This window comes from Aphelocoma coerulescens, chromosome 1, assembly GCF_041296385.1.
Source record: "Aphelocoma coerulescens isolate FSJ_1873_10779 chromosome 1, UR_Acoe_1.0, whole genome shotgun sequence".
In the NCBI taxonomy this organism is placed as follows: domain Eukaryota; kingdom Metazoa; phylum Chordata; class Aves; order Passeriformes; family Corvidae; genus Aphelocoma; species Aphelocoma coerulescens.
In genome coordinates, this window is record NC_091013.1 from 51,338,518 (window position 1) to 51,854,315 (window position 515,798).

At 40.5% G+C, this 515,798-nt stretch overlaps 2 protein-coding genes and 2 long non-coding RNA genes across 20 annotated transcripts; 2 read left to right on the top strand and 2 right to left on the bottom strand.

Annotated features, from left to right (window-relative positions):
• Positions 1 to 9,913: 9,913 nt before the first annotated feature.
• On the top strand, positions 9,914 to 16,706 carry LOC138118644 (uncharacterized). The gene is made up of 3 exons (XR_011155240.1): positions 9,914 to 10,146; positions 11,120 to 11,185; positions 12,331 to 16,706. It is a non-coding gene; the product is annotated as an uncharacterized lncRNA (long non-coding RNA).
• A 41,722-nt stretch (positions 16,707 to 58,428) lies between these two features.
• KLF12 (KLF transcription factor 12) lies at positions 58,429 to 294,492 on the top strand. Of its 16 annotated transcripts, none has more exons than XM_069009124.1 (9): positions 58,429 to 58,517; positions 122,597 to 122,660; positions 147,535 to 147,624; positions 204,572 to 205,103; positions 219,708 to 219,843; positions 227,261 to 227,313; positions 232,155 to 232,214; positions 271,552 to 271,709; positions 287,301 to 287,388. In XM_069009124.1, exons 2-8 carry the CDS (start codon positions 122,640 to 122,642, stop codon positions 271,683 to 271,685), a joined length of 1,026 nt encoding a protein of 341 aa, XP_068865225.1. In that variant the 5' UTR covers positions 58,429 to 58,517; positions 122,597 to 122,639; the 3' UTR covers positions 271,686 to 271,709; positions 287,301 to 287,388. The 16 variants fall into 16 exon arrangements, with proteins under 16 accessions (XP_068865225.1, XP_068865121.1, XP_068865170.1 ...); XM_069009033.1 differs by lacking the exon at positions 227,261 to 227,313 and adding an exon at positions 95,162 to 95,286 and having other exon boundaries at positions 58,437 to 58,517; positions 287,301 to 294,492; XM_069009020.1 differs by lacking the exon at positions 227,261 to 227,313 and having other exon boundaries at positions 287,301 to 294,492.
• Positions 294,493 to 306,963: 12,471 nt separating this feature from the next.
• LOC138118648 (uncharacterized) lies at positions 306,964 to 316,067 on the bottom strand. The gene is made up of 2 exons (XR_011155241.1): positions 315,705 to 316,067; positions 306,964 to 307,226 (listed from the first exon to the last, which is right to left on the bottom strand). It is a non-coding gene; the product is annotated as an uncharacterized lncRNA (long non-coding RNA).
• A 175,342-nt stretch (positions 316,068 to 491,409) lies between these two features.
• On the bottom strand, positions 491,410 to 510,025 carry KLF5 (KLF transcription factor 5). Of its 2 annotated transcripts, none has more exons than XM_069009153.1 (4): positions 509,636 to 510,025; positions 506,879 to 507,755; positions 505,711 to 505,770; positions 491,410 to 493,325 (listed from the first exon to the last, which is right to left on the bottom strand). In XM_069009153.1, exons 1-4 carry the CDS (start codon positions 509,864 to 509,866, stop codon positions 493,147 to 493,149), a joined length of 1,347 nt encoding a protein of 448 aa, XP_068865254.1. In that variant the 5' UTR covers positions 509,867 to 510,025; the 3' UTR covers positions 491,410 to 493,146. The 2 variants fall into 2 exon arrangements, with proteins under 2 accessions (XP_068865254.1, XP_068865263.1); XM_069009162.1 differs by lacking the exon at positions 491,410 to 493,325 and adding an exon at positions 498,022 to 498,106.
• Positions 510,026 to 515,798: the final 5,773 nt, after the last annotated feature.

Here is a 515,798-nt window from a genome sequence, read left to right on the forward strand (position 1 = left end):
TCTAGGTAATGCTACCAAAAAAAAAAAAAAAAAAAAGCAGGAGTAATGAAAATAATTGCTCTTTATCATTAAGGATTAATGTCATTATTAGCCCAAAGCTAGTAGTGTACACTTTCCATTAAGTTATTGAAGGCATAAAAAAATCCAAGATTGTCAAGCAGATACAGATGTCATTTTAGGATGACATAAATTACTGATTCCATTGGATTCCCCACTCTTAATGAGGGACCTTGATTTACAGCTTCTTAAAACTCAAAGAAGTTTGTAAGAGCTTGGAACACTTTTATTAATGTCTAAAATGTCTTCAGGTACACGGTTACAATATTCAAATCTGCACACAAAGCTTGTGGCGAAAATTTACCCAGGGATATGTGCTTGGGTAAATACATATATATGTGTATATATATATATATATGTATATATATATAAAATAAATAAATAAATAAATAAATGTATATATATGTGCTTGGGCACACTCTTTGATCGGCCAAGTGAGTTGTGAGATACAGCAGAACTCAATTACAAGCAATTGATTCCCATCCCCACAATTCCCCATGCCTCTAAACATACCTTGCAATCTAGTATAAAAATGGCCTGGAATTCAGCAGGGCCCAGGAGCAGTGCCAGAAGCCACGGGATACCCATCCATATGGAAATGTGCAGCCACCAATGCAGCACAGCACGGTATAGACGCCTGACATCAATCATAGGTAACATCTCACAGTGCAGGCACAACAGTGGGAGCAGGCAGAGCACAGATACATCAGTACGGATACACTGATGTAATTATTATTCCAGAGGGGATTCTGAATGTAAGAAAGCCATTAGATGTGATGACATCTTCTTTGTTTTTTCTTACAGAATTTCACCATAATATACAGGCTAAATTTGATTGGAGATGGCAGGATATTTTTTCTGATTATTCCAGGCATTAAATCATACTCCTCTGCTTGTGTGTGTTTGGTTTCTTCAGTATCATTTTTGTGGGTCCTGAAGAAAGATATGGATAAACTCTGAATTAAAACGTAGTAATACATTTATTTTTTTCTTCTGTATCAGACTTCTTTTTTTTTTAACAGCAGAGGAAAGAGTAAGTTATGTTTGTTTTTTTGTGAAAATTTCTAAACACGTTTATCATAGTATGATCTAGTGAAGTTCTTTTCTTTCTTGTTTAAGATACTAACTTCCAGTTTTGTATTAAAGTTTCAGGGTCTTTTTAACAATTTCTAGAGTGTTCCTGAGTACAGGTTCCAAGATTATAATCTATGAGGAACCTTAGATATTAAACACTGTGACAGTAACCTATATTATTACATATACACTTAAATTTTAAGAAATTCTTCCAGCTATCACACAATGCAAGAAGCATCTGCACTTGGATTAAGAACTTCAGCAAGCTGATCTCTGCACTGATGGAACCAGTTAATTTCAGCAAACCTCTAAAGTAATCCAAGGTATCTTAGTAACCATTTCATTACTTCAGCATTCATAATACCACAATGATGAGTACCCAGTGGTTAAATGGTTGAAGTGAGCTTTGTTGTGGACCCTTCTCACATGGATATCTAGAAGAATATTGCCCTAATTTTCAGGCATGCTGAGATACTGTACTATGAACTGAAAACCATGAGAACTGTGAATTCTCAGCAGCTCTGAAAAACACCCCTAGGTGAGACAACTTGGAATCTTTCTATATCAAGAGAATTAAGAGTGCTATGTCAGAGAGCAAATTATTTGAATGTGGACTGTGTTTAGAACCCCTGCTATCTTTTGCCCTGCTACTGATTTAAAACCCAGAGATATGGACAAGAGACATTCTAGAACAGGCTAACAATCAACAGCTGCTAAACTATGATTATCCTACCAGCGCAGAGAAAAAATCGCTATCATTCAGGCAAACACCAGTTTTTCCAGTGTGTACTTGAAGAGACCAACAATTCACGAACAGGTGATAGCCTTCAATCACCTATAAAGGAAATGTTATGTCTGGTCATTTGACAAAGAGAATTAGTGCCTACAAGAAAGAGGATAACTGGTAATTTTAATGAGTGAAAGAATGAACATACTGCATGAATGGAGAATGACCCATATCACCAGCAGAGGTATGGACTTACTCCATGATGTAGGTTGGCAAGTATCTCATGGAAGGAAATTTAGCGTACACTGGAGGATGTTGATCACATCCCCCAAAGAATGCCCAAGAGTGGTAACAGAATTAAGTCAAAATGGCATACATGAATCTTACTGTTTTGTCTGAGTTCATACATCCCTTGTGCTTTCTAATTAAGGGCAAACAGGCTCTCAATTGTTTTTTAAAATTGTTTTATGTACTTAACTTTTCCCTGGAGAGGTAAATTATGCCCACCAGATTAAAGTTCAGAGGAAGGATGTGATTAAATGCTTGAGGCACTATAAAGTGCCAGTACTGGTGCTAATGCCAAGGAAAGATAGATCATAAGTATCCACTTTAAATAAGAAATAACATGCACTTTGAATCCAGCAAATACACCAGAAAGGACAAAGGAAAAAGTCAGTGTTGGAGTCTATTCATATTTGGGAAGCTGAAAAGCACACACGAGCTGTGATTAAAGTAACTCTTTTTAAAAATCTACAGTAATTGCATAATTAAAAGATAAATACTTTGAGGTCACATTAAACTTTTTGATTGACCCTGAGTTATCACTCTAGTTACAGGTATTTCTAACAAAAGGAAGTGTGATATCCTCAAGAGCTTGCAGTCATATCACACAGCTTTAGGCATCTGGACACATATGTTAGAAACCTATTTCAGCTGCACTTCCTCTACAGCTGGCAGAGCAGCTCAGCAGAAAATCTGACCAACCAAGAAAAGCTGAGTAGAAAAACCTAAGACTGTCCATATCACTTAAAAATTCATAAAAGTAATGACACTGCATGCCCTGACTGAAAGCTACAGAGATACGGGCATTAATATCTCTCATGCCTGATTCAGAGCAGCCATCTGAACCTCCTGGGAAACATCCTAACTGGTCTATTCAATGGCATTCTGGCTTAGACTTTCTAGTTCTCTCTGCAGAACATTTCACTTTGCATAAATTAAGTATTTATGGGCATCTCAGCACTCAAAAGGGCTATGAGTGTCCTCAGATCAAGGAGACGTTTGGTTTGTTTTACATACCTTACAGCACATTTTAGCTCCATTGTTATAAGAACTTACATGGTTCAATTTTTAATTATCTAAAGGACAAGGTACAACACCTTGATTTTGTGAGTGGTAGATATGGTTTCCATCCAGCTTGAGAAAACAAAATGCATGGAAAATGTGCTCTTTTCATAGGTTTGCCATTTTTAACACAAATTTACAAGTATTTGAGGACATTCCATTGTCTTTCTTTTGAAGGATAAACAAGCAGTCCTTTAGCAGGGCTATTTTATGAGGTTCATAACAAGGTTCTGGTTTAAAAAGGAGCCCTTCACACTAAAGTATGACACACTAAGGTATGGTGTGAGAGATATACAGGCTGTATACACAAATCTAAGTATAACAGGACTCTCAGAAACTTTCAACATCGTCCAGTTCAGCTCTCCAAAACAAATATTGAGACCATGCAATAGAGGATTCAGGAAAACAGCAAATGAATCCTCTGTGCTCTTTGCAGCATCAGGTTTGAAAGCGGCTTGCCTCTTGATCTCTAAGCTCTGTTTCTCTTGCCTCAGACAGGAATACCAAAGACTATGAAGTAAAGGGAGTGGTCACACAGACACAGTATGTGTTTCACAGTTACCAGGCTTGTTCTGTACACTCTTCCCCTGTGAACACAACAGTATCAAAAATATTTATGGGGCGGTAAGTAATTTTTGTGGATTTTTTCCATTCCACATAGCCCAGAATACTCTGAACCAGCTCCAGGAACACAGGAGCTTGCCAAAACATTAGTTCAAGCAGGTGATTCCAATTCATAGGACTTTTACCTCCTCTTTGCTTGAGAGGTTCTTGGAACAATAAAAAACCTCACATGCCTATGTTGGCAAGTGTAAGATTTGAAAGGCAGATGTTATTCTCACATCCACCCACTGAAATCCCCTTGCCAGATTAGCTAGTATCAGAACTATGACTTTTGAACTGGCCTCTGGGAGGGCTGCTATAACAGGGCAGCTACAAGCCGTGTGCTGCCACTCATCTTTGTGCCTCTTACTGGGAAACAAAAGGAAAATGAATAAAAGAGAGAACTCTGAAGAATGGTAATTTCTTACCTGGTAATTTGTTTCTCCCCATGCCCTAGTATGCAAACTCAAACACTAGCTCAAACTCCTCCTGTCAGCAGATGGACACAGAGAAAACATAAAGCCCATGGAGTGTCAGATTTTAAATACAGAGGGATGATCTCTCTGGCTAAGTTCAGATTCAAATTTCTAAAGCAATAAAAGGGAAACTGCCCTTTCAGTATATACAGCAGAAAATTTTCATAAAGATAAATTCTTCAGAGAGAGAAAACAGCATTAAATCAGATTAAAAGATATTAAAATTTTTCAGGTAATTACTAATTGCAAAAGCAGTATCAGCTAAACAGTGGACCATTCATAAATATTTTCCTTCTGTTTTCCGTCTCTCTGCAAACATTTTGATTCCAAGGCTGGTCTGTGGCCCTCATGATGTTTTACCTCCAGTTTGATCTGATATAGGACAAACAGTGGAGGATTGCTATCCCCTGATAATTTGCTGTTCAGATGGATACACATGACATGCCCAGCCCACCCAAGCAGGGCCGGTAACCAAACAGTCGGCCACCTGGTAAGACAATTAACGCTTATCACAAAGTCACATGGCAATGAAGGATGACTGGATTGAGACTGATCAAAGAAATATCTCCTTTCATTGATTTGAAGGAGAGAAGTATGTGTAGGAAGAATAAAATTTAGGGCAACATTTGTAACAAAAACAGTTTAAGAAAGAGTAGATAATAATGTGGTCACTTCATACTTAGATGCAGCATGTCCATGCTTTTGCCTTCAAAATCTATGTTAAGCAGATGTTCTTCAGGCAGGAATCCTTAGGAACTTCTCAACAATGCTCTCTAACAGCCAGCACCCTGAATGAGGAGCTTCTGAGAGCCAAGGAGGAAGAAATACTGACAACACAAGGCTGCCTTACATCCATCCCTATGCAGAACTTAGATTAATCAGGACTATAGAAAAGTTCCTCTGTCTTTTCAAGACATGGTGTCCCGATACCTTCTTGAGGAAATGTAACAGAACTCATGTGTTTGAATTGGTGGGTTTTTGGTTTGCATTGGGGTTTTGTTGTTTTTTTTTTAAAAAGCAACCAGAAGTGGTGCCAACACCCACTTTTAACACAAGGTATGGTGTCCACGCTTCTGTCTGAAGATTCAAGTTCCAGCTTCTCCCAGCAAAGAGTGCAGCTCACATCTCCCGCCTGATAAATAAGGGTTCTAATAATCAGTCACAGAACTAACTAGAATGGGTGGGTTTTCCATCCTTCTGTGCAGCAAAGCAGAGAAGAGCATTGATACATCATTACATTGTAATTCAGGGGCTGTGGTGATCAGCAGGAAAATGGCATCTGTAGGTGTCACTCCTTAACTCTAGCAGAGCACTATTAAATGAGTGAAATACAGCTAATGCCCATTGAATTTTTCATGCTGAGAAAAGTGTTACATTCCCCATTCCTGGGGGTGAGAGTGTCCTGAACATTTGGTGATGTATTTGGTGTGCATGCATGCGTGTATGTGTATTTGGCATGGAAACACTTCTGCCTCCTCTTCAGCTGTGTTTCAGGGGAAAGCATCCATTGCATTTTTGTGAGGTCTAATCCATTAGGCACGCTCCAAAAATATTTGACATATTGGGTCCCTCAAGCATTCATAGATGGAGCATAGCCTGCTTTCCCAACCTTCCCCTTATTTTAGACAAAAGAAAGGTATTGAGTTCTTTAATTTGGCTCTGAGTGTCTCAAGAACTTCACAGTGCTGCAAGAAGGCATCTAACCAAGCTAGGCAGCAGATTAACATCTGGCTTTTGGATCACCAGTTTGGGCTCAGGCAATGCAATTCCACTTAAGTCCTGCTGTAGATGCTTTAACTCTGTTATTGCCTTCAGCCCTGTGATAGTATCTACGGCAGCTGAGAGCTCAAGCTGATATTGATGTGAAAAGGTGAAAAGGTTGGAGGATTTGAGTGGCTGGCTTAAAAATTGCACCAGGAAAAGCACATTCTCTCTTGGCACAGGAGCATAAGGTTGAGTTGCTTCTCTCTCAGTCCTAAAACTTAAAGAATCTCTGAAGCCTGCCAAGCTTCTCATAAAATATTGAAAAGAATAAAAAGATGACCCGAGTTTCTGTCACATAAAAGAAGTCCTCTGAAGGTAGAGGAAGCTTTTTTCATTTTCAGAGGTAAAAAGGCTGGAAGAATAAGAGAAATTCTGGAGCTAACAGTGAGAAGGTTTCTCTGAGGGAATGGATATAAAGAAATGTCACAAAGAAAAGAAGTGGTGGGAGATCTCTGCAGCTGGGGATGGGTGTTCTCCCACCCTTCTTTTCAAATTTATGTTAAGCTCAATATTGAATAGTCTCTGAGGAAATGTTCCATATGTACCAGATTTTCTTTCTCTGTGTTGCCTCTCTGTGTTGCCTTTTTAGAAAAGCATGTTTGCTTGTTATTTTTTCCCAGACTTCTTCCCAGTGTTTGTATACATTTATTTTGCTGTTATTGTCACTGATTTTCCTTCACCCTTCTTCATTTCCAGTCCTTTCCTGAATGAAACCACTCAATCTGAGTGATTTCAGCCCTGTCTTGTAGAGGTTTCGATCAACACTTAACTTCCCAGAACAGCAAGTTTTCATCTTCTCACATTTTTTAGTTTCTTTTACGGCACCCAGGTTCCCTTTCCCGCCCTTTTTATCCATTTAACAAGGGTAGCAATAAAGAATCTGGAAAAGAAAGGTCTTGTTTTTGTTCTTTCATACTTAGGCTTAGATAGCTTTGAATTTTTAGAAAAGACTGAGGCTGTGTATAAAACATCTTTGTGGATGGAAAAAGGGAAACTTAAAGAGAGGTGCTTTCTCAGAAAATGATTGAAGAACTGAGTTTTCAGAGGCAATGTTTCAGAGGAAAGGAGTTTCAGACAGGCTGAGCGCATGGACTGGCTGCCACTCCAAAAGATGTGGGTCTTACTTAGGAGTCCCATGTGATAACTGACAGTGCTGTACAGCTGTCTCACACATACATTAGGTCTGCAAGGATAGAGTTCAACACCTGAATTTATGGTCCTAAGCATAGACACCTTGGAGTGAGCTAGGTGTCCAAGTCACTGTCATGGTCACTACAGGTCTTGCCAGTGCAACCAGTGGAGCACATAGACTTACTCAGCTGACCAAATCAAAGTATCTACTTTAGGGTGCAAACTCCTTTGAGTGTGTTGGGCTAGCTTCAGTTGCCTAAATAGGCATCTTGTACCATTGGGGTTGTCTTGGCTAACCCTGCCTGGCCTCTAGCTGTCTCTCCAGAAGTCACGTGGTGCTGTATCCAAAGGCCTCCTTTCAGTGTATGAAAAGCACAAGGTTCAAATGGCTCCTGTGGAGGAACATGAAACCCACCCCCACTGTCTGCAATGGAAAGTTAAGATACCTCACTCACATTCTCATAACTCAATTCCTGTGCTTGAAGCCAAAGCTGAACCTCACTCTAGGGGACTGCCTTTGAAATGCAGTGTGCAGAGAAAAGAACTAACCCTCTTTTAGAGTGGAAACATTAAAGGCATTCCCAAATACCTTGGGAACCACAGAGTATAGATAATTCATTTTTGTACTTATTTCTCAAAGTTAAAACCCCATTTTGAAATGTTGGGGATAAGCAGTAGGTCTCTGGTAAGGCTTCTAGATTCTTTCTCAGTTCTTTTTCACTTATGACCTCATCAGCATCCTGGCTGGACCTTCTCTGAGTTTCTCTGAAACTTCTTCTCCAGACAGTGCTCCTCCCTCCCCACCATACCCACATATACTTCTGTAACTCCCCCATGTAATATTCCCTTTTCACAGAGTGCCACAGAAAAAAAAAAATAATTGCAGGCATGACTTGTCTTGATTTGCTTGACAAAAAGAGGTGCTTTTAACAAGTAACTCACAAAGGAAGACTATCCCAGCTTCATGAATACTGACAGAACACTTACTGCTTTACTCATGGGTAGATACTCCAAGCTACACTTCCGATAATGCAGTTGATGAAGAAAGTAGTAAGAACAAGGGCATTTATCCAAACATCACAGATCATCTTGTTTTACAGGTGACTTACTAAAGCAGCATGCCTTGCTAAACACCGCCTCCACCTGCACAACCTGGTTTGCCTGCAGTAGTTGTTTAAGCTGCTGGTGAGAATACAGTGAAAGAGAAAAATGGTAGTGCCGAACTGAAAGTCTTTTAAAATTCCCAGTGCTCTTCTTCGATCTCTGCTTTTTGTCACTTTTCATTCACTTTGTATGATAGCAACCTTGCTAAGTACAATAGCAATACATTGCTAAGTACAACTAGAAAGCCAGTTGAGAGTGGCATTTTTTTAAAATACAAATGATCCCTAAAATCATTTACCTAGGAAATCAGACAGTGAGGATTAGCTGGTATCACCCTCTTAAATGCTTGGGATCAGGTATTTAAATAAACAGCAATCTCTTAAGAGAATTAGTATTTTGGGGTTCTTTAGGCATTACGTAATGCAAATGACATGATACGCCAAGTCATGAGCCACAAAAAAAAGCACACAAGAAAGCAGTGCCACTCTTCCAAGCACCAGGGCTTCACTTTAATTTATGACCAAGCCTACATAACATTATTCTTTTGAAGGGTACACTGCCCCCTCTTAGACTGGACTGCTTATTGCTTTTACAGTTGCACAATTCCTACTGAAATTAATTTATGCTATTTAGCTTAAGTCTTATTTTTGCTGACTTTTAGCTTTTTTTTTTTAAAGTACTGTTTAATCTCCTCTCCTCTCTTTTTTCTCTCCAATTTCATCTTAAATAGCTTACCAAATCAAAACCTATCCCACGAATGATCTCATAGTGCAGTTCAGCCCAGAAATTTTTCTCTGCTCTCTTCTGCTTTATTTTTGGTATGTGATGGCAAATCTTAAAGGGGAAAAAAACCCAACACACAAAACCTAGAAAATATTATATAACTGTATAATGCCGGCAATTTAACTCTTCCCAGCAGAAAATTGTTTCTAAATTCAACTCTGTCTGAAGCTGAAACACGTCAGTATGGAAATCCAGCTCCAGGACACAGGAGGGAGCGCAGCAGCTCCCCGAGCAGATGCCCGCACACAGTGAGTCATCGGCAAGGGCTCAACCTGGGATCATCAGCACCCAGGCACAGCTGCCCACGGTTTTCAGCTGGAAGAGCAGCTCAGCCGCCTGTCCCTTACTGAGCGTGCGGAGCCCTCAGCTAACCCGAGCGAGCCAGGGCAAGGCAGCGAGACGCTGCGGAAACCTCTGGAGATGGGATTTTTGTGTCAGCCCTCCAGCTGCATTAGTGAAGGGGGGCGCTGAGCAGCATTCAGCAGAGCGCAGCGGCAGCAGCGTCTCCATCCTTTAACCTAGCAGGGGCACAGAAGCAGGACTGCTATCTGGGGGCATCCCGCTGCCTCGGGGCGGGGGGCGCCGGCGCCTCCGCGACGTGCGAGCGCTCAGCGCAGCGCTGCGGGGCGGCGAGAGCTGAGCGCACGGAGACTGGACGGGCGGGCCGCGCCGGGGCGGACGGGCGGGCAGGGCAGGGCAGGGCAGGGCAGGGCAGGGCAGGGCCGCCGCCCGCAGGCCCCGCTGTTGCCGCGGCAGCCCGGGGCGGGGCCGGGCCGTGCCCGCGGCCGGCGGGTCCCGGGCGGGCCGGGTCGTTGTTACGCGCGGCGGCGCCGCCCGGGTGCGGGGCGGACAAAGGCGGCTGCATCCGGCCCCGCACACAACTCGCGTTTCTGCCGGGAGCGGCGGGGCGAGGCTCGCGCCACCGGCCCGGAGGGAAGGGCGGGGAAGCAGCCGCCGGCCGGCAGAAGGGAGGGGAGGGAACCGCAGCGCCGCGTCCCGCTGAAAGCTGCAGCTTCCCGTCCCTCGCTCCGGCAAGCCCGGAGCGGCTCTCCCGCACCGCGTCCCTCGCCCGCTGGACAAAGGGTGAGGGACCCCGGGGTGGCAGGACAATTAAAAAAAAATATCTAACAGTATTAGCTTTACTATATGCAGAGGCCCTATGTGATTTTCCTTTTTGCTTTTTTTTTTTTTTTCTTCTCTAGTGGCTAGAAGCCAAAACTCTCCTATTGAACGCCTCTCGCTGAATGGGAAAAGCTGCCTTGTTTAATTAATGTTATTCCTTTTCCCCAAAAAGAAAACGAAAACTATTCCCGTTATTTTAGCTCTGGAGAAGCTTTAAGAGAGTAATGGCAGACATGCTGAGCCCTACCCTCTTTTCTTCCTCCCTTCATTCCCACCACACCTAGAGGCACACACAGAAGGAAAAGGGAAAGCCGAAAAAACTGAGTAGTTACCTGAGAAACCAGACATGGTGCTGTAGGGCATCATGGGTACACCTGTACCTGAGGAATTCAAATGGGAGAAGTAACCTCTGCCATAACCACCCTCTGAACCACACCTCATTCAGTACACTAATCGACCCTACACTGAAATGTATGTGTCCAGGGCATGCACAGAACAGTTTTGTAGCATCTGTAACATGGTGGAATCCCATATGAAATGTTAAAATCTCCCTCTAATGTGGATTATATATAATTCTCTTCAAAAGCATAAAAATAGTGATAGCTATAGGCCAGATAGCAAATCAACCATTCTTTGTGATGTCTGCTTTCCTGTTTCCTGTTCCTACACTGTTTGAAAAATAATAGTTTGCTCTATGGAAAATAGACATATCTCTGTTACACAGATGTAAACATATCAACATTCCCACCGATGTTTGGAAGCATCACAAATGTGTTTGTGCTAATTGTAATCATGAAAGCATTGTGATGAATAATATGTTCTCATTTAGATGTTTTGAGGCATTACCTTTTAGTTCACTACTATGGTATGAGTTCTGTGTTTCCTTTAAAAATACTCAAATACTACTTTTGCCGGTATCCTTCCTTTGTTGCAGATTTGTTGGGCGACTGCAAACCTGTTCCTAAAAGGATTATATTTCACGTTTGGGAAAAACTCTGCTGTAAGTTTCAAAAAGAAGTTACACTTCTTTTATGACCTTCATTCCTCTTTCTGTGCACACATCCTGTGGTTGTAATCTATTATTCTGATCAAGTTTGTCTTTTTACGATGAAGGTAAACATGCATTTAGAAAATGTCCTAGCAGTGTATTAACATGGAAATGTGGTTCCAAGTAGCAGGAACACGGTGATCACAAGCGATACTTGGTGAAGGAAATCACTGTGTTTAACAGTGTTGAGATCCGGACTATGTCTTAATTTTAGAGTCCCTGCTTAAGTGGTAGGAATTTTCAGACTGAATAATTTAATAGGCTACCAGGTCTGAAGATGAAGTCAGAATTTGTAAGGGAGGATGCAGTGTTCACAGCGCAGCACTTTTATTTAACACTTAATTATGAAGCTGTGCACAGAGAAGCTTTTGAGATTGTTGCCATTAGAAACTGAGCCCTTGTGGCTGGAGTTATGGTCAGGCTGCCGTCTCCACCCCCACCTTCCTCCCCTGCCCTCCTCCTGCTCCTCTGACTGACCTTCCCACGCTTGGCTGAGCTGAACCTTGAGGTGCTGCAGTGTTTTACATTGCTGGGCTGTAAGGTTTGAGGTGTGAGCATGCAAGGGGTGGTGCCATCTGCGGGGACAAGAGTCTTTTCTTTTGCTGAAAACCTGCCAGCTGTTATTTAATATCACTGAGTATCATGTAACAAATATAAAAGCTGTATGTCAGGGAGAATGTCTCTTTCCCTACTGATCTAGGCTGGAACACAGCAAAGTTTCCATTTACTTCTAGCTATTGTGAAAAGAAAGCTCCATTGACCTATTTTGACACTCAGCCAGGGAGGTGACTCCATCAGTCAGAAGCTGACCATTTTTGTTTCCAAACGCACCCACCAGAATTTTAATACCGTGCTTTGTTTGAACTGAAAGGCTGTCATTTCAGTGCTTTTTGTCACCACTGATCTCAGCCTTATGTATTTTACATGGTATTTTGGAGATACACTATTAACCATCATTATAGTATTCTCTGTGTAAAATCATTTTGTGTGTAAGCCTGAAGAAAATTTCTGGTGAGTTTTCACATTACGCAGTGGCACCGAGTGATCTTTTGTGCAAAGATAACACAGGTTTGCTCTTTTGTAACCTCTTCTTCCAGGGAGATTCTGATCCTTCACCGGCACAAGGCATTTGAAGTTCTGCAGCTGATTTTTGCGAGACCAGGAACAGGCCTTGAGGTCTTCTAATTCTACCTATCACTGAGCATCTCCCCAGCTGGGAGCCAAGGGCATGCAGGACATAGCGGGATCAGATCCTGAATTAATTCTCCTGGGAGTAATAGATCCTCAGAATGATTTCTACAGGCACAGCTTCCAAAGGTACCCAGTGCTGATACAGAGCAGCACAGAGTAGTTTTTGCAGATCAGCAAAAGAGTGGTCACTTTAAGCAACATGGCATAGGAAAATATTCTGTAGAGAACAATTCATTAGCAGGACATTACAGCCTTTAGTCTGGATTTTCGATGGGTCGAACTGAGGGAAGAGATCCCTATGCATCATTTCTGCCAGACAGGATGCCTTCAGGTGCACCTAGCAGCATTTTTGCTGTTGTTGTGAGAAGAGAAAATGAGCCCAGTTGTCGAAGATACTGAAAGCAGGAGATTTTTTCCCCAAAGGTATAAACATCAATTAGGCACTGAAGCTCCACTCACTATCAATCATTCGAGAATCTCGCTCTGCATGATGCTGCCTGGCCTCAGGGCTGGAGCAACAGCTGGGCACTGCCTTGTGCTTTGGTGGGACTGTGGTCCCTTAGCCCAGAAACCTCCACTGAGATCTTCATGTCAGGGAGGGAGCTCTTTAAACTCTCCATTCATTACCCTTTTTGAGAACCATACCACGTTCAGTTTGAACATGTAACCAAGTCTTGGATTAGGGTATGGGCATAAGCTTTGTGCATGGAATCTCTTGAATATAAGTGAACGTCTCAGCTGGGATGGGCAGCAGAACCTCTGGTCTCTACCTTCAGTACCTAGAAAAACACTGGTTTTGACTGATGCAAATATGTTAAGCAAAGTAAGAAAAATATAATTTATTTTTATGCAGTTACTGAGCTGTGTGAGATGACAGTAATTATTTTTACCATTGCTCAAAAACCTGCATTTTAACGAAAATATAGGAGTTCAAATATGTTTGGCATTTGGGAAAGTCAGAAGAAATATTACGGGTTGATTGACAAAACTAGCAATTTTACAAAATAATCTTAAAGCACAGTATCTAAAAAATGCTGTGATTATCTGAAATAAATCTAAGCAGAGGGATGTAAAGTTAAAATCTGAAAGGAATTTTCATGGAGATGTGGTGAACATATCGACTGATATAATTTCTGGTGAGATAAAAGATGGTAAAAAAAAAGAAATTGCTTACAGTTTCAGATATTCCCTTTACTGTAGCAAACTCACAAACTGTATATTGCCTTTTGCTTTCATGGTCAGAACTCGTATTTTTGCAAAAGGGCGTCTTTCCAACAACAGACACTACATTTACAAAAAATGTCTTACACACATTAACTGTAGCTGTTTTCAGTGTGATTTTAAACAAGCCAAAGTTTTCCAGTGCTTTCATATTCCATCAGACTGTGGAGGCCCACAGTTATACCCCTCCCTTTATCTGAAGAAAGAGACGCTAAAGCGCAAACTAGGCTAGCTAAATTTATGTCTGTCTTCTTGACAAACACTGTCCTTAGAAATTTAACATAGAGTAACCTGTATGTTGGAGATATATCAGGTATATTATGGCAATCAACAGTATTTTCAGAGTTGTGGTTCACACCTCTAGAAATGCTTGGAACCCAGTCTGTTAATTTTTTTGAATAAGATGTCAAGCGCATTCTTATCACTTCAAATTACCTTGCAGTTCTTTTAAGTGTAACCCCATAACATGACCAACAGTGAAGCTTTCTAAGCTCCTGGGATACCATTGCTTGTTTAATTCATACAATAATCATTAACATACCTTGTTTCAAGAGCAAAAACTTGACCAGTGGAGAGAAATTCAAATGTGTTTTCCTGTAAGTCTGTCTTTGGGGCACTTGGGTGCTGGCAGTTGGCCCCTTCTCTTCACCATGAAACCAGGCCTTCTCAGACTCCTAGCTCATCTTAACAGCTTTCCCTGGCTTTTCAGAGGCAACTGATCATCTCTATGTTCTCAGGCTCATATTCAATCTTCATTTGAAGGACTTGAGAGGAAACAGAAGACTTACTTCCTCTCTCCAAAGAAGATACAAAATGACTTGTTCAGTGCTAGCTTGTTGAGGCGCCTATTTAGATGTTTAATGCAGAGTTCCTCTTCCTTAGCTTACATGTTCCATAAACAGGATTTCTTGGTTTAAACCTTGTTAAAAATCCTTCTAGAGCAGTTTGCCTTCATACTGTGAGACAAGTGGATATGAGGAGAGGTAGTGACCATACTTCTTCTCCCAATGAGCCAACACTGGGCAGCTACAGATAGAGACCTCTGCCATTACCATTTTGTAGCATACACCAGCATGTGCCCACTCAATATTCATGACAGCATTCTTCCAGAGCTCTGGCTGGAGTGATTAAATGCCCATTGCAGTTTTGTGTCTTTCAAATATAACTAAACCTTCAGAAATCTGATTATGACAGTAACCAGAAAGTTGACAGGAAAGTAATGGAGCTTGAAAAGGTTAATTTGGATGAAAAAAACTTGTCATGAATGCATGTTACAAAGCAATATTTTCTAATCTGTGAGACTTGTATATAGTGGGCATGTGGTGGGAGAAAGGAAACTGAAAAAAGGATGTCTTTCAAACTGACAGATTTGATAATGAGAAATCTTCAGCTCCAAGTTTGGGTTTTGTTTAAAGTAAATATCTTCCTCATGGCAAGGCAGGCTTAACAAGTGAGGAAGTCTTTTTCAGGCACTACACTAAAGTAATTTTCTGACACTAATGAATCTGCATCGTTAATGCATACACACTGCTTAGATTCTCCTCTGCAATATTCAAGACTAGAGAAAGCCTCCTGAAATGAGTGCAATTATTAGGATTTCACTGGAATACATGATAACATAATTTGGCCAGCTTAATCACCTGTGCCTGTAGGAGTTGGGGTGTGCACTCTGTATTTTCTGTGGAGTAAAGAACTGCTTTAATAGCCTCATATCTTTTGTTACAGATGTTCTGAAAGTGCTTGTGATACACACTGAAAATTTCTCCACAGAGTCATAAGTTTGACATTATAAGAAATTGTTTCTATGAGAAGGATGCACTGAAAGCCTGCAATAAATTATTAATCATGTCAGTGACCCAGGCTTTGGACAGCTTAATTTATATTGAGTACATTTCTACCCGGAGGTGGCATCATTGAAATAAATGGGACTTTCTCCTCTGTAAGGAGGCACAGAGCTCTGAGTAAAACTATCAGAAGCAGTTCCAAACTGTGTGATTTTTGGAGAGAGATACTATAGAAAGAATGTGGTACATTCATAATGAAAGATAAACCAAGCTGGGTTTTTTGTTGTGTTGGGTTTTTTTTTTTAAGCAGGCAGCAATATTGAATAATAGCTTACATATTTACATAAACAGCTCCATGAGTAAAACAAACCAACATAAAACATTAAAGAATAAAACAACACAGATCTGGAATTTAGCTGAAGTGAAAGCTGAAGCTGAAGTGAAAGCTGAAGTTTCTGTAAACGATTGCAGGATATCATTTGGGTCTCTTCCTTAGGGCTGTGCAAGTTAGCCAGGCTCTTCCTAGGTATCAGTCATATATCCTCCAGACAGGAATGCAAAGCTAATACTGCTCCGCTTTACAGCAGTTAAAATCTCAGAACGGTCTTTCCCAAGACCCTTTATTTTTGGGAGGGAGGAGGGTGATTTGTATTGATAGCATGGACCTGGCCCTCTGACACCCTTCTTGCAAAGACCATTTCTGAAACTCCAGGATGAGAAATTAAACTGGGGTTCCACAGAGAAGGGAACATACTGCGATATGAATACTCACAAAACAGGCAAGGAAAAATGAGGTTCAATTAATTTTGTGATATAATTTAGCTGCCAGATTGTACTTGACAATCTACACTCATTCCTAATGTCAGCCTGATCTTAATGTTGTGTTTTTATTGTGAGTTCTTGTTGACAACATGAACCACCTGCACAGTAAAACCCTGCTATTATCCACCATCACAAAAAATGATTTTACAGTACATACAGTAGATTGAGTGTCATTTGGTATTAGTATGGGCTTTTGTGAAAGAACTTAATATTTTACAGTTGCTTGTAGTAACTGTCATACCTTGGATCATGAAATTTTGCAGAAGTGTATTTTAGAAATAATATTACTGTAGATTCCAGTGTGGAAGGTGCTAGCTAGCTTTTGTGATAATCAAGCAGGAGAACCATTTCTGTTATTGTGACAGATACAGCAGTGTACCTAAAAATGTACTTCCTTTTTTATACAAACTTTATTTAAAGCGCTAAATTCTGTGCACGTGTATGTATGACCTGTGTTTGCTGGAGAAATTATGAACTGTAGGATCAGTATCCTGACTTCCAAAATATCTGAACAATAAATACTGAGCACAAGTGAACAGTCAGCCAAGTCCTGAATTATGAAGAAAAAAGATGGGAAAAAGCCTGAATTCAACCATGCTGACTGAAGGTGAGAACAAGGCCAGCAGGTTTATAGGAATGTCTAGGATGAAAAAAAGTTGTTCTAGATAGCAACATATAAGGTAGAGTGAGAAGAATTTATCACCCTTGATAAGATGAGGGTAGATTTCCTGGGTTTAGTGAAATAATCTCAGGAGAAAGCAGCTGGCTTTCTAGTTGAAGCAAACGGAGCAAAAGTAAAGTCCAAGGAGCTGGGCAGATAACTGGAGTTTGACATGGAGTTGTAAGAGTCAAAGAGATCCCCCATAAGCAACTACAAACAAAGAAGAAAGAGAGACTAAAACAGAGAGAAAGATAACAAGAAACACCAGCTTGCCAAGTTTTTCCTGTCTTGTATAACAAGGAGGTATCTGAAGCAAAAACAAATACACATACACATTTGGAGCAGAAAGAAAAAACAATATCAAGAAATTTATATCTGACCCATAAAATCTTGACATCTCCAAGAGAGAAAAAAATGTGTTGTATTTAGGCCTATGGCACTTAACTGAAAGAAAAATATTATCAGAAATGTAATATTGTTGTTTAACATTCTGGAGAACGTAAATAATTCTTTTTTAAGTTTCAAAACACAGGAATTAGTTTCTCCTGCAAGAAAAGATAGCAATACATGCGTTGTCTTATAATACCTGTAGCCTTAAATGCCACTGAGCTTCAGGAAAGAAACTTAGATCCCTATTCATTATTGCTAGTAAAAGGTTGGGGGCTTTTTTTTATTAGATTTGAAATCTCTCTGCAATGGTCTATGCAGAGACTTAAATTCCCGAATCATCTTGAATGGCTCCAGTTACGTTGCTGTAGCAGTGTGTGTTATACCAAACCAGCTCATCCTCGGGGGCCTTGGATCGCCCCCAGCTCACTGCAAGCTCTAGGCTTTGTAGATGCACTCACCTCTCACGGGACTTTTTCAAGCAAGCCTCTGTAGCTGGTTCTTAGAGGTTCTCAAATGCTTACTGCTCTACAGTGAGCATTTTATTAGTTATCATCCTCCAGCTGCAGGGATCTTTACCTTTCTTCACTGATGAAATGTAGCCCATCTCCCAGCTCTGGTGTCAGCTGCCTTACCTAGAAATGAGATACATCACATTGCAGATAAAAGCTATGTTGATACCTTGAGATCAGACCTCCTTATATAACCACCACTTAAATTTAGGTGTTGTAATGTGGAACTGAGTCCTGCCAGTGCTAATTTCACTTTACTCTGTAGCCTCTGGTCCTCATGTCAGCTGGTGCCTGCCAGCATCAGTCATTGGTGAAGTGCTTATAGTGCTGACAGCTTCTCAATTAAGTGCTCTGGCACATGATGCCATGCTAATGGCCTGCCATTTTACCACCCAGTACCACAAAAGCTCAGACATCTGCTCCCAGATGGGCTGAACTTTATGTTTCCACAACAGTAAGGATCAGGGGATGACCCTGCACATGCAGTGTTGTAGAAGATATCCCTACAGATAACTTGGTCAGGAAGAGAAGGTAGATCAATCCTTCTTCAGGCTGCTGAAGAAAGCCTCAGAATTAGAGACATGGCTGATTACAGATGACTCTGACCACCACAGTGTCTGCTGGAAGGATAATATGGCACAAACAATCCATTGGATTTGTGGACTATATTGAAAACTTTTTCTTGATGCAGGTGATCAGTGAACCAATGAGGAGATGTTGGACCTAAAGGTGAAGGGCAGTGTGGACTGCAGCAACTGTGAGACTGTGGAGTTTAGGATCCTGATAGAACTGAGCAAAATAAATAGCCAAATTACAGCTCTGTACTTCAGAAGAGCAGATTTAGGTCTGTTCAGGGAGTCTGTTCATGGAAAACCGTGCTGCAGGGCAAAAGGCCCCAGGAGAGCTGGCTGATCTTCAAAGACAGCCTTCTCAGAACACAAGAACAGCGCACAATGTTCAGAAAGTTGAGCAAGTATGGCACAAGGCCAGTATGGATGAACATGGAGCTCCTGCCTGAGCTCAAACACAAGAAGTACACAGCAGGTGGGAGCAGGGACAGACTATTTGGGAGGAATGAACAGACGCTGTTCAAGTGTGTAGGAATAGTCAGGAAAGCCAATGTGCAACTCCAGTTTAAACTAGCAAGGGAGAAAAGGGCAATAAGGAAGGTTTCTTTAAGTGGACCTGTAGCAGAAGGAGGACTAAGGAGAATGTAGAATAATGAGAATGGGCATTGCTCAGTGGGGCAGGGAATCCTGTGACAAGGGATATGGAAAAGGCTCAGGTACTTGATGCATTTTTTCCTAAATTTTCCTTGGCAAGTCTGCCCTCCGGCCCTCCAGGTCCCTGAGCCTTCTAGCAGTCTGCAGGCATGAAGTAGTACCCACAGTAGGAGAAGATGGAATCAGGGAGAACTTAACCCACTTAGACATTCACATGGGATGCACACAAGGGTGCTGGAGGAGCTGGGTAATGTCATTGTGGTGCTCGTAATGTTTTTGAAAGGTCATGAGAGCTTCAAAATGGGGAGGTTCCCAATAACTACAGAAAGGCAAACATTGCACCTGCACTCAGGAAGAGCATCTGTGTAACTCCAGGCTGGTTAGCCTCACCTCCGTTCCTGAGACAGTTATGGAGCAAATCCTCCTGCAAGCTATTGCTAAACATATGAAGGGCAAGAAGGTGATTGTAAGCAGTTAGCATAGACTTTTCAAGGGCAAACCATGCCTGACCAATCTAATTTCTTTTCTATGATAATGTTGTACACAACAGGAGGGCAATGTGTGTTGTATATTTTGTGTAGCAAGCTTTGCCACAATGTCCTGTAGTTTTCTTATCACCAAACTAGCAAGATATGGGCTAGAAAAATGGATGATAAGGTGAGTGGAAAATTGGCTGTAACATTGGGTTCAGCAGGTTACGATCAGTGACACAAAGTCAGTTGTATGATGGCCATTAGCTATTGGCATCCCTCAGGAAGCAGTACTGGGACAGCAGTGTTTAATCACGTCATTGATGACCTGGCTGATGGGACAAACCACGTTCTCCAGAAGTGTGCAGATGACACCTAACTGAGGGGAGCAGTCACTGCTATTCAGAGGGACTTTGACAGCCTGGAGAAACAGGCTGACAGGAGTTTCACAAAGTTCAACAAAAGCAAATACAAAATCTTGCATCTGGGATGGAATAAATTAATGCAACAATACAGACTGAGGGTCGGCTGACCGGGAAACAGCTTTTCTGAAAAGGACCTGGTGATTTCAGAGGACAAGAAGTTGAACATGGGCCAGCAATGTGACTTTGTGGCTGGGAAAACCAACAGCATCCTGGGTATTGTATTAGCAAGATCTGCAGGCAGCAGATCCGGAGAGTTGACCCTCCTTCTGTATTTGTTACTTGTGAGACTGTGCCTGCCCAGTTTGGAGGTCTCCAGTAAATAAAAGACTTGGACATACTGGATTGAATCCTGAGGAGGCCAGCAAGCTTCTCTGAAGCTGAAGCACGTGATCTATGAGGAAAGGCACTGGGTGATGGACCTGTTTAGCCTGGAAAAGAGAGATCTGAGGGGAAATCTGCAACTAAATGTTGTGTCTGCAACTACTTGATCAGAAGACGTAAAGGAGACAGAGCCAGACTATTCCTGAAGATGCACAACAGCTGGATGAGAGGCAGTGGCTACAAGGGGGAACATTTAGATACAATTTGGTTTTTTTTCACTATGAAGTTGTTTCAGTACTGGAAGAGACACTGAGACACTATGGGAAAAACATTCCATCCTTTGGACATGTTCAGGACTCAACCGGACACAGATCTGAAGAACCTGATCTGATTAGTCCTGCCTTCAACAGGGTGGACCAGATTTGGTCTACCCGATTCTGCAAATCCATGATTCTTTGTCACCTGGTCTAAGGCTTCTACTATAAAATCCATAATAGGAGGAAGGAGTAAGTATTGATTGTAACTTGATTTCAAAATTCTCAAATGGGGATGAAGATATATTTACAACAGCAATGTCTAGAAATCACCATGAAAGGTTGCACAGCCGTAGCACTCTAGAAACATCCCAGGTAGTGGTCAAGGGAGTTCCCACCATGTCATATAAATCTAATCTTGTTCTGCAATTTTTAGTGTTGTGCCCATTGTTGGAATTGCTCCAGCAAACACCTGTGACAAATTACAGTTCCTATTTTTATCTGGGTAGCTGGAGGCTCAGAATCCAGTTTCAGGCTCTGAGAATGATTGATCCTCAGCCAAAGAACACAGATAGCCAACCTGTATATGGCAAATACACTTAGTAATAATGGAACATGAAACTGAACTAAAATAATAACCATAACGATATGCCTGGTCAGTCAAGAAATGCAGATTTTTTTTCACCATCAGCAATATTTAAGCCAAAGTATGTGAGAGCAAAACAAAAAATAGAAGCATGTCACAGAATTGGGACATTCTGTACATGGGTATAACCCATCTGAAAAGAAATATCTACAACAAAATACTGGGAAAGGTACAAAACTCATAACTGTCCACAGTGTAGATTATGCATGCTAATTCAACCCTCTGTGAACTAGCATTTCTAGCAAGGCTGTTCCAAAATGTTATTAAGGGCACTGCAGCATATTGCAGAGTGTGTTGGCAATGCCAAAAACAGAGGGAAATCAGGAACACGGAAAAAACATAAGACAGCTGCCAAATATTGATTTTCTTTAAAGGTGGGAAGCAAAGATACTGGGGTTTTTGAGAGTGAGGAAAAAATGTTGGCATGTTTTTTGCAGGTCTGTTTGTAAGAGCTGAGGAGGCAAAATGTAGTAGTTGAAATGGGTTTAATGTATTCAATTTCTATGCATAATTACACTGGGGGGAACACATTTGACAAGAAACCGATAGTAATATATCAGCGCCTGTCTGGGAGCATCTCAGTTGTTACCATGCAGCAATTCATGAGCCCTTGGCTTCCACAGTTTCTGTCAACAGAACTTATATCTGTCCCCCAAAACCTCAAGTCCATGCCACCTGAAATTTAAAAAAAGGCCCATGTACTGCAATATGTCAAAGGTAAGTCAGAACAGTGATGAGTGAAATCCTAGTTTCACTTTTACTCTTGTAACATGACCGTTTTCAGGAAGTTTGTCAGTGAATGCAAACAGTATGAACTGAAAAACGTGGGATCTCTATTTTATAAGGTTCTTATCCAGTTGGGTCACTGGTCACAGAGGATCGTGGCAAATGTTGAAGGGTTAAAATTCAGATGCCGAATGAAGCAAAACTCTGTCAGAGCATCTGATGCTGAGTAACCACTGAAACACACATGGTATCAACAGTAAAATGCACTAAAAAATTCCCATAGGGAGAAATGAACCAGAGAGCAAAAACTCACACTGGAGTTAAAGCTCTGTGAATTTGTAAGACAATTAGAAAAATGTAAATAAGTGTTCTCCATGGATAAGAAGTGCCTGGAAGTCAAAAATCAGTTTTACTTCTGACAAGAGCTGGTTCAGAATCATTTAATATTTTTAATTCTTTTCAATTAACATCAGTAGAGGAGGCTAATGGTAAGAGTACTGTAGAAATCTGAGGAAAATATTATTAATATAAAACCAAAAAATATGAGATATGCATTTAAACCAACAAAATTGAAACTATGAGCAGTTGTGACTGATTTAAGGACTTCCATTCAGCTTTGTTAGTGAACAGCCCAGATGTTATGTTACTGCTTCCCAGCTGTTTGCTACAGTCGTTTTGTAACAGGTCACCCTTCAGCAGAGCTGACAGGGGGAAATGTATGCCCATGCACAATCTCCTTCAGTGCAGGAATTGTACTTTGTTCAAGCCCACCTTTGCTGGTGATTTCAGACTGGCTGTCAGCCTCTGTGTCAGCACAGCAGAGGCACAAGCACAGGTTCCCTCATGCCAGCCCAACACTGGTGATAGTAATGCAGGCACCAGGAGACTTTTCAACCTTGCAGCAACATTTGCTCAATTACATCTATCAAAGTTTCGAGCTCACCAAGAGAGTCTTGTGCTTTTAGAGTTTTTTTTTCCTTCTTTTACATGGGAAGAGAAGTCGAGGGGTTGACTTACAGGGGTGAGGGTAGCTGCTAAATGAGCAACACAAAATTAAGGCCTAGGACTTAATACTTGTGCAGATACTACATTGGAAAGAAAGAAACAAAAGCTTTGGAGCTGGTCTTCCAAGGACTCAGTGGATTTCACAACACAGGTGAGAAAATAGTATTTTCTTCCTTTTACCATTCTCCTATGCCCCCCTGTTCAAATTCCTAGGAGGACACCCTTCACCCCAAAATAGAAACTGCTTTGGAACATGACAGAGTTACTGCTCTACAGGAGGAGAGCAAGTGAAACAGCAGGTAGCATGGGTGCAACTTCCTGGCCAGAGCATGAAGCACAGTGGAAAAAAGGGTGGAATCTTTCACTTCTGTATAGGTCCAAAACCTGTAAAATGAGAGTGTTTCTCATCACATTTCTGTAGAGAAGAGTTGGAAACATTTTTCCACACTTGATGTGAACGGAAAATAAAGTAGCTTTTTGACCATTTCCCTCCCTATTGGGAAATATTGCTTTTGAACATCACTGTCTGAGTAGTTTTTAGCAGGTATTTCACCTGAAAATACAACTTTCTGATAGTCTAGGGGTTGTTAAGTTACACGCAGACAAAGCTTTGATGTGAGGAAAACAGTCAGTTGAGAAGAGACTCCTGGCAGCTTTGAAAAGTGTTCGAGATTCTGGAATAAAGCAAAAAGAAGCAAAAATGTAAATTTCATACAGTGGAAATAGCAGATCTCCTTCAGAAACTAACCCAACAATACTTACAGGGAAATGAAAGTACAGCTGAGGCTATCACCTTCCTGCCTTAGCAAGCCAGAAGGTACTTTCTTCTTTATTTTCATGTTTCTCATAACTGTATTGTCGAAACTAGAGGTCGCTACCTCAGAGAGACTGACAAATGCAGAATGGTGATGAGAGCAAATGGAGAGGGACTCTTTGGCGTTAGTAGGTAGGTGTATCAAATTTTTGTCTTTACTAGTGAGAATGTAATTTATGAGGTGTGGATGGAAGGTAATCATAAACCACTTCTTGCCCTTGTCAAAGGCACTTCACAAACAGCCTTTCTCCACTTTGGAGAGCACGTGCTTCCTTTTTTTCAGATTGAATTCACATCTGTAGAAAAATGCATTGGTTGTAATGTTCAAAACAGCAGGGCTCTGCAAATGACAGTTTAACCTGCCCCTAAAAATAATTTTTACATTTCTAAAATGCATTTATGCATTACCAGATATACTGCTGTAAGCTGTTGCTGCATCCATAAGACACAGGAGAGTACTGAGAGCACAAACTGCAGAGGTTTCCAGAACAGGTATCCAACTGATTCAAAAGGTCAGACATCCCTGACATGAAGGTTTAGCAGAAGTGCAACAAATCAAAGTCTTAAGGCAGACTGTGTATCTGTAGATCTGATAAAGAGAAAATACCAAACTGTCTGATCTTAAATGCAAATCAGATTACTGGTGGAGGTGAGCTAGTAAGGAAAGTACTAATTTTACTGTTGTATTACCATATCTAAAACAAAAGTATAAATTATTAAATACATATAAATAGTGTATTAGCAGCTGTTGCTATTGATTTATGGATGATCCTCCAATACTAGCTGAGATTTTGTCGAAATACTCCAAGATAATGTTTGGAAGATGTTCCACAAAAACTATTTCAGAAGCCACAAGAAGGGGACTTAGGTATTGGAAGTATAAGAAATGAAAAAGAAATATTTTTAAATTTGTTGCAAATGCCAGAAATACAAGCCAAGCCAAATGAAAGAGCTCTTATTGGCACCACAGAAATGTTTGGACCCCTGGAGCAACGTAGGCATAGGTTTGTTTATGCTGGCTGAAGAAACTAATATTTGAACTTGCTATTTTCACTTTCTTCTGATATATTTACTAGAAAATATTGCCACTAAATAGGCAATTATTCATAACAAATTATCTTCTAGTGTAGAAAGAACCAAATGCAAGCCACAAAAATTAATTAAAGAATAAAGATAACTTACAGAATTTTGTGGAGAGAGGAGTCATGTAGCTGCCAATGCTTGTTATCCCAAATCTAAACTGTTTTTAGAAAACAATATCAAAATAATAAAGCACTGTAAAATAACCTGCAGAACCAGACTGATCTGTATTTAGATTAAATTACAGAAGGGCAGTGATTAAATTTAGGTTGTCATCCACTGATATTTTACTTGACAGGATGCTGAAACCCACTGTCTGCTGAATAAAGAAAGGAGAACGGCAGGATAAAAAGACTGATACTATCCAGGAGCTGCCATCACTTCATAAACTGATTCTATGCATCAGGGACTAATGGTCTCAGAAGACAATGTCATGCTTGTGTGAGAACATCACTCTTTAAATATGCTGTGAAAGGATGGGTGACCCCTTCTCAGAAATGGTAGTAAGACCTAAAGATTAGCAATCTTGGCAGAAAATGCTGTCATGCTGAGAACATCTTCCCTGAGAAAGTCTCTGGCATAAACCTAAATAAATGTTAATTGCCAAGCCTTATGAGGCTGCCATCCATGCCCCAAAGGACCTTACTGGCCTTGGCCACCCTTGCCTGAGGCCTCCCCCACACCCTGCCCAGGGCCCAGAGGCCCCATTTCAGCCCAGCCTCAGGCACCCAGCCATGCCCTGAGAAATGCTGGAGGTGACCTTCTGCCCAAAATATTGTTTCAACTACCATCCTGGATTGACCTCACACGGGGCTGGTGGCCACGCATGTGCCAGATGGCCACTGGGCTGTCATCTGAACCCAACACTGCTGACTTACTCCGAGAGACCCTTCATGTGTCAGGCTTGTTTCTCCACTGGAGATTTGCTGTACATGACAAATTTTTGTTTCAAGGCCTCACTCTCATTTTGGTCTTTTGAATGGTCTGACTTCAGAAGTTCCTGTGAATTAACCCATTTCAGCACCCAGGTGAGATGCTCTTACTGTGCTTCTCTAAGAAATGTCTGGGTTCCAGTACAAAAGCCTGCTCATAAGGCTTTTCCCTGTTGCATTTGAAAGAACTGTGTCCTTTTCTTTATAGTCATTTACCTCATGCATGAAAATCATCAGTTGTCATAAGGGATGGTTGAAGACCCCAGAACTGATGAACTTTCAATCCTGTCACTTTTAATACTGACCATATGCCGGTCACTTCAGTGGAACGGGAAGCCTTGCCCTTTAGAAATCAGTGAAAACAGCCTTTTGAGCCTTCACAATGCCACACCTTTATTTGTGAGATCAAAGAGCCAATTATTACAGAATTCCTGTTCTCCAGGTGGGTATTTAAGTAATTTTTCCCATTTCAATGTCTTAAGTAGTTCATTCCATGAGTTCCATGAGGAAGAATTTCCATTTTAATAATTCTTGAGGACCTTGTCTGAAATGTCTTTGATTTTTCAGAATCCTTATCAAACTGTAGACGCCTGAGCTGCACTCATTGTTCCAGCAGGATGACATACAGCAATGTGCAACCTTCCTACACTTTTTGAGTATAAATTTCTGGATTATGTGTAAGAATTGCATTACCATGGGAGAGTCTGTTCCCCTGATTTATTTCTCTCAGGCTTCTTCAGATTTATTTCTCCACCCATTATTTGTAGATGAATGAGTTTTTCTGTCACCATGCTGAAAAACATGTAGCCTTATTAAACTATTTACCAAATTCTATGATATTGTCTGGTCATTCCCCTAATATTTTAGACTTTTACAGACTTTAGGAGGGGTATTTTTTGCCCTTTCTTTATCTGTGATGACCATTTCAACAGCACAGAGGCCCAAATCATCTAGGAATATTCTTTTTCAGTGAAGAATTCTCTCTTACAGCTGCTGTTTTAATCCCATGAAGTAACCATGTTTCATATTGACTTTGAGTTGATTTGATTCTCAGTCTTCCAGTTAATTATGATCTTGAAGTATCTTCAACTGTATAATTATACCTAAAAAATACATGCCTCAAAATGCAATAATTAAGCCTTCAGTCAGTAAAGGTGAATTTAAATGGATACAGATAATCCCAGTTTTGCCAGGGACAAATAAGTTTAATGGCAATGTTTTGCAGGGTCATGCAAGATTCCTGGAGCTGATTTTCAGTTCTTGTCTCTTGCTCATTCAGGCAGAAAAAAAAGAAAAAATGTATCATACTTTGCTCCCAAAGTAGAAATATTTCCCATCATTCAAGGTATGTTTATTACAAACAGCTAAATGTAGCACTGCTGGTCATCTGCCACTGAACTGCTGCAGTGCAGTCCATCTCCCATGGTGTATGAAGAGGAGGGAAGGAAGGAGAAGAATGGTAAAGCATAGAAGACTGTAAAACAGTTTCCAGGCCCTATCTCACTTCAGCTCCCTAAAACCTTTCCATTAAAATGCATTGTGCAGCATCAGGAAAGCCAAATCAAATTTTGGTGAAAGAAAAGGTGATGATTTTGTGCCTGTTCAGTATAGCCATGAATGATGACCATTCCAGAACAGCCACAGATCCAGAAGAAAAATATTCAAATAAGAGGATGGTTAATCTCAACATGAGGCATTCCACATTGATAGTGTTTTGATTTGAGACCCTATATTGTAAGCACATCTGATAAATATTTAGTGGCTTAACTGACCCTGAGGAAGCTGAGAAATGAGTCACTGAAACTAGAACACCTGTTATTTATGCACTCAGTTCATAGCCCAGCTGCAGGTAGGATAAAAAGGCTCAATTCCAGTTGCAAATGCAAAGTATTTAAACATGTACTTACATATGCATTAAGTAGATCATAAGCAGTAATCAGATCTATTTATTTCTTTTTCAAAATATTTGGATGCATTTAAAATCAAAATTAATCATTCTCCTACAGTACTGTCACAGTACCACTTGCAAACAAGTCTGAACCAAAAAGTATTAACACTATAATGCTAATATTCATAAGCAGATCCCTGGGAAAAGGCTGATAGTAATTACAGTGAGAGAATATATGGATACCATTTAAAAAGCCTATAGAATCTATTTTAAACCACGTGTCCACTGAGTTTGAAACTAGTTTGTAGAATATAACAAAAAATTTTCTCTCTGGCAATGCTTGCTGTTTGGAGTATATATGGAGACCATATACCTTTCCTTGTGCTGGCATTGCATCTTGTGTGGCATAACATCTGGAATGTTAAAAGAAAGTAAAAAGATGGTGCAGTTGCAGTCTTAAGCAGTCAATAGGGCTGTTTTCACTGCTTTCAAAAGGGCAGAGTTTTCTAGTTTGTTTTTCCAGAAGGCTGATACCCAAAAATATACTGGCACATTTATTAGAAGTACGTATGAATAGGAAGCAGTTAAAAAAATGCAGAAACCAGCTCAGAGGAGCTGAAGTCACTAAGTCCCTCTTAATGAATAATCTAAGTTTCAGGTACCTTTTACTTATATATCTCTTTTGCTTTAACGAAAAGTATCAATTTAAAACACAGAGCTGAGCTGTATTCCATTTCCCCTCCACTGTTTTAAATAAGATATCCAAATTCTTTCCATTTGTCATGGGGCATTAAGGACACATTTTCATTGTGGATTATATAGTATCAATTGGTAATATGCCATGTTTCTATGGACCACAAAACATCATATAACCTGGAGCAAATTCCAGATGCATGGAAAAAATTATATTTGAACAACAAACCATGAAAATCTAGGGGAAGCTAGGCCTCTTTGGCTACAATTAAAGCATGCAGTAAATTTGTTCCACCAACAGGTTTTCCTGTGTTCAGTGATTGACAAGGTTTGTTCAACTCCTACAGCACTCTGCGTCCTAAAGTTTGTGCATGAAATTATTGTCCCATATGGATGATACGGATGCTCTGCAAACGGAGAATACAAAAGTGATTAAGTGAGGGAGCAAAAACCCAAGGACTTAGTTTACAGCCCTTTATGTTTATAGTTATATTCCTCTCCTTAGCAGGAGACAATACTTCTTTTGACTTCCAAGTCAGTTTGTGACTGAATGAGTGTAGTATTAATCACTTTGGTAAGTCTCAGAGAAAAGTCTTCCGTCAACAGGAGGTGAATCTTCTTACACTGCTCTGCCACCGGCAGCATCACACAGTGCCCCTGGCTTTTCCCCAGCTTGATGCCAATTTCTTCTGAGTATTCAACTCCTTCACCTTTTCTGAGGATCCCGAGGAATCCTAGGGATGGCCATGGTTTTGTAATGAAGACTTTCATCCTTAGGGTTTTCACTAAATCTACTGACTTACTTCAAATCAGTGATTAATCAATTACGTTAGGATAATTTTCTTGGTGACCTTAACTCAGGCCAGACTTTGAATCAGTAGTTTTAGTAGGAAAGGTGAAGTGTTATTACCAGTTCTCTGGTAGTAGGTTTTGAAAACACCTTACAAGTAAGGCACTTACTCATGGAACTATCTGTAATGACACAGGAGATGTGAAAAGACGCCCTTTAAGTAGTTGGTTTCTGAGTTTTCTGTAGCAACCATCAGTTTCTCTCTACAAGCTTTATGTACATCTAATACCCTCACAAAGTTTGATGTTTGATGGCTTCTATACATCAGTGTGGTAGTAGTTAGGGGGGAAAAAAATAACTATAGGCCAGTTTCACGGCCAGATTAATTTTTATTGCAGCCTTGAATTTTTGCCACACTGTTATGATGGAGGACCATAATAATCTGTCACAAGTCTCATTGGATGTCACTGTCACTGTATGTAGAGTGCTGGATTGAATTTGGTACAGCAGCTGTTATTTTTGCCAGGAAACATTTCGACTGCTTCGTTATTAAGACGCAAGGAAAGATCAGCATGTGCCTGACCTCTGAAAGCACCTACTACTGGTGCTTTCGAAATCACATGAATTTTTTTTAAGGTAGTCCCTTCATCCAGAGCTCCTATTGCTAATAACATCTATTTTTATACTTTTTTTTTCCAAAAAGATAAATGCAGCATAGGATATATGTGTAAATTGAAGTAAAAGAGTTGCTTCCCTGTTTCACACTTACTATACTTTCACTGAATTTGGGCATAGAGGTTGGTGTCTACTCTGAAATACAGTGATTTGAGGGCAATCTATGAAAAGCAGATGATATAGATAAGGCATGAAAACCAGCAGGTCTTGTAGGTATTTATTTTCCAGAAAGACCACCATGCTAGGTGTGAGTGAGCAATGAATAACAAAATTTGTGGAATAAATATTGCAAAAGAAGTGTTGTTTATGATAGGAAATGCCCTGACTTCTACTTTTGAGTCTATAAGTATTTTTTAAATACAGTTAGAAAGTTTTATGAGCATTAATGGAACAGTAAGGTTATGACATTAATGTGAACACTGCTCAGATGAAGTAAGTAAAGCCCATATTTTTAGAGAGACAGGACTTTACAAAAAAAAATGTTATGTTTGGGATTTATTTTGTTTTGTTGTTTGACTGGGTTTTTTTTTGGCAGTTTAAGACAGTTCTTCCTGAGGTGTAGGACTGAATAAGTCCCTATTCCACATATCGAGACTACTGCTAGGAAAGATCTTTTTGCTAGACCAGCAAGTACAAGATGCTTTTCTTACGATTAAAAGACGAGTGATGGTGTGGTCACACCGAAGTTGGCTGTCTCTAAAGAAACTACTACCTTTTTTTTTTTCCTTTTGTGAATATGGCATAATATATGTGTGAAGCAAAGAGGCAAACCTGATTATCAAGGTAAAGAGTGAAGTTAAACACTTTGTTTTGAACAGCCTGTCAAGATGCTATATAGCTGAAAGCTTCTTTATGGTTTGTCACAATATAGCAGTATGTCTTGTACATACTTTTCCCTCTGCTTGACTGGCATAGGGATTTAAAATCACTTCTCAAATGTATGTTCTGAATTCTGTAGGAGTTTGCTGGCTTGCTGTCTGATATTTCTGATTTTTGAACATAGACACATAAATCATTACCCTTTAAAGCCTCTTTTAAAATTTATTAGATTATAATCAACAGGGATCAATTTAATAAAAGCAGGAACACTTTTTAAAAAACATTAAATCTAACCAAAATTATTGCGACATTTAAGAGCAAAGTGCAAGGTGCTTACTGTTCCAACATTAATCATGTGCCAGGACAGATGGGATTCATTTCATCTCACTATAGGTATCTAAAAATTAGTCATCACATCTCATCTACTCACCTAAATTCCTATTAAATCAATGGAGAGAGACAGGAATCCCCAGGGGGCACACCAGCCCATTCTCAGATAGGTGAGATATACACATGCTTCTTACCAGTAGGTACAGACAGAACTCGTTGATGTAAGACAGATGCTTCATTTATTTGTCACAGGTAGGGATTTCATGCCGTTTGAGATCACTTAAGATACCCAAGATATCTATGTGGATGTGGCAGATGGGACCCAGGGCTGACCCACAGAAGACCCTTCCACAGTGGCAGCTGGAGGCTGGACAGACAGAACTGTGGATACTTCGGAGTTCCTAAAAATACACTAATATATGACAGTTGCCTCTAAATCGTGTCCAATGACTGTAAAGGGAGCTCCAGGACATATAAGTCCCAACACTTACCTGGAAGTATCACTGCCACACTACCTAAACCTGGCAAGTTTACAGAAGAAAGGAAAACTCAAAACTGACTTAAAGTTTTGCTATACAGATACTCAGAAAAATAAGCAGGCCTGCATTGAGAAAGGGTAGTGCAGGACCTCAGTTTCTCCCTTCTGCCTGCTCTGGGACACATAAGACTGAGCTGAAGATCTGTGACCACCAGATGAAATTACCCCTGGGGAATGAGGCTGATGCAGGAAAAATTGAATAGATCATACTAGCACTAGTTATCACTCCTGGTATAGGCTGATGAAGGCAGATTAGCAAAGCTGCTTGAAGTTACCCTGGCTTGCATAAGGCCAGAAATGGCATCAGAGGAGAGCAGCACAGCGTAGGTTTGGAAGAACAGCATCCTGCTATTTCAGATGATTTTCATTCTTAGTCCAGGAAAGGGTCAAAGACTGTCTTCCTAAAAAAAAGCCTAGGAGATTGTTAGAGGACAAAAAGGACATTCATGCTTAAAGCAACAGAAAGCTTACAAGCAAAGAACTGTTGTGGCTTCCTAGCTTCCCATGCCAAAGCAAAGTGAACACTATGAACCACCCACACTGCCTTTACCACGACCCTCTGCCTCTGTCCAAGTACCACACGAGAGGAAATTGTTCTTGACTTGAGCAATGTGCTTAAAAACCAAACCTCTGCTTTCTACAATCTTTAATTTACATGCTTATCTTACCAGTTTGCCTTTAGTGTAGGCTGACTTGGCACTGGATTGGTAACTTTAAAATTTTTGATGTTCTTTTATATTTATTCTCAGGTATTGGTTACATCAAAGTTTCTTTTTATAGTTATGCCCCTTGCCTCTCACCATCCTGCTCCCAATGTTTTCTGTTGCTGAAGAGGCATTTCGAGCAACAGATGCAAAGCAACATTTAACAACGGGTTGACCTTGCCTACATGTTGACCCATCTTGCAAGTGGACTTCCTTGTCTCTTTGACAGCTCAGTGACAAAACATCTCTAGGCCCCATACATGAGCAGGAAGAATGGGAAGTTCCCACAGCCTCCGGGATTTTGTGCCACACATCAAGAACTTTTCTTTTGAAGAACTATTTTTTTCTTTCACTAGGCATTTTGCAGGATTTCCCTGAGGATTTTGCAGCCTTCCCTTTAAGGTATCCCCAAAGATTGTATTCCAGTGCAGTACCCACCTCAGTGGGAACTGAGGGTTCTGGTTTTCACATGTCATGCTTCTTAATAACCAAATTATAAACTCAAAGGTTTTTTTTCTTTAGGAAAAAGTAATATTCACTTAGTTGTCCTCTCATCTTACAGCTCAAATTCCATTTTTACCCTTATTTAATATATTCTTTGTATTTAAGTTCTCCGAGTCTGTTTTCCCTTTAGTTTCAATATCTAATTAGGGCTACATGCATTAAACATGCCTTTATTTTTGCCTTATCCTTACCAAAGCTGTAAGTTGGAAAAATTACTTCTGTCCATGTCCAAGCCTCAAATACTGTTTTTTAAACACATGCTGTGCCCCAGTCTGAAGATAGCTGTACTCCTCTGAGAGCTCAAGTATTTTAAGTACTCTTGCGATGAGAAGTGCTGTATATATGTTGTAGTGTTATAAAATGTTAATTTATACTTGCCCTTTTTTTTTTTAAGTGTAGATTCATATATCGTGATTAGAAGTTGTAAAACAGTTCAGCACACAGAAGAAGAGCAATACATTGTCAGTAATACCTCCCTCTCTGGTATTTGATTGTTGAAACAAAGAGGTCTAGTGGAATGTTTGGCTCTTAAAATTATGCAGCTATGTCCCGCAGAAGCTTAGCAGTTCTGGCAGGGCAGTAATTGTATTTTTCCTGAGAATTCTTTAAATTATCTGGGCACCAAAAAAAATAATGACATTTTTAAAGTGGTGGATTCAGTTGGGGCTAAACAGATATGAGCAGTCTGTCTTCGTTAGTGTTTATATGGTGGCATTGCCGAGGGACACCAGTGACAGACAGGGACTGATTGTGCTTGGCACTGAACAAACGAGGTAGAGTTTGCCCCAAAGAGGTTATAACTTAAATACACAGGTACTGGGAGCTGGGGAGAGAAGTGTTGCATCACTCTGGAGGTTGGGAGTTGAGGCTGAAGAACCCCCTTCTCCCAAAGCTGAACGTCTCTAAACCAGATTGCTTCTCTCCTGGAGCCCTGGTCTTCATGTCACAGGTGCCCTTCTAGCCAGCTAGGGTGTTTTCTGCTGTGAAACCAGTAATGTTCTGCCTGTGAAGTAGACAATATTGATTTAAAAACAAAAACAGAAAAAAAAAGAGCCAGGCAAATCTGCTTAGAGCTGTCAAGGTTAAACTTTGAAATGATTAGTCACTTTCCATTGCAGACAGTGCAAACATTTCTTAAACATTTCTTTTAGCAGTCACTTACATGAATAATTAACTCCTGTGACCCTGCCTTGTCACTTACTGGTTAACATGGTCAAATGCTATCATTAACTTTCAGCATTAGATGTGCTCTCTCATACTTTCCACCTGCTGATGCAAATGCTTGGTCTCCAAGCTCACATTTCTAAATGTAGAAGCACAAGCCCATGCAGACTTTTCAGAGGCTTCCTCCCATGCAGACAGAGAGTTGTGGTGCCACAGGATCCATGCTTTCCTTGTCTTCTCAGGTCCCTTGTTTCTGGGCAGCCACTGGGAAAACGTGTCAGGGACAGAGCAGAGGTTTACCTCGCAGTGGCCTTTCTTTATCAGCAAAGCCAGGAAGCTGCACAAATCCCTGGCATGCATCCACCTTCGGCTTTCTGAGAAGCAGATAGCGTGTCTCAGCCTGTGCTTTATTTAAAGAGGCAGACCATTTGGGGTGAACAGTTAAGCTATGGAGCACTGGGGTATCATACTTGCCTGGATTTTTTTCTCCCATCCAGAGAAAAATGCAACCAAAGTGGTGGGGGGAATTTGCAGCTGATTGTGACTAACAAAGTGGTAAGGCCTCCTTGGGATGTTACTGACAACTTCTGAGTTCTTCCTTATGGGACAGCATTTTGTAGGTCTTAATCTCATGGGAAATTCTGTCTTGGAGACAAACACAGGATTTGATCTGAATGCAAAGTTTTCATTTTGCACTCCTACTATGACTAGGATGGGAAATTGTTACACAGCAAGCTCCCTCAGTTCTCTTGACACACAGGCAATAGCAAAATGCAATCAATCTCAAAGATTTATGTTCTTGTCCTTTTAAATCCCTACCTTGCATTACACCATTATCACAATACATAAGGTAATGGCAGGAGTTGAATGAGTCATGGGAGACTCTCACTAAGATTTAATCCAAAATCTAAAAGCTGCCTACTCTGCATTGCCACAGCGTGGCATGTTTTTAAGCTACAGGAAATACGCTGTATTCAGCAACATCACATAATGTTAATTGCTGAATAATCTACCTCATGGTCCTTAGTATCAGTGCTGTAGGTGACAGGTTAAAAATGAAACTCTTATTATTAATTTTGTCTGTCACTAGCAAAGATAATTCTTTGGTGAAAGAGGTTACTATGGAGCCTGATTCAGGGGCAAAACCCCCCCAGAATTTAAATTCATCATAGCGGAAAATCTTTAAAATGCTCTTTGGTACATTTAACAATTCCTGTGGTCCCTCTGGGAACAAAATCTAAACCAAAATCTAACACGAAGGAAACAAGTTTGCTGTGATGCCAGAAGTGCTCTAATTAATGTATCTGGTTTTCATGGTGATAAATGGGGTCTGTCAGAGGGTAATAATTAATTCTTAATAATGTGAACTTCTCAAGGTTATTTTGCCCTCAGGTTTCTGAAGAGCTCTCCATAACCAAAACTGATACTGTAAATAAACAAATCTTGATTTGCTAGACATGTGGTACAGGTATGTGTGTTAGTGATCTCGGCTTCCCTCTGAAGCAGACATTTCACTTTTGATGCTCTGGCTTTGTTTGCACTGGCTTATCTGTCCACAAATGGACGTGTTGACTCACACTGCCCCTGCAAAGCTGCCCAGCCTCTTCATCGGCAGGACTGACCCATGGTCTGGGTTTGATACTGGCAGCCACGCTGTGCGCCTGTGCCTCTGCTTTAATATTCTCATTTCTAAAATTATGGTCTACTTTGTTGCTGGAAGTGCAGACAAAAAGGACATGAAATGTTAAAAGGAGAGGGTGTGTTTTAAAAGCAATTGTAACACCAGGGAGGGGGAAATTTTTTTCTTTCCTAAAACACTAATCTCTATTCTGCATCTGTCTACTCATTTACCCTCTGGTAACACTGTTGGCTCCCCCTTTCCCATCAGTTCTCTCTCTCATGGAAAAACTGGGCAGGAAGAGGTCATTGAAAACATTCTTGGGGATTGAGGCTACCAGGGCTTGTTGCTGCACAATTATGCAAGCAGATCCTTTTGAAAACAACTTTTAAGAAGGAAATAGGGAGCTTATAGTGAACAAGTGAGAACAGTACTCAGTGTAACTGTGTGCCTGGTACTGACTTTCTGGCCTTAGACTGTAAATTGGGCTGTGCCAAGGTAGAGCTGAAGAACATGAAATTGAAAGGATAAAAATAATATCAGATAGCTATTTTTATGTTCATAATTTTAGGCTTTATTCTGTAATTTAAATTCTTAGTAGACAAAGCTTGAAATTACATAAACTGTGCATTTAATAGTAAAGAAAACATAGTCCTGTGAGCATAGGTGGCAAACCCCAAACTTCCACTTACCGTTACACAAGTCATTTTCCGGGAACACTGGCTTTTTTTTTTTTTGATTTATTTCTGTTTTTAAGATGAGATTCTTTTGAGGAGTTTAGAATGGTGAACATTAAGCTGAGCTAGGTAAACACAGTTATGGATCCTGAGTAATCTTTCATGGCCAATCAAAGTAATGACTTTCTTTCGCTTGCCGTTTTTCTTTTTCTCTCTCACTTTGATTTATACCCTGGAGTTTTGCTCAGTGATTTTTCAGAAGCTGCAAAGAAGTTAAAATAAACATGCTTAGTGCTGAACAGATTCATCTTCTTTTCATATTTTCCCTCCAGTTCTTTGCCATATTCACAGAGCTGCCATGCACAATCTCTGCCTCTGGATGACAGCCCCTGCCATGGTCTGAAACCACAGCTGTACCACACAGAGATGTCCTTCTGGGGCAAGTTTCTCCTGTGGAGGGGAGGCAGTAATATGCCCTTAAAACCCTCTGCCCTCTGGGTTAGGAAATATGTCTTATCTAGGTCACTGGTCAAGTTATCACATCTGTATGCTCAACCATCTCGACTCGGCTGCAAGTCTGCTGCAGACACTGGGAGGCTGTGCAGGGGCAGGGTCCAGCTGCAAGGTCAGGAGCCAAATTTGGGAAATACCTCTGCTATTGACTCTGCATGTCACAGATTCACTTCAGGGGAAAAAGATATGAAACTGCTAGCTCCTGGCTCTAGCACTATTTGTTAAATTCTCCTCTCCTTTTTTGATCGGTACTTTCTTGGTTTCATGTTTTACCTGTTCAACATAGGTTCACCAAGCTGACTGAAAAAGATATTAGATATGCTGGATCTTTCATACTGCTTAAATGTATTGTTCAGGAACACTGAATTTTTTGTTTAGATATGAACTATCTCATGTTTGTCACTGAGGCTAAAATTACAGCCCATCTTACAGCAATAAGTTTGAGTCAGAGGGGTTACTTAGCACAAATGAGGGCGGAATTTTGAGATAAAAGCATAGAGTGATCACAATCTATTTTAAATGCTGTAATCTTTGTTAAGTTGTATTACAAAAATTCAAGGCTAACATTTAATAGACAGAGGGTACAAGCTGCGTGAGTGGTCATTATTACACTGCATATATCCAGTTGCCTGTAAACTGATTTTAGTTTATTTTTACACCACTGCCACTATGGAAAGCAAGACTTGGTACAAAAACCCCAACCAAACAAGCAAACAGAAACCAAACCAAAAGCCCTCAGCTACTCACAGCTGTGCAGATGTCCCTAACCAATGCTGCTTTTACTTTAATGACTTTAGATATTAGTACCAGAGAAATCTCCAATCCTTGGGTAACTGCCACACACCCACTTCTGTGGATGCCTCCCTCCTCCTTTGCTTTGTCTGGTTTATGGCTCCTTTGCATTTTTGCTCTTTATCATTAACAGACAAGTGGCATATTGCACTCCCACCTGGTACTGTGCTTTCCTGTCTGTATGCCTTCAAGTAAAAAACCCACTGAATCGATGCCTTGCCAACATGTCTAAAGGTTGAAAAAATAACTTTAAAAATGTTGATGTATTTGTTTTCTCAAAACAAATGTGCCTGTAATGTTAGAAGCTCTAATTGCCTAGGGAATTTCATCCTCTGACTGTGTGAAAGTTGACAATAAAAAGGAATCTTCATACAGGGAAGTCTTTTTTTTTCACTTCACCAAATTGTTCCACTATGAATCAAGGTTGTAACTAGGATTACAAAGCAGCAAAAGGAGACGGGGCTTTCATTCAGGCCCTGTTTTGCCCTTAGTCCTGGCTTACCACCTTGTGTCCTGGGACATTCCTGCTGCTGCAGAGGTGGTGACAGCTCTGCCTCCATCTGGGAGGAATCCCCTAGGCCCGGGCATGACAAGGGGAGGGCCCTGGGACAAAAAGCATAGGACCAGAGAAGCTGCTGCTTTAGGACAAGGCTGCTGGGGCTAGAGGTGCCAAGAAGTTTTTGGAGAAGATGCCTCCTTCCTTTTCCATGGGTCCAAAATAGACACTGGCTCTTGATAACTTGCAGATATCACTGCAACAGAAGAGACAAGAAGAAAAGCAGTATCTATCTAAACAAGCTTTTACTAATCCTCCTTTATCATTTAACCCCGCACTGGAATCAAATATTTTCAAAGAATCATTGGATCACTTCATTTGGAAAATGCTATAATACCACTGAATCCAACCACTGCCAAGTCTACCACTATAGTTCACCATGTCCCTAAGCACCACATCTACACATCTTTTAAATGGTGCCAGGGATGGAGGTACCCACTTCCTTGGGCAGCCTTTTGGTGAAGAAATTTTCCATAATATCCAATCTAAACCTCCCCTGGAACAACTTAAGGCTTGTTATGTGGGAGAAGGGGCTGACTCCTTCCTGGCTACACCCCCTTTCAGGTAGTTGTGACTGTGCAGAGGGGGCTGTGCTGCAGCTCTAGAGGCCGCTGGGAGTCAACAGGCTTGGCAGCAGTGATACTGGCAGTGTTACCACCCCAGGATCACCTCAGCCACTGCACCAAAGCCAGAATGTAAAAAGTCCTCCACATAGGCTTTGGGGAGCCACTCCTCTGGGATGTGTACAGCATCTCTCCCTTCTACAGGGCGCTGCATCTGCACCAGCAGCAGCTCAGGGTGAGAACAGCTGGGTAGGACAGGACTCAGTCTCAGCTGCTGAACAGTGATGTCTCAGGGGAAAAAGCTGCTGATATTTTATGCAAAGCACACATGATATCTCATGATTTCACCCTCACTGTGCAAGGTCTGAGGTGTTATTGCTGGTACTTTTTTCATAGGGTCTGACATAGCAAGAACTGAAAATGAGATGGGATGCCCAAGGTTCCTAGCTTTCTTTGCAAAAACAGGGTGTAATGTGCTGAAGAGGGAGTGTCAGTCTTTGGCTTTCTTGAATTTCCTGGCTATTGTTGATTTATATCAGATCCTTGAAGCTATTTAAACACAGTGTTTTGTTGGTATTTCCTTAGTAAAATGAGTGAAAGGGATGACATATTTCATGGAAGCTTATGTAGGTATTCTTCTCAGAAAGACCCAAAGGGTTCTTTTGGCATCAGCACATCCATTAGGCAATTGTTGTTGAGATGCATAATATGTACCTGGTAGACTTTGTGGCTCCTAGAGGTTTGTCATGCTGTCTCCCTTTAAGCAGATATCTACATCATTTTGTGTATGACCTGCATGCAAAGTTCCGTTTATTTATGCTATATACCAAACTATGCTCCATAAAACTCACAGGTCTCTCTTAGAAAACACTTGCCTATGTTATGTGCCATGTGTGGAAAAATTCTGTACCAAATTACATTTTACAAGTCTTCATGCACGCTCATTTAGATGATTTATCACCCCCACAAGGAAAGATCTTTCAAAGCTCCAAAAGGAAGCATATACCATATGATTACTGCCAGTGCTTACTTCTAATTAAACCTGTCCTGAAAGAAAACAACAACAAAGAGTATATGAAAATAAATACCTTCAGAGTAATTATGCTAATTCTTGTATTTCTTTGCTCTTACTAGAAACCAGTGATAATTCTAGGAGCAATTCACAAGGACACTCATTTTTATCAGTTCACACTTGGTCTAAACTAATGGTCCTTCCACTTTTTTTTCAAAGTGGTGATAAAAGCACTGAGATCTGCAGGTAAGAGCTGACTTCAAAGCTCTGCCTTACTGGCTGAAGACAGCACAATCCAGGTAGCAACCTGGGACCATACGGAGTTCCTTTGTCACTCCCAATGACAGTGACACTCTTCGTGCCACACTGATTTGGTCAGGGGTCAGTCAGGGGCTCAGTCCAACTGCAGGGTCTTAAAAGCAGGGAGAGCAAACCAGTGCAAGGTTGGATGGACAGAATGTAGTCCACAGTAAGGCTTCCTTTGACCTCTGTCTTGCTCACCTGCAAAATGGTCTTTTCCAGAAAAGCAGATTCTCCCTCCGAAGAGCACCAGCTTTCAGCTCAGCTCCTTGCATGTGTACCTTAAAAATGTCTCCATCAAACTCCAAGAGGCATTTACAAAGATAGCAAGGGGCTGTGCATTGTCCTTCCTGGCTACCTACAAGGTTTGCAATGGTTACTATAAATATGGGAGTATTTCTGATTTGAAGAGCACAGCAACCAAATTTCTAAACCCAGATCGTGCCTTTACCACTCACTGGTACCATCACCAAATCACCAAGCCCACATTATTCTGTGTTTCTTGAACCCAAGCCATTTGCAATGGCAAGTCAAAAAAAAGGTCCAAAAACAGTAAGACACTGAAAATGAGGTAAAAGTCTCTATATTTCAGATATCTTTTTCCTTAAGGTGTTTTAGTTTCCGTTCTTCACAATACTAGAACTGAGATTTTTTTTTCTCACCAATTAATTCTGTTTTGGTTCAGGATGTGCAACTAAATTACTGGAAATATTATAACAGCAGCTTCTCAGAGTCTAAATAAAGTAAAACCCAAGCTATTACAGAATATATACAGCAGCTACAAAGAAGATGCTGCTTTGACTTGAAGGTCCAACAAAAATATGTTTTCCTCACTGAAAGATAATAGCAGAAGATAGTCAATACCAGATGAGAAAAAAAATCACTTGAATGATAGAGAAATACTGATCTCTTATTCTAAAACTCATGCTCACACTCACACACACAAGAGTGGAGAGGTGGGGTGTACCATTTTTGTAAATGAAGATGATTTGTCTTTTCCTAAAGTGAGCACTATGAATCCGCAACCATATGTCGTAGCCTAAATCTCAAATAAAAGTTGCACGGGTTAAATTGATACATTAATACAAGTTAAATAACCAGAGGGGAGTATTAGTCAAAAGCTTGCTCCCACCAAAGATTTGATATATAGCTTCTGAGAAAAAAAAAGAGACTGCTCCATTCTGAAACAGGCCCTGGAGACATTTGGATATTATCTAATAGGAAGAGGGTTTATCCTGGAACAGACCACAGTGCATGAGAGTGACTGAGCAGTATGAAAAAGACTCCAACAGCAGAAGCACAAGGTAGTATCTATCGTTCCACCCTTTTCATTTCCCAGCCAGACATATGGCTGAATCTTGTAATTTAAATGCAGATTATCTGTCCCAGCAGGAGTGCCTGAACATCCTGGAACCAGTGTCACGTTTCAGTAGGAGTGTCAGTGACTGTTTTGTGTTGCATAATTTCAAAAATATTTTGTTCTCTGCCAAATTTAAGTATTTTTATGCTTTTAAAGGATGGGTTTTCCTTCTACAGATGCTTTTTACTCTTTTAAGGGGTAAAGCATTCATTGATGTTTTTCTGTGCTACCTGAAAGCTAGTTTGTCTCCTGTTTACATATGAGGAATAAATCTCTCCAGTTACAGTACCAGGATGACTGAATGTCAGAGAGTTTCACCCTTTGGCCTGGGATGGAGCTGTAGTGTACAATGCACAGTGCCGAGCTGGATGCCAAGGGCCTTTTGATGCAGACACATCATTTTGAAAATCAAAGTCAGTAGATATATGGCTATAGGTACATAGGTGTTAGCACATGAAATTTTTTACCAGATGTTTTTTTGAGGAGCAGGCATTAATAGCAAGACATACACCTTTCAAAATTATATTGGGATTTGGACAAAATCCACATGTCTGAATCCCAGGTATCTAGCCTGCCTACCTCCTAGCACTGTCTAACTCACTAGATGTTTACTCTCCAGAAACATCCTTGTCTGCTGTCAAATCATTCAAACAAAAGTTTTGAACCAGCTCAGATGCAGCCCAGTGTCAGGAAATGCCCCGTATTTTTACAGCGGGGACACTGCAACACACGTATCAATCAACGAGGCCCGTGGAAAAGAAATATCTATGGACGGATTCTTGGAGGATGTTTCAGAGATGTTTATTTCTCCAGCTGCATGGCCGGGGCTCTGCCGAGGAACTGTGGCAACCACGGGACCCGAGGGTCCTTGCCCATGCAAGGGAACACAAAACAACCAATGGGGAACGAGGCTGACCAGGGGCAGGGAAACCTCATGTCTGCCCCCCAGGGCCCCTCTCTCAGGACTACATGGCAGGGGGGGAAGGGACCCTGAGATTTCACCCATTTGTTTTTAACAAAAGAGATTTAAAACTTAACATTGAAAACAACTGGATAAACATGAGATAACAAGGACAGTTTCAAAACAAAACAAGCCACCCTCCTGAGTCTTTAAATGTCCAAACAGATTCTCTGGAACATCTTAAGGCTGACAGAAGGGAGACAGGACTCTCTGGGCATGCTTTGTGGGGAAACTGAGGCAGGAGAGGGTTTCTTCCATTTGTACCCGTTGGAACTCTAAACGACAATAGTTAATTTCTTCCCTCTCCCTTTTCATCCCCCACTCGGCATTGGAAAGGGATTTTTGGGGAAACAATTGGCAAAGGTATGGTTTTGCGAGGGAAACCATGGGTGAAAAATGGATTGGGAATACACTGGTGGTAATAGGATATAGGATAAAAGGGAAAGGTGGGATTAGGAAAAGGAGACTGTAGGGGGGGCTTATAATGGAGATATTGTCTAACATGACTACGTTTTTTAACATATATACTGGCTTTTACAGAAACACCATCAGGCCCAGTGACCTCTGCTGCTTGTAACCCTTTTCTACCTTGCACAATTTTGAACTCCACCACCTCTCCATCTCCCAAGCTTGGGATGCATTTTTCAGGGTTATTCTTTTTAACAGCAGTTCTGTGAACGAATATGTCTTCTTGGTTGTCACATCTTGTTATAAAACCATAATTTTGTTTAACACTATACCATTTTACTATTCCTAAAACCTTAGCTACAGTGATTTTTTCCTTTTTCTGAGTGGCTGCTGTTTTCTGTCTCGCTGCATTTTTGCTTTCTCTTTTGCTTTCGCTTGCTCCCATGTAGGAATTGCCAGGGTTGCTGGGGCTGCCGGGGCTGTTCGTGCCTGCACGCTCTTCCTGGGGTCGCATTTGGGGCCGCACGGGCCGGGCCGGGCCGCGCCGCTCAGCTGCCCATGCACCGCTGCCTCTGCTCTCAGCTTCGCTGCCATTGCCTGGGGCCGCACCCACGTCTCAGCCGGGCCCCCAAGCAATGACCCCTCCGCACTCTGCTCCAGTGCGTTTCAGCTGGGCACAGCTCCGCTCCACCGCCACCAGCTGCCACCCGCGCGCTGCCCCTCTCGGTCGGGCGTTCGCGGGGCTCGCTCCACCACGCGCTGCGCGGGGCCGGGCGGGCACCGCCGGGTCGCATCGCTCCTGCCACGCCTCACTCTGCCGCCAACCCTGCAGCTCGCGTGGCTCCGCCCATGCGCGGGAACTGCCTCGCTGCTGCTCGGAGGGGGGTCGGTCCACATGGTCTGGGTCGCACAGACTCTGAGGCACGCTTCCCTTCACCAGGACACAGCTGACATTGCTCAACAGTCTCGGTAATTCAATAATATTCACAAAAATATTCACAAAAATATTCTTCCATCGGCATATATTTTGACTCAGAAATTAACTGTGTCCAAACGGTCTTACAAAAGTCTTTGGTAAGAATTAAATCCCAAGAAACGTAGAAAAAGTTCTTAAACAACCATGCCAGGAAGTGTTTCAGTTCCTTTTGAGCTTGAATTAAGCTAAAATTTACAAATCGTTGTTCAAGAATCTTTTCATGTCTAAGATAAATGTCCATATGCGGCTCTGAGAGCCAAGAGTCTTTCCATGGTTCCTCCATAGTTTAGAGATGGTACAGCAAAACAAAACAGGAAGAGAAATCTGGAGTTTACTTTCAAATCAGTCGCTGTCCTTAGGGATCGGGGATCGTTCTGCTCGCATTATTCACCATTTGTTACAGCGGGGACACTGCAACACACGTATCAATCAATGAGGCCCGTGGAAAAGAAATAGATATGCACAGAATCTTGCTAGATGTTTCAGAGATGTTTATTTCTCCAGCTGCATGGCCGGGGCTCTGCCAAGGAACTGCAGCAACCACGGGACCCGAGGGTCCTTGCCCGCGCAGGGGAACACAAAACAACCAATGGGGAACGAGGCTGACCAGGGGCAGGGAAACCTCATGTCTGCCCCCCAGGGCCCCTCTCCCAGGACCACATGGCAGGGGGGGAAGGGGCCCCAGCACCATGTCATACTCTAGACTGACCAGGCAAGATGCCTGACCTGTTCTGAAATTCCCAGAGGGGCCTTAACCTTCTGGACTCTGAGTTCAGCTTTCAGGGTCTTCAGTGTTTGCCATCTCACCTTGGAAACAAGAAGGTTTTTGAACTATCAGGTTTTTGCAGCTCTTAAACACCTCAAGAATGCTTAAATCAGAATGTTGGAGAAATTTGTAGAGGGAATAAGCTCTGCTGCTGTTCAGGTTAAGTGATGGTGCAGGAAAGGCTGCGTGGGCAGAAGGAGAACAGGGGAGAGAAAGCCTGTCTGCCTCAGCAGCTGTACACCTTAGGGGAGCTATAGATGCTGCAGGTGATACTGAATGATGAGAAGCTCATATACAAAGACACAGGCATCCCCAAAGGGATGGGGATGATACGGCCTCACAGGTAGTTTTTCTCAAGTCACATCTGTGTGGCCAACCAGGGCAGAGGTCCACACAATAGCGTGCAATTAGTCACACAGCTAAATTGTTAGCATGAGCTGGTGCTATTTTGGTGCTTGTAACCAGGGGCAAAGCCACATCATGTCTAGGACTGATGTGAAAAAACCAGTTGTGGCCATGGCAAGGCCTAGGAAATCCCAACTGCTAAGATTAGCTCCCAAGTAAAGGAGAAATGCCTCTTAAAAAGGCTACTCTTTAGTCTGGAAGTAGGTAGCAGATTACAATGTGGGACCAGGAGAATTGACTGGATAATGCAGTGGATAGATAGAAGAGGATTCATCCTGAGCACTGTAGAGGAAGCCACACTGCTGAACCTAACAATCTCTGTGGACAGAGGAGATAGATAGAAACACACTCTGAACTACCTTGATGGAATACCATTACTTTTTATGTCCAAACAACACAACTTTTCCTCTAACTTATGTGTAATGAAAATATTGATTTAAATAGAACTGAATCAAATGGGACATATCCCAGCACAAGAAACATTCAAACCACAGTAAATTTACATGTATGGTGAATGATACATCCCTCAGGAAGCAGTTATTACATTTATTGTCTAAACTAGTATGTGTGGTGCTGTGGAGAGCAATGGCATATGTAATAAATTTACATCCCTAAGTACATAGAAAAGAAATAGCAAACTGAGAAGCTCATCAAAACTTATTTCAAAAAGTCACTGTGGTGTCTTTGTAAAGTTTCTTTGATTCTTCTCTAATTGCATGCTAGAAGAAAAAAATCCCTCCTAAAAACTTGCATGCAGGGTGATTAGTGAGCAAAACTGGAGACAAAAGAGAAAGGACAACATAAGCAGTTTTTTGGGGGGCATTACTGTTCTTCTCACTGAATTTCCAAATGCCTCTTTAGCAAAATGTGTTTGATAGATTAGGAATGAAGGATTGTTTCCACGTTTTTTGACGCTCATTAGGAATTGGAAGGAGAGAACAGATCAGCATTTGACAGCCTTCTTTTACAAGCACGTTCTTAAAATCTCCATGTTTTACCGAGAGATTTTGATGTGCTCAAACCCCAAAATTTAAGGTTTGTCTGTGTGTGTTTCAGTTTAAAATTTCAACCAAGAAAATAATAATTTTCTATGCCTTTTAGGCTTTCATCCTTTGAAAATCTAACTTAAGGAATTCTGCCTTTTGCTTCTCACCTAGATAAACAGTCTTAAAAAAAACAAAAACAAAAACAAAAACAAAACCCCCAAACAAATTAATGCCATCAACAACAGTAACAAATGTCCTGCCTGTGAGCACAATTAGTAAGAAAACAGCCTTAGTGGTGTTTAGCCTGCAGACACCAGTGGAGCTCCACAACCATAGATTCTAATTAAGGGATTGACTTTTCAAGAAAGATTAAAATAATGAAATGCATTTAGCTTTGCTACATGATGACAGGGAGGGAATAGGACAACCCTCAGCAACAATAAGGAGGTTGTAAACAGCAACAATGGACAAGAGCTGTTTAAAGGAAAAGAAAGAACATTTTCCTAGGCACCAAGAATAATAAGGAATAATGGATGCGTAGATAGAATAAATAAGTTCAATGTTGATTGTTGGTATTCTTATTATATTTCATCTTTTGAATGAACACAGAGATGTTTATTGTCAAGGATGGATTTATTCACGACCAAGGAAAATAGAAGGGCACTGATTACCTTGTTACCACTGCCAAATGTAACATCAGGTTTCATGTGACCTAGGAGAGGCTGTACCACTATATATCCACTCCTCATGGAAAAGCTTGCATCAGGTCTGGTTTCTATGCAGCCTCTGTAGAAATGTTCACCAGAAATAACATTTACAGATTTGCAAACCCACTTCATCCTTCAAAGGAGCAGTGGTGAAGCCGCCACCTGGGTGCTGCAGCGAGAGGGGAGGAGCAGTCAGGAAAGCAGTATAAGCCACAGAGAGTGATATGCCCATGGTTTTGGCACTGCATTCAGAGGCAGGAATGCTCTGTTTCTACCAGGAGCTTGAGTAGATTCTTGGCTCTGCCACTGGAATTGCTTTTTTAGGTGTCTAACCAGCTTGGTGGGAGACAGAAATAAAACGGAAGTCTTCATAGTCTGCTATTGCTGTTCAACCCTGCTGCAGGGATTTCTCCTACTTACTTCCAGGAAAGAAACATTTTGGGATTAGAATAGCTCCAAAGCCCCTGTGAACACAAAGCTTCTAACATGTATTTCAAAAGCCAAACTCAACATTGTTAAGCAGTTCTAGGTTATCAAGATTCAAGCTCAAGCAGACATCTAGTTGCAGTAAATGCTAATGCTAATAACTCATTAGAAACACTGTAGTATAACCCATTGTGTTTTTTGGGTCTTGATAGTAGAAGTAGTATTGCTGAGAGAAGAAGTGTCTTCAAATTAAGCTGTACTGCATCCATCAAATCTCTTGTTGAAAAACATAAACACTTCCACTGAAGTCACAGGATCTAGAGATGGATATGGAGCCAATACACAGCTCTGAGTGTTGAAATTTAGAGGTGAATTCAGCAAGGCTCAGAGATTGCCTTCTATGTTTGTCACCTGGGAGCAGTTTCTGATAGTCCCCCAGAATGTTTCTTCTCAAACAGAAAAATAATCACCTTTGCCCCTCCCTACTAACATCAAAGTCCTGCTTTTCCTCCAGCATGTGGCCTCACCAGGTGAACACCTTCCCTCCATTCCATGTGGACAGAGCTGGGAACACGTATTATTTCTAAAGTGATATTTGCATCAAATTATTCAATTAGAAAGACAACTGGGAATTATTTTTTCCACTGCAGAGGATGTATGCAAGTGTAGCATTAAAGTGCCCCCATGCAATTGTGATGGTATGTGATGGCAATATTTCCAAATAGTATATCCTACAACAAAAGGTCAGCAAGTAACCACTCACAGTGTCAGACTTCCTTTCTACCTGACATGCAATCTTCCCAGAAAATGAAGACAGAAATTACTGAGCACATTTGTAAAACATAGAAGGAGGTGTGTGTACAAAACCAATTAAGGAAAGAATTGCTTTTTGCTGCTTTTTTCCTAGTGCACTGTCTTGGAAATTAACCTTCATATACTAATTAACCTCTGGGTGACTTTATGTAAATTAGATGGCATTCTTTGCTGTATTGCTATGGTAGTGTAAGTGATATAAAATGATATAAAGTACTCTAAAGGTAGCCAAAAAAGTTTCTTTTTAATGTATTACACTTTAAAGATGCTGGAATGATCAGGCTCTCTTGGAATGAGAGACAGGCAAGAAGGATGGATAGATGAGGAAGAGAAAAGGTGAAAAGTGATGTGAAAGATCCTGGGAAGTTCACACATTCATGGGCCATATCACCAGCTTGATAAACATGCTGAGGACCACTAACTCAATGCAGATGTTGAAATTAATATAATCTCAGGACCTAGGCTCATACATTGAAAATTGATATTAAGGGTGTTAACTGGAGTTCTAGAGCCAGTGGTGATTTTGGAGAAGTAATTTCCATAGATCAGAAGTATCACTTAAGAAGCCAGGTGACTGGTTCCCTGATGACGCGCAATTAGTTTTCCCATGTTTCTGAGACATCAGGGAACAAAGAGTCTTGCGAGGAAATTTAACTAAGAATACAGTGCCCAGATTTATTAAGATCTGTTTATATATCTGAAATATTTCAGACTAGACTTAGCCTAGGTGACCTGGTGTTACACATAACTACCCAAAGTACTTGGGACAGCAAAGATATGAGGAGCAACCAAATCAGTGTCAAAAGTGCTGGAATCCATGTGGAAGCCAAGTGTGACTCCTGATGTCCACTGAAGTGTCTGATATGACAAAGATGTCTGCCAATTCTTTTGGGGTTTATAATTATTATTCATAACACATATATTAAAACATTAGACACTAAAATGTGCTTGTTACATGTTGTATTACATGTCATATATGGTCAAGGTCCTGTATCATTTAAATTAAAGAAAGAGCTAATTCAGCTCCTTGAAAAGATGGCTGAGGTGCTCAGCTCAAAATAGAACCTCACCATGACTCTCAACCGCCAAGAATTACTGCCTTGCAGCCCACATGTAAGCTCCTCAGATGCTGAGACAGAGGAAATTGTACTATACAACTGCATTCAGTCATTCTCCTTTACTAGTTTAAGAGACTCCCTGCTCAGTACTCTGGCTGTGGTGAATCCCAGGCACCTGATTCTCCCCATGACACATCCAGAATCGGTATTTCCCACTGCACAGTATGAATTCAGAGCTGGGAGCCTGAAGTGACATGCAGTGAAACTCGGTATTGTCATGTTGTCTATAGATGTTAAAGCCAGGTGTCTGGAAGTTTAGCACAGTAGCAGCTACCCTGTAGGTGCACAAATTTTGCTGGATTTACTCTATCATCTGTGAAATGCTCAAAAACTTGGAATCATGCCAAACAGCTCCCTGGTTCACTGTCTGCATCAAACAGTGGATAGTCAGACTGAGAAATTTACTTCAGGGTAGTCTAGGGTATAAAAAAGAAAATTTCAGAGAAATATTAAGGGAAAATGATGTAATTAATTATATCATAATGGCATTAGACAACTTTGCATGCTGCTATTACCTGAGGAGTGAGTTTTCAGTATGATGGAGAGGAAGGCATGGTGATAGCACTGATGATGAGGTGTTTTGTCCTTGGGGCATTCTGACCATCAAAGTCTCCCCAGTTACTCTACTGGGAGAGCAACATGCTTAACATCTCCCCCCCCCCCCCCACCCTTTTCCCAATACACTTGTTCCTGGGTGAAACAGTGGGTATGTCAAATTCTGAGACATCACGGAAATTTGAGATGCTCTTTCCTTTTGCTCCCTCCACCTTGCCAAAAAGAGGCATTCAGTTAGCAGAACCTTTGGCACAGCAGCACCGAGGCTGCCAGCAGGGCACTATCTACAAGAGCCAGTCACTCCGTAGTGCACATTCAAACCTCCACCCACCGCAGCCAGCATTTATTTGTGTCTCGGTTGGAAAGCCAGGCTCCCTCCTGGCTCCAGCATGGAAAAGAGGAGTGGAGGTTTCTAAGGCTGAGGCATGGTGATGCCTTGCAATCAGCCCCAGCGTAACTTTGCATTGCTACAAGAGATATAGCAAAGACACGATAGCATAGGAGAGGCACTCATAATAATGCTTTGGAAATGAAAAGAAAGCCTGTTCAGAGCAAAAATGCACAGGCTAAGGAAAGGACAGAGCTGCCTTTTCTCTCTACCCCACGGCTGGCCTCATGCTCTGGTGTGTTTCCATGGAGGCTGTTGCTGTCACTACGTGGCTCACGCTGGAGTGTCACATTGGATGGGGGCCAGCTCAACAAGAAAAATAAAGTGAGTTTTTAAGAGGTAATGTGGTAAATGTTCTTCTCAGTCTGGCTACCAATATGTGCTGTCTAGCCTGAGGCGCGCAGCACATATGGGTAAAGCTACTGAAGTTTGGTACTTTTAACTTCTTGAGTCACTTTTTACAAAACCAAAGGAGATGCATTAGACTAATTGTGGAGATTAAAAAAAGGTAAGGAAAAGCAAAGCTGAGTGATCTGATCCCAACAGACTTCCACTGCCCATTTGTCAATTCTTATTCTAGGGTTTGCAGGCTTTCCTGCATACTGGGCGATTTTCCCTGCTGCTTAGGCACCAGCAGAGCGAGCAGATGTTCACAGCAGCAGACAGCCAGGATAGCATAGCGCCCTGGCCATGCTGATAGGGCCCAGACAGGTGACAGTGTCCAGGGCAGCAGCAGATGCTGGCATTCGGGCCACCTGCCTGGGGCAGCTGTAAGGGTAGTCCTGCCCTCCCACTATTTCAGCAGCTGCTGGAGGAGGTAGCCTGGCTCCAGCTCCTCCTTCTGCCAGGGAAATTCAATTTTATTTCCATTGCTGAGGTTCAAATGAGTTCTGGTGCTAAGTGCTCCTCAGAGAATTTGGCCAGCCCATTTGGGGAGGCTGTGGTAGACAGGGTAACTTTTCTAGCAAAGCAAAACATAGGTAATGTCTGTTTTTCAGAAATCTGCTCCTCTCTCACTTACGGTCTGTCAAGGCACTTCAGCAGTCATTTTGTGGTGTGCCCCTGGGCTTCTGGGAGAGCATCACAACCTCCTCCTCTTTTTCCCATCTGTCAGCTCAGTAGCGACAATAGGGCAGACTGGAGTTTCTTTCAGCTCATTCGATTTCTATGGTTAGCATTTGCCAAATGCTCAACCATTTGTAAAAATCATGTCATCAGTTGTCATTAGAAAAAGAATTGATAACTGGTACTTACTGAGCTTTGCAGTCACTCAAACAAATTCATTCTCTTAGTTCAAAAAACAGAAATCACACAAACAAGCCCAGACATTAAGTGAAAGGGTTGGATTTTTTCAACTGTTAGATTGATATCCAGTGGTACAACTATGGTTAATAATCTGTGAAATTCAGCATCTAAAAAACCCCTATAACTCTTTTAAAAAAATAATTTACTCATCTGTAATGTGATATGTACAACTGAGTCCAGAAAAAGCCTCTTAATGCTTGTGAGTCATCAACATTCCATATCCAGAAAGCATACTATCCAGAAATCACCATGACCATGGATATGTCCATGATGCTCAGGTGCAAACTCAGGCATTTCAAGCCAACCTAATGACAGAAGAGTAACAGAAGAGTTGAAAAGAACCATTTTTCACTTTCAGTCACAGAAACATAGAATATTCTGAGTTGAAAGGGACCCATCAGGATTATCAAGTCCAGCTCCCGGCCCTGCACAGGACAGACCAAGAGTCACACCATGTACATAAGAGTGTTGTCCAAACACTTCTTGAACTCAGACAGGCTTGGTGCTGTGAGCACTTTCCTGGGGAGCCTGCTCCAGTGCTCAGCTGCTCTCTGAGAGACAAACCTTTTTCCTGATACTCAACCTAAACCTCCCTTGACTCAGCTACATGTCATTTCCTTGAGCCCTATCACCAGTCACAAGAGTCAAGACATCGGTACCTGTTCCTCTGCTTCCCCTCAGGAGGAACTTGTAGACTGCAATGAGGTCTCCTCCAGGCTGAACAGACCAAGTAGCCTCAGCCATTCCTCATATGGCTCTCTGTCCAGACCCATATTTGTTGCCCTCCTTTGGATGCTCTCTAACAGCTTAATGTCTTATACTGTGGTGCCCAAAACTGCCCCCAGCACTCGAGGTGAGGCTGCCCCAGTGCAGAGCACAGTGGGACAATCCCCTCCCTTGCCCAGCTGGCGATGCTATGTCTGATGCACCCCAGGACAGGGCTGCCCCCCGTGGCTGTCCAGACACTGCTGACTCATGGTCAGCTTGCCATCGACCAGGACCTGCAGGTCCCTTTCTCCAAAGCTCTGTCCCATTCCTAATCCGATTCTTAATCTTTTCCATTCTTGATGCTGGGAAAATATTTCCTGAATACAAGAGTTTTTGGTACTGGAAAAGCCAAGTTGCATGGCCTTGAAATCAAAACAAAAGCTGTCAACATGAATGCCTTAGTAACACCGGAAAGCATCTGTAAGATAGGGAGGAGGAACGCTGTATGAGTAAAGAGAAAACATCTAAGTGCTTATGTATTGGGAGATTTATTCTGTTGTAATTTATTTAACCCCTTCATAGAGAACAAAGAACTTCACTAAATTAAAAACAACTGGGATAAAAAATGTAAGTTCTTGGAATTATTTGTTAAACCTAAAATTGGTCAGGAAAAGCATGAAAGATTGTTATGATAACACCTGCAAAGAAGATATCCCAAATTTTTTTGGCTGCCTACTAGATGCAAAATCCATGCCCAGCTGAATGTGTTCCTTTGCTAACCTGACTGCAGAACGCTCCTTATTCCTGTGCACTACCCCCAGCCATTTCTGAAACATTTCTTCTGGCTTTGAAACTTCTCCAGGTCTTTAACATGCTTTTGGAGCCTATGAAACCCATGCACAGGGAAAAAATTAGACATCATCAGTTTTACAAAGACACAGTGGAACGCAAAATTACCAGAAGCCATAGAGAACACAACACAGAGGGAGTTACAGGGAAAATTGGGAAAGATTGTCCTATACTATGTCTCTATCTTACCATAAGAAATGTAGTAGCTCTAATGTTCATGTGAACATCATGAGAATACTCTGTGCCTCTCTTTATAAAGCAGTTTAAGGGATGACCCCCTTTTTTTTTGTCTCCTAAACAACCAAACAACACAGTATTTACAAGGAACTGAGATCATGGAATTGAACATAGACCTTAAAATGATGTAAGAAATTTTATTAGGGTGATATTTAGGTTCATAAATTCAGCTACAAACTACAGAGTTTTGAAATGAAAATCCAGAACAATCCATTCCCTTCATGGGCATTGCACGGACATGATGTTCAGAGCCAGGAAGTGCTCATGTCTGTTTTTTTGTTTGTTGTTTTTGGAAAAATGTTAACCAAACATTAAAGACATGCACAAATCAAAACCTTCCCCAGAACATGTCCTTTGGTGATCTCCTACTGCCTACAAACTTTTGCCAGTCTTAGATTATACTAAATAAGGAACTGTTCCTCCTGTTCTTCTGGATCTTGAATAAGATCATAAGAGTTTAAGGGCTCTTGCTAAAAGATGGCAAGTTTAAAATGAAATAAAAAAAAGCATGATCACAGTCCAAGGTTATAAAAAGGGTACAGAACTTTTGGATCAAGGGAGTGAAGCGCTAATACTGTGTGGCCCCACTTTCCTAGAACATGTGTCTTGGCAACATTGCTAGTCTAAATCTGGCAAATTTAATATTTTGATCTCTGTCCCTGGAGAAAAACATGCACTTATTAATTATATCAGATAATTTTCCTCTCTTGCGTAGTGTAACTGAACTAATCTCCATTATACAGTTTATTGTATCATAGAGGCTGCATTGTGTACACTAAGACTGCCATTTATGCACTGAACTAGGTTGTGTATTTTGGGGGGGGTTTAATGAGAGTGGGCTGAAGGGAAGATTTCCTGATAGCCTGTTTAAGAACAAACAATTAGTTTATATGAAATACAGGAAAAAATACAAACATGGTGTCCAAAAGCTCCAGTGTTCACACCCACTGAATAGTACTGCTGATGTCTAAGCGAGTCCCATGAAATACAACTGTGATGCTTGATATCTGTACTTCCATGTTTTAGATTGACTGTTTTGGTTAATGGCCACCTAGAAGTTGACTATAAAGCTTAGCATTTGATGGCAGAGTGCCATGTATGTTGAAACATTTCATAAGTACATTCAAAGAAACAGAAGTTGATGGCCTGGCCCAAAAGAGTCTGTACTCTCACGCTTGATGGCACCTGTCAGATAAAGAGGCAAGGTCCGCATATTCATGTTGAGCTTAACACCAGTTTGAATGGAGAAAGAGTGGAGGGAGCACTTGGCAGATGATCACAGGCTGGATTGCAAGACAGCAACCATACCTGAAAGGCTGTATCTGCTGATGTGGTCAATTCCTTGGCAAAGAAAATACATTTATTTGCCTCTATCCAAAAGGGAAGGCTTGTGAAAGGAATTAGTAATACAATCCCTCAACTGTAGGTATTTGAATTGATTATCTGTCAACCCAAAGGTTTCTCTAAGTTCAGCAAATGAACACAATCTGTCTTCAAAAATGCATTGTGTAATTTGTTAAAGCTTTTGTCTAACCACGCATCCCAAATAAAAATGCATTTAGGTTTTGGTTTGGGTAGTAAGGTTGGTTTTTTTTTTGTGTGTGTGTGTTGTTTGAGTTAGAAAATTGAACTCAATCTGAAATGGAATAAACAATAGGTAACTTAAGTGATTTTTTTTATAACGTGTTAATTTAAATTACAAAATCTCTGGATATTAAGCACATTACTGATGTATTTCAGATGTATTTTTATATGTTTCAGGCACACATTGTTAAAATATGTTATTGATTTTCTGTTTTCTTTTATTCTGAGGTTCCAGTGTGCTCTCTGTTGGTGGTGGCATTCCCTATTTTGAAAAATGATTGGTTATTAATAAATAACCACTTAATGCATGCTTAAGTTAAAGGTAGAAGTTGCTAAACTGCTAAATTGCTTTGAAGAGTATTATTTATTTGCATATGGATTAGGATCTAAGACAAAATTATAAACCAAGACAATGAAGAAAATTTTGTATCAGTGGAGAACAAATACAGGAGAGATGAGAGGCCGAGGACGTTAAGGGGAGATTTTATAGTACCTTGTTTTTGATAGGTTTTAGGAAACTCCATTAGGGGAAGAACAGCTACAGGAAGACTGGAGCCATCTCATATTGTAAGTGGTGGGACTCAATAAAAGTGATTCAGTAGTACTGCTCTGTAGGTAATAGGGCAGAATAGGAGAAGAACTATGGAAAAAGTCTAAAATCACATGTAAACACACTTTTCAAGCTTTAGTAAGAACAAGCAACCAAAAATGGTCAGTGGGCTGATTTGTTCTCCTGGCTTCAAAAGTATGATTTTCTAATTTTAGAATAATATATGGCAATAGACTGTTCAGCTTCCTGTTTCAAAATTTAGGACTGTGTTTCTGAAAAAATGGCATGAAAAGTCCCGTTGATTCAGAGGAAATATAATTAAAGTTTCTTCTTTCAAGGAAAAAGAAAAAAAGAAAAATAACTTTCTAAATCTTGAGAAATACTAAATGCTTTCAAAGTATTTCTGTGTTAAAATGTAAGCCAGAACATTTTCAAACCGACGATGTATGCTCAGCTTTGTTAAGCTAGATGAGGCTGGAAACAGAGGGGTCAGGTGTATGGAGTGAGCCAAGATGGTGATTTAGTAGGACAGGTTTTCCATAAAAGCATGTGATTGAGAACTACATTTCTCTATAAATCCGTTATACATCAAATGCTAATGTGTAATATCCCTACTTCTGTATCAATCTATTGATATATAATCACGTAATACATTCCTCTTGCAAATGTAGCTACGTATTTTTTTGCTTTAGATACTGCCCTGCAAATTCATGTATATGGGTAATAGTTTTTAGTAGCAGGCAATAGACCATGTAAACAGCCAACATAGCACATAACGAAGCTCATGAAGAACAAATTTTATCACCCAATGTCAGTCAGCCAACCTCTCATGTAGATGATTTCTTTAGATATATTCTATAAATGAATAAAATATTTCTAAGTATGACTAAATAAATATTGATGTTTTAAAATATTTTATCTGAAATTCAATGGAAATGAGCTTTGTCTTTTTCTCAGGGCATAGCAATGTGTGCAATGTGATGTTTCTCTGTTATGCACCTTATCACACTGTCTACATGCAATCTTCTTCTTGCTATCACTATTCATTTTTCATGTGCCAAGTATTCATTAATCCTTTAACCTCGGTAGGTAGAAACCAGTTTTCCTCTGCAGAACACTCAGCGCTCCCTGCTCCAAGTGGTTAAGAAGGATGAATGTTGTTAATACTCGTGTTTTTTTATTGATAAATCTGAATATAAGCTATGCATCTGTCCAGGGAATGTTTCCAGCTGTCTTCTATAGTAGCCTGATTCCTACGGGATTGCATATTTTATCTTTTAAAACAAGTGTTACAATGTTAACTTTTGACTTGGGTGAAATCTAATGAATCACATATGTAACTTACTCAGAGTAGCTGGAGCTGGTTCTGATCTAAACTACTAGCACAAGGAAATATGTTGCCTGGGTCATTAGACTGTATTTTAACTCTATGCTCACTTTTCTCCAAAGGAAATGATTACACCAGAGGCAACATTACAATAGCAAATCACGCCTAATCTCCTTCATGGCTTGTGGAGATATATATTTCTGTTTATAGCCATTTTAACATTTATTTACTATTCTTTTTTTTTCCTTGTGGAAATGGAGGTAAGATGCAGGGACAAATAGTGAAGGGTTATGTTACCCAAACCATTTATGCCAAGAGGTGGCAGAGGACCATTACAGAGAAAGTGATGAGTAGATGTATTTCTGGCAGCTGGCATGAAATCCTCTATGGGAACAAACACTGGTTCTGGTTCTTCTGGCTTCCTCAGTAAATATCGTGCTGAGCAGCAAATATTAGTTTGTATTTACTGAAAGTAATAGCGTTTTAGCAGTAATTATTTACCTGTGCTCTGCCTGGCTTTCTGCGTAAATACACAAGCTGTATGGGCATTTACAAACACCCTCACGTGACAGGCCAACCTCCTAGACACGGGATCCATCCCTCTTTTTGCTTCTTATTTATCCAGTAATTGTTATGACTGGGACCCTCAGGAACTGCTGAGTTGACAGTGAATTTGAGAGAATGAGGGGTGGGACTCAAAGAACTTGCCATTTTCTATCTGCTCTGACCATGGCTTCTGCCAGGGGCTAGCACAGCACCCTGATTATTCACAAGGCTATTAAGCTTCCTTAAATTGAATGGCCCCCGACCATTGCCCAGAAACCATCTGAGCAGGCAGGGCTGGTCAAAGCTCACCTGCACTCTGGCCACACCGTGTTTACTTCATGCAACACGAACCACATGGGAGGAGGCAGAAAACAGCCACATCAGCTTTACATTAACAAAAGGCTCTCCAAGGCAAGAGAATCCCTAGGTAACCTGTCAGGCCAGCTTAATAGCTCCAATACCGCCCAGGCATGGACCAGGATCTTTCCACCAAAATATTTCCCTGTCTAAAAACGTGTAAGAATGCTTTTGAAAAGAAATATAGATTTGCATCTTAAGGTTTAATGCTGACTGTTAGGTTTATATTTTTGTTTCTTAAAAGTTTGAAAGTTCTTTAAAACATTAATGTAACAAAGACTTTGTCTTAAACAAACTTTAAGATTATGGAATCTGTCCTTTGTATGTTGTTATTAAAACCTTTATACAACCCAGTATCTGCAGCCCTTACGTGAGAAAAATCTTCCCCAAAAAGGAAGTTCTCAGTTTGCAGGGGCGCGACGCCGGCTTACAAGCGCTGACCAAAAAAAAAAAAAAAAACCAACCACAACCCCAGGCCCCGCATACTTCTCACGAGCAGCAGTCTAGCTGTGCGAAGGAAACAAAATAAAAGAGAAGGGAAATGTTTGCAGCGCTCAGCCCCAGGTAACTGCGGGGGCCGGGCCCGGCCAGGCCCTCCGGCGGCGCGGCCCTAGGGCGGCCACATCGCTCAGTGCGTCCTTTCCGCCGGGACGCCCCTCCGAGACCGCGTGTCCCCCCGGGGCCCCTCCAGCGCTGCTACCGCCCCGTGTCGTCCCCTCGGGGCTCCCCTCAGCTCCCCACCGCCTCGTCCTCCGGAGGCGTCCCCACTGCCTCGCCCCCCTCAGCGTCCCCTCGGCTTTCCCACAGACCCGAGTTCCCCACGGGCTCCCCCATGACCCCGCACCCTGCTGAGCTTTCCCCGGTGCCTCCTTACCCCGCCCCGCCCTCGGCACCCCCCCGCCCTGGGCCTCCCCCCGGCGCCCCCGCGCCCCCGCTGCCGGCCCCGCCCGGCCCCTCCCCACGGCGCCCCGCTGCCCTGCCCCTCCCCGCGGCCGGGCCGGGGCCAGGAGGGGGAGGCGCGGCCGGGCGTTCCCGTCCCCACCCCCCGGGGCGGGGCGGGCGGCGCACCGGGGCGGCCGCGGGGCGGGGGCGCGGCCCCTCCCTCCCTCCCCTCCCTCCGCCCGGCTGCCGGTGGGGGCGGGGACGCGCCGCATGCCAGCGACGCCACCGGCGCCCGCCGTGGCCGGAGCAGGGGCCGGGAGCTGGGGAGGGGGACACTGGTCCGGACCCTTTGTCTGAGCGGCCGGCGGGGTGTCGCGGCGGCCCCACGCGAGGCGCGGCCAGGCGGCGCCGGGAGCCTCCACCCCCGGCCCACCCTGCCCGGGCTCATCATGTGACGCGGGTAAGTCGGCGGCGAGCGAGCGCCGCGGCTCCCCGGGCTGCCCCCATTCATTTCCCGGGGACTGCCGCCGGCTGCCTCCGCCGGTGCGGGGTGCGAGTGCGCGGGGCACTGCCTGGGGAGCGCGGGGCGGGCGGACAGACAGAGAGGGGGGACCCTGTGTAAGGGAAGGAAACAGTTTCTTCTCCTGCTCTGCCGCTTCTGCTCAGGTCTGTGCCGATTCCCTTTCTTACCAGGATAAACGGCTAACGTGTGTGGGTTTTGCTGCTGCTGTCCCAGCCGGCCCTCTATTCAAAAAAACAAACAAACAAAAAATCGCTCCTATACTGAAGTTAAATAATTTTGAAGAAAAAGAGAGGGGGCAGGGCGGCCCCCCCGCTTCCCCCGGCGCCGCCGGGGCGAGCCGGGGGTTAACGGCGGTGCCCTCCCTCCCCCGCTCCCTCCCCCGCTCCATCCATCCCCTCCTCCCTCCTCCCTCCATCCCTCCCGGTGCCCCGGAGGCAGCGATACCGGGGTAGAGTGCTAAGGGCCGGCCCGAACTTTTCCCTCAACTTTCCCACTGAGGCTTTAGGAGGGGGAAAAAAGGGGTGGGGGTGGCGGCGTGTAAATAGCGGGGGAAAAAATAAAAAGCGATAAGTGGGGAGTGATGAGATGCGAACTGGGAGCGCCCAGCCCTTTGTGCTGCCGTCCCCGGGGGGGGGGGTGTGGGGGGGTGTGGGTGGGCGGCCCCCCTGCGCATTCGGGGCTGGGCAATTAATATATAAAAACGAATAACAAAAAAGTACAAAGTGTAGCGCTCTGTGGAGGGGAAAATCGGAGTATAACACTGTATGGGGGGAAAAATCGGACTATAACACGCTATGGGGGGAAAAATAAAAAGAGTATAGTGCTGTATTACCTTCTACAAAAATAATTAGCTTCTGTGAAACAAATGCTCGCTCTTGCAGAAGTCGGGAGCTTGGGGAGCAAACCGCTGGTATTTACATTTAAAGCGTGTGCCCAGAGCGGCTGCGGGAGATGGGTTACCCCATGGCATCAGCGTCACCCTGTAAAGCCCTCCGAAAGCTTTCCGCTGCTGGGATGAAATTTCCTCTGGGATGGGATGTGGGCTCCTATCCGCCTCCCCCAAAATCCTGCACCACCGCTGGTGGTGGGATGTTGTGGGAGGCGGATAGGAGCTACCAGACGCGTTATTTTATATTCCCCTCCCCGTGGTTTGCAGGGATGCGATGCTCCGATCCAGAGAGCGTTTTTTTTGTGTGTGTGTGTGTGTGTGGTTTTTTTTTTTTTTTTCCGGATCTTGGCGTGGCATTCAGTCCCGCAGACGGGCTTGCATGGGAAATAAGATGTTTTATGCGCTTGGGGAGGAGGTACGAGCCGTTTCGGTAGGAAGCACTGAAGAAGTTCACTTGATCGGGGTCTGTACAGAGCTTGTAAGATCCTGCTAGCTCTTGGCAGCCCCCCTCCCCCTGAGTAAGACAGTAAAATAGTTCATTTTTTAAATTATCCATAATGAAATAATGGTACTCTTCTCCCTCCCTCCACCACCCCTTTTTTGGTTTTTTTGATTTTCACTTTTCGTCTCGCCACGGCAGGTAGATAATTCGCGGCAACTTTGCGAGGCTGCTTTATATAGCGCTGGCATATGGGCTCCATTTTCTGCTCTCTGGTTGGTCTACAACTCTGAAATGCACAGGAACAGCAAAGTGGTCGCAGCGTGGGATTAGTAACTGTGCTGAATAGGTCACAGATGGGGCGATAGGAGCATTTTAATAGTGACGTAAGGCTGCATAAACCGAGTCTGCTTTTTTTTTTTTTTTAACATATTATTCGTGCTGGGGGAGGGGGAGTGTCTTGAATATCTTTCTAATGGGACGTAATCAAGTTGAAACCGCTGTCTGCAAGCTGGCATGTCACCTATCGTCACAAACCAACCGCGCATAGCGAAGGGAAACATTGCGGATTTTTTTTCTAATGTATTTTTATTTTTTTTTCCCCTCCCCGTGCTGCCGGAGGATTTGGCAGCCGCTGCTTCGCTGCTGCTGGCAGGTGCCCGGGCTGGAGGCTGGTGGATGACATCACCCCCTCGGTGACACCCATGCGCGCCCCTCCCCGGGGCAGCACCCCACCCGCTCCCCGCCACTGCCTCCAGAACAACAGTGGTGGCATTTTCCTCTTCTAATTTCTTTTTCTTTCCCCTTTTAGTATTTTTTTTCCACCCGTTTTTTTTTTTGTTTTTTTTTTTTTACTGTGCCTGGTGCCTGGAACTGGGAGGAGAGGGGCAGTCTGAGAAGCACCTTTTTTTGCAGGGAAAATAGCTTTTTGACAAAGACGTATGCCATAGGTCATTTGATGAGTGAGTGCACCTATGCTGGATGGGCTGGGAAGGAGTTTAGGATATGGGAGATACTGTTTGTTTTCTGCTTCTCATAGTGAGGCAATATTAGACATGTAAATAGGGGGATGGGAAATGATGTATTTTTAATTTTTTTTTTTCCCCCAGCCATAGTTCATGATAATATTTCCAGGCCTTTTTTTTGCTTTCTTGTAGAAAAACCTTTTCTGGAAAGGCCCCTGAGAGCCCAAGAAGACTCTGTGTAACAACTTTTAAAAATAAACTTTAAGATTCCAGGACAGGCTAATCGTGGAGTCCTCTGCCAGCTGTTTCTGTCAGGATCAACCAGACCTGAACATGCACAAGCAGAGTTTCATTCCAGATGAGAGGAGGCAGAAATGTGGGGCTGAAATAGCTCTTCCCCCGGGAGATGTTAGAATGGGGTCAGCAAAGGGCTTGGGCTGCAGAACCCTGTGGTAGTGACCATTTTCTTCTTTGCCTAGACCAAGGCAGTGTGTGATGGTAACCACCACAGTTAAATAGAAATACAGACCATGCATTTGAGGAAAATGAGCAATGCCTTTCCTGGGTCCTTGGGGAGGTCTCTGCTGCACAGGAGGGTTGCAGAAGGTCCATGTAATTCCCATGGAGTTTCAGTGCTGCTATGCTGTCCCATTGTTTAGATTTTGGATGGTCCATAAAACAATGGAAAGTTGTGTGCCTTTTTTCATGGCTGGGTGCATGATGTCCACTTATGCAAGCATTCCCAAAGATAGAGTGCTGTAGCCTTCTTGCTTCAGGCTGCTGGATGACCTGTGTGAGCCTTGCACAGCTGCTGGCACCACTTCTCTGGGTGGCCAACCTCCTTGCTCTTTCCTTCAGTACATGTTGTTTGCTTTGTGGGACAGGTCTCATCAGTACAAGGTTGATTTTGACCAAGTCTTAGTTCGAATCAAGTAAAATGGGAGTGAATGATGTATTTGTTTATTAATAAAGATGGAGATATGAAAACACTTACTTTTATTGAAGTGTCTTGCTTATGGCTTTTAAAATACTGTATCTTGATTTATTTTGTTGGAGAATGATTTTGGTTTGCCTTTCCTTGACATAACCACAAAATGAGTAAAAAAATTAATTTCCTGAAATAAAAATTTTGTTTTTAGAAAAGCTGATATGGATGCAGCACCCAGACTTTGACCTTCTCAGCTCCTGACTAGTGGTTGTTTACTACAGCTGCAGCTGTGCATCTTTGAAAGAGGAGGAGCTGCAAACACAAGCATGCTCACTTTTTCTGCTAAGAGGAAAACATGTAATAAACATGCTGTTTCAAAGTGAGATGTTAAGTAAAGTGTTGAGCAGCCAGGTTGTGGCTTTTCCTTTCCTTTGTGCAAGCTGTGCTGTGCTGTATCTGTAAGAGAAGTTTTGAGTCTTGCAAGTGCAAAAACATGAAAGCGTGAAATGACTACTTTTCCAATGCAGTAAAAAAGAATTATATTTTTAAAATTAAATTCATGCTTGCACTAGAAAGGAGAAATGCTTTTGCACTGTACTACTGAGGGCACTGTCAACATTGTTCGTCATATGTAACCTTACCCTATGTTCAACAACTGAACTTTAGACATTCCTCTTGCTTCAACTGAATGATTTTTTTTGAAGTCGCTACTAAAGGCAAAAAAACTCCAAACAACAGCAAAAATCATATTTGATGATTCAGTGTCAAAATGATTTAGTTTAAAGCTAGACAGAGGTATGCTGACAAACTTGATCGAAGTGTTGATGAGACCTTGTGGCACTCTTGCAAAAGTAGGTAAAATTGGACCAATCTGAGGATAGTTGTGGAGTCAATTTTGATTTTTTCTTATATATATGTGGGTATGTATATATGTAAATATGTATGTATATAAACGCGAGTGCTAATTGTGCTGTGTTCGCATTTTGAATCTCTCTTCTGTGTGGAAAGTTTGGTTGGACTTTGTGCCCTGAAATATGTGAACTTTTTCATACTTCTGCAAAGTTTGGTGTGACTGATAGGTTTGAAGTTTGTTCCAAGTCTGTGCTCTTGTTTGCTCCCAAGCAACAGCTATAAGAGATTAGCTCAGTTGGTCAGAGCATGGTGTTACTAACGCCAAGGCTGTGGGTTCTGTCACTGCATGGGCCATTCATTTAAGAGTTGGACTCAATGATCGTGCAGGTCCCTTCCAAGTCAGAGTATTCTGTGATTGTACAACACGAAAAAGGTAGATTGTTCTTTAATTAGTTCTATTTACCTTTTGACTACAGAGAACTCTTAAAATAATACTGAGAGATAGAAAGAAGAGGGAACATGAATGTAGCTTTGCCAAAAAGCATACCCATGCTTTATATAATACTGAGCTTGTGTGGACTTTCTTGAGTTCATTGTAATAGCTCTTCATATTAATTAGAAAGCCTTATCTAAACTTTGGACTAAACCAAAATCAAATCATCATATAAAATTTTTTTTTTTGCATCTATGCTGTGTAATGATGTGTTTTGATCTGGAGAAGACAGCTTTAAATTATGGCGTGCCTTGGTTCTGTAGCTATTTCTGTAATTGCCTGCATTTTTGGGATGGCATGGTGGCGTGAACTATCCCAGTATTTCTCAAATATATGACAAAACTTGGGAGTGAATACATAAAGTCATGTCATATATATTCAGGGACTGTATGCCATATACTGTCTGTTTCTTTGTGCCCTAAACATCTGTACACATCAGCTCCTGTGCCAGAAGAGTCCCTTCAGCCTCAGCTACAAGGGTAGGACTTACCTAGGTGTTGGCTTGCTAATTTTTAATTTTTTTTTTTTTTAGTTCAGTAAAATCACAAGGATGCAAAAGCTAAGGTTTATTGGAACTAAAACTGTGTGTTAGGATCAAGGGAGATGCTATGATTAAAGACTATTAAAAGTATATACTCAGTGATACTAAATAAAGTCTGTGAAGACTGTCACACATCGACATTTCTTACCCTCTGAATGCGATCCTAGTAATGTCTGTGCTTTCTTTTAAATCTGGTTTATTTGTACATAGATTTGGGGGTTTTTTTTGGTTGTTTGTTTCTTAAAACAAATGCCCTCGTGCAGTGGTGTTTAATCCTTTTGTGGGTGGCTGGCAGTGCTGGCATTGACAGCCTTTGGAATTGCAGCGCAGACCAGCACCACTTGAGTTAAGGAATGTCTGGTTAGCAGTAGCAAGCTTTTGTCCTCTCTGTGAACCAGCCTTCAGGACGGGAATGAGGCGTGCTCTTTGCTAATGGCTGGCACGGTATTTGCTACATAGCAGAGTAATGATGGGACTCAAAAATCCCGAGCTTTGTTCCTGGCCTGGCTGTGGGGCGAGCGTGTTCTCGTTGTTTAAACATAGAACAATCAAATGAATGACCTTGGACATCAGCGCTGCAAAGGGGATAATTAATCAGATGATGTATCATGTCGGAAGACCCGAGTTCTAGTCTCGCTTTTGTCATGCGTCACCTGGGACAGGCACTTTGTTACCCTTTCTGTAAGGTGGTAAGCAGTGACCCTAATTCCTTATTAATGCAGGATGTTGTCCAGTGGTCAGAGCAGTGGTCAAAGAGCACAAGGTTTTGCGTGTTAGTGCTGATCCTGCTGCTGATTGCCTAAATAATTTCTTTTTCTCTGCCTCGTCCAGGAAGGGCTTTTCTGGGGGTGATGTTGCATCTCTGTTCTGGAGCCTTACAGGTCCCTGACAGCAGCATGAGCAGCACAGTGATGCTGGCAGGCTGCGTGGGTGCAGAGGGTGTGTGCACAGAGCTCAGGCCAGCTGGAAATAAGGTCAGGTCCATTCGCAGAGCTGGAGATACTATCAGTGTGCTCTGGAAGCCTTCCTGGGCATGAGTGAACTCATATTCTCATATACTTTGTTCAAGTCTTGATAGGCTGCCATTGACAGGGGTGAAGTCAACTGTCTGTCCTCCAGCATTTTCCCTCTGTGGATCCCTGAGGGAAAATCTTTCAAAAAAGTACTCTTTACAAAAAAGTACTGAACTTTTTGTTTGCTTTTTTTTTTTCACTACCAAAATTGTCAGAAGTGGCTGGTGTGTTCTCAGATACTTTCAAATCAAACTTTGAAGAACCAGTCAGTGAGCATTTCTGTTGAAATGATTGAAGTTTGGTAACTGGAATATGCATTATTAGAAATTTGTTACATCAGTTTCAAAGAATACCTGTGACTTTTGTTATATACCATGGATGTTATTCCTTTTTTTCCCCCCCCATGGTACCAGAATTTTCAGATGGTCTGCTAAAAATTGAGGGGACCTGTTACAGCAGACGTAATAATAAGTTGTCATCTGAGGTAGCCACTGAGATATTTAGGATTAATGATATCAATTGCCAATTCCTCCTAGAAAAAAAGGAAGATAATAACTATGAGTATTATGTAGTAACATTTGATAGGAATCTCAGCAGGACTTAACTTAAAATCAGAATAATACAGAAATGGGATTTTTTTTGGTGTTCTCTTTGAGTGTTTAATGCTGGCATGGAAGAGTTTTGAGTTAGTCTTCAAGTATGGGTTGGCAGTGCTCTAGAAGAGCATGTAAAGAGCTGTGATTGATGACACTTTAAAATCTTTTAAAGTGTTGGACAGTAGTTGGAGCTCTTCCAGTTCCTTTTTCAGAGAATCTTTCAATTGCAAGAAAATTGCAAGTGGGAAATGAAAAGATTTTTCTTAAGAAAATAGAGAAAAACATTCCTTTCCACCTTCTATAAATTGGTAACAGTTACAAAGTGACTTGATTTTTTGCTTTTTCCGTCTAGCCAAGGAGATCTTTTGTATAGATAGTGCCCTACACAATTTTGAAAGGAAAAAATGAGCTTTTGAAAGTGAGAGCATGCAAAGTTCATCTAGTTAGGCAGCAGATTTGGAGGCTGCTATTTCTGATAGCATTGCCATTTTCACTTTTACTTTTGAGATCTATATTCAGCTAAATCGACGTTTGGCTAAAATGTCTTTGTTGAAAGAGTATATATTAATAATTGGAGACCTCTTATTTTGAGAAGATGGTAAATTTGTAATTTTTGATTGTGACTTTAGTGGGATAAAGTTTACAATAGTCACATCAAACAATTAAACATAGTAAACTGAAAAAAATAATGAGATTTAGTGCACTTTCTCTGCTTTGCATCACAGCCAGTATCCAAAGTAGATTTATTTCGTGCTTGCCGGAGATGTGCTCTCCTTTGGGTTTCACGTGTTGCTGGATTTAGGAACACAGTATTTCCTTTGCATTGCGGTTCTAAAGAAGTATGTGGGATAGGCAGGGGTGGAAGGCTGGACTCTATGCATAGCAATCACAGACACCTGCCTAAGTCAGCTCTGGTGGATAATTTGAATAAAATACTTTCCTTTTCCAAAAAAAGAGCTTAGCTCATCCTTGTCTCAGAAGTGTGTACTAAAATCATGACACCAGAATAATTCTCATGGTCAAAAGACCTTCAGAAAACCTGTTGGCTGCCAGTCCAGGAAGTCTCAGATGTTTAGTTCACACGTAAATGAGTACATTGTACTTCGTAAAAAATAGGTGAGAGAACACTTGCAGTGCTAAAATCCTGGGAGAAGCACTGGAGGCCATGAAGGATTTGGTGGTGGTGAGGAAGGCATAGCAGTTTCTGTGGGCTCTTCTTGTGGCTTTAGTTGTTTGGTGTTTAACTTAGCCCATATATTGTGAGAACAGGTAGACCCAGCCAGGCTGGGATTTTCTATAGTAGGGACACCATCAGGAGCTCAGTGGTTTGGTACCCAAGTCCTCTTGAGGGCATAGCCTCAAGTTCATCAACAGAAATGGAAGATATTTGTACCTTCAGATCCCACCCTCCTTGCCCCCAAATACTACTGAAGTTCCACTTGTGTGGCTTTCATGGACACATCTATTTTTCTTGCCTTAAACAAAAAGGAAATAAAAAAGAGGAATTAGAGCAAAAGAAGGAAGTTTCTTCTTGTGATGGATTCTGACTGCAGTTGATGCTGCATGTTCCCATCCATCAGTTCTCTTGTGTGTTTAGCTATTGCGCTGCCTTCTGCCTCTTGGCAGCAGCCCTGCCCGGCCTCTCTTTGGGCGAGGAATGCTGCTCTCCTCCTCTTGCTGTAACCCTTCTGTTGATAACTTTGTCATTAAAAAGCTTCGTAATTCTTCTTTGCAGCCACATTTTCTGGATTCTGGATTATTTGAAAGTGGCTTCCCTTTAATGAAAACCGTAGCAGCTTTAACTACTCCCCACCCCTGTTTTTTCTTAACATTTCTACTCGTACAGTTGTGTTTTCAAGCCATCTGACCAAAGAGGCCTTTATAGATTACATTTATATATATGTGTGCATATATATATTTGCTAAAATTGCTACTTGCTTTGCATAAGGGTTATTTTCTCAGTTGTTTAGTGCCTAACTGCCAAGCCCTTTGAGCAGGGCTGCCTTCCTGAAAGCATGGCTTTCCATGGCACAGAGGGGGAAAGGTGGGACGGAGGTGCTCCCCTGCATTTTGTTGTGGGTGCTGTAATGTCTTTCAGCAGACCAGAGCATGCCAGGGTTATTCCTATGCCCAAGCTGACTCCTTACATATTGCTGTGATATCAAAAATAGAAACATGAGGGTAGTGTGAAAAGTCTCTTCGTATTGGTTACGTTTTAGAAATATGAAAATAATCAGTGGAAATATTCTCCTTGTGTTAGACAATGTTAAAACTAGTTCAAAACCCCAAAAATTCTTATCTCTCAAAGAATTTGTAACAAATTTTTAAAGTAGAGAACAGAAATGAGACACGTGCTATGGTAATCATTTGGTATGACCTAAAACAGTAATTCCAGTCAGTGTTTGTCAGATATTATAGAGTTTTCAGTTGAAAAGTTGAATGACTAGACTGCAGCTCTTTTGAAGCTTGAGGTTTGGCAGCCGTGTCAAGTACAGGAATTGTGTCCTAAAAGTGTCTTGACAGCACTGAAACGCCATAGAAGAAGCAAAGCCACAAAGCCACATTTAACCAACATTTAAGTTGCAAAGACTTTTAGGGATTTCTGCCTGGATGAACAAGTTCGAATTTAGGCACAGATGTTCAGAGTCTTAGTTGGGGGTGGACAGGTTGGCATTTAAGCAGATAGCACAGGAAGTGTACACATTGAATAAAGTTACATTCACTGGAGGCAGGACTTAGTGAAGTGAGAAGAAATATTATATATAATACCTCACTGTGGGATCAAATTGTAGTTTCACTGATTTACATATCAGAGAAGACCATTGTGATCATCTAATTCAATTTAAATGATGCCATCCGTAGAGTATCAGCTTGTCCTGCACAAACTGTGCACGGTTTCTTGGAACTGGAACATTTTGTGAGTAGACGTTTCTAATGTAAAAAATCTTTATACAGTGGGCAATCAACTGTCGTGTTTGGTGAACTGTTCCAGTGGTTATAATTACTCTAATCTCTATGCATTATTTCTTCCCTGAATTTATCCATATATTTGGCTTCCAGCCACTTAACCTTGTTGTACTTCTGTCTCTTAAATGAGTGGTCAACCAGTCTCCTGTCAATTCCTTCTCTGTCTTCATTTTCAGAATATGCATAATTGAACAGTATTTTACTTTGTGGCTGTTAAAGATGGTGAATTGATTTAAATCATTTTGACTTCAAAGTAGTGGGCAGGAAAACTTGATTTAAACAATCAGTTTAAATCTTGTTTGGTTTCTGCAGTTCTTACTCATTTTCCATTCCCAGTGCTGTCTGTTGGGTAAGCGATGCTTAGTGCTCTGATGCACAGCAGGTGAAATAGTCTTTATGCAGAGTATACTCAAATTTTTACTTGAGGGGATGCACTGTATGCATACCTGTATATTTGAAAAGTTTGTGGAGTTAATGTGCATTTGCTGTGTTTGAATTTTCAGATGTTTAATATTACAATATGACTGATGTGTTTCTGATTTACTAGGTAGATCAATTTTACAATTGACTTTGTCAAGTATACTTAGAAATTGGAACTTGTAAACAGTGGAAAATATCATTAAAATATTTTTGATAATATCTTGATTTCTTTTTGATGTGCCAGATTACTTCAAATATCTTAAAATGTATTAGTGTTATAATTAACTTCTATATTGAATAAAGGAAAAATAGTACTTAGTTATTAAGAGAAACTCAGTTTCTGTTAAAAATACCCTGGAGAGTTTAGAACTAGTAGGTATCACCCTTCAGTATATTGTTTATATCAAAAGACTGGAAGAGAAACATATTTACCTAGTTTCTTTTGCTCATGGTAGATTTTTCGATGTCTAAATGATCCAGTAATGTGTGGTGGTTGAATAAGCTGTGAGAAATAAGATATTCTGTTTTACACCTGCTTATTGATTAGTTTGTGTTTCAGTTTTGTTTAGTCTGTGGTTTTTATAGGGTGAGTAGTTTCTTTGAAACTTTAACAGCAAATGAGTACTGCTTGAGCATTGATGAGAGAATGTAAATTGGTTTCATAATTTCAAATGTAATTTTGGTGAAAAATTTAAATAAGAGTCAGAATTTTTTGTTGGGACATAAAATAATGTTACAGGAGAAACCCATTTCTTTACCAGACAGATTTTGGAGCAGCCTTGGTTAGCCTGCTCCTTCTAAACACTGTCAAAATATAGGATTGGCCTACTACTCTTGTTTTGTGAAACTGCATATGATTTTTCAAATACTTAATTTATTCTCAGCTGATGACACTGACACCCCAGTTCTCAGGTGCCTTTTTGGGCATGTCTATTCAATGTATTATCTAAAGTATGAAATAGGATACTTGTTGGCCAAAGGTACCAGCTGAGCAGGAGCACCCAGGCTCAGTGTTTGGTGTGCTTACCTTGTGCTGCACTTCCCAGACCTTCCAGTCTCTTACACTGTTGTTTTTTTTTTTTTTTCCCCTTCCTATGTGTTTTCAAGATCATTCCAAATGTAATAATGCTGTTATTTGGATAGTGTGCTCCCTCTCCCCTGCAACTGCTTTTCATTAATCATACCAGTTTTAAAAGAGTTACTAGGAATACCAGGTGATTTTGCTGAGCTGTGCTCAACTTGGGGAAGTTTTACTCTTTAACAGTAATTTTATAATTGAGGTTCTGCTGGTTCTCAAACAAACTGGACCTTTTCACTTTAATTATTTCATCTTTTTTGGAGACATTTTTCAATGCTTAGGTATACACTGCTCTATTTCCTCAGTCTTTTCAAAGAGATACAATTATCTAAATAAAACTTAATTTCTACATGTTCTGACTTTAAAACTGTGATCATAAGTAACCTTGTTTTAGAGGAAAACTAAAGATGGGCCTTTCTCCTTTTTTTTTTTTTCCCTGCCACCTCTCTTAACTTCTTGGACTAACAACTAAAGACCAAAGCAAGATTTTTTGCTTGCCAGTTTTTTCATTGTGTAGTTTCATTCAGTATGGTAACTTGCTTTCTACTTTTATTTGTCATGGAGCCAGGCAAAATGATGTAGGACAGAGCTATCAAAAAACATTACAGTTGGAAAGGTAATTTGCCTCTTCCTGAAGGAGTGAGAAGGAAGTTCGTTGTCTGTTTTGCTTTCTTTTTGCAAATTGACGTAACTAGTGCAGATCCTGTGAGAAGGATCAGGGCTGGAAACAAGGACCATTGTGCAGTCAAGCCTTGTGCAGCAAGTTAGAAAACTGGAAAGTGGTGGTCAGAGGAAAGGTTTTATTAATGCTTCAAGCTGCCTGAGAGCAAAATGAACCAGGTAAAGAGCACTAGAAATAAATCCTGACACAACAGAGATTTTGTGATGAAAGAATATCTCTTTGTGCTCTTGACAGAAATACAAATGGGTGCTTACTTATCTGTGTTTTAAAAAAGGAAATACATTACAAAGCTAATTTTACAATCACCGTGTACACTGCTACTGCAAAACTAATTGGTCTGTGAGGAAAGATACCACCTTTATATGATCCAGTTGACTTTTGGTGACTTAGTTCCAGCATTTGTTCCAGTTCCTCCTCTGTGATGGACTGTTCTTCAGTCCAGTGTCTGTTGAGGCTTTCAGTGGGATGCTTGCACTTTCCTCCATTGGGCTTGCTACTGTTTATGATCCTTATGTTCTTTAGGAACCACCAGTTCATTAAGAAATAGCTCTATACTATCTGGCAGTGGTGTGCAAGCCTCCTGAATGAGGCTCATGAACATCTCTACATGGAACTTTTGAACTTTTTCATCTGAGTACAGTGCTTTGTGTGGCAAAGAAGAAATGTGAGCCTAAAGGATTTGTGGTCATTAGCTTAAAATCTTTCCCCTGCAAAGGCTAATACTGATTTCATTTTTTTACTCAAGTGGAATGTTTAGGTGTTGTTTCTTGTTCTTCACCAGTAATGTTGCTCTTGCTTTCTCTATGCAACAACTGTTAGCCCTTCTATCTGTTTTTACTTTAGAGTTTTTAGGGGGTTTTTTTATGCAACATTAGTTTCCATTGCATAATTCTAAATGTAAAAACCAGTCATACCTTAATTTACATTTTCATGTTTTAGGTGACATAGCATGTTACAGATCCCTGGAGCCCTGAATTTCTGCTGAGGATTTATTGCAGCAGTTCCTGAAAACAACGTGGTGAAGCAGTAACCCGTTGGTTTCTGGTTTGGTGCCACAGGCGGCTGGAGCTGCACGTGGTGGCTCAATGCTGGTGTCTTTTATTACCTTTGGAAAAGCTTGTGGTACCTCACAAGTTGCTACATGGAAAGTGACTCCATTTCTTTCATTTAGGTCAGGCTGTCAGATGCTTTTTGTGTCCTGCTCTTGTGTAACTGGGACAGCTGAGGTTTGAGGTGACCATGACTTCACTTGTAATCAGGCAGGAGGGTCCCAGGGGTCCTTTCCTCTCCTTGCAGTCTGGGTGCAGGCTGCCTTTTTTATGTGTCCTTGTGTTTGTTCTGCCTCCAGGATCTTGGGAAAGTATTTCTGTTCTTTCCCATCTGTTTCCCTGTTGTGCTCTTGGACTCTGTGTACGTTGCCCTTCTCTGGAATGAAGGCAGGATGCAGGGGAGAGAAACTACTAAATTAAGGGGTGTGGGTAAGACAGAAATGGTCCAAGAAGAGTGAAGGTGTGTGTTTCATGTGTAAATGGTGGCAAAAACAGCCCTTTGTTGCTCAGTGTTGACTTAAGGTCTTTTGAAAACTACTTGCTGCTGAATATACTTACCATGCAACATGGATTTCTCTTATTGTGGGACTGGTTATTATCCACTGAACATGTTGTCCATTACTATCATCTCAGTCACGAGCTGTGAAATGACATTTCTTATTCTTCAGACAACTTCCAAGACTTGTTGCAAGACAGAAACTGGTTTTCACTGGTTGCCAAAGAAGTTTATGTACCTGGTGTGATGCCTGGTATGTTGTGTTAAGTGATTCTGTTGCAATGGATTCATTTTTGTTACTAGAACAATCCTCTGTTGTAATGTCAGAAGTCTTCTGGCTGCTCCTTCAAGGTTTTATTTTGTGTGCTGTTCTTGAGTATGTGTCTTTGTAAGTTGCAGATTCGTGCTGGATGCAGTGAATTGCTACAGCTGAAGTCCATGAGTTTGGCTTGATGTATATTGCATCTGGAGGAGGTTCTCGAAGGGCTGGTGTTTCTTTGGTTACCCTGAGCCACCCAAGAGCATCGCTGTCTTACCCAGTGTTGAGTTTCTCTGAGTAAGCAAAATGCAGCATCTTGAGCTCTGAGTTTTGTGTATTAAAACAGTTCCTGAGGGTCTCTTGTAGGTAGATGTGAGCAGATGAGAGGGTGTGATACGTATTTTTCTAGTCTGGATTCTTTTGGTGAAGTTTCAGAATCTTTGTTTTTCAGCAAGAATGTTTGGACACAAAATATTCTCTAAATACATAATTTAAAAACACATGGCTTTTTGGAAACAGAAGTCTTACAGAACTTCTAACAGACAAGAAAAAGGATTTCTGTGTTGCTTTGATCTGCCTTCAGTGTGCAGGAGCACAAAAATACTGTTGCAGGCATTTTGTTTTAAAGTTTTAAGGCTTCACATTTATCAAAGTGGAATTCATAAGTTTGTTATTTCTATTTAAGACTTTACTTTTTCCTCCTTTCTTCTTCAGGTGGAGATACTATGTTATTGCTACTTCACTTATAATCTTGCTTCTTCCAAAGATCCCATCAACAAAATTACTTTGAGTATATTTTGTGCTCCTCACCATTTATTTTATGTCTGCAGGATGCAGTAAGCAGTCATGCCTTAAATTGTTGTAAATATCTGTCAAATAAGAAAAATAGTAGAGAAAAGATCAAGTAAGCAGCATTCTGTTACAACATGCTACTCTGTTCCTAGATTTGATTTCTATCTTCATTAACATTTGAACTTTACTATGAGATGCATAATAGTGTTTTTAGAGAGGGTGGTGAGATGCACACCGTAGGAGTGATAATTTGGAAGTCGTTTAAGAAGCGCCTCATTTTTACATGTGCAAAATGAATGTAATGCTGTTTACTCAGGACTCTTTTAGGTCTACCATTGGGAAAAACACGTACAAAAGCTATGTAATACGATGGTTATAAGATGTGGGCTTCAGATGTCCAGAGAGATTTCTGTTGATGCTTGATATGTACATTTCTTCAGTTGCCTCTGCATGCTGTTATTTTTTTTGGAAGATATAAGGAAAAGCGTAACTTCTTTGTCAGACTGAGAATAACTTCTGTGAGCCTTGTAGCCATGAAAAGTGTATTGAAGGAGGCTGTTTGCAAGAGGTATTACCCACTTGGTTTCCTTGGAAACATAAAACATGATTTACAAATATTGACTTGAGAAAGCTGCAGCTTAGAGGAAATCCTAAACTGTTGGTTCAGGCTTTTAAATTAATATCTCTAAAGAGTTCAGGCCGTGCTGAAAGTCACTGCGTGTCCACGAAATGACATTTATACTAATTCTGTGTTTCTTGGTGTAATAGCCAATTCTGAATACTGGAGGACTGGAAATAATCTGAGTTTTACTGGAAAATGTATACTAAACTGGGAGCCCTGGCTCTAGTTTCACCTGTGTTGAACAGCTCAACTCCCGACAAAATGAAAAAATTGATCCTTTTAAAAGTCAGATAGTTAGTGCCTTACAACTGATGGAGTGCAACCTGGAATACTTTGTCTTGGTGAAGTTTAGACACCATAAATTATCATTTGTATCTTGTAAATGTTTTAAAACTCAGTGGAGGATGGTTTGAATGCTCCTTGTCATGTTCACACAAGAGATGGTGTGATAAGCTTAAGTAAATTACATTCACTGGATAACTTACTTTTATTGTATAGGAATTTTCATATACACTTACTTTTAAAGACTGCTGATCTTAACTTGGTCTTGCTGGCCTCATTAAATTTTTTGAAATGAAAGCTGCTTTTTCCCTGGAGCACACTGTTAGCTTATCTCGAAGTTGGTGTTAGATGAGTGCTGGGGGATGGAAAGGGGCATCAATGTGAGAGAAGAAGTGTACAGAAGAGTATTGCATATGTGTTGTGAGTGCAGACTGCTGGGTAGGGATTGCGTCTGTGCACTCATTAATGAGGAGCAGATCTTGGTTCAGTCAATCTAACTGAGGTGCTGCTGGTTGTGGTTTAATTTGTGCTTCTCCTAGTGTCAGTGCTGGCTTAAGTGGTTCCTGTTAACACCCATCTCCTGTGGTGCATCTCCCTCTGTCACTCAGACAGCTTCTGCTGTCAGCAGACTGGATTGGATGAAGAAACTGCCCAAATTTCTTTGGTTTCACTGAGTTATTCTTAACTTGCGTTATTTTCGCAGTTCGTCTTATTAAGATAATCAAAGCAGAAGGTAGAGTTGTGTATGGCTGAAGTTAGAACAGGTATATGGAGTTGTTTGTTAAGGATTGTGTACATGGCTGAAAAAGTGAGTATGAAGGCTTAGGAAGGCAAGCATAAATACTAATAGGAAGATAATTATATCTAATGAACTCTAGTTCTTTGTGTAACCAGATAAACTACATGGATTACTGCAAAGTCAGTCAAGATGGGAACAAGGGTTTACAGTGTAAGAGTTCTGCTAAAATTTGGATTGTTTCCATGTGAAGCCGTTGTGCCAATACAAACTGAATTTCATATTGCAGGACTGATTGTAAGATAAATGCCTCCAGAGGAATCTGGAGAGAAGTCACTAACTTAAACTTTGAAGGATGAAGGGATAACTGCAGTGAAGATGTACAGAGAGTTCTCAGAATACAAAAGCAGAAGATAAAAATGTATGAGATGGCAATGTGATACTGCTTTTATTATTCTGGGTTTTTTCATTTCGTAATATGATGAGTGTCTTTCAAGTATCACTCACTTTAAGTGATTAGAATAGTAGCCATATAAGGTATGCACCCTCTAAGGGAGAAGCTAGGGAAAAATACACCCTTATACCTATTGCTCTTTACTGATTTTCTGGGGCATCAGCACTAAATTGGTAGTTGCAAAAACTCAGCCCTGTAAAAACATGAAGGGAACTTCTTATTTTCACTGTTTTTCTGGCAGAATATTGATACAATTTTTAGTTTTAGAGTCCTTGTTATTTCTAGCTAGTATAGATAGATTCTAGAAAGAGTTACTGTGATACTTGCTTAGCTGTTGCTTGTATAATATTGGGAGGCTTAGAGCACCTCTTGGCTTTGTGGTGGCTCCAAAGCAGCTCCAGCACAGTGTCAGTCCTCAGATACATTGGCTCTTCCTCTAGGTTATATTGACTTCTGGGAGTAAGGTGGTGAAAGAAGTGAGAGATGACATAAGCCACAGATAAAGAGAAATATCAATTCAAGTAGAAAGTAAGTATCTCTTTCTTACTTACCTTCAGCCTGTAATGTGTGGAATCTCTGACTATCAGCCAGTTGTCTTACCAGGCATGAGAGCTACAAGGTGTTAAAGCTTTCTGGACAGAGCACTTGTGTTATCTGTAAACCGCTTATGAAAGAAAGAAAGAAAGAAAGAAAGAAAGAAGGAAAGAAGGAAAGAAGGAAAGAAGGAAAGAAAGAAAGAAAGAAAGAAAGAAAGAAAGAAAGAAAGAAAGAAAGAAAGAAAAAGAAAGCTAGCTAGCTATGTCTGCTAGAGGAAGATGGAGACTTCGTTTTCAGCTCCATGATAAGATGTTTTTCATATTGCAGCTGAAATCACCATTTGAGATGTTCAAGGCAGGTTGGATGAGGCTTTGAGCAACCTGGTTTGGTGAAAAGTGTCCCTGCCCATGGCAGGGGGATTTGGGACTAGTTGATCTTCAAAGACCCTTCCAACCTGAGCCATTCTGTGATTCTATGTGAGAGGAGCTAGTGTGGAGGTAAGTAGGATTTGCCAAGTCCTTCGAATCATAAAGGGCTGTTTCATGTCTTCTGTTACGTGTTTGTTACCAAGCTGTCATTGCTGACTGTGAGGTTCGAGCCAGTGGCAGATGGCTTCCTCTGAGAAGAGGAAAGGATGAGGAAGAGAAGTTATGGTAGAATTGGCAAAGCCCACAGAGTCATTCTCACTGACTGAAAGGAACTAATTATTCTGGACTTGGTTTCAGGTTTACTTGGTCTGGTCTCGGATCTGCACCCTGTATGACTTGAAAATACATTCACCAAACAGCAATATACTGGAGTGGGCATATGTAAATAGTGAAGTTACTGGGAGAATATTAAATACTGGGTTTAAGAGAGATTCATTTGGTAAATGGCGAGTTAAAAAAGCCCAGTTTCAGTGTACTCTTAATAAAAACCAACCCCAAATCTGAGATACTGCCAGACACCCTCTTTAGTTAGCAAACTGCAGAAGAATGTCTGTGCAAAATAGGAAATGTGTTTACTTGGCTAGCTTTTTAGAATTGAAACATTGCAGGTGTTGTGAAATACTGTAGAATGTACAAATGAGCATGTTGTCCAGACAATCACATTGAAAGACATGGGGCAGTTCATACACTGTGATGCACCTCACTTAGTCATGGTGGTAGTCCCAAACTTACGAATGTTGAGATTTTGTGGACAAGACTTAAGAATCTAGTCTTAATTGGAGCGTTATAAGTATTTTTCAATGTGTGGTGGGGTGAGATGGAGGTGGGAATGGAGAGGAGGGAGAAGGAGCATCTGCTTCTTACTGAGTTAAAGGTGTTTTTTTTTTTCTGAAATTAATCAGTAATTGAATTAAAACGGGGAAGAGTTGGGAACAAGGTGAGCAATTGAGAGGGGAGTTGCTGGATGACCAAAGTGGATTTTGGTAGGGAGGCAGTGGGAGGTAGAGTGGAGCACAGCATCTGGTAACTTCGTAGTGAACATGAGAACTGGTAGGGTTTCCACTTTATAGGCTATTTGGGAGGATAACAGAAAATAACCGAGTAAGGGCAGCAAGACCAAGACTCATTGAATAGCAGGGAAAGAGGGAATAAGGTTGTGCTGCTCAGAAGTGTTAAACTACTGCCAGGTGCTCTGCTGAAAATGCCAGGGTGCTGCCTGCATTGGTGTACAGGGAATATTGAAAATATGCATTGGTGGGTGTCCTGGTTTGAGACAAAGTCGGAGGAATGTCTGAAATGAACATCCTCTGATAGATGGCAGGTTACAGCCACCCTTCCCCCACCAGGTTCGGAAAGAACTTTCCTCTGAGAAAAGTGGAAAAATTTAACAAACAGAGTGCACAGGAGGCATGGGAAAGAGGAAAAAAAAGAATAATGCTAAATAATAAAACCTCTTACTGTGGAGAGAACCTGGTAAAATTCAAAGTCCTTGTGGGTGTAGCTCTCTCCTCTCTGGAGCTGGGGTTTGGCGTGGGCCCCTCCAGACCACAGTGTAGTGCCTCCTGATGATGTTCTGGTGTTGCTGAACAGTCCAGAAAAGGAGGAGAAGAAGAAGCCAAAGTCCCAGGGCTTCATTTATTGGCTAATGAACGAGAAGCTAGCTACAAAGCTAAGGGAATGTAACTCTTCCCTGCTGCAGAAGCCGAGCAGCTGGGCAGAAGAAGCCAGCAAGCTATCTCTGTTTTGAACACAGCGCTGAATGAATTCCATCGACTCTCCCCCGTATCCCAGAGCTAGCTTTAAAGGCACAGAACTCATGTCTGGCATAGGGCAGACAACAGGGAATACAGTATTGTACAGTCACCCCAGGACATTCCACCCCTTATTCCATATTGTCGGCTTAATGCCCAAAGTAATATATTCTAACTCTACACACACACACTTACACATGCATATATATACAGCTATGTACAGTTACATACAAACAGTGACACTCAGCAAGCAGTGGTATACAGGCATTTCACATTACATGTGGTTCTCACCCAACATCAGATCTCCCTGTGGTACACAACAGTGTTGTTCCATCTTTCTGCATTACCCACCATGTGCAACCAGGTCCCTGAGCAACAACAACCCCACGGATGGATTTGTACTCGAGGCAGAATTAACCCAAACAGTCTTTCCTAACAGACCTCTGACATGCACTACTGGGACCTTATCTCCGTCTGCTGTATGCAGGGGCTCAGATTGGGCAGGGCCAGCTCAGTTGGTGGAGCCGCCGGTGTTAACTAACCAGGTGGCAGTGGTGGGCTTTGTAATTCCCAGCTGAAAAGCCTGTGCGTCTGCAGGGGTACATCCAGGTTGGCTGGTTGTAAGAGCAGCTCTTTGCCCAGAGTTGTGCGCCTGCACAGCATCTGGCTCTTTTCTGACTCTGTTTCACTTTCCACTTGGTAGCAGAAGCTCCATCCTTGCAGGGGTCTGGAGAGCACACCTCTCTGAACCAGAGGTTCATCTCAGCTGTAGCTGAGATGCTCTACAAATAGAATAAAGTCTGTGGCATAGGGGAAAAAACAGTGTGTTAACCTCGGATTTATTGAAAGTTTAAAGAGTGAAGTTTTCACTGCTTACTCAGTAGATAGAAGAGTATCTTTTAAGGGAAATAAACCAGTGCATGTCAAAATCGAAAACAGCTACTGAAGGATTTTTTTTGAAACAACTCTGCTTTCAAAAAGTCAAGTTTTTTAATTTGCAAGCAGCAGGCACATTGCACAGTGGAGTTTAACTTTCAGTTCTGTCACTAGCAGCTTTTTGCTTGGGGTGTTAGTTTGGTGTGTCTTGAATGTCACTATAGGTAAACTGAAGTTATTCCTTCATACTTTCATCATATTGTTTGGATTTCCAAAGATGCTGTAGTCTGTAGATACTTCTTTGCTACCTTTTCTTAGATACTTAAGCTAACTTTCCTTCATGCAGATTTTCATGTTTTATCACTTAGTTTGGGCTTCAGGTTAAAAAAAAAAAAAAGGTTGCTTTTTTTTTCCTTTTTAATTCTTGACAATTTGAGCTGCTCTTTGCTTCCTTTTCATAATAAAAGCACAGCAGATAAATAGGGGCCTCCGTTCACATGCAGGTGATATCAAAGGAATTAAATACAGACTGCTGCGTTGTCTGCTTTCATTTCCCTGTCTAAGAAAATAGCTAACTTCATTGGGAAAATACAGGAACTCAGCACTGTTCATCTTGTCCAAGTATAATACATAAAAGAAACTATTAATTCAAGCTTGCACTTATGTTCTTCATAGCACTTAAAAGTTCCTCCTGTCTTGTTGCCAGCCCTTCCCTCTTAATTAATCTCTGTGTGTATAATTTCCTTTTCCTCTTTCTTGTGACGTTGTTACACTGTCCTTTCTTGTTTAGACTTTGAAATCTAACCATGTAATTGGGCATCAGCCGTCTCCAAATTTAGTTCCCAGTGGCTAACTTCTCTAGCTGATGGAGTATACAGGGGAAGATAAAGACTGGGGAATGTGGGAGTGCAGGCGAGGGCTTTCCCTTTCCATCCTGGTACAGGTTATCTGTGAATCTGGAAATGGTATCAGTGTTCATTTTTCTCTTTTTTAAATATTGATGATAATACTTGAGGGAGGTGAGTGGTGTTGTAAAGCTACTAAAACTGGGCATTGTGTTAGTTTGGGTTGAGACAGTCTGGGTATGGATTAGAGGTGCAGAGTTTCAGCACGTTTACTGAAGTAGCAAAATTAGCCTGAAAATTTACCCGTGGTATGTGTAGTTGGGTACTGAAAAAGTGCATCTGCTTTTGAGACAAATCAGATTCTGGTATTAGTCTTCATATTGAGACATTGAAAAATGGGGCGTTTGTATGTATTTATAAATAAGCATAGGATTTTAATGAGAAGCATTCTTTGTGGATGGCTCTCCTTAAAAGTTCTTGCATGAGTAAGTAACTGGAGATAGTTACTCCCTTCCATATCTGGGAGGTACTGAGAGTCAACCAAAGAAATTACTACCTTTGCATCATTTGCCTTTGTGTTCACAGGCATAAAACTTGGTATAATATCAATACAAAGGAGATAGTAGCTACCCTTTTTTCAAGAAGTGCTGCCTTCATTATCATCAGTACAGATTGTGAATAGTATGAGATGTTCTTCACATCATGTCACATTAAAGGTTTACAGATTTTACCAGGATAATGGTTTCAGACAAATGAAAATGTGATTCAAGTTTTAGCTGTTGCGAATTGTAGCATAGTGGTGATGAGACGCTGAAATCTTGGAGAGGCTGGCTTTGGATAGTATGTGATTTCTGTCAGCGTTTCTACTAGAATGAAGGGAGGAAGAACAATTTTGATCTTTCTCTTCAGATACCAGCTACATAAACACACAACCCTGTTTGTGTTTAGTGCATCACAACTCTGTTAAAACTGAAATTAGAAAAGTAAATTTTTAAAACTATTTTTTTATGTCTTCATACTGAATTATATCAGAGTTACAGTGCATCCAAATAAATTATTCCTCTTCAGTAAGTCTTTCAGAAAGTGTATGATTACTGTAATCAACCTGTTTGCCAAGATCTTTCATACAGAATTTTTTGTAATTAAATCAGTACTCAAAGCACACTTCAGTTTTGCTAACAGTAGTGCCTGATCAGAAGGCCATGAAGAATAACACAGAGTACATGGGTGGTCCCTTCGAAGAGAAGCTGATCTCCTCATTTGGGTCTGTCCAAAGACTCAGTGACTGTAAATTGTGTAATTTGCTTTGAGACCAAAAAAGCTATTCAGTTATGTTAATCAGCAGTTGTGCATCATCATGGAATTGAGCTGTGCTTTTCTTGTTCTGTTGGAGAATTTTATCTATAAATGTGTCATAAATGCTTCATTTTCAAGAAATTTATTTGGTTTATTTGTACAAGACAAGTCATAGGTCAGGATACCCTTATGATAAGCATTTCACAAAGAAATTTTAAAGAGTCTTTAGAGTGAGACACCGGGGGATAGATGAACACAAGCAGACACACAGGAGAGCAATGAGGTGATTCTTACCACAAAAAAAAGCCACACACAAGTGAAAACAAGTGGAAAAACAACCCAGGCCTTAGCACATCAGCATCATGCTGGAAGTTTGAATGTGGACAAATTGTTGTGACTACAAAATGGACTATGTAATGTTTGTATATATGTAAAAATGTGTTCTACAGATACTACACTTACATATATACACAAAGGCGGTCTTTTCTGTGTGTTTCACCCATCTTAATTTGATTGTTGCTTTGTTGTACAAGAACTGCCTTGCTCTTTTTTGAGTGTTTGTCATTTCAGTACAGCTGGTGCTTGCACAGCAAAGGAACTCATTCATAACAGTGATGGTTCACTGCTCTCACTGGTTCTTCTTGACCTCCTCTTGTTTTTCCTCTTTCCTCAGAAAGCGGCTCCTTGCATCAAATCTACCTGAGATGCATCAAAATTTATTTTCCCTTAGCTTTTTAAAACCATTTTCAATCCATTATGGTTGGGATTGGTTGGTTGGTTTGGTTGCACACACCCGCTCCCCCCCCCCCCCCCCCCCCATGTCTTGTCCTTGCTGTTGCCATTCATTTTCCTCCTATTTTACCTGACTGGTTGACATTCAGACCAATTCAGACCAAACGATACATGCATTCTGATGTGTCATATTTGCTCAAAATTTTTGTCAAGGAGACAACTTTGTCCCTTGCTGTGTTTTGAGTATCTTCTGGTCTGTGTCTTTACTGTGCCTTCTTTTGGAGACTTTGAGTCCTCCTGGATACAGATTTAATCTGAAGATGGGCTTCATGATGGGTGTTCAAAACTGCTCCCCTGCTCCAGCAACCTGCTAACCCACCCATCAATAAAAGTTGAGAAAATGATTTAAGACTGCCAGAGTCTGGTGAGGGAAGACAGTAGGCACAGAGTTAAGGGTTTTGCTGCCACTGAAAGTGGAGTGCACCTCTGCCTGTGGCAGCTGCTGTGCTCTTGGCACGCCTTTTATTTTAGTGCTCTAGCCTGCTCTGTGGATGGGGAGGGTGCTTGCAGGCAGGACTGGTCCTGATGGGTTGGCAGCCCTGTGCACAGGAAAAGAGGGTTCCCAGTGCAGCACTTCTGTGTGAGCTGTGAGAGTAAGAAAGGTGAAATGTGATGCTGTGTGGTCAGCAGCTTAGATGAAAAAAAAGGGGGGAGGGGAGGACAAAAGACAGTGCTAACAGTTTAATGGCAGCTGGGAGGTTTTTGCAGAAGTCTGGGAAGTTTATGACAGTTGTTGATAATAGCATGCAAATCCTTACGCTTAACAAAGCTTTAGTCAGCTATCAAGTGACATTAGCTACTGACGTGGTGCTTAACTCTTATAACTCTTACGCTGCAACATGTACAGCTGAACAAGAAGTGTAAAAAAGAGGTTGGTTGCTTCAAGTCATTCCTGGCTGAAAATGCCACCAGAGGTTGAATGCTTGCCTTTTTTTTGTGTGTGTGTTTTTTTGTTTGTTTGTTTGTTTGTTGGTTATTTTGGTTTTTTTTTTTTTTTTTTTTTTTTGGTTGTTGTTGCATTACTCTGTGTGTGAAGAGATCTTAAGGCAAAAGTGACTTGCCCAGGACTGGTTCCTCAGCCGAGGCACTTTCTGTGATGTGCTGTAATGGTTTGGTCCCTGTGGTTCTGTGGCGTTGGTGCTTTGTGTGCCGGAGCTTCCGGCATCCTGTGAGACGGCCTTTGCACGGCTGTGCTTCAAAGCTCACTCCTTCACCTCTGATTCATGCAGCAGCTGGGGCACTGAAATTGAATCCTGCTATGTTGGAAGTAAAAAGGAAAGTCGGTTGTGGACTGTTTTTAGAGAAAACATTACGGACAAAGAATTTCCTCAAGGAGCCCAGAACAGGATTTGGTACTTCTGTGCATCTTTGTTGGGAGGGAGTGGTTGGAGAGAGGAGGCAGCATTGGGCATACTAGGGCCAGCATGTATTTCAGGGATCACTTATATTTTCACTGATGGTAACTTTGTTTTTCAAATACATGATGTAAAAATGGGGCAAATAAGTTCCTAATATTTCTTGTATAGTTTCAGAAGTAAAACAAGATTCTTGAGTAGGTGATGGCTCTGCTGCATCTCTGATTTTTACCTCCATTTTTCTTTCTATTCAGTTGTCTTACACATGTATGTAACTTCAGTTGAAGTTAACTTCAGTTGAAGTTAGAAACTTGGGAAAGTTCAAGGTCAGACTTTTTCCAGAATATGACCTCCGCTGTCTCGGGCATGAGCAGCCTGTGCCAGATAGATTCTTACTTGGCAATTATGTCTGCTCAGCAGTAACAAATGTAGCAAGGTACTAAAGAGTTTGTAATGCTCACTTTGAACAAGTTGATAAAACGTGATGGAAATAAGCCAGAGACGAATTGAGTGCAGTTTGTTAATAGTACTGCAGCAATTCACGGTAGTTTGAGTGTTGCCCATCAGCCTAGTTCCTCCCCCTTCTACTCAAAAGTACCTCTGCCATGCTGTAGAGAAGTGGAAATACTTAAGTCCAGTAGTACATATTTCTCCTTTACCTTCCTCTTTAAAACTGCCACCATCATCAGCCTTCATCATCCTTGAGTTTTTGGCAGCATTCTGCTTTGTTCAGTCAGAGCCAAGTCCTCTGGTTACTCTTCTGCAGACCGCGGGGAGGTGTGCTGGTGGTGGCAGGTGTCCCTCACTGTGCTCCGTGCTAGTAAACATTGGAAGAGATGTTAAGTGGCAGGCGCCAGGAAAGTATTAACCTCTTAAGTGTTTACTTAATTTTGACTTGAAGAATGAGCCTTAGATGTAAGTACTAAAGATCCTTCCACTAGTGGTTCTTGACCTGTGTCTTCGTCCCTCTGTTTGTCCCCCAAGAAATTAAAATTCTAAGTATTTTGTGCAAATGTTTTCTTTAGGTTGTTCTCTTCCAAGTGCCCAGTAGTTCTGTCACCTGCAGACTGAGAGGGTGAAAACTGAGGAGGCCAATACAGAAAATAATGAGTAAAAAAAACCGGAAGGGAGTGCAATAGTTTTGGTGTTTGATGTATCCCAATAACAAGGCCTGAGTAAAGGGTAAAGTGTCTTGAAAACCGGATCTACATAACATGCAAGGGATGGTTATCAGATCAGTCAGGCACTGAGGTGAACATGCATGTGTAAATTTTCTCATTAGTCACTCTTTTCTTTCCTTTTACTCTGAATTCCTGTCCTTCTGTTCCATGATTTAGTGGAGCTATTAAAAAATCAAAACAAATTACTTGCTTTTTTCTTCGTTTTTTCCTCCGAATTTCTTCCCTGCTTCTGATCTGTCTCTTTGCAAATCAGGTTTATTCCCTCACTCCCTTCACTCACCGGTAAGTACATTCAGTCTTGGTGGGGGAAGAAGCATGGAATTGTTGTCTTCCTCTCCTCACTCTGAAAAGTTTATCTGGCAAGTTAATGAATTTCCTTTATTCCCAAGAGCAGCTCAATAAAGGGGAGATTTCTTCTCCCAAGAGCAGTGAATGTGAGGTGATTGCCAGAGCATTGTTCTTCTAAATAGCTTATTTTCCTCTGTGGCTGGACCCTCCCTCCCTCCCCCCCCCCCCCCCCCGCCCCCTGCAACTATTTTTAGAGTACTTGATTAAGTGATAATTTGTGTTTAGGCTTCCTTGAAGTACCCAGTAAGGTAATGCCGACTCCCGGGTGGGTTTGGTATTCTGGGTGGAGCTTCAGCACACTCGTGCACTGAAGCTCAGATGGAAAATGTAACCCAAGTTTTCCTAGTAGAGTAGAGGGATCCCTTAGCCCGTCCATTCCACCATGCAGTGTCGCCAGTTTTCAGCTGGGCTGTTTGAGGTGGCAAGGAGAAGATAAATCACCATGATATAGTGGCTGGATCAGTACGCACAGTTCACACGTAAGCAGAAGTGTCCAGCAGCAGGGCTGCTCTGGCCCAGAGCTTTTGGATGACCGAAGTGCACAGCTGTAGGGGGAGGTGAGCCAACAGCTTCTCCCGAGGCTGCTGTTGCTGGCCCTCCTCACACAGTGCTCTGTGTCCAGCGCTTGAGAATGAGACCCCCCGAGATCCGTTGTCATCTCCCCCCAGCGCCTTCAAGGCGTGAGGTACATGTTCAGTGTTCCTCAGAGCACGGGAGGAGTTTGGTATGTGGGCTTGGCCAGTCTGGCCTGCCTGCCTTGCTGCCTCCCTGAGGAACTTCCTCCCCTCTCCTGCACTCTCACTCGGTGCAGCTGTTGCACCCTGGCTGCTGCTTCTGCCTCTCTCTTCCTCGCTGTGAAAGGCTTGGGAACCTCGCTGCTGTCCTCTCTCCTTTGCTAGGAGATTGATGCATCTCTAACACAGTGTCAGTGTCCTGGGAAGAAGTGTTGCTTGCTTTCCCTGGCCAGTAACTCAAGGAGTCACTGGCCCAGTTGCAGTGTTGTGCTGGGATTGAATAATTTGTGCCAGTGAACCCTTTCAGAGGCCTATGGGCGTGACAGGTTTGAAATGATTCCTTAGTGGGCAGTTCCTGGCATCTTTCCAGTGTTCTTTTAGTAATGGTTTCTGGGTGTTGTAAAAAGCTTGCTTCACCTTAGGCTTAGGTCCTGTGTTGTGTGTCTGGAGACAGCTGAGCAGTTTTGTTGTGTTCTGGGTTCTGGTCATCCTGAATCTGAGGAGCTCTCACCTGTAATAACCTGCCAAGTAATTGCTGTTAAAAATTCTACCGATGCTGTTGGGCTGTCAGCTGGGATTAGTTTCTTTTGACATATAAAACTCTCAGAAGTATTTATAGCAAAGGTGCAATCTGTGAGAGCATTCACAGAAGTCAGCTAGCAGTTGTGCAGAAGACTGTTCTCACAGGTTAGCCCTAAAGCATTAGGGTAAATAATGGTTGTTTTGTTAAAGTAGAAATGTCTCCTTTAGGAACACCTTCTTGCAAAGGGCCCTTTTGAGTAGGGAGCAGAGTGAAGGCCCATGCAGCAGGACACCCTGCCTTGCTACTGTCATGATGACTTTCTGGCATGAATGTCACAGCTGCTTTAAAATCAGTTCCTCGTCCAGTTCCTTCCTATTTCATGGTTTCTCATAGCCAATTTTTCTATTCAAACCACTCACATTTAAATTTATTTCTGGACATAAATAATGAGTTAACATTTCAAAAGGCTTCTTGGTCATTTTGACTTTGAATGAGAATAGGCTCCAAGACCTAGCAGCTTTAGCAATGTTTCTGAAGTATCTGAAGTGATGATTGGGAAAATGACCTGGGTGTTAGTGAAATAGTTAGCATAGATTTCTCACATATTCCATTCAAACCTTTTTGCCTTACAAAACCTCCTGTAGAATTGACAACCATGACCGCTGCCAGAGCATCATGACACGCCTGGGCTCAGGTTAATATCTTATATGGGTGACTCACATCTTTGATAATCTGATCCTGAAAAGATGTGGAGTGGTCATGGGCCAAAAAAAAGCATGTTGACCGTGCCACCTCACCTGTAAACACAATTCGAGATTGCTCTGCTGCATCTTGGAAGTGCACAAGGGAGATGCTGAAGTCTCCTGGAACACAGCTCTGCAAGCTTAGGTGGTTGGGGTAGATGCAGCTGTGGCAGTGTTGCTCCTCAGGCTCTGTCTGGAGGCAGGGCTGTGAAGTTGTGATGCATCCCAGGCACTTGCACTCTGCGGGAATTTGTGCATTGAAATGTAAAGCATTGATTGTAAAATATCGCCCACTGATTTACTGTCTTGTTGGAGCACAGCTTACCACAGATGTCCTTATGATGAACTTGCTGGTATACATTTAAGTTTGTTTAAGAAAGTGTATGTATAACTTAGATCATCTTCTGGATTATCTTGTACTGTTTAGCAGGCTGAACACCCATCTCCTCCCACTCCTGGTGGCATCAGAGGTGTTTGAGTGCTTTCACTCTTGCAGGCTTTTCTTAACTGTCCTGTTTTGGTGTACTCCTGTAGCTCTTTACATCTCTTTTCTAGTCAGTCTCTCTAGAGTACCCTAAAGTTACAGCAGAATAGCAGAAGTGGGAAATTTGGGCTTGCTTTTTTGTTTTGGGGTTGTCCCCAGGTTTTCTGGACAGGAATGGTTTTGCTCTGAAGTGGTGCAACAAACTAGATCAGCAACACTGGGAGCATTTCTGTAGCTCATTGCTTTGCTCTAAACTTGCTTGTGTTTGAGAGGTTATCTCTTCAGTCATAACTTTTGTCTTAGTTCTTGAACAAAAGAATAATTTCTGCAGAACCAGATTACACTAGTGAAGTTTTCTTATTCGCCAGGAGAAGGTAGATGTGTGAATTTTTCAGATTTTGTGTTCAAAAGAGAAATATTTTCTTTTTTTTTTCCCATGTAGTCAAAATGAAAGTGAATATTCAGACTTGGGGAACAGGAAATAATAAACTATCCTTTTCTACCCAGAACAGGACTGCTGCTTCTGCCAACTGGCCTCTCTGAGAGAGCCAGTGAAGTTGTCAAGCCCATCTGTTTTCATCCACCGAGGCAGCTGGAGGTGCAGACACACAACAAGCGAGGGAGGGAGGGAGGGTGGGGTTTATTTTTCCTTCCTTTGCTCCCTGAGCAGCAGAAATTTTTTCTTGCTCACTGACAGCATCACCATTTCAACCCTGTCAGGATTTTGGTAGATGGAGTGATCTGAAGGGGATGGAAACTTCTCAGCTAGATAAAGAATCTGGTCTCAGCCTCACATGCATGTATTTCAGTGTCAAGCTGCTGTGACTGACTGGGTCGCTGAGGGTAGGTGAAATAGTGGCCATTGGGGGCTGCAGATAGGATCCTTAATTTAAACAGCAAAATGGAAATTTTTTTTTGATGAAGTAAAGGTCAGAAATGCTAAGGCTGCTGTTAGCTGACTCAATCCTGGAAGAGATGATAAGAAAAGTGGTACTACCAGAAGTAGGACACATATAATTTATAATTTATCAGTGTATAGGAAAACACGTTTAATGTCCTGCTGTGCAATAAATGTATCCACTACAGGATCACCAAAGAGCGATAAGATGATCTGCTTGTTCTTTTAATTCACCTTTTTTTCACCTAGTTAAAAAGAAGTTGCTTTTATTCTTTATTGTCCACTTAATCTAAGAGCTTTATTTCCTGTGCTTGTATCTGTGGGGTTAGAAGAGTGAATGACAAATAGGAGCCTGCCTTGAGGATTACATATTTGCCACCACAGCATATTTAGAGGTGTACCATGAAGTTCATATTGCGGGCAATTAGTGAAAACTGTTATTTCTGAAATGGGAAAATGCGATTAACTGAAGGCAGCCTGAAGGAGTGTGCTGGCAGCCTCTCGGCTGGCTTAGGGAAGAGGCAGGCTGTTTTGGAGGTAGGCACAGACAGAAGTGCTATCTCACTGTGGTGTGTAGTTAATGGAACCAGACAGAGTTGTGGCATGACTGCATTCGGGGGTCACGGTGGTGAGGGATGCCATGATTCAACCTGATGTAGCAAGGGAACCTTGGCAGGAAGCCACCGTGTTTATAAGAAGTGGAGTAGCCGCAACTGCCAGCGGCCTTGAAAGATTCCGCTGTGGCTTTCGCTATGAATAGCAGGCACGGCTGCTGAAAGCTCAGATTAAAAAAAAAAGTAGATACCAGCAGGAGATACCGTGTGAAGGAGACATGAATTCTGTCTCCCAATAACAATAAAAATTTGTCATTCTGCACCTTTCATGGTTGTTGTAAGAAAAGGATTGAAGATCAGATAATTCCAAAAGACCAATTACGCTGATGTGTGGGAGGAGGGGAGAGCCACCATAGTTCTGGTTTGTTTCAGTAGACCTGGAGAAGACGGACTCCTTACAGTCTGCTGCTCACCTTGTTGGATTAAAAGTCCTCTCCTGTCAGTGGTTTTGTTCTGTGCAGAAATCAGATTGTTTTTATTTAAAAATGCTTTCTGAAAATGATAGGCTGCATTAGCCCAACTGTAGAAATAGCGTCTTAATTGTTTTACTGCCACACAAATACATCTCACTTGCAGCCTTACTTGGAATTTAGGTCGAAACTGTTTAACTCCAAGTTCTGCAGTAGTTTTTATTTTGCACAAGGGATGGGCTTTTCTGTCTTATGGGAAGGGAAATCCCTGGAAGTTACACACCTCAGTCAAGACTGAATCTGTCCCAATGTGTTTTGCAGTGTAGGTAGATTATATTTATGCATAAAGCATCAGATGTGAACTTCCTAGTCTGTGGCTGTGATAACAAATGAAGCATAAGAGCCAGGATTTTTTGGCTGATGTGTTGTGAAACAAAGTGTCAGTCAGTTTTGCCTTCTCAATGTCGTTTATGTGAAAATGGTTTAAATTGCCAAAGATACACTGAGAATTTTTGGCCAAGCTTCTCCACTGCAAATCTGTTTCTCTACCATGAAGAGGGCATGGATTTTGCTTTTAACCTGCTATATTATTCCACATAAGAGATGATATAAATCAACTTTCAAAAGAAGTTTTGTTTTCTTTGTTAGCTTTTCATTCTGCAGCCTATTAATCTCTTTACTCTTTCAAGTCTTGGGTATCTTTCTCTGGTGTGTTACTGTGAATGCTTAAAAGGATGCTGAGCCTTTGTGTGATACCAGGTTCAGTCCTGGCTTTTGTTTCTTCCGTGTAAGGATCAACTTCTATGAGATTTCTCCTATTTTGTAGCTCTGAGCTGGGCTTGCCTTGTTCCTTGTAGGGTGCCTGGTTGCCAACACTCAGTGCCTTTTGCTGCTTCTGCTGTGCCTGGGGCATCTCTCCTGGCTTTGCTTGCCCCTGTCAGGGAGTCAGGACAAGGGCAGCCTGCCCCTGCCACCCTTTGCTAATCTGTCACAAGGTTGGTTGTGATGGATTGCATAAGCATAGTGCATGAAATCAGTGCAGAAGGGAAGGGGTGGGGGCGGGGGGAATGCAGAGAAAGTTGCTGGACACTATAGTTTTGTTCTTAATTGGTGCTTCTTGGTGTTCTGCATCAGAGGGAAATTTGACAAAACTTAGTTAGTTTTGAACTTCAGTGGTGTCATCTGCTTCTTCAGGAGTCAGGAAAGGGAAAACTTGAGCTTGGTTTGGTCACTGCTGGGTTTGAATTGCAGGTACAGCATGTGGGTTGAGCATATGATGAACCCTCCAGCTGGGAAGGGAGGAACAAAGAGATGGAATCTGGCTGGTCTACACCTCGTTTTGTAACTGAGTAACAAGATTAGAGTGTTTTTACCTGGTATCTTGCTCTTGCCCAGCATTCACACATAATGTGCAGTTATGGGTGCTCTAGATTCCTGATAACTTGGTTAAATATAGTTGTATTGTCATAAAATGTCTTGATGGGTTGCAGAGGTGATGATGCCAGTCCCCTGTCTTGTGATGTCTTTGTAGAGAATGTGACGTTTCCTTATATACGTTGTTTATGTGGTTTTTTTGTTAGACTTAACAGTGGAGTAAATCTCTGGGGAGCAGCATGTGTAAGAACCTCTTTCTCTTCCTCTCTGATACCTCTGCTCTTGTGATGAGAAAAATTACTTGAACCGGAGTCCTTGCCACACTGAGACTGTTATTAGCAAGACATTTTCCATGGGAGCTTTGGACTTTGGACTTGATGAATTTGCCCAGATCTCTGTTTACTATAGAGCACAGTACAAACCACTCATGCCTAGATGTCTTCTGAAGAGCAGGGATCATTGTAATTTGTGTGCTAAGAAATTAATTTTGCAGCTGGCTTGGGTTTTGCCTGTGGATTTCAGTGAAAAGTTCCTGGCTGCTTTCTTGTGTTTGTAAATTTACCAGACTCAGGAAGTGCCTAAAACTATGTTGAGGTGGGTGTTTTTGTTTTTGTTTTTGGTTTGGTTTGGTTTTTTTTTTCCCCTTTTGCTCCCCTGTGGTACAGTTCTGAAGCTGCTGGGTTGGAAAACTTTTATATTGCAGAGCAGTGTAAATACATAGGGGGCTGTAATGCCATTAAATCTATTACAACAAATTAGTCTTGTAATGTCTGCATGGAAGAACTAAAGTTCACAGTGCCATTTTGCATCGACTCCCAAACTTCCTGAAAGCCACAAGAGCCTTAGATTTTTGATGATTTGCTTCCAGCCTTAAAGACTAGCTTTGAAAGGAATAGCAAGCATAAAATCTAACTGCTTTAGGACCTCTCCAGTTGAATACATAAACTCTGAGAAGACCAGCTTCCTGTGAAAATCCTGGTTTAGAAGGCAGGTTTTGTTTCATTTTTTAATGTTCTTGGGTTTTGGATTTTTGTCTGTAGACTCCAGAGTTGACAAAGTTGAGACCAGAGGGTTTCCAGCAGCCTGAAAGAGCCCTGTGAGGGAGTCAGGGGTGCATTGGAGATTGGACACCCTTTCTCTTCTGTGCCTGTCTCTGTCCCCATTACCAGGGTTTAGGTAGAGCACCTCATCTGGGGAAAGAAGCCTGGGTTTACTTTCTTGTTGCTGTGGCAGAAGTCAAGGGATGTGTAACTGATTGCAAAGACCTGAGGGTGTTTGGATCGGGGAAGATGAGAAACCAGCAGGCCTGAGGACTGATCTGTCTGAGAGATGGGGGAGTGGAAGTGGGTGTGGGGAATGGTGGTGGGGAGAGGGACAGTCACGACACGTGGTGTGTGTGTCTTGCACCCTGTCACATCTCTGGACATTGTCCTCCAGTGAGCAGGAAGGGGTTTACAGTCCCTGTGTGCTGCTGGCCTGGAGCAGGTGATAGCTGCCTGTGAGAGAGCATGAGCCAGTGGTCTTTAGTAGCAGACACCCACAAGAGGGGTTTTGTTTCTCCTAAGTGAAATTTATAAGTTCTCTGATAAACTTCTGGTTTTGGCTGCTCCCACCTACCTGTCCAGAGCTTTCCATTTAGGTATTCAGCTTCAAAAGACATTGAAGAACATTTGGGTTGGGCCTCAGAGATCTAGAACTTAAAAACAGGCTAGTAGACCAAGACTTGATTTTTGGAAGTTCAAAGTGACTTCTCTTACTTTCCCTAAAGTCTAAGGGCAGAAATGCGCTGTATCTTAAGAGCCTGCATGTGGATGAGAAAGGTACAATCCATTTGCCAAATCGAAGAGCAGGTGATCTGATGACAGACATACCAGTAAGGGAAGCTGTGGGAAGTAAGCATAGTGATTCAAGAGAGTTTCCCAGCACAGATGTTTAAGTGAAATGTGGATTTCTTTCTTAGGGGGGAGCAGAGGGGGAAGGGAAGATCTTTGAAGATGTTTTATTGGTGATGGTGCCAGTCAGGTTGAGAAGAATTAATTCAGTTGTGGACATGGTTACATTTTTACCTCTTCTGTGCTTCAAAATTGGGCAGAAAGCTGTAATTTTTCTTTTCCTAACCAAATTCTGCTTTCCAGGCACAGTGTAAGTGTGTGAACTCTAATGCTGAATGGTAGGAGCTTCCTACTGAAGTGGCTGCAAGAGAGTTAGGGTGGCAATGCTAGTGTGACTCCAGGGTTCTCCAGGGTTAAGACTGTCCAATTTAACACCCTGTCATTAATCATATTACCCACTTTCCTTTTTGAGTATCTTCTGTTCTGAAGACAGGGACATTAAACTTCATATTGCTCAGTGACCATAAATACTTCCTTGTGTTTGGGTCTGTGATGCGCTAGCCAGTTAACAATTGTGTTACTTTAAAATTACCTACAGTGCCTGAAAGATGAAATAAGGCCTGTGTGACCTTCTCAGGTGTTGCCTGGTGGTTGTTATCAAATACATTGCAGTTGTGTCTTCCTCTTTGGGGCTGTTTCCTGTTTGAGTGTGGTGGGGTTACAGCAAGAGACTTAGGTACTTTTTTGTCCATTTATAGATCTTGAAGAGTGGGAACTTTGGGTTCTTTTGGAAACAGCAAGAGCACAGGAGGAAGGCAGAGCATTCCTTGTGCAGTATATGGAAAACAGTTTTGAAGCTTGGAGCTGCATTTCCAGATACTCAAGTTGTAATTGCCTTAAAATATTAAGGAAAAAATAAGGGAAACTGCTTTTATGGTGAGAGGTGATTGAAATGAAAGGTGCATGTTCAGGGGGCTATACCTTAGAGCAGTTAGAAAAGCCTGGAAAACTTGATCTTCCCCAATATAATCCTTTTTTCTAGTCATTTAGAAAATTGAAGATGCACATAGTGTGTGTTAGTTTTTATACAGCAAGACATCTTGGATAAAAGTGAGTTGTAGCTTGTCTTTTCTCCTTTTGACTTTTCTCAGTTTCTTGCCACAGACCATCTATTTCCTTAATGATGCTTAGACTCATCTAGATCTTGCTGCTCCTTCCGTCTTCCCTGAGGCCATTATCAAATCATCCATGTTCTCATGACTAAGGATAAAAAAATGTGCAGATGCATGTGAGGGACAAAAAGAAGAATGAAAAAATTCCAAATCCCCCAAACACTGGAGTGTACATGTGGTTTTTCCCAGGAGAGATTTGGTAGACTGAGCCCAAGATAGCATGTGTTAATTATGTTTTCTTTGCATCCTTTTGGAAGATGCTCAGATGCTGCAGAGCAAAGGACCTGAATTAATTCCATTTGTTTAAATATACCTTTTACATTTTGCTTTCTTTATGGTCAGCAGACTTGAGATTGTTCTATTACTGCTTGATCTTTTTTCCTGCCTGAGGCAAACATTTTAAATGTGCTAACAATGCATGAAGCCCTTTTTGAAACTCAAGATTTTTTTCTTAGTTAGAACTACTCATACACCAAAAAACAGTACCAGTATGTTGTAAGAGAGGCTTTCCTCTTAGTACATTGATCTCTGCAATTGTGAAACTCCTTACAGAATAATCATCTAAAATTTCTGTGACAAAGATTTGGCTTCTTAATGCCAAAGCATTTCCTGGATTTAGTTTTTACCTAGTATTTGTCAAGACAGTGGCATTTGTTTTGATTTCAAAGCAGCTCAGTTTTCGTCTGGAAGAAGTCTGAAGCTGTGTTTTTGGTTCCAGACAAGAAGCTGGAAGGCTAGCAGTGTGTTCTTCCTCCTGCGGCAGGTTCCTGTAGAAAACTGCTGAACTGCTCAACTTTTCTGCACTTCACTGTGTGCTTTAGTAATTTGAAATGTTAATGCTCTGGAAATTATTGCTTTGGTAATATAACTATATTTGGGGATCATTGCATGAAGGTGATCTCATGCAGACTTGATATCTTTGTTATATAAATATATAATTATTTATATTATATAATTTATATAAACTATATATATTTAATGCCTTATATTTAATGGTAAATGTCTTAACAATAAATGAAACTATCTAGAGGAGAATGGTCTTTAATTTTTAAAATCCAAAATTATTCTTTTGAGAGCAGCTTACCATTTGCTCTTGATATATTTCATGTTTTGGCTTTCAGAATTCAGCATAGGTTAGTTGTGATTCTTTTCTCAGCCATTATTATTGTGGGGTGTGATAAATATTTCAGAGCTGGGAGTGATGAGTAAGAACTGGAAAATAAGGGAGGGTGATTCAAAGAAGCAGCAGGAGCCAAGCAGAATAAAGGGAACCATAAAATATCCAACAAATACTGATCTAGTAATATTAAAGAAGCATATGTCTGATGTCATGCAGCATGACTTCTTTTTAAAAGGGATTGAATTAGTTGCAGGACCTTGAAATTCCCAGATTTAGCCTTGTTTTTCCCACCTATGTGCTGGAGGCCATGTCTGCATGAGTAGGTGATGTACAGCAGCAGATGGAAAAGAGGGGAGCAGTTGTTATTGCAGGCCCTTATTACCTTCTTGGGGTTTGGAGTACATTTTAGTGTGCAGCTGGTGAGGGGCTTCTGGTTCAGCTTCTTCCTGAAGCAACCTGGTTTGCGTGCACTATGGCTCTCTTGGGAACTAGGGTGAGCTGATAGTCTAAGCCAACGTGCTGGTACAGAGGTGGTCTCTGTTGGAAGCTGTCTCTAGAGACAGACACATCTGCAGGGGCAGTTCAGCTCTTCTGTCTTGAGTGTATTTGAAACTTAGGGTCACTAAACTAATTAGGATATTTATGCATTTAGAGCTTACATGTAGTGAAGCTCAACTGCTTGAAGATTGGTAAAAGATTGTTCCTTTTGTTGCAGAGTTTGTGGTCCTGTAATATAACTCTTGTTCTCAGTTACTGTCTTGATGAAAAATTTGTTGCACACTGAATTATCTGACGTTTACAGCAGACCCAAATTTCCCTAAAAATCCCCTTCTCAGAAAGGTAAGAGGTCTCCGTTCATTTATTTACTCCGAACTTGGTTTATGGAGGGATTGTCTCTTTATCTGGTATGCTTATTTGGCCTGGATATTCCTCAGGGCGCATGGATGAATCATTCATCTCTGCGCAGGGTGAGACACTTCAGTTTTTTTAATGAATAATATTGTGGCTGAACTTGTGCTTTGTTTTTTTTTCCTTGGGAGTTGCTGCTGCATAGATCAACCAAATAGGTCGTAGCTACATAAAAACAATTTGCCCCTTACCATGTACTGGAGGTTGTTACTGGGAGCCACAGTGTAGCACACCATGTGCGTGCTGTCCATTTAGGATGTAACCTTATAGAGGACCATTGCGCCACGTCCCCTCTTGGCACCTGGAGGGTCAGTTAATTTCATTCCTTAGTATGCCCATATCCCCTACAAGCAGAATGTGTTGCCTTATAATAAATAGATGTTTGGAACTTTAGATGTGTTTTATAATTTGTGTCTCTTGTTTAAAGTGTCATAATCACTTGGACTTTTCTTGCCCATCTGATAAATGAGCTGTAGAATTGTATAATTGTCGGCTTACACTGTAATTCATGTGTTACTTGTGCCTTGGACCAAAGGGCGAGGGAAAGACAGTAAGTCACGAAGGGTTTAAAATAATTGGACTTAAGTGAAACTCCCAAAAAGTTAATGCTCAGAATATTGGAATACGAATGTGTTTGAGGATTTCAAATGCGTAGGCTTGCAGCATGTCTAATTACCTTAAATTTCCTTTAAAATACCTTAAAATTCAGTTACCTATTACATGCAAATTACTGGGTTTTGTGTGCTACGTGCAGGTTTTTGTAGCACGAAAGAGGTTGATTGCCCAAGTGGATTAATGCCTCTCACATCTGCAAGTCTTAGTTCAGATCAAGAGTGAAATAAGCCATACGTGTTCAGAGTGGACATGTGCACACATCACAAATGCTGCTGCACAGCCTGGCCTGGTTTGAGAGTTAAGAGCTCTTTTTTTCTGTAGGAAGGATTCGCGCTAAAATACTAATATTTCATAAGCAGTACAGATTTAGTCTCAATTGTTACTGTTTTTTAATTATTATTTGGATGAACCCCTAAATCATTCTTACTGGAAAATTTCAGTCAAACTTTTTTTCCTTTTTTTTTTTTAATTTTTAAATCTGTGCTGCAATTTTCAAGTTGTATAGCCACAGGATTTGAAGGACTTGCATTGTCTGGCATTTTTCCAGCTAGTCCAGCTGTCTTCAGAGGAACTGAGTAGCTTGGCAAACTGTGGTGTGGGCTCCTTTGTTAAATGTATCAGAGAGTGAGAGAAACAGGCAGTAGCTGTGGTGAGGGCTTTATTGTATGAGTGCTTTCTGTCTTTTCATCTTGATCTCCTAAAATTCTCTCTTCTTCCAAGGCTTCCCTTTTTTTGTGCCAAGTTTCCTGAGGATGTTCAGACATGGCAAGCCTGGAGTTACTACTCTGCTGTCTTCTGTGTAGCTGCTGGGGGAGCAGCAGGATGTCCTGTTGTATTTTTCTCTGGTGTCTGTACTGCCCTGAGATGTCCTGCAAAAATATGTGACACAGGCTTTGTCCTGGGGGTCTCCAGCTACAGGAATGGCCTCTGAGCATCCTCCAGGAAGGCAGGAGCAGCTTTCTCATCTTTCAGTCATAATGTATGAGGGATAGGATTTCTGAGACTTGTTAAGACTGCTGGTGAATGTGGGACTGGGGTTCTCAGGTGCTTATTTGACATGGCTTACTTGGAAGTATGGATGAACAAATACAAAGATTAAAGCAAGCAGTGAGCTGCAGGTGTGGACACTTCAGCAAACACAGCCGAGAAAAATCAATTTTTCACAAATGAAAGAGGAGGGAAAAAATCAATAGGGAAAGGACTGTTATTTTCAATTTAAAGCCAGAGGAGTTAGGGTTTGATCTCGAAGTTCATGCATTCCTGTTCTCATTCACGTGTTGCATGGCTCTTTTATTGGGAGAACTGTAGACTATGTTGTATAGAGATCATTAAATATAAATGGTTGAAAGAATGTGAAATGCTCCCCATCCTTATTTATTTACTCATCTGCCTGCAGACACTTCTCTCACTGTAGTTAACTCTTGTGGATGCCACCTCCCTGTAGTATTGGAGTGCATTGAGATTTCTGTGCTGTGAAGTCCACCAGCCTTTTCCTCCTGCATGTTTTGACAATATTTAAAGCACACAAATCAGGCTGTAGTTATTGATCTGTGTTTGTTTCTTTTCACCAGACTGTGATTCCATCTGTCTACCTGATGGTGTGAGTGCCCCACAAAAACATGACCAATATTTTAAGTAGAAATACAGAACTCTACTTCGCAGTACACTCTGCATGAGGTCTGGTAAATGCAACGTGAGTGGACAGAACCAGGTGGAATGCAGAGGACCCTTTTGTCTCATCTTGATGAAGCCTGCTGTAGTGGCAGGGCATAGTGCCAGTTTTTGATGTTAAAAACAGAAGCAAACCAGTATTTTTGGCTGATTCCTAATTGCTAGATTCCGTATTGCCAAACATGTCTATGAGCAGTAACCGTGTGAGAGCCTTGTTACTTGTAAATCCCCTTGTCTGGGAGGTAGTAGGCAAAAGTGTGTACTGACTCTTCCTTTACTGAAGCTCTGCCTGCTTGGAAGCAGGTGCTTGCTAGGTCTTGGCTCCAGTGGCAACTCAGGAAAGCAAGCAGAAGTGATCATTAGGAAGGTACTGCCAAATTCATGAATGATCTGCAAAACTACACATCTGTCACTCTCTTTAATCTGTGGTAACTACTTCTTCTAGTATATATATTTTAACTTAATTGGGATTATTTCTCTGCCATGTATGACTCCAGCTGTGCCAGTTCAAAAGTCTTTTGGGGGAAACACTCACACCCACTAAAGGCTTAGAGGTTCTGTAAAGGAGGAAACAGACATAGACTACAATGGCAAAAAATAATGTAAAAGGTAGGAATTTTCAAACTGAATGACTGAGGCAACTAAATGTGAATCTGACTTGCAGTGGGGTGTGTCTGAATGGCTGAGATGCTCTTTAAAATGCCTCTTAAGCTAATACGTAAGGACTTTTGAACTAAACCATAAGAAGTGTACAAATGGCAAACTAATTACCATGTGAGAACACATTCCCGTATTCCAGGAGCTCCATTGAAAACCTGATACCCCAACCTCACCCCATTATAGGTTGCTACATACTCAAAAGTTTAGAGTATTTGAGTGTGTTTTTGTTCCCTGATGGGAAATACTGGGTCTGAAGAGAGGGAGGGGGACCACTGTCTGGGACAGATGTGCCCGAACCCTCTGGCACATTGTGTCACTGTATGGAGAGTGGTGGGAAATCACAATTTAGTCTGGTGTTACTCTCCTTCCCTGGCAGTTTCTTGAGGCTGTGCAACTTTTTCCCCCGCCAGCTTCTGATGTGAAGTGAAGCTGATGCATCTAATCAGGGAGAGCTGTTGAAGGAAGAATCGTTGCCAAGTGTTTTGAGGAAAGGTGGTGTTACTGTTCTGAATCTTTTTTTGGCTAGAACTGAATGAAGATATGAGAGACAAACAGAGAGGAAAAAAAAAAGAATAATTTATGTTGGAAAAGATCTGTAAGATCATAGTGTTCAACTCTTCATGAATGCTCAAACTAACATTTTTAGGGAATTCTTACAATTATTATATGTGTATGCACCTGGTGGGAAAACAGCCAAAGAAGCTGGAAGAAAATAAGATGTTTACTAACCAGAGAGCAGAAAATACAGAGGTGTGCGGGACCCAGAGTGCTACTCCAGTTCTAGGTTAATGATGGGGGGAATAAAACTAGCTCAAGGCTTCAAAAGCAATCCTCAGCTTTAATTGGCTACTGTCAGGTAGGGGTTGTAAAAAGCAGGAACTTCTTTAGGATAGTACAGACTTCTTTTGCTGTGAAGTTTTATTCCTTCCACTGAGGTTGCTGTAGTAGCCAACAACTGAAAGTACTTTGGAGAATTCTTCTAGTAAAGCAGCAACCTATGTGGATGGAGGGTTCCCATTCCTCTGCAGAGCTGGAGCATGAGTACAGTAGATGTTATTTCCTCTTTCTGTCTTGCTACTGGTTTGCTAAAATCCAGAACAGCCAGAAATACTGGTATAATGAAAGTACTCCTACCATTCCTATCACCATTTTATTATGCTTGTAAAAATAGGATGTTGCCAGATATGTATATTGTAGGAATAATGGAAGCACAAACATTACAGCTGTGTAACTTGAAATTCTGCATTTTTCTGAAATTTTTTGTCTTCTCGTTTCTTTGAACCCCTTTTTTATCTTTCTCCATATCTGGTTCATCTTCATACTAGTGTCTTATATTTGTCTGATGGTTCCTTTTTATGGCTCACTCACTCACCTTTTTATGTCTCTTTTCATTCTAGGCTCTTGCTCATGAGTATGGATATGCAAGATGCTCTTGGTATTTAAAAACTTGTAAAATCAGTAGATACGGCTTGTTTCAATGACTTCATTTTACTTCCTGATAGTGGTTAACTCACTCAGTTTTCTGATCCAACAATTTCTGTATAAGCAGAAGCAGGAAAAAAGACCCCACTACACTTAACAAAACAACAGCAACTAAAAGGACTTTTTTTCATCAGAGGTATATTCTGAAGCTTCTTAACATACTTTAAAATTTTCCATACTGAAAGAGCGATTGAAGTGTACCATTTCTTTTGTATTTTCTCTCTCCATCTCGTAGCCTGTTCTTCTTCCTTTTGCCCATCATTTTTTACTCGGTACATTCTGTTCTTGTCCTCATGTTTATCTGTCTAGTGCCCTTTTCCCTTCCTTTGTCCATCATTTTTCTTTTTAGAGCGGAGATTATACTGCTACTCTTCCTCCTGTGCCTAAAGGTAGCTGCTCCTGCTTGCCATCTCCCTCTCTTTGTTTCCCTCTGTTAGTGGAAAGCTTGGAGGACACTCCTCTGCTCTTGCGCAGCTGCGTTCTTTGTTGGGTGGCTGATGTGCTTGGTCTGTTCATCTTCTTCCTTCAGTGTAAAAGTTTGAGTGCCTAAATCCTGTTGAAAATCAGCATGTCCTTATGTACTGATGAAATTACTGCCCCAGTGGCTGTTCTTGGAGCTTCAGAGAAGAATCTGGTCTAATTACAGAGCAAGGCAAGGCAACGTGGTATCCACCAGGGATGGTCATCCAAGGTATGCATGAGGCTGGACCTCAGTGAGGGACTTAGCAGCTTTCTTCAGTGAGTATCCAAGTGCATGAAACAGCACTGGGAAGGTGGGTCTGCCTTTGCTGCATGACTGGTTGTGGCTGTATCATGCTTCTCCGTGCCTTCTGGAAGAGTGAGTCTCTTGCTCCTGGATGAGAGAAGCTGAATGTGGGTTTTGACCCTCCTGACCCAAGAGGAGCTTAATCCTCTGCAGCTTCCGATGGGTGTGTAGAGTGGTGCTGACCCCCTGTTGCTGCTGCTCTGTTTCAGCCTAGAAGAATGGAACACTGTCAGCTCTTCTCAAGTGAATAATATTTGTTCTTTGGGTGTGGGAACCACAGAACTGGTAGCTTGTGCAGAGGATTTGGGTTTAAGATCAGCCTCTTTTTGGTGCATTAGCAGTTTGCTAATTCTGGTCAGCTCTTAAAAGTGTGGGTGGGGGCTTTGATCCTGCCGTGAAGTGCCTCTCTCTTCCCATGCACAAAATCCCCATCACGGGCTTTGAGTGCCAGAGCCTGAGGACCATGTGCCTGTGAGCTTGGAGCTGCAGTGGGGGATGTGTGGACTCTGCTGTGTACTGGATCTACTTTTCAGGTCTGTTTGTAGATGCCAAATAATTCCACAAACTGAGGAAGTGCCTTTAGCCTTGCCTTTTAAGCCTCATAGTTTATGGGATCTTTTTGTTTGTGGTTCTGATACTAGAAGGTAGTTGGGATTATGAATAGCTAGCTGGTGGTGAAAAATCATTGGGACAAAGTCAAAGTGAAGCAGTTTGATCTGTAGTTTGAAGGATACTTCATTGCGAGAAGTGGTAAAAAAAAGCGCTTTTAAAATGAAGGCTGAGATAAGCAGTATCAGTGAAAGGACTTTAAAAAGGTTGCAGCTTGTAGTCATAAAGATAGGACATGTATGGAAGCAATTGTAGATAATGGTTTACCTTGAACTGTCTATTTCTTTTTATATTGTTACCATAAAGGTTTTTGATAATTTTAAGTAGCTGAAAACCCGTATTTCTTTTACTGTCTCTAGTTAAATATGTCTGCTGGAAATCCCTGTCTTCAGGGACTGATAAGTCTCAGCGGTAAAAACATGTTCTGAGCAGAAACTTAACATAGGATAACTTACCAGAAGTAGTCACGTGAGGTATAATTTAGCTGCTGCCTGTAGAAAACCAATGTACAGGACTGGAGAAGACCCAGTGTACTGTACTGCAAGGAAGTCTACTACATAACAGAAATGGTGGATTGTCCAGAAAAGGAAGCTAATGGTCTGGACGTGAGTGGAGTTAAGGTGTTGCTCAGTAATACTGCTAGCTTTGAATTACCCTGGAGGGGTCAGCTTACTTAAAGGAAATGTTGTCTGTAGAGACTATGCTAAGGTATTCCTAGATGAATGTAGGAGTGTGTGCTCTCAATTGGCTTAGCAACTGGGTCCAGAATACCACTTCTCTTTTGCTGGACCTACAGGTAAATCTTGGAGGTTTCATTATAATTTTATTTTCTTTTCCTATATAAATAAACACCTAATTTAAATTTATCTTTTGGGCTGCGTGCTGTGAAACGCCATGCATATATAGGTTTGAACATGTTTCCTCATATGGAAGCAAAGTCCTGAAAGTCATCACAACATATTCTACCTTGTCTCTGATTGTCTGGTCTTCGTTAAAGTGCCTGTTGACATTGTATCTGACAGGTAAATAACACTCGTGGGTTAATTCAATTTCCTTTTGAAGTATGTCTGTAAAGTAAAGAGAGACTGTTAAGAAATAAAAATACTCCTGTGGACTCTTCATATCCTTTTTTATGAAGTGTTCTTTTTATGTTTCACTTAGTGTTTTGGGAGTACAGTTACATTAAGGATTGATCCCAGTGAAGTTTAATGAGAAAATGTATAGATATCTCTGTCAACAGTAGATGAGTCCTGAGACAATTCCAGAATTATAGGAAAAATGGCCAGAGAACATCATTCTGCCAGCTCTTGCTGATGAATTCTTGACATCTCTATCTTGATAAACCAAAGTGTTGTCTTACATAAATTCATACTACTAATGAAGAATGTAAAAAATTCTGGGAAGTTTTCAGTTCTGCAGTAACAGCAGTTTGCATGTTCTCCAATTTGTCCACCAGTTACAGTTTTGATGAGACCACTTGGCAAACCCTGCCCATTGCTGTGCCGGAAGCAGCGGTCTCCATCTGCCCTTCTCCTGCCATTTGTACTCCCTTCTGTGTGTTGGTTCCAGCAGTGATTTGGCCTTTGGGCAAGATGAGTTTACTAATCTGGCTGAAAACTAATTATTTCTGAAAGTCAATCATAGATTTGCCCATTTGTTGACCTTAGTTCTCCAAAGCATTCAGTTCAGTGTCAGAGTGGGGGAACCTCTCAAGAATCGGTGACGTGAACTGAGAGTGGGGGCAGGGGGGAAGAAAGAGCTGGTGGCAGCATGCTTTTAGATGTGTCCCTCTGCTTTGATGAATTGTGGCCTCCACCAAGAACATGACTGTCTTCTAGTTGCGTTGCTGCTCTGTTTTACAACTGAGGAAGCTGTGGCTGAGGTGGACAAAGAATTTCCTAGGTGGTACAGCGTAAAAAACATTGCTGCAATTGGGTACTACCATGTGCTCAGTCTGGCACCTCACACAATCAAGTCAGCCTATTTAGATGTGGAAAAAGGAAACACTAGGCCTGTAGCATTACTGATACATTATTTTGAAGGATTAGTTACAGATTTCTGATACTGAAAATTTGAATTAGACCAATGTGGGGGTTTTATCCTGCTTTGGTTTATATTTATGCAGTTGTAATAATTGTCATAAATGCTTTTTTCCTCTGATTTTCAGTGAGAGCTAATACGTAAAACTGTATTTGCCATACTTCCCTTAACACTTCTATTACTCATCAATATAATAATTAACTTAAATCACCTGTGTTTTCCTCTTCAAAATCCATGAGGGTGAAACTAGCTTTGTATTTCATGAATAGTAGTATGACACTGAGTCTGTCAATTAACGGAGTGTTAAGACATCTTAGGCAACATGCATTTATTCTCCTGCCTTCCATCCTTCCCCTGGAGAATGTGGGTTAAAACAGCTAAGTCTTGTGACTGTATTTTGAGAAAGAGGATTCTTTGCTTTTGTGGCTGGGTTTTGTTTTTTTCTTTCTTGGTGGTGTAGGGTTGTTTTTTTTCTCTTTTTTCTCCTGAGCTGTGTATTTTTGTAAGCGTATGATTTGATCACTTAAAAAATACGGTGTTTCTCTTTGAAATTACTGTTGCAATGCACAGATGGTTATGGAACAGAGAGCTGGATATTTGGTGTGAATTCTGGGGTTTGGTTTGGTTTGTTTTTTTATTTTGCACTGAGTACTGCTGCCGGTTACTTGGTTGCTGCTTGCTTATACAGAAATGTTGAGTTACCCCTGGTGTGATGCTGCGCAGGGAGGAGGGTGTGGTTGTTTGCTCCTGGGCACCTGATGGCATAGTCCGTGGAGAGCCATGCTGGTGAGCATCCATTGCTGAGGGCGGTGGCTGCTCTGGAGAGATGCCCAAAGGTGCTGTGTGTGTTGTGAGCTGGACCAAGGAAGAGCTACTTTGCTCTCTTTGAGGTATTTCCCAGGCATAGATCTGTCCCATGACCCGAAATCAAGCTTGACCTTCATGATTTATGGTTGAAATACAGGTGAAATTTTTCACAGTCTGCTTTGTGTTCATTCTTGCTGCTTCTACATGCAATCAGTTATACCACTGCAAAAAACCAAAATTAAAAATTATTGTTGTTGCTAAAAACCACAGTTTTAGTGTGGAGTTATTAAGTATTTTGGAACTGGCATACAATCTGGACACTGCATTATCTTTCTAGAAGAGAGAAAGAGTACCATCTGAGGCTGTATCACTTTTGAAGTGAAAAGGGAACTGAACATGTCCTCTCAGTCCTCAGTGCTATGCAGAGTCTAACTTGAGCATTAAAGTATAATAATAGTTGTGGATTCCATATGTAATTCTGCTGATGCAATCTGTGGAGTCCTGGGTGATTAATATCATGTATGTGTCCTGGTGCTTTGTTCACAGATGATGGGAAACTACAGAAATCTGTTGCTCCTTCTGCTTTGTCCTCTGATGAGTATTCTTCATTTGTACATAAAAATCGGAAACTTGAAATTTCCTCTTGGCATATATTTTATATCTCAGATGAATTATACATGCTTACATAGACATACCATGTGTGCAAAGAAGAAAAAAATCCAAACTGGTGGAGTTAGTATTACTTTGCATTTCAGATCTTGGAAGTTTACAAAGTCTTTGACAGAGCAGTTGATTTGAGCTACTGAAGTCCCCGAGATGCAGTCTAATGGTATGTGCTAGTGGTGGCAGGTGATTTAGTGCTGAAGTAATGCAGGTCTTCATTTGCAGTTGAAAACATTCGGTCACTTTTCTGGTGTCTGTATGAGCTGTGGCTATAGCTCTTGTTACGCTAGTTGGCATCACGAGTATAGGAAGCCCATGACACAGGAACTGATTTAAAATACAAGTTTGTATTATGGGAGAGCTGAAATGTCAGTGAGATGAATAAACAATGAACAGTGAGAATTTACGACGTGATTTGTATTTCTGTGGTATAGTACTTAAATATGAAGCTGCTGTGTATTTTTACCTCTTCAGAACCATGAGTATTTGGAGGTTTCAGGATATGTTAGCACATACGTATAAATAGACAATATCTATTTTTACATACACACTTATATGCATATTTATGATTAGGTGTTCTGAAGAAAATTGCATTTCTTTTTGAGCAGCTTAGAAGGAAAATAGAATTTGGAGGGTTTTTTTTCATTCCAATTATAAGAATGCTAAAACTTGTGTGAAGCTCCCCTGAACTTTGGGTCTTATTTGTGTCACTGGATGGAATCTTTTTATACTGTCAAAAACTGTATTGCCGAAGTCTTAATGCTTGGAGAAACCTAATAAACACAGGAAAAAACCTCTGAATGGCAGACTGACATAGGTTGCAGGGTGTCTCTGTAGACCGTTCATTTGGTCCAGTCCCTGCTCAAAGCAGGGCCAAGTTCATTGAGGCTGCTCTGACCCCTGGGTAGTCAAGTGTTGAATATCTCCAAGGATGAAGATTCAGTGACCTTTTGGTCAATCTGTTGCAGTTTTTGATTATCATAAAAACTTCATTTTTTAATTTCCTTAATCAGAATTCCACTTGCTGCAATTGCAACCTTTACCTTGTGTCGTGTTCCTGCCCACTTCAGAGAGGAGTTGCACTCTTTTGTCTTTGCACTATATAAAGTATTTGCAGAGACCACTAAGTTCCCCACCAATTCCTCTCCTTCCTGAGGCTCAGCAGCTCCAGCTCTCACTGCTTGGCCTGAAGTACCACCAGGTGTTTCGGCTTGTTGACCTGTCCTGGACTCTGTTGTGTTTACGTCTGTCTTGTACTGGGAAGCCCAGCACTGGACCCAGTACTCCAAATGTCTCACCAGAGCACAGAGGAAGGATCATCTCCCTCAAGTTGCTGATTATGCTTTTCCTAATGTATTCCACAAGGCTGTTGGCCTTCTTTGCCAAGAAGGCCCATTTCTGGCTCATGGTCAACTTTTCATTCACTGGGACCCCAGCTCCTTGTCTGCCAAGTTTCTTGTCAGCCCCCAGCATATACTGGTGCTTGGGGTTATTCCTCCCTAAGTGCAGGACCTGCCATTTGCCTTTGCTGAATTTCACAATGTTCCTGACAGAACATTTCTCTTACTTGCTGAGATCACTTTGAAGGGCTGTGCTGCCCTTGAGGTTACTCTGCCTCCCCAAATTTAGTCACCTGTAAACCTGCTGAAACTTTGTCCTGTCATACCAGTTCTAATGAAGCTGTTGTACAGTATTGGCACCTAGCAGTTGGCTGCTAGTGGGACTTTGAGTAGCTGGTGAATATATCATGAGGCCAAGTGATCTAGCTGTGCTATGTAGTCCAGTAATGGGAGGTGAAAGACAATTTATCTGGTGTACGTGATAAATCATAGTGGAATTTTTTGCTTTACTCTAGATACCGATTTTAACCCTTCCTCTTCTAGACTGCTTATCTATTATCTCATTTTTCTGGTTTTATGTGAAAATGTCTCTCTTGGCCATGCTTCTTCTTTGCACCTCTCCCCGCACGCTGTTTGCAACTTAGGAGGCAGGGTTTCCTGTTGGCGTGTGAAAGAAAACACTAAGCTCGGGCTTGTTCACACAGGAAGGAATCGCTAAAAATGATGAAACTGGGGCACTGGAGTGTGAGCAGGCAAGCAAAAATTCACAGATACACCTGTTTTAAAGGCAGTAGGAGTGCAGAGTCACAAAAGAGCAGTCAGTTGCTGGACTCATCTGCTACTTCCCTGAAAAAAACTCATTAAAAATATTAGACTTACACAGAGAAATTAACAAAGCAAAATAAATGTAAATTGTATTTTTCTGTTAGGCATATTTTGCATATCTGCTTAATCTTTTTAAAGACATATTGTGTAGAACCCTAGTTGTACACTCTAGGGTTTGAAGGTTTCTTCCATGGTGACAGTAAGCTAGATGGACTTCCCTATGATTCATACACCTATGTTTCCATTTCTGAGGAGTGGAGAAAATGCAAATACAGTAGAGTGAGTTGCAGCATGTATCTGTTTTCCTTCTCTACTTCTCAGCTGCGTTTGACTATTTTTTTCCCCCTACTTGCTAATTCCTTTCCATTCCTGTTAGTCTGGCCTTGTCTTTCACAAGTGTGTATTGATGCTCGCTACTGCTTTTAAACAGCATTGTTGTCTCATGTGACTGTAACATATAAAAGAAGATAATTAAAAGTTACATAATTGCTCCATACCAGTGAATGCTTACAATAATGGATTTATTAATACCCTTTTCAGACAGTGCATCCTTGTGCCACAGTACAGCGTGGAAGCATTCTGTCTGACCATTACCCCTCTAAATATCCAAGATCCTTATAGCCAAAACTGTATTAACATTGTGTGATCAAATTACAATAATGTTAAATAAATTAACTTGTAAGGTCTTGTCATGCCATAGAAAAAAATGCTGATATTTTTTATGGTGACTCTCTGGGTGTGACTTATAAGATACAGCCAGATCCCAAGAGATCAGAGGTATTTAGTAGTGTCTGTACATAGTAATAACTTCTGCATGTGGTTACCTTGAGAGTGTCTATGTTTTCTTGTGTCCTTTTATTTACTAAAAAGATTTTCATTGTAGTTGTGAAAATAGTGTTGAGTGCATTCACTACTGTTTGTTGCTAACATACAGCCTTGGGTGTAGATTTACACTTAAAAGATTTATATTTGTCCTTTTGTACCTTGAGATGCACTGAAATTAAAAATAAAAAAACAAACCAAAACATGGACCAAGTACTGACTTTCATATTTCACTAGGTATCACAACCAATTTGTTCATCAGCTCCACAGACTTTGTAATGACCTAGATGTGCCAGTATTAGAGTTCAGCAGTATCTGGAAGCTTCATCTGACTAGGGTTAGCAATAGCTTTGCCTCTCTGGGAAAATAAATTTAGCCAGGGGAACACAGACTTCTGCATGAAGGAACTGCCTTTTGTCACTCCTGTTGTTTTTGGGGGGCATGGATCACCACGTTTGTGTATGAAGTCAGTTTTAAAGAAGATTTTTTTTTTCCAATTTAAAAGGCTACTCTATTACCTCGTACTGAGGAATGAAAATGTATTTTTCTTACATTCCCTCTTGTTCTTGACAGCTAACACTTTATCATAGTAGTTCATATTACTTTCCATCTTCACATAATTTTGCAGACATCATGCGTGATAGTTGATCTGGAAAACATCCTAAAAAGACAGAGAATTTATTGTAATTAGTCATAATTTTTTCAGGGGGGGGGGGGTTAATCCTAATTTTGTATTGAAAAATGTTTACTTTATAGATGTCTTTAGGAGCAATTAAAGTAAATATCAGAGCTCTGGCAAGCTCTCAGATCCATACACTGAGTATTGCTCTATTTATGGCCCTAGTGGTATGCTAAAGCAGATGTTCTGTGTTTAGAATGAATCAGGATAAAATTTTGGTGCTACAGGCAGTTTTTCTTTGCAGGTCCAGTGATTCTTTTCCAGAAGCCTGTCTATAATGGATATAATCAAGATGGAATGATTTTTTGAGGTAATCACAGTGGTGCGAATTGCTAGGGAGAGACTAGATGATCTCTTGAGGTTTCCTCTATCCTAGTTTTTACAATTTGTGTGAATTTTCCATTGATGGCTCTTTAGGTGGCAACAGAGAAAATGAAACTGTGAAAGCAGGGGAGAGCCAGGTGATGAGGATCCTGATCTGGCACACTGCTGGCAGGAGTGGAGGAAAAAGTCAGATACTGTTCTAGCTATGCCACCCCTTCCTGCTAAATTCTTTGGGAACAGCTCAGGAAATGCCATGGTCTTCTGGGGTCTTGCCTCCAGAGCCGTTGCAGCTTCAGCTCAAGCTAATGGAGACCAGCTGCTTGAAGCTTAATGTTAGCTTAATTTAGTCTTAATGCCCCTTGCTTCTGTGGAAGAGGTGTTTTGTCTTGGTCTAGCTTGGGAGATGGGAGGGGAGAAGATGACTTGGGCAGGAACCTGAGTCCTGGAGAGGTAGAACTCGACACAGCTACATCTTGTCCTCGCTGCCCTCCTCAAGAGGAGGCATGTTGTGACTATTTACTAAGTCTTCTGTCTTGAGAATTCATTCTCCTTCTCTTCCCTGAATCCAGAAACAGCAATAGTCTGAGCGCATTGGGTGCAAGGTATGAAGAAGCTCCTAAGAGAGAGCAGTGGTTGCCTTTTCTGGCATGCTGGTCCTCAGGAAGCTTCTCAAGAGCAGCTTCTGTGAAACTTCTGCATCCCTAATACAGCGTAGAGATGCTTGTTTTGAAGGCATTTACAGGATAGTAGGAAGATGTTTGTGAATGTCATCCCTGCGTATTAATACAAATGTGCTTCTGTATTTAGATAATATGCTCCTCCTGAACTCATTCAATAGAGTGTTTCCTTGTGGGCTCTTTTCAAATGCTGATAAGAAAAACAACAATAAAGAAAATACGGCATTATTTCTTTCAGTGCATGTTTGAAAGAGCTTACTTTGTATTTGCTGACATACTGCAGGTTAAGATGTTTCCAGTTAAGCTTGTGGCTTTTGGGTGAATTTGCTTATTAGGAAGCCAGACCTCTGCTTTTCATTTTGAAATGGTGCTGGCTTGTTCTAATCCTTCTCTTCTTGTCAGAGCCCTTTAAACTGCTGGCCCCAGTCCATGAAATTTTTTCTATAAAAAAGGATGACTTAACCATATTTGATGCCCTTAAGATTAGGGGCTTGTCGAGATTTGTTGACTGCTTGACACTTGTATTTTAGTGTGCCTGCTGTGCGCAGCAGGACGTGGAAGCAGACAGGAGGAGAGATCACCGGACTGATCTAACGTTATTGTCACTCGGTCAGTTGATAAAGGAAAGAGAGATGAGAAAAGTGGGCTTTCTCTGTGTATCAGGTTGGAAAATACAGCTGGAAAAGCAAAATAATCTGACTAATGCATGAATGGGATGGAGAATAAAAGTGGTGGAGCTGGTGAAAATGGCCCTTAAATGCAAGAAGCCTTCCTGTGTTAGCCCTCTGTCAGCTGTAAGCCTTTGGTTTGGTACCAGGGCCTGAAGGGCCAGGAAGGGATAGTAAATCTGCCTGTGCTGATATGGCCCTGTTGGGAGCAGTTTGGGTTTTAACCCTTTATGTACATTTCCTGTGTGGGTTTGTAGAAATACCTGCATGCATTTTTTTAATATACTTTTTTTCTTTTTCTTTTTTTTTAACTAAGCTGTGAACAGACATTGGTTTCACCTCCATATTTTCTCCCATATCAACTTCAGGCCTATAACACTGGTTTTTGTTCTGTTCTTTTTAAACTGTAAATGCACACTTAGGGGACTCTTATTTTCAGTAGTTTACTTTTTTATTATCTATAAAACTTGGTCTCTGTAACCAAAATTTTTTATTTTTATTGACTTATATTACTTTTTCCCATGTATATTGAAATGGTTTGATTTCCTTTCAAAATTTTTTATTTTTATTGACTTATATTACTTTTTCCCATGTATATTGAAATGGTTTGATTTCCTTTCCCCCCCCCCGAGCCCAGTGTTCATTTTGTTTTCCTAATCTTTAATTCATTGTCTTATGAAAATCATCAAGTTACAACCTGCTTCATATTATGACTGAATTACAGTTAATTAAAAATAGGTGTTTTTAATGGATATTTTAACAGAATCTTAATTGTGATAACTCTACAGGATGCAACTCAGTAGGGGTTATCGTTAGGATGATGACATTTGCCACTTGTGGGAGTGTAAGTTGTTTGCAGTATTCCTTATGTTTATTACAAAGACTATTGCAGCTACCTGTGCTTTTAATAAAACTGTTTTCAGAATCTCTTAATATTGGAACATGCAGCGATATTTGCTGTTTGCTTCTGGACTGCTGTCAGTACTTTGATTGTGTGTGGTGGTGTTATTAACTGAAGTTTGCTCCTGTGGTGATGCTCTAATAATTGCTTGGTCTTTGGTAACAAAACCTTTCCAGTAGGAGAGCACTGTGTGAGACACCTTCTGTTTCATGGTGTCTTGGAGTAGGTAGCACCAGGCGCCTCTAATGCTAGCAGTAAATTTAGGATATTGAAAACGCAGAATGTGGAGAACAGGGAATATTTGTACCTAACAAATAACCAGGAGCACAACTTAGGATATAGAAGAGATAATTAGCTTTTGTATTAAAAAAACCCCCAACCTTGAAATCTTTCATAGTAATGGATTAAACAGCAGGATGGAGTCAGGATTTGGCTTTCTAGTGGGAATAAAGCCACTTCCAGTGAAACTGAGAGGGTTGTTGTTGGATTAGTGCCACTGGATGAGTGGTTGGCACAAGAATGAAGCTCAGGGAAGAGGGTTAAGGGAGAGCTGTGGTAAGAGGAGTGATGAGGGTCGGTGGGACAAGCCACAGAGGAGTGTTGGGCTCGCAAATTCTACATTGCCTTGTTTCAGATTATAATTTTAAACTCTGTTGAAGCCACTGAATGTCAGGCAGTGGAACATGAGACTGCTCACTCCATGGGGTGAGGACAGGGTGGTCTGGTTAACAGGCTCACACCCCTGAAGCGTGGGGCTTTGAAGGTGCCAGTTATGGCACTAATGCTGGGGTGTGTGTGGGGGGGCAACTACATTTGAGCTGCAGAAGCTGCCAACTCACCTACCAGAAGCCTATCCTGGAATCAAGGGAGGTGGAAAGGGATGTCCAGTGGTTGAAAGGGGAGCATTTCCCTTCCTGGGCCAGGATCCTGTGTCTCAAGGGTGGCTGAAGAGTTCATGAACCTGAGAGAGATGGGAGGATCCTTAAGGCTTGAGATCTGGACAACTGCAACCTTTCTGTGTTGGGGTAACGTGGAAAGAAGAAACTGTGTCACCAAAGGGAGTAGTTGGTAGAAAAGGCTGGGCGAACTCCAAGACACTGACATTAGATGATGGGCAACTGCTGAAATCAGTATAATAGCAGAAGATCTGTTTGCTATCTCTTACATAATCAAATTCCAGAGATATTTTTCAATAGTTAGATCTAATTTAGGAGCTTTCTCATCATTTCAAAATACCAGGTAGTTGTATTCCTGGCAATAACCAAAGAATGGGTATAGCCCTAATGCATCTTCAGCTAACATGTCTCCTACTGCCAGCTGAACTGCTTTAGGCATTTAAAGTCATGTACCATGTCAGGTGTTACCTGCAAGTCAAAAAAGTAATCAAAGAGAACTGATAGAAAAACAAAAGCTTTGATTGTCAAGGAGTTGTTGAATTTAATCTTTAGGGAAGTGGTGGGTCTAGTTGTTCATGTAATTCATGGTGTTCTGAGTCGGGAGAGTTTGTAGGGGTTATGGATCATGGTGGTTAGGAAAGGATAGTTTTTTGGGTGTCTTTGAGAAGTAGAAGTCTTTGAGTTTAGCCAAAGGTATGCGTAATTCCATCCAGCATCCATATTGTCACATTGTTTCGGTTACACCTGGAATACTGAGGGGGAAGAAAAAGAAAATGTTTCTCCTTGGTGGTATTGCTTCTGGTTTTCATATCTCTTGTGATTAATGGTGTTTAATTAATTTGCTGCATTCTCTTCCCTGAAAGATAACGAAATAAAATGAGTCCACTTTCTACTCTGGTAGTGGGAGTATTAGGAGCATAACCTTGGGGGTCGATTCATTTCACTGGGGTGAAAGTATGGGATCAGCCTGGCCAAGTTAGTAAAAAAACCTTGGTCTTTACAATTGTGTGTTTCCCCATGAAATACAGGATTTTTTCACCGCAGTGTTTTTGTCTCTCATTTAGTATATCAGGCGATGTGATTTTCTTACCATTCTCAGTTCCTGATTTTTGTAGTAATTTTTTTTACGGTGATGTCTATACAATTGAAGGATTTTGGAGTGTAGGAAGCTTAGCATGGCTGGTGTCACCAATTCTTGCTTGACAGTAGTATTTAACCATCTCATGTTACTTTTCTGTTTTTCCTTTTTTCCCCTCTAAGCTCTTGTAAAAATGGGATGCTTTTCCAAGTCCTCCCTGGCTCCATTGAAATGGTGACTTCTTAAGTCTTAAAATTTAGCGTGATCAGGAAAACAAAGGAACCCAAGACTGGTTTAAAAAAACCAAAGCTCTTAAAACTTATGGTACCCTTCACTTGACAGACAAGTAAGTACTGTTTTTTTTAAAATGATTTTTGGTCAAAAGCAGTTACTGGACTGGCTGTGGTGACAGTGACGCAGGCCCTCACACTGCCGCTTTCTGTCCTTTAGCTGCAGAGCCATGAAGGGCAGCTAGCACAGGTGTAGGTGAGATGAACCTGCCAGTTGGCAAGAACTTCACCTGCTAAAGTTGCTCTTCAGGTTATGGTTTCTGGGCTGCGACACTGAACCATTGCCAAGCCACAATTAAGGGGGTTGTTTGCCCATGTTGGTCTGCAGAATGAAATGTCACTGAGTTGCTGCATGCAGATGGCAAGTCCTGCAGGCTGCTGCAAACATCTCAGTAGGAGACTGGAAAGTACAAATTACCTTTGGAAATCAAGCTACTTCTGGATTTTGGACTTAAGTATGTAGTAGATTTGCAGACTAATGTTCCCCTGGAATACTGCATGAAATCATTTCCCAACCATCCCCTTCTCCAGAGGAGAGAAGCAAGTATATTTCTGTCTAAGCAAGGACAGGAGAATAATCAGAGCATTTGTGTGTCCTGTCAAAAATATGAGGGCTGTTCAAACAAGGAGAGAAACGACAAGGCCTAGGAGGCTGATGGAATATGACCGGGGTATGTATTGGATGGGTCTCTGGATGCACGTACCATTTCCTAAGGTTAATGATGGCTTTTGCTGAGCTTTACCATGTGTTGGGAAGCTTGAAAAGCTGGGATGGAGAGTTTTCAGTGGAAAATCTCCAGGAACAGTACAGAGATAAATTTTATTCTCCTCATTCCTTCTGAAGGCATCAAGAGCATGAGTATGCTTCAGTGATTTTCTCTGGATTTCAAATTGTTACTGAAGGATTTGTAGCTGCTGTATCTGGTAGCGAAGCTGTTTTAAGCTGGTCAGTGCCTGATGGGAGTGTTGTATTGACAGATTTTGGGATTTCTCCCTTTTCTCAACCTTTTACCTTCAATATGCTGAGAGATGATTATTAGTAATAATGCCAGCCTGCACTTTTAAGGAAGGGCAGGCCAGGAGAAAAGACATTAAAAATTATTAATTGAAACACTTGTGGTCAATTGATCAATTTTAGAGAGTGTACTTTCTTATTAAAATAGACACTCATCACCCACATTTGTAGGATGCCAGCCAAATAGGCTCCTTAAATTGATTAATAGCATCACTGGTGGCATGTAGTGCCCCTTGTTCAGAGCCTGATTATGTGACTACACAGTCACATAGATAGATACAATGCTGTAGATACCATGCTTTTTTTCTTGAAAAAGCATTTTATTGATACATTTCTAATGGAAAGCAAAAGAAGGGGCCCTAGTTTTCAAAAGTGCAGTGTTGGAATTTGTTGTGGGTTGTGCAAAGGCAGGAATAGGAGCTGAACATTATTATCCACTATGTAGAGCAGGTTGCATTCAGCTTATGACTTTTTTTTGGAAGCATAACTCTGAACCTGGAAGTTGAGTTTCTTCAGTGTGTACCACAGCTTGGAATAGCATTTGCTTGGTTTTCTTTGCTCTTTTTTCCCAACTTAAGGGTAAATTGTGGAAGCCTGTCCTCTCTTAGGTGCTGTGGCTATAGCTGGAGAGGTCAAGGCCACCTCATAACTGTTGTCACCTCTGTTTTAGAGGATCAGAATAGATTTGTTTAAGCAGTTTGGGTTTTTGCTAAGTTATCTTGCACTGATTGATGCAGTGAGGTAGAACTTGCACATGTGGGCACTTCTAAAGCGACTATATCCAGCTTGGTGCTTGGTGGAACGAGGCACTGGCTCTTGCTGCCTATGCCAGCCTCAGCAACATCAACGCTGGTTTTACAATCACCTTCTGGTGATGTATAAACCTGCAGCTTGTTTAGCTTTTTTCTGCTGTTTGTGGGAACTATTTTGTTCCCTCTTTTAAAGGAACCTTAATGGGCACAACTTCTCTGTTTCTGCTTATTCTTTAAGTGGCTTTGCTGTGAACATTGGCTCAGAGTGCTTGAAACTGTGGTGAAGGGAGAGCTGCATGGTATTTTGTCCACAATGGGATGGTGGTTAGTGCTGTTCTCGTAACTTTTTTACAACATCTTGCGCAGTGTAAAAAGGGAAGACATGTCAGTGTTTATATAAGCTTCTACATACAAACAGTGTTACATTTTTTTATTCCTGCTCTGATTTTTCCATTGTCCTGGTGTTCCCTCTGAAGTCAACTGTGAGGATACACTTTAAAAATTTTTGAGCCACATAAGGGTAGTATTTTCCATCTGAGGCAGCATTACTCTGTTTCAGAAATTAATGTGTTTCAGACTTTATTGTGAGCTAAACCACTGATAGCTGTTCCCACTACAGCTGGCTTGACCAAAGAGCAGATTTTGACACAGGTGTGAAGTTGTCCACCTTCCTTTGGACTTGTAGCATGAAGCCTTCGGTGTTCATCCACCTTCCCTCAGATCAGGTAATCAGGAGGTTGCCATCACACTGAGAAACAACAGAGACATGGTCCACACAGAAATTGTATTCCTAAGTAAACTGATTATTAAGATCTGGTTATTTAATTTATAATTGCATACAAATGTGAGGATTACTTGTTCTTCTGGTGGTCTCTGGGATTCAGCAGCATCCTAGCAGAAGATAAAGAAAATTCTTGTTTTATTTTTGAATGAGTTAGAATTTAAAAGACTACATTACAAGTTTGAGAATAGAGAATAAGTACTGCTGCCTGTACCTCAGGTAAAGGTGGCTCAATCCTGGACTGAGCATAAACCTAGTTTGAGTAAAAACATTAAACCAGAAGTGGGAGAGTGGGTGATAGTATCTGGTAAGGCTAATCTGTATTATCAGGGCAAAATAAGAGTAGGAAACCCATAAAGTTAGGACCTTTCCTGTGCAACATCTGTAGTGTCAGTCTAGTCTCAATGGAACTCTCTTGCTTTAGGGGTTGGTCTTTATCCATTCCCCCGCTGTGGAGATACAGAAGAACCACTAGCAGGTCTCTTCCCTCTTACCCTACTTGAAGCACAAGCAGTTTTCCTGTGGTTTGCCTTCCTTTTCATTTAAAATTTGATTTCATTTTTAATACAGCTAATCACATTTGTTTCATCTGAAGTCCAAACAAAAATGTAGAAACAGAATGTACATAATCCCAATCTGAAATTAGGAATAACAAGTTTTAAATATTTAAATATTTAAATATTATTTTACATTTTCATAAGCCCTTTTGAGTCCAAATCTTGAATAATCCATATATGGAGAGTAATAGATACTGTTTTGCTGAAGAAAGGGGAAAAATAAAGTCTGAAGGAGAAAAAATGACTTTTTAAAATTAATTGCAGTTCTTTGTGAATTCAGAAATGTAGTTAGACTTTTCAGCCAAGCTTTAAAATGTGTATTGTTTTGAATGATATGTTAGAAAGTATGCTTTCTTCACATTCTTTCAGACAATTACCAAAAAAAAAAATCACCAAAAATTTGTGATTGAATATGGGCATGTTTTTATATTTATACATACATATGGGGGAGTGTGTATGTGTGCACGTATATGTATATATAAAAATAAAAGCTATAATTTTTGTAGCAAGAAAAGGCTCATCAAGTCCTTTGCCATTGTGCACATGCTGGTAAATAAAATTTTAAGTCTAACCGAGTTTGAACTGTGTGTGAGGATAAGGTGGTGAACTGACACACCTTGTGCTGCACTGTAACATGAGCATTTCTGTATGTCAGAGAAGCTGCCCAAAGTGATGGGTGACCGTGTTTATCATTATTTGTTTCATTTCGATCTATCGAAAAACAACGTCATTCTGTTTAAGCTAGAATTGTGAAGGGAGTATCAGGGCTTCAGAGCTATCAATTCAAACAACTGAGTGTTGAAGTTTACTACTTTTAGAATAAGAAGTCAAGGAGGGTGTAGTATTTGGCTGTGTTTTTCTCTGCCCCCTGCAATTTATTGCACTGTTCTAGGTTGACCACTGATTTTTACCTAAATCCAGTCATTTGAGGACTCCAATACTTCTCCAGAGTTTAACTAAGTCCTTTTCTACCTTTACAGTATTATCAGTGTGCACATACACTTTCTAATTTCATTTTTGTACATTGATGCAGTAGCAAGGCTTTTTAAGTGTTACTGAAAGACATAATCTTCCTCTGAAACTTTATCTAATAGTTATCAAACCAGGCACTTAAGTTCTAGGGAGAACAAATTGTTCTTGAAATTCATCTTGAAGACTCAGAAGGTCTGGGACTTATCATTGAAGCTGTTCAGTTCAGAATAATTCATTAATGTCAAATAAAAGACCCTGTAAAGAATAATGTTTACTCCTCTAAGCCTCTACTGAAGGACTGTATAAGCACTTCTCAAAAGTTTAGTCTTGGAATAAACCTTTTAAAGTGAGGAGCAGAATGAACGTGGTGCAAAGGTTGTGTGTTTGGTTGATTAATTGTTCATCCACATTTGGCCAAGTGTGTGCTTTTTTCTGTGGAAACCTGTTGTCAGAGTAGAGGGGTTTGGGGAAAAGTACCTCAGGCATCAGAAAAACAGCACAGCTATATGGTCAGATAGCCAAGGATGTATTTACTTGCACTGCTATGATTGTAATGGCATTGAGATCATTCTGGTTTGGCATGAATGTATTGAAAGCATTGCCCCATAAAGGCTCAGTGAAAATTGGGGTAGATGTTCAGGAGGAGCTGCATCACCCTCATCCCAGACTGCAGTCTCCTCATCTTAGGTGCCCTAGGGACCAAGCAGGTGGCAGAGCTGCTGCTTCTTACTTTGAATCCTAATGTGCTTTAGTACATGTGTGTGTCTCTTCTCTGTGCTAGATGTCATTCTTTGTGGGAGTCTGGATAAATATTTCAGTCTGTAGGAGTTCAAGAGAGCTAGGTATCACCTAGCAACAAGCATCCCACTCTCTGCCTCCTGCTTCTCTTTACTTTTATTAAAGTATCTGTGAAAACCAGAAGTTGAAGCATTAAGGTAATTTTCAGAAATATTTTGCGCAACTTTAGGTATTTTCGTTATGACGTTACAGCAGAGCAACACAGATGTTGGCGTGGGGGCTGGCAGCCTAAAGTAAGTAACTGCCTTGTTTGAACAGCAGTCACAATCAAAGATTAGCAAAAACTTTAGCTGGAGACAGAATAACCCTTATGATCGCAGTTGTTAGGGTGCATAGCAAGTGATCCTTTGGTCTTGTGAGGTCTGCATTTACCTAAACTGGATGAGTTTTAGGCTGTATTACTTGGTTTGTCTTGCAGCTTGTAGTGACAGTGCCTTATGTTGGGACTTGACATGAATTTTTTTTGCAGATAACTTTGTGGCAAAGTATACTGGCTAGTTTCAGTTACAGTGGTACAGCACTCAGTTTACAAAGATCCTGGGGACCAGACCCAAGTCAGGAAAGGCAGACACTTGAAGTGTGGTTGAGGAAGACTTCGGGATATTATGCTCTGCACAGTGCTGAACCGTATGCCAGCATCTCCTGTCCCTTATCACTTTTAAATGTCAAGGACTGTTGTGGATCTGTAGCTTGTGGTTAATGTATATTTTATCTGTAGCTTCTGGAAAATGTCCGCTTTATGGAGCTTACGAATTTCCCTGTAAGAGTCAGAAACTTAAGGAAAAATGACAAGTATGTGGGTACTATTATTATAAGGGTAGCTATTCTTAACACTGGGTTGTGGATAACCTATGTTCCTTCATCTCTGAATGGTGCTGAAACTGAGCTTTCAGTGATCCTGCCTTACCTGATGGCCAGGGTGGTCTTGGTGAGTTTGGGAGAAGTCATGCTGTTTTGGGGAAATCTGGTGTGATTCAGGGCCTTTGAAGGGGGTTGCAGAAGTCAAAATACAGATCTAAGAGCTTTCAAGAAGAAAAGTGCATACTTTAAAAATAAAGTAGATGGTGTAAGAACGTGACTAGTACAGTTATGCCCAAATAAGGAATTTTTTTTGGAGAGGGAAAAGTTAATAAATACTAATTCAGCAAATGACTTAACTTTGCAAATGAGTTGGTCTTTTCCAAATGTATGTTCCCATACCTATCTGAATTAGAAAAGGGTAGAAGTAGCACAAGGAGTAATTTGTTACTGTATTAATGTGGATTTCCTTTAAAATTATCAGTATGTAAAAGACAGTAAAAGTGATACCAGGGTGGACTTGTTTTTTAAATGAACTAATGTGGGTTTATATGTTCAAAAGTGTTCTATTTGTAGAGAGATGAGTACCTCTACACCCATAGGGACTTCTGTTTTTCCTGAAATATGCTCAGCGTGATTGTTCTGAAACTTCTCATGCTCCTTAGTGGGGTCCAGGAATCTTGGTCAGCTTCACCAGTGGGCGGCCGTGCTGGTCAGGGTGGGATGACCAGGCCATTTAATCTGATCAATACAGGTTTTAAAATAGTCTAAGTGTAACCAAATTTATTTGATTTTCTCTTGGTGTAGAAAAAGAAATCTAATGTTTGGTGGCATTCATAAGCTTTATGAACTGCTGGGGTCTGAAAATGCTATTTTAAGGTGATAGTTAGGCTTTGGGTAGAAGAGGACATAATTCTGTGTTTGCTACTTAAATTTCATTCTTTTGGTTGAAAATGATGGTTTGTGCTTTGCTCTGTGATTACTTCAGGAGCCTTTTTGCCTTTAAGGTTTCAAATTGTAAATATTGTGAAGTTGTCTCGTTGGGTAGATTTTCTTCTGCTATGAAACCTGCTTGATGCTAATGGAAGATGTTTCTACTTGGACTTCAATGTCTGATTTCCTATTCTTGGTGGTAGAAACTAACATTTCACTATAAGAGACTGAAACCCAAAGTCCAAAACGAGTTTTGTGGTGGTGACACATCTGGCGGAATGGATGGTCCTTTTTTTCATATGCATTTCAAAGTCCTTTCATACGAAGTCAAAGCTTTTCAGCACTTTCGAAAATCAGGCCAAAGATTTGCAAAGTCACTAGTTAAATATCATTTTCAGAGGAATGGTTTGCTCTTAATCTTCTCAAAAGCAGCCTGAAATAGAAACCGTTCTGTAGAGGAGAGCACCCCAGTGGTGCAAGGATGTGGGCAATTTAGTGCTTGTTAATTGTGCACAATTGTTAATTGTGAAGAAAATTAATAAGCAAATCCAGTTACTTGTCATTGCTAAAGAAGTAGCTTTTCCGTGAGGAGAGGACCATTGGACATGATTTAATAATGCAAAGCAGCTGCAGCTGTGGCTGGTTGGATAGTGGTTTGTTAGTTCTGAAACACAGACCCATGTTTGCTGTGTCACCATAGCCACCGTAACATAATAGGACTCCAGCGCTGGTGTGTAACTTGAAGCTGAGTTGTGTTGTAGGACCATGTGTGTCTGTGTGCATGCAGAGAAGAGTAATGATGAGAAAACCTGGAGAACTGGAAACAATTACAGGTTAAACTGTCTTCCTCTCATGGAGATTCCATGAAGCTTTTGGATACATTGCATTTAATTTAAAAAATCTGAATAACTAAGTAATTTCCTGTTCAGGTTAGATGACCGCATTGTGTAAGTCCAGGATATGGAAACTGGGGTCCAGTTGTCCCATTTTTGGACAAGAGCACAGAGAAAAGAGGAGCTGGAAACTCAGAGGTGGTTCTTCAAGTGTGCAGTTTTAAAAGGAAAAAAAAAAAAAGGAATCAGCTACATGAGATTTTGAAGTAATTCAAATAATGCCAAGGGAGGTTAAATAACAAAAGGGAAAGAGAGTCTGCAAGATGCACAAGAGAAGACAAGTGGTCTACAACAGTTAGCATGCTTACAGGCTATGGTATTTAGTTACATTTAGTTAGGTCAGTGTTTGTGGTGATTTTACAGCTTTTTATAATTCATACAAATATTTGAAACTTACTTTCTTCTATTAAATGTAATATTTTCTCAGAAATAAAATTTAAGTGCATGATGTTTTATCAGTATCATAGTAGCACACTATATGAATGGACTATTTTTATGTTCTTAAGGGAGCTTCTTGTCTTCTTGTCACTGTAAAAGTTTTTGTAGTATTTGGAAACCTCTCATGTTGTCATATACATAGCAGTATTGAAATACTTGAATATGGTTTAAAATCAGGCAGGTGATGCTTTACTGCTATTTGAAGGATGACTTTATTTTGAATGGTAGAAAAATAACAGCAGATTGTTTATAATAACTCTGACAGCAGATTTAGGTTCTTGACTTCACACCATTTCCGTTATTAAGAGAGACATATGTAAGTAACATTTGCTCCCAGATACATGCACATATTCTAGCAAGGGGTTTAAGGCATCCTGTCTATTATTTAAGTTCTAGACATCTGAAGATTTTTTTCTCCCCCAAGGCTTTTTTAAAAAGTTGGACTACTGGGATTGTTTATTTTCTTAAACCTGAAGGAGCCTCAGAAAACATAATATAATATTTAAATCTCTATATGCTTTTTTCTTTTATAGATTAACACAGAGTCATAGAATGTTTTGAGTTGGAAGGGGCTTAATGATCATCTAGTTCCAGCTTCCCTGCCATGGACAGGGATGCCACCGATTAGGTCAGGTTGCTCAAAACCTCATCCAACCTGGCCTTGAGCACTTTTAGGGATGAAGCATCCACAACTTCTCTGGGCAGCCTGTGCCAGTGCCTTGCCACCCTCACAGAAAAGGACTTCTTCCTAACATCTAATCTACATCTCATTTAGTTTGAAACCTTGTCCTATGGTATGTGCCCATGTAAAAATTCCTATTCCAGCTCTCTTGTAGCCCCTTTAGGTACTGGAAGGTGCTGTAAGGTCTCCCCAGAGCCTTCTCTTTTCCAGGCTGAACAATCCCAACTCTTTGAGCCCTTCTTCACAGGAGAGATGCTCCAGCCTCTCTGTTCTTCTTTGTGGCCCTCAGAATCAAACTAATCATGTGTCTATAGGAAACCTTGAAAGAAATGCATACTCAGATTTTGTAGTGGTCTTGGACAGTTTTTTATGTGTTACTGCTGAGATAGTGCATAGTATTTCTGGGAAATACAGTTTGAAATACTGGTGAAGAATGTTCTCCATCTGTAGCGGCTGAAAGGTTTACCTGTACAAATGCAGGGTATTGGTGCATAATGGGCTCAGAAGACTCATTAAAGCAGTTGGGACTTAGTGAACTGAAATAGCAGCTCAGAAGTTAAAAACACAGATTTGACTAAAATCATTAGTTAAGAGGAAACATAAGGCTTTCTCCAATATACTTTTTTTGTCTTATTTATACATTTTTGTTTGAAGTGCTTATAAAACTTACTGTTCTTCTGACCTCTGTTTTACTATGGAACAGATGTCTGTGGTTAGATTTTATTCTATTTACATACACAACATATTTGAGAAATTATTAAAGTTCTCAGAAAATACACAAATGAAATGATTTAATATTTTCTTTTTAGGATTGAAGTGGATCTACGGACAAATGGATTACTGAATATTCATATGAAGAGGAAAGCCATAAAAGTTGGTTGACATTTTTACAGCCATATGCATTATATGTATTAATGCCGTTATCAAAAATTTATATTGGGTTATAAACCAGAATAACTTAAATAACTGGCTTGAGCTTTGTATGCTGTATTGTCTTAGAGGCAGTGGAATACTGTAGCTTAACAGCTGTAGCTTAATGCAACATTTTATGACAATACCTGGGTGTTCAGCAGAAAACTCAGTAGTATGTTAAGGAAATAGGTAATTCCTTTGAATCCAGGTGTTTGAATGGGCTCACACCTAGTGGTGTTCATCATTCTTCCATGCAAGGATGAAGGGAGAATTAGAGGGGTGTTGTCTTCCATTAGAGCTACTGGCTATGGCGCTTAATATGTTGTGGAGTGGCACTCAGATGCCACGTTGACAGGTGCTGTTTAAGAAGTCAAACAGATGATCTTTGAAAGTTATCTTGGTGCTTTGTTTTCTTGTGATAGAGGGAAGGTTGTTTTACACTGTTTATTTCTTGTGATAGTTAAAAAAGGAGAAGCTATTGGTGCACCTCTGTGACTGGCTACTGCTTTAATACACCAAGCCTTGACCTCTGCCAGTCTGAGTTATTGGTGACTATGAAGGATAAGCTTTTTCTGGGATGCTACAATGACCAAATCCTACCAAGGCTGTTCAAATGCAGCTCATGCTGCTTGTGGGTTTACACCAGAGCAAGTGAATTGTATTGACAAATGCAGGATGTGGTACAGTGGGATGCAGGGCACGATCTGGGGGATGCTGCACAGCAGCTTGGCTAAACAAAGCATTCTGAAAACTCTAATAATCATGGAGGAATATGTTATTGGGGAAAGCTTGTTTCCTTGAGAGATTCTGTCAACCCCTGAATGACAGTCAGGGGTGGAAATAATCAAATAACCAGCAAAAACCACAGGGTTTTTTTTTTTTTTTCAAAAGCACAGTATTAGTTCAGTACAAGAAATGTAAGTGTACTGTTCTGTTAACTTAGCAAAGTAGTTCAAGAGGACAGAGTCTTACTTTTCTCAGTGATAATTTGGTTTTATCAATCTTTTAGCAGTTCAGAAGTTTTACAGTTTATGGACTACTGACCCGGGTACAGAAGAGTGTAATTCCTTCTTGGGTAAACATCTTCAGTGTTCACAACAGGTAGTGGACATGCTGATTCCAGCTACCTCCAAATTCACAAGCAGCATGAGATTTGAGGGAATCATCTGTGTCCTTGAATTCTGTCTCCTGAAATAACAGCCATCAAAACAATCTCCAGAAGCATCCATAGAACATCTGCTTTATATACTGCAGGTCCCAGAAAACACCTCCAGCCTCCCAGAGCAAAATTTAAACCCCAGTAGAGACAAAGTGGTATTAGTAGCTGTGCAGTAATGTACACAATTTTTTCCATGGGGTCAGGGGCCCATATGCCCACATGAGGCAGCAGTTGTTGCCTGCTAAAACCAGAGCACAAAATCTTGAGGAATTTCCCTCTGGTTTGATTGCTGACAAGTCAGCGGCTGCTGCCCATACCGCTGTCTGATAGCTCGGTTTGGGCCAGTGTCGTGCCAGAGCAAACACTTCCCTGCTCAGATCTCTTGGCTATGAATAGCAGAGTGAAAAACTGATACTGTCTGAACCTTACTTGCATCTTTCAGAACTGCAGTAATAAAATCCTGTGTGTACAAACTCAGGGAGGCACTTCACTGGCAGAAAGTGTGAGAGGGTAAAAATACCAAACCAATTATCTGTAAGCCATCTCTGGATGTCATTATGTTACAGTGGACTACTCTTGCTGTATGGTAATGTTTTGTGTTGGATTGAGGAGTAACTGGGACAGGCTATGTTTTAGGTATTTGGTTTGGGAAGTGAGACCAGGGCAGAAAAAGTTAAGGATATATTTCTTGAGAGGGGCTGTCAAACCCAGAGTCTGTGCAGAGGAGGGACGACTTCCAGATCAAGCAAAAGACTCTTGAAAGAATTAGATCTTTTTGCAGGTTTCTAGGGAAAGACTGTAATTGCATGAGAGCTGTATCTCTGTTAGCTCTGTATCTCTGTTCCTCTCTCTGCTTTTGCTTTCCTGGTTCAACACAGAGTGGCGGAATAAGGAAGGAAGAACTGGAGAACAGGGCGACCTCTTTCTTGTCAAGTCATAGTTCTACTCTCTCATGCCCTTCTGATGACATCAGTAATTGTGGGGAAACTGCTTAAAATATGTGCAGATAAGGAAGAGGGTACTGAGTTATTTGTTCACACGTTTTCTGTTTGGCAGCCTTTGCAAATGTAGGACTCTGAATCCAGCTGTTAATCTTTTATATTAGGAAAGTACCGTGATTAAATCATATCACTGAATAAGGAAAAAAAAATGTGGTTACATTGGAGGAATTCAAAGTTCGAGGCTAAAAGTTCCTTTTCTGGGAAGAAATGATTCCAGAAAGCTTAAGCAATAGAGGTGGAGAAGGCTTCTCTGTGGTCATTGTTAAGATCAGTTGATAAAGTTCTGGCTCCAATAGGGAAGAGATTGGATTTCAGCCAGCACCCTGCCTTAGCTTTTTGTTTTATTGCTCCTCTGCTAATCTAGTTTTGAAAGATTTTCATTGCTAGCATGAAAATGTTGGTGTATTGTTGGGAGTGTAAATGACTTGTGTTGCATTGTCTGTATGTTATATTGGTATATTTAAGGTCTTCCTTGGTCTGCCTCAAAATATATATATAAACATGGTGTTGCATAAATAAGTGACATCTAAGCATATATGCAACTAATGAAGGAAAAAGGAACATAATTCTTTCTGTCTCGTAAAATGAGGTTAGATGAATATCTAGCAGAAAAAAGAAATATGCAATAGTAAACCTGACAGCAAATGTCTATATTGAATGCATGCAGCTTATGGTGCTTCTGCATTTTCCATAATACTGACAGCTGCATCCAGAAGTTTCTTTGTTGAATCAGATATTTAAAGTTTATGTTTTGCAGTGTACCGTGGCTGAAGGGGCGGGGGGGGTGTATGAGGGTGAGACTTGGGTAAGAGCTGGCAAGGAAATGGGTAACTGACAGAGGAAAACTGTAGCTCAAAAATTCTGAACAAAATAAAGTCAAGAATTCAAAACCAAGTAAACAGGACTGAAAGAAGGTCAGAGAGCAAAACTGAGGGGGACTAATTGTTTGTGCCAGTTTGGACAAATTTGGAGGAAAATATCCTCTGATAGAAGGCAGGTTACAATCATCCCTCCCCCACCAGGTTCCAGAAAAAAGAAATTTTCCTTGGAGGAAAGTGAAAGAGATAAAAAACTATTTATTCACAAACACACAGGAAAAGGGTAATAATGCTAAATAATAAAACCTCTCAGTGTGGAAACCTGGAAGATTTCAGAGTCCTTCTGTAGGTGTGGTCTCTCTCCTCCTCCTCGGAGCTGGGTTGGTGTGGGCCTGCCTCCGGGGCTTTGGTGGAAAATTCTCCCAATGTGTTCTGGTGTTGAAACAGTCCAGAAGAGAAGAAGGGAAAAACCGAAGTCGCAGGAAAACAAAGTTCAACTCTCCAACTCCCTCTGGAGCAAAGGAGCTGAAAGTTGGCTGAAAAGCAAGCAGGGTGCTTCCTCTGTGCTTGCTGCCGCAGGAGCAGAGGAGTGCGTGTCTGTGTCCTTGAACAACTGCTTTGAAGAGTTTGCTCGGTTTTTTTTCCTCTCCCCCCTCTCAGGCTCAGTTTAAAGGCACAGAAAAGGCACAAGACTAATTTCTGGGCATAGAGCAGTGATAGGGGATACACATCATAAAGTTACCCCAAGGCAAGGGGGAAAGAGGTTCAGATTGGAAAAGCATAGATCTGGGTTGTACTTAACAAGTGGTCATGGGTGCAATCACACCACTCACACTGTGGTTTCATGAACAGCTTCTAGAAACAACACTGGGCAATTCAGTTAACCAGGTTTAATGATGTTGTAAGTTATTTAATGCTGAAAAAGTGATGAACAACACTGAGTTTAGTGGTGTAAGGATGACTCCTAATTTTCTGTGTGTCATGTCTTTAAAAAAAAGAACCAAACCAAACCAACGAAGAGCAAACCTCCGGTCACTGTTTAGAGGGAGGGACTCAAGGGGATGTTTCTTGAACTGTCAAAAGTCCACTCCATTTCAGAAGTCTCCCAGCCTCTGATGTGCCCTTGCCTCACCTCCTGTGGCTCCTGTGCGGAGCAGGGCATGGGAGGGTGCAGAACCCCCGAAGTGCGAGTTGCGTGCCTGGGGCTCTACCCCCACACTACACTGCAGGATGGGCAAGCCCCTGGGTCATCTCATCTGACTCAGGATCTACCCTGGTTTTGTGTGGAGCTTGGATCCATTGGACTTCATCTTTTTATGTTTTCTTTATTTTAATATTTGGTCATGATAAAAAATGATTTTTTTAAACGTATTTGAGAATGTTTCAAGGGACTTCTATGGTTTTATTTGCATAGTCAGTGTAGTCGTAGCAGTGTGATGATATGTTTGGTTTTTCTTGTCAGCTTTCCCCTCTGTATTGCAAAAAAATGCAGTTTTTCTAGAAAGAAAGTGGCTGCTCTTAAAGCGTCTTTCTCATCTGCCATCATTCAGTGGATTCTTGGAATATAATTATGACTAGAAACATCAACTCGGTAAAATATATTAATCTCAAGGGAATTACTTTGCACTGGCCATCAATCTATCTTTCTGTCATGTGCTCTTCGGTTTAGATTACTCGCAGGGAAAGAGGCTGCCGTTTGATGTTTTGTCTTAATTCATTATGATTATAAATTTGTTGGATAAAACAATGTAACAAATGGCTACTTAAAAATGACTGATGGTCCCATTCAGCAAGGCAGGGGCACTGTGAAGTTCTTTTGGTTTCATCTGTTGTCTAGCATTTATCAAGATGAGTCCCTTAACAGTTGATTGGTGGTTGATTTTTAATGAATATTTCACAATGTAAATAGATAGCAGGCAGTTGTCTGGAGCTCAGTCATATTCATAGGACAGATCTGCTTTTACTTGCTGTCACTGAAAAATGTCAAAGTTACGCTGAGACTGTAGAGTGGGAGGAAAGCTTTTCCCAAATCTTATACTCAGGAAAGGGAGGAGCAGCAGTGATTTTCTTTCTTTTCCTGTTCCTTACATCAGCAGCCACGTACTGTGCTGTCTTTTGCTCCTGCCTTTTCCCACTGGGTGCTGGAGGGCTGTGCATGGTGAGCGTTGTAGCCCCCCAGGTTTGCTCACTGTAGGCTCAGCCCTGCTGTGAGTGGGGTGAGGTGAATTTGGAGCTGATGCTCGTGGCTGAAAAATTGCTGGGGTAATTTCCAACACTGGTATTTTCCAAGGAGAAAAAGGCATTTAAGATGGCTTGCAGCAAACCATTTCAGCTTTGTGAGTTTGCATATGAGCTCCTTCCTGTTCCCTTTGCAAAGTTATGGAATGATATCTGGAAAGACCTTGGTGTTCTTATTAGGCTTTCCTTATGAACAGCAGTACAAAATTTGTTCTACACAGCTCATTTCTTCATTTCTGCCAGACAGATGCTTTCATAATCTAAATGGTTTCTTGTTTATGGATCCTGGGTCTTGGCTACATTCCATTCATTTCCTAACTATTTTGGTGACACACATACATGTAGATTATGGGCAAATCATATTTAGCAGTTGGCTTGTGATCTGACCCTGTTTAAATAAAATTGGGTTATGATTTTGAGGGTTTTGTTTTTGTATTTTGTTTCTGCCAATGTGGATTGGGAGTAAAACATCTATGGGGTATTCTAACCATTGCTTTTAAGTTTTATATATAAAAAATATACTGTATATTTCAGAAGTGTTATTTTACTAGTTGAAGATAGCTGTGGTCTTTTTGCACTCTCTTCAGAAAGGCATAGAAAGCAGGTACAGGGTGAGTTAGACTTGCCCTGTCAAAGCCTGGTCTTCTGCAAAATCTCATGCTTTGCTCTAAAATCAATAGAGAGATTGTCATATGTTATAAATAAGGTTGTACTCTCAAATAGTCAGAGCAAGGTTGCCCAAAAGTCTTTGCTCATAATTGGGAGAAAGGTCTTTGGCTCAGGAGTGGTGTGCAGGGTTTGTATCCAGTGTCTGCACAGACTTCTGCTCTGCTTGGAGCTGCTGTGGAATATTTCAGGTGCACTGGTTTTTGAATTAAAATCCTTTTTATTAAACAGTTTTTTTGAAATAGGAAGAATGGAGGATTGCATAAAAGAGGATGGCAGCAATTTTCATGAGAGGTGATGTGTGGGGGAGTAAAGAGCCCCCATTGTAGTGCAGTTCACAGGAGAGTAGTTTGTCTAGAATTGACAAAATGTGATAAAAATGTGGAATATTTAAAATGTTCTTTTCACAGTTCAAGTCATTAAATAAAATCACTAAATATCATTGTAAAGCAAAGGTAGATCTTGCTGGTGTTGCCTGGATCACTTCTCCACAAAGAGATATGTGGTGAGGATGGTCTGTGGGTAGTAAATTGTGGATGTAGGTGAAAGCTGTTTAAGAGCTTGCTTCAGCACCTACTGACATAACTCAGTTCTGTAGAGTGCCTTTTAAACTATGTCTGAAAGTTAATTGGTAACCCTTTATGATTTTATTTATTAAATGCGTTAACATCTATAATTTGTATTACTTACTGCTGTTGGTTGTAAGGCTTGGGGTGTGATAACTTCATCTGATTATTTAAAGTCATAGGGAGCTTTTAAATGCATCCCGTGATCACAATCCTCCTGTAAGTGTTGCTTTGTTTTTTAAAGTTTGAGGATTTTTTTTTTGTCTGGTTGAGAGTTTTCTTTGTTTGGTTTTTAATTCATATTGGGAGTGAAAAAAATCCAAAAAACTTCATCTTGAAAAGATCAGCAAGAGCTGAGAGCAGAGTTGGGAAAAACTAGACTGTGAGCATAAAATAACAAATAGCTTTATAATGTGGGCAAAGACACCCTTGGTTCCCATTTCTGGTGTTGAAAACGTGTGGTGTGTGTTGGTGTTCCCCTGCTGGGAGGGAAAGGTGTGTTAAAAACAGAGTTCCTGCATCTCAGGTGGAGCAGAAACAGATACCACAGATACCTCTTGTCTCCAAAATTTGTCTTGTAGGCTATATATTAAGTAAAATGATGGAAAAAGCCTAAAGATCTAGGTGAGAAATTTTCAGGTGAGCATTTCCTCAGTTCTGGCTATACTGAGAAGTGAGCCAAGAGTGTTACTGGTTTGGCTTAGATCAGGAAATGCTTCCATGCATGTCCTGGCCCAGCAGGCTTTGTTTCAACTCATGGCATGGCCCAGGGTGGCACAAGCTAGGTGACTTGGCAGAAACCTGGTTTGGTGTTTCCAAACCACTGTCTCTTTCAAACCACTTTCTTCAGTTCCTCTTTCAGCCTTGATATCTCTTCTGGGGACCAGTCCTAACTGATGGGACATAATCCACAGGGAACTAGATCTCAAATGCCTGGATTCATTCTTTTCAATTTCAGTCATTTTGCTGAAGGCTCCTGTCTTCCACTAGTCAGCAGAGAGCAAGTAAGCATCTCCAGAGGGCAGTTCTTCCCATGGGATGTCTCTGTCCTCCCTAGCAGGACAGAAAAACACCCCTGAGCATCCCTGCTCTTGAAGCCTAACTTCTCTGCTGCTGCATGTTCTCTTGGGAATGAAAGAGCAGTCACCACGCTCATTTCACCTTTTAATCCTAGTGCACTTAGTGAACAATTATACTAATTCTAATAATGACTAAATTTATACTACTCCAGAGAGGGAAGCACAAGGCATTTAATTTCAAAGCTGTTTGACAAGACCATTTTGACTTGTGTATTTTCGGAAGTATGACACAAGTTTCCAAAGTACCTAATGGGGAGAAACATGTTTAAATTCATACTCTCAGGTTTTCAGTTTCCAAAAAACAGAATAATCTTCGTTTCTGTTGAGCATGATCCATCAAATAAAACAAGTTTAAAACAGATATACAGGACTTGCTACTTCAGCTTGTTTCATAATGACCTCTTTCTGGCCATTAGTTATAAGGACGTAAGTTTGCTTGGAAAAAAGGGCATTTCTCTTGTGTGGAGGTGTTAATTCTCGATATCATGTAGCATTACAACTCGCTGCATTTTAGAGTTAATCTTTTCTTTGCAATGAGAAGGGGGAAAAATTGTCTCCATCTGAACAGTGGTGCTGATTAAGGTACACTGAATGAGTACTGAAATACTAATGTGTGTTCTTGTTTTCCTTTTCCTACATATCTGACAATAAGAATTTAGTAGTGGAAATAAATGTGTTTGGATTTTAGTATTTTTGACATGCTGTGGAGAGAATAATGTCAAACAATGGCAATTTGTCACTTCTCATATGATGGTGTAGGAGAATATGTTAGAATTCAGTAGCTAGCACATAAGGAGAAGACAGTTAGTTTAATAGTGATATCCCCTGCTAACAGACCTGAATAATGATTCCACTGGTTATGGTATTTCATGGACTCAAGGACATGTGTCTAAAAGAGAAAATAAGCTCCCAGTATTAATCTAAATCTTGACTCCCTCTTGTGCTTCCCACGTGGTGATTCATTAAGTCTTTCTTGTGCAGAAGTTTGGTGATGAGTCAGGAAAGGGCAAGTTCTCTGCTTTGAGGCTGTCACCCTCTTTTGAACTTTGTTAGTTACCGAGTGTTTCTTGGTGTTCAGTTTGATAGTAGTCAGCTACAGTTGTGATTGCAGTCAGCTGTGATGGACATGTGGGCATAGCTCAAGTGAAAACAAAAGCCTAGGCTTTCAAACATTATAGGTAAGCATGTGTTGAGTTTCCACCTTAATTTTTAAGTAATACAGAAGTATTTCAGTAGTTGTATTAGGAAAAAAAAAACCCGACCCAAAAAACCCCAACCACTGAAGCCTAAACACATCATAAAAGGTGTCTTAAAAATAGTGAGATACAAAACATTATTTTTCCTTGGCTTTATTTTTCCTTTTTGGTTTTTTTTTTTTTGGAGACGATGGTACAACTCTCAAAACCCAAGTATTTGGAGTTCAGTCTTACTTTCATTTAAAATCATATGAGCTTGGCTTAGGTGTTTCTGAAGTGAGATGACAGTAAGAATCTCTCTTGCAAATTAAGAAGTAAGGAGTTTCTCTTAGTCTTAGGAAGATGAAAATTAATTTAGATGTGTAGGTTGTCTTAAATGCAGTGGAACTGAGATGATGTTTGCTGAACTACTCTTTGGAGATTTACATAATGGATGAGATACAGGAGCTCCAGGCAGCATGACAGTGGAGTTTATTTTATCACAGGAGGTAAAACAAGTGAATTGCCTTAATAATCTCTGCAGAAAGCAAAGATAATCTTTTTTTATATGGAGAAAGAGAGCCAGAGAGTTCATAATACTCTGGCTGTTGATGTGCAAGGAACCAAACCTTTCTTTAGAATCATCTGAATCCATTCAGCCATCATGCTTTCTTACTGGGGATTTTCAAAGCTCTTCAGGAAGGACAAGCAACATACATCTCTGAAAATGTCTTTTATGTAGCAACATGAGATGATAATTCATGGCTTGATATAAGATGCTCATAACAGGCTGGGTAATTATTCTAACTGCCGTATATTTAAATATAGGAAAAGCATTTATAAACCAAGCGTACCTGCTATTTGTTCTATAGTGGTAATGATAATTTCAAAAGTTTTAGAGCCTTTGTCATTTCAGAATGGGTGCATGTTGGAAAGAAGCTTCAATATTAAAAGGTTGCAAGATTTAGTTTTTTATCAAACTAGTTCACCCACTTTGGTCGGCATGGAAGTTTTGGTTGTCTACTTCAGCTGGTAATACCTTTTCAGCATGGAAAATGGACAAAGAAACACTGGAAAAGTAAAACAGTTAAGTGTAAGTGGTAATAATAACACCCAACTCCTGTTGTATGCTTTTCAGCTGTGTATTTGGCTTCAAGCAAGAGTCTGACTCTAATGTTACTCTGAATATAAATGTGCCATTGCTCTTTGATCTGTAGCAAAACTTCCTAACGATCAAGTCTACTTACCACTTTTGCTTGAAGGAAAAGATTTACTTTTGGGCATAGCAAATTTCCAGAAGAGTTAATGATGTCCTTAGTTTCTGTTTTTTGTGAGCTATATGCAGCTTAAGAATCCTTTTGTATTAATCTGATGTCAGTTGCTAGTTCTTTTAAAAGAGCCTGGGCAAGTAACTCATCATAAAGTGATAGACAGAAAAATAGGCATTTATTTACGTAATGTAGAACCAGGTTATCAGAAAAAAAGTTGTAATTTATTGAATGTAGTATTATATGAGTTTCTGCTTTTGTAAATGGAAAAACATACTTCCTGTGATTTCAGCAGTGATGGACAGTACCTAGCCAATCTATTAGGTATGCTGTGCTCCACTCTTAATTCCCAGATGCAGGCTGGGATTAGTTTTGCCAGATTTCCTCTGGATACTAGATAGCATTTACTGTTTATCAGTTGATGTACAAAGTTAGATTTTTTTTTTTGCCAGTCGGGTATTTTTTTCCTGTGTTTCTAGTAAATGTGTTATTTCTGTCAAGTCACAAGTCTGTATCAGTAACAATTACTGCAGTGTGCAAGGGAGGGCACCAAAGTGATAACCTGTCTGCTTATATTTGCTAGTGTCTTTCCACAGTACAGTCTGGTGGGATCATAGACCGAGGAATCTTTTATAAGAATGGAGTTGTTTTCATCAGAAAGTGTTTTAAAACACTGAAATTCTTCCACCTCGTTGGCTCTGAAATCTTCCACGTGGGGATCTTTAGAGTAAATAAATAAAACATCACACCAGGCAAATGTGATTTAAAGGGTCTGTAACTGTTCCCCAAACAGCAGTAAAATCCTAAATATGATATGAGCAAGGCAAACAAGGGGAAAAGTTCACTTCAGCCTCCAGACTTTCTATTTCTGCTATGTAGCTATGCAGCACCAGACCCTGTGGACAGAGAAGATGATACTGAAAAGCCGTTGTGTCCGAAGGACAGCCCCCCAGGTTAGGACAGCTTTCTCATGCCCTACTTCTCCACAGCTTGCCCTTCTTTGGGATATGTGTACATTTGTATCAGAGAAGTCTCTTATTTGTAATCCAAACCTCAATGACCTACCAGTATTTGTTTGCACAGAGCCAGAAACACTAAGTGGTTTGGGTTGGATGGGACCTTAAAGATGTGACCCTCCTTGCTGTGGGCATGGATGCCTTTCACTAGATCAGGTTGCTCAGAGCGCCATCCAGACAGGCCTTGAACACTTCAGGAATGGGGCATCCACAGCTTCTCTAGGCAATCTGTTCCACTGCCTCACCACCCTCTCAGTAAACAATTTTTTCCTAGTATCTAATTTAACCCTACTCTCTTTCAGTTTGAAACCATTCTCCCTTGTCCTGTCACTACATGCACTTGTAAAAAGTCTGTCCCCATCTTTCTTGAAGGCCCACTACAGGTGCTGGAAGGCTGCTGTAAGTTCTCCCTGAAACCTTCTCTTGTCCAGGCTGAACAGTCCCGATTCTCTCAGCCTTTCCTCATAGTAGAGCTGTTCCATCCCTCTAAACATCTTGGTGGCCCTCCCCTGGACTTGCTTGCACAGGTCCAGGTCCTTCCTGTGCTGGGGACCCCACAGCTGGGTACAGCACTCCAGGTGGGGTCTCACCAGAGCAGAGCAGAGGGGCAGAATCCCCTCCCTGGCCCTGCTGCCCACACTGCTTTGGATGCAGCCCAGGACATGTTTGGCTTTCTGGGCTGTGAGTGCAGAGTGCTGGGTCATGTCCAGCATCTCATCCACCAGCATTGCCAAGTCCTTCCTGGCAGGGCTGGTGTTGATCTGCTCATCCCCAGCATGACTGTGGTGGTTTTGTTAAACTGTTGTTCATTTAGTTAAATATGCTGAAGGCTTCAGTTGCAAAAGTTTACAAGTTATACAAATCTTAAAAGAGTATTTACTGCTTGTTGTGTTGCTGTACCATGGAAGTGTCTGCTGCCTTCACTTCTTTCTGAGATAGCAACTCAGAAATGCTTATCACACTTTGATGAACCCATATTCCTTGCTATTGGGGAGTGAAGCTGGGCATTTCCATCCTGTATTGGCTTGGACTGCTTTGAACCCTGGGGAACATTCCAGATAGTCAGCCATGATTCTGCCCTGCATGGTTGCACGTTACTACTAACCTCTTTGCAGGCATTTCAGAGTGATGAGCATGTGAAGTACTTACTGGTATCCACCTGGAAAATTTCAACAAAAATTACCCAATCCAGATATAAACCTTTACATCTGACCCTAAAGCAGTAGTATGGCAGAATGGGAAGGATTGTTTGGGTACCCATTTTGAAAGGCTTGCTTTGCTTGAGTTCTACAGGACTTGGTAATTAGGTATAGTCATAACAATATTAACAGTGATCTCTTGAATTGATCTAGTAGTTCCTCACAATTGAATGGTGATATGACTACTTTTTTTTTTTTTTTCTTCCCAGTTATGGTATATTCTGGTTAATACTTAATTTTGTGTTTTGGAGTAATAGATCTAATCCATTAATTTTGCAAGTATTCTTTCATGTAGCAAATAAATTTAGAGTTCTGTTGCTTTTCAGGTACGTGACCAACTGAGAGTTGTCATTACTTAAGAAAATGCAACCAAAACCAAACCAAACTCCAAAATCAAAACAAGAACAAAACCACCATAAACTTCCAAACAGATGACAAAATACAAATGGGAACCACCACCCCTGAATGTTTTGGAGACCATTTTAAACTTAAAAATAAATGATGGTAGAATTTCACATTTTTCATTTAAGAGTGGATAATTTATTCTTGCTGGCTCCAAACAGGTGATAAAATTACCAAGCTTTTTTCTAAAAATTTTGAAATTATGAATTCACTAATATCTTCAGACAGTATAGAGTACACCTCTGCATACATAAAACACATGCGCACAAACATTGGGTGGAAGCTCTGTCTTGAAGGTGCTGAGCCAGGGGATGAACATTTTAGGAAACAGCACTAACAATGATGTAACTTGGGTGCTTTTCACCACAAAACAGATGTTTTAAGCTGAAGTCTCATGAGGAGTGATTTTTAAGAAAAGGTATGTTTTCATGAAAAGATTCTTAACATTTTTTTTTTTTTGCTTTACATGTGAAGTGGTGACTTGGCATGAGCTTTCAGCGTGGAAAGCATTCTCATGAATCACCTACATTGATTGAGGGAATCACTCACCAAATTTGTGTCCAACATCATTCAGTGTCTGATAAACACTGCTCTTGAAACAGCTGTGGCTGTGATTTTAGTGGTGAGAATATTTTAGTAATGTTTATTGAATTTCAGCATCCAGAATAATGATGGAGGCAGTTTGTCTTATTATTCATGTTAGAGGTCTGGGTACCTTCAGAAAGATGCAGTACACATAACACCCTGTGTCTATGCAGAGATTGTTGTTTAAAAATATGAGCAGCTTAACCCATCCAGTTCTTGGGGTGCAAAGTAAATCTAGTAAAAGCGTTTTAGTCTATGCGAGACATAGCTAATGTGGACAGGAAATCGTTTTCATCATTTTACACAGTGTAACTAAGCCACGTGTTGGGTATAAATATGTGATTTATACAGGCACAATTTCTTTTTATGTCCTAATGAGAAATGTTAAATATATTAGTATGACTCAGGGCTCGACACATGCTCTAAAGGCGGTGTATGATGCCAAGCAACCAATTATCTCAGTGCATTATTTCTTGAAAGCCTTGACATGGGTAAGGTCACTATACATTTTTAAAGGGAGAATGATGCTGGATTGATACAGGATGAAAGGATGATACAAATAACAATACTTTGTTAGATCTTCCTGCTGTGCAATGTATATATAATCAGGTGCTCTGACTTAAAGAACACTAATGAGGATTTAAAGACCCAGCGGGGCACATTTAGCAGTCACACATGGTTCTGTCAAATGCTTTTGCAAAGGGCACCTCTTTGCAAGGTACAGTTCGAAAGCAGGTAGGAAAGAGTAGTTCTATCGTATAGCTTGGTGTAATACTTCTCTGTGTTTCAGTGAGCATAGGAATAGGTTGCAGTGTGCTGGTGCTTTGCCAGGTGCTGCTATTTGCCTGTGGTTTTTACCAGTCATGACCCCAGCCAGGAGCAGTAGTACACATGGGCAGGCTGTATCACTGTGTTTTCAGCAACCAAATAGTCAATGAGAGGAACAAAGGAAGCGGGCTCTGAAGCTGTTATTTGAATCCATACTAAGCTGTAGATGCTGTGTGCTGACCATCTCATTTACCTCTACGATAAATGTCAGGTAGTGAAATCCTGCAGAAGAACAGACGGTGGCCTACCTAGCTTAAGGTACTTTTTGGCAGTGATCCGTATCAGGTTCTTGGCAGAAGAATGTCAATTCATTCTGGAGTGCAGCTCTTGAGACTGGAATGCCATGGTTTAGGGCTGATTTAACTTCCATGTTTTTGGCACGTATTATACATAAAAAAAAGATGTAAAAATACAAATGTGTTTTCTGTTAGAGAAAAAGACCATCTACCTTACCTGCTTCTGCTTTCAATAGTCAGTAATGCATGCTTAGGGAAAGGATGTAGCAAGGCTGTTATGTGAGTGATGGTATTGCCCAGTACTTCTTCCAAGTCTGCAGAAAATCTAGGACACACATACTTGCATAGCCAGAGGTTGTGTCTGTCTTTTTGTGCTTGATGATAGCTCTTGGTAAACAAATCTTTAGAAAAGTCCAATTGTTTTTGAACAAATATCCAGCTCATCAGACAAGCAGACTTGTCACAAGACCAGCTTCTCTCTGTCTGTAAGTCATGGCTTCCAGTGCAAATCCCATGGTTTCCAGTTAGCACCTTCTTTGAGTAGGAGGTTGGACTGGAGACCTCTTGAGATGCTTTCCCACTAAATTATCCTGTGATCCTAGGAGAAACCCAGCTTGGCTGTAGCATTCATTGTTCCCCCAGTTTTTCCATGGTATTTCATTCTGTAAAATGATGTGGTATAAATGAATTATGTATTAACTTGTCTTTTGCCTAGACACACACCCATGTATTTTGTTTATAACCTCAAATTTAAGATAGCTGCCAAGTTTGATTGGCTTTATATAGCAAATTTGGTATCTGCCTTTTAAAGAAGTTTTAATGAAAATTCAAAGTATCTGTTAAAAGTAGTACTGTATGTGCTACTTGTATATCTCTTTTCTGACATTTTCCTGTGATTTTTATGGCTGTCTATAGCTACTTAAAATATTCTTTAATCTTGAAGTTTGCCATTATTTTAATAATTGGCAGTAGTTTTGTGCAGAGGACTTGTTTTTTAAACATGTTTGAGGAATCACAATTTTTCTGAGAATCTGTGGGAAATGCATGCTGGTGACATTTAAAACTTGTTAATTAGGAATTCTTAACACTTAATTAGAATTGCCTTTAAAATGGGCCTTAATTCTACCATAATTTATTGCTTGTGGAATCTAATTTGACAGTTTTGTACATAAGCACTTTGGTCATTCTGTCTTGGGTAAGAAGGTAACTCATGTGAGTAGTCAGGTATTGGCTTAATCTAGCAGTTGATGCAACCAGTCTGAGAACAAAATGTTATTTTATACAAAATTTAAAGATATTTGGCGGATACTTACAAATTCTTATTCATGATTTGAGGTGCTTTGTATTACATTCACTAAGTGTAAAGAAGTCAGGAGTTTTCCGTTCTTTGAACTGTTTTCCCTTTTTTTGAGCTTTGTACTGCTTACTAGCTTTAATATTTTCCCAGGAGTTTCCACTGAAGCCTGCAGTGACCAGGAAACCTCAAACTGTTCTTGAATAGAACAGAGATTGGGTTGGGACAGGGTGTTAAACATTTGCAGTTCAGGAGTTTCATCACAGCACACACCCTTTCTTTAAACATGTCAGCATAAGCAGTGAGTTGGCTCTGTTGGTGAGAAGTGTGTACAGCAATTGTTGTTACTCCATGTACATGTAAGGGGCAGGGAAAGGTCATGGAGTAACACTTAGTTTCTGGCATATAGTCTGATGTTTTCATCTGAGTGTGCAATCGTTCAGTTTTATTTAGTTATTCCTGCGTTATTTTGGCCTGTCTGTGAATCAAATGAGCTTTATATATGCTTTTGCTAACTGGCTGTGCTTCTGAGGCTGAGACTGTGGTCACAGCTCTAACTGGCAGCTGGAGCAGGGCCACTGAAAGAGCACTTGGTTTCACCACTTACTGCCTGTGGTATCTGTGACTTTTTACATGAACTGTGACAGATGGTTTCTGAGGTTCTGTGCAAACTGTCTGTGCACTTCGTGCGTGTGTCCTACAATACCTGGTGTTGGAAGGTGCAACTACACACAAGGTATCCTCCTCCTCAAGCCTGCTGTTCCTGTCACGGGCAGCATGACAGGCTGAGCTGGAAGTGAGCCTTGGACTTCTGGGAACAAGTTATTCTCTTATGGGTGCCAGGTACTGCTCTGTCTTTAATAGTGAAAAACCGCAAAAATTTTAAAAATTGCATGTAAGCAAAGTAAATCTGAACTAAATATTAAGGCTTAGTTGAAATTCCTAAATTTCAGTCATTACGAAAGCTGGCTTTTCCTTGTTTCTCTTTTAATTCTGCCTGCATGTTCTCCCAAATCAGTGAGAAGCAAGGAATTACCCTTACTTACCTTCTGTATAGAAGCAGTACCAGTTGCCTAACATTTCTGTGGCACAGCTGCTAGAAGGCACTAGGTATATTTAATGTCAGCATGACCTTATATTGCTCTCGTTCAGAGGATAGAGTTTTGAATGTTTATGGTTTATATAAGAAACCAGATTTTGGCTCTGACTGTCAATTTATTGCTATGTTTTATGCTAGCAGACTGAACACGGCACCTGGAGGAGCAGTAGTTCTGTTGCTGAGCTGAAGGGTTGGGTATGATCCCCATGCAGCAGTGGGACAGACAGTATTATTGGTAGTGTGTTTTTTGATTTGAAACACAAGATGGCAAGGGCCAGCGTAATTTCTGGAGCAAGTGATGATGCCCAGGCCTATGAAACTGCTTATGCAGTTGTTTCACTGCTCCCTCTGGAGCTTTGCAGTCATAGAGCTGGAGGCGCTGTCGCTTTGAGGGGATGCTCCCTTTGGACTGCATGGAATGATGGTGCCAAGCAGATCCTGTAGACAGCATCTTCTCTTCTTGGCAAAGAGCAAAGATGTTTGGCTTGCCACATAACATCTGGTGCACAAATTTTGGACTAGGCTGTGGCTACCGCTGCACGCTAAATGTTCCTTTTATTCTCCAGCGCACAAAGTCCACGTATCTGTCTTTATGGAAGCAGACTTTGCACAGTGGCAGGTGGGGAAACTGTGCTGGCCAGCTCCCTGTGCTTTCAGCAGCTAATGTTGTGACCAGAGCAGGTACAGTCAGAATTCAGAGTAAAATTGTACTCACTGAGTATCTGCTGGCAAGCTCCCGGGCAATGTCATTTAATATTCATTTGCTCAGCAAGGACAAAATAATCACAATTTAGACAACAGTGAAGGTAACCTTTAAGTAATATGTGCAAGTTTGGTCAGTGTAATACTAGAAAAATTCTTTTATGTTTCCTGTAACAATTTTTTTTTGCCAGGTGGTGAGGTTTGCTTTTAATTTTAAGCCTTACTCTTCTTCAAACTCTCTTCTAAGGTCTTCTCCAGTTTCAAGGGCAGTTAACATAAGATAGTAGAATGCTGCTTTGGAAATTGAGCAGTAGTTTTTTGGAACCACTTGTCTTATAATAGTGGTCAGGGAGAAACGGCAATCTAAATCAATTACTAGGGTTTTTTTTTTTGTGAAAAAGCCATGAGTTTTGGCTTGACAGTAGTCTTTACTAGTTGTCTGTACTTCAAAAACCCAAAGGAGAAGCTGTCAAGAGTTCATTTTACTGTTACGTATCATCAAGTGTTCTGAAAACATTTCTTTTAAAATAATTCTAGTATAAAGATAAATGTATTACCTGCTTTTTGCACATGTACCCTTTCTTAAATATATGTCACTCCTAAATGATGGCTTTTTTCAGCTCTTTTTGGCAGAGAGGTTGGGCTTTTTTTGTTACGCAGGACTTTTAAGTGTACGATAAAGAAAATTCAGAGATACTTAATGAATCCATTGATATTCACAAAAACCAAATATTCTGTGAATGTTGTATTAGAAGGAAAACAATGAAGGCCTTAATGTTTATAAAAGTTAAATGTGAGCTTTGGTGTAAGTACTGTTAGTTGTAACCTATCGTATCTGAATTCCATACTATAGAAAGGATCTGTAATTCTTTGTAGAAGCACTAAAACTGGCAGGAGAGCAGAGCTGATATAAAGGGATTTTAAGCCGTCAAAGCTGAAAGGGCTGCCTGCTGAGTTTGAGAAATAGCAGATTGGCCTCCAGTTGCCAATGCACTTGATGATCCTCTGTCACCTGGAAGCTGACCACATCTCTTCAGTTCTATTTATATTCTCTAAAACTAACTTAAACCCAAACTAATAAAAAAGATTTTAGCAACAAAACTTGAGATCTCTGTTCTGTTCACTGAATATTGTCTCGAATTCTTTTCCTTGAGACAGATTTGTAAAAATATATTGCAAATTACAACATAGCTATTTCCTTAGGGATTTGAGTACTCCATAACTTTGGAAGTCTGCTGTTTACAAAATTAGTATTATTTTTTTCTAGAGATCTGGGAAATAGACTAGGAATTTGAGATGCTTGTGTTGCATGTGTACATCTTTGTACTGGTGGCAGTGGGATACAGCTGGACATGGTCTGGTACTTCTAGTGAGGATCTGAGCTGGGCAGTGTGAGCTGAAGACCAACCCTTGTATGTGCCTCAGGCACTGACAGCATCAAGTCACAGCTGCTGTTGAAGTCTGGGCTCTACCTGGCAGGCACAATTGTAATAAGAGACCACACTCAGAGGCCTTCCTAGAAAGCTTAGAGCTAGGATTCCTCCCTGTTCACTGGATGCCATGCAGTTGAATGTCTGTGTCCCTTCTCACCAAAGAAATTTCATTTTGAATTGAAACGAACTTGAATCAACCCCACCCGGTTTCATATGAAAATGATAAGAAGTCTAAGGCTTTACTTCACTTTTTTCGCATGAATTGTTTTGGCTTTCCTTGAAGCATCAATAAAGGCAAACTGTAGTTTTCTGGTGAATTTGACTGAAAATTCAAGTTCAGAGTAAAGTACAGAACTACCAGCATCTCTGCTTTCATTATGAACATTTCACACAGCTATAGATATAATTACATATGATGAAGATCTTATGGCAAGACATGGGCTGTTACCCCCAATTCCCTGGCAGAACTCCCAGTTAAGTGATTCTCTTCTAGCCACATGAATGTAGTTTCTTTAACTGGTATGTTTCATCCTAGAGAAAACTGCATTTTAACTGAATAGCAAATCTCATTGTATGATGTATATAAAGGTCTTCAGAAAACTGAGTTAGTCAACAATTTTCCTTGGCTTCCTCTCCCTATGGAGATTGTTATATTTGATAAGAGATGGTAATCTTTCATTCTTCTATTATCCCTTGAAGCTAAGAGAAAAAAAACCAATTTCACACTTTGGAAAACTTATCTAGTCATACCCTTGAAAGGTTCTGCTTTACCTCGAGTGGATCACTTAACATTTTTTGCCTTGATGTGTTATGCTGTCTCTTGCTTTGACTGATGAATAACTTCAGTGTAGTAATGTAAGCAACGAGAATAGTATGAATTTGGGTATGTGTGTTCGGAAAAATCAACAAGGTAATCTTATTTATAGGGCATATAACTGACACACGTTACTTCGTGGTTAGTTCAGTGGTGTTTCTAAGATCTCGGTATTAAAAAAAGCAAGATATAAAAATTTGTGTTTATGAACTATCAAGAATATAGTTATAACAAAAATTACTCCAAGAATATAGTGATGAATTAAGAAATTATTGCATGTACTGAAAACTTGTGTAAAAAGAACTAGATGAGGCAGGGGAAGTTTTGTGTCATAGCTTTGATATAGAAGGACTACCTAAAGGTTGTTCATGGCTCTTAGCTGTTCAAACATACTCCCCTTAAACTTGAAACTTTTTACTGTAGCTTGAATGCTGACTTTGAGACTGCTCTTCCCCCAACTGATACTTCATTTCTCAAAATCAAAATGTGTCATGTTAGAAGTTAAGTTTGTACAGAAAAGGAAGACTTGGCATGAAGCTGGGCCTGGGCAGGAGGGAGATGGGGGTGGAGGTGCTTAGTTTTAATCTTTGTTTCTCACCATCCAACTCTATTGGCAATAAATTAATTTTCCTCAAATCAAGTCCATTTTGCCTGTGTCAGTACCTCGTAAGTGATTTTCTTGTCTTTATCTCAGCTCCTAAGCTTTTCTGTATTCTGTTCTTCCCCTATGCTGTTGAGGGAGAGGAGGAATGCAACAGTGGCTTGGGTGGGCATATGGTAGATGGCTAAGGTCAAGCCCACCAGAGTTTTGAAGACTGAATTGTCAGCTGAACCTTTTAGGTCATCGTGGAGAAGGCTGAACCATCAGTGTCTCTGTCTTACCAGTGTGCAGCTCTTTGGTGAGACTAAGCCTTTCATTAGTGACAGCAGTAACCAGCATCATCTACCTTGCCTCTCTGTGTTCATGAGTGAAACAAGAGGAGGAGACTTCCTTTCACAGTACTGTAAATGTTTGTCAATTGATGCAGGAAATGTGAGGTCTGAGTTCTGGGTGCTCTGAAGCCTGAGCTCACTATGTTCTTCCTGGAGTTGCCTGGAGTAGGGCCTATCATGCTTTAGTGCTGAGCAGCTAGGTGTGAAAATTTTGGACAGTAGGAGAGACAACTGTGATGTGCGGTGGGGATATCTGGTTTCTGTCATCTTATGCTTAGAAGAAATCATAAAGGGGGTTTAAAGGTGTCTTAGGTGGTGTTTTGGAACAGGAGATCAGTATCAGATCCTCTGTGATTGTTAAAAGTTTCTAGTGTGATTCTCAAAATGTATGGCTTGGCCAAATGAAAAACTTGGCTACAAAACCTTAGCACTTCTTGTGGATGGCAAATATCATAATAGTGTAATTCATAATTAAATAAACACTACAGGATGTTGAGGGGGTTTGTATCAGCATGAGGTAATGAGATTTTGGGGATTTTTTCTTCCTCTAAAGTAGCCAAAGATAATTTGATTAAAAGTTGCAACAGAAAGTCATCGTCATGAAGAAAATGCCAGTGATGGTTGTAGAGGTGCTGTGCTGAAAATAGAGGCCTTTTAGGAGCGGGGAGAGTCTGGTTATTAAACTGATTGCCAGAGCTTCTCAGAAGAGATTGTAAGCTTGAAAGCTTATCTGTCTTGTGTAACAACTGCTCTAATAGCAGTTGCCCATACGGACCTGGGTATGATTTGTGTTTTTAATTAATATTTCAAGGGAATAAATGGCCTAACGTGATTAGTGGCAGGTTCCAGCGGCTGGCACTGGGAAAGAGAGCATTATCTCTTTGAGGATGAGTTACTCATCCAAGAGAACAGATGTTTTGGTAAGGTCACGCAGTGTTTGGCTTGACTGTATGCCCAGTTTAGGACCTACATCTGCTATGTATACATCTGCTATTACTGCATATGTGGGAAAGGAGTCCACCAGGAGGATTGAGGTGGGAGACTAGAGAAGGAAGGGCTGTCACACAAATTAAGGTATCCTTCACCTGAGCAATTTTGGGGGCTGGAAATTAGCTACCACAGTTGATGAAGAGAATTGAGTGGCCTGAATAATGCATTGACTCAATACATCCCGTCACCAATGTCTGCCGGTGGGTCTCATGAGTGTCATCAGTTAATGTGGGCACTGGAGCAGCCTGGCCTCACTGGTGGGGGTGCTCCATCTGGTTGTCTGACCCTGGAAGCTCCTGGAAGAACTCAGTTGTATCTCCAGCCCCAGTGGGAGTAACTCAAGCCCCTTTGCCTTAGGTGACAGCTCACTGTATGCAAACCTCAGCAATTATACCTGCATGTTTGCTGCATGGCTTTGAACATATTGTAGTGCAAGCACTGGTTATAGCAGTAGAGTGCCATTTGGAAGGATCAGCTCTCTGGGTGACTTTGGGCTGAATGTGTCATCCCTGTGATGGCACACAGACTGGGTCTACTCAGCAGTGGCCCCCCAGGATGTGTCACACAATGCACTTCAAGTTATAAATGCAGAAGAGATCAAATAGTTTGGAAATAATTTACTCCTGTGATTATTGCTTCTGTGAATTATAAATTACCCAAAAGCCAGAGCTGTTCGCAGCCAGAGTATTTGCTCTTCAGGCCAGCACTCGAAAGGCTGCTTTTAAGAAATAAGATTTTTAGAGAACAAAAGGGGAAACAAACACTATGAAAATTTAGTTAAATGTAAATGTGTTAAATGGTACATGAACTAGTCAGGTTTTCATGATTTATCAGTTTTAAACTTCAAAGGCTCTGGTTAGCTTGCATTTTTAAAACTAATGAGTTTATCACAGCCAGTGGGGAAAAATGGTTCAAGTATATCAGCTGTAAATTGGTACAAAGCACTAAAAGGGACATTAGCCTCTAATCAGATTCTAACAGTTCATTAAACCTGCCTTTCCTCCGTGGTGCTTTGTCTTCCCCCCTCCTTCTGCCTTTGCCTCCTGTGTAAGCCAGCCTTGTCCCTTTGCTCAGGCGGGTAAAACTTCCTCAGGGACACGATGCAGTATCAGCTCATCCTTCTTTGTCTGTGAGCTAAACAGCCTAAGGGATGTTTGATGATGGTGTATTCCTGATCTCGCTGTAAAATTCAACTGTGCTGCCTATAAATCAAGAAAGCAGAGGGACCTCTCAACTTGCAGAATAGGCACTGGGGGAGCCAGGAGTGCCACGCTGGCTCCTGCTCTTTATCCACCTCAAACCACATCCAAACTGATGGGGCTCAGTGACACCTGAGATCTGCTGCTAATAAGTAAACAATGTGCTGCCCTGGCTGGGAAGAAAGATGTAAAGCTAGGCACAATTTCATCCACCTTCTTTGTGGCATCAGAGACCCTTCCTGCTTTTTTTCCACCTCATGCCTCACACACTGAATAAAGATCAAGGTGCACAAAATAATTTGCTCAGCAAACATAGGAAGGACTTGTTTTTCTTCCTCTTCCTGTTGTGTTAAGCTTAAAAAGTACGGTAAATGCACAGCAGTAGCATAGCATGGACTGGGACATCTCAATAGCTTGACTCGTTTTCATTCTCATATGTTTGAATGCAGAGGTGTCCTGCTGAAAATTACTTGTTTGATCTGAAATTTTATAACTCTAAGCATTTAGAGCTTTTATAAATTATCTAAATCTACTTTTAAAGCAAAGAAATAGAGATTGCACTTTCTTATCTGCTTCACCATCAAGTTTCTGCCTGTCCTGTAGTAAGGAACCACAGCTCTGAGTGCTAAAATACACAGGGTTCAAAGTGAGGGTGACAGGGATTTTAAGCAGGTCATTTTCTCTGCTTGTGGCACCATGTTGGAGCATGGGCATATGAGTTTCCCTTCTTTTCAACATGTTATTTAAATTGCAGTAATGGAATATACAAAAATAAACAGTTCTGCAGTATTTATACCCTGGAAAGTGGAGGTCCTGGGATGAGGTGTATTGATCGGAAAAAAAGAAAATGTTTAAAATAATTTAAATTTTTAAAGCGTGTTTTGGAAGCTCCATTAGGATAGACCATTTTCCTTAAAATTCTACTGAAGCAACCATGGTAAGAAGGCTGTGAATGCATTCCTTATGAATAACGGTGCTACGTAGTGCTGAACGGATCTGCTGCCTGTGAAACACATGGAAAATGTTTTTTTCCATTCTGGTGCAGTTACTGAGGACTACGAGGTACCAGAGCAGAGGTGAGTTTCCAGTCTAGAGCTTGGCCTTCCAGACAGATCTGCAGATTAATAACTTACTGTGAATGAGTCATTTGTAAGTGATGTGTGCTTCAGTTACATTGTTTGAAAAACAGCCGTGATGTCTCTGCATTTCTGTACCACTGACCAAAGTGTCTGGATTTGTAAGGTCCCATTCTAGCTTGAAGGATAAAATGGTTTTTATTCTCTCCATGTTGTCCAAACTAAAGGGCAGCTGAAGACACTTGCTTTGAAACACCAGCCTTGAGCCTTGGCTGGAGAAAAAATTGGTTCAGGTTGAGGTACTGTTTGAACTGAAGGCACAAGAGGTTATTTTGTATGTCTTCATAAACTGCTCCAGTAACAGCAGGATGAGAACTTTCACAGCAGGAATGTTGATTCAGGGAAGCACAGTTCTGCAAATTCTTCTTCAGCTTGAAACTCTTGGCATATATTACGCATAACTACATGGACAGTGTATGTTTTTAACTTACTTTTTTATCTCTTTGTCTCAGAGGTGTTTGGAGATTTTCATTGACAAATGCTGATAACTTTATAAGACAATGATAAGAAATTTGTGGAATCGTAGATGTGTGTTGATTTATAATGTGTGTGGGTACAGGCCTTCACTGTAACTTCTCTCCATACAAGCCTGTGCTTTCTCTACCAGAAGTACAAATGTTTTGACTGAAATCAACTATGCCTAAGTGTACTGCTAAAACCTTCAAACTGTTTGACACCACTGCTTTCCTCTTCAGTTCTAAAGCAAGGAATTCATATACGTGTACCTGTGTGATTAATTTAAAGTTACGAAATAGTAATTGATTTTCCCTTGTTGCTTACAAAGGCTTAGTTCTCTTTTAAGGATAACTGAAAGTATGATTTACTGTTTTAACAGAAGTAGTAACTTGGCAGCTACTCCTTGAAATTACTATTATATCCTCCTCGTTTATTTCCACTGAAAGAAACATACTTCTATAGTATCACAGAACTTAAACCAATGAATTGAAGCAAGTGTTCTTTTCATAATTTTTTGATTAACCTTGTCCTTTTTTGCCTTAGGATATCAGCGCCTTTGAGAACAGAATGTTAATGCTTGATGGGATGCCGGCAGTCAGAGTCAAAACAGAGCTGCTGGAATCTGAGCAAGGGGTAAGCAGAGGTTTGTGTGACCTCACTCTGGTAACCCTTCCCCAGTTTCTCTGTGGTTAGCTGTCCGTCCCATTTTCTTTTCTATGTTTTTCTTTATTTCCACTCTTCTGGAGCATATTTTCTTGGGAGTTGTACTGGTGAGCATCTAGTCTGATCTGCTGGGAGCACAGAACAAAACTCTGCAGATGACTTACTGAAATCATCTGGGATAGTTGAGATGCTCTTGGTGAAATTTTACACCTATTAAAAAAAGGTGCAGTTTAATAAAAGAAAAAGGAATAGATTGCAGTAGAGGAAACTAAATTCATATGTCTGGGAAGTCCATGTATGTATGTATGTATGTTTCCTATTCTGCCTTCTGGGGATATTTGCTATACTGTGATTGTTTCATCCTTTACATGCTTGTCCTGTTCCAGTTTCTGTTTGTGGAAACCTGCTCTCTCTCTGGTGAAATGCACTTGTTTATCATTCAGATTAAGAAGACTAGAAGCCTCAGATGGTTACAGCTGATACCATGTCAACTGCTGAATACTGGACAGATCATGTATTGGATTTTGAATTTTTTTGCAGAACTTGGCATTGGAGTGACAGTTTTTAGGAAAATGGGAGGGTATTTTTGTGCATATGTGGTAAAGTGATTGTAGATGACAACAAGAGTATCTGTATTTAATGGATTTCTTATCATGAAACTTTGTTTCCTTGTGTACATCATGTTATTCCAAAGAACCTAACCCACTTTACTAATCTGAAGACATGTGCCTTCAACAAGCAGCCTAATAGAAGCAGCAATGCTATTGCCTTGTAGGGATGGGCTTTTGCCTAATTCTGTTACTTGGCTTTTTCCCTTTCTGCTATTTTCTCAGTTATTTAATTGAGAATTTAAGTGATATGGAAGGGAGGGAATTAACTTTCAGGATGACTTAACTTGAAACACTTGCAAGGAAATACCAGTTACTCAGGGCGTTTTTGAGGCTTTGAGAGGAAGAAAAAGGTTGGCATTTAATCAAGTTCTTGCTCACCTCTGCCTTCCTGACACCAAATACCCTCAGAAGTTACTCCATTACAATGTAGTTTGTGGGAAAGTAAAAATTGAACTATTGTATGAGCCATGATATGAAAAGACCGAGCCATTTCTAATACCTTCTGGATGCTTTGCATTATGCCTTTGTATGTAACAGAAATGTTTCTCTATAGTGTTCAGAAGACAAAGGTTCCATTGGCATTTGCCTTTGTTCAGTTTGAAATAAATTCTGTGCATGATACATATTGCTGGGTCCTTTATGAAGAGTACTTCCTTTAGCAAAGCGTGAGTTGATTCTGGAAGACCTATTTGGTGTCTTAGGAACTGAAAGGAAATGAATGATCTATATAATTTTTTAATTTCCTTAGAGTTTTTTAATAAAATTTTATGGACTTCTGTATAAGCAGAAAATGATGTCATTTTTTCCCCAGTGACTGAGCCATTGGACAAAGAGCTCATTTGATTTGGAATTTTATGCACTTTGGTACTAATTAAGTAGTGTCTGGTCAAGAGTCTCTGGCACCTTTATGATTCTTCATTAGGGAACAATCAATAAATACAAAATGAATTCTCCAGTTCACTAACAGAGGAGCTGGCCATTAGGATGGCAATTTTCCAGCAAACAGCTTAAACTCTAAAGAGAGCTGGTTGAAACAGATGTTTGGCATGTGCTTCGGAGACTGCTTTGAATATGTAGATGTTGGTATACATAACAGAGACAAGTGTTTGAAGGATGTGATTACCAAAATCAGCACGTGGAGCTGTTTGGGAAGATGAATATTGTAACTGGGAAGCATGAAGTGGGAACTGAAATGTGATCCAAGTTGTAGGAATTTGAAATCGTGGTGTCTGTCTGTGTTGTTATAGCATCCAAAGTCCCTAGAGTTACGCCTCCATCACAGCATACGTGTGTACAGCGAGATGTGACTTCTACTTTGAAAATTTGGGAACTAAGATGGCATTTTGAGTCTTCTGAGTGTAATGGCCAAAGCTTCATCACTTCAGAACTGAACACCAGACAAACCTTTCCGAAACCCAGAGGAAGACATTTGGGTTTTTTGCTGTTCCAGCTCGGTATCAGCTGTTGGCTCTAGGTTTGCTGCAAGGGCAAAAGTGAGACATGGCTTAAGGGTTGTGAAAGAAAGGTTTCATCTGTGATTGGAGAATCATGAAGGTGGTATCAGTTGTGGAGGAGGGAAACCAACAGGGTCTGGAGCACCAGTGGCCCTCAACCAGGATGGTGAGCACTCCTCTATCAGACCGGTGAACAGTGAGTTACCATGTTTTGCCCATGAGGCTTTAGGGTGCTATTGTCTTAGAAGGGCTACAGGACTACTTTGAGTTGTCTCTGCTTCCATATTTCAAATAAACATCTTCTTGATTTTAAAGTATTTTTTAAGGATATATGCCTGTTTCTTGTAGGAATATTGGATGCTTTTCTGCATTTATTCGCATGAATATGTCATCCAGAAAAGGTGTTTTCTCTGTAGTTGTGCCTTGGTTAACTCTTCCTTGTGATTCATGGCCTCCAAGGTGGGCTTCACAGAGAGGACCTTGCTGGGGGAATTTGGGTGTTGTTTGGCCATTCATGAATTCAGGACTGTGTTGCACACCCAGCTGGTCCTCCTGTTGATCTGTTGACTAAAGAAGTAGAAAGTACTCAGCTTAGCTTTTTTGCTAAAGTGAACAGTGATCATTGCAATAACTTGACAACATGAAAGTAAAAAAACTCAGAAAAAAGGAACATTACCTTTCCTTTTATACCTACAGCACCAAAATGAAAGTACAATTGGAGAAAAAATGTTTTTATACAAACAACACCAGCCTTTAACCTTAAGTTACTTTTTCACTTACTTTTTGTGACATACGGCTGTGGTGAAAGGCCGTGTGCATTTCATTCATAAGAAATTGATCTTCCCTGTACTGCTCTGGGCAACTTGGTCTTCACCAGGTTGTCTGTTGACTATGTATGGTGGTAATAGAAGTCACCCGTGATGTAGATGAGAACCAGGACAGAGCAGACACTAGCATTTCCTGCTGTATTTGAATACCAAGCTAGGCAATCAATCAGCTAGACAATATGCCGTTGTTGTTTCTTGTTTTCCTATTGGAGACTTCAGTCTTTCTGCAAAAGAGATTAAGTATCATGTAAGGTTCTTCTCTACCCTTTGTGCATGAGCTCTAAAATCTTTGACTTTTGTTAAAGTTTGTTTTGTGTTAAATGTTTTGTTTTGTTTTGTTTCATGATTCCTCTGTGTCTTTCACTGTTTGGGTGCTCTGTTCACACCAGGGCTGCTGATACCACTGAAAAGTTTTAAGAAGTTTTCTTAAATAGTAGTATTTCAGTCCTTACACTGCACAAGTGTTGCTTATCTAGAGCAAGTGAAGGTGGGTTTAAAATGCAATACCGCAGAAGGAATAAGCAAAGAAAGTGTAGTCCAGCTGAGATTTTAGGGTAGCCCTGGGAGAATGAAACTGTGTGAGCTACTCTAAGCTGCAAAGCAGCCCAGTCTCTAGCTGATTCTGAAAGGAAATTGGAGCTGACATTTCAGCTACGCCCCATGCACTAGATCCTTGGAGCCTGTGACTGGAGAAGAGGTGAGCAGGACTCTGGAACTGCAGCCTGTATCAATGCAGTGAAGACAATCCTTTACCAACGCAGATTTAAAAGACACTGAGTTCAAGTTAGATCATTGTGGGAGAATAGGATTTAGGCAGTCCGTAAGGAAGACTTGCCTTATGAGATAGGGGTTGCTAGTTAGATTTGGAATAAAGAAGTACTTACAAGGGAAATGGATTTTCTCTTTGCTTTGGAAAAAGTTAAAACAGTTCTGCATTGTTTTATTGTCACCAATTTAGAGTAGTTTAATGATTTTTAGAAGGCCATCAGCATTAGCAAGAACACATGCTTATTTTTCCAGTGAACTACTGTCCTTAATTTTACACAGGACATTTAATGCAGTCTATTGTTTGAGGCTTCAGGAAGACACAGTGCTGCTTTAATGACTTTATCACAAATGAAAAAAAGACATTACATAAAAGATATCACATTGCCCTTTAACAAGGCTTCATTATTATCTCCCCTACTGTGGAACAGAAGCTAGCATTGCTAATAAATTGGGAGAATTACTTTAGAAATGTGAATTTGCTTATCATTTAATATCCTCCAGTGACCTACAGCTTTAGATCTTTTGGGCTGCAGTAAAACCTTTGTCTGTCAGTTATCAGCTTCAAAAAGAGGATGTGAAGAAGGTGATCCCTCCCCGTGAGGCTGAAGGTGGGATACTTCAGCAGGAAAAAAAAACCTTCATTCTTGTCTGTGCCAAAAACTATTCCGGAAGTAATACTTCTCGTTATAAAAATGCATGGAAGCTGGATTAATATATTGGTAATAGACACTGGGTAGAGAATTTATTAGCTGGTGGCTACTATTAAGAAGTTAGGATGGATAGTGTTGACTGGCTTCAGTGTGAGGTTTGAAAGTCCTGCTAGTCATTGCAGAATATGGCCCAGTTCTAAAAATTGGTAAATGTATCTGACTTAGTGTTCAGTTGCACTTTCTCAAGTATTTGCTGAGTTGGGCCATAAGCTTTTGTTAAAAGGAGATATAAATGTGGGACTTACATCCCACAATCAATCTTCAAATACAGAGAATGATGAACCACTAATTTTCATCAGTCTTTTTGTTTCCAGATCTGCAGTCTCATCTGTTCCTTTGCCTGCATTTTGTCCTCTCAAATCATTACTGAAGGATTATATATCCTACTCTGAATTCTCCTCCTAATTCTTCTTGATCTGGCTCCATTCGAATCACTTATCATGACTGAATTATGAAAAGAAATTACTGAAATGACAAAAGCCTTTAACAAGCCAATATTGTTCTGTGTCTTTCATAGCCAGCCAAATTATCTTGTTGTCTCATATCTGAAGAATGCCATCCATCCTTATGTTGTTACATAGATAAACATGTTTTACTTCAGCCTGGGTAATAGTGACATAAATATTTTATTTTTAAAGATTTCCAAAAATACCTATTCACGTTCAGTTGAGAATAGTCTCAGTGACAAAGCGTGCTCTGTGACTGTATGGGGAACTGTTTTGCGGTGATTCATTCAGCTTGGGTACATTCTTTTTATTAGTAGAAGAAAGAGCACTTCTGGTATTTGCTGTTGTCATTTGTGAATTTATGCTTCCTTCAATTACTTACTTGTTTTCTGAATTACTTAATGTTTAGCATGACTGATTTGGGGAAACAAGTTGCGTACGGACAGTGCACATGTATCAATCTCTTCTGCAAAGAAAGCCCTTCTTTTACTATCTGTTGGTTTTCTTCATCTTGCAGTAGACATCACTCAAGGAGTGATAGTGAGGTGTTAGAATCACTGCTGGTACAATTCATTGGTTGCTTTACAGTGCCGTAAATGTAGGATATTCTTCAGAAAGAGAATCAAGATCTGACTCCAGAACCAGGAAGGAACTAACTCACAGGGCATGATGCAAAGCTATGTGAGTTGTACCTAAGGAGATAGAGCTGTATTTTCTGAGCACTGCTGAAGGTTGTGCTTGCAGCCCAGAAGGGTACAAGACACATTCCAGAAGGGTTATGTCAGTTGGATTAATTAAGTCAAATCAAGCATTGCAAACCAATGAATACTGCAGGTGCTGTTTCATGTTGCTTGGAAGCTTGCATGAAGAAAAAAGGTAGCCAGCTCCTACATCTTCGCTGTCATCCTGGCAGTCTTGTTCAATCCATTGCCAGTGACTCAATGACATTGGAGAGGGTAGGGTCAACTGATCACTGGTCCAAGAAAAACCTAACCCAAACGCAGAAAGGGAGTGGCTGTATACATCCTGCAAGTCATACTTGCATGTGAAATCATGGATATCCTCTATTATATGGAGATGGGGAGGGTAGGAAAAAGATTGTGGGTGCTGCTTTTGCTTAGAGCTGGTGACCTGTATCTGAAACTACATCCTGAGACATCTTTACTGCTTCTGGGACCCAAACTGCCCACTTTGGGCATGTCTCTGCACTGCTGCATTGCCAAACACTGAGTCTTCACAGTGTTTCATGTTCCTTAGTCCTTTTGAAGTCAGCTCATGTGTAGAGAGCCAATGGGTTTTATCATGGATGTAAGTGTGGTTTCCTTATTTGTTTTTTTTGTGTTTTTTTCCCTCTTGGGATCAGACCCAAAAATGCAATAGAAAGGTAATAGATTTAAGACTAATAGGAAATGATAGCTTAACCACCTCACCAGGCAGTCTTTTTGCCAAGTTAACCAAGACTGCAGAATAAAAATGCAGGTGGGGTTGTAAGATGTATGATGCTGTCTGAAATTCACACTAAGTGAAGTATCCCAGATCCTCTGAGACTTAATTTACTGACCACTATCTGCCGTTGCTTTCCTTTCCTCAGCAGCTAAATTGACTGTTACAGAGCACAGCAGGGAATGTGCTCCTTAATCTGTCTGGTGGTGTTTGTTGTATGTATGGTAGGAACAGGGGGATTTTCACTTGTGGGTGAAAACTTAATTGTGTGAGGCATTGTACCAATAAAGGGTGGTCCTAGGGTATCTAGGTTTAATTAATCAGAAGTTTAGACTGTCTTTTAATGGCCTTCTTCAGATATTAGTGACTGTGCTTATTAGGAATTCAGCAGCAAGTGTAAAGGAGTGAGGCAGAGGAATATCTCTGATCCAAACAGCGTGTGTTTAGCCAATACTGCCACGCCCAAAAGAGATTTCCTATGTCTATAGTAATAGAGGGGCAGCAAGAAGATGATTTCACTTACAAGAAATATAGATTTTTATGAAGAACTATTTGGTAGAGGAGAAGGATAATACTTTGTCTGCCAAGACTGGAGTAAGTTTCATAGAGAATGTGGGATGTTACCCAGAAACTTAACACAGCTTAATATTGTTAGAGTTCCATGGGAAAATCACAGTTACAGAATATGTATGTTAAATACATGAATTGATAAGTTTTATGTGCTCTTATGGATTGGAAAAATAATGTTGCCTTTGGGAGAAGAGAAGTTGACCCTTTGATTGGAGCGTAGTGTTGAAGTTCATTGTGAGATTATAGTTCGGTTGCTGTCTATCCCCCATCAACTATTTCATGAGCTCACCTTCAAGCCAGTTTGCTTTTTGATGATGTATGACCTCTCAGCTTGCTCTGCTACCAGAGCTTATGATAGGAATCTCCTGGAAGATTTATTCAGCTGAGAAACTGGGCATAAAGAACGACAAGCATGATATATACAAGCTGTATATGTGTCGGTTACTGTGAATCCTAAGTCTACATTTTGGGTTGAAAATTGATTCTTTCTTCAAAATGTGAAAGGTCAACTTTTCTATTACTTCACAAAAGAAGTCACTGAAAATAGTTAAAAAAAATTTGCAAGAAAAAATTTAACCATCCAAATAACTACAATTAATCTAATTCTCCTTGATAACCCCAGTTCCAGTGACTCTTGTGTGCCCTCTATTTCATTCTCTTTGGGGAGTCTAATATTGACAGTTTATCTGTAATTTTGATTGAGTTTGCAATCCTGACTGAGGAACCAGTAAGGTACGGATTTTTGCTCTTATGCATCGTGCCAGAAGGGTATTAATGCTGTAGTCATGGAAGCTCAGAGCATGCCATATATCAGCTGGTACACAGCACTGTATTCTAAAATCCTGTTGCACCTCTACCTCAAAACTCACCATAGGTCTGTGTTGTTTCATGTCACAGTGCAGTGCAATTCTAAGATATAGCAATGAGCATTTTAGACTTCATATGTGGAACTATTATTGGCATATGAAAAGCAGTTACTCTTCTCGTCTGGTAACTCGCTTGGGCATCTGAAGTTTAGTTCAGGTTGCAATGGCAGTGAAATTCAATTTCTGAATTACTTAATGAGGTTACAAGTGTACATGACCCCTCTGTTCCTATTAAGAAACTGAGGAAGGTGAGTTAGGTAATCCTGCTTTTCTTGAAAGAAAGCTGCCTTGAATTACCTCATTACTTCTGTCTATGATTTTATATATCAATGGGTAGTGCAGGCCTGCTGGTGCATGGTAACTTCTTTGTGGTCCAGAGCTCTTGATTAAAGATGTTTTCTATTGAAACATCTCTGTGAAATAATTGTTAATCACAAAATCTATAAGTTACAGTTACTTAGCTAGGAGAAAAGTTAGTCATTGTGTTTGTTTGTTCTACTCTCAGGTGAGTTTAATGGAACTTTTTTGTTTGTTTTAATGCTCATTAGAGTAGTCAGGTCATTATGACAGTCTGTATTTTGTTCACCAGGGCACGTTCGTATGTTCAAAGTAGAAATCAGATGGAAGTGACTGGGCTCTTGTCCTTTCCCTTTGACTTGGGTAAAGTGAAATATTTTCTCTTCCTGGTTCTCAGTTTGGTAATTGCTATACTGTATTTCTTTAAGGACTCTTGAAGTGAGAAGTATTGTGTAAGTGTGCATTGTTACTATATTTATTTTTATTATATGGTGGCTAGCCCAAGAAAAATAAGCATAAGCCAATATAACTCAGTAATTTACAGTATCACGAATGCTTCAGCAGCATAAGACAAATGCCATTATGTTATGATAGTACCAAAATTATTTTAATCCTTGCTGTTGGTTATGAGAAGGGATTACTTCTACTTTTCTCTTGTTCATTGATGTTCTGTTAGCTTTTCTTTTCTGTTGGCGGTTGTTTTATAAACAGTCTTTTTAATGTATATTTTACTCTTTTTCTGTATCCTGCTGGGGAAGTACTGAAAGAGCTGTATATATTTTTTAGCATCATTGGCTTTTTTTCCTTACTTCTCCCTGTAGAGTCGAGTCCTTACATAAATTACTTTAAAGTTTCTGTTTTCTTGAATTTTTTTTTGTTTGTTGGTTTGGTTTGTTTTTTATTGTTTTTAAGTTCCCTTCACAATCTCCTCACTCTCCTCCTCTCCCCACCCCCACCCTGTTACACATTGTGAGGATGAATATTTAACAAACTGTTATTCAGGCTGCATATGCTTTGAGACATCCTTTTACAGATGTTGTTACTGCTTGGTTGCGTCACTTAAACATACCAGAAAACCGTAGGAACCAGAGGCAGAAAAAGCCAGCAGCAACCAAAGCTGGTGTTTGTCCTGCCCTGCCAGCACAGGTCACTGCTCATGCCTGCCATTGCCCAAGGATGGAGCCCAAGCAGATAAGGACAGTAAGACCCAGCCCATCAGGGTGGGCAGGGAACAAGGAAGAGGAGGAGAGCTGCTGAGGATGCAGTGGAGAGAGGACAGGTGATCTTCCCAAGCAAGGCTTGTTCATGGAAAGGATCGTGTCAGATCAGCCCCCCCAGCCCTGTCTCCTCCAAATGGCCTCGCTTCCCCTGGTTCCTGGAGGGAACACCAGCCATGCAGATGTCACATGCATCCTGCCTCCTTGGGCTCTGTTGATGTTTGTAGCTTGTTTCCTACTTTCGTAATATATGCTAGAGATTGGTACTGATACTGAGACACTGACTTTGGCTTTGATCTTCCTCTGTGATGCTGTGTGTGGAGCTTATGTCATTGCAGTGAGGGAGTTACTGGAAATTCTGTAGCAGTCATATCAGTTTGTCCTTGGAAGACAGCAGCGTCACCCTCTCTTGCCTGGGCTACAGATTTGCTCGGTTATGTTTTTAGTATAGTAGATGTCCTTCCATGACATTTTTCGCTTTCTTTGATAGTTTTTTGCCAGTTTCTAGCACTTGTCACACAGGGTAGAAGAAGGTGCTGCAAGAATATTAGTGAGCTGTATCCCCTTTCAGCCACGAACCCACATTTTCCTTGTTCATCCTTGTACTGCTGATGTAGTGGTAGAAATTCTTGTTGCCTTTCATATTCCCTGCAAGTCTGAACTCCAGCTGGGCTTTGGCTTTCCCAGCACTACCCTTGTGTTCCTGTGTGGTATTTGTGTGTTCATCCTTTTCTTGCTCTTCCTGCTATACTGCCTTTTTGTACTGGAGCTCCTTCACGTGTTTCATGTCTCCCAAACTGTTCTCCTGATGCTTCTTGCTTTTCTGAGTGGTTACATATACTAGTGTTGTAGTTGGATCTCCTTAAGGACCTTCCAGTTCTCCTGTGCTGTTTAAGCCTTTTAGAGGTATCTCCCGTGGGATCCCACTTAGTTACCTGAGAACTTCTGCTCTCTTGTAGTTGAGAGTCTAGATTGATCTGGACTAGACATTTGTTAGTACCATTCTTTCTTCACTCTCCTCAGGCTCTCAAACTCCATTGCTTAGAGGTCATCACATCCACTGATTACCACAGCTCCACCTGTTCTCTTTCCACACAAACAGTGGTTATTTTGGATTTTTTTCCATATGGGATATTATGAGAATGCAGGCATGATCACAGTGCACCCAATGAGAGGTGGTTCTTACGCATACAATGGCAGCTGTTGTCATGTACCTCCAGAAGGCACAAGCAAAAAGCAAGCATACAGCAACAGTGCCCTGGTATACCAGCCTGTACCTGTCAGGGTGCAGCTGGGGACCACATGAGCCGAAGGTGACGTTTAGTATTGCAAGTGTTCACTGCTCTTTGAGCTCCGTGGAGATTCCCCTGATAACCAGAGGCTGTGCTGTAGGTTTTGACCTGTAAAACCCTGTCTTGCACCTGGCTACTGCCATCCTGAGACTGCAGTAGGAGCTTAAGGTGTAGTGGTATAAATGGTGGTGGCAATGAGAGCATTTCCTGGGACAGACTCTTGATTTATTTTCCCATTACTTATAGTAATAGGATGAGGTGTCTGGGGAGGGCAGAAGCTATGGTGTTGAGAAAAAAAGACTTGAATTTTTCTTCCTTCAGCTACCGAGCATTGTGGAACAATGCTGTATGATAACTTCACAGTACTATAAACATTATGTTTAATAGAGTACTTAGGGCATTTATACTAATATGTTGTTCTATCGTTGAGTAAAAAGCAGTAATGTTATTGATGGCTTTTGACAAAAAAAAAGTCCCCTGTGGAAGTAGTAGTGGTGTGGGCCATGGTTTTTATGGTAGAACAGCAGTTTGGGAAGCTCGTGTCCACTGTTAGCTCCTCTGAGGTTGTTGCAGTGCAGGGATGTGCTCTAAGCTAGGAAAAAAAATAGGAAAAAAACCCAAAACACCTTTAAGAGTTTTTCCTCTCTAAATTCGGGTCATTTTACAGATCCAGGTTAAGGTGTAGGTATAAACTGATTAAAATGTTAGATCTGCAACATCCACAGTTCTGTGTGATCTGGAGGTTAAAACATGCTGTGCAAACATGGCACAGAAAACATTATTGATTTTCATGATAGAAAACTTATGAAACAGCACAGAGAAATAGAATAGAGGCCAAAACAGTCGCATTGGCTTCTGAATAGTATTCATTTTACAGAATAAGCTAAAAAATACGGAGTGAAAAGGTAAGTATTACTTATGCCTGGTCTTGGAAAACAGTTAATCGTTCGGCTTATTGAAGCTTGAGTTTCTTTCCTTTGTTGCTGTACATGTTAGTTTTCATGAGTGGATTTAGACTGAATGACTTGAAATATGCTTAATTTTTTTCCCTGAATAACCATTCGCAGTATTGATGGGATAAAGAGACAGTTTAAGACAACTGTTAACATGAAATAAGTGTGTAAGTTGTTAGTATTGAATACCCAAATATTAATTTATTCTTATGTTAAAATTCCATAAATACTTCGAGTCTAAAAAGAGGTCACCTTGAGTTTCATAACAATTTTACTGTGTAGATTGTGACCTTACTGTTGTAAGAAAAAAGAATAAGTATTTCTTAAAGGCTAAACAGTAATAAAATAGCTGCCTTCTCTAGAAATTCAGTAGCTTTAAATGGATTATGGAGGGACACTTGCAGCTTCTCTTAAGTTAGTGTTGGCAAGTTTGTCTGCAAACCCTAAGGTGAAAAGACACAAAACAGTACTCAAAGTATCATAGAATAATTACGGTTGGAAAAGACCTCCATGATCATCAAGTCCAGTCTTTGACCTAATACCACCAAGTGCACTAAACCGTATCTCAAGGTGCCACGTTTCCTTGTTTTTTGAACGCTTCCAGGGATGGTGACTCTACCACTTCCTTGGGGATCCTGTCCCAATGCTTAACCAGTTTCAGTGAACAAATTTGTCCTAATATCCAACCTGATAAAGTAAATCCAAATCACGTATACAGAGCATAAAATATCTGGTCCGCAGTGGAAAGCATGCTGCGAGCTTGTTCTTGAAATTCAATATTAAGTATTGAATACTGAACATTAGGTGTTCAGCAGAGAATGTAAATATCTGCTTGGCTTTTAAGAACTGAAGGAGTTCTGTTACTTACTCATGGCACTAACTCAAGGCCAGGGTGTACCATGCAGGAACCTTAAATCTGTAAAAACTGCTACCATAATCTCTAGAAGTCTTTAACAGTCTTTAAAATAATTGAAAGAAATCAATTGGATTAAATGTCCTTGCATTTTAAGGCAGAGTAATGTATGACGTTAGGTAATACATTACTAACATAATACTTGTTCTTAGTTTTGTTTAAACTCTTCTGTTAAGATAATGTGCAGTACATCTACAACAAGGAAGGTTTTTGTGAAGTAGTGAATTTTAAATATTCTTTATTGACTAATTTTATTCGTATCAAATGCCAGGATAAAGCGTGTATGAAAAGGTTTATTGTTGATTAGGTACCCTGATTTTTTAATACATTGCTTGCTTTCACTCAAATGATTTCTAAAACCATATTATGTCTAAAAAGATAAATGTTTTTGTTGTTATCCATTCATTAGTGGTGAGGGCAAATTACATCAGCAAACGTAGCTGGAGCGCATACTCTGTTAAGCTAACTTTCTGTTTAAAAATTCCATAATAACATTAGATGAATTTGCCGTGCTCAGTTTAAAATAAGGGAAAATACCTTTTGCCATCTAAAAGATGGATGATGTAGGTCAGTAACTGAGCCCTGACCATTTCTCTGGTGTGTTTAGGAGTTGCTGTTTACATTGAGTGTGTTCCTGAACTGCTGCTCCACGGCGTAATGTTATTGCCAGAGAACACGATGACTGTGCACACTCATGGGTGCCAGATGCAATTTAAATAAAAGCCCATGTGAAGGAGTATGGTATAGGCAGTAATGGCATGAAAGGGTGAAGATGGATCAGTGATGCTCTGAATCCTTGGGAACTGAAAGTAGGCAGAGGGATAGAAACTCATGGTGGGAATATGTTGCCATGCCAACCAAGTAATTTCTCTAACAGGAGGAAACTGGTAATGAATAACTGCTGAGTGGGAACTTTAAGAGAAAAACATGCTCTGTGCAAAACCAAAAGGTTACATTTTTGATAATCGACCTTCATCATTCCCCCTATGAAATTCTGCACTGGCAATCTGTCTGTCAGAGCTTCCTGCTGTCCTGTACCAGACCCTGCTGTGCCCATCTGCTAATCTGGGAAGTGCCTGCCTGCAGTGTGGTGATTGGTACCAGTCCTGAGCCCGTGCCACAGGCTGACCTGATCCCTTTGTGGATCAGTTCATAAGCAGCTGTGAAAGCCAGATGCGGGTTTCACCGGTCTGTCTCCCTTAATAGCTGTTCTGGGTGTTCCCCTAAATCGCTGACTAGTATATTTACTTTGTCTTCCCTATGTCTTCTAAAACAATGTGGAAACTCTGCAGAGAACTGGCATCTTTAAAAAATACTTATTTCTAAACCCGAATCAGCCATGTGTTCTGGAACTTGGACATGTGTTGTTTGTGTTTGGTCTGTAGCTCTTTAAAGCCTTCATATTTTATAAAAGAAGGAATGAAAAAAGACATTGAAACTTTATCTAAAATGTTGATTTTTCTTTTTGTTTGTCTTGCCTTATGCATTGCAGAATTAGTAGTGCAAGACACTTGCATTGCTTTACCTCCAGTGCCCATAAAGCAGTGTTCACCTTGCGCCGTGATCTGTGTTCAGATGAGTACTCCCCTTATCAGGGTTTGTGCACTTAGGGTGGTACGAGCCACCTCTGGGATCAGAAGAAGTCAAATGTGTTAATAGGGAGTATCTCTGGATAAATTTGCCCTTGCTGAGTTCTGAGCTGCTGCAGCTAGGCTTCTGCTGGTCCCTGGCATGGCCAGGTATCACAGAATCATAGGATGCTTTGTGTTGGAAGGGGCCTTAAAGAACATTTAATTCCAGCCCCCTGGCATGGGCAGGGACACCTTCCACTAGATCAGGTCCCTTAAAGCCCTGTCGAACTTGGCCTGGAACAAATAGCTGTGCTGTGCACCTTGTGTGGGTGGCTTGTGCTCCTCTGCTGCCTCCTCTCAATTCCCTTCTCCTTTAGTTGTGTACATGCAAATCTCCACTTTCTGTGCTTATGTTTTAAATTACAACCTGTCTTTTTTTGGGCAGGGTGCAAGGAGTGCTTATGAACCTTAACAAGATTAATTACTCCTTGTGGTAATAACCTGACTATTAGTAGTAGTGAAGGCTAGGTCAGACATTGGAAGAGGGTGTCCCATTCCTTTGTTCTTCCCACCTCTTTCTTTCTCCAACTCCTCAACTGCCATCCCTGAACAGATGCTGGTACCTGTGGGATTGCTTAGTGAGCCAGTTCAGCCTGATAATCTGACATAAAAGTAGCTTGGAGGGAGGGGGTGAAAAACCCAACAAAATTTTGGCTTTCTGGCAAATGCTGAAGTAGTCTCAAAGCAGAAGGAATGTGCAGGGAAGGGGAAGAGTGACAATGCATGCTTGGATATGTGCTACCCTAATTCATGGCTCGTGCTCTTAGTCATGCTGTGTGGATGAAGCGCTGTTTGGGCTTCGCCTTTGCAGTTTGCAGGTGCTAAGTGACTGAACAAGGAAGGCATTTTGACTCCAGCAAAAGACAGCTAAGTGACATGGCATGAAATAATGGAGCCGCCTGACAGCACAGCCTGTACTTATTAGGGTGATACAGAGATCTCCCTGAAACTCTGTTTTTTCTGGTGGAATCCGCTGCTGTTTTTTTTGTTTTTTTGTTTTTAAATCTGTTTTTCTGAGCATGAGAGATTGCATGTATAAAAGAACAGCAGTTCTCAAATACCATGGAGAACTGTGTCTGAGGCTCATCCTTTACAGCACCTCTGTGTAACCTGTGCTGTTGCTGGTGATGGAGTATATCAACATTTTGAGCCAAACAAGGATCAAGGCCTTTATGCAGGTGATGTATCTGCATGCTAGAAGTCTTGGGAGCATGCAAAAAAAAGAAAAAATTAAAATGCAGTGGCATAGATCTCTTAAGATTTATTGCACCATTATCTCACGTAAAACAGTAAGATTGTCTTGGCATGACTGAGCAATAACAATGGTGTGACAGTATCATTATTTATTTTGTCGACCTGCTGATTATCCCTAGACATTGCCAGAAGCCAAGGCATCCTCAGCAGTGAGGTCTTTTGTTTCACATAGTTTCAAATACAGTCATTTCAAGGAAGGAAGCTGGATCTACATCAAGTTTCCTTCTTCAGTATGTTCCATAGATGGGATGTTTTCATCTCTGAGTTAGTGAGACTCCATAAGTGGGAATGGTTTCTCCTCCTGGCTTCTGTTTGCTTCTGTAAAACCTGATGGATAAGCCCCTGAGCACATGACTTGGAAGTTTACACTGAAAAAACATAAAGAATGATCCTTTTCGTTATTGACCTGGAGGAAAAATGAGCTCCATACAATATATACCCTCTCTTCTGAGTGTAATGAATCAGCAATTACAGCTGTCCATAGCGCCTTGAGATTGCACAGCTCGAGATACAGCCCATGACATAATGCTGTTCCATCTACAGTCATAGGTTTATTTTTGGGGGAACATTATCAATGAGTAATAATAAAGTGTTAATATAATTCAGGAACCGTCTGGACACTGCTTGAGCAGGAAGGTTGGACCAGATGACCCACTGGTGGTCCTTCCACCCTGACCCCTTATATGATTCTGTAATCTTAGTATGTATCCCAAGAAAGGAACTTGAAATTAATAAACTACCCATTTTTGTAAGAGGAGCTTTGTAACCTGAAAGTGATGCACCAAACATGAAATTTCAATGTTTTAACATGGATAGAGCCTAGTGCTAGTGGAATGGCTTAAAAAGGAAGGTCACTGGCAAATAGCAGAAGATACTTGATCAGAATGGCATTTAACAGTCTGTGATCAATATGGATACTACTAGTACTGATTGGACATGGTTACTGTTACATACAGCATAAAGGTTTTGAAGCAGTTGCAATGCCAGGGTTTTCAGTATGTGCCTAAGACTGTTCTCATTATGTATTTTTTGTTCTCAGTATTTTGTTTATCTATAGTACTTTGTGTATTTCTAGAGATGTTTCTTAAAATTCACTTATCAGTTTGCTCTAGGCAAAAAGTGGCTAGATTGAAGCTTTCAAAATAGCTCTCTTCGTACAAGATACAGATAAATGTATTCATTATGGTTGAGCTTCAGTTAAAGGCTCAGTCTAATTTTGAATTCAGAGTTCATCTCCTCCCAAGTAAATCATCTCCTTCACTGCTACCCACCACTTCAAGTCTGACCTTGAGGAAGTTAAAGAACTTCTCACCATTCTCATAAGCTTGGGGAATGGAAGAAAAAAGAAGGTTGAACTCTGTTGGGTCAAGGAAAGCACTCTTGTCACGGATGTCCTGAACATCTTAATCTGGTCAGTTGTTAGGTGGAGAACCTTATCTGAGTTCAGTTGTGTCTCGGTTTGAAAGACAGGTGTCTGCTAAGGAAGGCAGAAGCCTCCCTTGGAGTGGCAGATGTAACTCCTTTCCCTCTGAGTTATGATTTTGGAATCAAGGGTCTTTAGGCAAAGATGTGGGAAATAGGAATAACAGTTCTTTACTATATATATAGATAGATAGATAGATAGGTAGATATATAACCAGTCGAACAAAACAACAACAACTATGACAGTAACAGCAAACACAAACCCAGTCCCGGCCTTCTCGGCTGTCAGGCTACTCCCCCTCGGGTGCAGTTCCGCTCGCAGCCGGCAGGGGCGCTGGCGGCTCCCGGTGAGCAGGGCAGGTGCGATGGTTCCCCCGCAGCTGCAGGGGGCGCTCCGGAGCGAGCTCGGGGAGCACGCGGCTGCTTTGGTGCCCTGGGATCCCGGGGAAGGATGGAACAAAAAAACTTCACAAATCCCGGCTGGTCAGCCGGTCCTGGACTCCCGGAACCGCAGGCTGGAATGGCAGGCTGGAGCGGCAGGCACAAACACAAATCCTGGGTGGCAGACGAGATGTATCCAAAAGGGGAACCCCCCGGGGCTCCAGGCAGGCAGGGTAAGCACGGCTACAGCGTAGCGAAGGCTCGAAACAGCAGCGGTGCAGGGCGGCCCCAGCCCCAGCCTCCAGCAGGGCAGGGAAAGCAGCCTTGGGATCCCGGTGTTGTTTCCAGCAGAAAGGAAAGATGCCGAAAACGGGAACCAGCAGCTCTTCTCTCCGCGGCTTCTCTCTCCAGACGCTGAGAGCGAACCCCCAACACGCGCAGGTGAAACAAAGAGTAGCCAGGCCCACCCCACCCCCAAAAAATGGGGTGCTTTTGTCTTTCTTAAGTATGGTCATTTGTCTCCTAGCAACATGCATATGGGAGAAAATTCCTCTAACAGAAAAAAACTAGGACAAGACTAAAACCCCAACAAGTTGTCAGGGAAGAATGTATGGAGGAGCGTTTATCTGGGCTAACCAGCCTCTAAGTCAGAAAGGAATTAATAGATGAAAAACAACTGCTTCCATTGCGCCCTGATAAGAACAAGAAGCCTGTGCCTTTTCCAAAACTCAGGTATTTGTTTTGTTGCTCTGTTTGGGGAGTGAGGTGAATGCTGCTCTAGATGATGTCCAAATGAATTTTGTGACCCTAATAGGAAAAAAACAGCTTTTCATCTAATATGTGTGATTTCATCTTTACTATGTTACACTAACCTCTGTGTCATGTTTTCTCAGTCTAAAAATCATGGTTAAAACCTGATCATCAACCCTGTGTGTTTCGCTACTTTCCTTAACTCTAAGTGCAGCTCTTGTCTTTTTTTAAATGCTTGACAACCTGTTCATTAGATTGGTATCCAAATGACATCTGATCAAGTACGTGGCATGACATCGAGTGGTAATATCCACAAAGGAGCTTAGCTGACACGTAACCTTTGTTATGTGAGCATGTGGTGGAACATACTGTGCATTAAAGCAGTTCATGATTCCAGTCTGGTTGTGTGAAGTGGTAGCAGTAGCAAGCTGATTTATTCAGAATCCTCATAACCACCATGGTGAGTCACGCCAAAGGTCCATTTGGCCACACACTCCAGCAGGACCTCCAACAGGTGAGGAAAACAGGGAAGATGGAAAAGGTCCATGTTGTGTGATCTTTCCTTGGACATAACTTTGATTAGTCAGCATTTTTTAGGTGATTTTAAACCCATTGCTATACTTGAGCCATTGTGTTTAATAGCTGCTAATGAACTCTTCCCAGTAAGACAGTTTAATCCATCTTTTAACTCATTTATCCTTCTGATTTCTGGGACACCTGTGGCAATGTGGTGGTAAATGTAGGCTACTTCTTTTTCAGTTATTTTGCAGCTATTGTCTGCCAATTGCATTTGGTTTTATGTTGGGAAGAGTAGTTTCCATGTCAATCGGGATTTTGATGTTTATCGTAGGACTTCAGTCATCATTTTCCAAAACCTAAGCATATTATCTGCTTTATATATCCTTGAATGTTCATGTCTCACATCAACCTTGTAACCTTTTCTACTTTATTTCTTTCCCCCAGTGCTAGCATAGATGTAAAATGCATGCTAACATACATTTTTAAATATCAGGTTCAGGATTCTTCTTCGGTAAGTTAAGTATTTAAATGTTAAATAGCTGTGTCTGAGCTAATCATTCTTAATCTTCAAGACCAGAAAGTCAAAAATCCTCTGGCCCCTTGATTTTTCACCACTGGGTAGAATGGGTATGGTAACCAGTGCAGATTAAGGTGTCAAACACATCAATAGCATCTGATGCTAGAGAAGGGGACCAGATGTATGTGCTGCATGTTGGATTTGTTGAGTTGTTAGGTGGTGTTTTGTTTTGGCCTCTCCCTGCATATTCCTTAGGTGTGATAACCTGCCCGACATGGTGGAGCTGATGTTCTCTGGCAAGTGGTCACATATGTGTTGTCACTCATTATATATGTAAGATTCTGTGTTGGGTTTGCATGGCCAGGTTTTGGTAGTGGGGGGCTACAGGAGTGGCTTCTGTGAGAAGCTGCCAGAAGCTTCCTCCATGTCTGGTAGAGCCAATCCTTGGAACTCCAGGATGGATGTGTCACTGGGCCAAGCTGGGGCAAATTAGAAATGGTGGTAATGTCTCTGTGATAACAGATTTAAGAAGGAAAAAAAAAAAATACTGGACAGATCTAATTGAAGCCAGAGAAGAGCAGGGTGAGAATATGTGAGAGGAACAGCCCTGCAGACACCAAGGTCAGTGGAGAAGGAGGGGAGGAGGTGCTCCAGGTGCTGGAGCTGAGATTTCCCTGCAGCCCATGGTGAAGACCATGGTGAAGCAGCTGCCTCCCTGCAGCTCATGGAGGGCCATGGAGATGTAGAGATCCACCTGCAGCCCATGGAGGAGACCAACACCAGATCAGCTGAATGCCTAGAAGGAAGCTGTGACCTCATGGGAAGCCCTTGCTGGAGCAGGATCCTGGCAGGGACCTGTGGACCCGTGGAGAGATGAGCCCATGATGGAGCAGGTTTCCTGGTAGGACTTGTGACTCTCTGGGGGACCCATGCTGGACTAGACTGTGCCTGAAGGACTGCAGCCTATGGAAAAATGACTCACATTGGAACAGTTTGTGGAGAACTGTTGCCTGTGGGATGAACTCGCTGGAGAAGTTTGTGGAGGACTGTGTCCTTTGGAAGGGACCCCACACTGGAGCAGGGGAAAGATTCTTCTCTCTAAGCAGCAGCAGGAAAAATATGTGATGAACTGATCGTACCCCAACCTCAGGCTCCCTGTACCACTGCGGGGGAAGAAGTAGAGCTGAGGAAGGGATGGGGGAAAGGTGTTTTTAAGATTTATTTTATATCGTGTTATCCTGCTCTGATTTTATTAGTAATAAATTGAATTAATATCCACAATTTGAGTCTGTTTTGCCCATGACGGTATTTGGTGAGTGATCTCTCACTGTCCTTATCTCAACCCATGAACCTTTCCTTGTATTTGCTCTGCCCTGTCCAGTTGCAGAGGGGAGTGATAGAGCGGCTTTGGTGGGTGTCTGGCATCCAGCCAGGTTCAACCCACTACAGTTTCCAATGAGTTTTCATGCTGTAGGTTTTGGTTGGCTTAAAACAAAAATGTTACCAAAAATGCCTTAGCCCCTGCCCAAAACAAGAAAGTCCTTGATCTACACGAAGTTCATTCTTGAAAGATAGGAGGTTATTACCATTTTGGCCATGTCTGTCTTCCATGCAGCATTTAAAAGAATGGGTTGCACATCTGACACTGTAACCTGGCATTGTCTTGAAGGAAATGTTTTGTTTCCCAAGAGAGCTGCTGTAATGTAACCCACTGCCACCAGGGCAGCTCCATTTACATGTTCTGTTTACAAGTCAGCCTTGTATGTGCACAGTAAGGGTTAGTTCTTCCACATGTATTTTGTGTTATTACCTTGTCACTCAGTATTGCAAGTTCATTCTGCAAGTCTTTGTAGATGGATATCGGATATAATGAATATAAGGAAAGTCTTTGAAATGTGACTTAAAAACCAGAAATGCCATATGTTAAGTGTTCTTTAAAGGGCCAAGAATACTGCATATTAAGTAACATGACCTTTAGTGCCAATCTCTTGATGTAATTAGCATCGGACTTCTCACTTGAGCAACTTCTTATGTCAAGTGGCAAGTTCTTTCTTGGCATGGTGCTGCTGAGCGTGAAGCCCTCTTGTGTAGGCAGTGTAACTCTGTGCACATTGTGCTTTGGCCGTTACCTACTGCACTTTTTCATTGATTCTGGGATTGATTGGATGAAAAGTATACTTTAGAAAAAATTCTTTCTGTGTCTACTTTGAAATGTATAAAATATCCCTCAGAAATCACAGAATTCTATGTCTTATATCTGAAAAGTGCTAATGGGTTTATTGGTTATTTCTTTAAACAGGTGCACTGTTCTTTGCAAATACATTGTTTGCAAAGTCAGTGACACGACCAGAGACCATTTGCTGTACAGCTAAATGCTGCTTGATTGTTTGTCGCAATCTCATTGTTCTTAATTGGAACTATATTGAACTTAGGATCTGCAGAGATCTTAGTTTGTCTTTTAATTAAAAAATTATACTACTTCTTTTCTGACCTGCTTGCTTTGCCTGCTGTTCGTAAGGGATCATTTGGATGTAATACAGCTTAAATTAAACTTTGTGAGTTTCCACTGTTACTGAGCTGTTTGTATTTAACATCTTCAGCTTCTGAAGTGTAGTCCTCCTCTTCCACATGAAATTTGTCCTTGGTATTACTGCCTCATCTTTGGGTCCATTTAGTTTGGTGGGTGTGTTTTTCACATCCATGGAGCCTCATCCCTGTGGCACTTCCATGTGAGGGAGGATTTCTAGAGAGGTAGGCTGGCAGGACAAGCAACACATCTCCTGCACCTTGCTGGGAACAGAAGTGGAGCTTTATGGGGGCACTGATTCCTCTACACTCGAGGGTCTCGGCTTCCCACAGTGTTGAGGCCTGGCTGGTAGGTGTGTATAGCAGTGGGGAATTCAGTAAACCTTGCACTTGGATTGATACTTTCTTCTATGACATGAATAAGAAAGCTTTAGTATTACTTGAAGTGTTTGAGTGCATCTTCCAGAGGAAATGGAGTATTGAACAGTCACTGGTGACAGCGGAATAATGAGTACAATCTGTTGTCTCGTTCACCGATGGTTGTTTGTCATGAGCACTGAACAAACAGAGAGCTTTGCACAAATGATAGTGTGCAATCACATAAATGAAACACAGGGAGAACATTATAGGAACAATGGTACAAGGAAGTTGTCCGTGCATGGTCCTGTTGATCCCAGCGGGATTACTGACAGAAAGTACCACTGGATGTGAGTTGATTATACACGACTCTGGCTGCTCAAGCAGATGTCTGCGTCTTCTGCCTTGCCCTCAGACCCCCACTTCATTTTGTTGTCACCATCCCATGGTATATGCCAGTACTGCTTCCAAAACACAGTATCCTCCTACCTTGTCTTCTTGGCTGCACATGATTTAACCTCAAGCTCCTTCTTTAACAGTAGCATTCCTAGTGCATCAGATTGAGGAATGGGTATACAGTAAAAATGAATAGTTTTTTCGGGAGGAAGAGGTGATTCTCAATCCACTACTTCCCTAGTGCTGGTGTGCAAGCCCCTATGGCAGCATGAGGGAGGAGGCAAGTTGGAGGCAGGAGGGCAGTGGAGTTATTGCCTCTTGTAAGATCAGGTTTTAATGTCATTTTCCACTGGTGTGGTGCAAATGCTACTCTTGGTTAAAAAGACCAAGGTGATGAATTAATTCCTTACCTGGTGGTAGCTAGGCCACTTGTTACTGTATGAAGATTTTCAGCTTGAAGGCCTTTTCTCCAGTATTTATAATTTTAAAGATTGCATATAATGCATATCCCTTTGCTTGCTAATAGTGGGGTTTTTTCACTGGAGGGAATAAGACAAAGAAACAAAAGAAAGATTAAAAAAGAAAAGGTTGCCTTTTATTCTGAAAATAGATGGTTCTAATTGTTGGCTGAACTCAGTGTTACTTCTGGGCAACAATCACAGATTTTCTAGGGTCTGTGGAGAGATTTCCACAGATTCATGTGAGTCAGCAGTTCAAAAATAGAACCTAAATTGCTGTTCACACTCTGGACAGCCTGATAAAATTACTTTCTTTTTTATTTTGAGGTTACAAGGTATTAGAAAAATACAGAAAAAATTTATAGAAAATATTTTTTTATGATTTTCTTTATCTGAGAAACTCTACTTAGAACCTTTTTGCTAACAGATGCAGTTAATACTAGGTAAGCACCAGCAACAATAACTTTGTATTTCCTGGAATTCTTTTAAAGTCTATTTTTCTGTGAGTTTCAAGCTTAGTTCGTGGTAAAGAGGTTGCCCGTGCTTCTTTGGACAGCAATCTTAATGATCCTCTTCAAAAGTTTATAATCAGATACTTGGTGACAAAAATTAATGTCGCAATGGAAGCCAGTAGGGAGAACTTCTGATTGATCTTCTGTTCAGAAGTTATTGGCAGTGTGAGATATTGTCAGAGTAAGGAACATTTTCGGTTATGTCCTGTGAAATTTTGGAGAAGCAGTCAAAACACTGTTGTTAATTTTGAACAACCTAACTTTTGAGCTTGGGTTCCTCACTCTTCTCGAGACCAATAGTTCATATCTTAGCAGAGGTTAATTTCTTTCTTCATTTATATGAAATAAGTAAATTGAATACTATGCACTTGACTGTGTGTGTGTGTTTTGGATGAGATCTTAAAACCTGAGATGCTGTTTATTCTGTGTGGGTGTTAAAGATGCCCCTGTTAGGCTGTATGCTGCTTGCAAGTTGCTTAGTACCATCTACCCTATGAGATGAGTGCATTTCAGCAGTGTTAAGTGTACATAGTTGCAAAATGTTTTGGGATCCTTCAGAGCGGTCTTCCACGTGTGTCTGTTGCACACATTTATTGTGCCTACTGCTGTCAGTGTTCCTCTCCATTTGTCATCATTGTTTATTGCATACATGATGGTTACTGTGTTAATCACATAGTTTCAGAAAGTAATAATCTGTTTAATATTTTGAACTGGCATGGCTTAAGTTTCATCCAGACTTCTATAATGATGCAAAAAAATTTAGCTGTAAATTGCTCCCTGGCCTTCAGGAAGTGCATTAATGATTGCTGGGAGCCTTGACTTACTCCTGTTACTGAAGCAAGCTGCAGATATGCAGGACTCCATGGAATAAAAGCCATGCAACATCAGGCAAGTATTCAGTTTGTCTGGAAGTCCAGGATTTTTACCCTTTTATGTAGCATTTGTGACTCCTCCTTTGGAATCCCTCAGATAAAATTACCATTTATAACAATCCTGGTGGGGTGAGTTAGTCCATAATTTGTACTAATACTCAAAGAAAAGCATAATAATAGGTTAATACGGAGGTAATATGTGGAGCTAAAGACAGCTTGGCCTGAAGATATTTCCATGGCAACAGAAAGGTCCCTACAGATGTCTTCCTTCTAAACCTGATGCTGTTTATTAAAGGCTGTCTGTAGTACAATCTGTAATTATCATTAGGTAGAGAAAGGTTGTGAACGTGGGTGTACTGCTTGGCTGATGCTTTCTGACTGATTTGTTTAGCACAGCTTTGAAATACAGTTACAAAAGAATATTAAACACCTGATATCATTTAGCAGTTTCTCTCTGCAGGTAAGTTGAGACTTCATTTGAGACTGTACAGGGATGATAGTTTGAGAAGTTGACAAACTCTTTTGGCACTATGATTATTAAAGATAAAAGACCATCAGAAGCATGCTGGACAAATTAAAAAATTCACAGCGGCAGATAGTAAAGGGATGTAGTGCGCAACAAACCAAGGTTTTGTAAACAGCAAAAAGCTTCTTTAAGTAAAGGGAGACAAAGGAAACTGTAAGACTGTTATCTGAAGGAGAAATTGAGAAAATAATTGAAGACAGAAGTTGGAATACTAATCTACGTGTCTTCTGTCTTTACAAAGAAGGTTGATTGGTATCAGCTACTTAGCATGATTGAAGCTAACAGCTAGGTGGAAGGAACACAGGGTGGAAAAAGGAAAGAACAGGTTAAAGAACCTTTTCATGAATTAGAAGCATTCAGGTTTGTAAGCTTAAGGTGAAGTTTATTCTTTTCTACCCAAACAACTGCTGGAAGCAGTTTTGTGTCCAAGAACAATTACCTTGTAAAAACCTTAAAGGGCAGGTGATATCCCAAAAGAGGGCACACAGAGAGTATGTTCTTAAAAGAAAGAAGGAAGATCTTGTGATTGCAGACCAGTCAAACAAATTTGGCATCATGGAAGACACTCAGAGACATAACTCTTCAAAAGCACATGCTCATGAGTAGGTGTAAGCTGGACGTTTTATGACAGTTTTGTAATAAAGCACGTAGACTTTAAGTCTAGTTGGTTACAGTACTGAGGACAAAAACAATGATTGAATGTAGTGAGCTTGTGAAATGGGTTTTACGAAATAACTGCTTGAGACAAAGTGATTTGGTGACACTGTAGCTCAGCTGGGGTGAAAGAACAGTCCAAGTGTTTCTTCTCAACTTCAGTAAGGCTTTGATGGGAGACATATGTGACATCTCAGAAACAATCTGGAGATTTCACAGTGTATATGAAATTATTACTATGTGGATGACTGCAAACATACACAAGCATGTGATGTGGATGCCTGCAAACAGATTAAATGGTGGTGGTAGTCTGTTTGGCAGAGGAATATGTATCTGGTGGTGTTACCAAATTACAGATGGTAGGATGCAGTTGAACATAACCAAAGGATCACAGGATAGTTAGGACAGGCAGGCACTTCAGGATATGATCTGGTCCAGCACTTTTGTCAAGTAGGACCACCCAGAACAGGCTGCTCACGGCTGTATCCAGTCCATGTGTGCATATCTCCAAGGATGGAGGCTCCACAACATTTCCTGGCAACTTGTTCCAATGTTTGATCATCCTCATAGTACAGAAGCTTTTTCTCTTATGTTTAAGTGGAATTTTCTGTGCTTCAGTTTATGCCATTGCTTCTTGTCCCACTAGGCATGACTTGGGAAAGGTCTGGCTCCATCTTCTCTACTCCCTCTTACATGTATTTGTTACAAACATTAAGATGCCTCTGAATGCTCGCTCTGTGTTGATACACAAATGTTGTGGCAAAGATCATGGGTTGAGGTAAGAACAATTGGCAGGAAACAGTAATGAGATAAGGAAAATTAATAGTAATAGCAAAAATATTAGTAACAGAAGTGGACAAAAGAGAGAGTGATTCACATGCAAAAAATGCTCACTGTGAAGCTCATCCTGACCTCAGCCACACCACCACAACTGCTTCCTCCAGCTTAGAACTGGCATTATCCAACCACTCCTTCGGCTCAGAAACGCCGTTATCCATCCGCTCTCTCCAGCTTGGAACTGGGGTTATCCAACTGCTCTCTCCAGCTCAGAACCAGCATTACCCAACTGCCCCCTCCGGCTTGGAACTGGTGTTATCCAGCCACTCCCTCCAGCTCAGAACCAGTTACCCAGCTGCTCCCTCTGGCTTGGAACCAATGTTATCCAACTGTTCCCTCCCACTGGGAACTGCCACCACACTTACTTGACCAGAAGGAATCCCTTCTCCCCAAAAGAAGCTCCCTTCTCCCCTTGCCCCTGGCAATGACATGAGGTGGTATAGAATAAACTTCCAAATACTGGCCATGCCGCCTCCCAGCTACCGCAGGAATTAGCCCTGTCTTGGCCAGAACCAAGACAACGAAGCCTGTGAACTTCAAGCTGGACTGCAAGCATTAAAGAGGACGAGATTAAAATTTGCAAAATGGAGGTGAGATCCATATCATTAAGAGGAAGATCAGTACAGAAAATTAACAAATAATTTAAGACTGGGAAATCAAGTCAGTAAGTGCATAACATAAAACAACTGGATAGAAGAAGTTTGATGGATAAATATTCATTTAGTCTAGAAAGGAGAAAAAAGGGCAGCATCCAAATTTTTTAAAAGGCTGTTTATAGGCAGCAAAATAAATATTTCATATTCTCTGAGACTATGATGAGAAATTTTGGTTTTCCCAGGGAAAACCATGTAACTCTGATGATAGCTAAGCGCTCTTAACAGATCCTCTTCTGAGGTTGTGAAACCCTAATTCTCAAAGTTTAAAATTAAATTGAACAAATCTTTCTAAACCTATCTGATTCAACTTTTAGGACAACAAAAATCATTGGTTTCTCCCTTATTATCATGTGGAATCTTAGATTTCTCTGCTGCTGTGATCTTCTACAAAGGGATTTTTCATTGTTGTGAGGGATGGGGTGTCCTTTGAATGTGCTTTAGGATGTGGTCTGTCACTGTTGCTTTAGAATTTGCTTTTTTAATTATTTTGCCTGGGTTACAGTTAGGAACTGAAGCAAATGTGAAAACCTGAGTCAGCTGTCAGAATTAGGGTGATACTGTAACTCCCTGTAGTGTGTGCATGTCTGATTAGGGGCCAACTGTCATTACTAGAGGAAAAAATTTAGCAGCGGTCCATTTTACAGTGTTAATAAATTATGCCCTCATGAGTTTTGCTCACTTGTTTGCCTGGAACTGACATTTTAAATTGTAGCTCAGTCAGAAGATGTTAGTTGATATTCATGATAAGGTCCACATCTGCATTTGAAATGTAGTGATTTTGGCAGCTAGGTAAACAGCGAGTAAGAGGGGAGGAGAAATGTGGCAAATAGATTTGTGAAATTATTTTTTATAATAATATCTTCCATGAATAATATGGTACAATGCTCTTCTGTTCATATTGATAGGCATTTTGCATATTACTTAGTGGTACATGATCTCAGCTGAGATGGGAGCAAGAATACACCACCCCAATAACAGAAAATCTGCTAAAAACCGACGGATATCTTTGTGTACCTTAAGATGAGCAAATCAACCTTTGATTTATTGCTAGCCTGTCTCTGCAGAACTTTGACAGTGCCTAATCAGTGTGTGAAACTTTCCAAAAATTAAAGAGAAATACTGACTGCTTCTACAGCATTACAAAAAAAAAAAAAGTAACTCAGAAGATAGAACCTACATAGAGCTGAGCAAGTACTTTTGCCTTCTTCTTCTTCTTCTTCTTCTTCTTCTTTTTGATCAATCGTTTTAGCATCTCCTGAAGATGATTCTTTTTATTGTTTATTAAGTTAATCCCAAGTTATATTTGGGTTAGTGTCTGTTGGGAGAAGAGAAAGCAGTGGTCTTGCAAACACAGTTAGGGCTATTCCTTGAGCCTTGTGAACCACAGCATTTTGTTTCACTTACTTTCTCAGAGCCTTACAACTATTTTGTGCTTAATTGCAGCTTGCCTTAGTTGCAGGAAGATTCCTGGGGGGTTGCGTATTTTATTCGAATTAGACAGTGATGGTTGCAGAGTTCTAGAAGTGTGAAAGCAGAGATCCTGATGTACTTGCTCGAGGCTAGTCAGTCTCTGAGTTGAATGGTAAGCTGACGTATTTACTTTTTAACCATGTCTCATGCTGAATACACTTTTTTAATGTTGTAAGGGCTGAATCATCTGCTCGTTTTTAATAAAAATGAAAACATAAACCCCAAGATTATTTGTAAAGCTTTTCTTTGTAAATTAAATGGAGAATGAAGGAGGCACCTACCTCTGCCTCTGGTTTATGCAAGTGTAGATAAAGTGACTGGTGCAGGCATAATCTCTGGCATCTGTAGATTAGGTGAGTAGCATTATGCAACCAGTACAGTCCTTCCTTTCCTAGTGGTGTTCGCAGTGGGAGTTTGGATTTTGTATTGCCTTGGGATGTAGAAAATTCTGTCACAGGACAGGAGCCCCTTCTTGTAGGAGCTGGTCCTTTTTCTGACTCCCTAAGCCTGTCCTTTATCCTGTAGATTAATCAGTGCAAAAACATATCTGTATTTGAACACATAGCTATTTTAGTTTATTTTCCAAGTGTTCTTCAGCAGAAGAGTAGCTGAATCCATATTGATTTAAACTCTCCATAGCTTCCATCAGGTACACAAGGGTGCAGGAGGGCTTTTCTGAAGAATTTTGATGTCTAGAAGTTGTACATGACCAAAGCCAAGGCATTTGAATGTCACACTATGTGTTATATTGCTTGCTTTCTTTTACATCACAGGTGTCAAGAGAAATATTGATTTTTATGCCCTGTTTGTTTGTCCCAGTCATAATTATAATCAGAGAAGGGCAGTAATGCATTTGGTGTGCCTGTTAACATCAGTGTGAAGTTTGCATTTTCAGCTCTTGTAGGAGTTACTAACATCTAGCAGTGCTACAGTGGGAGTAGTGCTGGAGTGAACTGGGAGGGTCTGGAACACTGTGGGTTTGTGGACACTTTCAAGTCTTTACTTAAACAGTCTCTGAAAACAAAAATTCCGTGACAGGCATCGTGTTTCACCTAATTCTGATCTGCTGTTGTGTTTTAGATACTTAAAGCAATGTGGTCACTGCTTGCAACTCAAGACACAAACAAAAGAAACCCCAGTGTTTTTCCTTTCAAGTGCTGTATGCTGCTGTTCTGCACACTCTGTGCATGTCCAGATCAGAGAGCTGCTGTTTGGCATTTCACTGTTCCCTGGGTCAGTTAAGGTAACTGCTCAGCTTCAAGTGTTGCAAAGAAAATGAGCTTCATACACTTGCATTTAGAAGCTTAGATCATTTCAAAGTCAGTTGGAGATGAGCTTGATTTTAAGATCCTTCCTGTAGCAGTCATTGTAACAAGTTTCTGAATGGTGTCAAACTGCAATGCAGCTGTTACCTGAAAGAACTGTGTTTATTACTGCTGGAAAACAGTAGTAAAAAGGACTTGAAAGGAAAATGATAGTTAGCCAGCAAAGAATCAGAGTTGAAAGTGCCTGAACAATGAGGGTGCTCTGGAAAATATGCAATTTTTAGAGGTGCAAGGAGATAGCATGCCAGCGTGCTTTGCTGTACCATGTGAGTCTGAGTTCACAATCTAGTTTTTGCAAGGATGTCAACTTCACAGTGAGTGGAGTTCAAATGTCAAAACTCAAGATACATCTGTCTGCAGGATTGAAGCTGTGCAACAACTAAAATTTAGCTTAACAGTAGTAAAAATAACCCCAAATGTTGCCTAATGGTAGGCATTAAAAAAATACTGAACCAGTATATTTCACTTATAAAGACTTCATATAAGCTTGGTATGCTATGTCAGGGGCGGGAAGATGGAGGAAAGCCCTAAAGAAGAAGTCTGAGGAATATCTGTCATGACACTACTTTCTCTTTGAAAGAAACTCTACTTGCTACTGAATAGAGAAAAGATGTCGATGGGTTTGGTTTCTTTTTTTGCTTGCTTACTTGTATTTTTTCAAACTTTCTACGTTGAATGGAGTGTTAGAAGACCACTTTCTCCTCTTTTGCTATCCAGCACCTTTGACATAGAAGAGTTGTGAGAAACTAAGCAAGCATAGTCCATGCAAGTATTTTGGGTTCAGACTGCCTTTATCGACAAACTTCTGGGTTCTTGGGCTTCTGGATTCTTGGTGCATATATTTGGTTGAATCCACTCACCAGGGCACTGGAAATATCTGAAGGTGTTTGCTGTTGAGTTTTCAGCATTTACATTGTATATTTCCTAACTTTAAATATGGAACTTCATAATCTTTGCTGACTGTGGCTGTGGTTAGAACATTTGATTGATTACGCATGAAAAAATTCATCAAGACGTTCTCAGTTTCAGACTTAGAGCTCTTTTTCCTAGTTGTGACTGTAGCCGAGATCAGAATAAAACCCTGTTGCCCACAGAGTATTGGTGGTGATTGAAAACAGCTCCTAATTTAAAAATTGGCTTCTCCTTGATGCAGAACTTCTGGTATCAAATTTAATCTCTCTCCTGCTGTTCCAGTGGTTGGGCTTGCATGTCTGGGAAGAAAGTCCAAGTAAATTTTGGAAGACGTTGCACAACAGCATGAATCAGTAATTCTGGACAAGAAGGTAGTTTCAGGGACGGGGGTGGGCAGCTAGTGAGACGACCGTGGTTTTATTATGGTTTAAGTATGGAGTGCAGAGTAGAGCAAGGAGAGGCTGTGCCGTGTGATCTCTGTGGGTGGCAAGAGATAATGTTTAATGTGTGGGAATGGCCTTTAGGGACATAGTCTTTATAATGCTATCTGATTTAAAACTAAAAATATGACTTGCTACAGCCCTGTCAGATAGCTTGTAATTCTGTGCCCTCACGTCTACTCCAAGAGCCACATGATGATGTTTGATAGAAATGGATTTAGCTGCTGTTGTAACTGGCAATGCCATATCTGTTATTTCCCTCAGGTTTTTTTTCTTCTTTGGCCTTCGTGTCCCCAGATGTCTTTCTGTGGGCATCTCCTATGAATGCAATTCTTGTCTCTCTCTAACAGCAAACCAGAAGGAGTTGGCTGTAGTTAACCACTACTCCTGTCCAGTTCTGGCGAGAAAATAGGAGTAATATTCTTTCCAGAAACTTTGTTCATTTGCTCAAAACACATTAAATATTTCAGTTACTTCTGAAATTTTTTCACTTGGCTTTTAATACCAAGCTGGGTAGTGTAGAAGGAATATAAAGCCAGTAAAAATAGGGTATGTTTGGAAAGGAGATATTTAGATCATATCAAGACAATCAGAAATGTATGAAGAAAGAAAAATGTAGACCATGCTTCTCTCAGAAGGACTTTTAGATGACTGCATTAAAATTGCTGATGGTTCACTGGAGAGCTGATGGTGCTCCCAGTGCAACTTGGGCCTTTGCCGAGGGACATATCCTGTTGGACAAAACTGCTCATGTGGGCCAACTCCTAGGAAGTAAACTTATGAACTTGCATTAATTACTGACACATTCTCTTTGAAGACTACTGGAATACCCAAAGGAGCAAACTGATGTAAAATTCATGTCAGAGTTTTCTTTAAATGGATCCTTTCCTAATAAGACTGTAAATTCAGTGAATTATGAATGTTGTGTATGGGGGAAGCATATGGATGTAGCAGAGAGGGAACAGAGCTGAGGTGAGAGGATGTCAACATTTTTTACAAGCCTCTTTGGCCAGTAACATTAAGGAAGCAGCACAAGATTATTTAACTCATGTTTGAGATTGCCTTAGAACATCTATCTTTGTGAGTTTGGTAATTTTTAGGTGTTGTTTAGATTTGTTTTCTTAAACTTGCACCTTGTAAAAAGAATGATTAATGATATATGCAAATATAAAAAGCCTTTGGAATTGAGGATGGTTTATTTCTGAGTGCTTTTTACCTCTTTAGTTGCAGTGATTTCAATAACTGTCTGAAATTTAAACTTCTTTCTCTAGTGAATAAATCAATGACAGGATCAAAGTACTGAAAAGCAGGATCAGGAACTGTTTGACCTGTCTTGAAGACTGAGACAGAACAAAGCTTCTTAGATTTCTCTGCTTGCATACATTTTCCCTGTTATTTTTTGTGCACCTTTTAATTGATTTATTTCTCTGTTAGCAGAAATTCTTCTGCTTTGAGTACCAACTAGCTTTATAAGTAGGAAACTCAGATGTGTCCTATAAACCTAAGAATTTTCCTTGGAAATACAATCATTTGGAAACCTTGGAAGATTTCTCAAGGGTGGAACACATTTCAATACAGAAGCTTTGCAAAACTATGTTGTGTTTTGTTTCCAGGTCTTCTAAATCTTTGAAGAGTTTTGACAGTGCTGTACTTCGGAGTCTCAGCTGGGCCTGAGCTGAGATCACATTTGGGGATATCTGAAGAATGAGAAATAGGGTTGGTTTGAAGGACAGACTGTTGCAGTTGACTGCAATTTTCCTGAATTTTAATCAAGCACAGAATTTACTCTGGGACATACCCATAGATCTGGTGAAGGCTGTTTTACCCCAGTCAGTTCATTCACCCCTAGTGCAAAACTCATGCAGGTTTCCTGAGAAGTACGTGCCTCTGACTCTTTCCCCTTCCAGTAGTCTGTGCTGCAGCAGTTGGGAGGCTGGAGCAAAATAACCTTCCCTGGTTAACTGACAGAGAAGAAAGAAATGGAAGGAACCATTATTTTCCTGTCAAGATTTCCCTGAAACAAAGAGGTGTGGAATTATGCATGCTGAGGGGTGTCTGTGGTCCTCTGATTAACAGCAGAGGCCCAATTTCACCTACAAAAGCATTCTTAATTATAATCCGTGTTGAAAAGGCTGCCTTGAACATTGAAGAAATGATATTAACAGAGCACGTCTGTCTTTGCTTAGGTGATCTGCAGGCATTTTGTGGGAGTGTTTTATTAAAAAACATTGGATGTACACAGAAAGTAAAAGAGAAAACTAGAAATATGTTATTTGTTTCAGTTTAATCACAGCAGAAGGTGTTGCATCACTGAGGAACTCGAGTAGCTGGTCCTGGCTTGAGTGTGAGAAAGCTTCCTGCTTTGCTGCCTTAGCAAAGCCTGATATTCTTCCCCTGCAGCTGGTGACATAGCGTCTATCACAAGGTCTTCCTCAAATAAAAGACATCCATCTTGGTTATTTTATGAGTCTGCTGATTAAAGAGATTTTATTGTAATTACTGTAACTAAAAAGCTACAGCAGAAGATGGAAATGTTAATTTACAATCTGCTTACTGACCAAGGGTCATGTGATAATGGATTGGGACAGACTGTGGTTTGCAAATGGACGTGAATATTCGGAGCCACTAATCGGAAGTGGCAGATACGGTGCCATGGTGCAGGTTTCAGAAGGGATGGGTTTGATTAACCGGCTGTGGCGCAGCAGTGGTTGTGAGACAGGTTGGTTGAGAAATTATCACCTTTGGTTTTACGCTGGTGACGGCCATGTACATGGTAAAGGAGGAGAGGGAAGAAGCAGAAAGATGAACAGGGCTTGAAGGTACGTCTCTGGCCTGTAGTAAGCAGACTGTGCTCCAGACCCACCACAGCACTTAAATTTCCAATTTCCATTTAACGACGGGGATTTACATAGCTATCTAGATATGTAGATCAGGTCTTTAATTCTGTCTCTTAAAGATGTGTATATAGTCACAAATGTATTTTTCCAGCTGTAACATTGGCCCTGCTCTTTTTTCAGAGGCTTTGTAACTCAGGATGCAAGATGTCAGGCACCCACACTCTGATATGGTGCTAAAAGATTTGAAGGTTTTATAGATGTGGGCTCAGGTGTTTCAGACAGTAATAGTGGTGGTAGCCTAATACCAGTTTGAATGGGTTTTACTGCTTCTATGGAAATTTTGAAATAGAATATTCCATAGCAGAGGGATAATCCTTCCTGAAATCACCCATCTTGATATACATGTCCTGTTGAAAAGATTATCCTACTGTGTAAGCATAAAAAATAATTTCTACAAATTTTACTTCTTTATGTATGTTACTGAAATCTCATGTATAGGTTAATTTATTTGCAGTACCATTGAGTCTTGTTATGGGCTCTTAGTAGATGACTGTACTGAAACGTTAATTGTAACTGGCTTGAACTAACAATAAACTAAAAGAGTGTTGATTAAGTTCTTATTTTGGAAAGTGATATTATATTATGGAAAGAATAGTTGGCAGTGCAGAACATTGTGTTTATATTGTGGCTTTGAAGTAAAGTTTTTCAGTTGATCACTCTAAAAGCAGTGATATATCTGATAGCATCATGTGGAATTTTGGAGTTTTTTTTTTTAAAATTTACTACTGTTGTGTATGATAATTTAAAAATAAGGATAGAACTTAAATGCAGATTCAGGACAACTGATAATGGGGTATTCAGGTAGACATCGTTGCTTTACAGAGCAATGTATGACATGTTTCTGGGATAGCATTTAAGTTATGTATGATTTGTAAATGATCAATTACAACTGTGCTCCAGTGGTGACAGTGGAAAAGAGGAGTAGCAACAGCCTTGTAGCATTAGGTCTGCTCTGCACATGGAAGGATTGCAGGCTGGAAGCAACAAGTGCATGTGTTAGGGATTTGTTTCTGGGAAATAGTCACCAGAGCATACTGTATATTCAGTACAAAAATATTTCTTGCTGAACGTTGTGAGCAGCTACTGAATATCTGAAGAAGATATAAAAAATAAGAAGCCAGAGCTGAAAAAGGCATTTTAGTGATTGGCCCCTAAGGAGCAGATTCCTGAGCACAGCGTGAAATCTAATGGGATTAGAGCTGATATTAGAATTCACTCTCTTCTCTTTTGATCTTTGACTATGTTAGGACAGTATTAGGGTTTTGCTGGTGTCATAAGCAGAAATGAGTTGGAAATTCTCAAACTCAAATATTTATTGGGATATTGAGGGGAATAGTAATAAAAACTGGCTAAAAAGAAAGAAGTGGTGCTCATTAGTGTTTGTTTGGGGTTTTTTTGTAAAGGATTTGCAAAGATGAAAAAAAAGAGAAAAAAAGATACTCAAGTGAAGCCTATGTTTCATACAGATTTTTCAGTTGTTCTTCAGGTCACAGTAGAAATGCTGTCAGTCAAAGAATAGACCTGGCCTCAAAAAATTGTCTTTATAATATATATGTCTTTATACTTACATCTTTACATGTATAGATAAATAAATTATTTATTTATCTATGTATAGATAAATAAATGTATGAATATAAACACACATATCTATCTATATACAATTATATTTAAATATATTTATTTGTATTTTATACTTTTTGTATGTGTATCTCTATATAAATAAGAATTGTTGTTCCACTCTTCTTGATGAATCCCAAAATGAATGGATTTGGGTTGGACATTATTGTAGACAAATGCATTCTCAGGCTTGAGCCTAGATAAAAGCCTTGTCAGTTGTTGATGTCAGTATAAAGTCAGAATGAAAAGGATGGAGTAATTTGGTAGGTAGTGCCAAGACAGATGTTTAAATTATGAGGTGTCTATTTTGGGGTGGCAAAAGGAAATCTATTGCTGTGTTTGTTGGGGATTCTGGATTCCACCAAACAAAAGCACTGATCTCACCCATTCACTACCCTGAAGCACATATGATGTGTTTATTGACTTTGTCACATCTCTTAACATTGAGGCAAAATGTCAGTGGATCTGTTATAATTTTATTAGGATGTCATTTCTGATAGAGCTGGTAAGCCATAGAAAATAGTTGCTGACCTATATGTAATTACCCTGTGACTGAGAGCTCTGCTGTGGTGGAAATCTGTGTTCAAGAGACCATGGAGGATGTACCAAAAGCCTGGGTCAGTCCTTGAACTAATGCCAGATTCTGAGTTAAAAGTCAAGGAGGGAGGAGGGCAGTAACTCTTGACAATGCACAGCACTGCTGAATAGCATGTGCACTCTAGTGCCAAATAAAAATGCTGCACCTCACTGCCATCAGTCTGGATTTGGAAGGTAGCTGGTGTGCCATTTCTAGCCCATGATGACATCGGGTAGGTCTCCTGGCCCTGGTCCCAGGCATCCTGTGGTGAGGCTGCCAAGGGCTTTGTGGGGAGCATGATTTTGGAGACGTGCTTCAGCTGAGCGTATGAATATGTTGTTCAATCATTTTTTCCAATTTTTGCGTGTTTATCCAAGGTTTTGACAGAACTTTGAAGTATTGTTTTGTGGTATGACTTGACTTCAATTTCAAGTGGCCCACAAGGGAGGGGACCTAGCATTCTCCCTCGATGCCATTGTTGACACCTTGCATGCCTTCATTACATCCTCAGTCTTGTTTTCCCTAGGAAAGAAAAGGTGATCCTTTTCAACTATAAACAAACTTCTGGAGATCTCCTGGCAAGTAGTCCCATATTCCAGAGCGTGATGTGTGGCTGGCAAATGGTAGTGAGCAGTACTGCACGCAGCAGCCTTTGGCCGTAATAAGATCTTCTGGTCTCTCCAGAGCAGTCTCTTGACATGACTCTACCAGGAGAGGTGTTTGTTGTCCTGCCATCAGCCCCTTGCATAAAAGAGGTTTCTGTGCAGTGAATGTACCAGCACTGTGTGGCTGGGATAAAAGCGGTGATTCATCACCCAAAAATAAGTGCTGTGCTGATTATAGCTGCCAAATACTCAGTCATGAGTCTCCTCCCTGTTAAGCATTTGCCACCTCTCTGACTGTGGTGTAAGCAGATGGTGGGTGGTGAGAGTTAACCATTGATGAAGTCAGTCATTGCTGGAGTGAGTGGTGGCCTTTCAGCTGCCCCAAGGCTTCTGGGACATGTGAGGCTGGGTCTGCAGTCCTCCCCTTTTTTTGGTAGTAATCTTGGTAGTTTAAGCCAGCAAAAAGCCCCAGGTCATTGCTCTTGGAGATGAGTTAAATTTAGTTGCTGTTAATGGAAATTAAGTTTGGTTTTCATGTTTGCTGTCTTCTTCATCAGAAATTGTTATTCTATAAGGTGGGCCGATTCAATACATCGACTTGAGCTCAAAACTGAACTTGGTCTCAGGCACCCGTGCTACTTAGTAACCACATAAGTGTTGTATTATCTTTCCATTTGTTTTATATCTAGAGTAATAGTATGTAAATCACAGATTGTATCAAGTTACATTGTGGCTTCAGTAATATAAACTCAGACAATATTTTAATTTTCAGTAGCTTTATGATAGACTGTAAAACAGAAAAGACAGCAATTCACGTGTGCCCTGCTCATTCTTTCTAATCACCGATGTATTTTTAGTTTTTGTTTTCAAAAATGTCTCCGTCTTGAATGCAAATAATGAATCTTACTCCATTTTATCAAAGTAATTCATTACTGTAGAGCTATTTTTATTGTGTTGGTCACTTCAGAGTTTTCTGTTGAGAATAAATTGAAACACTTCACTGGTTTCGGTATTAAATATGCTTAATAACTCTAGTTCTCTTGATTGCTCTAAAGGTGATAATACCCTTCCTGGGAAAGCCAAGATGAAGTTAAAATTCAGTGTTCTGAACATCCCTGAAGTCTAATGCCTTCTGAAAGCCTATAAATGGTGCTTCATTTAAAGAAGAAGAAAATAAGTCTTTCTGAAGCATCCTATTGTCAGGTCTGTTTTAGTTTGGATGAGTAACATTGTGCTATTTCTGCTCCCTACTGTGCTTTTAATATTTTTACTGCAGCTTCATTCTGACCCATGTGTACCTGTGGCCAAAAATTAATCTGGACAAAATGAAGGGGATATTGGCAGATGGAGGAAATTGGAATTTCTCAGTGAGATTGTCCTTTTGTAGAGATACTTTGCTTCCCTTCTTCATTACCCACCCACTCTGCAGCTTGAGGTCTACAGTTAAGAGTTAGAAAGGGGCTGATTATGCAACTTGCAACATGAAATCTTGGCTATCCTTTGGAATTTTTTAGTTAGGGTGAGAGATCTCTCTTTTTCACTGTACAGGTGGAATATTAGAAAAATCACGAAGGGGTGTGTTTTCTTACCTTGGTTTTAGCCCATTTCAGAGTGTGTATGTAAGCTGGTGGCTGGACCTGGTTAATAAGGACAAGCTTTTTTAGGTGGAAATCCAGATCTCATTCTTTGGGGAGACAGCAGCCCCACTCAGCCCAGGAGCTCTCTGGCCTCTCCTGGCTCTCCTGATTATAGGCAAAGGTTACTTCTGCACCGCTCACCTGTAAACAATTACATTGTAGACATTGAAATGCAGGATCAGGAGATACTAGCCTGCCTGAAGCCTGTTTGTGATACACCATTATGATGGCAGGTCCTAGTGGATTTTTTAAAATATTCAAAGTACACTCTCCTCAAATATTCATACTTAAGTCTAACACCTATTATTGTAATAATAAAATCAGTTTGACACACTCCTTTCACCATCAGTAAATTTTCTGGATTTTATCTTGTGTAAGGTAGGTTATTGGTTTATTGACTTAAGCTGTAGTGTTTTGTTGAGTTTATTTGGTTAAGTTAACTTAAAGTGAACTAAAACCCAACTCTTAAAACTCACAGCAAGATTTCAAGAGGCATGTTGACCCATGAATACCATAAGTAGAATAATATTTGATAAGTAAGTGCCTCTCAAATTTTCATAAGCTACTTACCTGTTGAGGAAGGAGGTTTGTCTGGATTAATTCAATAGCAGTAACATACTAGAAATACCATGCTATGATAATTTAAACAGATAATATATTCTGGATTTTAAGCAATTTTATTCTAGGGATTTTTTTAAATTTTATTTGCATATATCCCTTTGCTTGAGGAACAGAGTTCAATGCTAGTTGTGGTTTCGAGATCACCTTCCCCAGAGATCTCTTTCCCTGTTTGTGCGTTGAACACACTTCTACAGGGCAAATGCAAGACCAGGAATTTTAAATTGAAGGCTTGCTTTTCCTAATTTTCTTTCTTAGATTCTCCAGATTTGAGCTAGATGAACTAAATGAGTTAATCTATTCAAATTTCTCTCTGTTTCGTGTGATTTTAAATTTTTTTATTCTTCCATAGTTTTTTTAGTGTTCTGTGCCATTATCAAAAATGTATATGGAAGGAAAATGAGTGGCATACTTCCTACTATTTATATACCATGGATTTGACCTTTCTGACAGATCTGAAGCATTGAAGGCAAGACCCAGAAACGTCTGTTCCCCAGGAGGATTTGAATGCTTGTTTGGGTATAGCCAGACTAGTTCTTTTACTGGACAAAGCTAATCAGTAAGGGAAGTACTGTAAGAAATGTCTCACATTATTCACAACCTTTCATGCAGGAGAGGCCTATTGAACTCAGCATGAACTTAATGATACCTTTCCAAGCACCACCAGTTACTGTATTTGTTGCCTTTGTTGTACACAATTGGTACTGCAAGTGCTGCATTATCTTCCTGAGACTTATTTTGGTATCTTGAAAGAGTTACAAAGTAAGCTACTTTTCCAGAGGTAACTGGTTTAGCCTCACAATGATAAACATATCCCTGCATGTAGTGTCTGTTACTTTAGGATGTGAGGAAGATGTGATTTGAAATATCATAACTGTGGTGTGTAATCAGTATTTCTCAGATCAGATATTGTTCCGTATTTGGAAGTCTCTTGGAGACAGGTGGGATGAAGGCAAACCATGAATTAGGTTTTACTTGCCAAACTTCTCCTTTTCTTAGGTTTAAATCTTACGTACTATAAAAAGATTGGTTGTTTTGTCTTACTAATGTTCCTAAATCTTTCACATTCAGGTACATCATGAACAGCATCTCGAAACAGCATTGATGCCTGAAGCAGGGTACGGTCTGCAAATTCTGGCCTAAACAAACGTTCTTTCTCTTTTGGGATCCTCAGTATGAATAAATAACCTGAGATTTCCCTCAATAGATTCACACATTTGGTTTTTTGAGTGTTTTTTGGCAGGCAGCTGGCCCTACTAGTTTAACTATCAGCCCTGTTGAGATGTATTTTTAATAGTCATAGTGGATCAGTTGGTAGGCTGGCTTTCTTGGCGATTTGGACAGTGGTTCCTCAGAACAGGACTCATTAGTTGGTTCAGCAGCAGCTCTGGTCACTCTAAGCAATACCTGGGACTGGTAACTGAGCTGATTCACCATCTAATGTTGTGCTGAACATGTTATACATCATAAAATGAAATTAGCTTCCTTTAATTGACAAGTGTATCAGCTTTGTTGTAGTCCTTCATGTAGCACAGTCGCTGAGGTAAAGTCTTTGGGCTAGTACAGCTGGCTTTGTAGAGTCCAAATGAAGACCTTTCAGTATGATAATGAACTTCCTTTCAATTTAATAAAATGCGGTATCTATGACAGATGGTAAGGTAAAACTGTTATTTTCCTTTCCTATGAGAAAACTCACATTTCAAAAGGGAGAGAAGGGGCAAAAAATGGCCATCAATCTTGTAATTAGATTCCAGGATAATAAAGCTATTGATAATATGCTATGCAGGCACTGGATTAGTTAGTAGTTAAATATAGAGGGTAAAGTCAGTGGGTTTGAAGTTGAACAGAGTGTTCAGAAATGCTTAGTGCACTTGAGGAATAGTTCCTTGTGTATCAAAAGTTCTTGTTACCATAAAATGTGATAAAGTACCTCATATGTCTGTGAAGATCACCTTGGTTTATATGAACTGTGAGCCCTTCTATTAAAGTCTTGTAATGGGATTATAAAGCTTTCTTCCAACACTGTTGTTGTGTTAAGTGATGCCCATGTCAGCTAGCCATTTTGGACAGCTAGTCATAGTCAAGTGTTAATCTGACTTTCCTTTTCTTCTAATTCCCTACACAGCAAAATAAATAGGAGTTTAGCCTGATCTGTTCCTGAAGCAGAACATCAATAGGTGTTGCAGTGACAGAATTCAGCTTAAATCTTCTGTTTGACTACAAAAGTCTGGAGGAATATCATTGTTTTTACTAATAATATATTTCCTAAGGCCTAAAATCTTCTGTGTTTGTGGTCCCCTTAAAGGTAGGGCAGCTCAGTGCTGCATGCCTCTAATCAGGACTAGGAAGAGAGGTGATATGTATCTCTCCCATTGAGGGTATCTGACTTGGTGGTTGAAATGTTAAAACTTCAGCTGCTGTGGCTGAAGTTTTCATATTCTGCTTTAGATGCCCTAAACCCCCATATTTTAAAGTACAGAAATAGCAGGTGATGTTCCTGCTCTCTTCTTTTTTTTTACTTAGAAGCATGGGTCACTTAACCACTAATGATGTGGAAGACCTGGGTTCAGTTTGCACCAGTGCCCGAAGGGATTCAAGTCTGTCTCCCATACATGCAAGGAGAGCTCTATTTATGAGGCTTTTTGTGGTTTATGAGGTGCAGTTATGAGGCTGTTGTTCTGAGATGGGATTTTCTGATGCATCCTCTTCAAACTGGCCTGCTTTACAGGTTTTAAGATTTACAGGACAGGAGAGACAGAGAGAAAGAGAATTTTGATCAGACTTTACTTGCTAGGCAAATGTTCAATAATTGTTCATAGCAGGATTTTTCTCTTAACTTGCTGTGTATTACCAGAGAGGTAATTCATGATATCTTGATTCTATGAAAGACAGATGATTTTAGCATCTAATTCCTGCTGTGTGCTGCTCACAGTCTACCCACACGCCACATTTAGCACATAAGCCAGTGGCTGCCAATAGCTGTGCTAGAGGAAGACAGGCTTACACCATCTCACACATTGCTTACAAAATACACTTCACTGGTTTCATCCAATGATTATCTAAAAATAATGTGGAATCAGAGCTCCAGACTCCCTCCTCATTATTTTCCTGTGAAATGCAAAGTGAAGGTTGGTAGGGAACTCGGTTTTCCCAACTGAACCTTCCGTTTTCCAGAGGAACTTCCTTTAATTCTGGAGTCTAGAGGCAGGTGGTGAAGGGTGGTGGGTGGCTTAGCCCAGCACCAGCTGGACAGGCAGTGGGATGTTCTGCTGCCCTGAGAAACCACTTTCCTGCTAGCTAAATTAGGGTTTTTATTCAGTGTGATGGGGGTTTTTCCTGTTGGGATTTTTTTTTCTTACAAAGTTGATCTGAAGCATATAACCCTATCTAGTATGTAATTAGTGAGGTTGTAGGAAACCTTCCTTGCCCTCAGAACTTCCATACATGCTTCAGTCTTTCTTTGGAAAATCGGCCTGTTCACAGTTGGCAGACCTGTTGTTCTTCACCGGTGCAGCAGTTACTGTGAAGTTTGTTGCCTGGGAAGCACACAGAAGATGAGCTTTTTGCCATGGCCAAAGTATCTGTGAAGATTGGCAGTAGCTGCCAACCTTACTGCTATGTAGTGGATTGCAAGTCATGGAGTAGACAAGCTGTTGAAACATCAAGGAGAGTACTGCAAAAGGGTATTACCTATACGATCAGAGCATGATTTTCATTTATTCATATTACTGTGCCTCTAGAAAACCCATCTGGTGGGTGGGGGAGTGGTTGGCTCGGTATCAGCTGTTCCTGTGCTGTGGATTGAGAACAGTAAGACCTGGTCCAGAGGAGGGCTAATAGACTGATCAGTGGACTGGAACAACTTACCTATGAAGAAAGGCTGAGAGAGGAGTTGCTTGCTCTGAAGAAGAGAAGTAGCAGGAGAAGCTCCAGGGAGATCACATTGCAGCCTTTCAATATTTAAACAGGGCTTATAAGAAAGATGAGTAAAGACTTTTTACCAAGGCCTGTGGCAGCAGCACAAGGGACAATTATTTTAACCTGAAAGTGTATAGATTTAGATTGGGCATAAGAAAGAGATTAAGTTTTATGATGAAGTTGGTGAGATCAAGAATCAGTTGCACAGAAAAGCTGTATTCCCCATCCTTGGAAATGTTTAAGGCCAGGTTGGATGGGGCTTTGAACAACCTGGTGTAGTGAAAGATGTCCTTGCCCACAGCAGCGGGGTTGACTAGATGGTCTTTGAAGGTCTGTTTTCCAACCTAAGCTTTCCTACAATTCCCTACATTTGTATGTGAATGTGCAGGGTAGTAGAGGTGAAATAAGAGCAGTGGTGAGTGTACCGGCATTCTGAAGGAGGTATCTGAGCTAATCAGCACAGTTACACTGTGGCCGTGCCACAAGCAGCCCCACAGAGGAACCATGGCCCTGTCTCTGCAGGTGTTGTTCTTTGTCAGAATTTGTCTTCTGTGTTGCTTGAAAGCAAAAGTCTTGAATTACTGAAGTGAAGTTGTGGGATGCCAAGCCGTTTATGAAACAGCTGCACTTTACAGCTTTTTGTTTTCTCCTGTTAGATTTTCACGCCTGTAACATGCAATTACATATATATTGAAGCTACAGATACTCTTTTAAATGCAGTGGTAAAAGAGCCCTTAAACCAAAGTGTGAATTCCCCAATTTAATTTGTAATATATTAGGAGCTGTCAGTACTAATTAGTGCTGTAAAATAGCTTAAGCATAAGACCCACGTGTCAACAAGAGTAATACTTACTGAAGAAGCAGAAATGCATTTGGTCTGCTCATCTCTACTTGGCTGTGCATGGCAATTATGGTTAGTGGAAAAAGAGAGTGACTGAATTTATAAATTTCTTTAGATTACTTCATGCACCTCTCCCAAAGTAAATAAGCACGCTGGGTTTTCAAGTCTTCCTTCCGAATCACAGCAGCGAGCCAGAGTAGGGATCAGCTCTTGCACTTTAAACAGTGGTGCTCCTTGAACAGTCAGGAGGAGTGTTTGGAAATGCTCAGTACCTCTGGATCCTTTGTGTAAGCTTTGACTGTTGAGAAGGGTGAATCCATGTGTTGGTGTATGCATCTGAAAATGCAGCAGTAAGTTCTTGGAGCTGATGGACACACACAGTTAAGCGCCTTCCTTCTTTGACCATAACAATAATTTCTACTCAAATATGGGTTGTGATTTCAGTGATGCAGCAAGACATCAGCTCCATGACCAATACCAGGTGTCATGTCCTGTTCGGTCTAACATGTGGAAGTGTGACAGCACTTACCCTGATGTCACTGTTGTGATGTTACACAACATCACCTTGCAGGCAGTCCATTTATGTCTGTATTTAAAATGAAATTAAGAATTACAGAACCTTTTTTTTGCCAGTACAAAGCAGAATATGGGATTTTTTTCTTCTGTCCCTCTGCATGCTTGCAAGAGGTGCTTGTGTGCATCTTTTGCTGGGTTTGCATAGGTAGGTAATTGCACAACTGCCAGCATTATCAATTTGTACTCTCAGGGGTTCTCTGGTTTACCCCAGCCACTGCCAGTTCCTCCCCATGAGGGTGCCAGAGCCTGTCCCTGAGCTCAGTGCCGTCTTCCACACTCCAGGAAGTCTCAGATGGCTCCATGTGCCTATGCCTGGACATCTGAGTTAAGCCCAAATTGTTTTGCTTAGTGAAAGAGCCAAGAGTAAACTTTGTACAGAATGTTATTTTGTTAACAAAGGAGAGGGGTGAGGAGGAGGGAGGGAAAGAGGATTTAGGTCAACCAAAAACTTTTGGGAATTGATTTCAAATGCACTAGCTTGTTATAATCAGTAAAGAAATAACAAAAAGATCAGAAAATACCTGATGTATTCTTTGACTGCCTAAGGTTTAAACGGGTCAGTGTGTATCATTAACAATGGTTCATTCTAATATTTACTTCTCCCTCTCCTCCTTTGTTTTGAAATAGAAACTTCTACTTGGAAGTAAAACTACTTACTCTGTTGAAAACTATTTCATGCACCAAAATAAAAGCTTCCTTTTTTTCCTTCTACGTTTCTTCCATGTTTTCTTTTCACAAGCATGAGAAATAGCTTGTGTCTGGTTGCCCCTGTCTCCATAGGTAGCATATAAGGAGTTTCCTTTAAGTTACAATATATATCTCTGAGGGGGGCTCAAGAGCATTGTTTTGCCTACAGTTTAGTTTTAGGTGTCTAATATGGCATTTTATATGTATTACTTGTTGTCAAAACCCAACAGCTCTGTCTCTTAACAGAATTTAATTTTAGGTGTAGTCATATATTCTGAAGTTGATCGAAGCTTAGGAAATGAAAAGTTATTAAGCAGCTGTTACAAGCACCTTCTTCAAAAGTTGATGTTTCTTCTGTTTGAAAGCAATTCGTTCTTCACAACAAACTTGGAGTGATGTCATCCGTAACTAATAACATGGTGATCATAGTTTTGTATTAACTCTGTTCTGAGAAAAACAAGTAAATACCCAGTTTCTTCCAATGTGTAATAATATCACTGTAGTATTGTTAGCTATTAAAAAATAATCAGTTTGAGTTCATTTTAGTTCAGTTCCTAAGATGTTTATTTTTTAAGATTAAAAGTATAATGAAATATTGAGTGTGTACAGTTGTCTCAGTTTTCAGATATGAGCCTTTCAAATAATGGAAATTGTTACAGATACACATTGCAGGCTTTACTTCAGAGCAGGACAAGTACTGTGAATAATGATACTTTGTTTTATGCTATTTATATTCAGCCCTTAAAAGTCAGAAAGAATAAAATAATATAAAGAGAGTTTCACAGTTAGAATGCATTTAATTTTTATATTGAGTATTACAATGTTTTAGCTCTACTGTTTAACTCTAAATTTGATACTGTAGGGGAAAAACTCTTGAGATTCTTCCCTACATTTTCCCTTCTTTAAAGTGGAAGTAGTCTATGTTATCCTCATCTAAAGGAGATTTCTGAAGACTAACCACTTTGCAGCAATCAGTAAGTGATTATTATTGCCATAGGATAAGAACTGAAATAAGGAAATCTGCATGGTCAGCTCCAGAGCACTGCATTAAATGGTCTGTACTGGAGTGTTTGTCTGCTGGTCCATGTGTAGTGTCCCTGGGTTGTCCATCTCATAATGCATGTGCTGTTCTACTTAGTCTTTACCGTAAACTTTATATAATAAAGACTCAAAGAAGGTGCACAGAGAGGGTTTGATTTTTATTCTCTGTCTTTTTTTCTGTAACAATGTGTACTATGATGTACCAGGTCAGTGAATTGAGTCAAAATCCATTCCAGAGGCATTAGGAACTAATTTTCCAAATGTACATATTCATAGTTTATATGAACATTTACTTTATGGGTAAAAAGTCAGGAATAACTGTCCCAATTCTACCTTTCCAAGAGCCACGCTAAAAGAACGCTGGTGAGCCTGAACGATGAAGCAATCTGCCTTTGGGCAGTGTTAGGAGGAGGGCTGTCTGTGCTAGCTTTGCTCAGACCCTTAGTGGGCCATTACTGCAATATGCACTTCTTGTCTTCATTTTTTGTGGACGAGTGTCACAGAGGGACAGGATGTTTCACCAGTGGGTTTCTGGGATATCTGCTGACAGCAGAGGAATGGTGAACCTCAGCAGTTTCAGGTCCCAGGCACTGGTGGGGCATTTTGCTTTACTTGGCACAAGCCCTTTTGTGCGGTCACTCCAGGCTTCACCCGTCTCCTCTTCTCCAGGCTGGGACGCTCTCCTTGACATCTAGCCAAACCCTGCAGCCTTTCCAGCCAAGCCCACACCCAGAGGGATGAGCACCATTTCCCTCCCACCCTCATCTTCATCTCGTAGGCCTCCCTTTTGTATCCTAGGTAACATTAGATGACTTAATGCCTTGTTTAGGATTTAAGTGCCTAATTTCCTTAACTTGCAGACTCACTTCACATGACCCCTTGGAGCCCGGGTCCCTTTGCTGGTAGTATCCCAGCCTTCCCAGGCAAGACTTACTATCAAAGTTTCCCCTTTCAGACAGTGCCAGACCAAATCTCTGCGTTTTGTCTGACTCTGTAGGTCTTTTTTTTTCAGCCAGTGTTATTCTTCTCATAAATTTGGCTCTTTTTCCTTCCTTGAGGTCAGCTCATGTCCTCCTCAGTGCTGCCTGGTCCCAGAGGAAGGGTGGCAGTGGGAAGCGGGAGAAGTAGTTCAAGGGGTTAAAGAGGCAAACTGCTTGCACCCAGGTTAACGAGCTTGGAGTAGAGCTACCCACACATGGAGGTTGAGAGGTTTAGGATATACAAACTCAGGCTGTGGTCCCTCAGTACCAGTGAATAGGAGTACCAGGCATGTTTGTTTTACTAGGGCCAACAATAAGTTTGAGGAACAGACAGCAGAAAGTACTAGTTTTAGTAAAACTTGATTTAAATGTTTTCTCTCTGAAATGAACTCTTTTTTTAAGCCAGTGAAAGGGTTAATTTCAGTCAGACCTAACTGTACCTATCTCTACGCCATCTATTTATTTTACTGAAGAAATGTTGACACTGAGTTCAGCCTCAGCTGGGAAGTCAGAAGAACGAAATGAATATAAAGCTTGAAGGATAGTAAACAGAAAGAGGTTCATTTGGGAAAATGAAGTTCATTTGGGAAATTGAATTCATCTGGTGGAAATTAGGATGAACAAAGACAAGTGAGGAAAGGCATGGAGAAGCTCAGTTGCAGCATACGGATAACGCACCAGATGTGAGTTCCAGACATGGCACCTCCATCACCACCACGTATGTGTGCGATAGGAGGTGTACAGGTGTCAGAGCAAGACTGAGTAATGAGGAATCATTGAAAAGAAGTACTGCCCAGTCTTTCATGCCTTTTCCTCATCAGCTGTATTTAGCAGGTGCACAGAGTCCTCTTGCAGTATCTGGCACTGCTTGCCCAAGGAGGGATGACTTGGAAGTGTAAGACCAATTTGTGAATGCTGAGCTCAAAGGCTGGTTTGGTCATGGCTGAGTTTGCCTGGAACTGGGTGACAGCTTGCAGGTGGTTAAAGGGTATAAATAATAGTTTCCTGCATTATTTGTCACAGTGCTTTTTGCTAATATATTTATGAATATTTCAGACTAACGTGCAGAGTAAAAAAAAGTATATCAAAGCTTTGCATTAACAAATTGTTGGCTGCAAATTTTTCTTCAGGCTTTCCTTGTTTTGCAGTGTAAGTTGGCTTATGTGGACACATTGAATGCTTTTATGTTAGTTTCAAAAAGCCCCACAATATAATTTGAATATTTTTACCTAGAAGTGTAAATGCTGCCCATTTTCTACAAAAATTATTTTTACTAAGTCTTGATAATTTGATGGACCTCTCTATCAACAATCCTGCTTGGTAGGTACTTGTGGAAACTTCTGATGTGTGTTCCATGTCAGGCAAAATAACTAATCTAGACTGACAAAAGAAAATTCACTTTAAAAATCCCAATGTATGTCTATTAGAATTTTTCTTACTATTTTTTAATGTAAACATCAAGGATTCAAATTTATTAACTCAAGTTTTTGGATAAACAGAATTGTAAGATTCTGATTTAAGGCTGTAATAGAGAAAATAAAGAACCAAGTGAAATCAAAATAAGAAAATCATCCCAAAAACATGGGGGGGAAGGGTTAAAAGGAGAGCTGGTAGGTGATTGTATGAATTCTTGTTGTCTAGAGTTTATATAAACTTTTTTTTTAAATCCCTAAAATTAAATTGGGGCAATACAATATTTTTTTCCTGGTGTTTTATCTTTTATTTAACAATTATTTATGGATCTGCCATTTGTTTAGAAATTATTTTCACATCTAAAATGAATTAGTACCAGAAATACAAATATATTATCAATATTCTGTTCATGCTTAAGTAAGTAGGAATCCAAGCACCACACCTTTGTTAGACTTGTTTCTCTTCAAGAGTTGTGTCATAGCAATGAGCATAAATTTGTTTCTTTCAATAGATTCTTCCTTTGACAGAGCATTCTAGTAACACTGCTCAAATATAAATAAAACACCTGAGCTGAACAGGTAGTATTCTGAATGTGTTTATGATTTAGGGAACAAGGGGGTAGGTTTTGTTGCTTATCAAAAATATCACAGCAGGCCCATGTAGGATTTGAGGTACTGAGAATTTGTCCTCATTTTCAAGATATGTATCTTTTTTATGTTTAATGTACTAGATAGTACAGGGGCTGATTAGTTTGTTTGATATAGAAATCTGTAATCACTGGTTTTTCCTTCTGTGCTGTTTTAGAAATCCTTTGATAAACCTGTCAGTTTTGGGACAGGCGAGTGGGATACCAAGTAACGTTAATGCTTACTCTGTTTTTGCAAATGTATTATTTAAAAATGGGTCATTTCATCTGAGTTGTATTTGTGCTTATTGTTAAACATGTTTAAAAATTAATGCTGTTTGCATAGGGATCTCCTTTCATTTTGAAGCATGTTTTCCCAGTCCTAATTTGAACTGTTACTAAAGGTTGCTGCACGTGCTACTTTTTTAATGTTGAAGTAGTTGTGGAATAGTATCATAGTGTGACTGATCAGGAAAAGTTAGAAGATAGCGTTGACAACCTTGGAGCTTGAATTCTGCTTGTGTATTTATGGGTGGTTGATTTGCATTTGGTCTCCATTTCTTACTTAATTCTATTCCTAGTTTGGGGCATCTTCTGTAGGTTCTACACGTTTAGCAATACTGTGCTAACCAAGGCCACCTGTGTCTCATAGCATGTGCTATGGGAGTTTCTTTTGCCTCTTCAGACTCACAAAGAGAATAGAAATACTATTTTTAGGCTTTGAGGGTTGGAAACATCCACTTTGAAATCAAACTTCCAAGTGTTATGCAGAGATAATGGTACATTAAGTGAACAATGAGGATTTTAAAGTGGGTATCTCTCAGTCTCTCCTGTTGAATCAATTCCAGTTCGGTTAAATGTGTTTTCATTGAGCCTTCTTTTTATGTTAATAATTCCTGGACTCAACCCTCTGTCTTTCTCAGCACCAATTGCTGCTTTTTATAAAAGCTTCAATGGGAGTCATTGTGACAGAGTCTGACTCAAGCTTACATGGGAGTGCCATCTCATGGGGATCTCTCTTCTTCCCTGGAACACAAATTTAACCTTGACCCTGAGCAACTGTTTGTTGGAAACTGACAGTAAGACACATTTTAATTCCTGCTTCCAGAAAGGAAGCAGAAAGATCCAGCTGTCTTGCGTTTTGCCCTCTTCTTCAGCATGACCTCCTGTGTTTCTCCAATGCATCCAAGCTGAGGACTTCTGTCAGCCTGGGAAAGCCTACAGCAGCAGCTTTGAGCAAAAAGGCAGAAATGCCTGTTCACTTGGTGCTTTAGCATGTGGAAACAAAATTTGAAGTATTTTGCTCAGTTTTGGTTTTCAGCTGTGAACGTGTTTGTCATTCTGCCTCTATACAGCTGTCTGTCACCACTGTACTAGTGCACCCTTCATGCACAGATTAATAATAATAACCACATCTCAAATTGAGCTGTATTATCTTTTCAGAGGGATAGCAGAGTGTTTCAAGTAGAGGTTGTTTAGTTCTTTTCTTTTTGCATGTTGTATTACTTATTTTTCTGAGACTTTTTTGTTTCTTTGGTTAAAGTGGGGATTTTCAGGCAGAAGTGAGTATTGTGAATGTAATTTCTCATGCCGGGAAGGGGTTTTGAGAAACATCTCTTCCTGTAGTTTTAAAGAAGAGTTCACTTCTAGATTAGCCAAATAAGCCCCAAAAAGACTCTGAGTAAAGCACTGGGTACTTGAGCCATAACCTACAGGGCTTTTTGAAGTGCCCAGGCTGCTACTTACCCAAGCTAGCTGCCACCTTTTGTGCTCGGCAAGTGCCCACTTGGGGTGGGACAGGGCAAAACCTGACACAGGCAGGTATGTTTCATGGCCAGCACCTACAGAACTTCAGTTTCAGGGGCACGAACCTTCTACCCTATTTACAAGAAAGATAAGGAAAATATTCCATTTCAATTTTAAAAGCAAACTGTGTGCAGAAGTTGAGCACACCATGTTCTAAACCCAATTCACCTGCTTATCTCATGGCATTAGAGTTGTAAGCACATCCGTGTGCTATGCAAAAGCAAAATGACTCCTTCTAGAGCCAAGTGGGTTTTGTCTTTTAAAATGTATTGGTTTTCATTGACAGTGAAGTGTTAGAAAATCTGTAACGTGGACAGTATTTCCGGTTATTAAGGTTTCACCCTCCAAGCATGATGACCAGAGCTGAAAGCTGCTCTAGCCGGGCACAAGCTCTGCACTGCCTGCCCAGGAGAGACTGATGCCTGCACTACTGAGCCTTGGCATTTTGGTGCTGCAGTGGCAACTATGTGGTTAAAGTTGTGGGTAGCTTTTCAGACAGAGTATGATTTTTCTCATCTCAGTCTTCTTTAACACTGACAAAACAAAATCATCTTGTCTAAAATTGCTCCTGCCAGAGCAGAATGAGGTGGGACAGCATGATGAAAACCAAGAAGGGGTTTTGTGTGATTTGACTGAAGAGTTAAACGCTTAGCAATTTATTTTTTAACTTCCTGTCCTCAAAGCTAGCTTATTTTATAAACGCTAAATTTAGTCTGTTCTGTTTCCGTCATCAAGGACAGCTTTTTTGGTATGCTTTCTTACAAAATGTTTGACCTTGGGAGATTGCTGCCAGAAAGGAAGACACTTCAAAAGCTGACAGCTGATTGTTGGAGGTTTGTAAACTCTGTTGTGTGGGATCCGTAGAAGTCCACAAAGGCATAAAGGTTCACTGTGGCTTAGTACCTTGTGAAGCTGATGAACTGCAAGGTGTCAGGATGCATTGCTGACAACAAAAATTATCTTTACTTTTTCTCTGGTTTTAACCTCAGCTGTGTGGAAACTGTGAAAACTTCATGTCTTCTTTAGGATGGGAGACAGTGCTGGTACACAGAGGAGTTGCCATGAGTAGAATAAGAGTAGAGTCAAAAGGGGCCATTGCAAAATTTCCTCACAGGTTAAGAGGAGGTGGAATTCAGGGGGCTGGAAAGAAGATGAACTGTGTAGGAAAGGATGGCTGCCCAGCAGATAGGATGCTATCAGCCACAGAGTCACCATGTTTCGCTTGGGGTAGTGTGGCTGGTTGTGAGGTAGACTGGTTGTTTTTTCATAATGGTCTGGGAATAAGGAGTAAGGAGTGCTTTTTTATTCTGCCAAAAAAAGCTTTGTGAATAGGGAAATCACATGTTATGTTCCTGGCGGTATTTATTAATGACAAGCTGATGAAACAGAGGACTGCAAAGAATACTGGTGTACAGCTTTAAAAGGGCAGGCACAAAAAGCATGAGCCAAGAGCATTGATTAATAGAGGCTGCAGCTTTATTAAAAAGCCTTTTCTAGGAGGATGCCATCCTAACCTGCCTTCCAGTTCTGGCTCAGCCAGATTTGAGTGGATGGTGAACAGCATAAGGATGCAACAGCAGTATTGTGGAGACATGCGTTGCTGAGATTTGCTTCTGAGACCCAGCTGGTGGTAGGGCTGAAGCTGCCCCTCTCCACTGTACCAGTGGGCTGAGCAGTGAGATGAGGGAAGCCATGTGGAGATGTACCCCTTCATGTTGTATTTCCATGGTCTGGGCTGGCATCCAAGGCAGCCCACTGAATTACAGGGACCTTAGGATGAACCCTTCCTAAGCCACCAAATGTTCTGAAAGCTGCCAAACTCTCAGCAACAGAGTTTAGACTCCTAAAACCAAACTGAAGTTTGCAAAACCAACACAGACACTTTTGGGAGCCAGACAGGAAAAGCCTGCTTCAGATGCCCAAACTAGCAATCTTCTGAGCCCACACCACCACAAGAAGCCCAGTTCACTAGATGAGATGGAAAGACAAAACTAGAAAGACAGAAGAAAGGAACACACAACTATTTGTTTCTCTTCGAGTTGAGCTGACATAATGGCTGAAGGTATACTGAATATCCCAACCACAGCTTTATTGTCTTCTCAGTTAGAAAAGATGTAGTTCCATTAAATAAAACCAACAACAAACACTCATTGTCTAGGGAAACAAACAGTTATTTCTCAGTTAATAACATTAGTAGAAGATGCTAAGAAATAGTGTTCTGAGAATTCAGCCATTCCTTTTGGCTTCCGTGCTGCTTTTCTTCCCATAGTTCCTTATTCCGGAATAACTGTCATCATTGGGAAAGGTTTACTTATACCATCCATTTTCAGAAAATAGTGATAAATTTAATGTTCAAAGTTTTGATTCATCTACTGATTAAATAGAGGTTTGGCAGCTTAGATAAAATCTGAGATCATGGAGAAACATCTGTACCACTTGTAGCTTGTTGGCGATTGAATCTTGGACCCAGACTGGCAGGGAATCTGAATCATTTATTCAAAGGAGTGAGTTAGTTTTATACACTTTTCTAAGGCACAGCATTTCCTTATGTAAGTGACCTATCCCATGTTGCCACATCAGCAACACACTTTTTAGGGGTCTGCCCTGTGACACCTCCTCCCCGAGTGCCCGGTGGACACAAGCCTGTGTGTGCTGCCATGTGCTTCTTTGTGCTGCCATGTGCCTTTGCAGGCAGGTTTTACAGCTCACAACCTAATTCTCTCTTATAATTCCTCATAGTAGCTCACTGTAAGGGAGCGTGAGTTGTTGGGGTAGATCTCTGTTTACCACCAGCAGAAGAAAATATAGCACTTGTTTACAATTTTTACCTTAAATATGAAACATACAAACCTGTTTTGGTAAGGATCCTGCTGTCTCTTCTAATGTCAGCTGACATAAGTAACATCCTGTATTTACCAAAGAAAGGGCATCCTTAGTCTTAGAGTTTTGTCAGGGAAAGGCAGCTATGGAAGGGCATACCAGTTGTCATCCTGTTTGGAGAAATTAATGAAGGGATTGTAAAGGTTTTGAGCTTAGTTTCAGTACTGAAGACTGAAATAATAATATTAACTGCATTACCATAGTACACAGAGACTGCATGGCCCCTCCTGCAGATAAGAAGAGAGTACCTAGGGAAGGGTAGATGCAATATAAGGAATGTACAAACAAAAGTAAATGTAGAAGAGCTGTTAAAGTGATTTATGTGATAGTCTGAAGTTATATGTTACTTTTTTTTAATTCCCAAAGGAGTAGGTGTAATTACTGTAGTGAAACAAAGGCCTGTTCTTAGCACAACCTAGAAAAATCTGTAAGTCGTGACCTGTGCTTTGTCTCAAAGACCATTAACTCTATCGGCAGAACAAATACTTTGTGTGGTATCAGCTACAGGAGGGTTTGGGTTTCTTCTTCACTCTTCTTGGGAGGGACCTAGTGCTACTTGCTGCAAAGGCAGGTGGGACTTCAGGGTGGAAGCACTCAGTTTGGCGATAGACTGCTCTTGAGGTCTATGTGGATCCCTTGTGTCCAGTCTCAAAAGTATCTTGGAAGTCACAAGACTACTACCAGCAGTCTGATATGTATGCAGTGAATAAATCAAGTGCCTGGTGCCCTCAGAGCACTTTAGGGTGCTCCGAAGAGCAACAAAAGACAGCAACAGCAGGTAATCCATCCTTCAGCTCACAGAATAACACATTGTGTTGCCAAGGCAGGTGGCAGTGGGTCAACCTGAAATCTGCCTCTGGAACCCAGGGAAAACCTGGAAGTAAGGCAACATGTAGGATTTCTTGCATGGTGGATTTATCTGCCCTGTGGATAGAGCTGTTGATTCACGCGGATTCTAGATGACCCCTGTGCAGCCATGTGCATGAGGGCATCCCTCATCTCTCTTGCACATGAGTTGATGCCATTTATCCCTCTTCTCTCAAACATTTAAGGTAGGAGATGCTGCATTTGGCCTTGTGAAGGTTCAGGTGTAGCCTGTGCAGGGTGTCCCTCTCTGCTTTGCTCTGCTACCTGTCCAGTTTAGCAGAACCAGTCTGTCTGCCCAAGTGCATATAGATGAGACTTGTCAAGATTTGACAAATTAACTTTTTGTGCCATGTAAGTTTATGGTTTTGTCTTTATGATGGCACAATGGGGGATCTCATTATGAACAGGAGCCAGGATAAGGTGTTTCAGAGGAAGTTCCAGGAATCATTGTAACCTGACAATTGCAGGCAGGTTTGCCTTCTTGAGGAAGAGCTTTACATAGCCTTGTCACTCATAGTTGGTTCTCTGCTTTGAAAAGTAACCTGTTCTTCACTTTGTGTTCTTTTTTAGCAGAATTTCCCATTGTCTTAATAAAAAGGGATTTTTTTTTTCTTTTGTTATTTGTATTACAACAGGACAGCAGGATCCAGGGTCCAGGTGAATCCTTTATTTGGATGGTGGCCCCTTTATTTTAAATTGAAGGGACTGCCTTTAAACCTAGTCTAAATCAAAACCAGGATTGGTGCATTTTTAGCAAGTTACTATTTTAAATTAAATTAAATTTGTGTATGAATAGAGGAAGATACTTACTGTTCCAGAGATGTTTTTGCTTTCAAATGGGGGAAAATGTCAGATCCAAGAACCAGTCTAAATCAGCTGAATACATACGATCTACGAGAACATCTCATTTTCAGCGTGCCAAGGATAATATCCAGTTAGGCCCTTACTACTGCAGTTTTCAGTATTAGTGTTTGTATTTTCCTTTTTCAGTAGAATTCCATTCTCTGTTGAAGCTTGACTCTGACTCAAAAGGAGGAGAGATTTCCTTGGAAATATTTAATGTAGTTGATTATAAAAATCCCGAAGGGAATTAATAGCTTGATTGATTCTTAGTTTATTGACAGTAGACGTATTATAATATTTCTAGCTTAAATATTTCTGACTTTATATTTTTATATACTTAGTAAATACCATAATCTAGAGATCAAAATAATACATTTAGAGCTGCTTAGGTACTGTAAAAAGATTGCTCGTTAGAGCTGCATAGGGAGTAATCGTTTTGGATCAAGTGAGGTTTGAAGGAGCAATGTTTTGTATTGAGGTTGGTTTTGGTACTACAGCTGTAACTGTGTGAATGCCTGTCTCTAGAGAAGCTCTGCTGCAGTGCAGTGCCATGGAGGTCCTTCTCTGAGGAGCTGAGAGCTGTGCTTTGCCTTACAACCAGGTTATAGATGGGCATTTCCACCCTTGCTCTGCCTGGTGAAAATTACTTGAAAAAACAGTTAAAGACTGGTTATTAATGATGTACTGTCAAAATGGAAAGATATATCAAGTGAACTTCTCTAGGGATCGGTCTTTGGTCTAGCATTATTCAAAAATTCTATTAACCTCTTTGATGACGGAAATAAGGGAAAAACTGTAAAAATAGCAGATGGCACCACTCTAGAATAAATTTAGTCCAACCAGCTTTGAAAGAATTAGTCCAAAGCATAAAATTATTTCATGAAGTCAGGAAAATAGTTCTTAATTAATATGGGAAAAAAATAATAACAATGGGGAAGGCTATGTAATGGGCTATTTCAGCATGATAAATTGCTGTAACCGTCGCTCCCTCTAGCAGGGCAATCATACAAATGGGTGGCTCTGTACTGACATGTTAGTTCATTATCAGTGACCGTTCAGAGTGCAGAAGTCAAACATAGAACTGAAGGGCTGAGGGTAGCATAAGGCACCACCTCCTGAAAAGTGTTGTGGACAAAACTGCAAAGATCACTGTAAAGAGCAAATGAGTACTAAGGTATGTCCTTTTAAAGAGGACGTATGACAGAAAGAACAGGCCAGGTCTGCCTAGTCTAGAAGAAGGTAGACAAGTGGGGGGAAATAACAGTCTTTGAGCATGAGGAATGGTAGTAACCATTTTTAATTCATGTCTGAGTGATGATGACACAAGAGAGTAAGGCTGTGGTTTAAAATTAAATGTTGGAAAAAAATGTTCTGTCAATATAAATAGTTGTTACTGCTGAAGATACTAAAATTTTTGTCACTGGTGACTTTGCATAGTGCAAAGAAATAGGATGATTTTGTACCATTAATCCCGACAGTTTCTAAGAAATGGGAGTAGAACTTTCTTTTCTTTTCAATATTCTGTTCAAACAGAACCTGTCTCTGCTTTCTAGCATGATCTGTACTTTAAAATTTTGAGCGGACCCAAGAAAAGGATACAAGTCCTATGGCTTTCACGACCAAGTTGTGTGATGTGCATTAGCAACTGGGTGTGCAAGTAATCTTTAGCCACATGTGTAACTATGTCCCTTTGTTCTTCCTCAACAGTCTCCAAACGTCCACAACTACCCAGATATGGATGCTGTACCCTTGTTACTAAACAACATGAAGGCAGACCCCACGGAGGATTCATTATCTACAGACCATTTCCAAACACAGACTGAACCAGTGGACTTGTCAATAAACAAAGCCAGGTCATCCCCTACAGCAGCTTCATCTTCACCAGTTTCCATGACAGCATCAGCCTCCTCCCCTTCTTCTACTTCTTCTAGTCGGCCAGCTTCATCCCCCACAGTAATAACATCAGTCTCCTCAGCAGCATCTGTACCGTCAGTATTAACTCCAGGTCCTCTTGTGGCCTCTGCCTCTGGTGTTGGAGGCCAGCAGTTTTTGCACATTATCCATCCAGTACCACCTTCAAGTCCCATGAACTTGCAGTCCAACAAAATGAGTCACGTGCACCGTATCCCCGTGGTGGTACAGTCGGTACCTGTTGTCTATACAGCTGTGAGATCACCTGGGAATATGAACAACACTATAGTAGTACCACTGTTGGAGGATGGGAGAAGCCATGTCAAAGGTAAGGTGGAGCCACTTCTGTGCATCTGTGGCATCTCTGAAACTGGTCTTACATGAGAAAACATAAAAACGATTATAAAGCTGTTACTTTCCATGCTTACTGTGTTGTTGCTGAAAAGGCATACAACTTACATGATTGGGAGGAACCTTTAAAAGTCTTATGCCAGATGATCTTTAAAGTAAATAAGTATTTAAATGAAGACTGAGTTCAGCAGTGGTGTTAGATACTTGGACAACTTGTGGTAGGTTTTGTCCTGAGCGAAATAAATCTCCCCAGAAGCTGAAGAAGTAGGAGAATGGAAAAAATGTCAGTGTATGACATTTATGGCAATATAGAAAATAGCACAGATGAACATGGAAAACTCACCAGCTGTTTCAGATTTAGCAAGGGGAGGAATGGCAGAGAGATTGTTCCCCAGCAAGGAGAAAGCAATCATAGGGCTCTAGGAATGTATGAAGGAAAGGCTTGTGGACCAAAGAGCATTAGCAGATGCAGAGAAGTAGGTTTTATTAAGCTCAAGGAGTGGCAGTGCAATGCTTTGAATTAGGTTTCTTCTTCCAGATTAAACAGCAGAAGGGAAGGAAGCCACACAGAATGTTTATGTTGGGAATGAGTTTTGCAGACACAGGACCCCAGAGGCATATGGAGGTGTGAAGGGAGGAAGAGGCACATGTCAGAAGGATGGATACACTCTTGAGGTGTCCAAAGAACACAGAAAGTGAAGCTGGAAAGCAAGAAAAAGTGAAAACTCAACAGTTATTAAGGGAGCAAAAACTTGTTAGAGATAGTGAGATGATGGGTGGAGGAAGAAAAGAAAAACCAGATGTGCTTAGAAACTTCAAAAGCACAGCTTTATAAAGGTGGCATTAGTGACAGAGATGGGAATATGCGGAAAGGAATGAGATACTCATTTCAAGGCTCATTGCATGTGAGTGAATAAAATACAGTAATTTTCCCCTGAAATGAGGTATTGAGGCAGAAAGGGAGGATATTGACAGATAACCTTACTTTGGGGCTTACAAGACTGCAGGACATTTAGTCTTATAACATCTCTTGTGTTCCTAATTGCTTAGTGTACAGGTCCCAACAACTTGAATCTCACCTCTCATGTCTGTTTTGGATAAACTGGCAACCGTGTGCTACTGTACAGGACTACAGTGATGGGTCATTCTGATGTTCAGGGGCATCCTGTTGTCTGTTAGCCTGTGATTCTCCTACTGTTCCCTCAGTACCCAAAGGGGGGACTGTGCCCTCTCAATAGGCTTGGACATAGGAAATGAACTCACTGTTGATGTGAGTTTAGTTTTAAGCCTCAAAATGATGGTTTAAGTTTTATTACACTTAATACAGTGATGTAATTTTAGCTCTTTGTGCCTTTCTGTCAAGAAATTATGAATAAAACCAGAACTTTGCACCATGTAGTCTAGAAAGAAAACAAAACAAAACAAAAACCAAACAAACAGAAAAAGGAAAGTTTTAGTCTGTATTTTGATTTTGGAGCTTCGAGGTGCACCTGACCTTGAGCTCATCAAGAAATTTTCCCATTTGTTTTCTTTTCAAAGACTCTAGCTGGCTCTGGTAGTAGTCTTCTCTATAGGAAGTACCTCCTGATCTCGTAAAACTGGAACTTTGCTACCCCAGTTTCATCAACAAAATTCCAGAATTTAATGTGCTGTAGGGATTTCAGCCCATGAACTCCATGCCTTCTGACCTGCCCTGACAGTGTGGCCTTTGTGCTCTAATTGGCAGAGGTCATTAGCCATTAGCCCCTGCATCATCTATTAATGCACAGTTAAAGGAAAAGAAGGCATTAACAATTCTTCAATTTATTAATATTTTCTAATGAGTTGTATTCATTTTGTTGTCCCTAATTATTTTGATTAAAAAGTTATGGTTAATTTGAATAAATACAATAAAAGAATAATGGGCAGCAACCCACTCTAGGTAGTCATCTTTTATCAGCTTTTGCTGGAGTGTTTCTCATTCTTTAATGCAAAACAATATAAATAATTAAATGTAGTGCTATCACACAAATTAACTAATTAAATGAATTTCATATATGTGCAGACTAAATTCCCTTCAGTGATCAGCTATTGTGCTGATAACAAAAAATAAATGTACACAGATCCTAACAGGACATCATTGTCAAATTGAATTAGTTCTTAATCCTCTACCAGCTGATGGACAAATGCAGGTTTGGAGTCATGTAGAGTCACAGCTTTCAACTTTTGCATGAACACTGATAATTTTCAGAAACAGAAAAATATGCACTCTGAAACAGTCAATCCACAGGGAGCGTTGGCAGCATAATCCCTGGATTATTCCTGCTTTGGTGCTAGTTCAGAGACCATGTTGATAATCCAGGAGTGCCAGTTGGGAAGCACTTAAAGTTACGTTTTGCATTCATCTTTATCTAAGCCCTTTTCACACAATTGAGACTTAGGCATTTGCCTGAACACAGATATTTTTAAACGCTAAAATTAATGAAAATAACATCAGACTTGAGTTCAGATCTCTCCTGTTTTTCTAGGTGTCGGGTGCTGAAGGGAAAAAATACAAGAAACAGGGCATACAGAAAAGCTTTTTCCTTGTTATTCCCAATTTTATTTTTATTGTGCTGAATTTTCCTCTTCCTTCCAGATTTGACTAGAACCATTTAATCTTTAGTTTTTTGCAAGAACCTTCTCAAGTTGTCACCATCCCTCTAATACTGCCTCCAGGTGTTTTGCTCAGGTGCCTTTCTGCTTCCCTTGATGCTTCCCACTCCTCCTTTCTCTCTCACTCTCAGACAAAACTGTCCTGGTGGCTGCTTTTTTAGGCAGTTCAAGCAAATAGTTCTTTCTTCGTGTTCTGTTTGAATTCTCTCTTCCCCCTGGCACAAGAAATGGCTATCTTGTCTTCTGTTTCCTCTTCTTTTTCTATTTTTCTGTTTTTTCTAGTCCTTCCCATCTTGCTGTCTGCTCACATTCAGCAGCTCTGCTTCTTCTTCCCCTCCTTTTCTGTTAATATTTTTAATCTATACTGTCATCTCCTCCTCCGCCTCTGTGCATCCTTCTCCATGGTGTCATTCATCATGGCATTCTTAGTATCACTGTCCTTCAGAAGTTTCAGATCTCCTTTTGTGCCTCCCAGTTTGCTGTTTATTTCTGCTGTCTGTCCTGCCTCCTCTCTCCCATTTTTTATTTTGCTTGCAAGATTTTTTTTGTTTTGAAGACATGTAGCACTCGTATATACAAGGTGCCAGCAGCATCCCGTCAGGTCCTGTGGCATGTGCTACACCCCAAGGTGGGCAGTGGGAGACAGGGCTATCCATGCTGCAAAAGCACCCTTATGTCAGAGTGATGTGCTTTTGCAGGATCAAAACCTAGTCTAAATCAAAACCAGGATTGGTGCATTTTTAGCAAGTTACTAACAGTGCTTAATTAGAAGGTAATTAGCGAACACTGTGTGCAGTATGGGTAATACAGCACTTAACATTTACAAATCTTACTAAATTCCTACAAGTTCCTGACACCATTCTCTAACCCCACAACACTCACCTATGAACACACACAGAATTACGTGCAGACTCCCCTGCTGACCATGCACCTTCCTCCCCTGATTCACCCACTGGAGGGGACGCACTCAAGGGACATCCCCAGAGCAGCAGGGTCTCTGTGCAGCCCCCACAGCACCAGCCCAGATGTGAAAGTTGCCCCCTACAACCTTCTCCTCTCATTATTTCGTACACACAAAGCACAGTAGTGTGTTAGGGCTGCCAGGCACAGAGGGGAAGGGAGCCAGGCACAAGTCCTTGTGGACACTGCGAGGCCAGGCTGTGCCCTCTGCCACCCCTATAACATGGCAGAGTCAAAGCTCCCTTCCTTCAGTGGTCACTGCTCTTGTCACAGCCTTAAGAAGTGCCTGGAGGTTTTTTTGCTGTGTGGATTAGGTGGTGGCGACTAGACATTATTGTACATTAAAATATTCCATGAAAGAACATTATAGTCCCATGAAAAACTCGTTCCTTGCCTTTTTTTTCCTCCCTGTTTAGCAATGGTGAGGATTGCTAAAAGTTTAATTAGAGGCACAGCGGGTAGCAGCACCTGTAGATAAGACTGCCTGTTGATTTCCCTGAAACCCCTATCTTCAGTTGTTCCAAGTCTGTTTATATGTTAACCATTTAGACTAACATTTTCCATACTGCATGTCTGCCTCAAGCTACTTCTGTTTTTTCTCTTTTTCTTCCTTTAAGAGGAAATTTTCAAGAAAAAAAACTATTCCCCTCTTCCTGAGACTGAGCATAGAGAAAAAAAATGTAGCATTTTATATGTTGAAAAATTGATTCCAGCTCTTTTTTTTGGTGAAAAACTAGAACCTCAGCAGTTTATGACATGAAACTCAAGCTTGGTTTGGACCATTGTTCTTTGCTTTCAGAATATATCCATGAATACTCCTGGCAAATCATGTCCCTCTAGCAGCAGGTTTTGCCAAATACAATATCCTTAAAAATTGTTTTCTGTAATTCAGAGGAGTTTCATTGAAGAGCCTTTCAGAAGCTCCTTCCTGATAGTGGTGCACTAAGGGCTAGTGCAACTTTGATATTTCTGGGGTTTTGGAATTAAATTTATGGATTCTCGTTTTTACGGGTTTTTAAGTTTTCATAAGACACAATCACTTGCAAAATTCAGCAGTCAGAACATAATAAATTTAAATTTGCCACCTGAACTTTGTCTGCTTCCCTAGTACATAAACAGCTGTAATGACATGGGCTTGGACTACTTTTATGTTACATCTTATATAGACCTGGCAAAAATACACAGGTTTTGTCGTCACAGTTTGCACGTGCCATATTCCTCACTGTGAATATATTAATACATAATAAATGCAGTATCTATTGCTGCAGATTTTTTGTGACTTAAAACAGGTAGTACCATTAGATTAAGGTATCCACTGCCCTTGTTGTTTTTTTAAAGTACAGCCTGTTACTTCTGTCTACTGTAAAGTTTATTCCACAAAAGTAAATGCAATTAGTAGTACAAAGATAGAAATTAAGAGAACTGCTCCATATGTTAAAAGGTCAGATTATACGGTCTGTTTGTATAAATTATGCTATGGAAGAGACTTTTAATTAAAACCAGTAGTGTTGCCTTTTTTGTTTCATGTGAAGTGATTGCTACATTTTCATAGATGGCTGTTTTGGATTTGAGTTGTGTTGAGGCTGAGAGTTTTTACTTTAGCTACAATTATTTTGTTGTTATGCACAAAAATCTTTTGTGGCTGTACATATTCCAGCCTGTCTGCCTCCACCCTACTGCCCCCTGAATGTTGAAGCTCTCTCCTCATGCTGGTTGGTTCAGGTGGAAGAAATGCTAGTGGTCCTGGGAAAGCAGGAACAGGTTGGCAGTGGCTGGCCAGGAAGAGAAGCAGGCAGAGGAGAGGCTTTATTCAGGGATGTGTGCTCCTGGAGATGGTGCACATTATTTAAGAACTGGAGTAAACAGTAACTCTTGCCGGAATGGAGAGTTAAAACAGAGGCTGTAAGATACGCTGTGGTATTTGAAACCGAGGAGGTTGATTTAAGACAAAATGGATTAGGTTAACTATGGGGACTTCCCTAAACAGACTTCTACTTAAATTTCCAGAAAAGTACTATTTCTAGTGATTTACTAGTGACATGCTTAGGTTTTTTCACTGTGGAAGCAAATGCTCTTTTAAGATTCATCAACATGATTTGAGATCATGTACATTTTCAACTAGGAGGAATTTGAGGAAGGGAATGAGGTAGATGCGTATTGCAACTTGATTTGTGAAGCCCAGCATAAGCGGGATGAGTAAATCTATTTTGACATATCCTGAGCCCCTGCACCTTTTGGAGGCTGTTGGTTCCTTGTCTTCCACGCCAAGAATGCCTCTGGCCCTTCAGTTCTGTATTCTCACCAGGGCTGAGCTTTGATCTGGTTGCTTTTATCCCACAAATTTGGATCCAGCAGAAACACATGCCTAAAACTTCTTATTTATTTTATCTCTGCCTTGGGTTTTATTGTGCCTTGGGCCAACCTGCTGGAAACTTGATGTCTAAAATATTTCTGGATTGTTGCAGTGTGTAAGTTGCAGTCTGCTACCATTGTGTAGTAGTTTTGCAGTATTTTATTTAATATTAAATATATTCTGTCCTTATTGTTTTCCTTGTTTACTTTTGGTGATAGAGTATTTGTATACTGGATGTTCAGCGAGATATAAATCTCAGTAGTCTTAGTAGTTTCTTTTTTTCGTAGATGAGGTCTCCTGGCATTGAAATAGCTTAGAAAGAGAAAAGTCCTTTGTTTAAAAAATGGGTTTGTATGTTTATGTATACAACCCAATGACAGAGATGCTTAAATATGTGCATATATTACATCCATGCAATCCCTCTCTCTTCTGTATTTCTCCATACAGCTATTCTTTTAAGAGGTTTATGGCAAAGTATTTGACTGTTGAAATTATTTTAAATATTGCCTTTGATTGGATCATAGCAATTAATATTCTCTGGTAGATTAGTTACACTGTGCATTCAGTGCCAGTTCCCATTCTCTGTGAACCATAACCACGCTAGGTGCAGTTAACTGCTCAAGCCATATAGTCCCATAAAATCTCAATAAAATCTGAAAACTGTGGAGTATGGGTAATCTTGCTATAAATTGTAATAAAAATTACCCCTGTAGACTCTATATTCTGACCATTACGTTCATGGATACTGCTGCTTTGTACATAAAGTTTTATGAAATAAATCGACCAACTCTGCTGCCCCTACCAGGCACCAAGCTGTTTTGATCAAAAATCTGATAGGTGCACTCAGAGCATTTCTCTGATGCATAAAGCATTTGTAATGAACTTTAAATAGGAAGAAAAATGCAGTATATGTGCTTCACATAGTATGAACCAGCTTAGGAGAAGGAAATTGTGAATACCATCATTCACATGCATTTGGTAGGTCTGTAAAGACAGGATTTTGTTTCCTAGAACACATTAAATAAACCTGAGTACAACACAGTCTCTGAGGTCATAATTTTAAGTAGCTCCTGTACATCTGCATCTGGAAGTGTTGGTTCCACCATTAAAAATGTGTAGTGATGTCTGTTGCAATCTTTTTTGATGCTCTCCTGCTGAACAGGTCTGCACTGGTGTCCTGCTCTCTAAAAAAAATTCTAAGAAGAGGGATGTTCATTTGTTTCAGACATCAAGCTATGGTGTGAGGCTGCACCTATGCAGTTTTAAAGGCTATTTTCCATGAGTAAGTGAGAAGGATGGGGGTGAATTTTTCCCTCTGCTTGGTGTTCGATCTGCCCAGATGCATTTATTATCAGGGACATTTGAGACAGTTTCAGTTTAAGAAAGAGTGGAAGACTCGCTCTTGACCTGCAGCTTTCTTCTTGCAATATTTTAGGTACCTGAACTATGCTGCATGCTAAAATTAAGAGTCCAAAGTTGTGCTTTAGACACTGCAGCATTCATAACTGCAGTGTTTCTGATGCTGGCAGATTAATAGCGTATTGTGCTAAAACATGAGTGCCATGCAGTTTTCTTAGCCATATTTTCTGTTTCCATCCTTCTGGGAGTTTGGCAGCAAATGTCCGTTTTTTACTGCAGTCCTTCATGCTCTGCAGATGAAGGGACACACGTGTAACAGCAGTACTAATGAGATTCTTGTAAATGTTAATTTTGGCATGTGGGGTAGTATTTGGTTTTCCATTCCTAATGGAAGTAAGTGCAAAGCAGCGTTGCTTACAGCTGGAGATAATCTATAACCTGTTGTATGCCAGCATGGACTGAAAGCAACTGGAGAGGAGTTTATTGGAAACAGCAAACGTGACCCTTTCTGGCTTATTTGAGGCACCTCATGTTTCTGCTTCATTTAAACTTCCATCACAATAAAAATCTGTGGCTGGGTTTCCAAGACCAAACCCATCACCCAGGCATGGATCAGAACTGGCAAGGCCAGAGGGGCCTCCCCACCATCCAGGCTGATGTCTCAGCTAGCACAGGTCTTGGTGCCACTGCCCACTGCAGAGCCTTGTGACCCTGCTTCTGACAGACAGGTTCTAATGGGTAAATGGCAGGACCACTTGCAAATCCCATAGTGAACGATCATTTTGATTAGCAGGTTGATAAGGGATCCTTCAGAGAAAGCAGGGTTGGGAGTTTAAAACGTGAAACAAAAGCAAACAAACTCTGAATTTGGAAATACTTTCAAAAAGCAGGAGCAGATTTTTAGTTATTTTAAGAGAGTAACTAACGGTGATTCAGTTTTTATTGTGGTGTGGTGTATCGGCAGACCTACATGTGTGTAAGTTTACAAAGTTATTAGATGAGAAGTTAATGCAGAAAACTGAGGTTTTAAGCTGAAGTGAGACAGAGGCTTCAGTATTTCAGGATGCTGAAATTTTCTCTCTTCTTTCACACCAGCAGGCATCATCTCATAGAGAGTCATTCTGACATCAGTTAATTACTATGTGGCTTAGCTATAAAGAGAGGCAAAACTCCTAATGGTTACTTAGTTTTCTCCTGCTCTTAAATATTTCATTCATCTTTAGTCCAAGGGGCTCATATTTGCCTTTAAATCAAAGATAGGATGCAGACATAAAATTACTTCTAGTGGGTCTTCATGAGCCTACTGATGGGGGATGAGTTTTCATCCCTTTCACTCACAGGAAATTTGACTAGGGAAAGTAAATCAGGTTGCAGTAACTGAGAACTGCCAGTGGTGACAGCAGTGTGGTGGTGTATGGCCCTTTTCATGCCACCTGCAGGCATCCAGATGCAGGATTTCTGACAGCGCTTGGCTTTGTCTAACCAGATCAGAGCACTTGAGATGTGTATCCCTGATTAATCACTGAAAAGAAGCAAAGATATTAGGACACACCTGGCCGAAGCCCAAATATGACAGGCAGGGGGAGGAAATTTACCTACCATCTTAGTATCAGCAGCACATGTGTGAGAAGTGGGAGGAAGTGTGCTGGGCTCTTGTTAGCCTGGAGTGATTTAAATCCACAGTTCCTTCCTTCCCAAGTGTTTCCAGAGTGTGGGCAGGAGCACCAATTTAGAGAGTGAAGAAAAAAAGTACCTTAATGGTGTGGCTGTGTGCTCAGGTTATTCCCCTGGGGAGGTGGAGACTTGATCCTGTTCCTAGGGGTTCATCTGCCCTTAGCAACCAACAGGCTGGATCCTTCCCAGAGCGTGTGCTTCTCTGACATGGCTAATCCTGTACCATGTCATAACCAAGGCAGCCGTGTGCCAGAAAGCACAAATTCATGCAGTGCTCATTAGAAAGCTCCTATGCAAGTTTAAATCTCTTCCAGCATTGTAGAACAGGCAGTTTTGTGCTCAGAAGCAGGATCAGGTATAGTCTGACCCCACAGCCAGAATAAATTTTAAAGCCCCAAACTGTTCAGTTTGACAGAAATAGAAGCAAGCTTATATCTGATCCAGATCAGGCTTTTTGCTACTGGCAGCTGGCAGATACAATATTAATGATGATAGACTTAAGTTGTGTAGTATTTACTGGCTGGTATGTGCCTTACTTGAGACCCATTTGCACATCTTCTCTTAAAACAAGTGCAGGAAGTGAATTCACTTGTAGTGCCCAGAGGGAAACTCCTTTCTGGTACAGTTTGGCAAAGGGGTATTGAGAAGTGATTGCATGTATTTGTGTACATCATGAGCAATTTTCTCTACTTTCTGTAGCAAAAAAGGATCATTGTTTCTTGAGGCTAACACGGATGGGAAGCAATGTGGCTGCTTACAGCCTTCAGCACTTGCAGACGTTCTTAAATAACTCCCCTGGCTCACCAGTCTATTCAGCATGGAGAGCTAACAGCTTGCTTCTGTAGCTGCTGTGCACTCATTCAATGGCACCTTTATCCCATGAAAGCAGCAGTCTCTGACTGGTATCTTTTTTCTTGCCTCACCTTAACCTTATTCACACTTCACAAAACCACCAGGTAGCTCTGTTGGACAAATCTTGCCTTTCAAGAGGCGTAGCAAGGGCAAGACAACCAGTTCAAGCTTAGGGCTTGAGCTTTATTAATTAATATGTCTGCCTGTGTTTGGGAGGACTCAATTCAGTGACCAAGACAAGTCTCTTCTGGACCCATGGTCCTAAGTTCAAGGAAAAGCTTGGTTGTTAGAGCAAGGTACAGCATGAAGGGAGGTTAAAATGCACTGGCATGTTTAATGGGTTTTCTTCCACCTTGCTTGCCAATTGCATACTGTTACTCCCTTGTCCTCCACCTTTTTTATCTCGTTTGCTAAACTATCTCTTGCCTGCATCTCTTCATCCTCTCCTGTTTGATGTTCATTAGGCCAGTAATTACCTCTAATTCAGTGCTTATGAACTGAGGCTGGTATTTATAAACCTTGGTGCCAGAAGTTCGACAGTTGTTCTTAGATGTCCAAGAGAAAGTCAAAGCTGTTGACATAAGTAGGAGTCATGAACTCCTAATGTGTAACAGTCCTGTGCTCCAGTTTGCACACTGCAGAGTGGTGAGGAGGAGATATCTGTTAGGCTTTCGGCCAGTTCGTTCTTCACATGGATCATTTCAGGGAGGAGAATAGCTTTAAAGGCTGTTTTCCCCTAGTAGCTGCAGCTATGCTGATGAGAAAACAGGGCAGTTTACACCAGCTGGCAGCAGCAAAGCTCAGCCTCCTGGTCAGTCACCTCAGCTCCCCAGCACCTTGGCCACCCAAGTCTGCAGGCTGGAAGGAAGTGACAAATGAAAAGAGAGACAAAAAAGGGTGTATATGTGGGCTGACATAAAAAGCAAGGGAATAATCTCTAGAACATTGTTTTATTCAGTTACAGTCCAGTTAAGTTTACTGCAAATACATAATAGCGCATGAACTACCTGCCTTTGAATTTACCCACTGGTAGATTTCCATTCCTCACCTTTTTGTCCTCTCTGTGCTCATGTGTGGTAGCACCTCATGATGTGGTCAGACATTGGTGTCTGATGGGGCAGACTGTATCCAGTGGGCTAAATTGTCCCTGGGTGCAGAAGTACAACCCTATTAGCAACTTTGTGTCTGTGCTAGAAGTGTACAGAGTAGGACTTACCAAGCAGAAACAAGGAGAAGGTAGTTAAGAGCTTTCATCCTAGCACATTCCTGCAGTAATCTAAAATCAATACCAAATGTCATAGGAGACTCAGTAATACCTTAAGAGCCAGCAGTCTGCAATAATAATGAAACAACATGTCATATAAAGAACAAAGGTACATAAGATTCGTCATATACATTTATACCATCTTTTTTTTGTAGGTGTATTCCCACTTAAGTGATCAGAATTCACATATAAGAACTGTATTACAGACTAAGTTACGTAGCAACTTTTCGTCATTTCAAGTTAGGTTTAGTTTCTGAGTCAGCTACTTAAAACCTCTGCTATGGTGCAAATCAGATTAAACTTCAGTTAAGATACACAGTTTTTTGTTACAATTTTTAATTTTGTGGACAAATAATTCATTAGCTTTCACAAATGCATCACCTATAGCACAGTTAAATATTGCTCTGAGACAAGCATAACTTTTTGTAATGAGGTTCACTTTAAGGCAAAGAAAAAGCTTTTCTCAGAGGGTAGTGAGGCACTGGAACAGGTTGCCCAGAGAAGTTGTGGATATCCCATCCCTCAAAGTGTTCAAGGTCGGGTTCGATGGGGCTCTGAGCAACCAGGCCTAGTGGCTGGCATCTCTGCTCATGGCAGGGGGGCTGGAACTAGATGATCTTTAAGGTCCCTACAAACCTAAGCCTTTCTATGATTCCATGAAAAAACAGAAGAATTACTGAAATACATCGTAATAACGTCATTCTTTTAAGAAGGAACATTAGGGAACAAAGCAGAAGTAGCACTTCTTTCCAGATAGTTTTCTGGGGCTGACTAGATCAGCTGACTAGATGGTTCAGTTGCTTTTAAATAAAATACTAGATTATCCCTAGTTCTCAGGTTGAGGTTGCACATTGAATACCATCATGTGTAAGTTGTGATTTTAAGAAGTGCAGTCAGAATGGTGCTCATTCTGCCTAAAATAATTAAATGTTTTGAACAATTTCTAAGTTGTTGTCTCATGTTAGTCATGGTTCGCCGTCAACAGCCTTTGCTTTGATAAGCAAAAGGTGTTTACCATACATGAAGAGATAATAAGCAGTCCAAATGTAGCCAGCATTACTGAGGCACCTAACCTGTGCCTGTAGAAAGCTAATGGAAGTAGTATTGGCCAACTATAAATGCACTGTGGTTCCAGAAGGGGTTGTTCCATCAGCTTACTGAGCATATATTAACAATATTTTCCTTACAAAATTCTGTAACATGAAAACCACAGCTGAAGGTTAGTTTATAATCAGTGTTCTTTTACTCACAGGTGGTTTGCAGCTAAGACATAAATTAAAATTTAAGACCAACTTTCCCTAGATTCATCATTCATTTGTGGAGTGATTTCTTTTCAAGAGCCAAGCTATTCATCAGTGCTAGTTACGGCTGCACAGCTCCTGAAGTATCTGCAGCCCTCCCATTTCTCACTGTAACTTTTCTAGTCCCTTTTCTAGTCGGTGAACACTGTAACATAAGAAAGATGGCATAATGGCAGATTTAACTATGACTTTTGGAGCTGCTCCCTAGCTGTGGGCCTACTGAACCGTTCATGATCTGTAAAGGGAGCCTGTGATACTCATTGTCCAGGTCTGTGGTTTGCCAGAGTTGAGTTGGAATTTATATCTTTCTCAAAAATCATGTTACAAGAGCCAGAGGAAAGTGTCCTGTCTCTGACAGTGCAGCACAGGAGAGCACAAGCTAACCAACTGCAGCACTATCCCAAGTCACACTTGTGCTCAGTTATTTCCCCTCTGTGCCCATCTCTTGGTTCCGTCCCCCTACCCTGCTAAGTTGTGCTTTTTTCCCTTGGAGGGCAGCAGCCAGCATAAGGAAGGCAGGCCACAGGCCTTTCTGATCTCCTCTCCTTTCTTGTCTTTTTGGCAGAAGACTTAGCTCTGGTGGGTAGACCTGGCCGTCTGCCAGGTGCACACCCAGCTGCTCTCACTCCTCCTCCACAGAACAGGGGGAAAGATAGGCTGCAAGGGCTCAGGGGTCAAGATAAAGGCAGGGAGATCACTTACCAATTACCTTTACAGACAAATAGGACTCAGTGTGGGGAAAAGTAATTTATTGCTAATTAAAAGTAGATTAGGACGGTGAGAACCACCATCCCCAACCCTCTTTTCCAGGACTCAACTTTACTGCTTGATTCCCAGCCCTTCTCCCTCTCCCATCCCAGGGGGATGGGGACTGGGGGCTGTGGTTAGTCCATAATGGTTCCTCTGCTGCTTTCTCCTCACACTGTTCCCTTGCTCCATTGTTGGTTCCCTGTAGATAGTAGTTCCCATCAGGACAGTCTGTCTCCTCCAGGGACTGCCCCATTATGAAGAACCTTCTCCCCTCCGCCTCCTCATACATTGGTGTCTGCAGAGCTGTTTCACAGGATCACAGAATTGTTACTATTGGAAGGGACTTCTGGAGATCAACCAGTCCAACCCCCTTGCCAAGGCAGGGTCACCTAGAGCAGGTTACACAGGAACACGTCCCAGAGGGTTTTGAATGTCTCGAGAGAGGGAGGCTCCACAATCTCCCTGTGCAGCCTGTTCCCCTGCTCTGCCATCCTTAGTGTAAAGTATTTCTCACACTTACTTCCCTCACTCCTCTCTTGGCCAGTTGTTTTGCCTTTTCTTAAGCCTGTTTTCCCTGAGACACCCTCACTGTCTGCAGTGCGCAGCTGTGCCCTGCAGTGGGTCAGCTGGAGCGAATGGAACCATCTGTGTCCAGCATGGGGCAGCCCTGGCTGCTCCTCATAGAAGTCCCTGCAGCTGTCCCTGCCACCACCTGGGCACTTGCTCCATTGCCATGCAGTATGGATACTGTAAGCTGTGGACAGGTAAAACAATCCTGCAGTTCCTGATCTTCATGTTAGTAAGACCCGAAACTATGTGACTTTTAAAAAAAATTTGTTAGTCCCCCCTGACACTGGTCACATTGACGTTGGTTGTGTGAGGTTACGTGTAATGTGGAGTGAAGAATCCTTCAGAGGGTGACAGTGGTGTTGAATTGCGTCTGAAATCAAGTGACTGGGGTTTTAGATGCCTAAATTTTGAGGAGTGACATGGGTTCCATCCTGATACTTCACAGTGAGCAATCAGAATCAGAGATTGCTCCTGAAATTTTGCTGTCAAATGTACCCTTGAGCATTCTGTGTTTTACAGAGCAGATGTAACCCTTTCCCTTTGCTTTCTGAAGTCAGGCAGCATAAGTTACTTGAGGGTAAACTGGGCTTTTGTTGGATGTGGTATGTGCAGTTGTATTTTGGTACCGCTGAGTGCACTGGTGTAGCCTCTGTGAAGGCTGCAGACCTGCATGCCCCTGGAAGTGCGCACAGGCAGCTGTGGCCCCACTGGGTGGCTTTGCCCACCTATGAGCTGATTTGGGAAGCTGAGCACAAGCGGTGCTCTCCAGCCAGAGCAGGCGGATGTTTTGTGCGCCCTGTTGTTGTTCTGGGACAAGATTAATTTCAGCACGCTCATATTAATCCATTATATGTCTCTTTCCAGCACAAATGGACCCCCGAGGCCTATCTCCCAGACAAATTAAAAGTGACAGTGATGATGACGACCTGCCAAATGTGACCTTAGATAGCGTTAATGAAACTGGATCTACAGCGCTCTCCATAGCCAGAGCAGTACAAGAGTAAGTATCACATTCCCAGAGCAAGATGAGTGTTGCTGAGATGTTCCCAGGCTGACAGAGGTGCCGGTGCTGCAGGGGTGTCCTCCCACCCGCAGGCTGCATACCTGCCAGCACCTCTTCCATGGGCCTTGGTTCCCTTTAGGAACAGATGACTGTATCTCTTGTCTCTTTCTCATTCTCTTTTTCCTTCTTTCTCTCTGCCCTCATTATTAGGTTGAGTTTCAAATTGAAATTGTTTCTTCCCCTTTTTTTATTTGGAAAGCTTGGAGGGGTTTTATATCCTCTCCAAAGGGTTGGATTGCCACTCAAAAACATGTATTTTTTTCTTGACTGAAAGCAGCATCAGGAAGTTGATTCTAGTTGCTGTCAGATAGGAGTTAGAAACATTTCTCCTGAAGGACAGTGTCTTTGGAAGGAAATTACTGAGGGGCTTCGAACAGTTTTTCCATTGCTGTTATTTTTCTGTGTACTTTTGCTAACTGGGCGGACAAATAATTTCTTAATTTAGTGCCTGCACTGCTTGTTTGAAAAGAAAGAAACAGTTTATCATGAACATTAGTAATTCTCTAGCTGCATGAGCTTGTTCAGTCACCGTAGCAGCTGGAAGGGAACCAACTGTGAGGTAAATAAGTATTAATATCCCCATTTTATAGGTGAGGAGAATGAGGTTATGCGTAAAGGTCACCCTGTAGGTCTGAAGCAGAGCTGGAAATAGAACTAGAGCCTCCAGGCACTGAAGCCTGTGCTAGACCCACAGAACACGTTACTTTATCTGAGAGGTTCAAAATATGGGCATTGTGGACATTAGTAAATAAGAATGGGTATAATAAAGGCCATTGGACATTGCTATTGTATAAATTATTATAGATGAATTTTGCATGTCTTAATATGGTATCTAAAAATGTTTTGCTTTGTTTTCCTGGACATCAAAACCTAAAAGAGCTGACGTTTCTAAACCATGTTTGGGTAGGGACAGCCTTTGGTTTTTTGGGGTTTTTTTTTTGCCTTTTTACCAGACATGTACTAGCTCATCTTCTAGCCAAGCACAGTAATTGTGAACCTCAAACCGATACTCTCCTTAAGCAGAGAGAGGTCTTTATGGGCAAGGCAAGGTTCTGTGATTAGCAGGCTCCTTTTCTATTGTGATAAAGGAGGGGAAGGTTTCTTCACCAGTGAGGCTTGATGGACAGATCCCATATGTATTTTCAATTTTCTAGCCACACCACCAGGCCCTGAAGTGCTAAGTATTTTTTTCTCAATTTATAGCACACATAATAAGCTAGAAAAATAACACGTCATGATTTTGTGCTAAATGGTTCGTCTAATTACTGAAAAAAAGAGCTGTGGAGCACAAGCAAATAATTCTAATACATGACTAGGCAGGCAGATACTGTTCTCTGTGATGGATACTGCTTGAATGCTTAGAAAATTGGTCAAACCACAGAAAGCTTTTTTTAGCTTTTGTACAGTGCATTCCACAGTTTGTGAAGGTAAATATGTTGAGTATTACTTGGCTGGCTCTGGAGCTCAAGAATTAAATTAAGAAATTTAATAATATAACATCAACTCATTCTTGTTACAGGTTTTATTTAAACAGTAATATGTTAGTTTATTTCAAAAGCCCCATTAGGAAAATCTAATTTGACTGTGATCTGCAGTTTGTCATCTTTACTTCATTCACAGTCACAGACACCACACATACAGCTGCTGAGTTGAAAAGGAATGTTGGCACTTCATGCCGACTTCACTCCTTCTGTTTCTTACTTGGTCTGCAATATTGTGCCCTACAGGCAGGCTCTATTTTGATTTTAGGCATCTAATATGTACCTTAATGTTAGATGTTCAGCAAAGCAGTCCACTGAAAAAGAAGTTCTCATTCTACATACCCTTGTTGCAGAGAGGAAAGTGCCTCTGAAGCCTTCCAACGGGAGATCCTGTGTGCTCAATTGCAGCATCTAAACTTAGCAGACAGGAATTTCCTCTGAGGACATGGAAAGGCACCTACTGTTCTGCTGAATAACCAGGCAGCACAGGGACATGCATAAAGACTGCTTCAGTAGTCAGTAAAGCATAGGTCAAAACTTAGTGCCTGAGGGAGGCAGGCTGGCCCTCAAGTCTGGACGACTGTCCCACAGAGTGTGTTCTTTTCTAAGTGAGCTTGTAAGCTCTTTCTGGTGAATAGTTGCCTGAAAAATAACTTCTTGCATAGAGTGGCTGTGAAGTACACCACAGTACTTCCAAAGCGATGGCAGCATCCTTTTCTTCAGTACCGATTGGTGTTGTACAGTCTTGTCTTTGTTCAGCACAATACTAGGCCAAGTTTGTAGATGCTTGGTAGCAGATGCAAGACAACAGTTGACCTTCTTCTGGTTGTTTTTCAGACATGTTTTAAATTATTCTGCATAAGGTTTATTAATGTATATATACATACATATATATATATTTGCCTACTGACAACTATTCTCCAAGAGCAGTAAGGGGGTTCAGACTCTGGGGATTTCAGTATCTGGTGGTGGACATTTGCTTTGGGTTGATCCTGTACAGCCCCTCACACAGTGTGTGGGGCTGTGAGGGATTGCCTCAGTGCCTTGCCTTTCCTTGCCTCCTGCCTTTCCCTGTGTGCTGTCTGTGGGGCTCAGGATTCATCTTGCTTGTGTGGGCGTCTGTATCCATGGCAGTTACCTCACTCCCTGCACACGGGCTGGGTAGCAGTTGGCACATTCAATTTAATTTAGGGACAGAGAGAGAGACTCCAGCCTGTGAGCTCCTGTTCCTCTCTGTTGCCCTCAGGCAGTGCAGACAGCTGCCTGGGACACACGTCAGCACTGCAGATCCCTGGTGTGAGGTGAGGCTACGGCAATCCACAGCGCCTGACTGGGGAGCCACTGTGCCAGAGGCTGGGAGTGACAGGATCCTAGTGAATGCTCCCACATCTTCCCTTGCATCTCAGTCTGCCAGGTGTTAATCACAAGGAATTCAGCTAATCAGTTTTTGGGGAGAAGCTGTTGTTTTAATACAGCCATTTTTAAGCTTGTTGTTTTGGGAATGATGTTTACACAGCTGGGTCACAGGACAGTTCAGAATGCCTGTTTGAAAGCTTTGCTTTTCATGTCCTCTTAAACTGGATGGCATCCACCTATGTTGCTGCTTTGTTTCAGGTCCACTGTGGTCTTTTAAGAACAAAATTCTTAGGAATAAAAATTGTGATAATGAAACACTAAGAGCCACGTGTTTGGCATTAGTTCCTATTTACACAAACAGAATGTGATTTGCCTGCATATTTGTAAAGTGACCAAGTATGACTATTTTTTCTCAGGGAAATTACTTTCTTGCTGCAAGCATTATGTTGGCTGAGCTTCCAGACTTCTTTCTCAGTAGTTCTTTTGGAATGACTTCATAGTCCTCCTTCAGTTCAACAAACCCTATCAATAATGTAAAGTTATAGATAAATAAAGTAATTATTTCAAGCAGTGTACTTTGGTGAAATTTCTTCCTGTGACAGTGCTGCTTTATGGCAGTTGCTCTGCCTTACAAAATATGGACTAAGAATAATTTATTAATCTCAGATAATATGCTCTGATAATAAACATTGCAGCATTATGTAGATTTCAGTGGGCTTTGCATTGTAAGCAGCATTTCATCCTTTCTGTGGTGTGTTTTACAAACTCATTTTGACATGTAACATCCAACAAAGAGCAGATTTGCTTCTGTATGCCTGACACCATTGATGCTTATTATACAGCAAAAATGGCATCATATATTCAGGGCCAAATCTCAAATACACTCCAGAAATCTTTATGAAGCCAAGGGAGGAGAAGGCATTAGTCACCCCCAGAAGACCAGTAAAACTTTCTTAGGGTGCCTCACAGAGGCAACATGCTGTTCCCTCAGCCTGGCAGCCTTTCCATCCCTAGGCAGAACAGATGCAGCGGGCCTCAGGATCCATCTCCATAGTACATAGTAATGCAAACCCTGAACAGAACATTCATCTCCTTATTTCCTGCACACTTGTGTGGTAAAATACGTTATTTTACAGCATGCAGCTCTTCCTCCCTGAATATGCATAAATTAAGATCTCCTACTTGCAGAAACTGAGGGCAGAAGCAGGAGAGGCAGAGGATGATTTTTAGCATGAACTTTTGACCACTATGTTGGTAAAAATCCAAAGATGCAGAAATTCCTCTTTCTCTCTAGACTTTTTTCTCCTTAGGTGTTGTAAGTGGAGGAAACTCCTTTGATGGAACCATTTTTTCTTTCAAATGTCAAGGAAAAGAGGAACTGTGCATACAAACTGATGATGCTTCAGATAGTGTATTGTTTTTCTGGAGTAAGGGAGTGACAGAAATTTCAGAGAGGAAATCCTGTCTACTTGTAGTTATAGCTGCAGTTAATTCAGAGAGAGATGGGATTTGTCATTTGTATGTGACTTTTGTGACCTTTAACATGAACTCCTCTTTGTGCTGAGCTGGGTGCCTGGGAGTGCTTGTATGAAAATGAGGTTAGGGACCCTCCCCCTGTTCTCTTTGGCTGCTTTATGTGATTGATATATTGATGCTCATGTGATCATCTTACTTTATTTTTAAATTCTCTGGCATCTATTACTGCAGTACAATAGGAGTTAGTTTTGGATATAGCACTAGCAAAAAAGAAATTCCACAACAGACAGACAGCAAAGCCACCATACCAATGTGCTCTCTTAAATTAGTACATGCTTTTCAAGTCTGATTTTTTTTTCTGTAGATTTCTTTTTTTCTCCCTCCTCTTCACTGTAAATCAACTTCTGTGGTTTATTTTTATTTCTTCTGAAGTTTGTATCTTTGTTTCCATCAGCCATTTATTTTCTGCACTGGTATAGTTTGTTTTCCTGCTTCAGTTGCAATCATTACTACTATTGTGCTATTCATTATTAACTTCCACCTCATTTTTTTTCTTCCACTTGCAGACAAAATACTTTGTCCCAAGTCTCCAAGAAACATAAGTGAGGGTGTTTTGGCAGTGCTTGTATGAACTTTGCTTCCCTCTTCTCTGGTACATCTGCCCGCTGTGAAGAAGGGCTCATTTTAAAAGTGGGACGCAATTGGATGGTGATTTTACAGATGGAGAATTGGCTAGTGCTCATCCAGAATTCCTCAATAAAGGGGGTTTTTTTCACTGGAGAATGCTAATTGGTTTAAAGTGAAATTGTGGGACTATATCAATTTCAATTTTACTTGTCTCTGAAGAATACCCAAGTCTGGGATGCATTTTTCCATTGCAGCAAGACTTTCGAGAAGGTTGCATAGTTGCTGCAGTTGGAGGGAAATTGGACCACACACTCAGAAAGAACTGTCTTATGGGCCTCTGACCTCCCCACAGGCTGTAACATGGTGAGGCTTCTCCTTGGCCTCCTCCAGAGTTCTACAAACTGAACTGACTTGCTAAACAATGGGAGGCATTTATGCAGATACGTAAGCAAAAGACACTGGTGACATGGAGCCCTGCAAGGCATCTGTATTATGGTTGGTGCCCCCACTGTGGCGTTATTTCAGGGATGTTTCTGCTCTAGTTTTGTTTTATTTTTGTCAGCAGTCTCAAATAAGTATCCTGTGTCAGAAAAGAACAGGTTTCTGCAGTGAAAGTGTTGCTGGGCTGGAAGTTGGCTACTCACCCAAGGGCACTGCGGAGTGTGCTGTGTCTCAGCTACCTTAGGCAACCTTTGGGCACTGCTGGACTGTCCAGTTTGGACATAACCTTGCAGCAAAGTTCATCTCTCACAATGCAAGCTATCTAGAAGTTAGGCTCAAGTTTTTTGTATTTCTTTAGTGGAGAGATGCTTCTAGGTCCAATCATCAGTTACGATCATCTGCCTTTCAAAAGGTATCTGTCTTCCCAAGCAGCTGTAAAGAAACCCAGACAAGTGGTTTAGGGAGAGTGATAAAACTTAACACTGCTGAAGTTATATATGAGAAAACCCCCCTATGTTATTTTCTAAGGCTATGGTGGCAGTCTGTGACTTGAGAAGAAGCTGAACTAATACATCTAAACTTTGGCCTGCTGCAGCTACTACAGGTGTGATTTCTCCTACCTGTGTGCGCTCCCTACATGCAGTTCAGACAGCTTGCTGAAGAAGTATTGACTTCTTCTTCGTTGTGTTTATATGGCATTTCATGAAGTTCACGCTAGCAGAATCTGAATTCTCAGAAACATCTCTTTGTATATAAAAATGAATGGGCATAAAGCTGTATTAAGGACTTCTACTTCAAGAGCTTGAAAGACCTATATACTTTTGGGAATTGCTCATTAGGCAGTAAGTTTGAACCTTGGATTTCAATAATCCAGTAAACCCGTATTATTCTAAAAAGGTTTTGGTTTTTTTAATATGTGATATTTGACAAAAGAAAAGTTCAATAACCTGACAGGCAGTAAAATCAAAGGATACCATCCTGTGCATGCACTAGGATTTTTGGTGTGAAAATTTTCTGCTATATGTCCCAGGGTCTTTTGTCAGGATAACAGATTTCCCATCAGCCAATGATCATTAGAAACAAGGGCTAGTTAAATGGCAACTGTAAATCAAAAACAGCTTCTACAGAGAAATTAACATCACTGCCTGCTTTGAAAGGACTGTATTGCTTAAATGGAAGTGTATCAGGAGACAGGAGTATTGTCAAATTGTTCCCTGAAGAAAGCTAATTTGAAAAGAAGAGTGTTTTTAGCTTGGTCTACACAAAATCACGTCTTCCTGTCTCCTCTCTAAGAATAAGTTTCCACGATTGTTGAATAGGTGATTCTAGAGCTTTTACCACACCATTGCTAGGAGTAACATTTTCCTTTTGAGAGAAATATTTAAATTAAGTGCATAATAAGCTCAGAGAACTAAGGAATCCTGGTTCTGTTAAAGTCCAAAGGAGTTTTGCCATTAACTTTTTTTGGTCTAATGATTAGTCCTGAAACTAACAGAAGTCTGGATGCTAAAAAAAAGTAACTCTACCCTTAGGCAGTTTGGGGGACCAATATCTCACAGTCAAAGAGTTACTTGTAACATGTATTCATTCATTGATACCTTCTGTATATCTTTTTCACTTCCTTTATCTGTCACACAGAAACTTTCAAAGATTTTGTTTCCCAGCTTCAGTTTAGTGTCTGTATTGAATTCACATATAAATGTCTTTTTAAACAGAAGTTAAATTTGTTAATTAATTTAAATTTTAGTCTAAGAAGTGCCGATCGTTTCAAGGTAGTTGTCAAACTTTGCCATTACTGGAATTTTACATTTTTAAACATGTTTACACAAACGTGCTTTGGAATAAAATGCCATGAAACAATAGTGCATGATTATCATTCATGTAGCATTTTTTATCTTTGGAGTGCTTTGGAAACATTAACTAATTAAATTGTGCAGGTCCCCTGTGTGTTCAAATATTATAATTATCCACAGGTTAGTGACTTGCTCAAGGCCATGCAGCAAAGCAGAGAATGAGTTGGGATCAGGTACGTCTGCCTCTTACTCCCATGCTTAATCCACTAAAATGTGTTGCTCCAGAGTGAAGCTTGAGTCATTAGTTGTTAGATATGTGAAATGCATTTTATGGATAGTGAATCAGGCATTCTGTAATTGCTTGAAAAGCATGACACCAAAGAATGAATTATAAATAACCTTATGAATTACTGCTATCCAGTTAGCAGTTTATACACCTCTTTGGCATCTCTTTCCCCAGTGATTCGTCATTCACCTTTTTATGTTTTTTCTTTCTAAATCAGCACAGAAAGCAGGAGCAGAGCTCTGTGCCTTAAGAAACTTAGAGATTTAGCAAATATTCATAGCTGTGGGTTGGATAGCAGAACACTGCCAGAAAAAGCCACAATAAAACTACCTTGGTGAACTGCTACTTTGACTTACTGATAAGAAAAAGAAAGAGCATTGTCCTCTGCTGTCACTTGAGCCAAAATTACTTCTTGTTTCATTATCTTGATAAGTTTTTATCTTTCCTTTTCCATAAGGCAGTTTCTGTGATTTTGTGACAGACACACATGCAGCACAATTAAATCTTAGTAGCAGTGCTTTATGGAAATACTGTGCACTGATTTATGGAAATACTGTCCTGAGTGTTCAGGTCAATGCATGCAAGAACACAAAAGTTGTGTAGGTCACGGGTATGTAAACTGCATGTAAAGGAGGAAACTATTAAGAGGGGAACACTGTATGGCAAGGCATAATTGAATGAGTGTGTAAATACAGGGATTTAAAAAAACCCTACTTTTTTTTCCTTTCCATTTTCCTTTCTCCTGCATAATGGGAAAAGATTGTGGTAGGTTTTCCCATCTGTTAGTTCAGCCTCTTTGACTAGTGATTTCACCACAACCTCATTTCTCACAGCAAGTACTTTTTAGGTTGGAGATGAAAGAGGAGTGAATGGAAGTTCTTGGATGATGGATATGGAGAGAGTTTATTTGTGCTGAGCCTGTGTGACAAGGAGGTGTCACTGTCTTTGTGTATGTGACCTAGAACACGAGTGTTACTATTTTGAATACGTCACAGAAACGATACTTGCAGCTTACAGCCACCACACAAAGGAAGTTACTCTAGTCAAAATAAAGGAATTGAAGGCTGAAACAAGGAGTAAAGCAGCACGATGGCTGATATTATAGCATCTAATCCTGAAGTAACGACAGTCACAGGTTTCAGAGTCAAATTCTGCACCTCTATTGTGAGAGCAGTGACAAAAGATGTGTCGAGCATGAGGTTCTGGTCATACTTTTCTTCATTTACCCATGTGAGATATCCTGAGTTGCCACAGGATAAAGTAGTGCAAGGAAATACGAAAGCTGAGGCAGGCAGAAAATAAGGAAGAGACCAGGGTGGATCAGAGGAGGCTGCAACAGCCAGAGCTCTCTGGTCTAGCCTGTGTTGCTAGCTTAGGGGGGCATGGAGCAGGCTGACAGGCACTGGGGCCAGAGACTGCCCTAGAAAGTACTCACCCTAAGGCCTGTATACAGTATCTGCTGCTGGCTGAAAAGCCCAGCATTGCAAACAGAGCCTGAAAAATAAATTAACCTGGGAATGACCAGAAGCTGACATCAGGCAGTAAAGGAAATACTTTATGTACTCATTAAAAGTCAGCAGTCCCAGTCTTGTCAAAATATGTCCCTCAATTATTTGCATGAAAAGTACAATATTTAGCATAATGCTGGGATAATGCACGATAAATCAGGGACACACAATGCTGTCAGATGTCTGGTGACATATAAGTCACCATGGTGTTTCTCTTAAGAACTGATGACCACTGCTGTTTCTGGAATCAGTTGCTTGTCAGGGCCAAAGAGTAAAACCATTTATAAATAAATTCACAGGAGGAACTGGAATAGTGACCAAAATCTCAGTTATAAAAGTTTCAAAAGCACAAAAACAGGGTAATGCTGTATAATAAATTGTTTGCTGAAAATTACTTGCCAAGCTGAACAAGTTGATTCCCTTTGCACTAAATTTTTCCACTTCAGAACTGCTTGCTGTCTGTATCACTACATCATTTCTGAGATCCTTTGCCATTCCTAAAGCACAGTCAGAATAATAGAATGTGGTTTTCCTCCTGCTTGAGAGGAACTACAGTACATGCAGTTGTGTAACAGGTAATCCTTGTCAATATACTGCACAACATAGAGGTTGCATTATCCCCAAATGCTTGCAACACACATGAAGTACTGCAGGTACCCAGGACCAAGATGAGCCAGAATAGCACAGGCACTTGAGACAAGATGCAGGTTTTCTGCTTTGTGGGAGGTCTGGTGGAGGTGTTGTGAGGTTCTCAAGTAGGTGATTGGCTCCAGCAGTGTGTCAGAGCACCTGCACAAGTATTAACACTCCCACAATATAGTCAACAAAGAGTTAAAGGCTTTGAAGTTCAACAGGCAGAGCAATCAGCTTCCTAGAGCTGTCTCCACTTACATCCTGGGTGGATACTTGGCTGTGAGTTGTCTCTGCTCTCTTTGGAGCTTGGGCTTCTGAACTGTAGTAGTTCAATAAAATAGTTTGGAAAAAAAGAACATCTCACGTTCCCAACTTTCCGTTGCGGAAATGAAGAGATCAAGTTCTGAACTTACCTATTTCTACCTGTTGTAACACCCAGAGCATGCTGTCCTCTTCCCACTGGCCATCTCTCTGTTTAAAAATGTGACAGCCAGCAGCAGCAGTGGTGCAGCCACCCACCTATGGCATAAAAGCCTAGTGGTTAGAGCACTACCTCAGGAAGCCAGATACTTACATTTGTATGCAAAAGATACCCAGGAGTGGTCGTTTTCCTCTTCTTTTTTCTGCACTTACATTTTGGATTGGGAAGTGACTGTTACAGATCCCTTTTATGCCAGTTACATGGTCTGAGGTGTGTTTTAGACATTTTCATAGCACAGATAAGCTTCAAGCTCCAGAGGCAAGGGTTAGGTATTTCTCTCCATGATTTCTGGGTTGGAGAAGAGGCTGGGTGGGAGGCCACAGCCCTTTGGTTTTCATGCCAAACAGAGAGTAGCATAGTAAGTTCTAGCTGTCAGTGAAGTTGGTTGGATGATGCCTTGGGTGTCTTTTGCTTCAGTGCCTGGATACTGTAGGTTCTAAACAGAGTTTTAGTTGTCTGTTAAATTTCCCACTGTAAAAAATTCAGCATGCAAATACTTAACCCCAGCAATTGTATTTTGGTCTGCCCTATTGCTTAGTTGTTCAAAAGGGAACTTTATGAAAAGGAGTGTACAAAATTTAGAGTTATGACTTCTGGGTAGTGTATTGCTGTTTATATCACTTGTGGGAATAAATGATTTTCCAATAAAACACCGAGATGATTGCAAATTAATTGACATGGAAGAGAACTGTCGGTGTTAATGGTTTACCAGTAACCATTTTTCCAGTGCATATTGCTTTCAGTTGAGGGCTGATGGGGCAGGGGAGATTGTGTCCCAGTGCTCTTTGATTAGGTACTGACACTGTTATAAAATAAAATCTGTACCTATTTGATACTGCGGGACAAGTACCTGATATATATTTCTGAGAAGAAAAACACTCTACATGGAGAGTGAAAAAAGAGTGTGCAAAAAACCAAAACAGTGTCAGGCAGTGATAGAGCTGCTAGCCTAGACTTCAAAAATTCTTTATGTCATTTTGTCATCTGCATAGCATATTTCTGTCATTATTGGAAATTTAGCATCTAACAAATGGCAAAAACAGTATAGAAAGCCAATAATTACTGCACACTTGAAGCAAGGAAATGTGACAGGTTCAAAGTATGCAGTGCAAAATTTTGAGAGAAAATAGATTATTTGTAGGTTTCCAAGGGCCAGTGGAAAACGCAATTATATAAATCAAGCAAAGTTGTTCTGAAAATTTCCTTTTCACTTCCAACAATTACTATGCCAACCTGGCTATTTTAGTTGAGCATTATAAAAGATCCAAAACATTTTCAGTGCAAATGCATTCAACTGCTAGTGTGCTAGAACTTTTTTATTATTCATATTGTTATTCTAATATTTTTTGCTAGTTTCTTGGGCATTGGCCTCAGACTGCTTACACAGTGCATTTGAGGTCTCAACCATGGAGAGGACAAAAGGGGGTTATTCATGTTCTTGGCTTCCTCAGGTTTTTCTTTTTTTTCCCCTAACTTGGTGGAACTTTTTCCAAAAACCATCTATATGATGCTTCTTGTTTGAGCACATGCAGTAGATCAGAATTTGTCAGTGAAAAGGAACACTTCACGTAGTCCAAATCTCAACCAGCAAAGGAGTTTATACAGCTATGGCACTGTATATTTGTGTTGTTCATTATTCAAAATAATATTTCAGGAGATTGTCTATTTTCCCTGGAGTCCCAGTTCTAAGTAAAAATGTTAAGGCCTAAGTTTTTCAGTGTTGTGTTGGGAATAATGTTACTTTTTGCAGCAGAATTCTGGGAGCAGACATTCACTCCAGACACTATTTCCTCTTCATGCAATGTCTGCCTGCTGTAGATTCTCATTAGAGTTTACCTCTTTGTCACTGATTATATTTTAATAAGAAAATATGATCCATCATGATCCAGAATTAGCACTGAGTGACATGTGGGTCCTTAAGCTTTGACTTTAGTCCCATGAAAATTAATCACAGAGCTCCTAATAACTTGCTTATCATTAGCTGGGACATCTACAGAGCAAATTCAGTTTGAGAAGAGTTTTGAGTGAATGGGAAAATCCTAAAGTGCCTTCCACACTGAGGCTATGTGCCTTACTTATTTGCAGTAAATTCCTCAAGCTTGTCTAAGTCCCCTTCGATTATTTGGGGTAACTTAAAATTCCTAATTGTCTGTGTTCAATTTCCAGAGAGAGCATGTGGGGCTGTGCCAGGTCAGCTGTTAACCCTTTTCGTTTTTTCAACTCCAGGTATGAAGCATTTTATTGTGTATTATATAATGTTCTGTTTTATTGATTAAGTCTAGTAGCAGTGCTTTTCAGGTTTCTTTCCCTCTTTGTGTCATGACTGGGGGATATGTGGGGCTAGGCAAGATCTGAAGTTGAGTATTGCAATTGCTTTTTTTATTTTGGGACTCAAAGGGTGGTGGGAAAGCTGCATTTTTTTTTTTAACAAATCCTGATGTTTAAAGTATCAGAATAGAAAATATCTTGTCTGATGTTTAATAATGTAGTTTAAAATGTTCAAAATAGCCTACTGAAATTGAGGAATGAAGTTAATGTGGATCAATGTAGCTCGTGTTACAATGGGTCATTGGCAGTTACCGTGAAGCAAAGCTGCAAATGTAGGAAGAGCTCTTTGCCAACATCTCCTTGCTTTTATTTGAAGGAGGGCAAAATTTGAAAACCTTACTGTGTCATGTGCCTGGTAGATGCCCTGCTTTCGGGTGCAGGGTTTAAATGCCAATCCAGTGCAGGGGTGACTGGGAGGCTGCAGCAAGTGTTGTCATGCCATGAGGGGCCCTCAGGTTCACCCCACTTGCCCAGGTAGAAGTGATGTCAAATGACAGAAGGATGTACCAAAGCTGGTAGGGTTCCTGGTTTTGTGGCATTCATTGCTGTTGTTGCCTTAGTGGGTTTTAAAATAGTGTGCAGTGAAATGTGCGCTCTCATTGTGCTTGCCTGTCCTCCTCTCTTCTATTGTTTGTTTTGTGAGCCCCTCGGAAGATTCCTTTGGAGTTGTGTTTATTGTGGGGCAAGTGGAAACCCATCAGCTCACTGCTTCATCTACTCTTAGTGACCTGTGTGCCCTCCCTCTGTGGAGTACAGAAGAAATACAACTTCACACATTCAATATAAACAAATACGTTGCAGAATAAATCAAATTCTTCACATTTATAAGTGCAGCTAAGCTTCATAATAAAATTAGGAAGAAGGCATGTTTTAAGAGCAATTACATTTTCAAATTGCTAATGAGTAGTCAAATACAGAAGTCATTCCTCAAGTCTACTCCTATCTCCAATTTGCAGTTAATTACATTGCAACTGGTATATTTATATTAAAAATTTGCAGGATCTTATTACTCAAACATTTTCAAAGTAGCAGCAGGAGCAATTTCTCTGTTAGAGCTAATACAAAGCTTTTAAGGTTTCCTTGGCTATGAAATTGAAACAGTACATTTATTTTTTTCAAATCCTTAGTATTTTCTTTGTTCTGATTGAATTATCAGTGCAACCTCATAAATTGTTCTGAAGAGTCTACTAGTCTCTCAAAATGTTGTGTTTCTAAAATATATGCATATTTCAGATACAATTTTTAATGCAGGCTTCTTTAGCCTTCATTAAATTAACTATAGAATTCTGTGTATTGGTTTCTATTCTGCAGGAAGCATTTTCAAGAAGGAATCTTACGTTGTTCATTTTTTGCTCTTTTTTAATGTTGTCAGGATTTTGCTTTAAAAGTCACTCATGCATTTACGTGGAGAGTTTACACTTACCATAGTAATGAATATGAGATCCTACTAATGAGGCCCCCTGAAAAACATGCATGGTTAGATGTAGATGAAGATGGCATAAGTCATCTCATGCAGCAATTCTAAACTGCTGAAAGTTAGTGTGCTCTGACTGGAGTGAGACTGAAAGGTAATATTTGGCAAGGCAAATAGGTTCTAATCAAAACAGAAATTTGGAAGAGAGCTGTTGGGTTTTTGCGGCTTTTTAAAATAAAGGACCAGACTGATCAAGAAGTCACATCTGTCAAACCTCATGTGGGCCATGTGGACCTGCCTGTAGATTGAAAGGTGGGAATGAGATCAGTGAGATTAACATTAAAGTCAGTGCATTATTTGAAAGTATGAATTCTTATGGTGCACTTAAAACTGCTGGCACTGCTAGGAGTCTTCCTCACTGCTGGTCCTGCTTCTTGGGGTATGGCACTGTTGGAGTTCGGGAGCAGTAAGTGCTTGTCAGAAGTGAATTCTGCTTCAATTAAATGCAGCTATATGAGTGGGTATATTTCATTTGAATTAAATTTCATGCTTACCCAGGTCTGGGTTTTTTTCAACTTTGTATTACTAAACTTACCTTTTTCCACTAAATTGCAAGAAAGTTATCCTTCCATAAAATTACACTCAGAATTATGGTATTCCACTTATGAAAGTACCGAAGCATTCTTTGTTACTTCAATTTCTTTATGATGATGGAGGAGCAGAGTTGATCACAAAGTCTTGAAGAAACATTTTTGTAGGTTTTTCTCCTATTTTTTCTTACTGGATTCATGAAATCTACTAAAAGTTGTAAGTTTTACCCAAAACCAATTCCACATGAATCTGCATGTGCTGACCTCTGTGGATGGCCAGAGGATGGGACTGTTGCTTCAGTTCATGCACATCTAACTGTTCATTTGCTCTAAAATGCAGAGTGTTTTGTCCATACTGCCTCCTCTGATCCACTGGGGACAAAGTGATAATGTGTGTGAGTTTCATGTGTTAGGGGCACAGTGCATCTTCATCTTTCATGTCTTGCAAAGGGTACCGCTTTTGCTCTTGTGTAATCTCCCCCGATCTTCTTTTTAACACCTTGTCCACAGGCTCAGCCAGATGGGAGATGTTTGGCAGCTGGAGGACCCAGATGCCAGATTCTGGAATACAGCTTTCCTGCATTGGCACGTGGGTTCATGGCTGGCTTCTTGGCTTGCACCTCTGCTAACTTCTTGGCTACTGTCTAGTTGGCAGCTGTGGCACTGCCTCTCGGGCTGTGTTCAGGTCAAGCTGCTTTGGAGTTGGATGGCTTTCCTGATCTGAATTACTCTGCTGGACACCATTTTCACCTTAGTTTGCTTTGACTCTCCACTATTCTAAGATGAACGTTTGCAGTGTTCTGTTGTATTCCTGTCATTTGTAAGACTAATTTGAAGCAGTCATTTGTCAGCAGTTCAAAAAGAAAATAAGCATTGCAGTGCAGAGTACACTGCTTTACTTGCTAGCATTCCCATTAGTTAGTAAGAATGTTAAGGCCCAAGTCTGTGCTTGCAATTCATCTCCAGGACCAAATTGTTAACTACAGAGCACAGGCTTTAAAAGATACATTTCTTATGTCTAAACTTTGATTGCTTTCAGCCAAAAGTGAATCTAGCATCTGTCAAACAGAAAAAACCCACACACATTTGCAGAGGTAATCTGGATCATTTTTAAAGAACAGGATAAGGAATAATTATGATGATAGTAAATAGGAAGTTACTGGTAATAATTAAGAGCACTGCCAGCAGAAAATATTTGATCTTCTCTTTGCCTGATTTGGAATGTCCTCATTTCACATTTTAGTTTTACCTCAGGTTTTTTATTGGGCTTTTTTGGTTAATTTGTTGTGGTTTTTTGTTGTGTTTTGTTTTTTTTTTTAATAAATAAGATAATAAAAATTTAATGCATCTAGATAGCAAAAGCATTTGAAGCAGTTCCCTAATCTACATGTTTTCCTTCATGCAGCTCAGTGCAGAAACATTACTTTCAGTGGGAAAACCTGCAAAATCAGGAGGTCATTTACACTCCGCATACTTAAAATAAAGTTCAGATTAGTCATACCTACCATGAAATTTTCATTCCCTCTCTCAGCTGGAGTGGGGACTATGTTGTGCTACACTGGAGTCACTGGTATCTCTGTTACACTCATAAACCTTTTTTAATGCTTGAGCAAGTAGCACTTCTGCTTCACTCTGAACAGAATCTTCTACCTGTATGTTAAGGTTAAGCTTTGCAGGCTGATCTGACCTCTGAGGAAGGCACTTTAATTCCTCATTATAGTTACTAGAGGGAATTGCATGTCCCAGAAACAACCAAAAAGGAGCCCTTACCCATCTAGTTTAGGTGTATACGTTGCTTATGGCCTAGGAAACGTAAGTGCTTCTATGGGAATACAGCCCAGTTACATCAGATCAATCATTATGGACTGTACAGGGAACCAGTAGGAAATAAGGGCATCATTTTCCCTCAGAGGTGGTCTCTGTAGCCCTTTCTGGATTATGATGGAGCAGAGATGAGTCTTTTGTCAGACAAGCTGGCAGCAGCAACAGCAATTTTGTCACTTTTGCAGATGAACTTCATTAACTAGCTCGTCAACAGAGTGCAAGACCTGAGGTGTAGGTTCTCAGCACAAGCTGATTTCATTGGAATCCTCGGTGCAGGCCTAATCAAATGAGATACGAGGGGAGCAGTGGAGTGTCTCATCTCCCTTGCTGAATATGGGCAGCTGTATAGATAGGAACACGGAAGTCATGGGATGGGGAAGGAGAGTGGGTAAGAACCTGTATCCTTGCCTGAGCATGGGCAGGACTGGGACTGTAGCCTCCATTCCCTGGAGCAACACCAGGCCAGAAACAGCTGTGACTACTGGAAGTTCAGAACATGGAAAATGGGCAACTTCCAGAATGAGTATGTATGAACATGTGCCTAGTGGTTGGTACCGAAAGAAGCTCCAGCTCAACAGTGAAGAACCTGACCTCATGGGTTTGTGGAGAGGTTGGGTAGGACCAGTCATGGGACAATGGGTGGGAATGGGGTCATGGACCTAGGCAGGCTTTTGGGTGTCTGTCTCCCAAATCAGGGTTTCAGCATGCCCATTTTTACACTTCAGCACTTTCCAAACTGTATTTTCTTCTTTCAAATAAGCTTTCAATGCTTTTTAGGTAGTAGAAATAAAGATGTTTTTCCATTACCTAGACTATTCCTTTTCCCTGTTTATCTGTTTCTGCCCTTTTGCCAAAGGATGGATCTGATTGTTCTTAATTTTTTCATCTCAGCCACAACGTTTGCCCGATCAAAGAGATTCTTGTCACTTTCTGTGTCCTAGGGGCTTTGGAAATCATATTCATGTATAAGGTTGAGCTAATTCTCTTTTTTCTTTTTTTTTTTTTATTTAAGTGCTGATGATTGTTGTCCCTTATGCATTCTATTCAAGCAGAGAAACAATGTGTGCTGTTAAAAAGGGAAAATAAGCAACCACAAAGATGTTTTTCCCCTCTCTTGCACCTCCAGTACATTCTGTAACCCAGTTACTGTAATTGTTTTTAAACTTTTTTTAAACATGCATACTGTCAAGAGATTGCAGTAAAACAAGTGTTTCTCATAAGGCCAATGAGACTGAAAGGGATGAAAAAAGATGACAGAGCAAACAGAAAATCCCATGTTTTGCTTATCAACTTTTTTTTTTTCCCAATGGCAGATTCTTGGAGAAAGGATCTGTTTCCTTCAATGGAAGACTAGCTTAGGGTTTGCTGATTCCCAAGGCAAAAAGAAGGCATAGTTTCCAATTTGCAAGCTATTCAGTGTGTGTGATGAACTGAAGTCATTTGTGGATTTGTATGTTGCGTTTTGACGTGATTAAATGTTTTAAGTCTATTGATTTCATGCTGGGGATTAATGATGCTGAATGAAAGAGCATCAAAGAATAAAACGTGTTTACATGCTCGATTAAAATACCTTAAAAAAAAAAGCCAGAGTACCTATTATTGGATAGGAATGTGATAAGAGAAGCACAGCACCAATCATGCATCCTGCATCGATAGGAAAATGCATTAACTTCTTTAGGCATAGAAAGAAGAAAAGCAAAAATTTGATAAGGATTGACTGTACCTTTCTAAATGCTTAACACTCGTGTTTGACTCGTTTTTTTTTGGAAGAGGGGATTAAAGAGGTTTCATTATCAGTTACCACAGATCTGTTTTACTGAATCAATCAAAGCATGATGCTTAGCTTCTTGGGATTAATGAGACGATCTTTTAACTGGAGAATTTGTTGGTAACAGCAATGTTAATAAAGGACAAGACCTAAAGATACTCAGTGCAGCTGCGGACATGAGATACAATAAAGATGGTGTTTGCTGCTTTGAATTTGCATAATACTTCTAGATCTGTTTGCCTTGGCATATTAGCTCAAAAACATATCATTATCTTAAAATGTTCATAGTGCTAATTGGTTTGTATCTGCTCTCTGCAAATGTTCCTAATGGCTGTCTAGATTCATGGGTTGTATCTGGAATTGCAGTTAGGTGTCACATTCTGTTTACCAAGATAATAGTAGATGGAGGTGAAAAAGAACTATTTGCTTGTTAAATCCACCCTGTTGCAAGCACAATATAGGCTTTTCCAATAGTATTAAACTGTTAGCACCCCTTTCGTCAGCCAGAATGCCAGGCAAAAAATTTATTTGTGGTATGTCTGTGGAGAAGGATGCCTTAATGATCAGGTTAGCATGTGAAATACTTGATGCAGGTGAAATTCTCCCTACTGAGCTAGGGAGAAGTTTAAATGTGCAATTTAATGCAGCTGAGTAAATGTCTGACAAGACCAGCTCAAGCACTCATTTGCTCTTTCTCTCCTGATGCTCTGGTCTGGATTAGCATATGTAAGATAAATTCAGCATCAGTCCGATACACCCTACAATTCGTCTCAGAACAGGGTTGAATGATTATCCTAGGTTTGAGGCAGGAGGGGGGGGGGGTTTGACAACATGCAGTTATTTTTTTTCCTCCCATTTCTATTGCTTAATACAAGACCTGAAGCCCTTGGTTACAGAACAAAGTGTCTGAGCAGTAACCAAGCTTGTGTAAACCCAAGAGAAGAGTAATGACTGTTCCTCGCAAGCTTCCTGCCTCAGTGCAGGTGCAGGAATCAGGAGGGCCTGAATAATTCATAAGGTGCAAATTAGCCCCAGCTTGCTCCCACTGCTCGAATTTTGCTTCTGCTTACCTACCCAGTTGCTAGAAAGAACAGAATAAAGAATGTTTGGGAAACTAGGAAGAGAAAGGCAAAGAGTGTTACAGTTTAAAGGCCAGAGTCACAGAGACTGCTGAATGCTGGGTGTGTTTGAAGGCTTGGTACTTGTTGAGAAATTGGACTGTACATTGATTATTCATGGAGTGTTTTCTCAGGAAGAAGGAAGCTCTGGGGACCCATTCCATTGCTCTTGGAGAGGAAAAAAACTTCCTTTTAAGAATTAGGTTTTTCCTGCTTTTATTGTTACAGTTTCTAAAAATTACTGGGTAAAAAAAAAAGTTACAAGTTCATTTAAAGCCTGTTAAGGTATTGGAGAGAATATGTATTTGTGGTGTCACTCAATTCAGGGGTTCAGGGAAATTTGATGAGAGATTTTGGATGTTAGGATGTTTACTGCTTTGAGTAAATACGGATTCCAAGGGCGTGTATGAAACTAGTTACATATGGAAATGCAGTTTGCAATAAGCTTGTACTTTTATCATTTAAGAGACAGCATTCCTCTCTTTTAAATAGTTAGTGATGGTTACCTTTTCTGTTGGATTACTTACCTGCTTTTTCTGCCCAGAAGACCAAAATGAGAGGCAAGTGGTGTTCAATCTTTCTGCGACACAACATTGCAACTCACCCAAACATCAAATAAAAAGTCTTGCTGAGCACTGTTGTGGAAGAAGGGAATTCCTGACACAGCTCTTGGAACAGCTTGTGTGTCGCCGTGCAGTACAGAGAGGAGCTGGCCTGAAAAAGGCAGGTTGTTTCTGCTATGTACCTGAATATCCCTTTGGCATCTCTCACATGGGAGATGGAAACAGCTGACATCTCCAGCAGGAGCAGGAACAAGATTGTTAATTTTCCCTATTGGCAGGTATTCAGATAGAAAGAGACTCTCCTAATGTTTTTGCTGTGCTGAATATGAAAAGAGAACAACAGCAGGAAAAAAGCTTCCTTTTAGCGGTTTTGGAGGTTTTCTGTTTTTTTCATTTGTTTTGGGGTTTTTGTGCAGCATTCACCCCTTTTTTATCTATCCCCTCTGCCCTGCCCTCTCTTGGCTCTCACGTGCAGCAGCTAGATCACGTTGCCATCATCTGTTTTTGTATTTCCCTCACTTGGGTTGCTGGAATAGGAGCTGGCTCTCATTTCTAGCTGATTCTGTCATTTCCGCTAGGCCCCAGCTTGGGCGAGTGCCAAGACCAACAGGTGATCCTTGTAGCTGCAAAGCAGCAGGAAGAAGGCTGTGCATGGAGGAGACAGTGCAGCAGAGGGGCTGCCTGGCCCTGCTCCATCTTGCTGTATAATTAATGCCCCCCTCCCCAACCCCTCATACTGAGCAGAAAATCTGTGCAGAACAGCTCAGCTGCAGGGAAGATGGTAATAAAGAGTCCTGGAAGAATACAGGCTGTGTAAGTGCAGAGATGTGCTCCCTCTTGGGGAAAAAACTGTGGTTGGTCCTTTGTGAGGAACAGGGACAAAATTGTATTAGCTGCTCTAAAGTAATATGCACTCCATCAGCCGTTGCAAGTAAGTAAGCATTCTAGTAAATTTCGGTGTTATGCTCACAGGACTTCTTATTTGTATAGGAACTAGTTTGTAATGAGGTGATAATTTAGTTAAGCTTTTCTCTACAAGAAGTAGCTTGTGAAGTCACATGGAAATTATTTGGGCAGAGAGTTAAATCTGGTTGGGAAGGACCACTTCAAACTGTAGGACTGGGGGCAGCTGGAGCAGGAGCTGTACAAGCTCTGCATTCTCTGGACATCACTGATGGGGAGGCATGACTGTGCAGGGCTTCACAGGGATGATTTTTAGAACACATGAAAAAATTCCAGGAACCCTCAGGATGGCCTCAAAGAGCTATTTTTTTCAGAGGAAACTCCTAAAGGAGTTTTTTTTTTTCTATGAAACCAAAGTTATATTTAGTAGATGACAGTGGCTTAGCAAAACCGGTTTTAAAACATATCTCCAAGTCTCAGGTTAACCCCTTGGCGCATACCATGATGTGTGATAATGTGTCCCTGAAAACCATAACTGCATGTTTGTATCTGTGAGGCAGGCTGATGTTTTGAGATAGACACGTTAGCTTTAATCCTCTGAAAAACGGATGATACCTAAAATTCTTTCTGCTCAGTATACATGGAAGCCAAATTGCTTCTTCCACCTGTGGGCTCACTGCTAGTAGTTTGAAAGCTGAAGGTTTCATATAGACAAGGTTTAAGTTTTCTGCAGGCACTTCTATGAGGAGTTGGGCTCTCTCAGTGCACCACAGCATGTTCTCCCAGCAAGGGGAGGCTGTGGGGAGCGGGGAACTGGGAAGCCTGGATCAGCTCTGCCAGTGAAACTGAAGTGCTGCAGCAGATCTGCACAGCAGAAGCATCACTTTGACTGGCTGCTCCTGCTGTACACAAACAGCAGTGAGATCAAACTGTTATGAAACATCCACATATTTAGTAATGCTTCTAGCAGCTATCTGTCTGCAATCCTTTTGACTAAGCCAGCAGCGGTTTTTCTTTGTGTTGTTCTGCAGTTTGTCAGCCATCCAGTGGGGAGGAAGTGTGGGATACATTGCATTTCAGGGATATGTTATGTATATGCAAACCTAAGGGTGCTGCAAGACCTGAACTGGCAGCAGATTGTTCATGAATACACGCTTCCCTTGGACATGTCTCCCTGTGCTAAATGGTGCACCATTGCAATGGTGCAATGGACGCTGGCATCTCAGTATTTTTTCCCCTTGTGTCCTTTCCTTTCTCCATGCTGGTTTACTGCTCTTGCTCCCTTACAAAATCTCTGGTATATGAGGCTATTAGCAGGGAGTGAGGTGTTTCTGTCAACATTTTGTGAATTTTTCTCTTCTCTCCTCTGTGTCTTGGGAGACGATCCTAATCCCTGCATTTGCAGTGGGTTCTGGGCAAACCTGAATAGTCTCTGGCAGCCTTCATTGTTACTCTTGCATCCCCTTGGGTTACAGAACTAGGGGGAATGATTTCTTTCTCAGATGCTCACCCATGACTCTAGTGACCTCTAAAAAGCTCCTTTTATCTGTAGGGTGGTGAGGTAACTGTTGCATCAGGAAGCAGCAGTACCAGTTATGGAGGCTGGAGAGTGAGCGGGGATACTTCCCACCTGCATTTGGCTGCAGTACGGTTTGCCCTGGTTTGGGCAAAAGCCCTCCAAAGAGTGCTGCAGGCAGGAGAAAAGCGTCCTTGGACGGCCTCCGGAAAGTCAAGTTTTCCAGTGCCTTTGGCAGGCAGCCTGAAGCAGATCTATTCCTTATGCCAGCCCCATGGAGCGCTACCCCTCGCGGTTCTCCCTCCCACTGCAGCACATACCTTACTATTATTAATATTCTGGAGGCACCAGCAGCATGCTTTGTTCTGGATGGAAGGTGGTTGTCCAGAGTGCAGGGAACTGTGTGGCCATTGTTTTTGTACTGGTAGATGGAATAGGGTATGAGCGCTGTAGTTTTTCCTGGTCATTTTTTTCACCTTCCTCTATTCTGCCTCCTCCCTGACCTGTCCCCAGTGTGCTCAGCATGTGAAGGATGCTTTAATCCCTCTGGCACAAAAGAGGGAAGAGCTCTTGGTACACCAAGGTGCATGGTAGGGGCAGGCTCACACAGCATTGTAGCACTTCAGTGGGAATAGATCAGCTACACCAAGTGGTCTGCGTGGTTCCCTAAACTGTGAGCCCTAGAAACCAAGAGTGAAACAAGTCAGTAGCAAGCTGTTCTCGTGTGCACTGTGAGTGTGCAGAGCCCCTCATTGTGGGTTGTTGGTGCACTCTATGGTGTGCAGGGAAAAGAGCTGCTCCTGTGCATTTGGCCTACTGCATCTTGGCCCAAAGTCATGGATGTTATTGTGCCTTCACTGTGAAATTAGTGAAAGCTTCAAAATCTGTGGCTCCTGCTGCTGAATCCTTAATAGGCATATTTATTTTGTAACTGACAAAACTTTTACATATATCTGCTTTCAGGCTGCAACACCTTCACACATAAAAAGATGCAGATAAGCATGCAAGCAAAACAGCACTTTTGGAAAAAATCAGTAGATTTGAAGAGCACACTAACAAAATGTCCAGTCAGAGGGATTCCTGTGAACTCAGTGTGGAATGAGAAGAGGCACCGTGCTCTGAACCTCATGTCCCCCAGATTAGTAACTGTTTAACGTTATTCCTGTAACCTGTATACTTCCTCCCGTTACACCACCTCCTCCTGTTTTTCCACCCTGTGTAGTTCTACTGTTTCACCGAGTATTAGCCCATTGTACCACACAGTTTGTCTTTTTAACTACTTTGTGAAGTACCTAATGCTCTTTTGGGTGCCACAGAAGTGATGATACTAATAATAACAATAATAATTTTCCAGGTGTACTATATCAAGTTGTGTTGTTTGTTGTGCAGATACAAAGTAAGGGTGACTGCTGAATGCTGATAACTCAGCTGTAAGGTAAGCCTCTAATACAGGAAGGGAAACGCTCTGGTTTATTTATGAGTACACTCAGAAGCAATGTCTGCCTTCCAGTATACCCATGCTTTTTAGGATAGCACATTTTACTTGGTGCAGTATTGCCAGAGGTCAATAATAATCAGGGCTAAATTGCTTACAATGCAATGGTAATGAAACGCTCTCATTACACTCCAGTCCTCATTTTCATTGTTAATTCAATGTTGTTCAACTTTTCACTGGTTTCTCTGTTACGAATGTGGCAGTGAGACAGCCAGGCTGAGCCATCTGCTGCTGGTGCTTGAGAGGTGCAAAGAGACACCACAAAGAAAATTGATTGACTGCAGTTGACTGTATTAGAGAGAGACCTTATTTGAACCGGCAGTAACTGGAGGGAAGTGTGAACTGGCTTTAATTCTCGAGCAGACCTCTGAATATTAAGGATGTGCACAGCAGTTGGGAGGATACATTCAGAGTCCGGTCATGTTCGAGATCACATCCCCTTGGCTTTCTCGTTGTCGCTGGGGTTGTTCACAGCTGAGGGGAATTCTCTAGCTTTTGGATTTAATGTTAGATATGTAATTGGGTGGAAAATTAATGTAAACTTAAAATAATTTAGTTTCACAGTCATTATACTGCTTAGTGTTAAATTATTAAGCTTTGTGTCTCTAGTATCTCCCAAAAGCTGTGCCATTGCCGATCGTCTGACTGTCTTTATTAGCTTATATTTTTCCCTAAAAGCAAGGCCTCATGTACGGTGTAATTATCCAGCAGTGCTGATTAATGGCATAATTCCCTTTTTCTGTAAAACTGCTGTGTAAATTATTTTCATTTCATAAAAATTACTTGTCAGGCAATTTTGTGGAGGGTTTTTTGATTTTTTTTTTTTTTAGGGTTTTTTTTTTAGGTTTTTATCCACCCTCTCTATCACTGTGTCATGGTAATACCATTAAACACTGTTCTGTCTGAGCTTGGCACAAGCACTAAATCCTACAATGATTTCAATGGAGAAAATTAAAGTAGTTTCCATGGTATTGTTACTTCTGCCACCAGACTTGAGCAAAAGTAACTAAGATACCATGTTGTGATAACAGGAGTGTTTTTGGAGGTACCTGTCCTAACAGTAAGATCAAAGAGACTTGATGTGTTAAGCCAGCTGTTGAAATCTCTGACACATCTCAACTTTCAGATTTCCTGTTGCCACTTACAGTATGGTTTCAGGAACCTCAGCAGCCTACGTGTCCTTTTTTTTTTTTTGCTGCTGTCCCTTCCCCTTTTGCCTTGGCAATGGCTCCTTACCCTTCCTCTAGCCTCTCACAATGAGACTGAGAAACCCACTCACCACCTTTCCATGCCCTTAGATATTTCTTCATTCTCCCTACACCTGTTTTCTGGGCTGGATGATACTGAGAAGATTCCTGCTATGTCCTTCTTGACTATGAAATGTGCTTGAATAGGAATTGGTACTCATCAGCTTGTCATTTGGGTTTGATGTGAACAAAACAATGGACAGTGCACAGTGAAGAGCCCTGCCTTGCTGGGCTGAAGGACAGCCTGGATGTTGCAAGTTGAACCTTCTCCTTTCTGATGAGCGTGTTTCCTTTGGTCTGCTGTTTTTAAAGCTGTCGTTTGTTACATATGCCATGTATTTGTAAGTACTCCAAGTAATGTGGAGGTCCTCCTAGTCCTGTTGGTGTAAGAACTAGCAACTCCTCTGATACAGGAGTCCTTCACTAAAGCTGGCATTCAAAAGCTGGTTTCAAAAGGGCATGTTTCACTAGTTTGTGTGTAGAAACAACTGACCAAAGTCTAAAATCCTTCCCACTGAGATCCAAGTGAACCCAGTAACCTGGCTGGCATTTACCAAAAGAGCAGAGAAACAAGGTTGCGATAGAGCGATTCTTCCTCTGGAATACCTGCGTCCCCTCCCTCTATCCACCTTTACCTTACCGTATTAAAAAACAATCAGTAGTTTTTACCCCTCAGTCTCTGAGGCTATTACTTGACCTTAATGTTTAATACCCATATATGGCCCTGCCCTTTGTGAACTTGTTTAATCCTTCTTTGAGCTCATCTACGTTCTTGGCCCCTGCAATGTGCAGTGACAGTGAGCTCTAAATGTGCGTTACGTGAAAAAAATAAAAAAGTTCTTCCCTCTGTTCAATTTAAGTCCCCAGTTCTTAGAAAAAATAGTGAATAATCACTTCCTATCGTTACATTCTTGGCTGTGCAGAGCTCTACTATCTCCCCTCAGTTATCTCACAGACTTGACATTCACAGGTTAACATGGTTGTGGGCCAGCTGTCAGAGAGGTGACTGAAATCATTTTCATGGGGAGCCTTTTCCACTCTGCACTCTCTTCTTGAGACCAAATTAATTCTAGATCTGCCATCATTTGAATCTGTTACTAAGAATAGGATAAATTTAAGAATCTGTCACTTACTGCATTCGGAACATCACTCTTCTGGCACAAATAGTTACAAAGCATAAAACTGCTGAAATACCAGTCATTTAGCTGCTCTCACCATTTGTGTCTAAAGAGACGGTAGTTGGTTCAGCTCTCACTCTTAGGTACAACAGAATTATGCTTGGTGCTCATTCAGCTGCTTGACCTGTTGGCGTATCCCTATAGAGCTCCTCATTTCTGCAGTTCCAGGAAGAACTAGGATTACTGTACCTATTGGTATAATTATTTCCAAATATCTCTTCAGCTTGTATTTCTGGAACTAATTTGTTGTCTTCTTACATTGTTTTATGTCTTTTTTTGTTGTTGTTTAATCTCATACACCTGTGCTTTTATTAATTCTTTCACTGATGCTCTGTTTGCTGCTGTGAGCTACAGCAATGAGCAGATGGAGTCCGATGAATCTTTTACAATTAAAAAAAGGTTTAGTTAATGTGTTTAAAAACAAAAATGTGTATTTTGCGTTACATATTTTCCTGAGTTATAGACTTCCACCACTTGTGTTAAAAATGATCCTGATATATTTTTTCCCTGCTTCTTCTAATCTCAGTGACCTTAATGACCAGGACTTTAGTTGGCACATGGCTTGGCAAATAAAGGCTGAAATAGTAAATGGACTGTCCTCTCTGATGTGTTTCATAACTGTTTTCCGTCAGGCATTTGCAATACTGATTTTAAACATTTAATTATGCTCAAAGTCATTAGAAACCTATTACATATGTCTGACTTGGAAGTGAGAGAAGTAACCCCTTCAATAAACTTCTCCCCCTTCCCCCAATTCTACTGTAACATTGTGGCTGATAATATTTTCTCATAATTAATTAGCTTTATAGAGATCATTGTCTTTAAATCTCCCTAGGCCTTCAGCTAAGGGTGGCTGTTGAGGACAGATGTTTGCAGGACATTAGGGAACATTATCGTTCAGAGCAGCATAAACCTACTGTGTTTCAGTACACCTCCATACTGTAGAAGGGGTTTGCATCAGGATGTGTACTAAACAGTAGCTCTTGCTTTAGCAGTCCTTTCCTTATAATTGGGGCAGAAAAAAAAAAAAGGCAGAAGTCAGTTGCTTTGCAGTAAGGCCCTGCTTAATTGTAACAGAGGTAGGGCTGTAAACCATGCTAAGTCATAAAGGTCACAGCTTCTGTGAGAAGTTTCTCTATTAATAGTCTATAAGTATTTTGTTTCTGCCAAGCTAGTGCTTAGAACCAAATTAGTCCCTCATTACAAGTCTGATACATTAAAGTCAAGGGTGTATCAGCATGCCCTGTGTTGCCTCCAGACACCTTCCGCAGTGCCTCACTCAGACTGCATTTTCATAAATGCACACATATGTAAATATAAGTAGGCAAATGACTTAGCAATTTGTTGAGCAGTCAAACAACTTCTAAACCAAATAAGCTGCCTTTTTTTTTTCTTTCCATTCCATTTTCTCCATTCTTAACAATATTTTACAAATCACCACCTTTTTTATCAGCTATGTGGAAATAGTAGCCATGATTTCCCAGTGTCACCTGTTGCCTTCTGCATAGCAGCTAAAGATACTGCCATGGATAAATAAATATTAGGTGCTTCTCTTGGTATGGCTCCTTTCATCAGTAGAGTTCATTCTTCATTTACTGGAGAGAGTAAATGGACTTCTCCATCCCATTTGAAAACATTTATGTCTAAGATAAATGAGGTGAATTATCCCAAGAATTGTCAGTTTCCCCCTGGGTCTGTCTTTCCTTTGACCATCAAAGGAGTCTAAGCAAACCACTTAACTAAGTTAGAACAGAAAAAAAGAATGAGTTTTAAAGGGAACATAACAAATGCAGATGTAAAGATATCATCCCAGAGAAAAAAAATCCCTCTTTGAAAATTATTATGTGAGTTCTAATCCTAAATTGCATTATGTGAGTTCTAATCCTAAACTGAGCACCCAGTGAAGACTAGAAAAACGGAGTATGAAGGATGAGTTACCTTGAATCACATACACGTTTGCATTCAATAGGTATATGGGACTGTGACTAAGGATTTCTTATCTGCCAAGTATCACCCTGGTTATCATAGATTTCTTATGCCCTGATTTTTAAGGATGCCCCAATCAGCTGTATTTTTCATTCCATTCTATACTTCAATTCCATTTCTATGGTAAAAAAGAATACAAAAAAAGAAAAATAAAAGAAGAAAAAAAAAAGTGGGCAGTTAATTAGTCTGTGTGTCATTCCTTTCTCTGAAAAATGGTAGTAACATTGTCCATCAGCCTCACTTGGGTATTGAGAGAATAAATTCATAAATCTGACCTCTGTTCACATTTTATGTTGATTCTCATAGTAAAGCCTATGAATTATAGATAAACCTGATAATAATTGAGAATAAAGGGAAGATGGAGGTTTACTGCTTTGTTTGCTCTCTTTTTGCTCTCTCTGGTAACACAAAAATGAATTGTTTATTACTGTAGTCCTAAGGGTGAGACCACTGGTGATTTCTGCTGCTCTCATAAATTGTGTTGGGCCCTTGAGATGCAGTTTTTAAAGTGGTCATGGTTCAGTTGCCATTTCTGAATTGTAATTGTGTTAGACCCAAAAGCAAAGAGTTTGATCCCAGTGGTGCAAGTACACTCATGCAAGCAAGCCTTGCACCTTCAGAGAATGTCTTTGATTTTTGTGGGGTCTCACGTTGACACGTTTGACCATTTGGATCCAATTGCAGGATTTAATGTTTAGATCCACCAGTTTCAGGGTTTTTTTACCCACACACAACACAGAACTATGTATGTCAGTGTTGGGTCATTTTGGGCTTGCTCCTTAAAAAGCAATGGGATAGTGTGAGCATGGTCTTCTAGAAGACACTTTATGTCTGGGATGCTTCAGTTGTGATGTGACAAGGAAGTCAAGTTTTGGAATATATGTGAGTGGAAGTCTTCATTTGTTGATTTAATATTTGAACCCTTTAGCAGTGACATAACTTGGTGATGTTGATTCCTTTTCCAAAAGTAGCAGGGATAACTTGGTTGCACAGATGAATGGACAAATCCAATGGGCAGAGTCCAGTCCCTATCCCTTGTCATGGGTATTTGCCGCTTGTCTTGTGTGGGTACCCAAGTTCAGCTGAGTTGTGGTGAGCCATGCCAGCGAGGGCACTGGCACATATTAGCTCCCTAACCTGCTTCTCCGTAGGGTTAGAGGTGTCTGTGGCTTGGGATGGAGAGGGTCAGGGTTAGGGTTTTGAAAATAGCCCAGACATAACGTGTTGATGCTCTAGAGCACCACGTTAAGTGCCTTCCATCTGTAACTATTCCAAAAGGCTGTTCCCTGAGTGCTCTCTGATGTCCCTGTTTGTCCTGACCATGGCCACACATGAATGTGGGCATCCTCAAAATGCTGATAGTGTCTGTGAACTTAAAGTCTACCTCGGTTTTTAAAACACATTTATGGGAAACTGCACAGAGGGGACTGATCCACCTGAACTGGGATTATTTGCCCAAATAAAGTGTTTTGTGTGCTCAGGGGCTCACAGCTCAGGGGCTCACAGAATCAGCTCTAATTGCAGTAGTTCACAGATGTTAAGGGATTATGCATGCATGGACCTCTAGAAATCTCTCTTTAAGATATTTCTGTGTTTCAGTTTAATTCATGTGAATGTTGGAGTTGTGATCAAGTCAAGGGACACTTGAGAAATACTAATGAGTTGGTGGAGGTACAGTATCCAACCTAATACCCATTGCGGGGGAGACACTAGCAGCAGGATGGGGCAAGGACATCCTTGCCAAGACTAGTGGCTGAGTGCCAAAGCTAAAGGTAAATATTAGGAGAGAAAAGGAGAGGCATTCAGACAAGGTGTTTTTCCTTGAGCAGTAGCTTTCTTTACGTGTTAAGTTTTATGATACATAAAGTAGCCTCAGCTCATCTAATAGTCTCCACCAGCATAGTGTCAGTATACTGTGTCCAAAGAGAGATTTGTAAAATTGTTCAGTGCTTTAAAGCCGTATTGTTTAGGTAGACTTTTTTCCCAGTTTAAATTCATTATGAAATGGCACCTCTTTGTTCCATATCCTCAGTGTCTCTTTCTTTTTTTCTCTGTCCCTTGCCCCTTCCTTTCTGAGGGGCTGTTGTTAGCTGAAAAAAAGCACTATTTTCCAATATTTCTCCAGGTGACTGATAGGGAAAGGGGGAGGGGAAAAATCTTCCTTTCTTTTTTCCCACTGCAGGCCTCAATTATTCTGTATGCTTTGAAGAACCTTGTAGCTTAACTGCAGGAATGGCCTGATTTCTTTTATTGAAAATGCCTTCCAGTTATCTTCCCCAAACTGTGCAGCTTGGAGCTCTGAAGTCTTTATTTTGGGGGAAGAGAAGGAAGTATAGGATTGTTTGGAAGGTTAAGGAACAAAGACCAGGACACTAAGGAAGGAGAAAACCACAATCTAAAGGAGGCTGCTGCCATCTAGAGTCAAGACGCTGTTTGCCTTTTCAGGAGTGGCGTTCAAGTAATGTGTATGTGAAGACAATAGTAGAGGAAAACCCCTCAGAGCAATGGAACTGCTTTCTTTGCGTTTCATTTCAGCAGTAATAATAGGAACTTCTAAAAGTATTTTTTATTTTTAGTAAATGCACTTTTTTTTTTTTTTACATGTAATCTAATATATTTTTTACATGCAATCTAATAAATTATTTTGGATTAAAATTTTCTCATCTCATGTGAAAATTGAGACCTAACATAGTGCTAAAAGGAGGACAATACTCCTACAATACAAACACAATTTATACTAAGTACACAATGAGAGGAGTCATCAAAAAATCTCAACTAAGCCGGGTACAGATAACTGAGACTGAAAACATTCCCTTCAATGTTGTATTCAGTATGATGTAGTTTTCAATCATATATTGCTAGGATATGCTGCTAAGAAGAAAACCTAAGTTTCACCTTTTTCATCTTTTAAAATTTCTAATTTTATAATATAATATTGAATTCAAAACTTCACCTGATGGCCGAGTTGAGTTGTAGAGGTGTTTCGCGTTTTCTTTAAATTTTAATTTGGAGCACAAACTGTGTAACATGACAATAGACCTGAAAGTATGTGTGTAGCAGGTAACCAAGGTGGTTAGGAGATAAGCTTCCAATGTGGCATGACCTCTTTCATGCCAACTTAACGTTTGACCTGAATTTTAAGCCCTTCTGTGGCTGTATTCCTGTAAGTAGTTGTACTGAAAGCAAATGAGATTTAGAAGAGTACATGTAAAGATGCTGTCAGAATTGTGGTCTGTATTAGGACTTGTTGACTAACCAGCGTCTTTTTGCTTGTTCTTGCTTGATTTAAAAAGTCTGCTCAGTATTTTCCAAGCTGATGGCATTCTTTGCAAGGGCTTGCAGAGTATCCTGGCAGTATGGATGGAAAGGCAACCTGTGTGTAAAAGGGTCTGTAGAGAGGGGCTGTTCCCACTGAAGTGTTGCAGGGCTTTTCTCATCTTCCTTGTGCCCTCCCCCTCAGATTTTTCTCCAGCTCCAGCCTCCCAGTCCTTTGTGTAACACCACATTGGGAAGTTAGCATGCGCAACAGGAGGCAGCTTAAAGGGGGAGACGGAACAGTGCAGGTGTACAAAACAGAGCCAGTGTGGAGTTGATTAGAGGGAGGCTGTGACTTTTGACTTAGAAATCAAAAAAAAGAGCTGCTCGCTTACTTGTCTTACACTTTTCCCCCTTGTAGTTGCATTTAGAATTAATGACCTTAGTCTGCACGACTTGAAGACTTGCACCTCGAACTGGCACAATGGCAGACACATTTTGTCCTGTGTCACATTTGATGCCTTCACTTGTCTTTGTCTCCTTTGCTGCTCTCTCTGCTCCTCATTGTCCAGTTTCACAGCCCCAAGAGAAGATCCAGTGATGGGTCCTTCTGGGGAGAGAACCTCTCTTGCGCAAGGGCCAGTCTTTCCCATCAAAGCAGCACCCTGCCCAAGTCTGAGCTTGCAGGAACAAGCAAACACTGTTGATGAGACCAGGTACCTGTGCTCTCCTGCTGTGGGGCAAGTGGAAGCACGTTTTCATGAGGACTGGGAAGCAAGCTGCCTCGTAGCACAGCCATTGCATAAAGCCGCACACCCCATCCAGTTCCTGAAGTGATGGATCCTGTTGCATGCTTGTAGAAGTATGGCAGTTCAAGCAGACTGTCCTGACTTGAATGTGTGAGACTGTCCCATCCCTTGCAGAGTGGTGGAACATCCTCATTCTCCCTGGTGGGTTGTAGATGGGGCTAGGGGAAAGAGGGCAAACATCAGGTAGAGCAGAGCAGGGCTGGGCTCAGCACAGCATGCACAGGCTTGAAATACTGTAATGTAATACTTGGTTCTGTCTGTGCTTTCAGAAAAGGTGTCTATTGGCTTTACAGGATCCTTATGTCTTTTCATCTCTGGTGCATCCTACTTCCAGAGCCTTGATGTAACTGTTAATTAGAAAAAGCATTTTGAGTAAGTTTTCATATTTCCATTCTCTATATATTTAATTTAGCCTCCTTTTCACTTGTATCACTGAATACTATTTTAATTTTCAGCTATTCAGACTTTGACCTCTTGGTTTTAGTCAATTAAATGTGTAAACAAACTGTGCTCAGAGACCACATTTTAGCTAGATACATAAAAGCGCTTGTGTCTATACGTACAGCACTCCCTAATTTAAAATCAGAAAGTGCTCTTTGTCCTTTCCTTTGGCTCTGGCAGCATTTCTTTGACCTATGAACAGAAAGGAATATGATTCTGTTTTCATGGAAGTTCAGCTTAGGATCAAGCATTTCACATACTTTGATAAATCTGCTCAGCCATTTTTTAAAAAGGGGGCTGTCAAAAACTGCTTTATAGTTTTACTCTTCCTTTTTGTTCTCAGTTCTTTGAATTATCCTGAGTCTTGAAAATAACTTCACATTCGTTAGTAGTTTTGTCTTTTTCCATTTTCCCCCAGTATGCTCTTGTCTTGTTATGGCAGCGTAGACACAACTATTAAGAAGTTAAATTCACAAAGTACGTGAAGTCTTTTTTTCTTTCATGTCCTTTGAACTACTTGATCTCTGTATTTAATTCTGAAGTCTAAAATTAAACCCTGGCATTGTATCTTTCTCTACCTTGCTCAATTCTCCACAGCTCTGAAAGGAGAATTAGACATATGACACATTACTCATATTATTTTTCTTTGTAGTTGGTGCAATTAAAAAGATTCACCACAAACTTTTTGAGGGTTTTGGGGGGATTAAAATTCTCTGCTTCCTGGACTAACATTATTACTTCAACTTCCTTTTCCTGCTTCTGGTTTAATACATTAACACAAGATTTCTGTTTACTTTATTATTTAGGCATAGACATCTCAGAATTTATAAGCAGGACCTCGGTTTAGAAAAATAGGTAAATTAGTTGATTTGTATTCTCCAACAGATTGAACATTTAGGCATTAATAAATTAATTGCATTCTTTGTAGTAAGAGCTTACAAGGAAAACTATGGAGGGGAAGAAAACTTCACAGGAGGTATTTACCTGGATTTTAGGTTTCTGCATGGTTGTTTCATTCTTTATGCTGGACACCCATCCTCATTTACAATGTCTTTTCTTACATGGCATCCACACAATGTAATATCATTAGATTACACATACAGCATGTGGGTCTCATCCTGCAAATGCTTCTGTGATGCATTCACTGAGAACATGGCATTATTTCAGGGAAGCATTCAGTACATGTACAAATCTGAACAAAACCTGAGAGGAGCTGCAAACTGCTTAGATTGCTGGAGGGTACAGCTGTGAGGGCAGAGTAAAGGAGTTTAATACATTTGGCTTGACTGAACAGCAGTTCAGGGGAGTGCAGCCTCATGCCTTGGAAATGGAGAGAAGATGAAACAAGAAGGAATCAATTAAGACTCTACAGCAAAGTATTAGGTGAAAGCAGTCACAGCAGATTAATTTAGTCAATTTAGACCTCAATTTAAAAGCTTCCTGTCAGCGCCTTACTTTTACATCACAACATATGGTGAAGAAAACCCCTTTCGTTTATTTAAATGAAACAAGCTTATAAGGATCTTTTGTCAGTGATCTTTGTAAGTGGGGAAAAAAGAAAATATGACAGTGAGCTCTAAATTTGTTGGATGTTAAATTTGAGGGAATCTCCTAGTCCTGTTGTAAAGAGCAGCATGTGTTCCTGCTGCTTCCTGAATGGTTTATATTACACCCCCCTTTCCTCTGTCGTGTCCTGTGGGACCTTTGTTATTACAGGTGATGTCCCTATACAGCTGCCTTCAGGAGAGAGGATGAGGTGTCAGGTGAAGCATATGTGACTCAAAGTTCTGCTACCTTGCAGTGTCTTCTCTGTGCAAGGAAAAAGAGCATGACCCATGCTGTATAAATGGCTCACTGTACTCCCATCATATTAATCAATATTTCTGTATCAGTTACCATGCTGATAGTCCTGGCAGTTTTATCTGTAGACCTAAACCCAGACAGAGCTGCAAAGGGAGTGGAGAGGGATGGCTGAAATGATGGTTCCATGGCCATCAGTAGGAGGTTGTTAGCCAGTGTGACCAGAATTTTCCCCCAAGATAATGAGTGTTAGTAGAGTTATCTTCTTGTAAGTTGACTCTTCTGTGTTTCATAATTTGAGTCATTAGAGATTTTACTATTTTCTTTTTTTTCTTCTTCTGATGTTCAGTGAACAGCTCTTCATCAAGATGCCTTGTTTGATTGTGGTTAGTTCAAGTAAAAGAATGTTTATGTTGCTGTGTCACCATTTAAATGGGCACTACTGTCCTTGAAATGTCAAATAAAATACGACATGTCAATTACTGTATGTCAAGCACATGATGTATTTTCAGCCACTGTTGATTTAGATGGGTTTTGATGTGTGCTTGACGTATTCTAATGGTGCTTCTTCAGTTCAGTGAATGTCTTGAAAACAACACTGAATGGCATATAAATCACAGCACCACCTTTTTCAGGGACTTCTGCCAGAACATGAAGTAGCAGCTTTGAGTTCCTGTGAATATTTGTTCTATAATGGCCCTTTTGTCCCAGAGTTGGGAGCCTGTTGTTTCTGGCAAGTTTGCCAGCATAGCAGAAGCAGTCTGATCACAAAACTGTTTAATCATTACTTTAGAAAGTAATGATTTTTAATCATTACTTTAGAAAAAGAAAACATTTTCCTAAGAGATCTTTTAGAATCCCGTGCCAGTATGTGGCTTGCATTTTGTCTGGTGATGTGCATGTGTGTCGCGGGTTGGGTTTGTAACCAGGCAGAAACACCAATTTAGTGTAGTGGTTTGGGCTAAAATACTCATTACTGTTTATCTTCTGTGAGATAAGAATTAGGAGAAATGCAAAGCAGGCACCAAACTTGAAAGAATATAAAGAAGTTTATTAACAGACCTAAAAGAAGAAAAGAGGAAAAAAAATTATACCACCTTCAGAACTCTCCTCCTCCCCCCACCTTCCTCCCGTCTCCCACTGACAATGTAAAGACAACCCTTAAGATGTTCAGTCTGTTTACCACTTCCATAATAACCTTGTTCAGTCCATTTAGAAAGAGAAGTCTCTTTTTGCTCGTGCTATGAAAACATTATCACACCGAGACAGCCACCCACTTCCAAATATTGTTCAGTCCATTTAGGAAGAGGAGTCTCTCTGCTTGCGATGTGAGTCCCTTCCCCCGACTTGCAGCTTTTCCCGCAACTGCTTTCGAGGGTCCACTCTTGAAATGTTTCTGGGGTACAATTTTAAGGTTGAGCTGTTCAGAAACAAAGAAACAGAGGCCCTTCTCCTTCCCTGGGAGCAAAGGGTCTTCCTCATATTCATCATTAGAACTATCTCTGGGAGCATCTCTAGGAATTGAGGTTTTTCTCCTTTCCTCTTTGGAGCAAAAGTCCTCATCTGGTTCATCTGGTTCATCTCTCTCTCTGTCCAAACTTCTCATGAAATTACAGCTGCGTCAGCATCTGCCTATTGCTTACGAGTTGAACACTCCACCCCCCATATCTTCATGAAATTACAACAGGATACTCTGATATATCATAGCTTCACAACAGAATTTCAGCTTTAAGCATCTCCTCTCTCTCTTCCCTCAGGGTTTCAGCTCTTCACAGCAATAAAAGGGTTAATCTCACCTCGGCCTTGCAGCTGGAATGTGGCTTATCGCAGTTGGTCACCTGACCTCTGCCGGACAGCGGTGCCGCTTTGCTGAATCTCGGCCGCAGTGGAGGGGGGGGTTCCGAGCCGCTCCGGCTGCCCACGGCAAGGCAGTGGGGGGGGGGGGGGGGGGGGGGGTCCACGGCTGGAACAGGCCCATGGCTCCAGGATGGCCGTGGCCCGGCCCGGCCTGGCCCAAGCAGGGCCTGGCCGGGCCCGCTGGCCCCCGCACGGGGCCTGCAGCCACCTGTCCCAGCGCCGGAAACGAGAGAGAGCTTGGGGGGGAGTTTGTCTATTCTTAAGTGTGGATCACAGAGGCGGCCACAACTTTAAGTGGCTTAAAGAATTGTCCATATTCAAACTGGCCAGCTGATAGGTTCTATCAGGTCCCAGAGGAAGCTGTAAGCACCCCTTAGCAAGGACATCCCTTCCGGGACTATGCTTGCTAACCTATGGCAATGTGGTAAAAAAGCATGCAGTAGCACCGTAGGCCTCATCACCATATACTGTCAGTAAGGATTTCTCCTAACCATATTCACCTAAAATGTGCACCTACATGAAGAATGAAGCACTCACTTCTATCATTGCAAAAAGTAAGTAGCATTTCTGACTTAAAACCTAGTCAGAAATGAGGACAGGTCACTTTCTGATCTTTTCTACAACATACTTCCAGCATTTGCTGGTTGTGTTTAGTGCTAACATTTACTCTTCTGCCTGGAACATGTGCATTCATACAGCCATGTGATTCAGCCAGGTCCCAAAAAGATGATACTCTTCGATACTGTGGTGGCAGGAGGAAGAGGAGGAAGGGGTAGCCCACGTTTGCCCCCACAGAAATAATATGGAGCAGGACTAAAAATACATAGGAAATCATTTGCAGTGCTCTGGGGCTCCAAGCCATGTTTTCCTCCCTTCCTTATCTTCACTCTATTAAAATGTAATACATTGCTTTAATGAGAATTTGTGCATTTAATTTGTCTATACTTTCAAAGGGTATTGTTGAGTAACATGGGCTTTGAAATAATGTGAAACTTCATAACAGAGTTGTCCTTCAGCATGGCTTTTAAATGCATGGGTAGAGATGGGTAGAGTTAGGCTTAAGCCCTTCAGAAATACAAGCTCACACATGGCACATATGTGTAAACCACATCTCTGCTCTTTGAACTCCAGAGGGTGAAATAAAAGCTGCCTGTCACAAAACCAGATGAACACTGGACAATTTTTTGTTATTGCTCAATTTTTTGTCACAGAAATGAGGCAGTAGGATTTACCATCCTGGTGTGAAACAGAGAGCAGTGCAGTATGCACTACTCGTTTGGCTGATACTCTGTAATTTTACATACCATCTCCCTGTCTGCTTTTTCCAGAAGATGTTTGTCAGACTCCTAGTATGAAAAGATGCAAGAAGTCTACCTGTCAGGCCACTGGCCACTGAAAAGGTTAAAGATGTTTTGAAAATTACTATAATTTACTGAACATAAAACACATTGAAATTCAGACAGCTTGTTTTTGTAGGAAAGACCCTAAAAAGAGCAAGAAATACCTGGCCAGGGAACACAGCTGTTTAACACTACCTGGAGCATTGGCAGAAGTGCTACAGCTTCATTCTGTGCCTTCTGTGGAGTGAGTGCATGGCAGGAGAGGGACTTCACTGTGCCACAGGATGCTTCTAGGTCACAATTAACATTATTACTATTAAAAAAATCAGTTTTATCAGTATTAAAGAACCTTCTACCTACATATGTGTACCTAATATGGTTGCATTTTAGTGTCCAAGTGTGAGATGTAAATGAGAAATGGATTTTGTGGTTGCTGTTACAGCTAATATGAAACTCATTACAGACTTCGCTTACCTACCCAGGCAAAGGGGGAGAAGGTGGCCTTGGAAATAGGAGCTTCCAAAGAGGATTCAGGGATGTAATTGAAGTGAATGGCTTCCCAAAAGCAATACTTCTGGAAAAAAATGCTTAGCACATCAAGTTGTGTGTCCAAATTGTGGTCTTGTGTCAAAATCTACTTCAGTCTGCAACAACAGTCCTCCTCACTCCATCCCTTCTGTATAGAATAAAAGTACGCAACGGGCAAAGAAATGAGAACGTGGTGGAAAGGAAGAGCCCTTCTCTTTCTTCCCCCTGAAATGTGTTTCTTCACCTCTGAGTAGGTGTCAAAGGTGCCTTGAGCAGGTGAGGTGTCTGGCTTGTCTTACTGAGGCAGCTGCTTGCGATGGCCATTGTTGTCTCATCTGACCCTGTGCTGAATGCCACTCTGATGTCTCCTTCCATCTGCCTAACACTTTCTCTTATTTACTGCAGTTACAGCAATGCCATTCTGCTATGCTGGGAGTTTTGGATTTGGATTTGGTTGTTTTTTTTCCTGTGCCTCTTCCAAATGAACAATTGTGACAGCAAAATGCTTTGATAATTATCCCTTTTTACCGCATGCAAAGGCTCCAAATGTTTTAGGAAATTATGGGTGTTTTTTGATCTTTAAAGTTCTGGTATGTTCCATCCCATTTAACAAAGCAAAGCAAAACAACATATGTGCAGGGTTGAGTTTTGCTAGATTTTAACAGACTCCAATTTCTCCAGTAAAAGCTTGAGTGTAAGCATGCTGGTTGTTCTTAATTACTATATTGGCAGTACTAGCTGATGCTTTATTTGGTGACTGATACTGTTTGTAAAATCTCATATAGTAAACAGGCAGAGATTTTAACAGATTAGAAAGGGGAAAATATTTAGAAGTGGGTGTGGGGATTTTCTAGCTGTTTTTTTCTCCAAAACGGAAATTTAAAAAGTAGAACTAAAGGAGTCCTGATGTGGATTTAAGTTATTAAGCCAAATGTCCTGTTGGTGAAGATTTGGGAGGATAAAAACTTTCAAGGAAGTAACAGGAATTCCAGAGATGAATGAATTGGATCCTGGGTCAGCACAACTGGCTTTGGGCTAATATATGCAGGAAAACTTTGGCAAACCAAGGGACCTCTGGGCCCTAGACCAGTGCTGCTGACTGCACAGTTAAGATATTGAAATTCAGAGCACTGTCTTCCAGCCACTCAGCTCTGTTGACCTGCGCTAATGAGCAACGTGCATAAATTAGCAAGGTGAATGGAGTAGCCCATTGTTACCATCCCTTGATTCTCAGTGTTGTAGGAGATGCAGGTGGGAGGGATATGCCAGTTTCTGAGGGTGCAGCTAGGCAGATTCCCTTTGCTTCTTTGCAAGGTTTCCTTTGTAATGGGAGTGTCCTGACAAGTGTGAAAATAAATCATAATGATGGTAGTGTAAAACATAAATACATCAAGTATTGATAACAAGAGTATAGAAACATTATGTAGCACTAAATAGGATAGGGGGCATCATGTGGATGAAGGATTTCTGATCTCCATTTCTAAGGTGTCTGCAAGAAATTCTGCTGGTGACAGGATGATTTTTCTGCATAGATGGAAACTTGTTTCTTTCCCTCATCCCTGAGACAATTTCAAATCAAAGGAAAAAGTTTGCTAACCTGAAAAAGGGTGGCCATTTAACCCCCTGTTGAAAATGTTCATTTGACTACTCTACTATATGACTATGAATTCTTTATTTTGTTGGGCAGCATTGTTACCAAATGATTAACCTAACTAATTCTTGTAGGATGAAGCGAAATAAAATTGATTTCATAAAGCCAGCAAACATGAAATTTTTTCCCTGTGGCTAGTGTGTAGGGAAGGGCCAGGTCAAAAATCTGAGAGCTGCAAAGCCTGTTCAATTTTGTATGTTTTTATCCTTTACTGAACAGAACATGAAATGTCCGTTGGAAATAGCAGAATAATTTCCCTCAAATAATTGAATACTGGACATCCCATATGTCCTTTTATCAGTGGGAAAATATTCCTTGCCAACAGACTGCATTGTGTTACATTTCAAAAAGCCTGAAGAGGCAGCTTTATTTAATCTTACCCAGTGTAAATCCCTGCATAAATTCACATACAAAGTAATAGTGACTATAAACACCCAATTCCTCAGTTCTGTTTTTGCTTTAGCAGAGCTGGAGCATGCATAGAGTGAAATCTTGACCTTTATTTTGATGGCAGAAAACCATCAGGATTTTGTTCTTGCCTTTCTAAAGAAGATTATTGTCATCCTAAAGACGTCTGTAGTTTTCCCTGACCGGGGAGTAGCCGCACTGAGGGCCACCTAGTTTTTCAAGTGGAGGACCATGAGAGCAAGCCCGTGAAACCACCTTGACCCAGTGAAGCCCAGAGGAGTGGAGTTGCTTGGCTACCAGCCTAATCAAGGCTCTTTGAAAAATGTTGCAGTGTACTTATCAGGAAGAGTAGACTTTGTACTCTGTGTGCAACTGGAGCAATTTCTGTGACAAGCAGATGTGTTGAAGATGTATTTCCTGGTACAAAATGTACCCTATGGCCGTATGTAGTCTGCTTACAGAAGAAATTTTGCTCTTAATCAAACCTTGCCTTGACCATGAGCACTTGAGATCCTAAATACAGTTCTGCCTTGGTGAGAAAAGTGTTAAGAGGACCAGTTCATGAAAACAATCCTCTAATTTCCTCCTTCTGTTGGGAAATCCTATGTTTGACTCCTGTGAAGACAATGGGGCCTTTGCCAGACTTCAGGAGGCTTGTGCCCAAGCTGGTATCTTTGTGGCTGCTGAGCTGATGTAATGATAAACAAGGAATTGTTGAAATTTGGCTTTTTGTTATGTGTTAAAAGTACATCAGTGCTCTGCTGCATAATTAATTACAAGTGGAAAGACTCTACTCACCACAGACTGAGTATTCGCTGGGTGGAAATCAGGTGGATTTTAATAATGGAGAGAAGAAAAGTTTAATAACGGAGAGAAGAAAAGAAATGGTGCCCACATGATGCAACAGATCTGTGCAAAGCCAGTAAAAAGATGCAGTAACTCTTCCAGCTCATAGATGGCTGTCATGAGTTCCTGTTTTTCAGAAGTTGTGTCTGAGTGGTTTCTTTCAGGGACACTTTCCATCCCAGGGTGCAGATGAAGCCACTAGTAATCTTTCAAATACTAGCAAGTACAGTGAAACTACAACTGTGTAAATTTCTACGTCTGTAAACCGTGACACTCAGTGACAAAACCTGGCCCTGTGATTCTATAGAGAGACAATTCCCAGCTGTGGAATTGGCAGCAAGTCTGGGGGAAGGGGTGAAAAATTAAAGGGAAGGAAGGAAAAAGAAATGGCAGTCCTTGGGAAAGGACTATGAGAAGCTGGGCCTGGTGAAGCCCAGAACATTGCATCAGGTGAGACTATTACTATAAATAGGTGTGGAAAACCACAGATGCAAGGAGAGGTAGTGGGTTTTCTTCATATTGCAGTAGTGTATCAGTACTCTGTTCATGTACTGGGACCTCACTGTACTTACTTTGTTTTGCAAACAGAAAACAGCCATAAAGATGTGGCAAGGATCCCGTAATCCGAATGAAGGAATACATCATTGATATGCATGGCTGTAAAGCCAGGTACAAGGTAGCATATTGAACAGAAAAGCTGACTTCTTGTATAAAATAAATACATCAGGATTCCTTGTTGTTAACAAAAATGCTTAGTAACCCAATCTGTATGGTCTCTGAGGTGTACAGTTTTGATTTATAGGATGTTTTTCTCATGTTCTTTTATAAACAATTCCTTTCAATAGAAGAGGGTGGTCGGAAAGGATAAAACAAGCAAAGCTATGAATGTCAGAATTTATTGATTAGAAAGTATGTTAGCAAAAGAAACCCAAATCCCTGAAGTATGAGCTTGCACTCAGTAAGTTTTTTGTCCCCCAGATGAATTAAATTATTTAGTCTCTTTTTTCCTAGACAGATCAAATAGGTATGATATTTATATTATCTCTGTAATAGGTGAATACTTCACAATATATACTCTCACACAGGAACTTGTAGAGGGCTGTGGGGCATAAAAAACTGGTCTTCTGAGATGGCTTTCTGTTGGGTGTGGCAGGCTGTCTTTATGTATATGTATAAACACCAAAATGTACACTTCAGTGTGGTCCATTTAGTAGTTAACAAAATCTGCTTGATGACACAGAGTATGACAGATGACCATCCATAATTGCTTTACACGTAGGTATCTAGGGTAATCAAATATTTAACTTATCAATAATAACCCTTCTGAACAGGAAGAAATTAAAGGTCATTCACATGAGCTTCAGTCCCAGTGGAAGCAATGTCCTCATTTAATATCACTGACTTGGCAAGATGTTAGTGGCAATTCTGTCAGCTAAGGATACAGAACAGAGAATTTTTAATCACCACTGCGGTGATCAGTTGCACATTTGTTAGTCTGACCAACAAGGGGAGGTAGATGCACAGGCAAGAGTCATTGTACAGTCACTGGGACTGACTACTGTGTTGTACAGTGTGAAAAATCAGAATTAGAGATATTTGTTTCCCTTTAAAAATATTTTTCTGCTGAGATTACTAGTATTGACAAGGCTTGTTTGCATTATGTGTTACCAGAAAAGTGTGAAGAAAAAGTATGAATCATGAACAGGAGAGGTAAAAAGCAGGGCCCTGTGATGTGAGAGCTGAGTTGTAGGTGCTCAGTTACCCAATTTTCTGCTCTGTTTAGAAGGAAACAAAGAAGAAAGAACAGACTCGGCATTGATGCAGCCTCCGTCTGGAGGGAGAGTTAGCGCGGCTGGTGCTGGAGATCCTGTGAATGATCACTGCTGTTCTGCCAGCTCTGAAAGGAGGGGATGAAATAAGATGCTTTTTCTCTGCTAGACCAGGTTCAGCTCCCAGGCCTGAACTAGCATGCATCAAATATGTGTGGCATACAGGATTTCAGGAATTATTCCTGCTTTCAGGAAGATATACAATGCTTTGTCTTCAGATCCAAAGAATTTGCCCATGCGCTTTGTTCCACCTGCAAGTTCATTGTGAAGATCTGTTTCCCCACTGCTTGGGGTTTCCTTTTTCTCAGGAATTTTCACTCCAGCTCAGAATAACATCAGGCTAAAGCAGAGTAAACTAATTTGGGAGGTTTTTTTAAGAAAAGTAAAGGTTTATGTTAGCTCATGGTCACTTAGTAATCTGTCATTATAATGTGTAGATACATGTATTTATGAATACAAACATTTTGTAGGAACTATTTAGAAAAAAAGCATTCATTAGAAACTCCCTTTAGAATATGAGTGTGGCTGAGCACTGGAGCTCGTTGCCCAAATAAATACTTTTTTTTTTTTTTTTCTGTCTTCAAACATTTTCAGACTTAAACAGGACAAGACTATGAACAACCTGGTCTAGCTCTGAAGAACCTTGCTGAGCAGAAAATTTATAGTTCCCTCCACAGATGAGTTTTTCTGTTACTCTTTACTCCATGATAATACACTATGTTACAAACAGAGGTGTTAACATGGGGTTCGACATCCAGAGCAGTCTTTACACTGTGCTCAGCCATCCTGACGAGCTGGAAGGCTCCATATTGCAGCTGTGCATCCTCTGCAACATGGGCATCTTAAAAAAAATACTTCCTAAACATATGTAAACTGCTGTCATGTGTCACCTCAGAATCTCTGACAAAATCTAAGGACAAGTGTCTCACTTAATATGAGTCCATCTGTCCAAACCAAGGGAGAGGCAGAGCAGTGAAACAGAATTACATTTAATATTACTGAAAATGTTACATCTGTGTGCAAAACATGATAGCCTTCTTGTCAAGTGTTTCTAAAACTTTTATGGGTAGAAACAAACTCTGGATGCCCTGGCATGTTAGGAGAAACATGAAATTCGTTCTTTTTAAGGAGCATCTCAGTAATTCAGTAGGGCTGGTCTGGGAGTTGCAATTGCCTGTCTTTGGCTACTGCTGGGTGTAGTAGTGCAAGTTGTCATACAGCCGTGAACTTTCTCAAAGCCAGGAAGAAACATTCTAATAATGTCGGCAATGCCTAGCTGCAAGGTAGTTAGCAGGTAATTCCTTTGCTTTTTTGTACAGTAGCTCTCCAGGGTAATACTTGCTTGGTTAATAAGGATCAAATAGATGGAATGTTTTTGGTGGGGTTTTTCTCCTGTGACATTGCAGAGTTGATCATAGATTTGATTCATGGGTTTTCTCTGTCAGAAGTGCTTTACAGTCCTCCGATCACCGGATCTGGGAGGCATGCGTGTGTGTGTGTCATAAATGCTTACCGGCCCAGCTTCCTCTCCTTAGAAACCCAGAACAGAGGAGCAGCATGAAAGGGGAGAACAGGGTGTGTATTTGGGTCTCAGCCCACTGTGGAGCTAGGATACACCTCAGAACACCGCACTTAGAGAACTGGGAAGTGCACAAATATAGATCAGGAGGATCAAACAAATGTCTCATGTCTCAGCTTAACACAGCTGATAACACAGGTGATGAATCATTTTGATAAGGTGTGCCATGGTTTACATTAGTGCTTTTCTTAGTAGGCCCCGAAGTTCTTTCCCTTTACCAGAAGTTTGTTCCGTGTATAGTTGTGCTTCCACTTCCACCCCAGGCGGAGCAATGCTGTGACACACTCGGGTTTTGCAAGGCAGCTCAGCAATTCAAGTACCTTTATCTGGTCTTAACAGTAAATGCTGCAGATAAAGTCAAGGTCAAAGATGTGCAGGGTGTTTTGTTTGCTGGCTGCTCACCTCAGGGGTATAACAGCATGGGAATGGCAGTGTGGAGCTGGAGCAGAGGATCCTCTTTACTGGGGCACCACCTCTGGCACTGGACACCTAGGACAGAGCATAACAGGAGAAACTTCCTGTGCTCCTACTCCCATCTGCCCATCTGCTCCTAGTGCAATTTCACTCCAGCTCCAGCTCAAGCACTTTCTGAACCAAATGTATTCAAATCATCTTTTATCTCTGTCTTGTTTATCTATGTAATTTTCCCATTTAATATGTGTGCTGTTTGTGTATACTGCCAAATTCTTCCTTTCTTTCTTGACAAAAAGTATAATTTCCAGTACAACATCACCTTAAAGTACAGTGATTGAAGTAACTACTGCTAATAAAAGTGTAGCACATATTTTCCTTTTATGATCACCTGAAGTACTGCTTGATAGGTTTTAACGTCTAACATTCCTAAGGCAGCTGTTTGCCTTTCATGAAACATTAATTAGAATCTAAGAATCAAAGAGGAGAAAAAATACATATGTATATACACATGTGCATCTGTTTATGAACAGGAGATAGTAACAACTTTAAATTTTTTTAAAAAGTAAGTATTTGAGTGAAGATTTTTATCAGGAGATGACACTGATGTTAAAGCATTTTATAGCATAAAACCTACTGTGTTTTTGTATAGTAGGATTTTGGCATCTGAGTACTAGCAGGAGTTTTATGAACTGTAATGAGAAATAATCCATATCATATTTCTTCATGGTGTAATGTGTAGTGTTTATAAGGATACTTTTACCACTATCCTGAGTGGGATGGTAACATTACATGACCTACCAGAAAATGAAATTACACTATGTGAAAAGCTGCTACAAAAGAAAGTAACTGAGAGCTGGAATCTGGGAAACGTGATTCAAAGCCCCTTTTCAAAAAGCCGCAGGGATACCCACATGTCTGTTAGTGTGTGAAACTTAAGGTCTTAACTAATAGAAGATACTTTGTCTTGAGTGACATTAGCTCCATGAATGAGTGGTGGGCTGCTGTGGATGTGTTCACTCCATTCAGAAAAGTGCCAGAGGAGCCAAACAAAAGTGTTGGGACTGTGGTCATCCCTGCTTCTGAGGGTCCTTGGTGGGGACCTCTCTGAGAACCAAAGGAGGACTGACAGCTGCCATGGGGGTGCGTGAGCATGCTGCTCAATGTGCTCAGGAGGTGCCATCCCACACTGAATCCAAAGGCTAGGATTTTAAAAAAATAAGTCTATAGTTAGTCACTTAACAGCTCGAGTGTCTATAAACGTTAAGCAGCCAAAACCCATGATGCTTCTTTTTGCAGCCCTGGTTCCCTTTGAATGCTAAGCAAATGCTAGAGATCCAAGGATTTTCTTCAGCTGCTCATTACCATCTGAATGCAGGCGTGTTGTACTCTAGTTTCAGCTTTTATTTAATTGGCCTGTACTTCTAGTTACTATGACTTACAGGCTGACCCAGAAGCTTTGCATGTCTCATAAAGATTCACATTGCTAAGTTTATACACTATTTGTATATTTGAGTATTGTATAGTTACATATTTTTCCCTTTACAAACATAAAACCTGTAAATATCTGAATGTCCAAAATTCTTCTGAGGGTGGAATGAGTGGTTCTATCATGTATTGCCAAAGCACATTGTCAGCTCATAAGTATTTGACATGGTCGTATGTCCCAAGTTTCGTTTTCAGCCTATCTATTTATGTGGTTATTTTTCTGTGTGTTTTATACTTAAATATTACAAGAAGCAACTTCTCTGTGGAGCAAAAGGTGGATTTTTCAGTTGTTCCTGGTACTGATGTGTCCACGTTCTTGATTTCTTCACACACACTCTAAATTTTACATGGAAGCTGTGGTAATTGCAGCTGATTGCCCCTGAAAGGGTTGATGACACTCCCCTAACCCTTGGCCACAGGTTCTCATCCTCTGCCATATGTCAGTGCAGGTACTTGGCAGACTCTCCTACTTAAGGAGTCAAGCTACCAAAAGCTTCTCAGATTTTTTTTGGCAGAATTTTCTTTTCGTCATTGTGGGTCCTGCACTGGCTTGGTGCAGAGTCAGGCCAGTGCCGGTGCCAACACAACAGAAAGCAGCTGGAGTGGGACTGCCCTGGGAACCATCTCAGCCAAATCCTGTACTCCACTGCCCAGGGGCTGAGAAGCACAAGAGGACCTCAAGTCGTGTTACACGGTCTGGCCTGGTGAGCCCCTCATCCACGCTGACCAGATGCCGCACGGTCCTGAGCCACATCTGGTTTTTCTTCCCATGGTAGCCAGAGTGGAGGGGACATGGCTGATAAGTCCTGGTTCTCGTCTAAAAGGGAAGAGAGCATCTGTTTTTAGCAGCCACAGACTGTTATTAGAGTGCAGCCACAAGTCTCTCAATTAACTACAGGGCCAGCTAGGGAGGAAGGTAATGCAGCCTGACTGCTGTAAAGGAGAGACTTAGGTAAGGTGACAGGGATGTTGGGCACAAACTGGTGTGACCTGTTAGCCCTGGATCCGTGTGTTTTCCGTGAGATCTTTGGAGGCAGGCAGAATGCATAGCTGAAGAGTCTGAGCTCATAGTGGAGGGGCCAAGGAAGAGTAAAAGTGTTAATCACAAGGATGAAGATGCAACACTGGGACACTGTTTGGGTTTGTAGAGCAAAGAGCAAAGCGTGGCTCGCTTCACGTCCCCGGCTCCTTGATGGCCGTGTCAGCATGCCCTTGGCCAGCTCACTGGGATGCCTGCAGCAGCCAGGAGCTCTTGCGTGGGTGCCCAAAGGTTACCCTGTGTGTTTGCCGCAGGGTGAGCACACTGGAGCACACTGTGAGTGGGGAGCAGCCAGCGTGCAGGGACTTGTGATGTGTCACGGGACTGAACACAGTTCAAGGCTTTAACAGTGTTCCCCAGGCAGCTCTGCTCTGCGTATTGCTCAGTATAAAAATACCCATTACTTGCGGTTTTTAACAGTGTTACTGCCTATGCCAAGGGCTGTTCACAGTCTGTGTGGAACAGAGGCAAAACACCTAGAAGGTCATGGGCAGTATTCGTAGACAGGGAAAATAATCGTGCAGCCAGGGTTGTTATAATCCCCATCTCGTGCAGTGCTGATCACGTTCAGCAGAGCTTGATGGCCATCTAGTGGTGAAGCCCCAGTCGGTGTTAGATTTTGCAGACTTCTTTGTATCAGAGAGACAAGCACTTGGCCATGTGTGAGTTGCAAAGATGCATGTTTTCACTTCTAGCTGGAAGTAACACGGCTGAATTTTTATAAATCACCCTAAATGCTTGCATTGGTTTTACTCATTTCATCCTAGCAATGTACTGACTACAGGTGTTGCAGCTGCTCATGGAGGCAGCCAGCAGTCTCCCAGAATTCCAATTAGGTATAACAATTTCTACACTAACATAGAAATTACACTGGTTTTAGAAATAACGAGCTGCAAATAAATAAACATCAAGCTGACAGGTCAGGACAGCTCTCTCCTTTGTTAATTTATCTTTCAGACTTCATATTTCAGCAGTAATTTAATACATCCTGTTGAGCTGTTATGCATGGTATCAGTCCTACTGCAAAAGCCAACCTTGAGCCTTAAAGGCTGCCTGAGATTGTGGCCATTAACAGGAGAATTGGCAGCTCCTCCTCAGGGCACCCTGGTAGCTCTTGGCTGATGGTAGGTTTCCAAGTCTTGTGTCTGTGCAGTCTCTGGGGGACGCTTAAATTTGAGAGAGGCTGCTACAATATGGTTTGTTTGGGTTTTGGTTGGGGGAGGAGGGACATTGTAGTCTCTTCTTGTGATGCTTTTTCTTAATTTATTTTATAGAATTTTGAAGTGTATTTTAAACAAAAAGGAAAAGTAAGTCAGTTGAAAAAATAAACGCCTATGAATTCCCTAACACATCCATTTCAAAGTCTTTGTCCACCATGGTGCCATCAAACAGTAGTTTTGGGAACCTTGTACTGAGCAGAGACAGTGGCAGAGCCCCCGTGGCCTTTAAAAGGCATGAAATGTGGTTTTGAAGACTTTCCTTCTGTCTGTGTGGTCAGTGAGGGTATTTTGTAGAAATTGCTTGAGAAAGAAGGTGTCCCTTTACTGCTTGCATGGCAAAGGGAAAGAACATCAGCAAATCATCTGGAAGTTATTGTGAGAGAGACTAACCTGGGGAAGCTCAAAAAAGCACTTTGTGCCTTTTTTTTAGGGTCTTTGGTGATATCCCCATTTAAAGGCACACAACTTTTGCAAGGCTTAAATAAAGCTGGTGGTGTCAGATAGATTCTGTCTCCTTTTCCACCAGTGAACATGTGTGCACTGGGGGTCTCCCTGAGCCACAGGAGTTGAAGTGGCAGAGGAAAACCACCTTGGACATATGCTCTCACTTGCCATGTGAGTCTCCTCTGCTGGTTAGTTTGTCATTTACCCGGCACGGCTGTGAAGGAGAGGCATGAGGTGACATTTGCTGGTTCTAGCTGACAGTAGCTTTTCTCCCTGCTGTGCTGAGCAAGCGATGACTGTGAAGCTCTCAGGGGATGGTGGCAATACTCATCACCTTCTGTGGCTTACTCAGTTATTTTCCCTCCTGTGGGATAGGTAGGGTCCTACACTTTTTAGAAAGAGGGAGCAATCCAGTTAAGAAGCAGCAGCATTGATTGTGTGCCACCTTCATGGCACTGCTCTGTGCCACCCTCTTCTGTATAAATATCCGGGAAAGCACAGAGCAGTTTCCAGCAGTGAGATCACTTTCTCGTATGTGACAAATAGCTTTTATGAGGTGCTGACTCTTCTCAAGGTTCATTTTGTCTCAGGGCTGGAAATTGCAGCAGCATTTTAACCTTTATCCTCCTCCCATTTAAATTAGCTGTACTATCCAGGATCTGAATGCTCTGTTACAAAATAGGATTTTAAGACAGCTCATAAGTTATATGCACCAAAAATGGTGCACAAATACTTATTTTTAAAGATCAGGATTTTCTGGTTTTGAGCACTGGAGAGTGCTCAAATGTTCAATATTAACATTTGATTTACATGTTTGTTTTTATTTCAGCTGATGGGATGTTTAAAAAAAACCCAACTGGAATAGTGAAACCATTCTCAGTGAATCGTCTAGCCCAAGACTTTTATTTGTTCTGAGATGCAGATGCTTAAATGCAATTCCTAAGCCATTTCTGTGAGAGCTAGACATATCAGTATTCGAATCATATAGTTAAAGTGCTAATGTTTCTTACTCTCTTGGGGACAACTTTTTGCCACTTAACTTAATGTTGATACTACGTCTCTCTGTCCTCTTCTCCATTTCAGGAATTCTCTGCTCATCTGTTTACATGCATTGTATTATAGGCAAAAATAATTAATCTGGAGAATCTCTTGCCTGAAGATGAAATATGAATATATGTTAAAAGAGTACTGTTCAGAAAGAATGTACTTTTTTTTTTCATTAGTGCTTTAAATTAGGATTGTACTGTGAAAATATTTAAACAAAAATAAAAATGCGTAATTTGTACTACCACTAATTCAAGGCTTAGAGATTTGTGTGCAGAGCATTAGAACATCAGTGAAATCACATACTAATGGTGTGAGATGCTTTATGCAAACTTTAAACCCCATTTAAACAGTCCTCAGCAAGTTCTGGAAAGCTGTAGGAGTTCAGTGTATGCCATAACAGCCACGGCTGTACAGGAGCTCCTCTAACAGGAGGTTGCAGGTCGGTGTTAACGGAGGCTCTTCCCAGCAGATGCATCAACACCAGTGCTCCTTTCAAATGCCTGTCTTAGTACTGTGGCTTCCCCAAAGGTTCGTGCTTTTCATTCAGATTGATCTTAAGAGCCTAAAAGAGCAGGTTGATGAATCTGTAGCCCATTTACCTTAAATGTCAATAAACCTGGGAAGCCCCAGAAACCTGATGAAGGCCAGAGTGGTTCCAGTACTTAGCTAAACAGGCTGGTGTAGCTGTGGGTGAACGTGATTGCTGTGCAGTGTAATCGTAGTGAGGTTGATAAGACGATCAGTTAATAATGATTTATGGCTGGGTAGTATAATTACTGACAGTCAATGAGGGTTTGGATCTTTGCCTTCCAACCTGATAATAATTTATCTGAACAAGCCAAATGCATTGCTGTAGCAAGGCTTTCTTCAAGTATTAGGTTCAGCACACATCATACTTAGAAACTCATGCAACATGACTTCAATGTTGTATTTTTAATTGCTTAAAATTAGGATAACTGATAGGCCATAGGACATTGCTGTAAGTGGAGTATCTTTGATAAGCATTTGTGTGTTTCTGTTTCTTGTTCTAATAAAATTCATTTATCAGTGGTCTGAAAGGAAATAAAATTCATTGGCTTGCAAGTGACAGATTGAGAATTGTTAAATGAGAAAATGGAAAAATCCCTGCTGCAGGGTGATCTGGATCTGTTACCAGTCTGTAATCAAGCAAACAACAGGTGTTTGGCCTAATGCGAGGATCCATAGTTCAGATCTGGGTACTGGAAACACTTTTTCATAAAAGGTTTCAGGCTTTTTATCTATTTAAACTTGTCAAAGAGAAGTTATGGAAGCTATATATAAACTTGTTTAGAAAACAGTTCAGTGAGCTTGTACCTGGACACATGTCAAATAGAAACAGAGCTCAGATAAAGTCAGGCTGCTTCATTATTGGAGCAGTATTTCAAGGATCATGGTGTTTTTTTTGGGCAATAAGCACTTCTAAATCAAGACTTCAGTTATTTCATACTGCAAAATATGCTCTAGTTCAAGCACTATTTGTGTCAAAATGTGGAAAGGGAAATAGTTAATTCATTGTTTATGTTACTCCAGGCACAGTCACTTCTGTTACAGCTGATTTTTGGGGCCTGGGATATACACCCCTCTCCTGCTTCATTTTTTTGCTTCTGTTCTGTTTTTCAGTTCAATTTCACCATTCAGTATTGAGAGCACAAGGCGTCAGAGGAGGTCTGAGTCTCCAGACTCCAGGAAGCGGCGCATCCATCGGTGTGACTTTGAGGGATGCAACAAAGTGTACACAAAAAGTTCCCACCTGAAGGCTCACCGGAGAACGCACACAGGTACGATTTGCTGGCCCTGTGCCCTGTGGTTAAGACAAGCAGGTTCCTTTCTGCCCAGTTTAGGGCATAATGAGCTTGTCATCCTACACTAAGAGCCAAAGGCCTGTACCTAAACAACAGAGATGTCTGTGAGTGCACTGGCATTCTAGTGCAGATCAGGAGTGTGCTTTTGAATGGAGCTTCCCTGTCATCCCCTCTTGGCAGCACAAGAGCGGTGGCAGGACAAACCAGACTCCTCTCAGATACAGAAACAGAAAAGTAAGGGCATACTTGCTGTGCTTCAACAAACAAAGGGTGGTCATTGCTTGGGACCAACTGGAGCTAGTCCAGAGAAAACCCTCAAGAAGAGCATACAGTGTGGTCCTGAATCTCCAGCAGCACTTTTTCCACTCTACAGACCTGTTTCTTTTGAAACTACTTGCTTTTACAGATGTAACCTTTGGATGCCAGGAGCTCCTGAAATCCTTCAGTCAATTCAAGTGTAAACTCAAGTCCTCAGTATGTCTTTCTGGAGGCTTTCAGAGGCACCTACCCCATACTGGAGAGGGAAGTCATCACTCTATGAGAATTGGTTGCACTAGATCCCTACAGCAGAGATGCAAGAGAAGTGCCTAGAGGAGCTGGGTCCCATTCAGGGGTGACCATACTTAACATTCAACCAATACCTTGTGTCTTTACTAGCTTTATGGGCTGTTAGTGGTCTGTATGACAGGCCTGTAAGGGTAGCTGAAGCAGTGATGCGTGATAGTTCTAATTTTATTGTGGATAAACTCAGGAGCAGAAATTCGAAGTTATCAAGAGCAAGTTTAAAAGGGAGTTGATTGGATGGCTAGAAAGGCAGTGGACAGAACACTCTGAGCCTCAGTGCTATTCCTTACTCTGATGCTGATTATCTTAAATTTATTGATCTCTCTGCTCTCAATGGACTTCAGCATTCTTGTAGCTCCTTGGAGGAAAGATGGTGTTTACCCAGCATGTCGGACAATGTTGTAGGAAAGATGGTGTTTACCCAGCATGTCGGACAATGTTGTTCTTTGCTGAGAATCTGCTGGTGCTTTCTGTGATCTGTGATTTGATGTACTCTAAAGAGTATGAGATATTATTTTTAAAATTAAGTGAAGGCTTCTCTGTTTTGAGGCCACATCTCCATCACTCCTTCCCCTATGTCTTTTGGCCGGTAGGACTATTGTTTTGTTTCCTTGTTCAGAGAGGAATTTTGAAGTCTCCATCCTAATATCCCCTACTAAAACAATTTCTGTAAGGTAAGAGTCCCTTCCTTAAACAGCAGAAATGTTCGGGTGATCTAGAAATTTCATTGCATTTCCCCCCAAGCCAATTTTCCTGCTCTCTTCACACCTTCCCATTAAGATGACCCTTCTGCTGTCTCATTATTTGTCATGTCTTAATTCTTTTTTCTTTCTCCCTGTTCTTTTCCATCTTAAATGTGGTTTTTCATCCCTACCCTTCTAATATCTTTTATATACCCTTACCCTTTCACCTTTTTCTGTCAGTCTTGTTTTACTTCTTTTATCCCAGTCTAACCCTACCTCTGTCCCTTTCCTTCTCCCTTCCCGGATTTCCGCGTTGTTTCTTTTCTTGCCTGTATTGCCCTTTGAGCATTATATGGCTGTAACAAATTCAAAGACAGAGAGCCCAACAGAGAAGAACCATAGAGTGTTTGGTTTGTTACAAAAATACCATTTATATCTGCTTATACCACAGGGAAGTCATTCTTCTCTATCCTGCCAGACTGGCGACCAGCCCAGGAGTATAAGCAATCATCGTGTGAGTTACCAGACTAGATGTGAACAACCTCAGAAATGTCGCACCCAAGTTAGCCCAGAAATAGAGGAGGCTCTTTTTTGCTGTGACATTTTAAAACACTGAGAATTACGTTTGTCAGACATCTGTAATTCTTCAGTGATCTCATGGGGCAGACCAGCGCTTGCAGGTAATGCACCCAAATCAGTGTTAGGTAGTCAACATGACTGAATCGCAGGTTGTGCACTGAGGGTGCTCAGAAGTAGGCACTGAAGGCTTGAGAGGATGTAGTTAATCCCAATTTAAGCATCTGTAGCTCTCCACCAGCACGAAAGGAGCTTGTCTACCTGCTGTAATCATAGGATCCATCTCCCCAGCTGTGGTTCCCTGGCAGCTGGATGTCAAGGCTATGCTATCTGTCTGGGATCTCTGGGTAGTCAGAGAAGAGGGATTGGCACCTCTGGGGCATGTTATTCCCTCTTCAGGTATACCCAGGGATTGGCTTGCAAAGGTGCTTCTCTTTCACTGCTGAGTACAGAGGAAGCCCGGATACCTGCCAGGCTGTGAGCTGGCTGAATGAATTCCCACGCCAAAAGACAGCTGCCTGAATTATTTTGTAGTCATGCTGGAAGTTGGTTTATTATTTCAGGGAAAAAGAAGAATAACATCAAACCAAAACCCTTCATTAAATGGTTGGCTGATAACTGCTTTATATTGACATTGCAGCAGGTATGATGAAAGAAGTGTAGTCTAGACAAATGGTCAGTGCTGAATTTAGCCAGTGGATCCAGTGAGAAAATCTGTGTCATGCTGTTAAAATTAAATGTGTTTTACAGGACACTTCTGAGTTCTTGATAAGAAGTCGATATATTCAGACTTACACGAAGCATTGGCCATGAGCGTACTCCATGTACTAATCTCATCTTGCATTTTTTATCTTGGCCTTTAGTTTTGCTTCAGGTAACAGAAGTTAATTACTCACATATGACCCACAGTAATTAGTGCAGTTTTGGATAAGTATAGATGAAGTATGACAGCTATGTACGCAAGGGTGAGCAAGTTTCAGTAGGAAACTTTCTGAGAAAAGATCACAGAAACTCAGCATTGCATAATCTGTACCTTACTTTTTTTTTAGGCAGGCTGATCTTGCTGACAGTTGTTTACCTAAGCAGTATGTGTTTGAGAATTTTTTTTTTTTTCATTTACTCAATGATCTTAAAGATCTTTTCCAACCCACATTTTCTTTGCATAGCCACTGAAACATTGACAGTAGTTTGGACACAGGAGGAAAAACAATGTGGTATTTTAACAGGATGAACAGATTTGTTGGTTGGAAGGTGCACTTCTTTTCATCCTTATGAAGAACAGAAACAGAAATATTATAGATGGTAACAGTTAAATTTAATTCTCTTGGAGTAACTCCTAGGTTTTTTAAGTATGTGACCATCTAGCTCCTCAATACTTGCCACCAGTGTCCTCAAAATGTAGTGTGCTGGTGTGGGCATGGAGTCCACTGGGGGGCGGACTTGAATTACATATTGTCTCTCTGGCTAGGAAAACTGCAAGTGAAACCCCTGATAGATAGAGCATCGCATAAATCACAAGCACTGGTATTAAATTTCTCTTTCTAGTATCAGCGTCGTGTTGCTGTTTTGCCAGATCATCAGATAAAGCTATCAGGAGCTATCGGGTGTGATGGAGAGCCTTCGGGGCTCGCAGGCAATCTCACAGCTCAGGTTTATCAACTCTTTCAGCAAGCAGAAACTGTGAGAAATTGGCTCACTGGACTTGCATTGAGTTAGTTTCTGCTTCAGTGAACTCAAAGAAAATTACTAATGTGTGACTCCACAAAGGAGTAATCTTTAAAAATGGGAAAACCAGCAGCCATGAGTTGCATTCCCGGTTTGTGTTCATCTGTGTTGCACTTGGCACAGGCGCTGGTGCTGGCCCCAGGAATGGGGAGAGTGTAACTGCTGTTTCCAAGGGGTCTGCACCCATGCAGCCCTGGTGGGACTCACCTTCTTCACTTTGCTGCTTTTACTTTGAAGGTGGAGAAGGAAGCAGTCATAATGCTATTTTATTATCTGTAGTGGCTATTTCAGGCCTTTTAGACAATACTAAAGTTGCCACTGACACTTCTGGTAGGACAGCTGAGTCCTCAGTACAGACTGAGTAAATACTTGTTCTATCCACTGTGTGAACATCTAAACATCTGAAGTTGCTCATGGTTAAATCCAGTTCTAGCTCATCATGGCTACCCCCTTACCATATGGAGAAGGCCAAGGAGTTTAAAACATTGTGTGAATCATCCTGAGGAAGTCAACAAAGAAAGAAGATGCCTGCTTTGAGGTTATGTGGGACATAATTTTACAGTGTCTGAAACACAAGGGATTTGTTCCCTGACTCTCACCTCCACAGGATTTTCATTTACTGTAGTAGTAATCAGCATTCTGTATTTCTGTGCAACCTTATTTCAGTTGTTAGTTTAAAATTGCTGAAAGAACATGACAGTGCGGCTTTCTGGGGCCAACAGCTGCAAAAGCCTGGGACTTTCCAGGTGGCATGAAGTGGGAATGGATTTAATCCATGGGTGTAGGCACCATATATCCACAGGCATTGCTTTGCTCCTGCCTCAGAGGAGTGGAGGAGGCCAAGGTCTGTAACCAGAGCACTTTTGTGGGACTCAGATACTGGGCTGCAACTGCTGCTCTTCATCCGTGAGCCCCAGTTGGCAGTGGGTCTGAATCACCCTTCTCAGTCTGCTGCTGCAGGAGAGGGGCTGCTCTGTCAGGCTCTTACAGAGCCAGGCTGAATATACCCCCCAAGCCAAGTGAATTTTTTAGTGTTTGGTGCTTTGTCCTTGATCAACGCCTATATCATTCCTGAGAGATGAGAGCAAATACCTTTGCCACAGACGTAATGAAGCCTATTTGTCAGTGTCAAGGGGTCTTCAGCAGTGTTACATGGAGACAGTAAACATCTCAGAAGTACAGATTTGTACCTGAGAGAATGACAGCATTCCCTCCCCAAGATGTTCCTTTGTAGCTGGGTTGAGACACCACCCTAGAAGAGAGAGGACTAGTGAGTACATGGGTGTTTTATTTAGTCTGTGCTTTTTCAAACATTGCATTCCTCTCACTCACTGTTGCTCCATATATTATTTTAATATGAAAGGGCCCCTGTCATTAGTCTTTGTTCACATTTTCCTTTGAGCGCTTTTAGAGTGGACTTAAAAAGTCAGAGGCACCAAAAAAGTTATTTTTGTTCTGTAAGTTTTAAAACTCCATTCATTACCTGTTGTTTTCTTAAGGTCTGTTTAATGCCTTTTGCTAACTATAAGTTCCAGAGAGATATTTAGAGGTTTGTAATCCCTTTTTTAGACAAATATTGGGAAGAAGCAACATTTTTAAAATAATCTGTCTGGATTTTACTTGAGCTGTGTAGATATTTGGTCTGTAACACCTCTTTGTCACCTACTCGCCAGACTCACTCTTCAAAACTCCAGCTTTCCTTTCTCATGTTCTATGTTCTCCCTATCCTTGAGCTCTTCCTCAACCATGAAAATCTGTCAGGTGAAAAAACCTCCGACAGCAGGTTCATATGCTGTTTCAGAAACTGGGAATTTAAATAAACAAAGCAAATTACTTTGCTTTAAGTAAAATAGGAGGTTCTATTTGTATTGGGTGATGCTTTTATTTTTTAAGAAATGCTTTCTTTTAGTGTTTTAAGATTTACTGCCAGTTTCAATAAACAGTAGAGCCTTCCAATGTGAAAACGAATATATTTCACAGAAGTTTTCCTTTCTAGCTTTTCTGCTCTTTCTTCATGCAGTTTCTCTTCAGAAGATAAACAGATAATTTAATAAATGAAACCTGAGCCTATTCCCATTGCTGTGGCGGGGTTGTTCACATTTCAGGACAGAAATACATTTAAAAGCAGATGTCTGCTGGTGCAGTATGTACCAGGGTGTAAGGGCGGGCTCACCAAAGCCACCACAGCCTAGAAAGGTGATGTGGAAATGGGAACCTCTGGATGTAGTGAGATAGTTGTCTGAGTCCAGCTAGTTACAGGCAGGTGTCCATACCAGAAGGAGCTTGTACATCCAGTTCTCTTCTAATAGCTGCTCTGTGGAAAGTTAAATGATTTCATTTTTGGCACATTTTGCAAGCTCTGAATTCACCTTACACATGGGGAGTCATTCCTCTGCATTGTAGGTCTGATGCTGTGCCGATATGGAAGGGTGCCCGTGTGGTTATTCCAAGGCACTTTGATGGGAAAGCAAGTCTAATTGCGTCTGTGATTACTTTCAGTCTCAAGGTTATGAAAAATATTTGCTACAGTGCCCCTTGACTTTGTAAATATGGGGTGCATATGTGTTTTGTCTGTGTGTGGCACGAGGGAATAATGATAATTTCATTATGCAGAATAAGATTTTCTCTAAGCCAACCATTTAGTACTTAATGCTCTACCTCCAAAGAACTGCAGTTCATCTGAGGTCTCTGGCATGATTGTGGTCTACCATGTGTAGCCCTGAAGTGCCATGAAGGCAAGAAAGATGTCTTTACTCTCACTACTTCCAAAACACTTTCCCAGATGTTGCACCCAGACCTGGAGGAATAAATGCACAGGACAGGATTTCCAACTCTTGCAGCCCACTCAGTCCCCAGCAGAGGGAACAGCAATTTGTTACTGGTGGTGCCCCATGTCTTTTGAGAAGTGTATCTGAAGTTGCTTGTGCCCATCCTGTCCTTTGACCAGAAACACAGTCTTTGAAAGTGCAGCATGCTCAAAACTGCAAGTAAGCTTCACAATAGCCTTTTTAAAAATGTTTTATTTGGGTTTTCTTATTTCTGCTTTCTTTTTTTCACGCATAAAAGGAAACAAGAGGTAGAACCTGAAAATGACTGTTTTCAGTCTTCACTTTTTTGCAAATAAGCAGTTAGAAACCCGGGTAAATTCTACAAAAACTTCTTGTTTCATGGGAAAGTAAAAAGATCTGATGACACCTGTGTAGGATAAGGAGGTTTTTTCTTCACTTCCATGTTTTCTCCACATAGGATATGAAATAGTATTTTGGTCACATTAATGAACTTTCCCCTTGTCTCTTGTCATGCATATTTTTGTCAGTTAATATTTTTCTTTAGTATGACAGATATGTAATCTGATTTTTATTGGGATAAAAATTGGTATATCTTCTTTTGAAAAGTTTAATTCCATTTCCAGCTCATTTAAATGGGAGGTGGGTTTTTTAATGCTCTGTTTCTATACACAGCTCAGCACACCAGTGCCCATTCTCTGCTTGAGCCTGACTTCTAGCACAGTGCAAACAACAAATAATCAGTTGTGCAAACTGAGTGAGACACAGCTCATCCTTGGAGCCTTTTTGTTGTTTTTTGTTTGGTTTTTTTTTTTTTTTTATTTCTTTGGCAGGTTGTTGTTGTTGTTGTTGTTTTGGTTTGGTTTGGGGTTTTTTTTCAAAAAACAAAAGAAAGGTTTGAGTTTTATACTGAGAAACATGAGTATTTCCCTTTGATGAACGTGGTGGAGCAGTGCCTGGAGCATCCAGGAGGAGTGACAGTACCAGTATCAAAGGCAGATGGGTAGGGAAGTGTGGCTTCTGTGGTGTCTCCCTTGCAGTTACAGACCACAGTGAAGGAAAGTTGCTTTATTTGAGGAAGGCCAGACTAAAACCCAAGCCTGCAGCGTGCCAGTTAAGGAGAGTAAGTGTGCGGGTGCTGCCACCCTCCATACATTTGGCTGCTGATGATGTATGGATCTGTTACATCACCTTTCCCAAATACTTCAGTAAGTGAAGGCTGCTCTAAGAAGCAAAACCTCAGTCTTTTACCACAGCACTGAAAATTCAGTAGTCCCATATACTTGCTGTGGCTGTTGTGAAGAAGACAACTTCATGCCATCTTCCACCCCAGGTATATCTATAATATATATACATATATATATATATTGTGTATGTATATACACTTGACATACACTTAAAAACTTACATATATCCACCATGTCATACAGGAAACAAATTTCAGGAAGGTTACTAAAATGGTATTTTTCATTAACTGTTGGGATTTGGTCTGGCTTCTGGATTCAGGTGCACAGGAAGACATTTACAAATGTTTACATTTCCAAATGTTTTACTTTTTCTGTTTTTACAGGAGGTAAAATTTATCATTCTGCATCAGCAGTGCCCTTGGCAATGTATGTAACTAATCCTTGTCCCAGAGCATTAATTCATTCATATGTCACACAGTACTTGGTAGGGCCCATTGTTGGACAGTGTCTCTGCAGAAGCCCCAAAAAGAGAAAATGTGGAATTTTCTTGGATTCCTCCTCTTTCTTTCTTTTCTGTGCATGTGGTTACAGAACAGGCCAGAGACTGATATAATAGATTTCCCTTCGTAAATTACAGAGAATTGAATTTTGTGACTTTAGTCCCAAAGGCTTTTTGCTGGGATTTGTATTTAAATAGTGTCAGACTGGGGCAGCTGTGTACCTAGAGAGGCATGTGGGACAACAGCAGTAGAAGGAAAGAAGGAGAGTTGCTGAACTGGTACTGGTCTTGCAGAGGGAATGAGAAGAAGGGCCAGGATGGCAAACAGGGCCCAAGCTCATCAGTGCAGTGAAATGAAAAGGTATTTGTGTGTTTTGGTGTTAGAAAAGGACTCCCATCTGAATTATCACAGGTGGAGTTTGTAAATAATGAGTTCAAGGGCTGCTGAAGTGTACTGAAGTTCTATCTCTTCTTCTAGAGTGGAGGTTGTCACTGTATATTTGAACTGAAGAAATTGTTTTGTTCCCAGTTTCCACATGAAGAAACCATGTCCCTGTGCTTTGCCTAAGTCAGAGAACAAGAAATAAAAAAACCTGAACTTCAAGACGTGTCCCAGGCAGCACAGTATGTTCCTGTTCTGCTCGTAGAAATTGTTTTGCCAGACTTGCTCAACTGATACAAAACTAATCTCTTCCCGGAAAGATATTTTATTTGCATATTTTGACAATACTGAAACACAAAAGTCAAGTTGCCTATGTTCACCAAAGGGATAGAGTGAATTAATAACTGCATAAAGTAAATAATTGAATCGGATTTTTGCATCAAAAAGATTGAAAATATTTCAAACTTTTAAAGGGTTGAAGCTAAGATCTAGAACTTTCATTACAGAAAATAAGGTGTTCCTAATGTGTAAGTCATAGTTCTGCTGTTCACTCTTCGCAGTTTTGGGAAGGCTGATGCTCGCTGGTTTGGTTTTCCTACCTGCAGAATGGACTTGATACTTGTTACACAGTACTACTGTGAAGAGAGACTTTTATGAGGGATTACATTTTCCAAAAAGCTTTATAAGGCACTTTGAAGTTGTAAAGTGCTTGATAAGTGCTCTATTTTTACATTAAAAAATTATACTAATAAAGATATCACGTAAAATGTAAGAATTGTCAGTTTTCCCTTTCCCCTGTGTCTGAAAGCTAAGCTCCCCTCTTCCTCTGGGAGTGCCTGAGGGTGTTGATTATCAGATAGTGGTTTTGCTGTTAAAAGATTTCTTTTCTGCCTGAAATGTCTTATTTTTAGTAGAAATGCAAAATCTAATTAGCCATTATTTGTGGTTTTCCATGTATGATTTCTTCTCCTAGTGGCCTGTCAGTATGGGTGCAGTAGGACTGTCCCATATGCTTTAGAACAATTCTGGTATTTACATGGAAGCTGAAAACAGCTGACATAAATACTACACATTACATTTATTGCATAACATCTGGTAGCAGAAACCAAACCAGGAATCACCAGGAGATGTCCTCAACCCTGCAAAACTGCAGATCTGTTCGCTTTGACTACAAAATGTAGCATATCAGACATAGGCAGAGGCATGCTTGCTGGCTTGTCTATTTTCTTCCAATTTGTTTCGGGCTAAACCTTATGACCTCATTCTGGTTTTATGTGGGGAATACTTCTCCAGGAGTAGTGACAGTAGAAACTTGGGGCATAAAGATGTCTTTATGCACAGAACTGTGCATGTTCCACCTATTAAACTGTGACAATTTGACTAAAACCCACTGTATTTTGTGAGTGGGATGAGGGGTGTCATCTCCATGCCCCATCCTCTCTGGAATTACTACACAAACTATACATCAGGTTTTGTTTCCATGTGCTTTCTAACTTTGTCTTTCACAGGGGGAAGAAAGCTTAAACATAGAAAAAATCTGACTAGATAGCTAAACCTTTATCCCTGAACAGTCCCAGAAACAGATAGCATTGTAATGCCAGTTATGTTTATTTCCTCATTATCTCTTACTTCGAATAAAAGTGTTACCAGCATTTCAAAATGCTGCATACCATTGCAGGAAGGAGCTGCAGAGAAGTGACATAATAACTCAAGAGTCAGGGTGACAATACCGTATGCAGAAAAAATGGATAGATAGGGATGTCTGAAGAGGACATAAATAAGAAGGGACATGGCACTCATCTGTAATACCAGAAAGAGAGGGGAATTTCTGCCAGAGGAAGAGAACTGTTTACAGCTTGAGCACTGGGATATTTTCTGTCCTGGTAGTAGACAGTGTTACCTCATGGGTGCCAAGAGCCTGCTAAACTGCTGGGTAAATGAAACTTAAATAATACACAAATGAAAGGAACTGCAAGTGCGCAGGAAGTACATGGGGCATCTGCAGTTGTAGTAAATAAGGTTCCTTGCCTAAGGAATGAATATAAGCCCAGCTCTGTTTCCTGGAGTTCCAGAACAGTTTCCCTGCTGGCAGAATAACCCATAACTATTTACATGGTGGTTTTGTGGTGTCTGTCTTTGAAACATCTGCCATCAAATACTGTGATACCAACTAGTTGATGGGCAGAGGATAACTTCTGAAGAACATCCCACATGGGAAATTCTGCACGGCAGAGAACAGACCCTGGTCCCTTCATCTGTTACATGGCATGTCTTGTGCTGGTACCTACACAGAGCTTTTTTAATAAGGAATGTGGGAATGTCATTGGGTTATAAAGTAAAAGTTCAAGAGATTTACCTTCCTGGGTGAATGATCTTCCAGATGTCAGGGTACTTGAATAAAGATATGGGAAGACAGATGTTGGGCTGTGTGAAGGGTGGAAAATTTTGAAATGGCTGAACAGTGATCATTATTCAGCATTATTGATTCAATATTTGAAGGGATTTGGAGGATTTAATGAGCAGCAGTTGTAACCATGTTCTTAAGTGCGTATGTGAGAGGAGTCGTGGTAGGTTAGGAAAAATAATATGGTAAAAGTAATTAAACTAATTTGGATTGAGGCATCTGGACTACAAAAGGCATGGGTTTGGAGGGCTGTTAGAAATGGATATTGTGTTAATAGAAGATTGAAAAATTACTATTCCCATTTGGAGCATTGACTCATTCCTTCAAAAATTCATAATTAACACCCCCAAATAATAGAAAATACTCATTTTCTACAGAGAGCTGTCTAGAAATACTTTTCCATGCTCCAGGGTCCCACTTGTTCTGTGTAAATGGCTGTTGTGGTATACTGTTCACTATCCATATATTGCAGGACAAAGCTGAAGAATAGTATCGGAATTTCTCTGTTTTGGGATATTTTTGTCAGGTTTCAGGACAAAACATAAGAGCTCTCAAAGGCTGAAATAGAAGGTCAGCAAGTGTTCACAGCTTCAGGCATCTGAATTTTTAAATAGATAGATTCTTTTAAAGCTTTACTGAATCAGAATATTCAACTAGACAGGATTTTATCTTCTCCAGTTTTTCTTTTCTCCTCCTCCTAATTGCCACATGTTTTTAGTCTCTTTCTGCAGCTCTCCTTGCTTCCAATTTCCCAAAACTGTCTACTGTTTTGACTTCTTCATTTCTGTGTTTCCACCACCCCAAGCAAAACTCACACAGCCTGCATTTGCTCCTTAGAGTTGAACGAGAATTGAGTGTCTGGGTGTGTGAGGAGTCAAAATGTGCCCACACTTTAAGCCGAAGAGTTTCTTAAACGCTTAAACTCAAGCGCTCTCACAGAGACAGAAGTGTCTGAGTCAGAATAGTTGAGTGTTTGACTTCAACTCCACTGCAATCCAGTCTTGAAATGTAGATAGATAGATAGATAGAGATCCAAATGCACTGTGGTTAAGTTCTTCCAGTTAACAGACTAGTTTTGTTTCCTCCTCCTTGCCCTGCTGAGGCCCAGCTCCTCTCTGTTGGTTGTGCTGAGGATTTCAGCCATGAGTGCTCAAGCTCATCAGGCAAAGCTGGTGTGTGATACCTGACACCAGCTTCTCAGCTTGTAGCAATGGTCTCAGCTTGGTCCTTTCTCCATCATTTGAACTCCCGGGTCTTCTGGTTTTGATAAACTCATTGGTTAGTCTTCATGTCTTGGATGACACCAAATAAAAGGTTAAGGGCTAGTATGTGAAGGACATTTTTTTTCTAGCACTTGAGCATGCACAGATAATGTAGCTGTTCAAGAGGAAAGTAGTAGTACTATTCTTTACCTAAAAATTATATTTCCGTAAAATGTTGATTAACCTTAATGAACAATCATATCTTTCACAGTTGTCTTTACAGTAGCCTTTTTAAGGTGCATATGAGTGAATGTCTTCAGAGTAAGCTACTTTGGCTGTTTTTTTCCTTCTTACACTAAACGTGTGTATTTAATAGAAAAAAATAAAAGATCCTCTTAGGCTGAGCTTGTAAGGGTGATTCTCCTTCAGTGGAGTAAATACCTTGCAAGGAATGTGGTCAGTCCTGTCTCTTTCACATAGCTCCAAAAGGGCTGGGTAGGCAGGACTCACCGAGGAAGGACGCTGGAAGCAACACGTGGGAACTCCAGCTGAGTGAGCTGCACTCACATCCTTCCATCAGCTGACTTTCATTTCTTACCTGAAGTGATAAAGTTTTAATGGATGAACAAACTGTTTCTGGTATTTCTTGTGCAAACCATCCATTTCTGCATTGGGTTGTTTTCTACCGAGGGAAGGAAAATCTGGAATTCTGTGTACCAAGGGGAAGGATTTCCTATCTTTAATATTATTATTAGTGATCTGGACAAGGGGATCAAGTGCACCCTCAGTAAGTTTTCAGATGACACCAAGTTGGGGAGTGTTGATCTGCTGGAGGGTAGGAAGGCTCTGCAAATGGATCTGGACAGGCTGGATCCATGGGCCGAGGCAAGTGGTATGAAAGTCAACAAGACCAAGTGCTGAGTCCTGCACTTGAGTCACAACAACCCCATGCAGTGCTACAGGCTGGGGGAAGAGAGGCTGGAAAGCTGCCCAGCAGAAAAGGATCTAGGGATGCTGGTTGACAGCTGCTGAACATGATCCATCAGTGTGCCCAAGTGGCCAAGAAGGCCAATGACATCCTGGCCTGTATCAGCAATAGTGTGGCCAGCAGGACCAGGGCAGGGATTGTCCCCCTGTACTCAGCACCGGCGAGGCCACATCTTGAATCCTGTGTTGAATTTTGTCCTTCTCACTAAAAAAAGGCCATTGAGCTGCTGGAGTGTGTCCAGAGAAGGACAGCAGAGCTGGTGAAGGGTGTGGAGCACAAGTCTTACCAGAAATGGCTGAGGGAAGTGGGGTTCTTCAGCCTGGAGAAGGAGAGGGTCGGGGGAACCTTTTTGCTTTCTACAAATACCTGAAAGGAAGTTGTTGCAAGGTGGGGGTTGGTCTCTTCTCCCAGGTAATAAGCGATAGGACAGAAGGAAATGGCGTCTAGTTACACCAAGGTTGTACCAAGGTAGGTTTAGACTGGATATTAGGAAAAAAGTTCTTCACCCTGGTTGTGCACTGAAGTAGTTGAGTCTCCATCCCTGAAGGTGTTTAAAATCTCAGATGCTTTTAAGTAAGAATCCAGAGATTAAGAAATATCTGTGGTGTGAAAGTGTCTGTGATCAATTAAGCCAACCAAGGTAGTATATGGTGAACAAGAGAGTTTTAAAGTGCGTTGAGGGATGGGCAGGACAAGTGCTGCACTTGGAAAACATAATTATGGTATGACGAGAGTGTTGGAATCAACCTGCCAAGTTGGATGGGGGTACTGCTATATTTGTACAGTGCTCTGCACCAACTATTTGTGGCAAGAATATCTATGTAAGACAGTTTGGTGGCGAATTTGAGCACATTTTGTAGCACCGTGTCATTGGCAGGAGTGTGCCTCCCACCATCTGCCATCTAGCTTGTGCCTGCCTGTCCAGCTCACAGCAGCTGCTGGATTCGAGGTGCCCAACGCTGTGGCCACCTGGTGGCAATGAGCACTGTTTGGTGCTCTGTGCTTGGTTGGGGAGTATGAAATTATCTAGGCTGCGTTGCTGCTGGTGCAACTGCTGTGGTCAGAGCCCTGATTGCTGGGTTCTCCTCGCAGCAACTGTTTCCCACCCCCATCTGACATGAAAACTGCAGCACAGCCCAGATGGTGCACAGAAGGTACCAACCCAAGGAGCTCCAATGTTGCTGACAACCTCGCTGACATGTCATGCTGATGTCTGTACAGCACTCGGTTTCCTTACAGAGGCCATTTCAGCTGGATTTTTCAGGGCTGTTTGAACTTTGTGATGATACTCTTACTTGGAAATTTTCTTCTGAAACCGAGGGCTCTCTGCAAAGCATTTATTGACTTTTGAAGAGACACAAGGAGGGAGGTTCTGCCTACGACAAAGCAAGTGTTGCGTCACTGGTTCGTGTAATTGAAGTAATTTCTTGCAAGCTGCTCATGATTCATAAGAGATAATAAATAACTGAAGAATGATTGTGCCTGGCAAAGGAAACAGTTGTTGCAGAGATGCTGTTTTGTTGTCCAGGTTGTGATTAGCCAGTTTCAGAAAGGGAAGTAAAATTTTAGACACACAAAAGGAAGATAAATGCGGACCTCACACAGTTTCCTTTCCTCAGTTTTGGTTTATGCTGAACTGTGGGATCAAGGTAACTGCCAAGATCATTTCTACAGACGCTGAGAGTAGGTGATAGAAGTCACAGAAAGTATAGCCTAGAAGCATGGCAAAAATGGGATTTTATAACAGTTTGCTTTATGAAAGCACAAAATCCAGTTTGGCTGTATTAACCTTGCCCTCTGACATAATACAACATCATTCTTACCCTTAAATATAAAGCAAGATGGTAGGATTTTCCAAAAATCTACATTAGTCCAAGTCTGAGCTCTCTTAAGTAAATGGGTATTTATGAACAGTGTTGTGCAAGTCCCATAGCTGAGTACATTTAAAAATTGTACACCATTCCTAGTAGCATCTTATACAAAATTAATTTTACTGAAAATAAGTGCAGCAAGTAAAGAGGAGGTTTTGCAGATTGAATTTTTATATTTCATTGAGAAATTGTAGTTTATTTTTACCAGCTTACTAAGAAATGTCCCGGAGTGCTGTTTACACAAATAATCAGAAACCTTAATAAGTATTGTAGAATAGTGGAAAGTCTGTGTCAGCCCGTGGTAAATTGTGGAAATATCAGGTAATCTGGTCATTTGGGGAGAAAGTGTAGCCTGACAAGATGGGGGTTGCAAACCCATATGGTAATCATGAGAATAATTACACAGCCCTTTGTCCTGATGTTAATCCTCGCATCGCTCCTGCAAGGTAGGATCTATATTATTGCTTTAATCCTGTTGATTTTCTTAATCATGTGAATGCCAGAGGAATGATAAATCTCAAGGCCCTTTTCCTTATATTCAGCAGATCCAGTACCTCATAATTGTGTAATTTGGCCTAAAGCAACCCCTAGGCAGTGCATGTTCATGGGAAGCGTGCAGAGGGGATTGTGGGGATTAATAGCAACAAGGGGAAAGTCACAACCTGTTTTTCCCCTCCCCTCTTTCTTTTGTTTCTCCCAGGAGAAAAACCCTACAAATGTACCTGGGAAGGCTGCACCTGGAAGTTTGCTCGATCCGACGAACTGACGAGGCATTACCGCAAGCACACGGGAGTGAAGCCATTCAAGTGTGCAGACTGTGACCGCAGCTTCTCCCGCTCGGATCACTTGGCGCTCCACCGCCGCAGGCACATGCTGGTTTGAGACACGCTACCTGTTCCAGCCGAGTTTAAGAGCTGGGTCTCTTAACTACCCGCAGTGAATTCAGCAGGGCTGAATCCCCCTCTACAGTGTTAACAGACAGGGCTTTCCCTGATGTCTGTAACAAGAAATAATAACAGAAATCAAAAAAAAGCAGGAAAAGAAGTGCCACTCTTCTCCTCGCCATCTGAAGTTAACCCTGTCTGCCCCTCAGCATGGCTACCCCCTGAAAGTGTCATCACAATCACCTGGGAAATAGCAGCCGAAATGCTACAGGAATGGGCATTATTTTACATGCTGCATCCTTTGACAAAAAATGTTTATAGCTTGTATGTTTTCTCAGCTGCCAGACATTTTGTTCCTGAAAAATCACTGCTGATTGGAGGATAGATACCACGAACCAATGATGATGATGATGACGATGATGATGACGATGATGATGAGAGCAAGACCACTAGATCTGTATTATGCCATCTTTTCCCCTTGTTTTCAGTACCATCTGGCCGGTGTCAGCACTGCACCGGAGCTGTGCTACAGACAAGCTGCATGTGAGTAGGCAAGAAGATACTGCTGGAGAGGTCCCGCTGCCAGAGCTGGAGGGTTGCTTGATCAGACTTTTGCAATAATGGTGGTGGCATTTTAATATCGTACCACAATTTGTCATTATGCCCTAGAGGACACCAGCCATTTAACCTTTTTCTTTTATCTTTTTTTTTTTTCCTTCTTTTCTTTCATTGTTGTTGTTGTTGAAGTCTGTAAAATAAGCAAAGAGCAGCAGCATCTCTGCTGGAGTACCATATTAAGTATCTGTATTTTACCATGGACTTATTAGAGCCATTTTCTGATTTGTATAGAAAGAGCCCACCTAAAAACTACTACTCTATTTACAATGTGCAGTTTTCTTTCATGCAGGTATCCTCTTTCCCACAACCATTATTTGAACACAAGGAAATAGTCAGATCTTTTACTTGCTGGTATCAAGGTTAGTGGTATAGCCATTCATGAAATGGAATTGAATGTATCATCAAAACAAAACAGAGAAGAAACGGCTGCATCTCTTGCAGAGAAAAAGCAATAATGAATAAAATGGCTCTTGAGACAATAATTTACTCCACACCAACAGAAGTGGGGGGTATGCAGAAGCAGCATGTAAGATTTAAGCATTTAAGTTAATCTTTTTGATGGTTTCACTGACCTGCTAGGTACCACAATTAAGTACTTTTATTTCCTTTAACATAATACTTGTGTCTGGAAAGCAGGAAAGATAAAGGAAAGAGTTGATTGTTGAGGAGGTAGGGGATGAACTGTGGGTAGGACAGAGAAATATTTCTGCAGTGGTGCTCTGCAAGACATTAGATTTCTCCCTGGGAGTTAGGGAATAACAAGATTTTGCCAGCTGTCTAGTATGATATAAATGGCCCTTTATATGGGTACCAGTGGCTGCCTCTGCTGGGATTTTCAATCCAAGTCTTTTCAGATTAAATAAAAGGAAAATTCTTGATCATTCCCATACAGCCCTATAATTGCAAACCAATTTGTATTAATTGAATTATGTAGGAAAGAGAGAAACTCTTAGTCATCAGTTATTCATGCAAACAGAATAGTGTTTTTCTGTTTTCTTTCCTCACAAGGATCTGCCTATTCAGCTAAATTCGACAAAGGGGAGGCTTGGCAATATTTTTTAAGTGTTGAGATTTTCATAGCTTAGAGATGAAAGATGTAAACGAAAAGATCTTTTGCAATGCATTTAATTATGAATATTTGGTTCCAGGAATTGCACAGATTAAACTTGTGATGCCACTTGTTCGTTTTTAAATGTTTGACTGTCTCAGTTAGTATCAGATTCCTGAAGTAAACTTAGTAATGTTGGGGGGATTCTGAAATAAAGGTAATCTTTAAGAAAAAACGACACAGAGTACCCATACAGATACAAAAGCAATTACAGTTAATTGAGGATTAATATGACTGGAATAATACTTTATAACAGCAGTCACCGACCCCAGAGTTTGATTGTTTTAAATATCCTTAATATTCCCCAGTATGGATAGTTTATCAGCTTTCTGAAAGAACTTACTACTGTTAAAGCTCAGGCTTCCCACTGCAGAGTGGTCAGCAGAGAAACTCAACACAAATTATTCACAGTCATCCTGGAAAAAATGCCTCTATCAGTTCCCACTGACCATGTCAGTGAGCTACTTCCACCAAATTTGACAACATTCTAGAATCCATCTCCCAGTCAGGGACAGGTCAGGGCTTCTGGGTAGACCATGAGGCATTGCAGGGCAGCAGAACTGTGTCTTTACTAGCAGCATTACTGCTGATGATGTAAAAAAACGGTTGTCAAAGTATTGTGTGTGAGGTGCTTCATGGATTATGTCTGAGGTCTGTTTTTTGTGTACTTCCATATCATGCCCTTAAATGCATCTGTCATTGTTGGCATTTAGGGAAAGCAGTCAGGTCAGGTAGAACTCCATTGATAAAATTTTTTTCCTGACCAAGAATATTTTACCAACTAATTATTTGAATAGCAGTAATTATGTTGAAGAACCAATGGCATACAGAATTCCTTTTGGGATCTGTGATTTTTTTCTCTCATAGAAAATTAAGTTTATTTGAGCAGAAGCTCTTAATGGGCATTCTGTTAGCATACAGGAGGATGTGATGTTACTCTCAAAGGCAGGGTGCAACTGGGAGAGATCAATGTTCCTCTTTAGGCTTCCCCTGTAGTCAATGAAGACAGAAAAAGTACAAGAGAAATGGAGAGGCCTTAAATTTTAGCATTCAGCTTTGAAATGCCCTGTGGAGGAACATATGTATGACAGACTCTGGAGAGGCTCGTCTCCCAAGGCTGAGGTTGGTTTGTGTGAATTCCTGGTTTTTCGGCTGGTTGCCTGTTACTTTATGCGTTGGAACCACTGCAACAGAATGGGGGTCTGGTTTTATTCAAAAAAACCCCAAAGGGATAGAGGGTTAAAGCAGCACTCATGCCAAGGGACACAGGCATGGAGTGTGGCAATGGTAGGAGAATGAAGCCGAAAGGTAAAGGAGTGTGTGCTACATTTTTTCACAGGCAGGAAGTACATCCTCAACCTTTGCAGCACATGTGCAAGGGCTTCTCATGCTGCTGTTACCTGTAGACTTGCACAACCAGCTGTAGTCCACCACTGGGTTTCATGTACCCAGTAGGGTTCTTGACGAGGTTCTCATTCATACCAGCACCTGCAGGCTTTGATCCCAGTTACTCCATGAGGTCATTTTCTGGTTTTTGTCCTCTTCAGAAGTATTTTAAGAGAAGTTACTTGGTGGGATGGGGGTGTTTGAATGTGGAGCTGATGTTCCCCAGATCCTCAGTGTGTCCTTGCCTTCACTGGCTGTGATTCAGACCTGCCAAATTTCTGTGCTTGTGCAAAGACCGCGGGCAATTGCTCCAGGGTAGTTTCCTCAAAAATCCTGGTACCCCACGACAGGTCTGTGACATTTCCTGGCTGTGGTGAAGGCTTACATCATGTGTAGCATGCAGCAATACCAGATCTCATCCTGACACGATGCAGTAGGTCCATCTTAGTGGGGAGACACAAATACGCAGTGTCCCATTCTTTCAGAAAGACAGAGATTCAGTCCACCATGCCATGACATTGTCCATTACAGCTTGCAAGGAAATTATGCCATGAAGTGTCAGATTTCATATGTTTTCAAAAGTTCTAAGTGGATTTGTCAGGAAATCTCAGTAGCCAGCATTTTAGGAAAATGTAATGAGCAAACAGCTCTGATACAGAACTTTTAAAATTTTTAATAGTCATTATTTTTTGAGCACCCCTTATATTCAGCACTGTTAAATTGGCTCATTGCAACAGCAGTTTTTACTTGGGGATGAAGATGCAGTATTCCTTATTCTCTCTCATGCTTGCATAATTAATTAAATAGATTTAGACTGACTTGTATATGTGATTATTTGCTGGAATAATGTGTAACAAAATTAACAGTGTTGAAAATTACATCAGTGATGTTGATATTTGACTAAATTTGCAGTGCAGAGCATGGACAAATAGCTGGACAGCCTTTCTCCCCTTTAATAATGGGAATAACAGCGATCATCAGTCTCGTTTTCCATTAGCCACACTGAAAATGTATTCTAGTTGCCATTTATAAATTTATCTTCTGATAATAAATGCTGTTTAAGGTAAGAAAATCTCTTTCTCCTTTATTGAAGGTGGGTACCTCAAAATCAGAGTAAGTATGACTAATAATATCCCACTTACTTTTTAGTTTGAATTTGGGTTTGGAAAGGTCATTTTATGAAACTGCATTTTCCACAGCAGACGAGTCTTAAGATCGTTCAGTAAATCCATGCTACTCCCACATGCTCATCCTTTACACTCATGCATATAAACCCCAGCACTTCCCAAGCCCCAGCAGTGTCTCTACCCATGTTCAGGTAATAAACAAGTTTATTTAAAATTAAAATTTAGGAAAAAAAAAACAGAAAAGGAAGAATTTTAAATGAACACTGTTACAGAAAATACCACCTTAAGAAACCAGCTCATGCTATTGTGTTATGCCTTTGCCTGTGATACATGACTGGAGAAGTGCACAAAGAAATGGTTGTATTTTCACAGTTTTCCTATAGCATATTAGTTGCTGTGTAATGTAGGCTTATGAAGTCATGCCCATTGGAGCCTTGAAAAGGCTTCAATTCCCCACAATAAACCAGTTTTTGGCATAAAAATGTAACTAAGGGTACTGCATCTTTAGAAATCAAAGTAACTTGAAAATATTTTACTATACTTGTAACAGTTGAAATATCATGTAATAGATGTGATAATGGAAAAGTAGTTTCAAACTCACAGTTTTACGTGGGGTGTTTAATAGGTTAAATGAAGTACATTTTTAAACAATCCTTACCTTCATTTTTTGTCAGGAAGCCTGTTAAGATAATGCCTTGCAAAGCTGAACACAAAACACAAGAAGTAAATTGTTCTGTTTTATCAGAGCGTGTTTTCTCTGCAGAATGGAGTGGCCACTTCTTTGCTGTTTTGCAGATGATGTGTGATATAGCAAAGTTATACTGAGTCCTTCAGTGTCAAGTAAGTCAATGCTCAATGTCTTTGACTGAATAAAGGAAGAAAACACTTAAAATGAAAACCATATGAAAGGTTTGGTGTTTTGTGATTTTTTTTTCCTTCTGGCATTTAACAATGAACTGCAGATACAGGAATGGCAAACACTCATATGATTTTATTTCTTCTTGTATTTCCCTGACTACAGTACATCTTGATTAAAGGTTGCAGAGCTGAAATAGGCAGCTGCTTTTTGCTGATTCCAGGGGAGTTTAGTCTTCTAGATGCAGTAACATGTGAAGAATATGCATTGTAGCAGGACAGTTCTGACATTTAAAATACACATACACTTCAGTGAGATAGGCTAAAATCTTTTTCAGAGGTGAAACAGAAACTGAAAGTGCCTGTAATTAGAACTGATGGGATGTTCCTATACTTTTACACAGCAATAACTTAATGGGATTCTGTTAACAATAAGGTGAAAATGAAATTTTACTTGGAGAACAATAATGCAGCACAGAAACAAACACAAAGTGCCATTTGTATGTTCACATGTTGAGATACTGTGTTAGAGGTTTTAGTTATTTTCTCAGATAACATCTGTCATATATTTGTAAAAAGAAAATAAATCTTAGTTTACAAATGACTTGTAGCTGTACCGATTCTCAGTAGGTGTGATTGGAGGTCGTTGTCAAAGCAGTGTTTTAGTGGATTTCTTCCTAATTTATGTTGGATATGCCTGTGTATCCAGGGTATTCTCTAGTGAAGTAATCCAAAAACCAGCAATAAGCCCAATGGAGCTTTTTTAGGGAATATGATAGAACAGGGATTCTCTTGAAAAATCCTCTGCTTTGAACTCTGGAAACACAAGAGTTCACCTTATGTCTCCCTTCATCATGTAATGCTCATAGTATTTAATACCATCTTGGTTGACTTCATGAGTGGACAAAATATATCACTTCTCTTTCTTTTGGGGACAAATGAGTGAAAAATTGGGGACTGTCAGTCTAGAGACTATTTGAATAGCAAACAAGAAGTCAATATTCCTAAAATGAGGTATGGAGATTTTTATATTGAGTGGCCTAAACATTTGCATCAGTAGACTAATTGATCTTACCAGAAAATGGCCAGCTCTGACTCTTGCACTCTTATTTTTTCTCAATTTTTTTTTGTAAATATTAACTACTGCTAATGGATTCCTAAAATAGCAGTGTAATGCCAGGCCTCATGCTTCTTCTATTTTTAAAAATTAATTTATTGGAAATCAAAATGTAACTGGTTGTCCTAATGCCTTTGCCAAGGAACATTGCTTTCCATCCTTTGAATCTGTACCTGTCATTTATCCAGGCAAAATTTTGTATTTGAAAAATTCTGCATTTTGTCTATACTTCTGCTACCGTCAGTGGGTTGCTGCTGGAGTCTTACTAAGGCTCATACACAGATGAAAGTGCAGATGCAAAAACAAAATCTCCCCCAAAAAAAGCGGAAGTGGGACGCACATGTAGAAATTAGATATTCATGCAGACGACTTATTATGTGACAAGGCTGCTTGTTCAGTAACAAATTTAAATGTTAACCACTGGCAGAAATAATCCCATCAGAACATGCATATAGTTAATCTGTTGTCTTGAGCTTAGCTCCAGATATTAAGCACATAAAAGAATACAACTCATGCTGGGGATTTTGGGAGAGCACCAGGGAATGTGTTACCAGAAGGACAAAGGAACCATTTGTTTCTTAGCCAGTACCTGAGCCGTTCTTGGAGAGGAACATTTGGTTCTTTGGTCTGGAGCAACAACACTACGAGGGGGCACCCTTAGAAATCTGCCATGTTGGAAGGTTTGGCTGATTCCAGCCCTGCGTGTGTTAGTTCTTCTGTAGGAAAAGGCACCTTGTCTTCACCATCCCAGAATGAGCCAGTTTGTTTACCTTCATTCTGAAAAGCAAGTTCTGAGTTAGGGTTCTTCTTTTTTTTTTTTTTTTTTTTTTTTTTTTTTTTGGGTTGGGGGGGAGGGGTTAGTCTGTTTTGTTTTGACTTTTTTGGGTTTTTTTGTTTTATTTGGTTGGTTGGTTTCTTTGCTTTGCCAGCGTTATTCTATAGCAGCTCATGCTCACTGACTTTAAATTATGAAATAAAATTATTTGCCCTTGTAGTAATTTTTACATTATTCAACACAGAGTTCTTCAGTCCTCCAGAGAAGCAAAACTGGGCATGTGAATTTTAGCTATTACAAAAATAAGAATAAAAAAAATTAATTGAGATCCTGTTGTCCATATGAATGGCCTGCAACATCTTTCCCAATTCAGAGTCAGAAGTTTCAGTGAGCCAAGGTGCTCTCAGTTACAAAAGAAGAGGTGGTTCACACATTGACTTGCTCTGTGCTGTGACCTCAGCATTTAAAAAACAATAATTCAGTGTCTGGTATGGTGATGAATTTGATGGATTGTCTTAAGCATGAACCATGAAATACATAAATAGGTTCAGATACCACTTTTCTCCCTCTCCCTTTCTAGGCCTTTCTAGATGTAAAAGAGCTTTGGAAAGACAACTTGAGCCAAATCTTCATGGCTGAACTAATATTTTTCACAATTCAGAGTTCATGTTGTCATTTCTGGTTTCAGATTTTTTAACTGCTGCATTTCCATCTTAAAAAGCCTGCATGGTTTCTTTCCTGATTGTCCTATACATGGCTTCCTTGGTAATGTAAGTTCTTCACTGAACACCTACACAATATTCTCTCTTGACCTTCTATCTGTTCTTACAAAGTTGTGTTTCCCATTTGCACATTTGTAGAATATACACAGAGATAGTAATGAATTACTTAAGTTTCATGCACCATCAGTCTTAAGACCTTCAACCCACACACAGACACATGCATGCATACACATCAAGGGAAAGAGAGATTTGGACACTGCTGTCAACATGTGGGGTCAAAAATACCATTAAATCAGAAAGTTCTTTCAGCTGTGTTTAGTAAGAAACAACAATACTGAAAAATACCATTCTTGGCCAAGTTACTTATGGAAGAAGCAAATTCCCCTGTGGTGTTATTTGAATGAAAACCTAAGGATGGGATTGTATTTGGCCCCAAATTGTTCTTCTAATCAGGTCATTACTGTTGTATGTACCAATGAGTGTTAATTTGATCCTCCTGTGTAAAAATACAAAAACATCCCGTAGGTTACCAAGTGATTCATTTGAGACTGAAGCTTCACAGCAATGGAATTAGTATGTACAGCACCTCAATCTTTTTCCTAGATAAGATGCAAAAGGGAGGGCCATTATCAGTAACCCCATAGAGATAGTAGTGTCAATAGAGCTCCTACATTTAAAAGGAATAAAAATACCAGTGCTAGCAGGCAAACATATTAGTTTTTTAGTCTTTCTTTTGCCTTCTTTTCAGAAGCTTTTAAATACAAAAATTACTTTTCTTCAAAAATTAAACTTCTGAAGATCTAATTTCCCAATAGTTTCCTCTGCATTTATATACTATGTAGTGTTTAGGCAATGCCTATGTTATAAGTTTATTAATATTATGTAAGTGTTGTTCTTGTATTTATGTATAGTGTATGTATTGTAAATATACTCAGAGCTTTTTTTCCTCTTACTGTAAAAAGGTGATTTTTGCCCTATGATAATGTAAAGGGAGTCCCCTAATGAAATTCTGTCAGAGGATGATTATTCCACTCTATTCTCAAAGATTTAAATGAACAAGTGTTATCGTTTTAAATGGTGTCTCAGACATATTTTGTTGGTGCATTGCTTTTCTGTATTCAACTTTCCTATGAATTGAGCTGTGAATTGAAATAGAGTTTAAACCTTTAAATGTATGCATTTGTACAATTATCTGAATGGAGGCATGAAGGTTAAATAAAGCATTTTGTATGGAACAAATCCCCTAATTACTATTGTGGATGACTCAAACCTTCTGGAATACCAAGTTACTAACTTTTTAAAATTAAACCTTTGTTTTCTATAAACATATAGTGATTTTTTAATGGAATGTTTGCTTAAGAAGTGGATTTTACTTGCTTTCCTGATTTTTTAAAAGCCATCACAGAGAGTAGACATTCTTTCTTCTTTCACAGAATTTGTGCATTTGTGGCAAAACTGGAACAACTAAAATAGTGCTCAGCAGTATAAACAAAATGTCCTGGGATGATATAAAAATATTTTGCATTCGTATGTAATCTGAGTTCCCCAAGTACTTTAGAAGGGGAACTCTTTGCCTCTGCCCCTCTCCTTTCTGTGTGTGTGGGGAGGCTGGTGCAGTTGATGTGCAGCGTCTGTAAGGTACCGCTGTGGCCGAGAGAGGGTTTGTTCGCTGTGTGCCCTTGCAATGAAGGAACAGCTGCTGGAGGAGGGCAGTGGCACGCTGGAAATAGCAAGTTCATACCTGGTTAAAGAGAGTTGGTATTTGCAATTGCTCCTAGGGACACTCTTAGGCCTGTGGGCTTCTCCCTTGTGTCTGACCATTCCATAAAAAAGCTTCCTTTACGTTTGAACCAGCCTAGGACAACTGGATGTAAAGTCAGAGGCTTGGAGCTGCACTTCACCTTTACTGGTGAAATTTCCCCTTAAAATTAATTTTTCCCTTCCCTTGAATTTCCATTCACTTACTTTTAACTAATATGTTCATTTATCTAGTAAAAGCTGTAGTGTTACATGGTTACAGTCAGAGAAATGAGTAAACAAAGTGATTTGGAGACCTTTGAGCCTTATGAAGAGATGTTTCTCAACCAAAGCTGTGCTAAAACAGATCTTCCATCTCTCAAACCACTGATGAATTTAAAAATCAGATAGTCACACTGGCCCTTCCAAAGCACTTCTGCTTTCCACACAATAAGCTGTTTGTTCTTCCTCAGTGTGTGTTTAATTTCATTTTTTCTCCCAACAGTGCCATAAGTATAAAATGCATCACTGCCGTTTAGTCTGACTTCCTCAGTGAACGCCCACACCGTCCTCTGCCCTGACCCATGCTCTGTTCCTGAAAAGTTATTTCTTCCACTTGCACAAACAACTGCTCAATTGTCATCTAATCCCTTCCCCCTCTTTTTCCCCTTTGTTATTGAACAGTCCACTTGGAATGAAAAGTTGGCACGTTAAGTACATCTTACGGGGCACATCTGGCTCTCCATGAGCATGACAAGGAGTGGCCTCTGGTAACCACCTTCAACTTTGCACATTGAGTTACTAGATCAGATAAGCACAGTTCCCTCTCTACGTGAAGAAAAAAATCACATCGGTATCATCCTTGAACGCAGGGAGATTGCCCTCCTCCCAGACGGAGTTCTGGCAGTGCAGACTTGCACCCATGGATTTACAGTGCACATCCTCATGTCCAGCCTCTAACAGGAAAGCTCCTCTCTGAGAGGTCTGTCTGAAAGATCTGCTCGCTGCACTGTGGCCCAGTGGCATGAGATTTTGGTTGGGAGTTGAAAGGGCAAGGCCAGGGGAAACACATGTTGGTGATCACCAAGTATTTATCCTTTCCAAAGTGAAGCCAGCACTGTGGTCCAGGCTGCCATGGATGTAATCTTCAGCAGTGCCTGTGGTGCACACTGTGGAAACCTGTCCTTAAACAACCCTCCCATCCTTGCAAACCAGGCAAAGTTAAACCCTTTAAATAGACAGATTCAAAGGCAATTGACTGAAGCTGAAGTGACTCAGTAGTTAAGCAAAAAATGCCAGAATCACAGAATGGTTGGGGTTGGCAGTGACCTCTGGAGGTCAAGTGATCCAGTCCCCTGCTCAAACAGGGACACCTAGGGCCAATTGCCAGGATTGTGTCCAGATGGCTTTTGAGAATCTGCAAGGATGAAGACTCCACAGGCTTGCTAGGCAGCCTGTGCTGGGGGTCAGCCCCCCTCACACTGAGAAAGTGTTTCCTGATACTCAAAATAGCACCTGACCGTTTGGAGTCCCTGCCTCTCACTGTGGCCATTAGGCAGAGCAGGCTCTCTGGTTCAGGTTTTTTACCCAGTCTGTAACTGGCTACGGTATTTTTTGTGAGAGGCCCCAAATAGCAGCAGTAGCCATACCCTTCCTGTTGAAGCGTACTCACAAAGGCATTTACTGCCTCACATATTTGTCTTACCAAAAATATATAGCCCATAATAACTAGACCTGCCCCTTACAAAGGAATGAATAACCAGATTTAGCCAGCAAGCTGAAACATGTCAATATATTTTATCCTTTATGTTTTCATTTGTATCTTTGCACAACCTTGCTCACAGGTGCACTGTGCCCTTTCCTGGTTATCTTTCTCATTTGCTGGGGATATTGATCTATAAAACCTCCTTGTAAAATATTTCAAATAAATTCTTTGTTTTTTCTGGGGTGACTTCTCTACACCTGTATTTTTGGGCCTATGCGAATATTAACAGACAGAAACTAACAATAAAGTCCAGAAAGTACTGCAAAAGCAAACAGTGAAACCAAGACGCTTGCAAAGCGCTATAAATCTCTGCTGAGCTCAGGTTGCTGTTTAATCTTTATATACAGGTACGTCTCAAGGTTATCTGCTCCTGAGGGGTTCTCTGGAGGCTTTTGTGATTTGTCATCGGCTCAGCTTCTTATCAGTCGCAGGTATTTCCCCTTGTAACATTTATTATGGGCTCCCCTCTGTGTTTCTTAGAAATGCAATGCCACGAAGAGGCTCTGGCATGCAGTTTGTAAGGAGTTATTAAATCTCCCTCTCCCATGATCAACTGGATCGTAAATGTGGCACATGCAGCATAGCATGTGTGGCAGCACCAGTGGCTGAACACCCTCTCTGGGACTGGATGGAAACAAGGAAGCCTGCAGCTCTGGAAAGGAGTTTTCTGTCTCCATCCAGCAGTCTCTGGCTGGAAAAGCACAGTTAAATACATTCACTGAATATTTCATGTATGTAGAAGAGAATCTACTGCAAATACCATAAATAAAATAACCATTGTGGCAGCTTAGCTAAGACACTGTGTCTGATTTTGAGGTGGAAAAAGTCTCAGTCTTTTCCACCAGGATGATCATGGCCATCCTGCTGTGCCATTCCATTTCAGCAGAGGCAAATCCAGCCCTGGCTGCTGCAACCACGTGTCACCATTTCTGAGGAACTGGCAGACTTGGGAGAGGAACAGCGAAATTGCTTCATCACCGAGATGACACGGAGCCTCTCTGCACGTGGCTGAGGCTGGCACAGCAGAGGATTTCCTGGGAAATGGCTTCCTCTCCTACGTCCACAGCCTCATGGCAATGTGCTGCTGAAAGAGAGGGCTGACTACTGTGGGAAGCAGGATGCAACTGTTCCCCAGCTATCGTTTTATCCAGCCGATAAATCTGCTTTAATTCCTCATTTATCCTTAAATACCTGCTCCACCTGCATTGACATCTGAGTTCTGACTGGTAGCATGTATAGGCACGCAAGTATATGCATACATATGCTTGGTACATACATGTTTGTGTATTTATACATGCACACATGCATGCACTGTGTGCATGTATGTAGGTATGTACTGACTAGCTCTTTCTAAAGGTTGTTGGGGCACCAGGAGCACTACTGGGAATGTATTTAGGAGCCAGGTGTCCATGTAGGTATGCAACAGCTGAGCAGTAGTTTTAAAGCCCTTTACTTTGGGATGTTAGAGGTGAAGAGGGTGCCACATCCCTGGAAGTGTTACAGGCCAGGTTGGATGGGGCTTTGGCCTAGTGGAAGGTGCCCCTACTCATGGCAGGACGATGGGAGCAAGATGATCTTTAAGGTCCTTTCCAACCCAAACCATTTTATGATTCTGTAAAAGGTCAAGGGAGGAGATGAATGCTCAGACTCTTTCTATGCCCATCCCACACACTGGAGCTGGTGCTTCAAAGGGCTCTAAAGCCCCACGTGCCCCCAGACCTGGCCTGTTCTCATCTCCCCCACTGGCAGCAGGGGTTCAGACCAAGCCTGGACTGCAAAGAGCATCCCATAGGAGACAGTGTGGCCTCCCCCTTGATAGAGGGGTCCAAGGTCACCTGGACAGCCCAGGGTCCTGTACACAGCACCATCACCTCAGTACCCAGGTGTGGACAGAGGCAGAGCCCTAGGGACAGCACAGCCATGAAAGCAGAGGTTTAGCCTCAGCTGTGCTGTGGGCCTTGTCTCACATCCAGGCTGGTGGATGGGTCTGCAGGTAAGGGATTGTGAGCAGGAAATGGGAGCTGCTCCTTTGGTGCCCGTCTCTCATGCAGCAAACTGAGGTCTGGTACTTCGCTGCTTCCAGCGGGAAGGAGCTTCGTGGAAATTGAAAACCCTGAATTAGCTGAGATGAAATTGATCTCCATCTGCACAAATTGGTAACATGGCTGTTTCAGTCTGCTGGTGAAGTATGCAATCTGTTTCTGAGGCGTTTTGTAAAAAATTAGAAAAGGCTGGTAGAGGGTTTCTGCAGAGCTTTTTTCGTTCTGATTATTCATTTATTTACAAACGATCATTTAGACCATCTGTGGCTTTTCAGTGTAACTGAGAGAAAACTCTGAGCTTCCCAGGACTTTACAAGTGTGCCAAGAAGCAAGACTGCAAAGGCTTTTGGAGCTAATAAAACAAAGGCAGAAAAGCTGCTTGTTGTGATTGAGGTGGGGGGAGGAGAGCGCAGGGCCGAGGCCTTTTTCCTTCCTCAGCCTTGCTTTGTTTCCCATTTTGTTTGACATTTGTAATCAAAGCCTCAGCACCTTTGCTTTAGTTATAATAACTTTACTGTAGTTATTACATGAGCCTCCGCAGATGTACACACAGCCCAAGCTTTTAGCCTCCGGCACTGACCACTCCCCAGACAAGATGCTTGTTCCTGTACCACAGTACGTGTGATTCTGCAAGTTTCATTTATCACGAGGCAGCAGTACAGACACAAAAAAAGTACAGCAGGAGCCAGGGGCTCAAGATGAGGTTTGGCACACAGTACATCAACATCAGAAAAGACTTGTTCCTTCAGCTTTCATCACTAACAACATCTGGGAAGATGAATGTAACTCAGTCACAGTTGATGAAAATTAAAATAAATGAATAACCTGCCAAGTGTGGGACAGAAGTGCTACATTCATGTACTTTTGTGGGAAAACTAATGTGGCCCTTCGGGATTGTCAGCTTTAGTTTGATTCACATGGATGGCCACATACCCATAAACTTTAAGGAGTTTTCAGGGCTTAAAATATTTTCCTTGACTATCCTAGCAGGAAGGGTTTTGGTAGGAAGTAAGGATGGCATTGATAGCAATTTCATGCTTGAATTCAACTCAGAGAAGTAGTGACCAAATGTTAGTTCACTGGCTGTAACTAGCAGGAGTGGTGGTGATACCCAGGAGATCAATAGCCACTTATCAAAGACACAATGGAAGGTGACACCTCGCAATAGGAGTCAGGAATGGCCTAATAAATATATGAGGGAATATATCTCCTGGATAGCTGGAGAAGAGAAGGTTTCAGGGAGACCCTATAGCGGTCTTGCAGTACTTTTAGGGCTTACAAGTAAGTTGGGGACGGACTTTTTACCAAGTGATATCACAAAGGGTAATGGCTTTCAACTGAAAGAGAATAGATTTAGTTTAGATATTAGGAAGAAGTTTTTTACTGCGAGGGTGGTGAGGCACTTGAACAGGTTTCCCAGAGAAGTTGTGGATGCCCCATCGCTGGAAGTGCTCAAGGCCAGGTTGGATGGGACTTTGATTAATGTGGTCTAGTGAAAGGTGTCCCTGCCCATGGCAGGGGCTTGGAACTAGATGACCTTTAAGGTCCCTTCCAACCTAAACTGTTCTATGATTCTGTGACACCAAGTACTTTTTTTTCTATGGTATCTGGAGTCTGAGATGGTGCTCTCCTATGTGGAAGGAGCACAGGATGCAGAGCTTGGGCTTTAGCAGTATCCTTCTGCAAGCATTACTGCTTTATGCCCAACCACAGAAAGCAGCACCAGGTAACACCAGTCACTGGTTCCCACCTGGGGGGGCCAAGCCTTACAGCACACTTCTTACCCCAAGCAGATTGATTTTCTGGCCTTTCTGCAGGCTGGGTACAGAGATTCAGCTGGGTCTATTTGAGGTTGTGACCTTTAATTCCTATCTGGCAGGGGATGGCGGGGACAGGGTGGAAGGCAAGTAACTACAGCATGAAGAGGTGGTCAGGCATCTGTAGTATGAACCAAGACTACAACTGAAGTGAGATGTGAAGTCAGGAAAAGGAATGAAAGGAAAAGGAAAAGTATCAATAACCCTGGGGCTGAAATGAAGGTGAAGTATGATTATGCAGTGGTCCCAGGGGTCACAGTTAGGGGGAAAGAGCATGGCAGCAGCACTAAGACACAAAACACTGAATCAGAGCCAAACATAACCATTTATACTTGCATTACACCTTTATCTGTACATACCACACAAAGGTGTTTAGAAGTGGCTTTGCAAGCTTTGTAAGAATTGTTGATCCTGGTGTATTTATCCTCTGTAGCAATATGGTTCCTTACCCCCAAGATTCAAACTACACAAATACAGAAACACACACTTCAAAAACTTGTACAGAAACACCCAAAGTGTTAATTGCATCAGATTTACCTCCATTTTCATTAGAGAAAGAACAAGCATTTTTTAATCTCCTATGAAAATCTAGGCCTTGCCAATCTTTTTGTAGTATAACACCAGTATCTCTAATCATAGTGGCCAAGACCATGAGCCATGATCTTAAAAGGTCAAATCAGCAGTAAGTGAAGCAAATACTGCAAGAGCGGCATTTACTTCGTTAGGACAGGTGTTACAAGTTTCCTGAGAGATTGGAAGTTGGGCTGATTCTTGAAAAGCATATATAAAATTACTTGAGGTCCACAAGGAATGTTTTTGTATTTGAAATTATGTTCTAGTCCAGTGTTGGCTCAAACCAAAAATTTTAGATATTTCTGGTGAACTTTCAGGAAACTGCTTTTGCATCTTCCTGGAAATACTGAGTTTTTCTTTTTTTCACTGCTAACAGAAAATAGTGAAAGTTGACAAGAGTGTGCATTCACTAAGAAGCTGCTAGGGATTCATAGGGTCCAAATAATTGACCCCCATTAGAGATCTGAAAACCTGCATGGACTCATTAAGTAGGCATTTAAATGTCTTAGTTGGATCAGTGGAGCTCAGCGAACCAACACATTTTCAAAAGAAACTCTTGTGGTGAAAAACTGTTGACCAATGTTCATCTTAATGCGAGGCATGTAGACTACGCAGGCCAAGACTGGCAAACAAACAGGAATTAAAGCTAATTTCCATGACTCTCCTGGGCATACTGTCTGCATAAGGGGAAAAGATGCCACAGATTGAACCAACAAAACTGAGAAGTGTACGTATCATTTTTTTATTCTGTGTTTCCATGTAGAGGTACATTATCATTTAAAAAAAAAAGTGGTGGCCCCAGTGCTTGACTGTAGCACGAGCTTGAACTCTGGTGGGTTTGCTGTGTATGCTTAACTGCAACCAGTTTATGGACTGGAAAACAAAGCCATTAAGTTATTTTGGCACTATGTTTCTCACAAAAGAGAAGGTCTGAAAAAAGGGAGTTACAAAAATGTGTTTTACACTGGAGGCCTGTTAGCTCTATTGGTTGGAGAAACTGCTCCGCAGCCTCCACCTGCAGTATTGTGTGTGAGGGATTTATTTTATGCTCTGTTCATCACAACAAACAGACCTCCCGAGTAGCAATGTGTGTTCTTATATAAAAGATAATTTGGGGGCTCTGAAGACTTGAAACTCAGATTTGGTCATAATTATTGGAAGGTCACCTAGGAATTCTGGAGAAGTTTGTTTATCCTGATTCCAGCCTGCTAGGTCCAAGAAAATACACTTAATTCAATCCAGGTGACTTTCCATTAAATATAATCTTGTCTTAATTGGTGCCACCTTGACCTCTACTTGTGAAGTCTGTTTTGTGGTCTAAAAGTCTAGCTTTAAATGCTCAAACACACATTTTTCCATCTGATTCCCTGTGATTTCATTATGACAACAACACACTTCATACCAGGCTCTCCATGTGTGTGAAGTGCAGGGAAGGTTTAGCAACAAGACAATGTCCTAGTGGGATAGATGTCTTCCTCAAGCTGCTGGGCACGATGGTCTCTGTTACCTGAGCCCAGCACAGTTATCATAAACTTTGGGATCAAGGTCAAGGGATAAGTGAGCGATTCAAAGGCCCTGCTCCTGGGGGCAGCCCATCCCACTCACTCTCCCCAGCAGAGAGCCCGCAATGTTCAATGTATGGGATCACCAGGTAGGATTCATGCGCCCTGCGAGTTCCAGTTTATGTCTCCATCGGTGTGCTTTCCTCCTTGAAGTAACTCTCTTAGCCTGGCAGCCCTATAGCAGGCTTGAATTCACCCTCATGGGGTATTCCCAGAAGACCTCAACCTCTGTTAATGATTTGACTCTTTAGCACTGCTCTAGTGAGAGGAGGAACAGCAAGGTTGAGATGCTCCTACAAAGTGGTGGGCTGAGGAGCATTAAGAACCGCAGCTCAAAGCAAAAGCCTTCCCTTTGGCATCAGGATTTTAATCTGATCTGGCATTTCAAGCTGATGAAAATATTGCTCTGAGTTTCCATTTCTGACAGTGGCAGAGAAACAGAAGCTCCTTTATTTCACCAGAAGCCACAGTTTCCATTCTGGGAAGGAATACAGGAGTTAAGTAGCCCATATCACAGGCATTAGCCAAGTGGGAGCTTGTCATATTTGATCAATTGCTGGTGGTAGGAGATTTTCTGTGAAATGTGGTAAAAAAAAAAATGTTCTCAACCACTGACATAAATTAATACACTAACAATATTAAACTTTGGCTCCAATACTGGCTGTTGCTTCAGAGGGCTTGAAAAACTGAAATTCTGAATTATGTACCAAGCCCAGGCCACCAACTCATCTGGCAACATTTACAAATGTCATATCAATGCTTTGCCAGAAAAGAACAAAGTCAAAACACTGACAGGACCCTGCAATCTTGGAAGAGATAGAATTTGGATGGAAATTCACGTGGAGTGCTTCAAATGGGTATGGTCTGGATTGACCTGTAGGTTAGTGTTTCAGGTACATTACAGAAGCAGGAGGTTTAGAAAGCTTTCAGGTAAATTAGATTAAAATCAATACTATTAATAAAACTGCACCATATGGCACAGAGAAGCCAAGCACTGCTTGATACGATGCACAAACAGATTCATTGTCAAGATGATCTAAAGTGCATTTTATATGCAGAAGACAAATATTTTGGCTTTTGTTCAAAGCTGCAGCTTCTGAAGTCATGTGGCATCATGAGATGAAGCTCCCAATGTAACTTGGGGCAGGAAAAGATGATTCACGGGGTCGCAGAAAAAATCTAAAAATTGGAACTGTTCAAGAACAGAGAAGGCAAAGAGAAGGAACAGATTTCTACACCATTATTGTTTTTAAGTAAAGTTTGAAGTTTGAACCCGAACATGAAGATTTTTATAATGGTATTGATAATGCTACTTGACACCTTGGACTAACAGGAATAATTAATATCTTAATGTACTTTATTACAGAAAAGATTTTCATATTGCTGCTCAAGAGCCACATACGTTTCCTGAAGCAAAATCCAGAATCTTCAGCTTCCTGATGGTGGTGTGGCATTCAGCATGTGCCACCTTAAGGCACCTGGGTGGGATCTTATTAGAGAAAAGAGAGGCCTGAGTGGCAGAGATGGGTGGGAAGAAATGTGAGACCTGTTAAATCTACCCAAAAAAGAGATGAAGAGATATTTCAAGGTCCTGGAACAAAGATCTCTTGAGCAACAGTGGTGCTGATTTTTAGGGTATGTTTAAGGGAGCCAGTTTAAAAGATGAACCCTATTTTATGAATGTGTGCTGTGACTTAAACTTCTTTTTGGAGAGCTTAGGCAGGATGAAGCAGTGAAGTAGCATGAAGGGATGGATCAGTAATGCTGTACATCATGTTGACAAGGCCAAATGTCCTCTGTGGCCTGTAGATTGTGCCAATCTGCTATTCTGGTGTATGACACAGATACCCAAAAACTCATCAGTGACAATGGACCTCACTACAAGCCAGGCTTCAGCCCCACCACGACTGTCTCTGATCTTTAACGAGAAATAGGTCAACATTTCACCTGAGAGTGCTCCCAAAGTTTGCCCTCAAAGCCTGTGTGGACATGTTGACCTCACTAGGTTGTAGCTATGGAGTGTGATACCAGTGCTCAATCAGAGTCTGAAGCCAGAGGAGCAAGGCATGACACCCCACTGGGGAAAGGATCAGAAGGGAGTTCATACAGGGAACCACTTCAGGTTTGTGCTGAGTCCAATCCAGCTACATGCTGATACCATGGTGTCTCGGTTTGAGGCAAATTATGAGGAAACATCCAAAATGAATGGCTCCTCTAATAGAAGGCAGATTTCATCAGCCCCTCCCCCACCAGGTTCGAAAGAAATATCTTGTAGGAAAGTGAAAAAAAGCTGTTTATTTAACAAGAAGGGTGCATACAGGCATGAGAGAATGAATAATGTTGAATACTAAAACTTCTCGCTGTGGAGAAGACCTAGGAAGATTCAGAGTTCTTTGTAGGTGTGACTCTGCCCTCTCTGGAGCTGGGGTTCGGTGCGGGCCCCTCCCGGTGATGTTCTGGTGTTGCTGAACAGCTCCAGGAGAAGAAGAAGAAGCCACAGTCCCAGGGAAAATGTTCTTGCCTCAGCTAACAGGCTAGCTAAAAAAAGCAAAGAATTTTAACTCTTTGTCTCTCTCCTGAGAAACAGAGCCGAGAACTAGGGAAAAAGCAAGAAGGTGCTTCCTCGGCTCTGCAGCAGTGAGTACAAGGGGGAGGTCTGTGAGTCCTTAAACACAAAGCTGCTCTGAAGAATTTGCTTGGGTTTTACCCCCCGCTTTCTCTCAGACCCAGCTTAAAGGCACAGAAAGGCACAGGATTCATGTCTGGGAACAGAGCAGGCAATAGGGGATACAGCATCATAAAGTCACCCCAAGACATATGGTGAACCCCAAGCTACTCCAGAACTGCTTTATCTAAGCTGAAATAATTAACAAACTATTGCCAGAACCCTCAAACACATATTTTGTTTTCTTTTTTTTTTTTTCTGTACAGTTGACCATGGTTTCCTAAGCATGCAGGGCGTGCAGAAAAGTGTCATTCATTATGCAAGTGTTTTGTTCGCCAATTAACAGATATATTTCCAAAGGACTTGAATTCACCTGGCTGGTGTTTTCTTTCACAGTGGCTTTGGCTTCTATGGTACTATGCCAAGAAAGATGTTTTTGTTTGTGCCCTTCACTCTAAGTGGTGTCAGCAAATTACTGGCAACAGCACATATTAGTGTCTTCATCAGAGTGAGAATTTATGATGTCACTGCTAAATCCATCAGGGACATTACATCCTTATAATTCATAGCTGGCTCTTGAACACATGAAAGGAATGGAAGTGTGCCAGCTAACAAAGAATAATTGCCCTACTTACCTTAGCCATGATAATTTGCTTAAATAATAAAATATGCTGGTGCAACAAGAAGAAATTAATGCGCTGATAAATACAAAGGAGAAAAACACGTAAGTACTGAGCCATATATTAAATACCCATCTTTCTGGCAGCATCATTTTCAATTTCTGATATTTTAAGCTGATGAAAGCTTTGATCAATATTTATGCTTCGTTCAGTCAAGAGAATATGGCAGCATTATTTAAATTTCCTTTTATGGCCCAAAGAATGGTAGTAACTCATGGCTGGGAAAAAAAATGGTACATGCAATAAGTTGCAGTAATTTCATATTTTTAATGCAAAATTAATTGACTATGCCTGAGAAAGGATATGAAGGGTGTATTCCAGGAGCCTAATTAATTTGAAAAGGAAGCTGAGATCACTGAGGAGAGGAATTACTAAAAACAGGCCCCCCAGTAGAGATTTCTGAATTTTTCACTGCTCAAGTCAGGCTCATCTTTTCCTTGAACTTTTTCTCAGTGAGAAAAATACACTTTTCACAGTGTTTCACAGTGTTTCACACAGTTTCACAGTGGAGAATTAAGTCACAAACAGATTTCTGTGGGACAGAAAGCAGTCATCTTGGGATCTACACACCCAGGTTTTTTAATTTGGAAAGTATCCATTACTGAATCAAAATACCTTTGCTTTTTAGCAACAACAACAACAAAACCTCTCCCCCTTCTTCTCTAATCTTCACCCTGAAAACTCTCTTTAAAAATATTTTCATTAAAATTCAGCTTTGATGGAACACTTTCAGCCAATACAAATGAGTGGTTTTTTTGGTAAAACAGAGTTTGGTAAAGCAAGATGAAGAGGAGCTGAAGACATTTGCCATATTAACCCATACCTAATATATTAAATGCTGGAAAGGACTTTGTAGTCAAAAAGATTTGCTTTTCAAAACACCACACTTAAACTCAGAGGGACGGGGGAGAGAGGGAAAAAGGAAAGGGAAGCTTGGTGCAAGAAATCATCTATAAAATCTACAAAGGCTGCCAGACAAAATATTAGTCTTCTGCTAAATTATACAGCATGATATGAAAACACTTGCATTTCTGAAAGGCAACAAAAGAGAAAAATACTGATGAGGAAACCGAATCTTCAAAGCCAAAGCCAGGGATGTTATTCTGTACTCCATGGTAATCCCCAGTTTACACCAGCTCTCTGTTTGGTCCCCAGTGCCAAGGGACGGTAAGCTCCACCGATTTCACCACCACTATCCTGCTGCCTATGAATCACAGGTGTTGTGTTACCGCCAGGAAAAAGCAACCTGTTGAAAGAGATGTGCTCTGTAACCATGGCAGTCATCAAGAGGGTTACAAATTTTAACCGCATTAGTGAGTAAAGTAAAGCAAAGCAAACTGTCAGCATAAACCTGTGAAGGGGAAAAATCCAGAGGGAGGCAAACTACTGCAGTGGTGATATTTCCGTGATTATGTGAGTCTGGAGAACAGTGCACACCTTGTTATACAATTTAGGAAAGAAGTTATAATTTGTGCTCCTTACATTTTGGAAGATGTGTACTAGCATAGTTAAGAAAAGTTGTCTATACTTAACTGCAGTAAAATGAACACGCAGCCAGACCAGACACTTCTAGTATCTTATCTAAAACTTGCGAAGCACAGTTTTTCCTGATACTTTTATTAGCCAGCCAGAAAACTTAATGTGATGGTCCTACAGTATGCCATGGGTTACCTGGAATACCTGAGTCACTTTGTATTCTACATACCTTTAGTTCTTTTAGTGTTCAGTCTGAATGTTATCGTGTTAAGGTGGGATTTATTTAATGCAATGTTATCGTGTTGAGGTGGGATTTATTGCTATAAATATTTTTCTTATGACTCTTTCCTAGTGCTTGTTTGACAGTGATAAAAACTGAAGTGACATATGTTCATTGTGTGGTAATGCACTTAATCCATGCCTTGTTCCTGGAGTCTTACGATCTGTAGGCTGCATTGCATGAAGGAAAGGCTTTTACAGTACTTCAGTCTTTACAAAGCAATCATTTGTGGATTAAGGGTGTCTTTCGCTACTGATACATGTTGGCACACCTACTTCTAATTTCCACTGTATAAGCCAAGAGAGAATTCTGCTTCTTAAGAACATGTAGGTGTATTGATGCAGGTGCACTACATCTCAAGGGTTACCTGAGGCCTTCCGAAAGCCAAATCTGCTCTTGAGCATCTGGAAGGCTACAAGGCTGATGCAAGAGAAGACTTTCCTTTGGAGTATTTTAGTGCTTTACGTGCTCAGGCACTGCCAGCATTCATTATCCATCATCATGGCATGACAGGGTCAGGGTGCACATGAGGAGGTCAGGCCAAGCAGACCTGGACAGACCTTATGCAGTAAAAGATTTTTGTGTAAGGGGAACTCAGCTGGACAGGAGGTGGGATTGTGTATTCACAGCTATAGATGTAGCTGTGGCATGTCTTGTCCAGAGAATACTGAGCACATGTACCTGTGGCTAACTCAGGGAGGAAGTAAGATCCATGGCACCTTTATTAAATAAAGTGACCAGTGGAATTGGGACTGAATGACATCTTCTTCCACAAACATAAAACTACAGGCACAGAGCACATTTGCTCAAGTAGCTGAAGAAAATACTGTACCAAGGAATCATTTCCACTGCAGGTGAGTACTTTGGAATCTGAGGTGTGACATATTACATTTTGACCTGCTGTGTCAAAATGTGTTTATGAATAACCCACCCCAAAAATGTGGCTTGTGTCAATCTGTCCTTAATAAGGCATCAGATTCAAAACTGCCATGATCAAGGTTCTTGGATTTGATTTAGATGTGACCAGAAATTCAAGTGAATGATTTCTATATTGGGAAGAATAGTTTCTAAAGGTCCATGCATCAACACTGCTGCATCCAACTGCTGAGCTCCCCCTATTTGTGTGCACATTTTGAACCCTGAAACAAACAGCCTACACTGTCACCTGTGTCAGCAAGGTAACGCATTCATACGTAAGTACTCTTTTGTTGTGAGTATTGCAAGAAGCCAAATAATTTATGTATGGCATAAAATACATTTATGGTCTCTCACAGGTCAGATTAAGCAACAAAAAAGTCAGCAACTTCCTCATAACCCACTGTGAGTAAAGAGGGTGGCGCTGGTTTAGGAGGTGGAGGTTCCCTTGAGAGCCTTTCAGCAACCTATTCAGGAGTCATCGGAAGGCAAGATCAAACCTGTTGATTTACAGGCCAAACAGTTCATAGCTGTGACACATGCTGCAAGTGGGAGATTATTGCAGCACAACAGCTGTGGTCTCATGATCACTGACTAGATTCCAGGGCTATCATCCTTGTCCCATATGGAATAGATAGGCTGCACACACTGTATGGGGCGATGAGTCAAGGAGCCTGCAAGGCTTCTGAATAAAACAAGATGATGAGAGAATATCACACTTCATCTTTGGATGAAGTATTGTGTGGCGATCACCATGTGAGCCAGAGACCAGTTGATGAGGACTGTCTCCTCTGTGCCTTCAGTGCTCTTTCAGCAAGCTGCAGTGAAGAAGGGCAGAAGGAAGACTGGGTGTGGTGTTGCAGAGGACAGATAATTGCTACCTTAAACCTGAGCTTCCCCATGTTCACCAAGGGAATGAAGATCTATCTCTTTGTTCAGGCTTTTATCCAATTGCCCTCTCTGATAAAAAAAACTTAACAGCAAATGGCAGTTTCAAGCAAACTGGCAAAAGTTTCTACTTCTTTTTCTTTCAAAGCTGAAGTACTTCAGGAGTTCACAAGATGTTTGTCAAATCAGGGAATTTTTCTTTTTAATTGAAGGTTTAGGAGTAGCTTAGATACTTGGAGTAAATAAAACAAAACAAAGAAGTGAGATAAATGCATCTCTTTATGTTGAGGAATGCCATTGATCCTCAAGGCTGCTTTCAGCACGGTGATGTCTGTCTGCATGTTGCTGTACCCCTGTCAGCATAGCCAGCTGTACCTTGAACCTGCAGCAAGTCTGTGCTGCTCAGATGGCTTCCCAGAGAACCCGGAGAGACTGCATCCATGTGTTACAGGCCTTTGTTCTCAAACACAGGTAAATTAGTTGTGCTATTTTCCTACAAGAACTTGATTATCAGACAAAATAGTGACATCAGCGCCTGTCCAGGTCTAATACTTTGCTCAGCAAAAAATATTATGTGGAGGGAGGGGAGAGGAAGGAACAGCTCTTTGAGTTTTCTTCATTTTAATGAAACAACAAACTCTGGAAAAGGTTTATATGCACATTCCCACACCTTCACACATGTTTAGTTTATGTAGACAAGATGTTGTAATCAGCATCTCTTCTACTCCTCCTCCCCCATCCTTTCTCTGAAAAGTGACCAGAGGAGTACCTGAATTTCTAATTCTTCAGTATCCGGTTTCATTCACAAAAGGATTGCTTCTTTCATGCAGGAAGGCTGATTTGAAGGTACTTATGGAGCCTGTTTGCACTGGGCCGGATGTTCAACACACTGTTAGTTCCAAGTTTGGCAACAAAATCCTACTTTAGAGAAGGAATTGCAGCTCACAATGACCAAAAGTGCAGTCGCACCTCGCTATTAAAAGGGCCCTTCTTTCTAGGTGACATTCCACAGAACTGAAAATTAGGTATATCTTTCTTTATGAGGCGATTCTGTATTGTATAAAAGTACTCTCCTTGAGATATTTTCCAGTATCTGCTTGATTATAATGTTCTATTTAAACAAACTAGCAAGCCTGTTAGAAATGGTACTTATTGCAGGGCAAGAGGCTTTTGACCTTCTGTGTAATTATTCCCAGCTCACCCTTGGAAGTCTGCATTACTCTAAACTGAATTTGTGGCATTGTGTGGTGCAAAAAGGAACTGAATTGTATCCATTAGTAAATTTGAATTGGAACGCACAGTAAATGTCAAGACTCTTAATTGTGCTTCCTATAATGGCTTCCAAGCTTACCAAGGAACAATCAAAAGCTATTAGTTATGACTAGGTAAACATTTTAAGGATATTTCTTTCCAGAAGACTCTTTACTCTATTTGATGAGTCTTTGTACATGACTGAATGTAAAGCTATGAAAGAATAGATGTGTTTGTGATAAAATTAGTCTGAGGACTTTAACGCGAACATTCAGGGGTAAACACTTGCAGTTTCAAAGTGTTAAATGTAAATCATTCTGTATTTGTCTATATTATAGCAAAGCCTTCTTTTATGCTAAAGTACCTGAGATATATTCTTACCTATGAGTCTAGACTGTGCCAGACTTCTCCTGTTAGATATTATCTCTCTCCAGCTCAGCAGTATTAAGTTGACCATGGAAGCAATCATCATTTTTATGTGAAATCAGCGATAGACAATCTGCTGTTTTCTTTTCTAGAGCAAGATTTTCACAGCTATACAACCATCTTGTGAAAGATCTGGTCAAGAAGAACATAAAGAAAATTTCTTCCTTTTGAAAGCTCTTACCCAACATTTGACTGAAAGCTAGGCAGAGGGCAAGGACTGTGGCTGCTTGCAACAGCTCCTCAAAAGCCAATGTTATCTGACCGACAGTAACACATCCTTATCCAAGACTGAGCATCTGTTCAAAGCCAAAGATAAAGTAGTTGGCTGCTGCAGCAAGATTGGTTAAGATACAGTGCTTCTGCAGCCAGCAGCACAAAAGGGAACAATGTGTTTAGCGTCAGATCTAGGTCAGATCTCAGCTCACATAACCATGTACACATTTAAGTTGCACAGAGTGGAAGCAGCTTGCAGCAGAAAAATGAGTTGAATAAAGTGCAGAGCAAGATTTGAAATCTTATCAGTGAAGCCCTAGTTCTGCCACCATTATCCACAATCTCTTTTAGATATTCAGAAAAAATGTGTATGAAGCTATGTTCCACGGCACTTCAGGTTACTTCTGAACTCTGATATATAACAACAACCAGCAAAACAACAACAAACACAAACAATCCAAACCAACAAAAAAGACCCTCACAAAGAAACAAAAAATCCCCAAGACAAACAAAGCAAAAAAAAACACCAACAAAGCAACCAACCAAAAAGCACCACTTGCTGAGAAGTAGTTAAATAACTTGAGAGGTGTTGGTACTTTTACATGTGGACACCTAAGTACAGGCTCAGACACTGAAAACTTAATCTACAGCCTCCTGTGCTTTGTGTGCCCTGTGTCCCTGCAGACACAGGGGTGACCAAAGAGAGACACAAGGTGTAGGGAAGTAGATGAAATTTGGAGTGCCTGAATCTAGGCTCAAGTACTTTAAAGGACACTATGCTAAAAATGTCTTCATTCACTGTTGTTAACAACAGCTGCCTTGTAGTGATCATGAAATAAATTTATGCTGATTAACCATTAGAAAATTATGCAGATTTTAGTAGAAGATAAGTATGAAATCATTGAGAGATAGTTGCTTGCAACTGATTCTTTTTTCCCTCCCAAATGGAAGCATCTATTAAAGCTGTACAGTTCATCTGAACAGGGATTGCAAAATTAGAGATGTTGTCTAAGTGAGAATGAGGATGCTCTTAAGAATGCAGTGAAAGAGACATTAGAAACTTTCTGAGAAAGCAGCAAGTTCTTCACAAACAGTTTTTGAAAAGATTACTCAAGATAAAATGTCAAAAGCACCTGACAGTCATTAAGAAACTTATATTTCACATTTTGATTTTTATATATTCTCAATCATGTCATAGGAAAGTGAAATATGTGCTCAAGAGGAAGTCATTATAAGAAATACTGGTAAAAAAGATGCTACCACTGCTTATTGTCATATAGTTTGTTCACAAAATTAATTCAGGTTGTGGGTTTATTGATATGAAGGGGTAAACTATAAGTAGGAGGAAGGATGAAAGATAACCACAGTAAAGCAGAAGGGATAACTACCTCTATGCCACTAGAAAAGTGAGAAGGCAGAGTTAAGCAAAAAGCAGTACGAGATGATGCCAGGAATGACCTACTTCTTTCTCCAAAGAGAAATATTGCCCCATTAATTCTTCTGCCAGTGTCCTATCTACATGATATCTGCCCAAGTGCTTTGCAATACAGCTTCTTTATCTTTTTGAGGAGGTACTGCATTTGAGTGGGAATTATCTGCCCCATCGCAGGTAGCTGGGCTGATTCAGTCACCCAGATGTTTGTCATTGGTTCATCTCATCCCTGTGCTACTACCTTCTCCTGGCTTCAAGTCCAGTGAGAGATTAACCCTGAATACTCTGACTGTGGTGGCAAACAGCCACATCTATGACCAACCAGTTGATCCACAAAAGGGACAACTCATGCCCACACTATGCTGTATTTATGAAAAACTCGCAGGATTTATTAAAATTTAAAAATAGTGGGAAATATGACAGAAGGATGAAGTGAACCTGTATTAAAAAGTTGCTGGACTTACATCGCCTAGTGTGTGTCCATGGCTCCACTGAGCAGCATTCAGCTCTGAATATAGCTCCCTCACCTGATCAGGACCCTTGTTTGGTTTGAGATACTGTTTCACCTGAGCAACAACCAAAGGATTAATCTCCTCCCCCTGTGGGACTGTAGATGGAGACTGCAGTGGACTACCTCCACAGTAAATCTTTGGTGTTTCACAGGACTGCTGAAAGCCATTGAGCATCACATTGGTGACTCCTTTTTTCATCAAAAGGACTGACCACCTCCCAGTCAGAAACCTGACCATCAGGATTATGGCCAGGCATTGCAGCTGTTCATCTCTCTTACCTGGGTGGGTAGTGATTCCCACGGGGGCTGCTGGCCCATCACACCCTCAGCAATGCCTCAGGCTGCTGGGTAGGTTGCACATGTGCTGATTACAGAAAAATGTGGGCTGCTGGGTAGCCTTCCTCTTCTGTGCCTGGTCTGTCAGGAGCTAACTCCATTAGGCTTGAGGTTTACAGGAATCCAGGGAATCACATGCTCTATGGTGTTCATGAAATGTGAGTGTGGCTTGCAGGAAAAAAAAAGAAAGGAGGTTGCAAATCCATGGAAATCAATCAAGCCTATGAGGAATTTGTGGCTTATTTACTGAATTCATCTCCCCTGCAAAGAGTCAGCCTGATGAGCCCAAGGACTGAGCTCTCTGCTCTGGCTGCAGTCACACCTGTAAGTCAAGCAGTGGGTGGGAAGCACTCACAAGCACTGCCATCACCTGTGTTTTTGTACCACTGGGGTGGGCTCTGGCCTGCACTAGCATTCTTCCAAACAACAGCTGGGAACAGCTGAGAATTTAGCATGGCCTACAGACCCTTCCCAACAGGCAGTTTGGATGCTGCTGTCCTGTTTTGGAGACTAGGAGAGTTGAACAGTGTGGACAAGAAATCTCCCATGCCAGCTGGCATGAATGCTGGAAGGTGGTTTCAGGGTAGATTTTTAATGTATTAATGTGCCATTAGGTGATAGGGAAAATTCTTGGTTCTTGCAGCCTGGTGGTGCATGATTTCAGCAGCAAGTTCATCCACATGTGTTGAGACACTTCTTATTTTATCCCACTTTATTGAAATCTGGGGGCCTGCTGACTGCTGGGAGTCAGAGATTTAAGATATCATAGAATCATGCAATATGCTGAGTTGGAAAGGATGCACTAGGATCATCAAAGTCCAATTCCTGACCCTACACAGGACAGCCAAGAATCACACCATGTGCCTGAGAGCATTGTCCAAATGCTTCTTGAACTCTGACAGGCTCAGTTCCCACTTTCCTGATTGAGCCTATTCCAGTGCTCAATGACCCTCTGAGTGAAAAACCATCTATAAACCATATATTAGGATATATATGAAAGGACTTACATGGCTATGAAGGGAGACAACAGAGGTGAGAGATTTTCTTTCCTTTTCCTGTGAAATTTTGAATTAAACTCATTATCTACTTGTGATGGGCAGAGAGCTGTGCACAGCCATCCACAGACTGGGTGATGTGCAACTTGTCAGCAAGTGGATGTGGGCAGGAGAAGTGATAAGATGTGTAAGTGTTTATCTAAATGTGCATATCTAGTATAACCAGAGATGTCCTAGGATATCACACCTGGCCTCTGCTGCCTCTCCATGAAGGCAAGGATCACCTACAGGCCAGGCTTCACAGCCTCTGATCCCACGAGGATTGTTTACCTGCCTATGTTTAAAGTATTGGCTTGAACCTTAAAGGAATCTTTGCCTGGAGTAGCTGGAATATCTGCTGTCCTATCTGAGGAAGCCACTGAGGATGAAGACCTTTTTGTCTCAGTGGTTGATAGTGGGTGTAGAGAAGAATTAACTGTCTCCTGCAGGCACCTTGTTTTGCAGCTAAGTGCCAGCATTTAACTGGGAGAGGTGTCTACCTGTATTTTGGATGCATAGCTTAGGGCAGACAAATTGCAGTGAAGGAGTCTAATAAATTGCTTTGTCACAAGCATAACCAAAGCAGTAATGGGCTCTGATTCAGTGGAGCAGGCAAAGTTCTGTGGAAAACAGCCAGTATGGTTTAGCACTGGCTTTAGAAATTCCTTAATGTTATTTTCTAATGGTGCAATTGTGCTTTTGGAAGGACTACATGGAAGAGCACTCACACTGCCTTGCAAAGAAGCTGAAAACCACAGACATTCATAAATGACTCAGTGAAGAACTGAAAAATGGCCACACTACACAGCCCTTGTGGCCATCTTCTTTCCTCTCCAGCAGAAGTGTGGGAGGGTAGATCAGGCAGACAGTGATGCTTCCTTCAGAGTGTAAAAGCCTGGGCTAAGGCTTGTCCCTGTTTTCCCTATACTAGCATCTAAAATTCATTTAGGGAACTCTCAGAGAGTCCCTCTTTAACTTCGAGCACACAGAGTGTTCAGCACAGCAGGGTGTTGGTAGCAAGGAACCACAGTGCTCCTTGAAGCAAGCAAGGACTTCCTGGCACAAAGTGCTTGAGCACTCAGTCCCTGAGAGGCCAGGGGTGAATTGCTGCAGTCCCTGTGACAGACTTGTACTAGCTACCACAGAGGCTGTGAATGCTTCAGGAGGGGAAAACTTTCCTCTCGTAAAAACTGACACTGGTGATTAGGATGACACCTCCACAAGTCCTCAGGAGACCTCAAAATGCTTTCATTAGAGCCAGCTAAACCAAATTCAAGTACCTGTGTAGTATTATATAGCAAACACAGTCATCTTCAATATGTCATTTTCTCCCCCTGTAAACAGTTGGAAGAGATAGTGACTGGCAGTTAGTTGAGCACTGTGACATAGGATTTGAATTCATTCTATTACCTGGGTGAGCTTATAAATAGTAGAAGAAGCTATAAAAAAATAAGTCCTATTCATGTACACAGGGAAATCCCAGAGGATACTGCTGAATTAAACAAAGATAAATAATTTTAAAACCTGGATTTTAGTTATTTGGGCATATCAGGATAAACAAGGTGGAGAACGTATTGTGCAGATCCTCAAAATTGCATCAGAGGGACAATACCTAGCCTTTTAATTATTTTCCTCTCTAGCCAGCTTAGATCAACAACAAATTTTCTGTTTGTTTTATTTGAATCCTTTTTGGTTTTGTTTTGTTTGGTTTTTTTTGAGGGAAGACATTGCGTGACTGTGCAGGTACTGGAACAGAGAAAAGATCTTAAGGGTTTGGCAGGTGAAAGCTGCTGTAAGTTTCACATATGTGCCTCCCCTACAGTGTTTCTGAAATAAAGAGGAGATTTGTGGTATATATATTTTTGACAGGACAACAAAAAACCAGACCTAAGTAAACGAATCTGTGACTTGTTTCCACCTGCAAAGAGGGCCTCCCCAGACTGAGCACACTGGAAGTGACTCACAATCACAATCAAGGAAAGCTAAGGTTCTTATAAGAATTGCCTTTCTAATCACCAGGGATCTGGACTTGACAGCCCAGGCCTGCGTTCCTAAAATAGGTTATATATGCCAATGTCAAGAGGGTGAAAACAGGAAAAATAGAACCACCTAAAAGACATTTTAGTAAGGCCTTCTCTTCCTCTCATCAGCTAGTCCCATTTTTCAGCCTGGTGGAAGCAAGCAATAGACCAGAAATTTCTGCTGTATACCTCATTTTCCTAGGGATTGAGGATATTTAAGTGGAAGATGAGGCTCTTCTTGGAGGGCCATGCCTCCTATTCATGTAAGTCACTTTGACAAAGCTTCATAAATTAAAAACAAAAGGACAGAGAAGTCTAAGAAGGAAAAGGCTTTAGGTGCATCTGATCCAAAAGCAAACAGAAGCCTCACACTTGCTCAGCCTAACCTTATTGAGCTCACCAGACTTGCTGAACTGATTTGCTGTTTGACCTGAAGGTTGCCTTAGTGTTCACTTGCCCCAGCATGTCCCAAAACACTGGTCTGAGTAGTTTCGGGGCTTAGCTCCAGTCTAAAACATGCTGAGATCAAGAGTCTGACAGAGCAGAATGTCCTGATCCAGAGGTTTCAAAGGGTGGTGCCACACACAAATCTAATACGTGTGTTGCAGACAGCTGGCACTCATTTTCTCATCACCTGGATGAGCATTTATGACTCCTAGACCCTGGTGCCTGCAATCAGAGCATTCAAGAGCTACACTTGGAAGCATTATCTAGAACCTCAGCCAGATCTGTTCCACTGTGCCACTTATAAAATAATTATTTTATTTACAATAGATACATGTACAAAATGTAAATTTTCAGCAGCTGGGGCATAGTGACAATTTATTCAGGCAGCTGCAAGCAAATGAAAAAATGTCCAGACTTTCTACTCTATCAAAATATGTTAACTGTATGGAGGTGTCCCATTTTGCAACACTGTATGCAAAGTGCTTTTTCTTATATATGACTTCTGGCTGAAGAACAAGTGCAACAGGAAAAACAGCAGTGTAAACAATTCCATTTAAGTACATTTATCTGGGCAAATACACAGAAAAGTCTGGACAAGCTTTGGCTTTCAGAGAGATTCCCAAACTGAGGGCCAGAGTGCCAAGATTTCATTACTCTTCTGCTGAAAGAGTTGTTGCTGTGCCCAAAAAAATTTGGAAACCCACATCCAAATAATGAAAATGAATTTGTACTTAGTACTACATTCCTCCACTGGCAAGGAGAGAATGAACTGGGTGATGTAATAACTGTTTTCCATCTCAAAGTTCTACTAGACGGTACATTTTCTTTGATATTATTGTGATTTCTTTTAATGACTTGAAGAGGGCCTCAGGCTTTGGCAGAGAAGTGCCTTTTGTTAATAGCAGCAATATTACTTATAATAATTGCATCTTTCAATAAATGTTTTATACTATGGCATATTTTGGTGAAATTTCCAGCAATTCCTATTTTAAACTTTGTGAGAAACTGCTAAAGACTATGCATACACAACATTTTGTGGAGACAAGAAATTGAAGTAAAATTTTGTTTCAAAACTTGACATAATATCCGAACACAGGGTGTCTGCTACTTGGAAAGTTCATTTTATGAAATTTCTTGCAAACTGGAAATTCCAGAAGAATAATTAAATAAATGCATAATAACTAATTAACTAATTAAAAAAACCTGACAAGATGTTTGGGGTTTTACTTACTGTATTTTTTCCTGCTTGAGGGATCAAGTATGGACAAATGCAGAAATGTTGTCATAGTCTCCTCAAACAGGTCGGATACAGCTTTAGTGACTGGATCTTGTTACGCTGAGTTACAGGATGAAAGAATACCAGGCTGAAAACTGCCTAATGACCTAAAGTATCTGCAATGACAATTAGGTGAGAGAGCAGGAAGGATTGTCATAAATATTGCAGGAGATAGGGGACACCTCATGCAAGCATCCAAAATTTAGTGGTAGTGCAACTTGCTTTGTACATCTCTGGTAGTTTCATTTAGAGCTTTTGATTGTGGATTGATATTTGCCAAACATGCAGTTCGAATTTAATAACGCCCTTCTTCTGTTTTATCAAGTGAAGTAGAAGGAAGCAGAAACTGTACCATGGTTCTGCAGTCACCTTACGAGTAATCATAAGAAAAACCAGATCAACAGAGCACTTATTACTCTGTTTCACTGCTGAATTGTAATACAGGATTTAATGAAACTTATGCCTTATGTGCCTGTTATGGGGAGATTTGTAACACAACTCAGAAATCCATAGAAAAGATTCCAAGGGTAAAGTATTCCAATGTGAGATAAGAGGTGCCAAGAAAAGAAAATACATGTTTGTGAAAAGAAGAATCCCTGTATCAGATATGATAGCTGTTTGCAGATGATGAAGCTGTGACTCATGAATGAAGTAGGTTGGATGTGCTCAACAACTGTTTTTCTTCTGCATTTGAAAAGAGGCTTTAGGTTGTGTCCATTACATTCCATGTGGTGGATGGAACAGAGAAGTTACCATCTGTAAGTGCAGAAGAGGGATGGCAGCATCTGCTGGAGAACTTGCACCTGGAAGTCATAAGGAAATTAGCCAAGACCTTTGAAGGCCCACGGTAAATTTTAGCAAAGCTTGAAAAACTGAAGGAATTTCTGAGGATTTAAAACCAGAACTCTTGGTAGTGGTTTGGTTTTTGAAAATGATGAAAGGAATGACGCAGGTAGCTATCCGATAATTATCCTGAGAGGGTTGGTTAGAAAACACAGGGCCATAGGTTTTGGACTTCAGAACAAAGGGTTAGAAGCCGTAAGTATTTTGGAAGGTAGGCTTTGTTTGTTGTCTTTCATTCTAAGTTGGCAGACAATGATAACTATACTGATGTCACATACTTGGATTTCTCCAAGGCATTTGACTTCCTATCAGTTAAGAAATGTGAATTATATAGAATTAACACAGCGTAACACATAACAAGTGTGTCATAAAGTGACTCCTGGAGAGCTCTCAGGCAGTTGTTACAATGGAAGAACAGATCTACTTCCACCACTGACTTCTAAGCTGGCACTGTTCAGTGTTTTCATTAACAACATTGATGACCATACCAAGTGTTTTCAAGTGGGGTTCTTAGGCAACACAAGGTTTGTTGGGTTAAAAAAATATGGAAGATAACATAAAAAGGGCAGAATCAACATAACTTTCTGCTTAAATGGCAACAGTCTCATAAAATGTGTTTCAGTACAGACACTCAAGAGACCTCTAGAAACAATTCTTCCACAGGATAGTGGGTTCATTAATTTTTTTATTATAAGTCTTTTATAAATCCTTTATTATTTAGTCTTTTAGTCTTTTATGACCCACTTAGATGCAATCAGCAGACCATAGTTGGGGAGTATAAATTTAGATGAGATGTGTGCAGTTCTGGGCCCCACATTTTAAGAAGGATGGGAAAGTATTCAAGTGCATCCATAGGAGCACACAAAAGCAGTGAACAGGCTGGAAGGAATGTCCTGTGAGGAGTGGCTGAGGACTTTGGGCTTCTCTAGTTTGGAGAAAAGGAAGAAAGCTGAGAGGTGACCTCATTGCTCATTCTACGGCTTCCTAAGGAGGGGAAATGGAGATGGAGGTGACGATCTCTTCTCCCAGGGAGCCAGTGACAGAACATGTGGGAATGGTTCAAAGCTGCACCAGGGGAGGATCAGACTGGACATTAGGAAGCATTTTTTTACTGAGAGGGTCATCAAATCCTGGCACAGGCTTCCTAGTGAGGTAGTCAGTGTCCCAAGCTTGTCAATGTCTAAGATGACTTTGACAATGACCTTAATATGCTTTATCTTTTGGTTGGCCCTGAATTGGTCAGGTTGGACTAGATGATTTTTTATGACCCTTCCAGCTGAAAATATTCTACCCTATTCTGCTCTATTCTATTCCATGCTGAGCTAAGTGCCTAGTTTCCTTTTTTTCACTATGGTTCATAAATGAAAGAAAGAAAAACCACAGCCCATAGACCTGGTGCTTCTAGCCTCAGAAAGTCAACGGACTAACCCTCACACTTGGAATCCAGTTTCAGATTGGACCACGTCCTTAGCAATATTTCTGACCATGCTTAAGGTACTCTAAATACACTCTCATCCTAGTTAAGCTTTTCTAGATTTTAACTTCTAGGAAAATGCATCTAATGTCAAGGCTAGTTTGCCTAAACTGAACTTCAAGCCATTACCTCTTGTCAAGCCTTTGGCAACAAGATTAGAAAGCATGCCATTATCAGGACTCACACTAGCATATGGGATAAACAACTTCTCCTTTTGCGTGAATTTAGAAAGCTGTACATCTTAACTCTTAGGAAAGGTTTGTCTCCCAACCCTTAGGTCTCATTTATAGCCACACTGGTATTTCCACATTCTTCTTGAAATGGGGATTTCAGACAGGCTTGGTATATGTATCACAGTGACAGCCTTGTCAAGGCTCTGTGGACAGCCTTGGCATTTCCCAGTCTTGATGGGATATTCTCCTTTTTGGTGGGATATTCTCCTTTTTATTGCTTTGGGTCACTGGTGCTGTTTTGTCATAAGAATATTCTGAGATTCAGTTTTTCAAAATTATTAAATGTTTGTTATAGCCACATTTTCTATGGAGAATGGTCAAGACAATAGAGTAAAACAGAATTGAATCTAATTGAATCAAATAGAATAGAATGAATTCCAGTTAGAAGGGACCTACATCAATCATCTAGTTCAACTGCCTGACCACTTCTGGGCTGATCAAAAGTTAAAAGCCTGTTACTAAGTGCATTGTTCAGAATTTGAACTTGTTACACTTAAATTAATCACAGCTCAATGCTCCAATCTATCTAGATCCCTCTTCAAGGGCCCTTGTCCCTCTGGAGAGTCCACACTACCTCCCATGTCGTGGGGAGCTACGTATTTGCTAACTTCCACCTTGTGACAGAGACTTGGAGTGCATTTCACATGTTGCATCATCAGTAGTTTGCTGAGAGAGACTTCCCATTCTTCCTTTGTGTTCAATGTCCAGGTACATTTGTATGCTCATGTACTTCTTCCTCCCTCTGAATCAGTGCAGCTTTATCCCAGCTGGAGGAAGGGCCGTGCATCAGGGAGAGAAGGTGCCAGCTTGGTCTCTCCTGCTCACATGCTCAGGACAAAACTGATCACCAGGTTTGAGTCAGTGCAAGCATCCCTAGGGCTTTTCTGCTCTGTACCTGTGGCATCTCTAACCCTGCTTGATTCAACCCTAGCACATTTGAAATAATATTTATTTATTTTTGTCCCTCATTTTGGGACAGGACGTGAGGACTAGGGTCTTTAAGAAAAAGAGCTTGAATAAAATTGTCAACAAATTGATACCATCATTCTGTAATCATCTGCCATGCTGTCTGCCAGCTACTTCCAATTAAGAATGTTTCAAAGTCACAAATTATGATGATGTATGGTGCACAGCTGTGGTCTGACACATATAGGCCTGTTCTGCTATGCCATTTCAGCTATGCAAACCTGAATAAAGAACAGAGACCCACTGGTAGTGGTGGAAGTAAGTGAATTATTTCCTCTTATGATTTAGAGGGCAAAATCTTCAATGTACTAATGCTGGAGTCCTCTGAATGTCACTTTAGTGAATACATACTGTCAGTATGAGTGATTTTTGGCTCTCATGTTTCGTGAGGTAATGGTCTACTTAATGGTTACACATGAGCAATCATGATAAAGAAAAACACTTAATACATCATCTTGCATTGCCCACAATCTAAGGCCGAACATTAAATCATCCTGTCCAGTCTGATGCACCTGGGACACTGAATTACTATGAGCTTGAGTATTTTGGAAGCACCAAAAGATCTGCTCTCTGAGCTTGCACAGTACTTTGAATTCTCTCCTCCACACATGGCATTGTCCAAACTTCATACAAGTCAGCTATTATTGGAAATTGAAACAGATTTTAAATGAAGACCAGCGTTGGCACAAAGTGAAGATCAAGAGGTTTAATACAGGTGTCTCCTGGCTATCACAAAATATTTACTTCAATTTCAATAACACTGGGTAAGAAACTGGCAGCAGTGAAAAGATCAGCAAGCCCAGCTTCACTTAACTGAATTTCTGCAGTAATGCATTTATTTATTTATTTATTTGTTATTGTCATTTATATTAAATATGGACTTGGGATGTGAAAGAGTGTATGTCTTCTGAAGTCAGCTGAGCCCCTGCTGGCTGCATCGACAGAGGAACTGGTAGAAGGACAACAGGGACAATCCTTCTGAGAGATACCAGATGCTGTTCAAGTAGCAAGTTCCTTTGCTGTGAGTGTGCCAGTAAAGCTGGGACAGGCTTTGTGTTAAAGCCTGGAATGTTCCATACAGGTGTGTAACATTTTCTGTAATGGTGGCTTGTTAAGTTTTATTTATAAAAATATATCAGCTCAGTGGAGTTGCATGGGTTTCCCCCTTAATTATTTATTAAAGTCATGTCCACCTGCTGGATTATTTTGCCTGGTATTGAAATCAGGATGACACATCTATAATTATCAAGTCACTCCAATTACCCTTTTGAAGTGTTGGCAGAATGCTTGGTTGGGTGGGGGGAGAGTGTTATTAATTCTGTTGCTGTTAAATTGTGACAGATGTTTCTGACTGCTCCTCATCTTTTCGTTTTACTACTCTATTGTTCAAGAAATGTATGTCTGTAAATTAAGAAATGCCATTTGTTACTGATATGGTAGAAAGCACTTCAGAGGATGATATGATGATATAATGGAAGGAGATTTAATGACTTATTCTGTATTTTTGTGCATTAGGAAAAAGTTACATGTAAGATTTTCAGATGTTTCCATAAGGTATAGTTGTTCCCATATTGGAAAGACAGAAATCTTAAAAGTTTACTCCCCCTCTATTTTTATTCCATATCTCAGTGGTTATCCAAGTTGTGGAGTCATCAGTAGCCCAAAAGATACACCATCAGCATTAGATGTTAAGTGAGGATGTACAAGGAATACCCGTGAGTGATGAAAGATCATCTCAGGGCAATTTTAGAAAGTGATAAAATTAATTCATATTTCACCTCCAGTCTTTCAAAATGGCTGGGGTATAGCTACAATGCTTAACATCTCTTCCCTATCATTACCAGTCATTAGCAAATATCACCTGTCACGTTTTCCAGTTCCTGCATTACAACACGCATTTCTGCTTCTTGATGACTGCGAATTGCCCCTGTTCGATCCTGAGCTGTTGAGACAGCTGGTGGGAACATCCAAGATGTCAATTATCTCATATGCTTGGCAGATGGACAAGACCTTTTCCAGAAGACCTTTCTGACAGACTCTTACTGAAGCTGTCATTTCCCCCACCTGACCCTCATCTTACTACATTTGCTTCTGTCAGAGGACTTTGCTATGTGTTTTCCACAACTTATCATATAACTCATATTCTTAGCGATGAACTGTGAAATGTAACAGATGGGACTGCAAACCCCCAAAATACCAGGAAGCAGACATTTTCCATGGTTGCTATATAATCATGCAGGGATGTTAGTGACATGTGAAATTGCTTGAGACTTTCAAATCTTTAGTGCAAAAATACGTGCAAAAGGGGTGCTGATTTTTTGTTTATAAAGTAACATTAATCTCAGTAACTGTTTCTCATATTGGGCTGTAAATTCAACCCTTTGATTTAAAAAAAATGACCTTAGGGAGAATTGTCCACCAGAAAACTTCTGAGTCATGTGAGGCACAAACTTGAAACAAAAGAAAAGGTCTATGATAAAAGTCGTTAATGGTTCTGCATTGGTTTTTATACCCAGTGAGAAGAAATAATCAAGTCCTACCACCCTAGAGTATTATACATGTTCTTGCACAGGTGCCAGCTTTGTACCCTTCTGCTGGGCATGTCCCAGTAATAATGAGCATGACTAATCACACAGAAATTTCACCTTTTCAAAATGCTCTCCTTTGCACCAAATATTTTTGATGTGCGTGGTACCTGTGCTTCACTTTAACTCTATGTGAAATATTCCAGGCATCTAGAGAAGGTACATGCATTTGAGACTGGTTTTAAAAACTCATTAGAACAATATCCAATTCCTATTTTTAAGAAGAATGTTTACCTGAGGCTCCTGGCCAAATTCCAATCCCACTAATTATGTTTGACTGAAATATGTTATCACCTGAAGTTTTACTTGGATGGAGTATAGATTTTTTGGTTGTTGCTCCTATTACAGAATGGTTTACTTTTAGGTAAATAGCTCTGCTTTGAGGTGTTAGGCCTTGCTGTACTTCATTGACACGTTTAAATCAGGGATTTTTTCTTTTTTAGAGAATACATACCAGGATGATTCAGGCCTTTATCACATCTGGATGGGCTATTCAGGCTGTTTTGCAGGTGAGGAGGTGGAAAACCTCCCCTGAGGACTGGCTCTGGCCACATTGACTGATGTGTTCAGCACGTTAAAGCCCCAGTCCAAAATCGTGTTCAGCTTTGCAGATTTTTGGACATACTCAACTTCTGCTTAGAACCTTCTCCTGATGGCAGTTATGTGTGGAATCAATTTTATATACATGCTTCTTCCTGTTAACTAAATGGAATTAATCACATGCCTGGGATTGAACCAGGGGCTTCTGTGTTTCTAAAGTGACTTGGAATGCATTTTTTTGTACTTCTGTTTTTTGTAAGTAGTATAAAAATCATACTTCTTCGAGAATATTTTAATGCTTCTTAGAAATCTGTTCCAATTCTTTTTTCCATTGCAGAAAACAGTTTTTATTATGGTTTCTGAAGACCAGACCTGAACATATATTTAATTTCACTTACAAATTCACATCCCAAACACTATAAAACTGTAGAAAACTCAGTAAGAAAATATTTATATCCACATTCTGGCTGTATAGCACAAATATTTTGTCATCATTAACATTCCATGGCAGGTTAAAAATCAAATTGCATACAATATATTTATTTCCAAAGTGCTGAATATATTCCTTTTCAAAATATTTTCAAATACATTATAATTATTGGGATGAATCACAGAACTTCTTTGCTTTTTGGGCTAGCCAGAAGTACTATATTTATTCTTTCTTGTTTATACTGGTAATCAAATTTTTGGCTATTCTCCAGAAACATTCATTAGCCTGAAGAGAGAAGTGAACAGACAGCAGAAAACTGGCATCATGGAGTATTCCTGATGGAAGCTCATCGCCAGGTATGGTGTGAGCCAGTCCAGAATCTCTGTGGCCCTCCCAGCAGCTCTGGGCAACATCTGATGCAGCCTATTCTCCCTGTGACCCAGTGCTGTGCAAATACAACTCCTGTAACACATGAACTCCGAGGCTGTTCCTCACCACCTTAGGGCAGAGTACAGCTGTTCTTTCTACACCTACCTGGAGAGAAGCCCCTCCAGGCCTCCTGCAGCCAAAGGCAGGCTTGTCTCATTTATCCCAAAGTGTCTCCTTTACCATAATTTCCAAATGCTATGATACTATGTGAAATCAAGCAGTCGTAAAATACAATTTGGAGTATTCTGGACTAGATGTCAGGACATGGGGGTTTTGTTGCTACCCTCCTGGTGGTTCTGGGCAAGACATGCCTCATTTTGTGCCCTGGATTCTTTGGCTTTGCACTGAGGCTATTTACACTTCATGTTTGCTCTCATTACGCTCTTTGGCCAGCAAGTCAAATAGCACAGTGTTAAATATGAGGAAGTCCTTAGAAAGCCAACTGCAGAACACTCTCCCACCCTTGTGCCTATGACAAAGCTCCTCTCCATACCGTGGCTGTGTCTTTGCCACCTCCAATGAGCTGTGTGTGATTGTTACCCATAACATATCCAAACCATTTGCTGAGAATTGGTTATTTTCCATAGTCTGCCACCCATTAATAAGAATCTAGTTGCAGTTAGGCGTAGCATAAAAGCATCCTAAACCCTTCAGCTTAGCTTGCTATTGTGCAAACCCCAGTCTGATCCAAGATGAAAGTTCAACTTGCCTGCTTTTCCAAACTGGTTAATACTATATGTTAAGTTTTCTAGATTCCTCCCTATTTATCTGAAAAGTCCCAAGGCATTTAGGTTTAGTCACCTACATGTGGTCAGGATCATCTGTTCCTGGCAAATTACTTCTGCCTGTAGGTAAACAGACATCTTAATGCTGTTGGTATTCCCTGAAGAAAGTGTCCAGGCTCACTTGTGCTAAAAACCGCAGTCAGTGTCATTAGGAAGGGTCATTTGTTTATATGTCAGGTAGTTCCACCTCTTTTCAAGATTTCTTCCTCCCCTTTACAAGGAGGGAGAGATTTCAGTTTTAAGTGTACAAGAAGATTTAGGCTTAATGAGTAAGTTCCTGAAGCTCGCAGACAATAGGATATTCTTTCTGAGCCCAGTATCTGGTTTTCTACTTCTGCACTGAAGCCAGGTCACTGCAAAATCAGGCATCCAAGAATTCTGTAGCTGTGAAAGCAGTTATGTCAGAGCCTACTCCTAGTCTAGAGACTCAATTGCTCAGCTGAAGCCACTGGAGATTTGCTCTTGAAGTTTCTTAGGAGTTACTGTTCCTTTCCAAGCAAAACTTTGTTCTTTGTCCAGTATCTTTTGTGACAAGCAGATACATCCGAGGGACTTGGAGAGGAGCTCTGCTTCTGCAGCACATATGTTGCTTGTAAACATAGAGAGAGCTTTTCTTAAGAAAAGTGTCTGCACAAGCACTCTGAGCAGGGGTATCTGGGTTCACCACAATTGATGCCACCATTGTGCTGCTGCTCTTTCTTCTCAGAGTTCTAGAAAAGAAGTTGGAGCAGCAAGAAACTGTCATAATCAATAAAGATGGCAGAGAAGCCCTGGAGGATACAAGCATAATACATTTCAGAGTAATACATTTCAGGCGACTCTCAGTTATCTGCACATGTTGTATGCAGATTAAGGATTATGTGGGCCAAGACGACAGGGTCATATAAGCTGATTCAAGGTCAAGTTTTCTTTAGTAACTCAGTATTGACAGTCCCTGAACACAAATATGTTGCATCTTAGGGACGGCTCATGTGCAGAAGCATCATAATCACTTCAGTGTGTCCTATAACACAGACTAACAAAACTTGCCAAACACATACTAATTCAGGGGCTCAGGTACCCCTGCTTCATATTCCTGGGATCCAAACAAGTAAAAAATATGGCACATACTACATCACTGGCTCATGCCTAGCAGGGTTTATTAGCCTTGCCTGACCCGAGTTGCCTTTGTATAGTCACTGTGTAGCCAGTTAAAGAATCTCTCCTGGTCCTCAGGGTGCTGGAAAACATGGACACAGAGGCACCAGAGAGGATCCTCCAGCAGTTTTTTGGTCTGTTAGGGCTTTGGCTAGTGCTTCTATGCTCTGATGGAGCCAAGCCAGCTGAGTTCGGCTGGACATTAATACCTTGTATTCAGGCACTGTGCTATGCAAGTTCTTCTTTCATCCTCAGTAGCTCAAATAATGAGGAGGTGCTGGTACAATTCATACAAAATCATGCTTGAGATAATCTACAGATTGATGTTGCTACGGCTGTTATAAATCATGTTGAAAATACAAACTGCAATAAAGAGCAACTGCTCCCAGGACAGGCTGAGACTTGAAGCTTCACACCAGAGGGAGCCAGTTGTGGAGGGTCTTTGTCTGGAGTGTCCCAGCTCTGGATTTCTGACAGCAAGAAAGATTACCTGGTCCTCAGAGCCATTTAAAAGCAGACTGAAAAAAAAAAAAAAGTTAGTTTGCACAGTCTCACTATTGGAAAGCCCTCAGCTGACTTCTTGAGGGCAATTCTCTTTCTTTTTTCTTTTCATGTATGCTTCTTTGAAATGTTTTGCATGAAGGTGTTATTGTATATTTTGGGAAGTGTTATTGTTCCTGTGTATTTTCTTCCAATGTAACTATAAATTTCTATCCAAATATGCTCAGAAGCTTTTCACTGTCAGAACATGAAATAAACTAGTAGATAAGGACACATAAAGGTGGTTATTTCCATAGGCAAATCAAAGGCACAAAACAAATGAACAACATTCTTTGAGTCTTAAACACAAGCAGCTATATGGGTGGCAGGATAGGTGGTTTTGCCGTTTAAAGAGTGTTTCCTTAAGCATAAGTGTGAGTTTTGATGTCCCCAAAATTAATTTGCATCTGACTATTGATGCTCTTATCTTTTGTTTCATAAGAGTTTGGTCATGAAACTCCATCTCACATCTCAAACTGTAACAGATCATTTATTTTACCTGCCTCAAAATTAGAGAGGTGGTATAAAGCAGGTAATTTACCTGATTTGATAGCTCATGGAGGAAGAAAAGCAGCTCCCAAAGGTCCTCATCTCATACTTTATGTGATATCCCAATACCCATATCAGTCTTAAAATTCAAAGAGTTGAAAGCACTGACCTGGTGAATAAAGCAAGACTGGAAACCAGCTAGCTTGGATTAAGAGCATGACTTTCAGATGGCTAAAATTAGTGACATTAAATCCTCTCCAAAAAACATAGATATCTAACTGAGACTAGGTTTATACCAACAAACAATTCACCACAACAGGACAAATCGGCGCTTAACAGCAAAGGCCTTACAGCTATGCTTACTTCAGGCAGTGCTCAGGACTGAACATCCCTGCAAGTCTCGTGGTTCAAAGCTATGTGAAGGCACAGTCATGGGGTTTAGCCTTTACACACTTCCTTGGAGACAGAGAACATGGAGGTGCAGCTGGAGCAGAGTCTCTGGTTTCGTTTCCTTTGGAAGGAATCTAGTTTATCTCCCCTCAAAACTGCCTTGGAATGGTGCCAACACACTGGGCTACCACTACAAGCCGAGGTGCTTGAGTATGACCTCAGTTTTTCATCAATGAGTGCTAACAGAGAGTGCTGTTGGCCATTAAACCTCAGTGAAATCAATGAGACTCAGCAGGGACTGAAAAGTTTCCATGGGCAGATCACTCTCCCAGCTGCAAATTGCTATAAACATATTGATAAGGGTTCTCCATTATAAACATATTGATAAGGGTTTTCTGTTATAAACATATTGATAAAGGTTTTATACCAAAATGAGTCCTTAGAAAAGAGTGTGACCTAAATGAGAACTTACAAGCAAATCACAGGACAACAGATTAACCAAACAATTTAAGCCAACAAGGTAAGGACTGGCCAAAATCTTCTATTTTTTCAGTACTAATTTTCTACATCCTTGTTTGTATTTAGAAAAGAAATTTCCCCAATCAGGTGTTGATAAGCTGCCACTGCAATAGTTTTTCTATGCAGCAGTTCACAGAATCACAGAATGGGTAAGGTTGGAGGAGACCAGTGGGTCATCTGTTCCAACATCTCTTCTTTTGCCTTATCCCTCCCATCTCATGATTTTTGAAAGATGGTGAGTTTCTAGAACTGCAGCAACTAAGACCAGAAGAAATAGTTTACCTCATTTCAAAAAGGAAAGAGAGGCTTTGGGGGCTGATTCATCAGCCTGAGATCTGGAGTTCCTTTTGGACATGACACAGTTCAATTCAGTATCAAGACTTTAATGACTGGCAGTTGTAGTTACCATCTGTTATCAGGTTTTCTTCTGCACACCTGTTCCATGTGATAAATTAGTTGCTTTAGAGTCAATGTCTGTATTACTTGACTAGAGTCCTGCTGTTACTTTGACATGGTATTCCACTAGTTAACAGACTGAATAAAAAGGGTAAACACTACATGAATCAAATACTGAGAAGGCAGAAGAGAAATATTTGGCTCGTGTCAGCAGCAAAAGAATCCATCTGGGAGGAGCTCAAAGTGGTATGGTAGAGGCACAACCTGTATATAAAGGAAAGTCAATAGAAAATTTTATTATGGCAAATTTACTAGTGGTTTGTAATTGACTACACTGGTAGAATAATTGGGGAATGCACACTGAATAATATTCAATGAGCTTTTGGCTCACGTTGTGTTTTTCAAGCTATCTATAAGCTATTAGAAAAATCAAAGCTACATTATTTAATCAGTATTTCATGCAGGGTTGAGAAGATAATGGGGAGATGTGGGGAAACACTGACCCACTCTAACTCCAGAGCAAGTGGGTGAGATCTCTGAAAATTTTCCAAACAAGCTGTATGTACCTCATCACATAATAAATGTGTAAAAGACTGTTGCCTAATTTTCGTTACTCATACAAGAACAGACTTCCGGCTTCTGCTAATGTAGCCATAAAATATTTCTACAATTAATTTTGGATTTCAAAATGCATTTTTGATTCACATTCTAGAAGTATACAGTTTCAGTGACCTTCCTGCACTGAAATCACTTACTTTTGTCAGAGGAGAGTGGAACACTTAAAAAATTTACATTTTGTTTTGCATGCTAGTAGGCTGTTTTTGCAAAATATCCTCAGGTCTAATTGCTTAATTATAAAATTAATAGAAGAACATTATATAAAGTCAGGAAGAACATGTCTGTACATAATTAAACTGTGGTCAATATTTTGGATCATGTTCTCAACTGCTCTAAGGCACAGGGGGTATGCAAGTGTATCTCTGTTTTTACCACAGAGCCTGGACCTTTATATTCTTCAGCAATTCTGAGTCACCAGGCACAAAATCCTGTTCTTCTCTCTGCAGACCTGTGCTCCAGACAATCAGATATGTCCTGGACACTGAAATACATGAAATAAGTGAAAGTTCTGCTGAATAATTGGTCTGATAAGAGCAAGGAATGTTTTAAGAAGAAAATGCTCATAGCTGGAATTGCAACCATTGCAGTTACTGTGAGCTGGTCTTAAAGTAGATGGATTGAACTTTAATCAATCAGTATGTTTTTTCCAGATGGCCATAAGTATGTGTTTTACAATCTGCATTTTTGCTGTGTTTGCTTCTTAACTCCCGAGGTAAGAGTAATTTAAGATATAACAGTGAAATCAGTTTAAAGAATACCACAAACACTATAGCCTATTTTCTTTCCAATACATAAATAAGATATGGCTGAGAGATAGTGACAGCCTGCTTTTCTCTGTTTCTCTCACAAGTACATGTATTGAATACTGTGCTGCCAATGCCTTCATTACTTATTCATACACAGAAAAGCCACGAGTCTCTCAGGTCCAAAGTTAATCAGCATTGCTCCAGACTTTTGCCTTTATGTCTTGGATGCTAGACAAGAAAACCAAAATTATAAGAACTCTGGCAGAGGCCTTGGACTTCAGGGATCTCTGCTTGCCCTCACTCTACCACTAACCCAACTTTCGGTAAATCCTGTCTGTGCCACTGCTGGATTTCTCTGATCTGTATTTCCAGACTTGGTCAATCTAGAACATCCCTTGAGATCCCATAAAACCTCTTTCCTTGGAAAAAAGCTCATCTAGGGGACAACTGGGCACCTAGCTTCACTTTCTACCAGAGCAGAGTGCTTCCACTTAGTCCTTCCATCTCTAAAACTTTGGTGATGCTTGGTTGTCCTCAGAGCATTGCTGGTAGCCCAGTCTGCCTTCCTGGTCTCCCCACACAGCAGATTGCTCTAGAGGGTGGATCTCAGCTGCAAACTTCAGGATCAGGCACCAGCTGAAGCAGGCAGACGGCAGCCCAGACCTGGCAAAATGCACGTCCCTCTCAGCAACTTGTATTATCCGCCCTTAGGAAGGAGCAGATCTGGAGGGAGCCTCAGTTGTGTAACACCAGTATTAGCAGCAGGATCAGAAATGCCCTAATTCCTGGAGTAATTTGGGGTTGTATAATGCGGCGAATGAGCTTTGCTTTAGCAAATGCTCTGGAGCGGGAAGGAGGCACTTGGGGAAACAGGATGAAATACGCTGTGACTCGAATGGATGCAGTGGATTAAACGGGATTTTAAAACAACACAAGCATTAGTTGTAGTAGTAGTAGAGCCTACCAGAAGGTGCTGCTTTTCCTTCTCTGAAGGAAAGAGAAATAGAGCAAAAATACACCACAAGGTTGCAGGACAGTGGAATCTTCAGAGCACTGAGAACATGGTATTTGAGCATTCGAGGTTTACAAAGCCTGCAAATTCCTTTTTAACAAGGCTGAGCCTTTCAAACTCTACCACTAAGTGCCTTATCCCCAGTGACTCCCCCACTAAATTAGTGTACTGCTTAACATTTTATTATTTAGTATGTCAATAAGTGAAGCTACTTTCTTTATGCCCCACTTTCTGGGGGAAACAATAGACTCAAAAAGCAGCGAAGCAAAGAAAATGGTACAAAGGAAAGCTTAAAAAGAAGCCTTTTTCCCAATATGAATTTAGAACATCCATCAGAGTGCCCTTCAAATACAAAGAAAAAGATGAAACTAGCTTATCCTCAATATGACAGAAGCTCTTCTAGGGACAGTTCAGATTCAGACCTTCAGAGTCTTCTCTCAAAGAAGAGGGTAAGATAGGTCAAAGAGGGTAAGATAGGTCTGCTCCTTACACAGGCTTTTGTTTAGGGACCTAGAGTAAGTTGGGATGGATCTGCAGCTGGATGAGTATGTGTTCACCAGGGTGAACCCCATGCAATTTGCCCCTGAGGACTACAAAACAAAAGCAGTGCAGCAGGTCAAGACGTGGCTGGAACTGTAGCTACAACTCTCCAGAGAGCTCTTTATGTTTCTCTTATTTGGCAGTAAATGTGTGGGAACATTTGCTTTTTTCTCCCTCTACAGTTCCACCTTTTGATTTTGTTTTCTTCAAAGCACAGTCAAAAGATGTTCCTTCAGGACAGATCTGCACCACAGGCACCACTATGGGTGGAAAAATAATAAGAACTACATGAAATTAAAAATCTGATTTGAAAACAGCCTACCAGACATAATTTCAAACTCAGCTCTCTGGATTCCTGCAAAATACATCCTGGGAGTTTCAGTGTATACTGAAAGGCTCAATATTATTTTTTGTTTGTTTTGTTTTTGGGTTTTTTTAATATCTCTAAGAAATGTATAAAACAACTTATCTACTGGGCTGTCAACACATAAACCCCACACATACAGCACTTAGGATGGAAACATCCCTGTAACATTCATGCAATATAACTGATATTGTTTCCTTTTTCTAAGTTACTATGGAAAATCTTCATGAGTGAGCAAATTCTTCCTCAGACCACCACATTCTGAAACCCAGTATTAGAGAAATGCAAAGGCCGTGAATGGAAACAAGACTTGTTTGTTGTATTTAATGTCCTGCATCGTGTGGCTACTCACATGCATTTGTGAAAGAATATTTGTATGCTCAGAAATAGCACCACAAGGAATCTTGGCAGTGCTCTTGAAGGCTTTTTAAGCTTATACATATATATATAGATATATATATATATATACGCACACACATACATATATTTGTTACTTGCTTCTTTAAATTGCTGCCAAGTTGAACTAGGAATGACTTTTGTCCACTTTCCTTATTCTCAACTCTTTCTGCGTATATTATTACCTCATCTGGTTTATTATCGTACCTTGTGTTCTTTTCCTTCTTCATTACAGTCTGTAAAAAGCTTTTGGACTTATTGTTAATTTTCTCTCTCTCTCTTTTATTTTTTTTCCTCCAGTCTTAATTGTGTATCTCTGAAAATGTGTTTCTGAGGTTTTAGCTTTGGCTGTGAGCACAGTAGTTATATTTATGGGTCTACCATCAGTTTGCTACAGTTCAAGTAATTTTCTGCTTTTTGCTTGTTATGTTTTTGCCTGGGCTTGATATACTTTATGAGTTTTTCTGCGATATTGGCTTGTATATCTGGCATAGATAATATTTTGCCTTGCTCCTAATATCCTATCAGAGACCCAAAGAGTAATAATTTTTTCTTCCTGTGTAATGTTGGGAGATTATTTTTTTAAATGAGCTGGAAAGCTTTATTAGTTTACCAGAAATGAAAGCTTGTAATGAATCCACATGGAATTCTTTAATCATATCTTTGCTATTTTATAACTGTACCTTCAAGTGGAATGTGTTTATATTTGCAGAGGAAAAAAAAAGTTCTCTTGTTTAGCATTTCAGCATTATGCAGGAATTCTCAGTGCATGAGGTTGCTCATCATTTTTTCCTAAGTACAAAGAGTACTCAGAAGGGAGAGAGGAGAGAGGTGAGAGGTGTTTTTCCAGCCTGAGAAAGGTGAAAGAGCTGCTCCTCTTTGCCATCAGAGATTAAACTTTTGGCAGGCTGATTTGTGTGCTGTCATGTAGAGCTGGGCTGTGATGTTATGGATGACACAAACAGCTTAATATTGTACTGAGGGTTTTGGCAAGTAGTTCTGCTTTATTAAACTTTCTCTCTGTGATAAAATTCCAAGGAAATTTTTGGGCTAAAAGATTTTTACTTCCAAAAATTAGTAGATATACACACTTTTATAGAGTGTTTTGACATGCACAGCATTTCAAACAAATGAACATAATAGAAAAACACACTTATGCATGTTTGTTTGTACCTGAGAGATCTCTTATGGAGACTTTATGAAGTCAAATGTGAACTGAGCCCAGCCATGCTTGGAGCTGCAACTCAGATTGACCTGACTGTAGCCCAGGATGCTCTGGGTGGTGAGTACCAGGCTGTAAGGTCTGCTGGGTGAATCTGCTCTCTACAGATGGGCTGTAGGTGCTCTCAGGGAAGGATGCTCATCACCTACTGCTATGCTGCTTCTTCTGTGTGCCCTCCATGAAAGCTTGCTGACTGCACAGCCTTTACAAGAGGCAGGTGTTTTTGAAGACTATGAAGATACTCGTTGCAGTGTGAAGGAAGAAAAATCTTTGAGATTGTGTAGAAAAGCAGCTTGAAGTGGTACAACACAATGGTAAGGGAAAAGGTCCTCTGAGAGGTCGGGGAAATTTCAGTTCTAAATGTTAGACATCATTATTTAAATACTGGATCCTAACAGATGGCAAATCTGGTTACAGGAAGGTGAGCAATAGGCCTGGAGTTTTTCAGCTGATAGCTGCCTTTCATAACAAAGCATTAATGACTTAGCAAAAGATCTGGAGGCTGTCTGGTTAAAAAAATCTAGGCTAAACAACCTGAATCCTGCCACTTTCTGATGTGCAGAGGAGGTTCCCCTTCTCCCACACTGCTTTCAGCTGCCATGCAATTGCTTAACACAGGGGATAGCATTAGAGCATCATATTGTTATGAATTTTCATGCTTACTGTCACAAATAAGATAGATTTATTTTTGAAAGCCACATAAGGCTTTCTTTTAAAAGTCCTACTGATTTCCAAATTGCCCAGATTGCTTTCTTAGATTATGGAGAGATTGCTGTGTCTCTTTCTTATGTCAACTGTCTTTTCTCCAATTGTTTTATGGCACTCTCATCATTGCCTTTCATTTGTTCTGATTTATTTTCTTCCTTCCTAATGTAGTCATACCTACATTGCTTCTGTTTACAATTTTCTTTTTACAGTTTAAATGGGATAATTTTGCTGTCATTCTCTTGGTTTCTGAAAAACATTTATATAAAAAAAAATCATAAATTAAGTAAAAAAAAAAAAAAAGGACAGTTGAGACTGAAGCAGAGAGAGAGAAAAGAAGCCTCAGCTCCCTGAAAACTCTTATGTATTCCTTTGTTTACCCAAGCTTCAGACATCTTCCCAGGAAAGCTTGGTGTAGAAAGCATGCAACTGGTGGTAAAGAGAAGGGAGGGGAGGAAGGGAGGGAGGCAGGTTAGGAAGGAGGGAGGGTGTTGTGGAACTGAAATAGCGGATACACCATGGAGAGCAAGCCAAGTGCCACGGGCAGCCCTGCACCTGAACGGTCGCCAGAAGACAATGCTGGCAGTTCACAGAGGTTCTGACATTCTGTGGTTTGCTTCTGGGGGAGAACTCTGGTGTCTTTTTTTGTGTGGGAGGAAACAAACAATAAAAAACACCATCAGAGAATGCCTGCAGGTGAGTGAGGGCATCTCATGATGGAGGTGAGGTGTGAGGCTCTGCTCCACTCTGAACAGAGATGAGGCTTTAATCTTACAGCCCAGCCAAGTGCTGCAAGCTTTTGCAGAGTCAGTCTTGCTCCTTAAACTCCTCAACATTCACCTCTTCCTACAAGCTACACAGATACAGCAAGAGGCAACTGCCATAAGATCTTGCTTTAGATAAGGCCTCATATAGGGATATGGCTGGTCCATATTTAAGCTTTCCTCTCTCTGAAAAAGGTACAGAAAGCCTTTAACTTGAGTTCTGTCCCATTTCCACATCAGCAGGACAAGGCAAGTACCTCTTGTATCGATCTGGAGCTTGAGTAATGGTGCTGAAAACAGAGTTTGTCATAGAGAAAACATCTCAACCAGCTCAACTGAGCTCCTAATTTGGTCTAATGCATACCCTAGGGTCTCTTCAACATGTATTAAATACATATGTAAATGCCTTTTCATTTTTCTGACTTCTATGTCACATTGCACAAGCTGTCTCGAAAAAAACCCGAGAAGTGCAAGTGTTTAGTAGGAGCTGCTGACACGCTTCAGAATTCCAAATAAAGTGTTTCTTCAGAGAAGTGTGAGAAGCGTGACTTCTGCCCTGCTTGGTGTCTCAGCTCTCGGTCAGAGACAGTTTTAAAGGACCTTGATTTTCAGGAAGTGCTTTTAACACCAAGATCTTTTATACTAGCTACTTGAGCAAGCTGAAACAGTTAAAAATCCCTATATATATTTGAAAATTTAAATCAGGAGTTGATTTTTTGATGCCTCTTTTTAGTCAAAATATGTTCTTTATTTCATCTCTTTACAGGAGATGGATAATGCATTCACACAATGTCTAAATCTTCCATGGATTTTAGACTGACCTCCCTGTGGATGTGTTTTTTCACTTATATTGAAAAATTTCATTTATTGTGTCATTTGCAGTACCAAGCTTTTTGCACCATGTTACTCAGGGAGAATTCAGTGTCTTAGTAAAATGGCACACTATGTCTGAGATTTTCCACATGAAAAGAAAAAAGTCAGATGACACTGGAACAAAGTGAAGCTTCACTTTTGAAATTTAAAAAATACTATAACTTTTAAAAGGTGTAAATTCTAGTGCTGGTGTTTACATATTTGAAAGGAGAAAAGAGACAGGTCCAGTCATAACACTGTGTGACAAAGAGAAGGAATTTTATGTCCAGTTTTGGAAGTACACTTAGGCCACACTAAGAACTTTTATTCCCCAGCGTCTCTGCCATTTCCCTATGTATCTCAATACTTGATTAAAAATGAAGAAATTAACACAGGCTGGAGGGATACAAATACTAGGCCATGAAAATGAGGGAAAGCCAAGATGAGATTAACAGATGGCCAGGTATGAGGTCCCATTTTAAGACACACAACATCACATTAATCTACCATCCTTTTGGAAATGTATGTGCAGTCAGAGAAAGAATAATGCTCCCTCGTAAATTTTTCTTCACTATGTATATGCAAAGCCTTTTTATTTCCTTTTCCACTTCAGTTTTATTTTTGTTGTAAAATAAGTGTTGGAGACCATTGGTTAACTGTCCTCTGGAGATGCCAACCTATTTTTGTTATTTCTGTCCACTCATACAGCCTACAAAATCCTTAGAACTCACGTCTTTATGTATCAACACAACAGAGAGAAAGAGAAAAGGGATTTAAGGGTAGTGGCATGAATTTGCTACCAGAGATAGGTGACACATGGCTTTTACACCTAATTTTTCTTTTTCCTCAGCATTTCTGACTTCTTCATTTCCTTTGCTGTTGTCCTGTCTGTGAGGTCATAAATTTTTCCTCAGTTTCTCTAAGCTTTTTATTTTCACCTTCCTCTGCCTACAACCCCATCTCACTTCTGTATTGTGCTCTCTGAGCTCCAGCTTCCCAATCTTCCTCTTCTCCAGAATCAGCACATTTCCTACTTTTTTCCAAGAATGGAAAATGGGGCTACCCTGATGAGAGAAGAGGAGGTACTCTTTGATCTTAATGTAGGACCCCACCTTGCCCCCTCCACTTGGGCAGGTTTTGTGCTCTGCTCAAAGATAAGAGAAAGCAACCCTAGGAAGAACCTCCTGACTGGCCATTCACCACCAGTCCTTTGGAGGCCCTCTTCTCATCCACTGAACTGGCTATTTGTACCTGCCTTACTTCCCACTCTCCCTCACAACAGGGGGGAGCAAGGCCATACCTGGGGAGCTGTGGCCTCAAACTGGTCTCCTCTGTTCTCTACTCACTGTCTCTTTCCCTTCCTATCAGAGAAAGAAAATAGATGTTGTTACCTCTTAAAGGCCCATTAGAAAGCCAGAAAGGGATGTTCTTCTTTTGCCTGCAGCCTTGCCTTAGATGGCACCCACAACAAAGAGGCAGTGTCCAGAGGTTTCTCTTGGTCCCTTAAAGGAGGGAGAGATGGAAAGAAGCAACAGTTCCAAAATCTGTCCATGAAATCCCCTCACCCTAATGGAAAAGGATATTTGGAGGGCTGCTTCAGGCTGAGCAGTTCATGTTTCAAAAACCCCAGCAATCTGACTTGAAAGATGTCTTTGCTGTGAGGGGAAGTCTGATTTCTGTACATGAACTGGCTATTGTAAGCAGTTGGACAGTAAGATGCATTGTACATGTGTAGTGTCCCAGCACTGCTACAATCCCACTGCAATTTTCCTTTACAAGCAGTCACTAACCTGTGGGTATATATGCCTGCAAATGATGTCTTTTCCCTACTCCTTCCGTGAAGCTCAGCATGCCTTCGGAATGGGGTACAAGGATACATAGTGCTGGGGCTGTGCCTATGCCATGAAAGTCTCCAGACCAAACCCTGTGTCGCAGCTCGGTTCCTCTGTGTGCTGCTTAGTGCTGGATCCCATGAGCAAATTTCCTCAGGACTAGATAGCTGGAGTGCTCTGGACCGAACCCAGGGAATAAGCTACTCCCTGTGAGGAGCTGGAACATCAGGAAACCCATGCTAGACCTCAGTCCCTGGCCTCCTTGTTTTTGCAGTGTCAACATGCCATAAAAACTCAGTCCTGCACATAATTACTTGTGTAAGAGCCATTTAGCCCAGAGAAGATCAGAGACAGTGTATTCCAGACAGCCCAATAGGCCACAGTCCCAAAACTGTCTCCCCAGGGATGGGGACTCTGCAGAATCAAATCCTCCACCACTTTGCAATTCTGAAGTCATTTTAAGTCTGGTAATCAACTTTTTTTTTCGCAGATTTCCCTTCAAATGCACCTCTAATGGTTCTGCACATATTTGTTTCTTCATAATTGTCGGTTTCTGTAAAGCTTAATGTCTCCTCTCTAATTTTTCAGCTAGAAATATGTGGAGATCTGACATGGGTAGGGTTAGTAATTTTATAAACTCAGCCTTTAATTTTCACACAGGAATCTGTGAGGTAAGCAGTGTCTATTGAAAAGAAAAAGGGAAGAAAACCATGAGCCTCTACCGTTCTTTCAGGAATTGTTCTGTGCATTTGTAGCTAGGATGTGACCATCATAAAGTCCTCCTTTCACAGTAGTTTAAAGAGACTTTGATGTGTTTCAAATGGCGAAATAAGTATAGAAGTAAAAAAGTCCATAGATATTCAAATGGAATTTAATAATTGAGTTAAATGCAGAGTTGATCCAAACTTCACCTTAGGTTGGATGATTCATGAATTTATTTGCTTTTTTCCTCTATCTGTGAACTGCTGAAATGTTTACTGCTAATAATAGCTCAGTACAATCAGCCAAAAGTGTGTTTCTTGGACAGTAGATCTTTATGTAATGGAAGAAGATAAATTTCCAGTATGTAAAAGAATTCTTTTCCTTCCTTAGGATTTTTCTTTTTTTTTTAATGGAAGTAGCCTTTTATTAGATGCCCTAAGACATACACACTCTATTCATAACTACAAAACTGGATTTTCTGTTGCTCTTCTTAAAAGTGCATTTTAATATAATATCCCTCTGATGTGTACAAATAGCAACATACCCTAAATTGGTACTGAGTGATTATAAATTTGATAGACAATCTAAATATTGTCAAAGGGGAAACTGTATTTAAGAGCCTGAATTAAGAGAAACAGTGTAGCACAGACAGCTCCATGCAATTCAGAAAACAAGAAAAGTCAAGTCCCCAAGGACAGTGCCTGAAACATTCTTCCATACAACAGAGAGTACAGAAAAATAACTGCAAATTCTAGAGAAAACTGCAGGGTTTCCAAGGTGGCTGTTAGTAATTCTGAAGCATTTAATGTACAGTAAAATGAAGGCAGAAGTAATGGAGAAGCTGTCACAGACTGTCTTCAGTAATACAAAAAATGCAATACTATGAAGATCAGATCACCTCTGATAGACCCCTAAACACACCAAATAGATGATATCTGAAGAGGCATTTCTTCGGCACTAGCAATGGCAAGACCTGGAGCAAGCCAGAAGTATAGCCTGTACTAAAAATATAGGAGCTGAAGTGACACTGTTTCTACGGAAAATAAGAGACCTGGGAAAATGCGACTGTGGTGGGAATGATTACTGTCATCTGTTCCTGCTTAATGGACATGGTGAGAAAGGAGGGAGGAACTTACAGTTTAACAATGCTTTTACCTGAACCCACAGGGCATGCCTAACACAGAATATTTATATATATATATTATAATGAAACTTTAATATCACAGGACATCTATCCAGCAGGTGGAATCTGGAAATTTTAAGTACAGTGTTTCTTCCCATCAAAACAGTGCAGGTATTTTTCAAGCTATAATAAGGCATCAGTATTTTCTGTAACCTAGTAAACTGTAGAATTTTCTACAGATTCATAGTACTTTCTCAAACTTACAGCACATACAGAAAATGGTATCTCAGTACTTGTACTGGTGTTTCAGGTGCAGATCCAGAACCGTGTAAGAATATCAGTGGTCCTTGTTTACAGGGTCTGATTCAGAATACCATTTTCCACTTCCTTTACTGTCTCACTGCTGAAAACGAACATATCATACTGCAAACCCATCTTAATTTTAAGCCCCTGACCACACATTTCAGTAAACATTATATGAAATTAATAAAAATAAGTCTTTCTAACTGAATTTTATTTTCTACACAGGAAATAGGAAATGGTCCCCTGAAATTAAGGTGTGTGGATCCCTTCTGTTTTGCAAGCTAGATTAAATTTTAAGCAATAATTATCTCCTTTTCTTGTTTCTATAAGCCCTGCATTGAGTAATTCTTAGTTCTCTCTTGGATCACATCAGCAGACATGACATGATGTACTGTACATGTCAAATGCATTTAATTTTTTCACACATTCTGTGGGTGGCTGAGAAACAAGCACATTCCAGGACCTTGGAAATCCTTCCTGTTCTGCAGAATGGGAGGGCATTTTTTGTATTATTTTTTTACAAAAAATTTTACAGTTATCATATAGTATTCACACTGAAGGACAAGAAGGATCTTAAAGGGACAAGAGAGTAAATCAGCCAAATGCAAAGAAGGAAAGCAAAAACATCAGCTCCACCCACTGTTTGAATGATATGCTCATCTCCTGAGATATACAGAACAGGTTAAAAACAGGAAAGCAGTTGTGCTGGCACAGAGAAGAGGCACATGCATGTTCTAGTCATTACAGTTTTGCCAGCAAAATACCACATAATTCTATAGCTGATGCTTCACACTCAGCTTAATCTGCAATACCTTTTTTTAGCTACAGAATCAGCTGCCTTGGTCACACAAGGTTAGGACTATAAGTAGCTCTAATGAACTCTGGAATGTATTTTCCAGTAACAACATCTGGCTATTGAAAACTCCACTGACAGCTGCATTGGTGGCTGTGAGAGGCTATCTTCAGGTCAAACTGCTGTAGGGCTGGCTGAGCCCTCCTTTTCACCAATGAGATTTACTCTTTCTGTCCTTTTCCCTTTGAATCTGGATGATATTAAGCTTTCGACCCTTCCTTGGACTCAAGAAAAACACACTCATCATATTAATCTATGAACTGGTGTAAGGATATAGTTGAGCAACAACATACTTGTGCTTGAACAGTTGAATTTAGTTGAGTTTACAAAAAATAATTTTTGCAAGCTTTTCCTTACAAAAATAGTCCAAAAGCCTTGTGCATAGTGTCTTATTAACCAGGTAAACCATCTTGTCCTGCTATCCCACTGGTAGATCCTGTAGCAATGCTGTCTCATCTGAGAATTCCTCATTTCTCCCTCTTCCAGGAGAAAAAAATTATCTCAGTGCCTTGAGAAGTGGGGTTTAGTCAAAGTATGTATGTCCCCAGAACACAAGGAGTGGCTAACCCATGTATTTTCTGAGCTTCCCACCTTCTTCCTCTACCCCACTACTTGTGGTAAGGTGCCTTATGTGTGTTGCCCTTGCTCTTCTCCCCACAGTAGTCAGAGCAGAAGAGAACCTAAGAGTGGGAGAGTCAGGCCAGCCTCACTCCGAGCTACAGCTGGAGACTGGATATGACAATGAAGTCTCTGAAGTCATCTGAAAGAAACTGAGTGCTTACTGGCTGGTTTGGTTGGCTGGTTGGTGGAGGTTTTGTCAGTTGGCTTTTACCAATTTAAGGTGTCAGTTACTTCAACCAAGAGCTTTATTCCACTTCTCTGACATGGCAGAAATTGCTGAGTTTTGCTAAGCTCAAGCTACAGACAATAAAGGTCATGTAAAAGGTGAGAAGGGTGTGCAGGTAGATAGAGCACGTACACCCCAGCCAGTTTTCCAAAAGTGAAGGTGCTACTGGGACACCAGCTGGCATATATGGAGAGTCCAGCTATATCTGAAATAGTTATTTCTCTGATGCGTTTAAAATGAGAATGCTGATCAATGCCTAGAAAGATGTCAGTCCTTTTCCAAGAATTTGATTTGCTTTGACTTTGGCAAAGTCAGCCCGGAAAAATGTTTCACGTCTTTCTGTTTATTTAGTTGTGTTTATTTCTAAACTTCTAATTGCTCTGAGGTAATCACCTCATTAGAGATGATTTCCAGAGAATGCAAACTGAACTGCTAGGTAGCACGGTAAGATTCTTTCCAACAGGAATTAGGAAAGATAATTGGAAATGTTAGTGGTTGTGTTTATAGGGCTTAGACAACTTTTTTCCAGTTGGCTTTAAGGTATGATTAAATTGTTTTGCATAGCCAAGAACTGTAGGAAGACTGCTGCTTGTGAATACTTTACTAGGAAATTGTTTTAGCTAGAACATTATTTTTGAAAATGTTCATTTGCCACTTATTCTGGAAATGTTCACACCCAGCCCTCAGTGGGTTTTAGTGTTTGCAAAGGGCTCAATCAAACTTCTACTGAAATTAATGGAAAAATATGAGTAGTGGAAAAGTCTCTAAATAGAATCAAGTGTATCCTTGTCTGCTTGCTCAGAAGACTTAACCGCCATGATTCATAAATGAACCACAGAGAAGGAGTGCAACAGATAAAATCCTGTCATATCTGAACAAAACTGGGCTGTCAGCTAAAAGGCAGAGATGACACCGCCAATGTAGCCTTTACTTGCTTCCCCTTTATTCTTCTCTACTTCTGTCATCCTTCCCAAAACTAATATGCATTGCAAATTAGATTTTAACTCTGAATAATAACTCAGCATTATCAAGGCCTAATTATAATCTCACTTTATATTTACTATTGATTTTGTGTAATCTTGATATACAGAAAGATAAGCATTAGATCATTTCGCCCTGCTTAGATATTGTACTGTTGAAATCAGTGGGAGCAGGAGTTGGCCCTAATCCAAAGCCCACTGAAGGAAACTGGGATCTTTTCAGTCATTTGGACAGGTTTCATTTAAGATTCTTGTGGAGGACCAAAGGGAAACTGTTGCTGAGGTACAAAAAGTTTTTTACCCCCTTTCTGGATTAATATTAAAACTCTGTTTGTGAAAAGGTTTACTTTTTTTCTTCCCTTTAAACTCAACAAGGTCTTTTAAAAATAGAGTGAAATTTAATATTTCCATTGATAATCTCTTTCATACAAATAAAAATAGTCATGTTGTATAAATGACCTTGGGTTATTGAGGAAAGATAACTGCAAATGAAAAAAAAAATTGCATTGGCAATACTGAATGCAGGCAGCATTTGTATCTGGCAAAAACATTTTGTATGCTGCTATATTGTCTTTGAACTTATTTCCCATGGGAGTAGCTGTTGCTCAAGAAAACAGGTGTTTCAGTATAATACCTGGAGGGCCTCGTTTAAGTAAGTTATAACATTATTTGTTTAAGGAACCCACTCAAGGTTTCTTGCGCTCTGTTTTGACACAGTTCAGCAGAAGATATTTATTAGGATTTAAAGAGTCCAAGGTTCCTAAATGCAAATACCCATGACTGCTACATAAATCTGTTTAGACCTGCTAACAATTTAAAACTGAACCAGGACATCTCATTTTCCACGGTCTAGCTTTGTCTCAAAACTCTGAAAAAAAGAGCATTAAGCCTTTGGTTTATCCTGTCTGTAATGTCAGACTGAGACCACTGTAGTCACATTGGCTGATGTCCTGCTGCTGACTCCTGTGACCTGTGCCCATGCTGTGGAAGGTGCTCACAATCTCACCCTTGGGGGATCAGAGTTATCTCACCCAATGCCAGCATCTCCAAATTAGACAGAAGTCTAAGGTAATCTCACTGCAGTTCCCTTAGATAATAGAAAAGGAGGACATTTTCAAAGGTACACTCATCACCTCATCATCTGGTACGAGGCATTTCCAGTTGAGCTGCCCAACTCTTGGTTGCTGACAGAGAGAGAGAGACTCTGCACCCAGCAGGCTTTCTGCAGCCAGTTTTTTCATGGATGGTGTTAAGGGAATCAACCCAGAGATGTGACTAATGATTTATGGAGCATGCCTGCACAGGTGGGTACAGACAGACCTGAGTTCATCCCATCTACACTCCTGCTCAGTCAGCTAGCTCTGAGGAAAGGCAAAATGAGCTCAGGTCTGCCTGCACCTGCCTGGGTAAATCAAGCCCTTGCAAGACGAGGTGTAAGTAGCCAGTTACTGCTTTCATCTGCACCCATAAAGATCTGCTGGTCATTCCTGGGAAAAATTAAAAAATAAATAAGAAAAGATAACTGAATGATGTCCAAAAATGCCCTCTTTCTGACCTTGATTGTGAAAAGAAGAAATGGAGAAAAGGGGAGCTGTGTCTCACGAGATAGAGCTAATGAACATGTGAGACTAGGATTTCTTTTTAAAGTCCATTAAGCTCTAATTGCTCTGAAAGAAGCCAAGTTCCCTAACAGCAGCCTCTCTACAGTAGCAAGTGCTCTTCTCCCCATGCACAGGCTGCTCTTCTCTAAGTGTACAGCAGATTCAGAGGTGTCTGGGGCATGAGTTAAAATACTTATTTTTGAAGCTCCCTTCATCTTCTCTGAGTGCTGGGAGTTCTATTTTTATGGTGAAAGTAAGCACAGTAACATATGAGTGCTACTTTTTAAATGGCACACTTGATGCACTTTAACAAGTTAAGCATATTGAATGTGTCTGGTGGTGAAATTTGTGAAGAAAAATACAGAAAATATTTTTTTTGTTTGTGCCTAAATATGTGGTTTTAAAGCTGGCATGTGGCTGTTATAAAATGCTAAGCTTTGCTTTTGAGTATAGAACTTCTGCTTTTTTTCCATTGGAGATTAGATGAAGATGAATCAATTCTGGAGACAGATCTCTTGTTATTAGGCTGTCTATCATTAGGGTTCTGGTTCTCCTAACAGAGAAAATAATTCTCTAGGTTAAGTAAAACTTGATAACACTATACTTCCTTATTCCCACCTACTTCTTTCAATATTGTCACTTAATTGAATGGATAACACTAATGAGGGTCACACATGCAAGAAAAATCTGTTGGGTCATCTGTTGTAAAACTATTTAGGAATATAGAAGTCGATTCTAAACTCTCTGTTGATAAATATGACTTTTTATTTTTGGTCCAAATATGCAGGCTGAAAGCAAAACATTACTGATGTCCATCAAGAACTTTGATTAAAAATAGTTTTATTTTGAAATTTTCAGCTCATTCTTCACCTACATATTTTTGGAGTGTCTGGAGTTTGGTATCGCATCTATCTTTCTCTCTGTTCTTTGCATATCTACAGATTTATGTACCTGTGTCTAGGACAGAACTTACTGTAGTATGTAGTCAGAAATCAATATATGATTAATCTTGGCTGAGTTCTCTTTAGTCACACTTATCTTCTACTATGTCAATCTTCTTGTGTCATCATCAGACAGAGATGCTAGTGAAAAATTAGCCCTGTTTGTCTAGCTTACACATCTAACATGCTACTAATTTAAGGTTCTTAGGGAACTTATTCTATAAAAGTAGGTGCTTATAAACTCAACAGAAAAGTGTAGGTGCTTCCAAAGTCATTCAAAAAGAATTACTGAATTTAATTTTAGGTGTCTAAGTCAGGCACCTACTTTTCTCTTTTACTCTGCAGAGAACTTTCAGTGCTTACTGTAATGATTCCCTAGAGCCCTGAAAATTAGTTGCCTAAGCTAGACAGTGGCAATCCCTTGAAGAGGAATTCATATGACCTGTGCTGAAGTATCTGCATTTGAACTGGTTATATTCTTATATATATGACCTTTTTCAGAAATCTTCCTCAAGCATTGCATAATAGGATGTTTTCACTGATTATAAAGGATTATTATCTCAGAAGCAGGTACAACAGAGTGTAGGCATTGAAATTTGGAAAGATTATTCTATTGTTTGTAACTGTTGTCTCTGTAGGAAAGGCTTTTGAAAAGGGCAGGCTGTTCATTAAGTTATGAATCACCCCCTCTCAAGTTTTGTGAGAGTCGTCGTGCAAAAAAAGGTACAACTTAAGACATACTTAAATATTTGAATTGCATGTGCCAAATCCAGTAAATAGTTTGAACCTAAAACTTTTGTGAGGTCCATCATGATTTCCACCTGCATTCATATCCTTGCTAGTTACAGGTGTCCTGATAGATTATTATTCATTGTATAATTATCTTATGTTACCTGAAAGAATCTGTTTTTTTAGAATAAGGAAAAAGCTGAAGAATATTCTTCAGTTTTATGGAAGATAAAGGTACTCTAAGCACATTCAGGATCTTACCAGGTACGTCCACAATGAGAAAGAGGCTCTTTGTATCTTTATCATAATCACAACAAATACTTTGAAATAAGATAGGAGATACTCAGCTTCATGTGACTTCAAATTGTGTGTTACTAATTAACATTACTGAGAATAAAGGCCATTTCAAGAGCATATCCCAACATCATGCACAGTTCCTTGTTATCATGAGCAAACAGACTACAGAATGCTTGTCATAAACTGATCAAAGCCTTTTATAAATGGTTAGGTTTCTTCCTCCCACAACTTTTCTTATAAGACTCACAACTTTTTTCATGGAATCATAGAGTCATAGAATGGCTGGGGTTGGAAGGGACTTTAAAGCTCATCTTGTTCCAGCCCCTCTGCTGTGGACAGGAAGACCTTCCACTAGACCAGGTTGCTCAAAACCCTATTCAGCCTAGCCTTGAACACTTCTAAGGAAGGGTCATTTGTTTCTTAGAACCCTTCTTTTATTTTCTCTGAACTCTGTTTGTTACTTATTTGTAACTATCTGCTCTATTCCAACATGATAATCTAGCTTAAATGAATTCTTTTGCCTTCTTATGTTTGTCCCCTGGGTTTAAGGAGAGACCATCCATTTATCCTCTAAGCCTCCAGTCTGCCTAGTTAAAGAACCAAAGACTGGTTCCACACTGGGGGACTTAGCATGTTTAGGCCACACACATTTTTGATCTTTGAATGCAAGAGTGGAAATCCAGTGTGATGCATTTAAAACCTTTGTCCAATGATTTGGCAAAGCCCAGTGCTCATAAATGACATTCACTCACAAAAGCCAACATGCCGACCCCAAAACTGACCCCAAAAGACACAGCAGAGTGAGGAGTGTGCCCAAGATTCTCACCATGAAATTTACCTTCTTAAATTTCACACAAAAGCATCAGAGCACGTTAAGAAAGCATACAAAACAGAAAAAAGTGACATAAAATGTCATACATAGGAATTCTGAAGTTAGAAAAGTTTAGTTTCATACAGAAGAGGTGTTCGCAAAAATTGTTTTGTTAATCTATTAGAACAGTAAATCTTTCAGCTTCTCTTAAACCTTTCTCTTTCAGTCTGAGTCATATTTCTAGGCCATTAAGAGAACATATCTAGATTTTTGCACAAAGTGTGAAGGTTGTTGTCATCCCGATTTTGAAACTCCATGAAATTATAATTGCAATTATAAGACCAAATATAACCTTGTTATTAAGGAAATAACTAGTTCAAGCCTCCCTGAAATCTCCTCCACCCAACAGTATAGGATATATGAAGTTTTTCACATTCTTTGTCAGATTTATTTGGTTGTCAGTTCAGTTACTGATGCAATTAAAAAGGCGCGAGTAAGTATTACATTTGTGGCAGGAAAAAAACACCCTGTTTGTGGACTTCACTCATTCATCGCTATTTTAAAAACACTTTTTGGAGTTTGGTAACATAGCAACATTCCATTCAAACTTGCCCAGCAGCAAATTTGCTGTAGTTGCCAGAAATGTATCATTCAGCAGTCATGGTGGCAATTAGACTGGGTATTCCGGTGAAACAATTTTATTTCAGTGTTCTAAACATTTGTGCACACACTAATGCAAAATTTAAAATCTTCAGTTACTGGAAAATTAATATAAGATGTCTTTATCAGTATGCTTGCTAACATTTTTTTCATTTAAAAAAAAAAATTTCATTGCAAAGACCCATTTTGTATCTATGGCTATCCAAATAATACTAGTATGGATCAGCATAGATTGCATTTAATTGTGTTAAAATAATTGCACAGGAATAAAAGAAAGTAGAATGAATCCTTTAACAATTAGTCAAGACATCTTTATTTTTTCTTTTGAAAGTGATATACAAGAAATGTTTATTTATTTTACCTGTCTCCAGGGCATCAACTCATAATATATGAGTCTAGTGACATCTTGGATTCCTTAGGTTGACCATGCCTTCAGCAGTCTCGTCAGAAGAGTGCAAGACATTTGGACTCTGTTCAATGTCAGGTCAGGACAGATTTTTTAGACCATCTAGGATATTAGTAGTGATGCTGGATGCCGGTGTTTATGCAACTGACTTGAGACCACAGACAGTTAAATTGTCTTTTGGGGTGAGATTCAGACATCAGCGTGGAGGTGTCTACACAGGAGCATACCCTCTAACATATGAAAACAATTTGAGCTCCAGTCAATTCAGTGAATTCAGCTGACTAAATCTAGGCCTCTACTGTAGATGGAGTTGAATAGCTCTCCAGACCTTACTGGTTGTGCTCAGCTATGCAAATGTAGAAATTCAGTTCCATATAAGCTGTTCTAGGATATTCTGGCTGGCTTCCAGCTGCCAGTCCAGAAGGGCTTGGGGTTCTCATATATGTATTCTATCTGCCAGCCCCAAACTATGTCCCAGGTACCTAGAATTATTTCCTCAGCACTGCTGAAAAGATAGATGAATCACTATTTACTAAAATGAGAACTCACATATGGAAAGAGGGCTTTGGTGGATCGATGCCACGAATATTGCACAGGTCCTTCATGGAGACGCTCAGGCAGCACTCCAGCAGCACCCACGTGTGCACACGGTCTCACCTTGGCAGGCGGTCGCGAACAGCCGCTCACACACACAGCCCGTGCACGAACTGCAGATAAAGAGGCGAGAGGGGCTCTCTGCATGCAATTCTGAGGTGTTCAATGAAACCAACACACAAAGGAAGCAGGGACAAAGAACCAAGAGCGAAACGCACGCGTTGTTTTATCCCAAAGGGTCCCAGGGGTGGGCAAAGCATCAGAAAACAATGGTCTGAGGGCTAGGGGGCAGTGGCAAGGGTAAGTGACATAACAGGAGCCAATGGGAGAAGGGATGGGAGGGGGGAGAGAGTCAGTAACTAGTGGAATCATGGTAAAGGGAGAACTTTCCAGCACAGAGGTTTACAGAGAGACTGCTTTCAAAGCAGCATGGGGGTGTAAAGTGGACTTTGCCGCCGCAACACGCACACACCTATCTCATGTGTAGATACTTACACTTGTTCACAATAAATGTCTACAACCTGACTCATTCCTGACATAATCAGCCAAGCCCAACCTTGCTGCCTAGTATGTCTCTAGAACAAGCAACTGCAACAGGTACCTCTAGTGAGAAATTCAGGCTGTTTGAAAGTCAGGGGTAATTAGGGTGAGATGCCTGCTTCTCTCCCTCAACAGTGCTTCACAATTCATGCAGAGAGCCGAAGACCCATATTATGTTACTGTAGCTGAACAAAGGTGATGCTGAGGTGAGGACTTGTGTGAGGCCTATGGACAGAAGATCTTGTTCAGAATTGTCTTTAAGATTCCAGGAAAAAGCCAGCAATAATACATGCCACTAGGGCTAAGTACAAGAAGTTAAAAATCAGGATTCAGATGGAAATCATAAAAAATTCATTACTTAGGGGTCACACTTCTGAATTTTTGTTCGTGACATATTATCCATGTTGGGGGCAGGAGGAGGGGTGAGTGTGTTGGTATTTGATTTTATGCCTGTGTCATAAATTCAAAGATGTATGAAACTTTAGTCAGATATTTTATTTATTTTGTTTTCATCTAGTCAATGAATGAATAAGGCACAATTACAAAAGAATTCATAATCCTAACACAGAACTGTATTTAGATGTATGTTTTGCAAAGGAAAAAAAAGAAAGACAGTGGGAATTCACATTTTGAGATCTTCTTTCTGTGCGGGCTGAACAATACAAAACAGATAGCTTCCTTTCATTACTGTGTAGGACTGTCATTTAAGGCACAGTCTGAATGGATAGAGAGCAGCTCTTCTTTAGTTCTCCAGACTTGAATCTGACAGCTAAAATTCAGTAAATCAAGAACTCCAACAAAGTTAGGAAAAGCCTTCTTGTGCTTAGTGCATTTACTAGGGCTAGCTTTTCATAAAAGAGTATCATGCATCTGCCCAATGTACAAGGAGATGGAGAGTCAAAGCCTTGATTTAAGATAATGCTTTCATGGGTCTTCATTTGTACCTCTTAAAAAGCTTAAAAGTTCTTAACCCATTATCTGTAACCCTGTCCAAATTAATCTAAGGTTAACAACATGGTACAATTTAAACAGGTTATCTTCTTTTTACCAAAAATAGAAAGACAATGGTAATACACAACTCTTTGACTGGACATCATCTGTCACTTTGGATTTTTGAGATAGTGGGAGCCAGGACAAGCCAGAACACTGGAGAATTAGTGACTCTTTAGGATCCACATCTCTGGATCCTTTGATTCCTTTCCTACACAATCTTTTTAAATCACCCATTTGTTTTCTTCTACAGATCTAAAGCCTTTCCTACCTATTCTTTATGTCTCATCTTGAAGTGGAATTAATAAGAGTATTTCTTTATGCTGGTCTGTGCCTTAAACCAAACAGTCACTCCATCCAGATACATCTGACCATTAAGTCCTGTCACTGTTGTTTTAGCAGTTATGGGTTATGACTATTATATTGCCTAATTTTGACACTTAGATTCTTCCTGAAGAAAAAAGGATCTGAACAGACTCAGATCTTAATTGCAGCAAGTGTGAATTTTTAGACCACTAAAATAGTTTCAAGGTCAGTACATTTTCAAGTCATAAATACACTTCATCCATTTTTAATTACATATAATATTTGTATTTATAAAATACAGATTTTATTTGTAATTCTAATAAATTCTAATAAATTCTAATAAAATTCTCCTGCCTGTGTCATCTTTTCCAATGCCTCTAAACTGTACTTGCTGCAGCTGTGGATGAACATGTGTGACACTACTTTTCCTCAATGCAGTGGGCCATCTGCTTTTGTTGTAATGTCCTATAGCACTGATAGGAATCACACAAACACAAAACATCAGAGCCAGGACGCACTGCAAAACCTGCCAATTCGAGGCACTACTTCAATGAAGATTTTTACATAAGTGGATGTAAAAAGGAGACTTTGAGTCCCAAAATATCACCCTTTGGATTAAGTTAGAGCCAACTGGTCTTAAATTCAGTGCATAATCTGTTGAAAACATAGAAATCAGCTTAGTTCTTTCCATATAGATCTATTTGATAGGGTAGGTAGGTGCCTATATTCACATGGCATATAAGCGTATCTGGGCAGGATTTTTAATTAATAACTATTTAATTTGCAAAGAATGTTACCATTATTAAAGCCATGTTAATACCAATGGACAAACTGGTTAATCTCCTTTTATAAACTGCCAAAATGTAGTGATATTTTATGGGGGTTTTTTATGAGTTTCATCACAGTGAAATGCTGGCTCTTCTTTATAATCCAATCTGTTTTACTGACTCACAAAGGGTGGAGCAAAATGTCAAAGTCTTTTGGTCCTTCACTTAGAACTGTTTGTAATACTGAGAGATTATACATTTATCTGCTTATTAACATCAAGTACAACATCGTGTGAACTCATGTTCCACAATTACAATTGCAAAACTAACTTTAAAGTACAACAGGACAACCTTGACCTGCAAAGAGACAGAGAATCCTCTGGATTTGAGGATATACAAAAAGAACTCTAGCCTGTAATTAAGAGGTGTGTGTGAGGGGAACCCCAACCGTCATGTCAAGAATAGAATTCGGCCAGAGGTCAAGGGCTCTGTGTAGCAGTTACCAAATATTTCCTGTCTGCTGTAATACAGGAGTAATTGTATTAACTGTTTTGGGATAGAGAGGGAAGGAATCACGTGTGTGTGCTAGTCTGCTTTCTCCCCTTTTAATTCATGGAAATGAGGAATTTCAGTTTAAATGTTAAAACTGGGCTAGTTGGATTAACAATCCACATTGTTTTCTTCATTGGTCAAAAAAAAAAAAAAAAAACAAAAAACCAAGAAAACCAAAAGAAAAAACATGTATGTAGATACGCTGTATTTCATGGGGTTTTTGGACGTTCATGTCAGGTAAGGAGGAGTCAAAGTTTTGTGAAAGCCTCTCATGAGAGTCTGTGCTATGTGCCTATACCTTAAGGACTACAAGAAAGCTCCAAAGCTCCTATACAGATCTTTCCAAAGATCTAAGAAACTGTTCTTATTTTCTGTAGGAATGAAACAGAAGACTTCCACAATCAATTAAAAAAAAAAAAAAAAAGAGAAAGAAGCCCTGCTTCCAAAGAAGCTGGTTATCACTTATCTTTCAAGAAATTTCCTGTCCTGTCATTTCACATATCTCTGGTAAGGACCCTTACCGCCAAGTTATTACTCAGTTTTTTTAGGAGGAACCTTCTCCATTACTCCTTATGCAATTCAGAGCAGTAAACTTATGTTAGTATCTAAGTATTAATCGGATAAGAGACCTCAGTGAGAGTATTATTCGTCTGTGGTAATTGTACTAAGCATTGGACCAAAACTAGGGTAATATTTTATTTGATTTTTCTCACTAGAACTAAGTGAATTAAAAATCTCAATTGCAGCAGGGTAGGGAGGGAAAGAACAGAGAAAGGAAGAAAAACCAGAAATTCAGATCCTGTGATATTCCAAATTCTGTCACAAACCTTTCTGAGTGACTTAGGAGCCCAAACCTTGTAGTTCAAAGAGGCAGACTTTTAAAGTCAGCAAGATAGCCAAAGATTTAGATAGATACATGAGGTAAAGATCTTTTAAAGCATGAATCAGCCAGCAGAATATAAGTACTGAGATCAGTAGCAGTTTGTTCTGGAAATAATGTATTGTTTAAAAATCAGCCAGAGCTGGGATGTCCAAGTGCACAGAGCTTTTTGATTGTCCATGTTCTGATTGATCAACATGATATAGCAGCAAGCTCCAATGACTTGTGCCCAACCATTTTTGAGATGCAATCTTCAAACCTAGAGTAATCATTTTCCTATAACCTATTTTGCAATTATTCCAGAGAAACTAAAACAGCCCAAATGAGAAATAATGAGACCTATTCTGTCAGAATAGCTGTGATCTTGGCACTAAGATACTCTTTTGGGAGGTCAAAGTGAGTTAAATACTGATGGTAAGACCCAAACCTAAGTCTTTCTGACGGGTCTGATAATTTAACTGCTATGCTATGGACAGAAACTGCAAAATCTTTCTGACTTTCTCAGATTTCCTGGTCTTCTTTTCTCCTTGTGCTGGGAGCTTGATACTGTGAAAAAGCCTTGTAACCTGAAGCCACCAGATGAGGTAAGCGGGGAACAATGTAGGCTGTCCTAGCTTTTGCTCTCTCGTGTGCCAATATGCAAACTAGGTATCTAAACTTCTAATAGGTAAAAATTTAGTGGAGTTTTGGAAACAAGTCAGCTGTCCAGATGAACGTTGTCGCATTGTCTTCTTGAGAGTGACCCACACTGACTACGTCTCAGCAAGATTGTAGAACCATTTGTGTAGACTCCTACTCTGTACGTACTCTATTTCCGGCCATGTGCTTTGAGAAGAGCAGTACTGTTTTGTCTCAAGTAAATGCAAATCCACCCTACGTTCAGCAAATCTAAACTGTTTCTGAGTGTGTAACACTTTGAATACCTAGGTGCCATCAGTGAAAAGAAAAGACAGCTTAATTCTGGAGTGAGACAAATCTCCCTCCAGAGATGTGTGTCTCCTTTGACAAGAAGGGATGCTATGTTGAATAGGCATCTAAGCAGTATGAAACCAGCCTTTCCAGTCTGGAGCTGCTGTGTTGTGGCATGCTTTTGATAAGCTCTTCTTAATGGTTACCTTTGGTTCAAGGGATCTGTGCTTATATTTCTGTGTTGCTGTGTACACAGGGTATGTACACGTGTGTGGATGGGTATAAAATACAAATGTGCTGTTGGTGAATCTACCAGCTTCAGAAAGCATAGCTTTTACAAATATAATTACTGGGACTGAAACGACAGCTCTAACCACTGTCATTAGCAACTGTGAAAGCCTAGATTTATTGTCATGATGTAGCAACTGTGAAAGGGACATAACCCATGATTCAGAAGAGGGTGTACTGATGGCCACAATGGTTCACATTAATAAACATCAGCTCCAACACCTATTTGAACTCTAACTGCTCTGTTACCCAGACTTCCAGAATAAACTTTTTAGTCTGTTTAGCCCCAGCTCTTATGACTATAAGCAAACATGAGAACTTCATAGAGATACCACAGAAACAGAGATAAAGAGTCTAAATTCTTCAAGAGAGTATGAATACAGAATGAAACTTTTAATGAGGAGGTTAACATTCCTAACTGCACCAACTTGAAGAGGACACTGGGTAAGCCTACATAGTAATTAAGAGCAGCCTTGAAACACCAGGACCTGTGATCCTTCCATTTATGTTATTCCCTCAAGGACTGAATGAACTGGCCCTGCCTGAATTCCTAATGTGGAGGAACCTGGGTGAGAGGAGAGAGAAGTCACCACGGCAGGCATGGGGAGGCATACTTGCCCTGGCAGATCTGGGAGGTCATGGTTTGTTCAAGCCTCAGGCTACTACTGCATGCCTGAAAAATGGACAGAAGATGAGTCTGGTTTTCAGGGTGACTGCATGGAGATAGACACCTTGCAGTCAGCAAATTTAAAGTTTCTAGGAAGACTTTAAAATCAAGGTTGAGACCTACTGTTAGGATCACAGCATTTCTGTCTCACATGACAAGTTGCCTATTTGATGTTTCATTACAGTTCAAGTTCTGAGACAAATGGTTATCTAAAGATCTCTTTTTTTTTAATGAGAATTTAAGACACATTGCCCTTTCTATATACAGTAGATGAAGAGAAAGAGACACCTCCAGAAGGTGATTCATCTCATCATAAGATAGGCATCCAAGATAGGTCATACAATTTGCCTCCAGTGGTGTTTATTTTCTCCTACACTAACTATAAAAGCAACCTTGGTTGAATAGGTCATACTTAGATGTCCAATTTTCAGACAGCTGGAAGCCATCTGAAGGCACTGAGAGCCTCAGTAACAAGACCAGTTAGCCTGGGCTTTGCATTGTGTTAATGGGATGCACATGGGCTTTGACTTCCTTGAAGACTGGGCAGAGCACTCAATGACTGAAAAAGACTGTATAGGCATACCCTGTAAGAGATTATTTGAGGGAATTCCCTGAAGAGAGAATGTTTTATCCTCCCTGCAGCAAACCTTGAGCAATAGTGGCAAAATGCTGTAAAGTACTTGGGAGAAGTGATGAATACATGAAGAAAACTAGAAAGATACCTCCCAAGGAACAGAATTTCTTTATCTGTCCTGACCTCAGTGTGAGGAATAGCCACAGGGAACAGGAATTCCTCCAATGCATCTACCACCCTGAATAACATGAAACCAATGACAATGAAATATCTGCAATTTCCAGGCACATTTGGCCTAGGGGTTCAAGTAGCCACAGCAGGTTTCCTTCATCACTACAGTTTTTACAGCATGCACAACAGACCTTTATTCTTCCACTTTAGTTTATGGCTTCTTGCACAAGACAATAAATGCTAATTGCTGGCCATGTTTATGACAGCAGTGTCCCCAGCAATTCCCCAGATGAATGGATTATCATCTTGGACTTCACGAGCCGCTTTTAGGTTTCATAGTTTTGATAGCTAAGAGTAATGACTTTCAGGATTAATTCAAAGATGCACCTGTTTCCCCAGGATTTGACTGAACAGAGAAAGCGTGAATGGACTAAGTGAATGATGGCTTTTGGGTGGACTCGTGGAGATGTCAAAAGATTCTCTAGTGGAGGCTGTGCAGCATAACTGGATGGCTCAGTGGTCATCGTGCTGTGCAGAAAGACTTGGTCTGGATGATCCAATGCACTTTAAATCACTGTTTTCGTATTTCAGTCCATAACTTATTCAATATGTGCAGTCTAAGACATAACCACAATAAAAAACTAGACAAAAAAATACTGTGAAATAACATTGTGATCATCAGTCTGAAAAAGATAAGGTTCCTTGACTGGTCAAACATGAGTTGGATAAATGGTCTGGCATTTCTGTTCAGCTGCTCATTTGGGAGCTCAAACACCAACTTGATAGTGCTGTCATATGAACTAAGAGTTGCTGGGAAGACACACACCACACAATTAGCTAAACTATTGAATCTGGGGGTAGCATAAGGAAATGAGTGCCTCATCCATTTCCTCATGTACAAGGAAAACATGCACTGCTTTGTGCATAACCATTCAGCACAGTTTCACTCAGTGGTCATCCAGTGCAGACCGGAAATGCTGGGTCAGCCCTGCACCCTGAAGTATGTCTGGATGCACACCATGCACTGCCACTCTGGCAGGTCTGATAGATTGAATTTATTGCTTCAGAGCAACATACACATTAGTACCCAGATGCCCGGAGTCCTTCAAATAGTCCTGCCTAATTCTAGCAGGAGCTATAATGAGATTTTCTCCACAATGTTCTTTGACTAATTGCAGCCCAAATTAACCCTGAAGTAATTTTAAAGGTATCTGAGACAGATGCACTAGAGGTGTATGCGACCTAAACAGTCAATAAGGAGAACCAGACACTTCTCAGAATGCTGAATCACCTTCCAGAGGTGTCTTACTTTCTTTGCTGACTCCCTGGGGGCCTGGAGCAATGAAGTTTCTGGCTTGCATGCTTCAGCTAAAGGTGTTTGGGGGAGGAATTCAGGCCATAGGATCCCTGGTAGAGGAGCACAGAACAGGCCAGACTGCATTCCCTTGAGCAGCTTTCTCATGGAGCCCCACAGGGCCTGGCTACGTGGTCTTCACCAACAAATAGAAGAGATCTGGGACCTAGTCCCAGGTCAAGTGATGCTAATTGCCTCGCATCCCCTCTGCTCTGGGCTAGTTGCCTCTGCAGCTGGTTTCCTCTGAGCAAAAGTAGCTGGAGCAGCCCAAGCAGAGACCAGTAGCAATTAGACTGTGAACCATTCATACTCAAGCTTGGTCTATGGCCTTAGCTGACTTTTCCTGTCTTATTATTGCCCTACACACTAGTATTTAGATTTTTGAGAAGTTCTAAAAATAGCATCCTCTAGTCTCTGCCAATATTAGTCAAAGGTGCATTTACACCAACAAGGATTTGTGCTTCAGGTTCTTTAGCAAAATATCTATCAAGCCTTCCCATTCACTCCTTAGCTACTAGTACAGATAATTAGTCTAATTTTGAAAATTATTGTATATTTGGACAACATGCTTTTACATGCTGCCTCCAGCTGGTCATCTGAACAACTCTAGCACAGGAAGGTACTTAGTTTCCCTGCCAAGTCTTTTTGACTGTTTTAGTTAGTATTTTGGCTGTATGTATCTCTGCATTAGTTGTAAATTTCAGAATGTTTTTAGAATTCTTTGGAACAAAGGGCAATTTTGGCATAAAAAGGCAGCCAAGAAACCATTTTGAGAAACCCTGTCCTTATGCTGTAGCCCAGTGTTACTCATTCTACTGTCAGTGGCAGATGGTTAATGAAATATTTATTGAGAAATAATAACAACAACATTGACAACAACAGCTTATTTATGCACATCTTCCCACATGCTATTGAATGAAAACCTTTTCCACTGTGAGGACAGTCAGGCAGGGTGCAAGCTGTCCAAAGATTTTTTGCAGTGTCTGTCCTTGGAAGTGTTCGAGACCCAGCTGACCGTGGGCCTGAGCAACCTGGTCTGGCCACAGAGCTGCCTCAGCTTTGAGAGTAGGTTGGGCTGGAGGGGTCCTCCAGTGCTATGATGCCACAATCCTATAAAACCAGTGAGAGTGAGAATATATAACAAAGAATATGTCTCCTGACATTTAGTCCAATATTGATTCTACTGTAAATGAAAAATACCGTAGCAATGCAGCGCAAGAGGATTCCTGTGTCTCATTGAAGAAATGAGGTGGTTAGCAATGGAAAAAAAGTTTTTGTATAAAATCTAATCTTAGTAGTTAATTTACTGGATTTTTTTTGGTCTAACTCATGTATTTGCATACTTTGAGTGCTGTTTGCAAATTGGTAAGAATTCTTGCCAGAATCTTCCCAAAAAGTAAAGCACCTTCATCTGGATACGTAAGTTTGTTGCTGATTTCAGTAACTCCATTACACCAAGGTTCAGCCAGCTTCAGTTTATTTCCACATCAGACAAGTTATCTATATTCCTTTATTTTCAACACAAGAGCATGGCCTGTATCGCAGAAATGTTTGTATTTTACAGTTTACTTATAGATGTGTTGCACTGAAGTGGTTCTGTGTTTTGTTCCGTAGTTCAGTGCTTGAGTCATTAAGAATGGTCCATTTGTTTCAGATTTTTTAGCATATTATTTAACTACAAGTTGATCTGACACATTTTTGCATATTTTTTCTGAGACTGGAAAATATTTCAATGGGAATAATCACAGGCCTGTCTTGGACTCATTTACATATAGATAAGAATCACACATTCAAAATGCTACAGATAGTGAACATGACTGTTATAGCTAAACATGCTGTTTTGAGATCAAAGGTGGAGTATATATGTCACCTGGAAGAGACTGTTGTATAATTGTGTGGATAAAGACTCTTGAAAGGAATCCTTCTTATACTAGTATACTGTTATTGATCTCTTTCACTGTAAATGAGGCTTTTGGGGATAGGAAAATTACCCAGGAACAAGGGGGAAGAACTGTGCTTCCTTTATCTCTTTGTCTTTATCTCTTTTACTTGTGCAGCTGATAAAAAGTAATCCCTGTTCCACGGAGCCTAGTGAATCAAGCAACCTACAACAAGAGCAGTGTCAGCTGGTTGGTTCCCTGAGCACAGCACAGGGAGATATTCTGAATGCCAAGATTTTGTAAACAGCAGGAAATACTAAAAGTTGCTTAATCACACGCTGCCTGCCTGTATTCCCCAATGTCAGGGATGGAAATCTCTGTCCTTTCTCTTTCTGTACTGAGCTGCTGCTTGGTGCTGCTATTGCACACCAGAAGTGTTTCAGCCCAGAGGTATTTCCAGATGGTTTGATATCAGAAGCAGAATGTCTGAAACTCACACAGAGCTTTGTGACTGTTGTGTTCAGTAGCAAATCTGTGTTTATGGGGATACTGTCAATCATCTCACCATACTGGCCCAGATCATCAAACTCACAGGGGCTGAGGGCAGAGCAGGAGCTCTCAGTATCCCACTGCATCTGTAAAATTCCTCACATCAGGACCTTGGTCTGTAGTGGCCTTTCAGTGTGCTGCCCATGTGGGATTAGGATTAGCATCACAGAAAATCATACCATAGCAACTGAAATGTTTTCATATAATTTCAAGTATTTTCCATGGCGTATGGGATTCAGAGAAATCTGGAATTTATACTGACACTGGCAACAAAGAGATCCAGTCAGCAATTTCTACTCACTTCTCAGTTTGATAAAAATCATCATTGTTCAGTCTGAGTGAAGAGTGAACAAAAAGCCTTGAGTCATGTCCTGCAGTGTTAGCTGTCAAACCATCAATGAAGTATTTCAGTCTGTGTCTCTGCTTCTTGTGAACTAACAGTTCAAATACTTTTGTTTTTCATGGGCCAATCCTCCTTATCCCTTACCTAAGGTCTAGTTGGAAAAAAATAGTGAAAAGGAGTTTGAACTTGTACAATCAAGTGGGTTTTGCATTACGAGTAGGCCAAAGTGACTTGTACTTGTAACAGTGAGAAGTGTATTAGATAATCACTCTGCTGGTGTGCAGTTCGAAAATGACTTGGTAAATACCTTTCCCAATTCTTCTAAAAGTAAGCAAAAAACTTTCCAAAGTCAAGAATAAAATGTTTACTCATTTGATGTCTTTCTAACAAAGGTAAAAATGAAGAGGCAGGAATCTAACAAGTGCTGAATAGAAAAAAAAAATATTTCAAGAGTCTGTTTGTGACCTCAGTGTGTGGTTCTCCTTTGAAAAACGATTCTCTAAAGTTTTTCCAGTTCCCATCCTGCACTCCAAGCTCTGTCCCTCTCTTTGCTCATTATTCCCAGTTTTAAAGATTGTGTGGGCTAACTTAAAAAAATTAAAGAAATCTTTTTAAAATGGGCATTTTTTTCCCCTGATTGTAGTCCAATGGAAAACAACTATAGGCCTCCCCAGTTCGTTTCCCAGCTCCAGAAACATGTTTGCCAATTTGCAGTTTATGTAATTTGCACTTCAAAATGTGGGCACGTAACCTCAATGCTCTCAGAGTTGTGGGAATAAACAGAATTTCTCCACAAATCTTCAGGGGAACTTTTAATCAAAAGTCTGCCTGGGGCCGGATGTTATCATGCAACATGAAGAAGCAGGATTGTGATAGATCTACTCCCAGAAAGGTTTAATCAAATCTGTTCAGTCAGAGTGCTCTACCCTTGAGTCACTGATGGGCATAGACAATGCAGGAGTGTTGCAAGAATGTCCTTAAAGAAGCACAGCACTCTCTTGTCCCTTGCATTAAGCGTAGACATCGTGTAACACCACGTCCTGCCTGCTTCTTGCTCCTTGTGTGATGGGTGATGTGTGCTCGCTCCCCTTTCTAACTCCAGAATAAACAAGGTGGAATGAATTCAATATCCTTTAAAGTCACATGCATTTGCATGTGCCTCTGGACAGTGTTTTCAAAACTCATTACTCCACAAATAAAGAATAATAAAAATATTTACCCTCATCAAAAGAGTAACCCTGAGGAAAAATCCATCAGAAATAGGACACCAACAGTACAACTTATTTATTTATAAGTTTGTAGAGCTGCATATGTAGAGCTGCATATGAATTTGATATTTTGAGTATTTAACTAAACATTTATTAATACTACCGAGATCTAATTTGAATCTCATTTATGCCGGTGTCATTCTGAAATAACTCCACCAAGTTAATGTTTTTGAATCCAGCAATCCCTTAACACCTTCAGTCTGGAATTTGCCCAAGTTTACACTTTTTTATCTGAGATTGTGGAATGAAGGCTCATGTCTGGAAGAGACACTAAAACAACCATTAGCAATTTGCTTCGGATGCCAAGACATCAGAAAGAGATTGACAGTGAAAAGCGGCATAAGAATTTACTCCTCAGAGCAAAGACAGTAGCACAACTTACCTGTGGTACATAAAAACATAGAAATATAAATATCTTTTTCCCCCCAGGTGTCTGGGTTCAGAAATGAAGGAGCATTTTCTATAAGGTGGCAAGTCACAAGAGTGAGGCACAAAATCTTTCACCAGGTTTACCTGGAGCTGCATTAGCTCTGTGCAGTAGAACTCATGGTATTGATCACACCATGCCCTCGTTCAGCAGGACCAAATTGCCCTAAAATTAATAGGAAGTTCATTTTCACCACCTGGTTGTAAAATTAATTAAGTGCACTGGCTGGGCAATGATTGGAACAATATTTATTTTAACATTTTCCACTGTTTCTTAAACCAAAACATCTTCTGCTTAAAATACATGGGACATTGAACTTTTAATAAATATTACTGTGTTGGAATGTGGTTAAACTACTTCATGTGTATAAGGTAGGGGATTATTTTGAAGAAATAAGAGGACTCAGGGTATTACAAATGATTTCTCAGTTCAGTAAAAGAAAACATAACTTTTAGGAAAATGATTCACAGTAACTCAGGTTTTGGTTTTCCTCCTACAGGAAAATTACAGGGTAAGTAGGGATAGAGCTGAGTAGGAATTTTCAACAATTCAGACTTTCAGTTGAAAATAACGATTCAGTCAAGGGAAACCTTAGCTTGGAAAAGATTTGGTTTTAACAGTTTTTTTCCTACCCACAGGCTTTTAGGAATTATTTTCCAAATGTGTTTTTCTGTTGCTAATAACTTTGGAAACAGTAGTAAAGAAAAACTTACTTTTAAAAGAAGAAAAAGTGAATTCACAACAATTTCTAGAATATGACTGCTCTATAGGAAAGCTGCTAAGAATTGAGTATCTTCTTCTTGTTAATGCTACATGTATTTCTTTTCAAACAATTTTTCAGATATATTTGAGTAATTTTAAAGTCCTTTAGAATACCAGGAGTGTTGGTATGATCCCTGCTGCCTCTTTGGCACAAAAAGCCTCACAAACAGTAGGAAGCACTTGATGCAGGGAAAAGGGAGCTATCCCAAGATGTACAGCACAACCACCAGAGCCACCAAAGGTTCATGCCTTCACCTCTCTGTGCTCAGACATGGAGCCCCTTCAGAGAGCCTGTGAGAAGGCAGAGGGGAGACAGTTTCACCTGCAGCATTTTAAATCATTCTGAGAGGGATAGATTTGCAGTAGCCCTTCAGGCTAGTGTAAAGGAGATGTACTATCCTGCGAACAGGGACTAGAGATGTTTTACAAATTGTAAAAACAGGGAGACAAAGCCAGAGCAAAGCCAGAAGTGAAATCTAGCCAATCTTGCAAACTGCTTGATTATTCAGTCCCAGAGTAGGAGACTTCACCCCCCGAGTGAGCAACCTTTGAACCCATCTTATGCTAAGTTTCAGGCCGCATTGATGACGGCTTAAGTGTAAGGAGTACAGGTTTCATCAAAAGTCTGTGAGCACACATGAAAGCACAGCAATTACAGAGGACAGGAATGAAGGGAAAAGCATTGACTTGCTGTGTGAATGTAAAACAGATCTTGTATCTTTCATAAATATTTACAAAGTAATTAGAAAAAAGGAAAGAAAATACACATCAACAAATGAGGCACATCAAAACACTGTCACTAAAGCTTGCATTTCAAAAAAGTTTGGGAGAAGGAGAAGTGCAGCTGTAGTCTATAGAAAACTTCATTAATGTTTTCAAATCACTCATAGGATTTAGGTGCTGAAAGGCATGCTAAATTGGGATTTATACATAATCAGATCATTGAAAAACATACAAATGGCTGCCAGGGAAAAGTACAATGTTCACTTTTGAAATTACAAAAAATCCTTTGTTTTAAAGAGTGAATTGACTAAAGTTTAGTTTCAGTGAAGCATGTTTTTGCTTTGGGTGTCATTATTTAGTTTGGCCTCCTTGCCAGAGAAACCTTTTTACTGACTGCTGTTCCCTTCAACTGTTGTTTTTATTCTCCAGCAACCAAAAAAAAAAAAAAAAAAAAAAAAAAAAAAAAAAAAAAGAAAAAGAAAGAAGAAATCAAGGCTGCATCAGATGCTTCAAATTTAGATGAGAGCTGCTCTGTTTACCTTTAATTTTGAGATGGCAGTGGGGGTGAATTGCATGGAGCTTGATTGCTTGCCAGGATTTCTCAAACAGATGTATTTGAACCTCCTCACTTAAATAATCTGGAAAATCAGGTTGGACTGGTTGAATCAAAATGCTGGCAAGTGGGTAAAGAAAACATCCATCCATGTCTCCATCCAGGCACCTCTATTGCTCCCATTGCCATGGTATCTGCACACCTTCAGCAGCAATGTCATGCAGCAGCCTCAGATTCCACACACCACCTAACATGCCCTTGGCAAAAGCCCAGCAGCTTTGCCAGAGATAAAGCATTATGGATGTTATGCCTGTGCATACTAAAGAAAGGATTTTTGCACTTCAACAGCAGTTTCTGAGGTTTCTATGGCTAAGATATTCAAGCACACACATATCCTAAATCTTAGGACTTAGCAATGATGAATAGCTCTGAATGTGCTCTTACAGTACATTCATTGAAGCCTTGTGATTAGAGAATGAATAAAACACATATATCCTTTTATAGACAGATGGAGGTAGGAGGTAGTTTTTCAAATGTTTACTAGGTAAACTTGTTTGTCATAATTTTGTTTTCTTTTTTACTTCTCTCTCTCTTTTTTTTTTTTTTTTTAATGTGAGAGCTGCCTGTCACAACACCTACAGAGACAGGAATTATTTAGATCAGAATACACTTCAAGGAGGGGGGAGGAAATGGGGGCAGAACTGAGCTCTGTGTTTGGACATCCACCCTTGCTGAAGGTAGTTCCCATGGATACAATAGAAAAATACATTTCTCTGCAAGGAATGAAGTTCCAGTAGATAGGGGGCATAATGTGTCCTGTACTGTGATCCTCCTGAGCTGCACAGTCCATAAAGAATATTTGAGAACAATACAGAGGGCAACCACAACCTGTATCCAAGAGTAGCATGATATGGAAAGGTCTGAATAAGGACTTTGAATCATTTCTCCCCGTCCCCAGCCCAAACCTGGCATATTGGCATTAAGCTAGTTTACAGGTACACAAACAGATAGGATGGGATTTTATATTGCAGGTACTTTGTAACAATTTAAGAATCAATTTGCTGCCACGAATCAGAGTAGGAAAGAAAAGAGTATCTAACATTTCGGTATTACATGGTTGTAGAGACGTACACAGTCTGAAGGGTTGGTCCTTTGCATCAGTGCACTCTGAGCAACCACTGCTGGCCTCACATCTCCCATCTTCCTTGTGTTCTACCAGGTCAAGAGTCTACTTCTTTCTTTTATTATATACAGTTAAGCTGTATAGAATAGAAGTCCTTCCCACAAGATGCTGCAGATGTGGAATCTTAAATGTGTTCACACAAGATTGATAGAAACATATGATACATAAACACTCTGAAGGCTATTAAACACAAAGTTACCACCACTGGCTCGGGAAACAACTCCTGCCTCCATGAGGAAGGCAAGACAGGTCCTTGCAGCCACTGGTGGAGGAAAGGTATGGGAAGAAGGACTTTGGTTCGACCACTAGAGAAGTTTCTACCCTCTGCCCTGTCTCATGGCTTTGCAGAGCCATAACATGACAGCTCTCCTAAATGTAAACACTTAACTGAGATCCTCCAGGTAGGAAAGGAGATGCACCAAGGTGCACCCACATGGCCCCTGGAGAAGGGCTGAGAGGGAGGCACCCACTATACCCCCACCTAAAACCTGAATCACCCTCTAGACATACCTCTCTTTCCATTGCCAGAGACTGATGGGCAGCCAGTGTTATCAATTCCCTCATTGTCTAAAGGATTAAATTTAGGTAGGATAAATCTAGGCCTATACAGGAAATGCTCACCACATAATTGTTGGGAATGGACGTATAGAAGCTGTCTAAAATAATAAAAGTGTACCATAGAGGAGCCAGGTTCGTTCCAAACTGTGGAACCTAATCCTGCAAATCTGGTGGGAAAATTCTGACTTCCAAGAATTTAGGTTTAATATGTTTAATACATTTTTCATTTGTGAAATAATACATTTTTTATTTCATTTCATTTGTGTCTTCAAGTAACTGTAAAGCGGAAAAGTGTTTTCAAAAATGCATTTCAATAGCAATTTGTTTTCTTTTGAAAGTCCTCAAAAGTCACTAGGGAACAGCTTTCATTTGCAGATTTCCTGTTTAAGAAAGGAAAAATAAAGAATAGAAATGTCAGACAGAACAGTCTAGAAATTGTTATTGTGGTCAAAAGCCACTTTTCAATTTAAAAAAGTGGCAGTGACACAATATTTTCTAGTTCTAACATCCAGTTTCGAAGTGCTTACTGAGATAAGTGGTATCACTGACTTTGTTAAAACGATGTGTAAAGAAAAATGATTGTTATTTAAACGTGTATATAAGATACCCTAAAATAATGGTTTTGAAAATGATGCAGTATTTTTCATTCATGTTGATGGAATTTGAAATCTTTCAGCATCTTGCAAAACTCAGGTCCCTCAGCTGTTACTGGCAGCGACGTTTCATACATCATTATTATACTGTTACTGCTTTATACTGAAATAATGCCTAGACCCCAGGCCTAGACAGAGCATTAGTCCAATGCATGCAGGTACAAGGGAAGGACAGTTTGTAAAAGGTTTCAGAGAAATCACCATGACATCTTGCAATGCAAATGTAAACAGCTTTCAGTTTGGCTGAGTACTAACACCACTATGTGGCCAAGGTTGGGGCACTGGAGTTTTGTGCATGCTTATTTAATTTGGGCTGTACTTTGTTAGTTTTATTTATATGGAGGAGGAGGAGTAGTGCAACCCCTGTCTGAATCAATGAAATATTTATAGAGCATGAAGCTGATCATGACTAAGGTCATGTTTACAATGAGAATAAAAGATGATGCAGAGAACCCAAAGCCAGTTCTGAGGCCAGCATGATCTCTGTAAAATGATGCAATAAAGTCAGACCAGTGTGACAGTGTGAATACAACAGTGTAGAGCAGCAGAACTGGAGATTGGCAATCCCTTAACCTGGAAAAAGCAGAGTACTTGTCATAAATGGAGCAGCTGGAGCCCGTGCTATGAAGCACAAGGCCCAATCTCTATTCCAAGCTGCCTCTATGGCTCTAACAATCAACTCTTCATTTCTGTGTGCTTTTTTACATCTGCACAGAGGTAAGGCTGCACCATAGCCTACCAAAGGACTGTTTCTGCAAAAAGAGTGTATGTTTCGTGCTCCTTGGTGTGGCCTGACAGGGGGTACAGAGGACACAGAGGATGTTGGAGGCAGCCCAGTGCCATTTAATGTAGCTATACTGCTTCTGGAGCAAATTATCACAGAGCAGTGACCAGGTTTTATTTCAATGGAGATTCAGGACCCAGGAGCACCCTGGAGAGTTTAGCAGTTGGTAGAGTATCTATAGCCCCTGCTGTTTCCAGACACAAAGCCCCAGTCTGGGAGGATCCCCTGCCTAGTGCCAGCCTCCTCCTCTACCCAGCAAGCTCTAAAGACACCTGACATGAGGCACTATACAGCTGCCAGGCTGAAGGGGACACAAAGCCAAGAGCTCAGCGCGCCACACTCCACTGTTAGCAGCTGTGGAGAAGCCTTAACTGACATACACTGGTCCCTAAAGGGTTAAACAACTTGCTTTCCCCTCCACTTTTTTTCTTTCCCCCAAAAATGTCTCAATTTTTTTCCCTAAACCTATCTGGTTTTGAGGGTACTCTCTTCATCTCCCTCTTTGTGCTGAAGATCTGTGACTGATGTGTGGACTGCTGTGTCTGAACAGTTGCCAGCCATCTTGTTACCAAGATTTAGGTCACAAACTTTGAAACTAAATGGAGGAAAAATACAAAGGGTTAGTTCAAAACTAAATGTGTTTCCTTATCATCTCAATTTTTTTCTGTAGAAAGGTGTATGTTTTAATATCCCTGGTTACAGACGCTAATGTTGTTTTGTAATTGAGATACTGTGTCAAAGCATGTTTTTGTGTCTCATCTCTGTTAGATACAAAATATCCAATGAAACAAGAAATTCTGTCTGAAAAAGAAAATATACAGATTCTTAATTACTACAGCCTAAGAGCCATTGTTACAGCAAGAATAACCACTCCATAAAGGTAGGAAGGATGGTTTCACCCAACGTCAGATGTGATCCAGTCATTAAAAGGTTTCTTATGCTCAATACAGTAGAATAAGTAATGGTCAGGACGTTCTTCATCTCACACTGGCATATAAGTGAAAGGTTGGATGAAGACGCTGCCTGCAAGTGTTTGTTTCTTTACCCTGACAATAAAGGGAGTATAGAGCAATGCAGATGTCTATACTATAATGTTTGAAGTTAGGTGTAAACAAAATATTTACTTCTGGACTAGGATGTCTTGGTGCCATAAATGCTCAAAACTCTTCTTTCATACCTGCTAATAATTACGAACTTGGCCCAGATATCAAAGATATTTAGAGATGAAACATATTTTAGACTATTTTTTTCTAATTTACCTTCTGTGTTGTGGGGGGTTCAGCCTTCAAGGCACATTTCAGTCACATATTTAAACTCTCTCTTATAATCCAGGCAAAGCTGAAGTCTAAAAGTCTCATGTAACCAAATTACTCTGGAAAGTCAGGTTTTGCTATTCCTCTTACCTTTGCTAAGATTTATGGCTGGGTTTATAATGTAAGGATTTGAAAGGTTTTTTCTAGAAAAATGCATGTGGCTTCTCTGAAAAGATTAAAAATCCTGTGTCTCTTTTTCACAGTCAGTACTATGAGATGAATAATTTCAGAACAAAAAGAGAAGTGGTTGCACAGCTACAAACACTTACACAATGTATTGCTTTTTGAATGGCACGTAGTCGCTGTGGATCCTGCCTGAAGAAAATGTTGCTAGGTGGCTGATAAATAATAACAAAGTGGGTTGGATGTGTAGCTGAGTCTGAACATGAATTTTCAGAACTAGCAAATGAGTATGCCATGAACAGAGGAGCCAGCAAGGAAACAAGGAAAAGTTTCAGAGTAAAGCCAGAGTTACTTGCATTGCTTTCCAGAGGTAATTAGGTACAGTCAGGTGCAGCAGCCGCCACTGTTACATGGCTGCAAAAATTAAGACAATCAAGACAAAAGCAAGTTAAACTTAAGGTGGAACTAAGGCAGATTTCTAACACAGAGCTGTAGATTCAGCCAGTGCAAATGGTGGCCTTGGAACAGGCAGAAGAATTAACGTAGGTAAGGGATGAAACCAGGTGCAAGCACAGCAAGAAAGAACATTTCAAATTATTTATTCTGAGATAAGTGCAGTCTAATTCTATACAGTTATTTGACACAAGATATATAAATACTCTTTTAAAGTGATAACCTGCAAAATTCAGTCAATTTGGGAGATCTTACACATGTAGAACTTGAATTCACAAGTTTAGCAAACTGAGGTTGGTTTTTATTTTTTCATAGAATATAATTAAAAGTTGGTAACTGTCACCTCAAAGTTATTATTTCATTACTCTAACCACAATTCTATATTATTTTCCAGTAGTGGGACCCCAAAAGTGGGATCAGGCAATGCCTCCAATATAATAACTATAATTTGTCCCTATTGAGAAATTTCCAATTTGTTTTTTTTAAACATAGTTTAGCACAACATACCTACAGACCACACACATGGACAGATTTTCTCCCTTAAAACAGAAACTAGCTCTCTGGCTTTTGAATTTCACTGATCTAACAGTACAGCAGTATCCATTTTAAAGCAAGTGAAAAACATTTCCTTATTTTCCTTGCAATTGAAATTTCCCCTCACAGTGATGGCAGAGAAAAAGGTATGTTCAGAATAGGTGACATTCAGCCATATGGAGGGGTGAATTTTAAAGGCACCTTATGCAAAACATGTGTACAGTAACTATTTTTTTAAAAATGCACAGCTCTGCAGGGCTAGACTCAAGAACTTCATATTAATGCTTGTAGTTGAAGAGGTCTTTCAATAAATATTTGCCCCCAGAACTGTGACACTTTTATACTTGGGAGTAGAGATTTTTGAAGATTTTTATGGTTCTTCTTGACCCCCGAAAGGTTGGATTCATGGTAAGTAGGGCATGTGATTTTCAAGGCTACATACCATAGTCTCAGTAAAAACAGGCAAAGCTTCCTCACTGCTCTGATGGTTACAAACCTCCTTCTAATTTCCAGCTTCAATTTATTCATGGTGAGTTTATACCATCTGTTCTTGTGCCAGCCTTATCCTTTATTTTTAATAGCTTTTCAACCTCCCTGTATTTACCTGTCTTATGTATTTATAGAGAACGATCACAAGTCCTCTCAGATCTTTGCTAACTTTTTCAGTGTCCTCTGGTAAAATACATTTAAAAGATTCTGCTCTTACATACACTGCACATTCAGAATACATATTATGGTATAATTTTTCCTGCTACTTAGACAGAATGATCTCCACAGTTTACCCACAGGTTTTTTCTGCTGAATACAGCAGTCACCCCAGCTTGGGTGTTTATTTCTTTACTAATATAGTCTCCTTTACATCCATATACATGTATACTATGTAACTTATTCTTGAAGGAATTACATTTTGCTCAGGCTGTAGATGAATGACTATGTGAATATACAGTTTATTATTGTTAATTAATCATCTATGCTGCCTTTGACCTGAAAGCAGTACATATTTCAAGGGCTCAGCACAAAGTAAACTGAGGTAACACACAGTCATCCCATGAAAATGGGTAAAATGTTGATGAGACTGCATAAGCAGTCAAAATTTATAAACCAGACTCCCAAGCTGGCCATAGAAACCATGAAATTAAGAAAAAAATCTTGAGGTTTTCATGCAGCTTTTGACAGTTTAAATTTTCATGAACCAAACCTTTCTCTGCAACTTGGATTATGTATTAGTGTCATAAAAAAATGAGATAGAATTTTCTTGTAATTAGCTGACTTCAGTGGAGGTTTAGATAAAAAATACAAAATATTATGAGACTTGTGATAAAATCAGTAGTCAGCGCTGCTGAGTTACAGGAACAGAGAACTGTAGGTGGTAGGAGCCAAGGGAATGAAACAGGCATCACTTGGCTGTGGATGGGTTACCTGGAGGTCCAGAGAAGAACATGACTTTAGGAAAAATGGAGGATTTAAAAGAAAAAAGTGAAAATCTAAACAGTGCTCACACTACAGTTTTGAGAATTACTGTGAAGAGGATCCCTTCTCATGAAAAATCACGCATCACCTATCATAGCTCTGTGTCAGGAAAGAGGCTTTTGGCTTCTTAACGTGTCATCATCTGCATACTTAGAAGTCCTGTGGCTGTTTAAAAGTGTGCTGGAGAGTAGCCTCTCTCAAAGGGGAATTGCACAGCAGAGATCACTGGAGAACAGCTTGCTCTGGTCACAGCTGCTCCAGCCGGGAGAGTGGTCAGCTGCACGCTTCAGGCAGCTTTTCAGCCTCTTCTGTAGCCAGGAGTGGATCCAGCCCAAGAAGTATGAGGTACAATAGGTTCAAGCAAGTGCCTGAAAAGTCTGTAAAGCCAGGGGAGTTATTTTGAACTGGATCTTGAAAGCAAAAAGGAACTATTACAGTTGCTTCAATGTGGGGGTGATGCACTTCTCTGTGCTTGTGAAAAGGTGCCAGCAGTGCTCCACACACAGTTCTAGTCTGGAGGTCTGGGACTTCTGGAGGCCAAAGAGAAGCAATTGCATTGATGCCAGTAAAAAGTATATGGTATGCTGAATTTTAGTTCAAAAACAACATGACTAGCACACCTTCCAAGGGAACAAATAACCACAAAAAAAGAAAATCAAACAATGGAAATTGTTTAAAGAAGAAAACTCACATTTAATTGTGAATTGCTTCATGTGAGGCAAGGGAGCCAAACCCACTGAGTGTTTCAGCTATGCTTGATTTATTGAGCACAGTGGGCTTGTCTCTATCACCTGACATAGTAATTTTAAACTATCTTTGAATTATCTTTTTTAATTAAATTTCTGTGGGATGATTGGATTTTCTGTTTGAGTGATTATTTGTTTGCTTAGAAAATACACTCGACATCTTGCTGTCTGACCTTTCTTTTACTTCAAATGAGGGCTTAGAAGCACTGAATAGCTGGGCACTATATTGACAGCCAGTCAACTGTAGCTCCAAAGCAGGAACATCCTTCCCTAGCAGGAGTCCCTCCACCACACCAGAATTATCTGGTAACATGCAGGTAGCAGCCTAGATGCTTCCACCAGCTTTTGTTGCTCATGTATGATATTTCATGTCTGTCTGTTCCTTGTCAGCCACACTGAACAGCCCAGTAGCCTTTTCTGTGGCTACAGCTTGGCCCCAGCTGAGAGTACCGGAGAAGGTGTTGAAGAAACTTTAGTATGTTCTGTATACCCGTGACAGGTGCAGAGGAGGAGAAGACAGGTGGTGGGGGATGAGGCTGCAGAGGAAGCTCAGCCTCAGCCACTGTTTTGTATCACTATAGCAATAGTAATTGCTACACCTAGAAACAAAAACTACTGGTTAATGTTCTACAGATCAGAATACAGCCAGAAATGGACATTTCACTGTAATTTCAGTGGTAGTAGAGTTAAGCAAACCTCAATGTTTCTCACTAGCTCCCTCCTATATCTCATATCACAGAATCAGAGGTACAATATTGCCAGTGGTTTTTGGTTGGTAAAAACTAAAGAGGGGATTAAGCTACTTGGCTACATTATCACTAGAAAAGCACGTCCTAATAGAGACTGAACAGGCAGCAATCACTCTAATGTGAGTGCTGGAATAAACCCAGAAACAAATTTTAAGAGAATGACCTTTCCAACCACTCATATCCACAGTTAACCCTGGAATTAAGATCCAGCTCCAGCTCAGATTAACACTGATCTATGGAGTCCTTAGATTTTATCCCAAACAATGCATGAATTATCAAAACAGTGACTGTTGTAGTGTTCTGGGTTTTTTTCCTTCCTTTGAGGGAAAGATAAACATTATTACAATTATTAATTACTATGTTACTATTAATAAAAAGGATCTCAGTCAGACCCGGTTCCTCTGACTGTTTGCCACACTCAGTTTCCTCTTTTTTAAGAAATTTCTCAAATTGTATAGGGGTCTGGAGAGCCTTTTGGGAAAGGAGTCTTCTCACCTAATTTTGTACCATGTAGACATCTACATCTGACCTAGTCATGCTAGTTATCGCTGATGAAAGGAATAAGCACACAGGACACATTTCAGCTGGCTTTTTGTCTCTGTTATGATAGACAAACCACATGCTACAAACACCTTTTTCACTCTGGTGGCTGTTAAGGAGAACCATGTTGATTAACTCAGATGTGAACATCTACAGGTAATGTGGAGATATTTGCATGCAGTTAATATCCTCCACCCTTTCTTACCCTTATGACATAACGTCACATGTGACCCTAAGTCTTTCTGGTTTGCCTACTTAATTGTTGTTTGCTTGTTTGTTTATAATGCATGGAATATTTGTGTGTTACCACCTTTGCACACACCACAACTTTTTCATATAGTCACACCAAATTTCTGACCACACAAGGTCTGAAACATTCATTCATTTTGGCACCTACAAACATACAAGTTCTTGCTCATGCCCAAGTAGAAATCATATTATGGGAGTCGATCTCATAATACCAACAAAAAATCATGATTGTTCTCTGCTAAATGACCTCAGTCATGACCTGCAGATTATCTGCAGATGATCTGTCCTCTGTGACTTCCTGACTGTTTCTCAGGCTATTCTGCTTCACAGTTATGACTGGCTGTGATGAACTGAGCCAAATGACTCAATTTCTTAGTATCTCTGATTAAAATGTTATGCTTTCAAAACCAGTTAAACAGTTTTCATTTAATTCTAAAATGAAGTTTTGTTTCTGATGGGATAAAAGATTTGCTTTATTTAGGATTTTCCTTTTTAATGTGTCTGTCTTTCCTTGTTGTTTTGGGGGTGGATTTTTATGCTCTTTGTTCACTGGAAAAATCATCAGAAATTTCTTTGAATGATTGGAAAACCTATTTTTTAACTTTTGAATCCTTTGAAACTTTGTGCTAGAAAAGGTCTTGTAACAAGAACACTATTCAGTCTGTTCCATCCCTTTCCCCTTGCATTCTTCCTGTTTGCAGTGGGAGAAAATGCAGGGAAAGAGGAAAAGACAATAAGTGAAATCGATTTATTTAAATAATAAAACATTATTGAAGGAAGAAGGCTGTATTCTCTGTTTTAACATCTTTTGAAAAATTAAATGTTTGATCAAAATAATTTTTTCACCATTTTTGGGGTCTTTTTTTTACATAAACACAACATTTGCTCAAGAAAATGACAATAAATTATGATTAGTAATTCAGAATCTCTTAAGATAGACTCATATTTCCTTATAGTGCCAAAGGGAGAAAAAAAAAAAAAAAAAAAAAAAAGACCTTCTCTGCTTTAAAAAATGAAAAATAGCTTATTTCTTGAGCATTTTTGGCTAGCCAACACAGATATCTCATCCAGCTCCTGTGTTTACTTTCCATTTTCAAGCAACCTAAATTTACATTCACACTATAAAAGTTTTTGACCATTAATACTTTCCCCAGAAGAGAAGGTTTCAGCTGTTACACCCAGCCAGCCAGACAATAGTGTTCCAGAGGGAAGGAAAGCAAAAAGTCTCTGCAGGTATTTATACTCCACCAGACTTCTTAAGCTCTTCACACATGAAGTTTTAACTAGATTTATATGGAAAGTACCCTTCCCTCCTGTCTCTCCTTCCAAAATCACTGAGGACACAGAGACAAAAGAGCCTATGAAGGCTTCTGGAAAGTTTCTGAAAGTTTCAGCCAGCTCCTGACTTTCCCAGTGACCCCCAAGAGACAAGGGAGCATAACAAGCACGAATGACGAGCTGCTCTTTGTCATGAGCTGCCTTTTGAGTCTCTGTCTTCAGAGAAAGAGCTTAGCAGCAGATAACGTTCGCATTGTCCATTCTGCCCCAAATGGGCAGATGAGAAGTAAATAGCTCTCAGGAGATGGAAAGCTCAAGATAGGCAAATAGAAAAGAAAGAAACTAGAGCTCTGGAAAATCTCTGTGAGCGTAGTGGGGAGTTTGGGAAATCTGAGCAGTGAGGAAACGCTGTTGGTGAATTATTTGTCTACATGACTTCATTTTTGATACCAACTTTCATGTGGCTTTAACACGATTGTAAGATGGTCCTTCTCATAATTTTATTCTCCTCACCTATGGTGTGAAGAAACAGGATACAAACCAAGGAATTTAACTTGCCCAGCAATGTCAGCTCAGGTGCTGACACCCAAGTTTTTAGCAAGCTACCTGCTTTATATGAGTACACAAGTTGTGCTACATGCACACCATTTCAGAATTTAGACTGAGACAGAGTCTATGTATAGTGAAGACAATAGAAGACGGAGAATAAAGAGTCAAGCTTTTTTCCCGGCATTCACTGAATAAAAGTGAAATATCCGGTTTGATACGTGTTTTTAAATACTTCTCACGGAGATGAAAACAACCTATTGTTTTCTCTTATTTTTGCTATGAAGTGTCAAAGCAGTGTTAAAGTGCTCTTATTTGGCATAACAAGAGTATTGCTGAGAAACAGAAGTCTCAAGCCCTTGAGTTTAAAGGTGTTAAAAGGTATGAATTAATGGATTTTTCAAAGGTAAGTATTTAAGTGCTTACCCATTTAAGTCCTTACCCATCTTTAATCCCATTAAAGAACTCTCTGCATCTGACATTTCTTACTGGCTGTTTTAAGGACTGACCATTTGTTTCAAAGAAGAGTTTTGTACAGTCATCTTGAAACCTCTTGTGCTCCTCCTGTTTTATAAAAATGTCGGTAATTCTATGAGGTGGCAGACATTAATGTACCACACAACTAGGCAAACACCATAGTTTCTAGCAGAGTCTGAGGTGTGTACTGTTTAAGCAGTTTATGAATAACCTATATGCTCAAACTAACTTACATGGAGCTTTTTCAGAAATATTTCAGACATATTTCACAAAGAGAGAGAAAGACTAATTCTTTTTTACTCTTTTCCCAACTCTACAAGACAATTATAAGAGTTATCAAAATCAGGTTTGGGTTTGGGGGGGCTTTTTTGGGTTGGTTTTTGGTTTATCTGTTTGCTTTTTAACACAAGCTTTCTTCTCCCCAAGGTTACTTCCTGTATTTTGCAAAAATAAACCATGTAAATGCCTACTTTAGAAATTGGAACAGGGAATTAAAATGATATTCAAAAGGAGCTGAATTCATCTAAAACTAAAGTACATTGTCAACCACCTCCACTTGCTCCAGGCACTGATGCCATGATTAGCTATGCAAGAAGCTACCTGCTGGTTTAGAATTATATGAAGTTACCTCAGGGTATCTACAAGCTTCTCACGCACAAGATACTGACAGTTTCTTTACTTGGCTTGAAACACAGTCGTTGCTACATCCAAGTACTATATCATAGATTGTTATTTCACAAGCTGTCATTAAAGTAGCTTGCCTTATTCTCACCAAACAATTAGTCTGCAAACAGTAATGGTTTGTTCCAAATACCCTCAAAGACTACAAGACTTCTAGCATTTTTCAGGTAACAACTTCTCATCTGAAGTATGAATGTGCACTGTTTTTTAAAAACAGAGAATTAGGGGGGCAAAGAGTATTATAATCTACCTTTACAAAGCAACTTAAACTGGGGAGTGGTGGCAGAAAAGAGGGGGCTTTTCATGGTACAAAGATGCCTGGTAACAAAGGTATTTGCGAACCTGAACAATAACATGTATGTACAAGAGTTTGGAGCTAAATTGTTTTTACCTGAACTGGCCAACTTTCTTTGGAGAAACAGTATTTTTTTTAATTGTTTATGGTCAGTTACGGTGTGCCTGAAAAGCAGATCTGGACAGTGCTGGGAATTAGATATAAGAACATGTATAGTTTAGCTGTCTTGAGATAAGCAGCATAAATGTTGTTTAGTCTGTGTAAAGTCAGTGATAATACTTCATTCAGAAAGGGCTTGACCTGCATTCACTGGTGTTTTTGCAAACTTCGTCTGATGATTCCTGGTTATCCCCAATGCACACCACACATGGAAAGCATGAGCAGTTCCAATTAGATAAGGTGTTTTGTACCTGTCCTTATGCAAATGAATCAATAAAACTCAATGTAGACAATCAGCTTTATCCTTCAGTGTTAAGGTTTCTCCTAGGCTGAAGTCAACAAAACCACTGCATTTTGCAGCTCTCCTCTGACAGGAACACACATTTCCTTATAAAGGTTCTTTGGTAACTGCACACTCCATTATTCAAGAAATAGTTTGGATCAAGTGACTCATTTTTACTTGTTGTCTAACCAGATCTTCATTGCTATAAAAAAAATCTAACAATCAGTCTTCGCTCTGATCTTCCCAGTTTCTTTGCTTACTTACTCATTCCCCCTGAAGTGTGTCCATACAACCTTCCTCATCCTGGTCCTTTTACATTTGTCAGATGGCACTCATGATATTTACATGTGTTTGCATGTCAGGAATCTCTGCTTGGCACAGCAGGGCACGAAGGTGCCTGCTAATAATTCTAGCAGGGAAGATGGGAATAGATGCTGTCAGCACCAGTCAGGAGTAATCTGCACCTTTGAAAATGAAACCATTTATATTTAGATGCATAAATATAGACTGAAGAATCTAAATTTAATTCATAGGCTGAAAATGTTGACCTCAATGAACAAACCCCTCTGATAGGAGCTGCAGAAGAATGGTATTACTAAACAGTTGAAGAGGATGATCTGAACTCTTCACTGCATTAATCTCCTGGTACAACTTCATGGACCTTGAGCAAACACTTCCTTGAAAGTTATCTTGATCTCAGCTAGCACATAGGACTCACATTTTATGGTAACTGGCATTAAAATAAAATGCGGGTGTTGATCAATAAAAAACCCCATATTTTTATAACTGAGGAACAATAAGACATACTGTCACCAGGACCACATATCTGGGCTTTGAGAAATTCAGGAGTGTGCAAAGGACTCAGAACAAATGAGATACCACATAAAGAAGCACAGGTACTCAGACACACATATGTATGTGTATACATAAATAGACAGTCTTCTTGTCTCAAAGATCTTATACTGTAATCACTAGCAAGGCACAGCATCAGAAAACCACAAGAATAGGAAGTAGAGGGAAAGAGGAAAAATGGAAAATATTTGCCCTAATGCTAATGCATTTACTGCTTCAGCTGAGATTTCACACTCTGTGTTATTCAAAAACATACTCATTAGTGACTTCAAAGCACACGGAAGTCGACATAAAGGCTCCTATTTGTCTACCATAGACCTTTAAGCAGGCATTTGAAAACACTTGGTTACCTGCTTTGTGTCGGGTGGTGTTAACCAATGCAGAATGTCACTCACCAACACAAACCATCCGCATGAATACCTTTCCTGTTTCTTCCACATTTTGCTGTCAGCTTGTCATACACGTGTTGTTTCACAATAATAAACAGACCATGGCAGGTTGGATTAATATCAGTTTTTATTACAGCCACTGCAATCATTAATTATCTGGCTGACTAGTGATGAGATGTGGTTCTTATCTAATAGGTAAGGGTATCAAGTTCATTAAAGTTCATAAAACATAAAACTAAAAAATTTGACTGCTGCAGCTTTTCTAGAAGTCTCATAAGAGAAAAATCCTCAAGCATACACAGTCATATGACTTTTGCTTTTCTCATTGTTGTCTAGAACTCAAGCTTGTATTATACAAGCAGAGCAAATGAAAATTAGTTGGAAAAGTATTTCAAATTGGTCCCATCTTAAAATCATTTGTTCTTCCCAAAAAAATATTTAGTAGCTTCCTTAGTGGGTGTTTTCTGTTATGATTTAAAATTATATCTTATAAATCCCTTGAAGAATTATCCTAAAAACACAGGGTGAAACTCAGGCCTATTGAAGTCAATGCCAAAACTCCTATTGACTGCAGCCGAGCCAGGATTCCACCCACAAAAAGATTCAAAACAAGAAATTACAGAGTGTCCTTTTTTTTGTAAATGCTTAAACCCATTGTTCAGTGCCCTGTTCTTTGGTGGTTTTAGTCTTCATTTTTACCTTGTCTTTGAATGAGCTTTTTTACTCCTAACTCAGCTTACAAACTACCTTTAAGCATGTTTTTCATGCATTCATGCTGATATTTATAAAAATATTCACTGTGGGCTTATACAATATCTAGAAAGAAAGACAGTATGTGCACTTATTTCTTGCTTTTGTGTATCCAAACATCTTGAAGCTTCAATTTGCATGTATATTAAAAAGCTTGATTAAGGCAACTGAAAATATCTACTTGTAAATGACTTCAGGGATAACTTTGCCTTAAAGAAAAAGCACATTTTCTGTAACACAAGATAAGAGTCTTTCTTAAACGCATTACATCTTGAATTTTAAGTGTTTGGCATCCAGATGACATTTTAAGAATTTAATGTTCTTATCCAGGAAATAATAAAGTGGTTATAATTTATACACAGAAATCTTGCTTGTGAAGCTCACAGGACTGCTACATATGCAATGTATCCAAATCAAGGCTAAAAAGCAAGGAAATGAAACCGTAAGCTACATGAAAGCATGCAGATTCTACTTTTCTTTTCAAAACTTGTTTGTTACTGCCAGAGCATAAGCTGCCTGACTCCTAATGGAACTTCCTTGAGAGCACCAAACTCCTGCCATCATTTTAACCACTTTTCCCAAATAGCCATTTAACAAGACTTTGCTCTCACCATGTAAAAGCTGTGGTACGAATACAGGGAGTCACTTTCATTGAGAGACAGTCATGCAGCGAACACAAATTCAGACAAGGAGGGAGAAGGAACCTCACATGAACAGAGCAGATGCATGGACACAGCAGAATGGTCATCTCTGTCTCTGGCAGTGTCCTGTGCAAAGAAGTCCAGGCAGCGTGGGCCAGGCAGTGCCTCCTTCCAGAGATGTTGGGATTCGAGGGTCTGACCTCCATTAATGAGAAAAATACGTTGCCATAAAATTCAGTCCCATCTGAGAAAGCTTTAATGAGATTAAGAATTGCACTGAAAATGTGTAATTAATCCACTGTTTTCATTCTAGCTCTTTGCATTTGCTTGCCAGATGAAAGCGATAATAAGATGATATGGTCTCTCAAGCAAGAACCTAACTGCCTCTGGCTTCAGGGTATTAGATGACTTATTCTCACAAAAGGAGATATTAATAGTACTCATTAAAAACAGACTTTCTCTCTGTAGACTTGTAATAACTCAGAAAGGCAAGAAGTGTCTATTTTAGTGGGGCCTGGACAGTGCTTATCAGCACACTCAAAACATGTGTTGATGAGGCCGAGTTTTTCAGGTAGAAAAAGGAACCTGTTACCCTGAAGAGCTCTGATGTGGTTCTGGGATTCTGGGAGAGCATGACAAGTGAAGGGGCTTGTCAGCAACTCCAGCGTGATGTTCATCAGAGTGAAAATGACTTGATGTCACCCAGGAGTATAGTGCCCGTCGCTGGTCTAAATCTTGCAAGAAATGAAGGTAGCATAACTGCATTCTGTTCTAGGTGACATCATGTCCTGAGTTAACATAAGACCTGAATTCTACATCTGACCAATCTTCACTCCTCCAGATGAATTCAAGAAGGTGGTAACTTTCTAGAGAGCTGCAAAAGCTATCTACCCTTTGCAGCCACCTCACCCACCGTGTTCCATACAGCCCTTCTCCTGTCTATTATGAGAATAACCATTGCTCTGTGTCCTCAAGGTGTCACAGAGGCAACAGCACATTCCTTGCAGAAGCCTCACAGGACTAGAAATAACTTGCTCCTATGACCTCTCAGAGCCAAGCCTACTGATTTTTTCAAAGGTGGAGCAGACTCCTTACTAATTGTAGCAGTTCCTCTATGTAGAGCTGTAATCACAACTTCCTTGTTTCAGACTGACAGTATTGTTTCTGATCTACAAAGTCCTGAAAGGTGTGTTTACTTTGAGAATAACCTCTCCCCCTGCTCTGTGCTGCTGCTGCTGAGAAGAGGCAGATGAAACAGTACTTCAAGAAGACAAGAAGCTCTTGGCATATCGTGGAGATGAAACAAGTTTAGTTGGATATCTGGAGGACAAAGATTATTACTTTGCTGTTATGGTGAACTGGACTGCACTTTCAAGGATCTTTAGGGGATACCTGCACCCCATTACAATGAAGTGATACATTTGTGGTACCACTGCTGGATTTGTTGACTCCAGTGCAATGCAGAATGAGGAGCACAGAAAACAGGCAGCAAAAATGCCATGGATCTCATGTGCTGTTAATTCCTCAGGAGCACATTACAGAGACTTCCAGTAGATTCACACAAAACTTGGTTCTGGTCCCTTCTGCTGCTCACTCCCAGGAGCAAAGTATCATTGCCTTTTTATGCAGCCTGGCATTTCCAACTCTATGCCTGCAGGCTAGGAGTCACAGCAAGTTTCTTGCTGATCCACAAGTTTTTTGAGAGTATATCTGTAACAGCTGGATAACTCTGGCTCAGCTGTGCCTGTAAGAAAGCAGCACCAAGACTGCCTCAGTCCCTTCTTTACTCCTTGTGTGCTTCTCTTTTCTTCTCTGGATGTTTGGTCACATGAAAACATGGCAGCCAGCATGAAGGCAGCTACAGGTACATTGTATGGTAGCTTTAGCCTCTCTCTCTGTAGGAGAAAATATAACTCACTTCTCTCTGATGGGAGTAGTCTATACCCATTCCCCAGAACTATTTGAAACAGGTACTGTGGAGCTTGCACTGGCACTTCCAGTAGTGTGTGGAGAATCTCACAGGTATTTCAAGCATCCCTACACTCTCTAGTCTGTAGGCATATAAGATCCTACAGACCCTGTCATGGTGAGATAGTACCTTCTCTCATCTGAAATTGTTTAAAGGATTAGTTGTTAAGAATGTGCTTTCATGTCAAAGCTGTGATTGCTCCTTCTCAGCACACATAATGAGACTGTCAAGAGAGACAGGGATTGTTTCAGGTAAAGCTATGAGGACTGCGTGGTACCTAGTGATGGGACTGCTGCGCAGGGATATAAAGGCAGTGCACAGATAGGCTAATTTTAGAATAATGAGGTTCACCACTCCTCCTGAACAGGTTCAGGGCACTTAAAGCTAGGTTTCTCCTTTGCTTTATCTACAAAGGTAGACTGTTGAAACTGTCCTCCCCATCCTGATGTCCGCCTTTGAAAGCACAAACCAGAAAACAATTTGGGCTTTTCAGAGCAAATGTTTACAGCAGCCGTGGTCCCAGCATCTGGGAACAGGGAAGGCTGTTGGGGACAGGGAGCTCATCTGTCAGCACCTATCCAAGCTGCCTGCCTGCCAGGGACCCTGTGCATTAAAAAAGGAATTAATAAAGCAAGGAAGAGACACTAAGAGGATAGCTCTCAAGGGATAAAGCTCAGGTAAACATACCAGAGCTGCTCATTAGCTCAGGCAAAGCTAGAAATGTTGCTGTGACAACAGAGAACTTTGGGCAAGGTGCAAAGGCTGATCAAAAAGATGACAAAATGCTTGGGTAGTTAGCTCATGCATGTGTTATGTGCTATCAGTACCTGGGGAAGGAGGCACAGATTGAGGATGACAGAGGGACAGCTGCAGAAGCTGAAGTTATTGCATGAGGCTACACAAGGCAACAAGCTCCCTGTCAGAGATGCATAGTGGGGATGGAGCAGCTCAGTTACCAGATGTTACTTGTACCTTATTCACTGTAGACACACATGTCCTTCATATTCAGCAGAAGAGTATCTAGGAGAGAGCAATATTGTACAAGTGCTTGCATGTTAAAACTATTTGTGTCCTTCGACTAGGGACTTTGTTCCACTAGACTTTTCCTCTTGGCTTTCTGGAAAGTCAGAAAAGGTAAGTGCACGTCTCAGGCCTCATTTTGTCTGACAGTATTACCCACGGGGGTCAGAAACCCCCTTACATCATCTTACACACTTGTTGCCTTCAGAGGAATGCTCCTGCCTCTAAGGAAAGCTCAGCTGTGTGTAGACCATGACCAGACTGATTGTGTTTCACAACACAAAGTTCAAGTTGGAGGGAAAACAAAGCAAAGTACATGTGCTCCTGTCCTACCTGCTGCCTCTGACAGTGGTGGTGTTTTAGAAACCTTGTAAAAATACCAACATTTCCAAATGGTGATAAGTGCTGTTGGACCCTAAAGCTGTATTCTGGCATCCACAGGGCATAATTGGCTTTAAGATTAGAGCTGGTGAGGGCTCACAGCCCAAGTTAAGAGAGAGGCTGTTAAGGGGCTATCTGTAAATCAGTACAGTGGCCTCAGGCCTACCTTTGGAATAAAAAGCTCCACTTTTACAGCAGCAAAGCCCAGATCCTCAAAGACATTCAGATGCTAAATTCCCATTGACCTCTCTTTAAGGTTTCAGGCTTCAAATTTCAGCATTTTGGAACCAAGTACACAAACAAGTTTCTCAGGTCTCTGTAAAATCAATATTAACCTTTCATTTGTTTCCAGCTTACAATTTATATCAAACAGTGATGACAGAATTCAAGGCAGAGCATTTGACAGGTAATAATAACATCACATCTGCTTTGTGTTTCTAGGTGAAAATCCAACAGGAACAACTCTCACCAAATTCTTTCACTGTAATTAGTCTTTACTCCTATGACTACTGAAGCAAATTGCACCTACAAACGCTAGAGGCATATGCGGACTACATGACACAAGTAAATTTAAATTGGAACTGACATGATTCCCTAAGACTAGCACTCCCACAATATGGAAATGTTGAAAATTCAAAAAGCAGTTAAAAAATAATTTATTTTGATAACTTGTAAAAATTTACAATAGATCATAGAGTCATACAATTTATATTATTAAAAAAAAAGAAAGAAAACCAAGTGATATAATGCTTTGAACAATTTGAAGTTGTATGTATTTAATGTTACAAATGATTTATAATTCATTTTAAAGGTATTTCAGAAGTAGTGGAGATACTTCATTTGAAAAGCTTGTAGAGATATAATAGTGAGGAGTACCTCAGAACTCAAAACGTCTTGTTATGCTGATCTTGTCAGTTCATATACACTGGTCATGTGGATGGGTATAATATTACATGTAATGGAGAATGAGAAATTTGCTGAAATCCATGCTTGAGGAGGGATGGAATACCAATTTTCAAGAAGTGTCTGGTAAATATTGAATATGAATGTCTGAAGTACTACTTGAAAAGGAAGAAATGCCGTCAAATTTAAAAAAAAATTGTGACTCCTTACTGAACCAAAACTATAATCTTTAAATGGAAGCTCACCAAAAATTTTTTCCTTGCCCACTGGCCAACAAGTTGTCCATGAATATTTTTGGCATTAAGTAGTTTAAATTAAAACCACAGTGCTCTATTTCATCACGATTTTTTTGATACCCAATGCCAGACACTATAAGGTTTGAATGACAGAGCCACATCGCCGTTTTTAATTCCAAGTGTAACCTGTGGAGAGGCGCGAGCATTCCAACTGTGTCTAGAGTATCTGGATTGCCAGACTTCAAATCCCCTGTAAACAGCCTGTTGCAAGCCTAAAAATAGCTGGACATGTGTAGGACCTGATGCAGCAGCTTTTAGAAGGAAGATTCCCCAGCTGAGGGACAAGCAGAAGGCATTAGGAGTTCAATGAGTTATTAAACTGATTTTCATTTTAGGTTTTTCTTCCTTTCTGTCTACCTCATTATCATGCTATAAATAATACTGAGTCAGGATATCATTTAGAGGACTCTGGAACATATTTTTTTCAGCCTTTTCCAGATGCAAGGTGTAATTTAATTTTGATTGTTTTTTATTCCCACTTGAATATTAGCAGAACTGCCACTATAGAGAAGGTTTACACATGTGGATCTTGTTTTTTGACAGCTGAACTCTAGTTATTTCAGGCCTAGCAGGATTTAATCTTCTTCCCCTCACCCTTGTGAACTGATCTTTTGGCATCTAAAAACACCTCAGTGTCAGAGTCTCCAGAAATTGTCCCCTGAATTTTCAAGACTTCTCTTAGCATATATGGAATTAATTTGTGCTATTGATGTGCCTTGAGTTGCATGAAAGTCTTCCAGAAAAAAAGAAAATTGCCACAGGCCATCTTAATTGTTCTCTTTCAACAGCTGGCCTAAGTGTGTGGCATACATGGCTTCGATCAGACGTGGATGTAAAACTGGTGTTCTTTAGTCATGATCTGGCTTGCAAGAGAAATATTGGGAGCACTGCTAGCAGTATCCACAAAGGATGTGCACCTTTAAGCACCCATTCTGAGAAAAGGTGGAGGTGGCCTTAAGAAATGCTTTTCCATAGCACTACACTTCCTCTGTAAAGGTCTTGGTATCAGCGTGTCTTTCCTGTCAGTACTGCAACACAATGTAATAATTACCACAAAGGGATAAAAAGAAGGATAGCAGAATACTCATTCATTGGTCCAGCAGGAAAGTGCAAACAATTGCAGCTCTGTCAAACTTACATGCATGTATGGTTTATCAAATAAGTGCATTTGAAATATGATTTATGCATAAAGCTCGTGATGTTCTTTTCTGATGATTACTTTGCTGGAATGACAATGTAAACATGTTATATAAAGTGTTTTGAAGTCTTAAAATAAAAAAGCCCTGGCAGTCGTTATGTATTGCAAATATACATGCATGCTGAAATAGGCATATTTCAGTGTCTTATAGAACTCTATATATGCAGTTCATCCTTTCCAAAGAATTTCATTGCATGGATGTTTTGAGCACTGCTCTATTTATATTCATACTGCAGCAAAGTACATTGAGAAACTACTTTCCTGACTTCATTACCTATTTTAAAAGACCTCTGTTCTGGTGCATTTATGTCTTACATATATTATTAAATCTGGTGTAACTAGTGCAGGCAGTTACTGTAGGGGTGTGTATTCCAGAGACATTATGCATTACCTAGATGGCCTCCATCAGTCATTTCACCCCACACAGAGCCAGAGGAGCTTTACCATTACTGTATGATACAGACAAAGGAGCATCTGCTAGCATATCATAGAATCACAGAATCACAGAATCATAGAACGTTTTGGGTTGGAAGGGATTTTTAAAATCCTCTCTAGTTCCAACCTTGCCCACCATGGGCAAGGGATGCCATCTACTACAGCAGGTTGCTCTGGGCCACATCCAACTTGGCCTTGAACATTTCCAGGGATTGAAGTAATTTTTATGTTACAGAAATTTCAGTATGTTCAGATGTGATTAAGAAGCATAAAAATTCCCTCCGAATTTTCAAACATGTGAAATGTCAAACCAAAGCAGAAGCAATATTATTTTATTTCTTGTGGGGGAAAGTAAATCAGTAGTTCTTTGCAGTGAAGAAAGTTGCTACAAATAGCATAACCTACATTTTCACAATGGCTCCTTCCTGCATGATAATCCATTTCTTAGCATTTACATATGTGAACATTTTTTCATTTTAAATTATGTAACTCTAAAGACAATAGACAAATTTCAGTACCCTTTGATACTATCATTTTCTCTTTGTATGTCACAAATACTCCATTTTTCTATTTTGAATTGAAATGTGTCCTGAAGCACAAAATTGTGTCACTTCTCAGGGTGGGTCAAATGCAAAGACTCAAACACAGTCTTACTGAAATTTACAAGAACTTCAATGGATTCCAAAACCAAACTGCGTTCTAAAGCCAAGCTGCCATTCAGATGGATATCAAATCTCACCAGAATAAGTCTCCAAACTTCTTGTTAGCTTTTCCATCATGCCTATACTTGAAACTTCACTATAATTGTGTTAAGAACCTAATCTATTCCATATGGATTTGACTGTAATTTTAATGGGTTGTTTTGTGCAGTTTTTTCCGTCATCTGCTTTACTGAGGGTAAGTACAGGAAAGAAGCACACTAGGAAGCTAATGTGTACTGAAGCTTAGGATGTGATTCAAGGAAGTCATCATGAAAATAAATACAGGGAAGTTGTGAAATATGGCACAGAACTGTGCTATTAATTAGCAAATAGCACTTTCTTCAGCAACCAAAAAAATAATAAGCAAATGGAATGTCTCCTCCCTTTTGCCTCCCCGTATATATCTCTGCACTCGAGCAACTTGCTGTCTGACATTCAAACCATGCTACGCCTGGAATTACATAGTGCCCATACTGAACATATATTCCATGCACCGACAGACACGAGCGACACAGGAGGCACAGTACCCCTGCAGGGGCAGGGAAGTCCAGAAGCTGGGGGGGAGGGGGAGGGGAGGGGAATGGACCTTCTGTCAAGTGACTCTGGGGTTGACCAAGAACCAAACAGCTCTAGGCATTCACCTAGGAGGCTGCTGTAGCAGGATTTAGAGGCACCTGGGACCCAGTGCATGCTTGCCGTAAGTCCCAGCTGAGGTACCTACACAGAATCATTAAGGTTGGAAAAGACCTCTAAGATCATCAAGGTCTTGAGGACTTCTGCCAGGAACTGCATGGAAGAACGATGTTGGACCCAGGTCTTGCAAAGGCTTTGGCTAGCACCCTAACCACCAGAAAGTCTTTCCTCTTGTTGTTCTTTATCATTCAAATGTTGAAGAATGGTCTTGCGGTTTAGCCCCAGTCGGGATCACAAAACATGGAGCCAAGCACCCCAGGCGTAGGCAGGAGCAACATGAATTGTAATCACTTGGAGGCACACCCGCCCTAAATCAAAGTACATTTGCTTCCTGGCTCCTGTTCCTGACTTGGACCATGCACAAGTCACTTGAACTGTTGGTGCTTCTCTTTTCCTCTCCTGTAATTTTCGGATAACAAAACTGGCCTCCCTCCCAAGGCTTTTGTGGGGATCCATCACTGCAGAGTCCTAAAGGACCTTGAGATTTTGGGTCTGTGTCTGAATACATTGCACAGTTACCATAAATGTTACTCACAGAGGACTCAGATATATAACTACACATGCACACAGTCATTTAGCTTTATTGCTTCACTATGTTCCAGTGAACTAACTGCAGAGAACTGTGAGAGGAGTCTTAATACTGTTTTCGGAGTTAGTGATTTGCTCACGTCAAAATCTGGCTGAATATCTTTAAATAATTTGGGTCAGTTTTGGCTTCATATGAGTGGCTGTGGTTTTACAAAGCTGAGAACGTGACTCCCAAATTTTTATTTGGTATGGTTTCAATCCCTGCAGTCAGCCATCACAAAATGTTCTAAACCAGTTGAAAAATTTGTGAAAATCAATAATCTGCACTGTTATCCATATCCCTTCTTCTGCTCCAGAGCTGCCCGTGTGGTGTTCCTGGTCGGAGGCTGGGCGGGCGGAAGGGTGAGCACGTGTTGGGTAAGTAGTAGGGCTGCAGCCTGGTCCCCTCCCACCGGCAGTTCTTAGGCATTCCTGGTGTAGCCCAGACTGCTGCTGCATCACTGGTGGCACCAGCCCAGCTTTAGATGGGGCTGTGTAGCTTCTTGCTGCTTTGCTGTGAAGCCAGCATATTCCTGAGGAGCTCAGTTGGGAGGAAAGTGGGAAATGTTAGTAGCGTAAAAGTCAGCCAGTTCTCCAGAAAAGGCATTTGTTTCCCTTGCCAAAAGTCAAAGTCTACTATATACAAAGGAGGCATTATAGCTTCTCATAAAAAGGTCACAATAATCTTTTGTAATGGAAAGTGGAGTACAGCCTAAATATAGGATCTCTCCCAGAATTCCTGTAGTGTGTAGATTAAATTCTGTTTATTACTGATGTGTGGATTTCTGCTATGCTGTGCTGTACAAAACTCAGCAGTTGAAAGAGAAGAAACTCAATCTATTTTATGTGTAGCTATCTAACTGGAAAGAGATGTTGTTATATATATTTTAAAGCATAGGAATTTCAATTCATCTGTAGAATATTCCAAGATGATTCACTGATCTCCAGCTTCTTACAGAAAATGCATCTGGTTTTTTTGTCTTCCTTCCTTCATTGAAGTGTAACTTGTGCAATGTGCATTTGCACAAGTGGGAATAATTTTATACGAGCTTTCAAAATATATCATAAAAATACATGTTATGAGGAGTTCCTGGACAACACCTGCCATCATGTAAAAATTCCTGAGTATAGAATTACATCACAAACCATTACTGTGTCAAAATATGTAAAGATTGGCTCTTAATGGCCCCTGAATCAATAATGAACATGTGAAATGGCCCTGAATACATATTCACAAAATAAAGTTTTGCAGGCATGACAGAGTTCTGACACAAAGGTGATGGAAGCTGATTAATTACAATTAAGTCTAATCCTGTTTAGAAAGCAGTCGTCATTTAATAATACATCATATGCTGCCCAGGGAAATGGGATTGGGGATTTCTCTTGAATCTGTCTTTTGCTGTTATGTGCCTGAAAGTTTCTCAAATCCCAATCCTATGTGGTTGCCACTAAGAAAACCTCATACAAGAAAAGTACCCTCAAGTCAACTTAGCCACTTAGCCAGTGGTTTAAATAAAAACCAAAACAATTCAAGAAAATGATGGAATTTCCAAACCTTATCTTGGCCCCACCAATCTAAAAGTCCTGCTTGGCCTTTCAAGTATTGTTGAAAATCTGGCAAGCATCACAAAGAGCAAAACAACGCCTATTAGCTGTGCTGTTAGACATTCACTTCTAGGAAGCTCTGTCCTTTTGACATTACAGGTCTAGAAATGGGGAATTACTGGCAATTCTAACATCAGAAAACTGAGCCAGCATTTTGCATGGAATAGATTTTCCTCTTTCTGGCTATATTTCTAACCATCCTAAGCAAAACATTCCTTATCTACCGGTACCTTTTCTATTCCACTCCCAATCATTATTCCAGCAACACCCCCATCCCAAAAGTGTTCAAGTTACTATTAATAAAGTTCATTTAGAAGAAAATAAGCTTTTGCTAAATGTTGATATTTTTTTTTTGGTGGCAAAGAAACAATCATTAACTTTTATTGTTTCAGCTCATATTACTGCTTGCGTGAGATGGGGCAGCAGGCAATTCTACTGCAAACACAGCAAAGCATTTGCAGAAGGCACGTGTCTTTTATTGTTTTTATATATGCATTTATATTCACGTATCCTTGCATGTGCACTTTTGTTCTGTATCAGATCTGTGAGATAAAAATTGAACAGCAACAAAAGTAATCAAGATAGAGTTTCAAGGCATGTAGTTGGAAATTGCTACACTGATACACAGAAGACTATAGAAAAGTCATAATAAAAAAAGGTATTAATATGAAGAACATGTTCTGGCCAGCCACGAAAGCCTACTGTATGTTCATCCTGCATAGCTGGACTGGGGTATTAGTGACTCTGACTTCATCTGACTTACACCAGGAGAAGAAACAAATAATGTCACTGACAACAGAAGATGCATTTTTTTAGAAAAATATATGGTTGCTGGAGGCCATGACTCTGGTGGGGTGAGATTCCTCTCCTTATTTTTGCCATCTATAAGTGAATTGTCTTATCTAAACTTGTCACCTTGATTCTCTCTGGGGAAGTCAATGGGAAGTAGCAATTCATCTTATTCCACTATAATTGTCTAAGATAGGTAGATGAGCTGCCCTTTGTAGGCATCTCATTCTTTCCATTGACTGCAGAGAGCCAAGATAAATTATTTAGATTTGGCCTTTAATTTTTAGGTGATTAATGGTCAGTGAGACAAATACCACCTGACTCCCATGGGAGAAGAGGCAAGTCTCTCACTGCAAGGCCAGTGGAAGGAATGAGCAGTCCAAGGCCTGGGGGCTGCAGACAAGAATGTGGTTTCCTTACACAGAATCAGCTAGTCTGGAGGGAAGCAAATGAAGGGCATGACTTAATAATAAGGGAGAAAGATTTGGATTTCCCATGATGTCACCACCTTTGAGTCCCTCTCTGCTTCCATTTCTAATGACAAAGACTGGCTTTCCAAAGAAAAGGATCAGACTACCCTTTTCAATAGATCTAGCAGTTGGTCTTATGGTGCTGCTTAGTCATAGGCTCTACTAGATCTCTTTCCAAAAGCTTTTCTTGGGAGACACACTGGTCTTTTGGAGAGTGTAACAGGTGATGTGGAGGGGACACATCCACATAATAACCTATGATTTTTAGCCCCCATATGCAGAGTCTCTGTTTGGTCCTGAATGCTTTGAACGGCCAGTGGATGCAGACCAGGAGCACTTTGTGCAGAGGTGAGTGTGCAGCTCTTAGAGAGACCTGAACTTTGCACAGGTAGACAAGGCAGTGGGAGATCACTTGCTCTCTCTGATCACTCCACACCTAAGGAGAAGAATTCAATGTGTCCATGTGGAAGACTGAAGAGGTTCTGGCACCCCTTGTAACTCCAGCAAACCCAAACTGAGCTACACTGGCTACTTAGACAGGCTTCCAGGTGAAGCTTATCCAGCTCCCTAAGGCTTACCTATAGCATGACCAGACCACTGTCCAGAGACAAAACTGGCATCACAGACTGCACACAGGCCTGAAGGAGGAACACATGCATGATAATTTGGTTTAGGGTTAGATTAATTTACAGAACAACCACATTACTGTGCAGAGTGCTGAGCACTGATCTAATCAGCTTGGCATGCATGTTTTATTCTACCACTCTCCATTGCATTAATACCCTCTAAAACAGGTGTCAAAATGAACAACTGAAAGGGGTATGTCCATTGTCATGGTTAGCTAAAAGTTTTAAGTAATGAGAGTAGTTAAATAGGAAACAATTGGAGACATTTTCTTTGACAGTATTCTCAAAAATACAGCCAGCAGAAGCAGCTAAAGCTGAACTAAGAGACTGGTTTGTCTGTGTCATCCTCACAATTCCACTGCAAAATTTTGACCCCATTGATGAAACAGTTGTAGAAATTTTGCCACTTCTTTACATTTCATGAGGAATTAGTGATGGACACAGCCACCCTTTTTACACATTCCTATTTCACTCCTCTTTGTGGCAAATGTTCAGGCTGCTGTTTCCTACACTCAGAAGGATTCAGATAAGGGCAGCAGCACTGTGTCCTGAGCCTCTTTTGCCAGCCATTTCCCAGTGCTGCTTCTGGCAGCTTTTCTGGTTTTTCTGTATCTCCTCTGCCTCTGTGGTATTTCTCACACTCTTATGCACAGATGCAGCTTGCTAATCCCTTTGCCTCTGGGGCATGTCTTCATGATACAAGACAGCAAAGCCATACCCCATGCTTGCCCTGAGCTCCAGTGAGCAGCAGAAGGAGGTCAGTGTGGCTTTACTACTTAAAACCTGGGCGAGCATCTGCATTGTCCAGTATGTTTTGTGCTGCAGACACACTCAGCTAAGCTTTCCATCATACACCAGTGACTTGGTAATGCACTTTTTTTGGCTGAAGGGCTCTGCTGTTTCAGCTATGCTCAACTGAATCTTAAAATTATCCTGAGTCAAAGGAACCATGATAATAAATACTGCCAGTGAAGGTTAGCTTACTAAATAAATATGTACTACACTGGTAGAGTCCCTGACCTGACAGAGGTATCACTTATAAATCTCTGGTCTTCAAAGCAGTTAAAAAATAAATACTGTAAAAATCTGCTGCAATCAACTGCAATTTGTACTAAATTCTTGGCTGTTGTTGTTTATGCAGGAAAAAAAAAGTAGAAAGAATTGCGTTTGATATCTTAATCTCTGTTTTATATCAGATTTCTGTTTCTGGAATGTAAAGCAAAGATATTAAGTATCCCATAAATCTAAAGCCATGCTACTGGGAAGGAATCCATGAAAAGCAAGTGCTGTAAGAAATACAAAAGCTGGTTTCCTTGTCTAGTTAAGAAATTTCTGGTCACATCAAAATAGCTTCTCCTAAGCAAAGTAGTACTTGCTTGTCATTAATCAGTTGTATGCTAAAGGAGTTTAGATTTTGCCTTGGAAATGTGTACGCTTGCAACATGCAAAGCTGCAGGTAGCCACTTTAATTGGATTTTCTTTTGAACAAGACACTTATTCCATGGGACAGGAAAAATGCATGTATTAATAAATTATTGAAATAACAAATTAAACAAAGACTAATCAAAAAAACACTGAGAAAAACTGTGCACTTTGAGCACTCAAACTGTTTTGAGTGACTGAAAAATCTTCAGTTTTTAGCATTTCAGGCCTAGGGTATTGCATTGGCTTCAGCAGTGATTGATTTTTGTTCTTAAAGAGGGTATGCATACATGCAGATATACTGATATGATGCAGCTTATAAATCCAAAGATAAAAAACCCAAACAAACCTCAAACTACCCTGCACATAGACTTCTCTTGCAGAGAAGACCTTGAGCATCACACAGGGGTGAAGAACACTGCATGCTAACTGAAGAAAGGTTCCAGAGAGGGAAAACATTTTCCGAAAGGGACTGGTCCTCACCACTGCCATCATGATCACTTGCTTTTTTCCTGTAGTCTTTCCCAAGTGCACCACTTAAAATGAATAAAGTACTTTTTATTTTTGTTTTCTGATCTGTTTATTTTTTGTTACTCTCTTCCCCAATGAGTTTCACAATGCCTGTACTTACCAAATAAAAACCCCCATTACTTTCCAGCAGCATGCAAAAGTCCTTCCTCCTGTCTGTCACCATGAATGGTTACCCTGTTCTTTACAGTTTTCTTCCAGAATATATTTTTTATTGGCCACTGTCTGTGACAGGATACTGCACTATAAGGATGTATGATCACATTCAGTGTGGCTGTTTTTACACATTGTTCTTGCAATAAATGCACAGAGATTTTGTACACTGATCTTCTGCAAGTGAGTAAGGCTGTGTTCCACAAAATGTGTTCCTAAAAATAGAGGCAAGGCGTTATGAGTAAGGAGAGTAAAACCCCTGTCTTCTCATTTAGGATTGAGAAGAAAGCAGCATCCCATAGAGCACCCACAAGGGGACATAATGCTACCCACACACCTGAGGATGTGTATTGTTTGAGGTTTGGCTGTGGCCTGGGCAAAGGAATGAACAACAAGAAGCAAGCTGCTCTGCTCCACGAAGGCTGATGTACTTTCCACATGTGTACATAGCTGCAGAACTTTGAAATAAGCAGAACTTTGATGGTGCTGACCAAAGGGATCTGTGAAGTTTTGGCACACCTATAAATGTGAATCTGCTGAGATGCTGAGGCTCTTAGTATAATTTTCAGTATACTAATACATGGATCACCCTTTCTCTTGAAACACAGAAGCAACTGGTGATAGTGCTGATGGTAGTGGTGTAATTATTCTTTTTTATAGGAATAGGATTGTCATAGGTCCTACACAAGTTCTAGTAAAACTGCCCTACAACACCTGAACTATAGGATAAAAGCGTGTTTTTGTCATGAACTATATGACTACCGGTTTGATATTCTCGGTGTTTAGATGATAAAGAGCTTGTTCAGTGGCTGAAAATTAGGTGTTTTGAGGACAGTGTTCTGCAGTTACAAGCAGGTAAATGTCCCAGGATGATCAAATACATAAGGCCATGATTGAAACAATTCCTTCCCAGATTACATAGGATGTGCAGCACGTTAGGATCAATGTGACAGTAATTTCTCCGGTTTTTGTAGAAGAGGAAAAGGAGACAGAGGAAATATAATTAAACAAGACAGTATTTCAGAATGGAATGATGAAAAGCTGTGGGTATTGAGTTTGGATGGACTTGGGTTGTTTTTCTAGGTTATATTTATTTATAACTCACAGCCTCAGTCAAATGTAAATAACTTTGAAATCTATCCTACAGAAGACCTTGTATCTTACTCTTCTAAAATATAGAGCCTGTACATTTTCTGGGCAGAAACAGTACTCGCTGTTGGCAGCTCACAGTTTTGCATAATGTCTGTAATGAGCTATGAAAATTAGACAAATACCATGAACTTTGTCTTGCTAATTTTTTTTTTGCACTAATCAAAACAGAAGATCCTGATTATGTTGCCTTATGCTCCAAAACATACAACTTAAGAGGAGGGGGTTGTTTTTTCAAGAATATTTTCCTTTCCTTATCCTTTATATAAACTCTTTCTGGATCAAAACAACAGACTTTCATTCCTGAAGTCAACTGTATATGGAATCTTCAAAACACTCCCCTCGCTTAGAAAAAAATTTTAAAACCTCTTCCCTTTGAGGGAAAGGTATTTATTAAACCAGGTTAAAAAGAAATATGTGACAAATGGGATAGACTGAAGAATATACTTTCTTGGGCTTCAAATTTTATAGAGCACCAGCATCACTCTGATTTAAATTGTTAATGAAGACAATAGTCTATAGAGCTCCTGATAAGGAGTTTGTGGAACCCTTCAAGGGAGTGAAGCAATCGAAAACACTCATGCCTGATAGATAAAAGACTTCAGGAGACTTCACCTCCAGATGTTCTCTCTGCCTCCTAAATTACAAGAAGCTATCCACAGGCTATGCATCATTTTATTAAGTATGAGGAATGCATCCTGAAGAGGATGTAGAGAAGTATATGAAAGAACTGCATACCAAATATAAAAAAACCTGTAAGATTCTAATCTTAAATGTGGCAATTCATTTTATTGTTCAAGTAAGTTTGTTTTCTACAGAATAAATTATATTAAAAAAAAAAAAAGTGAATCTCAGACTTTCAGATTTAAATATTTGTGTGAATATGTGGAATTTTTTTTTAAAGATGTCATAAACAATAAAACTAATTATTTTAATTGTTTATTGTAAAAGAAAGCAAGCAAAAACCCCAGCCTTTTATGCTTTGTGTTGCTTGTTTGTCTTCTGCTTGGAATTTTTATAAACTCCTGAAGGCTCTTGAAGCCCCCTTGCCACATTGTAGTTACAATAAAATCGACCTTCACGTCTCAAACTTTCTCCAAAGGCGCTTCTTTCCTCTGTGTCAGGAAGGAGTGGGAAGAAGGGGAGTTAACCAGATTAATGTTTGTCGAGCTAGCAGAATGCTTGTCATTGTTGATCAGGACTCTAATTTATGTGACCACATGAGAGATAGAGACTCTCAGTCAGCAACTATCTCGCTCACTACAGAGGGAAGACATGGGCCAAAATTCAAACTTATTATTTATTTTTGAAAATACAAATACAAGTTCCACCGGGATTTCCCTGATGAATAAGTGTAGCCAGAGAGGAAGGTAGAATTAAATTAACATCGTTAGAAAGCCACATACTGTAACCACTAAAATGGCTGATGAAAATCCTAAATGTAAAACAAACAAATCAATTATTTCTTATTAATTATGATTTAATATTATGGAACTTCAAAATTCTATAACATTTCCTAATATTAAGTAAACAAACAGGTTTTCTTTCTTTGAATTGAAGGTGAGCTAAGAAAAAGAACTTGCCTCAGGAAGCAAGTATGAAAAGATGAAACAATATTTGATACCAGGGCTGAAGTCCTGAGACATAATAGATGCATAATGGAGTCATTAAGTATCCAGGGAAAAGAAGACTGGCAAGGCTTGAGGACTGTCTTCCCAGGTGGGATAAACTGAAATGAAAGCTGGTGACTGAGTTTCACAGGAGAGTTGGAAAATGGTAGCAAGCTCTGTGAAGCAACTGGGTTAAAGACAGCGAGAGTAGCCATTCAAGGAGAAGGCTATTGAAGATGTGAAGCATGTAGGATGAGTTTCACCTCATTTCACTTTAAAAATCTTTGAGTTAGTCATTCAGATTCCCTTTATAGTCAATAAGTACTTCCAGGGAGTGAGTCACCTGACCTAAATTAGATGTCTATCTTGAGATGGGATGAATCACACGCTCAGAGTGTCTATTGATATCTATTGACTATAAAAGGAACCAGGACTTGGTCAGATGCAGACGACTACACTGCAGATGAATCCCATCCTTAGGCATTTTACAGAGTAATGTGATAAACGCCAGGAAAATCCATTATTTGGGGCCAAGCTTCAAAAACAGAATGGGCACAGGGAATCTGGTACCCTCCCCCTCACAAAGTAACTGGAAATAGGATTAATAGACTGGCCTTTAGGATAATCCTTTATTGAGTTGAAAAGGAGAGGCCACGGCAAGGAATGCTGCTCTGCAGAAAACTGCTGCTAATGACAATAATTAGGCTGAATCAGAGGCTCTGCTTAAAAGACAGAAGTAAGATATGTGTTGGGCGGAGGAGAGAGGGAGCAAATAGCCTGTCTTCACTTTGGAATGTGGGATACTGCATCTAATCAGAGACTGATATCAAAGTGTTAAAACTTTATTAAAAGCAAAATCTAAACAAATGCCTTTCTACCCTGCTCACCCTCCCAAATTCCTTAATGGAGAGTTTAAATGAAAATAAAAGTTCAAAATAAGTTCAGTCACTCTTGAGAAGCTCTTATATCTGAACATTCTGCAATGAGAGCAATTTGTTATATATTAGCTGGAAGATTTAAGAAGTCAAATTTTAGAAAGGCGTGGCTCATGCTAGCAAAAAACTACCATATATTTCAAATTTCCTAGTCTTTTAAATGTCATATGTTATAATTACACTTGCAGACTGTTGAATATAATCTATATTTTTAAATCTTTGATTGTTTTCTGCTCTGTATTCTCACCTATGCACCATGTCCTCGGTTGAAGTGGACCAGAATTTTAACACTGACTTCTGTAGGTGCAATCCCAAATCTGTTGCATCTACAAACACAAGATTTCCACCATCAGTAATATTTTGCCCTGGGTGCAGAAGATCAAGCAGAGGTGTTGATTTTGACTTCCCTGTCTGGGGACTGTCAGTTTGAGACCCCTGGTAGAACCTCGGATGTTATCCAATATTCACTGTTATATGCACTATTTCTACTATATTTTATATATATGTATATGTATGTGTATATATATATGTATATGTATATAATAATCACTATTTCAATAGTGGAAACAGTTAAAAATTACAAGTTTACTTTTTGTTCTACCTTTCCACGCAGAGATATGCTCTGTTGATACACAGCTTCCCTATTTACAATTAGGCTCTTGCAGTATGCCCTGCCTGGAATCATCCCTCTATTTTGTGGAGGAACTGTTTTCAGAAAATTATCTGGGCTTTGTGGTACTTACTGAGCTGTAATAATCAGTAAACAGAGAAACAAAGCATTTGTTGAAGGTAGCCATGATATGTGTTAAAATAGACATATCTAAGTTGAATACTGTCATTAAGCAGATGTTGTACTTATAAAAAATTATATTGTGTCTACAATACAGTAAGGTTACATCACTGATGACAGTAACTTTGTTTTCCTTAATACTGTACAGGAATTTTTTGAACAAGATTGTGACTACATTACTGATGCATCAGCAGTTCACGCCAAGCAAATAAGCAGTAGGTTAAATGAGGTATATGGTAAAATTTGCCCTTTAAAACTACAAAACTCTAGGCAAGCTAAAACATGGAAACATCTACATAAAAGTTGCTTGCATAATTCATGGCAAGGCTTAGTATTATGTCCATTAGAGCCAATATAAGGAATACAAAGACAATTTTAAAACAACCAGTGAAACATTTAAATGTGCTCTGCATTCAGACTTTGTGTGGAGATTCCAGTGAATCTTAGAGTGCATTTCTTCGTTTAACATTTGTTTTGCTAATTCCTCCATGTCTCCATGGATTGTATTTACTGTTCTGTTGCTAATGCATTTTAAAGCTTTAAAGCTTTTAACCTTTAATCTCCACTTATTCAAGTGAGGTTAAGTGATCTTTTTCCTTACCTCATGTCCAAAAACAGGTCTTCAATCAAACATTCTTCTGAAAAGACCACACTCACACTTGCCTATATCCTCATAAGCTTCCTTTAAATGTGGAATCCTTTCTTAATGGTAACTCATAAGAAACATATTAAACAGCTTGTGCAGCATTCAAGAGCAAAATAAACACTGCTTTTTTCCTCGTCCTATCACATTTAAAGAGGGAGATACAAAGCACAGTTGACAGACACACATGGACAGGGTGCTTCAGAGAAAAATGATATTACATTTATTTGAACAAGACTGCAGTACTGCTACTGTACTGCAATACATAGATTTTACTGAGATAAGTCAGGGAAAAAGCCAGAAATGCTGTATCCAGGCAGATGTGTTTTTAAACAAATCAACTTCAGAATTAGTTTTGTCAGTAACAGATGAGTTACAATTAACTCAACTGAGGCTTCAGGAAATAGCAATGTTTTTTAACATTCATTCAGCTTTTCAATTGGCATTCCTCCCTGATTCAATCCCCAACACATTTGTTCCTTCTGGAGATGCCTTCATCTTTCTCTTGATGAAGGGGGAGGCTGAGTGATAAGCTCAGAGCTAGTGCCCAGCCTTTAGGCAAAGAAATTTAGGAGTTAGTGTTCAGCCACCCTACACCACAAAGACAGGCACACAAGTACTTGAAAAATCTTTATCTTTTGTGACTCCTTTCAAGTTTTGCACCTTCATTCTTGTTGTGCATGTGTAAGAGAGGAAACTGAGGACAGCAGAAACAATAGGCCTGCAGAAGAGGAAGTTTGTATGCAGGAGGCTATACAGATCCTCAGATGGGTCTCTTAGAAAACTTCTAGAACTGAAGTTTGAAGTGTAGCTAAACCCAATCCACATTTACTCTTCTGCCTCTAGGTTGAAATTCTCTACCAAGTCCCTAGTTAGCTACTCTGAGACTTCCTAGTGGAATCTAATTATATGATTTGACCATGAAATCTCTCTTCTAAAATTTTCCATTTTCTCCTAGGTTCTATATTAAAACTGTATGTGAAAACAGGGATGACATGGAAGCATCAGCTCAGAGAAATGCTGACACGCTGTTTCATCCTATGTGGATTACTGAACACAGACTGTGCCGGTCTTAAAATGAGGGCAAATAAAAGGAATACAAATATAAGAGGCCACATAAATCATGATTTCAGTTATCAGAGGAAGATTCAAAGCTGATTGTTGTCGGTGGGAATTCTTCTGTTTACTCTGAAATCTTCCAGTCAGCTTCCAGATAAATCACACAGCAAAATATCCTTTTGGTATCAAAAACTCAGGGCTGTTACTTGCCTATTGTGTTCCCATGGTAAAAAGTTAGGAGAAATTTGAAACCAAATTGGTTCAGTAACTCATGGAAAGTGGAAATACAGTTGACTCTCAGATGATGTAACAACATAAATATCGGGCTCAGTGACATTGCCTACAAACAAATATTTTATTTCAGTGTCCAACGTTATTTAAAAAAAACCTTTTAAAGGAATCTTGCAGCCAGTTTGTTCAAAGATAGTATTCTAGAGTGTTTCTTTTTTCATTTTGGTTTTAATTATAGCAATTGCCTTAATAAAAGTTTCTGAGGTAAGGACTTATGCATTCCATTCACTCACTGCCATGTTTAATTCCTATCACTGTTCAATCACTTGTTACTTTATTTTTAGGGGCAAATTTATAGCAAGCTGCTGGATCACATGTACCCAAGTATTTGAAGTATCTGCAGCTGCTTACATTGCAAGAGATCCAAGCTGCATTCCTGTCATGAATCATAGATTTGTGAGAGCAGAGCCACAAATATATATTAAAAAAATGCAGCTTACATGGCTTGAAATCAGATTTTAAACAATCTTCCTAAAGGATTCATAGTGCCGGAAGAGCTGGGGCACTCATTCACCTCAGTTACAATCTCTTTCCTGACACAGGGCATCTTTAGGTTCTCATTACGAGCTTCTGCTGAGATGTTTACTGGAGACACACAATAGTCACTGTGTGACTATAGGTAGAAAGGATAAATAAGAGATAATTAACAGAAAATCATTCAGCACCAACTTCCCAGGGGGTTTCCACTTACAAAAGCCGAGGGACAACGGATTTTGCATTGTCATTAATGCTTTTCTTCTGCAGGATTTGCTTGTGCAAACAGGACTTGGACCTATAACTTACGTCATTTTTCTGTATATGAGAACGTCACCAAATTGTACTTAAAAGTTACTGGTGGTGACATAGGTGAGACAGGAAAACTGTGAAAAATGATTCTGTGGTGAATAGATCTTTGTATCAGCAAATGTGTGTGTGAATGGACACAGACGGGTCATTCTCAATCACATTCTCTATTCTGAGAATGCCGACAATTGCCAGGTTACTCTGAAAATATTTGGGACTAAAATGCTTCCCAACTGCTGCTGTGACTAGATAATAAAAATGAGAGTGATTGCTGTTAGTCACTAGTGATTGTTTTGTGATTCATTTTTAGCTTCCGATCATGAAGGAAAAAAACTATTATGTGACACAGATATCAACCCAACCAATACAAACAGAGTTAAACAAACAGTTCATGAACAACATGTAGCCTGAAATTAAAGTTTTCCACCACTCCCTTTGCCTTTCTTTCATTTACAGGATGGAATAATTCTGAAGAGAAAGAGGGTGAGTTCATACATGAGTCACTAACAAGAGAGGGTTGAACTGCTTGAATGGTTTGAAAAGTTCTCTGTATAATAAGATTAGAATAACAATATAAGTATGTTCATTGAAAAAGTAATAACTGTAATATTACAATATGAAAATTAGAATGGATTAAAATCCCTTGTACTACATAACAACTTCTGCAATTTTATTATATAAGACAAGAGGTCTCAAATACTGTATAAGCAAGACAGGTGAGACTGTTAGACCATAGAAAGATCTGACCTATAAAAATGGTATGTCTGCCAATCTTTATTTGAATCTCAAGATGCATGTGTTTTACCCTTCAAAATGGCCACGAAAGCACTTGTCTAATTTCTTTCCTATTTTCTATATCTTATATATCTTCCTGCTTTTCTTTCCTAACCTACAGTGCCAGTTTATTGATTCAAACTTAATTTTCCTTTCAGATCTTTTTCTTTTAACAGAAAATTAAAGTTCAGTCCCTTGATAGTTCAGAAAGAAGCTGTGGTCATCTTGTTGCTTGCATTCTGAAGGAGATACATATATATAATTTCTTGAAGCAGGGGCAACATACAAACGTGTCTCAGATAATAAGAAAAGAGTGAAGAATAGTAAAGAAGATTTTCACAAAGCAGTATCTTGGGAAGGTGAGAGTAATGCTTTCTTTCAGTACGTAAAAGCATCTGTAAGCTTGCCTTTGTTTAGTTCTAAAAATACACCACTTTTGACATATATACACGTAAAGAAATTAATATGTGTCAGTGCTTTTCTAGTATCATGCATTTGAACAAATAGTTACTAGATAGACACAACAGTAGTAAGCCTGATATCCAGGAGCACAGTACACAGTCATACAGAGTAAAGAGCACCTGAGAGTAAAAGTGGACTGGGAAGGAGCCTAGGCCTTTTATTTTTCCTATAATGTTTTTCTTCTCAATGCCTTATCTACCCTACAGAAGGACGGATAGTTATGAGTTCAAACAAATGCCATTCTCAGCCCCTTCATGCAACTTGCCATTTGATTTTAACTTCCCTCTAAATCAGCTCTTTAAGTGATCTCTTAACACTGGGTTTGAAGAGAAGAACAAAAAGTAGGATGACTTGTTTTTTCATTTCTGAGTATTATTATAATGCTTTATACCGGGTTTTAAAGACGCACACATCTGTTGAATGTTCATAAAGTGCTATCAAATAATAATGACACATTACTTACAGGTATTGCAAAAGTGCTACCTGTAAAAGGGCTTTCTGAGAGCAGCAGTCTATTACTGTCCAATCCATGCTTCACCAGCAGTCCTTTTCAGACAATTTCCCACATTCCGTATGTGTGTGCATGTTTGCGTGGACACACAGAAAAGCCCTGGGATTCTCCGTCGATACCAAGGGCAAACTGAGTGTCAGCCAGTTCTGCCTGGAAGCTTTATGGCCCTGCTAGTACAGAGTGCTCCTGAGCTAAAGTAATCAGGGGAGGTTTAGACTGGATATCAGGAAAAAATTTCTTCACCAAGAGGGTGGTTGGGCACTGAAACGGGCTCCCCAGGGAAGTGGTCACAGCACCTGACAGAGTTCAAGAAGCATTTGCACAATGCTCTCAGGCACACGGTGTGATTCCCAGGATAGGTCCCTTCCAAATCAGCATATTCTGTGATTCTGTAAAATTCCCTTTCTTGCACAGCAGTCCTCACCATGGAGATAGGCTCCGTCTCTGTCTGTTGTTAAAGAACAATATATATGATTCTACAGTTTCCTAAGATTATTGTTTTGGATTGATGACAGTGCCTAAAGAAACACATAATATAATTTCCTTCAAATCCCTTATAAAAGTTTGTTCAAATATTTGTTAAAGAATTGCAGGGTAAGCATTTTCACAGCTAATTTGAAATCTCTTTGATTTCTCTTCTCTTCAAAAATGTTGTAGTTAATCAGACAGCAGAAACAACACCATATGTTTAATCTCAATAAAATTAGAGAACAACTTTGTAGAGAACAAAGAGAACAAAGACGTAGTCAGTGGAACTATCCTAATTCAGACTGCACTGTTACCAGAACAAGAAGCTCTTTTCCAAGAGGTCTGTAACATACCTATGACACCTTTTCCTGTAGTCTGCTTCAGACTTCTGGCTGCTACAATACAGGTTATTTTTGTCAGAAAATAGTCAAAAAATCGGAGCATGTCCCTGTCTGGTTCCTCAACAAAAATTTAAATTAAACTATTTTCTTACTATTCCTATCTTAAAGTATTTGCAAACAGTGATAGTAAAAGGTTAAATTAAATCACTTCTTACGTGAAGTAAAAAAAGATTATTTTGCTGTATGAAATTTAGTCAGGCTAAAGAACTACTCATTTACATATCCTTGTTTCAGTCTTCAAAGTAAATGATCAATCAGCATAGAAGAGACTAAAAATCAATAAAGCAAATACATTTTCCTTGTAACTTGTCCAAAGGTTGTGATTTAGTTACAGTGCAACTTAAGTTGTTGGTTCAGTTACAGCATGTATGACAGCATAACGTCTTTTTATTGATCACAAACTATGAGTCTCACAAAACAAAGACAAGAGGGTTTAAAGATGCCAAGTTCAAAAAAAATTCTGTCCTAATGGGCTTTAGAACATCCATTTCCCAAAATTGTGTCTTAATCTGAAGTCCATGGGAGTCAACAACTGTCTTCCCATTTACTGCAGTGGGTATTAAAATGGGGTTTTGAAATTTTACACAATTAAAAAATAGTAATAAAACCTACATATGAGGAACATTCATTTGCCAGAAGCACTCCTCGTATGGTGCTTGTGTTGATGACAATGACATTTTTCCATACAGAATGCAAGCAGAAGAACTATGTAAAGAAGGAGTAACTCACTGTGAAGGGGAAAAGTACAAATTTTCTTCAATTTGCAAAGTAAACTTGCTGCTTCAGTATTTTAAAAAGTCATCTTTTCATGGAGGACATTCTTGTCCATTAGTTCAGTGGAGGACTTTGAAGACCAAACAAACTCAGGTAACAACCACCATGCTGTGTATGGATTTATGTATGTGTATGCACGAGTGTATATGCACCAAGGGCGAAATGCCTCCTCCTAAAAACAGTTGCAATTTCTGGCTTGGGAAGGCTGGCTAAGGGCAAAGGGAGAGGGAGAGAGATTTTGTTACCACAGGCATAAAAAAATTCTGGCACCAGCACTTGCAACCACAGAACAGAAAAGAGTAATGATAGTTTACATTTTTTAAATTTCCAGGAGGACATATTTAACATCCTATGGGCTTATCACTTAAAAATACATGCCATCCATTCCCTAAATAAAATCCCTATTTTTAATAATTTCTGCTTTGACCTTGCCACACAGATCAATTATCCTCAAAGTCTTCTTTAAATCTCCTCTATAATGTTGCCTACTCCTAAATAGGATTAGGATTTTCTAAAAATCCAAAGTGAAGGAGTAAGTGACTGCCATCCTTTAAAATCAGAATGGTTCGGACATGAATTTTCCTGTGCCCTCTCACTAATGTCCATCTCTACCAAAGAGACCATTGAATTTGCCTTCACAGAGTTTGAAGTAGCCCAGAAGATCCAAAGAAAGCTGAACTGAGGAAATGAAGAGAAGTATGTGTTCCTGGGAAATTGTATTTTTACTCTGCATTTCCTTAATACAGAATAGGTTTCATGTAATTAGCCCATCAATCAAAAGACAGTGAGATCCTGGAAATTATTGTAATTTGGAGTCACTCACTGTCTGCTTAAGACCAAAATAGAAAATATTTTTCTAGGTAAGTGGTAAGATAATTTGCCTAAGGAATGGGACATTCAGGTACAAATCCTCACTTCAGAGTATTTTTATACCAAATAAAAGAGTTGTGGCAAGGGGAGCTGAAACTAAGGAACACAGCAGAATAGGTACATGAATTGCCTGAATGTACTGATGGCCTCTGCTGTCTGTCAGGGGAGAGCCTCTTTCACACTCACCTCTCAGAACAGCTTCATTATTAGTGTGAAGGAAAAAAGCATCCCCTGCCTATACATTTTGCTGCACTCTGACCCTGTTTGCAGGATCAGGCCCATGATTCCCCTACACTGAGATCCCTGCTTTGGCTTGAGCTTAAACAGCTTCAGCGCCTGTGGCGAGTTAGACTTTGAAAAGTTTTTCAAGTCAAACCTAGTAACTATTTGTAGGAATATTTATTGTTATTTATTAATCTTCATCTGTACATAGTGCTTCCAGTGATTAAGGAATTGCTTAGCTCATCAGAGAGAACTGATCACTAACATGAGGTGGGGAAAAGAGAACAGGGTATGTGTGCCGAGATAAGTGAAGTAGCTAAACATGGAGCTTCTCATAGGCAATCTCTTGCTTTGGCCTTTGCACACTCTGTGACATTTCAGCACAATCAGAGATCATGGTACATTCTCAAAGTATCTTTATATGGGCCAGCCAAGTGTCAAAACAAAGAACAGAGCAACACAGCCATGAATCATGCAGACTGGTAGGGAAGTGTTCAGATTTTGAGTAAAAAGAATGCATATGCTCTAAAAAGTGCAGTCTGGGTTGTAGGATACTGTGTCTTTTTTTTGTTTGCTTTTGTTATGGTTTTTTGTTTGTTTGTTTTTTCCCCTGCTTTTTCTTGTATATTCCTGTTTTTGCAATCTCTAAAAAAACCTGTAATGCATTGAATCACCATTGTTTACTGTACCACAGTACTGTACTGAATTTGCAAGAATGTATGGCAGATTTTAAAATTACAAGTACTGCAGATTTTAAAATTACATGTACTGCAGATTCTGGAATGAAAAGGGTTGACATTCCTGGGAGATCAAGTGCCAAAACAATTAGAGACACTTTGGATGTGGAGGTTGAGCTACTGATGGCATTTCTTCCCAGAAGATGATATGAAAGAGACATTTAACATCTTTGCTGCAAACTCTCTACTCTTCTTTTGCCTGGAGCAGGGAAAGACTTGGAAAGGATGTGCCCCATATATTTGAAGAGTACAATAAAGGAGCTTCTAAAAAGATTGAAAACAAAAGGCAAATTTTAGGGAAATTTAATAACAAATAAAGATGAAATGAAAGAATATGTCTTGCATGAACTTGGCAGAGGTATGTGAAAATGGTTATCTTCTGGGGAGTGAAAATGTAAGAAGATAAAAGACTTTGAAAATACATCTTTGGTTTATTTGGCTGCTCAGTATCATAGTTCTTTGTCACATTCGTTTTTTTAGTACAAATAAATTTTGTGAAGAGATCTGTTGCATTGAAGGGCTTTGATCATGAACTGACCTGCTAGAATAGTACAAATATGCTCTCATTCACATTACCCTGAATTGAATAAATATCATTCATTTATTTTCCTTTGAAAAAAACCACTATTATTCCTCTGTCCAACAGTCCCTCACTTTCCCGTATTGCAAGACAGTTTTAGTTATTCTGATGACTCACAGGGTTATGTTGCCAGGAGGTTCTTTTGTATAGCCAATGCATTATTCCAAAACATTCCACTTTATTTTCTCTTTGCTAGGACTTTGTCTATATTAACTTTGGCCCACATAGTCCTATATTTTTCCCATTCAGGTTTTAAGTACATAGCTGACATAGGAGGTTAACAGCTTCCTGAATATGCAAAGGGCACCTTCAAAAGTTAGATTCAGTTTGACTCATCACAACACTTCCTATTCCCATTTCACTGAATACTGAGAAAGGCTGAAGTCACTGCTAAAGGCACCTCAGTTAGGCAGGATTATTTAAGGCCCTGAAATCAGTGCTAAACACCAGGTTTTGAAGATGCACTATCTTTCACACAGATACTATGGCTTTGATACAAAATTTACTCATGAAACTGTCAGACACTGGGCAGACTTTACATTCATAATGACATTTATCACCCTTAAATCCTAGCACCCAGAAATTATGGCATAAGGTACAGGACTGATAGGAAAGTGTCTACAGGTAGCCTAGTAACAAGAACTTTTACTAGGTGAAAAGTATGTGAAATGTGTATAAATGTATATACAGTCCTGTAATCACCAAATCACATTGGGATATAAACTAGTGGGCTGCAAAATAAAGCAAAATTTGGGCAACCAGCTTGTAAACCAATTCGTAATATTTTATATACAGCATCATTTGGAAAAAGATACACCAAGATTTTTGGTTTTCTTCACATAAATTTGGGTTGCAAAGATTTGCTTCCCTTCCCTGTATAACTGCATTTCACTTTGCTTTGGAGGACCATCTCCTGACAAACTGACAACTGATATTCAGCTGATAGCAGCACTCTTTGTTACTGTGTAAATGAGCTCACTACATACAGTTGCTGACATTGCTGAGATTGCTGCAAAAACTCTTCACCAAAGTGTTTTTTTACATACAAAATTGATGGGAACATTTTCTGAACCTTCAGTACCTCCCATGTTCCTTCCTTTGTGCTTGTTTGTTCTCACTCAGTCCCATCATCTTCTGGCATTGTTCTTGACTAATTGTAATGGACTGATTCCTAACACGTGTTGTCAGTGGATTGTTTGCTGGCATATCTGACAATATTACCATCTACTTCAATCTCTTCTAAATTTTGGTGGTTTTATACTGTGGAAATTTAATAAACAGACTGGTAATTTAGAAAACTAAATGTCAGCAATATGTGTGGGATAGGACAAGGCCTATTCTAGATCCCATATTCTTCAAATGCAATTGTTTCTTTTCAAAACATCACAGCTGTTCAGCAATCAAGGACTATCTGTATCCCATATGCTAAAGCCAGATGTCAATATCACTGTGTGCAAATTTGCAATGCACTGTTCAGAACAGTCAAACCATATTTCGGGGGAGGACATTGTCCAGGGAACTGAAGCGGGAGAGTTTCCAGCACAGCTCCCTGCCAAAGTAGTAATAAATCCTTTCTTTAGGGATTGGACAAAAGTTTTGCATTATGTGGAAAACTAACTCTTCTTTCTTTACCAATAAAGCAGCAAAACTACAAACTAATGTTTTAAAAAACACTCACCTCTCTCCACTGCCTGTGAGAGGCACAGAGTGTGAGCAGCTAGGATAAAAACATCAACTTTATGTGAAATGAATCCCACCCTCAGTGCATAGTCACAAGTGATTATGAAAGCACAGATTTACTACCATCCACCCCTACAGCACATGCTGTATCTTCCCACTCATTCCACCCCCTTTCATGAGGTATGTTCATCATATGTGTCTCCCCCTCTGATCCCTTTAAATTCTTTTTGCTCAGCCAGCACTGCTGAGGTAGGTGGAAACCTACCACCACTGCGGTGACCCCAGCAGCACTTTAGAAGCATTGCTTTCTTGTTCACTTACTTTTTTCCATCTACTAACAGTCCTAGTAGTCTTCCACTTTTCTTCTTGCTCCCTAGCTGAATGCTATCACTATAGACCACTTATTTGGATAGATTCAGGGAGGTCAGTGACAGATCATTTGTGCTTTGGAGCACAACATCTGTATTGGAGGGGTGGGAGGTTGGAGCAGAGCCCTCCTATTAAAAAAACCATTGTGACTTCAATGGAGATCCCCATATATCTCCATTAGATATCTGTTCCTGTGATGCCATGAAATTATGCCTTTCTGGGCTAAACCAAATGTTGGCAATAAAGGCATAGAAGTTCCAGGCAAAATTAATGAGAAATGAAAACAGAAGTGATGTGGTATTCAGCCTTCAGAAAGGCAGTTCTTAGGCAAAATGAAGGGGAAAAACAGAATACATTCTAAGGAAATACATTATTGGATTTCCTTTTTTATTGAGCAAAACCCTAGGGCCCCATCACATAGTGAATTCTCTACAGTTCATTATAATATGAGTCTCACCCATTCTCCATACACAGTGCACCTATTCATCGTCAATGAAAAACTATTCTTATACCATTAATTTTTGTGTATTTACATCTGGGACTAATGCTGGCATGGAAGCCTCGAGACTCCCCAGGGTGCAGTATAAAATTGTACACTGAATCATGAGCATTAGAAGTTGCATGAACACAAATGAATGACCTCACATATCAAATAGTTTGACCCAGGATGGTCTTTTTAAGGGAGAGAGACTGCAAGATTTTGTGTGTGCATGTAAATCAGTGGAGTATATGGAAATGAACTGCATAGAAGAATAATTCATAGAGAATTTTTGCTGTGTGTATGCAAGTAACAGTTTGAGAAGCACAGTTTTCACCAAAGTTGAAATTAGCCTCTTTTTTGGATATGAATATAGCTGTCCCCGCCCTGTCCCCTGTCCCCCATGCCATGGAGAGGACAGATGTAATTTACATTTTTCCTTTCCTGGAAGATACCAGATGGTTAACAGAGTGCTTCAGGAGCTGAATTCAGAGGAAAAGAGATGGATCTTATTTCCAAGGACTGTGTAAACTAAGAATTTCTGTTTGAAGGTTTTTACAGCACTTTGTTCCCAACTGTTTATTGCATCCTGACTAAAGTAATTTTGGCATACTATCCCAATAGGATATCTGTGTCCTGATATATGTTAAAACTACTTCAAACCTTTGCCATCTGACTGAAAATGTCAACTTCTTAGGCGTTATCTTTAGCTTTGCTAGCCAAAGAATAAAAAAGAGCACATATTTGGCAGCACCCAAAAGAGTGACACCAAAGTAGTCCCCAAAAGTAATTCAACTGCCTCGTACTTCACAATAAGGCACATTTGAATCTTTAAGGGATTGCATCTAAAGAAAAATTGTTCCAAAGCAGCTAAGTAGCTTGACAGACTAGGTCCAAACGTCAAGAATGTGCTTGCATATTACCTGAAAATCCTATCTACAACTTGAAGCACCTTAGTACCTCAACAGTTTGAATCTCCATGAATGGTAACTCTGAGCCTTGTAGGAATTTAGACACACTCTTGATTTTGCAAGGGATTCCCAAGGGATCCCAAGGGATTTGGAGATGCCTGCTTGACTTATAAGTTGATTAATACAATCAGTAGACAAAAGGGTATGCTTGCATTTCATGAATGAGCCCTCCTGACAAGAAAATGCTTTGGATCCAGCCAGCAGAAGACACCATTGACCTGTCCCTTCTCCAGAACTTAGGCAGGTAACCCAGGATCTGGGGAGAGGCACTGCTGATTACATAGGTTTCAGGCTCTTTTACACCATTTGAGATTAGGCACTCACAGAAGCAGAGCTTGCTTTACTAAATACAGTCTGCCCTCTGCATATCAGTTTTATGGTTTAAAAAATCATGAAGGATGCAGGAAGTTTAGATGCCTGAGCCTTTTTAGCTTGAACTGTGTCCTAAAGTCCACGCTGTAGAGCAGCTACTTGCTCTAATTTCCTCCTGTTAAGGCTTTGTTTTTTTAAGCAAGATTCAGATTTAAGACAGATCATTCCCTTACTACGGGGAGGAGAACAACAAATAATTCAGGAACCTCTTGGGTAGGTCGCTCAGCTGGGAGGGAGAAGACCTGGTTCAGGTCCTGATCCCAGTCTTTACTTTTTTCTAAATCTCCCGCATGCAAACTGCATAAACATATATGGGAGGGGAACCAGGCATCTCCCTGCTCCCTGCAGAGAGCACTAACTGTGAGGCCTCAGAAATCTGGGCAAGTTATTGCCCAGCATGTGGTATACTGAATCATCCTCTCAAGATGCCTAACTTTCTTATTTGTCTGATTAGGCTGCCTAGACACCTGATTTAGGTGCTTTGACTTATTCCCCAAGCACCAGGCATAAACTTTGTAGGCATTGCAAAGATAAAGTTCAAAACAGGAGTTATCAAACTAGCTCTAAATCACTTTTCAAAGGTCTTGCAGAAGTCCTAAGTCCACTAAATGCACATGAAAAAGAAAATCACCCAGAGTAGTTTCTATTTTTACATATTTGTTTTTCCTCAGTTGTTCTTGCGTCTGTTTAATTGCTGGAAAACTGTGCACTAGTGCAGACATTTCCTAACTGGTATGCTCCATCCAGTTGCAGACACTTTGGCTGGCCAGGCAGCTAGCAAAAGGCATCATCATCATTGCCATGAAGCTGCACAGATGTGGCAAGGTTGATGATCTGTATGGCAGCGTGCCTGGAAGGAGGTACCAATTCCCTACCACAAAGGCTGCCCTCAGATTCTTATCCTAAGGAGAAAACAAGAGAAATCAGGCCACTCACAGGGACACAATGTCAAAGAGGACAAAGAGCAAGCCTAAAGAGAATAGCAGATCATAGTATAGCACTGGAAAGAATACAGTATTCATTCTCTGTTCTTGCCTCCCAGTGATTTTGCTGCCTTGTCCTCTGTATTTTTATTCTTTAGCTATTAAAGAAATTAAAAACTCAGTAATGCACATTAAAAACTGCAGCCTTAATCTGAAGGAATGGAAATAACTGTTGAGGCTGTCTAAACTTTCTCAGAGAAAGCACACAAAACCATTTACAAACTTGCAATTCATCAAAACCCAGCAAATTGTTTCTTATATATCTTTATTCTATGCATCTTCTAGGCTTGTGTTAGTTTTATGTAGAAGGTCAAATAAATTCCACATGTAATTCAATGCAGTGAGTGAAGCTGTATTGCAGCTTCATGTGGCCATATAGATTATCTAGACTATTATTTAAAAAACAACAAATTACTGGAGTTTAAAAGTATTTGTAATAAAACAAATAAGTGTTTCATCATGTTCCTTCCTGTGGCACATGGAAGCTGTGGCTGTTAGTCTTTTACTACTATGTTTTAAATCCGTGACAGGGTATTGGAACTGGTTTTTGGCCTGTGGTTTGAGGGGGCGTCTGGAGTAGATGTTCTGTGAATCCTTCAGGACTATCCTATCTTTTGCATGCAATTGGAAAGGATTGGTCTTGGTTATCTAGGTGGTCCCTTCTGTCCTATGATCTTATCCTTTGGTTTTTCAAAGTCTTCACCATATACTTCACAAAATATATCTTCCACACTCTTGGACTGGATTGCTACTTTCAAACTGCTGATGGAGAAAATTTAACTATTTGTTACAGAAAAAAATGTTTGAAGGGTCAAGAGCTTGGACAGTATTCACTTCCAACAGCGGGATATTAATCAGAAAAAATACATCTCATCGTAGGTTAAAGAAACATCTTTCTCAGTTATGTGACTTTAGCTGTATTTTGTTTCTACTGAAACAAAGGTATTTTTCCATGTAAGGCAAGTAGTTACTACTGTATCTGGCATATACTTGAAACTCTATCAGGTCATCCTGATTTATTTTTGTCAAATAGTAAGCCCTTTGTCAAGGGACTTATTTTTCCCACAGGTGTAAAAAATGCAAAACCGTAATTTATAAAACAGAAGATGGCAGGATCCCTTTTGTACAATACATCTAGATGCCAAAAGGTAATCTTATTACAAATAACACAATTTTCTCACAGCACTTGCTATATTATTTTCCGGGTGGTCTAAAAAGTTGATTCAGAGAATAACGCCACAACAGCAACTTGTAGTTCCTAAGGCCAAATATCCAGATGTGTCAATAATCAGTGCAAACTGGAAACAGATGTAGGTCCTTGTTGAATAACAAACGTAATGAAAATACTTCCTTAGCTCTCTCATGATTTCACACACACAATAATTTATGTCTTCCATATTTTTTTAATTGAATTATTTGCCGCTTCATTTTTATGTCACAGAGATCTCTTTCAAAATCCTAGTCACTCCACAACAAACTAATAAAGATTAGTATATCTGCAACAATTGCTTAATATCTGGTCAAATTGCTTCTACCTAATCATTTTATCATGGAAATTCCTTATCATTGAGATAAGATGAAAACTGTTAAAGGCAGATGTGAAGGCCAAGTCTGTGTAACCTCCTGCACCTGCATAGTTTCTGCATGTGTATGAGAGCAGTCTATAGGATTGATAACACATCTCAGACCACTGGCAAAATCTCAGACATGACTAAATAGAATTAAGTACTGAGTGAAAGTCAAAACAATGTTTTGGGAATATATCACACCAGCAGGATCTCTGTGAGACCTTGTATAAAACCACATGTACAAACTTGATCTGTACCTTCAGTCCTTGTCTGCAAGCGGTGACAGCTCTGTTATGTGAAAAGCTACTTTAAAATGGAATACCAGCTCCAAAACAGAAAAGAAATATTTTGTGAGCTAAGAATCCAGGTATTATTTGCTTAGACTGTCATGTTCAGCACCAACCAAAAGAATGCCACCCCTAATTCTTAAGAAAGGAGAAGTCACATTTTTCTTAACTAAAGTAGTTTGAAGATTTTTGATCAATATTGTACCCCAGAGAAGAGACTTCTTTCACTCCACAGAAAATATAGCATATTATGCCTTTTGAAACTAACTGGAACTATCACCTTATGAAATTAAACAGGAAACTGTGAGAAAAGTTATCTGTCTTGCTCCCAGATGCCAGCATGCACATTGATCTGGATCAAATCTTTACCAGAGAAGTCATGTCTGCATATAAAAAGGGCAAAGAGCATGGAGGAAGTGCTAAAAAATGTGAGTCATTCCCACAAACGGAACCAGGGAAAATATTTCACATGCAAAACCCCAGAAAGGTGTTGGAGCACTCATTACTTCTCCTAAAAATGAGGACAGGAGAAAAACCAACATTTCAGAAAAAGGATTGCAGACGTGTTATTCTACTGTTTTTCAAGGTGCTTTCATCCTTCAGGCTCTGGCTGTGTTCTGTCAGTAGACAGACTCAGTGGCAGTGCTAGTTTTGGGAATTCCCATCCCACCCAACTTCAGCCATTAATTCTTCTTCCGGCTCCTGCTCCTCCTCTTATTCCTCCTCCTGTTCCTTCTCTTTCTCCTCCTCGTCCCCACTCCTCCTCCTCCTCTGTCTCCTCCTCCTTTGTGTCCTTCTTCTCTTTCTTCCTGCTGCTGCACTGCCAGGTGCCCTGCACTTTGCCAGCACAACTCTTTGAAAGATGAGGCTCTGAACCCCATTTAATCAGAGCTTTTATTGAGCCCAGACCATTTCAGAAGCTCAGTGCATACTGTAGCTCTGGGAGCAGTCAGTCAGCACAAATGACAGGGCCTCTGCTCTGAGGTGAGAGCTGGGCAGGGAGCAGAAGATACAAACTTTTTAGCTGTAGTATTGCCCTGTAGCTACTGTGTCCTGAAACTGCAGCTTCAGTAACAGTATTTTGTTTTTCTGAGTATATTGTTGATAAAATCCCAAGTAAAGAAAAATAAATTGTCTGAAGGGTATACTAATATTTATACATACACAAGTTTATTACCTTGAAGTAGGAATGTGACTTACAAGCAATAGTTGTACATCAGTTCCCATGTGTCTCCTTGGATGTTGATAACATGATAGAGAAAAGGAAGGTGGGCAGATCTAGGCAAGTGAAAACAAAGTTGCACTCTGATCCTTGTATTAAATTTATAGTGATTAAATAGCCAAAAGCATGGGCAATTAGGGATGCATCTAAGTTAAAATACATCCCTTACCCTAGTTTCAAAATCTTTAAACTCAAAATCAAGTGCAACAGAGGGCTAGATTTGATCTAGCAACATTAATTGTCATACGGCCACAGCAAAGGTTAAAAAAAAAGGTTAGTCACGTTTTCCAGATGACTTTAATTCAGAAAGCAGTGACAATAAAAAGAACACGGAGGTCAATGTGCAGAACAACCTGAACATGATTCCCAATGCGTGTTGTTGCAAAAGCAAATTAAGATATTTTTCAGTTACACCGGTAGATTTTTTTTTTTTAAGCTGGAGTGGGCCAGTGGGGTTATTGGTGTTTGTGACATTGAAAAGTCATGTTTCATGTATCTAGTTTTGCTGCCTCCACTGCAGTGGATGTTGCAAACCTGGTGAGGACACCTACAACAGGGATCTGTGATTTAGAAAATATGCCTTGTGAAATCAGGTGAAAGTCATGCCCACAATCTCATAGCACTGCTCAGACTTTGCTGCACTGCCTTTGGGTGCACAGCGATACCCATCTGCCTGTCACAGGCTTCCATAAGGTCACTAATTAAAAAGCCAAAGCTCATAATGAGGTGTTGTAGAAGCAGCTGATTTTGAAATTTAAGTTCCTTTCAGTAGCAATCAAGGATTGCTTAGGCCTTGTGGTGTGCAGCTCCCAGCTCCTCTTCCACTCTCCAAGATCATGTCTCAGGAACAACTGGAGGGTTCAGTTCTCTTCCAGCAGGGAAGAGACATCAAATTCACTCTCCCACAAGCTAGGCACATGTCATATTTGGAGGATGCTTTGTGAGAAACCTCTACATCTCACTAAGCCTGTTAATTTGGCCAGGGGCCCCTGCTCCTGCCTCACTCTGGCGCATATAAATGCCACTGGTCAGGGAAACATTGTGATGCTGAATCTGAGTAGATCCTAAAAATATCTTATAGGTAAGTTTGGATACAAAAATGCTGCTAGCAAGGATTTTCTTGCTATTTTCTAAGTCCGTGAGAGACTTTTCTCTCCCACAAAAGATAGCAACAAAGTTCTGTAAAAAATGAAACACCTGCAGCCTTGAGAAGCCTTGTTTATGGTACAGTAGAAAAATATTTTGACAATGGATGTTTTAGGATTTTAGCCAATCACCCCCAAGGGGTGGCTGATCCTTTGTCCAATTAGACTATGAAGAAAAAATTCTATAAAAGAGTTTGTAAAATAATTAAATAAATCAGTCTTGTTGCACAATTCCTGCCTGATGGATCTTCTCTCCTCCTCCCTATGGCTGCGGGACACGGTAATATACCCTAGGACATTTTAATAGGTAAGCCATAGGGTGCAAGACCGCTCTGTTTCAGAGGTTTTCAATGAGGATAAAGACCTCAAAAGTTGCCAGACATAGAGACAGGACCATATACCTTGCAGAAGCAGGCAGGTAATAGCAGTCACAAGAAAGAGAAATTAATATTGGTAGATTTTGAAGCTCAAAGACATCATGGCTAATAGTGTGACTCAAGTTCATAGGCCCAAAAGCACAGTGACATTTTTTTATAACATTACTAAATTAGAGATACCCTTTTGAAAGATTTCCCACCTTACTTTAGGCTTGGGGATCTGGAGAATTTGTCATGTGTATAGCCTGTTGCTAACAAGGGTTAATCAGCCTTGTGAAAAACTTCATCTTATTTTATGCTTAAGCTGTGTTGACTTAACTTAGAGATATTAGTTCATGTAACAGCTTTGATAGATTACAGAATCATTGCGACACTGACTGGAGCAATGCCTAAATACCTTTGAAAAACAGGCTTAAGCTATGTGCCCAAGGAAGCCTGCTGAAAGAGTAATCTTGACTTCTCAATGCTGAAATAATGTGTCCATTTTTTCACAGAACACTCAACTACCAGTATGTATGGTATGTGAAAAAAAAAATATTCAAAATAATATAGTATAATAAAAAAATGCAGTATTTCTATATAGAAACAACTAAAATTGTTTTTTATCAGCTCTCAGTAACCTAAAAGCCCTTTCAACTCAGAATTTTCCTTCACCATTATCTTGTGATAAATGATGAAGAAGAGGAAGTCTTTTCCAAGAGAAGATGACTCATAGAGAACTCTTAGAAACTCACAATATTCAGTACATCTGGAAATGAATTAAAAAGCCCTTTTTAATTTTTTTTTAGGTCTTCGTTGTTCCAATGGTCACAAAGCACATCACACTGGTTAGTTATTTCCACAGCCCCCTTTAACACATTAAATTATTATTTCCATCAGGCTATTTTGATCAGCAAGTTCATATTCTTAATGCTAGCTATCAAAAGGCTAATTTCATAGGATAAATTAATTTCTACTGAATTCCATTTTACATTAGTTACACTATGTCTGGTATTTGAGATAACTTAGAAATACATTGCAATGTAGAGGTATCAGATAGGACTGATACAAGTGAACTTGTGACATTTCTATGTAAGTCAATCATTGTCATCTCTTAATATAAGATAAGAAACATAAGGTAATATAAGCAAAAGGTTAATTTCATACTTTTGTAGATATAGAAAAAGGAATATGAAGTAAGTTCCTGTTTGTCACCACTGACTACAAAGTGGTGACTGGCTCGGATATTGCTGTAACCTTCATTGTCTAAAGGGCAAAGGTGAAGAAAAGTTTGTAGATAGAGGTAATATCTTCTATTTGAACAACCATTAGTGTTGGTAAAAGTAGCAAAAGCTTCTGGGCTTTTCAGTCTTACTGATTTGAAAAACGGCTTGTAGGTTTGAAGCCTTGTCTTCCTTTCCAAGTTTTAACAATTGACCTAATGAAATTTCAACCTCTACCAGTAAGTCTGGCCTTAGCTCAGCTGGAAACCTCTACATCAAAAACATCTCTCTTTGGTCAAATCCACCTTGACAGTGATGATTGTGGTTTTTGAATCTTTCTTCAGTAGCCAGATGAGCAATAATTACTGTTTCAGTTGCAAATTAGAATTATGAATTAAATACAGACCCCTGGGAACAGTCATTCTCAAAGTTCTTGTTTACACTTCTCCTACAGTCTTGTACCTTGCTCGCCTAGTTTAACTACCTAATAAATTCCTTACTCCCATAAAAGTTAGATATTCAACATTAACATAGGACTTTATGGATAGGGAAGCATTATCCAAACAAAACAAAAAAAGAAAAAAAAGAAAAAGAAAAAGAAAAAGAAAAAGAAAAAGAAAAAGAAAAAGAAAAAGAAAAAGAAAAAGAAAAAGAAAAAGAAAAAGAAAAAGAAAAAGAAAAAGAAAAAGAAAAAGAAAAAGAAAAAGAAAAAGAAAAAGAAAAAGAAAAAGAAAAAGAAAAAGAAAAAGAAAGAAAAAGAAAAAGAAAAAGAAAAAGAAAAAGAAAAAGAAAAAGAAAAAGAAAAAGAAAAAGAAAAAGAAAAAGAAAAAGAAAAAGAAAAAGAAAAAGAAAAAGAAAAAGAAAGAAAAAGAAAAAGAAAAAGAAAAAGAAAAAGAAAAAGAAAAAGAAAAAGAAAAAGAAAAAGAAAAAGAAAAAGAAAAAGAAAAAGAAAAAGAAAAAGAAAAAGAAAAAGAAAAAGAAAAAGAAAAAATAAGAGGACAACTGTACTGGGAAGGCAGATTGACTCGTGGCTTCTGAAAGTATTAATTTCAGAGTGAAATTATTCAATCCAGAGAAACGTGGCATTATCCAGTGTGTATTCTGGGCAAGCTATCAAAATGCAACCTTTACACGTACAGGAAATTATTTCTAAATCAGTAAGTATAACAATTTCTATGGGCATAGCTTTCATCTACATTTTTCACTCTTAGTACCTAGCGTTCTCAAATTTGTAACTTCTCTTACTTGAGCTTGGAAGTTGTTAACTTCTATGTTTTTATCAAATATCAGGCCTTTCACTTTATCTAGGATTATGGAACTTTTAGTGAAATAGTTTTGCTCTGAAAAATTTGAAACACTGTCAGTCATTGCTATGGCCCTGATTAATTAATGGGCTTCTTACTGCAAGATGTACATTCCTCACTGGTATCTCCCACTGCGCTTTTGCTAGCCATGTAAAAGAATATCTTGCAGGGGACATGGTAGTGTCTATATATGATGGGAAGAAAAATAGAGATAGATTACAAAAAATGATCTTCCCTCTTCAATTTTTCACACTTTCCAGAATCAAAAGATGGGACATTTTTTGCTAAAGGTCTGAGTGAAGAAGCCATTAATATCTGGGATATCACCTCACTCTTCTGTCAGAACCAGATGAGCTATTTCTGCAAAACATTGCTTAGTGTGATACCGACACAGAGACTGAGAGCAGGATCCTCAGCCAAAGGATGCAGAATGATTGCATCTGCACTGCTCAAGTGGAGCCTCTTTCAGGGAAAGCTCGACACTTCTGATCTGATGTAGCAAACATGATCTCATGGAACTGCCATAGCCCTTAAATACAGGTAGCATCTTATATCTATCTATCTATCTGTCTGTCTATCTATCTATCTATCTATCTATCTATCTATCTATCTATCTATCCATTCATCCATCCATCCATCCATCCATCCATCCATCTGTAGCCACCATAATACTATGATTTTAATAGCTTAGCAGCAAATGAAAATTTATGCAACATGTACTGTGCGGGAATAGAGACCCAGGAATTATCTGGGGACCTAAGCTGTTTGATAGTGTAAATGTAGCCTGAGAGTCATCAAACATGGTTGATGCAGGTTTGACGAGAGTATGTACCTTACATAGAAAGCATCTCCTTTTTCTGCCTATCACCTTGAAAATACTTCATGTAAAACCACAGTGATGGTGTGTGGTATAGGACTTCAAACTTAGATTTCAAATATTGCTTCAATCTCACTCTTCTTCTGAGCCAAAGTGGGGTTATTGCAATGGACAGTGCTGTTTAATCTATTATTTATGCATGTGGAGAAATGGATTTGAATGGAACTATGAATGCAAATTTTTAAAGATATGAATTTCATGCACTCCTTTCAAATGTTGTCTCAGTTACTGCACCAACTCTATTATGTTCAGCTAATGCAAAGATTGGAGTTGGCAGCTACATAATTTTACAACCCTGTTGTCCTAGTTGAAAAAATATCAAGCATCACTTTTCCTCATTTCAAAATTTCTCAGTCAAGTCAGATGAATAATCTATCTTAATTTTCATGGTTACTTGATAGCAGGTCTATTCCTGTACACATCAACCCAAACACTCACATAAATGATTCACTCTGCTTTTCAGGACTTAAGCCATAGTATTCGTGTTCCCCTTTCCTACTTGGTTTCTCCAGAGTCAATATTACAGGTAGTCAAGAGGTTAAAGCACCTCTCTTTGCTTTTTTACTTTCTAAAATAGGGGGCTATATTCAAAAAACTTGCTAAATATAACAGAGATGTCTTTTAAAAGACCTGCTCCAGTGGCTGTTCTGAATTCCCCTGGATTTCTCAGGGATTTTATCACACAAAGAGAAGTTTGTAAGCCTGATTTTAAAGCTTGCAAGCTGATTTCTGAAAAAAAAATGAATACTTCTTTTCCTTATATCATGTAGATACCTGTTAAACAGTAGGTTTGAAAATGCTCTGGGAAATGTCAAATGCCTATTCCTAGACATGATATCCAGTGCAGTTGCATGACATTAGCCCACATTACAAAAGTGTTGCCAAAATAACTCCTCCATGTTGTTGTAACAAACAAAGAGCTGGTTTCATGTCCTACAGATAATTGTGCTGTCTCCATAATACCTGAATTGATTTTCAATGGACATACAAATTGAATATTGTACTGAATCCAAATGTTTGCATGGTTGTGTTGTGCAGCAAGTAATTGCACACTGGGATAAATTAGAGAACTGTCAAATAATGTAACTAAACTTCATCTTCTCTTCTTTGCACACCAGACAGCAAAGTACGCTAGTTCTGATAAATCATGGGCCAAGAGTTTATGTGTAGAGAGGCAGTGGGGTCCATTCAATGAACATTTATCTAAATATTTCATATTCTGCAGAGTTTAAATTTTAAATTCAGCTCAGCACACAACACAAATGCCTATCTCTAGGCCCATCCACAATACAATCAGTGCATATCAGTGCATATGATCATTCCCAGCTCAAAGGTTTGGTTCTAGGAGTCAAACCACCACGGAAGTTATTTTTTATTATTGCTATTTCTTCTCAATTCCATAGGACTTTGTTTCTCCTTTTTTTTTTTCTTTTTTTTTTCATTTTCTTGGCTTTTTGTGCTGTTTTGCTGTTTCACAGTTGACCACAAAGTTCATTCAAATTAAGACTTGTTGGCAAAAAAATTCTGCATTTTGTAACAGCTAATATTTATCATTCCTTTAGCAATTTTTGATTGAACTTCTATCACTCATGACAATACCTCATTTCAGTTTAATAAGTTATATCCTAAATATGTTTATTAATGCATTTCCATAAAGACTAGGAATTCTACAACAGCAGAGCATTTCTCAGTAATCACTTTACCATTTATTCTGCTGAGGTATTTCAGACAATATTTAGCCACAGTAGGAAGACCTCCTTTATTCTGTAATGCAGTGAGAAGACTGGAAGGTCTGTCCATCACAACTTCACTTAGCAGCTGAATGTCGAGACTCATTAGCAACCTGAAAGACAAGAGCTGACAGATTCAAGTTATCAACGCTTGTCTCCTCTGGTGACAGCAAATATGTTATCGGGGGTGGCTTGCAGGGTTGGGAAGAGACAAATAGTTTGTTGCTTTTTTATTTTCCAATTTTTTTTTTTTTTAAGCTCAATGAGATCTGTCTCATTTCAGTGGGCCTAACTCAATGTAAAGGAAATTACAGCTGGCATTATCATGAAGTATGAACTTGCTCACCAGTTATTCTGCTCCTAAATGCCTGGACCAAAGGGGAGTCCTTCACAAATTTCATCCTTTGAAATTTTCTTCCTACTTAAAAAAAACTATCCCACTAGGGATGAGGAAGGAATTCTCAAAATTCATAATATTTTTGGAAGAAAACAAAAGATCACACAGCTCAGATACTTTGATATCTTTAGTTTGATAATAAGGAAATGCTTGCTTTAAAATCCTATATAAACAGTATCATTGTTATTCCAGCCAATATTTCTAAATAAAAAAATGAAGAGAAGAGGAAAAACAGAGCTTTTTTTTTTCCCCACATTTCAACAATTCCAAACTTTTTTTTCCAAATGTTTTTCAAGGCTCTGAATATCTCAAAAAATAGGTATTTCTTATGAAAATGAAAAGTTTTGGCTTTGAAGAACTACCTTTTTTTTGCAAATTTAAACAATTTCATAATAATTTAATTCTGCTTCATAATCCGTTGAAGTCATTACAAACTTCCTTTGATTTCAGAAGTTTTTGGATAAGGTCCATAGATGGGATTTATGTGGACAGGGTGGAAGAAAAAACCCAGCCATTCCACTCTTTCAGCTCAGATCTACAGACATAGTTTCCTTTGAATTCAGAGACAAATACAGGTAAGGGCAACATTTGGCCCTGAGATGTATTTTCAGAAGTATATGAAATAGAATGCAAGAGCTACAGTTGGGAAAACAGCTAATTTACTTTTCAAATTATTAATATTTATGACTTACACAATAAGGATCACCTATATTATTACATGAAAAGAAGTTAAGAGACTACAGTGCAGATAATTTTTTTTTATTAAAGCACAGATTTAGATCTCTGCAACTCACTGATTTCTTGTTGTTGACATCAGCTCATTAGTCACAACACAGGGAGTGTCTGTATAAAATAAATGTTATAGCAAGGAATATTTTAAATCTAAAAAATGTAGACACATATTCCAAACAAATTATTCTGTGGCTAGTACACTTTTATTTTACTTCTTTTTTTCCTGTGTTAATGAGGTCTATCCCAGCTGTGCTTAGTTTGTTTGAAGTGACGTTGTCACTGTGCCAGTCCTGGGATGGGATCGATCTCACTGTTGAGCACCTGGGCTGATTTAAACTCACATCTCTCTGGGGCTTGGGGGCATGTTCTTTGGCAATGTAATAGAGCAGCCATGCCATCTCTCCTGTCCTCTTGTAAACACTCTCAGCAAAGTGAACAGAAAGGGGTTTAGAGCTCCTTTAGAGCGCCTTTCACCATCTTAGGCCAAGTGAAGTCTTCAAGGCTGTTTTCTATTTGAAAGCAGCCGGCTGGAGCACTGAAGTATGGAGTAAGCCATACAGGTTTGACATGCCAGAGCTTACACTGCATGCAGGTGTGTGGACAATCAGCCACAGTCACACACAAGTGTACATCTCTCTGTTTATCTCTGCTATGTAAAATATGTATTATGGCAAACTAAACTTGACTCAGAACTACTATTACATATACTAGAGTATATGTAAGTACATGTATTCAATTGTTTTTTCAAAAAGGGAGATTTTGAAGGAACTGCACGTAATGTTATGGCATGCCATTAAGGAACATGAAATGCGTACTTGGACTTTAGATGTACACTGTCACAACACAAATAGGTTACTGTGTTTTATATTGACTCCTTTATATGCATATGTATGTGTATATATATATAAGTACACACAAAAAACCTAGAAGTTTTTGTGTGCCTGGAAGTTTGTCACATTTGTTCAGCTAAAACAGGTAGTTTCACAACACACCTTAATTTTTTTTATATGCATGAACATATGCACAGGTGCACATAAAAACTTTCTTTTCATTTTTATTAGCAGGATATATTGCACAAAATGACAACAAAACTCAACATAAAAGCCATTTTAGTGTGTACCTGGATTTTATTTCTTCTAGTAACACTTCTTCTACTTTGTAGTCTGTGATCAAATAGCTCACAAGTAAGCACCTAGGCATGAATTAATCTCATTAAATATTATACCTCTAAAAGTTCAGAAGTTAGCTGATCAGGCACTGTCTTCAGTGAATGGCAGGAGACAGGCAAATCACCCCTGTGTAGGACAGGAATCTAGAATAGGCAGTTGAATCACCAGCTGAACATGCCTATTTCTCTCCACTAAAGCACAAAACAAGCAGATTACCTTTAGACAAGCACATACTAGATATCTAAAGTCAGCAGCTCTGAATCACATGCCATCAGGCCACCAGGAAGTATGCATGGAGAAGCAGAGGCAGGTAGCTCAGTATCTGAGCCTGAATGGCATTAACCTCTTGGTCTCCTTGTAGGCACCTGCAGTTGGACACAGGCTGCTCTTCCACTCGGGATGGTAGGGGCAGTGATATCCACAGGGTTTTGAGTGTGGAAAATGTGTTTCTTCAGACAACCTAAGCATTCATTAACTCTGCCCTTTACACAAAATGGGCTACGTGCAGGACATCATGCTACCAGGCAAGAGCCAAGGACTGCTCCAAGGGCTCAGTTGTGGTTTGCCACGGGCTCCCTGCATGGAGCAGGGCTCAACTGAGCAGCCTCAGGCACATGCCATAGAGCTGCTTGGGCGGTGGGATGACCCACAAGACCAAAACATGCATCTCTTCAGTACCCTTATTGTGGATGATGATGATGATGATGATGATGTGACCCTGCACCCAGTGTAATGCATGCTTTCTGGTTAGAGGCTCTGTCTCCTTTTCTTTTCCACTCACTCCTTACCCAGAGGATGCAAGAGAGGGAGTAGTATCTCTATGTTTTACTTTATCCCACTTCTAATGCTCCCAGTCTCCTCCATTGAAAATCACATGGAATAACAATATTCACAGGCAAGACATATTTTCTTCTTTTTAAAAAGAGTTCCAGATAATATAGAGGTGAACAAATTGCATAAAAATCGACTGAATTTGTAGCACAAGGAGTATGAAGCCACTCATTTCATATGCACTATGTACTGTATCATGATATTACTGCCTGGGAATCCCGTTTCATTCTTTCCTGTTATGCAAAATAATTTCTCTGAAATGTGTGAAGCCCGGTTTCAAAGTATTGCTTTAGTTCCTGAAATCGTACTTGGAATACAAGAATACAAAAGCTTCTCACTGTTATAATTTGTAAAATCTTTCTTTGTACAAGAGAAAGCTGTAATTCATTCTCTGAGATTCAGGAATGTCATAAACCTCCAGAGCTGAGTTAACCTAGTTAATCACCAGAACCACAAAATTAATTTCTTTTTATTATCAATGATCTTTGTCTATTGTTTTATCATACACATTTAAAATACTTTTACCTTGAGATGCTCTCTAAGACATGTTATCTTAGTGATAAATGAGTTTATTTAATGTCAGTCATAGATTACACTTTCTCTCAAAATTAAACAGCCATTACAGGGCTGGAGTAAAAATTAGTGTGACCATGTAAACTATGGGTGAAATGGTGCATGTAAATATTTAGGAGCCAAGCATCTGACACCACACTTCCAGGTTACCACATCAGATATCCTTCTCTGTTTCTACTCCTACTTGTTTAATGTAACTCAGCTTCAAAGGTGCAGTGCAGGTGCAGTGGGACATTGTTTCCCAACTGGTAAACAAAATTACATGCTATGTGTCTTGATCTCAGCTAATTCTAGTAAATAAAACATGCAAGTTAATAATGTTTTCTTCTCCATAACTTCATAGAAAAAGAGAAAATACTTTTCTTTGTGGTAATTAATTCATGTAATTGCTTTTAGCAGAAGACTCTCATTTCTGATATCCAGTCCCTTGCGAGTCAAGACACTCAACTAAATATTCCGACAGTTTTGTTGCTCTTTCAGGTAGAGATTTAGACATTTTGGCAAAGGGTTGGGAAAAAACCAGTTCAAGTGAGCAGGTGAGAGGTTGATACTGAGCCTCTTGGTCTCCAAAAGGGACTGTTGCCTGATTTTCTCTGTGTAGGGAGTAGGGCATCTTGGCATGCTCCATTTATCCAAAATATTGTGTTTACTTTTTCCCAGCTGTAAGCAAACGGGATAGCTATGCTGGCAGTGAGCTGCTTCTGTTGCACACTGTGACAAGAGGCAAAGGAGAGCCAGCTGCTTTTGCCCTCAACCCCCACTTCTTTCACATAGGGTTAGGCATCACCTGCCCATAGTAAAGACTTCAGCTACCTCATCTTTGAAGAGAGAACTTGAGTCACACAGTCTGTGGAATCCTCATTTTTCATCATTATGAGAATGCTTCCCAGTGCCAGGGTATCCTGGTGTTTATTCACTCTTCTGGCATAGCCATGCAGGGGGTGGATGCCAACACAAAGCAACCTGTGAGTGGCAGACAAACAGAGTAGGTGAGACTGGTTAGGAGATACAGACTAGACACCTCCCTCAGGAAGGTCCAATCTGCTGCCAGTGTGACTGGGAGCCCTTGGAGGCTTCAGAAATGTGCCCTTCGGTATCTTGGCTCATGAGTCAGTTGCATGGGGAAAACAATGCATGGTTTTACTGTGCCCAGCAACACATCTCCTGCCTCAAGCAGAATTAGATGGGCTTGCTTTTTGAAAATAATAGGGGAAAACTCTTTGAACTGAGAGATTGATTCATGCATTTGCAGTTATATAAAATGAATGTTTTTGCTGGAGCATCTCATTATGCAGCCAGCATTTTGGCATGCCAGTGTGATGAGCATGTCAGTAAACCACATAATTATGAAGAAGATGCAAAAAGGACTGTCTCTTGTACCTTTGCCTTCTCTTAGATGAGCAAGTAATATGCCACCTCCACATTAGTATACGTAACTTTCAGAATTAAATCAGGATTTCATGCATAACTTCTTGCAGCTACTGTCAGTTATGTCTGGTAATAAACTATGTCCTTGGCTGGCAATAAATCATTGTATATGTCAATTATTAATAACTGTCTGCCTGAAATTAGGGTTTCAGTAACGTCTTAATGCAAATACTCCCATCAAGTTATTATATTGTCAAAATCTTACACTGAAATAAATTCTTCCTTTTTCTCTCTATGTCAGAACCACACAAAGCTGTTGAAAAAGTGAATGATATGTTTTAATGGTGGTGAAAATTCCCTTTTACCTAGATCAGGCACATTTGAGTTATACAGTGTTCACATTTTCAAGCATTTCTTCAACCCCACTTTATTTGAAACAAAAACTGAGACTCTTCTGTACAATACTTCAAAGAGCTGGTTTGAAGAAAAATATTGATTATCACAAGGGTTCATAATAAAACCTTAAGATATAGCAACAAAAAGCCATTTTCAGAACACAGGGGAGTAAATATTCTTTAATTTAAGAGAATACTGACCTGAATTTCTCCTTAGTTGCACTATTTTTATATGATAAAATGCCCAAATTACTCCAAATTTTAATTTATAACTGATACCAAATGTCTAGCTACATGATGTAATGGAGTATTATACAAAGAGTCCATCATCCTCTCCAAGCTCCTTTAGAACTGGAATGTATATATGATTATAATAATGCAAAGCCACTTACGAGCTAATAATATTTGTTTAGGGGTAGACTGAATTAGTATGGGTGCCTGTTCCTATTCTGACTGCTAGTTCACCTGAGTAACTATTAGGTCTGAAGAGTACCTGTTCACAGGATTTAAAGACATGATATTTACCAGGAACTGCATCGCTGAAATGCAGCCGTTGAGCATTAGAGATACACCTGAAAAGTAACTGGAATAGGTTCTTGAATAACTTATAATTCTTTTTAATAGAAAAAAAAAAGTAAACACATAGTAATTTGAGGGCTAGAAACATATACATTTTAATATTTTAAAAATGAGATTTAGAAAATGCTGTTATTAAGGACTATATTTTGTTTTGTTGTGTTTTGTGGTGCTACAGAAATGATCATAGCTATATTTATATAGCAAATTTTCCACAGTGATGATCTTCCCTAAAGCTTTTGAACAGAGAAAATGCCAAAAATAAGAATGAAATATATTAGACATTAATATCTTCAGGTTTTAAAGTAGAAATATATTTTATACTTTTCTTGGGGAGACAGGAAAAAAATGGGTTTACTTGAAACAATGTTCTTAGGTTCTGGAGCCTCAAAAGCAGTTCAGATACAGGCTCCATTGCTGTCCTGTGAGCATCCTTACTGTTCTATGCTTTAAGATACACCCTAGGCTGGTTTTGGTGCAGGCTGATAACCTGCCAGAAGGAGCATGGACATGGTTTAGAGGATGGGCCAAGGAAACTTTCCCTTAAGGAACTTACGTATGCAACTACTTTGTTTTGTGGATAAAGGACCTTTGAGCTGCTTGTGAGCCACATCTTGACATTAGCCCTCAGGTCTAGAGTACAGTCCTATCTCATCTACCTGTACACAGACACAGTCACTAGGCCTCTAACAATACCAGATGCCTTGGGATGTTCAAGATATCTGCACATGACTTCCAGTGCCCCACCTGTGAGCAGCCAGACTGAGCTACCTTGACTATAATGGGAACTTAACCACCAGGCTTCCACATAAACACCTGTGAGAAGACACCTGTCTTCAGTAATCTGAGCCTGTGACGGGAATCCTGTCCATGGGACTCACGTTAACTGCTTAAACACTGCCATTTAGCATCATTTGAACACACAGTATGTAATCCTGCCTGATCAGCAGCTTTACTGTTACAGTGGGGATACTGCAACACACGTATTAACCAACGAGGCCCGTGGAAAAGAAATATGTATGGACTGATTCTTGCTAGATGTTTCAGAGATGTTTATTTCTCCAGCTGCATGGCCGGGGCTCTGCCGAGGAACTGCGGCAACCACGGGGCCCGAGGGTCCTTGCCCGTGCAGGGGAACACAAAACAACCAATGGGGAACGAGGCTGGCCAGGGGCAGGGAAACCTCATGTCTCCCCCCAGGGCCCCTCTCCCAGGACCACATGGCAGGGGGAGGGCCCCAACACTTAACTGCACGGGTACCCTGTATCTGCTAGTGCCATGCATGTGCCTTGGACACCCAGATGCATTAGGTATCTGAGTCTGCCTCAGACAGCATGAGACAGCTATGTTTGGGCAACTGAGTGCTTTGTATGGTAATAAAATTTTGAGTCAATTTCTGTAAGAAATTGCCTTCACATGATTGTTGGCTCAGAGCACCAGAATAAAACATTTTAGCTGCAGATCTGCAGAGAGTTTGCTCATGATGCAAAGAACATGCAAACTTCCAAGATAGTAGAGTTTTTTACTGTAAATGACACTATCTCCCCCCAGAATGATGGTTGCACTGAGGTTAAAGAAAGACCTTTCATTGTTTCCCTTTAGTGATAAAACCCATATTGACTGTGGTTTAAAAGAACTAAAAGGCCCGGTCAAGGCTTACCATCTGTGTGGCTAAAACTGTTTAAATACGATTGCAGTATTGATATTGCTCTAACCTCTGTTATGCCTCTCTCTGCCATCTGCAGAGCTGGGAGAACAGGTTTTCTTTATACTAACCATGACAAACTGTGTGGTAGATTGAAGGAAATCGTGTTTATATAAATACCCAGTGTGTATACAATACATATAAAATAACTTGAACAACTTGTCTGAACACCAAGTATCCAGGAAAGGACAGTAAGTCACCTCTGCTATCAAAATGCAAACAGAATTTTGTCCAGCCATAACCTTTCTAAAACAGGTGGCACGCAATTGTATGTTTGAAGGTTATGTGTTTTGTTAAACTTAGCAACAACAACTGGTAAGAATGGAAAAGTCAATGTGATCTATGTTACTAGAAGTCCAAATAACAATGTTGAACTTCATTTTGATGCAGTAAGAAATTGTCAAGAAAAGGAGAGGTAACAATTTTATGACTGGTGCTGAAACTGAGAATTAATATTTTCTGTGTTACCATAAAATATGCCTTTATGAGTAGAATGGTAATGAAGAAGTTCATACATTCACTTCAGTGACTGTCAAGCATGTAAACACATAGGGAGATATAAATAAATGAGAGAATCTCACTGGCTTTGCAAATTGTGTCACAGAAAGAGATGCTGAGAGAAGCTTATCACTGTCTGAACATAAACCTGTGTCAGCAGGGCTGCATGGAGCATCAGGGGCAATCTTTTGCCTAGGTAGCATGATTTTGGAGTTAAAGTGTTATTTTAAGGTACTTGCTGCTGGTCTTTCTCTGAAAGATGTCACTGTAGGGGGAAGAGGGAATCTGAGAACTAAAGTGTTTTCCTTTGTCATTTGGCAAAACTTTTCAGATCCACACCACAAGCTGCTGAGGACACTACAGACCTTTGATTGACTCCAGCAGTCTCTGAATCATGGATGTCATGTAAGAACAGTGAGAAAGAGGGCAATTAGTGCTAGGCACAGAATGGCATGACACCATAAAAGAGGAGAGGAATTGAGGAGATGTTGGCAATGTTCGTTTCAAACTGCAGGGGAATTTTAAGGAGGAAAAGCTAAATATACTCCTCAAACCTGGAGTTCACAGAAACCACTACTCTGAAAAGCACTAGGACATTGACTATTCACCCAAAATGTGGCAATTCAACAGCAAATGCACCATCATGATCTTGCCAAGCACCAGCCTCGTTCTGACTCAGAACAAAAAGCACAATCTTGTGATTCATCAGCATCACTTCCTTCTGCACAATTCATTTCCTGAAGAGTTTCCCCATCTGCTCTTGCTTTCCCTTAAGATCTAACAATGGCATGGCTGAAGATCCACATAAGAAATTTCACACTGGCAGAACAGAAAGAGGAAGAATAGTTCTTCTCAGAACATGTAATGCACATTCTATTTACCTGTAATGCACATTCTATTTTATGGGAGTGGCAGCAGAAAAACCAAGTCAATTTATGAATTAGGCCTGGTTTCACGGTGTTGTTTTCCAAGTGAATCATCACACTGAGTTGATCACATTTTCTAATTTAAAAAGTTTAAACATGCAGAAAAATGTACTTTTTCACTCTTTATCTTATCAGGTACATCATCAGCACACTACCACCCTCTTCCACTAAAAATATTATCCACTATGCCAACTATGAACATGCCTCAGGCTTATTTATTAAGAAACATTAAGCATTACCTCATACGGTGCATTGAAAATATGTCCAATAACAACACAACATCTAAGAAAAATGCAGAAACCATTATTTGCTGTCAGTAGGGTTAGCAACTAATTTTCATCTTAGTCTGGGAAAAAAAATGGGGCAGTTTTCACTTTACCATTTGATTTCCTGATGCAGATTGCATCATTTAAACTTCATGTTCCTTTCAACAGGCTTACAAGTAAGACCAGACTGGTCAAGTAACTTGATTTTATTGTATGTCATTGTCAACACCTTGATTTCAAATTCTTATGGCAAGCAACAGATAATAAAATCAAAGGTTCACCATGTAGTTATTATTCATTAGAGCTGGCACAGCTCTCACAAAGTCTAGAAATGATGAAGACTATGGAAAAAAAAAAGATGATGAAGACTAGTAGGATTTCCCTTTGGCAAGTAGGACTCATTAGTTACTCTATGGTAGCCACGGATGTTTCAAATGCATTTTCATCTTCACTTGTCTCTTGGCATGCCTGAATTTCTCATATCTATGTTTAGCCAGCCTCATCTACTAAGCCTGCACCTGCACAGTAAAACTCCTCCACCTATTTCACCAAGACTGAATTTTCTTATGCCACTACAGAATTCAGGCATTATAAAACCCCCCAGCAGTGAGGAGAGCTGGTTGGGCAGCATCTCAGAGAATCCTCATGGTTATTGCAAACATTCTATTATGCCAAAGGGAAACCCTAGTAATGGAAATTTCCATAGTTGACATCCTTTCTTGACGTCCTTATGCTTTCTGCTGCCATGACTCACAAGCAATGACCTGATGTGTAGGAGGTGAGTCTACTGGAGACTACCTTAAATAATGGCTGTGGGACAGCTCAGTGAACACAAACCTCAGGTTTTAATTTTTTGAGCAGAGAAAAATGAAATCTATGGCCTGATCCCCAATCTTCTCCAGATATCAGAGACAGGCACACTTCTCAGGGAAGCCACAAAGGCTGCTGGTACTCTGGTGGTGGCATGATCCCTAGCCTGATTTGGTAGATCTAATCTGGTTAGCTCACAACAAACTTAATGCAATTAGACACCCACTTAAAATAGCCTCTGGCTAGCTGTCTGACTTTCTGTCCTATCTGTGAAACTGGCAAACAACATTGGGATATCTGAAAACTTTGGCTCTATCCTAATTTTAAAAACACCTCCTTGTGTATCCAGAATATACAATCTGGCTTCACTGTGTTAGTCAGGTTTTGAAAAAAGAATAATTAAATAAGTAATCTGGTGCAAAGGTAAGGATGAGACCATGGTACATAAAAGCTCTAACATGAGACATAAACATGACTCTGTCTTTATGGAATTCAGTGGTGTTACCATGCCAGCATTTCCTTCTTTCATGGACAAAGGAAAAGATAAAAACACAAGAGTTTCATAATGGTTTCTTAACAGTATCTGGTTTAGAGGTTAGTATTACATTTGTTAGCATCCAGTACACATTTCTCACTAGCTTCCCTTGCTAACCAATGAACTACCTGTAATATGTGAAAATCTCCAAGGCTATGTGAGACATGGTTCTCTCTGTGTTGTCTCTAGGAATTTCTTAGTATCTCTGTCTGAAGAAAGCAGTCCTGAGATGTTTGCTACTTGTCTTGCCAAAATGAGGGGTTTAGGAATTCACTTCTTTTGAGGCTAACAAAAGGATGAATTAGGGGGATTCGTGGAACACATCTGTCGAAGCCATTCTCTCAAAAGAGAGATCTGTGGTCCACCAGTCCAAGTACTGCAGGGTGTCTGTTGGCTTGGATCTCTTTTGCATGAAGTGGGAACACCACAGCTCCCTAGAAGCTCTAAGACATAATGTCGTGGTTTAACCTCCAGGCCTCAACTCAGCCCCACACAGTTGCTCACTCACTTTTCCCCAGCAGGATGAAAGAAAGTATTGGAAGAGTAAAAGTGATAAAACTCGTGGGTTGAGATAAAAACAGTTCAGTAGGTAAAGGAAAAGGCACACATGAAAACAAGTCAAACCAAGGAATTAATTGACCCCTTCCCAGGGGCAGGCAGGTGTTCAGCCATCTCAAGGAAAGCAGGGCTCCATCACACCTAATGGTGACTTGGAGTGACAAATGTCATCACTCTGAATGTCCTCTCTTTCCATCTTCTTCCTCCAGTTATATATGCTGAACATGATGCCATACGGTGTGGGTTTTCCCTTTAGTCACTTAGGGTCAGCTGTCCTAGCTGTGTCCTCTCCCAGCTTTTTGTGTACCCCCAGCCTCCTCACTGGTGGGGTGGGCTGAGGAACAGAAAAGACCTTGTCTGTGTAAGCACTGTTCAGCAGTAACTAAAATAGCCCTGTGTTATCAACACTGCTATCAGCACATAGCCCTTGTTTTCAGTGTGGCCCCTACTAGTTACTTTGAAGAAAATGAACCATGTCCCAGCCAAAACCAGCACACATGTTAACCATTTTTGTGTGTGTTTTTAAGTTCAATGTGTCTGATAAGAATACTGCAATGCAGCCTGTGGAACAATGCTTTCTGAGGGCATGTGTTATGTGTCTTGCAAGATGGCACATATTCACTTGGGGATGCTTGGGGCATATTTTTGGAGAGCAGAGGAGGACAGAAAGAAACAAATTTGATGGGGATGTGTCCATATTGACATCAGCGATCTGCCTCCTGAAGTGGATATCATCTTGGAGAAAATAAGTTTGTTCAGACCAGAAGAATTCAGCAGGCTGAATGAGGTGCTCTTTTCAGCACTAAGAAAAGGCTCATTACTGTAGTTGCATATCACAGGCTGCACGTGATAGAAGAGGCAAGTGTGGCTCCGCCGATGCAGCTTTACGACCCAGCACTGCAGGGGATGCAAGAGTGAAAGCTCACTCAGGGTCAAACTCTTCTGTTAGCTGTCTAAAGTGATGTGTTATCAATGGTCCTCTACCAAAAAAACTGTTCCGGGGGAAAGCTGCTGCTGCTGCTGCTGCCACTATTTTTGCCTGCATCTGTTCTTCCAAGTATGAGACATGAGCTACTTTTTGAGAATTACATGAAGCCTCTCCCTTCCCGAGGACAAGGAATGCCATCCACCCCTTCAGTACCTTGAGGAAAAGTGCTTTTTCCAGTCCCAGTCGGGGCATTGTGTGAAGGAGGACTTTGCTGCTTTTCTGGTGCCCTGAAACCTTCTTAGTAGAAGGCACACAGGAGCCTTGTCTGAGTCAAGTCTCACATCAAGACTCCTAAAAAGGTCTGGGTCTCTGACAAACTTTGGAGTGGAACAAGGATTCCAGCACTCCTGAACTGAAAGGAAAAGTTTGCAGCAATAGTCTTCAGCTTCCTATGATCTTTAGGGGAAGGAAAGGGAAACAACATCCTTCTGGAATATGCCTCTTCTGAAGGCCAGAAAGAGCTTCTGTGGACCATCGTTTTAGCAACACTAAAGGTGAAAGAGGAATTTCTAGAAATGAGAATACTCAGTTTAGTTATAGAACAATCATCAATACTGGAAAAAACATTTCCCTGACCTAACATTACAAAAACTGCTTTTGCAGTTTTAGAAGTGATGAACAGAATGCTACACAATATATCCAACTAAAGAAACATATAACTAAGTATTTACTGGAAGAAAAAAAATTTCCTGGTCTAGAGTAAAGGATTCTGCCAAGGGCTTCTATTCTGCCAGGACAAGCACAGAATTATAGGCAAGACTCAAGGGAAATTTGCTCCTGCTCTATCTCTCATAAGTTTCAGTGAGGTATAAGGTCAGTCACAGTGCAGATGTAGTTTCAAAGGCCAAGAGACAATGGTGGCCAAGCTCACTCTTTTTGGGGACAGGTCCACCACAATTAGAACAAATAAATGAGATCCTCCCTATTAACACTAAGGCTGCTAGTGTGTTTGTAAGGTAATATATTCTAATGTTTACTTTAAAAAAAAATGCAACATAGTTCTGTCATTGGAAAAGAAATGGTTCCCATGATTGCAAGTACAGTCAAATATGCAAATTTAGCTTTACAATAAAGAAATTTAGCTTTAGTCAATCCATCAGGATTGACTCCTGATGGACCTACTGGCACAGGCTTCGTACTGAAGTACTAATGCTTTCTTGGAAATAAAATTACATGGAAACAAAATGAAAAAATACTTGTTATTTAAGTGATCTAAATAATTTATTGTTTCTGGTTCTTGGAGCAGAGGTTTTACATTTCTATGTGTCTTACATGATGTGTGCAGAAGTTAGGCACTAATAATTTCACATGCAGCAGGCACTAATACAACAAACAATACCTTAAACATTAAAAAAAACATGGAGACATGAATAACGTAACCTAAGTTGGATGCCCCTTTGAAATTCTGTTCCACAGTCACTGACTCCATAGGCATCTGACTGTACAAGAAACTTAAGCCCTTACCTTGGATTAAGGTCCAGTGGTCAGATTTAGGTGGACAAGAGCACAAGAAAGAAACCTTGTAAAATCCTCTGAATCTGGTTTTCCTCTGAAAAAATAGGACCAAGGCATCAAATTTATCTGTTTGGGACTTAAGAATAGGCTGCTTTTAATTTTAATGGATGACTGATAGTAGCAATGTGCACAACATTTGGAGTATTCATCATACTTTCAATTCCTACATCTGTATTTATTATATATTATTCTTTGTGATTCTTACCCCTTACTGCAACTACAGAACAAAGGATTCTTCCCTTTATAGAACAGTTAGTGAAGAACAGAATTTGTACAGATCTCCATAACTGTTAGAGAAGCACAATTCCCACAAAATTCATAAAATGGAGATTGCCTAATTAAGGGACTAGTAGAAGGGTCACAGAATTTTTTCATACAATGACTACATAATACATGTATATAATCCTTGTTTCCACAGCTATGTTTCTACCAGCTGGAGTTTCTGGTTGTTGTTTCTACTCTTCTCCAGCAAGTTTCCAACCAAGGAGCCCACTGCTAAAAGAAAGAATTATGCTATCATCTTAGGAAAGGGAAAAGTCTTCAAAGGTCAGAGGCATATCCAAGACTCTTCATAGCAGAACTCTGGGTTCTAGCTCTATGCTCTTTCAGTTAGAATAATCAGTGTTTGATGAGGCTCATTCAGACACAGGCAAACATAAAATATTTCACTCATTGTTCATCTGCTTGCTGATCCTGGGTTCCGGGAGAGACGTGAAAAGTTGAACTCCACAGTCTGTCTTTGGGTGGTAAAGGAAACACCAAGCTCTGAGAAACTGTGTGAGCTTTTTGAGAAGGATTGCTTTCTAATGAACGTGTAAAACCTCATCTACTCCCCAATATGCTACAAACACAGAAGAGAAAATTAAAATTTCTGAAAGAATACAGTATGAAATTTCTATCATGGAGAATTAAAATGATCAGAAAATCCTGTGGGAATTTCCTGAGGGAACATGGAGACACTGCTTCTGTAGAAGAAATGTTGCTTGCAGTGAGTGATGAAAGAAGCAGTTGATTATAGTACTGTATTGGGGGTACACTTATATTTACTCTTTGGCTAACTACAGACAATAGGCTCTACCTATCCATACACTTTCTTGTCTTCATTTTTCTAACTTGTGTTGACTGAATACAGCTAACAAAAAAGATTGTTTGGCAGAAATACTCTGATTAATTATTTTCTCTAGCCTTTTTAATTCTTATACATTTTCTTTTTAATGTTATTTGAATATATATATTTGAAATGTGTTTCCTTTTCTTATAAAAAAAGTTGAGAGGGAACACATTTTTCCTAGCTTTTTGTAAAGCAAAAAAAAAGTGAGAAAATGGTCTATATATAATATATACATTATATTGAACATATAAATAAGCTCTGCAATATATATATTATATTGAATATGTATATAAGCTCTGCAATGCTTTGAACTTTCATTTGTAGTGAACACCAACAGCCATGTGTTTTGAAGTGAGCTCATGTTTATGGAACTGTACAACCAATAATAATAACCAATGGTAAGTTAAAATATTTATGTGGAGGCGTAAGCACAAAAGCATCAGAGCAGGACATGTTGTGCTTTGGTTATGGAGACAAGGATGAAGTTCAAGAGTTTCTTCTTCAGCTTCCCCTGCCCCAACACAACTATTCATTCATTGATTTGTTAGAGGTAGCATATGGAGATGTCACGCAGAATGAATTTCTCTGATGTTAATAAAAATCTCAGTGTAATGTAGATGATACCTTATCTCTGTTGCTAAAAGAGGGCCAAATTGAGACCTGAGAGATAGCAAATGGATTGGGAAATAAGGGACAGTTTGATGACAGAAAGAGTGGCGGAATTTGGACGTTGGAGCAAGCTTCCTCAAGTGAAGACCTGGAGGCCAAATGCAGCTCATAATACCCAGCTAAAGTTCCTGACAAATTTACTTGCCTGGGGAGTGGCCTCAAATCCAGATAGGTGAGTGATAAGAGCCCTGGGATTTTACTCAGCATATGGATGAGGTAGGGAGATGTAGCTGCAAGTAGTATCTACAAGGCACAAGCACATCCCACTCTCCCACTCCTCCCATTCACATGTGCTTCTGAGCATACTCCCACTTGGGTGTTGATCTGTCTACTCTTCATGATGTTTTTGTCCTTTCAAAAAGGAGTATGCTTTTTTCTGTTGTTCCAAACTACTCTCTTCTGAGTGAAAACTAAAAAGCAAATTCCTTGAAGAGGTTGCAATAGTACTTCACCTCATCTTTTTTGGACACTAAAGTACACCCATGAAGATAATTCTCCATGTATCTGGTATTTCCACTTCCTCGTTTCTTTAGCTGGTCCATCCAAAGAAGTGCTTTGGCTTGAATTCAAAAAAATACCATAAAATCTTTTACATAAGTGCTTCAAGCATAGTTCCATGTTTGTCAATTGGTGAATATGTTTAAATGATTGTTATAAAAAGTAGAAACACAGGACTACAACAGTCAATGGAGTATGTGTATATGATACATTTACATAACTTTAATAACTAGAATAGGATTACTTACAATGACTGTTTCCCTATGATAAACCACAATGGGTACATTTATACAGACAATCTGCTAGAGAGCTTATTCACCAGACTCTTGATGGTCACACTGCTTGAGTCTTAGATCAGCTCTTGTCCTTGTCCCAAAGATTGTCCCTCTGTGCAGTCTCTGGGATGAGTCACCTGTAGAAAGGACTGATGCAAGGCAGCCAGCATCACTTGGCCTCCAGGTCAGGGCATGGTCCCTGCCCTTGCTTTAGCCAGCACCATTCCATACACACACGCTGATGCTCACGCATGAGATTAACACACTCTTATTTTTACCTGGCATTACACATGTCTTTATTTCAAACTGGTAATTATGGCATTAGGTTGATAGGAAGGCAGATGGGGTGTCAGCATAGCAATAAAGTTTTGCGTGCCTTTCCCTGAAGTTGTCCCGTAAGAGTTGAGACACCAGAGGCATAAAGGCTAAAGAAACCTGCCTACCTGCCAGCCTCTGCTGCACTAACCTGTGGGGTATGATTTTGGCATTTACCACTAATATATAAGATACAGTGAAATAAATGAAGTTATATCACTCTATATGCCCCTTAATATTGGAACTTATAGGGCGCATGATATCCTGTCCCTATTGAGATTCCATAGAGAATGTCTTGGGTGATGGGACTTCTCAGTTCAGAGCTCAAACTTGTGAAAGAAGGCCAAAGCCCTACTGTTCTCCTTACAATCAAAGTCTGTCCTGCATAATGTACTCTCCAATATTATTTCAGCAACATGTTTACGTTGCATATACTTGTAAGGCCCACAGTTTTATTATTATAGCTGTCATCCTTTTTTTTTTCTTAAAAAAAAGTAGATCTAGCATGTTTTTTATGCTACAGTTTCATGATTCATTCCACCTTGGCTTCAGCACAATATTTTTCCACCCACATAGAAAAGCATGCCAAGCCTCCAAGGTTTTGCAATATTCTTTTGTAGTATTACTTTTATCAGGCAATCTAGTAAATATTAATATAACTTTTTTTTTTAAGGAAAATCAGGTTTTGCTGCCAACTGCACAACTTTCCATGTGATAATTTGAAGTATCAACACATATCTTTGAAAAATTCAACTTCTATATTCCTGTATATCTGTAGTGTTAAACTGCTCATGGGTATGAACTTAATATCACAGGTATTTTTACTTTTTTTTTAGTATAGATTGTTTTTGTTGATCAAGACTCAAAAGTCTGTTCATTTTATTCACTTGAGAATTCCCATTTGAGTAGGTAAAATCTAGCAGCTTTACAAGCACAGGTATGTGCTCTCTTGCAAACACAGTCGTGTTGGGATGTAAGTTTTAATGCCATTATAGTTTATTCTAGATTCTGAGTGGGCATAACCTGCAGCAGTTTCAGTACTTCCAAAACTGTAATAGCATGTTTTAAACAGACGTATTTTACCAGTTTAACAATATAATTAAACCAGAAAAACTTTCAGGTCTAAATCTGATGTCAGAGTACAAGAATCTGGCTCATATATCCCCCAAATAATGGGTTTTGCATGATTATTTTAGAGATGGGTGAAAACATAGATACGTAAAATGTACTGCCTGCTTTCACAATCTTTTTGCATGATGAATCATTTTTGCTCACTTACACAGGTGAATAAGTATTGTGGCACTTCCAGGGAACACAATCCAAAGCAAAAGTTGCAGAGTAGAACTCATAAAATATGTAATATGGCAGATAAGCTTTCCAGTCATGCTGTGAAAAAAGATTATTTATTCTTTCCTGTCATATCTCTGCATGGCAATTTTCAGTTCATGAGCCAGTAGTTCCTACCTAGCATCCTTTCTAAGATGTTTAATCCACTTCCACAGGAATAAAGCTACCATGCTATACCACGGCTGCAGGTATATAGAAGTCTAGTTTCATGTCCTTAATGAAGCAGATGAGACACATGTTCGTTATTTAAGTTGAAAAAAACCCACCCACACACACACAGAGAGAGGCAAAAAATCTATTTCAGGTTAACTAAAAGGAATTTATTGTATAACTTTCAGTTCAACCACCAAACCCAAAAATCCATTATTTTCACAGTTCTATTTCCAGCACATGTAAATATGCCACTTGTGTTCATTAATAATACCAAAACCCACCTCTGCCTTTTCTTCCCTGTGAACAGGGCTATTCTTCATACTGCCTGCACCTGTTTACCACTTCCATTGCATTCATTATGAAATATTGAGAAGAATTCAGCTTGGCTGAATTTAAGCTGTGTATCACAGGTGTCTGTATCTGGGCTTGTCCAAGTTCCCATCAGAGTTCAGGGAAAGCTCATATCCAAGCCATTTTCCTAGACATAGAAGTCTTACTGAAGTGTTAGATGCTATGTGTTGTCAACCTCAGGCTGCTCCAGAAGAGCATGGGTCACCCCTAGGTCTTGAGTCTTATCTTCAGGCTTTATGCAGATATCTTTTATTCTTGATGGCATCTCAAATGACACTAGAAGGCTGTGCTTAGGCAACCTTCAAACTCTCCATTAATTTTAATAGGAGCTTAACACCTAATTGAGGTGCAGGTATCTACACGGCAGATGACATAAATTAGGCTGAGCTGAATCCTGCACACTCAGACCTGAGGAAAAGAGACACTCATCTGTTTGGGGACTTGTGAAGATTTCTCTGACCTATCTTGTCTAATTTGAGACCCTTCTGAATTCAGACATCCTTCTCATGAGGTGCTTTTTCCTTTGCAATTATACCTAGAATTCTTACACATAGACTGAAAAATTCCCTACTACTTGTAGACAGAAAGTGAAAGTAATTTACATCTCTTATGCAGCCATTTACATCAATGTAATCCATTACTACGTCAATGTTATCCATTGCTATCTGGTTTAATAAAACAGCCAACAAAGCACAAAGTCAAGAGGATCATCTGCACACAGAGTGTAAACTCTGCCCCAAGGAAATCAACTAACGCTCAACTATCCATAAGAACTTCCTCTAAAAAGAAACACACTTTTTCAGACCACAGTCAGTCCCATCTGTAGCCTAATTACATTCAACAGTGCATAGGAGAATATTCACCCAGAAGTGACCAAAAAAAATGGTCATTCCTAAAGGCTCTCAGGACTCTGAGAACAAAGTATCTATGACAGCAGAGAGAATTTTAAATGGCACTCGTATTGCAGACAAATGGAATAGCTGAAAATTGCAATGAGGTGTTCTGGATCATGTATTGACTCCTCTCAGAGCTCTGCAGTGAGTGGCTCAAAACCTGAGCTATCTAAGCCTCCAGCTGCCTTAGCAAATCCAGACTAATGGAAAGAGGTGCTGAGGAATACTGTGTTGCAGTGGGGTTTCCTGCAACATGCATTCAGACAGCAAGGCCCATGGAAAGAAATAGGGACTGATTCTTGCTAGAAGTTTCAGAGATGTTTATTTTCCAGCCACATGGCCGGGGGACTGATGAAGAACTGAGCAATCACGGGACAGCCAGGGTCCTTTCCAGACAGGGGAACACAAAATAACCAATGGGGAACAGGATTAGGGTATATGAAACCAGGGAGCAGGGAGACCCCGTGCCTCAACCCCAGGGTCCCCTCTCCCAGGACCCCACGCCAGAGGGGAGGAACCCCAACAATACTGAGTACTCTGCACACATTTCTGGGGTTTGGCATCAGACTAGTTCTAGTTTGGTCCTGAAGTTCCATTAGCAATGGAAGGGTGCTAGGTGGAGCTTTGGAGCATATTTTTTAGTTAGTGTCATACGAAAGGAACCTAGCTTCCTTTTTTTAGGAGGCTCTGTGATGCAAACCAAAGCTTTATTGGCCAGCAGGTCAAGGGAGGTGTTTCTGTCCCTTCACTCTGTCCTGGTGAGACTCCACCTGGAGTGCTGCATCCGTCACTGGGGTCCTCAGTAAGGGAAGAACATGGACCTGCTGGAATAGATTCAGAGGAGGGCCATACAAATAATCAGAGGTCTGGAGTACCTCTCCTATGAAGAAAAGCTGAGAGGGTTGGGGTTGTCCAGTCTGGAGTAGAGAAGGCTCCAGGGAAACCTTATTGTGGCCTTTCAATACTTATAGGGGGTTTATAAGAAAGACACACTTCTTAGTAGGGCCTTTTGTGATAAGACAAGGGGTAGTGGTTTTAAACTAAAATAGGGTAGATACAAGTAAGAAATGTTTTTATGAAAAGAGGGGTGAAACACTGGAACAAGTTGCCCAGAGGGGTGGTGAACACCCCAACCCTGGAAACATTCAAGGCCAGGTTGAATGAAGCCCTGAGCAACCTGATCTAGTTGACGATGTCCCTGCTTGCTTCAGAGGTTTGGACTGGATGAATTTCAAAAGCCCTTCCAACCCAAACCAGTCTATGATTCCATGATTCCATACTAGCTAGGGGCAGTCAGGAGATTCCCCTCAAAGTAGGACTGCCAACCTAAACAAAAACATTAATAGAGATCTGTCCTTAAACATGTCCTTCTCCTATCTTCTGATTTTGGTAATATGTTCTGCTTGTGGTTCATCGTATACATTCATTAATCTCCAGAGACATTTCTGTTCTTTGACAGGAGTATTTATTGGGAGAGAAAAAAATTAGAGGTCTGGGCAGATGCGGATATCAGTGTCTTCGAAAGATATGTCTGTGGTTACCCAAGTCCATTACCCAAATTACAGATTTACATCAAAGAAGTTATTGTAGGCAACATTCTTCAGGCAAAGTTCAGCCCAATCTCCAGAAAATGAATTGTCAGCACTCGTATGACTTTACTAATGGCTTCTCTTACCACATTGACTACCTGCCACCTTTTGCCATTTCTCTGTATACAGGAGTGTGTATGTTCTTTACTGATTTCATAGTCACTGTCTTCTCAATACACTTCATTCATAGCTTCTTTGTTTTACATGTGGTGATAGAGCAATGGGAGGATGACGGGTTAAGCAGTTTCCAAAGTCTGCTGTTTAACAATGGTTGTCCTTCTGAATCATGGATTAGCAAATAATCATTTGTTCTGATGATGTAATATTTGTAACTTACAGTAATGTAACTGAAGGGAGGAGTTCTGTGAAAATTGGTTTGAACTGGTCTCTCTGGTTTATGATCCTTCCTGTTCCCCTGCTCATGCACTGGCTTAATCTTACTCGGTAAACACATTTGTTTCCTAATTCTCCTTCAGACTTCAATTTGCAAGCATCTTGGAGAAATCCTGCTTTGAAACCCAAAATCATAAAAATAAGGGGAAGAAAAGGTGTTTTAGCACTAAAAAGCAAAAGAAAGCATGGATTTACTTTGTTATTACATTTTAACTCAGAATAAAATTAAATCCCTGGAGATTGCTGATAAATACATTTATCTTTCTAAGCTCTCATTTGGCTAAGAATCTGTGGTATACCAAGGGTCTCTTTTTAAGGCAGTTCCTGAAGGCTATACTAAATGCTACATATTATTAGTAGAGGTAAAAAAATACAAAAAAAAAAAAAAAGATTATATGAATATATTTGTTACTGAAAGCATATAATATTTAAAACACTTTTAGACAGCAGGTGAAAATTTTCTGATGAAAGTTACTAATGAAAGTTACTATTCCATTAGGTCTGCAGACTTTCTCAGGAATACCTTGAATACTTCCTGTGAAATCTTGAAATAGAATTCTACATTTTTTCCTGATTTTTCAGTCCTTGCCTACTACAGAGAAGTGAGTAGGAATAAGGATTATCTCATCACCTTGTACTTGTTCACCCTACCAGTGACCATTTTTGAAAAATCAACAATTGTCATCTGTTGTCATACCATAACATGTAAAACAGATGGTTACTTTCAGGTATCATATACCAACACAGAGAGCATTTCTGCTAATGAAGATTAATAAATATTTACTTTATAAGGATAGCGTAGTGTGTCTCTGATTGTGTGCAATAAAGTAAAACATTTGTGAAAGACTGGTTGTGTTCAAGATGAATAATCATGCTTAGACCATGGAGTGGACAGGAAGGAGGAAACCATTATTCTGCATGATGGATTGTGTTTGTGGATTTGATAGTTGCAGGATGAATATTCCTGGCAAATGCCAAGCCACGTCCTCTGCATCCGGCTGGAACGTGTCTCAACTTACAAACCACCTTGATTACATAGTCCTGACCACAGTCTACTGCTGACTCGAATGTGTTATCTGTAATAGCACCATGACATCTCTTCTTACCATCACATAAGAGATTTCTTGCTAATCAGATCAAATGGACTTTTACAAGAAATTCAGTGAAATCAGTACCAGCCCCATGCCACCAACAAGAAGCATTAGAGCCTCTTTTTTACTATCACAGTTTGGAAGTTGTTTTCCCAGCTAAACTTTGAAGATTATGTGTACTATTTAAAAGAAGGACAAGTTAACTCCAAAAACAAGTACAGTGAGCATTCATGTAGGATTATGTGAGAACGTTCCCAAACTGTGAAATAACTCAAATAGATTGGCATGCAATGATGCATAGGCCAATCAAGTCACAGCATGCTTCTGTTTAGTTTAACAGTAGATGCTCTAACATCTTTTGCTGCACAGTGCATAGTCAAACAGTATTGCAAATGGATTTTTTGTGTCTGTGTTCGTTCAGCTCACATTCTATTCAAAGAAATGTAAGGTTTTTCTTTTTGGATTTTTTCTTTTTTAAGGTTGAATAAGTCTCTGGTTACTTTCTTACTATTGTTAGAAAACACTTTGGTAAACAGCTATACTTAATATCCATTTAGACTGTGTTGACCTTGAACTTTTCTGAAGAGTATTCATCATATCCTTAAACGTTTAGCTTATTTTTGCATCTTAAAGCCAAATTACTTGGATAGTATCCAGTAGTTAGTGGTAATGCAGTCCACTGACCCACTACCAACAATGATCACTGGAATTCCTCATTGCTTTCCAGCCGTTCACTCAGTCTTTAAGATGAGAATTAGTAGCCGAATGTCCCTCTTGTTGCTGAAACAGAAAAACTGGTTAAAATTGCGAACATAGTTCATGTTAAATATATTTTCAGAATTTGTTTTGGTGCAGAGTCACAACCAAACCAAACATTTAAAAAATTGCCACAGAATAAAAAGTTCTACTTTTTTTAAAAGTTGACTTGGAGAGGAATTTGGATTTCAACCCAAAATTTCTCATTGTTAGTAACAATTAGAGATATTTGTTTATTTTTATGGCTTCATTGTGGAAGTCCATAATAAACCACATGCCATAACATATTATTTGAACCAGAATTGCAGGATAATGGAAAGATACAGTAAACAGCTGGCTTCTCTAATTTGTATGTTGAATGTTTACGTGCTCCTCTTGTTAAGTACCAAACTGTTTCATCAGAACAAAAACACGAGATACTTTGATCTGGAAAATAAGGTAAGATGTTTCAATGATATACTGCAGTCACAATTCATCCTACCTAACGTTAATCACCCATGCAAGGCATGTAAATTAGGGGGTTAGTCATCTCAGACTCCCTCTAATGTCGCAGGAGGATGATGGGCACTTTCTCAGGGTGGCAAGGAGACTTGGTGGCTCCACAAGAGTGGAGAGAGCCAGGGTGGCTGGGCTGTAACACTGGTACCTCAGCAGTGGAGCCAAATGCAGGTTCAGGCACTACCTCACACCTCCTGCTTTCCAAAACAAATCAATGAAATAGTGTAATTATTCCTACTTCATAATTCATTTTGGGGAGGGGTTTTCTTTGGTAAGAAACATAAGTAAAATATTTCTGAATCCACAAAAACTTCTACATCACTAGAAAGCAAAGTAACATTTGCTCCAAATCCTCCCATGAGCATTAGCTGTGACCAGTGCAAAAGAACTCTATTACCAGTTCATGGAGGTAAAGGTGTGCTTCCATTCTTCAGCAAGCTATTTATGACTTCAGAAATGGGCTTTAACAGGACTCGGAAAGATCCAAGTCAACTTACACTTTGGCCCACAAGCAAGTCAAGCTGAAGTGATGATTTTGAGGACCAAAATGGGGAGATTAGAAGGACACCTCAACTGCAAGATGAATTTAGCAAGAGGCATATAAATCCTTTAGGTGGTCTTCTTTGTTTTCTCTCAGTTAAGCTGGTTTTTGTTACATAAATGGGAACTCAGAATATATTATTGCAAGTTTATTAGAACACCAACATTATGGGATATTGCAGATACACATATCTGTCATCTTGAGAAAAAATTGAGGGCAATGTAACGAGGATAGAGTGTAAGGTGTCAAGGATAAGGAAGTCTCTATGACTAGAAGTATTCTAGATTCCTAGAACCATGGGCCATGGGAAAGCCTGTAGGAAAGGAGCTCTGGAGGTCATCTACAGCAACTCCCAGCTCAAAATGGAACTATTGCAAATACAGAAGCATCTCAGCTGGGCCTTTTCCTGCTGAGAGAGTGTTGGAATCCTCTAGGGATGGAGAACCCACAGCTGCTGTAGTTTTTGTAGAGTAAATCATTCAGAGACATAAAAGGTTATCATAGGGTCATGACCTTCAAACGTATCAGTTGTTTCAAAATAAAGATTGATTTTGATGGAGAAAGCGGTTGTTGTTGCATCGCTGCTCCCATGCAAGAATTTTGAGGACCCTGGAGGTCAAAGCAAGAAGCTGAGGAAGATGAGAGACTGCCCCCATTCCCTTAGTTCCACTCAGTCTGATCTCACAGTCTCTTTTCCTCCAGACTTTTCAGATCTAAGTAGTTGTATTTCCTCAGAAGACTCCACCAGCTCCCAATTCATTTGATGTATCTTTTTCCTGAGGGGAAATTTCCTCCCCTGGCAAAATTCCCAGATCTTACCCTTGGCTTTTCTAAATGTCAGTTGTGTCCTGACTTCTCCTAACCCTCCCTCCTTTCTTCTGCAGGAAAATCCCTCCCACTTGAACTTCCCACATGCTCTCTCTTATCCCTCCAGACTAATCCCCTAACTCCCGAAACATAAAGCTCCAATTTTTCCTGTCCATCCACTTGACCTCTGACTCATTGTCCCTCACCTGGATCCCCTTGCTCAAGATTTCTGGCTCCTGCCAGCCCTTCCTTTCCCCACACAGAGGTGACTCTCCCATGCTGCTGCCATCTTCTGCTGTCACCATCATTTCAGAGACAAAGCTTCCACTGAATATAAAACCCCAGATCATTCTCTGACTTTACCCTTCCTGCTTTTTGGATTTCCCTAGGGTTTTCTCTGCTTTGGCAGGAATCTAAAGACCTCACACTCTTCACCAAGAGTCCACTTCGGTGTTCGCATCCATGAACAAGAGAAAAGACGGAATCCATAGATACAGTAGAATATAATCTTGCCATTGTGAATAATTTAAAGTTATTGCCTACAAAATAGGTCGTGTATAATGCAGGTTAAAGGGGAAATATATGGGACCAGAAAGAAAGTGGACCTAGAAAACGGCAAAATTATATAACCAGATGAAAAAACTGCTGGGCTGTTGGTTAAGATGTTGGTTAAGAACACAAATCAGCATTATTGAGTCTTACCAAGAATAACAAAAAAACAAGTGCAGTTGTAGCCTGTGTAGCTGGGCATGGGGCTGGAAAATAGAACCTATGGATAGTGCTTTACATGCACTGCATAAGGAAGGTCAGGATTCCAATAGAGGGTTGAAATCTCCATTTATACCCTATTCACCATTCAGGAACTTTCAGCCGCTTTGCAGTGAAAATGAAAATACAAAGACAAAAATGTGCCTTAGTTCACATTCACAGATCAGAACCTGGAAGATGGTGTCTACATCTCCTCTTCAGGTCAGCATACTTCTAAAATGGGCTGGTGATGGAAATGTTTCTGTCTATTTAGTCTAGTAGAAGTAATGTTGTAGAGGACAAAGTAGGAGACCAGAATTTAATTTCCTCCAGTCTTTCAAGTATCAAATGTCCTCCTTGTCTGGGTTGAATTGAAAGGGTGTTGACCATAAAGTGTGTTATTGGGTTTCTGCCCAAAACTACTTTGTGCAGTCTGCAAAATGATGTATCTCTGTGGAGGTGCCTGTCTAGTGACTTTTGAGGGTTTTTGCTACACATTAGTATAACTTGAAGAGAAAAAATAGATTTCTAAAAAATGTCATCCCTGAGAAGAGGACATTTTCCTTGGAAAAATGTTGATTTCAACCCCTTCAGTCAGAGCAGTGTTGAGTCTGAGCCTAACTTCCTAAGCAAATGATTTAACCAAAGAATTTTGTATGAAAGGTGGGTGGCAGATCCTCCTCCACTGTCTGTTCTAAAAATCACCCACGAATAATTTTCCAAGGAGCTTTCTGGGTGTGTGTTGAGTGTTTTTTTGAGAATGTCTGCAGGTTTGAGCTCCCCAGGAGACTTCAGCAGAGGAATGCCTTGCTTCATAGTTGGGAGATAGCTATCAAGCTGCTTAAACTGTTCTGGGCATGTGCCAAAGCAGTGCTCTGGACACCCAGAAGAGCTGAAGCACAGACAGGCAGGTGCCTTCAGCAAGATTCAAATAAAACACCTAAGCACTTATGGTGCAAACAAGGAGAATTTCATCAAAGAAAGAGAAAAGTGATTTTCCCTATAATGGTTGCCCCACTAATGTACTCAAAACTTCCATTATAAAATTGACTTTCATCCTTAAAATTACAGCACTGACACCTTGCTGAACTAAATACATAAACTGCCATTTCCCGGAGTGCATTTGGCCTTTACAGAGTAGGTATTCCACTGTCTAAGGCCCCCAAGAATCTCCCGTTTCCAGGCATGCTTAGACCATGTGTAATGCATATCAGCAGCACTAGATTCAACACAGGGCAGAGCTGCCTCTGTCACTTTAATTCAAAAACATTGGTGTAGGAGAAGCAGTGGTGATGGTGGTGGTGGAATCCACTTTTTTGCAGAATAGCCTACAGGACTGACTGCCTACACAACCATGGATGACCCAGGTTCATTGAATTCTGGCATCAGACTGCAAGCAGAAGAGCAGATAAATTCTTCCTGGTGAAGCCATGGTATTATCTGGCAAGACTTTTATAATAAGGCAATTATTGAGTTTTTTCATGGTGTTCCTAATGAAATATATTTTGAAGAAGTTATAGACATTTTCCCTGCCCCAGTTTGGCCTGCAGTTAGGTTAATTAACCTTTTCTGTTCACTGAGCTTCCCTGCTCTGTGAAAGAATAATTCAATCTAGTGTGTCATATTCCAAATGGATGGCGACTGCACCACAGCCACCTACCCCCGTCTGTGACTAGGATGAATTTAGCCCACTGCCACTGAAAAGGGCAAACAGTGACAGCAGCTGTCTGTGGGACAGGATGATAACAAAGTGTGAATAACAAGCCTCTTTTCACGTAGATATTATGCAGATTATTCTTATTTGGTAACACTTGGAGTATACTGAGAAACTTAAACACATGCTGTTTGGTTAAGTAAACTATGAAAGAATATGGGAACCCAAAAGAACCGTAAAAAAAAAAAAGCTCAACCTCATTGCCAGATTGGATTCAAAATTCTGCAAAGTTGGTGAAGGTAGGCTGGAGAAAACAAAAGGCAGCAATGCTATCTATGGCACAAGAAGAAAAATAGGAAACTCAGCGCAGGGTTTAAAGATGTCTGTGGAGGTGGGTGAGTCATTGTTGCTCACACTTTGAAGTGAAGGAGACAAGCCTGTGCGTCATGTATTATTTCCTCTTAATCTGCAGAGAACAGGCCATCCCAAGCCATTGATGGAAGCCAAACACTTGGAGCACAAACGAAACGTGACTGGACATGGGTTTCTCTTAGTCAGGCATCCTGGGAGCCCAGAACCACAAGTCAGACTCTGTCAGCAGTTGAAATACCTTTGGTTTACAGGTTAACAACCTGGCGATAAAAATGAACTGTGGCTGAAACTAAGTCTACGTGGGCCTGATGTAATTAGAAGCCAAGTTTCATACCGCTATAGGGCTGATACTACACCCACTGAAGTCAATGATAATCTTTCCATGAATAACAGAGGCAGATCTTTTCATCTCATGATGCCTGTACTTATAAAACAGGGATAACGGTACTTTCTTTCTCCTTTATTTGCAGCCTCAAAAACATTTTACAATAAGAACTGCCTCCTTCTGGGCACTCCATGTGGCATTTAACACCTCCAGATTTCTCTCTTATTTGGAATTTGAAGCTAGAAAAACACATTATGACTGGCATGACATATCCAACAGATAGGATGTTTGCTGTATGCAGACTGCCACTGACTTGTGGAGATCTGAATATCTAAGTCTACGGCTACCAATAGAAACACTGTAAGTAAATGCTACTGGCAGTTTTTGAAACCCCTGCTTAAAAACTCCAGGGTTTTTATTTCTTCTTCTTTGAGCTACTACAGTAGTATAAAGCTTGTGAAGGTAGCATAGAACTTTGTAGTACTCTACAGGTGCAAGGCTGATTCCACCAGTGAAGATAACTATTAAGTTGAATAAGTTGGATATGTATCTTTTATTAAAACAGTGCTGTTTAAATGTGCAGCTCAATGTATTACACTAAGATCAATCTCTAGCATGGACAGGACAGACAGCAAAAGAAAGCCTTGCATGATCTGCATTGTACTGATTCATACTGACAATTGAGCTGGACCCTTCATTTCATCTTTGAGTCACTTACATGAATTTGTGCTTGGTTTGGGGTTTTTTCCCTTAATGGGAAGCAGCTCTACCTTGCATAGACTTTATTACTCACTGCTTTGGAAGACATGCTGGCAGAACCTTTAGTTTGCATACTCTGTAGGGCTTGGGTCTTCCTTTTTCTTTTTCTTTTTCTTTTTCTTTTTCTTTTTCTTTTTCTTTTTCTTTTTCTTTTTCTTTTTCTTTTTCTTTTTCTTTTTCTTTTTCTTTTTCTTTTTCTTTTTCTTTTTCTTTTTCTTTTTCTTTTTCTTTTTCTTTTTCTTTTTCTTTTTCTTTTTCTTTTTCTTTTTCTTTTTCTTTTTCTTTTTCTTTTTCTTTTTCTTTTTCTTTTTCTTTTTCTTTTTCTTTTTCTTTTTCTTTTCAAGTAAATATATGTTTACTTGAATATGATATGCTGACAAAGCATTTTGTTGCACTTTTGTAGCAAAACCCCACACCATCAAAAACCACACAAATATGAACTCTACATGAAAGGGTATTAAGTCTTATTTAGGCTTGACAGTTATGCCCTTTCTAGGTTCTAAGCACCTTATTAATGAATATGATCAAATAAAATTATGTTAACACTTGAGACTAATATTTCCTCAGAGTCCTGAAATGTCCTCACTTGGACCTCTAGACCCCGACAAACAATTGTAATATCACAGCATACTCAAAAGGTCACAGTATCAGTAGAAAAGCCAGAGGTATGAGCCCTCCAGCCTTTGCAATTTGCTGAGCCATTCCAATTTGAAAACCTGGTCTCTGTCATAGTGGAACTGCACATTTTAAGGCTAGAAAACTCTCTCAAAATTACAAACTCTTTCAAAACTTTTGTAAGCTAAATACTTTGTTGTTGCTCTTGGAAGAAAACAAATCCTTGGGCAACCAGGCATAGAAAATAGGGCTGAACAACCTGTTCAGAAATCCCAACCTGCCTAAACACAGCAAGTTTCAGCTTGAAGAGGACTGATTGTGCTGAGGATGGCCTGAAGCCCACAGAGTGCAGCTAACTTCCGTGTCAGTTGGTTGGGAGTTTCAGTGAGCTGGGTACATGCTTTCCTTTAAAGAGAAGGCTCCACTCATCTCTTTGAGTCTGATTTAGTTTTGCTGACAAAATATGAACAAGAAAAAGCAAAACAATAGTACTGAAATAACCTGGGTGGCATTTTTTTCAGTATTGTAGACATCATCTTGAGATGCTTGTGAGGGTTTTATGGATGCCAATATCTTTTACTCCATACTCAGAAAGGTCCCAGATGTGGAAAATTTCCTTGAACCTCTCATGGTGGCAGTGGAAAAATGTAGAAAGGAGCAAAGGGTACTGATTCACTGCAGTGTTTTATTCCAAAATGACACATGGATGTAATATTGCTGGGATCAATTAAGTCACATAAACATAAAATTGGGTCAAAGAGGTAGGGTGGATTTGGCTCAAAAGATGTATTAATGTTTTGAGGAAGGGGATACTGCCTCCTACTACTTCTAAATAACATGCAATGTTTTTTACATTAAATAACAGTGGCTGCCAATAAGACACCAGGCTGGTTGAAAACACTTTCACATGACTGCAGGTAACCATGTGTTCTAAACTAGCTGAGACCTGGGAAAACACTCTAGGCAGTGGTAGGCAGACAGGTAAACTTAGCCTCATGCTTTGCTTTTAGAAGTTCCAGTACGTACTGCCGCAACCAGTTTTTGTTTTGTTTTTTTTCCCAGAGAGCCTGTCTGTAACCACAGACAAATGTTTTTCTCTGTTGAAACTCATCCTTATGGCATGACAGCCTGGCTAATTCTTGGTTATACGACGTATGTAATAAGAATGCTTAAACATAAAAGGGATGAAAGACCAAAGTGGGAGAAATTTCCCTCAATTTTACTTTCCAGAAAAGAAAAATCTGGCATACCCAGGTCTTTTTGTTGCTCTTAGATGCTGAAACGGGATATGAACAGCAGCCATTGCTGCCAGTTAGGTTTCTGTAATTATTTAAGAAACCTTTCTCTTAGGCTTCTCTTTCATCAGGTTTTTTTTACATATTCTCTCACACTCTGGATTGAACTCTGGTCAATAGCCCACAATACGCAGATTTTGTCTTCTAGTTTCTGCTGTCTGCAATCTGTCATCTAGTTTCTGTCTTGTTCACCTTTTGTGACTAACCTTGTAAATCCTCCTTTATGTCAATTTTGTAATTGTGCCAATAAAAATTTCAACAAAATAACATTGTGTTCATGTCCTATGACTGTCTCAAAATACTCAAGTTAGCAGTTTAAGGTGTAAAAATAATTTTTGCTCTTTGTTGCTTGCCCTAAAAATTCATCCTTGATATCTGAAAGTCAAACTGCTCTTTCTCCATACATTTAAACGGCTATAAAAATTCAGCTTTGGAAATCAGGGGCCCAGTTCAGTAAAGTACAACTATTTGCTTAATAATGGATGAGACCAAGGCTGATCCAGATCACTTTTCCATGTATGGGCTGGGCAAGGCCAGCCAGAGCTAGGGAAGCAAGAAAATTATTTTTATAAGCAGCACAGGTGAGCACAACTGAAGGAAAACTTAGTCATTTCATTCTTATGAGTATTTGTGTTGCCACTTTCCATTTGGTCAAGGATCCTCTGGCTCACGCAGGTGCTTACCGCATTCCTGAGGGGTTTTGGAGCTGCCATTATGGACTGAGCTGGGTATCACTGGCAGGATCACGCTCACACAGAGATGTTGTTCAGCTACACAGCTGTGCCAAAAGAGCCAGTGCTCTGTTGTTTAAGTCATATTCCAACTATCTTTACCCACAGTGAGTAATTCTTTTGAAGTCAGTGTGTCTACGCATGTGAGTAATGGCCTCAAGATCCGGCCCTTCAACACTGTATGACGTGTTATGTTTCAAATGCTTCTGCACTGTTGTTTTTAAAACTTCATTGCGATTCACCTACTGGAATTATCTTCTGAATAGCTTCTTTCCATGGATTCCATTATGTATATTCTTTTATTTATTACGTTTTCACTTTGATCTGCATGCCAATCTAGATAAACTCAATAAAGATAGAATTTTAATGAACACAAGGAACTATGTGTAGCTGCAACAGCCAGTTTTACTAGTTTTATGGGTGTGTGCATTTATTTTTACTTGTGTAATACCCAGCTTGCAAGGTTACAGTGTGTGAAACACTTCATTTGATTGTTGTAAAGAATGAGATATCTCTATAATTTTCATGACTATCATTGGTACCTCATTTTATCTCTTTGAATATTTTTCCTCAATTATACAGAATTAAAGAAGACTGTTAAGAAAAATAAATACTAAATGGAATCATGACAAAGATCAATATTTTTCAGAGACAATACCTAGGAGTCTTTCAGAACAGGGACTGTTAACAGTGAAATGTCTGCCATCTGGCTCCAGGTAGGTTACAGATGGATGTTTCCAAGGTCAGGATCAAAGAAACTTAAAACTTGCTAAAAAGTAGCCTCCAGTAGAAAGGGTTGGAAACATGCAGCCATTGCTGGGTGTCTGTGTCTTCCAGGAGAAGAGAAGGGCAACAGGACTAAGAAGAATATGTGAAAAACACACAAGGAAGGACTAATGCTCAGATGAAGATGTACAAGAATTTTGGCATCTTTTTTTACTGTTATGTATCTTTTGATAAGTAATGCATGGGATACTCAAATAAGGGAATCAACACAACCTCTTGGGGAGATGTTTTTGTACACATGTCATAGCCAGATGAGGCAGCCTTCCCCAGTCCAAGGTCCAGCCATAGAACCGTTAGAGAGACAGTTTGTATCACAATAGACAGGGGACAAGAAACAGAGCAGGTTCCAAATGTGAGTGATGTTAAAAAAAAAAAAGTAAGAAGGGAAAGAAAAGAGGTCTGGGGTAGATGAGGTCTTGCAAGAGGATCTAAACCAGGAGGTGCTTTCACAGATAACAAGAACCAGAGTTGTGCAGGTACATGAAATTATTCATAATATGAGAATTAGACTTCGTTGTCCCTAGTGCAATAACATTAATAAGCATGATCATTGATTCATAATCAAAATGGTTGCTACTAAGGGTATGATGTCTTAACTACAGTCAAACAGGCAGTTTGTGTTCCTTTTCATTTTTCTGGAAACATTGGATTACCCAACCATTGAAGACACTTATGGGTGTTTGGACTGTGGAACATGGACTGCAAGCACATTGGATCAAAAAGCATTTCCCAGTAAATGCACCCATAGTAACCTCCATTGAGGCCCTCCCAAAAAAAGGAACAATCAGGGCTTGACTTGGTTCAGTTCATTATAGTGAAGTCATAATGTGGTGCAATTCACTATAGTCAAGCTATAATGCTGAAGAGCTACTTCACAGCACACTGATTCTGGAAATGAAGTCGATACCAGCTGCCTGTCCAAGGTGGACATACCCATTTATCTGTCTGGGGGAAAGCTGACATGAACCGAACTCATTCCTCTTCCAGATTCCAGTGGCAAATACCTTTATTGGAAGATATTTATGCTTTTCTTTACCAGAGACTTGCTACAGTTTAGCAATTGACAACAAAGAGGAGTCAGCACCATATGCCTAACCAGCCCTCAGTGAAACACCAGTGGACAGACTCACTCATAATTCTTTGCTGTATACTAAAAGTGTTATGATAAACAAGTAGATGCATCTGGAATACAAATTAGGAAATATGAGGCTGATTCTCTTTCCTAAATTTACCTGCACCTTCCAGTGCTATTACAGAGGCATGAGGTATCACAGTTCAAAGATCACCAGTTTCAAGAGTTCATCTGACTATCTTCTTGATGACAATAATTAAAATGCTTCTACAGAAAAGGACAGAAGGACTCCAGCAATGTAGAGGTTGTAGCAGCTGAAGCAATTGGTGCCACAGAAATAATAATAATGCTGTGTCCATGAGACAGTGTAAGTGTAGAAAACATGGCTCTGCTGGAAGGATCAGGTAAAGGAGGAGGAAGTACACAAATGGTGAGACACAGCATGTTGTTGCAATAGTGGGAAGAATATGTTATATACCTCAGACAAGAAGCAAGAAGGTTTGCTTGCCTCTCCATTATGCAAGATGTTCAACTGTTCATGCTTTGTCAGTGCTTCATCCCAGAAATTGTTTATGCTTGACTCTGAATGCATATGTGAGAGTTTTTGGTCCTTGTTTTAATATTTTGCTGAACTCTCCCATCCCTCATGTCAAGCTCATTCTGCTTTTTCAGAGCTGATCTTTTCCTCAACATGTCCTCAATGCAGCACTGGAGTTACCTGGACAACCAGGTCTTGGTCTGTGTTCTGCATTTCTGCTGGGACAGTTCTGTCACTACACATGGGATTTCCAGATTTTCAAAAATAGGGACACACCAGTAAGAGGCCTGTCTCTACTGGCCATAGGCCTGGAAGTAGACCACTTTTACACCAGAAGGGTATTCCAGTAGAATTGTAGTATGGTTTGTCTTGGAAGGGACCTTAAAAATCACCTGGTTTCAACCCCCCAGCCTGGTCTTGAACACCTCCAGGAATGAGGAGTCCACAATCTCTCCGGGCTACCTGTGCCTCACCACCCTTATAGTAAAGAATTTCTATATTCTATACTACAGTACATACAGTACTCTTGTGCTTGAAGCGGTTTAGACAGCTGCAAGCACAGAGTACGTATCTCTCTGTATTTTGTTCAGATCTGATCATAGTCTTCTGCCTTGTTTCAGGAAAATATCATCTGATTTGAAACTAGTGGAGAATCTCTGCTAATTTTCAAGCAGAAATGATAAAGTAAGAATCATTTCTTTCTCCTTACTCAACTCCGTGGTATGGCAAGGCTTGACTTCAAATCATTAACAGAAATATATTACTAAAAATTGGAATTTACAATGGGATAAAAATCCATGCAATTAAAAAAAATGTCTTGCTAACTTTAGAAGTGAGAGAAGTGAGTTACTGCCTATGTTGGTCCTAATGCATCCTTTGACACAACCTGGACAGTTACAGCACAACACGGTATAAATATGGGTACTATCCCAGCCTCTGAACTTCCAAGAGCCAGTCCTGCTTCACTGGCTTCAAGGAAACCTGAAGAATGAAAACAAAATATGGTGCCCTACAGGCTGGGTAAATACATAGCAAAGATGTGTAGCTGTACAGGTTCAATCAAGAAAAGCCAACAGCAAGAAAAGGTGTTTGCCCATTACCACAAACAAATATATACCAGGCAACTAATTTCACCTCCCTCACCTTCGCCTCAAAGAGAAAATAAGCACAGGAGGTGCACCCTTGGTGAACAGGCTGGAATAACAAGCATGTCTCCTGAGATCCCTGCAGCTGTGTGGAACTGCCTGTGAACTCTTACCAAGAAAGAGTCAGCTTTGGGTTGCTGGAGAGAGAATCTCAGTGGAATACCTGGTAATCTTGCTGGGCATCCCATGCAGGCCTACTGATGGCATGAGGCAGCAGAGACAGAATTTTTCAGTGGCTGTGACAGCTGTGGGGTGGCTTAAATGGCTTCATGCCTCAGAGACCTGACAGCTGTGCTGCCAGATGCCTGCCTCGCTCATGCCCCAGGGCTGCAACACTTTCTCCACTGCCGTGTCCCTACAGGAAAACGTTTCCCTTTTTGGTTGGGCCCGGCATCCATGGCCTATGGGCTGGGCTGGGGCTGGAGCTCTGTTCCAGACAACCTGCAGCCACCCCTGTGGGAGGAAGGCGAACACAGACATCTCACTACTGGACAGAAGGTGAACACTAATTGTATTGTAGTTATCATAGGAGAAGCCTTTTGTGTGCATTAATGTGCAGCCCACAAAGAATGCACTAAACCCCAACTAAACCCTAGGTTAGAAAAAATTTCCATCCTGTGACTACAGAATCTCTGCTGCTCATGCATCTGTACAGATGATACATCCCTCACATCAACTGCAGCAATGTCTGATCCTTCACGTGCCTTGAAGTCGATGGTCTATCACCTCACTCTCCACACAACAGACCCTGCTTTATTATTACAGTGAGCACAAACTTGTACTCTGTCAGCCATTAATTTATGTGTGCCTCTTTGCTAACAAATGGATCTCGTAATGAATGCTATTGACAGGACTCTAGTTCTTCTGTTGAAAGAAGTGTGGATTTAAGACAAAATATTTTTTAAATTACTGTCACATTCACAACTTTTCTTCTAAAGGAAAACTGCCTCTCCATTTTCTCTGGTGCAAAAATAAATGAAGCATTTTGGCTTTCTTTTAAGCAGAATGCTAAATGCAGCTTGAAATCTGTGCAGCACATTTTCTTCTCAATCAATTCAAGACATTCATGTCATTCATGTTACTAAGATAACAAAAAAGCCAAATATTCTCACAAACTTTTCTCATTGAATATGCTGAGGACAACATCCAGAGGTCACTACTTATAGGTAGGTATATTTGTAAAGGACAAATGCTCTGAAACAAAAAGCAACGCAAAGTGATGCAAATGAAGCAAATATGATACAAATGTACATCCCTAGTGTCATTAAAAAATACTGAGATAGAGCTTGGTAATGATAATCTAGACAAATAAAAAGCAATTGGAAACGTATTTTACAACTAAATGTCAATATGTACATTAAATAGAACTGCTACAATTGTTCTGAGAGAGACATTAAAACTTTACCCTTTGGGATTAACTATTTGGGAGGAAACAGATTAAAGGGGAATTCACCATCTAATAAATTTCCACAACACTACAGCAAAACCCTTTGAAACAGAATTCTGATTTAGAAAATTTAAAGATTCAATATGAATATTCATGAATATTCATGAAAATCATCAAGTAACAAGAAAACAATGACATCAGAATTACTAGATTTTCTTTCTGTAGACAAAAAGTAGTAGGGTGTCATGCAGAAAATATACCACTCCAAGAAGTCTCCTAATAATCAACTTTAAAATAGATGTTTGATTTGAGTTTTATGTGGTGGGTCAGTGAATGCAAAGAATAAGGCTAGAAATGACCCTAAGAGGTTTCTGTGTTCCCAAATCACCCCTACAGACATTTTTCTAGCCCATCCAAAAAAGGAGATTTTCAATTCCCTCAAGTGAATCTATCTTTTTATGGTAATCTCCTTACTGTAGCAGACTTTTGCAACCCCTCTTCAGTCTTTCCCTTTTAGACCAAGTAATTCTCTTTCTGTCACTCTTCTTTTGTATGTCCTGTTTTCTAAACCTCTTCCTCTGCTTGTTACCCTCTCCTGGAGTTTGCCTATGTTCTTGTTCTAGTGCAGCACCCAAAAGCGGGCAGAATCTTCCAGCTGAGGTTTCATCAATGCCAAACAGAGCTAAGCAGTCACTTCCTGTCTCTTACAGATGACGTTCTTGATCAGATCATGCTGAATTTTTCTTGTTCACAACAGCCTCAGATTGCTGAGTTGGCTTGTGCCTCATAGTAATCCTTTCCTGTTGTTCTGCTGTAACTCTCATTATTCTCTATTTTATTTGTGTGTTTGATTTTTCCTTCTAAACTGCAATTCTCTGCACTTCCCTCCACTTAGTTTCTCTCTTTGAATTTCAGGCCATTCCCCCACTTTGCCCTTTTGATCTGTGCAGATCTCCAACATGCTTGGAGTATCATCCTATTGGTGTCATCTGCTAATTAACTGTGAGAGGGTGTGTGTGTGCATGTGTTTGCTCTCTAGCCTGCTGTCTAGACCCTTCATGAAAAGCCAGATTAAGGCTGGGATGAAGATAAAAGTCTGCAAGGACCCTACTCAAGGACTTCACAATTTTGCAGTAACTGCTTACTCTTCAAGAGAGATATTTCAGGCTGTCCTTCTGCCCAATTATTTCCTGTAGGCCGTTTTTCCTCACCTTGCTCTCAGCATCCTGAAATCTGGTGTCAGAAAATTCTCACCAAATATTTATCCGCTGTTCCCCCACCCTTCAGTAGGTTATTTATCCACTCCAAGAAGGAAAAGGGCAAATTATGGTGATATTTTTGTGCCAAAACATGAAGTTTTCCTTACATTATGAACAAAATTCTAATGTGAAACTATTTTTAAAATAAATGCCTGAACTTTTCAATCAGTTATTTAACAAACTTTGCATATTAAAAAAAGAAAAAGTCGCTAAACACACTCATACTACAGGCATCTATAAATACTTCTGATCAGACAGCAAATGAGTAAAACTTATGCTTCACTTATAAACTGTTTGCTTTGGCATCTGCCATATAATGTGTCTGTACAAAGAGAAGGCTAGTCATGCAACATAATTATTTTCCCACCGATTCTTGTCACAAAGCTTTCTGAAAGTGCAGTTTCTTTCTTTACTCCCTGTATGTAACCTCAGAATAGTATCTCATGGCCACAAAACTCTTATGTTGTGTAAATATCTTTTAGGGCATTTGATCTTTTCTCTCTTCTTTTCTCCTCTTCCATTAGCAGTTTTTATTGCAGCTGCTTGAATACAAGGTAATGAAAGCTCATGTTTCTGTTTACCCTAGGTCCATATTGGTACACAGAACAAGAGAGGAAACAAAAACCTTGGGCATCATTATAGAGGTTGTCATCAAACAACCATTATTTTGTAGTTTTTACTTTAATCAGTGTCAGGAATGACATTTCAGGACCTGGCAATTCATTCATTAAAAGGATTTTTTTGGGGATTCTTTGAAAATACACTTTTATTTTTGTGTGCTGTGAAAGGCAGTACATTTTAACCTGACAAATAATTTAAATTTGATAATAATTTATTCTTGTGTATCGTGCATGACCAGTTAGTGATTTGTGATTGCATAATGATTTCTATTTTTCAGACAGGGTGTGCAGCTCCACTCAGTGTTACGTGGGGACCGGAGGTGAACCAGGCTGTTACTTGCATACCCTGGGAGTCCTGTGGGCTTTTGCAGGAGAGCAGTGGAAAGTCTCCATCAGTGGCAATGGTGCTGTTTTATCACATGAGGGACAAGGATGATACGAAAGCCAGGTGGAGAGTGCATTCTTCTTGTAGCTGAGAAGAGCTGTGTCTTTCTACATTATTGTAGTAGGGCACATGGCAAGGAAGAAAATAACCAGAAAAAAATTCTCCCACAAGCCTTCCATTTCCTGCTGAATTTTCTCTGCACAGTGACACAGGCAGTAGTAGAGTCCAGTGGCTCTTTCATCCACTGGCCCTATAAGGTCTGCAGGCAGCTCTACAGTAGAGAAAAGGAGACATACTGAATTGCAGTTTAAGCTGTGACAAACCTGAAGGATCAAATGAATTATCAATGCATTATAGATATACAAACAGATCAATGACAGAACGTGTAGAACAAAAATTTTATTGAGACAATTCTCGTAATATGCACTAAGAATTGAATATGGCAAGGTTAACATAGATGGATAGATAGATACATAGATAGATAGACAGGTAGATAGATAGATGATAGATAGACAGAGGGACAGATCTGGAATGAGGAACTGTCTACCCTGTACAAAGATAAGTGGTTGGGGAAATGTTCTATTTGTATTCAATCAGTACATAAATATTACAGTTTCCATGGTGTTGGTATTTGTCAAACTACTTTCTAAGGAGAAGCTCAAATACTGAATGGTTAAATGACTAAGAATGTCTTTTGAATGTTAGTTACTTCAAAAACTTAGTATGTAACAATATCCACCCAAAGCATTTACAAATTCCAAACCACCACAATTATTTTTGAAATTATAACCCCTCCCATGAAATATGTATAAACAGAACTCTCCCTAGTGAGTACTTGAAAATCTGGCCCTTTGGCCCCAATATTTGGTTCCTTGGTTAGTTAATTAATAGGCTTTTCCCAGAAAATAAATATCATACAAATCCAAACAATGGACAAATTCATAGAAAACGTGAACAGCTCATAGGCAAATCATGAAGAGGAGAAACAGCTGGAGTTCTTCAAACAATGTGATGGATCATAAGAGTTCTTGTTTTGCTTAGTACCAGGAAGAGTGAGATCCTAGTACATCTGAGAGGTTGTGTGGTAACATACCTGTAGACGGTTAACATAACTCCAGAGAGAAAACTACATTCATGTATTGCGACCATTTGCTCTGTCTTTATTTCTTGCATTCCTGTTAAATTTAACTTGTTTTTCCTAATTCTTCATAATGCAGAAACTGCAATTTGTTGAAATACATTACTGTACAAGGGGACTCTGTGGTTGTTATTTTCTAATCACTACATGGAGTACCAAAGAAATCATTACAGAGTGAGTGATGGACATGTTTAAGCACCTTTAAAAATCCTGTTGCCTTTCTTCTATACTTTTTGTCACTATTTTCAAGCCCATTGACAGTTAATCATGTTCAGAGGACACCATTCAAACACTTGAAGTTATAAATGTTCCTGAGTGCTTTGCAGAATAAGAGTATACTTTATCTACCAAGAGGAACTACAAACAGCTGGAAACTCTTTATTAAGCAGCCAGAAGGGAGTGAAATAAAATGAGAATTTAATAAAACATAAAAATGTTCCAATGACTGGTTTTGCATGAAAAATCCAAGTGAACTCCAAACACTTTGGAGTGGAAGTCTCAAAGGCACATCAATGTATTTTGAGCAACAAAAACCCACCCTTGTGCTCACATATTTCATTACCCACTCGCTGGCTTCATCGGGTACTTTTGAATAAAACAAACTCTCATTAAAATTAATGGTAGTTTTGCCTAAACATGCACCTGCAGGATCAGGCTTCACTTGCTGAAACTCACATTTACTCCCTGAAACTAGCAGTAGATCAGCATGTTGATAAGCACTGAATACATTACCACAGGAGAACATACAAAGCTGCATTTGAACAGGTGACATTTCCTTTTCAAGGCAGACCTGTTCAAAAGTTTAGCATTAATCATTTCTAAACAGGCATAACAGAATTATCTACTATATCTGTCAACTTTCTGCTTCTTAAAAAGGTAAACTTCTTCAACCTGTAGAAAGTGATGTCAAAAAACAATAAAATAGGGCCACTGATTAATGACTCAGCACAATTTAACTGCAGCATCAGAACTTGCTCTATCAACAATTGTTACAAGTCAGCAATATATCTGTATATATGTATCTACTGCTTGAAGTAAGAGACAATATTTGGTTTGGTTAACTCAGGCTCAGTTTTGCAGAACACTATGGTCACAAGTGACTTTTCACAGATGAGTGAGCACACTGAACACACCAGACTGGACTAGCAGTCAATATCCATGTAAACTACAAGAAGGTGCCACAGACGCCCCTGTGTCCTTATTCGAAGGGCCCCCATGGGTGTTTCAAGTACCTGAACTTCTATAATCCATTGTTTGCAACGAAAAAAAAAAGAAAAAGTGCTTGCATGCAACTAGCAGTACCTGTAGCACTGCAGAAGCACCTACTAGAACCCACAGGGATGCCCATGTGTCTGAGGAGGAGGGTTGCCCTTGATACCCCCGGTTCCTGCTTGTACTGGTGTTCCTAGGGAAGCTGTCTTTGGAATGGGGGCCTGTGGGGTGCACCACAGGATTGTGAACTGAGCGTGAGTCTCTGGGACTCTGCAAAGATTGATTTCCGCCACAGCTGGGGCTGTGCTTGCAGATTTTGCTCTTTGTGCAGCCCAGCAGCGCTTACACTAATGAATGACACTTGCATGGGACCATTCTCCAGCATCAAACTGGCCAACTCACAGTGTACCATGCCATTAGTGTTACATTTTCTTACTTCCCAAACCAGGGTGGCCAGACTCGGATGGCCACCAGGGAACAATCTCTGGCCTCTGCTGAGTCCCCAGTCATGCCAGGGAATTGTTTCGGGAAGTTCTTGGTGGCCCAGGCCAAAATCATGTCAGCAACTGCTCTGATGACTTAAGTTCCAGTGCCCTGGCACTATTTAATTTACTGGTGGAGAGGCAGACTCAGTGCATGTGGTCTTGGGAGCAGCCTCAGGGAGCATCTCAGAGTGAATGTAGAAATATTCCCTGAGGCTATTGATGGGACAAGTAACTCCCTAAACTGAGCACGATTATCAACATCTGGCCTATAATTAACAGCACTGTCCAAGCTGACAATACACTGATAGAGCAATACTTAACACTGTCATGGCTTGCTCTGTTTTGATTAATGAGTGTACATTTAACTAAATAGTATACATTAACTATTATTAACAGCACATTCATTGTTAACAACACATTACCTAAATGCTTCATTAGATTATTGCTTCTCCATTAATTCATTAATCAATATGCCTGTAGATTAAATGATTTGAAAAAATCTCTCATCTTTATCTCAGAAATAAATGTATTAATTTATTATTCTGTGAGGATACTGATTAAAGAATTGTGAGCATTTAAATTCCTTCCCTACCGGGATATTTTAACTAATCTGGCTGTGGAAATACCACTCTACTTGTACGATCACCAAAGAGCTAGCACATTCCTATATCCTCAGATCTTATCATCACCTCTACAGCCTTTGCAGAACCAATTATCAAAGTTTACTCATCAAGAAGCACCCATTTCACAATAACAAAAAAACGTTGATGCCAGAGTAATACCTCAATAAGTCCTCCTGATAACCCTGAATCTGGGAGCTTTTATTTGGAGGCTTCCATCTCTATTTGCCTTCAACAGGAGGATAAGCAAAACTGAGTATGTACCCAGATGTGATTGCCAAAGGCACTAACTTAAAAGACCTAGATAGACAAAAGAGTGGCTCATACCACATTTTGTAAAACCTAGACAATGGAAGAGCTGACAACAACTGCTTTGTATACAACAACTTAGCAGTTGGGGCGTTCCTGAAGAACATGGAAGAGATATGGAGCCTATGGTAGTTTCCCATCTGGAGTGGTTCAGCTTCCAAGTCCCCAGGGAGTGCTCCAGCCACCACTGTGTTGAAGTTGCCAGACTGCAGCAAAAACAAACACTGAGACCCAGAGAGAGAGAAAGCAAGAAAGGATATGACTCTTCATCCATCACAAAGGAGAAGAGTCCTAGGTGCTGGTCCTTGTTCCAAGAATTGTGTGTATATTTTAGCTAATGATTATTTCATGTAAACAATCCTCATATGAGGCATGGGAATCTCTGGGACTGATCCAAAGCTCACTGAAGTCAATGGAAATCTAAGTTAACTGAAGTCAATAGAAAGTTTTCCACAGATTTCAGTAGGCTTTGGATCACTTCGGGAATACTTCTTGGGTGGTAAAGGCTCCATGCCAATGCACTGGAGGCATGCACCGATTTCATACTAACACACACGTTGTTGTGGCTTATTGCTATATTGGAACCAGCCTTTGAAAAGTATCATAATATCCTGAGGCAAAATAGAGAGTCAATTATTCAAAATGTTGGTCTTGAATGTTTAAAGGCCCAGTCATGGGCTCCTTGGGCTATGTTCCCACTGCCTGCAATAAGAACTTGCTCTGGAGATGATGGGCAGAGCCAAGCTCAGAGACTCACATTTGCAAGGATTTTGATGCACTTGGCACTGCCAAGCTGCATTTGAAAGCAGAGATAGCCAAGCTGACCTGAAACCTTGTAATGTGGGTAACGAACACAATTTAGCTGTATTAGCATAGCACTTCACATGGGTTAACTAGCCCTGCCAAGAGGCAGAGTTCACTAGCCTGAGGAGAAAACTTCATGAAGATAGACTATTTCTGAGTCATTTAGAGGTAGCTTTGCAAAGCAGTGTTTTGTGCCACGTAGACATGCTAGCTATCCTCCTATTCCAAACAATGCACACCTTCTGATTCTGCCCTCTCCATGGAAGGGTCTGTCATGCAGTTTTATACTTCCATCATCGGGGGCACACACTGTGGCTTCCCTCTGACCAGGCAAATCAGTCCCAGGTTGAAGTTCGGCATACAAAATTTTAGCACAGAGATTTTATTTGCCTTCATTTTTTTTTTTTCCCCTTTTTTTTCAGAAAAAAACCCATTAAAACAATCTGGAAACTAAGATCAGTTGTCTTAGTGATTTCAGCAGTACAAGGCTTAGATTCCTGGACACAGTTTCCAGCACATAGTGTCACCACCAACCCTTGACCATGTCCATCATTCCTGCTTGCAGTTTGATGAGCTGCTGTTTCACATCCAAGGATTCCAGTTCAGATTCCTTTTTCTAAAGACACACCTTCCATTAAAACTGTTTTCCTGGCAACTAAGCAATTCTAATTTGCTCAATGCAATTTTAAGCTTTCTTTAACAATTTGCACAGGGTTTCAGTTAACATACAAGCCACTACAGTATCCTGACTGTACTAGCACCTAATGCTCTACTCTAGGAATAAATTCAGATACAGTACATGATTCTGCAATCAATTTTATGCGTTATTTATACTTTGGTGTCTTGATGAATATTGTGCTGGATCTGCCCATGTTTTTGACTTGGGATCTCCTCACGGCAAGTGTCAACGTCTTGGTCCAGTAAGATGTGTAATTTGAGAGAGAACTAAATGAGAACTGAAGTTGCTCAACTGAGAACCTCACAGGATTTTCTCCATAGAAGGGGATAAGATCTTTGCCTCAGAGAGATAAAGAGATAAATTAAACACTAGCAGAGAGATAGACCAGCCACATGCTGCATTTCTCCAGTGAGTTACCACATTGTGGGCATTCATATTACCAGCTGGTGAGGTGCAAGGAAAAGGAGGAGCAGTGTTTGGTTTGATGTGAATCACCTTGGTTCTATGAGCATCTGTACTCAGTAGACAATGCAATGCAAAGTATCTTTCTGCACAGCTCCCCCCACCCCTGACTGTGTGGAGGGTGCTGACAGAACCCTGCTGCAGGACACAGGGAAGACATGCTTTCTGCCCTTTGGAGGTACCCTGCACCCACACTGCCAGTTGCTAAAGTAAACAGACCCACGAAGTACAACAAGCACCTCCTTTTCCAGGTTGTCATGGGCTACCAAGGAGGCAACTACAAGGACACAGAGCCCCTTGCAGGTTCTGTCTGTAAATTTGATTTCATGTCTGGTAAGGGAAAAAGTCATCCATTGCTATGGCAAGATACCAATGCAAAGGCAGTTCTTGACTACTTCTGCTGAAAGTTATGTTTCAAAATCCACTCAGCCAGTTGCACTTAGAAAAATAACTTCTCAAAACAACAAAGAACTGAAGTCTGAACTCAGAGAAGGGATAAAGAATGGAGCTGTCACCATAACAGAGATGCAGCTCTGTACTCAGGAGGGAAATGTGCACTAGTTTTTGTGAAAAATCTGGGTATTTAGAACCATGAAAGCAAATAAGAATTTCAACCATCATTTACAGCATTTGGATTTTTCATACTTTAAAACTTTCCAAGAGTCCTCAATGGGCAAACATCCTGCATGCTTGTTGTACTTTCATTTGCCCAATAGGCTGTAAAACTTCAAAGAAATTAATTCTGCTGCTTGCTAAAAAACCTTTTTAACATTATACACCTTCAAAAATGTTATGGTACCTGGTGCCAAGAGTCTGTATTTTTAAAATTCCCTACTTCAGTCTGAGTTCTAAACCCATTAAACTCAGTAAGAGATTTGACATTGACTTAAAAGAGTGGAAGATCAAACAATCATCTGACAGACTATAACAAGACTCAGAAATAATTAGGGAGTTTTGATGCCTATTCATACAGGGGATTTTTCTTTAAATAAGAAATGTGTTCAGAAATGTATTTTGGAAATATTAATTTAAATTTAGAAGTGGGGAGATTTAGCATAAAGGCAGATGTTTGACTCTATCTTTTGGTCTTGTTTCATACATTTTTGCACATTTTTCACATCTCATCGAAATAAGACTAGGGGAAGCCAGGATAATAATTAGGTTGGTTCTAATGCAGTTCATTTCACTGAACTGTGTGGGCTGCAGTAAGATTTTTGATGTATGTGCAGTTAAAGCCTGAGAGCAAATTGTTTCCAAGATTGATTTTATCAAAAGAAAGATAATATGGATTCATACACAGGTCCTAAGCAGGTATATACATAGGCACACTTCATTCTTAAAGCAGAGGATATCAGCAGTTCTTTAAAAAATCAGGAAACTCTTTGGTGCTCCTTGAGTATCTCCTGTATTCTTCATGTGGGATAAGTTATTAGTACCCTCTTCTGACAACATATATTTTTCTAAAATATGCTGTTATTCCTGTCAAATCTACATATAAAATTGTACTTATAATCTTTTTTACACTGAATTTGTTTAGTACCTAGATAAGAGCACAAGCTCTTTTGCTGCCTTTATGTGCAACCACAAAACCTAGAAAAAGTAATAAGATAGTAGGAGAATGTTTGTGTTTTATGGTTTGTAAAAAACAAACTGATGTCTTCTAACTGTAATCAGACAATCAATTTCATATTATAGATATTTTAAGGAGTCTGTCACCATAGTAACACAATGCTGTATAGGACTATGAACTCCTAGTCCTTAAAGTGAAATTAAAACATGAAATTGGTCAAGGTGTTGCATTTCTTGTGCTTATTTCTGAAAATGGTTCAGAAACATCTTCTTCAAGCACACAGATGTAAAAGACTACATGTCAGTATTCCAGTGTTTGAAACCATAGGAAAACTTGGCTTTCAACGCGTCCTGGATAGATGTGCCCTGCAGATGCATGTTTTATTGGAATCATTTAAATAAACTGCATTTCGTCTTTTTATAAATTCACTGATCAGTTGTTCTCTTGGTTTTGATTGGAAATCTTAGTCTGACAGCTAACCTTGACAACACCTCTGCCATGACTGCCTGAAGGCATTGGATAGAAGGCACCCAAGCAAAACTGACCCTGTGGCAAAGCTCAAACAGGAAGAAATTTGGAAATCTAGATGCCAGGGACACAACCCAAACATTCATGGATAAGACCACAAGACACAAATAAGCGGAAAGACTCTATTTGGTTCCTTTTTGTCTTGACAGAGTTGGCAAAGCAGAAAACCCAGAAGTCTACATTAAGTAATAATATGGTTTGGAAGCTTTCCTTTTTTCTTTCTTTTCCAAGCATAAAGATAAATTTTGTTACCAAAATAAAAACTCTATTAGCTGCATTGTCTCCTGCCTAGGAAGACTGACTTTCAACAAGGGGGAAAGTATCAATAAGCAAGGCCCAAGATTCTGAAGACAGAAGTTAAAGGCTTTTTGTTTTTTCATTTGATTTCAGTCAGACCAATCCATTACCTGGCAAACCCAACTATTTCCTTTCATATAAGGAAAGGGACCAGCAAAAAGATGTAGCTTTCTGTTCCACAGAGAACTTGGGCAACCAGCAGGGAAGCAGAAGACCAGGACTTGGACATTTCTTTCCCTCCCCAATAAACCAGTGCTACTGTCCAGCAATGAGAACTTGAGCTGGATGCACACCACAGTGAGTCTTGTGGAGGGAAACAAGGGGATGGGACTCCCAGCTGCTGTGCAGGACTTGGGCACTGAATGGATCCTTACTATGAGTAACTAGATTTTAGTTAAAAAGAAAAAAAAAAGGAGATACTTTCTTCAGGTGTCATCTACATGTCACAAAACCATGAAATTAATAGTTCAGCTTCAGCTCATTAAAAACCAGAGATTGCCTCAGATTTGTCCAGTTCCCTGAATAGAAAATTGTAGATAAGTCTTGTCTTTTTACATTTTTCCCTTCTATTCAGTGTCATCCCAGGCAGTTCATTCAAAATTGTATAACCACTCATGTATAAAAACTGGAGTATACCCTCCATTGGCTGGAGTTCAAAAAGCTATTCAGCTCATAGCAAGAATGACCTATCTATCATGTTTGGAAGACCTACCACATAGCTCAGGTCCCCACTAACTGTGTTGGCTAAAACTTCACTGACCCTGATGGTTTCTCAGGCACTTGGCTCCCATGTTGTGCCTGCAATGAGACCTAAGCTTGGGTGTCTACAACTTGGAGCTGAATCCCACCCCTTCAGACTGTCACTTAGGCCTCAATTCACTTGCCTGGACTCTGGCCTTCACACTTCACACAAGATACTTCCAGAGTATCTCACATGGCATCCAAAACATTCGTTGTATCCCTATCCTATCAGCCAGCCCCATGCGATTGCCCTCTCTGCCCTGAGAAATCTGTCACCAAACATGAAATGCTCATCAAACACATAAACTCACACACCTGACTCAAGCCCTCAGCTTGCATAGACACAGCCTACATCAGTGAGGACGTCTCTTAGCTGGAGGAGACATTTGAAAGGGGAAATAACCAGCCAGATTGCATAATCTTGTTCATTAACTGATATTCTCTCAGTTTTGTGGCCTTTGCTGAGACAATGATTTCAAAACCACCCACTTTTTCCCCATCAAAATAATTTTTTAAAATGTTAGTTTAACTGTAGTTTGATTTCTTAAATTGTCCCCCCATGTTTCCAGTGGTGCAGAAGGTCTCCACGCCCCAGTCATGTGCCTCCCCAGCAGCACAGGTCTAGGCTGCACAGCATGCCTCCCCAGGCTGCCACACTGTTCTCCGATGAGGAACTCACTAGCCAGGGTGGAAATGACAGGAAGGGGATTTCTCCTTCCTTCTTATTCCATGTCTTCTTTGATTGAATCACAGACTTTTAAAGGCAATGGAATGAGAGCAAGGAATGAACAAAAGCAGCAGATGTCCAGCACACAGTTCAGACGCTGAAGGATCCTGTCTTAAGAGTTTGTTTCTCCAGAGTTGTCAGTGGCCCTTTAAGTAACTCAATCTGTTCTAGCTGATGTTGGGATGGCTACTTTAAAACAAAAGGCTTTGTCAGATATAATCCTCCCAGTTTAAAATAGATACAAGTTCAACGAGTTCTATATTTTATTTCTTTAATCCATTTCCTCATGACCAGCATTTACGGGAAAGCTTTAAACTTTTAAACTTGCAATTGATATGATTGCAAACATCACGGATGGTTGTCTGTTACACTAAAATAAGAACTGTTGCTCTGCAGCCATTGCTGGCACCACAAATAACCCCTTACTGCAGTCTCAGAAATGAATGAAAATGGACTTTTACTAAGCCAGAATAATGCAGGATTTCTCATTATGTCCTTTACTTGAGGGAAGACATTTTTTAGAATTCTATTACTGGGGACCTGAGTGACTTTTATATAAATTTACTCGGCATGGTTTCCAAAGGTCTCATTATTTAAAGCCAATGGTTTCTATATATCGATGTCCTCAGTAGAATATTTAGTATTCCCACTTAATTTACTCATAGGTCTTATTAAGTTTATGAAACAAAACCAAAGTGTACAATGATAGACTTGGGCTTAAATCAGACATCCACACACTCCCACAATAGCTTCAAAAATTCATCTAAATATCTGGTTTGGACCCTTTGAATGAACACATTTGCACTAACCCCTGTGTTCAGAGAATAGACACACCAGTGGAACAATCTACAAAGGGGTCAAGAGGATTCTGCATCCGATACCCCTAAATAAAAACTGGATCTTTCTTTGAAAAGACACATCCCAGCTAAACTGTCTGCAATGCTGGAGATTTGCTCATCTCTTCGTTATATTCTGTTTTCTTTAATCAAGTCCTGAAGAGGCTGCTGTTGCTGTATTCTTATGCTGTGTTCAAATGAAAAGCGATAACTCAAAAGAGATCAAAGTAACTGTTGGAGAAGTAGTCACAACATCTCATTTCAAACTTCTTTTTTCCTTAAACAAAACCAATTCAGATCTTGTATGGCAAATTGAGTGAGTTCCACACCATCAGCTATTCCAGAAAGGTGAGTTTGTTTCAGAATAACTCCATGGTATTTGAAGTCCTGCCTCTTCCTCCTAGACATCAGTGAATCTCATCCTTTCCGTGGTCTTTAAGCAAATTTTCCTTTAGAATGCTCCTTTGTAGTTTCTTCTCTCCTGACTGGTTTTTCCTTTTGAATACCGAAATAACCAAATTGCCAACACCCTTGCTGTATTTAACAGAGGGCTGGCTCCTGGGAGGTGTTAGACATACAGAAGTTTTGAGTGCTCATTACATTGCAAAATAAGGCCAAACTTTGTATTCTAGAAAAGGCTCTCATGAATTTACTGTGTAAGATCCTAGAGAGTTGTCAAGTGCTGCCTGTCACTGTTTTCATGATTGAATGGATAAGGTTAGAAGTAACAAACTGATAGAGCAGATATGCTGTGGTTTCTTGACAACACAGGTATTTTCATCAGTAATTTAATTCCACTTGGAGCACTTGTACGGTGAGGAGAGGGTGAGGGAGTGGGGCTTGTTCAGCCTGGAGAAGAGGCAGCTGCTCAGGCACTCAACAGCAGCCCCAAGAAACTACAGGGAGGCCACCAAGGAGATGGACCCAGGCACTTCACAGTGGTGTGCAGCAGGAAAACAAGAGGTAGTGGCCTTAAGTTGAAAAGGGGGGAGGTTCAGAGTGGCTATAAGAAAAAAAATAAAATCACCATGAAGATAACAGCTCTTTGGAAGTTTTCAAGACATAACTGGATCAAAGCCCTAACAACTTGGTCTGAATTTATGTCATACCCTGCCTTAGTCAGGAGGTAGGATGAGAGGCCTCCCAAGGACTCTTCCTGTCTGAGTGATTCCATGATTTGGATCTTTTAAGAGGACACATTTCTAGATTGTCTGCACATATGAGTACAGTCTATGAGCTGCAGAGGTGTCTACCTTTGTCTGAACTCACCAGAGTGATTACTGCAAGGTAGAGAGGAAAATTGTGTTTTTGTACAGGCAACGTGAGGACAGAAGAAAGCTATATCCACATCATCTACATTTATATTTTAGGTATGCACCACAGGTGCAATTTAAAATAAAGTAAGGGGCTTGTAGTCTTTATATAAGCTTGACAAAATAGGTGCCTCCAGAAGGTGATCAGAGCATCTATTTTGGATTCATAAAACTATGATCAATGTCCCGTCAGTCTCCAGGTTGTGAATGTCATTGATTTGTATGTATATACAGATAGAGCCTCAGCTCTTTGACTCTTTTCACACAACTAGTAGCTATATATGGTCACTGTTATTTTGATCAACGACTGGTGCTGAGATGTAACATGTTCCTGTTGGCTGTTATATTTTCAGCTGTGTTGGAGGGATGTGAGTAATATGTTTATTTTGTATGTCAGTAATTTATAGTTTGCATTCCACAGTACTTTCTGCGTGTTACTAGATTTCCGTTTTTCATCCAAGATGCTTTGTAGAGTGGCCAGTTGAGAATTTAACTTTAGGACAAAGATACTTTTTAAAATTAAAAAGAAAAAAAAAAGCTTTACATGAATAGATAGCTTTAGAAAATAACTGGTATGTGCATACATTTGTTTAACCCCCTAATGTAAATACATACATTCTGAAATGTATTTTAGTCCTCTAAAGAGCTAAGAGCAGCTCTCAAGATCACATGACAAGCAAAACATTTGTTAATCAGAAAAATTACAGCCTATTCATACTTACTGTTTGATTATTTCCACTCTGACCTCAAAGATCCCATTGTTGATTGAACTAGTTATAGTAACTTCTGTTTATTTTTACAACTAGCTATTATGAGTGCAAACTATCCTTATCTCCAAATGATTGATAGGCACATTAAGAAGCTGTTCAACAGGTTGCTAGGTTTGAAGAAATGCTTAAATCATGATTAGTTATTCCTTATCAGCCAAGAATGGGAACTAAGCTCAGATAAATACATGGTGACGAAAATTAGATTTTCAACATCAAGTGCTCTCTCACTGTTTTATGTTTGCTATTGTTAAGCAGGGGTGCCACAGTTTCCTTTCATTTTTATTTAAGGAGCATTTGAGCTTTCCTAGCAAATGCAGTTGTCATGTTAGTGTGCTTAGGAGAGCTAAAAATCTTGTTCAATGATAACTTGCATCAGGGTCCCTATGTGGATTAAGAAAGCAGAGAACTGTGAGTTATACTAAAGCATATACATACTTTCTTCTATTAAAAATTTGAAATTACTTTAAGTGGGTGAAAATTTTTAAGTCTGTATGTAGATGTCAGACTCAAATTCTCACGTGGGGATTTATAGATTTATTCATGCTGTTGGGAAGAGCGTTTCTAGCAGCCAAGGCCAGCTAGGCAACTTAAGGACCCAAAAACAAAAAAAAAAAAAGGAAAGGTAGCTGTGGTTTTACCAGTTTTACCAACATCATGAGGTCTCCTGTCTGAGGAAAACCCAAATTTTTTGAGTACATTAGAAATGTAACAATGTTATTCTCCAGGTAACAGGCAGTGTGATTTGGTACAATTTGTGAAGTCAGTACATGGGAAGAAGCACAACTTATATACCCAGAACATAAAAAAGGAACCGAGCTCCTAAGTTCTTGGTTTTGGAAAAGTGCCCTGGAAAATTCAAAATCAGCTCTCCCAAAGGAGGGTTGGTTTAACATATTTGTCAAAACGTGCACTACTCAGTCTCTATTCCTTGAGCTGCATTTGCAAATAAAGTCACAAAACATAAATTGACAACCAAGTTGCAGAAGATTTTTTTCTGCATGCAAGATTTGCCAAAGCAGAGCATTTCTTTCTCCAGTATTAAACCACTACTACTCCAAACAAACCTTCAACACAACTAAGGGGCAGATGAGAGCAGGGACAGAGAACTAAAGTGAAAATACCAATCTGAAAGCTAAAACATTTCTGTTTTTTCTATCAACGTCCTACAAAAGGTGAAAGGGTTGAGCTTTCACTCCATTTTACATTCAGAGTACCTGAAAGGCAGAAGGGAAAGATGGTTTTCAGGTGGTTATGAAGATATGAGATATGAGATATGAGATATGAGATATGAGATACTCAAGAGACAGAACCTGTAAGTAATGTATTTTCACCCAAGGTGATGAAGGCCTCAGGCAGGACTGTGTGAAGCAGCTTGGCAGCAGAGCCTTCACAGGATGTACACACGCCATCCACTGTTTACCTGCAGGGCTCCAGGCGCAGAGAGAACACCAGGCCATGACCACCAGGCACACAGAGAACAAAGACCACAAACATGAAGCCTGACTGGCTGAGAAAGGACACTGTAGCAAATCCTTCTATACACAGTACTCACATTTAAAGCCCTTGCTCAAGATTAAAGAGGCTGCTTCCATCCCTTTGTGAGACGGAGGAGGAGGAGGGAGGACACACCTTTTACACCTTCTCCCAGACATCCCTGCCATCAGCCAGGGATACCCATGGTATGCAGATGGGCTCTCTGATCCTTCCCTCAGAAATGGCCCCATGTTGAACAGAATAAATAAATATTCAATAACCCAGGGACAGAAAGATAAACAGAAACAAAAGAAAACACAGGGCTATGGCAAGCAAGGGCTGCTGAGCAGAAGAGAGAGATGGATGCTTCAAAATTTCCAGCACCAGAAAATCTGTCATAAAAGAGCAGTAACAAACTCACTTGAGGTTATGATCACCTCCAGTTATCACAGAACCATAGTTTCCAGGGTTCCCAGATTTTCCCATAGAGACATATAGTAACAGCATGCTGGAAGTCCTTTTGTGAGTCAAGCACTGTTCGCTACATCACCAGAGAGATGCTGCAACCACAAAACACTTACAGTGATATTAGAGTTATGTCTGTGTGTGGCTGGCCTGTGAAGTTTACATGATGCAGCTATTTTGGTAGTCAGCCTCAATCTCTGACTTTCCAGCCCAAATGGCTGGGTCTCCATATACAGCAAGATGCCTCAACCACTCTGCCATTTAACTCTAAAAAAACCCAAATTATGTTAACAAATTTCCAAATTATCATCTCCTTACTGTTTTGTGTTTATCTTATGCTTCTCCTTGTTTACAAATGCCAAGCATATGTGGGATTGCAGGATCAAAGCAATGCTGGATTCTCCACTGTGTCCTCAATTTGCAACTGCTTGCAGAATTAGCACGGGATAAATTAAGGCTGTCTGTCACACATCCTCTGCAGTGTCTATCCCTCAATGTAGCAGAAGGAAAATATTTGACCCCTGGATTGTAAAAACCTTTTCTACACTGTCGGTCTGCCCACCTTAGAGACATACTACCTTAAAGGAAGGAAACTTCATAGGGAAATCACAGATGCAAAATCTGCCTTAAGGAAATAAGTGGGTGGCAGCATATAATTAATAGAAGAAAACCTTCAGAAAATACTTGCTACAGACAGAATCAGTCTTTGCAGGAGACAGCCGTGACAAAATCCAAACCGTAATCTAATTTTTGTGGTATGCACATCTGAAAATAAATAAACAGAAGCAGTTTTAGGAATACCTCTCCCATTCAAGTCAGACCAGAACCTGACACAGCTGTGGAACAAAGAGGTTGCAAATTGCTTGAGTTTGGTATGACAGGTCCACCTGAAAGTCACAGCTCTTCTTGGCTGTACTAGCCAAAGGAGTACGATGGATTGTGTATTGTTAGGTTTTGGCTGTCTTAGATATGGTATGTGACCTGGGCTGTTTCATGGTCTTTTGTGTCAGTCAGCTGGGAGACTTCAACGCCTCCGCGAACTTCCATGCACCCTCAAAGGAGACAAGGAACCACCAAGAGAATATGAAGTGTAAGAAGACTGAATGCAAGGAGCTAGTGAAGAGGTGTGCTGGGGGAAGGGAAAACATGGAATTGGGAACAATAACACTGCACCAAGAGAATGAGACATCAGCTGACCCTCAGCAAACATCAGCCATTTGGCAGGTCCCTGAGAGGTGTGGGTGTGTGGAGCCCCTCTGAGATCCTGGGTCTGGGCATATGTCATGATTCTAGAAAGGGGTAAAACAGGGATGCACACCAGTTTCTGGCTGCCTGGGCAGCCCCACAGCAGAGCTCAGTGTGCGATGCCACAGCCCAGGACTGTAACTGCCCCTCAGCAGGCAGAGTTGAGACTCCAGTGACCTGACTAATGCTCCAACCCTGGCAGTGTTCAAGGCCAGGCTGGGAGCTGCCCTGAGCAACCTGGTCTTGGGGAAGGTACCCTTACCCATGGCAAGGGGGTGGTTGGAGCTAGATGACTTTGAAGACCCTTTCCAACTCAAACCATTCTATGATTTTATGATCCTGAGGGCTCTGGCCTCCAGTTGTCCCTGAAAGGCCATGACCAGGTAAGATCAATGTTTAAAGAACTCGTTTTAAATATATCCTGGAGATATGGAAAGCAAGTGCTTCTCATGAGCAGCCTGTCCCAAAGAGTGATCCTATATTGAGAGGAAAAACCATTGTGTCCTAGGTTCACGAAAACACATAGCAACAGACTGTCTGAACGTGGCTAGTAATAAATAGCATAGGCAGCATAGGCTCTTGGGTTGATGGGAGCTGTGCTGCCACCACAGATCCAGCGGCAGCTCAGGAACAAGGCTGACAGTGAGGGGACTCAGGCTGCCTTCTCCACCTTCTCCCAGGAACACAGCTGGGGCTGTGACTGAAGATGGCTAGCGCTTGAGTCTGCCCCTACAACAGCAAAAGTTTGGAGTGCAGGACTGTACAAGTCCCACAGAGTGCTGCTCTTTTGAGATCTCTGGACTTTATACACCCCGTTCTTTGCCTTCTGTCCTCTCCCACTCATCTAGAGCCCTTTAGAGTACAAACGTATGCACTTCCCAGCTGAGGTAAGATTGCATGTAATCTATCAAAATTTAACAATATAGCCTGAAATTTTACAGGTGTCTATCTATCTATCTATCTATCTATCTATCTATCTATCTATCTATCTATCTATCTATCTATCTATGTCCTGCAGGGTTTTCTTTTTATTTCCCTGCTATTTCTGAAATGATTTTTGGCATTTTGGCCTGCAAAGCAATTCTTGAGCTTTTCTGTTCAACAGCCCTGGGGTCCCATGTTTTCTGGGCACACCTCGGAAGTCCAGCAATAATGGCAAACCTGCACCTTTCCCTGCCCCTATGAAAATCTACCTAAATTCAGAAAATTTAAAAATTTAAAAATTTGAGGTCTGCACCTGCTCAGGCTTTATCTGAACAGGTGTTTTAACCAGCTCAAGCTAAATTTCTTCAGCATCACTGAACTCTATGTTTCTCACAAGTTCCTTGCATGTGACCGCACTGCACAAACATGGTCCCAGGCAGGGCATGCAAGTCTGGGCAGGTATCTCTTTCTAAATCTCCCATGCAGGACTCTGGTCTCACTGCATGTGAAAAACCAAGGTCTTTGCTCACACTGTGGTCATCCCTATGTCCAAGGCACTTGGCATCAGACCTTTAATGACTACAGGATCCTTTACAGACCAGAGGTGGAAGCACTGACCCCTGTGGAACCACACCCTGAGTGTCCCCACAAAGCAGCTGGGCTGAAGCAGAGCAGGCTTTCTTCACGGCTTAGTGGCTGTTAGCAATGTTTAGGAGTAGGAAGGGATCATGTTCAAGAACCAAGAGCAAGAAACAAGGCAGAGGGAAGAGGAAGCAGAGATGTGGTTTGAAGGGTGAGACATCAAAGTCAGACCAGAGGATCAGAATTGGATCCACTGGGAGGATAAGTTTTGAGAGTTTGTCCCAAAGCAGGGAACAGAAACCTATGCTGGCTGGGTGTGGAGACAGGAGTGATGACTGAGTATGGAAAATTGGACGGAGACCTGGGACTGAAGAGCCAGATAGCTGAGAAACAGTGGCTGCATCTGTACTTACTTGCTCTGCAGCATATCTTGGGGCCCTCATTTCCTGGTCATCTGAACAGCTCGGCCTGTTGAGACACGCTGCAGCTCCCATCCAGCACACATGTCCAGGTTTCCATCTCAGGATGGAGCTGGGGCATGACTAACCACACATCCAGACATGGGAACTGGGAAGCACTCTTGGGTCCAATGATGTAAATACAGAAAGCAAGTCCTGATAGGAAGCTTGAGAGTGGAAGACAACAACTACCTGACCACAGTTTACTAATGGAAATGAGCAGTTTGGGCATGAGGAAAGACTGGTCAGGATATGAAAAGACAGTAAGATGGAGTGTTGGAACTGGAGGACTCTTCAAGCAAAACCTTGGGAATAGGAAACAGACTTGGGGAAGCATAGGAGTGGAGTGAACATGGTGTAGTGGCACAGAAAAACCAAGTGGACTTGGCCTGACAAAGCCAAGAGGCTGCCCTAATGTGACCAGGCTGGTTGTAGCAAGTCCTCACAGTGGGCTGGTACCAGCTCTGCAGGGAATAAGGCATCAAGAGAGAGGCTGGATGCAACCAGTGCCTACTTCAGACATCATCCACTGCCCGTTTAATCCTGTTTCTTAATTCTTGCCTGACTTGTGACACACAGTCGGACTATGGTGCACTCTGTCCAGTAAAAAGAAACTTGACATGCTCTGTCTGGTTGTGGCACTTGCAAGTAGAACTTTTATGCTAAATGAATGTATACCTTTGCATCCATTATTATTATTTGGGTCTAGGAGCCTAGCCTATTTCTAGTCGTAGCCTGAAATACCGAATACTGAATTCTTCGTTACCTATCAAAAACACAGGTCAAGCCTTTACAGATTTCTCTGTTTGCCTAAAGCCAGTCTCCGGCACCTTTCTTAGATTGCTTTCCTGCTACTCACATTATTCTTTAAAACACTTGTCTTTATAATAACACTTTGAGACTTTTTCTCCTGACCACTTAAACCAAAATCCTACTAGTCTTAAGAGCTCCTTTTAACACTGATAATAGAAGAGACTTTCCCAGAAACATTGTGCTGAAACATTACGTATTATTTCATCTCCTTTTTTGAGGATTACATCCTTATAGATTACAGTCACACTGCATATTTTGTCTCAGGCAGGCTTTTCTATAAAACTCCAACATAAATAACCAGCTCCGGACTTTTTTCTGGGGCATTTTTTTCCAAGGTGCTCAAATGAGTCTATTTGCTTCACAAATCTTGCTCAGGATTGCATCTAGTTTGCAACTCATATTTGTAACTGGAAAAAAAATTGTTTCCCAGCCAGATGCTTGCCAGGTCTCTTTTAGCAGTGGCAATAAGTAGTTTATGATCAGTTTCAACTGGCAAAAATTCCAACAAAGCTTTTTTACACCTCATGGCCTGGGACCAAGTCTTCCTTCCCTATTTGAGTGCTGTGACATTTCATTTCTATAAGTACACATGACACATGATCCACTATATTGCTACTTGGCTTGTCTCCAACCAGTTAGGCCAGTTTTGCTGTGGCTTACAGCTGTGGTGGAACAATTCAATCCCAGGTTTTCCTTATGCGAGGGGATTGGGGTACTGGTATGGTAGGAGAAAACAGGGGGAATGCAGTGAGCCTGTTGCGGCAAGGAAAAAGAGGATAAGTCACTCTCTTGCAATCTTGGAAGAGGAAATGATCTTCCTGGTAATGCATGGTGAGATGACCTCAGCAGGGGCGGACATCCAGCCATGCCACCAGCCAGACTGACCACAGCTCCAACACAGAGGAGAAAGGACAAAGGAGAAGATAGGCCATGAATAGTTGGGATAACCTGGTGCTAGGACTGGAAGATAACAAGGGAAGATGAGGGAAAGAGGATGATTCAGAGCAAGGGAGATGAGGTGATGGTTTTTAGGTCACTAAAGAGGAGGCGAAGAGACTAGAGAAAGATGGGACTAGATAAAGACATCTTGGTTGAAGACTCAAGAGGCTGGAGTTCTCAGTCACTTCAGTGCTGAATAGTGGATGGTTTGGACACGGTCTAGTTTGCAGCTAGGGAAACAGGCTTGCACCTCCAGATTGCTGATTTTTCTTTTGGATTGGGTTGGGTTTGTTTTGTTGTCATTTTCCTTTGTTGTTGTAGTTTGGGTTTTTTATTTCAAAGATTGCAACCTGATCTGCAAGTTTAATCACACTGCTGGAAGAGGTCTGAGTCAGTCCTGTCCTAGGGCTGTCTGTAGACAACTTTGCATTTAAAATAGTAACTTCTAGATTGTATTTGTCTACTTTACTTCTATGTACCATAACAATCATTGGCTTAGAAATTGGTTTGCTGACACAAATCCAGTTTTCCCTTCTTACAGTCCTCCTTTTCAAGGAGTTCTTGTACCCTTCCTTGTCTGCCATGACTAGGCTACCAGAGAAGCCATGCTGGTGGCACCTCAACAGCAGGATAATGAAAAATATCTTGTGGAAGTCTCAGTCCTTGGAAAAGTAGTCCTGTGATAAGCCTTTGATGCAAAATCTAGCTGCCACCACCATTACTCCTAGTAAGCAAAAGGACCACTGTTCTTAAGCTGATCATAGAGATAACTTTAGAAGTACTGTCAAGCTTGCCATCTTCACAATTGTCCAGGATTAGGCACCTAGAGACCACTGGAACCTCAATTTTAAATCTCTATCTGGGAAACTATTTGCAGATAGTTAAAAGGGTTATTATTTGTCTCAGAATCCAAACCTGCAGGTTCTGCTCTCAACTGGGCCTCAGTCAAGGTAGCTCATAATGCTTCTAATTCCTCGGATAGGACGTTGCAGAAGTTACTTCACTAACTTTGATGTGTACAGATTAACAGTTTTACAGAGGATCCCATATGACTACTGTTAAAATGCTGTTGCTATGTCCTCTTAAAACAATAGGCATCTCAGTCCAATGCAAATATTAGTAAAACTATTCTGATCATTTACAAGCACAGCTGCAGGCAAGAATATTCCCACAAATGCCTACTAGGGTGCAATGCAAGCAGACTGGGATGCCAAAGGTCTGTGTGGCAATTGCTCATTTAAAAGCACTTATTGGTGGTGGGCAGAAGAATAGCAGAAAATACTGAGAGGGAAGGTGGGAAGCCGTAGGCCTGTGTCTAGGGGAAGAGCTTCAAAGACTGGAAAGGAGAAGGCTGAAAATGAGAAAGAACCAAGGCAGTAGAAGAGGTGACCAAATTTGCAGCCCCATCAAGAAAAGGTGCCACCCATGCCTCTGAGATGACAAGATATTGAAGCCCTCTGGCTCAAGCAAAGCCAGCCAGCAGCAGATTTAGGAGGAAGGACCAAGGTTTGACAAACACATGGATGTTCCTGGACAAAGGTGGCTTTATCACAGTGTCTTTCACTACCATTTTGACTGTTGAGTCTGCTCCTCCTTTGGGGTATTCTAATTTCAAGGTTTTTCAGTAAAGGGGCAGTGTCACTGCTTGGCAAGGCTCCTAAAGCAAGCTCTACAATCCCTAACATCCTCTGAGGTACGTGTCCTGTCAAAGCCAGCCAAGTTAGGAGCTAGTCAATGGATAGCTACCACTATGGCCACACTCAGGTATTAGAAATACGCTGTCATTCCTAAAGGAGCCAGGTTGAGTTTTCTTCAGCTCTCACCTGTCCAATGGTTTATGGATTCCCAAGGTCAGGAGCAATAAAATATTAACATCTAATCTGTCATACCACCAATGAAAACTATAATCTGGCCCGTGACCTCACGTGAGTACCAGGTTGTTAACTAAAGAAAGGAATCAAATCTTCCTCTAATAAATACTCCAGACTGTGACAGGTAAAATTCAGGTCATACGTCTCCTTTGAAGTTTTAATGGCCACTCCAATTTTATGATAAAGCCACTTACCTTATGTTTGTAGTAATTTTGCAAAGCCTGAAGCGGCTCTAGTCATCTTCGGTGCACAGTTCCCAAGGACAAAGCTCTCATAAAACTACAAGCTTCAAAGGGATTAGACCTCTTCTTTTCTCTCCTCTCTGTCTCTCTTTTTTAAAGGAACATTTCTGAATATTTCCTCTCCTGTTTTCCACGTAGTTGCCTGCAGAGTCTCCTCATTGAACCCTGCAACTAGACTTCTTCCTCATGCACTGACACTCACTAAAATAAACCAAACCAAACCAAACCAAGTAAAATAAAATAAAATAAAATAAAATAAAATAAAATAAAATAAAATAAAATAAAATAAAATAAAATAAACTGCCTTTTCCCTTTTCATTATAGTGAGGCAATTTTCTGGGCAATTTCTGCTTTTTGTCTTTATTCTATTGTCAGTGCAGAGCAATTTGAAGCAAATCAATAGAGCCTGTGTATTTGATATTTCTCAGGCTCTAAGAAGGACCACATGCAGCAGAACTGCTCCCCTGAATGCCATGGGGTTTTGTTTGTTTGCTTCCCTCCTTTTCAAGTCAGGGGGAATTCAAGCTGAATCTGCCAAAGCTTGAACTCCAAAGCTAATGTCCATCCTGGTAAATGAAACAGTGCTGGGGAACATTCCCAGGCACTGGAAGGCAATTGTCTGTGGTGTTTAATTGTTAGCACAGTGCCTGGCACAGCAGAGCCAGGGCCAAATTTCCCAAACAATTCCCAAGCACAGGCCAACAGCTGGCATGGGCTGGGGCCATTCTCAATGGGCGGCTTGTGTGCAGGGCAAGGAGGAGAGAGGAGATTGGTAATATGGATGCACTGTTTCCATCTCCACTGGCCTCAGCACCAGGGAACGGTCCCAAGCATGTTTAATTTACGAGTACAGACGCAGCTCTGATTGCTCAAACAAGGCTTGTACAACTATGCTGTTGCAAGGAGAAAGCTGCTTATCCATCTTGCTGGCGTAAACATATATATTTTTGCTTGTAGAATGATTGTATGCATTGCCTTGGCTGTAAGACTCATGTGTTTCCATTAATTGCTAAGGGTGTTTTTTCCAGATGTTCAGGCTTAAATGCAAGAATGAGACACTTGGGGGGGGGGAAAACCAAAAACATTTATTTTGCCAGTTCTCCAATGGCATTAAGAATTAAAAGTCTGAGATGGAGCAGATAGAAACTTTCTGCGCTTACACTGAGCACTGGAAAACAATTCAAGTCAGGTGTCTGTCAGGCATGAGCCAAACCATCCCCAACCACAGTTGTGCAAATAGCATACAGTTCAAATTAATTTGGTTGTATCTGCAAATGTGCCAGTCCCAGATGTTTCTCCAGGCATGGTAAGGTGCACCAACCCACACACCTTATGGCAGCAGTGGCTGGTGGTATTTGCATGGAAAGAATACTTGCTTGGAAACAAGTTGAAGACTGGTCAGATGGTCATCCTCTTTGGAGTTACCAGACCCCAGATAACACCCTATTCCTCACTCTGGGGGCAAAGTGAGCAACAGGCAGAAGAAACAGCAGAAGGTGTCTCTAAGGGACCATCACAAAACAGCAATCCCAGACACAAGAAAATAAAGGATCATCTGCCAGCCACTATAGGCAACCTACACAACACAAATACACAAAATAATCTCCCAAAGATGATAAAACAGGAACACGTGGGTTCCCTGAGACTAATTTGTCTGCAGATGGTACATGTCAGAAATAGCTGGTATTCAGAGCTGTCTTTTCAGGGCACGCTTCTTTAAGGTTACTGAAAAGTTCCTTTATTCAAGAAATTAGCTTAAATGTCCTAAGGCACAGAATGTACTCTGAAAATACTCACATTTCATTTGATTGCTGTTGTTAATGTTTCAGAAATGAAGTAAGTTTTCCCCCGGGGACATTGAGCCTGGCTTACCCATTTGTCTGAGCTTTTTCAAAGGAGGAATGACTCTTAGTTCTGGCCTGATAACAGCACAGGAGAAAAACCAAACACAGTATTAGGAAAACAGCGATTTATTAATTTTTTCGGGGTGGAGGGGAAACCACAGGTAAATTTAGTAATAGCATATGAATATTTGTATAAGAAAACTACTGTTATTTCATTACTTACGTGAGAACACAGAGAACAAAAAAACAAGCCAAACCAATTTCAACTTCAAGTGTATCTGAACATATTTCTGTTGCTTTTTCTTACCTACACTTTATGATTTTCAAGTTCATTCAAGGGGTTCATCAGAGATGGGCAGAGGGGAAAGATGTGGAGAGTGTAAGTCTCTTACTGACTGATAATGGGCAGCAGAGGAAATGGTGTTAATCAGGCAAGAATTCTGCCATCTTCCACAGCAGAAATCTCACTGTATTCAAATAAAACTGGAAAATAAATCTCTTTTAGAGGATCAAATCTGAATCTGGCCTCAGGAGACACAGCAGATTAAAAGATTGGCATCCAGAAATTTGTTGTGAAAACTCCCCAAGAGAAACACACACAGACTTTAGGTCTTCTTTTCTGTCATACTTAAATACAGCCAATTTTTCAAATTAAACCCTATTTCAGTGTATTATTTCAATCAGTGATGGTGGTTGCCCAGTCCAGCCCAAAGTCTACAAGGTGCCTACAGTCACCTACAAGGTGGTGGCAGTGCCCACCTGGTGCCAGCTCTTCACCAACTCTACCAAGGAAGAAGGCTGCTCCCACAGACCCAGACCTCAGAGCTGTCTCTGGTGCCAATGCAGCCCGCAGAAACAGATTTCTCAAGCCTGCTCCAGTCATGTGAGTTACTGAAGTTGTAAATTTCTTCTTCTCTCAGAAGCAAAACGTCTGATCCACCTAAAAGGGATTTAGCGCCTAAGGTGGGGTGTAATGTAAGCACACAATCCAGAAAACATTCATACTGCTAATGTTTAACCCTACAGCTTAAACTCTGATAAATTTATGAGTTTAAAATTCCTTATGGGGTCCTAGAGCTATGCTTCTGTAGATTTGCAGCAGAGCCTCAGGCTTCATGCTGTTAAGGACGCAATGCTCACCCCCTTTCAGGATCCAGAAACAAGGTGTTGCCCTGCTTCAATCCTCTTGGGATCTTAATCTCAAAGGCACACTTCTGGCTCATGTTCTACATGTCCCCAGCATGAAGCTTCTCACAAGCTGCTGCTGTTTTTCTTTGCTAAGCCGCCAGCTTGAAGGAATTTGATGATGGTTCCCTTCTCTGATGGAGCAAACTATGAAGCAGGATAGTGCACCAGTGGCCTGGAGATGCAGTACTGGCTCCTCCTGGCCCTGAGAAAGCCAAAAGCACACATCCACAACTTCCCAGGATACCCAGCAGGCCATGGACTATTCAGGGGCACAGTGAGAGCTCACTTCATTTGCGTTCATCCTCCTCAAGCAGCCAAGACTGGTGGATTCATGGGACTGGAAAAAGAATGATAAGTCTGCATCCTCTCAGCATGGGTACTGACCTGGGAGACTGGGACTCTGGTCCCTCTGAGGGGTCTATGTCCTTTTTTTGGTCTAGTGATCCACCCCAATGGGTTGGAAATAATGACAAACCACAATAACAATAGCCAGCTAAACAAAACCAAGTATAAACAGAAACAACAACTGATGCTGGGAAGAGAAATGGCCTTTGGGGATATTATTTTGAAGAGACTTGAGACTTTGATTTCCCAGGCAGAGGAGATGGCAAATCAGCCATTGTGACTCCTTGTTTCTTAAGAAAGACACAAACCACATTTTTCAAAATCTTCCTGTAGCCAAAGCTGTTGAACTGACTCTACTAGAGTAAAAAAGAGTGAGGCTGGAAAATGGGGAGGTCAGCACAAAAACAAAGATTGGATACCCCACAACTCTACTCTGAAGCCTTTCTAAGTTGCTGCCTCAAAAGTGCAGAATCTCCTTTGGCATTGCATATTTTTGCTTGATCCCATGGGAAGGAGAAGGCTCTGGTCAGCTTCCTGAGCCCTGTGTGGAATAAAGATTACACTAAGTGCAAAAGTAGTCACAGCATGTCCTATGTACTGACACAAGCACTGCCCGTACAGGAAAAAGTTTGCCCCTGTTATACAGGACAGGGAGACTGGCAGAGCACAAACAAGCTACGCTGTTATTGTTTATGCCATGAATTCAAACCTGAGGCAGGTGAGAAGGGTGCCCCAGCCAGCACCAGTGCAGCACCTGGCCACAGGCAGGCAGAGCTGGGCCAGGGCAGCACTGGCCCAAGACCATCACCGCAGCTGCCCGGTTGGGTGGGAAGGAGCAGCAACAGGAGCTGGAGCTATGGGAGCAATAGGAAATATGAGTCAAGCTCGAGACTGACAGGCAACAGAAACAGGACAGGACAGAGACCCAGAAGGAAAAGCTGAGGAAGGAAGCTTGCTTTGGCAAGCAACCCTTGAGACCTCATTTCAGGATGCTGTCTGCTGCCACCTGAACAGGTTCTCCTGCAGAAATAACTCACATTTCTAACCTGCCTAGCTGAAGTTACTCTTTTTTTAAGTGTGAATTCACTTTGTTTCTGAAGTATAATCACCCTTCCCTCTCCCTATATCTCCTTTCCTCCCCCCCCCCCCCCCCCCAGGATTTAGGAGACTCCAAAGTAAAGAAATTGTCTACTCCTTGGAAACAGAAAGCCATTGTTATATTTTTTTCTCAATACAGTACACGTAAGAGGGAACACAGAGTTTTAAATTTACCCAGTCACTTGGAAATTTGGAGTAGACACTAGGGAGCACCCATTTTCTCCTCAGCTAACCTGTGGAGCTTGCTGCTTTGACAGGTCACCAAAAGCAAGTATCTGCCAGGATTCAGAACTGAACTGAATATGCAAATGAACATATGCACACACCCCCCAATATATATTTATATACACATTTATAAATAAACAGCAACTATTTTTAGAAAGGACAATAACAACATCAAAGGAATCTGGTGAACAAAGGTGCTCTTCATTTGTCATGGACTGGCCTTTGTTGTATTGAGACTGGGCTTTGCCTGATCTGCCACGGGTTCTCCAGTGGTCTGAGTCTGCTCAAATCCCAAATCCCAAACAAGCAGCATTGGTGAGGGTGTTGGATACACTGTAGATGACAACAACAACAACCTAATGGTTAGTAGTGGATGAGAAGAGGAATAAGTAAACACAAGCAAAGTATGCAAGTCGCTTTATTAAAAGCATACCCATTGGGCTGCTTCTGCTACTTACAGTGGCCAATAAATTCCCTCTGTCCTAACACACTCGAAGTGCCAGGATACATTATTCAGCACATGAGTAATCAACCACATTCTTTTGGCTAATAGTAAGTTGTTGAGCCAGACTCTTGTTCATGAAGGTCAATAGCAACACCACTATGGTAGCTGCAGAGCATGGCAGAGCCTTTTGGCACCATACCCACCAGATTAAAACAAGGATCCGTGCAAGGATCCCATGTGATGAAGGCTACAAGTTTCCCAAGTGGGAGGAGGGACTCCTGTGGAGGATCAGGCTGTAAAGTCACATTGAAAACCATGGGAAGGGACTCAGCACCCAGTCAAATGGAGGACGAGGTGTTCACGTGGCCACCAGAAAAACCAGTTGGTCTACCGGATTTTCTCTCTTCGCGTGGAATGATAATTTGGGTTCTGAAGGATAATTGGGGAGTTGAATTTGAGGGTGGCCTTGGTACCCTGGGGGACTCTGAGCCAGCTGCTGTAAAGGAACCGAGCAGGGGCTATGGTAACAGTGCTTTTTCTCATGGGTTTTGAGACTAGGCAAGCTGTTGAACTCCTGTATCAATACTGTGCACTGCAGCCGTAGTGCTTGCCAGAGAAGAAAGCCCCTCTACTTTAGGTTTTGTAACATATTCTCATGCATGGCTCTGTTCCCCCTCTCTCTCTGCTTGCATTAGGTTAAATGCTGCTGAAGTAGACTAGCCTAATTATGGCCTTTCATTCAAGATTAATATGAAGCCATTAGGCTGGTTTATGCAACCAGGTAGCTGAGCAATAGAAACATCTAAAACAAGTATGAGGCAACACTGGAGGCTGAAACCATGCAATCAGCGGGCCTTCATTGTGAAAAGGCATGGGAAACAGGGGAGCAAGTGCTGCCTTCATCCACAGACTTGAGACAAAACTCAGCAAAGAGGACAGAGGGCTACCAAACCCACCACCAGTCCAACTCAGACTGGGGGCTGAGCTAAACAGGGGAGCTTGCCAATCCCAACGCCCCCATCACTGCTGTTACTCACACCTCCCTCTGTGCTCAGCAAAATAAGCTCTGGTAGCTCTTTCCCAGACATGGACAACTGCCCAGTTCACTGCCAGCTTCTTCTCTGAGCAGAAACACCTCCAAGAAACTTGGGTGTTTTTCTAACAGCTGGATCAGAAAAGGCTAATGGCACAGCAATGCTTCTGGAAGCTCTCTCTCCCTATGCTCCAAAACATCGTGCTTACTTTTGCAGTTGTGGTTAGGTGAGATGCAGGGAGATTTTGTTGGTAATTAACTGGGTTTTCACTGACTTTTTTAATGCCACCCTAGCTATTTTTTTAAAAGGAGGGATTCGGTGACATATGAGAGAGGCTAATTAAGAGAGAAAAATCAATTGAAGAAAAAACAAAATTTGATTGTAAGGAAAGAACACAGAATTTCAAGACAGGATTTAGGAGACAGAGTTTATGAGACAATAATGGAATTTTGAATAAATTATTGATTTGAATATTAACATCTGCTAGCAAATCATATTTAAACTGACTTTTATTTAAGGTAAATTTTTTTTTAGAAGGCCTTTTCTGTTGAAGCTTAGAGGAAAGAAGACAGATGCACCCCCAGATCCGAACATACACAACCACGTGAAATTTCAAGTGAACTGTACTTCCATCTCCCAAGGGAGAAATACTGAGAAGGAGACACTGATATGGTAGGTATTGCGTAGTCCTGCTGTGGGACCTTCCTGCCTTCCTAGGGCATGGAAGGACCTTTTTGGAGAGAAATTTCTTTTGGGCAACACTTGATGAGTGTGAATAGGTTTTAACTCTTTTGAAAGTGGGAAGGAATTTGTATACTTCTATACACCCAGCAGGTACCTTTGATTTCCAGTCATGCTACTGTCGATGGACAACTGCAACTGTTTTCATGCAACCCATCACTTCCTTTAAAGCTCAGACGGCAGAAAAGCACCAACCCTTACCCTTCACATTTCTTATTTTCATCAGGGCAGGATGCAGAAGTGCCAGGTACTTTCCAAAGAGGCAGTCCCTGCTATGTAGAACAGACATTCTTTGCTTAATACTGTCATGATTTCCAGCTTCCACTGCAAAACACAGAACTTTCACTGTCAGGAGCTAGAGAGAGCACACACACGCACAAACACATTAGGCACTTTGTTTTATTTTGCAAAAAAAAAAGAGTCTTTATATATAAACCATTTCATTCTCTCTCAAAACATTCTACAACTATACAGCTGTTTGCTCCATCATTTGCATAGGAAATACCACAATACAAAAATAAGGTAGGGGGGAGGCAAAAGAAGCAAAACAGCAACCAATTTCTGCATGTGTTTCCACGTATAAACATTTGAAGCCTTACAAAATTATTTACATCGTTTGTCAACTATTTACATTGAGAGCAACACTTCTAACTATAACAAACAAAACTATAATTTATCAAGTATACGTAAAATTGTCTTAAAAAAAAAAAGAGTCTATGATATACCACAAATAAATAAAGACAAACAACAGTTTTAACAAAGCTAGGTTTTCCTGCAAGACCCTTTTTTGGTATTTTGATTGTCTATTCTAGCCTTTGGTTGACAGCTTAATATTACGGCTTGTTAATTTCAGACACTTATTAGGTTTGTTTGGTTTTCTCCTGTTGTCTGGCCAAATCCTACCTGGTCTAACCTCATCTTTGGCCCTTCATCTACGATTTCAAGGCTGAGCACGGTGGATCAAAGTCATAGTTAGCATAAAAGGGCACCATTTCATTGACTTCAGTGGAATTTCAGCTACTTCTGTCAGCAGAAAATTTTTCCCTGCGTGTGTCAATCTGAACAGTGGATTAACTAAACTGCACTGTAATTTTAAACAAAATTACTGTATCCTTTACCTTCTAGCAAATTACATCCAATATCCACATGAAACTAGATCATACTGGTGCGCTGAACCAGCTTAACATGTCTGTGTATGGAAACTGCATCCTAAATCCTTCTTTTTAAAGTGATACTAAGTTTAGCTTATAGTAAGAGGTTTAACATTCTGTTCATTTTATCTATCCCCACTATTTTGGCTTCCAACATTGACTTTACAGTTCATTCCACATGTTTTGCCCTTTTAAGCAATTTGAAAACAAAATCCTGCTTTGAATATTCAGTGCACACCATTGAGTTAACAGGTACAAAACATCTGACTAAATTGGTACTATTTTGAGAGGTATTTAAGTAACTTTTCTTTTATAAATGTGCCATGTTATCAAATGTAAAACAACTGTTTTTTTCAGATGTTTCTTAGAAAACTTTTGTATTAAACCTAAAAAGCTGATTTGCATATTTACAAAATCTTTGTCATAGCAAACATGCAACACACAGAACAAAATGCTTTGTTCTATGGCTGTTTATTAATTTTTCTATGTATTTTATATCCACAGAATGGCTTAACATTAAAAAAAACCCTGCATGTACTTAAGTATGTCCAGTAAAAACCTGTCTGATTACAGTTCATGGCTTTTCCACTGTGTGCATTCTTCTGCATCCTCTCTTTGATTTGTTTACTAAACATTGTCACAATAATGACAGTGCTTTGGTCAAAACACTGCAAGAGGAAAAAAAAAAAGTATAAAGCTGCAATGTGTCGAGATATAATACTTGTAAAGAGATGAAACCTGCTGACTAAAGCCATATACATCATGAAAGCAAACAAACGACCGAACACTCTGGTAATCGTGATACAGTGTCTTCCCTTTTTCTGCATAAATATACAAAATATACATTTCCAGTTTCTTTTGAGATTTCTTTTAAATGGATATACTCAAAAATTCAACTAATTTCAGTTGTATGTTGAGAGTCAATAGGAAATTGCATAGATACAAAACAGCCGCAATGACCAGTCCAGCTCTTAGTTCTGATGCCTCTTCATGTGGAGCGCCAGGTGATCGGAGCGGGAGAAGCTCCGGTTGCAGACGGCGCACTGGAAGGGCTTGGCCCCCGTGTGCTTCCGATAGTGGCGCGTCAGTTCATCCGAGCGGGCGAACCTCCAGTCGCAGCCTTCCCACGTGCACTTGTAGGGCTTCTCACCTGGAAGAGAGCACGGAGAAATGAACTGTCAGCTCTAACTCTCGAGCAGAAAACTGATGTGGGTCCACACTGAACAGCATCGCACCTCAATTACAAACGAGCTGACATATCCTAATTATTCACAGCTCTATTCATCAAGCCCCAAACTAACAGCCCCTTTGCTTTTCTCAGCAAATTTTGCTCTTGAAAATGGGATTTAACACCTCAGTAAAATGCACAAAATTTTCAAACATGCAAATTGGAGAGAGCTACGGTACAGAAATGCAGGGTTAAAAAACCTGCATGAGATCAAAATATTCTCCTTTATACTCACCACAGTATGAGAGGGAGTAGGGGGAAAAAAAAAGCGGTCTCATGTGACAATCCAGCCTGGTTTGTAATTTACACTTGCACCTTTCAAAAATGGGTAAGTTAAGTTATACAGTGCTTTTTTAAGAGGTCCGAAATAGGAAGGAAGACATCTATAAGGATTCTTCGCACTGTGCAGATCTGTTCAAGAACTTCTGATGTGTGAAGAAAGGGGCACAGTGTGTTACAAACACAACAGGGATAGTATTTTCTAAAATGTCACAAGCAATAAAAACTTGTGGTATCCTGCTTGGGGCTAGCTATATATAGGAGAAAGCACCTCCAAGTTCAAAGCACCCATTTTCAGAACGAAATGTCTTTAATCAGGTGCTTAAGTAGCCATATTTTAGAGGTGGCAAGTGCTTGCTGTCTTCAGCAGTCTATACTGACATAGGAGGAACATGGCATCTCTGAAAACTTGCTGTGCTACAGCACCTCTGAATGCAACTTCAAAATAACCACCTAGTCTTGAATATACCAGCCCAAGCAGCTGAAATGTTTGCAATTATCCATTTTAGAACTAGAAACACAGTATTTTAAGCATGCCTACAATTTACAGGTGTTTGTTGAAATGGGAGAAATATGGAGTAACACAGCCATGACGACTTCTGTGTGAAATCAGAATTTTACATGGGTATGTACACCTGCCTAGGAGCTTGTGTGGGCATGATGTCACCATACAAGCAAGCTTCATATAAATAAAGAGGTTAATGTTTGGTGTTGTTTGACAAAAACACCTTTCAGTTGGGAGAGTGAATTGCTATCTATATATCTTATATTAATTTGACCCATTTGGCAAGAAGAGAAAGAAAACCGAGTGTGTCAAAGCACTTGGCAGTAGCTTCGTCTGGAGCAGTAACTGACCAAAGCTGAGCTTCTCAAACAGTTCTTTCTAATCCATCTTACAGATCTTCTACATCTCCACTGATCTCAAACCTTTACCCTGACAGCAGTGTGAAGTGCCTCATACTTTTCCCTGTTTTACCTCCACACAAGCATGTGGAAGAAAGACAGAAGACAGTATCCTGCAATCAGAGGGCTTATTCTGCATCAGTTATGCAGGTAACACCATCTGAGAAGCTCCAAAGCATTACTTCAGAGGCACTTATTTATCATGCAGATGAAATTATGAAACTGTTTTTGTCTGGGAGTTTCTACTGCTTCATCTGATGAACTAGCAACTTTTCTACCACTGAGTGCAGAACCGGCCCTTTACTGCTAATGGGGATGTGACTTTGCACTGGCAGGTGTTGTCACAACCAGAACCAGACCTTTTCAAGAAAAACTAACCACCTAACAATCTCATTGCATAAACAGCAACTGTGATTTATTGAAATCATGCTGGAAACATATCCCTTAGGAAAAACAAGAGCTCGGCATCACCTCTCACAGAATTTCTAATTATTTCGTGGATCACAAATCAGAACAGAAATCATCACAGATTTCTGTCACAGCTGAATTTACTCTGTCTGAGTACATTCTGAACTTAAGAGTAAATTCTGATGCTGATTAGGACTGGAATGATCTATCATACAGGATTCTTTTTTGCTCCACGAAACACATACTGTAGGCTAAAATACAGATTTCATGCAAACCCAGTGTGTAAAGCTTTTCTAACACCAGTGAAGCTGGCTGAGATAATACATTTGGTCTTCACAGTAAAATGACAGGAAAGATCCCCATTCAGTGAGGGGTATTTTGCACTGTATAGATGATCCTCAGTATATTTTAACTGGGTTATTGATGGAGGCTGTAAAAGCCTGTGTTGCTGATCCAAAAGCACAGCACCAGGGAGATGATCTTTGAACACTTTGTGCTAAAACACACGTACACACACAGAGGTTACACAAAAGCATTGCTCCTTGCATTTGAACTGTCTTAATTTAGAGCCAATGTATTTATTTCTTTTCCTCATTTCTTTTTCCTTTTCTCCCTATGTACTTTAAATTATTCTTTAGAAGTCTTCACTCTAAACTGCCACATTACATCTGATGCTGAGTCCTGTGAGCCCAACACCCTCACTTTCCAGGCAGAGCACATACAGTCAGGCCTCTATCTACTCCGAATGCTTCCTCTTATGTTTTGCAGACTTATACAAGGAATGACAGAGAAAGTAAAGAGGGCAGGAAAATAGCACTGGTTAACAAAAACCTGGGAACATCCAGACCGGACTGGAATGGGGACCTGGAGATTAAAATCAGTTTCCAAGTCTGGCACTGAGGAGGTACGAAGTACACGCAACTTTCACTGAGTGTCGGACTGTGCTGCACGGTAAAAGCAGCCTCAAAGTCGTCCTGTGTAGGTGGCACCTGACCCTGTCAGAGTCCAAACAACAACAAAAAAAGCTGTTCCTGGTTAAAACTTTTCCTAACACACAAGCAGTGTCAGCAGGTACTGTGAAGGCTCCTGGCAGAGGAAGTGCTGGTGTGCTGGCAGTCTGGGCAGTGGTGATCCCTGTGCCCTGCTGGGTGCCATGGCATCCCAGACAATGCTGAGTCCCACGGCCAGAACCCCCATCAAACTCCAGGGCACTCAACGTTGTAGAGACACTGTTTAGAAACTCACCACACTGTCATGGTCACTTCACTGCCTGCCATAGCCATGAACCCTCCTGGGCAACAGCGCTGCGCTGGGGAAAAGCTCAGGCAGTGCCATGCAGAGCAGCACCGCTCCTCCTTGCTGGCAGACTTCCGCAGACCTGAGCTAAACCAAGCGCTGCTCAGGGGATGAGCAGAGGCAACGAGCTGGTGCCTTACTCAGATTGTTTTAATAGTGTTACTTTTATGTACTGGAAATTAAAGCCAGAACGCTGCTTTTAACCCCTGCTTTAGCCAACAGAGAGAACTGGAAAATGTATTTTTAGTGCCAGTGTAGAGGCCTGGATTATTTTGAATAAATCCTAGGGGTAAAATACTGAATATCTATGTTTGTAATGCTAGTTTCCGTTGGAAAGTTCTATTTAAAAACTGAATCAATTTCAAATGTTTTCCTTTTGGGCAAGAAGGAAGGGGGGTAAAAAAAGGTAGGTGGAGATTAATTTTCACTCCTTCAGAGCAAGCAGAAGAACAACTAGCTGGTAGTGTTTCCTCTCTCCCAACCTATACACATGCTTTTTGTCATTTAGCAGAAATAAGAATTTGGTTTAAGTTCCTGCAAGCAAGGGAAAAAGAGTCTCACATTTTTTCTGAACGGATCCTACTTCTTTGCTGAGCTGACTTTAAAGCTCTGAGAAACCTGGGTTGAAGACTTATTTTTTAAAAAAGCAGGTATACACAACAAGAGACACTGAACTCTTTATCCACTATTTTCGTTGGCTACATAGTAATGTAAGATTTGTTTACTTTATTGATTGTGCGAAATACAGTAGCCGTAAAGTTTCAGAAGTATTTGGTTTTCCTCCAGCAATTTAGGGCTTCTATAGGGTGTTAAACCAAGAATGCCACTGGTCATCAAATACGAGGGCAGTACGGCTCAGTTACTGGAACACGACCGTGGTATCAAACAGATATTTCACTGTAAAAGCAAGAAAACAGCTAACTCCTCCACTTCAGGGGAGCTTCCACGGGATTTGTTAGAATGTCAACACTGTTCAACTAAAACACCATGGAGGAAGCTGGTACCGATTTCCAGCCAAATAGCACACTCCAACCCTTTCTTCCCAAGCCAGAAATATTATACACAGCACTTCTGGGAAACAGAACTGCCTTCCTTTAAATTATACTTCAACAGGATAGGGATTTCATAAGTTTAATTGGATTTCTGCAAAACCTCCTTCCAGTATCAATGATTTAAAATATTTTGCTAGGCTTATACATCACAAAATGTATTTTTAAGTTCATGAGCTCTTAATATGTATCCATTCTCCAGTTTTAAAAAAATACATTTGCGGAGCATGAGAATGAGACTTGTATTTGAGCACAGAAATTTTAAGCCCTAATGTTTAGCTTGGAAGGTCTTTTAAAGAAAGCACGCAGTAAGAGATAAGGGAGTTTAACCTGAAGGGAGACTATTTTGCTTCCAAAGTACCTATTAGTTATAAAAAAATTATTCATACTGCTGTGAGATTACAAGGATGTCAAAAAGATGTTTAGATGTTCACATAAAATACATTACACTAACCAGCCACCTCAACAGATAAAATCTCCTCTGGCAGATCCCATGGTTGGGGTTTCTTATCAATACCACAAGAGAGTGGTCCGCAGCAGTAAAGCAAACACACTGTGTTGCCTCTTCTCCCTTTAATTTCTCTTCTTCTGATTCAGTTGTGCCAAAATACACCAGTTGCTTTCCTAACATTTAATTCCAGTTGCTGGCAGTGACCCTCATGGCCACGCTCATTTGGGTAAGGCACAGTGCCACCAGTGGGGGGGTGACAGTCATTTTGAAGACACCCTGTTATCTTCAACACGCAGCCTCTCTTCAAGAACATGTTTCTGTTTGAAATTATTTGGAGAAAACAAGTCACTGACAGCCTCCATTATTGATGAGTCTCCCCATTAACAAGAAAATAAGCTTCCTTATTTCACAAAAGAGTTTTATGACTTTATTTCTGCAATTCACTGCTAGGACGGCTTTCTTTAAAAATAAACTTGTAAACAGCAAGGGCTGGATTTTCAAACCTAAAGTTAGGTAACTCTATTGTTATGCAGAAATCCAAATACAGGTATTACACCAGCCAATGCCTGCAACTTCACTTGTTTCCTATCAGAAATTTCTGTCAGAGCAGCGAGTTTGGAGCTTCCTAAAGGAATAAAAAGCAGCACACTTTTTCAGAGACTTCAAAATGACAGCACCCGTTTACAGCTCATAAGGGTATAAAAGTATAAAGACAGCCCCTCCTCCAGTCTTGCCATCATTTTAATATTACTTGTGCTTATTATTTCCAGTGGCAACTGGTTGGCCTTAAAAATATTCAACTAGGTGTGATAAAATTGTGGCAGGCAAAGCCAAAGTTTCTGCACCAAAACTGCACCAGTTATGTACGTAACTTTTACCATGCTCAGCTTTAAAACAGATTATTAAAAAGATTTATATTGTCTCAAAGCTTTCTGGTGCATTTGTCTTCAAATTTTTCACATGTTAACATCAGTTGGCTTAATTCCCTGACATGCCATAGCCTCAAATTTTAGAAAAAATGAGAACAAATGAAATGTTTTTTCTATTTTAGTTTGCTTGAAATAGTGTTTCTCTAGCTCACAGCACCATAGTTTTAAACTCTGACTGGGTCACGGGACCTGGATGCAGTTACTTGGGTGTATATCTGCAAGCATTCAGAAGTTTTTTGCTCCCAACATTTACCTAAAATCAGACCTTCTTTCTATTATTGACTAAGTCCTAAGTGCTGTAGTCGTCATTAAAAGAAGCTTCTTGGCCTGTTTTGGTTTTGGGCTTTTTAGAGAAAGAACAGAAAGCTGAGTTTTCAAAACATATAATCCCTCAGGTGTTTAAAAGCTCTTTAGTGCACTAAAATTCTCAGTTGTCCAAGATGGAGATGGATGAGAGGGCTGACAGCACACGAGGTACATCCAGCTCATTCTGTGAGTGACAAAACATTCAACGACATTTAGTCCTTAAAACATCCATCCATAAATGATATGAATGAGCAACATATGCTGCACACTTTTAAATGCAGTGAAGTCTCTGCCTACTATAGTAGTGGCTAAAGGGGGACTATTAAACACTACTTCACAATGAAACAGCATTTTAAGGAATTTTGTAACAGAGAGATTTGAGCTGAGCACAAAGTCCGATCACCGATAAATGAAGCATGAAGAGGAATAAAAGATAACTGACTGGTGATCAAAGAGGATAGTGAAAGGAATTCACTTTCTGACTACAGAGGTGCAGAAGGCATTACCTTCTCAGCACTCCCACCAGTGCTTGAAGCACACTTATTTTGCTAAGTGTTGTCTTACGCAGTTCAAGGATTAGTGGGGAATCTTGACTGGCCTGTGCAATGGTTTATTTTCTTTCTGGTATAACATTCTGTCTTAACAGAGGTGGTCTCTTCAAGGAGATATGCAAACAAAGAGGAAAGGAATTTTTTTTTAAGTAGGTTTATAAGAAATCCATGCCATTTAGGGTGCACGGCTGTGTCTACACATCCTGTGCTGAAGAACACATTTCCTTACCTATGCTGTGGTACAAGAACTTTAGCTCTCTCACCAATAACACTAGCTTTTGTACAGTCAGATAAGAGGTGCTCTTAAAATGGAATTTATTAAACACATACTGTAGACTTCCAGATTTGCATCTACTGTATGCACACACACACCAAAGAAAAAAAAAATTAGAGCAATACATTAAAGCTATTTTAACTCAAAGCAAGGCACTGTACACTTGCCAAAATTAAAGGTTTTAATATGTCCTTAATCAGAGTGTTAGAGATCCCTGAATATAAATAATGCAGCCTGACAGGACAGGAATGCTGCTACCAAGATACTCAGACTAAACTAGGACATTACTTAAATGTTTCTAATCTTTCACCAATGGGAGGTGCAGGTCATCTAACAAACAACAAGCAACACACTACCCTGGATGGAACCAGGAGTCAATCGTCCCAGTCAAGCCTCAGAAATTAATTACAATAAAGAATGTCTGATCAAATAATGGAAAATTTTAATCACTGGAAATTGCTGCGAATCTTGGGACTGTATTAGCCTATGTAGGGCGGTCTCAAAATGAACTATATTTAAAGCCGGTCTCTTAGGTCAACAGTTTCCTTATCAAGAATCAAATATCCTGGAACTGAAGTTTAATCCTCTCAGGGAGCAATTGACAGAAACAACAGTTTTTTTAAGCTTTCATGCTTAGAGGGACTTTCTAGGCTTTTAATCAAAAAGATAATATTAGGCTTTTCTTTCCAGTATCTGAAATCTAACAGGAATACCCCCACCTGACACCTTGGAATTTAATTCCTGCTTCGTAACAGTTGTATGCTGGATACTGATGAGAATGATCAGTAATATTTAAATAAAATTTAGGTTTATGCTGCTAAGATTTCACCTTCTTTTGAGCAACACATTCAAACACTTCTCATTCAGCTCATGACTTCAGATAAAAAAACCAGATCATTCATGAAGTGTTTGAAAAAAATGCATTATTTTCCCTTAAACTGTGGTTGGCACAGGAAAATAATGTACTTCCATTTCTCAGACAGGCAACTAATGGATTTAGCAGAATTCATAAATAAAAGATACTAACACACCCTGCAGCAGTGCCTAGCAACACTGCACTTTAATGCACTTTGTCAACAGTTTTATTTAACTCTCTTCCACTTTTCCTTATGGTCTCTATCAATGATGGCATTTACTGACAGCTCCTTCAAGTGTAATCTATGCAACTGACTCATCTAACAGGTCAAAGAAACTGGATCTGCAAAGAAATACTACTTAATTGCTGTTTTCACGATTTCAGGATGAGGTTTGCTATGTACATGCAAGGCTGCAGCCTTGATCCAAGGCAGATTCCTTTGGGGCCTCCATTCCTCATTTGCGCACCAGGAGTGAAATCCCTTCCCAAAGTCTTGGTGTGATTTGAGTTGATATATGTTTTCCCAATGTGCTTTCCTTCCAGCAGGAGCCCAACTACTACTTGTCTCCCCTTCGGGACCTGGGGCATTCTGAATTCCCAGGCAAATGTCACCACCTTTAACAAGTGTCCCTATACAGGTATAATAAACTCAAGAGTGCTGAGTTGCAGGGACTGCTGAAGTCTACTGCTTACAACTGGTTCTAATTCTGATGTACCATCAGTCTAATTCTGGATCTATTGAGGCAGAGATCTAAAATAAAATAAAACGTTTAACACCTTGAGGAACCACACAAGTCAGCAGCTGTTCTGTGCCTTTATAAACATTTGAAATAACCAGGGACAGTGGAAGTATTTTGAGTGCATCTCATTAGAGAAATGCCATTTCTCTTGAGTTATCTCGGCTTCCACTTCCCATCACCAAATACAAGCTAGATCTATAGATAGAGATGAAATAGTTCTGCAGTTAATACTAGAAACTATTAATGGCAAGCCCACCATGTGACCAGAGAACATGCCTGTACAAAGACTCTGTATACGGAAAACCAGTATGCAGCTGGAAAATGTCCTCAATGTGCATGCCTTGATGTGTTCAAAACAATCACAGATTTTCCTCTTAAAAACATACACAATTCTGAAGTGTGCAGCTGCTCACAGAAATAATAAAACCCCCCTGCACTACAGGTAGCATACAGGTATGGTATTCCAGGTGCCTGCACAGCAAACAGTCAATGTCCACAATCCAAATGTTTGGCATATAAAGAAATCTAAAAGGATACGTTATAGGATTGCTGTTTCTAAATGATTACTTGATCTATATGTATATACTCGGATGCCAGAAGAAGAAGGAATGAAGTTTATCTGCAATAGGCAAGTAACTGCTTTTCCCTGGGATCTGGCATGTTTCAATTTGGACATGCAGCTATTACGCCGGAGCTTCCCGGTGGCTTTGCTGCCGAATAGCCCGCGATAAACGCGCAGCCCCCTCACACATTATACACCACAGCTGCACAATGCCGGCTGCGGAACGAAACTTGTTCCATGGCGAACAGGTAAGATTATTTTAAAGATTATTTTAAAAGAAAATTCCTGCTTCAAAAGGTCAAAAAACCAACCTCTTTTGAAAGACGTTTCAATAGGTACTTTAAAATACTGGATACCATTTTACCTGTTTCAGAAGCAACTATCAGATTCAGGTATCATACTGAAGTGTTTTAAGGTATCAAAATGTACCACACACCTGCTCCAGAACTACATGGAAATGGACAAAAAGTGTTCTGTGTCTTTTCAACACTTGAGCCTTTGCTCATATTCTGTTTTGGGGCTGCCAATCTACCAACTAAAATTTATTTCATCATTAACAAATGCTAAAGCATTACGTAGGGAAAGAAAAACGTGTGCCTGCTTCAGCAACTGGTACAAATACACAACCCTATCTTAACTCTTAACGGGAATACTGGATTCCTGATCAACAGCAAGAGTCCAGTGTAATTACATTAAATCAGCATAACTATATCACTTTATACCTCCTGACTTGGTGTAAGGTAAACAGCTTGGGAACACCTAGAAAGAAAAATAGATGGGATTTTCCTCTTGCCCGTCTTCTGTAGTTTCGTTTAGATGTAATTAATGAAGTCTGACAGTGTGGTCATATCTGAACTGAAAAAAAAATAGACTGCAGCCTACATTCCATCTATCAAAAGTAACATTTCCTTTAGGTTTGTTCTCAAAGAAAATCTACTAAACCCAGGGAAAACATTTTTGAAGAGAAAGGCTGCTAAATAAATACTGTGAAAAGGCTGAGATTTTCCAATACAAAAGGAAAACCATAAGGTCTGTCTTGACTTTTAATGGCAGACAAACTTTGCTGCAGGCTCTTTTATTTTAAGATGACAGATTGCTGAGAAGGGCGGGGACTGGTTGGGATGAGAGAGAGACTGCAGCCAATTTTAAAAGGTATTGTTAAGAAACTAAGAATAAGGAGAGAACAACTTCAGTGGTCCATGATTACTAAAGAACGGGTTTAGCCAGATAAACAGGTCTGCTATCCCTGAAGGGATTTGAAAGAATATCACACACAACTTTATTAAAATGGATTACGTGACATTTGCTTTAGACTTTGAAGGTAAAAGCTTCACAAAAGTCCTTTAAAAATGTTTTAAAACTAAAAGAATCAAAACTTATTAGTGCTGTATGAATTCACAGTTCTGGGGGGATGGGATGCACAGAGGCACACACCCTGATTTAGCCCTCGGCATCGAGTCCTTTGGAGATCAATAACGAGATTCCCTTGCACTCCTGGGGGAGCTGAGCAACTTCACAGGTTTCCCCGAGTTTGCACCTCTTTACCTTTACATTCTTTTATTGATCAAACGTTAAGTCAGAGATCTGGCTCTTAAAACACACTTCAGCCATATGTTAAGGCAGAGATCAGAATCGGTGCTGGAAATCTTCAAGTACGAAGTGAATATTCAAGAGAGTTAAAACTAATCCAAACTCTGAAATACTGCAGGTAACAGGATACGGACTCACATTCTTGCATGTAATGCACGCTTTAGACAGTTTATCCCTTCATTCACCTCCCCAGAAGACCCTTTGTGTTACAGACCTGCTTAAGTTCACTAGATTTTTATCTAAAACAACATTCTTGTTTCCATGAATACATCAGCTCCTCTGACCTTTGCACATTTACCCACATTTCTAGGTAAAAAAGTGAAGGCAACAATAAACATTAGTGACCCTAAGCAATACATGCTAGCAATGAGGTATGTATTTCTATGCATACAAGAACTACCTTTGTAAACCCTGAAGTCATTACTACTCAAGGTACAGAAAAAGATATAAATTGATTTTAAAAAAAGGAATAGCGTCCATTTCAAATGCTGACTATGCAATGTTAATGTTTAGACTAAAGCTTTGCTTTTATCTCTCTTCCTAGTTATTTTATAATAGCAATCAAGATAATTAAAACTGGCATTTAGTTCCTGGCTGAAGTGCGCAAGTGGAAATCGTACACTTAAATTCACAGATTATTTATTAAAGGGGGTTTCTACTCTCTGACACTACTCAGATTTACAGCCTCACGAAAATACTCCTTTCTTACTAAACTTACTGCTAGTGATTATAAATTAAGAATATTTTTAACAGCATTGGTGTTTAGTCTGGTACTAATTCAAAACAATAATCTTCTACAGTTGCTTTTAATTTTTCACTGTACAACACAGGTAACTTTCATTTCAGAAAACAAGATTACCTTAGTAACACTTAGCCTGGACATACTCAACTTCTTCACAATAATCTAACAATCCATTTATAATAGCTGCTGAACAGAAGGCCTTGTTTCCATAGAGATAGTGCAACATTTTGTTAAATCATAGCTCAGGTGAAAACTCACTCCTTGAACGGCACAGCCGTAGCGCTGACAGTCCGCTTCAATAACAAAGTTGCTTGAACTGTGACTCGTGTTTTTCTCTGATTCTAAGCCCATGCATAAAAGAACCAAGGTTCACCCTTGCTTCTAAAAACAAGAGTCGCAGCTCTCTCACTTCATTTCTTTACAAAATCAGTCATGTGCTTTTCACTGATTTAGCATGAGTGGTTCTTTACCAAGATCCCAGCAAAGAACTGTCCTTAACAGTTTCAGGTGTGCTGGTGGTGAGCTATGTTTTTCTCTTTCTCTCCCTCTCTACTTCTTCCCCCTGCCTCAGCAGGTGAAAGCCTGGGAAGAACATCTGGGGCAGTTCCACCTCCCAGCCACCGTCCTCAGCACTCACAGCTCTTGTGCCCACACACAACCAACGCCATCCCCAGCTCTGCTCTTCACGGGCCCAGGAAGAGGGACTGCCTTTGTAGCTGCAGGCAGTGTTTGATCAGGGTACAAAAAACAAGTGTGACACACTGACACTTTTAATTTTCTCCATTTTAATGTCTTTCCCTGACAGAAAAAAAACCCTGAAATTATGTCCTTTTTTTTTTTTTTAATATAAATATGGAGAACCATTTGTCTTTCAAAAAAATAATAAAGCCCACTTAATGCCAAGGATGAAGTAAATGGACAGATCTTGGGAGTTTTCATGATGTTTCTGAAAAATTCTAAGATTAAATAATTCTAAAAGGTCAGAGAGAAAGCCCAAGCCAGAAAATTCTATCTACTCAGATAAATCTTCAAAAGTAGAACATGTTTACTATGTTTAATTCACTGTTCGTGGGGGGAGGGGGAAGATCTTTTTTTTAAAATATTTTACTGGCATTTTAGACTGAAAAGGAAAGTTTCCATCTACTTTATTGTCAGCTATTTTGAGTTCTGTTGAGGTTTAAAAAAACTGCATTAATAAAATAAATTTTACTTCTCATTTACCAATATTCAAATATTTTGTAGCTGAACTGCCAGTCTGTCCACACCACTCTAGAGAAGACAGGGAGAAGCTGGCAGACCCAGCGTGCTGGCACTGTCAGAAAACACGTCAGCCACGAGCGAACGAGAGACAGCGAGAGAGCGAGTACATACCTGTGTGAGTTCTCAGGTGCGCTTTTAAGTGAGAAGACTTTGTATAAACTTTTGTGCAGCCTACAACAAAAAAGAACCAGAAAAGGCAAAGAGGCTTCAGTAGGGAGAACAGAAACACTCCACACTACGTTTAAACTTCCTCATTCAATGCTGGGGTACTATCTGGACACATTTAAGTTTACTACTTTCTGGCATCATCTTTGCCATTTAGAAGTAAAACTTTATATAGAACGCTCCTAGAGATATGTTGCTTTACACAGAAAAGAGAAAAACATGTATGTTTCAGGCAGACTTACTCCTTTGTAATGTAGTATATAGGCCAATAGCTACAATCTATGTACAGTAACACCTGCTACGTAGGTCAACAACTTTGCAGGGGGAGATTATTTTTTAAAAATTTCCAAGAGGACTTGATCAAGCCAGACTCTGTGTCATCATCACCCAGGGCTCAACATAACTCTTCCACTGGGTATTTATCATCTGGCACACTGAATGGGTGACACGGCACCAAGAGTTATGTTGGTAAAGGGGAGCAGCAACTTCTCTCTGCGCTACAATGGGTGTGCACGCCTTGTATCTGGGATCATGTTGTACATGGAGGCACACTTTATAGCCAGGTCCCTCTTCCCCTTCAGTATAGAAGGCAATCCATCTGTGCACAATTTTCAGAAACTGTTTTAATGGATTTACGAGGGCAGCTGAATCTCTTGTTCGTAACAGGGAAGAACGGCCGTGGCCTTGGCTACTGGGAGCTGAAATTATTCTTGCTCTGCCAGAAAATTTAAACTGAGCTGTACTGCCCTGAACAAACTGAGCCTCTGCTCCATCATGGATATTGGACAGTCACACTGATTTACACTAGCAAAGGTCATATTTTTTATTTTTTGTTTTCTATAGAGTCCAATTTTTTGTTTTCTATAGAGTCCAAATTGGTAAAATGAGCCCAAGAGACTGACAAACGACATGAAGAGTATCTATTACTTAAAGAATGTGGGAGTGCTCCACTCAAAATAAAACAACAATGAAGACAAATTCTACTTGGACAAAAAACTATTTGGTTCTCCCTAGGTGCAGACCACTAAAGAAAACCACTTATACCTCATCCATGATTATTCACAGGTTTTTTTTTCATTGCAAGTGCTTGGATTTTCTGGCACAGATTGCTTACCTGGGTAGTCACAGTAATGGATACGTCTTTTCTCCAAATCTGGGTTACTTCTCCTGTTGTATCTGACAGGTTGGATGTTCTGGGGGGTTATGGGCAGAGTTGCTGGTAAATTCGGGTTGTGAATCGCCAGCTTGGATGCTATAGTTGCGGCATATGATGGAGGAGGGGTTAAATTCTGCAGCATCTCTGCTTGTCTATCTGGACTTCCAGGCTCTGAGCTTGGGGGCGAAGGAGGGAAGTAAGTGGCCTGCTGCTGCAGAAACTGGTTTGGCATGGTGTAGGTACAGGGGGGGATGCCCTGGAACTGTTTCATCGCAGTCTGTGGGACAGCCGAGGAGAGCGTGTTAAGGCCCGCCATGGCTGAGGGCATGGAGACATTGTTAAGGGAGTCCATCACGGCTGCCTGAGGAGTGGTGTTGGGCATGTCTAAATCCGGTGAGCTCAACAGCTGATACAACTGGCCTTGCTGGGGCGTGATGGAAAGATGGACATCTGGAGTAGGAAGCTCCTGCTTGATGAAAATGTTGTTCACATCAGGAGTTTGGTGGGAGCTGAAGATGCTGGTAAATTCGGGGAGGGCCTGAGTGGGAGCAGGGCCAGGGGCAGGGGCAGTAGTTTCGTTCTGGTGACTGAAGATGGTGACCGGCTCTGTCTTGATGTGGGTTACACAGGGTCGCTGAGATTTGTACAGGCCAGTTCTAAGGTGGCTGATGTCGGGTAGGAAGACGTTCATGTTGATGCTGTAAGGCAACCCTTCACTGTCAGTGAAAAACTGGTCTACAACCGAGGCACTGTCTCTTCTGTATTTCTTATGTTCAGGGATGACAGGAACGGGCGGGAGCTGGGGTGCCAGGTATTTCTCCATTTCACATCTTGTCTACAAAGACAAAACAGACCATAATCCACATGATTTGTTACCAGCTAAGAAAGATGATGGCATCTAAGTCATGTGAGGTTTTACAAATAAAAGGCAATACTGTTCAGCCAGCCACAAGACACCTACGGAGGAAGCTATGAACGCTCACACTGATGAAAACCTGGTTGATTTTACAATCAGCACACTGATTAACATCATCAAGGACAAGGAGATAAAGTCATGGAACAAGCTGTTCACACATTAAGACCAATCTGATGTTTCAGCATACACAAAGTTTTCATCTTTTATGCCTAAAAGACAGTGTGAGGCGCAGAAGTGACAGGCACTGTGCCTAATCTGCAGATCTCCTGCTCTGGAATTCACTGCTTGAGCAGGGTCACTGCCTATCTGTTTCACCCGCTTCTCTTTGAAATGCTAACTGTAAAAGCCACATCCTCAGCTGGCTATTTGAATACTAATCCTTCAAATAATGTTTTTATATATATTTCATACTTCCATGATTTTTCATCCCTAGAAGAACAGTATTTAATTAGAAATACAACACCGAAGTGTAAAGTTATTAGTAATATCGAATAAAAAGAAGACGGGTTGACTACATCAGAGTACTCTTTGTGTAAAGTGTCTCCAGGACTACACTTAAACCAATAATAATCTATGCAGTGTATAATTGGCTAATAGCGTGATAAACATATCCCTATCCATGCCTCGGTTCTCGGAGAGCTCTTTAATTACTGGAAAATCATCCTCTTAGCACAGTAGTGCGAGGGAATCCGTGGGTGGCTGGAGCCCTATACATTACTGGTGTACAGTCATCGGCAAAACATTTATCACGCACTCTTCAGTGGGCAAATGCTACATTCCCCCCTGCCCTGTCAAGAGAGCGCTCATACCAGACCCGTTTAGCACTCCGCAAGCAAAAGCAGCTGACAAACAGCAACTCTGCCCGAAAGTGGATTTTAGGACCTTTCTTCAAAGACCCCCGTTAAACACCACAAACAAACACAGCCGCCTTCCCGTCCCTTTGATCTGGATCTGCCCCGACATGCCAGGCTACTTTTTCCAGCTCTTGTTTACGAGTCGAGGGCAGCTCGCTTTGAAGACGGGGAGTTATTTACTCGTTGGGGAAGACACCACCGAAAGGCAGCGCCCGACAGAGCGCTGCCCGGCACCGGGGCTCTCTCCCCGCCAACCCGGGGGACGCCGGTGGCTCTCAGGGCGCGGGGAGCCGCCCCTGGAGCGGGCACCGTCCGCGGGCTGGAGCCCGGCTGCGGTTGGCACCTTCCCGCTTTTAGCTCCTCCAGCTGTTTGCCTGCGGATCCGCTCCCAAACAGCCTCCTGGGACAGGCACAAAGTCCTGGGAAGTCCCCCCTTTACCCGGTGCGTCGTGTGCTCTCCCCCCCCCCGCTCCCCGAACATGACTCCCTGCGTGGGCGAGGAGGACAGGCGGCCGCTCTAATTCTGCCGCCGGGCAAGTGCGAAGGCAGCAGCTGTAGCTTTCAACACACCCGCGGGGGCAGCCCCGCTCCCCCCGCTGCCCCGGGACGGCCCGGCCGCCGCCTCCGGAGCCCGCGCCCCGCCTCGGCCCCGGCCGCGCTCCGCCGGCGGGAACACGGGAGCGCTCCCCGCTCCGCACGGGCGGGATGGGCGCGTGGCCGCTCCCCGCACACACACACGAACACATACACACATATACACACCCACACTGCCGCTGCCGCCACAGCCCCGCACTTCGGTGTCCGCCGCCCTCGCCCCGCAGCCCGGCCCCACCCAGTCGCGCCCGCTCCGCAGCGGCCGCTCTCGCCAGGGCGAGGCGCGGTGGCCGGGGCTCTGTGCGGGCACCGAGTGCCCAGCGGGGGCTGTGAGCGGTGCCCGCTGCCTACCTGCACCATCTCCTCCGCCGGCAGGGTCGCGCCGCCGCCCCCGCCGCCGCCCCCCGGGTGGTGCTGCTGCTGCTGCTGCGGCGGCGGCGGCTGCTGCTGCTTCAGGTCCTCTCCGGGGAAGATCGCTGCCTCCCGGGCCCCCAGCACGGGCTTGAGCTGCGCGAACACCGGCTCCTCGGGCTGCTGCACGGGCCCCAGGCGGGCGCTCATGGTCAGCACCCTGGTGGCCATGGGGCTGGCGGCGGGCGCGGCGCGGACGGGCTGCCCGCCGCGGCGTAGAGCGAGTGACCCACGGGCGGCTCCGGGCGGGCGGGCGGTGGCTACTCGTGCGCTCACTCCCCAGGAGCACCAGCCCAGAGCGCATCCACTCCGGTGTCGTCAGTGCCTCCGCCTGTACCTGGCCGCCTGTACCCGGTGACACACGCCCGCCTCTATTTCACCCTACTCCACCCCCGGCCCCCCCTATACCCCACCCAGCTCGGAGAGGGGGCCGGCCCTGCCGCCCGCCCTGCCTACGGGGAGCGCGGGCAGCTCCTCCCCGCCGCCCGGCCCGGCCCGGCCCGGTCCGCCCCTGCCCCGCAGCGGCGGCACCGGCGAGCGGTCCCGATCCCGATCCCGATCCCGATCCCGATCCCGATCCCGATCCCGATCCCGATCCCGATCCCGATCCCGGTGCCGCCTCCGGCAGGGCGGTATCACCCGGCAGCAGCCGCGGAGCGGTGCCCGGCGCAGAGTCCCCGGGAAGGAGCGGCCGGCGCGGCGCTCGCCCCGGAGTGGAAGCGGGTTTTCAGCAAGTGCGGCGCTCCGCCGAGGTTTCTCTCGTGCTTTTACTATTATTTATAGTCTTGTAAAGAAGCACTGCTAATGTGGGCACTTTAAAGCAACTGTCTTGTCCTACCTTTCATCTTCAAAAGGGTTTTAAGGGCAGACATTCAGATTAATTATTTTTTGTCCTGAAGGCAACTCGTACGCGAAACCCGCTGCTAATAAATATCAGCCCAGCGATATACATCCCCGCCCCCCCCTCCTCCATACCCTGTGAAAATGAAGTTTTTCAGCGTTTTACAGAAATAGCGCAGAGGACAAGGAAGAAGGAAGACGAGTAGAGGAAAAGAGGTAGCGACAATTGAATCTTGTTTTCCCCCCGTGCCTCTCCCCCCGACGTGAGGCAAGTTTCTATTTACTTGTTTTGAGGTGTGGTTTCGACGCAAAGCATATTTCCCCGTAGACACAAGACGGTGAGCTAAGCTCCCGCATGTTTCGCTGAAGCAGAAAAAGGAGGAACGCCGTCCTTTCGTGCAACACCGACCGGCTCACGTCGTATGGGAAAAGTACAGCATGTAGTGGAGCTTTGGAAAAAAGCACAAACTTTCCACCTTTCTCCCAGCCTCTCGGTTAGCAGGGAGAGAGTCTGGGAATCCACAGAAATGTTGGCAACCTCCCCCTCCCCGTATTTATCCCCTATCATTTACAGACAAGGCTCTTTTTTTAAAAAAGTAAAAAAAGCTGTTTTGTTGTTTGTTTTTTTTTTTTTTTTTTTCCTGGTCAACCTGGCACTCCTCCCCTTTGCCGCCCAGTCCGCAGCGAGTAGGATGTCTCAGAGCCTGCATGCAGAAAGCTAATTACAGAACCAGGGAAGAGTTCAGCATAACATTTCTTTACACAAACTGTCTGTTTAGCAATATGTAGCCGCTTGATGCTTGTTATTACTAACGTAGATCCGTCAGCGCAGCATTTAAGGCCGTGCAGGCTCATTTCCATCCGACACTAACACGTATTCCCGTTTAGGCAATATGCAACTTCAGTGTCCTTTACTGAAGACTCGTGGCTGGCATTTCTTTCCCCACTCAAGCCTAGGAACAGGTGTTTTGACTAACAGATTTTAAAATCATGTCTCGTTTTTGTGTGAATGCCCTTCACATAACCCTAGTTTAGGGTTAAACTTCAAACTATGCTTTTTGAATATCCGATGTGTTCCCTATGTCAGCCCAGTTAGGCTTCAAACTGTGTTTTTGACCATCTGAAAGGACAAGTTTAATATAAGCTGTTCCCTAACAGCTTTAAAAATGCAAAACTAGCAATACTACACTACGCTGTCTGGAAACTAATTCTTCTAGATCAGGCACAACATAGGACTGGGCAGCATCTGATGTCGTGCATGTACTGGTAACTTTCAGACATTTATACGAATTCTGTGGCTATAGTAACTGAAGTGTTTCTGACACTTGCATACCTTACTTGCATGTTTTCTCTCCATCTGATTAAATGAATGATAAACAGATAATTCCAAAATTATTTTTTGCTTTTTTTTGTTTTGTTTTGTATATACACATTTATAAAGGGCCTACCCTGGCAAAAGCTTTGGCAGGTTAATTAGAATGGTATCACTGAGTAAAGCTCTGTGTATACTTTAAACATTTTCAGAAGCATTTCTGTATGTGTTTTAAATTTTTTAGAAAGGATAAAATTTGGTCTGAACTGCAGAAAAATAAATCCGTCACCATGTTTTTGTGCTAGTGATGGTCTAGATCCTACAGTCTTTTGTCAAGCAACAATCAGTGGAAGATGACTAAAGACTATATAATTTTTTAGGGGCAATTTTTTATTCTGACTTTTCTACTATCACTAACAATTAAACAGGAAACTCAGACTCTGGTTCCTACTAAGGTTCACTGCTTATCTGACCTACATAGTGCTGAACTATTTAGTTTACAGATAGTCTAAATGCACTTTTAGATCCAGAGAGAATAATTATTTGATAGCCCATTTTAAGAATTCCCATTGTTATTAGATTTTACACTTCTTGGAACAAATAATTTTTATTTACAAATTTTGAATCAATAATAAGCTGCCAACTAATGTAATCTCCTAAATTAAATTGAAATGAGAATTTGTTCAGAATTAATAATCATGAAAAAAATTAGTTTACAGCTATAATAATTTTGGAGTGTTTTTACTTTTTCACTGATTTTGCAGACAGAGTTAGAAGTGAGTTTACAGCTTAACAGACAAATTTGCAGCAGAAAACCAAGTAAGCTGTTTTCAACCCAGCACAGCCCTGTTTGTGTAAGTCTTCAGGCAGACATGTTTAGTAGTTATGGTAAGTGATCATTCCTCTGCAACACAAGTCCCCGGGCATCTTATAAAAATAACAACTCAAGGTCTTTAGTTATTGTCCTGCAGAGCAAAAAAAGGAGGAATAAAGCATTGATTGGTAAGCACCTAGAGCTAGGTGTGTGAAAGACACCTTTCAGTGTCCACAGCCACTGGCAAGAGAAGTGCAACGCTCTGCGGTCGAAAGAACATTACCAGGTTCAGGGAAAAGGGTTAAACTTTCTGAAGCTATGTCAGTGCTGCAGGTTCTGAGCGGGCAAGGATCCAGGCTTTCTGAATGAATGTAGACTCAATTACTTTGAACTCTCTTGTTCTGTACATTCCTATTCGCTTAGTAGTGCTATGCCCATTAGGGGAGACAGGAGAAAACAAGAACAAATGTCAAGTCCTAGGCGGTTGGGAGCTTGGCAGTGGAGGAGCAGAGCACTGCCTTGTGGGAGTGGGGTTGGGAGCAGAGGAGTTCAGAAGGGGGGCCAGGATGGAGACAGGCTCTCTGGTTTCCTTACTCATCGCTTCACCTTTCCTACCTCTTAGGAAAGGTACTGGTGTCCCACTGTCCTGCTGGGAGGAGAAGGGCCAGAGTTAGGGGGACCTGCACATGTGTTGTTTGGAGGCCTAGGGAAGGACTGGAAAGACATGGGCAAGTTGTTTCGTAAAGATGAGGTGAGTGAAAACCAAGGACCTCAGCTGAACCAAGCCAGGCTTGAAAGCCACAGGAAGATGTCTGATTATAATTTCAGGAGCTTTTAGCACATAGAAAGGCCAGTTCTGATTCAGCAAATACACATCTCATTTTTTCACATAAATTTACTAGAGAAGTGGGCATGAACTTTCTTTTTGCAAAATAGTAGCTGTCTGTACTTTTGGCCACTCATGAGACTCCATCTCCCCAAGGGAAGAAATGGTTTCTCTTTTCACTTCTAACTTTCAAAAGAGAGCCAGCACTATCCTTTTACTTTAAGAAAGTCATTATTTTTCTCGTGCTAACTTTTATCTGAAGACAGGATTGCACCAGCCACGAGGTACCATCTTAACTCATGACAGGCTCTGCGAATGGCACTCGTGCTATATAATCCAGCACCACCACACCGAGGAATGTAGCAGGGTGACTTTCTGTTGAAGCGAATGTGGGAAATCATGAAATGACAGTCTATTCCTGTGTACCTTTATCTTTGCAGCTTCAGGATTAGCTTACAGAGGTGTTCCCTTTGCTTATGAAAGGCAAGCCCAGTTCCCGTTTTCCATTTCAGTTTACCAGAAGTACTGTGATAGACCATATGGAGAGAAGGATATTCCTGCCGAAATAACAAATGGCACTCCTTAATTATTTCAGCCTGGCTTTTGAGTAAAAACACATTTCATCTTGACTTCTTTTCCCTCTTGACATTTCAGTAGTCATCCTGTTCCACGTCTGCTCTAATGTGCAAAGCCTGACAATCAGGAAAATACCTCTTGTTCCCCTTGGACAAGGCTTTGTTTTGAAGGATGTACAGAAAGTGAGATTTCGTTTTGCCAACCCCCCTGTATACCCTAGAGGACAGTTGTGTCAAACCTTCCCATTTCCAGTGGAGTTCATCAGGCTTTCTTTGCTGCTCTGCTGGGAGTGAAGCGTGTACCTTCCTGAACTAGCTTTGGCATTTTTGTTAATGGAATTAAATTGGCACATCATATCAGGTAGAAACCTCCTCAAAAGAGTGACATCAGCATCAGAGAACTGGATTTGACAGTTTTTAGGATATAAAGACTAAAAACACCTGCAAAAAGAAATTATTTCTTTTTTTTTACAGGCTCAGGAAGAGTCACCATTGCAAATCTTGGTACAGACTTTATATTTATAAAATGAGAGGTGTACACAAGGTTTTATTTTGCACAGTTACAAAATTAACCAAACTCTTAAAAGTTATGTTTGAAGTTTGCTAAGATTACTAAAGGCACGCAGATGCAGTTGTACTTCTGGGTTGTTTTTATCCTTTAGCTAAATGTATTTTTCTTCCACTGTAAGATGAGTAAGTTAAAATAGCAGTGAAGGTTTGTGACAACTAAATAAAGGTATGTAAACTTACCCACAAACAACCTTTGAAAAAACTTTTGCAGCAACAAGTAAAGATCCTACCATGTCTGCAGTTTCTGTGTTTTGACCTGAGTCAGTCTGCACTGCACAAAGTCTAATTACAGATTAATTATATAAATCTGCCTATGCAGAGGTCTGTTCAGGTATTTTCCCTGAAGTTTAACTTGCGCATGTGTGTATACACTTGCATGCATCAGTCTGATTTGCTATTTATCAAGGCCAGTGCTGACTTGGCGGAACAGATGTTTCAAGATGGAAACTTCAACTGCTCATTACTTGAATTCTTGGATTAAGAATCATCAACCTGTCTGGAGGGAACAAGACATCTTACTCAGTAGCTGAACCCAATCTTTAGTCGGATTTTAATGAGTCTTACCTTTGGGTAAGCAGCCTCATATTACTTAGGTTTCAGGTACAGTTTTAATATTTTCAGCCCATCTGACAAAAAATACAGAAAAATCTTTTATTATTACCAGTTTGATTTTTCTGACCTCTGTAGGTTCAGTGTATGTCTGAACTAGAGGCTGTTTATTACAACAGGCCTTTTTGAGAACAACAGGTCACTGACTCAGCTTTAGGAGATGAGTCTTTCCTGTATTTTCATCCGTTGTCATACAGCTGCTTGGCTCCGACTTGTTGCACAGTAGGGCCAGAAATGACATCGACATGCTCCTTCAGCATGTCATTTAATTATTTATGTACTATTAGAGCAGATGGAAATCTGTACATGCAGGGTAATTAGACAAGATTGGTTAAAATGTTAATGTACTTAGAAAATAACATTCACAATTTTTGGAAAGGTGGTTTGCCCATCATTTGGAAGTGTAGTGGGAGCCACCACCATTTTTCACTTCCACCTCCCCTGTCCAATGCAGAGGCTGCCTGCTTCAAAAGAGCAAATGGTGTTGGCAGTGCTTGTTAGCAATAGGTGGTCTTATATGGTGTTTTAAGTGCTTGAATATATGAGACAAACCCACA

Excerpts from the sequence above, each read along its gene's own strand:
- KLF12 (XM_069009020.1), top strand. The coding sequence starts at position 122,640 with ATGAAGAGGAAAGCCATAAAA. Across the intron at positions 147,625-204,571 it reads TGCTGGAATCTGAGCAAGGG|TCTCCAAACGTCCACAACTA; the intron begins GTAAGCAGAGGT and ends CTTCCTCAACAG. Across the intron at positions 271,710-287,300 it reads TCACCGGAGAACGCACACAG|GAGAAAAACCCTACAAATGT; the intron begins GTACGATTTGCT and ends TGTTTCTCCCAG.
- KLF5 (XM_069009153.1), bottom strand. The coding sequence starts at position 509,866 with ATGGCCACCAGGGTGCTGACCATGAGCGCCCGCCTGGGGCCCGTGCAG. Across the intron at positions 507,756-509,635 it reads CGGCGGAGGAGATGGTGCAG|ACAAGATGTGAAATGGAGAA; the intron begins GTAGGCAGCGGG and ends TTGTCTTTGTAG. Across the intron at positions 505,771-506,878 it reads CCATTACTGTGACTACCCAG|GCTGCACAAAAGTTTATACA; the intron begins GTAAGCAATCTG and ends TTTTTGTTGTAG.